The sequence below is a fragment of the Gorilla gorilla genome, chromosome 14 (assembly GCF_029281585.2).
Source record: "Gorilla gorilla gorilla isolate KB3781 chromosome 14, NHGRI_mGorGor1-v2.1_pri, whole genome shotgun sequence".
Taxonomy (NCBI): Eukaryota; Metazoa; Chordata; class Mammalia; order Primates; family Hominidae; genus Gorilla; species Gorilla gorilla.
This window is the reverse complement of record NC_073238.2, coordinates 63,170,165-63,651,804: the sequence shown is the minus strand read 5'-3', so window position 1 is coordinate 63,651,804 and position 481,640 is coordinate 63,170,165. Positions and strand designations below refer to the sequence as shown.

General features: G+C 39.0%; 3 protein-coding genes, 1 non-coding gene and 3 pseudogenes across 6 annotated transcripts; 3 read left to right on the top strand and 4 right to left on the bottom strand.

The window, feature by feature from the left end:
* Nucleotides 1-13,329: 13,329 nt before the first annotated feature.
* MLNR (motilin receptor) lies at nt 13,330-18,177 on the bottom strand. The gene is made up of 2 exons (XM_004054511.4): nt 17,277-18,177; nt 13,330-16,480 (listed from the first exon to the last, which is right to left on the bottom strand). The coding sequence occupies exons 1-2, from the start codon at nt 18,175-18,177 to the stop codon at nt 16,143-16,145; spliced, it is 1,239 nt and encodes a 412-aa protein (XP_004054559.4). The 3' UTR covers nt 13,330-16,142.
* A 7,506-nt stretch (nt 18,178-25,683) lies between these two features.
* On the top strand, nt 25,684-28,042 carry LOC101140986 (prolyl 3-hydroxylase OGFOD1-like; annotated as a pseudogene).
* A 606-nt stretch (nt 28,043-28,648) lies between these two features.
* On the bottom strand, nt 28,649-258,421 carry FNDC3A (fibronectin type III domain containing 3A). 3 transcript variants are annotated; one of them, XM_019039750.4, is made up of 26 exons: nt 257,707-258,421; nt 227,601-227,738; nt 158,105-158,180; nt 118,440-118,516; nt 101,861-102,098; nt 96,666-96,935; nt 94,463-94,521; nt 87,022-87,179; nt 71,735-71,794; nt 69,969-70,107; nt 66,496-66,549; nt 64,036-64,160; nt 63,050-63,224; nt 59,966-60,052; nt 52,165-52,303; nt 51,085-51,153; nt 49,645-49,763; nt 47,155-47,260; nt 46,891-47,066; nt 41,285-41,398; nt 40,404-40,553; nt 40,013-40,296; nt 39,704-39,916; nt 36,318-36,484; nt 34,970-35,097; nt 28,649-31,162 (listed from the first exon to the last, which is right to left on the bottom strand). In XM_019039750.4, exons 2-26 carry the CDS (start codon nt 227,697-227,699, stop codon nt 30,848-30,850), a joined length of 3,597 nt encoding a protein of 1,198 aa, XP_018895295.1. In that variant the 5' UTR covers nt 227,700-227,738; nt 257,707-258,421; the 3' UTR covers nt 28,649-30,847. The 3 variants fall into 3 exon arrangements, with proteins under 3 accessions (XP_018895295.1, XP_055215811.1, XP_004054558.1); XM_055359836.2 differs by lacking the exon at nt 257,707-258,421 and adding an exon at nt 256,953-257,610; XM_004054510.5 differs by lacking the exons at nt 158,105-158,180; nt 227,601-227,738; nt 257,707-258,421 and adding an exon at nt 122,759-128,497.
* LOC109029292 (cytochrome c oxidase subunit 7C, mitochondrial-like) lies at nt 50,240-50,912 on the top strand. Its single transcript, XM_055360644.2, has 2 exons — nt 50,240-50,244; nt 50,588-50,912. The coding sequence occupies exons 1-2, from the start codon at nt 50,240-50,242 to the stop codon at nt 50,793-50,795; spliced, it is 213 nt and encodes a 70-aa protein (XP_055216619.1). The 3' UTR covers nt 50,796-50,912.
* Nucleotides 186,723-188,662, top strand: LOC101138426 (cell cycle checkpoint protein RAD17-like; annotated as a pseudogene).
* LOC115930506 (U6 spliceosomal RNA) lies at nt 245,868-245,970 on the bottom strand. Its single transcript, XR_004067137.1, has one exon. It is a non-coding gene; the product is annotated as a U6 spliceosomal RNA (small nuclear RNA).
* Nucleotides 258,422-464,748: 206,327 nt separating the features above from the next.
* On the bottom strand, nt 464,749-476,859 carry LOC101138044 (proteasome activator complex subunit 2-like; annotated as a pseudogene).
* Nucleotides 476,860-481,640: the final 4,781 nt, after the last annotated feature.

Genomic DNA, 481,640 nt, shown 5'->3' with positions numbered 1-481,640 from the left:
CCTCCATATCTTTTCGGGCTTGATAGCTCATTTATTTTTAGTGCCAAATAATATTCCATTGCTTGGTTGTAGCATAGTTATTTATCTATTCACTTACCGAACAACATCTTGGTTGCTTCCAAGTTTGGACAATGATAAAATTAAACAAACAAACAAACAAAAAGCTTCTGCAAACACCCATGTGCAGGTTTTTCTGTGGACATATTTTCAACTCCTTTGGGTAAATACCAAGGAGTATGTTTGTTAGATCATATGGTAAGAGTATGTTTAGTTTTGTAAGAAACTGCCAAACTATCTTCCAAAGTAACTGTGCCTTTTTTTCCTTTCTAACAGAAATGAATGTATAAACCAAAAATAAAATTCTAAGCCCCCCAACCATCTGATTGGACCCCTCCTCTTGACCAAGGGCATTCCAAAGTTAACCTGAAAAACTAGTTCAGGTCAACTTTCAGGCCATGATGGGAAGGAGGAGCTGGACCTGCCTCATTATGCCCTCCTCCATTTTGGAATTACTGATAGAATAGAGTCTTTAAGTCTGATAAGAAACCTTTACAATCTATTCTCTCTGAAGCCTGCTACCTGGAGGCTTCACCTGCATGATAAAACTTTGGTCTCTACAACTGCTTATCTTAACCTAGACATTCCTTTCTATTGATTCCAGGTCTTTAGATAATAACTCTTTCAAACAATTGCCAGTCAGAAAACCTGTGAATCCACCTATGGCCTGGAAGTCCCCACTTCCGGTTTTCCTGCTTTTTCCAGACCTAACCAGTATACATCTTACATGTATTGATGTCTTATATCTCCCTAAATTGTATAAAACCAACTTGTACCCTGACCACCTTGGACACATGTTCTCAGGATCTCCTGAGGGCTGTGTCACGGGTCATTGGTCACTCATATTTAGCTCAAAGTAAATCTCTTCAAAGATTTTTTAGAATTTGACTCTTTTCATTGACAAATGAGAGCTCTGGTTGCTCCACTTCCTCACCTGCATTTGTTATTGTCAGTGTTCTGGAATTTGGCCATTGTAATAGGTATATAGTAGTATCTTTTTTGGGGTTAATTTACTTATTAAAAAGGCTATAAAATCCTAACACTTTTTCAGTTTCAGCAAGGTAATCTCTCTTTTTAGAGGGCTATGCTTCTATGAATTGTGTGCTATTAATTTAAAAAATATGACAACAAACTTGCATTCCCCCCGAATATCAAATGAGAGTTCCCTTTAACAATGTCCTGCTTTTATTCAAGCAGTCATGTTATTTTCTAATACTAGAAAATGTGACTGGGCACAATGGCTCATGCCTGTAGTCCCAACACTTTGGGAAGCCAAGGCAGGTGGATCACGAAGTCAGGAGTTTGAGACCAGCCTGGCTAACATGGCAAAACCCTATCTCTACTAAATACTAAAATTAGTTGGTGTGGTGGTATCATACACTTGTAATCACAGCTACTTGGGAGACTGAGGCAGGAGAATTGCTTGAACCTAGGAAGTGGAGGTTGCAGTGAGCCGAGATTGTGTCACTGCACTCTAGCCTTTGAGACAGAGCAAGACTCTATCTCAAAAAAAAAAAAAAAAATGCATAGCAAAAAAACTTAAGTAGTCACTATTTAATCATTTTCTAAATGTGGGACAATTTTTCTCATTGGCTTTATAAGAAAAAGCTCTAGGACATTCATTACTATGCTTGCCTTAAAGATTGTTGTTGAGGACATAGTTTTCCAGCTTTTAAGATGTCATCTTGGAATACTTGAAGGATCGATTCTCCTGTCTCCCATGAATCACGTAAACTTCTTAACCATACACCAGGATATGAATTTTATGTCCTCATTTTCCTCCTGGTATAATCTTATTTTGCCTATCCTAATTTTTTGTTAGTTTCTACTTTCCCCATTTACTTCATGTGTGTTTTATTTTAGATGCTTTTATAAATTGCTTTATATGCTTTTTGGAGCACAAATTTATTTTAATAAAAAGAATGTTCAGATTTGAGGACTCTTTAGTTCAAAGTGCCTTGAGGAAGAAGAGGGAGTTAGTATTTGCATACTTATGCAATAATGCACATATGTCTTGTTAACAGCTAAAATGTAATTTATTCACATTTACATAGTCACTCATATGACAAAAGCTGAATGTTGTTAGTTTACATGTGCATCATATACATTTCACCTGAGTGACCTAAATAATCTGGACAGTTGAAACTGCCTTTGCAAAGATTATGACAGTCAGAAAAATCTAGCATGGCTGACCCCGTCTTGCTTCTAGGTTCACAGGCTGGCTGTCCTCACTCATTCCTGGTCATAGGCCAAGCTAACCATGGGAAGAATTTAGTTTATAGTTTAACTTGAAAGAAGTAGTCTCTCCCTAAAATGACCCTCTCCTTGTCCAGGAACTAAAACTGCCTTTGTAAATCTAATGAAAGTCCACGAGGTTAGGATTATGGGACGGCCTGAATTCTGCTAAATATGGGCATAGTTTTCATAATCTCTTACTGCCCAGGAGTCATTGCTCCTATAGATAACATCACTATTGTAGAATCTAAGATTGATCTTTTGATATATTTTTCAGACTTTTGCATTCTGGTAACCAACTGATCCTACCCGGACCCATGATACATAACTCAGCTGGTCCTGTGGCGCACACCCAGAGGCCGACTCAATGCATGAAGACTGTTTTCCACACCCCTATGATTTCATCCCCAACCAAGCAGCAGCATCCATTCCCTAGCCCCCTGCCCACCAAATTATCCATAAAAACTCTGGCTTCTGAGTTCTCAGCAAAACTGATTTTAGTAATAACTCCAGTTCTTCCACTTGGCTGGCCTTAGTTAATTAAACTTATTCTTTACTATAATACCGTGTTCCCAGTGAATTGGTTTTGTCTGTGTAGCAGGCAGGACGAACCCATCAGGCAATCACACAGTTACTCTGCAGTGCTTCTTTTTATTTTGCTTTTCAAACAAATTTCAAATATTATTAGATTGAAATAAACTATACAAATAGCTTTTCCTCACAAAAATGCAATATTTTGTGTATTATTCCTAGGTAAACTACAAAACTTTTATTTTTGTAAGTTTTTTTGCAAAAATAAATCAAGATGCTTATGCATATAAATCAAGATGAGGCAATGAAAAAAAACCAAAGAATAACCAAAGAGAGACAAATCAGTTGTCAGTGTCTGTGAACTCATGTTCTGTCTTGCTTGTAAAACAGAGGGTTCATGTGTGGTCTGCTAAAAAGCTGATGGCCCAGTTGGGGTAGAGATACAACAAAGGGGTACAAGCCCCAGCAACACATGTGGGGCAACAGTGAGGCATCCCTCCATTCAAACTGTAACTGTAACTCCTTCCTTTCTTCCTTCCTCCCTCCCTCCCCCTTCCCCCTCCATTCCTCCCCACTTCCCCCTTCCCTTTCGCCTCCCCTCCCCTCCCCTCCCCTCCTTCCTTTCTCTTTATTTTTTTTTTAAGAGATGGGGTCCCACTATATTGACCAGGCTGGTCTGTAACTCCCGGCCTCAAGGGATCTTCCCAACTCCACCTCTCAAAGTGCTGGATTACAGCCTGAGCCACTGGACCTGGCTACTGTCCATTCTTTGATGAAGACAAAGTTTACCCTGAAATCCTGTTCAGGTGAGCACACAGTTTCTATCACTGTCTGGTAACTTCCTAAACTATTCCTTATGGAATAGTTTTAATAGTGCATTTAAAACACAATGTATTTGAGTTGGAAGCTTCGTTCTTTTGTATAAATTTTTTTCTCCCTCCCTCACTTCCTCAACATTTATTTCTTCCAAAAGCTGATAACTCAAATCCTGGTCATTAGATTGGTAGATTATAAATGTAATTCCCAAAATGACTTTAATCCCTTCATCACGCCACTGGCGGGCATCGCATAGAAATGAAACTTGACACTTTGAATACCATCTTCTTGGAGACAGAGAAGTTTTCAAAACATGCAAGTTCAGGCTGTGATTTTTCAACAGGTAGGACATAGACTGGCTAATGGATTTGGTGGGAGGCCTGTAGCCAAATTTACCTTCAGTGACTAAGTGGCCTACATGCAAATCATAGTTTTACTTCCTAATAGTGAAAAACAAAGCATCTTAAAATATTATGTCAGGTATTGTCAGTAATTTCCGAGTTACTTTTGGAGGCTCTGACTCATTTGTATAGAGTTTGCTTTATGTGTCTATCATTAAATGCAAACCATGTTTTGTATTAAGAGTTATGTTAACGAAGTGACATGACCTGACCTCTGGTCAGTGTTTGTTGGGCATATTTTGTGATGCTTACATCCATCTGTGCTCACTCTCAGTCTCCATCCTGGGAACACAGGACCTGAAATGATATGTAAACATTAAGAAAGAGACATAGATATCAGGCAGATAGCGAGCATCATAAATTGTGAACAGACAGAAGTTCTTTGCCTTTCCGTGTGTATTTCCACTTGATCTTCCAGCAATGGAGCTCCATAGAAGTGCATCTAGATTGGTGAGTCACTCTGTACATGTCAGCAGTGTGTTACTCTGACATGTTGAGCTGGAGATGTCCTGTGTCTTAGTATAAGTGCTTTGAGGTGCTGATCTGAGAAAATCTAAGTTTCTGAATAATGTGCTCTACCATTGGGACACTGTTTCTAATAATGTCAAAGGCTAGTTGAGATTCTAGGTTATCCTGGTAATCCCTGAAGAACTTCCCAGAAGGTTTCATTTGAACATCATGTTTAGTGGCCACATTAGTGGCTTCCTCAAACCAAAAAGTATAATAAAATTCAATATTTTTTACCACTTCATTTGTGAATGTGATAACTGTAGTTAAGCTGCTGCCTGTCAAGAAGATGCCAGAAGTTTGCTACTGGAATTTTCCCCCCAAAGGCTCTTGTTAAGATAGGGCATTTTTTGAGGCGGGCGGATCATGAGGTCAAGAGATTGAGACCATCCTAGCCAACATGGTGAAACCCAATCTCTACTAAAAATACAAAAATTAGCCAGGCTTGGTGGCAGGTGCCTGTAGTCCCAGCTACTCAGCAGGCTGAAGCAGGAGAATTGCTTGAACCTGGGAGGCAGAGGTTGCAGTGAGCCGAGATCGTGCTACTGCACTCTAGCCTGGTGACAGAGCGAGACTCCATCTCAAAAAAATAAATAAATAAAATAAAAATAGGGCATTTTTAAGAACAAGTGAAACCAATGAAATAGAAATCTATTGATGCACAAAAGAGCACAAATGCTCGACAGCTATAAAGCTATTCCATCTAGCGTTTGTGCCATTCCTTATACCGTCCATACAAAAAACAAATGCAAGAGCTCCACTTAAATTTCAAAAGCATCATGCCTATCAGTGGAGGAAGGCCCATTTCCTTTAGTTATTACATCTTTCTTGACTGCTCTAAAGAAAGGGCAGATTTAACACTGTGGAATCCTAAAAGCAGTTGCAATGACCGTTAAGAAGAAGAACAATTTTCTTCAGATGCTTCCAATGCGACAGATGTGCTGACGACAAATCCTGACTTTCCAAGAACAGCAGAGTGCATAGATACCTTGGGACTATTTCTCTAAAAGCCCAGTAGCCTGGACGTTCATTTTGGAAGGAAACCTGGTGGACACAAATATACCTGACCACACCACTACTCCCTGATCAGCCCCCACCATGTGTGTACGGAAGACACCACACATTTTGGGCAGAAAGACTGATTCTTAAAAATGAACAAGTCAATAGCCAAGATATGGAATCAACCTAGGTGCCCATCAATGGATGAATGTATAGGAAAATGTGGTTTATACGTACATACATACATACATACATATATGCATACATTGGAATACTATTCAGCCTTAAAACAGAAGGAAATCCTGCCATTTGCAACAACACAGATGAACTTGAAGGACATTATGTTATGGGAAATAAGCCAGGCACAGAAAGGCAAATACCACATAATCTCACTCATATGTGGAATCTAAAAAAATTGAACTCATAAAAAGCAGAGAGTAAAACAGTTACCAGGAAACGGAAGCAGGGAGAGATTGGGGAGGTGTTGGTCAAAGGATTCAAAATTTCAGTTAGTCAGAGGGAATAAATTCAAGCAATCATGGCTGAGTGTGGTGCCACATGCCTGTAATCCCAGCATTTTGCGAGGTCGAGACAGGAGGATTGCTTGGGGCCAGAATGGGCAACAAAGTGATATGCTATCTCTACAAAAAAAATTTAAAAATTAGTCAGGTATGGTGGCGCACACCTGTAGTCACAGTTACTCAGGAGGCTGAGGCAGCAGGATCACTTGAGCCCCTGAAGTCAAGGCTGCAGTGAGCCATGATCACGCCACAGCACTCCATCCTGGGCAACAGAACAAGACCCTGTGTCAAACAAGAAAAGAAAAGAAAGCAAATCTATTGTACATCATGGTGACTATGGTTAACAAAAATAAATTGTATATCTAAAAATTGCGAAGACAGTAGATTTTAAATATTCTTACCAAAAAAGTATGTGAGGTATCAGATATGCTAATTAGCTTGACTTAGCCATTCCACAATGTATACAACATACATCTATCAAAACATCATGTTGCATACAATAAACATATACAATTTTTATTTGTCAGTTTAAATAATTTCTTTAAAAAGTGCTGAGCATAGTTTGGTGTTGCCGTCGGCGGCTCAGGATCAGTGTGATGGACCTCACCATTGGATGTCCCACTTTTCCTCATTCTTTCCTGTCAGTCTAGTTACCCCATCTCCCAACATCACTGTTACGTTGCTAATAGCCCTTCCTCTCTTGTGCCATCCTATTGAATGCTTTTAACATGCTATTGGTGGGCACAGCAGATGACCCAACTTGTTAGCAACTGTATTTTAAATGAAAATCAACCTCATGGACTTGAAAGCTTTATAAAAAGCTATTTTAGGTGCAACAAGTCTCTTTTGTTTAATTCTAGTACTTTTTTTTTTTTTTTTTTTTTTGAGGCAGGGTCTTGCTCTCTTACCCAGGCTGGAGTGCAGTGGTACAATCATAGCTCACTGCAGCCTTGACCTCCTGGGCTCAAGTGATCCTCCCACCTCAGCCTCCCGAGTAGCTGGGACTACAGACATGCACCACCACACCTGGATGTTTTTGTAGTTTTTGTAGAGATGAGATTTCGTCATGTTGCCTAGGCTGGTCTTGAACTCCTGGGCTTAAGCGATCCTCCTGTTTCGGCTTCCCAAAGTGTTGGGATTACAGGTGAGAGCTACTGTACCTGGCCTAATTCTAGAAAATTTCTAAAATATACCCAAACCTACAAGGCTGAGGGAAGTGAGGGATTCACAGAATAATTTATGTAGAAGACATGACAAATAATTTGGTTCTAACCTTCTTACTTTACATGTGAGCAAACTGAGCTCAGAAAGATTTAATGACTCCTCAGATGGAGAGTTATTGTTAATAAACTATGTTCAGCAGAGTTTGCATGGTTTGAGCCAACAATCACTATAACATCTTTTATTTTATTATTATTATTTCTTGAGACAGGGTCTCACTCTGTCACCCAGGCTAGAGTGCAGTGGTGCAAGCATAACTCACTGCAGCCTTGAACTCCTGGGCTCAAGTGATTCTCCTGCCTCAGCCTCTCTAGCAGCTTGGGACTACAGGTGTGCACTCCCACACCTGGCTAATTTTTTAGTTTTTTTTGTAGAGACACGGTCTTGCTATGTTGCCCAGGCTGGTCTTGAACTCCTGGCTTCAAATGGTCCTCCTGCCTTGGCCTCCCAAATACTATAAAATCTTAACTACATCCATGGAAGGAATTTCTGGTTACTAAAAGTAATACATTTAATGCTTGGTACAGTTTCTCTAAATTCCCCTGCTCTTTATTAAGACTTATTTAATCACATCTATACTTATTTACATACTTTTTTTTCCCCATCCTGACAAGTCACAGAATCTTGAGGTTAAGGGTCCTGGTCCTATTATTATTATTATTATTTTGAGACAGTCTCACTCTGTTGCCCAGGCTGGAGTGCAATGGCACAATCTCGGCTCACTGCAACCTCCACCTCCTGTGTTCAAGTGATTCTCATGCCTCAGCCTCCCGAGTAGCTGAGATTACAGGGACGTGCCACCACGTCCAGCTAGTTGGTGTTTTTTTTTTTTTGTATTTTTAGTAGAGACAGGGTTTTACCATGTTGGCCAGGCTGTTCTCAAACTCCTGACCTCAAGTGATCCACCCACCTCTGCCTCCCAAAGTGCTGGGATTACAGCCCTATTCATTTTTATGTATAGCCCAACAACTTAAACATAAAATATACTTTGTATTTTTTCCTTGTCGAAGGAAATCAAAACGTATATGGAAATTAGTAAAGGAACATTTAAAGAATCCAACTTAGGAACTGCTACTGGGAAATGTGTTTATGAAATGCATTTTTATTTTTATTTATTTTTAGAGGTGGGGTCTTGCTCTGTTGCCTAGGCTGGAGTGCGGTGGCTCGATCATAGCTCACTGCAGGTTTCAACCCCTGGGCTTAAGAGAGTAGTCCCCACCTCAGCCTCTTGAGTAGCTCGGACTACAAGGCTCAATCCACTGCACCTGGCCATTTTCATCTTTATTTAAGAAAGCCAGATGCTTGCATTAGGCACAAGAATCCAGTTTTTAAAAATGCATGCTGGAGGATAACTCAGAATCATATGAATGGGGTTATTATAAATACAAAAAATAACTGAAGACTTTCAGTGAAAGATAGCATCCTTTGGGAGTAAAATGCCAATGATGTCCCTTAAGAAGCTAAGTAATGAAGTGAATATGCCTCTTATGAGTTGTTGGATTTTTAGAAAATAAATGTTCAGTACTTTTGTTTCATGTTTTTAAAAACAAACAAAAAGACCCAACAAGTGATAGTTAATAGGATATGAACTGAGGACAAAAATGCTAGCTCACATTTACTGAGAATTACTGCATTCCAGATGGCATAACAAGTACCTTGTATTATTATATGTTATACGTACATTGCAATAGTTATATAACTAAACACTCCATTATAATGTATTATAGTACTGCAATGAACTTAGTTTTTAAGAAATCGATATTTTTCCCTGTCCAAAATGTTGCTATCCTCCATTTACATTTAAGTAGTATTTATCAAATCTATTACTACCAGGCACAATGCTAGTTGCTTTACACAGATTTAAATATTACTTCATTATCCTTTATGGTCTCAGTCATCACATAGAGTTACACTGTTTTTAGAAGAAGAACCACGCAGCTTGGAGCAGTGGCTCATGCCTAGAATCCCAGCACTTTGGGAGGCTGAGGCAGGCGGATTACTTGAGCCCAGGAGTTGAAGACCAGCTTGGGCAACATGGTGAGACTCAGTCTCTACAAAAAATTCAAAAATTAGCTGGGTGTGGTGGTGTGTGCCTATAGTCCAAGCTACTTGGGAGGCTGAGGTGGGAGGATTGCATGAGCCTGGGAGGTGGAGGCTGCAAGTGAGCTCTGATCACGCCACTGCTCTCCAGCCTGGGAGACAGAGTGAGACCCTGTCTCAAAAAAGAAAAAAAGAACCACCCCTCATTGTAAATTAATTATTCATTTAACAAAATTTTATTTCATTCAACCCCTTTTGCAGAAAGAGAAAATGAAACCTTAAAAAAATGCCTAAGTGTACATAAACACCTAGGAACAGGTTAGATACAAACGAAGCTTCTTCAGTTTGACAGATTGTCATGACACATTATATTCCAGGAAGTTCTGAATCAGACACATTCTTCAGTTTTGTGATTTAAAAAAATCAAAATAATTACTGACTGTGCAGTGCAGATGCCTAACACAGGGGTGGTAGGTGCTTTCCTAACTGGGGTGCTGGGATACAAGCCACAGCAGGAGAGGCTGGCTCTTGGGTGGGGGTACAAGTCAGTACAGTACAGGACTAGCGGCAAAGTTGCTTAATCAGCTGCTGAGCTCCCTGCACAAAGAGGCCCCCAAGGCTGGGACCATCTAACCCACTGTTGCTCAGTGGCCATTTCCTTTCAACTTACCATCTTCCGGCTCCTGCCCCAGCAATCTCTTGAAAGGCACTTTCTAGATTCCTTCCTTTTGCCAAACTCTGTGGTCTTTCCATTGCCAGTATCCTAGGGTTACCAGATTTAAAAATAAAAATAGAGTGCCCATTTAAATGTGGATTTCAGATAAATAATAAATGATTTTAAAATATAAATAATAGGTATGCCATATTTTTAAAGTGCAGTAGCGTGATCAGAGCTCACTGCAGTCTCAAACTCCTGAGCTCAAGCGATCCTCCCACCTCAGCCTTTCAAGTAACTAGGACGAGAGGGGCACGCCACCATGCCCAGCTAATGAAGAAATGCATTTTTTTGTGGAAATGAGATCTTGCTATATTGCCAGGCTGGTGTTGAATTATTGGTCTCAAGTAACACTCCTGCCTCGGCCTCCGAAAGTGCTGGGACTCCCGGTGTTTGCCACCACGCCTGGCCCTTAGTGTGTCATGCTAATAATATTTAAACTTATACATAAAATATATGTTGTTTATCAGAAATTCAAATTTAGTTTCAGGCTCTGAATTTCGTCTGGCAACCCTACTTCATTCTCTTTGTGCTCCCTGTGGTGCATGACCCCTTGGCCTCCGACCCTCTGTGAAACGCTCTTCCTTTGGGTTGTATCACATGCATCACATGCTTTTTCTTTTCTGCTCTTCTGCCTGCTTTAGTGACTTCCAGCCAGCGTGGGGATCATTAGAGTGCATCCCTCCACCTCTGCTTTGATCTTGGTAAGCTTTCTCCTAGTCGGGGCCATCTATTTCTATCACTTAAATCAGTGGTTCTCAAAGTGTGATCCTGGAGTTGCGGCAGCAGCACCACCTGCAAACTACACAGAAATGCAAATTCTCAGACTTACAGAATCAGAACTTCTGGAGTGGGCCCAGAAATCCATGTTTTAAGAAGCCCTCTAGTGTTTCTGATGCAAGCAAAAGTTTTTGAGGCACTGGATAAGATGATCATTTCCATGCTGTTGCCTCCCAAATCTTTATGGCGAGCCCTGACTTCATACCCAAACTTCTCTCTAGAATTTCAAGGTGGAGTATTTTGGGGAATGTTAATATATGAGAGGAAAAAAAAAAGCTGTATGGCCAAAAAGAGTTTATATAGTATTGCAACATTTCTTAAAAGTATTTAAGTGGTGAGGCGTGGTGGCTCACGCCTATAATCCCAACATTTTGGGAGGCCAAGGAGGGCAGATTGCTTGAGCTTAGGAGTTTGAGAATAGTCTGAGCAACATGGCGAAACCTCATCTCTACAAAAAAATTTAAAAATTATCTGGGTGTGGTGGTGTGCACCTGTAGTCCCAGCTACTCAGGAGGCTGAGGTGAGAGGATCACCTGAGTCCGGGAGGCTGAGGCTGCAGTGAGCCGTGATTGTGCCACTGCACTCCAGCATGGGTGACAGAGTGAGACCCTATATCAAAAAAAAAAAAAAAGAGTATTTGACTATCAGGACCTATTTGCAGGAGCCTGTGGAAAATGCAACAACAGAACTTTTCCAGCTGGATGGCTTCTTTGAAACCACAAAGTAGTCCCCCTTATCCATAGTTTCGCTTTCTGAGGTTTCAGTTACCTGTGGTCAACCATGGTCCAAAACTATTAAATGGAAAATTTCAGAATTAAACAGTTGTTAGGTTTTCAGTCGAGCGTGCCCTGAGTAGTGTGATGAAATCTTATGCCATCCCGCTGTGTTTCACCTGGGACATAAACCAGCAACACCTGGGAATTCAATAGAAATACAGATTCTTGGGCCCCACCCCAGACCTACTAACTCCAAAACCCTCTGGGGGAAGCCCAGCAATCTGTGGCTTAACACGTCCTCCAGGTGATTCTGATGCAGGCTGAAGTTTGAGAACCACTGACCCAGAGAATTAGTGTGGGGAATAAAAAGCCTTTTAACCCTTAGTACACAGGTGTGCACTATTTAAAAAGTGTGTAGTGTTTTCCTAAGGCGGCCGGTCGAGTCGGCTTCTCTCCCCTCCTCTGTAGTGTACACCAGAGACATAGTGTACACCAGGGACAGGTTGAGTGACTTCCACAGAGCATTCCATTGGAGCCTGTGCCCTGTGCGCTCAGAAGAGGAAACGCTGAATTCAAAGGCTCCTTGTAGAAGACTAGGGGCTCTGTAATAGTTAGGGTTTGGAATCCTTAGAAATTGGGCTCATAATTAAATATTGTATCCCATCCATGTTTAAGTAATCCCACTTTTAAAACACTAAACCTAAGCTGGGTGTGGTGGCTTATGCCTATAATCCCAGTACCCTGGGAGGCTGAGGTGTGAGGATCGATTGAGGCCAGGAGTTGGAGACCAGCCTGGGCAACATAATAAAAACCTATCTCTTAAAAAAAATTTTTTTTTAATTAGCTAGGTGTGATGATGATGTGTGCCTATAGTCCTAGCTACTTGAGAGGCTGAGGTGGGAGGATTGCTTGAGCCCAGCAAGTTGAGGCTAAAGTGAGCTGTGATCAAGCCACTGCACTCCAGCCTGGGTGACAGAGGAAGACCCTGTCTCTAAAACAAAACACAACACACTAGACCTGTGCAACCACTAAAATTTGCTTCCATATACTGGCAAATGTCATTATGACATGAGTAGAAAGGGTCAGGAGAGGGCGTGTTTGAATTTTCAACACCATTAGCAGGTTGCCTGTGTCTCTTTGAGAACCTGGCACAGGGAACTCTTGGATCCCAGCGGATGTTGTGCAATAGCTCTTTGAACATTTCCTTCAGAAGTGGAAATGTCTCACATACAAAAGAGGAGGAACATCCAGACAGATAGTGCAAACCTGATGTTCTGCACTTCCATCTGATCTAAATGGTGAATCCATGTTAGTCTAGATGACACAATACACATTTCAAACAGAGAATGCCATTAGAAAGTTGATTGATTTTTACATCATCACATGGACTAGTTTTTCTAGTGTATTGTATTATACACATCTGGCACTTAGCAGTTGCTTGGTAAATATTTGCCATGGGAATGAATGAAATACAAACTCTCTTCCAAGGTTGGCAGCTCACCTAACAAAAGTGGTTCTGCCTGCAGAAGGGAGAGGGGGCTCAAAGAGAAGTGGCTGGAATGCCAGCACGGGTCTCTGTTGGGGTGGAGGGAGTGGCTGGCCCATAGCCTCCATGATTACCACCCTGGGTTGGGTGGGTAGGGACCCCTGGACTGGAAACCAGAGCTCAGTGATTCTCCTGCTCCAGTGATCGCTGACTTGGCCTCCCTTTTCATAGCCAGTTGTCGGTGTAAGAACAGAGAAAAACTTTAGATCTTAGAACAACTTTTTAAACATTTTCCACCATGACCCACAGTTAGAATATTTTATTTTGTGAACCAGGAAAGACACCAACCAAAACATAATTGAAACAAAAGTTTCACAGCACAATAGTTACCTTAGTACATGTGATACACAATGGACTCTATTCTTGTCCACACTACTCCATTAAAGAAAAATGTGACACACTTACTGATTTCACAGTCCACTAGTAGGCTGAGACCACACAAGAATCCTGAAGGAAGGGATGGCCTTCAGGCCCTCCATCTCAGGTACCATCTGGGAAGGGAAGGGTGATCCTCCCTATGCCCACACCTGGAAACATGCTTAAGTCCCAGGAAAGTGTCATGTAAATCCTTGTTTTCTAGATTCTGAACGAGAAAGCTCAAAAGAGAGGTCTTTGCTTCTACATTTAGAATATTATACATGAGCCAGGTGTGGTGGCTCATGCCTGTAATCCCAGCACTTTGGGAAGCTGAGGCAGGAGGATTGCTTGAGGCCAGGAGTTTGAGACCAGCCTGGGCAACACAGCAAGACCCCAACTTTACTAAAACTAAAAATTTAGCCAGGCATGGTGGTGTGTGCCTGTAGTCCTGCCTACTGGGGAGGTTGAGGTGGGAGGATGGTTCGAATCCAGGAATTTAAGGTTACAGTGAGCTATGATTGTGCCACTGCACTCCAGCTTCGCAACAGGGTGAGATCCTGTCTCTAAAAAAATAAAATATTATATACATCTTAATAAGGTTCTTTGCTGTGACTTTCCCTAGGGAGGTGGCCACTCCTGACTGCTCCAGAGAGGAGCTCCCATGAGCAGAAGGACTGTGGCAGCTGCTGTACTCAGTGCTACCAAGCAGAGAGTTATGGAGGCTCCAGGCTGGCACCTTCACTGTCAGAACCCCTACATCAGTGCTCCCCAAAGTATTTCTCACTCCATGAGATTTTACTAAGTGTTCTTGGGAGGGAAGATGGGGAGTTGGTTCTGTGATAAAATAAGTCAAGGAAATGTTGGTTGAGACAACTTCTCAGAGCCTCTGACATGCTATATTGTGTTATGTGTGTGAAATGTTTAGGGTGTGGTGGGGGAACACAATGTGGTATTTTCCTGCCATATTTAACCCCAGAACCATTTTTTCCAATAATCCCTGGAAATCTGCAGAACACAGTTTAGGGAATGCTTCTTGAAGTGACTGCAATCTGCTTCTTCCACTAGCTAGGAGAAAAAGCAAACGAGAGACTTCATTCCTGTGCCAATTGTGGACCGGGCTGGGGACTGAGCTAGGGCTTTGGCTAAGAAAATGAGAAAGCAACAGAACTTTGAGTGCATGTCGGGCAGACCCTTGTTATTTATGTATTCATCTTTTGTAGTTTTAACTATTCAAAAGAGACTATGGTGGCCTGTGGCGGAAAGTAATTTAGACATTTACCGAAGCCACCCAAACTGTGGGCTGTGAAGCAGAGACATCAAGTCAGTGAATCAACGGAGCTGCCTCTCCAGCCTCCAAGTCTCAATGTGACTTTATGTCTATCTGTCTTTATAACTCTGAAGTTATAGCATTTGTCACTTTTCTGGTATTTGTAGATGTGAAAATTCATGAAGGTCTCAGGACAAATTCCTCATACAAATCAAGATCCTATTGTAATTTAGGGTTGAATTTATCTATCTGAAAGCCCCAAAAAAGGTCCCATGTACAACTGTGAAAGCTGTACCCTGCCCACATCTTGGGGGTGCCATTCATACAGAAGGTGGCATAAGTGAAGCCCTTTGGAGCTGAGTGACAGCAGTAACCCTCTAAAAATATTTGTGTTTTAAACTGTAAAAAACAAAACAAAGTTACAGAGTTGTTGATCAGAATGTCCAGTGAGTTCTCTTTCACTCTTGACTAAATCCATTGGCTGGCGTTTTTCAGTAAGGACAGCATCTTGGCTTGGGAGTAGGTGAGCAACTTAAACACTGGATTCAGACTCCAGCTCACCAGCTCCTGTTTGGGCAATCCAAGACTCACTTGCAATACAGGAATGTTGACAACAGCACTCACACCACCAAGCTGAGGTGAGATAAAGCATATTAAATAGCTCTTTACAAATGTGATTTGTAGTCACTGGAGAAACCATGTCCTGCTGAGCTCTCTACTCTCAAATTTTGATGCCCAAAGTTTGCCACCCCATGGCCAGTGGCACTGGGAAGGTCCCATGGGCAGTGTCAAGGAGAAGTGGGTTGCAACACAATTGCTTAATACTTCTGAAAGAGGCTATTATTTTGCCTAAACTTTATGATTTGCTGTGATCTGGAGAGAGGTGGGACCCGTGAACACTGGAGTCTACCCAGAATTCCTTTTACTTCTAAAAGTTTTTGCAGCCATACATAGGTATTAAATCATTTCTTGGATCAAAACTGTCATTATCCTGGTTCCTTGTAGATGTACTGTTACATTTACATCCAAAACATAAAATACACTCATGATCTCAGAGGTGGCAGTTTTGGGGCAGCATCTTTGTGTATCATTTAACTGTAAAATGAACAATCATCTTTCCGAAGAGTAGGAGGATGAGGACTTCATGAAACCATCACACAAGAGCACACTTTGAGATGTGGGATTTCATGATGGTAAAATCGACCTCCCTTAGGAGGTGCGTGGGAAGGAAACTAGAAAGGTTGGCACAGTTACATTTCATACCTTGGTTAAATAAATCATGCGGTCTATTTCTTAACCAACTGGCACAACTGCAACCCTCTTTCCATTCTTCTTAACAGGATCTGTTCCTCACTTTCAGTCTTTATTTCTCTACTCATCTGTTTTCCCCAAAGTCTTAGAACTGCAAGAGGAGCCTGGCTTGGCCGTGCTGGTTACCCCGTCGTCTTCACGTTAGCGCTTGTCTCGGTGTAGCCCACCGTGTCTCCTCCAGTGTCCCCTGCAAGTTCCCCCGCAGTGTCCCTGCTTCTGTGGAAGCCTCTCGGCCTGGACTTCCTTGCGAGCAGCAGTTTAAAGGCCGCCGCTCTGTACTTCTTTGAAATGAGGTTGTAGAGGATTGGGTTGATAGATGCGCTCAGATAGAAAAGTTGCAGAGCGACGATGTTAAAGTACTGAGAGAAGTACATCATCCGCGAATCTTCCGTGTTTATGTAAATGATTCTGCCAACGTGGAAGGGCAACCAGCAAATTATAAATGCCAGAACCACCACCACTGCAACATAAGACACAGCACCGGGATTAACAAAAGCATTGGGAAGCAAATAAACCCCCCACCCCCACAAGGAACCATCTGCAATAACAAGTAACAGCAAAATAGAGAAAACTTCTACCTAGGCAGATCCTCACCCCAGAAAAAATGACCAGGCTGCAGGCTGCATGGATACTTGCTTTAAAACTGCATAGTAGGCTCCCATATGTGTTATCAAGGCTGGACATAAACCAGAAGGAGCAATTTCTCTGAACAAGCCTCCTTGGCAGGCTTCCTTCCACAAACCCACTTCGGAGACAAGTTTTCTGTTCTCTGTTGAAAAGAATTCTACAACAGGTCTGCACAATCTTTACTTTTTGATACGAGCAAGGTTTACTTTAGCCTTCAGCATCACTTAACATTAAATAAAAAATTTTAGCTTAATGAAATCTCCCTCGTCTTCTCAAGAGCACTGTGAGGACTCCTCATCTGTGGCATCTAACAGGTGGTTGGATTAAGAATTACCAACTCTCCTTTCTGGTCTCAGAGGCTCTGGAAAAGCACTGCTGGTTACTGAATCGGATCCGGGGATCCCACCCTCAAAGCGCCCTGGGGTGCCCCAGAGCTCCTGGGGGACAGGACATGGTTTTCTCGGGGGACGGGAAGTACCGGCGGGTGGAGGCTGGAATCGAAATAGGAAAGGGAGCTGGAAGCGGCGCCCAGAGCTGGGCGAGCAGGGGAAGGGGACCCAGCGTTTGCGCGGTCCCCGGCGGGGCAGACTGCAGGCAGGCGTCTTTGGAACCACGGCGGCTCCACTTACGCAGGACGCGGACGGTCTGCCGGTGGCCTCTCTCCCGCCCCGAGGCGGCCGGGCCTCGCAGCGGCCGCCGGCTGCTCCACAGCTCCCGCCCGATGAGCCCGTAGAGGATGCTGAGGCACAGAAATGGCAGGAAGAAGTAGGCAGTGGTGACCCACAGCATGACACGCAGCGCGCCCAGCTGCGCGGGGCTCGGCCGGCATTCGCGGCTGAACAGCGCCGCGGCCTCAGCGGTCTCGGGCCCCGACGGCGGGGACGGCGGTGGCGCCCGCGAGACCCAGAGGGGCGGCGACGAGGCGAGAGGCGAGGAGGCGAGCCGCGCGGTGCCATTGAGGCCCGGGACTACGGAGATGCCGGGGTCCTGCTCGACGCCCACCAGGAACAAGAAGGGCCCTGCAGAGAGCAGCGCCACGGCCCAGAGCACAGCGATGAGCGCGCGGACGCGGCGCCGGGTGACCAAGACGCGGGCGCGGAGCGGGCGGCAGATGGCCAGGTAGCGCTCGACGCTGAGCGCGGTCATATGCAGCAGCGTGGCGTAGGTGCAGCCCTCGCCCACGTAGAGGGACAGGCGGCAGAGCAGCGGCCCGAACACCCAGGGCCGCGAGCGCCAGAGGCGGTACAGGTCGAACGGCAGCCCGAGCAGAATGAGTAGGTCGGACACGGCCATGCTGCCCAGGTACAAGTTGGTGGTGGTCCGCATGTCCCGGTAGCGCCCGATCAGCAGCACGGTCACCACGTTGCCGCTCACACCGACGGCGAACAGGCACAGGCACACGGCGGTCACCGGCACCAGCGCCCCCAGGGGAAACGGCGAGCAGCGGCGCTCGTCGCAAGGCGGCAGCGCGGCCCACGGCGGCTCCCGCGCCCCCTCGGGGCCGTCGCTGCCATTCCAGGGGCTGCCCATGGGTGCTCCGCGCGGCCGCCGCGTCCCGGGTCGGGCTGGGAGCCTGGCGCGTGGTCCCTCTCGGTGAGCGCCTCCTTTCCCAGCCCGCACGCTGCGGGCGCGGCAGGTCAGACGGCGGAGCGCTGCGCTGCGCTGCGCTGCGCTGCGGGGCGCGGGAAGCGGCTCTGTGGGGTGGGCTCCGAGGCGCTCCCGAGCTAGCTGCGCGCAGTCTCCGCCCACGGCCGCGGCCCGCCCCGGCCCGGCCCTGCTCCCGCGCCCTCTCCCGGGCCCATGCAGTTCCAGGGCGCTTCCCTCTCCACGAACTGGAATACCCGGCGCCCTTAGCGCACGAGCCCTACCCGGTCCGGTGAGCGATGTCTGCACCCTAGATAGCTTTGGTTACAGGACCGAGCACTGTACGGGCGCTTTTGTCAGTCTGGTACACAGGGCACCTTCGAAGGGATCTGGTCTGGTGGCTGGTAGCTGCCGCTTGATGGTGGAGGAGGGCTCATGGTAATCCTCAGGAAGCCATAATGCTAAATAATAGGAGGGGAGTCTAGACCAGAATCTAGAGCCTCTCCTGTCTAATCCTGGCTCTACAACCGAGTAACTTGCGTAATCTTGGGCTAGTCCTGGTCTCGCCCAGCCCAGTTCTCCTCTTCTGTAAATTCGCGAGTGGTGGAGGGAGCTGACCATATAATTGAGCAAATAATTTCTTTTTTTTCCTTTTTCTTTCTTTCTTTCTTTTTTTCTTCTTGAGACAGGGTCTCACTGTCGTCCAGGCTGGAGTTTAAGTGGCGCGATCACAGCTCACTGCAGCCTCGACCTCCCAGGCTCAAGCAGTCCTCCCACCTCAGCCTCCTGAGTAGCTGGGAGCCCAGGAGCGCCCACGCCCCGGCTAAATTTTGTGTTTTTTGTGTAGTCAGGGTTTCGCCATGTTGGCCAGCCTGGTCTCGAACTCCTGACCCCAGGTGGTCCACCCGCCTCGACCTCCCAAAGTGCTGGGATTACAGGCGTGAGCCACCGCGCCCGGCAGTGACCAGATAATTTCAAGGATCCGTGAGCATGTTTACTTATTATAAAGAACAAGACAAATATTTACGTGGACACTAGAGTACTTTCACATGTGATATGTCGTTCTTATGTACAACATGTTTTATAAACTTAAAAAACTAGAGGATTTGTCAACACCGGAAAGAACGAAAATTGGGGAAAGGGGCTAAAACGGATGTTCAGTCTGTTCGGTGTGGTCTTAATAACAATAGCTAACACTTACTGAGAATTTAGATGGATCTGGCCCTGTACTCTCCATTTAATCCTCATGGCCCGGGGCGCTCCTTTCGCCCATGAACAAAGCGGTCTTGCTTGAGATCAAGCAGGCAGTAAGAGGCGGGACTGGGATATGGGCTCTGGTTGGCCTAATCCCAGAGTTTGCAAGCCTGACGTCCTACTCACTGCCCAGCTCCACCCCCTCAGTGGCTTAAATCCTCAACCTCTTCTCTGGAGTCTCGATTCTGGACCTGACACCTGGCTTTGCCTAGGACAAGCTTCTCCTGCAGTTCTCTCTCACATGCAGACTGTGAGCTTGGAGGAGGGACACCTGTCGCCTCCCTCATCGCTGCTGTTTCCAGCGGTCCTAAAACCGCCCTCCCTAGCGCTTTCCTCCGTGGTCACCCGCAGTCCCTGAGGGCCAGGTGCCTGCGCTCTCTTTCAAGCACTGCATCTGCGGCCGTTCACACCCATGCCGAGTCTTGGAATGCCTTGGCCTCTAGTTTGTTGACCTCTTTTCCACCTATGACCTTGCTCTCCACCCGATCTCAGCCGCGCCTGTCGACGGAACTTACACCTCACGGTTGCCTGCCAGCCTTCCTCCACCTCCACTTCAGTCAGCCCTCTTTCTGACCTCCGCCCGCTCTCTTTTTAGCTCTCTTCCCCTAGCACCTCAGTTCCGGTAATCCTTCAACCCACTGCGACCTCCATCGGTGGCTCCTCCTTCCTTTTCCCGGTCCCTTGCCTGCCCCAGGTCTTCACTTTCTTCCTTTACCCAACGTAAATTCCACGGGCAGTCGCCATCGCTCCCACACAGACGCCTTCGACTCCCTTGCTCTTTTCTCTATTGTCAGCCTCGTCCATCCACCAAGAGCACCACAACCCTGGTGAAGCCGAATTCCCTGCCTACTCTTTGCCTGCTCTCACATGGCGTTGTTTCACTTGAAAGCACAACCTCTAGCGGGGTGCTTCGTTCCCCCGGCCTTCCCAACTCTCACCTGACCTCATTCACTCTCCCACCACCAGGCTGCTGGTTTATACCCCCTCCTCTCTCCTTAGACCCAACACCCACCACCCCCTCCTTTGGGAGGTTTCCTTGCACCCTGTTTCTCTGAAGATAACTACCACACCCCCACCTCTGCTCGTGCTCCCCTGGGACAGTTGGTGGTACTTGCAGCTGAAGTCAGCTCTGTCCCTTAAGTGCTCCTTTCTCCTCCTCCAGACGTCACTGCGTCAATTCTCTTTCTCTCTCTCGTCATCAGTTTTTCTCTTCTGGATCATTTTCATGCAAAACTCCTCAAAATAGTTTCTGTACTCACAGTTTCCACTTTTTCTTCCTCCCTGTCTCCTCCCCCTAGGCAGAGAAAATGTAATTTCTTCATTTATAGTTGATTTGATTTTCCCCTGTGCTCTCAACAAGAGAAATGAATGCTCTAGCCTAGGTAAGGCATGATCCAGGCGGATCAGTTAAGCAGCCCCTCTGGGCAGTGTTCCCTTCTCTCAGACATCATGCCTTTCCTCAAGGTGGCCCAGGTGTACGGGGAGAGGGGTCAGTGGCTTAAAGCTAGAGGGAGAGGTCCTTATGAAGCTTCACGCCAGCTCCTGGGGTGTCAGGGGCTGGCATTTGCTAGACTCCAGTTCCATGTCCCCTTCCTGCCTGGTCATCAGTGGCTCTGCTAGCCTTGGGCGCAGGGGCCTGTGGCTAGTGAAGAGGTAGCTTCTTTCTTGGACTCAGGTGATGCTATCAGGAGCACTTGACATCTTCCCCATGGCTCTCATGGGCTGCGAATCCCTGAGTCTCTTTGGTTTTTCCCATTTGCTCCTTGGCCTGATGGACTACCCCAGCCTCTGCTGAAGCCTCCCTTATTCCCTTCCCCACCCACCATGGTGGCGCTGAGGCAGGCTTACTGAGTCTGCAGTCAGCATCCTGGCTGTTGTGAATTACTCACCTCCATTCAGGCACTCCCTCTCTATTGTATTTTCTCCATATTGCTTATTATCAACTGACATACTATTTAATTTACCTAGCTATTTGTTTATTATCTATCTCTATCTCCCAACATTATGTGCACCAGAAGGCAGGGCTTTAATCTACTGTGTTCACTGCTGTTTCCTTAGTGCCTGGCACAAAGTGAGAATTTAATAAATATTTGTTAACTTGGAGAATGAATGAGCTTCTGCAGAACCAGGTACCATTGTTTTCTTTACAATTCCTAGCCGTTAAAACAGTGCTCTGATTGTAGTGGGTGCTCAGTAAGTAGTCACTGATACTTCAGCTTAAGACAGAATACTGATATGGAGAGGTGGAGACCCAGCGGGCTTTTCTGATAACATTGCTATGCTGAGGTTCAAACATAACTTGGCCCTTAGGACATATCTGAGCTCTTATGATGAGTTGGCATTCAATGTTTTAGGAAGGAATGGGACCAGATCTGTTTTCTACTTTGTGTTTCTGTGGACATTCACCAGCTTCCTGACTTCATAGTTCATCTAGCGAGAGGAAGAGGAAGTTCTCAGTAGACCGGGAGCATGGGCGTCTCTCTTCTTTACTCTTTGAGTACCTCTCCGCCTGTAACTCGTGTGGGGCAAGGGTGGGTCTAGGTTTGGCCCAGCTAGGGCCTGCGTCCCCAGAGGCAAGAGGTTGGTGTCATCAATAGGCTCTTGGCCCCGGGCTGGAGGCCTCACTTGTTGGCTTTTGATGAATATAAAGGGATGGTCTGGATGAATATAAAGCTAATGCTTGCTGTGTGCAAGGCACTGTTCCAAGTACTTTCATATGTGAATGCATTTAATCCTCCACAGCAGTCCAAGGCAGCAGGTTCTTTTAGTATCTCTATGTTAGACATGAGAAGAGCAAAGCACAGAGAAGTGACCCCAGGTCACTGAGACAGCCAGTAAGGGTGGTGCTGTCCACTTCCAGAGTCCATGGGCATAACTACTGTGCTGGGTGGCCTCTTGCTATACAGACCATAGCACCACCAGCTGCAGAGAATGCTAGGTTATGATCTGGATTCTGCTAGGAAAGTGTCTTCCAGTTTGTATCTCAGAAACCAGATTTTATGGGCAAATTGAAGAATCTGGAAAGTTGTGAGGAGCATTAAAATACATCCGTAACTTGTACAATAGTTTATTTATGGAAACTTGTAAACACTCCACAGGCTTTACACTCTTTTCCCCACATAAGAGCAAGGCATGAAGTTTGTAGAGATGGGGGTCTCCCTAGATTGCCCAGGCTGCTCTTGAACTCCTGGGCTCAAGTGATCCACCCTCCTCTGCCTCCCAAAGTGCTGGGAATACAGGTGTGAGCCACCGAGCCTGGCCATTTCATAATGTTTTGAACCAACCTTTTACAATTGGGAAATTTCAGGTAAAGTTCCAGATTGTCAGCATGATATCTTGGGCCTAGGCAGACCAAATTCTTTAATAGCTCCCAAGGACATCCATAAAATATTGTTGTAAACCAGGCACATGCCGCAGGCTGAGAGGAGTGGTAACATCCAGGGAGGTGTGGGAGTTTGAGAAGGAAGCATTGTCTTGCAAAACCGGAAGCTGTGGTAGCTCTGAGCTCATGTTCCCCAAAGACTGCCACCTGCAGCCTGTAGGCTGGTGCCACTCTGCAGGCACCTCACAGCTGTCAGCACACACAGGGCATCTGTGGCTTCACACTCAGCCCCTTCCTCATTCACATGACCCACTGGGTCCTCTAGACCCCAGGCACCAGGAAATGGTATCTTTAGTAAAATGCAGAGATAGCAAAGCTGGCCCCGGAAGGGAGCCCCTGGCAGAGAAGTTCAAGGCCAGCTATTTCCCAATCTCACCGCCAGGACCTGACCACCACATTGACCAGGGGCTCAGTCTTTCCTAGGTTTTCTCTTTACACAGCAGGGACACGGCAGGGCAAATTCAGGCAAGACTTTTGTGGAGTGCAGATTCCTGTTACTCTGTGGCTGTTGCTTTAGCAGTTTTTCTGTTGGTCCCAGTTTCTCCTGAGAGACAGACAGGCTCAGCGTGGCAACAATTACCAAGGGGGATGGTGGAGAGGGAGCAAGCCCTTGGAAGGGTGGGTGGGAAGAGGTTATAGGCCTTATACTACTGCTTACGAACATTCTTACTGTGCAGCTGCTGCCATTGATTAACTGTGAAACTGAAAAGGTAATTTCTTCTTTAAGACCTCTGTGTCATCCTAGAAGGATTAAGAATGAGATAGAGCTGATAACTTGGGTGTGGGCAGGCGAAATTGTTTAATCACACTCAAGGACATCCATAAAATATTCAGTTGTAAGCCAGGCACATGTCACAGGCTGAAAGGAGTGGTAGCATCCTGGGAGGTGTGGGAGTTTGAGAAAAAAGAGACAAGTTGGCCTCTGTCCTTAGCAAAATGAACTTACTGACTACGTCAGTTTTATGGACTTGATGCCCAGGATTCTCTAGTCTTATGTTACCTGTGTATCAGTTTATAGGTTTTATATTCCCTTCTTAAACAATTCAGGTGAAATTCACATAAAATTAACCATTCTGAAGTGACAAACTTACTGGTATTTAGTGCCCTCAGAGTTGTGCAACCACTACCTCTGTCTGGCTCCTAAGCATTTCCATCAACCCAGCACCCACTGGGCAGTTACTCCCCATTTCCTCCTCCCTCCAGCCCTGGCATCCACTAATCTGTCTCTATGGATTTACTCATTCTGGATATTTAATACAAATGGAATTGTATAATATGTGACTTTCTGTGTCTGGCTTCCTTCATTGTAGTGTGTTTTTGAGGTTGGTCCACATGGTAGCTATATTCATTTTTGAACATGTCAGCTTGTCTTAGTTGTGGTAAGTGGCAAAAACGGCATTTTCATCCTTGGATTAATATTTAAGATGGGCTAGCCTTAAGGATTGAGTGTGGGCTCAAAATGGTAGTAAAAGTATCAGGGGATGAAATTCAAGAGGAAAGAAATTAGGGTTTCTCGTTTAGTCTGTTATGCTTATACCAGATTCTTCTCATCTGATTTCTTTCTGTTCAATCCTTAGAGGGCTGTGGCTTGTTTTGCATATGAGGAAGTGCTTAGCACATTGCCTAGCAAACAGGTGGTACTCAATCAATAAATGCTATCATAAACGCACTATTAAAGTCAATTCATATTAGTTTTGATTTCCTAGAGTTTGTAAATTTTGGGCCAGACAGCAGAGGATAGTGGTCAAGTGTGGGAGCACCAGACCTGGATCAAACTCCAGCTTCATCATTTATTAGCCATGAGACCTGTGGCAGAGAGCTCGACTTCTCTGTGCTGCAGATCATGCTTACTAGAGCAATTAAGAGGACTGTGTGAGATGCCCAAGGTAAAGAACTGAACATAATGCTTACAACACATTAAATGGTTGACAGATCCTAGCCATAATGATTTGAATGGGCCATGGGGCTTCAAAATCTGTTCAGTTTTGAAACCCTTTTCTCTTGGCAAATTTCCCATAGTAAGTGGAAATGGCACAATAGCCCCATTTATGAGACAAAAAATAGCCATTACAGCATCTAAACATTTGAAGGCACCACTCTGGACACAGAATTTGATGACCACCTTGTTGAAATCTTGGTTCTTTGGTTGATTTTCTTTTTTCCTCCAAGTTTTTTCTCCCGCCTTAGGAGCATCAGAGAGAAAATGATAAACAAAAGGGATACACATTCTCAAGGGCATATACTTACAAAATGTATATGAAAATAGAACACTTAAAAACTCTCTAAAAACATGAGGCATCATCTCTTTTGATGATGGGAGTTAGGTTACACCACTGCTTCAGTTTGGGGGAACTATTTTCTTTTTTTTCTTTTTTTTTTTTTTTGACATGGAGTCTCGCTCTGTCATCCAGGCTGGAGTGCAGTGGCACGATCTTGGCTCACTGCAAGCTCCGCCTCCCAGGTTCAAACGATTCTGCTTCAGCCTCCTGAGTAGCTGGAATTACGGGTGTGCACCACCACACCCAGCTAATTTTTGTATTTTTAGTAGAGACGGGGTTTCACCATGTTAGCCAGACTGGTCTCAAACTCCTGACCTTGTGATCTGCCCACCCTGGCCTTCCAAAGTGCTGAGATTACAGGCGTGAGCCACCACACCCGGCCTATTTTCTTTTGAAGCCTGTTTGCCTCCTTGAGCCACCATGTCAATGGAATCTTCTTCCTGCAGAAATAATCTTATAATGGTGAGAAGCAAGGGATTTGTGTTGGAAACCAACCCATGGACTGCTCAAACAGGATGCATAAGACTCCTATTTCCAATCTACAGAAAAAAAAGAGGTGATGTGCAATCATACTGTCAAATCAGTATCATACCCTACTCAAACCTGGACTCATGCTTAGCTGCTTCTGTGATGTTTCTATTTCCAGACTCTCCTTCCCCAGCCCAACATTTTAAACTCTATCATGGTACTTGGAGTTGTGGCAATTAAGAGATCTACATGGATTTTAAAAGCACTGAGTCATGTGGCGTAGCTCTGTACCTTGTGAGGAGATGAAACGGCCAGTGGAGCCCGGCCGGACCCGGGTGGGGAAAAAAGGGAAAGAAGGAGGTGATGGCGGAATTTTCAGATGCCGTCATGGAGGAAACCTTGAAAAAGCAGGTGGTTGAGGCCTGGAGCTGTGGGACACCATTCAGCTACGAAGCCATTGTCAGGGACATGGACCCCTTTCTTCACTGCATGATCCCAAACTTCATCCAAAGACGACTTCTTGGAAGGGCTTCAGAAGGAACTTATGAACTTGGATTTCCATGACAAGTATAATGATTTATGTAAGTTCCAGCAGTCTGATGGTTTAAAGAAGAGGGCCTCACATCTCTGCTTTAAGGAAAATTCTGTTTGAAGATTTCTGGTCCTGGCTTTCTGGCATTTATAAAATTTACTGGAACCAACCATCGATGTGTCCTGTGCTAAATATGAATTCACTGATGCCCTGCTGGGCCATGATGATGAGCTAGAAGGGCGCTGGATCGCCTTTATCCTGTACCTGGTTCTTTCCTGGGACAGGATCCTGGGGGGTATCCTGGACCTGTACAACATTGATGAACACTTTCAACCGAAGCAGATTGTCAAGTCTCTTATCCCTTTATGGAACAAACTGGTTTTCTTTGAAGTATCTGCAGTGTCCTTTCACCAGGTGTCCAAAGTCCTGTCTGAAGTCACGTTTGTCTATAAGTGGCTGGTTTCATGGTTCTTCACTGACTAGGCCTCCCAAGTACTTTGAACCCCCTCATACCTTGGAGCCCTCACACCCCACAAGAACATGAAATTTTGTTTGATTGGATCAACCTTACTTATCTGGACATGGATTACCAAATTCAAACTCAAGAAGAGTTTGAAGAAAGTTCTGAAATTCTCCTAAGAAATTTCTTAAGCCTGAGAAATTTGCAAAGGTCTGTGAGGCCTTGGAGAATGGAGATGTGGAAGAGAGCAGCTGAGGTCCCCCTAAGAAAAGGGTTTTTTTTTTATTATTATTTTTAAAATTTTAAATCTCGGCTCACTGCAACCACCGTTTCTTGGGTTCAAGCAATTCTCCCGTCTCAGCCTCCCGAGTAGCTAGGATTACAGGCACCTGGCATCATGCCTAGCTAATTTTTCTATTTTAGTAGAGACAGGGGTTTCACCATATTGACCAGGCTGGTCTTGAACTACTGACTTCAGGTGACCTGTCTATCTCGGCCTTCCAAAGTACTAAGATTATAGGCATGAGCCACCGTGCCTGGCCAACAAAAGATTTTATGAGAAAGCTGAGGAGAATAAGCTTCCTGATACATTGAAGGAGTGCATGAAGTTATTTTGCTCTGAGGCACTATTCTTGCTGCTCTCCAACTTCACAGGCCTGAAGCTTCACTTCTTGGCCCCTTCAGAAGATGAGATGGATGACAAAAAAGAGGAAGCAGCAGCCTCTGCTGCTGATAGAACTGAGGAAGGGACTGGCCATAGCCCTCCTGAGCCAGAGAATAATCAGGCAGCCATCAGCATCAACGGCCAACAGAGCCATGACCAGACAGACCCAGAGTCAGAGGAAAATGAAACAAAGAATGAATCAGGTGTTCCCACATGCCAAAGGGAACTGAGGCGTTGGAAGACTGGTCACCACACTTTTAATTCGTGACCATGGCAAGGCTGATTTTGCCCTAGACTTAATTCTCCACTGTGGCTGTGAAGGCTGGGGGCCAGAATATGGTGGTTTTACTTCTTACATTGCCAAAGATGAAGACGAAGAGCTGCTAACAGTGAATCCAGAAAGCAATTCTTTGGCATTGGTCTACAGAGATAGAGACTCTGAAATTTGTCAAGCATATTAACCACTGAAGCCTGGAACAAAAGAAAACCTTCCCAAACACAACAGGTTTCTGGGACTTTTCATTTATCTATTATGAATGACAGCACTGGGCAAAGCTGAACAAAAACATGATCCTTCATCAGTACTGGGAAGTCTGGAACAGCTAAGCCTGGAGTGAAGGAGAGCTACATGGTAGCTTGCCTGACAGTGTTCTTAAAACTGGTTGTCCTTTAATAGGACTCATAATGATTGTCCTCAACCTAGACCTTGAGCTTGAAGCTATGTACTTATTTCTTGAATAAAAAAAAAAAAAAAAGTTGGCTTTATTTTAAACATTGAGTTCTCCTCTTTCCATATTGGCTTCTTCAGTGAATTTTTCAATGATTTTTTTTGTATGGTGGTAAAATATTTATAACATAAAATTTACTAGCTTACCCATTAAAAAAAGAAAAAAAAAAAAAAGGCACTGAGTGTCCATCCCCAGGAGGAAGTTCTTGGGATGGAAATTTTAATGGGGGATGAGTGAGAGAATGTTGGATTTTCTGGTGGAAGGCAGACCCAGCAGTGCCAATACCAGGAAGGTTCTGGGCCTCCGGTGGTGGGCGAAAGAAGGTACTAGAAAATAGGGATGTGGGAAAGGCAAGGAGAGGTTAGGGATTTTCTTCCCACTGGGAAGTTTACCTTAGACTCACTGTATTCTTTATATGTGGAAAGGAAGTAAGATATTTCATGAGTTGCACAAAATCAAGTCACTAGGATAAAACTTCTAATTTTATTCTTTACTGGGCTTTATATAATAAATATACATCCTCTCATGTTGAAGATTTGTATACTGTTGGGAAAAATGTTTTAAGCTCATTGGAAGAGGGGAGATCATAACATTTCACTTTCTTAAACAGGTAGCAAATAATGAATATATATGAATACAATAAACATATCTCAAAAAGAATGATACAACTTTTATTTTCCATGGATTTTACAGATACTTTTGCTACATAGTTTATGTATTTTTATGAGATTTTTTCATTTGTATGAAGTTCATTCAGCCTTATACAATTTTAAGGTGATATGTTTGGTAGTGTATCTATAATCTTTAAAAAGTTTAGAGTTTTTGGAATGTACAGTATATGAGGTAAAATCAAGATTACATTAAAAATTGTTTTCTCCTCTGCACTAATTTTGCAGTGAGGCTCAAATGGCAAGTATACTATTAAATGACATTTACTATCAAAAATAGGAGGTTCATTTGAATTACTATGAAAAACATAAGCCACTGTAACTTGACACAGTGGCACATTTTACCATTTTAGACATTCAGCTATATATAAATCTCTGGGCTATTACACTCAGACTCATTTGTACTGCCAAATGTGGCACTTTAAAGAAGTTTCTAGAAAACAATCGCAATCACTGTTGTTTTTGGGGAAGGTTATCACCCTATACATAACAGATTAAATTTAAATAAAATGTAAACATACAGTATATTATAGTGACAGGTCATTCTTACCACTTAGAAAGGCCAAGTTTATCCATTTCTTTTTTGAACAAGGGTTAATGTTTTTCTACAGCACAGATCATTTGACATAAAACTGTTACAATACATGCCCATTCTATTATAAAAGAAATTCTTCAGAGATCTTCAAAGCACAACACATATGTTCTTTTTTCAAAGACTGACAGAAGTGCTTAATAATCACTAAAATGCCAACCTCAGCAACTAAAAATTAGTGATTCGCTATCCTAAAATTCAAATAATAAATTAAAAAAGCTAGTTACAGGTGTTTTACGGATAACAGATGTGCTAAAACAAGAATTGTAGATAGTTTCATTATAAACTGTATTATTACTGGCAGTCATTGACATCTAGGCAAGATGTACAATGTGATACTTGACAAAATTCAGTCTGATCATCCAATAACTCACAAATGCAAGCTCACAAAACATTAATGAATTATGCAATTGCAAAGTGCTCTAATGCAACATTAACCACATGCAATCAACAATTTGGAACAGTATCCAAACAGACATTATACATTAAACGTTTAGTTTTCAAGAAAGAAAGCAGCTTGAAGTTTACTGGTGCAAATTAATTTTGTCTTCAGATTTGGTGCCCCAAACAAAAAGGTTAGGTTTGATTATGAATTCTGATGGTGGTGGCAGCAGTTATGGGAGAAGCAGCAGAAACTTATGGGAGTTCTTCAAAATTAGCCTATACCAGACAGAGTGAGTGTATGTATGTAATATATACTTCCACACTTGTTATGTGTATATGTGTACACTTTTTATATGCCATATATGTATGTGTATACCCTTATACACATACATATAGTTCAAAGGTTCACAAAACAGAAGCCAAATAGGTTTGAAATTCAATTTTTTTATGATTACTTTTTAAAAAGTATTTAAAAGCACTCACAGTTCTTTTCCATGTTCTCAAGACCTGAAGAGGTACTTTTTGAGTAAACAGCAAAATATTTTTAGGCCAAGTAAACTGTCTGTTCTTTAAGTACTTATCTGTGAATTCATGAATATATATTTATAATGAAGAACTCCACATTTATCAAAGAAGCTTTTCTTCATGCATACTCTTTCATCCAGTTTTTGTTTCTAAGCCCCTCCAGTTACTCATCATAATCCCACTTACCAAATAATTAAGACAAATGAGGAGGTAGAAATATAGCACTAGATTGCTTTCACAGCATCAGACTTTAACATTTTATATAGCATGTTAGTGTAAATTCTATTCATTCTGAATTTTTCACTTGGTAATAATCTTTAAAACAAACAGATCAGGTTATCACTGTTACACTCATGCCGATTCGTCAAAATATCCATTCTAAATTGTTGCCTCTTAGAAAGTTTTTCTATAAGAAGGCATTTGTTAAAAAAAGAGAGAGGGAAAGAAAAAAAGAAGACCCACCCTAACAAAAAAAAAACAAAATTGATATTTTTGTGGCTTGCTTTCTAATAAAGTGCCAGCCTCTACCTAACAATATAAGCACTGAAAATGGCAAAAATGATGTGCTATAGTCTCAATGCCAGTGCTAAATGCCACTGTTTTTTATAAAAGCAATACAGAAATAATTTTAGTACATGACAAAATAAAATGTAATAGAGTTAAAAAATAAAGTTATATTTTCACTTGATTACAAAGTACTGAATGATAAAGGCAATCAAAATGGAAAAGAAAGCAAACAGCACAAGGATGACGGCAGCACACTGCTCATCACTCAGTGCCCGTCGGGTCCTTGTGCTTTCCACAGTGTCTCTGTTGGTGCTGGCTGGTGGTTCAGTCCTCTGAGAGATGAAGAGCACTGTGGTGCTGTAGGGACCTACGAGGTCCTGGTGTCCCAGAGAGTCTTGGCACTGGCGAATGGCACATACACGGAAGCGATATTCACAGTTCAGCTGAAGGCTGGAATACCGGAAGGAAGAGTCGGGACCCTTGTAAATCTGTTAATAAAATATTAGAAGGAAGAATTACGTGTGAAGGCTGGACAGAAAATGTGTTAAAACTGGCTAGTGTTAGAATTGTTTTTCATGTGAAAGCCAGTGAATGCCATTGATTTTATCTTTTAAATGACATGTTAAAAATACCTATCCATTAAAGTACTTATCTGTTTGTTGCACAGGGGCAAGAGAAATTTCAAAAGCGAGGATCTACCCTTATACAGTTCACAGATGAGTTAAGGAGTGCAGATGTGCCCCAGGGCAGCTAGAGAACAAGCAAAATCGGTCCTCAAGCATTTTCTTGCTTTTCTCAAATGTAAGAAGTCATTTTTCAATGCAATCATTCCATCAAAGAAGGGATAGTGTCTACTTTTGCTTCCCCCATTATGTCTTTGTATAACTGATAAATTTCCATATAATTTCAAACATATCTGTAGAATGAAATGGAAAATGAATAAGGGGAGCTTTCCATAGGTGCCTATGGCAAATCACTGTATAAACCAGAGAGGGGAGATCACTTAGAATCAGAAAATAGGACCTCCTCTGCCATGCCTCACAAGGGAAATAAAAAGAATGAAATTCCACGGATTTTCAGAGGAATGTGCTAGTAATTAACCCATTTATGCCAGAGGTTGCAAATTTTTTTTTTGTGAAAAATCAGACCTTGGCAATAACCTTGATCAGTTGGATATAAATAACTACCACAAGCTTAGTGTTCCAATAATGGAACACTAGGCATAAATGGGTTAAGAAGCTATATACTAGAACTGTTCACCCCTGGCATCCAAGGTCTGCTCTACCACTTCACACTCCAGATGTGATTTTAGACCAACTACCTTAGTATAACAGACATACTAGTAGTTAACATGTATGATAATTATGAGGATGAAATGAACTAATGCTTGTTAAAGCACTTAGCGCAGTGCTCAGCATGCAGTCACTGCTCAATCTGTAGGAGCTATCATTTCCAATAATGAGCAACCTCCCACCACTCATTCTGTAATTGAGAAAACCAAGGCTCATAGGGTTAAATGACTTGTCAGTTGAGTTTCTCCAGTTAGTTGGTGGGCTACAAGTCAGAAGAACCAACACATGGGGGCTTTCAAGTACTTTTAGCTGCCTCAATTGTACCTGTGGTGTAAATCTAAATTTTTACATATTGCTTTGCTCTCAAAGTAAAGTAAGATCCCTGTCTCATTTTTCTATCTCCAGAATCTAGCATATAGTAGGTACTTAATAAAAGGACATTAAATTAGTGAATTATTGGCAATAAATAAAAACGTGGATGCTGATAACAATCTATAAAGGAACTTACTGAAAGAAGCTTTAAGATAAATCTGAAAGAAAATGGTGACTATGCATTAGTTCTAAGGATGCATAATGTTTCAGGGAATAGAATGTAGAAATGATCCATGTTTGGGAGATGGTACAGGTTGGGTATCCCTTATAAGAAATGCTTGGAACCAGAAGCATTTCAATTTTTTTGATTTTGGAATAGTTGCATATTTACTAGTTGAGCATTCCAAACCCAAAAATCCGAAATTGGAAGTGCTCCAATGAGCATTTCCTTTGAGTGTCATATCGATCCTCAAAAAGTTTCAGATTTTGGGTGAAACATTTTGAATTTTGGACTTTATTTGGGATGCTTCAACCTGTAAAAGGATTCACTTAAAACAGAATGCTGTATGATAAAGTAGTGTAAAATTGTATACATAACACTGAAGTAAATTGAGTAAAAATTAAAAATATGTATTTGTCTTATGGATATAATAGATGATTTTTGTCTTTATATTTTCCATGTGTCTTCATATACCACTCCATGAGCCTGGCAGTATTAGGTTAAGAAAGAAAAACCTCAACAAATGGCATGAGGGTGATAAGAGATCTGGTACAAAGAGGAAGAATACATTAATTACACTAGTTGGAAATTTAGGTTAATTCAAAAGGGACCACTGTAGGTGTGTGACATTAAAACAGTGTTTATGGAATCCTAATCGTGAGGCTGTGTGACGGACTGAAGGGAGCTGAGTAGGACAGGGACTCTTGATGTACATGTAAGAAGTGATGAGGCCCTGATGTAGTTTTATGGATTTAGAAACAAATTCTGATTAAGAGTTGATAGGAAAAAAAAAATTCATCTAAGAATTTAAAGCTTGGAGACCAAGATGATATTGGTGTCTATGACACTGATGAAGTAAAGATGTTGGAGAGGAGATATTGAGAGGGAAGATGATGGGATCAAGTTTTCAATTTTGTATTTCAGATGTGGGAAGACCTCTAAGCAGGAAGAGACACAGTTAACTGTAAATACAGGACTGAAGAAAATAGATTAACTTGCTCAAGCTAATTTCAGAAGGTTTACACACCCAAGAAAAGTCATTCAAACAAGCCTTAAGGTTATTCATATACTACTCAAATGTGGAGTCCCTATTTCCTTTAAACGTGTAATACAATTATATTTTCTTTAATATTAATTTTGCTTCCTCCTTAGAAGGAAACCTACTTATCTGTAAATTACATTTCAAATCTAATTATCCTGTCAATTTGCAGATGGCTTAATAAAGAAAAACAATTGCATGCCAGATTTAATCTGACTCTTTGGATCTTTTGTAATTTCAGTTAAGATATTACATAGAGTGGTTACAACAGCACAATACTGGAATAAAACAAATGAAGGATTTTTTTTTAGTGGAAGAGGAAAATGTAAGACACAATGAAAACAACCCAGCTTAAAAGCCCTCAAAATTAAGAAGGTTACAGGAAAAAGGGAAAATCAGATGAAATGTATAGGTATTTAATTAGTCTTTGGAGTGGTATAAAAGCTTATTCTTTTTAAAAGTTGTAACAAACATTGGCAACTCTCCACTCTATCTCACTGCTATTCTTGCTTTATCAGAAAGCTATCTTTGAAACCTCTTGGCTAGGAAGGTGACAATTCCTCTAGGTTTCCATTATAACTTCATGCCTAATGTCATATTTACAGCACTGCAATATGACTATTATTAATACTATTATTGTAAAAGCCTCCTTATTAGTCTTTCTAGTTCTGCCCTTGTCCTACTGTAGTTTCAACACTATAGTCAAAACAACCTTGTGTCTGATCACGTGAATACCCTGGTCAAAATCCTCCACTGTCTTCTCATTTCACGTGGAGTAAAAGCCACAGTATGGCCTATTATGCCTTACATCACTGCATACCACCTATAGGCCCCTTAGGATTAACTACCCGACCTTATCAACTCTTCCCTTTGCTCTCTCCATCCAGTCATATTGGCTCCTTTATGTTCATCAGATTTAATAGGCATGTTCCTGCCTCAGCACATCTTCTTGGAACACTCTTCTCTCCATAGTCATCTCCTCTGGGCCATGCTGAAATGTCAGCTGAGTGCCCCAAATGAAATAACACTCAGTACCCTCCCCCTCCACTACTCCCTATTTCTTTTATCCAATTTTGTTTTTTCTCCATTACACTTATATCTGACAATATATTGGCATGTTTACTTGCTTATAGTGTCTTCTTTTCCACCAGAATGTAAGTAAGCTCCATGGAGGCAAGGGACTTTTTGTTCAGTGCTATATCCTGAGTGCCTGGCACAGAATTCAATGAATACTTATCAGATAAATGAATAATCTGTTCAAGTGTAGTTCATACTGAAAAGATTTGGAATCTTGAGATCTCTGGAACATAATATATACTGAATAAATGTTTATGAATTAAAAGGTAAAGATGGCCAAATCTTACACTGAAAATACATAAAAATTAAAAAAGGGTAAAAATATGCATCCACACATTAATATCTTGGTACATACCTGTTTGAATTCTGAATCTTTTCCTAACATAACTTGAAGACTGTAAATAACTGGATCACCTTTCATTGGCTGTAAACACTCCCATGTAATTTCACAAATGTGATCATTTACTTTCTCTATTTTGGGGGCTGTAGGAAACAAATATAAATAATATCTGTTCCACTTGATTTTTAATTTGGTACATCATGCAGACACTTGTTTTAATAAAAATCAACAAATATTTAAAATCCACTTATAAACTTGAAATAAGTATCAGTGAATTTTTGAAATTTGCATCCAAAGAGGTTAAAATCGGCACTCTTGTATTCTAAGATATGGGATCTCACTCTGTCACCCAGCCTGGAGAACAGTGGTGCGATCATAGCTCAATGCAGCCTCAGCCTCCTGTGCAGCTACACACACAGGCACATGCTACCATGCCCAGCTGATTCAAAATTTCTTTTGTAGAGAGGCGGGTCTCAGTATGTTGCCCACGTTGGTCTCAATACTCCTGGCCTTAAGTGAGCCTCCCACTTCAGTCTCCCAAAGCACTGGGCTTACAGGTGTGAGCCACTGTGCCCTGCTTATAGTCAGCACTCTTCTTAAAGCTAAGAGACGCTAAACTTGATGAGCAAACTGAAAAATGACTCAGTGAAACTCAATATTATTAGAAAGACTATTCAAGAAGAGTTCTGCTGTTTAACAAATGATAGGTTTAAGTACATGATCTAGGATATGGTTCTAGAAGTCTCTGTGATTAGTCTTCAGAGCAATTAACTTTATAGACTTTTCAGCTAAAACAGAGCAATTAACTTTATAGACTTTTCAGCTAAAAACAGAGTGCAGCCCTTGCCAGAGTCACTTTAAAATAACCCCTCTAAAATTAAAAGATAAATGTATATATAAATGTGTGTAAATATGTGTACATGTGTGTGTAAAACTGATTGAAAAACCCACATTAATGAAGAATTTGTTTTGCTTAACAGATGACCAAGCTTTCCTTCTGAAATCCAAATGAATGTAATATCAACAACTCAAAACGTTTAAACAACCAGTTTGTGATTTTTTTCTTTAAGCAAATGACCTCATTAGAAAACCAGCCTACCTATTCAATTTAGTATTTTTATGCTACATTATTAAAAACATCAGTGACAAAAGCCAGTACTTGTCTGAATATGAGCGTGCCAGATAAAACAGCTTTTATTATTGAGTGGAACTCTCAGTAGAGTTGGGCTTGCCTATACGATTTTGTATAACTGGTGGACATATACTGGATGCTAAATTTTAATATCAGTAAACAAAGCATTTATGAAAATACATTAAAAAATAATTTATTATAAAGAAAATAAGTTCAGGATGTATAACTTACCTTTCAAGGCAGCTGGGACAGATTTTGGAGTAGTGAAAATATATTCTTGGGAGAGGGGACCTTCCCCAGCTTCATTACAAGCTTGAATACAGAATTTATAGGATGTTGACTCATTAAGTCTTTGTACTTTGTATGTATGACATGGTCCTCTGTATAGGGATACAAACCTAAAATGGAAATAACTATTAGATAAACCTTATACTACCTTATGAAGGTGTTTTACAAACTAGTATAAAAACACAGTTAGGAACATTATTTAGGAGTGATAAGTTACTCCAAAAGTTTGATGCCAGGAACTCTATGTCACTTAAAATAAATCTGTTTTTCACCAGATGAAGAAAAATAGGATATTTGGTAAATTTCCCAATTTGACATGATTTACTGAAAGTCTGTTACTAAATTTCATGTCCGACCATAACTGTTTCTTCTCAGGCTTCCGGTTTAGCTTTGTTTCTGAATACTGCTTTGTTAATGTACATTTTAAAAGATGCTCAGAACATCACAATTTTCATTACAAATTATTTCTAACTAAAGTCATATTGATAAAATTTGCCAAGTATGGCATAGAGACCTGAGCTATGAGATTAAGTTTCTATTTTAATCTTCCTTGTCTTTATCTGGAAAAAAGAGAATTCTCAATTCCCAGGCAGATTTTTAGTTGACTTGGTGATGTTTTTCTAGAGATTTACAAAAGCAGTATGACAATATAAAATTTCCAATACATTATCCACTTGAACTGTTCAATGAAGTTGAATATAATATATATTTCTCCTAATATGTTATCTATAAGTTGAATGCATCCCATTATTTTTGATTGGATGTTTCTAAAATTTTTGGAAATTAAGAGAATGAATAATGAATGCTTATTCAATGCTAACAGTCTGAAAATTGTAGTCAAGTTAAAAATAAAGAAATATTTAATGACAGGAAGAAACAGTACTTCCAATAAGCAGTAATTGGATAAGCCTTGCCTTTTCAATCTCTAAATTTTTTTTTTAATGACAGGAAAAAAAATAGTGGTAATACCACTGTTTAAAAAAGCTGAACAATGACAAAATCTGGACAACTAAAGTATCATTATGATACCATCCCACAGCAAGTGTATATAGTTGTGAAAATCAAACGGAATGAAAGTAATCAAAGATATTAAATTGATTTAATTTATTAAATGTGTGCATTAAACTTAACAGTATCATAAAAGGTTTTAATTTCTTTATTTTCCACAACCAAACGCCATGAGCCATATTCATACCCCATAACAATTCTCTAGATGCTAGCTGAATATTAAGTTGGAAGTTCTATAATAGAATATAATAGAATTTATATCTACTAGAATCTTTATTCTATTATCTTTCAACCAAACACTAATTAGACCTGTTTCCAGTAAGCCTTCTTGCACTACCCCAAATGTATGCTAGAAAGGGGAGGAAAAAAATTTAAACAATTAATTTGTCCAGTAATAATAACATATATTAAAGATAAATGGCTATACCAAAAACCTGTACAAGGCAAATAATCTCTTTGTAGAGATAAGGCTACAAAGATTACATAAAATTCTGCCAAGAACAAAGGCTAACATTCATCGATACAGATTTTAGGAAATGATCACATTTGTTCTGTGTAATGTTCTTACTGGTGATATACTAGTATACAAAATTATTCCATATGTTATTTTAAATGTATAAGTATTTCTGATAGAGAGTACTTATGTACAAGCACCATGAATATTTCATTGTTGAATACCTGGCTAAGATACAAACAACACAAAAAAGTAAATCTTGGGAAAAACTTACTAGTATTCTGAGTCCATCAGATTTGGAAATTGTTTCTAATATATTCAGTGAAAAGTAGAAAAGCAAAATTCAAAATTCTTAAAATATTAAAGGATTAACAGCTGTGGGAGGTATGTGCCATTGCTTATATGGAATATAATGTGAATAAATAGCCCTAGTTGGCATTAGAATGACTGTTACAAATATTCAGAGTTAACACTGTAATTAAAATACATGATTTAGTGTGGCAGTATATGGCACATTATATAGGAATAGTACAACATGTACATGAAGATGTAAAAGAGGCACAGAAAGAACCTGAATGAAATTAGGTTCTTTCTAATTCAAAGATTAGCAAAGATTAGCAACAGTGATTAGCAAAGGGACTAGATAATTAATCACAGAATCTAACTGAGATCACACAGTGAAAAACTGAACTGTATTCATTTAGCGTGCAGGCCCTATGTCAGGAATCTGGAAAAGACTGAAACATAATCTCTGCCCTCAAGGATCTCAGAGGCCAGGAACGATCATAATCATTTACTATAAAATTGTTTCAGGGCCGGGTACAGTGGCTCACGCCTGTAATCCCAGCACTTTGGGAGGTCGAGGCAGATGGATCACGAGGTCAGGAGATGGAGACCATCCTGGCCAACATGGTGAAACTCCGCCTCTACTAAAATACAAAAAATTAGCCGGGCATGGTGGTGCGCACCTGTAGTCCCAGCTACTTGGAAGGCTGAGGCAGGGGAATTGTTTGAACCTGAGACGCGGAGATTGCAGTGAGCTGAGATTGTGTCACTGCACTCCAGCCTGGTGACAGAGTGAGACTCCGTCTCAAAAAAAGAAAAAAAAAAATTGTTTCGGTCAGGCACAGTGGCTCATGAGTTGTAATCTCAGCACTCAGTGAGGCTGAGGCGGGAGGACCACTTGAGCCCAGGAGCTCGAGACCAGTGTGAGCAACATGGTGAAACCCCATCTCTACTAAAAATACAAAAATTAGCCAGGTGTAGTGGCCCACGCCTGTGGTCACAGATACTTGGGGAGCTGAGGTGGGAGGATGGCTCCAGCCCTGGAGGCAGAGGTTTCAGTGAGCCAAGATAGTGCCACTGCCCTCCAGCCTGGGTGATAGAGCAAGACCTTGTCTTAAAAAAAAAAAAAATTGTGTCCTGCTAGAAATAAACACTGAAGAGTTTATTTTGTATCTAAGATTAGGTGTCTTTTACTATCATGAAAACAGTAAATGGATTAGAGAAAACAACCAAACAGTAGCCCACTTATTTTTTTCTCTTGGTATTCCACTCACAAATTATAAACAGGAAATCTACATTGTGTTTTCTAACGTTTTAAAAACAGCACACATTTGTATGACAATCTTGACTTCGTTTTTGAAAACTTACTTCATTAAAAGAAATTTTTTTTAGAGACAAGGTCTCACTGTCTTGCCCAGGCTGGTCTTGCACTCCTGGGCTCAAGCAATTCGCCTGCCTCAGCCTCCCAAAGTGCTGAGATTACAGGTGTCAGCCACCACACCTGGCCTACTTCTAATAGTTACAGAAATTTATATACTTAAGACCTAAGAAACTATATAAAGAAGCAATTAAAAAAACCTACCGTCCATTCTTATCCTCCATCTGAAGGTGGTACTGAATAGAATCGGTTGACAATGTCTTTGGAGTTCCTTCTCCCCATTTCAGCTTAAGGTTCTGGTGGCTAAAGGCAACACATTCCAGACGAGGTGGATCAGGAGGGAGAGGCTTAGTTTTTAATTTTATCATATGGCTGAAAGGACCAGCTCCAAGGCTATTCAAGGCTTGAATTCGTATTCTAAGTGCCACATAAGAAAAAAAGTTTGGTTATGATTGTTTTATTTAAAGTGTCTCTCTGGTCTAGGCAAAAATCAACATAATTTTTAGAGTATACCTGTATGTTGTATCTGGTTGCAAATTGTTGATAATATAGCTTGTAACCTTTCCCACTGTTAGGGACTGTTTATCTCCAAAGTCTATGCTGTAGGCAAGGATTTCCGAACCATGATCACCAGGCTTTTCCCAGCTTATTGCAAGGCATGTAGAAGGTGAATAATGGGGATTTTCTATCTCATCATCGCTTATTTCTTGAAGACAGGTCACAATGCCAGGAACTGATGGTGGAGTCACACAGGCTACTACTTCACTGAAAGGGCCTGCACCCACAACACTCAGAGCCTACAAATTAACAGAGCCTCCGAGTTAACAAAGTCATGACCATGAAAATGCCAATGAAATATAAAACTCTGGATAGAGTTAAGTGACAAGGTACTGATCATCTTTACCTGGACCCTGCAATAATAGGTAGTTGCTGGTGAAAGTCCTTTTATTTCGTAACTGAGACCAGGCCCACAGTAACATATCTGCATACTTCCTTCAACTCCTCCCCACTCCAATCGATATTCAGTGACATCTGTTCCATTACTCAAAGGAACCTTTAAATTAAGAAAAGGATAAAGGTCTTAGTCTTGATGTTGATCAAATAGCTTTTGGCCAAAAATGCTCTTTACCTGAGCACATGTAAAACTAGATTGCTTTTGAGTTTCTTTAAAACTTTTAAGCACAATCAAAACTGTTCAATTTTACATTTTTTATTCATTAAGATTATCTGAATTTAAGATTGGTCAAATATATAACTGTTTTGAATTACAAGTAGAAATATGACTAAGTCACTTTAGAAAGAGTGTTTTAAGGTAAATATATTTCAAAATAATTCTATTAATATGAAATGTTAAAACCATACACACATTTTGTTAAATTTCAAAGGGAACTGAAAATATAATAATTATCATCACTGATTATTACTATCCACAATAAGTACACTGGAGATGTGTACTGGATAAATATAAGAGAAATAGAATTTACTAATTCCTGTGTATGTCTATTCTGAACATTAAACTTACAGTGGCTGAAATATCTCAGTACTGAGACAAAGCCTTTCATAAAAATACAAAGCACATAATGAACAGGAATCTAAATATTTGTAATGCAAATATACCTTACTCAAATGCTTCAAAGAGGAAAAAGAAGTCACTGTTTTTCATGTGAATTAAACTAGGACTTACTCTGTATAATATAGGCAGTAAAAATGAACAGTATCTTTATTCTTTTATATAAACTATTCTATTCACTTAAAGTAGATACAAGTCAATGGAAATTACAATACCTCCCAATTCACTTGTGCACAAGTTGCAGATCTACATGTCACTTGAGGGGGCTTGCACTGATCTGGTGGCCCAGGGGCTGTAGTAATATCACATTTTTCTGAAAATGGTCCAAACTAGAAAAACAAATGTAACTAGTGTTTTTATTTTTCACCCTTAAATGTCCACTGATTGCACAGAACTGCATATTTAAAGATTCATTAATAATTAAAGTCTTTTCCCTGTGTTTCAAGATTAATTTGGTCATAATTCTATAAGTATTCACATTAACTAAAAAGACTTAAAAATCATGAAAGTAAAGGTGTGAGAAATTTTAAAGTTTCATTTACCTATACTTTCTTCTGCCCCTTATTTCTTCAGGAAATGGTTTTTGTAAGAAGGGCAGGACATTAGGGAATGAGGTCGGTGCAATAATTCAGGAGAAATATAAGGAGTGAAGAAATTGATACTAATTAAAGGTATGGGAGATGGTAGGTGTAAATTATTATTTTTAATTTTTTAATACTTCACGAATCTTTCTTAGGCATATTCCATATCAAATTTTACCAACATACTGTTCTATAAATTTGTTTATTTTGTACCAGAATTTGATTTTTCTGTTCCATGCTAAAAAGCTCACTTTCTCATAATTACTTTTAACATACGTTACCTGGAATATAAAAAATTTTATTCAGTATTGGCAAATTCCTTCCCCGACACATAGGAGAACAATTACAGAAATTTCTAGTCATCAATTTTTTAAAGCTCATTAGCAAAAGAAAAGCCCCAATACACTGGTATTTTCACTTAACAGTGGCGCATCATTATAATGGTCAGAAGTAAACCTACTTGTTACTGCACTGTATCAGGCAGTTTTGCCAAATGCCCATCTTTAAGAGCTAGCTCAACTTCTTTTTTTTTTTTTTTTTTTTTTGAGACAAGGTCTGGCTGGCTCCATCACCCAGACTGCAGGAGTGCAGTGGTGCAAACATGGCTCACTGCACCCTCGACTTCCTGGGCTCAAGCCATCCTCCCACCTCAGCCTCCCGAGTAGCTGGGACTACAGGTGTGCACCACCATGCTGGGCTAATTTTTCTACTTTTTACAGAGACAGGGTTTCACCATGTTGCCCAGGCTGGTCTCAGACTCCCGGGCACAAGTGGTCCTCCTGTCTCAGAGGGAGGACTGCTTGAGCCAAAGTGCTGGGATTACAGGCATGAGCCACTGGGCCCAGCCAGCTATGAAAACTCTAAGAAACTCAACTTCTCAGAAAATTCTATGGAAACATTCAGTTGTTAACAAAGATTTAATATTAAAATTATTCCAAGTTATTTATTTTTAATTTAGGAAAAAACATGTATTAATCACCAATAAAAATGTTAATAAATAACAGTAGACTTACCAAAGGGTAGGGATTTTAAAAATATCAAGTTTCATGAATATTGGTAAAAAACCTTAAGAAGGTGAAACCAACTATTCAATGTAACCATTAGGCCCTAAAAATAACAGTATAATACTTTAAAAATAAAAATTTAAAAAGTTTTTCCAAAAGAAAATAGTTCACTCCTTCACCACACTTATTCAGAGTATCAGTGACTTCAGATAATGTTAAGTCCTTCATTTTTCCTCCAAATCCCATTGCACAGGGAATATACACCATTTTGTATCATCACAATGTCATTAATATCTCAGGCTAATATTGTGAATGTAACTGTTTTATAAAAAAGTAAAAAATCAAGGCTACTATATATGGCAAACAGAAACAAACGTAAATGTTTCCTTTTGTTTACAGCACTGATTTTAGCTAGTCTTTAAATGAAGGTCATCAACTCTCCTGAAATAACCTCAACCTCTGGCCATAAATCTACAGTATAAATATGATGAATAAAGTTAAACTATATACTAATCAATTATAACAACTAATATGGCTCTTGAAGACAATCTTATAAGAAAAGTATTATTTGATATGGTGAGAAAATACAGACAAATCTGCACAATCTAACATCTATAAAGGGCAAAATCAAAACTCCAACTTCCTTATAGAAACTATTTCATCTGTATAATTATAAATGTTAAGGAATCTTGCATTTTATAAACAGAAGATGGGCTCACTTTAATTATATCAACTTTAAAATTTATATTAATAAGTTTAAAAAATCTTTCCATAAAACTTTATATAGTTTAAAGCTATATACCAATCTATAAATCTCAGAAAATGGGGGGAAAAAAAAGAAACCTTTTATACTATCATATGTATAAAACAAGAAGTAGACTGTGATTTTGTTTAAGGCAATGCTGGGCTATTTCACAAATCACCACTTCAAATATTTGCACTGCTCAACACTACCAGTTTCTATCATATTCACAATTAAAAAAAAATCAAATGTTTAAAGTCTTCAGTAAACTCCTTATTCACATTTCCATTATATTTCATGGACTCATAGTAACTATATCCTGTTAGAAGCAATGAAAAAAAAAAAAACCTGTAGCTATAGGAAACTGCTAGAGAATATGCTTTACTCTCACATGAATACCACCCAAAAATCCCAGATGGCAAGTTTACAAGGCAGAGCAAAATGGTGATATAATGCGCCTGCTTTGTGAAAAGTAATCTTGAAACCATCTTGAAAATAAATATTTCATGTAAAAATCAATGAACTATGGCAGATAGTTTTATTAGTAGTTTAAAAGTTCCTAATTTAAAACAATAAATTTGAAAACCCAATTTTAAAATTCCAAATATGTTATTATTTTTCTGAGAAAAAGCCTGTTGCCCAGGATGGAGTTCAGTGGCACAATCTCAGCTCACTGCAACCTCCACCTCCTGGGTTCAAGCGATTCTTGTGCCTCAGCCTCCTGAGTAGCTGGGACTACAGGTGTGGGTACCACCAAGCCCAGCTAATTTTTGTATTTTTAGTAGAGATGGGGTTTCCCGATGTTGGCCAGGCTGGTCCCGAACTCCTGGCCTGAAGTGATCTGCCAGCCTCGGCCTCCCCAAGTATTGGGATTACAGGTGTGAGCTACTGTGCCTAGCCAAAATTCCAAATATAAATCTGTCATTTAATAGTTTTTTGTTTTTAATTGCTTTTTTTTTTGAGACAGAGTCTCACTCTGTCACCCAGGCTGGATGTAGTGGCATGATTTCAGCTCACTGTAACCTCCGCCTCCCAGGTTCAAGTGATTTTCCTGCCTCAGCCTCCAGAGCAGCTGGAATTACAGGCACACGCCACTATGCCCAGCTAAGTTTTGCATTTTTAGCAGAGAAGGGGTTTCACCATGTTGGTCAGGCTGGTCTCGAACTCCTGACCTCAAGTGACCCACCCGCCTTGGCCTCCCAAAGTGCTGGGATTACATGCATTTACCACCGTGCCTGGCCAATATGTCATTTAATAGTATAGACTTACAGACTGCTAGTGGCAGCAAATGATTTACAATAATAAGTATATATAAAAGGTCAGGTGCAGAGGCTCATGCCTGTAATCCCACCTCTTTGGGAGGCTAAGGTGGGGGAATCACTTGAGCCTGAGAGTTTGAGACCAACCTGGGAAACATAAGGGGACCCCCATCTCTACAAAAAAGTAAAAAATCAGCCTGGCATGGTGGTGTGCACCTATAGTCCCTGCTACTCAGGGGGCTGAGGCAGGAGGATCGCTTAAGCTTGGGAGGTTGAGGTTATAGTGAGCCATGATCATACCCCTGCTCTCCAGCCTGGGTGACAGATACCCTGTCTCAAAAAAAAAGTCTGTCTATCTGTCTATACACACACATACATACAAAGGTATCTACAAATAAAGAGTACTGTTATACATGTTATAAGGCAACCTAAGAAAACATATCAGTCACACAGATAATTCAGTTTAGTTCATGGAGAGCATGGAAAGGGCCACTAAATGATAGAAACTTGAGGTTTAGCACAACTATTTATAAGAACTGAAGTAAGGATTCTGTTCCTCAAGTCCTATAGGGATTAAAAAAAGTTTTCCATGACAAATGTCATTTTTTTGCCCCCCTTTTTTGAACAAGGTTAATTCATGTCAACGACAACAAAATAATGACAAAGCTTCACCATTCTAGCATGCTGAATGGATTTTATTTAAAATAAAACTGTAAATAGTGTACTTATAGTACATTATTTATCAGTACTGCTCTCTGGTAGGCATAAATTTTATCTTAACATCTGGAATAGCTTTAGAAAGGTCTAAAATGCATAGTCTCTGGAAATATGGAAAGTAAATATTTACTTAAGGTGATTTTGACAAATTATCACAAACCTGAAAATATAAATTAAGACGTAAGTATTAAAGATGCGATCCTAGTGTACTGCAGCCTTGTGAGGCTGACAAGATGGCTTCTTACAGAAAGGAATGACTTGTGTAAGAGAGGCCTAAGTATATAAATTTGACATATAAGAAATTTAGGCCGGGCATAGTGGCTCTTGCCTGTAATCCCACCACTTTGGGAGGCCGAGGTGGATGGATCTCTTGAGCCCAGGAGTTTGAGACCAACCTGGGCAACATGACAAAACCCCCTCTCTACTAAAAATATGAAAAAATTATCCAGGTGTGGTGATGTACACCTGTGGTCCCAGCTACTTGGGAGGCTGAGGTAGAAGGGTCACCTGAGCCCAGGAGGCGGAGGTTGCAGAGAGCCAAGATCACACCACTGCACTCCACCCTCGGTGACAGGGTGAGACCCTGTTTCAAAAAATCCAACAGAAATAAATTGAAAAATAAGTTTACAGATGTAAATACAGAACCCTGTTGGACAACAGGATTTGAAATATAGTATAGTTCACCAAAATAATGGGTAGGAGAGAACTGTCAGTTTAATTCTATAAAAATTTTAATTATAGAATAGTTGAAAGAAATTGTTATTTAGCTGAGATAGGAAATTACTGCTTTGTCCTTAGGGAACCTGCTTTATTGCAGAGAGATGAGAGGTGTCATAGCTGAGTGGAAAGAGCTTCAGCTCTGGAGTCTGACAAACTAAGGTTTGTAGCTTACCTCTATCACTTATTAGTCTGTATGACTGTGGGCAAAATATTTAGCTTTCCTGAACCCGTTTCCTTAGTTGTGAAATGGAGATATCACCTACTTTGTCCACTTTTTGGAGTTATATATTAAATACATAGATAATATTTCAAAAAATACATACAAAACCAGAATAGTTTCAAGCATAAGTTTTTTTTCATTTGGGCAAAAAAAATGAATCATAATTAGTTGCCAACTGAAAGTAAATGCTACTTTAGCCTCAAAAAACTTCAATCAGCCTCAAAAACCTCAAAAACTTCAATCAGCCTCAAAAAACTTCAGTACTTATGATTTTACTTCTACTCTTAAATTGATTAAGTAAACTCTATTAACACTGCCTAAAAGGTAAACTCTAGCCCAGCTGAAGTCCAAAGTGTCACAAACTGTAAGTGGGATCTAAAAATACTGAGATTTCATAAAAATTAAGTTATGGAATATACTGACTTCTCTTGTATTTATCAATGTAGGCTTGTTAAAAATTGTAAAATGTGGAGTCATATGTTAAAGCCAAATGGCCAAATAATGGATATGATGATATATGTTAAAATGAAACATATATCACCATTGTGATTATAATTCTACCAGCACGGTCTTCTTACCCCCATTTTGTTAGCTGCACGTAGTCTGAAGCTGTATGTCTTTCCAGGAAGAAGGCTGCTCACTGTACATTCTACTTCAGAACCTTGGTAAACTTCTCTAGGTTCATCTTTTTCTATAGGAGACATTTCCACACTGTAACAGGAAATGGGTGATCCACCATCAACCAGAGGGGGTCCTAAAAGATGGAAAGATTAATGCAATTTAACAAGACGAATACTTCCTGTTCTAGCTTAATTATAATTCATTACCAAAATGGAAATTACCCCATCGTAACTGTATTTCTTTTGCTTTGGGTCTACCCTGTAATCTGGGAGGGAGGCATGGGCCAGGAGGCACAGCTGGAGTCTGCACAAGTAAAGATTCAGAGACCTGCCAAAACAAAAGCAAAAAGAAAACAAAAATGCCCCAAAACCAAATAATCAGATTGCTTTTGGTAAGGAAAAATAATATAAACACAAATACTGCACTGATAATTTGAAATTGTACTTGATTGTCAACAAAAAAGGAATAAAGTTCTGAAAAAAATGAAAACCCAATTAAATAAAAACTCAAAATTTTCATAGACAAAGAAAGACATGTACTGTGCAACTACTATATACAAAGCAAGTTACTGAAAAAGAACTTCAATGAACCCTTCCTTTCCTTTTCTTTCCATAACTAAAGGAAAAAACAACTTCCAACAATTTAATGGGCAATATTTTTGATCTTCTCCAAAAGGATCCATAAATCTCTTCTAAGGAGGGATGTTTTAAAATACTGTATATGCTGTTTGTATTGTTGTAAGGAGGTTTAGAATATTTTGGCTACTTTACTACTGTAGACTGTATTTTTAACCTAAACACTGATTTATTTACTTATTTTTAGAGATGGGGTCTTGGTATGTTGCCCAGGATGGAGTGCAGTTGCTATTCACAGGTATGATTACAGCCTCAAATTCTTGGGCTCAAGCAATCCTCCCACGTCCAGAGTAGCTGAGACTATACACATTTGTCACTGCACCAAGCTTAACTTATACATTAAAAGATTATCTTTCCTTCATCCTTTCCACCTAAAAATAATTCTAAAATCAGGTAAGCTTTTCCAGTTATTTGGCATCTTTCTAGGTATTTGATACTGCTTTTAGTTTCTATGCTATATTTATATTTTAAAAAGCCTTTATTTTTAAAGACACTCTGTTAAAAACAATGCCACACTGGGCCGGGCGCGGTGGCTCACACCTGTAATCCCAGCGCTTTGGGAGGCTGAGGCGGGTGGATCACAGGGTCAGAAGATCGAGACCATCCTGGTTAACATGGTGAAACCCAGTCTCTACTAAAAATACAAAAAAGTAGCCGGGCATGGTGGCAGGCACCTGTAGTCCCAGCTACTCGGAAGGCTGAGGCAGGAGAATGGTGTGAACCCAAGAGGCAGAGCTGGCAGTGAGCCGAGATCGTGCCACTGCACTCCAGCCTGGGCAACAGAGTGAGACCCTGTCTCAAAAAAACAATGCCACAAACTCAGTGGCATATTACTTACTTGCAACATATTAAGGTTCATACTTAACATTCTTTTTAAACACAAAATATTTGGTCATCTTTTTATCAGAAAGCTATCCTATATAAAAATGCTGTAAAATGCTATAGTAGAACAGGATTTTGTGCATGTGTATGTGTGGTTGCTTTTCTTAAATCCAGGGAGATTTTCTTACTGGATAAAATGAAGCAACTGGAGCACAAGCCAGTTGGGCAGGACTCACACTCAGTTTCACATTAGTTTCATTTTCAACAAAATGCCTATATTTCATTTTTAAAAAAGAATACTTTCATTGCATTAAATTTCATTTCAAAAAAAAAAAACCCAGCAATTATGAATGATCCAAGAAACCATTCTTGGTTTAATTCATTTAAAAAAAAAAAAAAAATCACTTGGCCGGGTGCGGTGGCTCATGCCTGTAATCCCAGCACTGTGGGAGGCTGAGGCCGGTGGATCACGAGGTCAGGAGTTTGAGGCCAGCCTGGCCAACATGGTAAAACCCTGTCTCTACTAAAAATACAAAAATTAGCCAGTTGTGGTGGGGGGCGCCTGTAGTCCCAGCTACTAGGGAGGCTGAGGCAGGAGAATTCTTGAACCCAGGAGGCAGAGGTTGCAGAACCCAGGAGGCAGAGGTTGCAGTGAGCCCCGATCGTGCCACTGCACTCCAGCCTGGGCGACACAGTGAGACTGTTTCCCAAAAAAACAAAAATCACTCATTAATAAACATACATCCCTAGAACATTATGTCTTTACATCAATGGTACACTTTAAGTTCATTTTGGTTATTGAGTCTCTAATAATAAAATAATGGCCAACTTTTTTGAAGTAAGTAAATATTAGAAAGTAGATTTAAACAGTAGATACTATTTTATGATGTGTCCTCACACACATAATTTATGGAGCAGTAAATCGGTCTATAATTATTTTATTTCTATTTCTGCTTAGTATGGTTATTGAGCATCATTCTCAAATTTATCTTTATAAATTTTTCTCCAATGTTTTCATGTATTTGTTTTTCCAAAGCTGAATACCAACCAGACAACAGACACACACTGAATACTTACTGTGAGCTAAGTACCACATTAGAATATTTTGGTCACTATCAAATTAACCCAACAGGTTATAGAAGTTACTTTTCTCCATTTGTGGATATGTTTCAATATTTGAAGTGGCACCTGGTGATCCTACCCCATTTGGCCAAACTTAATAACAACGCAAAAGAATCTACATATAAGTATTACCGCACTCTGTCCTCCATCACTGATGCAGTAAACTCGTAAACGATAGAAACAGCCTGGATTCAGTCGATCACAAAGATGTTCCCTGGTAGCACCACTGTATATCATTTCCCATTTGTTTCCTGTAAGGTGAGGAATTGTGTTCAATCAGATACTAGGTAATGTTTAACGTTTTGGTATCATGGACACATCAGGTATCCTAGCTTCACAAAGTAAGTATTTGTGTAATTTGTCAGAAACAATTTAGGTTTGTTTCGGTTTCCTGGAAATGATCTAATTTTCTTTATGTGTGCAGCTTCCTAGACAAGTCTGCATGGCTTTGTGGAAGTGAAATATCTCTGTAACTCTGTACAGACTTTGGCCTAGATTGACAATTTACTTTTAATTAAGCATTTTAAATGTGTTTACTGGTCCAGTAATAACGTTATAGCATACAAAGAGTACAAAAAACCAGTATCAGAGGAAGTCTAGTCCTAATTAAAAGACATCTTTTTTTTCTTTTTGGCAGGAAATAGGTCATTTCATAGAAATAAACACTGCTAAATGTGTGATTTAAGAATAAAGTTCACTAGTCATAAAACTTACTACTAAAACTAGTATGATGTGAGTTAAATTTTAGAAGTTAATCCTTCTCTGATATATCTGTATATAAATCTAACTGAATAACCTTCAGAAGATTCATAGTATCTAATGACTTGGTCTAGGTGTATAGAGGCTGAGCAATGTAAATAAATGAGAACAAAAAGAACATGTAAATGCAATGATACAGGTGTTCAGCACTCTTACATTTGATTCACTGTATTTCTGGAAATCACAATTTAAAGTGGATCATAACAGGCAAAATCCTAAATGCTACAAACAAAGAAAAAAAAAATCCAGGAAAAAAAAAAAGGTCTTGGTGAGGTGCTGCCATTTCATCCGTCCTCGGTTTCTGTGCCTTTCGCAGAGCTTCAAGGAGCGCTACGTTGGGCCAGAGCATCCGGAGGTTCACAACCTCTGTGGTCCGCAGGAGCCACTGTGAGGAGGGCCCTGGGAAGAATTTGCCATTTTCAGTGAAAAACAAGTGGTCGTTACTAGCTAAGATGTGTTTGTACTTTGGATCTGCATTTGCTACACCCTTCCTTGTAGTAAGACACCAACTACTTAAAACATAAGGATGTTTCAGTTCATCCATTAACAGATATGAAGAGCATTTTAAGAGGTACAGCCTCTGGAAGTGGATCAAACTTGAACTCATATGGCATACTAGATATGTTTGTGAATAAACTTATGACATGAAAAAAAAAAAAATCCAGGACAACCCAAAGTGAAGTGAACATCTTTTTATGGTGTACCTTATGAAAAGCAAGAAGAAAGAAAAGACATGACATAAAATGTAAAGCCATAAAGAATAGAAAGAGACTGGCTGGAATAAATCTATCACTGTTTAATATCCATTCATACCGTTAGAACCTTCTGCCATCTCCACTACATATTTATTGATGGCTGCTCCGCCATTGTCTTTTGGTGGATCTATCCAAAGAAGCAAAGTAGTATTAGGCAAGGTACAAAACAACATAAAAATGATTTAAAAAACCTAATAAACAGAATACCAAACTAGGTTTAAAAAAAAAAATCACCTGCAATGACTTAATACCAGTACCCAATTACTCCATGCTGTTGTCATCTGCTTTTCACTTAATTTACCATATTTAAAATATGGCTCTCTATAACAATTTTTAATGGCTGCATGATATTCCATTCACTTATTTTTATTTATTTTTTTTAGATGGAGTCTCACTCTGTTGCCCAGGCTGGAGTGCAATGGTACAATCTCAACTCACTGCAACCTCTGCCTCCTGGGTTCAAGCGATTCTCCTGCCTCAGCCTCCTGAGTAGCTGGGACTACAGGCACATGCCACCATGCCCAGCTAATTTTTGTATTTTTAGTAGAGACGGGGTTTCACCATGTTGGCCAGGCTGGTCTCCAACTCCTGACCTCATGTGATCTGCCCACCTGGGCCTCCCAAAGTGTTGGGATTACAGGCGTGAGCCACCATGCCCAGTCTCCATTTACTTTAGATGTTAAGGTTGTTTGAAATTTTTGAATATTATAAATATCATTGAAGCATTTTTACTGGTCTGAATTTTTCAGGCAAGGGTCAAGTTTATGGGATCTTTGTTTTTCCATTAGGTATGTAGCTAGGTGCTCGATAAATGTTTGTTTTAAATGAATGGTTTTCATTTCTTACAAGAGCCAGATGACCCAGGTGACTTTAGCTGCAAGTTCAGTAATCCTTCATTTCACAGTGCTACCCCTGCTCATTATCTTACAGTGGATCGCAAGTTCCTTTTTATCATATCTTAACCTAGCATGTATGAGTATAAGGTTTTCCACAAAAAACATACCCAATGAATGACTCTCACATTTCTTTTTGGACTGGCTTAACAAATTTACTCAAATATCTTAAAAATTATCTTCATATTCAAATTATTTTAATCAAACGCAAAAGTAATAATGTATAAACATGCATAATATCTTACCCCAAGTTATTTTAAAACTGTGTGAATGTATCTTTCCTTTCACTGAAGGCTTTACAGGTATGCCTGGTTTATCAGGGCAAGTAGTAAATTCTACTACTTCACTTGGATTACTTTTACCTTCTGAGTTGTAAGCAATAACCTGTGATGAGAACAGAAAGACATTAAATAATACACTTGATACCTAATGATACTGGCTTAATGAACAAAGTGATAGGAGACAAACAGCTTCAACCAAATGATAAAATACATTTATTTTTTTTTTTTTGAGACGGAGTCTTGCTCTGTCGCCCAGGCTGGAGTGCAGTGGCGCGATCTCAGCTCACTGCAAGCTCCACCTCCCGGGTTCACGCCATTCTCCTGCCTCAGCCTCCCGAGTAGCTGGGACTACAGGCGCCCGCTACCACGCCCGGCTAATTTTTTGTATTTTTAGTAGAGACGGGGTTTCACCGTGTTAGCCAGGATGGTCTCGATCTCCTGACCTCGTGATCCGCCCGCCTCGGCCTCCCAAAGTGCTGGGATTACAGGCGTGAGCCACCGCGCCCGGCCAAAATACATTTTTTTTTTTAGCTTGGAATGGCTTGTTCTTTGAGAATTGCTTGTCTCCAATAGATACTTCGCATATATGAAGAGTATGCAACTGTACTTCCCCTTTTAGAGTCTGTCCTGGGAATACAAGTGTAAAACCTAATATTTTGATACTAAATAAGAATCAAAGGAACAAGCTATAATCTGGTGATTCTTCATGGGCTTTAGGCTTGCTTTGTTTCTTCTTTTAATATTCTTTGTGAGTTTAGAAAGAGGTCCACACATTCTCTGAATCTCCTTTCTTCAAAAGGTGAAGTCTAATCCCCCTTCCCTTGTGTGTGTGTTATACTTAATGACTCACTCTAACAAACAGAATACAGCAGAAATGACGGTATGTGTAACTTCCCTATGGAAAAACTCATGTGGTGAGGAACTGAGGGTTCCTGGAGACAACCATGTGAGTGAACCTGAAAGTGAATGAAGTTCCAGGAGAGCTTTGAGATGACTGCAACCCCAGTTGACATCTTGATTACAACCTCATAGAGACCCTGCATCAGAATTACCCAGTTAAGCTGGTTCTCAATTCCTGACCCACAGAAACTATAAGTTTGTTTTTTCAAGCTGCTAAATTTTGGGATAATTTGTTATAAAGCAATAGAGAAATATAATTCCAATCTAGGTATTATTCTATTATAGATATTTAACTATACCTGTATTGTTACATTTTCTCCTCTACTGAACTTAAAGATCCTCAAGTCCAATATCAAACCATGATTTTTTCTTCTCTAAGCCTGCCCCTTTTTCTCTCCTCACAGTAAAAAGCTCTACCATCTACCTAGTTGCTCAAGTCAAAAGTGTTAGAGACAAACTGCCCCAAAAAAGCTTCTTGGTACTGCTGACACTCCCCTCAAACCTCTCCATGCTGCCCACCCCGCTCCCCCTTATGCTCTGCAACTCTCCTCCGTGCTGCCCACCTTTCCCTCTGAGCCCCTTTACATTTCTAAGCCCTTATCTAGGCGCCACAGTGAAGCCAGCAGACCTTACCTATCAGGCCTTGCTGTGATAAGCAAATCCCAATTACAGGCCACTGGGACCGCACAGGGGGAGGTTGTGGGAAGCACAAACAAGCTTTACCTACACCTACCTGTAAGTTCCTTCATTTAGCTGCTACCACAAACGTCACAAGGTGATATATGATAAAGTTAACCAACAAACGACCCCAGGGTCTCTCTCCCCAATATAAACCCCTCATTTTATAAGCTCAGGGCTTCCTCCTCTGTCTGTAGTGGAGCAGCCGGCAGGTTCAATAAACTTACTCGGCTGACTTTGGGTCTATTCTTCCTCTCGGTTGACCTTACAAAAAGGAGACATCCTTGATTCTTCTCTAAACCGCATCAAATCTCTTACTATATCTGGTTAACTTTACCTCCACTTCACTGTTCTTTACAACTACGACCACTTTAATGAAAGCCTCCTTTCTCCTATCTTTCCTGAGTGACTGTAATTATATTACTAGCTAGTTTCCCAGTGTACATTCTTGCCCTTGACCCCCAACTACTTTCTACACCGAAGCCAGAGGGACTTTTTATCACTGCTTAGCTCAGAACCCTCTAATGGCCTCCCATCTTACTCAAAATAAAATCTAAATTCCACACCATGCCTACAAGGCCCTATGTGATTTCATCCTTAACTACCTCTTGAAACTCCACTGTAGGGTCTTTGTGCTAGCAGTTATTTCCTTGCTTGGAATGTTTTTCTGATTTTGACATGCTACTTCCTTGTTACTCAGATCCGTTTAAATGTCATTTCCAAGAAGACTTCCTTAACTACCCAGTCATTCTCTCTTACCCCATTCTATTTTAATTAACCTGCATTGCACTTACCACCATCTATTTGTTTGCTTATTTATTGTCCACTCCCCTCATCAGAATATCTGTTGTAGTCTTAGTGTTTAGAACAATGCTTAGCAAAGAGTAGATGCTCAACAGATATTGCTTGAATGAATGACTCATAGATGGGGACTATGATGCTATGTAACACCATACACAAGGATATGAGTAAATCTACCACCCCAAATAAATCGCAGAGCCCATCAGAACTCAGTAAAGTTTAGTCCAATTGTTCAATTTTGCTCAGGCTTCCTCAGTCCTCTCACAGTCACATGGATTTTCAGGATGTTTTCTTACTCTACTCCTTTATAAATGAGACTACAAATGGGTTTAAAACACTTCTCAATGTTGTGCACAGAATCTACTTAAACCTTTTAACCAGAAGAGTCCTCCTAAAAACTATAAAGATTCATTTAATTATGTTTTTAAGGCTCTATAGTTCAACATTGTCTCCTTTTACTGTAAAGCACCTTCTAGTCATAAAGGTAATTAAAAGGTATAAAGTGAAAAAGATAATCTCCCCCCACCCAAATTTTACAAATAATCAAAATGTTCATTTAGTGCCTATCACATAAGGAGCACTGTGCTAGGAACCCTGTGTGAGCAGATCTTACCTTCAAGGAGTTTAGAATCTTCATGCAGAAGATAAGCAATATGCATATCAAAAGAATGGGGCAGGAGAAGGTTACTAAGGCCTAAAATGGTTTAGGAAGGCTTTGAAAAGCGAAATGGAAGTGTTATGGAGTCTTCCTGGGCAATAGCAATCAAAGGGGAAGCTTGGGTAAGAGAAAAAACAGAAAGCCCTGTACATAAGAGCACAAGTGAATAGTAAACTGTGAGCTCTGCTCAGGGAGCGATGAGTAGTTAATCTGGTGAGGTAGCTGGTTCAAGTATGGACTGGAAGGCAGTAAATTTTAAAAACTGAACAGAAATATGAAGAATCTTATATCAAACTAAGGAAATTGTTTCTTAGAGGGAAAGGTGTTTTTCAGAAAGATTAATCTAGGTATAGAAAAGAACCTGGATTGGAAGGTGAAAAAAGAGCCTGAAGGCAGTTATATACATAACATGTTTGAAGATTTAGTATTCTTCAAGACAGAAATGACAGATGATAAGGCAAAAAGATGGTATATCCAAGCAAGAGAGGGATACACCAAGAAGACCTAAGGACTTGGCTAGGGCACACTTAGGGCAGAAGTGACAACAGACAAGATGAGAGGAAGAAAACATGACTACATACTATGTACTGTAACAGATGCTGACATAAATGAATTTCAAGGATGGAACATAAAAGTAGTTAACGGAGCCAGATAGAAGCTGTTTTGATTTCTCTTTACCTATAAAAAGACCTCAAAAAACAAGGAATAAGCTGAAAGTTAAAGTATCTAAAGGTTCTTAGCTCAAGATACCTTGACCTTTAGAAGCCTTACTACATCCAAAGTGGGGACTGGAAAGAAAAAAAGAAAAAAAAAATCCCAGAAGGCTTTCTACTTGAAAAACTTTTTCGGAAAATTCAGGAAATTCAGTTTTCTAGTGGCCTAGGATTATAGGACTGGCCACTCGGCTCTGAAGCCTTTGATCGTTTAAAAAAAAAATTTAGACACCAGGTCCTAGCCCGGCCTTCAGTGAACCATTCGATGAAATTAGAATTGCTTATAACTCTTAATTTTAAATAATTTTAAAGAATTCTGACTGCTTTGCTGTGCTTTAAAATTTTATTTTTGGCTGGGCGTCGTGGCTCATGCCTGTAATCCTAGTACTTTGGGAGGCTGAGGTGGGAGGATTGATTGAGTACAGGAATTCAAGACCATCCTGGGCAACATACAAGACTATCTCCACAAAAAAATATAAAAAAATAAAAAATAGCCAGGTGTGGTGGCTCATGCCTGTAGTCCCAGCTTACTCAGGAGGCTGAGGTGGGAGGAACCCTTGAGCTCAGGAGTTTGAGGCTGCAGTGAACTATGATTGTGCCAATGCACTCCAGCCTGGGTGATGGTGTGAGCCCCTGTCTCAAAATAAATAAATAAATAAATAAAATTTTATTTTCATTCTTCTTTATCATTTAAATTTTTTCACTGTTCTTATCTTGTTTTAGTATTTTGGTTATCCCAGAATTGTCCTCAGTGTAGAATCTAGAGCTCTAGTATTTGGTAAACTTGGTCATATTAGTAGTTCACTTTACATTAATCATATTCTTATTGTTTCTTCAGAACAATAATATGCTACTTAGTCATTACTTCCTGGATTATTTTTTTTGTAGTTTTTCTCAAAGTGTTCTAAGATCTCTCTAAAATATTAAGATTTTATGTTGATACGACTGTTTGAAAGAGTCTGCAATATCTAGCTAGAAAAGGAAGACCAAGACACAACAATAGGATTTAATGATTCAAAATGCCCTCAAGCTGGGTTCCCCGCACATGGCAGATTTAAAATAAGTGTCTGAGCTCCTAGAACTTCATACAAGCATCATTTTCTACTTCCTGTTTTTTTTTCCTCCTCTAGATCAGTTGTTTCCAAATTTTGGCAAGGATCAGAATTACTTAGAAGTACACCACAACAGACTGCTAGGCCTCTGCCCCCCAAATTTCTGATTTAGTAGATGGGGGTGGGGAGGGGCAGGGCCAGAGAATTTACATTTCTAACAAGTTCTCAGGCGATACTGATAAAACGGCCTGCTGACTACTTTGAGAACTATTGCTCCACATCTTAATAAGCCAGAATATAGCCCCCCCTTCCTTTTATCCAGTGATGAGTAAAGAGGTGGCTTTCAGACATATTGTTTTCCCATCTCCAACCTCATTATCTGGGAGAATTTTGTGCAACAGCCTACTGTCTCCTTGGAGATTCTGACTGTATACTTCTCCCTCCCCTGAAATTTGACAGTGACCACCATAGTGAAACACACTTTAATTAATTAGTTAATATTATTAAGAGATGGGGTCTTGCTCTGCTGCCTAGGCTGGAGTGCAGTGACACGATCATAGCTCACTACAGCCTTGAAATCCTGGGCTCATATGATCCTCCTGTCTCAGCCTCTGAAAGTGTTGGGATTATTACAAGCGTGAGCTACCATGCCTGGTGGCTTTTAAATAGAAAAAACAAATTTTTTTTTTTGAGACAGAATCTTGCTATATTGCCCAGTCGGGAGTGCAGTGGCATAATCTTGGCTGACTGTAACATTTGCCTCCCAGGTTCAAGCAGTTCTTGTGCCTTAGACTCCCAAGTAGTTGAGATTACAGGTGTGAGCCACCATGCCTGGCCTAAATAGAAATTTGATTAGCTTATAGTAGAATGCTAAGGAATTTAACACATATGTATATTTGTATCCATTTCAGTCCCTATAATACCATGGTGTTACATGGTAGTAGAATTTTAGGATTTTCATAAACTTAACAAATTACAAAGACATTAACAACTTCCTCTTTAGGAGACCTGTTGGAATGCTTCATTAATGAAGCAAAAATACAATCCAATATCATCACAAAACTGGAATGGATGTGCCTATTTCTCAGGTATTTTATAAATCTTGTAAATATGAAAACCATATTTAGAAATTAAATTGATAAGCATTATTATAAGTTTTTTAAATGAAGCTAATAGCATAAAATAAAACATAACAATTATTATGTGCTAAATAATCAAATTTCCCATTGCTAAAGACTTAAGATTCTCAAGAAGTAATAAAATTTATCTTTGCTTTTTAATAGTGAAAACAATTTACAGTGGCTTTTATCATTTATTTGAAATGGTTTGATTAAATAAGCACTGGCAGGAAAATTTAAATGTTGAATTTATCAACTAATGAGCAAAGTTTCTCACTGATGATGAAGGAAGTTAGAAATAAGGACAGGGGAAAACTAAAATTAACCTGTGGCACTGGATTAGAATTGAAGGTATCTGGTGTGAACTCATGATTTTTGAAAATACAGAGATACAGAAACACAGATATGTATCTGTGCTGTAATTGTCTATTTATGTATATACACATGTATAAATATCTGTATATAAACTAAACATATACACACATATTGTTCCTAGCTGTGTCCATTGGGAGGGTGCTCAGGAGCAGTAAAACCTCTATGGCAATTAAGTATACTTAGTATCTAGATCTTGATTCCTAAATATCACTGTCCACTAAAAGGATCCTGGTGCTTTGAGAAATGGCCAATTCCAGAGTTGAAGAAGGTAAAGTTTAAGATGAGACTAGAAATCTTGTGCCAGAAAGGAAGGGCTCAAAGAATGAGAGACATGTCAAAAGGATTCTGAAGCCAGCTTGTAGGGGATCCCAAATCTGGGACAATTTGAGCCTCACAATAATCAAAGTAACAAAATATAAGCCATTTAACAGACTTCCATGAGTACATACTGATATAAATGGGGAGAAGAGAAAGTCTTTCTTTCCTTACAGTATAATACCAACTAATGAATGTAGAAAAAATGATAAAATTTTAAAAATCACCACTTGGCACCATCAATCATGGTAATAATTGATTTAGGCAAGTATCACCAATGGGTGTTAAAACTATGGATGAAAGTTTGATGAGGAACAAGATGCTCACAGGGTACACAGTATTTACAAAATACTTATTAAGGGTACACAGTATTTACAAAATACTTATTAATTACAAACAAAAAAGAATAACTTTACAGTTATTATAAATATGAGAAGAATATGGTAGATACAGGCTTTATCAAGTGACTACCAGTAATAAGACAAATTGAAATTATACATCACTTGATATGATACATTGAGAAAAATGTAGCATTATTTTCTGTGATATCCCTGCCAACAAAGCATATACTTAGTATGTTCTAACATTCATATTTTAAAAGATGTTTGGTCACATTACACAAATAAGAGCCATATAAATTGGTTTTTGTTTTAAATATATAAAGTTTGAGAAGCACCGCTATATAACAAAGTAAAACAAAAAAGCTCACTAGAAAAGGTCAACATTATTTAAGATCTAAAACCAAAGGAGTGAAGTATATACTTGTCTTTAAAACAGTAAGAATAGAGGCTGGGTGCAGTGGCTCCTGTCTGTAATCCCAGAACTCTGGGAGGCCGAGGCAGGAAGATCACTTGAACCGAGAAGTTTGAGACCAGCCTGGGCAAGATGGTGAAACCTCGTCTCTACAAAATAAGTTAGCCAGGTGTGGTGGCATGCACCTGTGGTCTCAGCTGCTTGGGAAGCTGAGGTGGGAGGATGACTTGAGCCCAGGAGGTTGTGGCTGCAGTGAGCCATGATTGTGCCACTGCAGCAGCCTGGGTGACAGAGTAAGAGCCTGTCTCAAAAAACAAACAAACAAACAGAAAACCAAGAACCCCACCACACCAGTAAGAATAGGAACAAGGAACAAATCGTTTAAGGGTTTTCAAAGCTTACCTTAAATTTATACTTAGTACTACGTCTGAGATTTTTCACTGTGTAAGCAAGATCTTCTCCATCATATTTAGGCTTAAAACCATACCCCTGGAAAACGAAAAAACAAAGTCTTCATTCGATGTCTAACAATAGAAATATGGGCAATAATGAATATGTGAAAAGACCCGGGTTTCTCTTCATCTTCTACTATGTGCAATATGACTAATGCTCTGTTGAGTGGAATCCTCACCTCGATGCTTCTGTCTTCAGTGGGTAGACCCGGAAATGTTTATTGAACATTTGGTAGAAGATGAAGCAGACCACTTAGTCTCAGTAAATATAGTAGCCAAGAGAAGACGATCTTTGTGTTGAGGGAAGAGTTTAGAGTTGGAGCCAATGGTAACTTCACCATCAGTAAGCTATCCCAAGAACAGAGATTTCCCAGAGACATCGTGCAAGAGCTGAATAGAACTGTAAGCAGTTAACATACTTAACTTGCCTTTAACACATGGTTGTTTAAGTAAATAATTGAAGGGTTAATTGTGCTGGCAGGTGAGGATGTCACTTAGGTTTGGGATGGCTATTTCCAGCACCAGTGACAATGCTTTACAAATTTTCCGAACGTTATCATTTTTTGAATTAAAAAAATTGAGATATAATTCATATACTGTAAAATTCACCATTTCAAAGTATAAAATCTAATGGCTTATAGTGTATTCACAAAGTTGTACAACCTTCACCTAATTTCTAATTTCAGAAAAAGCCTGTCCTTTTTTGGGTAGCAGTCACTTCCCTCCACCTATCTACTAACATACTTCCTGTCTCTATGGATTTGTCTATATCCATATAAATGGAATCATATAATATGGAGTCTTTTGTAACTGGGTTCTTTAGCATAATGTTTTCAAGGTTGGTTCATGTTGTGGCATATACTGGTACTCTTTTTATGGCTGAAAAATATTCCATTGTATGGATACACCACATTTTGTTTATCCATCTATCTGTTGATGGGCATTTGGGTTGTTTCCACTTTTTGATTATTATGAATAATGCTGCTATGAACATTTGTGTACAATTTTTTTGTATGAACATGTGTTTTCAATTCTTTTGGGTATATACTTAGGGGTGGACCAATACCATTTTTGACCCATATTCCTTCAAAGTAGCTCTGAAAATCTATGAACTATATATAGATTTAATAATAGAATACACCCTAACTCCTGGTCAGCTAGCCTCTAGGTAATAGGATATCAGTGATGCGTAACTAGATTCAGGCTGTACTACAGTTTCACAGGAAACTTTTAAAATCTTCTGTGACACTTTGGGAAGCAGTGTATAAATACAGTTAGAGAAAGGCAGACACAATATTTCCTCATCTTTTAGAGCTGCTTAGTCAAGAAGGCTGTGGTGATCTTCCCCTCCTCATAGTTCCCCTAAAACAGATATAGTTAAAGTGCAGCCTATGTGGTTCCAAAGCACAGACAGACATATATACACACACACAAATAAAACAAAACCCCCTTCACATCAAAAGAAAAGACAGAGTTTTCAGGCTGGGCACAGTGGCTCAAGTCTGTAATCTCAACACTTTGGGAGGCTGAGGTGGGAGGACTGCTTGAGCCTAGGAGTGTGAGACCAGCCTAGGCAACATAGCGAAACTCTGTCACTACAAAAAATAAAATTAGCCAGGCATGGTGGCATGTGCCTGTAGTCCCAGCTACTTGAAAGGCTGAGGTGAAAGGATTGCCTGAGCCCAGGAGTTCAAGGCTGAAGTGAACCGAGATTGTGGCCACTGCACTCCAGCCTGGGCTACAGAGCAAGACCGTTGCAAAAGAAAAAAAAAGACTGAGTTCTCCATCATACCTAACCTCTCCCAAACAGTAACAAGCCAAGGCTTCAAAGGACTGGGAAATGAGCTAACTACTGTGGCAATACTTACTGTATTAGGAGTGGCAATATTTATTGTATTAGGATTAATGCCACACTAAAATGTTTTTTTTTCTGATTTTTAAAAAAATTATACTTTAAGTTCTGAGATACATGTGCAGAACATGCAGGTTTGTTACATAGGTATACATGTGCCATGGTGGTTTGCTGCACCCATCAACCCATCATCTACATTAGGTATTTCTCCTAATGCTATCCCTCCCTTAACCCCCCACCCTCCAACAGGCACCGCTGTGTGATGTTCCCCTCCCTGTGTCCAGGTGTTCCCATTGTTCAATTCCCACTTATGAGTGAGAACGTGCAGTGTTTGGTTCTCTGTTCCTGTGCTAGTTTGCTGAGAATAATGGTTTCCAGCATAGCCTACCAACCAAAAAAAGCCCAGGACCAGATGGATTCACAGCTAAATTCTACCAGAGGTACAAAGAGGAGCTGGTACCATCCCTTCTGAAACTATTACAAACAATAGAAAAAGACGGACTCCTCCCTAACTCATTTTATGAGGCCAGCATCATCCTGATACCAAAACCGGGCAGAGTCACAACAAAAAATGAAAATTTCAGGCCAATATGCCTGATGAACATTGATGCAAAAATCCTCAATAAAATACTGGCAAATCGAATCCAGCAGCATATCGAAAAACCATGATCAAGTTGGCTTCATCCCTAGGAATGCAAGGCTGGTTCAGCATATGCAAATCAATAAACGTAATCCATCACATAAACAGAACCAATGACAAAAACCACATGATTATCTCGATAGATGCAGAAAAGGCCTTCGATAAAATTCAATACCCCTTCATGCCAAAAACTCTCAATAAACTAGGTACTGACGGAACGTATCTCAAAATAATAAGAGCTGTTTATGACAAACCCACAGCCAATATACTGAATGTGCAAAAGCTGGAAGCATTCTCTTTGAAAACTGGCACAAGACAAGGATCCCTCGTCTCCTATTCAACATAGTACTGGAAGTTCTGGCCAGGGCAATCAGGCAAGAGAAAGAAATAAAGCATATTCAAATAGGAAGAGAGGAAGTCAAATTGTCTCTGTTTGCAGATGACATGATTGTATATTTAGAAAACGCCATCGTCTCAGCCCAAAATCTCCTTAAGCTGAGAATGTTTTAAATACACTATTTAAAATCCATATTTGCACTTACTGAAGTTTCTTCCTCCATCTCTAAAATGTAAGAAATTCCTTCATCTGATGGTGTTCCTGAGGGCTTACTCCATTGTAAGGATAACCAAGTAATTCCAGCCTTGGTTAATACAGGACTTGCTGGCATAGAAGGAGCACAGCCTGAGGTGTAATATAAGACTTCTTCACTAAAACCACTGTTGAAACAAATGGTTTTAAAAGGCATGAAAAAGTTATTTTTACAGTGAAAGAACAAGTTTGTGACAGATGTAATTTTTTTGGAAAATGACAAGTTTTGATAATGAATTATAATACAAATAATATATCTTGGGTTTGATCTCTTTAAGATAACCAGGTCAGATACCAAACAGTGAATTAGTGTTCTATTAAAAATGCAGTTTTGTTCAGATTTGTAAGCCTTTATATCATAATTTATCCAGTCAATGAAAAAATATATACATTACCTATGGAAACAATAACACTCGTGTATTGGTGTAAATGTTGTAACTTTTAAACACACTTTCATATAATGCCATTTATATAAAATAGAAAATGTAAGTTCTCAGTTGTGTAATTAAACGCACCTGCCCCTAAGGTGAGCAGAGCTATCTCTAGAACAAAAATAATTTCAATGACTCTTGAAAGATACTTGGCCTTTCTATTTAAATTGGGTATTTTAGATGTTCTTACAGTTCACCTGACTTTAAACAAAATATTGTCATCACATATGCTGAGGAGCAAAAGAAAAATCTCTTTGTCACATATAAAAATCTAATTTATATCTGAAAATCTCGGGAAGTTGTAAGTTTAATGTTTCCTGTGGTTCCTATGTAACTGAGATAACTCTCTTATAGCTTTTGCTAGACTGGTAACACATCTTAACTATATCAACGAAGAGATAAACTAAGCAGAATTTTTAATGAATAATTTGGACAGTAAATAATTATACAATTGACGTTGACTTGATAATCTAAAAATATTTACATTCTTTTATAAAGTACACCTTACCTTGTACCATAGTCATTTCTGGCCGATAGTCTGAATTTACAGCCCATTGCTGGTGACAGTTTAGTAATTTTAAATTGTTTCTGTGAGCCCATGTAACACTGACAAAATTCTCCATTTCCTTTTCCCTACAAGAAATGGCTGATTATTATATACCATGTACATTACTGTAAAAAGATAAATTCGCATCAATTCCTTCTTGACAGTTACGTATTAGCAAGTGTATACTAAAAGTCATGGATCTCAAGAGAAGGCTGAGATACAGCACATCTTTTATATGATATAGATCATCAAATGCAGAATTAAAACACCAGAGAGCAGGTATCTTTGCATAGCTTCTTGAATTAAGTACCATCTTTTAGCCAATGTTAAATCTCTGGCTTTAATAAAGGAAACTCTGCAGGTATGGACCCTACAATCTCCAAAGACGACTACCAGTGGTAGAAATGGGGTGACGATCTTTGATAGGGTCAACTGGCGGCTTTTTTCAACCTATGGAAAGCTCTAAGCAGACAGTTTTAAGAAAAGGTCCTTACCCATGCCCAAACTTCCAACTAGATAGCTCATAAACTTCTTTAAAATAAAACTTTTGGCGCTTCTACTGCTTAGATTAACACTGAAAAAGTTCTAGCAGAGAGCACAGCCCAATTACAGGCAATAAGAGGGAGAGAGAAAAGAGGACAACTAAAGAGTTTTAGAAATTTAGAGTGGTAACTAAAATGGGTAAGTTTCACATTTGCCACCCATTTTTCTTTATTGTGTCGCTAGAGATAAAATGGTAGTTAGGGTGACTTCTGCTTCAAAGAAAACCTGTAGACTACTTGACTGCTTTACTAAATGCTCTTTTTAGTTCTGATGTCGTTTAGTTGATTCGACTGAGTTTCTAAGTAGAAAATCATATCATCTCTAAATAATGACAGTTTTGCCCCCGAGCCAGACACCATGACTGTACTTTTTGCTTTGGTTTCAAGTCATACTGCCTTAAGTGTAACTTCTGAAATAATGTTAAATAAAGGTAGGGATAATTGGCAATCTTGACTTATTTCAGCTTTGCATAAAAATGCCTTTGTTTAGTGATGGTACAAAAATAACTATCAAATAAGAAATTACCTTTCTATTCCTAATCTGCTTTGAGTTTTAACTGAGATGAATGGTAATTTTTATCAAATACTCTTCCTTAATTTAGCAATATAGTTTTCTTCTAAATTAATGTGATATGTTAATAGTTTCCTAATTCTAAATTATCTTAGAATTTCCGGAATAAAATCTACTTGGTTGTGCTTTATTATTCTTTTAATATACTGCCGAATTCCCAACTTATCAATGGAATTTCTTCCACTCCCTCTGGCCCCTCTTCTTAGCTTGGTACAAGCCATAGGGCAAGAGAGAACATGGTAACTGATAGTAAAAACAATGTACTAAACCAAGCTTGTCCAACCTGCAGCCCAAGGGCCACATGCGGCCCAGGACAGCTTTGAATGTGGCCCAACATAAATTTGTTAACTTTCTTAAAACATTATGAGATATTTTTGTGATTTTTTTAAAAGCTCATTAGCTATTGTTAGTGTTAATGTAGGTTGGTGCAAAAGTAACTGCTGTTTTTACCATTACTTTTAATGGCAAAAACAGCAACTACCTTTGCACAAATGTAGTATTTTGTGTGGCCCAAGGAAGCCAAAAGATTGGACACCCCTGTACTAAACAATGAAGTCCAGTATGCTTGCTGTGGTTGGCTGAGTCATGGCCACCATGAATATCCAGGTCCCAATCCCCTGCACCTGTGAATATGACCTTATATGGTAGGTGGGAATGTACAATGTGACTAAGAATCTCGAGATAGGAGCTTATCCTGGATTATCTGAATAGACCCTACATGGAATCATAAGTGTTCCTAAAAAAGGAAGACAGATTTGAAGACAGAGGAGGAAGGTGATGTGATGACAGAAACAAGGGGAGAAAAGGCAATGTGATGTGGCCACGAACCAAGTAATGAGGACAGCCTACAGAAGCTGGTCAAGGCAAGGAAACAGATTCTCCTCTAAAGTCCCTGGAGAGGGCCTGGCCATGCTGACACCTTGATTTTGTCCCAGAGAAACTCATTTTGGATTTCTGGCCTTCAGAAAAGTAAGAGAATAATGTACTGTTTTAATATCAGGTTTGGGGTAATTTGTTATAGCAGCCATAGGAAAGGAATACACTTGCCTTTAAGGCTGATGTGAAAAAAAATTCCTTTATCAAGGTAGTTACCTAAATAATAGTTTTGATGGTGATTTATTGAAAATAGGGAAGTTAAGTCAGGAATGTTTTCTAAAAACACCATCAATCCACTCATGCACCACACAAAATCATTCATACTTTTTTTGACAGAAGAATATACTTGATGATTAAAACAAACAAAAAAGTTAATTTTGCCTGAAGATATGCACATAATGTTAACCATTTAAAAAGATTCAATTTACTTACTTCATCCCATTCTAATACAAAGTTTTGGATTTTAGAACCATTGTCACTAGGTGCCTAAAACCAACACCAAAAAACAAAATGAAAACAAATTAGTACATTCATAAATGATACTGTGATGATCTAATATAAGGATCTAGTTTATGTGGCAGATGTTTTCTGTGACTTGGTCCTGTGAAAATGTTCATAAAAATACAAAAATATATGTATTGTATGCCCTATAATCCTTTCAAATTTAAGGAAAGAAATATAAGGAAAGAAAGCAAGAAGCTACTCAAGTCTTTCTGAACACTGAACAATCTCTTTTAGCAAGAACTATTAATAACTTGAAAAAGTCTTTAAAAAAACCATTTTGCTTTTCTTCCAGAGAGTTTTATCAGCTTTAAGTTTGTAGGATTGATCCTGTCATTTGTATTAAAACTCACCTTACAAAATAAATGGAATATTGTATAAAATACCAAAGAGTGAAGAACCAGGGTGCTGAAAGGAGCTCTGAGAGGGCAGTGTCTTGGTCCTTGTTTCTAGACTCACTGTGCTGGTTACCTGAGACGGCTGACTCAGCAATCTGTTATTATTTTAGGTGTAAAAGAATGCAGTCTCCCTTGGCATTTTATTTCAGTATTTAATCACTCTAAAAATCAAGAATTTCAACCTTACTTCCATCTGAATTTTCTTTCTACAATTTCAGCCCATTTCCTCTTTGCAGAATAAATGATCACCCCTATTCTTATTATAACTCCATATATTTGCAGACAATTGACTTTAAGACTCCCCTGGTCAAAATTAAACCATTTTAATTTTTGAAATGATGTTTTTTGGACTCTATCCAGTTTTTATATAATATTGCTAACTATGTAAATGGCAATCAAGGATCATTAAGTTTTTAATACAGATGAACATGGAGGTCTAAATTATTTGTTAAACGCTAATACAGATCTTACATTAATTTTTTTTAAATTATAATTTTAAACTGGTTAGCATGGCCAGAATTTGCTTGTAAGTTAGAGTAATATCTCACTGACTGGCAAAGCAGTGGCAGTTAAAAATGAATATAATGTGAACGGGGCAGAGAAAGAATCTTTGGGAAACTCCAGCTCTTATGATATAGAGGAAGAGAATCCAAAGAGAGAGATCAAAAGTCTCAGCAGGAAGTGAGGGGTATAAAAAGACATTTTCCAAGTGTTAATGACTCCAGATTGCTCTAGTCTAGTTGCTGAGGTCTCTCACACTTACTTGATTAATTTTTCTCTTTTTCTAGTGAGGCTATTAAAATGTCCACCGTAACCTGAGACTGATCCTCTAGCTTTTCTCCAAGTTAGAGGGGATACTATTAAGTGTAAAGTGTAAAGTGTTTTACCTTATCTCATTTAGTCCTCCGATCAACTCTATGAAGTACTATTACCTGAACTTTACAAAAGAGAAAATGAGGGCTTCAAAGAACCAAATAAATCATCCCAGATCACAAAGTCATTAAAAGTAGAGCAGAACTGAATTTGTTCTATCTGCCCACAAAAATCAGTGTTCCTACCCAGCACTATTCTAGGGGCTGATAAGTAGACAGTCTGCCTTGGGGGACTGGCAATAGGACAGAAAAAGACCACCTTTAGTGAGCTTTTTGTCATCACCATGTTCTGGCAATTCTAAACAATGTCAGTTAATAAGATACCTCTCTCAACTGCTACCTCCCATGTTAACCACCATAGGAATGCTTTTAGATTAGGTGAGGTAGCAGAGTCAAAAGACCAGATATTCAAGTCACTAAACTACTCTTAGTGACTTTTCTTCATTTTTAATATTAAATAACAATAGTTATTATGCTCATTATGTTCCAGACACTATACTATGGGCGATTTAGATGTCACCTGTTTAATCCTCCCGACTCTGAGGTATGTAATACTATCCTCCAATAACAGTGACAATGATATCTTTTTCCAACCATGTTGATTATTGTGTGTGTATATAGGGTCATTTCTAGAAGGGTTCAAGCCTGGGAAACCTGTGTGGGTAATCTGAGGTACCACCACCTACATCTTATATAGGGATGTTAGGATATTGTTAAAGGCAGACATTTCAAAATTGTATTTTAATTATCTTTGAAATAAAGAACAGTCACCTACAGAAATCTTAACCTATATAAAGAACAATGGGCTGCTACCTCAACTGCTCTACCAAAGGAAAGGGTCTGAGCATATCCACAAATAAAATACTACTGTAAGTGACATGAAATAAAATTAGTCATACTTTTTTATCACACATGAATATATGTATATATACACAGCTGCTTGACTTACATGTGTTAACAGTACTTTTTGACTACAAAAGTATCTAATATCCTCAGAAGAACTAGAAACTAACAAGCTACAGAACAAGTAGTAAGCCCCACATTTTTAAAAGCTTTCAAAAGTAAGGCTAGCCCTGAGCTTGCTCTTGAAGCAAGGACAGATAATTAAATCAAGAGGAACAGTTACATCTCACTGCAAACCAATGCTAACAGGAGTGGTACCCCATTCTAGGGGATATTTTGAAATTTTGTGGGGCTATTTCTAACCTGATCACAATAATGCAGGAGGGGAGAGTCTGGTGGTATGGGGTGAAGATCAAGGGCGCTAATAGCCCTGCAGAATGGGGGACAATCAGTATGATGGGGAATTGTTCTCTTCCTCTAGGACTTTTGAATATCTATCAGAATTGAAGAACCAAGCGCACCAGCATGGCACATGTATACATATGTAACTAACCTGCACAATGTGCACATGTACCCTAAAACTTAAAGTATAATTAAAAAAAAAAAAAAGAATTGAAGAACCAAATCCCATTTTATAAAGTATTTTTTGTATGGTTTTAACAGACACCAAGTTTTCCAAAATGCAATAACTGTGCAATCTGGGAAAGACTGCATTTAATTTGTTCAGAAATTTACCAAGTCCACACTATTTCAGAAAATTACATAATCAGTGACAATGTTGTCTGTGGTATTTGAATGACTAATTCTATGTATGGTATCTGTCCACTTCATTGTATCTTCTTGTGTAGCTAGGACCAAACGTTTATGAATTAAAATATATACTTTTCTATTGACAATAACTTTATTCCTCCTTTTAGGCAGCATGTTGATTTATGAGTATAGTTATTATAAATCTAATTTTAGAATACAATTCAGAATATAAAGGCATCATGATGAAATATTACAAAAAGGAGTAATGGGTTAAGAATCACTGTTGTGAATCTCAATGTCATCACATGTGCAATGTAATAAGGACTGTTAATTACAAATCATTTTTGCTATATTTACATATAGTAAGAAAAACCAGTAACAGTGCTATTTTAAGATACATTAAATAGGCATTTGTGTCTTATATGTAAAAAGCAGGAACAAATTAAAGCTCTTTGTCTCCAGAAACAATTGAAACTTAATACTACCAGGGGAAACAAAGAAACACATGTCCAGTTGGAAACACCCTAAAGAATATTCTTACCTTCCATTGCAAAGTGAGTGAATTTTTGGTCCGATTGGCTATCCTTGGTGGATTAGGTATATCAGGTTCACAGCTCAAGGTGGTAAAGATTTCAGCTTCTGAAGGAGTTCCCTTTATAGAATTACATTCTGCCTGGACTCTATGGTGATAAAATAAATAGTTTTACCTTTCATAATCACTGTATCCTGTTTTCAATAGTGTCACCTTTCGGCCGGGCGCGGTGGCTCACGCTTGTAATCCCAGCACTTTGGGAGGCCGAGGCGGGCGGATCACGAGGTCAAGAGATCGAGACCATCCTGGCTAACACGGTGAAACCCCGTCTCTACTAAAAATACAAAAAAATTAGCCGGGCGTGATGGCGGGCGCCTGTAGTCCCAGCTACTCGGGAGGCTGAGGCAGGAGAATGGCGTGAACCCGGGAGGCGGAGCTTGCAGTGAGCCGAGATTGCGCCACTGCACTCCCGCCTGGGCCACAGAGCGAGACTTCGCCTCAAAAAAAAAAAAAAAAAAAAAATAGTGTCACCTTTAAGTACTTGCAGATTAGGAAGGTGTCCACTAAAAGTTTTATCAAGAAAATATGACTATTAGAAGTAAAAGGTGACCGTTAAAAAAAAAAGGACAAGTTTTTTTTTTTTCTTTTTTGCTGCAACCCAAAGAAATAATTTAAAATTGTGATATAACTGTGAGTGTGCATATATATTCCTGAAACAATGTTCTCAACTATGGGGAATACACTGATGCTTTCTGTCCTATTTGATTCTATTTCTCTTTTTTAAAAAATGCTGAATATAATACACAGAATTAAATTCATGATTAAATGTGACTACAATCTACAGTTTGAAAAAGATTAGGTTGGACAATACTTTGAGTATATCCATAGGAAGTACACTTGAACACTTAGTAGTTTAACAGAAATAATCCCAACCACATGTGCTCTTTTTAAAAATGGGGGTAATTAACTAAATGTGTTATATTAGGCTTCAGCTGGGTAAGCCCTAGAGTCTATGAAATTTTAGTAAATTACACTAGAAGACCTGCATAGAGTAAAACATTATCTAAGTTCTTCCTATTAAATGTTGTGAAATTCTAGAGTCTTGGTATCCTGAACCCTAAAACAGGATGTAGTAAAAGGTATGTGTAAACAAAATATTTATAATTATTTTATAAAAATTCCAAAAGCTGGGACAAGTTTCCAGTGCCAAACCAGATGCTACAGACATATTCTACAGATTCATTCCAAACCCAAAATTCTATAAACAGGATGATTAGCCCTTGACTGTAACATGAGTTAAATGGTTTTTTTGGAAAAATTTTGATAATTTTACCAGTAGAAAAACTGAAGTCTGCAAAGTTTTTTTTTTTGTTTGAGACAAGGTCTCACTCTGTAGCCCAGGCTGGAATACAATGGCACAATCATGGCTCACTGCAGTCTTAACCTCCTGGGCTCAAGCAATCCTCCTACCTCAGCCTTCCGAGTAGCTGATACCACAGGCCTGCACCACCATGCTTGGCTACTTTTTGGATTTCTTTGTCGAGATAGGGTCTCACTATGTCACTCAGACTGGTCTTGAACTCCTGGGCTCAAAAAATCCTCGTCTTGGCCACCCAAAGTGCTGGGATTACGGGCGCACTGCGCCCAGCCCAAAAAGTCTGTTTTTAATCCAAAATTAATGTTTAAATTATATACTAGATTTTCAAGAAAATAATTATTTAAAAAAAAAACCCTTATGCTGTATCATATAAAGGCAATCTGTAGGAATTCCTTACTTTGCATGGTAATCCGTGGCTGGCTTGAGATCATTTAAAGTGATATTTGTTTCTTCTCCTCTGGGGAAAAAAGGGTAATATATCAATGTCTGATAAATAAAGCATTTTCAACCAATGTACATTATATACACTATAGAGTATTTTATGAAACTACTTCTTTCTTTACCAACTGTAACTGTATTCAGATTCCACTAATATGGAATTTGGCAGTTAGGATATGTACCAAACTTAACATGTGTACCTGCATACTACTTTAAAACAGAAGGTAGTGCTAAGCAAATCAGCTGTGTAAGCCAGACTCTTTTTTTTGGAGTGGAGTTAAGGAAGACATTTAGCTTACTGAAGAAACAAAACTATTATCAATTATTTAAAAATCCATTTTGCACAGTTAAAATAATAAATAAAACATGTACTGTTGAAAGCAAAATTGCCAATTTTTTACAAGGAGTCTGCCACTATTTTATTAGAAAATAATATGGAACTTCATTTAAAATGTTACACTTTGAACAGATCACCTAAGAGAGAACATTGGAATTAAACTGGAAACATGTAAAACAAGGAAGGAGAGGGAAGTAAGCCTGCTCGGCTGCAATCAGCTGGGAGCCTAGAAAGGTTGTCCAGTGTGGGGAAAGGGTAAGTAAGTGACCCCCAGTGGTACACATTCCCACCGTGGACTCCTGTATTCTAGTCATGGGAAAGACCCTAGACCCTTGTGGGCTGCAATTAACATAGGGAGATGCCTGGAGTTGTGCAAGACATTGCTCAAGAGAGGGAGTTCACGCTGGGTCCTGTACACTTTCCAAACCCTAAGCAGCTAGAACAAGGTATCATATTGAGAGCACAACCCCCAAAAGACTGCATCCTGCCCACAAGCCCTACAGTCCCCACGTCTCCACATGTCTGGAGCCCCACTGACATTTCCTACCCACAGGCCACCACTGTCACTGGCTGCTGCTTTCAGGACTAAAGCCTGAGCCATTGGTAAAGATACCGCTGCCCCCAGCAGTGAAGCTGCTGCACATCTTCACGCACTCCAAGGACAAACTTCCTGTCTGCAGCAACTGCAGCTGGGGGCTGCTGCAGCTGGGGCCAAAGCACAAGTGAAGTGGGTATTCCCTAGCTGCCTGCATACAGCTGTTGCCACTGAAAGCCCTCCCTAGTAGCAGGTCTGCAGCATAGCCACTGCCGCCTCCACCTGAGGATTCTTCCTTGGGCCTGGGGGTCATCCCTACCCTGCCAACACAGTTAGCACCTACAAACACCACTGGAGGGCCTGAGGACAGGTCTTGGCTCTGTGCCCCCAGTGTTTGAGCACACTGTCTGGGAGGCCTGGGGACTACCCAGCCCAGTCCATCACCTGTGCCACACACCTGAGCACTCCTCCTGGTGGCCTGAGATTGAGCCCACCCAACCTGCCTTTAATCACTGCAGCAGGCACCCATCTGCATGTACCACCTGTGGGCCTGGGGGCTGGCTTGCCCAGCCTGTCACAGTCACCATCAACATCAGCATGGACTGCTTGGAATCCAGAGGTTAGTCCTGCCATTGCTAATGACATCACCCAAGCCATATCTGCTTCCAGAGGCCCAAGAACCCACCTGCCCACCTGCCTGGCCCACTGCTGCCACTACTAGCACCTGAGCAAGCTGCCTAGAGGCCCAAGAATCAGCATGCCTGGATTTGCTAACACTGGTACTGATGTACAACACCTGGGGGCCCAAGGACAGGTAGGCTTGGGCCTGCTGCTGCCCCTACTGAGGCCCGAGGACAGGCCCACCTCACATCCCCATCCCCAGCAAAACTTCACTACAGCCTCCACTAACAACTGCACCCTAAGCCACTGTGGAAATCACAGACACCATAACACTGTTTACAGCAGAAGTTATACGAAGACTACACTTCAGCATGTACCCTGAATCAAAGTCAAAGTGCTCTACCCAACCAACACAATAGATGCATCTTCAGGAAAAAGTCCTCCCCTATGAAAGCAACCTCAAAAAATTGAAAGAAGTCACTGCTATACCAGATGCATGGATACTGACATAAGGACACAAGAAATATGAAAAAGCAAGGCAATATGACACCTCCAAAGAAACACAATAATCCTCCAGCAACAGATTCCAATCAAAAACAAAAATTTAAGAAATCCCAGATAATAAATTTCAAATAGTGATATTAAAGATGCTCAGCTGAAATATAAGAAAAAACAGAAAAGCAATACAAATAATTTAGAAAAACAATTTGGAATATAAGAAATTTACCAAAGAAACATAATTATAAGAAAGAACCAAACAGAAATTCTGGAACTGAAGAATTCATTAAATGGAATACAAAACACATTCAAAAGCATCAACAAAGGACTAAAAACAGCTGATGAAAGAATTTCAGAATGTGAAGTCAGGTCTTTGGAAATAACCCAGTGAGACAAAGATAAACTTCGGGAGGCCGAGGCAGGCGGATCACCTCAGGAGTTCAAGACCAGCCTGCCCAACAAGGTGAAACTCCATTTCTACTAAAAATGCAAAAAATTAGCCGGCCCATGGTGGCGGGCACCTGTAATTCCAGCTACTTGGGAAGCTTAGGCAGGAGAACTGCTTCAACCTGGGAGGTGGAGGTTGCAGTGAGCCGAGTTCATGCCACAGCACTCCAGCCTGGGCAACAAGAGCAAAACTCCGTCTCAAGAAAAAAAAAAGAAGAAGAATAAAAACGAATGAACAAAGCCTATGTGACATATGAGACACTATAAAGCAACCAAATATTTGAATTTTTGGTATCCTAAACGGTGAAGAGAAAATAAAAGGGTTAGAAACCCTATTCAACAAAATAATAGCTGAAAACTAGCAAGAGATTTAGACATCCAGACACAGAAAGCTCAGAGAGTCAGATATGAAACAGATACAGATACAAGAGACAGAATGCAAAAAGGTCTTCTGCATGAAATTATAGTCAAACTGTCAAAAGTAAAAAACAAAGAAAATTCTAAAGATAGTAAGAGAAAAGCATCTAGTCACCTGTAAGAGAACTCTTATCAGACTAACAGGATTTCTCAGCAGAAAACTTACAAACCAGCAGGGAATGGGATGATATATTCAAAGTGCTGAAAGAAAAACAGCTGTCAGCCAAGGATATATACCCAACAAAGTTATGTTTCATAACTCTGAAGAGGAAGGAGAAATAAGGTATTTTCCAGACAAGCAAAAGCTGAGGGAATGCATCACGACTACAGCAGTTCTATAAGAAATGCTTGAGGGAGTCTTACACCTGGAACAAAGGGACAATATCTGCTGTCATGAAGACACATGAAAGTATAAAACTTACTGATAAAGCAAGCACACAAATGAGGAAGAAAAATAACTCAAATGTACCATTACAGAAAACCAACAAACCACAATGATAATAAGAAAGAATGAAACAAAGAACATAAAAACAACCAGATATCAATTAACAAAATGACAGGAATACACTCTCACGTGTCAATAGTAACTTTAAGATAAATGGATTAAACTTTCTACTTAAGGAGGCTGATCCAAGATGGCTGAATAGGAACAGCTCCAGTCTATAGCTCCCAGAGTGAGCAATGCAGAAGACGGGTGATTTATGCATTTCCAACTGAGGTACCAGGTTCATCTCACTGGGACTTGTTGGAAAGTGGGTGCAGCCCAAGGAGTGTGAGCCAAAGCAGGGCGGGGCATAGCCTCACCCACAAAGTGCAAGGGGTCTGCGAATTCCTTTTCCTAGCCAAGGGAAGCCATGAAAGATAGTACCTGGAAAATCAGGACACTCCCACCCTAATACTGTGCTTTTCCGATGGTCTTAGCAAATGGCACACCAGGAGATTATATCCAGGGCCTGGCATGGAGGGTCCCACGCGACACAGAGCCTTGCTTACTGCTAGCACAGTAGTCTGAGATCGAACTGCCAGGTGGCAGCGAGGCTGGGGGAGGAGTGTCTGCCATTACTGAGGCTTGAGTAGGTAAACAAAGCAGCCGGAAAGCTCAAACTGGGTGGAGCCCACGGCAGCTCAAGGAGGCCTGCCTGCCTCTGTAGACTCCACCTCTGGAGGCAAGGCATAGCTGAACAAAAGGCAGCAGAAACTTCTGCAGACTTCAACGTCCCTGTCTGACAGCTTTGAGGAGAGTAGTGGTTCTCCCAGCACGGAGTTTGAGATCTGAGAAGGGACAGACTGCCTCCTCAAGTGGGTCCCAGACCCCCGAGTAGCCTAACTGGGAGACACCTCCCAGTAGGGGCTGATTGACACCTCATACAGCTGGGTGCCCCTCTGAGACGAAGCTTCCAGAGGAAGGATCAGGCAGCAATATTTGCTGTTCTGCAACCTCCGCTGGTGATACCTAGGCAAACAGGGTCTGGAGTGGACCTCCAGCAAACTCCAACAGACCTGCAGCTGAGGGACCTGTTAGAAGGAAAACTAACAAACAGGAAGGAATAGCATCAACATCAACAAAAAGGACATCCACACCAAAACTCCATCTGTAGGTCACTATCATCAAAGACCAAAGGTAGATAAAACCACAAAGATGGGGAGAAACCAGAGCAGAAAGGATGAAAATTCTAAAAACCAGAGCACCCCTTCTCCTCCAAGTATCACAGCTCCTTGCCAGCAACAGGAACAAAACAGGATGGAGAATGACTTTGACCAGTTGACAGAAGTAGACTTCAGAAAGTTGGTAGTAACAAACTTCTCCAAGCTAAAGGAAGATGTTTGAACCCATCACAAGGAAGCTAAAAACCTTGAAAAAAGATTAGATGAATGGCTAACTAGAATATACAGCATAGAGAAGACCTTAAATGATCTGATGGAGCTGAAAACCATGGCACGAGAACTACGTGACACATGCACAAGCTTCAGTACCTGATTCCATCAAGTGGAAGAAAGGGTATCAGTGACTGAAGCACAAATTAATGAAATGAAGTGAGAAGATAAGTTTAGAGAAAAAAGAGTAAAAGGAAACAAACGAAGCCTCCAAGAAATATGGGACTATGTGAAAAGACCAAATCTACGTTTGGTTGGTGTACCTGAAAGTGGCGGGGAGAATGGAACCAAGCTGGAAAACACTCTTCAGGATATTATCCAGGAGAACTTCCCCAACCTAGCAAGGCAGGCCAACATTCAAATTTAGGAAATACAGAGACCACAAAGATACTCCTTGAGAAGAGCAACCCCAAGACACATAACTGTCAGATTCACCAAAGTTGAAATGAACGAAAAAATGCTAAGGGCAGCCAGAGAGAAACGTCGGGTTACCCACAAACGGAAGCCCATCAGACTAACAGCAGATCTCTTGGCAGAAACCCTACAAGCCAGAAGAGAGTGGGGGCCAATATTCAACATTCTTAAAGAATTTTCAATCAGAATTTCATATCCAGCCAAACTAAGCTTCATAAGTGAAGGAGAAATAAAATCCTTTACAGACAAATTTACAAGCAAATCCTGAGAGATTTTGTCACCACCAGGCCTGCCCTACAAGAGCTCCTGAAGGAAGCACTAAACATGGAAAGGAACCATCAGTACCAGCCACTGCAAAACATGCCAAATTGTAAACATCATTGATGCTAGGAAGAAATTCCATCAACTAACGGGCAAAACAACCGGCTAACATTATAATGACAGGATCAAATTCACGCATAACAATATTAACTTTAAATGTAAATGGACTAAATGCCCCAATTAAAAAACACAGACTGGCAAACTGGATAAACAGTCAGGACCCATCAGTGTGTTGTATTCAGGGGACCCATCTCCTGAATACATGCAGACACACACACAGGCTCAAAATAAAGGGATGGAGGAAGATCTACCAAGCAAATGGAAAACAAAAAAAAGCAGGGGTTGCAGTCCTAGTCTCCAATAAAACAGACTTTAAACCAACAAAGGTCAAGAGACAAGGCCATTACATAATGGTAAAGGGATCAATTCAACAAGAAGAGCTAACTATCCTAAATATATATACACCCAGATTCATAAAGCAAGTCCTTAGAGACCTACAAAGAGACTGAGACTTCCACACAATAATAATGGGAGACTTTAACACCCCACTGTCAACATTAGACAGATCAACAAGACAGAAAGTTAACAAGGATATCCAGGACTTGAACTCAACTCTGCACCAAGTGGACCTAATAGACATCTACAGAACTCTCCACCCCAAATCAACAGAATATACATTCTTCTCAGCACCACATCAGACTTATTCCAAAACTGACCACATAGTTGGAAGTAAAGCACTCCTCAGCAAATGAAAAAGAACATAAATTATAACAAACTGTCTCTCAGACCACAGTGCAATCAAATTAGAACTCAGAATTAAGAAACTCACTCAAAACCGCATAACTACATGGAAACTGAACAACCTCTTCCTGAATGACTACTGGGTACATAACGAAATGAAGACAGAAATAAAGATGTTTTTTGAAACCAATGAGAACAAAGACACAACGTACCAGATTCTCTGGGACACATTCAAGGCAGTGTGTAGAGGGAAATTTATAGCACTAAATGCCCACAAGAGAAAGTAGGAAAGATCTAAAATCGACACCCTAACATCACAATTAAAAGAACTAGAGAAGCAAGAGCAAACACATTCAAAAGCCAGCAGAAAACAAGAAATAACTAAGATCAGAGCAGAACTGAAGGAGATAGAGACACAAAAAAACCCTTCAAAAAATTAATGAATCCAGGAGCTGGTTTTTTGAAAAGATCAACAAAATTGATAGACTGCTAGCAAGACTAATAAAGAAGAAAAGAGAGAAGAATCAAATAGATGCAATAAAAAATGATAAAGGGGATATCACCACCGATCCCACAGAAATACAAACTACCATCAGAGAATACTATAAACACCTCTATGCAAATAAACTAGAAAATCTAGAAGAAACAGATAAATTCCTGGACACATACACCCTCCCAAGACTAAACCAGGAAGAAGTCGAATCCCTGAATAGGCCAATAACAGGCTCTGAAGTTGAGGCAATTATTAATAGACTACTAACCAAAAAAAGCCCAGGACCAGATGGATTCATAGCTGAACTCTACCAGGGATACAAAGAGGAGCTGGTACCATTCCTTCTGAAACTATTCCAATCAATAGAAAAAGAGGGAATCCTCCCTAACTCATTTTATGAGGCCAGCATCATCCTGATACCAAAGCCAGGCAGAGACACAACAAAAAAAAGAGAATTTTAGACCAATATCCCTGATGAACATCGATGTGAAAATCCTCAATAAAATACTGGCAAACCAAATCCAGTAGCACATCAAAAAGCTTATCCACCACGATCAAGTTGGCTTCATCCCTGGGATGCAAGGCTTGTTCAATATATGCAAATCAATAAACGTAATCCATCATATAAACACAACCAAAGGCAAAAACCACATGATTATCTCAATAGATGCAGAAAAAGGCCTTTGATAAAATTCAACAGCCCTTCATGCTAAAAACTCTGAATAAACTAGGTATTGATGGGACGTCTCTCAAAATAATAAGAGCTATTTGACAAACCCACAGCCAGTATCATACTGAATGGGCAAAAACTGGAAGCATTCCATTTGAAAACGGGCACAAGACAGGGATGCCCTCTCTCTCCACCCCTATTCAACATAGTGTTGGAAGTTCTGGCCAGGGCAATCAGGCAGGAGAAAGAAATAAATGGTATTCAGTTAGGAAAACAGGAAGTCAAATTGTCCCTGTCTGCAGATGACATGATTGTATATTTAGAAAACCCCATGGTCTCAGCCCGAAACCTCCTTAAGCTGATAAGCAACTTCAGCAAAGTCTCAGGATACAACATCAATGTGCAAAAATCACAAGCATTCCTATACACCAATAACAGACAAACAGAGCCAAATCATGAGTGAACTCCCATTCACAATTGCTTCAAAGAGAATAAAATACCTAGGAATCCAACTTACAAGGGATGTGAAGGACCTCTTCAAAGAGAACTACAAACCATTGCTCAACGAAATAAAAGAGGACACAAACAAATGGAAGAACATTCCATGCTCATGGATAGGAAGAATCAATATCGTGAAAATAGCCATACTGCCCAAGGTAATTTATAGATTCAATGTCATCCCCATCAAGCTACCATTGACTTTCTTCACAGAATTGGAAAAAACTACTTTAAAGTTCATATGGAACCAAAAAAGAGCCCACATTGTCAAGACAATCCTAAGCCAAAAGAACAAAGCTGGAGGCATCACACTACCTGACTTCAAACTATACTACAAGGCTACAGTAACTAAAACAGCATGGTACTGGTAAGAAAACAGAGATGTAGACCAATGGAACAGAATAGAGCCCTCAGAAATAATACCACATATCTACAACCATCTGATCTTTGACAAACCTGACAAAAACAAGAAATGGGGAAAGGATTCCCTATTTAATAAATGGTGCTGGGGAAACTGGCTAGCCATATGTAGAAAGCTGAAACTGGATCCCTTCCTTACACCTTATACAAAAATTAATTCAAGATGGATTAAAGGCTTAAATGTTAGACCTAAAACCATAAAAACCCTAGAAGAAAAACCTAGGCAATACCATTCAGGACACAGGCATAGGCAAGGACTTCATGACTAAAACACCGAAAGCAATGGCAACAAAAGCCAAAATAGACAAATGGGATCCAATTAAACTAAAGAGCTTCTGCACAGCAAAATAAACTACCATCAGAATGAACAGGCAACCTACAGAATGGGAGAAAATTTTTGCAATCTACCCATCTGATAAAGGGCTAATATCCAGAATCTACAAAGAACTTAAACAAATTTATAAGAAAAAAATCAACCCCATGAAAAAGTGGGCGAAGGATATGAAGACACTTCTCAAAAGAAGACATTCATGCAGCCAACAGGCACATGAAAAAATGCTCATCATCACTGGTCATCAGAGAAATGCAAATCAAAACCACAATGAGATCCCATCTCACACCAGTTAGAATGGTGATCATTAAAAAGTCAGGAAACAACAGGTGCTGGAGAGGATATGGAGTTACAGGAATGCTTTTACACTGCTGGTGGTAGTGTAAACTAGCTCAACCATTGTGGAAGACAGTGTGGTGATTCTTCAAGGATCTAGAACTAGAAATACCATTTCACCCAGCAAGCCCAATACTGGGTATATACACAAAGGATTATTAATCATGCTACTATAAAGACACATGCACACATGTTTATTGTGGCACTATTCACAATAGCAAAGACTTGTAATCAACCCAAATGTCTACCAATGATAGACTGGATTAAGAAAATGTGGCACATATACACAATGGAATACTATGCAGCCATAAAAAAGGATGAGTTCATGTCCTTTGTAGGGACATGGATGAGGCTGGAAACCATAATTCTGAGCAAACTATCGCAAGGACAGAAAACCAAACACTGCATGTTCTCACTCATAGGTGGAAATTGAACAATGATAACACTTGGACACAGGGCCGGGAACATCACACACTGGGGCCTGTCATGGCAGGTTGGGGGGATGGGGGAGGGATGGCATTAAGTGAAATACCTATTGTAAATGACAAGTTAATGGGTGCAGCACACCAACACGGCACATGTATACCTATGTAACAAACCTGTACGGTGTGCACATGTACCCTAGAACTTAAAAGTATAATAATAATAATAAAAAAAAAAACAAAAAGAAACAAAAAACTTTCTACTTAAAAGACACAAACTCACTGAATGAATTAAAAAATGTGACCCAATTATATGCTGTCTACAAGAAACTCATCTCACCTGTAAAGATACATATAGACTGAAAGTAAAGGGATGGAAAACGATAATCCATGCAAACAGAAACCAAAAGTGAGCAGGAGTAGCTACACTCAGATAAAACAGACTTTATGTCAAAAACAGTAAAAAGAGACAAAATCATTATATAATGATAAAGGGATCAATTCAGCAAGAGGATATAACAATTCTAAACATATATGTACCCAACACTGGAGCACCCAGAAATATAAAGCAATTATTGCTAGATTTAAAGGGAGAGACAGACTCCAATAAAATAATAGTTGGGGACTTCAACCCCCCACTCTCAGCATTAGACAGATCATCTAGACAGAAAATTAACAAAGAAACATTGTATTTAAATGGCACATCAGACCAAATGGACATAACCGACCTTTGTGAATACATTTCATTCAACAGCTACAGAAAACACATTCTTCTTTACAACACATGAAACATTCTTTAGGGTAGACCATATGTCAGTACACAATACAGGTCTCAACAATTTTTTTTTTTTTTTTGAGACGGAGTCTTGCTCTGTTGCCAGGATGGAGTGCAGTGGTGCCATCTTGGCTCACTGCAACCTCTGTCTCCCAGGTTCAAGCGATTCCCCTGCCTCAGCCTCCTGAGTAGCTGGGACTACAGGCGTGTGCCACCACACCCGGCTAATTTTTTGTATTTTAGTAGAGACGGGATTTCACCATGTTGGCCAGGATGGTCTTGATCTCTTGCCATCGTGATCTGCCCACCTCGGCTTCCCAAAGTGCTGGGATTAGAGGTGTAAGCCACCGCGCCTGGCCTCAAGAAATTTTAAAACACTGAAATTATATCATATATTTTCTAATAACTTAATAGAATAAAACTAGAAATCAATAACAAGAGCAACTCTGGAAACTGTGCAACTACCTGGAAACTAAACAACATGCTCCTGAATGACCACTGGTAGAGGGACAAGCTAAGGAAGAAATAAAAAAAAAATTCTTGAAGCAAATTAAAATGGAAACACAAAATATTAAAACCTATGGGATACAGCAAAAGCAGTGCCAAGAGGGAAGTTTATAGCAATAAATGTCTACATAAAAAAGCTTAAAGAGTCTAAATAAACAATCTAGCAATGCACATCTCAAGAACTACAAAAGCAAGAACAAACCAAATCCAAAATTAGTGGAAGAAATAATAAAGATCAGAGCAGACAGCCAGGTGCAGTAGTGCAGATCAGAGCAGACAGCCAGGTGCAGTGGTGCACACCTATAGTCCCAGGTACTTGGGAGGCTGACGTGGGAGGATCACTTGAGCCCAGGAGTTTGAGTCCAGCTTAGGCAACATCGCAAGGTGCCATCTCTAAAACAAATAACAAATCAGAACAGAACTAAACCACCACCTAGACTAATCAAGAGAAGAAGAAAGGGGACCCAAATAAAATCAGAAGTGGAAAAGGAGACACTACAACTGATAACACAGTTACAATCATCAGAGACTATTATGGACAACCTACAGCAACAAACTGAAATATCTGAGGAAGTGGACAAATTCCTAGATACATAATACCTACCAAGATTCAATCAGCGAGAAACAGAAAATATGAACCAACCAATAACGAGTAATGAGATTGAATCAGTAATAAAGAGTCTTCAAACAAAGAAAAGTCCAGGACCAATGGCTTCACTGACAAATTCTACCAAACTTTTAAGGAACACCAATTCTCCTCAAACTATTCCAAAAACATTGAAGAGGAGAGAATTCTCTCTAACTCATTCTACAAGGACAGCATCACTCTGGTACCAAAACCAGATAAGGACACAACAAAAAAAGAAAAGTACAGACTAATCCCTGATACACGGACACGAAATCCTCATCAAAACACTAGCAAACTGAATTCAACAGCACATTATAAAGACAATACACCATGATCAAGTGGGATTTATACCAGGGATGCAAGGATGGCTCAACATACACAAATCAATAATGTGATACACCACATCAACATAATGAAGGACAAAAATTATATGATCATCTCAATAGATGTAGAAAAATTTTGATAAAATTCAGCATCCCTTCATAAAATCTTTCAACAAACTAGGCACTAAAGGGACACACCTCAACATAATAAAGACCACATATGACAGACCCATGGCTAACATCATACAGAAAGGGGAAAGTCTAAAAACCTTTCCTCTAAGAACTTGAACAAGACAAGGATGCCTACTCTCACCACTCCAATATGGTACTGGAAGTCCTAGCCAGAGCAACCAGCCAAGAGAAAGAAATAAAAGGTATTCAGTTAAAAAAAAAAAAAACACAAAGTCAAATTGTTCCTCTTTGTAGATGACACGATCTTACATGTAGAAAAATCTGAAGACTCCACCAGAAAACTCTTGGATCTGATAAATAAATTCAGTAAGTTGCAGGATATAAAATCAAAATACAAAAATCAGCATCATTTCTATACACTAATAATAAACTAGCTGAGAAAGAAGCCCAAAAGGCAATCACGTTTACAATAGCTAAAAAAGAAAAAAAACCCTAAGAATAAATCTAATATAACAGGTGGAAAGATCTCTACAAGATGAAACTATAAAACACTGATGAAAGAAATTGAAGAGAACACAAACAAATGAAAAGACATCCATTGCTCATGTAATCGAAAAATTAATACCATTAAAATGAACATACTGTCCAAAGCAATTTATATTCAATGGAATCCCTATCAAAATACCAATGTCATTTCTCACGGAAATATAAAAAGTGATCCAAAAATGTCTACGGAACCAAAAAATAGCCTGAATAGCCAACGCAATCCTAAGTAAAAAGAACAAAGCTGGAGGCATCACACTACCTGACTTCAAAATATACTGCAAGACTACAGTAATCAAAACAGCATGGCATTGGTATAAAAATAGACACAAGAACTAAGGAATACAATAGAGAAGCCAGAAATAAATTTATAGCCAAATGACTTTTTAACAATGGTGCCAAGAACATACACTGGGGAAAGGATACCCTTCTCAATAAATGCTGCTAGGAAAATTGGATATCCACCTGCAGAAGAATGAAACTGGACTGTATCTCTCATCTTACATAAAAATAAACTCAAGAAGGCTTACAGACTTAAATGTTTAAGACCTGAAACTATGAAATCCTGGAAGAAAATATAGAAGAAACACTTCAGGACACTGGTTTAAGCAAAGATTTTATGCTAAGACCCCCAAAGCACAGGCAACAACAACAAAAAGAAAAATAGAGAAATAAACTAAAACTTTTGCACAGCAGAGGAAACAACCAACACAGTGAAGACACAACCCTCAGAAAGGGAGAGAGTATTTGCAAACTATTCATCTAACAAAAGACTAATATCCAGAATATACAAGGAATTCAACTCAACAGGAAAAACACAAATAATCCCATTAAAAGTGGACAAAGGACATGAACAGACATTTCTCCAAAGACATACAAATGGCCAACAGGTATATGAAAAAATGCTCTACATCATTAGTCAGGGAAATCCAAATCAAAATTACAATGAGATCATTTTACCCTAGTTAGAATGGCTACTATTACAAAGACAAAAAAATAACAGATGCTGGTGAGGATGCAGAGAAAAAAAGCCCTTATACACTGTTGGTGGAATGTTAATTAGTACAACCAATATGGATACAAGTGTGGAGATTTCTCAAAAAATTAAAAATAGAAATATCATACAAATGAGCAATCCCACTACTGGGTATTTTTCCAAATAGGGGAAAAATCAATATATTGAAGAGATGTGCTTTTCCCGCATTTACTGCAGCACTATTGACAAGAGCAAAAATATAGATCAACCTAAGTGTCCATCAATGGATGAATGGATAAAGAAGATGTGGTATATATACACAACAGAATATTATTTGGGTATGTAGCCGCAAACCAGCCTATTCTCTACTTTTTTTTTTTTTTTTAAACTTAAAATCACGATTCCCTATTTCATTTCCTTCCACCAAGTCTCTCTCCTCTCTACTTTATGGACTTCTTTCCATTCCCCACCCCTTACCTCCCAGCTACTCTATTTCTCAAATCAAGGCCAGTAAATATGATGAAAAATAAATATGTTTCAAGGATGAAAGTACATTTTAATGAACTGGGCAGTTGCAGTAGCATCCTTAAGAGACCTTAATTCCTGTAGGATATGGGAGATGACTAATGCCCCCCTCGTGCTCCCTGGTCAGGCTGCGAATGGAAATAAAGCATTCCTCTTAGTAAGCAGCCATATCTAACTAGAAAACAGTCATTAACATAGTAAGAAACCTTTATGTTGATAGTCCTTTATCCCCTACTTACCCCTTAGGTTTACTTGTCTCTCTTAAGAAAAATGAATAGAACACAAGGAAATCTCAATAGAGAGGAAACAGGAAATTTTTATAACCTTATGTGACTAGATGAGAGGCACCGGAGCAGTTTCACTTTCCTTTCTTCTCCTTGCCAGCTATGTTTTGAAAAAAGATAGCAACGAGGCTGATGGAGCCAGTGTTCTGTGCTAATTGTGATCATTCAAATGATTAACCATCACCTTTACAGTCTTCTTGGTGCTTAAATAATAACTAACCATCATTACCCTTTTTTATTAGAATAATCAACTTTTATATGAATATGGACAGAAAAATAATTTATTTCAAAACTGTCAATCATAAATGTCACAACTTTAGCTACTGAATCTTTCTAAGGCTTCGTGGTGCGTAATATACTTTTATTTTTTTTCTTGAGATGGAGTCTCACTCTGTCACTCAGGCTGGAGTGCAATGACGCGATGTTGGCTCACTGCAACTGCCACCTCCCAGGTTCAAGCGATTCTCCTGCCTCAGCGTCCTAAGTAGCTGGGACTACAGGCATGTGCCACCACCCCTGGCTAATTTTTATATTTTTAGTAAAGACGGGGTTTCACCGTGTTGGCCAGGCTGGTCTCGAACTCCTGAACTCAGGTGATCCACCCGCCTCAGCCTCCCAAAGTGCTGGGATTACAGGCGTGAGCCACCGTGCCTGGCTGTGTGTAATATACTTTTAAACCAAGGAAAGAAATAAGTAAGTTTTCAAAATATGACTATAAACATACTAACATGCAAATAAATAACACTGCTACTAAATTCATTTTACAACAGGACATGAGCTTGTATATGTAAGAATTAAATCCAGTCCTTAGAGGAGCAATGTCATACTTTATGAGTTTACAATCATGAATTGTCCATTTTTGGTCATGGGTTCTACATACTACAACTTATATTTAATGCATTAAGAATACGTGAATACTGAACCATCTATTAGGGAACCTACTGGGAAAAAAAAAAGCTGAATGTGGCCAATAAAAGTGACTATTCTGAAGGAAGGTAGACAGAAATGTGTACCAAGCTACATCTGGACCATTTACATTGAAATCACTATCATTAGCCAACTTAAAGATTGAGAATAAAAGCGTGAAGAAGGAAAAGTAGAGCAAAATTAGTAATAAGCTCTTTATAATAAACCATTAATTTACACAATGGGAGAAAGCAAAACAACAAATACCTACACATATACACTTTTGTATTTCCCATCTTTTCCAGTACTTGAGATCAGAACTTCATAACCATAGAGCTCTGGTACACTACTTTCATCTGTTTCACCATTAATGAGGCTGGAAGGTGGTGACCAGGTAAGTACTACTGTCCTTGCCTGGATGTCGGAGGCCTGTAAAAATACAACATTTAAAAGTTCTTTAAAACAACTGTAATGTATACAATGAGCAGTGAAATATCTAATGAGGTTTCAAGATTAAATAAAATGTATCTGTTTATATAGATAAAATGGCTCACAAATATAAACCTGCCCATTGCAAATAATTTGTTGTGGGTTCCACAACAAATGAGATGGGTTCCACAAAAGTTTAAAAACCAGGCCATTCAAAACTATTAGCGTAGACACCATACATAGTCAAAAGAAAAAAAAAGGGATTAAAAAGACCATTGTAACATGTTTGAAAGGGTTCATTTCCTCAGCTTAGAAAATGTTTTTACAACAGGAGGATGACAAAAACTCAAGAGAAAAATGAGCAAAGGACATCGACATCCAAAGATATGTAAATATAAATGGACAACATATAAAATGATGTACGTGTGAAACTGCATTCATAAATACATGTAAATTAAAACAGAATCCCAGTTTTCATCTACTGGATAGGGGAAGATTAAAAAGCTAATACTATCTAGTGTTAAAAACTTGGAGAAATGGCACTCTCTAAGTGTGGTAACAGTATATATAAGTTCAATCCTTGTGTATAGCAACTAGTGAATCATTACAAAATGTAAGATGTGTTTACTTTTTGATTCAGAAATTCTACACCCAGGAATTTTTTTTCAGGGTAATATCCTATAAACTTAACATATGTATACAAATATACACACTTAAGAATGTTCATTGCAGCATTATTAATGGCAAAAAACTACAACTATAGGGCACTGACTACCTAAATGATGGTACATAACACAGCCTATGAACACATTATTCTGCAAGTGTTCAAAAAAGAACATGAGGTGGACATACATGTGCTAACATCTGAAGATTTCCTCAATATACAGGTGCTACGTAATAGGAGAAAAAAGTGAAGCTGGAAAGCAGTACATATACTGTGATTGCAGTTGAGTTAGCTTTTATAAAACTGCACAAAAGTGTCTGAAAATGTACTGTACAAATGTACCAATTGTTATCTTTGGGGATTTTGTGTATGTGTGGTGAGACGCAGAGAAAGTTGTGACAGAAAAAAACATGTGGTTTCAATTATGTTTTATATATTTTTATACTACTGGAATAATTTTATGAGTACAAGTTACTTTTGTCAAAGCGAAAAAAATCTAGAGATTAGATAACGTTTACAGATTGGTAAGAAAGGTACCAGATTATATGTAGGCATTTATATAAAAGCTTGCTTTAAAATTATATACGTTTAACAACTACCTTAGCATTTCTAAAACCAAACTAATAACCACTAGGATGACAATTACTCCTATCCTGAATTAAAGTAAAATAAGTAATCTCCATAAAATTGTAACATTCTGTCCTTTTCAAAGTTCTCGAAGTCTGAATAAAAAAAACTATTACTATATTTATTTTGCTTCTGTTAAATCACAGGAAATGTAATACTGTATTCACTCCAATACTGTCTTAAAGTCTTGGTACTGTGTTTCATTTACAATGAACTTAAAAATGATTCTTTGTATGATCCAGTATACAGCTGGCTATTAACCTGAAACTGAGCAGGTTTTTTTTTTTTTTTTTTTTTTTTTTTTGAGACGGAGTCTCGCTGTGTCGCCCAGGCTGGAGTGCAGTGGCGCGATCTCGGCTCACTGCAAGCTCCGCCTCCTGGGTTCACGCCATTCTCCTGCCTCAGCCTCCCGCGTAGCTGGGACTACAGGCGCCCGCCACCACGCCCGGCTAATTTTTTGTATTTTTTTAGTAGAGACGGGGTTTCACTGTGTTAGCCAGGATGGTCTCGATCTCCTGACCTCGTGATCCGCCCGCCTCGGCCTCCCAAAGTGCTGGGATTACAGGCGTGAGCCACCGTGCCCAGCCTTTTTTTCTTTTTTAAAACAAACTGCTACTATACATGTATGTATACCCATAAGTGTCTCTTGATTTTATGGGATGATAATAGTTGTGTCAAACTTTGAGAATGTGAATAGGACTATGAAGGTGGGTCAGTCAAAAGCATTAACTGGCATCTACTTTATTATTATTATTATTATTATTATTATTAGTAGTAGTAGTAGTAGTAGTAGTAGTAGTAGTAGTAGTAGTAGTAGTAAAGATGGGGTCTTGCTATGTTGCCCAGGATGGTCTTGAGCTCCTGGCCTCAAGCCACCCTCCCGCCTCAGCCTCCCAAAGTGTTGGAATTACAGGTGTGAGTCACTATGCCCAGCCTGGCACCTACTTTATGAAGCTTGCTTTATCAGGATCTGTGGGGAGTACAGACAGTAGAGAAAATATTAAATAGGGAAGCACAAGATGTGTCACTAATTTGCCTGGTGATACTAAAGTCTCACCCTCTTAGGGTTCTAGGCCTCATCAACAAAATGAGTGGCTGAGTGAAATGAACTGTTTACCAGAGTTACACAAATAAAGTATTTTTAAAAGTCTTTTATTTGGAAATAAATTTAGGTTTAAAGAAAAGTTGGGAAGATAGTATGGAATCCCTGTCTATCCTTTACCCAGCTTCCCCTAATGTTAACATCCTATATAACCATGCATTTTTGTCAAAACTATTAATATTGGTAAATACTATTAACTAAGCTTTTAACTATACTTTTAACTAAACAGACTTCCAGAATACTATGTTGAATTTAGCAAACATAGTTTTAAAAATAAATTAAAAAAATTTTAAAATGCTAATTTCAACTTAAAAAATATTATTTTTTTATTGAGACTGGGTCTTACTATTGTTGCTTGGGCTGGTTGCGAACTCCTAGGCTCAAGCAATCCTCCTGCCCCAGCCTCCTAAAGTATTGGGATTAGAGGTGTGAGACACTGCACTGGGCCAATTTCAACTTTTTCAATTTCTGCTTTTCCAGAAAATCTTTTAGTACTAACTCATTCTATTAAAAAGATATCTTATGGCTGGGCGCAGGGGCTCATGCCTGTAATCCCAGCACTGTGGGAGGCCAAGGTGGGCAGATCACCTGAGGTTAAGAGTTCAAGACCAGCCTGGCTAACATGGTGGAACCCTAACTCTACTAAAAATACAAAAATTATCTGGACGTGGTGGTGTATGCCTGTAATCCCAGCTACTCAGGAGACTGAGACCCAAGAATCACTTGAACCCGGGAGGCAGAGGTCGCAGCAAGCTGAAATCATGCCACTGCACTCCAGCCCTCCAGCCTGGGTGAAAGAGCAAGACTCTGTCTCAAAAAAAAAAAAAAGATATCTTATTACTTGCACTTATATGTTAAGTCACAGAAAGAGTGACTACATTGGGATAAGATGTGGAAAACTTCGTAAGTGAATTTTGAATTGAATTTTAAAGAACTTGGATGAGATAAAATTTGGTAGAAAGAGGTGGGTAATTAGTACACGAATGAGTATTTATATTCCAAAGCTTATAACTGAAATCTGGTAGTCCAAGGCATGTTCATATGTATTTTTAAAATCTTCTACAAATGCTGTTTTCTGTTGCTGGTTTCAGGTGAATTATAGAGTTGCATAGAAGAAAAAGAGATGGACTCCCACATAGATACCACAAAATTCCTGTGTGAAGACTGAGGTAGTAATTGTGTGTGTATGTGGAGTGGTAGGGGACAGTGGGGAGAGTGGATCCTATAAACTTACAGTGAAATAATAAAGCTTGGAGTACTAATCTAGCATGGGGAGAATGAAAGGTAAAGAAGAAATGTTAGATGATACTGTAACCCAGGAAAACCTGGATGGGTAAGTGTTTACCGATGGAAACAATGAAAGGAAACAGAAACAAAAGAGATCTAACCCAATTCCTTCTTCATTTTAGAGGAATGAAGAACGTGATAAAATAGTATAGACAAGCAGATTAAGAATTTGGTTTTCTAAAGTTGCTAGTGAAACATTCAAACTTGGGTATTCTTTAGCGTGCCTCAGGAGAAACAGTTCTACATGAACAGATTAGTAATTAGGATTGAAAATATAGATTTGGAAGTAATTTGAACTCTATTTGTATGCTAACGTTAGAAGTAAAATTTGCTTTTATATCCATATCACTTGATTCTTACAACTACCACCTAAAGTAGGCAAAATAGGCTTAACTATCCTCATTTTGTGAAAGGAGCATATTCAGAAAGATTAAGTAACTTGTCTGAGGTCACAGAACCATTGACTAGGACCTGAATAATTCAGTTATTTTCCTACTACTCAATGATCCCACTCTGAATCCACTTCTAGGTGGTAGCTGAAAATAGATATGATTGTGTAAAAATCTGTCTAAGAACTGATAAAGATGGTAACAGGAAAAAATGAAAATAGCTCCTTTAGAAAGTGGCTAGATTATGTACAATATATTTTTTGAGGCAGACTGTGATCCTTGTAAGGTAGTCATCAAAACTACCCTTGAGAAAAACTGTCCATTGGGTTAAATTAAGTATATATCTAGGAAGCTAAACTGTTAAAAGAGTTCAAAGCCATATATATTACATGAATTTTGACAAAGACTGTAGAAGAAAGAAATGAGAGTATCTAATTTCTGGATTTCCAGAAATACTAAAGTAGAATAAACATAAATGTTTGATCCTTGTCTAGATAAGGGCATCAGGAGGTGAAAGAATAATTCTGAAGATAACTCAAAGGCTGAGCCTAAGGAAACTTGGAGTTAGATAGTACTTCTAGTAACCACAAAAAGGTAAAAGGAAGGGGTAATAATTCTGAAAGCAAAAAGGTAATGAGTAAAAGGCATGACACATTTAATTTTAAGCATTACTGAAATAAAAGGAAATGAAATCCACTGAAATAAATGTCAGTAGATTTTCATAGAAATGAGACTGAGAACAATTTCAAAGAAGAACAAATGAAAAGACAACACTTTCAATATAGTTAATTATTTAATGCATGTGAGGGTATACAATACCATTATTCTCCATTTTCTGAAAGAAGAAACATTCACAAAGGTCAAGTGACTTGTCATGGGTCACTCAACTCCTAAGTACACAGTTGAGACTATGAGACTTGTGCATGTACCACATTCTCCCCTACACACTGCACTCTGGTCACATGAGTGAGCTTTTCTCTGCTTTCCTTTTTTTTTTGTTGTTCCTCAAATGTGCCATGTCCAGTGCTTTTCAAATGCTGCTCAGTTTGCAATACTGTTCCCACACTTTCCACCCCTGTCCTCAATGCCCAACCACTACTTTTCCTTCAAATATCAGTACAATAATCCTTCCTTAGGAAAACTTCCCTGATTCCTTGTCAAGGTTTAGTCCTCCTATTACACACTCTGACTGCTCTCTATCTTTTTGTCCTGGCACTTCACGGTTACAATTTAACATTCATTGTGTGATGCTTAGTTTACTGAACTAAGCCTTGTGGCAGAGCCCGTGTCTATCCTTTGCTTTCCATTCTATCTCCAGCTTTAGCACAACATCTGTCACTTTGTAAGCGGTCAAATATTTATGGAATGAAAAAGTGAATGAACACATTTAATTTAGTGCTCTAAATGAACTAGAGCATGCAAAAACAACCACACACACAAAAACAAGCAAGCAAAAACCCTGACCTGTGCTTTGTAGCTCACAATTAATTTAATCAAAGAGGAATCGGCATTCAAACTATAAACTAAAACAAAGCAAATAAAACCATCAGCATTACTTTATGATACAGGGCTCACTATCTTATTAAATTACACGTTCTTCCTAATGTTGAGTAAGAAAGTCTTTGAATTGGCTTTAAGATTTACTTTTTCTGTCTGTAAATTATATATATATTTATTTATTTTATGAGACAGGTTCTTGCTCTGTCACCCACGCTGGAGTGAAAAGGCACAATCTTAGTTCACTGCAGCATTGAACTCCTAGGCTCAAGGGATCCTCCCACCTCAGCATCCCAAGTATCTGGGACTACAGGTGTGTGCCCCCTTGTCTGTAGTATCTGTATTTGTTTTTTGTAGAGACAAGGTCTCAATATATTACTCAGGCTGGTCTCAAACTCCTGGCCTCAAGTGATCTTCTTGTCTTGGTTTTCCAAAGGACTGGGAAAGTGTGAGCCACTGCACTTGGCCTGAAAATTATACTTTTAATATATACTACAACAAGTAAATGCTACTAGCATTAGCTATTAAATCACTCAAACATCAATCTTATTAAGGCTACTAAATTCTTTTTCTAGTAAACCTAGTGATATACACTCGGGGTCTTGGAAGGATACTGCCTGAATTTCAGTCATAGCTCTACTACTACTAATTGAAACTCACTGTTGCTTCAGTTTCCTCATTTGTAAAACAGGGAAAGTAGTACATATATGGTTGTCACAGGTATTAAATAATGCACATGTGCATTCCAAGCACTCTGAACAGAGACTGATGCTAATCAATTTGTGTTAACCATTACTATGAAATAATTGTGTAAATTTACATTTATTTACACATATATGCTCTATTCTCAAGAGAAAACAGATTAGAATAAAGAAAGCTAGAGCAACCAAATCTATTATTTGGGAGTTGTCAGAAAAAGTAGGACCATATTAGTCTATTAGATGAGGAACTGGCTTACTCAAACATCCTAAAACATGGCAAGATAAGCTTAAAAAGCCTTTATGGAGATGGTACTAAGAATAATAACTTTTCTAATCTGTTTTCTTAGAAAAACAAAGTATTTTTGGGGCAACTTAGTATAAAACATTTTACCATGGATGTTTCTGAGAGTTGGGAAAGAGTAGTTTGTTTTATGAACCAAAAAATATTCTTATCAATCTTAAATTGCCTTATTCTGGCTGAAAAAGTCCTATGGTCTACTTCTTCCCCCACATCTTTCTCCCCTTCACTATACTCCAGTGATACTGGTTCTTTCCCTCTGTCCAACTCCCCATGCTTACTTACACCTGTTCTCCCTCTCCCATTCCTTCCACTTTTGCACTTTTTCTCACTTGTCAGAGAAAGCTTCCCTGATTGCTCTATTTAACCTAACAACCTCTCCTATTAATCTCATCATATCATTCCTATTTCTATAATAGCAATCTTTACTATCACAAAGAATTCTGTTTGTGCATTTGTTTTTTATTTATTGGCATACAGTAAGGGATCAATAAATATTTGATGAATGAATGACAAAACTATGTAGCTCTTCAAAGAATCAGGTAATGACATAGAAAGATAGCTAAGGCATACCATAGTGAGTGAAAAAGCTTGTCACAGAATACAGTATGATCCTATTTTCATAAAAAGTTAAAACAAAAAAACTACATTTTGATGGATGAACATCTTATGCTAATATATTAAATATAAACATCAATAAAATACATAAGATACTTACCACTGGTTTGACAATGTTGGAAAGAAGTGCTTCAAATGCTTTAGTTTCTTCATCTTTTTCTTAAAAAAATAAAACATTTGAATATTTAAAAAAAAGAACTTAGATACAATCCCTTCTTCTCCCTAAATATGTATTCTGAAACTAGGCTGGTATTTGAGACTTTTATTTTCTAGTTTTTATTCCTTTGTTCATACTCAGCAGTTTGTGGCCCTTCAGCATTTATCTACTTTAGTTTTTATTTCTATCTTAACTGTGACTACTAGTTATAACACCACTACATACAGATATATCTATATATATATTTAGACATAGCTATATCTATCTGAACCAAGTTTTTCTTATAATCAAGTATATTTTTATTCATGGTTGTAAGAATATTCTCTCTGGAAAGTTCTCATTTGTCAATCTCATACCTCTTAATAAAGTTAACTATTTTTTCATGACATGCCTTAGTTATGGTTTCCCAAATTAGAAATATAATTGGCTTGACTGTAACTTATAGCCACCACTGATAGGCAAAAACTTTAACTTAATTCTTCTGAAACATCAGTGCTGAAAACGATGATCAGGAGGTCTCAAATAAATGGGAGAACATTTATGTAAATGTTGTTAATATATAAGTCATGAACAGTTAAGACATTATTTGAAATTTGTTAGTGAGGAATGGAAATTTTAAGGAAAAGGAAGGTAGGAAGAGTTCACATGGCTTACATTTTGATATTTCCCTCAAAGTTGGAAGCATTTTAGTTCCTAGTCATATATTAATTACCTACACTATTTGATAATACAAATCAATTTAGATAAGCATATTCAAGGACCGATAGAGTAGTGGTTATTGGTGCTTGTGAAATGACATGTTGGTATGGTTCATAGTCATTTCTGATGAAACCTTTAGAACCTGACATGGTCTACCATGCATATCTATGTATTTCTACATACGCATATCTACGTCAAACAGATATAGTCAGTATTAAGGAAACCTAAAAGAACATACATATAGAAACTACATTAATCAAAGTAAGCAGTAGTTAGAAGCTTAACATTACAATCAAAAGTACTGGGTACTAACTCCACAACTGTAGGCATATGAAAGACAGGCTGTTAACCCAGCTATATTTTACCTTATAGAGATTGATTCAAGTATATACAAATAATAGTGCTCAAAGTCCATATAGTAGGCTCATGCCTGTAATCTTAGCACACTGGAAGGTCAAGGTGGGTGGACTGCTTGAGCCTAGGAGTTGGAGACGAGCCTGGCCAAGATGGTGAAACCCTGTCTCTACTAAAAATACAAAAAGTAGTTGGGCGTGGTGGCATGCGCCTTTAGTCCCAGCTACTCAGGAGGCTGAGGCACGAGAATCGCTTCAACACAGGAGGCGGAGGTTGCAGTGAGCTGATATTGCGCCACTGCATTCCAGCCTGGGTGACAGAGCGAGACTTGGTCTCAAAAACAAACAAACAAACAAAAAACCAATAAAACAAAGTTCATAGAGTAGAAGTCAGAGGTTAGAGGAAGGATCCAAGAGTAACAAGGAGAGTTTAGGAGAAAAGAACTTTTGAAGAAAGAAATGAAAAATACTCCATCCTAATTACAGAGTATATAGAGAGATTAGTAAATGATATAACTATTTGCTATCAAGGTTTTACTCAAAAAGAAGGTGGGAGAAATAAAAGGTTTTGATAGGTTGGGGACAGTGGCTCAGGCCTATAATTGCAGCACTTTGAGAGGCCAAGATGGGAGGACTGCTTGAGCCCAGGAGTTCGAGACCAGCATGGGCAAAACAGCAAGACCCTGTCTCTACTAAAAATTAAAAAATTAGCTGGGTGTGGTGGTGTATGCCTGTAGTTTCCAGCTGCAGTGATCTATGATCATGCCACTCCAGCCTGAGTGACAAAGCAAGACCCTGTCTCAAAAAAAAAAAGTTTTGATTAAAAACCAGCAGCATAGCCTTATCAAAGGCCCAGAATCAGAAGAAAGGAATCTGGATTGTTATCTGAGTTTTCCTATCAAATAGAAATTTCAGTCAGGAAAGTTTATGATATAGATGAAATTACTAATTGAGGCTTTCCAAACTGTCGAAAGCAGCAGCCTGTAACAGTCTATTTGGACCATGACAAAATGACTGAAAGATTAGAATATACTTTTAGTAGGTTAAATCACGAGTAGCATCAATGAGAACAGTTCAGTACTTCAAACAGTTACCTTCAATTTCTGTATCAACTTGTGTACCACCTTTCCCCTTCCCAGACTTGATTTTTGCTGATCCTGTGTTTATACCACCAGCAATTTGTCCTTTTATAAGTCCATTATGTTCATTAATGGGAGAAGGGCATTTCTGGGGTGATGATGGTGGACTGCTCATTTTATCTTTCTGTGTTCCTTGGCGATCCTTCAATTTTTTCTGCAAACGTTCATATGTTTTACTAGATCGTTCATCTCTAAAGTTGGACCTTCCATGTGTAGAGTGAGCATCTAGGAGGCAATAAAAACAAAATATTAAGAAGATCACTTTCTCCAAATAAGTTTATGCCATGAAAAAAGAACAGAAAATAAATCTATCATATAAAACTTTTATAAAATATTTAAAAGAATTTTGCATAACAAAGCAACCTTTGTGTCTCCGTAAACTATCAGAACCAAGCTTTGTGATTTATTCTAATTATATATATATCTCTCTCAAGTAAATTTACAGAGAGATTTATTTCCTTCTTCTGTTCTCAACTAATTATTAATCTCCATAGAAACAGCTTGGTGGTAACTTATGATTATTGTAGGTGAGGAATGAGACTTGAACTGAGCAGTCCACAGTTCTTTTTCTTTTACTCTTTAGTAACTATTACTTTTCACATCTTTTTGAACCTTAAACACATAAAATAGGTAAAAAGAAAACCACTGCCTGCCTAAATTCCCTTATAACTCAAAAAAGCAATCATCACTGAAAAAAAAGTTAGCCAAAAGAAATGATTTAGACTGTTTAACAATAACAATCTACATATAATGTATCTTCAGATACTATAAACTCAAGGTTGTGATTTAGAAGAATCTACTCATTCTAATAAAAGTCACATAGGAACATAATTAAGTCATTATGCTCAATAAATATTAATTCAATTGTCCCCAGAGTTTTTTAAATTTAAAATTTGTGATGAGAAAAATATTTTTTAAAAGCCTCAGTAAAAAGTTTTAATTTAGCAGTGCCTTAAGAAAATTAGTACAGTATTTTTGAAATGAGTATTATAAGGATATGTACAATAACATTAGAATGAACGTGGACCTCTACCTCACACCATATACAAAAATTAATTCAAATGAATCAATGACCCAAATGTAAGAGATTAAACTATAGAACTCTTAGAAGAAAACACGTCTCTATGACCTTCGATTTGGCAATAGTTTCTTAGACGAGACACCAAAAACACAAGCAATCAAAGAAAAAATTAGATTTCATCAGAATTAAAAACTTTTCTGCACTAAAGGATACCACAAGCAAAGTGAAAAAACGACAAGGGAGGAAATCATATATCTGATAAGGAACTTGTATCCAGAATATATATACTCTTACCTTTCAACAATAAAAAGACAAATATCCCACCCATTTAAAAAATGGGTGAAGAATTCAAATAGACATTTCTCCAAAGAAAATATATGAATGGGGCTGGGCGCAGTGGCTCACGCCTGTAATCCCAGCACTTTGGGAGGCTGAGGCAGGTGGATCACAAGGTCAGGAGTTCAAGACCGGCCTGGCCAAGATGGTGAAACCCCATCTCTACTAAAAATACAGAAAATTAGCCAGGCGTGGTGGTGCGCACCTGTAATCCCAGCTACTCACGAGGCTGAGGCAGGAGAATCATTTGAACCTGGGAGGCAGAGGTTGCAGTGAGCCGAGATCATGCCATTGCACTCCAGCTTGGGCAATAAGAGTGAAACTCCATCTCAAAAAAAAAAAAAAAAAAAAAAGGAAAAGAAAATATACAAATGGCCAATAAGCACATGAAAAGATGATCAACATTAGTAGCATTAGGGAAAAGCAAATCAAAACCATAATGAGAGAGAAATTTATTCAGGATGCCTACAATCAAAAGACAGACAATAGCAAGTTTTGGCAAAGAAACTGGAACCCTCATACATTGCTGGTAGGAATATAAAATGGTGTAGTCACTGTGGAAAAGTAATATAGAATTAACATATAATCCAGCAATTCCACTCTGAGGCACATACCCGGAAGAAATGAAAATATGTCAACACAAAAACTTGTACACAAATGGTCACAGCAGTATTGTTCATAGACAAAAAGTGAAAAAAACCCAAAGGTCCATCAGCTAATGAGTGATAAAACGTATATCAACAGAATGCAATATTATTGCAGCCATAAAAAGGAATGAAGTACTATTATATGTGAGAACATGAACTTTGAAAACATGACATTAAGTGGAAAAAAAACTAGACACAGAAGCCTACATATTGTATGAACATTTTAATGAAATTTTTATATGAAATACTTATATGTATATTTATATGAAGTCTAGAATAGGCAAACCCATACAGACAGAAAGTAGATCATGGGATGTGAAGGAACAGAGAGTTGGGACTGACTGTTAATATGCACAGTTTCTTTTTTGGGATGATAGAAATGTTCTGGAATTAGACAGTGGTAGTTAATACAGTACATACTGAATATAGAAAACATTGAATTGCATATGTTGCACAATACAGTAAATATATTAAAAACCACTGAAGTGTAAAATGAACTGTTACCTAAATTATATCTCGACAAAAAGTTAAGAAAAATAGCAACTGCAATCAATTAGATCAATTAGTACATACTTTAAAATGCTTTATCTATTATTCAAAATAATAAAGCTACCATGGAAGAGAAAAAAGAATATATTATAGTAGAAAGAGAAGGAACTTAATCATTGAATAGATCTGAGAGGGTTAAAATTCTGAGCAATTAACTAGCAGTGTGGCCTTGCAGAAATTACTTAACATTTCTGAGCCTCGGTTTCCTCATTTGAATTTTGCAGAATTTTACTGAAAATTAAGTGAGATAATACTTGTGTGAGCATAGTGCCTAGCAAGGGTCAGGCTCACTAATGGTACTGCTAACAGTGAAATGCTGGATCAGATTCCACTTTGAGAATCCATACGGACTGTGCATGGAAAGGGCATCATGGAGGTATAGCCATTGGTTAGAAAACCAGTACTGTCAATAATTACCATCTAGTGGTAGAATCTCTGGCTTATAACCTCAAGTACAACATGACTCCTCCCTTTTACCACTGGGTAGCTAATTTGTGGATTTGTGCCCTTCACTTTCCTTCACATCAATGTAGATCACATCCATGTATTCTAATGCATATCCCTACAGAATAACAAGGGGTTTTAACAATGCAAAATAGTAATAATTGTAATACTAGCTTTTTCTTATAGTTTTCTCAGATTATAAGAAAAAATTAATATTTTTAAAACTAAGTCATAATTAGCAGTAAACAAAAATAGGATGAGACTAATCTGTAGTATAAACTTTTGGTACACAAAAGTATGTTCCTTGGAGCACAGCATGAACATCTCCTAGGGGCTTGTTAGAAATGCAGAATCTCAAGCATTCAGTACCCAGAGCTACTGAACCAATTTGCATTACTTGGGCAATAGAAATAAGTTTGACAAATACATATGATATGTACAATATATCCACTATTTACAGGCTGTGTTGTGTAATTTCAATTTTGTATTTGAAGTTATTTCTTCTGCAAATGTACTGAGCATAAGTGACAGGCAATGCTAAGTGCAGGGAAACAATAGTGATGAAAATAGATTCAGTTCTTAGGGAGCTGATAGTCAAATAAGGGAGACAGCCATACAAATACACAATGACAAAAAAGAAATTGTGTTAAGTTCTGTGAAAGATACAAACAAAAACAAAGTTCAGTGCTAGAGACTAACAAGGTAAGATCAGGAAGGTCTCTCTGAAAACTGAAATCTAAAGGTTAAAGGAAATTTACAGAAAAAGCAGAGAGAACACCATGTACACAGGGACCGAGGCAAGAAAGAATTTGGAGGTTTTGAAAAACTGAAGAAATAAGGGGACTAAGGGGAAGCAATGGGACAAGGAAGCCAGGGGCCACAGGGCAGAACATTGCAAGAGCAGTTTGCAACCAGAACTAATTTTGGTTCCTAGGGATCATTTGGAAATGTCTGGAGATATTTTTAGATGTCAGAATATTTAAAATGTTGTGTTGGAGTTGTGTGCTACAACTGTGCTACACAATGGCAGTTAGTGGGTAGAGGCCAGGGATGCCTTTAAACATCCTACAATGCAGAGTTTTGTCCTCTACAATGAAGACTTATCCGTCCTAAAACATCAATAGTGGCATGTTTGAGAAACCCTAGTCTAGGGGAAGGGTTTAGGATTTTATTCTATTTGCAATGGGAAATCACTGAAACAGTTTAAACAGAACAGTCTGATTAATATTTGAAAATAACTACTGTGGCTGAGAATTGATTATTGAGGGCAAGAATGGAAACAAAACCAACTGGAAGGCCATTGTTGCAGTTGTCCTGGCAAGAGCTGATGGTGGATGGATTTGAGTAGCAGTGGGGAAGTAGTAAAAAAAATTTCAGAAAATTCTGAAAATAAAACTGATACTAATTGATGTAAGGGTTGGAAAAGGAGAAATCAAATTTGACCATCTGGCTTTCATTTGAGCAAACTAAGTGACTAGTGGACCACCTACTGAGATGAAGGGACGGAAAAAAAGCAAGTCGTGGGGGTCCACATTTGACATTTCTGTTTAGAAATATTCTGAAATGCAAGAGACATCCATGTGAAGTTATCAAGAAGGCAGTCAGGAATAAGTCTGGCACTGTTTAAGGCAGTGTTTAAAGCTATGGGACATAATAAGGTATTATTTTGTGTCTATGTTTGTTAGCCTACATATTTATTAACTTTATTTATTAACTTTCCCCAAATTTATTAACTCCCTGAGGGCAGAGATTATGGCTTATCCTGTTTTTTCAATCCCTCACAGAGCTTAGCAACTTTGTGTAGTGGCATCACAGCCAATAGGATTTAACAATGACGTGGTTATTCCTGGCTGAAAATTTTCTCAGTGCCTAGATTGCAGGCCAGAGGAAAAGACCTCTTGTTTGAATGTGGCACCACTAAGTAGTGCTGCATGATATAAGTTACTTCCCTTCTTTGATTTTTCTGTTTACTTACCTGCCTTGAAGGGTGATCATGAGGATGAAGCACCTAATATAGTACTTGAGTAAAAGAAAAATGCCTGTTACATCATTACCATTTGCTGTTTTTTTAATGTGATATGATAATGGCATCTATTATATCCAAGCGAAGAATATCCAACTCAATAACAGTGGAATACTTTTAGATGTCTTACCTACATCTCCATAGACTTGTGAAGACTGATACTGTGGCATATACTGTGTTGTCATGTCTCCAGCTCCAGTCACGGGTGAGTACATATGACGTGGTGGAGGCGGCATCATAGTTGGGACAGGAATGAAACCAGGTAGAGGAGGATGCGGTGAACGGTGGAGAACTGTGTGACTACCAGGGTGAAACTCTGGTGCCTGAGGGACCACGACAACTCTTCGAACACCATTGTCTTCAATAACCTACAAAATGAACATTAGATTAAAATTTCTTCCATAGAATATAAACAATTCTTTAAAAATGTTAAGAGTAGGGTAGGCACGGTAGCTCATGCCTCTAATCCCAGCACTTTGGGAGGCCGAGGCAGGTGGATCACCTAGGGTCAGGAGTTCGAGAACAGCCTGGACAACATGGCGAAACCCCGTCTCTACTAAAAATACAAAAATTAGCTGGGCATGGTGGCCCATGCCTGTAATCCCAGCTACTTGGGAGGCTGAGGCAGGAGAATTGCTTGAACCTGGGAGGTGGAGGTTGCAGTGAGCCGAGATAGCGCCATTGCACTCTAGCCTGGGCAACAGAGCAAGACTCTGTCTCAAAAATAAAATAAAATAAAAATGTTAGAGTAAGAATTTTTACACCATTAGAAATTTTAAAAATTTGGAGAATCAACATGAAAACAACTTATTAAATATATTGGTACATGTAAATTAGCACTAAACAAAATGAATTAGTTTTTGTTACACAATTCAATATAAATCTTAAAACACTGATTAGACAAGCTAAAGAGTAACCTAATAAGTTATGATACTAGATATTTATCCTATGTGTTATGTGCATTTCCTGATGGAGTAATTTTGGTTTAGACACAAGAGGTTCAGGAATCAATTTCCTTTTCTATATTATGACTAGGAGTAGGGGAAAACAAGTTGTGGAAAGACCAAATAGAAAACAAAACAACTGGATCCAGACTCAATCAGATAATCAATGACATGTTAGAATTTGGATGTAAAATTCTTATGACCATGACCAGGACAATTTTAACAGCTGATCATTTCAAGGGACACAAATACTGAATATTACTCTATTAACTCCTAGCTAGGAAAAATATCTGTGGCTTTGAGGCTTAGAAATTACAAACTAAAAAAAAAAAAAAAAAAGAAAAACCAAAAAACAGGAATTACACCGTGGGGATAAATTTTTTTAAACGATAAGACTTACTCCTCTTTGAACCTTACTAGAGCTGCAAAGACACACAGGAAACCCTAAAAAATTAAAGGACTTTATCTTAAAATTAGAAATCCCTCACTAAAATAAGGCCCTTATTCTTTTAGACTTATATGGTAATTATTAAGTTACAACAAATGGCTAATACCTTCCTCAGGAAACAGAAAATGATCATAATGTTAAGTGCTAATTTAAAGGCAAATCCTGATTTTCAGGAAGGCAAAGTTTTATTATGTTTAAGGATAGCAAATTATTTTATAAATATATGTGCTTGGTAGGTATAGGTATACTAGAAAACACACTTATCTGGGTATAGATAAGCCTAAATTACAAACATTAATTAGATTATTAAACTATCCTTACCTACTAGAGTGTGACATGACTCTTCTAACAGGGGACTAGAAGACCAAATGAATTAACTGTTTTTAATATGCTGGGTCTAGAACCATAATGCCTTGTTTTCAGCAAAATGGATGCCTCAGACCCCTTTCTCCCTATTTAACTCAGTTCTGAATTTAAGTCTCAAGCAAGCATATATGATTGATGGGAACTAAACAATATCTAGAACCCTACCTGAAGGGAATCTGGGAACTGCTGATAGCTTTTTAGCTTCTACCCTACAGGAACAAACACTGGAAGAAGTTTGAAATGGAGTTTAAGTGAGCCAAATCACAGTATCTGTCACAATACTCATTTCACCTTTATCACTCTCCAATTCACAAATCTTAAAAAACGGAGCCATTTCCAAGAGGCTTGTACTTCATATTCATTCAACCTGGTTCCAAACTACCTTCTAAGTTGTATCGTTCTTTTGCAACAAATCCTGAACCATTAACTGCAGTCAGGCTGGTATAATAAAAAACCTGTCTTCACAGTGACTATACATTTCTATACCCTGTACTTTTATTTATGCAATTTTTCTTCTTCACTTTGCTTCCCTTTAATCTATAATAATCTTGTCTATCCTTCCAATTCTAGCTCTAACTTTACCTTCTCCACTCATTTAAAACACTATTTTTCAGCAAAACAAACTGATAATTCAAAGAGGGAAAAACCTCAGAATGATATATTAAATATTTGTGGGGAACCCACACTAACAGGGGCAGACAAACACAACAAGTAAGTTACTTAGCATGTTGCAAGGTGATAAATACTATAGAAAAGGCATAGCAGGTAAGGGCTATTAGAAGTGTTGTGAGAAAGGAGCAGGTTACAGAATAAACACAGGGATCAGAGTAGGCCTTACTGGCAAAGTAAAGCTTAAGCAGAAACTTGAAGGAAGTGGAGGAATTAACTATGTAGAAATCTGGAAGATTTGTTCTAGGAAGAGGGAACAGTTAGAATAAAGCCCCTAAGGTAGAAGTGGGGCTGATTATACCCAAGGAATGAAAGGAAGCTGGTGTGACTGCATGAGTATAAAGAGCAAAGGCAGAAGCAGATGAAGTCAAAGAAATGAAGGGGTGATAGGGTGGTCAGGTCAGGCACCACGACACAGGCTACTATTAAGGAGTTGGAGTTCATCATTTACTGTCAGTGGAATGGGAAATCATCACAAAGTTTTGGGGAGAAGAGTGATAAAATCTAGTGTTTCTGACTCCTAGAGGATATGTGGTAGGGTCTGGAGACATTTATAGTTGTCACAACTCGGGGCAGTGGGGGAGGTGCACTATTAACATCTAGAAAGTAGAGAGGCCAGGAATACTGCTAAATACCCTACAACACAGAGGGCAACAAAAACATCACCCCACCTCAAATGTTTACATTACTATGGTTGAGAATTCCTGATGTAACCTTATATTTGACAGGATTATTCTGGCTGCTGAGTTGAGAAGAGATCGTAGGGAGGCAAAGACAAAAGCAGGGAAACCATTCAGAAATCTAGGCAAGAGATGATCACAGCTAAGACCAGGGAGGCAGCAGTGGAGATGGTGAGAAGTGACCCACATTCTGCATATATTTAAAAGTAGAGGCCAGGTGCAGTGGCTCACGCCTGTAATCCCAGCACTTTGGGATGCCGAGGTGGGTGGATCATGAGGTCAGGAGTTCGAGACCAGCCTGGCCAATATGGTGAAATTCCATCTCTACTAAAAATACAAAAATTAGCTGGGCATGGTGGCACGCACCTGTAGTCCCAGCTGCTCAGGAGGCTGAGGCAAGAGAATCGTTTGAACCCGGGAGGCAGAGGTTGCAGTGAGCCGAGACTGTGCCGCTGCACTTCAGCCTGGGCGACAGAGCAAGACTCCATCTCAAAAAGAAAAAAAAAAAGTAGAGAAACAAGACAAGATTAGCTGATGATTCCATGTGGGAAGTGAGAAAAAGAAGTTAGGGAACAATAGTCTTCCATCAATGTGATGAGGAAGGCTGTGGAGTAGAACAAGTTTTTTTCAGGGGAAGAGATTTGGAGTTTCAAGTTTTGCACTTGTGAGTTTGAAGAGTTTATAAGACAACTTAGTGGAAATGTTGAATAGACTGTTAAGATATACTAGTCTGCAATTCTGGAAAGATTGGGAAAGGATGACCAAGCGAGGTAGAAGGAAAACTAAGACAGTGTATAGAGTCTGGAAGTTTGGTGAAGCATGTCAAGGAGGAAGGATTAACTGTGTCAAATGCTGCTGATAGGTCAAATAAGAGGAAGACTAAGAATCTGACCACTGGATTTAGCAATGTAGACATTACTGTGACCTTGAAGAGGGCAGTTTTGGTATAGTCATAGGGTCAAAGCCCAACTGCAGTGGGTTTAAGTGAGAAAGTAAGGAGAAGAATTAGAGCTAACTGCACAATTTTAAAATGTTCTGCTGCAAAGGGGAATACAGAAATAGGGTGGTGGCTCATAAAAGTAGTGAAGTCAAGAAACTTTGATGTTTTGTTGTTTTCAGGAGTGAAATTACAAAAGGCTCAAGATACTAATGAAAATAATCTAGCAGAGAACAAGAAATTGATAATGCAGAAGAGAGAAAAGAAAAATGCTAGAGTAATGTGTCCTTACACAGGCAAAATGGGATGGGTTCCAGTATCCCAGTGGGGGAACCGGGTCTGGACAGGAGCAGGAAAGTTTGTGTTACAGATGAGGAAACAGAGTTTGTGGGCTGGATGAGAAAGCAGAGCACATAACTGCAGATGTGCAAACACTGGTGGAAGTGTGGGGCTAGGAGTCTGTGGAAGATACCGTTTGACTGTTCCTCCATGAACTCTTCCCTAGGTACTACAATCTCAGTGATCTCTCTCTCCTATAATTTCTACTGCATTTATTCTGTATCACTTGCTGGATATTTGTAACACTGAAATGTTAATTTTCCAGATGCATATGTCTTACTCTATAATTTAAATGTTAAGTTTCTCAAGGAACATATATGAACTATTTGATCCTTGGAACTATTATTATTTCAATTTTTCAGATGGAGAAACTGAGACATAGAGATGTTAAATAACTTGCCCAGGGTCATATAGGTAGAAAGTGAGGGAGCTAGTATTTGCACTTGGGCAACTTGGCTTCAGAGTCCATGTTCTTATCTACTTTGTGGGCATAGAAGCCATAGGTCTTCTAGTGTCTTTTTTGTTGTTGTTGTTTACGACAAGATATTTATTTGATTAAAAATAAATGGCTAAATTATTTATGAAATTAAAACCACTTTTCTGATGAGAAAGAACATTTAAAATACAAAGATAAGCTTGGGGAGAGGAAAATGGAGAGCTATTATTTAACAGGTTCAGAGCTTCAGTTTTCAGCAAGATGAAGAGTTCTGTGGATGGAGGGTGGAGCTGGTACTGCAATGCTGTAAATGTACCTAATGCCATTAAACTGTATACTTAAAAAAGGTTAAGATGGTAATTTTATGTTATGTGTGTTTTACCACAATTAAAAAAACAAACAAAAAAAAACCCCAAACCTAAGATGTAGACAGAAGAGGGGAAAAAAAAAGCCAGACAAGAACCAAGAGCATGGTGAACTCCACTACCTCAAGCAGCCAGTAACTTCAGAGGAAGGCAACAGACTTCAAAACTATTTGCTAAGTCTCCAGAGGCTTAGGTGCTAAGAAATGGCCATCATGTAGAGGTCAGATTTCACACCAACAGGGTACACTGGTTGTGATGTAAAATAAAATAAGTATGTTGTGAAAAGGAAAGAAAAGATAAAATATAATTCAAATTTGTCAGTGTTCATAAAAATTAAAATACAGATAAGGCAATAAAATATAATTAAATGAGGCATTAGCATAGTCTGACCACTTAACCACAGATGCCACCTAATTTCTAAGTAGGCAAAGACATGTTTTTTTTTCTTCCTTTATTGAACAGAGACACAATTGAGAAGGGCTGCAGAGAAAGGAAACTGTATCTGATATTTTATATTGTGTGTCTTCCTTACCAGAATATAAAGCCCACAATAAATGTTTTGTTTATTGTTTTTTTCCCCCAGGACCTGGAATAGTACCTAGCACATGGGTTGATGCTCTAAAAGTTATTGGTTAAATGAATGATATGATCAGAAATATATGTGTTCTTTTAGCACTAACAGAATGCTACATTTCTTTCTCCCTCTCTTTACACCATGAAGCTATTAGGGTTCTGTGACTTTCTCAATTCCTACAACCTTTGCTTCCTCTCTACTTTTTGCAACCTACTTCTGTGGTCTCACTCTGAACCCAGAACTATTCCAACTTTAAGCTCTTAATAATACAGCTTCACTTTAAGCTCAAAACAACTTTAAGCTCTTAAACAATAACATAGACCATTCATTCAACAAACATTTATGTGTCTACAAACATACACAACAGTATGTGATCACAATCTCCTTTCTCTCCAGTTCTTACTATATCTCTTCATTCTCATATAAATCTCTTAGGTCTCCCCATCTTATAGTTTCTCACACTCCCCTGCCCATCCCTTTTGGCTGTTGTCCCCAGGAGAGCAGCAAGAAGTCTGAGATCAGATTGATTTGCAGAATATCTGAAAAACACACTGACCTTACTCCTGCGTGCCATCATAAAGGCAAAATGAAACAGCAAGCACAGCTCAAAGGAGTAACCTGAAACTTTTCCCAAAGTCGATATAGGTTCTTTCCCCACGCTATGCGATCTACAATTCCTTCCCTGTTAGGCACCCTCTCATTACCATAACAGCCCACATTCTATAAAAAAACAGTTAAGGGAGCCATTACCAAAAAGGCAGAACTTCTGATATTGCCTTTCAGGAGTCCCATTCAGGTAGTTCATAAACTTCTCTTGATAAGTTATTAACTTCATCACTGAAATAGTGGAAGTGTTATCCTGTCCTGCAATACAATGCTCTTAGGGACTCGTAAGTTAGTACTATTTGCCAGTGAATTAAGTTCCTTCTACTCCTGGCATCACTTGCTTTGTATTTAAGTTTTATAGTTCTATGTTTTGTTCATTTCCTCATTTGATAACTTAATTCCACTGGCACATATTTCTGCCTCTGTGCAATACACCAATTTCTTAAAAGTATCCTTATTTATTAAACTGCAACAATAAAGCTCATTAAGGTTCTGCCTAAAATAAGGACCAAGCAGGCCCCAGAAATGGCTATGGAGGTTATTTATGTGTAAAGTACATAATCTTGGTATGTGGACTATGTATCATCTTTTCAAATAGTTTGCTTCTTCTGAAGCTTTTTTTCTCTACTTTTTTTTTTTTTTTAATTAGACTTTAAGTTCTGGGATACATGTGCCAAATATGTAGGTTTGTTACATAGGTATACACGTGCCATGGTGGTTTGCTGCACCCATCAACTCATCATCTATATTAGGTATTTCTCCTAACGCTATCCCTCCCCTAGCTCCCCATCCCTTCACAGGCCCCAGTGTGTGATGTTCCCCTCCCTGTGTCTATGTGTTCTCATTGTTCAACTCGCATTCATAAGTGAGAACATGTGGTGTTTGGTTTTCTGTTCCTGTGTTAATCTGCTGAGAATGATGGTTTCCAGCTTCATCCATGTCCCTGCAAAGGACATGAATTCATCCTTTTTTATGGCTGCACACTATTCCATGGTGTATATGCACCACATTTTCTTTATCCAGTCTATCATTGATGGGCATTTGGGTTGGTTCCAAGTCTTTGCTACTGTGAATAGTGCTGCAGTAAACATACATGTGCATGGTCCTAGTACAATGATTTATAATCCTTTGGCTATATACCCAGTAATGGCATTGCTGGGTCAAATGGTATTTGTGGCTCTAGATCCTTGAGGAATTGCCACACTGTCTTCCACAATGGTTGAACTAATTTACACTACCACCAACAGTGTAAAAGCGTTCCTATTTCTCCACATCTCTCCAGCATCTGTGGTTCCCTGACTTTTTAATGACCACCATTCTAACTGGCGTGAGATGGTAGCTCATTGTGGTTTTGATTTGCATTTCTCTAATGACCAATGATAAGCTTTTTTTCATATGTTTGTTGGCCACATAAATGTCTTCTTTTGAGAAGTGTCTGTTCAGATCCTTCGCCCACTTTTTGATGGGGTTGGTTTTTTTTTTTTGTAAATTTGTTTAAGTTCTTTGTATATTCTGGATATTAGCCCTTTGTCAGATGGATACATTGCAAAAATTTTCTCCCTTTCTACAGGCTGCCTGTTTACTTTGATTATAGTTTCTTTTGCTGTACAGAAGAAGCTCTTTAGTTTAATTAGATCTCGTTTGTCAATTTTGGCTTTTGTTGCCATAGCTTTTGGTGTTTGGTCATGAAGTCTTTGCCCATGCCTATGTCCTGAATGGTATTGCCTAGGTTTTCCTCTAGGGTTTTTACGGTTTTAGGTTTTATATTTAAGTCTTTAATCCATCTTGAGTTAATTTTTGTATAAAGTGTAAGGAAAGGGTCCAGTTTCAGTTTTCTGCATGTGGCTAGCCAGTATTCCCAACACAATTTATTAAATAGGAAATCCTTTCCCCATTGGTTGTTTTTGCCCGGTTTGTCAAAGATGAGATGGTTGTAGATGTGTGGTATTATTTCTGAGGCCTCTGTTCTGTTCCATTGGTCTATATATCTGTTTTGGTACCAGTACCATGCTGTTTTGGTTACTGTAGATTTGTAGTATAGTTTGAAGTCAGGCAGCATGATGCCTCCAGCCCTGTTCTTTTTCTTTAGGATTGTTTTGGCTACATGGGCTCTTTTTTGGTTCCATATGAAATTTAAAGTAGTTTTTCTAATTCTGTGAAGAAAATCAATGGTAGCTTGATGGGGATAGCATTGAATCTATAAATTACTTTGGGCAGTATGGCCATTTTCACAATACTGATTCTTCCTATCCATGAGCATGGAATGTTTTTCCATTTGTTTGTGTCCTCTCTTATTTCCTTGAGCAGCGGTTTGTAGTTCTCCTTGAAGAGGTCTTTCACATCCCTTGTAAGTTGGATTCCTAGGTATTTTATTCGCTTTGTAGCAATTTTGAACGGGAGTTCACTCATGATTTGGCTCTCTGTTTGCCTATTATTGGTGTATAGGAATGCTTGTGATTTTTGCACACTGATTTTGTATCCTGAGACTTTGCTGAAGTTGCTTATCTGCTTAAGGAGATTTTGGGCTGAGACGATGGGGTTTTCTAAATATACAATCATGTCATCTGCAAACAGAGACAATTTGACTTCCTCTCTTCCTATTTGAAAACTCTTTATTTCTTTCTCTTGCCTGACTGCCTGGCCAGAACTCCCAATACTATGTTGAGTAGGAATGGTGAGAGAGGGCATCCTTGTCTTCTGCTGGTTTTCAAAGGTAATGCTTCCAGCTTTTGCCCATTCAGTATGATATTGGCTGTGGGTTTGTTATAAACAGCTCTTATTATTTTGAGATATGTTCCATCAATACCTAGTTTATTGAAAGTTTTTAGCATGAAGGCCTTCAATTTTATTGAAGGCCTTTTCTGCGTCTATTGAGATAATCATGTCATTTGTGTCATTGGTTCTGTTTATGTGATAGATTACATTTATTGATTTACGTATGTTGAACCAGCCTTGCATCCCAGGGATGAAGCAGACTTGATCATGGTGGATAAGCTTTTGGATGTGCTGCTGAATACAGTTTGCCAGTTATTTTATTGAGGATTTTCGCGTCGATCTTCATCAGGGATACTGGCCTGAAATTTTCTTTTTTTGTTGTACTTCTGCAAGGTTTTGGTATCAGGATGATGCTGGCCTCATAAAATGAGTTAGGGAGGAGTCTGTCTTTTTCTGTTGTTTGGAATACTTTCAGAAGGAATGGTAACAGCTCCTCTTTGTACCTCTGGTAGAATTAGGCTGTGAATCCATCTGGTCCTAGGCTTTTTTTGGTTGTCAGGCTATCAATTACCGCCTCAATTTTAGAACTTGTTATTGGTCTATTCAGGGATTCCACTTCTTCCTTGTTTAGTCTTTGGGGGGGTGTATGTGTCCAGGAGTTTACCCATTTCTTCTAGATTTTCTAGTTTATTTGCATAGAGGTGTTTACAGTATTCTCTGATGGTAGTTTGTATTTCTGTGGGATCAGTGGTGATATCCCCTTTATCATTTTTTATTGTGTCTATTTGATTCTCCTCTCTTTTCTTCTTTTAACAGTCCAGCTAGTGGTCTATCTATTTTGTTCATCTTTTCAAAAAACCAGCTCCTGAACTGATTGATTTTTTTGAAGGGTTTATTTTTGTCTCTATCTCCTTCAGCTCTGCTCTGACCTTCAGCTCTGCTCTGATCTTAGTTATTTCTTGTCTTCTACTAGCTTCTGAATTTGTTTGCTCTTGCTTCTCTAGTTCTTTTAATTGTGATGTTAGGGTGTTGATTTTAGATCTTTCCCGCTTTCTCATGTGGGCATTTAGTGCTATAAATTTCCCTCTTTATTTCTGCCTTCATTTCATTATTTACCCAGTACTCATTCAGGAGCAGGTTGTTCAGTTTCCATGTAGTTGTGTGGTTTTGAGTGAGTTTCTTAATCCTGAGTTCTAATTTGATTGCACTGTGGCCTTAGAGATTGTTTGTTACAATTTCTGTTCTTTTACATTTGCTGAGAAGTGTTTTACTTCCAATTATGTGGTGAGTTTTAGAATAAGTGTGATGTGGTGCTGAGAAGAATGTGTATTGTGTGGAGAGTTCTGTAGATGTCTATTAGGTCAGCTTGGTGCAGAGCTAAGTTCAAGTCCTGAACATCCTTGTTAATTTTCTGTCTCATTGATCTAATATTGACAGTGAGGTGTTAATTATTATTACCCATTATTATTGTGTGGGAGTCTAAGTCTGTTTGTAGGTCTCTAAGAACTTGCTTTATAAATCTGGGTGCTCCTGTATTGGGTTCATATATATTTAGGATAGTTAGCTCTTCTAGTTGCACTGATCCCTTTACCATTATGTAATGCCCTTCTTGTCTTTTTTGATCTTTGTTGGTTTAAAGTCTGTTTTGTCAGAGACTAGGATTGCAACTCCTGCTTTTTTTTTTTTTTTTGCTTTCCATTTGCTTGGTAAATCTTCCTCCATCCCTTTATTTTGAGCCTATGTATGTCTCTGCATGTGAGATGGGTCTCCTGAATACAGCACACCAATGGGTCTCGACTCTTTATCCAATTTGCCTGTCTGTGTCTTTTAATTGGGGCATTTAGCCCATTTACATTTAAGATTAATACTGTTATGTGTGAATTCGATCCTGTCATTATGATGCTAGCTGGTTATTTTGCCTATTAGTTGATGCAGTCTCTTCATAGAGTCGATGGTCTTTACAATTTGGCATGTTTTTGCAGTGGCTGGTACTGGTTTTTCCTTTCCATATTTAGGGCTTCCTTCAGGAGCTCTTGTAAGGCAGGCCTGGTGGTGATGAAATCTCTCGGCATTTGCTTGTCTGTAAAGGATTTTATTTCTCCTTCACTTATGAAGCTTAGTTTGGTTGGATATGAAATTCTGGGTTGAAAATTCTTTCCTTTAAGAATGTTGAATATTGGCCCCCACTCTCTTCTGGCTTGTAGAGTTTCTGAAGAGAGATTTGCTATTAGTCTGACAGGCTTCCCTTTGTGGGTAACCCGACCTTTCTCTCTGGCTGCCCTTAACATTTTTTCCTTCATTTCTACCTTGGTGAATCTGATAATTACGTGTCTTGGGTTTGCTCTTCTCAAGGAGTATCTTAGTGGTTTTCTCTGTATTTCCTGAATTTGAATGTTGGCCTGTCTTGCTAGGTTGGGGAAGTTCTCCTGGATAATATCCTGAAGAGTGTTTTCCAACTTGGATCCATATTCCCCTCCCCATCACTTTCAGGTATACCAATCAAACATAGGTTTGGACTTTTCACATAGTCCCATATTTCTTGGAGGCTTTGTTCATTCATTTTCATTCTTGTCTCTCTAATCTTGTCTTCACACTTTATTTCATTAAGTTGATCTTCAATCTCTGACATCCTTTCTTCTGCTTGATTGATTTGGCTGTTGATACTTGTGTATGCTTCACGAAGTTCTTGTGCTGTGTTTTTCAGCTCTATCAGGTCATTTATGTTCTTCTCTAAACTGGTTATTCTAGTTAGCAATTCCTGTAACCTTTTTTCAAGGTTCTTAGCTTCCTTGCATTGGGTTAGAACATGCTCCTTTAGCTCAGAGGAGTTTGTTATTACCCACCTTCTGAAGCCTCCTTCTGTCAATTCGTCAAACTCATTCTCCATCCAGATTTGTTCACTTGCTGGCAAGGAGTTGTGATCCTTTGCAGGAGGTTTTTGGAATTTTCAGCCTTTTTGTGCTGGTTTTTCCTCATCTTCATGGATTTGTCTACCTTTGGCCTTTTATCTTGGTGACCTTCGGATGGGGTTTCTGTGTGGACATCGTGTTTCTTGATGTTGTTGCTATTCCTTTCTTTTACTTTCCTTCTAGTAGTCAGGCCCCACTGCGACAGGTCTGCTGGAGTTTGCTGGAGGTCCACTCCAGACCCTGTTTGCCTGGGTATCGCCAACAGAGGCTGCAGAACAGCAAAGACTGCTGCCTGTTCTTTCCTCTGGAAGCTTTGTCCCAGAAGGGCACCCACCAGATGCCAGCTGGAGCTCTCCTGTATGAGGTGTCTGTCGACCCTGCTGGAAGGTGTCTCCCAGTCAGGAGGCACGGGGGTTAGGGAACCACTTGAGGAGGCAATGTGTCCCTTAGCAGAGCTCGGGAGCTCTGCTGGGAGATCCACTGCTCGTTTTAGAGCCGGCAGGCAGGAACGTTTACGTCTGCTGAAGCTGTGCCCACACTTGACCCTTCCCCCAGGTGCTCTGTCTCAGGAAGACGGGAGTTTTATCTATAAGCCCCTGACTGGGGCTGCAGCCTTTCTTTCAGAGATGCCCTGCCCAGAGAGGAGGAATCTAGAGAGGTAGTCTGGCTACAGTGGCTTTGCTGAGCTGCGGTGGGCCCTGCCAAGTTCCAGCTTCCTGGTGGCTTTGTTTACACTGTTCAGGGAAAACTACCTACTCAAGCCTCAGTAATGGCAGACGCCCCTCCCCCATCAAGCTTGAGTGTCCCAGGTGGACTTCAGACTGCTGTGCTGGCAGCGAGAATTTCAAGCCAGTGGATCTTAGCTTGCTGAGCTCTGTGGAGATGGGATCCGCTGAGCTAGACCACTTGGCTCCCTGACTTCAGCCCCCTTTCCAGGGGAGTGAACGGTTCTGTCTTGCTGGCGTTCCAGGAGCCACTGGAATATGAAAAAAAGCTCTTGCAGCTAGCTCAGTGTCTGCCCAAATGCCTGCCCAGTTTTGTGCTTGAATCCCAGGGCCCTGGTGGTGTAGGCACTCAAGGGAATCTCCTGGTCTGCGGGTTGCGAAGACTCTGGGAAAAGTGTGGTATCTGGGCCGGAATGCACTGTTCCTCATGGCACAGTCCCTCATGGCTTCCCTTGGCTAGGGGAGGGAGGTCCTCGACCCCTTTTGCTTCCTGGGTGAGGCGATGCCCCACCTTGCTTCAGCTCGCCCTCTGTGGGCTCGCCCTCTGTGGAAGAATCAAGTCTTACATACTGGAAACTTAAATTAACTAAAAAACGATAAGACTAGATTTTTGTCTTTGGATTACCCTGTGTAATGAAAACGACACATTTTCTAGAGATCATCTTCATCTTAAATTAAGATTAATAATAGTAGCCCACTAACCTCACATAATCCTTCCAGGAAGATTATTGTTAAAATTCATTAATTTATGTGACAACTATTTATGGGACACCTACTACATTTGAGTTACCACAAGAACACAAAAATAATTAAAAGGCAGTTCCTATCCTAAGGAACCTAAAATCCTGTAGGAGTAAAAATACATATGCAGTTGTCCCTTGGTATGCATGGGGGATTGGTTCCAGGACTTTCTGTGGATACCAAAATTTTCTAATGCTCAAGCCTCTGATATAAAACGGTGTAGTACTTGCTTATAACCTACAACACCCTCTGGTGTACTTTAAATCATCTCTAGATTACTTATCATACCTAATATAATGTAAATGCTGTGTAAATAGTTATACTGTATTAAGAAATGTGACAAGAAAGTCTGTACGTGTTCAGTATAGATGCAATTTTTTTTTCAAATATTTTCAATCTGTGGTTGGTTGAATCCATAGATTTGGAACCTAAGGATATGAAGGGCTAACAGTACATAATTATATTAGGTGATATGTATTATAACCAAGAAGTGGTTCAATAACATGATCTAGGCCCTCAAGGATGGGTAGAATTTTAAAAGGCAGAAATGGAGAAATGAATAACATTCCTTAGATAACAGCATTAAGGAAACACCAAGTAAGCATGTGAGAAATGTTCGGCTACAAAAATGGACATAATTGAAAGTATCAAGAAAATGGTGCAAAGGCAAACCAGGACAGAACCGTGTAAAGCCTTTAATGTCAAGAAATCCAGACTTCATTGAGTGGACAAGCCGGCTACAGGCTCTTTATGACCAAAGAAGTGCTATAGGAAGATTATCTCTGTGGCTTTTGGTCTAAAGATACAGAACCTCAACTCGGATGATTATCTAATTTACAAATATTTACTGAGCCCCTACTATATGACAGGCTATATACTTGGCATTGAGGATATAAAGATAAGTAAGAGTCTTATATGATCTAGACTTCTTACTTCTTTTCTTACCTCATTCCCTACTATTCTCCCTTGATGAATCAGTCCAATCATACTGACCTCCTTGCTGTTCCCAGGCATGCTGTCATCTTAGGCCACTTGCACTGGCCATTTCTGTCCAGAATCCTCTTTTCTCAGATAGATGCATAGCTAACCCCCACCTGTCCTTCAAGACTTGGCTCAAATCTTACCTGCCCAATGAGGCCTCTTCCGACCACTCTATTGTAAAATATAACCAGCTCTAACACATTATAGATTTTTTTTTTTTTTTTTTTTTTTTTTTTTTTGAGACAGAGTCTCACTCTGTCTCCCAGGCTGGAGTGCAATGGTGCAATCTCGGCTCACTGCAACCTCCGCCTCCCAGGTTCAAGCGATTCTCCTGCTTTAGCCTCCCTAGTAGCTGGGACTGCAGGCACCTGCTACCATGACCAGCTAATTTTTGTATTTTTTGTAGAGACAGGGTTTCACCAGGCTGGTCTCAAACTCCTGACCTCAGGTAATCCACCCGCCTTGGCCTCCCAAAGAGCTGGGATTACAGGCGTGAGCCACCATGCCCAGCAAACATTATAGAGTTTAACCACTTTTTATTTGCCTCTTCCCATAAGAATATAACCACAGACTGGCATGAGTCTTTGCCTCTTTCAGTCATGGACATATTCCAAGCACTCAAGATTGCCTGACATATATAAACACTCAATACATATTTGTGGAACACTGTTGAATATAGGAACTGTAAGAATCCATAATCTCAGGAAAGAGAATTACACATTTCATAAGTTTATGAAAAGAGGAATATATATATTAATAATATGCCACGAAAGCCCAAAGGGAGAAGCACCTGGAAAGGCTCAGGGAAAACTGCTTTCAGAGCTCACAATGAAGTGAAACGAAAAGGATAGAAGTTTGCCACAAAAAATAAAACGAAAAGGTACTGTAAGATGAGAGAACAGCAGATAACCTAAGTGCACTGAAAGAACTTGTCTTAATCATCTTTTTATCACTAGCTCCCAATACAGAGCTCAGTACGTGGTGCCACTCAATAAATTATGAACTGAACTATGCTAGAGAACAGTCTTCATGTAAGAGAAGGAAGATCTGAGAAGGTGCAACAAAGAAGTAGAAAAAAAAAAAAATCAGGGCAGCATGATGTCAAGGAAATCTGCAGTAAATCTTATCAGTGGTACCAAATTTTTAGAGGTCAAAGAGGACCAGGCTGGAAAGCAGGACTTTGGATTTGGTACACAGTGGAAAGCAGTTTTAGTAGAGTAATATAGACAGAATGCAGACTATATTAAGGAGTCAGTGTGCTAAACAAAAGTAGAGATAGTTAGTAGAGACTACTCTGAAAAGCTTACAAGGTAATTTCAGTACGTGATCTCATCTCATAAAGAAGGCACTGAGACTGAAGGAAGTTGATTTGCCCAAGACCATGCAGCCAGCAAAGGTTTGAAATAAGATATGGATTCAGCTTTTCTGACTCTAAATCTCATTCCATTCTCTCCTTCCCAGCACGCTCTTCTTTTGCTGTCGTTCATATGATGGTGTGCTTCACAGAGTGTGCAGAAAATCCACCCCAATATCCCACCACCAATATTCTGGCATAATCAGGGAGGAAGTAACAGAGGGCCTGAAGAAAAACTTCTAGTGTAAATTCAATGCTAGGGAGAGAAAATGATTATTTCCCAAAATAGATTGAGGCAAAGAGTGCAGACTATACGAAATCTCAGTAGTGGCAGATATTGAACACCTGCAGATTTTACAGTTTAATTCAGTTTGCCTGTGTTCATAAATTACTATACTTAAGGTCAGAGCTTCCCAGTCATTATGCATAAAAGGTTACAGGTGTATGGAGATACTGATTTCCCCACCCCCCCATCCCTCAGGGTTGCTAAACTCCTTTCTATTGAACACAATATGCCATGCAATTATCAACAGTGTCTGAGATTCATTGTATGAATAAAGTTGGAAGCATTGTCTTGGGTTACAGCTAAGTAAATTTCTAAATTTAAAAATGTCAATGTAGGCACCTTTACAACCTAAAATATTATTTTTATTTAGTCATATATTTAGGGAGATAAAATTCTAGAATGAATTTTCTTTTGTGACTTAATACCCAAAGACAAGGACAAATGATGAGTGCTGCCAATAAAAATTTTTCTTCCTTTCCAAATGTACTAAAATACTTGAAACAGATTTATGATAGATACACAACACTTGGTAAGCCTCAGTAATTAAATGTTTTTTTAATCAAAATCAAAGTCAAAGAGAATAACATTATCACTATTATATAAATATGAAAAGAAAAATAGCATAAAAACATACCTGTGGGGCATATCCAGGAGGCACATAGATAGGAGGCACAGAACCATTTGGGGACATCATTGGAACCTGAGCAGGACCTGAATGGGTCACAGAAATGATGTATTAACCCATGATTGCTTATCGGGCTAAAGTTGAAAACAATTTGAATTACATTTTGAATACTTCATCTAAACACTCAAGCCAACAGTAACTACATTTTTATAAAAAGAAATTCAGATGATTGACTTGTTATAAAAATTTATCTTGTAAAGTGCACAAATTACCCTTTACCTACCTTTGTGTTTTTTAAAGTTGCTGGGGTAGGGGTGGTGGGGGGGAGGTTGGAGGGCTTTTTAAAACATATTAACAGGCTCTCCTAGAGATTCTTAGTCAATGGGGTCTTGAATCATTATATTCACTTTACAAATATCCCACGTGACTCTTATAATAGTGTAAGTTTAGAAACACTGATCTAGAGAAAAATCAAACTAAACTCTGCATATAAAATCAACGAAAAATACAAAAGGCAAAATTATCAAAAGTAACAGGGACAAAATAAAAAAGCAAGAGTGAAAAACAGCAAGAGGAAGAACAGTTAGAAATTTGGAACTTGCTTTGTTAGGGTTAAAATACTTGTGTAATGTGTGACTCATGTCTATGGGGGCTTAAGAACAAAGAGAAATGCCACACGTGTACTTACCCAAAGGAAAAAAAAATTTGTTTCTCACACTAAAAAGTTCTAAAAAAGAAAATTCAGCTTCTCTCACTCTACACTTCCTTTCACTTTTATAGTGTTAGGTTTTCCAATTAACTTTCATAACTATTATCTCTAGTTTACCTTCTCTTTTAACGTTTCTGGGAACAAAAGAAGCATTTGGAGAAGGTGTGTTTTGTTCTTTCTAGGAACTAAAATCTTAGTTGCTTTATATAACTTTTAAAAAAGTCTCTTACCCCCCTTCAGTTCCTTTCTTCCTGTAACTTTACACTGCAGTGTCCCCTCATGCCCACCAGTTTTTTATAACCTGAAATGAAACCTTTTCAAAGAAATTACTTATTTCTAAGGGAATAAGAACAAAGGTCTGATGAGGAATGTAAAGGGGGAAGGATCTCTTTTATATGCAGAATTATAATCTACCATTATATAATGGCTCTCAGCTATAAAAGAAATAAAGGAGGAAAAGCTTAAATGTAGGGTAGAAAACAAGTAACTCTGTTAATATTATACATACTTCAGAAAATCAGAATAAAGGGCATGGAGGTCACAGCAAATCCGGATTACAGCCATTCTGCCCTTTCTAGGGAAGGCAAGGGGTGAGGACAGAACCACACAGTGGTGATGAAATTAGGGCTAGGGAGATGAGAGAGCTAGGGAAGAGAAAAGAGAATACAAAAGAAAGGGGGTGTAAGAGGGAAAATACTAAACAGGGGTGATGGAAAATACTAAACAGGGGTAAGGAAAGTGGGGAAAGCGGAGGAAAAAAGGGGGAAGCAAGCAAGGAGAGGAGAAAGGCAAGAGGGGAGAGAAGGAGAGAGGCGAGAGGTAAGAGAAGAAAAGGGAGGGATAAGAAAGGGGACAAGAGGCAGTAAAGGAGAGTGAAGAGAAGACAAGAAGGGAGGGAGAGGAGAAAACAGAAGGGTAAGGGGGAGGAGGAACGATGTGGAGAAATAGGAGAAAGGGGGAGGAGAGAGAAAGGACAGAAGAGGTGGGGAGGGGAAGAGAAAGTAGGGATAAGACTGAAGTGGTTGAGAGAAAGTAAGAAGTGTTTGTGTAGAACACTAAATTACACTATATAATATCTGGCTGTGAAAAGAACTTTTCAATAAGATACTCTTCCCATCCAAAACAAGACCACCACCAAATACATGAAGTTGTCCAGAATATTATTTTAATTATATATAGCTAATACTAACTTACTATGTGCCAGGCCTTTTACATATTTTTTCTCCTCATAATCATTCTATCAGGTAAATATCATCATCATCATCATCATCATCTCCATTTTCTAGATGTGGAAATTGAGGCACAGAGAGGTTAAGCTCCCCAAGTAGTAGAAGTGGGATTCAAAACCAGGTAGTTTTATTTCTAAGGACATATCCTTACCACATTTTTAGTAAATATTAAAATACTATGCGGTATTGGCAACTGATATAATTTGAGGCTTAAGAACAATGCTCTAAAGCCTCTAAGGAAAATTAAGGCCTTTGTTGTCTTTACATCCTTAAAAACATGAGAGAAAGAATAAAATTTTCTTAAGTTTAAGCAAACATTACCTATTAATTTACTGAATAAAACTTGTGAGCTGCTTTATACCTCTAGGCAGAAAAGCCTCATGCAAAACTCACCTTTTAGCTCCTATATTCTAGACTCAAGAGAAATGAGAACTGTTTTAAACTAATGCTGGTTTACTCCCATTAGCTAATTTATATAAAACTACAGTAAACTAACTTCCTGAATCCTTACAGGTGGCTTAGGTATTACTTACAATATGTGAAATTCAGCTGAGAACTTGACAGAGAATTCACTGAAAATCATATTTTGTAATCTTAATAAAGGCCATTAGCATTGCACTTTTACTGTGGGTCCTTTTATATGCTGTCAAATTTAATCCTTACATCAAGTCATCAGAATAGGTTTTTCTTCTGCCATCAGAATAATAAGTTATTGCTAATTACATTTAAAATAGTAAAATCACACAATTGCTTCAAGTTGCCCTCCTTTTACCAGAAATACGAATATATATGTAGTTACAATTCAAACCATTTTATACTTTGATAGCCGCTAAAATAGTTTATAATTTGGTAATACAAAATTCTACTTTGTTTTTTAATTATATCTAAGTGTGATGCTGAAAACAGAAATGTAAACTAAAATAAACCAGTAGTAAATATATTACTAGATGTAGTCCAGGAAAAAGACTGATTAACTTACTTCTTTACGAAGTAATCCTTTCACTCTAGCAAAAACATTTTTTTTTATCCTGAGGCAGAAATTGTACATGGTTAGATTTTTTTTTTTTTTTTGAGACGGAGTTTTACTCTGTTGCCCAGGCTGGAGTGCAGTGGCGCTATCTCAGCTCAATGCAACCTCTTCCTCCTGGGTTCAAGCGATTCTTCTGCTTCAGCCTCCCGAGTAGCTGGGATTACATGCATGTGCCACCATGCCCGGCTAATTTTTGTATTTTTAGTAGAGACGGGGTTTCACCATGTTGGCCAGGCTGGTCTTGAACTCCTAACCTCAGGTGATCCACCTGCCTCGGGCTCCCAAAGTGCTAGGATTACAGGTGTGAGCCACCATGCCCGGCCAGATTTCTTTTTAAAAAGACAATTTATCGGTACCATATTTAATGCCTAAAATATTGTTGTGAAGTAACATTCAACACTGAATGCAAACCCCTATTGTATAAACATAATAAATACAAGTATCGATGTTTAGAACTACAACGCTTACAGCATCTCATGTCTGTTGTTACTCCTGTGTCTATAGTAGCGAAACCTTAAAGCCTTGCATATTTAATGATGTAAATGTTTGATTAGCTCCTTAGTTCCAGCAATATTTTTTAATTTAGAAAGTAACAGAAAATTAACTACAAACTGACTTAAATTTGTATGCAATGAGGGAGATTTTGTCCCAAGGAAGAAACTCAGATCCTATTGTCAAATGTATGCCTGGCACAAGAGTAGCAATACCTGACAACAACTGTGCATACACTTACCAGCTCCTTTATAATCTATGTGATTTGAGCATGATTTACCCCAATCATGGAGCTATTAAGGATACATTTCCTATTTCAAAAACCTGCAGAAGAGTAAACAATTCTAACCAATTGTCTTAAGAAATTTGAGAAGCTCCCCACCCCTGCTTCTTAAAAAGTGCCATCACTGACTTAAAGAAGATATTTCAACTAGTATAACTTAAATTCTTCTTTATCTTTCCTTGTTAATATACATTCATATTTAAGAGGGTTTTTTTAAATAAAATTACAAATTTGTCCAGGAGTTTTAATTCTTAAAATGCAACGTGCTGCTGCTGTGCTACACATTCTCTATAAGCCAGCGTTCACAATGGCTTCCAAATAATCTGATGCCAATTTTCAGATTTTAGCTCTAGAAGAAAAACCTAGTAAAATAAAGATCCTAGAATGGAATATTCCGTGGAATACAAAATTACAAAATAACTCTACATAGTCTAACCTTTTTGTAATTACATGGCAACAATTTAAAATATTTTATGGCGATGATATTTAGCATCTATTTTTAAAAACACACGGCATGACTTTAGATTAATACAATGCTTTCTGTCTTAAAATAAAAGCAGAATGTTCGAAAACAGCAAATCTTACCACTCATTTCGTTTTTACAGTAGCAGCAGAGAACAAGAAAATCCAACAAGGAAACGGCGTAGTACACGTTAACAGCTTTAATTGGAGAACGGCTTTTTTTTTTTTTTTTTTTGCAAGGCTGTAAGAGGAAAAGATCCTTTGACCGAGTCACGTGATAGTCATCACGTGACCTGCAGTGACCCAGGAAAGGGGAAGAGGGAAAAAAAAGCAAACGTTCCCGCTTGCAGCATTTCTGATATAGGGGAAAAAAAAGATTAAATGATTTCTACTGCTGCTGCCCTGAATTTGACCATCTTTCAGACTTCCTTATGAACCAATTCAAAAGCTCATCAAAGTATACTTTTCAGAAATATATATTTGATGTAAAATGATTCTGTGTTCACTTCAATAACACCACAGGTGCTATCTTCTAATTTTTTACTCATGCAGCCTGCTGCTAATTTTCATTTAGAAAATTTGAGATAATATTAATTTAAAAGATTCAGTCTGAAATGTCATTGTATAACGTAATTCTCCATACTCAATCCTTAAGGAATATCCACAATACACAAATAATTGTGTATAGAATATAGGTTTGATAGACATGTGTCTCAAAGGTGGGATTTATGTTTCAGGCTGTTATTTGCCTCCTAAGAGAATAAAGAGTACCACTTTCATTATTGGTTTTATTTTCTTTCTGATTTTTTTTTAATTTAAGATTTAAATTAAAGTGCAGGTGCTCAGTAGATGGCATTCTTACTCATATCCACGAATCTGAAAAGATAGCCTCAGGTGCAGGTTCAGAGTTCTCTATCCAAGAACAAGTAGAGACCAGAAAGGAGACCAAAGATGTCCAGTTACAACAGGAAAGAATAAGAACTTTTGGAGATCTTTCATTACTTTATGGTGCTATGTAACTTCAGAGGAAATTTATTAACAGCTAACAAAAATATACAGGTAATGATAATGACAGTGGTTTGTAACAAGTTGTACAGTGGAAAGAAAGTGAATTTTGGTATTAAAAGATATATTTTAATAATAGCTTCAGTATTTATTAGCAAGGCAATTTACTGCTCTTCTCTGAAGTCTTAGCTTATTTCAGTGACAAGGTTAATCAACATCATAGCATTGTTGTGAGAATGAAATTAAATAAATTTAAAGTATCAAGTATATTGGTTGATGATACTCAGTAAATAATAGTTATAATATGTAAAAGTATGATCACCATGTTTTCAAAAATAACCACATAGTGCAGAGTACGTACTTGGCATCATTTGGAGTGTTTTACTTGCGTTAACTCACTTAATCCTAACAAGTGAAGTGAGCATCATTTCCAGGTAAGAAAACTGAAGCAGAGTAACATGCCAAGGGCACAAAGCGAGGCAAAGGCAGGATTATCTAATAATAAGGCTATACTTTTCAAAAAGTGTAAACTATGTTCAAAGGCCCCATCTCACACAAAGGTGGAAAACAACTGGCAAAGGTGGAAAACAACTGGCAAAGGATAACCTAGAGAAATAGGTCTCAATAAATATATGTAAGACACCCCAGAGGAGATAAGACAGTAAGGGCCTATTCTTACAAGTGGGGAAAGGTAATTGTTAACTTCAAAATTCCTATGAAAAGGCAGGGTTGCCCTGAAAAACGAGACCAAAGGGCAAGGAATCTCCTGGTCTCAACAGAATGTACTCATATACGTTAGACCCAGCCCCCCTGTAAATCCGACCATGTCTCTGATCTTCAGTCCCTAAACAAAAAGCAAGCCTCTGCAGCCCACCTTCTTATTTTGGCTCACATTTGCACACAGCCTGTATTTCTATTTCTTGACTATTTAACTTATCATCTCCTTTCAATCCTTTCCATTATGCTCACTAGAAAGTTTTTTTTCCATTATAAATAAATTCTCCTATATCCTCAACCTTTTTACGGAACACTTGTTCCTGTGTTGCCTTGAAATGAAGCATGGATGTCCTGTAGAAAACTTTCCCCAGCATGCCCCAGGAGCAGAGACTTCCTATCCTCTCCTGAAGCAGTGTTGGTAGTCTGCAGATACTCCAAGGCTGCTTCCCTTCACCACTGTTGTTCCTGTTTCATGCTAAAGTTTCTTCTTCCTTGAGATCACGGCATATGTGCATACAACCCTCTACCCCTTCTCAATGCTTTAAGGCTGAGTCCTCATTTATTGAGAACTTTGGCACTGTGTTCAATTTTGTTCTCTATCCCAACTGTTGTCCATCAGCATGACTTTAATGTCCAAAATCTAGGCTTAAAATTCCTTGAACTCGTGTCTTGCATTCTATTTTTAGTAACCCATGTTCAAAGATACATCCTGGAACTTAATACATAGAACTCCACTATCTCATCTTTGAAATATCAAACTTTCATGTGGCCATCATATCTTTCTTTCATCTCTCCAGTTCTCTTTCTTCTACATGTGTTCTTCATAGTGATCTCCCTTTTCTCCTGATCCAACACTGCCTTCATAGCCTGATTTCCTTTCCCATCCATGTCTTCCTTCGACTTCCCCATCTCCTGAAAATCTCCAAGTTCAATCAGTCTTCTCTTACACCTGAGCTGTAGAAATCAAGCAGTACTCAGACTGGCATGTTTATAAATTTAGTATCTTCAGCCTTAACTCAGCTGTCAGCACTGCTCAGGAATCCTTTCATGAATCTTTCCCTGGTCAATCACTTACACTGTTTTCTAGGATGATTATCAGAGATTCTCGTTACACTTTAAGAGCCCTCCCCAACCTGACTTCAACCATATCTCGAAATTGAACTCTTCACATTATTTGACATGAAACTGAACTCTTGATGTTATGGAACTGAACTCAATATTACATACAACCTTTTCTAATTCCTTTCCTCTATTTGCAGAAGAAGCATTGTTCCTTCACTAGATCAAAGGTATCTTTCCTCTTTTACTCTTGATCTGATCCTCCACTTGGACTTGGCTTCACTGGTCATTTCTGTCCTGTCAGGTATTTTTACCTTTTCCTTTGTTCAGTCTCTTTGAACCATTGCATCTGTGCCCATACACATGGTAAAGTTTCACACACAAACCACGCATATCATCCATCTCTCACTGACACTTTTTTTCTGCCCCATCATACCATCCAGCTACCACTCTTTTCTCAAACTTCTCAAAATTAACAGTAACTCTATTTTCTAACATAACTCTATATAATTCTACTTTCTAACATAACTCTATATAACATTAACTCTATAACATGACTCTATTTTCTGACCTTACATTCACTTTCACATTTTAAATAAAATTTTGATTATGCAATATTTGATACATACAAAAGAAAATAGTGCAAGTCATTAAAGTGACTGTTTCAAATCCACCATCCAAGCCAAGAAACAGATCATACCAACACTGTTGCATCCATGTGCTCCTTCACCATCTAATCCATCACTTTGTGCCACTCATGTCTCCACTATCCTGAATTTTGAGTTTATTCTTACCTTTCTTTTAAAAATAATTTCCTACAAAAAAATCACATATATCCCTAAAGAATATTATGATTTCTAGGACTTATCTATGTAGTTTCATATAGCTGTAGTTTCCTCATTTTCATTTATGTTTTTATGTAAATAACTATAATTTGTTTATTCTGTCATTAGCTTTTGGGCTCTTTTCAGTTTCTGTTGTTGGTTTTTTTTTTGCTTTCATTCACTTAACAAACATATATAGATTATCTACAATGTGCCAGATAGTGTTCTGGGCACTAGAGGAAGAAAATAATAACATGGTAAATAAGTAAATCATATTCAAGTAAATCGCGAAGTATATTTGAAAGTGATAAATGCTATAAAATAAAAAAGAGAGGCTGGGTGTGCTGCTTCGTGCCTGTAATGCCGGCACTTTGGGAGGCTGAGGTGGATCACTCGAGCCCAGGAGTTCAAGACTAGACTTGGCAACATAGTGAGACCCATCTCCATAAAAAATCTCAAAAACTGAGTTGGGTGTGGTGGTGCATGCCTGTGGTCCCAGTTATTCAGGAGGCTGAGGCGGGAATCTTGCTTGAGCCTAGGAAGCTGAGATAACAGCGAGCTGTGATCCTGCCACTGCACTCCAGCCTGGACAACAGAGTGAGACCCCATCTCAAAAGAAACAAATAAAACAGAGTAAGGTAAAAAGGATTTTAAGTACTAAGATAGGCTGATGGTGAGGGGGAAGATTGAATATTGCAACTTAAAATACAGAGATCAGTTTAGGTTTCAATGAGAAGGTCATATTTGAACCAAGACTTGAAAGAAGTGTGGGAGTGGGCCATATGGATATCTGAGGGAAGAACATTCTACACACAGAGGGAGCAACCAGTGTAAAGGCCCTAAGGGGGAACATGACTGGCATGTTTAAGACTTAACAAGGACACCACTGTCACCAGAGCAGCATGAGTGAAGGGGGAGAAAAGGAGTGAGGTTAGAGTGATTAAGAGGGAAATGAGTTATACTCTGTTAGGCCTCATAGGTTACTGTATGCTTTTACTTTGAGTAAAATAAGAGCCATTGCTGGATTTTAAAACATGATCTAAGTTATATTAAAAAAAATTCATCTGACTTATACATATTGCTGGTAAGTATATGGTACAACCATTTTTGCAAAACTGGCAATATCTACTAAAGTTGAACATATGCATACTCTATGATCTAGTAATTCTACTTTTAAGTATATGGGCAGTGGAAATGCTTACATATAACACCAACTGAAGGATGTAATTTAGAACATTCATAGCAGTACTAATTTTAATAGCACAAAAGTGGATGAAGCATATTTGGGGATGATCAGGTGTTCAGATTTGGACATGTTATGTTAGAAATGTCTATTAGTCATCCAAATGGAGATTTCAACTAGCAGGCAGTTCATTTTACTATTCTGGAGTTCAAGGAAATACTTACCTAGTCTAGAGATACAAATTCCAGAGTCTTTGGTAGATAGGCTTTAAATCCATAAGACTGGATGACATCAACAAAGGAATTAAAGTAGATAGAGAAGACAATCTAATGCTATCTCTTAGAGAGAAGCATGGATCAGAACACTGCTGCTATCTCTATGTCTCTCAGCCCACATGTGCAAATGTTTCTTTAAGGTATGTACCTAAGAGAGGAAATGCTGTGTCTTAGGGTTTTGTGAATGTTAGTTTTTATAGGATAGTGCCACATAGTTTTCCCGAGTATATTAATTTATATTCCTACCAGCCAGGCATGTATAAGAAGTTCCACTGATTCACATTCTCTCCATTACTTGGTATTTAGATTTTTAAATTTTTGCCAATCTCACTTTGATCTTATTTTGCATTACCCAGTCCATGTTTTCCACCTATTCTTCTACTGGGTAGTCTTTTTTAAAAAATAGATTGGGAAGAGTTTTTATGTATTCTAGATACTAATTCCTTACAGTTACATTGGTTGCAAATATACTCTTCCTAGTTTATGACTTATATTTTTCATATATTTTATGATGTACCAAAGTTCTTAATTGTAATGGAGTCAAATTTACTGATCATTTGATAGTTAGCATTTTGTGTGTTTGCATCCTAAAAAAACTTTCTCTACTCTGTAGTCATGAAGATACTCTCTCTTTATTATTGTTTTTAAGTTTATCCTTTCACATAAGTCTTTAAGTCTTCAAGCATTAATTTTGGGGTAAGGTATGAGAAAAGGATCTGATTCCATTTTAATCCAAATGGATAACCAACTGTCCCAGCATTGTTTCTTGCTCCCTATCCCCTAGGACATGTCTCTTACTTTTTGTGGGCACAACAATGCAATTAAAATTCTTACAGAAGATCTTTTTTTAATAAGAGGATGGTACTTAGAGCAGAGCATCCATTCTACCAAATGACTTGAAATGGAAGTCTCCAAAATCACATTTCTTTTCTTTTCTTTTTTTTCTTTTCTTTTTGAGACGTAGTCTTACTCTGTCACCTGGGCTGGAGTGCAGTGGCGCGATCTCAGCTCACTGCAAGCTCCGCCTCCTGGGTTCACGCCATTCTCCTGCCTCAGCATCCTGAGTAGCTGGGACTACAGGCGCCCCCCACCATGCCTGCCTAATTTTTTGTATTTTTAGTAGATAGAGATGGGATTTCAGTGTTAGCCAGGATGGTATGGATCTCCTGACCTCATGATCCACCCGCCTCGGCCTCCCAAAGTACTGGGATTACAGGCATGAGCCACTGCGCCCGGCCCCAAAATCACATTGCAATCCACCATAATCAGGCTTTTGTCCAGCCCACTCTACTGAAACTGCACTGGCAAAAGTCACTGAGATGAAATTCTTACTTACCAAATCCAATTAACATTGCTAACAACTCTCTTAAATATTCTTCCTTAACATCTGAAATATTAGTTTCTCCTAGTTTCCTTTCTACCTCCTGATCATACTTTTTCAATTTCTTTAATGGCTTCTTGTCTTCTGCTCTTCCTTAAGTGTTTGTTTTCCTGGGAGTTTTGCTCTTGGTCCACTTCCCTTATTCTACATGATCTCTCAAGATGATCTTATTTACTACTCTCATGAAAGATTATCATTCTGTATCTCATCCAGACTTTTTCTTGAGCTCTAGATCTATAATACTTAAGTTACATAAAACTCAAAACCAATTATTTTTTCCATCAATAGTCACTCTGCCTCTGTGTTTCCCATGATAAGTAAATCTTAAGCCAGAAATGTGAGAATAATCCTAGACTCTATTTTCCCCCTCATCTCAATTTCCACATCATCTATTTGGAAGTTCTGACAGTTTTATCTCCTAAATATCTCTCAAATCCATGTTCTCTTCTACTCCATTGCTATTGCCTTAGCAGCACTAGGCTCTTTCTAGAACTATTCCAGTATTCTCCTAATGGGTCTCCTTGCCCCCAGTCCCTAGCAATTGATACATCTCTCATACTAATGCTAGCCTGATCTAAAAAACAAATTTCATTGTATCCTCCTCTGCTTATAACCCAGAGACCATTCTGTATTGTGATGAGATGAAGTCCAAATTCTTTACTGTAGCCTACTATGCTTCCACATGAACTGGGTGATGCCACTCAAGCTGGTAAAATACCAGTCTATCCTTGTCAATACTGTGTGAACCACATTTGTTTTCACTGGGATCAAAATGTCTTCAAATGGAATTGTGTTACTATTTTGCTATTTTATCATTCATTTTATTATAATTTGTTATAGCCTAAACATAAGGCAGCATAAGGTAGTGATGAAGAACATGGACTCAGCTAGCCCGTCTAATTCTAACGACAGCTTATAGCTGTGAGACCTTTCAAGTTACTTAACCTCTTTGTATCTTAGTTTTCTCACATGCAAATTGGAAATAATTATTCTATTTCATAGAGATATTATGCAGATTAAATAAGTTCATATTTGTACAGCACTTAGAACAGTGTTTGGTACACAGTAAGTGCTTAAGCAATGTCACCTAAGCACAGTGCTAGTGCTTGTATTGACAAGCCTACCTGAAAATCAACAGTTCAGGAATGGTAGTTAATATGTTAAAATATTATGAAGAAATCCAAACAACTGCTATGACATGCCATGCTATTAAGATAGCTCTCTGCAAAATATCTGAGATAATATTACAAAAATAAGCAGGTACATTTTTAAGTTTGCTAAAATTATCATATAATTAAACAAGAATGGGAAAATGAAAAATATACTGGTCACTGCATAATGCATTCCTATAAACTGTAATCTCCTCAATGCATCCTCTGTGTTTATTCCTATAGAAAAATTGTTTGACGCATATACTCAAATTAACGAGGTCTTTAGGAAACAAAAAATACATGCATCCTGTATTGTCCTCACTATAACCAAAAGGTCCTTGAATGTAGTGACCACGTCACTAACACTGAGGATGAGAACTCTGTGGCAAATGGGAGAATAGTAAGGGTTGAAGTTAAGTCTTGTTAAGTTTTCTTAGAAGGGTTCTGAAGGAAGGAGTCAATATCGCCTAAAGCACACAAAAAGCACTGACATTTGGATGGAAAACCCAACACTATTATGCCCTAAGTATCTGCTAGTTACATATAATAAAGCAAAATGTACCTACATTTATCTCACTGAAACTATTGTGAAGAAAGATCCTAAACTGTTTCTAGTAAGTAAGAGATATTATATGGAAAACAATCAGTGAATTAGTAGCTCAACCCATTCCAAAAGACAATTTAAGGTGATTTAAGATATATGTAGCACCAAAACCAAACCAAAACACAAGCCATGATAAATTGAAGAAAAGGGAAAATTAATATAGAAAAAACAATAAGAATAAAGAGTAAGCTTAAAAAAATCAAGAAAAAAAAAGCTAGGCTTGCTTCATGCCTGTAATCCCAGCATTTGGGGAGGCTGAGGTGGGAGGAATGCTTAAGCCCAGGAGTTAGAGACCAGCCTGGGCAAAATAGTGAGATAAATAAATACATAAAAATTTAAAAACGAGGGAGGCTAGTCTTAAGCTCTTACTAGAGGATGAGCAATAAAAGCTCTCTGCTTTGTGTAAGCTGAAACATGATTAAAATCAGGTACCAAGGACCACGCTGTTAAGTTGGTTAAGTTAGTTCTTCCCTTCTGCAGTGTAAGTATTGCCCACACTGCCATACAACATGATTCCAATGATTTGGCTTAAAAAAAAAAAAAAACTAAACTAAAGCAGGTATAGTCCAAGATGACTTCTACCATATATAAAATTCAGTAAAGCATCCATAAATGTCTAACTTTTAGCAACATGTCCTCCAATATAGTTGCAAAATGAACAGCTACAACAGATGAATCAGTTGATGTGCAGAAAGAGATTGTCAGCTATGAGGCAAATTAAAAGAAGAGTTGATTTTGATTTTTTTTTTTCCTGGCAAACCAGATCAGCTGTTTATTAAGGCTGCTGTTAGATTATAATAATCAGGGTCATTTGCATGTCCAAAAATTTAAAAGGTAGACTCGTTCAGCTAAACAAAGAGTGGTTTCAGGTCACTAAGATATAAAAGGATGGGATGTGAGGTACACTCTTTTACTCTTCTACCTATTTTTATCAGATATTTCAAAAGACTGACTCTGACCCTGACTCTGATTCTTGTGGCAGTATTAAAGTGCAGGTTCTGAATAAGCATCTAAATAATATGTGTTAAACTCATGCAGCTTAGAGCTTAATTGACACATGTCCACAGAGTCAAGGGACCAAGGAAAGATCAATGAAATCTGCAACTAACCAGGTGCTCCATGGGAAGGAGTCTATTGCCAGGGAGTGACCGACAATGAAATAAGCAAATAGTCTTAAAGGAGATAAGGGGAGTGAAGAATTAGAAACTATAATTTTGTCCTTGGGCACAAATCAAACCTTGTTTCTTCTCCTTTTAACTGTTTCTCATTTTCTCACCCAGGTTTTACCTCTTTTCCCGTTCAGAGGCCTTAATCAACCTGCATATCTCACCAGATAGTCGCTGATTTCTTTCTCTATAATTTTCCCCTTTACTTATACTAAGATGTCGATTCAACAAAAGTTTTACTTTACATTATACATGCTAATAGGAAAGCAATGTGAGGATCAGTCTAAGGCCAAATATATTTTGGATTGATTTGAAGGGTGAGGGTGCCTGGATAAGGTTAGGAGGTTAGATATTAACCAGAAAATGGTCAATACAGAAGTTATCTGTGTTCTAAGTTAGTATTTCCCAAACATTTGGATTTATGTGCCAGCAAAATTTCAAAACAAATTCTGGGGACTCATTAACCAGCTTTTCATTAGGCCAAGTAAAGACATTAAAAGTTAAGAAGAAATTAAGAACGGACAGAAGGAAGTCTATCCTATATTGTCACATCAATTCATAAAGAGAGGATACTGTAACTTCAAACATTATAAAATATTTAACTTCAGAATTTTTATAAAGTCTTGAGTAAATAAATTTAACTTAATGAAAAACCAGTACATTATCTTTATTATTCCCATTTCCTAGACTGATGAAATGTCCCTACATCTATGGATAAGGGTTTGGGAATAACGCTTAGCAGTAAGAGGGATAGGGATTTATCTTTCAGGCTGGCTGAGCTCTGGTGACAGGAAGAAGGAGGAAACAGAGCAGAGGTAGGATAATTATATTATCATCATCCAATCAGGAACACTTCTGAAAGTGAAAAAGGGGGCTAAAAATCATTAAAAATACATCATTTGATATGTTTCTTTATTGACTGATATATTTTAATCACACTGAGGGAGATAAAGTTCTAACAAAGTCTATCGAAAAATAAAATGCTTTATTAAAAAACATATGCAAGTACATTAAAGAGCATTTAAAGGTATTCTTCATATTGAGGATCTGAATATTGGAGTAATATAAATGGAACAATTATTCTTAGTATTTTAATTTCTTAGCTATACCTGTCTTTAATTCCTTATCACTGGTATTTAATTGAAAAATTTCTTCTTTCAAATAGTCATCCTAATTTTTAAAATAAAATTGCTTACAATGTTGTATTTTATAGTTTATAAACTTAAAGCTGCTGATACCTTCAATTGACTCTTTTTTGTAATATTTTAAGACTACAACATTTATATTAAGAAAAACTGTTTCTAAGGTGCTATCTGGTAAGCTGGGAGCATGTCTCCTAAGTGGAGGATACTCTCAGTTCTATTTTTTGTTTCTTATTGAGATGTGTAAATACTTCAAATATTTTTACAATATTAAGTACTATAAAAACATTAAATATTTTTACAAATCTCACTGAATTGTCTTTATTTTTCTTTTGCATGTTTCACCAAATTTAGACCTTGTTTTTGAGCTCATTATTGCTGAGAGAGTTTACTGCAAAATAAAAAAGTACTGCCAAGTAACAGTTATAGATTTACACAATAAAATAAGTGATAAAAATCATTCAAGCTATTTTTTATATATTCAGTGGCAGAAATATTTAATTTCCTCATATTTATTTATTTAACCTATATGCTTCCCACTGGTCCTTCCGCTTGGTGCCCTGGTGACACCAAGTGGCCAGCAAAGACAGCAGCATCAAATACTTCTGCCACTACCACCAGGAAACTGAAAGGAGTTAGTTCCCAGTCCTTTAAATCTAAGCACACTTTCACTTACTGTTAATTAAGACTTGCTTCTGGCAAGGGTCAGGAAGAGAGAATGATTTATTTTGGGTTGTCTAAGATTTAACCACAAGTTTAAAGTGAAAAAGAGATGGATGAGCTACTTACTAGAGATCAAGGCGGAAGCTGGAAATTCAAAATGGTGGTCAACCAAATCTGTCACAACTTATTTTAATGAACTACTAATAATATTGTTTTAAAAATGATAAATCCAAGACAAATGTCATACCAGTTAGATATCAAGATGAGGCAAAAACCAGAACTGTCTTAGACAAATTGGGATATAAGGTTCCCCTACTAATAAGGAATGCTTATTTATTAAGGCTATGAAACACCTAGCAACATTTATTCATATAAGGCAGGGAATTAGTGTAAGCCTTGATCTAGGAACTCACCAAATTGGTGAGTCAGAACTTGGGAACAGAATAAGGAAGTTACAGAAAAAAGAGAAAAGATCAAGGTCATTGTTCACGCTTAGATGTTTAGAGACCTTTCTTTTCCTTGGAAATTTATTATTCTTTTTAAAGTTTGGATAAAGCAGAATGCTTAAATTAGGGGCCTAAGTATGATTCAGAATTGTGGATAATTTCATTAACTGTGTACAAAACTGAAAATTTCTATGATTAGATTTGCAGCACAATTAGATGTATCAGTGATAAACACTAAGTAGAGTACATTTGAAGAATGACTTAGGGTTAGAATCTACCTTTAGCACTAAATTGAACTGCATATAAATAGAAAACTTGAAGGAGATGTGTTTATCAAGCACCTGTTTCTAAACAAGAAATTATTTTTAGTGCACTTGTTTAGAAAGCTGCAGAGGCTGTGATATTAATGTCCATGAATGCAGCAGGTTGTGAACATTACTATTTTTAGTATCAGCCTAATATGAACAATGATGAATCATTCTTTTGTTATTTTAGTAGGAAGGAGCACTTAGGATTTACTGCAGCACATTAGGTTAACTATGCCTCAATAACTGAACACCCACACTTTGACATCACACAGGCAGTGATATGGATCAGTGACGCAAATCCTGTCAGGATCAAACATTAAGGCCACAGACTGAAAAAAACCGCTCAAGTGACAAAGCAGGCTAGTCATCTACCATGCAGACTGCATTAAATCAGTACTGCTAGTGTCAAAAAGGGTTGTGCTAGGTTCTCTTTTTACATAATAGCTAAACTTTTTTATTTTAATTATAGATTGCCCATACAAAAGAATCTATATGTTAGTTTCCTCACAGCTTCTGTGCTTTAAGGTCTGGGCCCTTAGAAACATGTCTTAAGGTTCTACTAGCCATCTGAATTATCTGTAAAAAGGCTTCTGTATCTAGGCTTTTTAGACTATCTTCTGCAGATATGTTTCCATTTATTAAGCATTTTATATAATATGCTGTGCTTGACAAAGTATCATTTTGATTCAGATTTGGAGCACTACACTATGGCCTTACAATTTACTGTAATTTCAGGGTCTTCTTCCCAATAGTCACTTCTTCTTTGGGCCTATAATTTTAAAACTTTATTAGTCTTTTCGGGCATCAAAATATCAATTTTTAAATGGTTACAGCTGGATGGCTTATGAGTAATCGTATGTATAAGGTTTCAAAATATATTATCCCTGAATTAAACACACCCACACCTAATTGGAAATCTTCTCTTCTATAAAAGGAACATAACTTACCCCTGGAGGCTTGGCACAGAATGTTCACATCCTGCTGTAGGTTCTCCCAAAAAGAAACTAGGCCTGTACACTTAAAGCATTACCCTTCCTGTTAGTTTATGTTGTAAGACTGGCACTTCCCAGGGGAACTGGAAAACCAAACAGAGATCAAAGCTGGAGGCACATCTAATAACCTTTCATTCTGTCATCATTACTCTGACATAGACTAACATGAAAACATGCCAAGGGCCTTTTCCCATACCCTCAGGCTTTTGCTTTGGTGGCGTTTCCTCAACCAGTGTTGTTTCTTAAGAAAAAGTGTTTAAAAAAAAAATGTAAAAAAGCAAGGGCTTTCCCTCATTCTAAGTTTTTTTTTTTTTAACCGCTAATCATCTAAAAGAAACATTTGGAAAATATAAAAACTGCTGAGACAGTTGTTCTCATAGCTCTTGACTGTGAAATTTGTAAATCATCCTAGTTTCTTCCCACCCTCCACACTGAGCTTCCAGGTCTCATTCTTATTACTATAGTTTTGGTTATCCCCTGCTTAAAATCCTTCAATGGTTCCCTTTCCTTTCAGAATAAAATGTGAAATCTCTAGCATGGCATATAATGGTATTTGCAAAGTAGCATATATTTTTAGTCTCATTTTCAGATACTCTACCATGCAGTCTCTTCTCCAAGCTACCTCTCTAATCACAGTTTTTCCGTTTCCTCTAACCTGTGTGTGCTTGGGCTTTGCACATGCTGTTCCTTCTGTCTCGAAGATATTTTTCTATGTATTTTTTTCTTCTGGCTAACTTCTACTTCTTCAAGCATCATATTTTCCTAAGCACTCAATGACTTCCCTATGCTTGCTCAGGTATTCCTACCCTGGCCTCCCACATAAATTCCATCATAGCACTTAGCATGGCCTTCTTTGTTTTAACTGTGGGTTACTTTTCTGTCTGTCGTACTAGGCTGTGAGGCAAGGCCTAAGTCTTTCAAATAACTGTCAAGAATGAGTTGTCCCTCAGGACATGAAAAGGCACTTAAAACAAATTCTCTCTCCAGGGAAAAGAGCACACATTCAGTGACTGTGTTTTCTGTGTTCTAGCAAGTGGCTGAATACAGAAGACTGGACACAAAAGAAGTGAGAAACTTCAGCACATTAAGACTAAAAATAGTATTAAAATATTGAAATATGATGGTATTTTACTGTAATGATGAAAGGATTTTCCAAAAATATCGAAGGATTACATGATAAAGCAGAAGGGAATGTCAAAGACAGAACTCTGTTAAACCATAAAGAATGGAAACTGGATTTGATTAAAATTCATTCTTTAAAAGTGAATGAACATCTTCAAACAATGGTATCACATGGGTTTTGGGATCAGAGTCCAATGCTAACTCTACTCAACTCTGGTAGAGTCATAATTTTAACCTCTGGAGCCACAGAGAAAATAACATACCTGTAAAGAAATCCTGTCCTGCAACCATTATGTTATTTTGTGATTCTTATGGTTAATGGTGACATGTTTGGATGCACTTTAATCAAAGACCATAACCACAGTCAGGAGCACAAGTCACACTTCTCTAGATACAGGAAGAAACTTTCTGAAAAATGAAATTATGCTTAGTGTTTGTTGCCATAACAGAGGAAAACTTAGAGAATGAATCCTAGATAAGTTGGAGGAGAATGATTTTTCTATCTCTATATATCTAGGTAGTGTCTAAAAATCACATCCAACATGCTGCCATACAAACAAAGGACAGGAAAGATCTTTTCTGTTTCCTAGAACATTTTCTGCAGATGGTACAAAAGCATGTAAATGACAGTAGATAAATTCATGGTAGTTTCTTTATAACGTTATATAAGTATTCTCTGGACATCCTAGCCTCATCTCAGGTATGCTCCTGGAAAAAAATTACAAAGGTTTGCCCCTGGGTTAGAATGCTTAATTAGTACTTCCCTGAATCAAAAAATCTGGTAGAAGTTACTACAAGGCTAAACTAAGGTAAATCTCTGTGTTTGTGATTCAGTTGTCCTTCTCACCAGGATATCCTTCTAATGAAGCTAACTTTGGAGAGTATGGTTTTTATTTTTAATAAGGAAGGTGACCTTTCTAGACATTCTTTCATAGTGTTAAGAAATCATAAATCCTCAAGGTATAAAGATTCTCTGCCTTGAGTTTCTTTTATATTTTATTTTATTTTCTTAGGCTAGTCAAGTGAAGCAGTGGGAGTGGAAAGGAAACAAAGAAATCCATAACGGGATGTGATCAATTAGTTGTAAACACCACTGCATTTGGACCAGCGGGTTTCTTATCTATCCCGAGTGTCAGAATCCTTTAAGCCAGTTCTATATTATGATATGAAATTTAGACATTTCTTTTCTTCCACTCCCTTGATTTTTAGAAAACTGATGGACTATAATGATGTATTGATAACCTTCATATGTCTGATTTTTTAGTTTTTACTAGTTTAAAAATCCACTTATCTGCACCAAAAACACCATGGTATCTCACTTTCCTGAATGAGCTTAGGGTCTTAATTTTTTTAAAAAATATACATTTTTAAATAAAGTTGGACTAAACAATTTAAAAGGGGTTAAAACTTCACTTGTATAATTATTTATGAAATTCATGCTGACATTATCAAATTATATGTAAAGTATAAAGAAGAAAAACCTCCTATAATCCTACCATATACTTGGAGGAAATGTGCCACAATTATTTTCCATGGATCTGTATTTTCCATGCAAAAGTAATGTTTTTTCTTATTACAAAAGAGTTAATTTTGTTGAAATCCTTAATAATATATATCAAATAAATGGTCCTGATTAAAGCAAACACCTAATAAAACTTTTTAATCTTCCATTTTTGAGAGAAAAAGAATAGAGTAGGCTCACCCTGTAAGTGTCCTCTTGGAAGTATTTTCTAGTCCCTGGATTGGTTTGAATGCTCTTGCTATATGCTTCCATAGTGCCTTTTCTTTTTCTTTTTCAATCACAACACTTCTCTCAGTTCATCAAATTCCTTAAATCTTCTGTCTTTCCTAGGAAACTGTAAACTTCATGGGAGTCAGGGATACAGTCTATGTTGCTTATCACTACATCTCCAGTGTTTTGGAATAGTGATTGCAAATATTAGGTTAAGAATTATTTACATAAAGTAATGGGTTTAAAAAGCAACCCCAGGCCATATTCTAATCTAGATTCAACTCTATCTTCTACATAATCTACAACTATATAGTACAATCAGTATTATTAATACTTACAATGATTTAGTGCACTGAAAGACTGAATTATTTTCAGTATATTCTGCTTACCATGGCTGAATTTGTTATTCTATAAATATTTTCAGTAAAATGAGTTGGAAAAGGCTTCTGGTTTTCAGTTAATCAGAAAGGTATTTTACAAGGACACTCTGTGCTTAGGTTAAGGTTTAAAGCACACACTTTTTACGCCTATTGTTATTAACTCTAATAATATCATCTTTAGCAAAAATATCTTAAAACCAACTGATGAAGATTTCTTTCCAAAAAAGTAGAATCAAATGATATTAGTCACCCCACCCCACCTCTGCCATTTAGGGTAATCAAAATTAAGGTATTTCTTAGGTATAAATGAAGAAAGAGCCTTTTTCAAACTCTCATACTCAGTGTTTTGTTTAATATAAAATCTGTATCGTTCACTCTTTAAAAAAATTATTTCAGTGAAATCACTCCTCAAAACAGAGGATTAGTAAAGGAAATAAAACATGTTCTCTCAATGCTCTGAGGAAAAACTACATCTTGCAATTAAAACCAAAAGATACTCTGTTTGCCCCAGCATCATGCAATATAAATCATGTAAAGCTAAATGGCACTTTTTGATAGAGATAGTCTTGAGGTTCAAAGATAAATTTATGAGTAGAGTATTTGGTATAATAATTTGGTTTCAGCATTCAATTTTGTAATATATTAAATATTTCAGGAAGCAAGTACATGGTTTGGAGGAACTAATCATTGTTGGACTATGAGTAGAGTACCATCTTAGGTACTCTATGTTTGAGAAGTCACTGTAAGGTAACTGTTAGAAGTATGCACTCTGCAGCCAGACTGCCTGAGTTCAGGTCGCAGCTGAGTCATTCAGTAACTGGTAACTACAGGTGAATTATTAACCTGTGTCTCAATTTCTTCGTATATAAAATGAAGATAATAGCTAGCTGAAAGGGTTGCTGGGAGGACTAAATAGGTTAATCACATGTAGAGTGTTTACAACACTAACTGATACAGGGATCGTTCGATAACCATTAGCTAATACATATGCTAATTAAATAACAAAGTCACTTTCTCTCCCTTTTTTCATTACTTGAGGATCTATAAGGCAATATCTGTGCAATTAGAAATGACTAAGTGCTGAAATAAAGACAATTCTATTGTTATATGCCTAAAATAAGTAAATAAACATTTACTGAATTTCTATATGTATGGGGCAGTTGTAAGTGCTACGGGGAGGAGAGCGGAGGGGAATGTAGCCTACAAAGACTATACTACCACTGTATCATGGTTTTGTATCATAAATCAGTTGAGAAAGGCTGATGTGGGCCTACACATCTGTATGTTTAAACTCCCCAGTTGATTCTAAGATATCTTGGTGCAGGTAAAAATTATTTTTTAGAAATCAAAAAGACTTTCATTTGGGTTCTAGATCCACCAATAACTAGGTATGAGGCTTTTTATGAATCTCAGGTTCCTCTCAAGATTTAAAGTTGATTAATGCAATCAATGCATACAACACAATCTTGGCAGACAATGAGCACCTAATTACATTATTAAAGATGGACTCTAAGACAGAAAAAAAAGACAAATAACAATATAGACCAATAAATAACATGCCAGATTAGAGATATAAGCCTGACAATATATATATTACAAGAAATTAAGGAGCACTTTTTTTTTTTTTTTAACATTGGAGTGGTCAGAAAGAGTCTCAAAATAGATGTAACTAGTATTGGGTTTTGAAGGGCTGGAAAGATTCAGAAAGCTCTCACCTGTATGTATGCATGCTCCCGTGTGATTTTTATAAGAAGGAACAATGTGAACAAAGGTATGAAGGAAGTGTGATGATTAATACTGAGTGTCAACTTGATTGGACTGAAGGATACAAAGTACTGATCCTGGGTATGTCTGTGAGGGTTGCCAAAGGATTTGAGTTAGTGGGCTGGGAAAGGCAGACCCAACCTTAATCTGGATGGGCACAACCTAATCAGCTGCCAGTACCGCTAGAAGATAAGAAGGCAGAAAAATGGAAAAAGAGAGACTGTTGAGACATTCCTCCTAAGGTGAAGGATAAGTTGCTGCATTTGGCCCCTCCTACAACCAAGAAAGAGGCACAATGCCTAGTGGCCCTAACTGGATTTTGGAGGCAACACATTCCTCATCTGGGTGTGTTACTTCAGCCCATTTATCGAGTGACCTGAAAGGCTGCCAGTTTAAGTGGGTTCCAGAACAGGAGAAAGCTCTGCAACAGGTCCAGGCTGCTGTGCAAGCTGCTCTGTCACTTCGGGCATATGACCCAGCAGATCCAATGGTGCTTGAGGTGTCAGTGGCAGATAGGGATGCTGTTTGGAGCCTTTGGCAGGCCCCCATAGGTGAATCACAGCAAAGACCTCTAGGATTTTGGGGCAAGGCCCTGCCATCTTCTGCAGATAACTACTCTCCTTTGGAGAGACAGCTCTTGGCCCGTTACTGGTCTTTGGTGGAAACTGAATATTTGACTATGGGTCATCAAGTCACCATGTGACCTAACTGCCCATCATGAACTGGGTGCTTTCTGACCCATCTAGCCATAAAGTGGTTCATGCATGGCAGCATTCCATCATCAAATGGAAGTGATCGAGCTCGAGCAGGTCTTGCAGGCACAAGTAAGTTACATGAGGAAGTGTCTCAAATGCCCATAGTCTCCACTCCTGCCACCCTGCCTTCTCTCCCCCAGCCTGCACCTATGGCCTCATGGAGAGTTCCCTATGATCAGTTGACACAGGAAGAGAAGATAGGGCCTGGTTCACAAATGGATCTGCATGATATGCAGGCATCACCGAAAAGTGAACAGCTGCAGCACTACAGTCCCTTTCTAGGACATTCTTGAAGGACAACAGTGAAGGGAAATCTTCCCAGTGGGCAGAACTTCAAGCAGTGCAACTGGCTGTGTACTCTGCATGGAAGTAGAAATGGCCAGATGTGTGATTACATACAGATTCATGGGCTGTACCCCATGGTTTAGCTGGATGGTCAGGGACTTTATTCCTCTGAGCATCTTTAAGAGAGTTGTTTTAAAGTCTCTGTTTTCTTTCACAGCCCCAGGAGTTGTTTCTTTTTTTTTTTAAGTCTGTATTTAGTAGATCTACCACTGAGTCTTTTTTCATGAACAATTTCTGTTTATTTCTTTTTTTTCCTTTGAATGGGCAATACTTTTCTGTTTCTTTGTATGCCTTGTAATCTTTTTTTGTTGAAAACTGGACATTTAAATCTAATCATGTAGAAACTCTGGAAATCAGTTTCTTCTCTTTCCCCAGAGTTGGCTGTTTTTTGTTATTGTTCTGATTTTTTTATTGTTGTAGACTATCTCTTTGCCAAGGATCAGCCTGAGATGTACATTTAAGGTCTTCTGAGAGCCTATGTCTTTCCCTGAGCATGTATGGTCATTTTCAGTTTTCCCTGTAAAAGCAGATTTGAGACAGAGTCTTGCTATGTTGCCCAGGCTGGAGTGCAATAGCACAAGCATAGCTCACTGCAACCTTGAACTCCTAGGCTCAAGCAATCCTGCTGCCTCAGCCTTCCGAGTAGCTGGGACTACAGGCATACACCACCATGCCTAATTTAAAAAAAATTTTCAGTAGTAGAGATGAGGTCTCACTGTGTTGTCTTGAACTCCTGGCCTCAAACGATCCTCCTACCTTGGCCTCCCAAAGTGTTGTGATTACAGGCATGAGCCACTGAGCCTGGCCTATGGTACATGTTGACTGGCCTAATCTTTAATGCATGGCTCCCAGACGGGGGAAAAAAAAGTGGGGGATAAAAGGGTGTTGTTCTTTAAATCCCCTGGAAGTCACAACAGCCAGGGGGTGGGGGGGGGGGGGGCACTTACAATAGAGGGTCGTACAATAACAATGGCTGCCCACTTCTTTGTTTGCATGTCTGTGACAGAAGCAGCAGTCAGAGGTAAAAGCACAGACCCCCGATCTGTGCAATCTCCTGGATGTTTTTGTTTTTTGTTTTGTTTTGTTTTTGAGACGGAGTCTCGCTCTGTCACCCAGGCTGGAGTGCAGTGGTGTGATCTTGGCTCACTGCAACTTCCACCTCAAGTGATTCTCCTCTCTCAGCCTCCTGACTAGCTGGGACTACAGGCACATGCCACCATGCCCAGCTAATTTTTGTATATTTTAGTAGAGACAGGGTTTCACCATGTCGGTCAGGCTGGTCTCGAACCCCTGACTTCGTGATCTGCCCACCTCAGCCTCCCAAAGTGCTGGGATTACAGGTGTGAGCCAGCGCGTCTGGCCTCTGGGATATGTTCTTAAAGAAAGTGGGCAAATTTCTCATCTCTTTTTCTTCTCCTGCCCTTTTCCATTCTCTTTGGCACATGGACATGGTGGTGAGCCAACCTGGATCATGCATACATTGGCAGCAACCTAGGGATGGCAGGCCAAGGCAAAAGTAACCTAGGCCACTTGTATAACCTATGGAGCAGCACCTCCATACAAGCACTAACTGCCTATCTTTGTACCGTAATTTATGAGAAAAGAGAAAAGTTCATATTATTTGTCTTAGTTTTTTATTGCTGTGTAACAAACAGTGGTTTTAAAAAGTACCCATTCATTAGCTCAGTTTTGTACTTCAGAAGTCTGGGTATGGTGTAACTGGCTTCTCTGTTCGGGATCTCATAAGGCAAAAATCGAAGTGTGAGCTAGGGTGTATTCTCATCTGGAGGTTGGAGACCTCTTACCAAAAGCTTATGGTTGTGGCAGAATGAAGTTTTGTGATTGCAGGACTGAGGTCCCCATTTCTGGTGGGTAGCCAGGGACCACAGTCAGTTCCCAGAGCCCACCCACATTTCTTGCCATGTGGCCCTTTCCATCTTCAAAGCCAGCAAGAAAACTCTTTCACTTGCTGACTTCCCTCTCATGCTTCAAATCCCTTCCAGAAAAGCCCTCTTTTCATAAGGACTCGCTTGATTAGTGAGGTTTATTCCAGACAATCTCTCTTTCTTAAAAGTCATCTGTACCATGCAATACAATATAACCCAATTGTGAAAGTAACATTCATTATATTCATTGTCCTGGAAATTATGTAGGTTATGTACAACAGAAGGCAACAACACTGGGGGCCATCCTAGAATTTTGCCTACCACATTATTTAAGCTCTGGCTTCAGGTATTTGCTGCTTTAAAAATGGTTTTTGATAAATATAAAAATTTACTAAATTAATTTTTTAAATTGTGGTAAAATACAGATAAAACTTGCCATTTTAACACATTTTAAGTGTATGGTTCAATATTAGGTACATTTACATTGTTGTGCAACTATCACCACTATCCAACTCCAGAACATTTTTCATCTTCCAAAACTAAAATTCTGTACCCATTAAATACTAACTCTCCACTCTTCCCTCCCTCTAGTCCCTAACAACCACTATTCTATTTTCTGTCTCTATGAATTTGACTATTTTGGATACCTCACGTAAGTGGAATCACACAATATTTATCTTTTTGTGACTGATTTATTTATTTCACTTAACTGCTACATACTTTTGAAATTAAATTTTAATACACATCAGAAAACACTGCTGTGTGCAGTGACTCATGCCTGTAATCCTAGCACTTTAGGAGGCCAAGGCAGAAGAATCACTTGAGGCTAGGAGTTCAAGACCAGCCTGGGCAACATAGCGAGACCCTGTCTTTACTTAAAAAAGAAAAAAAAGAAAAAAAGACTGAGAAGGAAGTACTAGTGCGGTTGGAAAAAAAACAGGAGAATACATAAACTGTAGAAGGGCAATCAAGAGAACAGTGTCCAAGAAGAAGGAAATAATACACTGGGTTAAATATACTGGGTCGAACGCTACTGGTTCAAATAATACACTGAGGTCAAGTATGATGAGAAGTGAGAATTGACCACTCATTCTGGCTACACAGAGGTTACTGGTGACCTTGACAGAGTGTAACAATCATTCAATCTAGAAGTAGTAGTAGTATATGATCACAATATTTACTACTGTTATGGATTATTTTCCCATAGTATGAGAATTTTGGAGTCAAGCTGAGTGAAATAAAACTGTGCCCAAACATGATCTCTTTGGTGTCAGTTTCCAAGTAATTTCATGATGAAGTGGAACTAAAAAAATATTTTGAGGAAAAACACAGGTAGTAGAAAAAGATTCCCTGTATGTTGTATGTAACTATCTACTGGGATCATTTACTCAATTAACAAATACTTATTGAGTGCCTACATAGTGCCAGGAATAAATTTTATTATAATTGAATGTTTCCTTAATTATTCATATATAAAAGGTTAAAAATGGTTAGATATTAGAAAAATTTGCAATGGTCCATAAAGATAGTATGTCTATTGGGCTAATCTTAACCTAAGCAAATAAGTAATGAAGCTAATGCCAATCAAAGCCTTTAGAAAATTTCATTCTAATAAAAATCTGATCATAGCATTCTAAGGAGAAGCAAATATCTGAGAAATCAAAAGCAGATAGCAACACCTTTCTTCTACAGAAAAATAGGTTTCTAAATTTCTGTTACCTAGAATATAACAACTATTTTTACGTAAAAATAACTGACCGCATAAATGTTCACTTAATTTATAAAACCAACCAACTTCCCCTCTTATAAAAAACAAGTTACCATTTTATTTTCCTTACACATATTTATTTTATAATTGGTATTAGATATTCAAAAGGCAGCTTTTAAAATCAAACTAAATGGAAACTGGCTTAGATACATAATTCTTAGGAATTAGCTTAAAATCTGCCTAAAATGAAAATCTTCTCTAGCTCTTTTGACTGTAAATTTTTGACTCTTGTAAAACATCCAAATTCATTTTTCTTGTCTTTAAAATTATCTAATCTTTCCATTTTTTCCCTATTCCAAGTCAATTTGCTTCTCTAGCCTCCTCATTTCCTAGCTCTTATCTACTATTAGTAAGTGGCTTTTTTCCTAAAAGGGGAAAACAGGAAGAGAGAATGGCACACAAAACAAACATTTTATATTCATATTTCTACCTACGTAATAAAATAGCATTTTGTGAGGCCAGCTCAAAAGAAGGCTTAGATCCTTTTATGTCCATTTTAGTCACTAAACGATATCAAAAGTGCCAGAATGCAAGAGGTTTGTGAACATTTATTCAAAAGCTAATATAAGATATTTCACATACTCATCTTTCTGGATCCTAATTTCCTTTTGTCATCAGTCATTAAAAAAATTTTTTAATCAATATTTTTGTTGCTTATTTTAATAGCACTCACTAAACTGGCTTAGATTTTATACTTCCAAGAGACTAACTATAACAGTGATATTTTACTTATTAGGAACATGAAGAATTGATGACAATTGAATTTCCCTATATTTTCCTTTCTAACAAAAATATTGCAATTTTCTCTTAAATAAGTCTTATATAACACACTTTCTCTTGAAAAGTAACATTTAATAGCTCTCTGGGACAGCCTGAGACTATTACACAATGTACTCAGAATGAATCATAGTCATTCACTTAAATTGAAATGGGCTGAATTTATGAATGGATGATCTGTTACAATTCATTTTTACAAACATGACTCATTAATGTTTCAAAGCTACTATTTTGAGCGACTCTAATTAAACTGATGTTTTCATATTAAAAGCGGAAGTATAAAGAGCAAATTTTTAAATACAATCATGATTTCCACCAGTATGAAAAATAGTTACCTATGCTTCAAAAAATTTTCTAATGGAAGTTAAGGTTGTTTAAGTAATGTATAAAGGACAAACTTCTCCATGGTTTAGTTTGCTAATTATGAAAAAAGTAAATAGTCATATGGGAATAAAAATCTACTACATGTGGTTTTGACTTGAGTTACTTATAATTTCAGTAGAACTTGGTCTGATTTGCTGTAATGCAAAGTCAGTGGGCAAAAGATAACCAGTGATCTTATAAAAAATTCTTATAATATCAATCTCCATATTATTAAAATACATTTAAGACATGGTATGTAATTAGTATAGTTATGAATATGTAACTATTTGAGAGCTGGTAGAAACTTGTAGAATCTAAATTGCCCTAGCCCACCCTCATTTCAGTATGTGCACAACACCGGCCAGAATTTAAGTAAATTACCTAGGGCTATAAATTAATAGCATTTTAGGCTTGTGATGAACCTTAAAAGGCATGAACAATCCCCTCAAAAGAAATAAACCATCTTCTATAACACCACCATCAAGTGAAGAGCCAGCAGATGCATTACCACCTACAAAGATAGATGGGAGAGGCCGGGTGCAGTGGCTCATGCCTGTAATCCCAGAACTTTGGGAGGCTGAGGCGGGTGGATCACCTGAGATCAGGAGTTCAAGACCTGCCTGGCCAACATGGTGAAACCTTGTCTCTACAAAAATACAAAAATTAACCGGGCATGATGGCAAGTGCCTGTAATCCCAGCTGCTTGGGAGGTTGAAGCAGGAGAATCACTTGAACTCAGGAGGCAGAGGTTGCAGTGAGCCGAGATCGGGCCATTGCACTCCAGCCTGGGCAAGACAGTAAGACTCCGTCTCAAGGGGAAAAAAAAAAAAAAAAAAAAGGTTGGATGGGAAACTGATCACTCCTAACCCTCCTTTGACATCTCTATTTATTACAAAGTTCTTCTTCATGCTAAGCTAAACTCTGTTTTCTTTTAACTTCCACCCATTGGTTCTAGAACCCAAGTCAATTTACTCCCAGACCTGTGCCTTTAATAACACACCATTAATTCTGTCACATAGTCTGTTACTTCCTTAAAGTTTTATTGTGATTATAGGAAGAAATGGTATACGTGTAATATCTCATGCCTACTGTTATAGTAACTGCAGCAAAAGTTGTAGTGACTATGATCTACAACACAATAGACACAACTTCTGATAAATTTCAGAGGTATTTCTAATATCAAAGCCCTGAAGTATCAAGAGTCATGAGGCTGAGGTGTCTCAGAGATTCCAGGGTATCAGAGCAAGTTACTAGGAGTCTTACTTGCATGAAGACTCTACATTCCTCTCTCCTCCCCAACAAAGACAACCTGAGAGAAGAGGGCTTTGCTTATGTCTTATGGGCATAAGGATTTACACTAGAACATGAGAGAAGGACAAGGCCAGGAGCTCCAACTTTTGCAAGGCAAATAACTTACCGTGAGGTAACAGAGTTGTGATTAATGGCATAGAGGCTCAGTGTTTATAACTATTTAACAAAATACTGGCTTAGTCTAGGGACTTGCTAAAAAATGCTCTGCAAAGGAGATGGCAGGTATTTGCAAAAGCTGACTAATTGCAGGAATGAGGATGGACGTGTGGTTATAATCATCATGATCCCACAGCACAGAAAGGGAGAAAATGGTTACTAACTGGTTGGGACATACCATCCCTTATGTTCAAAAAGACCTGTAATGGCAGGAAGAAGCAGGATCAGGTACTTGAGGAAACGAGGTGAGAGTAGAAAAGCAATGAACAGCAGCAGCAATGAAAAAGAAAAGTCAGATAGAGGAGTTGACAATAACTGCCCCCAGAAGCATCGGGGCTGGTTACTTCTTTAATGAGGGGACAGTAGAAGCAAGAAAGGATAAATAAACCCCTACTGGCAGAAAAAGCCATACCAGCAACAACAATGAGGAGAAAACATGAATAACTCCTGAGAAGCTGTTCTGAGCCACTTGAAACCAAAAGGTTAGCAATAGGACTTCTAGGTGGAGCCTGATCATACTAACTCTAGTAGGTGACGAGGTTCACAATCAACACACTCTAGTATTGTTAATTAGGTTCTTGTCTTCCCCAAGTAGCGTGAGGTATGAGAAAACAAAGGTGATACCTCTCAGAAAACTTGAATTCACCTTGATACTTTTTCTACACAAAGAGTCAAATCATAAGAAAATAAGCATAAACCCAGAATTTTTGGTCAAATGATCATCACCCAGGTGATATCTGTGGCTCACCATTTACATATTTAAATCAATATTTTCATATAACTGTATAATCTTAAATGGTGCTCATATTGAAAACTCTGAGGCACTAAAATATCCCCAAGTATGAAAAGTATATTTTTGGTATATAACAGTTGCCAAGGCAAGCAAGTACTGTACACAAATAAAAATATTTTAGCAGTTCTTTTTAACATATTGACAGAATGCCCACTAAGCAAAAGGCATTATTTTAGCACAGATGATAAAAGATGCAACAGGCAATTTCTGTTGTTAAAGAAACAAAATGGAAGATAATACTCCACTTAAGTAGGGTTTTTGTACCAAAATAAAGACGGCATTATTGTTCCTGCCCCTATGAGATTCAGAATGTAGTGGAAGTTTCTCTCTCCTCAAGTATTTATTTCACCAGTAGTGGGTATTAATAAATTAACTAGTTGATATACTATTTATAGGTCTACCATGAGCAATAACCATTCACTAGCTCAGTTACCTTATAAAATGTGCCTGTGCACAGACAGACTTGTTAAATTTAAGACGCTCATTCAGAGTCCTCATTCCCAGAAGTAACTAAAGAGAACTCAGTTTAATAAACAGATTATTCTGGAATCAAAGCGTCTTTAGTTACAATAACTGCTGGAATTCACCTAATCACAATTATCTTTCTATGCTGGAATTACTTTTATAATATCACCCAACCAGGGTATGAACACATATAAAGATGGGACACTGTTATAACAAACAACTCCATTTTTATACAGCCATAGCTGTTCTTCCCCGTGTCAAAATCTGCTTCCTTAGCCGGGCATGGTGGTGAATGCAACCGTAATCCCAGCACTTTGGGAGGCTGAGGCGGGTGGATCACGAGGTCAAGAGCTCGAGACCAGCCTGGCCAATATGATGAAACCCCATCTCTGCTAAAAATACAAAAATTAGCCGGGTGTGGTGGTACACACCTGTAGTCCCAGCTACTTGGGAGGCTGAGGCAGAAGAATCGCTTGAACCCAGAAGGTGGAGGGTGCAGTGAGCTGAGATTACACCACTGCACTCCAGCCTGGGTGACAATGCGAGACTCTGTCTCAAAAAAAAAAAAAAAAATCTGCTTCTTTATAACTCACCTGTTTATGTCTAAATTCTGCCCTCTAAGGTGCAGAGAATAATGTACTCCAAGTCGCTGCCCTCTTTTCTAGGTTAAACATCCTTCACGCATTTCTATAGTGTTTTATAAAGATGATTTCATGCTTCTATGATCTCCTGGTTATCTTCCTTGGGACAATCCCAGTTTGTCAATACTTCTTTTAAACATGTTAAAAGAATACCGTCTAACCAGCATACACCACCATCTGTTTTGAACTTGCATTTCTATTTTTGAAGTCCAAGATTTCATTTGTTTTCCCTTTTGCAAATGGGATTCAATAGATGACTCATATTCAGTTCTAGTTCTGCTAAAATAAGCAAGTTCTATTCATAAGGTTGTCTTCTCTTGTACTGCAGTGGACACTGTCATTTGTTTTAGTGCATAGAATCTGAAGTCCCTTTGTGTGTTTGAGGAGTCTCCTTGGTGTGAGATAAAGACCATCACTCCTACAGGTGCTGATAATTTGGCAGGCAGTGGTGGGTGGCTACAAAATTCCTGTTGCAGAAGTGGTATCTGTGCTAGAAGCAAGTAATACTGAGTTCTTAGTGGAGGAGGGGAAGGGGTATAATCACAGCATTGATGATGACTTCCTAATTAGACCACCTCTGTGTGGATGCCCTTTTTACCCTAGTTGGGCTCTGACTCTTCACTCTAATACATCCCCAGATTGTGCACTGTCTGACCATGCTGGGACTCCTACAACCCAGGTCAGGCTACCCCTCCACACAGATGGCCTCCTCACTCTTGTTTGAGCTCTGATTCCCCATGCTGGATCATTGCATTGCATCAGTGACTGCCTCATCCTGCTCAAGTTCTTACAGGCCACACTACATGCCTTCTTGATGATATCCTCCTCAGCCTTATACTCTGACTCCCTATACCAGGCTGCCTTCTTGTGTGAATTCCCTCTTCACTCTGCTTGGGCTCTAACTCCCTATACTTGGCTATTCTCTGATGTGATATGGTCCTCACTCAATTAGGGCTCTGACATCCTACTCTGGGGAACTGCAGCTCACCTCTCCCATTCCCACTAGTGCACTGCCTATATTGTTCTGCCTCATCTAAGAGCTTCAGGACTGAGCTATTAGGAAGGAAAAGGAATGAGGACAGGAGGAGTCTCAATATCATCTTAAACTCTTTTGTGTTTTATAGGCAAGATTAAGTTTCAAAAAAGGAACCCCAACTAATACACACTATACAGTACCTAGATTTTTAAAATCAAAACGTAGAACTTTATATTTACTCCTATTAAATTTTATCCTGTTGGGTTTTTTTTGTTTTTGAGATGGAGTCTTACTCTGTCACCCAGGCTGGAGTGCAGTGGCAGGATCTCAGCTCACTGCAACCTCTGCTTCCCGGGTCCAAGTGATTCTCCTGCCTCTGCCTCCTGAATAGCTGGGATTACAGGTGTGCGCCACCACATCCAGCTAATTTTTGTATTTTTAATAGAGACAGGGTTTCATCATGTTGGTCCAACTGGTCTCGAACTCCTGACCACAGGTGATCCGCCCACCTCGGCCTCCCAAAGTGCTGGGATTACAGACGTGAGCCACCGTGCTGGGCCTATCCTATTGTTTTTGACCTATCATTTCAATATGTTCTGATCTTCTTGAGTTTGACATTTATTAACGTTAGCAACTTTCTGACACTTAAACATTTCATAAACATGTTTTTATTTTTGTTAAAAAAAAAAAAAAAGGTACTGATTTAACATGCTCAAAAGAAAGCCCTAGAGAACAAAATCCTGAGTAACACAACGTGAGACAAAGTTGCAGACTGGCAACGGTCTGATGATCAAATTTTATTTCATCTTCCTATAAAGGTATATAAGAAAGTCTGACAAATAAGCTTGAGAAAATAAACAGTGCTTATTCATTTTTGTCCCTCACTGAATACTGAATAAGTGAATGGATGAAGAATATAAGGTCTTTGTTTTTGTAGAAGCCACGTTGCAGAAAAATTATAATGTAGATGTGGTTAATCCATGATCAATGTAATTAGAGACTATTATCTGATGTAGGTCTTGGGTTCTATGGTTCCACAGATATAAGTAATATATCCCAAAAGATACGGCCTAATAATAATCTTCTCTATGACAAAATTATGTTCTAAGTCCTACATGATGTGTATACACACAGACACACACTATTTACATAAACAAGTGTAAGACACGATATATACTGAATATAATCTGACTGATATAATAGTAAGTGGCAAAGTTTGAACTCAAACCCAAGTACCCTTCTGCTTAACTACTGCCCTATTAGATTAAAAGTATTAAATAATCATCAATATTTTTGCTTGTCTTTCTAAAACATATCTGAAGGAGCCAGAGCATATAAAAATTATTCAAGCATAGCTCGTCTGTGTATTTTTTGCTTTTCATAATTTTCTCTCTTACATGTAGTGGCATGGAATCACACCAAAGTAGAAGTGCCATAACAATGCAAAACCCCTAGATAGTTAATAAATTCTTACTCGTTAGCCCCATTGATTCATTCTGAGGTATCACAGATGAGAAGAGAAAAAGCCATACCTGCCTCTCATAAGGAGGGTTTTTAGCTACAACTGTTGGCTATAACAGATCTACTTGTTTGACACATATAAATGCTCAAGAAACATCTGTTGTTTTCTCTTCTTCACTCACCTTAAATGTTTATTGAGAGTCTCTATGTGCTGGGTGCTATACAAAGCATCAGGGCTACAAACATACGTAAAAATATCTGCCTTCAATTATTTCTGTATGTGTATCTACAGCTAAAAGAGGAGAGAAACTAAAGCAAGGGCTTCACAGAACAGATGATATCTAAAGGAGGAACCAATTTGTCATCAGGAGAGCCAGCTCTACACAGGATTCTTAAGTGTTTACTACATATTCTCTATGAAATATGCTTCTATGACCTTCCCAGTAACCCAAATTTAGAAACCTTGCCTAATTCCCTATTTTTCATAACTCTTCACAACATAAAACTAAGAAGGTAGTCTTTAGCACATGCTACAAAGATCTATTAATATAAAACCTAAAATTTCCCCATTCAATAAATTTTTACATTTCTACATACCAGTTACTAGGCAAAATACTTAATTTTCACAGTATCTCTCATTATACAAGACAATCTGTTGACATGCTATCAAACCACTTCACTATGAAAACATAAGAAGAAGTTAGATTGTTTCAAAATACCTCTCAACAGAAAAAACCTGAGACAGACTCAAACTAGCACTCATTTCAAAAGTAATCAAGAATTTAAGTTAAAACCAGTGAATAATGGTTAAAGAAGGGGGGAAAAATGAGGTATGGGTTCATATCAGGAAATATAAACAGATCTAACCAATGACCAAAATGGAAAAGTAGCAAAACAGAAGACTACACTTTTAGATATTTAAGAGTGGTGCCTTATCCAAAAGGACATGAAATAAGGTAAAGAACTAAGGGAAGACAGACATCAAATTCTGAAGAGGACTCAGAAAAAATGGTATGGGACAACAGAAAATGATCACATCAAAAGAACAATGTAGATATTTTTAATTCTTTTCATTAAAAATATGAAAACTGTATTTTTTGAAACAAATATTGGGCCAGGTACAATTGTCCATGCCTGTAATCACAGTGCTTTGGGAGCCTGAGATGGGAGGATTCCTTGAGCCCAGGAGTTTGAGAGCATCCTGGGCAACATAGTGAGACCTCAACTCTATAAAAAATTAGCCGAGCATGGTGGCATGCACCTGCAGTCCTAACTGCTCAGGAGGCTAAGGCAGGAGGATCACCTGAGCCCAGGAGTTTGAGGCGACAATGAGCTATGACTGTGCTACTACACTCCAGCCTGGGTGACAAAGAGACCCTGTCTCTTAAAATAGAAGACAAATAAATGTGGGAAAGTCCTTGTTTCTGGCCCACAGTGATTCTTCCCCAGTCCCCACCTTTTTTTTCCTTTTTATAGGGTGAAGGGAAGAGAGAGAAGCTCAGGAGTGTATTTGAAAGATTACATGTTATTATTTTATTGAACATTTCCAGATGATGTTTGTAGTAGGAAGACTTTTGGTTCAACAGGTACCACATATTTACACAACTTTTTAGCAATTCCAGTCTCTTTGTGGTTATTCAAATAAGTCAAGTCATTCTTTCCTTCTGTTGCTTTCGAACACTTTCCCTCTGTCTAAAGTGCCTTGAGACCCTTTGTCCATCTGACCAACTGCCACTGTTCTTCGAGGAGGCTCATGTGTCATTTTCTCCTGGAATAATTTTTTCTTTACATACCACTGAATATTATAGTAACCCTCCTTCTATGCTCCCATAACACCCTACGTGTATCTCTTTTTATACTGTAATACAACTGTTAATTTTCCCTTTTTTTCCCCTATGACACTGTTCTTGAATGTCAGGAACTTAGTTTTTAGATTTTCTTTGAATGTCCAGCAACTAGCACAGTATACCTCAGTAGATACTTAGAAAATTCATAGAAAAAAAAATTAGCAATTTGTCTTTCCAGAATGTATGCTATACAGTAGAAAAACTACTGTATTGAACTCTGCCCATAACTAGCTGTAACTCACAAAATCTGAGCCTCCAATAAAGTAAGGTAATTATTTAGATCTCTAAAGTTCTCTGTGATTCTCAACCTAGTTTTCATTTCTAAATATTCTGAACAAGTAATAAAACTACTTTTAAAAGAATGGACTTTAATTCAAATGCTTATTAATTTACACAGCTCTTATCTCAATTCATTAGGTTTTAATATAGAGATTTTATTAGTATAGTGGCTGTCAGAGAACAGCTTTCCTAACTTGATGGCCTTAGGGCTATAATGATCTATGTTTCTCTCCACTTCGCTGGCATATAATTTTCTTCCCTTAAGAATTTCTCTTTCTCCTTGTTATCTGTTGCCTCCACTTCTATTAATAATCTCACTTTTTGCCTAGATCCAGAGCTAGTCCACGAAGGGGCTTGCCATATGACAGAAACTAGTGATGGCTAAGTGGAAGAAAATGAACTCCAGAAGTCTTTTCTTGTCTTCTCTTGCTCAGAGTGAAGGCATATTGATTTTACAAAGACTTCAACCCAGTTCCCTTGCTCACTACTATTCCTTCCACCCATATTCCATCTTGTAATTTTGGACAGTCAAAAACATAAAGAGGGGAGAGCCTTCTTATTTTCTGTCTGGTTCCCTTTATCCTTTCCTGTGTTTTTAAAACCTCTACCCAATAATTTTAAAACAGTCTCCAATCTTACAATCTGTCATATAGAGAAAGGAATCCGTTTCCCACTGAAGCAGAGAAATGTGTCCCTGCCTAAAAATATCTTCCCATGGTAGTTAGTTCCTATCACTAAGATACTGTTAGTATTACAGGCACATTATAAATTAGATAGGCTTTTTTGGTCCTGACCAAAGGGGTCACTGCCGCATATAAAATCAATTTAATTGATTTATGGAGGTGGGGTTTACAGACTGCAGTTACAAATTAACTTTTGAAATATAAGCTATTTATAATTCAGGGTCTGGTTATCCAATCATAAATAGCACTTTTTGTGTTCTGAGTCACACTAAAACAGTAATGAGTATCTTCCTCTGCAAATGTGTTAGAAAAGATCAATGCTGTACTAGTTAAAATGTATCCACCATAAACAGTATTTATTGAAAACAATTTGAAAAGAGATGTACAAACCTAGATATGTGCTCTATTAGAAACTTACACTCTATGAAGTACCCAGAATAAAATTATTTTCATAAAAACTTAACTGGCAAGTAAAGACAGGTAATGCTTATCATACTGCTTATAAATTCTACTACCTGGTTTCTTTTAAGTATAATATGTGAACTCTTCCTATTTGTGAAATTGCCATAACTGCTGCACAAATGATTTAAATTAACTTACAGAAATTTTTAAAAAATTTTTACTTTAAGTTATGGGATACATGTGCAGAACGTGCAGGTTTGTTACATCGGTATACATGTGCCATGGTGGTTTGGTGCACCTATAAACCCATCACCTAGGTTTTAAGCCCTGCATGCATTAGGTATTTGTCCTAATGCTCTCCCTCCCCTTGGCCCGGGGCCTGTCGCAGGCCCTGGTGTGTGAGGTTCCCCTCCCTGTGTCCATGTGTTCAACTTAGAGAGAAATTTTTAACTCTCAGATATATAAGGTTTAAATGTCAGGCTAAAAGTTTTAATTTTAATTACTGAGCTAATTACTTCTCTGAAAAGAGTTAGGTCTATTTCTTCTTTGATTAAACAGATTGGACAGCCTAGGTAAAATGGGGGAAGACAGGAAGTTTGCCTGGGCTAGACAGTCTTGCTTTACATCAGTTGTCTTGAAGTAAGTGTTAGAGTCCTTTCACTGTATTCCAGTTTGAAAGATGACAAAGTATACAGACACCTCATCTCTAATGCTCTTTTTAAATTTAATTTTATTTTGAGACAGGGTCTCGCTTTATCGCCCAGGCTGGAGTGCACTGGTATGACCATAGCTCACTGCAGCCTCAAATTTTTGGGCTCAAGCAATCTTCCAACCTTATCTCTTGAGTAGTTAGGACAGCAGGCATGCGCCACTATGCCTAATTTTTAAATTGTTTGTAGAGACAGGGTCTTGTTATGCTGCCCAGGCTGGTCTCGTATTCCTGGCCTCAAGAGGTCCTCCTGCCTCATTCTCTCAAAGCACTGGGATTACAGGTGTGACCCACTGCACTTGTCTTCCCTTTTTAAACTAAAGCAATACCTATTAGTTAAATACCCAACATATGGAAGGCCAAGAATTGAAGGGGATACAAAGAAATGTAAGAAATGGTATGTGTCCCCAAAGTGCTTAGACTTTAGCTGGAGAGACTGAATAAAAATTTTATGTTAAACAATACAAAATTTAAATAACTTTAAAAATACAACTAGAAGAAATATTACAAGATGGTGTAGTTATTTGGTAAATGAGTGGTGCAATAATTGGTATGATGGGGTTTCACAGGTGACGGGGATCACTTTCTATTAACAATAACACTACAGCACTCACCACCACTTATTGAGAGCCTTGTATGTCCCAGGCTGGTTTAGAGTACATTACCCGTGTATCAGGAACCTTCACAATTATCCTATAAGGTGTACTATTATTGACAGGAATAAGAATTTTAATGATGAGAAATGTACTCACCGAGAGCTGGGTACAGAGGCTCACGTCTGTAATCCCAGCACTTTGGGAGGCTGAGGTGGGCGGATCACCTGAGGTCAGGAATTCAAGACCAGCCTGGCCAACATGGTGAAACCCCATCTCTACTAAAAGTACAAAAATTAGCCAGGCGTGGTGGCAGGCACCTGTAATCCCAGCCACTTGGGAGGCTGAGGCAGAAGAATCGCTTGAACCCGGGAGGCGGAGGTTGCAATTAGCCAAGATTGAGCCACTGCACTCCAGCCTGGGTGACAGAGTGAGATTCTGTCTCAAAAAAAAAAGAAGTACTTACAGAGGTTAAGTAACATGTACAAGGTCATGTAGCTAGTAAACAGCAGAGGAGCTGGGATTTAATCCTAGGTTCTCTCTCTCTAATTCCAAAGCCAGTCATCTTTTTTATTGCTCTCACCTTCCCATAGGAAGATGGTTCTCAACTGGAGCCAATTTTGTCCCTCAGGGAATATTTGGGGATATCCAGAGACTTTTCTGTTTGTCATAAATGAATAAGTGAGGGTGAGTGGCTAGTAGGTAGAAACTAGGAATTCCACTAAACATCCTACAGTTCACAGAACAGTCCCGCTGACCAAAGAACTGCCTGACCCAAAAGTCAACAGTACTAAGGAGATGCTCACTAAACAAAGACTTTCCAAAAAACCTGTTAAAGGTAGGACTGGAGTTCAGTCTTGAAGCACAGGTAGGATCTGAAAGGGGGGGTGGGGGTGGGGGTGGGGGGGGCAGTGGTGATAAGGGTGAATTCCAGATAAGGGAAACAGAACACATAGCACAAGATAGCTTCAAAAGACAGTGAATAAGCCTATGAGAAAAACTGAAGAAAAGCAATTTGAAGGGGAAGTGGGAACAAGACTAAAAAGCTGAAATGATCTTTCTGAAAAACTAAGACACCTGGACTAGATTTGATAAAGATTGCTGAACAGGAAAGAGACATGAACAATATAATATATCAAGAATAATCAACATAATCAGGAAACCAGGGCAAAGAGACTAGTTAGAATGACGCTGCAATACTTAAATGCTAAGATATCAGAGTTTATGCTTTTGTGTGGTGGTAGTGAGAAAGAAAGAAGAAACCATAGCCATATACACTATTATGTATCATAAATTTTTGGGGTTTATTTGGTCTCAAATGATTATTCTCAATTACCATTCTTACCTGTAATGCACTGAAACTGTCCATCTTCTCTTCTTATTGTAAATGCTTCTCCTGGGTTAACTTGTACCAGAATAACCTTAAAAATGAGGTGAAGAAGTATTAATCAAAACAAAAAAAAAGCAAATTAGAATATAAAAATAGTAACAGAGCAGATATAAGCTATTTAACCTTATGAAACTGGGAAGGAAAATGGGGATTACACATTTAAGATGCTGGTTTGCTAAAAAAAATGTTACATCACTTTTCTGGAGGTTAGACTTAAGCCAAAAGTAAAGGGAATAAAAAGAAGAAGAAAGTGACACACTTTCATTAGAAAGAAAAGTCAATAAACTTCACTCTGAAACAAAGATGGAGTCAAACCACAGAATATTTAGATCATCTAAGTGAGTTTATCAGTTGGTAAGTATCATGTTTTTCTAAAGTATAAACTGATAGGTAGAGCATGAGTTGAGCATATCTGAATTAGTATGACATCTTAAGTTATATTCGAGAATGTGTTAAATTAATCCCACCATTTTAAGTAGTCTTCTTTTTATCATAAAGGTAATACATACCAATTTTACGACATTTGAAAAACAGAGAAAAAAACAGGAAACTGGGGAAAAAAACTAAAGTCCTGCTATCCTAAGATACACATTGTTAACATTCTGATAAGCTTCTTATTCTACACAGGATTAATTCTCCCTTAAATTCTAGATACAAGATATTCAATTCTCTACCTTTTTTAAAGTTCAATATTATTAAAAAAAAGACTTTCAAGTTATTACTGAAAATATTTCATCAAAAGATTATACCATAAACGACTTAACCATTCCCCTAACTTAAGGAATTTAGGTAGTTTTCAATTTTACCATTATTGTGAACAATGCTGAAGTGAGCGTCTTGGTATGCAGTTTTCACCTCTCTACAGCTAGTATTGTTTCCTCGTGATAGATTCCCAAACACAGAATTTTGGTGCTTGTTGCTAAACTACTTTTTAAAAGGGTTTTACTACTTGATGAAGTAACTCAGGAATGGAAAACCAAACATCACTATTTTCTCACTCATAAATGGGAGCTAGCTAAGCTATGAGGATGCAAAGGCATAAGAATGACACAATCAACTTTCGGGATGGGGGTAGGTGAGGAGAGGGGAGTGTGAGGGATAAAGGACTACAAATTGGGTACAGTGTATATTGCTCAGACGATGGGTGCACCCAAATCTCAGAAATCATCACTAAAGAACTTATTCATGTAACCAAACACCACCTGTTCCCCAAAAACCTATGGAAATAAAAAGTAACAGAAAGGGTTTTATACTACTTCGAATGCCCTCTCATAGTCTATGAGAACACCCTTTTACTACATTGTCTGCAACCCTGAAAATTACAGTTTTAAAATCTTTGCTGCCTTGACAGATGAAAATAGGATATTAAAATATGAGTATCCCTTAGCCAAAATGCTTGGACCAAAAATGTTTCCAATTTTGGATTTTTTTTATTAAGGAATATGTATATATGTATGTGTGTGTGTATATATATACACATATATATTATATATACACATATATATGATATATACACACATATATACACATATATATACACATATATATTATATATACACACATATATATTATATATACACATATATTATATATACATATATATTTTATATGTGTGTGTGTGTGTGTGTATATATATATATATATATATATATATATATATATATATATATATAAAATGAGATATCTTGGGGATAAGACCCAAGTCTAAACACAAAAATCATTTATGTTTCATATATACCTTATACACACAGCATGAAGGTAATTTCATACAATATTATTGACTGTGTTTTGATTGCAACCTGTCATATGATCTGTCAGATGAGGTTGGGTGTGGAATTCTCCAATTGTGGCATCATCTTGGTGCTCAGAAAATTTCCAATTTTGGAGCATTTTGGTTTGTCAGATTAGGGATCCCCAACCTGTACTATTGTTTTAATTTATACTTCTTTGATTGTTATGCCTAAGTTTGTTACCAGCTCTTTTGTAAATTACTTGCTTGTGTCATCTTGCCTGTTAATCTTTTGGGTTTTTAAGTGTTTTTAATGATTTGTATGAACCCTTTGCATATTAAGAATAATAATATTGTACTATAATATGTTGCAAATATTTTTCTTTTTGTTTTCTGCCTTTTCTTTACTATAATTCTTTATTTTCCTGTAGCCAATGTTATTTATTGTTTTCCTTTGTGTTATCTTCTACTGCTTCTATATTTAACTTCATCTACAGCTGTGCTGTCCAATGATAGCCAAGAGCCATATGGCTATCAAGCACTTGAAATGTAGCTAGTTTGTATGGATATGTGCTGTAAGTGTGAAATAAACACTGGATTTCAAAGGCTTAGTACATCCAGCCAGAGAAATTAGGCAAGAGACAGAAATAAAGAGCATCCAAAGAAGAAAAAAAGAAGTCAAATTATCCTTGTTTGCAGACAACATGATCTTATACTTAGAAAAATCTAAAGACTCCACCAAAATACTCTTAGAACTGACAAACAAATTTAGTAAAGGTGTAGGACACAAAATCAACATACAAAAATCAGTAGTATTAGCTGGGCATGGTGGCTCATGCCTGTAATCCCAATACTTTGGGAGGCTGAGGTGGGAGGATTGCTTGAACCCAGGAGTTTGAGACCAGCCTGGGCAATATAGCAAGACCCCATCTGCAATTAAATAATAATAATTATTTTTAAAACTCAGTAGTGTTTCTACACATGAACAATCAATATGAAAAAGAAATCAAGAAGGCAACCTAATTTATAATAGCTACAAAAAAAAAACCACCTAGGAATAAATTTAACCTAAGAAGTGAAAGATCTCTACCAGGAAAACTATAAAACTATAAAACAGCATGGTGCTAGCATAAAAACAGACAAAGAGATCAACAGAATAGAGCAGAGAACCCAGAAATAAATCTATGCACTTAGAGCCAACTCATTCTCTTTTTTTTTTAACTTTTTAACTCTCACTTTTTTCTATCTTTTCACCTAGCCTTGACATGAAACTCAACAATTCATTTTCATCAAAGGAATCAAGAACACATAGTAGGGAAAGAACAGTCTTTTTAGTAAATAGTGCTCAGAAAACCGGTTTTCTATTAGGCAGAAGAATTAAACTACAGCTCCATATTTCAACATATACAAAATCAGCTCAAAATGGCTTAAAGATTTAAATGTAAGACCTAAAACTACAAAACTACTAGAAAAAAACATTGGGAAAATACTAAAGGACCATGGTCTGGGCAAATATTTTTTTGTTTAAGACATCAAAAGCACAGGCAACAAAAGCAAAAATAAAATGGGATTATGTCAAGCTAAAAAGCTTTTGCACAGCAAAGGAAACAATCAACAAGGTAGCTGGACATGGTAGCTCACACCTATAATCCCAGCACTTTGGGAAGCTGAGGCAGGAGAATCACTTGAGCCCAGGAGTTTGAGACCAGCCTGGGCGACATAGTGAGACCCTATCTTAAAAACAAATAGAAACAAAGTGAAGAGACAACCCATAGAATAGGAGAAAATATCTGCAAACTATCTATCTGGCAAGGCATTAATAACTGGAATATGTAAGGCTCTCAAATGACTCAATAGCAAAAAAAAAAACCAACAAATAATCAGATTTAAAAATAGGCAAAAGATCTGAGTAGACATTTCTCAAAAGAAGACATACAAATGGCCAACAAATATATAAAAAAATGCTCAACATTACTAATCATCAGGGAAATGCAAATCAAAACCAAAATGAGATATTATCTTAACCCAGTCAGAATGGCTATTACAAAAATGTCAAAAAAAATAACAGATGTGGGGAGGATGCAGAGAAAGGAGAATGCTCTTACACTGTTGGTAGGAATGTAAATTATTATAGCCATTAGGGAAAACAGTATGGAGGTTCCTCAAAACACAAACAATAGAACTACCATATGACCCAGCAATCCTACTGCTGAGTATATATCCAAAAGAAAGGAAATCAGTATATCAAAGAGATATTTGTATTCCCATGTTTATTGCAGCACTATTCACAGTAGCCAAGATATGGAATCAACCCAAGTGTCCATCAATGGATGAATGGATAAAGAAAATGTGGTATATATACACAATGAAATATTTTTCACCCATGAAAAAGAACAAAATCCTGGCTGGGGAACGGTGGCTCACTCCTGTAATCCCAGCACTTTGGGAGGCTGAGGTGGAAAGACTGCTTGAGCTCAGGAGCGCAAGGCCAGCCTGGGCAACAGAGTGAGACCTCATCTCTACCAAAAAAAAAAAAAAAAAAAAAAAAGCGAGCATGGGGGTACATGCCTGTAGTTCCAGCTACTTGAGGGGCTGAGGCAGGAGGATTGCTTTATCTCAGGAGGTCAAGACTATAGTGAGCTACGATGGCACCACTGCACTCCAACCTGGGCAATGAAGTGAGATCCTGTCTCAAAAAAAAGAAAAAAACAAAAGAAAAAAAAAGAAAAAAAAGAAATCCTGTCATCTGTGGCAAAATGGATGGAAATTGAGGTCGTTATGTTCAGTAAAATAAGCTAGGCATAGAAACATAAATATTGCATGTTCTCACTCACATGTGGGAGCTGAAAAAGTGGAACTAAAGGACGTAGAGAATAGAATCGTGGTTACTGGAGGCTGGGAAGGTGGGTGTGAGATTGAGAAGAAATCAGTTAATAGGTACAAAATTACAGTTAGAAAAAATACGTTCTAGTATTTGATAGTAAAGAACTTACAGTTACTACTTTATTATGTATTTAAAAGTAGCTAGAAGAATTGTTGTGTTTTCAAAACAAAGATAAATGTTTGAGATGACAGATATCCCAATTATCCTGATTTGATCATTGGACATTGTATACATGTATCAAAATATCACATGTATCTTTAAAAATACATTAAAAACCTTAAGGCTTAGTATTTAAAAACTCTGGTACTTCATATTTTTATATCAATTACATGTTGAAACAATATTCTGGACATACTGGGTTAAAATGTTATAATTAATTTTTCCTGTTTTTATTTTTTTAATGAGGCTACTAAAAAATTTTAACACTACTTATTAGCTGGGCGTGGTGGCGGGTGCCTGTAACCCCAGCTACTCAGGAGGCTGCGGCCCGAGAATTGCTTGAACCCAGGAGGCGGAGGTTGCAGTGAGCCGAGATCACGCCATTGTACTCCAGCCCGGGTGACAGTGCAAGACTCTGTCTCAAAAAAATAAATAAATAAAAATAAATTTTAAAAAAACACTACTTACGTGGCTTGCATTATATTTCTATTAGGCAACACTGATCCAGAGGTTTGGATTAGTACTAGTTCCTATTTTTCCTAGTTTTTATATAACTTAATTGCTTATATTTATTTCCTTGATGTATCTAAAATTTATCTGAAGACTCAAAAGTATTTTTTTCCCTTGAGAGTTAACCAATACAATTTGCTAAATTTAGGATACTTTCTTCTGCTTATAATATACTATTCTGGCCTATCTCACTCATACTAGTATCTGCTCTAGCAAAAGTAGCTTTCGAAATATGCTTCATTTTAATAATTTTAAGCAGTGTAACTTTGGATTTCTGATGGTGTACCTCAATTATTACTCCTCTTGTCAAACACTTCTTTGATATTGACTGGTGAGAGAAGTGCTATAATAGGGGCAGTAAAATGCTATCAAAGCACTGAAGATTGAGTATGTAAATTAGTCTGTTACCTGAGCACTTGTGTGTATGTGTATGTACGTTTGTATGTTTAATGCCTTTTTAGAGTATGTAAAATTTAAGCTGTGTCTTGAAGACTCAGTAGGAATTGGCCAGGCAAGAAGAGTGGGAAGGCCTAGAGAAGAATAAGTGCAAAGCACAAGGACTGGAAATGACATTAAGTTTACTGTGTTCAACGAACCAAAAGAAATTCTGGAGTTCTATATGGTTGGAGCATGGGGGTGGGGGAACACGGGAAGGGTGAGAAATATAGTAAGCAGTGGATAGGAACCAGGTTATGAAGGGTCTAGTGAGCCATTTTAAGGACAATGAAGAGTTTTATTTAAGCAGGGCAGTGCCACAGAGGATTAACTCAGGAGGCCACCGTCATCTAGGTAGGTTTCTTTAAAGGTATTAATTTCTACTTTTAACTTTCATCATTTCCTTTGTTCTCCTTAGGCTTACTTTGTTGTTTTTTCTAATCTTTTCAGTTAAATACTCATTTCATTCTCTTCTTAATAATACCTACACTTAAGATTATGAGTTTTACTTAAATCAGCTTAACCATGTAGAGTATTTTCAGTACTTTTTTTTAACTTTTATTTTAGGTTCAACGGTACACGTGTAGGTTTGTTATATAAGTAAACACTGATGTCACGGGGGTTTGTTGTACGTATTATTTTGCGACCCAGGTACTAAATCTAGTACCCAATAGTTATTTTTTCCTACTCCTCTTCGTCCTCCCACCCTCCACCTTCAGGTAAGCCCTAGTGTCTGTTGTTCCCCTCTTTATGTCCATGTGTTCTCATCATTTAGCTCCCACTCGTAAGTGAGAACATGTTGTATTTGTTTTCTGTTCCTGCATTAGTTTGCTAAGGATAATGGCCTCCAGCTCCATCCATGTCCCTGCAAAGGACACAATCTCATTCCTTTTTATGGCTGCATAGTATTCCATGGTGTATATGTACCATATTTTCTTCATCCAGTCTGCCACTGAGAGGCATTTAGGTTGATTCCATGTCTTGGCTATTGTGAATAGTGTGGCAATGAATGGATGCTTGCATGTATCTTCATGACATAACAGAACAATTTATATTCTTATGGGCATATATCCAGTAATGAAATTGCTGGGTCAAAACGTAATTCTGTTTTCAGCCCTTTGAGGAATCGCCACAACGGTTGATTCCACAATGGTTGATTCACCACTATTTTTTAGATTTTCTGATATTTTGTTCTTGATCTCCTTTGTGATCCAATAACTGTTTTTATTTAATTTAATTAATTAATTAATTAATTTTTTATAGACGGGTCTCACTCTGTTTCCTGGGCTGGAGTGCAATGGTGCCATCACAGTTCACTGCAGCCTTGACCTCTCGGGCTCAATCTATCCTCCCATCATTGCCTCTACGGTAGCTGGGACTATAGGTGAACACCACCATGCCTGGCTAAATTACACACACACACACACACACACACACACACACACACTTACACACTTTTTTTTTTTAAAATAAAGACGGGGTTTTGCCATGTTGCCCAGGCGGTCTCAAACTCCTGGCCTCAAGCGATCCGCCCAGCTCGGCCTCCCAAAGTGCTGGGATTACAGGACAGCCACAATGCTTGGCCTGTAAAACATACTTAAAATTTTGAAAGTAGACTGAAGGATGTTCCTTTTGCTTTTATTTCCAACACATTTTTAATGATTCTAACAAATCTATGGTTCTTAAAATTTTTAAACCATTCCATCTTTTCCACCCTTTTTCTAATTAGTGATAAAATTTTATAGTGGTGGTGAATTACTGTCGGATGTTACTTGAGACCAGCATGGAGATAAAGCACAAGAGTTCTTTTTTTTTTTTTTTTTTTTTTGAGACGGAGTCTTGCTCTGTCACCCAGGCTGGAGTGCAGTGGCGCGATCTCGGCTCACTGCAAGCTCCGCCTCCCGGGTTCACGCCATTCTCCTGCCTCAGCCTCCCGAGTAGCTGGGACTACAGGCGCCCACCACCACGCCCAGCTAATTTTTTGTACTTTTGGTAGAGACGGGGTTTCACCGTGTTAGCCAGGATGGTCTCGATCTCCTGACCTCGTGATCCGCCCGTCTCGGCCTCCCAAAGTGCTGGGATTACAGGAGTGAGCCACCGCGCCCAGCCAAGAGTTCTTAACCTGGGGGTCATAGATAGGATTCAAAGGGTTTGTAAACAACCTGGATTGGTATATAAACTTTCTGTAGATATTACAATTTCTGAGCACTGTTTTCATCAGATTTTTAGAGGTCCAAGACCCAAAGTAGATTAAGAACTATTAGGACAGACAAAATCAATAAGAAATGATAAAATTAACCCATTTATGCTGGAGGTTATAAGGTTTTTTTGTGAAAAATCCGACCTTGGCGACGACCTTGAGCAGCAGGATATAAATAACTCTCACAAGCTTAGCGTTCCAATAATGGTACACTAGGCATAAATGGGTTAATAAAATAAATCATGGCTAAACTACCTAAAGATCTTTGCTTTACATCCACCTTACCCTATGGATACAATGATTCCTCAAAATTCTGTGTTTTGACCAAGCTATTAATACTTGTTGGCTGAGGCTATCCAGACAGAATGCCAAACCAACAATCTGCACAGAGAGAAGGATAAAGAGGGAAATTAGAGAGGGAATTAAGAAATGCAAAAGACACTGCTCTAATGTTATTAGTTGATAGACAAATCAGAGATATTTAAAGCATAAATGTAGGCACATCTTACATATCCTTGAAGAATAAAGAAAATGTTATAATTAAAATCTACAAATAACCCAAAAGCTAATTTTTTTTTAAACTAAAAATTTTTAGTTCTTCCCTCATCTGACCTTTTAGTAGAATAGCCAATTAACAGCATGATACAATCCTTTGGCTTTCCAGGTTACAATTTATTACTTCTTTACCCATCTCATCATGTCTATTATAAGCCACTCTAGTCTAGCCAAACATTCCTTCCTGCCTCTACACTTTTGCCCATAAAGTCTTCTCTGAGGTAATTAAAAAATAGACTGTTTTTTGAATAAACATGCAAGCATATACAGATGCAAAACAATGCTAGTCTCATATGAATGGGTTTGGTGGAGGGGCAAAAAGGAATAGTCATTAAGAATATAAGCTTTGAGGGCAGTGAGGGGAAAGTATTAGGAGAAATACCTAATGCAGATGACCAGTTGATGGGTGCAGCAAACCACCATGGCACGTGTATACCTATGTAACAAACCTGCACGTTCTGCACATGTATCCCAGAACTTAAAGTATATATTTAAAAAAAAAGAATGTTGTTAAAAAAAAAAAGAATATAAGCTTTGAAGTATCTCTGATCTTGACTTTCAATATGCTTCACCACTTAATAGCTACTTGTAACTTTGGGTATGTTACTTAAGTCTTTGTTGCCTAGTCTGAAAACTGAGATCTATAATGATTTTGCCACAGGGCTGTTGAAGGATTAACAGATAATATATATGTAAAACATACAGCACAGTGTGACATACACAGTAAGCAGCAGTAAGTGAAGCCTATTACATATATCTTCAATAAGTGTTTCTTGGGCACCATAAATGCCAGATACTCTTTAGGTTATCTAGCAACGAACTATAAGGGTTAGAGATCTACTCTAGAGAACTCAGAAGAACTAAAACTACTTTTTTCTAGATTGCCTTGAGAGTTAGTTCAGAAGTCACAAATGAAAAAGTCTTACTATTTTATTCTTTTGTCTCTGACTCAAAATCTTATCTACTATGCTTGGCTCCAAATGACTATTTTAATAACCAAAACGAATACAGGAATACAGTTTTTTAAGAATTTTCAAAGGTATTTTATAATTTGGCATTTTCCTATTCATCCAACCAGGTCTGCCAATTGAACTAATAGAACTCTGGAAGACAAAGAATCTTGTCACTGAGATACCCAAAACAATGTACTATAGTACTTATTATATACTACTATATAGTACTTATTATATACTCAAAAAATCTTTGTTGAGTAGGAGAATAAGTAAATGAATAACATTCATTTAGCATAAACTTGAATGTTTTTAAGAACTCTATCATACTGACCAGACAACTTTAAATCATTTTTACAAGCTGCTTGGCCTTGTACTCTAATTTTAGTATTTCTTATAAATGTCTAAGAAAATAATTTTTTTACAAATAAAGAATGATTCTCATATTTTACTATGTATTAAGTTATAAAACTGGGACACAGTCATGGAAATACACAATGTAAATGAAATAGAGTAAAAGGTCCCCTCTTGTCCCCTTATTCCTTTTCAAATCCAGAAACCATCATGTTTAATCATAAAACCATTATGTTTATCTTTCCAGAAGTTTATTATGCACACAGAAATACCAGCCTCCCCTAATACACACCATTTTCTTTAAACACAAGATCTTACTAGACATATATATTCAGCAAAAATTTACTGAAACCCAACAATGTAGTATATATCTTGTTCTAGGCTGATATAGGTGAACAAGATAAGCAGAACCCATCCCCTTGTAGATGATACATTCTAATGGAAGAGTGGCAATAAACAGATAAATAGGTATGTAACATAAATTAGGAAGTGTGGTTACACTGGTGGTCCCCAGTGAATCACACCTCTTGGTATTACATATTGTGTAGTCCTCAATACTAACTCTGGGCTGGGCCATGTGACTTGGTTTTCATAAGCACTTAGATACTGGGCCCTGTGACTCTGGGAAAGTTCCCTCCTGGGTTCCTGAGCTACCATGTAAAGAAGGTCCAGATACTCTGCTGAAGATGCCACAGAGATGGGGAGAGAGAGCTGCCTGACCAGCCCATTGCAGGTTTCCAGCTCTAGTTGACTCTATATGTCTTTAAGTAGGTGAGTGACTCTAGGCAAGACCAGTGGAAAGACTGCCCAGTTGAGCTCTGCCCAGAGAGCAGAAATGGAGCAAATAAATGTTTGCTGATTTGACGCACTAAGTTTTGAGTTGGTTTGTTACACAACAATAGATAACTGAATCAGGAATTGAAAAGTATGATGGATTTTTTCACTCATACAACTTTCCACAGCAGTATACAGACCTACTCATTCATTATAACATATTGTAAGCAGACACGGAAAGTCTCCAGGGACTATAGGAATTTAATAACCATGAACTGTGAGCTTGCTTTATACCCTCCTGCCTTGCAACCTGTTTTTTCCCAAACCCTGTATGTTATGTGGTCATCTAGTCAGTTGGAATCAGCTACTGACAGACCTCAGCAACTTACAGACGAACCCAAGTGAACTTTCCGCCTCACCATGCTATAAAGTCTCCACCCCAGGAGGAGCTATAGCATCATTATCATTACATGCAACCTGTGTGCTGGCATAATGACTGACTGTGTCTGCGCCACTGGGGCCCCTCCTCTACATGTGATGACGTATCCTCTCCCTTCTCCACTGATCCATGAAACCTTCCTGTCACTTTCCCTCAGGGAGACACTGCTTTGGAGAATATTCTCAGTGATCTCTTTCCTTGTGATAGGTAATAAAACTTCTATTGGTCATAACCTGTGTTTTTGTGGACACTTGTTTGTTGCTTGCTAGGTGAACAAACCCCTTGTTGTTTTTTTTTTGGGGGGGGGGCGGGGGGCAATATTTCTGTATTTATCAGCAATCTTGACTTCTTTTTCCACAGACTACTTTTTTTTTGAGACGGAGTCTTGCTCTGTTGCCCAGGCTGGAGTGCAATGGCACGATCTTGGCTCACTGCAACCTCCACCTCCCAGGTTCAAGCGATTCTCCTGCCTCAGCCTCCCAAGTAGCTGGGATTACAGGCACCTGCCACCATGCCCGGCTAATTTTTGTTATTTTTAGTAGAGACGGGGTTTCACCATGTTTGTCAGGCTGGTCTCAAACTCCTGACCTCGTGATCTGCCCACCTCGGCCTCCCAAAGTGCTGGGATTACAGGCATGAGCCACCACGCCTGGCCTCCACAGACTATTTATTGATGTCCTTTACCTGTTTTTCAATTGGGTTGTTTGAATTTCTTCCACTGATTTGTAACAGTCCTTTGTATGCCAAGGAAATGAGCCCTTTGCCATAATATGTAACACAGATACTTTCTCTACTTTTTTCAAATAAAAAAATTTGTTTTGCTACACTAGAGTTTTACATTTTTAAGTAGAAGAATTATTATATCAGTATGTTTTCCTTTATAGCCTCTGGGTTTCATTTTATGCTACTGAGAAAAGAAAAACAGCTCAGAGCAGTCTGAGCTATGTGAGGCATGTAAAATTTATCAGGCCCAGAGAGACGTGAGTATGGGACTTCAGTCACACCCTATGCACCCATGCCCAGGGGCAACTGTTTAAAGATATTTTGTTCCTGACTAATTGACTCACCCATTATCTTCATTTTCCTGGAATTTGTGATACAAGGAATAATGTATACCCAATCAATACCTTGTTATATTAATGTAATTTCTTGGAAACAATTTAGGAATTGCTTCCTTTCATTTCAAAACCTACTTGTAACTGCTGCTAATTGGAGTCTACACTCAGGGCAACTTGAGTCCATGCTCCTGGTTTACAATCCTCGACCCTGGCCCAAATAAGCTCTACTTCCATGAGTTTTGCCTCAGCTTCTTCCTTTTAGGTCAGCACTATAAAGGACTTTATATTACATATTTATTTTAAAAAAACTTACCTAAATGTTTTTAGTATAGAGTTTCTTTCCTTTTAAAATCATATTTACATCTCTGCTAAATCCAGAAGTTTTATTTGTATAGAAAATGAGTTATAGATTTGGCTTTAATGTTAGGAAACATTAGCTCATTGTCTAAATTGCCAAAATTTCATCTCTATTATATTCTCCCACAGTGCTTAGCAATGTAGTATAGTTAAGCAAGAAATGTTCATACTTATTGGATCAAATCCTATCATGTACTAGTTGTGCTGCAGAATTCTATAAATTACTAATAATTTCTGTAACAAAATCATTCACTATATAAAGTTGAGAAAAAGAAATAAAACTAAGAAAACCAAACATGATATATACATAAAACTGATATTAAGTAAAAATGAAGATAAACAGATCTATTTTAAGTTAAAATATCCAGGGAAATAGAAGGAGGTGAAATTTATTCATTTATGTAAAAATCTTTTCTTAAACAGCTACCGTGTGGCACACACTCTTGCAGGTACTGTGGACACCAAAAGAAGAAAAATAAATCACAGTCCAAGGCATCAAGGAGTTCCCAGTCTAGGAAGAAAACAGACAAGTACTCAGCCAATTAACTTATAGTGTAACAAGTGGTATAACAGGAATATGAGCAATGCATCATAAGCATCCACTCAACCTAGGATGATCAGGGAAGATTCCTGCAAGAAATGATAAACTACACAGAATTCAGCGGGACAAGCAGAAGTCTGCAAGATAAAGACAGGAAAAGGAAACTTCAAGGAGAGGGCACACATAATGTGTACAAAGTCATGAGGGTGAAAGAGAACATGAGCAATCTGAAAAATAGGAAGTAGTGTGGCATAGCTAACATTTAAACTAGTTTGAGAAATGTGATGGAAAAAGATAAGACTGGAAAGATAAACAGGGGCTGAATCACAAGGATCCTTAACTAGTAGGCTAAAGAGTTCAACTGTTAACCTTCAGGCAACACTATTAAACAGGAAAGGGTCATATCCAAATTTCATCTTTACCCCAACTTATTTTGAAAAATTTTAAACCTATAGAAAAAACGCAAGAATAGTTCAATTAGCACCCATGTAAACTTCACCTAGATTCACCAATTAACATGTTGCCACTTTTGCTCACTCTCACTCTTTTTGCTAAATGGTTTTAGAGTACCTGGGTGGTGTAAGGTTTGATCATTTTGTTAAGGTAGTATCCGTCAGATGTCTCTATTAGAAAGGCACAGTTTCCCTTCAATAGTGATAATCAACATGGTGATACTTTGCGGCTTTGTGAATATTCTTGTCCCTGGCAATCCTTCACACAATGGTTTCCGCAATTACTAAATCAATTATTACTATGGGGACTGTAAAATGGTGATTTTAAAACATCATTCTTTCTACATGTATTAGTCAGCATTCTTCTCCAAGAAGAGCCTTTCACTGGATGTGGTACCTCATGCCTGTAATCTCAGCCCACTGGAAGGCTGAGGCAGGAGGATCACTTGAGGCCAGGAGTTTGAGACCAGCTTGGGCAACACAAGACCCTGTGAGGGAGGGGAGGGGAGGGGAGGGGAGGGGGCGCAGAGGGGAGGGGGCGGGGAGGGGGAGGGGGAGGGGTGGGGGCGCAGAGGGGAGGGGGAGGGGAGGGGAGGGGGCGCGGAGGGGAGGGGAGGGGGAGGGGAGGGGAGGGGAGGGGAGGGGGAGGAGAGGGGGCGCGGAGGGGAGGGACGGGGAGGGGCGGGGAGGGGGAGGGGTAGGGGAGGGGTAGGGGCGGGGAGGGGGAGGGGAGGGAGGGGCGGGGAGGGGGAGGGGAGGGGAGGGGGAGGGGGAGGGGAGGGGAGGGGGAGGGGGAGGGGAGGGGGAGAGGAGGGGAGGGGGAGGGGTGGGGAGGGGAGGGGTAGGGGGGAGGGGAGGGGGAGGGGGAGGGGGGAGGGGAGGGGAGGGGGAGGGGGGAGGGGAGGGGAGGGGAGGGGGAGGGGGGAGGGGAGGGGAGGGGGAGAGGGGAGGGGAGGGGGAGGGGGGAGGGGAGGGGAGGGGGAGGGGGGAGGGGAGGGGAGGGGGAGAGGAGGGGAGGGGGAGGGGGAGAGGAGGGGAGGGGGAGGGGAGGGGGAGAGGAGGGGAGGGGGAGGGGAGGGGGAGAGGAGGGGAGGGGGAGGGGAGGGGGAGGGGAGGGGGAGGGGAGGGGGAGGGGAGGGGGAGGGGAGGGAGAGGGGAGGGGGAGGGGAGGGGGAGGGGAGGGGAGGGGGAGGGGAGGGGGAAGGGGAAGAGAAGAGAAAAGAGAAAAGAAAAGAAAAGGAAAAGAGAAGAGAGAAGAGAAGAGAAAAGAGGGAAAATGGAAAAGGGAAAAGGAAAGAAAAGAAAAAGCCAAGCATGCTGGTGCAAGCCTGTAGTCTCAGCTACTTAGGAGGCTGGGACAGTGGGATTACTTGAGTCCAGGAGTTTGAGGCTGCAGTGAGTTATGATCACGCCACTGCACTCCAGCCTGAGTGACAGTGTGAGATCTCGTCTCTAAAACAAACACAAGCCCCCTCTTTCAATTTTAATTTTTTTTTTAGTCTCAATATGGACTCATGGATTCTTTTACAAATCAATATTATAATCAATTTCTGTAACTATTAACATTTTTATTGAAGTGAAATTCATATAACATAAAATTAACCATATTAAAGTGTAACCTTCAGTGGCATTTGGTACATTCACAATGTTGTGCAATCATCACCTCCATGTATACTTCCAAAACATTTTCATTACTCATAAGAAATTCCTATGCCTATTAAGCAGTCACTCTACATTCTACCCTATTCCGAGCCCCTGGTAATCACCAATCTGCTTTCTATCTCTATGTATTTACCTATTTTGGATGTTTAATATAAACAAAATCATACAATATGTGATCTTTTGTGACCTGGCTTCTTTTCACTCAGTACAGTGTTTTCAAGGTTTAATCAAGTTGTAGCATGCATCAGCACTTTTTTTTTTTTTTTTTTTTTTTGAGAGCTAGTCTCATTCTGTTGCCCAGGCTGGAGTGCAGTGGCACAATCTCGGGTCACTGCAACCTCCGCCTCCTGGGTTCAAGCGATTCTCTTGCTTCAGCCTCCCGAGTAGCTGGGACCACTGGCATATGCCACCACACCTGGCTAATTTTTGTATTTTTAATGGAGACGGGGTTTCACCATGTTAGCAAGGCTGGTCTCGAACTCCTGACTTCAGGCGATCCGCCCACCTTGGCCTTCCAAAGTACTGGGATTACAGGCATGAGCCACCAGCCCTGCCTCAGCATTTCCTTTTTATGGCTAAATAACATTCCATTGTATGAATATATCACAATTTGTTTATCCATTCAAATGATGACAGACATTTAGGCTATTTCCACCTTCTGGCTATTTAGAATAGTGCTGCTATAAACATTCATGTATAAAAGCATTTCAGTACTTGTTTTCAATTCTTTTGGATATACACGTTCTTTTGGATATTCCACATAGTACTTGTGGAATAATTGGGTCATATGGTAATTCTTATGTTTAACTTTTTGAGGAACCACCAAACTTTTCCATTGTGGCTGCACCATTTCACGTGCCTAACAAAAATGTATAAGGATTCCACTTATTCTACATTCTTGCCAGTTTGTTATTCCATTTTTTAATTATATCTATCCTAGTGAGTATAATGTATCTCTTGGTTTTGATTTGCATTTCCCTAATGACTAATGATGTTGAGCATCTTTTCTTGTGTTTGCTGGCCACTCCATCTTCTTTGGAGAAAAGTTTTTTCAAGTCATTTGCCCAGTTTTAATTGGACTGGCTTTTTCTGTGTAATAGTTCTTTATATATTGTGGATGCTAGACCCTTAAGAGATACATGATTCACAAATAGTTTCTATAGGCCAGGTGTGATGGCTCATGCCTGTAATCCCAGCACTTTGGGAGGCCGAGGTGGGAGGATCGCTTGAGGTCAGAGTTTTGAGACCAGCTTGGCTAACATGGTGAAACCCCGTCTCCATTAAAAATACAAAAATTAGCCAGGCATGGTGGCAGGTGCCTGTAATCCCAGCCACTTGGGAGGCTGAGGCAGAAGAATCACTTGAACCCAGGAGGCCGAGGTTGCAGTGCGCCATGATCACACCACTGCACTCCAGCCTGAGCAACAGAGCGAGAGCTCCATCCCAAAACAAACAAACAACAAAAACAAAACAGTTTCTGTCATTCTATAGACTGTCTTTCACATCTCTGACAATGTTCTTTGGTGCACAAAAATTTTTAATTTCAATGAAGTCAAATTTGTCTAATTTTGTTTCTTGCATTTTCAGTGTCATATTTAAGAATCCATTGTGAAATCCAAGGCCATGAAGATTTACCCCGATGTTGTCTTCTAAGAGTTCTATAGTTTTAGCTTTTATATTCAGGTTGCTGATCCATTTAATTTTTTTTTGTATATGATGTGAGGCAGGGGCCCAACTTCATTGTTTTGCATGCAGATATCCAGTTGTCCTAGCATCATCATTTCTTGAAGACTGTTCTTTTCCCATGGAAGCATCTACAGGTACTTGTATCCTAACATGTATCTAACATTTTGTGAGTACTTTTTAACTTTCTGACATGACAAATTGTTCTGAGCTCACTTTGTACCTTACCTCTGGTCCTGTTAAGGGGTGCAGTATTTAGAAACTGGGAACTGAAAGCTAGGTACAAATTTCATTTTTGAAAGATGGCTCTGACAGCAGTATTTAAAGAATGAAGAGTGAACCATTTCAAAAGCAAAGCTACCAATTAGAAGACTGTTAATCTGAATGGTGTGAAATAAATATTAGCTTGAGGAAAAGAGTAAAGCCATAGACAATATACTAAAAGATGAATCCTGAAAAGTCAGCAGACACTTAAACTGGTTTGCTAGGAATGACGTAACAAAACACTACAGGTTGGGTGACTTAAACAATATAAATTCGTTTTCTCATAGTTCTGAAGCTAGAAATCCAAGATCAAGGTGTCAGCAGGTTTGGTTTCTTCTGGGTCCTTTCTGTTTGGCTTATGGAAGACCGCCATCTTGCTTTGTCCTTACCTGAGTATTTTTCCCTTGTGCAGGAATCCCTGGTGTCCCTTTGTGTGTCCAAATTTCCTCTTCTTACAAGGATATTAGTTAGATTGGATTAAGGGAGGAGACCACCCCTCATACTGTCTTATGCCCAATTTCTGCCTCCAAAGAAAGAAGTAAAAACTAAAAGGCAGAAATGAAATCCGCAAGCAGACAGCCCTGCACCACACCCTGGGCCTGGTAGTTAGATGGACCCCTGACCTAATCGGTTATTTGCATTAAAAAAGCACTGTGAAGATCCCTGTCCTGTCTGTTCCTTTCTAATTACTGGTGTATGCAGTCCCCAGTCACATACCTCCTGCTTGCTCAATCGATCACGACCCTCTCATGCAGACCCCCTTAGAGTTGTGAGCCCTTAAAGGGGACAGGAATTGCTCACTTGGGGAGCTCGGTTGTTGGAGACGTGAATCTTGCCAAAGCTCCCAGCCGAATAAAGCCCTTCCTTCTTTAACTCCGTGTCTGAGGGGTTTGTCTGTGGCTTGTCCTGCTACAGGATTAGGGCCCACCCATATGACCTCATTTTACCTTAATTACTTCTTTAGAGATTTAATCTCTAAACATAGGCACAGTCTGAGGTACTAGGGGTTAGGACTTCAACATATAAATTTTGGGGGGGAGATACAATTCAGTCCATAGTACTTGTGTTTAGGAAAAATACTACTCTACTAAAATCCTGTGTTTCTTTTAATTTTGCAGAGAATGGAGAGAACTGCTTAATCAGAAAGTGTGCTAGTTAACTAAAACAAAATGGAATTGACTAATCACCAGATTTTCAATAAGTCATTCTAATTTTTAAAGCCAAGATACCATATACGCTTAGTTTGATATTGGTTAAGAACAAAAATTCTATTTAAAATCTCATTATTAGTATATTAAATAAGGTAGAAAACTAATGCATTAAAAGTATATTAGAACATATTAGTGTGCTTTTTGGAAACTTCTATTAATGGCAACATGAATATTGGATATCCTAAAAATCATCCCCACAAAACAACCAAAAATGCAAGGTATAAGATAACAAACGCATAAATTTGTAAAAAAGAGCTAAGAACAAAGAGGAAATGAAAAATTAGAGCAGCAAGTAGAAGTTGAGAGTTTATCTGGCATAAGAGGGGTGGCTGATGGCTTTGGTAACTAAATGGCTGAGTTTCAAAACCCGTTAAGTCCAAAGTGAGCAGTGAGTTTACATTAATATGTTCTGTGTAAATCCAGCTCCCCTAAAGACTACGCATTTAGTAAAAGAATAATTAGAACCCTTCTACCTTCAACAGAAGGACATAAGAAAGCTCCTACATCATAGCCTGGGCAAAAGTCTCTTCCAGGAATTCAAGACTACTGATTTACCTTCAAATGAATCTGGGGACTAAATCTATATTAGCTACATAATCTAGAAACCCCTAGACAAAAAAATAACCCCCAAGTTAGTTTCTGGTCCATCAAGCCTGAGTACCTGGAAAAAGCCAACACAAATGTCTTTGAAGACATATCCTTAAACCAAGTTATTGAGAATTCCCAGACAAAAAGATCACATGAAATGAATACACAATATCAAAATATAAATCATGAAGAATTAGTCCACTGTAAATCAATAAAAGACAAAACAAACTGTAGGTTTTGACCTCCTAAAATCAGATAACAAGGTTTTAGGAAAGAGACAACATTAAAATGTTTAAAATGTTTAAAAATGTCTAAATATCTGAAGACATAAAAAGGAATTTAAAATATAATAAGATAATAAACTACAAAAACAGACTGCAGATTTAAGAAGAACAATAAGAACTGCTTGAAATTCGAAAATGTGGTCACCAAAGTTAAAAGAAACAAAACAATGAAATAGTTAAACAGCATATTGAATCCCAGTAGAAAACAGGTGAACTGGAAAAACAAAATATGTAAAATATAGAAAGGAAGTTGAGATACAGAAGATAGAATAAGAAAGTCCAAAATATATTTTAATAGGAGTTGCAGGAGAAGAACAGAGAATGAAGAAAAGGCAACATTTAAAGACAAACCAGCCAAGAATTTTTCTGCAGTGACTTAATGACATGAATTCTCAAAATCAGGAAGCACAAGTCTCCAGATGAATAAAGAAATCAGAATCCACTCCTAGACACACTATAGTACAACACCAAAAACAAAGAGATCTTAAAAGCTTCCAGAGAGAAAAAATACATGTTACTTATAAAGAAATAACAATTAGAACAGCAAATTTCTGGCCAGTTATGGTGGCTGATGCCCATAATCCCATCACTTTGGAAGGCTGAGGCAGGAGGATTGCTTGAGTCCAGGAGTTTGAGACCAGCCTAGTGTTGACAAAGAGTTAAACTGCACTTTTTTGTTTTTTTTTGAGGCAGGGTCTTGCTCTGATGCCCAGGCTGGAGTGCAGTGACATGGTCTTGGCTCACCTCATCCTCAACCTCCTGGGCTCAAGCAACCTGCCCACCTCAGCCTCTGAGTAGCTGGGACTACAGGCATGTGCCACTACACCCAGTTAATTTTTTTATTTTTGTAGAGATGGGGTCTTGCCATGCTGCCCGGGCTGGTCTTGAACTTCTGGGCTCAAGTGATCATCCTGCCTCAGCCTCCCAAAGTTCTGGGATTACAGGTGTGAGCCACCACACCCGGCCTCTGTAAAATATTTGAAAAGATATATTCTGAGCCAAATATGAGTAACTAGTGGCCCATGACACAGCCCTCAAGGAGATCCTGAGAACATGTGTCCAAGGTAGTTGGGGCACAGCCTAGTTTTATACATTTCAGGGAGACATAAAACATCAATCAAATACATGTAAGATATATATTGGTTCGATCTGGAAAGGCAGGACAACTTGAAGGGGCAGGGGGGCTTCCAGGTTATACGTAGATTTAAAAATTTTCTGACTGGCAATTGGTTGAAAGAGTTATTATCAACAGAAAGGAATGTCTGGGTTATGATAAGGGGTTGTGGAGACCAAATTTTATCATGCAGATGACGCCACGTAGCAGGCTTCAGAGAGTAAAGATTGTAAATGTTTCTTATCAAATTTAAGGTCTGTGTTGATGTTAAATGCTGGTTGGCTTCCCCTAAATTCCAAAAGGGAGGAGGGTATAAGGCATGTCTTACCCTCCCTTCTCGTCATGCCCTGAACCCATTTTGCAGGTTAACTTTGGAGTGCCCTGGCCAAGAGGTGGGGGTCTATTCAGATGGTTGGGGGGCCTTAGGATTTTATTTTTGGTTTACACTGGGCAACACAGCAAGACCCCATCTCTACAAAGAAATAAGACTAGCTGGGTGTAGTGGTGCATGCTTGTATTCCCAGCTACTCGGGAGGCTGAGGCAAGAGGATTCCTTGAGCCCAGGAGGCCAAGGCTGAAGTGAGCCACTAACGTGACACTGCACCCCAGCCTGGGCAACAGAGTGAGACCCTGTCTCTAAAAAAGAAAAAAAAAAAGAAGAGCAAATTTCCCAATTGCCACTGTGAAATACAATGTACTAGTATATTCAGAATTTTAAGAAAACAACTATCAACCTAGAAATTAATCATATTTCTAAACTGTAATTCAAAAAGAAAATGAAATGAAGATATCTCAGGTAAAAATTGAGTTTAGCATTAAAAGACCCTCACCACAAATGAAGTAGAAAAAGAGAAAAAAGTAGAGTGAATAGAAAAAAAAATAAAGTTAGAAATAAATCCAAATATAAATATAAAATATAAACAGGGTCCCTGGGAAGCAGGACCTCCGAGGGGCTCAGCATTGATCCTGGGTAGGGCCAGGCAACTGCCCTTCCACCTGAAGCAGGGCTTGAGCTCCTCTCTGCCCATGAGGGGACGCCGCTCTGGGAGAATAAGGCCATCTTGACCATGGCTATGTTGTATATATGTCATAGAGATGTGAGTCCATCTCTGCCTTCATGTCTTCCTGGGCTCTTGCTGTTCTTCCTTCCAGCCTGCCCATCCCATCTGGAGATGAGAAAGGTGAGAGTGTGGAAATATGCACTATGAGAACATGTGCCCAAGGTGGTTTGGGCACAGCCTGGAGCAGGGACATGCATGCTCAGTATGGCTCAATACTGATTACAAGATTATGTTGAATGAAGTTTGAGTTTACTATCCTCTGTGCAATGTGTGGGGCAGTAGTGGGTCTGATAGGAATAGTCCTGAATGTATCTTCTATCTCTGATGTCTCCTTTCAGGAATCTGGCATCAACCATTACATTCTTTTTAACGGAAATGAATTATATTTTAATATACTACAGGTTGTATACTACAGATGAACTATTAAAGTTTATAATGTCAAAACTTTCTTAGACCAAAGGCATCTTTCTGTTAACTAAAAATAAAATTCTAAGTGCCCTACCTGACTAAGGACCCTCTTTTAGGCCAAGAGGACCCAACTGAACCTGAAAACTGGGCAACACAGCAAGACCGCATCAGACCATGATGCGAAAGGAGTGGTTAGACATGCCTCATTATACTCTCCTCCCTTTGGAGTTCAAGCACACAACTGACCAGCATTAACATTAAAATAGAGATCCTAAGACTGACAGAACAGACTCTTTGCAGAAACAAGATACCAAACTCCAACCTGACTCTAGTGTAGCATCACATGACAGCAGAGCCCCGCGAAAGAAACCAAAGTATTTTACCTCAAAATATGTTTCTCTGACATATTTTGCAATGGCCCTACAAAGCTGTCTGTTGTGGGGGAAATTTACATTCTAGAGAATCTTCTTCCCCTTCCAGAACTTTTTCTGATTCTGAAAAGATTGGCTGAGTGGTCTAGCACCTATTAAGGGTCTGAATAGGGAATATTTGCCATCTATTGCCTCTGGGGGTGGCCGCATATGAGACGTCATCTACATAATAAGAACGCTGGTCTCCACAACCCCTTAACCTAGACGCTTCTTTCTATTGATTCCAGGTCTTATAATAGCTCCTTCAACCAATAAGAAAATAGTTGAATCCACCTATGACCTATAAGCCACCCCCCAACACCCCTTGAGTTATTCCACCTTTCCAGACCAAACCACTGTATGCCTCACATGTACTGACTGATGTCTCATGTCTCCCTAAAACATAGAAAACCATGCTATAACCAAACCACCTTGGGCACATGTTCACAGGACATCCTGAGGCTGTGTCATGAGTCCTGATCTGTAACCCTAATGAAATAAATTTCTAAACTGTTTGAGACCTGTTTCAGGATTAACATGGCAAATAGGAGGCAGAACTAGCTTGCAGCTCGCACTCAGACAGAACAGTATGTGGAGACTCATGTCATAAACTTTTGCTTCAAGAACTACCACAGAAACATACTAAGAAAGCCGGGAGAATCCACAGACCCTCTAAAGGAACTGTATCACCACTGCAGGCTCCCCAAAATGCCAAAAAACTGTGGAGTCTGCTTGCTTTCTGAATGGGGAGGCTCATGATCTGGGGCAAGTATTCAGCCCTAGTCACTAGCTGCCTAAAAATAGATCCGGTGCTGTTGGGGAGTTACAGTTGGAGTGAGACTGGCCTTCAGGACTGCGGCCGAGTGGGAGCAGGGTGAGGCCTGTGAGTGCCGGCTTTCCCAGACTTCCCTGGTGACCTGTATGACTCAGAAGAGGCTGTAAACCCCCTGGTAATATAACTTCATTGGACTGGGAACCACACCCTCATCTCCCACAGCAGCCACAGCAAGCCCTGCCCAAGGAGAGGCTAAGCTCGGACATGCCTATCCCTGCTCCCACCTGGTGGTCTTTTTCCACTGCCCTGGTAGCTGAAGACAATGGTCGTAATCTCTCAGGAGCTCTATGGCCCTGTCCACCACCTGAGACACCTGAAAACTTAACCAGGTGTCCCTAGGGCAAGTTTGCATCCTCCCTATAGGACCACAGCTGATGCACTCTTGAAAGTGCCACCTCCTGGCTGTAGGCCAGCCAACACAAAACCAGCACACTAAACAAAAACACAACCAAAGACCTTCACAGAGTCCACTTTACTCCCGTTACCTCCAACAGAGCAGGTGCTGGTATCCACAGCTGCAAGACCTGAAGATGGATCATATCACAGGACTCTTTGCAGACACTCCCCAGTACCAGTCTGGAGCCCAGTACCTCCACTGAGTGGCTAGACCCAGAAGGTCAAAAAAAAAAGTTCAGCTCTCAGGAAGCCCCATTCATAAGACAACAGGGAGAATACCACATCAAAGGGAGGACCCCATGGGATAAAAGAATCTGAACAGCAACCCTTGAATCTCAGATCTTCCCTCTGACATAGTCTACCCCAATGGGAAGGAACCAGGAAAAATTCTGGTAACATGACAAAACAAGATTCTTTAACATCCCCAAAAGATCATACCAGCTCACCAGCAATGGATGCAAACCAAGACAAAAGCTCTGAATTGCCAGAAAAAGAATTCAGAAGGTAGATTATTAAGCTAATCAAGGAGGCATCAGAGAAGGGTGAAGTCCAACTTAAAGAAATCAAAAACATGATACAGGATATGAAAGAAAAATTCTTCAGTGAAATAGATAGCATAAATATGAATAAAAAACAATAAAAACTTCTGGAAATCAAGGACACACTCAGAGAAATGCAAAATGCACTGGAAAGTCTCAGCAATAGAATCAAACAAGCAGAAGAAAGAATTTCAGAGCCTGAAGACAAGGCTTTTGAATTAACCCAATCCATCAAAGACAAAGAAAAAAGAATTTAAAAATATGAACAAAGCCTCCAAGAAGTTTGGGACTATGTTAAATGTACAAAGCTAAGAATAATTGGTGTTCCCAAAGAAGAAGAGAAACCTAAAAGTTTGGAAAACATATTTGAGGGGATAGTCAAGGAAAACTTCTCCAGCCTTGCTAGAGAGCTAGACAACCAAATACAAGAAGTACAAAGAGCACCTGGGAAATTCATCACAAAATGATTATCGTCTAAGCACATAGTCATCAACTCATCTAATGCCAAGACAAAGGAAAGAATCTTAAGAGCTGTGAGGCAAAAGCATCAGGTAACCTATAAAAGGAAAACTTATCAGATTAACAGCAGATTTCTCAGCAGAATCCCTACAAGCTACAAGGGGTTGAGGTCCTATTTTAGCCTCCTTAAACAAAACAATTATCAGTCATGAATTTTGTATCCAGTAAAACTAAGTTTCATAAATGAAGGAAAGACACAGCCTTTTCCAGACAGACAAATGCTGAGAGAATTCATTCATTACCAAGCCAGCACTACAAGAACTGCTAAAAGGAGCTCTAAATTTTGAAACAAATCCTCAAAATACACCAAAATAGAACCTCCTTAAAGCATAAGGTTCACAGGACCCTATATAACAATAACACAATGAAAAAACAAAACAAAACAAAACAAAAAAACCCAAGATATTCAGGCAACAAATAGTGCAATGAAGAGAACAGTATCTCACATCTCAATACTATCATTGAATGTAAATGGCCTAAGTGCTCCACTTAAAAGATACAGAATGGCAGAATAGATAAGAATTTACCAACCAAGTTTCTGCTGTCTTCAGGAGACTCACCTAACATGTGAGGACTAACATAAACTTAAGGTAAAGGGGCTGAAAAGGACATTCCATGCAAATGTACACCAAAAGTAGGAGTAGGAGCAGCTATCCTTGTATCAGACAAAACAAACTTCAAAGCAACTGCAGTTAAAAAAGACAAAGAGAGACATTATATAATGATAAAAGGACTACTCCAAAAGGAAAACATCACAATTCTAAATATATATGCACCTAACACTGGAGCCCCCACATTTATAAAACAATTACTACTGGACCTAAGAAATGAGATAGATGGCAACACAGTAATAGTGGAGAACTTTAATACTCCACTGACAGCATTAGACAGATCATCAAGACAGAAAGTCAACAAAGAAACAATGGACTTAAATTATACCCTACAACAAATGGACTTAACAGGTATTTACAGAACATTCTACCCAACAACTGCAGAATATACATTCTATTCATCAGCATATGGAACATTCTTCAAGATGGACCATATGATAGGACACAAAACAAGTTTCAGTAAATTTAAGAAAATCGAAATTATACCAAGTACTCTCTCAGACCACAGTGGAATAAAATCAGAAATCAACTCCAAAAGGAATACTCAAAAGCATGCAAATACATGGAAATTAAATAACCTGCTCCTGAATGATCACTGGGTCAAAAATGAAATCAAGATGGAAATTAAAAACTTCTTTGAACTGAACAATAATAGTGACACAACCTATCAAAACCTCTGGGATACAGCAAAAGCAACACTAAGAGGAAAGTTCATCATATTAAATATCTACATCAAAAAGTCTGAAAGAGTACAAATAGACAATCTAAGTAAGTTCACACCTCACGGAACTGGAAAAACAAGAACAATCCAGATCCAAACTCAGCAGAAGAAAAGAAATAACGAACATCAGAGTGGAACTAAATGAAATGGAAACAAAAAAAATACAAAACATAAATGAAACAAAAAGCTGGTTCTTTGAAAAGATAAATAAAATTGATAGACCATTAGTGAGATTAACCAAGAAAAGAAGAGAGAAGGCTGGTCGCGGTGGCTCACGCCTGTAATCTCAGCACTTTGGGAGGCCAAGAGGGGTGGATCACCTGAGGTCAGGAGTTCACGACCAGCCTGGCCAACATGGTGAAACCCTGTCTCTACTAAAAATACAAAAATTAGCCGGGCATAGTGGCACATGCCTGTAAACTCAGCTACTCAGGAGGCCGAGGCAGGTGAATCGCTTGAACATGGGAGGCAGAGGATGCAGTGAGCTGAGATCACGCCACTGCACTCCAACCTGAGCAAAAGCGCAAGACTCCATCTCAAAAAAAAAAAAAAGAAAAAAGAAAAGAAAAAAGAAAAGAAGAGAGAAGATCCAAATAATCTCAACTAGAAACACAACGGGAGCTATTACTACTGATACCACAGACATACAAAAGATTATTCAAGACTACTATGAACACCTTTACGTGTATAAATTAGAAAACCTAGAGGAGATGGATAAATTCCTGGAAATATACAGCCTCCTAGATTAAACCAGGAAGATGAAGAATCTCTGAACAGACCAATAACAGGAAGAGAGGCTGAATTGGTAATGAAAAAAACTGCAAACAAAAAAAAAGGCCAGGACCAGATGGATTCACAGCTGAATTCTATCAGACATTCAAAGAAGAATTGGTACCAATCCTATTGACACGATTCCAAAAGAAAGAGAAAGGGGGAATCCTCCTGAAATCATTCTATGAAGCCAGTATCACCCTAATACCAAAACCAGGGAAGGACGAAACAAAAAAAGAAAACTACAGACCAATATCCCTGATAAACACAGAGACAAAAATTCTCAACAAAATACTAGCTAAACAAATCCAACATCATATTAAAAAGATAATCCACCATGATGAAGTGGGTGTCATACCAGGGATGCAGGGATGGTTTAACATACATAAGTCAATAAATGTGATACACCACATAAACAAAATTAAAAACAAAAATCACATGATTATCTCAATAGATGCAAAAAAAGCATCTGACAAAATCCAGCACCCCTTTATGATTAAGACAGCAAAATCAGCATAGAAGGGACATACCTTAAGGTAATAAAAACCATCTATGACAAACCCACAGCCAACATTATACTGAACAGGAAAAAGTTGAAAGCATTCCCCCTGAGAACTGGAACGAGACAAGAACACCCACTTTTACCACTTCTATTCAACAAATATTGGAAGTCCTAGCCAGAGCAATCAGACAAGAGAAAGAAATAAAGGGCATCCAAATTGGTGAAGAGGAAGTCAAAATGTTGTTGTTTGCTGATGATATGATCATATACCTAGAAAACCCTAACGACTCATCCAAAAAGCTCCTAGAACTGGTAGATGAATTCAGCAAAATTTCAGGATACAAAATTAATATACACAAATCAGTAGGTCTGCTATAAACCAACAGCAACCAAGCAGAGAATCAAATCAAGAACTCAACTTCTTTCACAATAGCTGCAAAAATATAAAACACTTAGGAGTATACCTAACCAAGGAGGTGAAAGACGTCTACAAGAAAAGCTATAAAACACTGCTGAAAGAAATCACAGATGACACAAATAGAAACACATCCCATGCTCATGAATATTAATTCATTAATATTACTATATAGAATATTGGGTAGAATATTGTGAAAATGACCATACAGCCAATAGCAATCTACAAATTCAATGCAATTCCCATCAAAATACCACCATCATTCTTCACAGAACTTAAAAAAAAAAAATCCTAAAATTCATATGGAACCAAAAGAGAGCCCACATAGCCAAAGCAAGACTATGCAAAAAGAACAAATCTGGAAACTTCACATTACCTGATTTCAAACTATATTATAAAGTCACCAAAACAGCATGGTACTGGTATAAAAACACGCACACAGATCATTGGAGTAGAATAGAAAACCCAGAAATAAAGCCAAATACTTACAGCCAACTAATCTTCAACAAAGCAAACAAAAACGTAAAGTGGGGAAATGACATCCTATTCAACAAATAGTGTTGGGATAATTGGCAAGCCACATGTAGAAGAATGGAACTGGATCCTCATCTCTCACTTTATACAGAAATCAGCTCAAGATAAATCGAAGTCTTAAATCTAAGACTTGAAACCATAAAAATTCTAGCAGATAACACTGAGAAAAAAACCCTTCTAGACATTGGCTTAAGCAAAGACTTCATGACCAAGAACCCAAAAGCAAATGCAATAAAAACAAGGGTTAATAGATGGGACTTAATTAAACTAAAAAGTTTCAGCACAGCAAAAGAAATAATCCACAGAGTTAGCAGACAACCTACAGAGTGGGAGAAAATCTTCACAAGCTATACATCCGACAAAGGACTAATATCCAGAATCTACAAAGAACTCAAACAAATCAGCAAGAAAAAAACAAACAATCCCATCAAAAAGTGGGCTAACGACATGAACAGACAATTCTCGAAGATACACAAATAGCCAAAAAGCCTATGGAAAAATGCTCAACATCACTAATGATCAGAGAAATGCGAATTAAAACCACAATGCAATACCAACTGACTCCGGCAAGAATGGTCGTAACAAAAAAATAAAAAAATAATAGATGCTTTTACACTGTTGGTGGGAATGTAAACTAGTATAACCACTATGGCATGGAAAACAGCGTGGAGAGCCCCTAAAGAACTAAAAGTAAATCTGCTGTTTGATCTAGCAACTCCACTACTAGGTATCTACCCAGTGGAAAGGAAGTCACTGTACAAAAAAGATACCTGCACATGCATGTTTATAGCAGCACAATTTGCAATTGCAAAAACATGTAACCAGCCCAAATGTCCATCAATCAATGAGTGAATAAAGAAAATGTGGCATATATACACCATGGAATACTACTCAGGCATAAAAAAAATAAAATAAAATAATGGCACTTGCAGCAACCTGGATGGAACTGGAGACTATTATTCTAAGTGAAGTAACTCAGGAATGGAAAACCAAACATATGTTTGGTTTAAGGCATAAGAATGATACATTGGATTTTGGGGACTCAGGGGACTGGATTGGGGGAGGTGAGGGATAAAAGACTACACATTGGGTACAGTGTATACTGCTCGGATGATGGGTGCACCACAATCTTAGAAATTACCATTAAAGAACGTATTCATGTAAGCAAACACCAACTGTTTCCCAAAAACCTACTGAAATAAAAAAAAAACTTTTTAACTTTTTAAAAAGAGACTTTCCTTAGATATTTTTTGGTTTACATTCCACAAAGGCGGAAGACTGGGTAGACTCATCATGTGATGATTTTTCAGAGAACAGTGAGAACAATATTACTACACCATTAGGTGTGAATCACTCATGTCATACAAGAAAAAAATGTTAGAAAGTAATAGATTTCCACACAGAAAAAAAGTTATCTTCCTTAGAATAGATTTATGCTCTAAAAAATTTAAAAGAATATCTGTCTGAAAATGAATCATGGGTGTATAAATATAAACCAGAAACTCTGCATGAACTTGATGTGCAGAAGATAACTGAAGTTGAAACATGGATAAAAGTTCAAGTCTTAGAAAGGCAACCCAAACAGGGTATATCTATTTTATTCATAACAAGTCCTTTTAGATGTGGAAAGACAATTACTATAAAAATACTATCAAAGAAGCATGGTATTCAAGTACAAGAGTGGATTGATTAATCCAGTTTTAACAGACTTCCAAAAAGATTGTTTCAAGATGTTTAATCCTGAATCAAGCTGCCTTATATTTCCCTATCAGTCTTAGATCTCAGTTTACAAAGAGTTGTTACTAAGGGCAACAAAGCATCGCAAGCTACAAATGCTTGGAAATGATCTGAGGACTGATAAGAACATAATTTTGGTTGAAGATTTACCTGATTAGTTCTGTTGAGATTCTGATACTTTACATGAAGTTCTAAGAAAGAATGTGCAGACTGCCCGATGTCCTCTTACATTTATAATTTCTGACAGTCTCAATGGAAATAATCAAAGGTTATTGTTTCCCAGAGTAATTCAAGAAGAGTGTTCTATCTCAAATATTAGCTTCAACCCTGTGGCAACAACAATTATGATAAAATTTCTTAATTGAATACTGACTTTAGATGGTAACAAGAATGAAGGAAAAAGTATTGTCCCTGATAAAAACTTCTCTAGACTTGCTCTGTCAAGGATGTATCTAAAGTGTAAGAAACAGCCTCCAGTTTTCTCCTTCAAAAGAAAAGGACAATTTATTTGACAACGAAAAAAAAAAAAAAAAGGACTGTCATTAAAATCAGATGCTATGCTGTCACAATCAAAACAAAGAAAACATCCTGACAGGGTTTTTGAAAATCAAGAGGTCCAAGCTATTGGTGGCAAAGTTGTTTCTCTGTTTCTCTTTAGAGCTTTAGGAAAAACTGTATTGTAGAAGAGCATCCTTAACAGAACTAGACTCACCTTTGTTGCCTTCTCATTTAAGAGAGTACGGTATGGGATATATTACTTGTTCAAACTGAGGAAGTAGTAGAAATGTCACACATGCCAGGAGGGTTATTTATTTAATTTATATCTTCACCAAAACTACAGAGATTTTTTTTTAATGAAAGTAGATATCTTGGCTGGGTGTGGTGGCTCACACCTGCAATCCCAGCACTTTGGGAGGCTGAGGCAGGAGGATCCTTGAGGTCAGGAGTTTGAGACCAACCTGGGCAACATGGTGAAACCCCATCCCTACTAAAAATACAAAAATTAGCTGGCCGTGGTGGCACGCACTTGTAGTCCCAGCTACTCGGGAGGCTGAGGCAGAAGAATTGCTTGAACCTGGGAGACAGAGGTTGCAGTTAGTCGAGATGGTACCACTGCACTCAAGCATGAGTGACAGAGTGAGATTCCATTAAAAAAGAAGGAAAGGAAAGGGAAAGGGAAAGGAAAGGGAAAGGGAAAGGGAAAGAAAAAGGGAAAGGGAAAGGGAAGGGAAAGGCAAAGGGAAAGGGAAAGGGAAGGGAAAGGCAAAGGGAAAGGGAAAGGGAAAGGAAAAGGAAAAGGGAAAGGAGAAAGGAAAGGAAAGGAAAAATCTTATGAGAGCCAGTGAATTTCTGAGTTTTGCAGATATCCTCATTTGTGAAAAGAATACATGCTCTTTACTCAGGGTAGTACATCTACAACTATGAAAGATGTGATACATTTCAACAAATCTTGAGGGTTTGCTCATTGCCAAGGAGAACAATCAAGTTTTTGAACCTTGCACAAACCCCAGTAGTTTCTAACACACAAAAAGTATTGAAAAAATGGCCTGGCAACAAAAGCACTTTTCCTGACTTCTGCCTACCAGCTTTATGTCTCCAAACTTAGCTATTGCTATATCTTGTTCTGTTAACCATTCAAATGAGAAATCAAGCTCAGATTTTTCTTTTTTTTTTTTTTTTTTTGAGACAGAGTCTCACTTTGTCGCCCAGGCTGGAGCGCAGTGACACGATCTCAGCTTACTGCAACCTCTGCCTGCCAGGTTCAAGTGATTCTCCTGCTTCAGCCTCCTGAGTAGCTGGGACTACAGGCACGTGCCACCACACCTGGCTAATTTTTGTATTTTTAGTAGAGACAGGGTTTTACCATGTTGGTCAGGCTGGTCTCAAACCCCTCACCTTGTGATCCACCCGCCTCGGCCTCCCAAAGTGTTAGGATTACAGGTGTGAGCCACCACACCCGGCCTCAGACTTCTTTCATCCAAGACATTGGAAAGCTCCCTCTGGAGCAACACTTTGGAAGACTGAAAATGGAAGCCCTACCTGACGGGGAGCATGGAATAATAGACTCTGACAGCAGAGAGGAGGCACAGCTTAATGGAGGACAGCTTGTAGAGGAAGCTCTGGGTGAACTCACTCAAACCACTGAACCCAAAACCTGGTATCTTTGAGTCAGAATAGTGAGAATGAATTACCTGCCAACCAGCCTCAGCCCTTTTCATCCCAAGGAGACATGGAAGAAGACATGACAACAGAAGACTATGAGAATGATGCGATATGGAAACCAGTCTGCTAATTAGAATGCTACTTAAGGGATTCATTTTACTTTTATTCAGTGGTTTTTTAAAAGAGTTAATATGCTTTTCTGGTAAACTACAAACAATTTGTTAATTCTTCATTCTTACAGTATTTCATTACAAAGAACTGACTCTTCTGTCACACAGATGTAGATGATCAAGTCTTCAGGTCATCTCTTCATTTTTTCTACAGTATTTATTTAATCTTTTGAGTTGCTGAAGGAGAGGGGTCAACGTATATGAAGTATGCTTGATCATTATGCCAAATATTAGAAAATGTGAAGAAATAATCCAGAATACAAAAAATTTATGGGGGGTTGTAAATATAAATTATAAAGCATTGTACAATGCAATCATTAGTATAAATAAACCTTTAGACTTAGAAAAAAATGGCAAAAGTTTTCCTTACTTAAAAAAACAGAAAATCAAATTGAATTAAAAAAATTACAAGGATCATATTCCAATTACACTATCATGACAGGATGTTTTAATACTTATCTCTGTAATTAACAGAACAAGGAGACAAAATATTATCAAGGATACAGAATATCAGAACAACATTATCAATTAGTTTGACCTAAATGGTCTTGGAAAGAACACGGCACCTAACAATTTAAATATATACTTTCATTTTAAGCACATAAAGAAGTGGAGCAAAAAAATTTAAGAATGGGCCACATAGAACAGCATAAATCAAGTTTCACAAATTTCAAAGAAATTAGTATTAAATGTCTTCAATGTACACAAAAGTTAAAAATAAAATAATTTTTTAATAGCTTAAAAATATGTTTGCAGGATGGGTCCAGTGGCTCACGCCTGTAATTCCAACACTTTGGGAGCCAAGATGGGAGGATACCTTGAGCCCAGGAGTTCAAGACCAGCCTAAGCAACACAGTAAGACCCTGTCTCTACAAAACATTAAAAAAAAAAAAAACTGGCTGGGTGTGGTGGCACACATTTATAGTCCCAGCTACTTGGGAGGCTGAGGTGGAAGGATTCTTTGAGCCCAGGAGGTCAAGGCTGAAGTGAGCCTTGATTGTACCACTGCATTCCAGTCTTGGTGACAGAATGAGACCCTGGCTCTCAAAAAACAAAAACAGAAAATGTCTGTAAAAGTTTCAAAAATTCATAAGTCAAAGAAGAAATTATAATGAAAAATAGAAAAGGAACAGAAATGAACTGTAACCAAAACATTCTACAGTAAGACCTTAGGATGCAGACAACACTGTATTTATCAAAAAATACAGACCTCTAAATACTTACAACAACAATTAATTTTTTTTTGAGACAGGGTCTCTGTTGCCTAGGCTGGAGTACAGTGGCACAATCGCGGCTCACTGTAGTCTCAACATCTCTGACTCAAGCAATCCTCCCACCTCAGCCACCCAAGTATTACAGCTGGGACCACAGGCATGCAGCACCATACCTCATTAATTTTTTCTATTTTTTGACAGGGTCTCACTATCTTGCCTAGGCTGGTCTTAAATTTCTGGGCTCTAGCGATCCTCTCACCTTGGCCTCCCAAAGTGCTGGCATTACAGGTATGAGCCACTGTACCCAGCTGAAAATTAGTATGTTAAGTGTCCAACTCAGTAAGAAAAGGCATAGCTAATCCAACGAAAATAAAAGGAAGGAAACAAAAATATGAGCAGAAATAGCGAATCAGAAAACAAAGAAATGCTGGAAGATGATAAAATAATTGTAAGAGTAATCAGAGTCACCAAAGATAACAGAGTAATCAAAGATAACCAGGAGAAAAAATACAAGAAAAAAAGTACTTACCTTTTCCAACCTGGGGTTTTTCATCCCAAGGACATACTCAAATCTTGGAGATTTGATGCAAGTAGATGGCTTTACAATGGATTTTATAAATATCTTTCTATTAATATATAAGTTGTATTTAGGGGAATATTAAAATTATGGCTCTTCTCCCAAGATCTTCATAAGGCTGGCTCCTTTTTACTCCCATATCTCAGACGTCATCTCCTCAGGAAGATGCTCCCTGACGACCAAATTGTAGGGTATATATACCCCTCACATATATTTTATTTTTTACCTTGTACTCATCACTATCTGAAATTATTTTGTGCAATTATTTGGTTTTATATTGAGTGGTTTCCACTCCACTAGAATAAAAGCTCACTATGAAACCAAACACTTCAACTTGTCTTATAAAATTCCATACCTTAGAGCCTGGCTGATAACAGGTTTTCTTTTTCTTTTTTTTCTTTTTTTTTTTTTTTTTTTTTGAGACAGCGTCTCGCTTTGTTGTTGCCCAGGCTGGGGTACAGTGGCATGATCTTGGCTCATTGCAACCTCCACATCCTGGGTTCAAGCAAATCTCCTGCCTTACCCTCCCGAGTAGCTGGGATTACAGGTGCCCACCACCACGCCCAGCCAATTTTAGTAGTTTTAGTAGACATGGGGTTTCGCCATGTTGGCCAGGCTGGTCTCAAACTCCTGACCTCAGGTGATCTGCCCGCCTCAGCCTCCCAAAGTGTTGGGATTACAGGTGTGAGCCACCGTGCCTAGCCAATAATAGGTTTTCAATAAACTTTCGTTCAATGAATAAACAACTGAAGAGTGAGGACTAGGAAGGGTGTGGAACTGATTAATTCATTCAACAATCAGTTACTAAGGTCTTGTAACATGTGAGGTTCTGTGCTAGATAATTGGGATAGAGTAGTAAACAAAATAGACAAAACTAACTGCCTTCATGGTATGGCAGAGAAAGAGTCATAGGATTCAAGTTAGGCCACTGAGTAAATACCAACTGAAATAGTTATTTTAGGGAATTATTAAAAGACTAAATAGAAAATATGAGATTAGAAGAAATTAACATACACACATGTATGTGTAGTATGTACTTTCGCCAACATGCCAGATTAAACCAGGGCTACTTTGGAATAAAGGTCCCTGTCTAAATGCTACGCCCACTCACAGGTTTCTGGCAAATAATCAAACTTTTGGCCAGCTCCAAAATGCAGGACTCATATATCTTCAAATTCTCTGGATTCCTATGCTATTTTACATTCATCTGCCACAAATGCAGTGGAATTTTCCATAATCTCATTATAATAGTACAATATGATGAGCAGAGAGAAGAGTGAAAGAACTACAAATTATAAACTAGTTATATTACCTGAGATAAAATATGTCAAAAAAAACTGTTTCCAGAATAATCATAAATGAAATGACTACAAAAATCCTGTAAACCAAGTAACTCTTAGAAGTGTGACAGGTGAGGAACCCTGGTAAATTATCCATCATTCTGTGATTCTTATCATTGATGTCTCTATTTGCACAGGGGTATATTATAGAGCACATTTTACAAATATACTATCATAAAATGATTATAAAGTACTTTATTAGACTTTTAAAAACTAAATCCTTCAATATCTTTAAATTTCATAGAAACAAATAACCATACTCTTAAGTTTGCACTTATCTCAAATGCACTGCTGATCTTCCAACTCCCAACTATTTTAAAGATCAGAGTTCAGATCTGACAGTTTCATTACACCATTTGTAAAAATTCTGCACTATGTTTCTCTCCTCAGTTTCTTTCACTTCTTTCATTTCTAGCAATAGATTTGGTGGCATTTTGAAGACCGTGCTCTACTGGTGTGATACCTAGGAGTTTTCCTTTGCCATCCGTAAGTGCAAATGGTGGGAACTTCTAATGTCTGGGTTGAGTTATTAGTGCCGATAATCGGTGAGTAGGCAATTGATAAAAATTATTGTCTGAATATATGCCAACAGTCCAACTTTAAGCATCCTAAACAGAGATAAGTAGAATTAGTGTGCATTTTTAGTGTATCCTGAATTTACTTATTCAGTACTACAAATAATTACATTACTTCTTGAATAACAGATAAACATATGCTTAAAACATGTCTTTGGTAAGGCGGCTACTACCAAAGGGCAGATAAGAATTTATCATGACTGCAAATAATGCCATACCATGTAGACCTTTAAGTTATTCTTGTAAGTGTCCTACGATGACATATGAAAATATGTACACAAAACTGTCACATTAAAAAATAACAGGGCCAGCATGGTGGCTCACGCCTGTAATCCCAGTACTTTGGGAGGCTGAGGCAGGCAGATCACCTGAGGTCAGGAGTTCAAGACCAGCCTGGCCAACATGATGAAACCTAGTCTTTACCAAAATTACAAAATTAGCGGGGTATGGTGGCGCATGCCTGTAATCCCAGCTACATGGGAGGCTGAAGCAGGAGGATCACTTGAATCCGGGAGGCGAAGGTTGCAGTGAGCCGAGATTGCACCACTGCATTCCAGCCTGGGCAAAAAGAGTGAAACTCTGTCTCAGAAAAAAACAAAAAACAAAAAACAAAAACAGAAAAAGTATGATAATGAAAAGTCACTGATTAAGGTTATAAATATGCCCAGTATATATGTTAGTTAAGACTACAAAAATACAGAAAAATATGACTAAAATTTAATGCTCACTGCAATTCTTAATAAACGATAAAAAAGATACGATGGCTTGGAGAAGTTACAGAAGAGGATAGATAAGATTTAAGAGGTTCATATATAAAATTATTTACTTGGGGGAGAAAACTAAGTTTCAAAAAAGCAGGACAGCAGCAAAAGATATCTCTGGAATGAGGAAGGACAAGGGAGCACTGATACCAGAGACAAGCAAGGCTGACAGGAACCTCTAAACAAACAGAGCCTACAGCTTGGGAAAAGTTAGAGCTAAGTGATGTCTGAGATACCATTTAGTACAATCCAGATTTTAAAAAATAAATTAACAGAAAATTATTGGTATTATTCAAAAGATTGGTATTATAGAAAAGATTATACCTATGCATAAATTATACCTTACTAACTTTGAAAAATATTATTTTACATTCCAATGGTAATACACAATTCCTTGGTCCCCTACTTCAATTTTACTTAATATCTATCAGTCTAAGTTTCTTACATACAAAAGAGAACAGGAAAAATAACATTACATCTGACCCGCAGCACCACCAAAATCTATCAGATGAGAAGATGTGCACCAGATGGAAGGGGTGATGTCTCAGAATTGTCCTGGGACTTTTTCAAAATACTGTATATGTATTCAGGTCCCTCTATGGAGGGTGAAGAATCTGTATTTTTCCCCTAACTTCTTGTTCACCTATATTTTTGCGAAAAAAAAATCTACAAAACCAAATTACAGAAAAAAATTAAATAAAAATGTTTATGAATGGCATCAATTTTACAGATATAAGTTAACTTTCTCGCCTCATCCCAAAAGGAACATGACTTGCATTCTTCACAAACATTGTTAGGTCTGAGAACAACAAAGTAAACATCTCACATCTCTACTTCTAAAACTTGGTGAAGGATTTAGTAGACACAGTAAGAAAATCAACCCAGAATTCAAAAACATATATTCATGTTCCCAATATTTACAAATAAATTATCTTGGCTACCATATTAATTTGCTAGGTTTGCCATAAAAAACAACCACAGAAATTTATTTTCTCACAATTTTGAAGGCTAGAGGTCTCAAAGCAAGGTGTTGGCAGGATTGTTTTCTTCCACAGTCTTTCTCCATGACGTGTAGATGGCATCTTCTCCCCGTGTCTTCCCTCTGTATGTGTCTATGTCCTAATTTCCTGTTCTTATAAGGAAACCAGCCATATTGGATTAGGGCTCACCCTCTCTTTAGAGGGGGAAAATGATATGGACAGGAGACAGGGAAATATTGGGTAGAAGAGGGCAGTTCCTTGGCAAAGGCCCCACCCTCAAGCCTGGATACCTGTGGCCCTAAGTGAGAACAGGCATTCCTGTTTTCATGCCCAAAAAGTTGTCTTTTGACCCACCACACCCCCTGTCCTGTACCCATATAAATCCAAAACCCAGGCTCCAGAAGGAGATGAGCAGACAAACGGCAGAACGTGTCACAGAGAAGGAGCGCCTGAACACCAAGAGTTCAGTGGGGACAATCAGAGAAGAGATCGGCCACTGGACGGCCAAACTCCAGGGGAAGATAATCTTCCCACTTGGTCCCCTTCCAGCTCCCCATCCATCCTGCTGAGAGCCACTTCTACCACTCAATAAAGCCCCCACATTCACTCTTCAAGTCCTTATTCTTCCTGGACTCTGAATAAGAACCTGGGTGCCAAGAAGGCACTTAAGCCATCTGTGGACGGCAAAACTAAAAGAGTGCACTGTAGAATGCCCACTTGGGCTTTGGGAGTCACAGGCACCCATCTGTAGACACTATCATGGGGCCAGAGCACAAAGTGCTTGCTCTGGCTCCTGCACCTGCCCATCTGCGAGCTCCCGCTCCCATAAGGGGTTTGAGCTCTCAGTGGCTGAACAGAGAGGCATGCCTCTGTTGCATGTACTGTGAGGGGGGTGAGGCCAGGGAACTCTCCCGTTTCACCCTATCTCCAAATACTGTTACATTCTGAGGTACTGAAGCTGCTGAAGGTGAGGACTTCAACATATCAATTTTGGGTTGTGGCAGGGGGTAGGGGGTGGACATGACAATTCCTCCCATAACAACCCCCAAGTTACAGAAAGCACATAAATATTTGGAATGCCTAATCCTTCTATCTCCTCCTTATCCAACTGCTCCTTTATGTTTGCTGGTGGTTGATAGCAATAATAAAGGAGAAAATCCTCTGCCCCTTGTATCCTTGAATGACGGTTAATAACATACATTTAGCAACGGTTAGCTAAGCCAAACCATTCATTCCTCCAACCCATGGTTAAAGGCCTTCAAATTACTTCAGCATTCATGGGGTTCTTGTGATGATTAAATGAGTTAACATATAATAAGTGCATAGAACAGTGACTGGCATATAGTAAGCACTATCTATGCACATATTCGCTGTTATTGTAAGTGCTGTATGAGTAGCTCTTAGTAGTATTATTTTTTATCAATATAGATCTTTCAATTTAAGGACTTGCCTCTAGCCTAGCCAAGTGGACGCACATAAAAGAGAATATACCTAGAACACAACGCTTATGAGATTTCTCCTGAACTGGTCCACGATCTACATACTCTTTACTTTTCATATTTTCCTATACTGATCCTTTAGCTTTCCAGATATCCATCTGTTCTACTCCTTTCAGTGTAGTGTTCTAATGGTCAATAGCTTCACCTTCATTTTCTGGTCTGTGACTTACTTACTATTCTTTGGCATGACAATTAGTTCAGACTTGATTTCTGCTAATATTTTCCTAACGTGGCTTCTCAACCACTATGACTGTGAACATAGAATTTCTTCTTCAGAAAACTCTACTCATCCTTCAAGATTCTGCCATCCTAAAGCAAAGTTAGATTATTCCCATTCTAAGGTTCAAAGCACTCTGTACATCCTTCTATTACGACACTTAGCACTAAATTGTATTTAGTTGTTTACATGATGTCACCTCCACTACAACACAAGCCTTTCATAAGACTTCAATCTATTTTTACAGTTACAGAGACTAGAGTGGTACATTTAGACGTTGATCTGTTTTTATAGTTACAGAGACCACAGTACATTTACAAAAACATAGGTTGAACAAATGTTTGCTCAATTAACTACTGTCCATCTCCAAATGACTCCTAAATCCTTTCCTCCAGTTTCAACACCAGTGCTGTCTGACAGAACTCTCTGTGATGACAGAAATGTCCTATAGCATTTGTGCTGTCTGATATAACAGCCTCTAGTTATATGTGGCTATTGAGCACTTGAAATGTGACTAGTAGGGATGAGAAACTGAATATGTAATTTTATTTAACTCTAGTAGTTTAAATAGTCGCATGTGGTTAATGGCTACTGTATTAGACAATATATCTCGGGATGCCCCAAACTTTAAAATTCCATTTTCAACTACTTTCTGGATTTATTCACCTTGATAAACTGCAGGTACCTCCATTTCACTATGTCTAAATTTGAACTAATTATCTGAGTTTCCTGAGAAGCTAGGAAATTCATTTCATTTGAATATCCTATCAATTGACAAATGTCTAAATTATACATTAAAGTGCTATTAAATTAACTTGATCATATGAACTTTGCATTAAGCTTTATCTATACTTGGCTAGATCTTGTCAATCTGTAGACTGACAGGCTGATATATTTCAGCTGAAGTCAAAATAGAAATTAAGATCTGCAAATAAAAGATAAGAATATTATCAAACTAACGAATTTGAATTTGGATTTTAGTTCCATGATGGATAATAACTCAACCTAAGTAAGAATATATGCTTGATACCAGCATATAGACAAACAACTGAGAAGAGTCAACCAATTGCCCATTTAATTCATTTATTTGGCAAACAATTAATGGGTAACTACTATATGTTAGGCACTCTTTGAAGAGCTGGGGATACAAGGATGAATCAGTAAGGGAGACAGTTACAGCCAATTAAAATACAGAACAGAATACAGGGTATAATATGTGGTAATCAGAAAATTTTTTTTTTCCTGTTTAGGTTCATTTGTCTTCATAATTGTTTCTACAGAAACAAAGTCATTTTGACAGAAAAGATAAATGAATTTTGAGTCAGATTATTCTACATTCAAATTCTACTCTATTAATAGGTATGCAGCTTCTAATTTAACTGTAAACTGTAGTGACTTTTCTACAAAGGGAAATTCTGTATATTCTGTATGTCAGCATACTGCCTGATATACAGGAGATTCTTAAAATATAATGAGGTATTATCCCACATATACACATTTATAGACAATGTCGGCATATGTGTATATACAGTGTATACATATGCAACTAAGGATTTGTGTTCTCATTTATTTCAGAATGGCTTATAAGTAGATCTGTTCTTAATTCTCTTACCAATCCTACTAAAAAGTGTCATTACCTGCACATGGGTGCCATGTAGCTCATTGAACATATACACATGTGTGGGTTGGCAATAATTAAATCTTCCTTTCTAAAGCCAGTTCTATCAAAAAGTCAGACTTAAAATGTTTTCCACTTACAATTATTTTAAAGAAAAAATATAAGGACTTTACAGTAATTACAATATCAGCATCAATTCCAATTTCCAGATGTCATTTGGGTTTGCATGTTTTTTAACCATTGTACCACTCTTTAAAAACTGATATTCAAAATAAGTCCAGGGTATCAAGATTACCCAAAGGGATAATTACAGTATCACAGCTTAAAGTTGTGTTTTACTTTATTGTTAATCAAGCACTTTCATGCTCATTTACTTTGTTCATTTTAGGATTGAGTTTAAAATATGAATTCACTGCTCACATGGCTTATATTTGAGCAATAACACATACCCCCTTAACATGTAATGCTTCCAGTATAAACTGCCTGCATTTGAAAATAAACTAATTTATCTTTTTAATAAAATTTCTGCCTTATCTTTATAAGTTTTATCTTAAATGCTGATAGTCTCTTCACAGAATAAGTTTTCTTACATAAACTGCATCAATATATCAAAAGCAATTCATTATGCTTATTAAAACTCAAAAACACAAGTTTTCATATTGCAATTTAGAATTAAAACAATTAGGACAGTATCTCACAACGTAATAGGATCAAGTCAAAATAAGTTATTGAAGTAACTCTAAGTTTCAGAAGTTTTGTGATGAAAGTTATATGGATAACAAATACTGTTATTTCTAACTCTGCAACAAATTACCCAAATGACAAGTGTGTGTACCTGTATGAAAGAGTCATTTCAATGATATTAACAAATTAACCAAAATATAATTACTTAGAACACTCTTTAAAGGTGAATGATAATTAGTGTCTGTAAAAGAGTTATGTTTCTTTCAGGTGTCTTACAGCAGTCTGTAATAGCTTTCTTCGTAATACAGCTTCTGAAAATTTCCACATTTATAATTTCACAAAGAGTGCAGCTGGACTTATCATTCTTAATAGATTCATAAACTCTGAAATTCTATATTCAAATTATAAAAACTCTAAATATACTAGAAAAACAGCGTTTTAAAGACTCCACATATTTTACCTTCATGGTAATATGCTAAAATATAATTATTTTAGCAATAAATGTAAGTTATAAGCTAAAATAACTTCATTTATAAATAATTTACATATTTAAAGTATTAGTGTCCTAACAGTTCTAACTACAAAGTGGTTTTTACAATTTTTCATTTAAATCACAGTATTTTTTCAAAACTAATCTATAACTATTGATTTAATAAAATTATTCTATGGTAAAAGGTTAATAGTTTTAAGTTTACCCTAAAACTGGTAAATCTGTAGCTCTTAATACTCTATCAGCACCTACATTAAAAAACAGTAACATGATCTTACTCCTTGACCAATAAATACAAAAGATTTAAGTATAAATTATAAAATATGACTGACGTATTAAATCATAAACTTGCTTATCTAGTAAAGCCACTTCTAAAACCCACTCTACTTACTGTTGGTTGCATTCTCTGATTTTTTTTCATTCAACTGCTGCTTCCACAGGTACCAACAGCTGCTGTAAGATTCAACAGCTTCTTCTCCAGCAATCTATTCTAATTTGTTTCAATTCACTGAATACTAAGGTAATTTTCACTGGCAAGTTGGACCTCATATTGTCCTTAGTCTACCAAGTCACCCTTTACAAACTATTCTGGTGGCATCTTATGTCATTTTATACTTATCCAGTGAAAATACACGTAGAGACAGGATGTTAAAGGTACAACTGATTACCAGTACACTCATCAATACCTACCTCAAACCTCGTTTTCTATCAAATTATCCAATGTACAGTAGGCTTACTGTTGTACATGACTATATCACCATAGCAACCAAATCAACAAAGAACTGCAGTAGCATCTGCTTCTAGATAATCCAGTATCAGTTAACAAGTCAGAATTTAAGAGTATGCTGTTTACAAATATATTTTATTTTAAAGCCACATTTTTAGTTATTTTGTTTTTGCTCTCATCTTGGAATATGTCAGTATATTTGCGGTTTATATATATGTATACACAAAAGAAACAAGCATCAGTGTACGAATCCCATACACCTAGAAATAACCTATTAATGCTTTAATTCTAAAACTGACTCCACAAATTTAACCCATTTATCAAAGAAAGATTGATAATACTTAGTCTTATAATAACAACTTATTTCTGGATTGTTAATCACATTTAAATTATATAAACATATTTAAAATGCAAATAGGCTTTAAAAATATTTTTATTGATATAATCTATATGCAATAAAATTTACCCTGTAAAGAGTTATAATTTCATGGTTTTTAGTATACACAGAGAACTGTACAATCACTACCACAGTAAATTTTAGAACATTCTTATCACCTCAAAAAGAAATTTCCATAGACTTTTTTTTTTTTGAGACGGAGTCTCGCTCTGTTGCCCAGGCTGGAATGCAGTGGCGCGGTCTCGGCTCACTGCAAGCTCCGCCTCCCGGGTTCACGCCATTCTCCTGCCTCAGACTCCCGAGTAGCTGGGACCACAGGCGCCCTCCACCACACCCGGCTAATTTTTGTATTTTTAGTAGAGACGGGGTTTCACCGTGTTAGCCAGTCTGTAGACTTTTAAGACTGGCTTCTTTCACTTAGCATAATGTTTTTGAGGTTCATCCACATTGTGGCATATACTGAAGTGCTTCCAGTTTACAGCCAAATAATAATATTCCATTTTACTGATATACCATATTTTGTTTATCCATTTCTCTGTTGATGGACATTTGGAGTGTTTCCACTTTTTGGCTAATATAAATAATGCTGTTCAATTTTTTACATGGACATATGTTTTTGTTTCTCTTGGATATATACCTAGGAGTGAAATTACTGGGTCATAGGGTAACACTATGTTTAACTGTCTTAGGAACTGCCAGGCTATTTTCCAAAGTACATTTACCAGTTTACATTCCCACCAGCAGTGTATGAGGGTTCCAATTTTTCCATATCCTTGCTAACACTTGTTTTTATCTTTTTAATTCTACCCATTATAATGGGTGTGAAGTAGTATCTCATTGTGGTTTTGATTTGCATTTCCCTGATGACTGATGATGTTGTGAATCTTTCATACGCTTATAGTACATGTACGTAACTTCTTTGAAGAAATGACTTTTCAAATCTTTTGCCCACCTTTTTATTAGGTTGTCTTTTTAGAAGAAGTAAGAGTTCTTCACACATTCTGAATACAAGCCCCTTATCAGATACAGTTTGCAGATATTTTCTCCAATTTTATGGATTTTTTCCTCCAATTTTGTGGATTTTTGTTTCCTGATAGTAACACAAAACTTACAACACAGAATTATTCAATTTTGATGAAGTATACTGTATCTCATTTTTCTTCTCTTACTTGTGATTTTTGGTTTTTTATCTAGGAAATAATTCGGTAATTCAAGATCACGGAGATTTATGCCTTTTTGTTCTAACAGTCTTACAATTTAGCTCTTATTTTAGGATTTTAATTGATTTTTGAGTTAGTTTTGTAGATGGTATGAAGTATAGGTCCTATTTCATACTTTTACATGTGGATATCTAGTTGTTTCAGCACCATTTGTTGAAATGACCATTCTTTCCCAGCAGAATCATCTAGGCACCTTTGTCAAAACCAAATGACCATAAATGTAAAGAGTTTATTTCAGGACCCTCAATTCTATTCCATTCTTAGGCCAGTACCACACTGTCTTATTACTGTAGCTTTGCAGTAAGTTTTATTTATTTATTTGAGATGGAGTCTCACTCCGTTGCTCAGGCTGATCATGCAGTGGTGAGATCTCGGCTCACTGCAACCTCTGCTTCCCGGGTTCAAGCGATTCTCCTGCCTCAGCCTCCCGAGTAGCTGGAATTACAGGTGCACACCACCATGCTAATTTTTGTATTTTTAGTAGAGATGGAGTTTCACCATCTTGGCCAGGCTGGTCTCAAACTTCTGACCTCAAGTGATCTGCTCACTTCAGCCTCCCAAAGTGCTAAGATTTCAGGCATGAGCCACCGCACCCAGTCTGCAGTAAGTTTTAAAATGGAGAAACACTGAATTCTCCCACTGTGCTGTTTTTCAAAATTGTTTTGGCTATTCTGTGTTTCTTGCATTTCCATACAAATTTTAGGCTCAACTTGTTAATAGCTACAAAGAAGTAAGCTGGGAATTTGGGAGGCAACGTATTGGATATGTATAATTTGGCAGTATTTCACCTTAACAATATTAAGTCTTCTGATCTATGATCATCATATGTTTTTCCACTTGTTTAAGTCTTCCTTAATTTCTTTCAGTGAGTTTTATGGTTTTCAGTGTATACATCTTGTATTTCTTTCATTAAACTTATTCCTAAGTATTTTATTCTTTTTTATTCTGTTGTAAATGGAAAAGTTTTCTTAATTTCATTTTCAGATTGTTCATTGCCAGTATATAGAAATACAATTTATTGTTCTATATTGAACCTATATCCCACAACCTTGCTGAACTTGTTTATTAGTTCCAATAGTTTTTCAGTGGATTCTTTAAGATTTTCTTTTTACAAGATCATGTTCTCTTTGAATAGAGTTTTATTCCTTTTCCAACCTGGAGGCCTTTAATTCCTTTAGTTACTTATTTGGCCAGGCTAGGACTTCCAGTACAACGTTGAATAGAAGTGGTGACAGCAGGACATCCATATCTTGTTTCTCATCTTAGAGGAAAAGCATACAGTTTTTCACCATTCCATACAATGTTAATTGTGGTTTTTTTGCAGATGCCTTTTATGAGGTTGAGGACGTTCCCTTCTATTGCTTGTATACTGAGTGTTTTTATCATGAAAAGTGTTGAATTTTGTCAAATGCTTCTTTTGAGTCTACTGAGATGACCATGTGGTGTATTACAATGATTGTTCTATGTATGTTGAACCAACTTCAACATTCCTACTACAAACCCCACTTAGCTGATGTACATAATGAAGTAAAATAGAATTGTATATGTTCATGGACTTGATTTGCTAGTACTTTGTTGAGGATTTTATATCTATATTCATAAGGGATATTGGTCTGTGGTTTTCTTGCAATGCCTCTGTCTGGTTTAGTTTTAGATTTGGTGTTAATTCTCCCTTAAACATTTGGTGGAATTCACCAAAAAAGCCATCTGGGTCTGGACTTTACCTTGGGGACAGTTTTTCTTTGTGGTACCAATTTAATCTCTTTACTTGTTATATGTGTATTCAGATTTTATATTTTTTCTTGATTCAGTTTTGGTTGTTTTGTGTCTTTCTAGATATTTGTCTAGTTCACTTAGACTATTTGTTGGCACGCAACTGTTCATAGTACTCATTAATAATCCTTTCATTTCTGTAGGATCTGTAGTAATGTCTACTCTCTCATTCTTGATCATTCTTGATTTTAGTCATTTGAGTCTTTTTTGTTCTTGAAAAGCAGCTATGCTCACCACTGCACCACCAACAATTCATTCTTTCTTGTCTACTTAAAAGGGTTGGCAATTTTGTTGATCTTTTCAAAGAGCCAAATTTTGGTATTTTTGATTTTCTATATTTTTCTGTTCTTTATTTCATTTATCTCTACTCTAAGCTTTACTGTTTTCTTCTGCCAGCTCTGGGTTTAGTTTTATCTTCTTTTTATAGCTTTTTAAAGTAAAAGGTTAGATAATTGATTTGAGAGCTTTCTTTTTAAACACAGGCTTTTAAGGGTATACGTATTCCTTTAACCATTACTTCAGCCGTGTATCATAAATTTTAGTATGTTATATCATGGTTTTCGTTCATACCAAAGTATTTTCTAATTTCCTTTGTGATTTATTCTTAGGCCTACTGGCTTTGTAGAAATATACTCTTTAATTTATACATATTTGTTATTTTTCCAAATTTCTCTGTTATTGATTTCTAATTTCATTTCATTGTGTTTGAAGAAAATACTTTGTATTATTTCTATCTCTTTAAATTTACTGAAGCCTGGGCAACAGAGGGAGACCCTGTCTCTACTAAAAAAAAACTTCAGCCTGGCATGGTGGTGCACATCTGTGGTCCTAGCTATTTGGGAGGTTAAGGTGGGAGGACCACTTGAGCTCAGGAGGCAAAGGCTGCAGTGGGCCATGATTATGTCACTGCACTCCAGCCTGGGTGACAAAGTAAAACCTTGTCTCAAGAAAAAAATTATTACTATTGAAGCTTGCTAATTTTATGACCTAGTATATACCCTATAATGGACAATGATCCATGTATACTTGAAAATATTATACATGCTGCTGTTGTTGGGTGGAATGTTCTACAGATGTCTATCAGGTTTACAGCGTCGTTCATACCTTCCATTTCCCTGTTAATATTCTACCTATTGAAGGCTCCAACTATTATTGTTCAATTTTCTATTCCTCCCATCAATTCTGTCAATCATTATTTCAGATATTTGGCAGCTTGATGGTTAGAGGCAGATTTACCCTTTTATCATTATAAAACATCCTTCTTTGTCTCTAGTAACTTTTCTGACTTAAAGTCAATTATTAGTATAGTCATTTCATTTCTCTTTGAGTTACAAGTTCTCTTATTCTATCTTTTACATTTCAACCTATTTGTGTCTTTGATTTCAAGAGTGTCCTGGGCTGGGCACAGTGTGGCTCATGTCTGTAATCTAGCACTTTGGGAAGATGAGGTTGGAGGATCACTTGAAGTCAGGAGTTTGAGACCAGCCTGGGCAACAAGCAAGATTCGGTTTCTACAAGAAATTAAAAAATTAGCTGGGTGTAACTGGATGCACCTGGAGTCCCAGCTACTTAGGAGGCTGAGGTAGGAGAATCACTTGAGCTCAGGGCTACGATGGCACCACTGCACTTCAGCCTGGTGATAGAGCAAGACCCTGTCTCTTAAAAAATAAAGAGTGTCTCTTATAGAGTGCACATAGTTAAATCATGAATGTTTTTTTTTTAAGACAGAGTCTCACTCTGTTGCCCAGGCTAGAGTACAGTGGCACAATCTCAGCACACTGCAACCTCTGCCTCCGGGGTTCAAGCGATTCTCCTGCCTCAGCCTCCTGAGTAGCTGGGACTACAGGTGGGTGACACCAGACACCTGGCTAATTTTTGTATTTTTAGTAGACACAGGATTTCGCCATGTTAGTCAGGCTGGTCTCAAACTCCTGACCTCAGGTGATCCACCAATCTTGGCCTTCCAAAGTGCTGGGATTACAAGTGTGAGCCACTGCACCTGAATTTTTATCCATTTGGTCAATAACTGTCTTTTCACTGTTATGTTTGATCCATTTAGATGCAATGCACTTAATGATAAGGTAGGATTTGCCTTATCAGTTTGCTATTTTGCTCTATTTTATGTATGATATTTTATCTTTTTTGTTCCTCAATTCCTCCATTTTTGCCTTTTTTATGTTAAATATATTCTGATGTTCTATTTTAATTCTCCTGTTGTTTCTTTTACTATATTCTTTTGAGTTATTTTCTTAGTAGATGCCCTGGGGATTATCATTAACCTCTTAACTCATAATAATGTTGATCCAATTAATTCCAATTGTATGTAAAAAACACTGCTCCTCTAACCTCAGTTCCCTCTCCTATCCTCTGTGCTATAACACTAATTACATTTTTATACCTTATAAGCCAACCAACAGTGTATAATTATTGCTTTCTGCAAATCACTTTTAAATCAGACAGAAAAAATTTTTTAAATACATTTATACTGTATTTTACCTGGTTATGTTTACTGGTCCTCTTTATTTCTTCATATCTACTCAACTGTCTTGTGAACATTCCTACTGAATGTAAGGAGACAGCGTTGGAAAAGCATTCACTAACCATTCCTATCGGTTTGGTGCTGCCATTTCTAACTGTTTTATTAGTATCAACTAGATCATTAGTTACCTAGAACCAAGGGTTGTAGAATTTTGAGTTTAAACTCAATGTCCTTTCTTACTCCAAAGTGACTGAGACTGGGGGATCAGAAGATATTGAGTCTAGTCTCAAATCTGCCACTCAGTGTGTAAACTGGCTAACTATGAGCCTTTAGTTTGTCCATCTGTAAAAATGTGAATTGGACTGTTTTTTTCTGTACACTCTTTCAGTTTTGAATTTCCAAAATTTCATCATACTCACTCTTTCTCTAAAAAAAAAAAACTATCAGGTTTCCCCCTTTACTTTCTATTTCACAGTTGGTACCCTCTGGACTTTATGCTTGGTGGGGTGGACATATAAGCCAATCAATCCTTCCTCTGCTGTCTCCCCACTCCATTGCATTTCACTATACAGTTAACCAAATAATTTTCCTCAAGGATTACTCTCATCTTTTCATTGATCTACTTTAGAAACTTTATTGGCTACTTATATCTTATTACCTCAAATCTAAAACTTAGAATATAACATTCAAACCCTTCTATCAAGGCAGGAAGATCACTTGAGCCCAGGAGTTCAAGACCAGCCTGGGCAACATAGTGAGACTCTGTCTCTATAAAAAAATAACAGAATTAGCTGGGTGTGGTGGCATATGCCTGTAGTTCTAGCTACTCAGGAGGCTGAGGCAGGAGGATCACTTAAGCCCAGGAGACTGAGGCTGCAGTGAGCCATGATCACACCACTGCACTCTGGCCTGGGTAACAGAACAGGACCCTGTCTTAAAAAAACAATAAAACAAAACAAAATGAAACAAAACCTCTTAGCAACTACCCTGTCTGTAATGCCTAATGGCATGTCTTTAATATTTTTATCATATTTTAAACATATAGAAAAGTAGACAGTATTGTATCCTTTACTTTCCAGAATCAACTAGAATTTGTTGATGAATTTTCCTCAGATCCTCTTTTGAAAAAGAAATATAATTTTATTACAGATCATTTTTCCGAACTTGCAGTGTATCATTCTCATTTAGTATTCTTCATACGCATGCTTATATACATCCATTATTAGTATATACTGCTATTTTGTGAAATTTTTATTTTTATTCATTTATATCAGTGACATCACATCTTACAAATCCCTAACCTGCTATTTTACTCAATATTGTATTTTTGAGATTTATCCATAGTATAGATTCACACAATAAAATACTGGTATATAGTATTCTAGTATTCCATTACATAAATCCTCTCAAATCTTCTCCATTTCCCTACTAGTAAACATTTATATTGTTTCCAGTTCTATCATTATTACAAAATGCAGAGAATAGTTTTGCACACGTGCGCCTTATATATAAGATTTTCTGTAAGAGAAATATTTAGAAGTATATATGTGTTGGATTTGGAAGATACATTTTTTCAGCTTTATTAAATACTGCTATTATCACTCTCCAAATTGACTGTGCCAGCAGTATCTGATGGATCCTATTGCTCCACAAGCCTTACTATACTGTCAGGTTCCTTAACATTTACAATCTCATTAAGGTTTTAATTTGCATTTTTTTTTCTTTAGAACATAACTCCAATCTCCTCTCTTCCCCCAAACTTTTAATAAGTCCAATTAATCACCTCAAGGTAGGGTATTTCACATACAGGCCCTTTGTGGCCATCTTTATGACTAATGTTAAATTCTTTCCTTGTACAATTAGCACTCATTAGTGTATCAGTTAAGTTTGCCAGCTGTTTTAGCTGTAAATGCCAGTTTCTGTATTATATAGGTATATAGGCTATTAAGTGGTCAATAACATGTTTGAGGACACATATAAGACACTGAAATTAATGCTTACTACGCTTACTAGTTAAAGAACAGGTATTTTATTCAGACATTCTAAAGAATTACTTTAGAATGTAATAGATTACTCAAAGTCATGCTGAAATCTTGAAAAAAGAAAATATTAGAATATACATTTTTCAAGTATATCAAGTATTACCAAGTCAATAGTGATGAGAAAAGCTATCTAAATCACTTTTGTTCAAACTGTCATATATTGGTTTATAATGTTATAAACCAGTGTGCACAGGCACACTCATATGCTAAATTATAAATCCTCAGGAACTTAAATTATATCTAGTAGTAGTTACCTTAGTAAATACTTATGAAATGGAATTGTATTTCAATTCCAAAAAAGCAGTATTTGAAAACTAACCTATTTTAAATCTAATGATTCATGATTTGTCCTACAGCCATGATTCCTCTATCTATCTATGTGGAGCAAGCACAAGAAAGCTATTTAGGAGATAATTTAAGACACTGAAGAAAATAACAGTAGTAGCATCAAAATATTTTTTTCTAATCACTTTTAGAAGCAGAGAGAAAAATTGGCAAAATATGAACTACTACTACTAAAAAAGGATTACTGAAAGGAAAAACAACAGTATAAGTGGGTTGGCTAATTTGGGACTCATTAAAACCAATTATTTTTCAGTTCCTAGAGAAAAAGCTTTTGGCTTCTCCCCATTCAGCATGATATTAGTCGTGGGTTTGTCATATACGGCCTTTATTGCATTGAGGTACTTTCCTTCTGTACCTAATTTATTGAGGGTTTTTTTTTTAAATCATGAAGGGATGCTGAATTTATCAAATACTTTTTCTTCATCTACTGAGAGGTTTTATGGTTCTTGTCCTTCATTATGTTGATGTCATGTATCACATTTACTGATTTATGTATGTTGAACCATTCTTACATTCCTGTGATAAATCTCACTTGATCATGGTGTATTATCTTTTTGATGAATTGTTGGATTCAGTTTGTTACATAGTATTTTGTTGAGGATTTTTGTGTCTATGTCCATCAGGGATATTGGTCTTTAGCTTTCTTTTTCTGTTGTGTCCTTGTTCAGTTTCGGTATCAGGGTTATGTTTGCCTCATGGAAATGGTTAGGAACAGTTCTTTCTGCTTTAACTTTTTGGAATAATTTGAGGAAACCTGCTATTAATTCTTCTTTAAAGGTTCCATAGAATTCAGCAGTGAGGCCATCTGGTCCTGGACTTTTCTTTCTTGGGAGACATTATTAAAAATTCAATCTCATTACTTGTTATTGGTCTGTTTAGGTTTTCTACTTCTTCTTGTTCCAATTTTGGTTGGTTGAATGTGTCCAGTAATTTATCGATTTCCTCTAGGTTTTCAAATTTATTGACATATAGTTGTTCATAGTAGTCTCTAATAATCCTTTGTATTTCTGTGGTATCCATTGTGATGTCTCCTTTAAAATTTTTGATTGATTTACCTATCTCTTTTTCTTCTTAGCCTAGCTAATGGCTAGTCAATTTTCTTAATCTTTTCAAGAAACTCACTTTTAGTTTTGTTAATCTTTTGTATTTTTATATGAAAAGAGAACGTTATGAGTTGAAAAAGCAGAACTCAATTTCTACTTCAACAACTATCTGTACACTTTTTGACAAAAATCATCTTGCTTTATATTAATCCAATGTAAGGACACTTGCAAAAGTGGGAAACATTATCTTTGTTTTTTAGTTGAATGCATTTCCCTATTTATACAGTGCTACTTTCAAGTCATTCTTTATTTCCTCCTTGCTTTAGTCCAAACTATATTACTTAAAAGTTAACAATTTCTACAGGATTCTGGGGCACAGGAGTTGACTAACTTTTGAGTCACTTTGAATCAGAGTTTGGAATTTAACTGTAGAATATGTAGGAGTTTAATAGAACATCAATTCTTTTTAGACCAAGAATCCATCAAAATTCCAGGACCATTATGTTTCATTTCTGTAAGATGTTTAAGAGTTTGATGATTCTCTTTCCTAACAGTTTTAAAAACATATTAAATATATAAAAATATATATTAAGATAGTATAAAAATACTACAAAATATTTTAGTTTTGTCATATTAGCTTGAATTACATGAAAGTATTTTACTGTCCACTTTTAAAATGAAATAATTTTTCAACTAAATAAAATAATTTGCCCAATTTTTGTTTTATTGGAAATATATATAGTTTAAAAAACAAACAAATGAAATGGTATTGGTCTCAAGTCATTCAATAAGAATACAATTTTGTTATTTTGTGCCAAATATAAAAACTAAATTCCAGTTTGCATTCTTTGTAACTCTGTTCCTGATTGATATTTTATGAACCTTTCTTCCCTTTAGACTATCTTAAAATTTACATCCAATTTGTAAATCTGATTTTATCATCTCTTAAAACAAGAACCAGTGCAATATTTTATACACAGACAGAACCTGAATATGTGTGAAGTTAATTTTTTTCCAGGACAACCTAGCTTAATCTTTATCATAAATTTTTTTAAATGTGTGCTTACAAAAATGTGATAAGCAGATTTTCAGATCTGAACCTTGAGCATAAGGCTTTTTATGTCTAAAGAAAAGTTAACTGTAATAGCACTAGAATTTTTCAGAAGTATTTGATTTTCTAAGGAAATGTCACAGAAAGTGGCATGGTGCAGGCGTGTGGGAGAAAAAAACTAATCGAAAGAGGAGAGTAATGTTTAAATTCTAGCCTTTCCAAAGCTTCTAAGAATGAGAAATTTAGCAAACCACTATTTATTTACCAGGCAAAGCTGCATAGCAGTTAGAAGATGACTAATTTGGGCCATGAAATCTATGATTAATGGTTTGTATTAGAATTCTGAGGCACAAAATTATTGTCACAAAAGTATAAGCTTTATTTCAGTCTCAGTAGTCTCATTCCTAAGGTTTATGTTTATAGCTTAGCATGGAAGCTATCAGATTTTTAAATGCATATATTTACAAATTTGTAACTTTTTGAACTTAAAAATGTGAGCACTTTTTAAAGTTTTTATATTAGATTTTTGGCTATTGGTGAAAGTTTTCCTTCTTATTTCCATTTAAACCAAACACAACTTCCATGGAGATAAAAGTTTAACCCAAAGTAACATTATGTAAAAGCTAATCTCAGAAACAAACATGTAGAGCTTTGTTTTTAGGTTTGTTTTAGGTAATGTAAAAAGGGGGAAGCACCGTTACTCTACTACCTAGCTCTGCTTTTTCTGGTTTGTCTTTAGTTTCCTCCGGACAAAATGCTCTGAATGTTTTTGAGACAATTCTCAATCAAGGGTCTAACCAAAGGCCTGCTATGCATGAAAGCTTAACATGTATCAACAAAAATGATGAGGGCCCTCAAGTAAGGAAACTTACTGACCTGTGAAATGGTTTATTCATTGTAAATTTCTGAAGTAAGGGTCTGAGTCAGATGACAAAAATACCTTTTTACAATTATTCACCCAGCAGGCTTTGAACATAGTTTTATTCTATATATACAGTCATATGATGAAGAAATTTATTCATTGTACATGTTGGTAAATAAAAAACACTGTTTTCCAAAGTTTAGATATCAATATAAAAATATAAAATGACACTAGAAAAAATGTTGTATTACATAGACAACTGGCCCTACTCTGATCATACTGCATTTTTATTCCATAAAAACTCCATTTTGGAAGATATCATTAGGAATGACACAATGTTAACCTCCAAAAATCCATTCCTCCGTAACAGCAGTGAGAACACAGGCGTAAATCGTCAAAACTAATTTTTTTCGGAACTCTAGAAATTAACCAAAGGCTTGCAACAGTATGTTCAGGGAAAACAGCTAGATCCTGATATGGACAGTGAGCTTTGTGTCATTTTAATTTGCTCTATTCCCTACTCCGTCTCCCCAGCTTCACAGAAGCCTTGGAAGTCTCAGAATCACAGCAGCAGTAAAAACCAGCAGAATAGCAGCCACTGGAAGGGACAGAATGGTTTGGAATACCGTAAAAGTCTCATCTCCAAAAGAACTGTCATATTTGACCTGTCTGGCAGTTCCCTGGAAACACCCAGTCCCAGGGCTTGTCTTGATTTGTCCTAACTCAGAGCTCCCTTATTGCAAATAGCTTTCCCCCTGGGGAGCATGTGTAAAACAATCAGTGGCAGTTGGTTTAACATCACAGTTGGCTTGTGGTGAGGGTAACAATAGGGAAAACAAGAAGCTAACCAAAAACTTGGACAGGAAAAGCTGCAGAATAAGATGTTCATATAGGGGCTTTGAAAAGCTCTAGTGTGTTCAAGTTAAGGTGTAGTATTATATAAACCTACTTTCATTTTGGCAGTATATATTAATCATTTTAATACCAGTTACACAGGCCTACTCACTAGGGTGTTATATCAGAAATTACTAACATTTTTTTCCCATATCAAATCGAAATTCTCTCAGTATGAATAAACTCATTAATTCCTATGGCTTCACTACCCTGACTATTCTGATAATTTCTACATCTCTGGTTTGAATCAGATCTTTTTCCTGAAATTTAATCCATTAATTTACTATTTTTATAGTGATTAAGACCATGATAAATGATTAGGAATTTTAAAGACTTAGCTTTGAATCCTGGTTTTTGCCTTTCAGAAGCTATGTTACTTAACCTAGGTAACAAGTTAACACCTTTCTGATTCTTAGTTTCTATAAAATGGAAATATTAAGGCTACTTCTAGGAACTGTTATGAAGATTAAATGAAATAATGCATGACTTGCCTCAGTGTCTGAACACATGGTAAGGGCTCAAACAGTAGCTGCTATTATAACCCCCCAACACTGATGGCAAGTTTGGCCATGTGCCTTGTGTTGGTCCATAAAATGGAATGGAGATCAGCAAGTAGTTCACCAGGATACCAGCAACATTCTATATAGGGGCTGGGTCTCAGGTGAAGACTATCTGGCGCACAGCCACAGCAAACCTGTGAAGGACGTGCAGTATGAGCAATAAACCTTTTGGTAAACTACAGAGATTAAGAAGCTGTTTGTTACCATAAAATAATCTTGCCTATTCTGACTGATAAGACTTAACTACTTAGTAAATGGTCTTGCTATCCACTTACATTTTCAAAGAAAATCCTGGGGAAATTTTTATCCCCTCTTAGTTTTGTTCTATGACTTGTTCACCAATTTTACCTCCTTAATATTTCTCAAATCGTGTATCATTAATATGACCTTAATTCAGGTTTTTTTATCTGATATTACAATATTTTCCTTCCCTAGCTTCACTCTCCTTAAACATTTTAATCTGCATTAATAACATCAATAAATTTTATTTTAAATGCCTCAAATGCCTGATCATAAGTGCTTAAATAGTTCTTATTAAATGTATTTAAAAACTCAACTTTTCTTAACCATTTTAATACCACTTACATAACAAATATACACAGATTACCTCAGTATTATAAAAATGTACTTCCAAACTTAAGATTTAGTATTCATAGTATGCATCTGATTTGCTTCATTTCTATACTTCAGTCAAAGAAATTTAGGTTCAGAAGATTTCACTGAACAAGTTATACCAAATGAGGAAGAAACAATTTTAAACAAATACAAATTTAACCAAAGAGTAAGAAACAAAAGGGTAAACTCCACAGTTTAGTTCAGCACATCTTTGATACCAACTCAGGATATTAGGGAAACGCCCATTATAGGACAGTCTCACTCATGAACACAGACTAAAAATAAAATCCAAGAAAAAATATTAGCATACCCCAATCCAGCAATACATTAAAAGAACAATGTATCACAATGAAATTAGGTTTAGCCAGAAATATACTGTCAGTTAAACATTTAAAAATTAATGTAGGGGAGGAGCCAAGATGGCCGAATAGGAACAGCTCCGGTCTACAGCTCCCAGCAAGAGCGACGCAGAAGACAGGTGATTTCTGCATTTCCATCTGAGGTACGGGGTTCATCTCACTAGGGAGTGCCAGACAGTGGGCGCAGGTCAGTGCCTGCGCGAGCCGAAGCAGGGCAAGGCATTGCCTCACTAGGGAAGCGCAAGGGGTCAGGGAGTTCCCTTTCTGAGTCAAAGAAAGGGGTGACAGACGGCACCTGGAAAATCGGGTCACTCCCACCTGAATACTGCACTTTTCCGACGGGCTTAAAAAACGGTGCACAACGAGATTATATCCCGCACCTGGCTCAGAAGGTCCTGCGCCCACAGAGTCTTGCTGATTGCTAGCACAGGAGTCTGAGATCAAACTGCAAGGCAGTAGCGAGGCTGGGGGAGGGGCGCCTGCCATTGCCCAGGTTTGCTTAGGTAAACAAAGCAGCCGGGAAGCTCGAACTGGGTGGAGCCCACCACAGCTCAAGGACGCCTGCCTGCCTCTGTAGGCTCCACCTCTGCGGGCAGGGCACAGACAAACAAAAAGACAGCAGTAACCTCTGCAGACTTAAATGTCCCTGTCTGACAGCTTTGAAGAGAGCAGTGGTTCTCCCAGCACGCAGCTGGAGATCTGAGAACGGGCAGACTGCCTCCTCAAGTGGGTCCCTGACCCCTGACCCCCAAGCAGCCTAACTGGGAGGCACCCCCAGCAGGGGCAGACTGACACCTCACATGGCCGGGTACTCCAACAGACCTGCAGCTGAGGGTCCTGTCTGTTAGAAGGAAAACTAACAAACAGAAAGGACATCCACACCAAAAACCCATCTGTACATCACCATCATCAAAGACCAAAAGTAGATAAAACCACAAAGATGGGGAAAAAACAGAGCAGAAAAACTGGAAACTCTAAAAGGCAGAGCACTTCTCCTCCTCCAAAGGAACGCAGTTCCTCACCAGCAATGGAACAAAGCTGGACGGAGAATGACTTTGACGAGCTGAGAGAAGAAGGCTTCAGACGATCAAATTACTCCGAGCTACGGAAGGAAATTCAAACCAAAGGCAAAGAAGCTGAAAACGTTGAAAAAAGTTTAGAAGAATGTATAACTAGAATAACCAATACAGAGAAGTGCTTAAAGGAGCTGATGGAGCTGAAAACCAAGGCTCGAGAACTACATGAAGAATGCAGAAGCCTCAGGAACCGATGTGATCAACTGGAAGAAAGGGTATCAGCGATGGAAGATGAAGTGAATGAAATGAAGCGAGAAGGGAAGTTTAGAGAAAAAAGAATAAAAAGAAACGAGCAAAACCTCCAAGAAATATGGGACTATGTGAAAAGACCAAATCTACATCTGATTGGTGTACCTGAAAGTGACGGGGAGAATGGAACCAAGTTGGAGGATATTATCCAGGAGAACTTCCCCAATCTAGCAAGGCAGGCCAACATTCAGATTCAGGAAATACAGAGAACGCCACAAAGATACTCCTCGAGAAGAGCAACTCCAAGACACATAATTGTCAGATTTACCAAAGTTGAAATGAAGGAAAAAATGTTAAGGGCAGCCAGAGAGAAAGGTCGGGTTACCTACAAAGGGAAGCCCATCAGACTAACAGCGGATCTCTCGGCAGAAACTCTACAAGCCAGAAGAGAGTAGGGGCCAATATTCAACATTCTTAAAGAAAAGAATTTTCAACCCAGAATTTCATATCCAGCCAAACTAAGCTTCATAAGTGAAGGAGAAATAAAATACTTTACAGACAAGCAAATGCTGAGACATTTTGTCACCACCAGGCCTGCCCTAAAAGAGCTCCTGAAGGAAGCGCTAAACATGGAAAGGAACAACCGATACCAGCCGCTGCAAAATCATGCCAAAATGTAAACACCATCGAGACTAGGAATAAACTGCATGAACTAATAAGCAAAATAACCAGCTAACATCATAATGACAGGATCAAATTCACACATAACAATATTAACTTTAAATGTAAATGGACTAAATGCTCCAACTAAAAGACATAGACTGGCAAACTGGATAAAAAGTCAGGACCCATCAGTGTGCTGTATTCAGGAAACCCATCTCACGTGCAGAGACACACATAGGCTCAAAATAAAAGGATGGAGGAAGATCTACCAAGCAAATGGAAAACAAAAAAAGGCAGGGGTTGCAATCCTAGTCTCTGATAAAACAGACTTTAAACCAACAAAGATCAAAAGAGACAAAGAAGGCCATTACATAATGGTAAAGGGATCAATTCAACAAGAAGAGCTAACTATCCTAAATATATATGCACCCAATACAGGAGCACCCAGATTCATAAAGCAAGTCCTGAGTGACCTACAAAGAGACTTAGACTCCCACACATTAATAATGGGAGACTTTAACACCCCACTGTCAACATTAGACAGATCAACGAGACAGAAAGTTAACAAGGATACCCAGGAATTGAACTCAGCTCTGCACCAAGGAGACCTAATAGACATCTACAGAACTCTCCACCCCAAATCAACAGAATATACATTTTTTTCAGCACCACACCACACCTATTCCAAAATTGACCACATAGTTGGAAGTAAAGCTCTCCTCAGCAAATGTAAAAGAACAGAAATTATAACAAACTATCTCTCAGACCACAGTGCAATCAAACTAGAACTCAGGATTAAGAATTTCACTCAAAACCACTCAACTACACGGAAACTGAACAACCTGCTCCTGAATGACTACTGGGTACATAACGAAATGAAGGCAGAAATAAAGATGTTCTTCGAAACCAACGAGAACAAAGACACAACATACCAGAATCTCTGGGACGCATTCAAAGCAGTGTGTAGAGGGAAATTTATAGCACTAAATGCCCACAAGAGAAAGCAGGAAAGATCCAAAATTGACACCCTAACATCACAATTAAAAGAACTAGAAAAGCAAGAGCAAACGCATTCAAAAGCTAGCAGAAGGCAAGAAATAACTAAAATCAGAGCAGAACTGAAGGAAATAGAGACACAAAAAACCCTTCAAAAAAATTAATGAATCCAGGAGCTGGTTTTTTGAAAGGATCAACAAAATTGATAGACCACTAGCAAGACTAATAAAGAAAAAGAGAGAGAAGAATCAAATACATGCAATAAAAAATGATAAAGGGGATATCACCACAGATCCCACAGAAATACAAACTACCATCAGAGAATACTACAAACACCTCTACGCAAATAAACTAGAAAATCTAGAAGAAATGGATAAATTCCTCGACACATACACTCTCCCAAGACTAAACCAGGAAGAAGTTGAATCTCTGAATATACCAATAACAGGAGCTGAAATTGTGGCAATAATCAATAGCTTACCAACCAAAAAGAGTCCAGGACCAGATGGATTCACAGATGAATTCTACCAGAGGTAGGAGGAGGAACTGGTACCATTCCTTCTGAAACTATTCCAATCAACAGAAAAAGAGGGAACCCTCCCTAACTCATTTTTTGAGGCCAGCATCATCCTGATACCAAAACCGGGCAGAGACACAACCAAAAAAGAGAATTTTAGACCAATATCCTTGATGAACATTGATGCAAAAATCCTCAATAAAATACTGGCAAACCGAATCCAGCAGCACATCAAAAAACTTATCCACCATGATCAAGTGGGCTTCATCCCTGGGATGAAAGGCTGGTTCAATATATGCAAATCAATAAATGTAATCCAGCATATAAACAGAACCAAAGACAAAAACCACATGATTATCTCAATAGATGCAGAAAAGGCCTTTGACAAAATTCAACAACCCTTCATGCTAAAAACTCTCAATAAATTAGGTATTGATGGGACGTATTTCAAAATAATAAGAGCTATCTATGACAAACCCACAGCCAATATCATACTGAATGGGCAAAAACTGGAAGCATTCCCTTTGAAAGCTGGCACAAGACAGGGATGCCCTCTCTCACCACTCCTATTCAACATAGTGTTGGAAGTTCTGGCCAGGGCAATTAGGCAGGAGAAGGAAATAAAGGGTATTCAATCAGGAAAAGAGGAAGTCAAATTGTCCCTGTTTGCAGATGACATGATTGTATATCGAGAAAACCCCATCGTCTCAGCCCAAAATCTCCTTAAGCTGATAAGCAACTTCAGCAAAGTCTCAGGATACAAAATCAATGTACAAAAATCACAAGCATCCTTATACACCAACAAAGACAAACAGAGAGCCAAATCATGAGTGAAATCCCATTCACAATTGCTTCAAAGAGAATAAAATACCTAGGAATCCAACTTACAAGGGATGTGAAGGACCTCTTCAAGGAGAACTACAAACCATTGCTCAAGGAAATAAAAGAGGATACAAACAAATGGAAGAACATTCCATGCTCATGGGTAGGAAGAATCAGTATCGTGAAAATGGCCATACTGCCCAAGGTAATTTACAGATTCAATGCCATCCCCATCAAGCTACCAATGACTTTCTTCACAGAATTGGAAAAAACTATTTTAAAGTTCATATGGAACCAAAAAAGAGTCCACATTGCCAAGTCAATCCTAAGCCAAAAGAACAAAGCTGGAGGCATCACGCTACCTGACTTCAAACTATACTACAAGGATACAGTAACCAAAACAGCATGGTACTGGTACCAAAACAGAGATATAGATCAATGGAACAGAACAGAGCCCTCAGAAATAACGCTGCATATCTACAACTATCTGATCTTTGACAAATCTGACAAAAACAAGCAATGGGGAAAGGATTCCCTATTTAATAAATGGTGCTGGGAAAACTGGCTAGCCATATGTAGAAAGCTGCAACTGGATCCCTGCCTTACACTTTATACCAAAATCAATTCAAGATGGATCAAAGACTTAAACGTTAGACCTAAAACCATAAAAACCCTAGAAGAAAACCCAGGCATTACCATTCAGGACATAGGCATGGGCAAGGACTTCATGTCTAAAACACCAAAAGCAATGGCAACAAAAGCCAAAATTGACAAATGGGATCTAATTAAACTAAAGAGCTTCTGCACAGCAAAAGAAACTACCATCAGAGTGAACAGGCAACCTACAAAATGGGAGAAAATTTTCACAACCTACTCATCTGACAAAGGGCTAATATCCAGAATCTACAATGAACTCAAACAAATTTACAAGAAAAAAACAAACCACCCCATCAAAAAGTGGGTGAAGGACATGAACAGACACTTCTCAAAAGAAGACATTTATGCAGCCAAAAAACACATGAAAAAATGCTCACCATCACTGGCCATCAAAGAAATGCAAATCAAAACCACAATGAGATACCATCTCACACCAGTTAGAATGGCAATCATTAAAAAGTCAGGAAACAACAGCTGCTGGAGAGGATGTGGAGAAATAGGAACACTTTTACACTGTTGGTGGGACTGTAAACTAGTTCAACCATTGTGGAAGTCAGTGTGGCGATTCCTCAGGGATCTAGAACTAGAAATACCATTTGACCCAGCCATCCCATTACTGGGTATATACCCAAAGGACTATAAATCATGCTGCTATAAAGACACATGCACACGTATGTTTATTGCGGCATTATCCACAATAGCAAAGACTTGGAACCAACCCAAATGTCCAACAATGATAGACTGGATTAAGAAAATGTGGCATATATACACCATGGAATACTATGCAGCTATAAAAAATGATGAGTTCATGTCCTTTGTGGGGACATGGATGAAACTGGAAATCATCATTCTCAGCAAACTATCGCAAGAACAAAAAACCAAACACCGCATATTCTCACTCATAGGTGGGAATTGAACAAAGAGAACACATGGACACAGGAAGGGGAACATCACACTCTGGGGACTGTTGTGGGGTGGGGGGAGGGGGGAGGGATAGTATTGGGAGATATACCTAATGCTAGATGACGAGTTAGTGGGTGCAGCACACCAGCATGGCACATGTATACATATGTAACTAACCTGCACAATGTGCACATGTACCCTAAAACTTAAAGTATAATAATAATAAAAAAAATTAATGTAAATTATGACATCAAAATTTGAAGGAAAAATATATCATTATCTTAGAAATGTTGAAAATATGAGACTGGGTCTCACTCTGTTGCCCAGACTGGAACACAGTGGCATAATCACAGCTTATTGCAGACTCAACCCCCCAGGCTCAAGTGATCCTCCCATCTCAGCCTCCTGAGTAGCTGGTACTACAGGTGTGTGCCACCACACCCGGCTAATTTTATTTTTAGTATATATGAAGTCTTACTATGTTGCACAGGCTGGTCTCCAACTCCTGTGTTCAAGCAATCTGCCTGCCTCAGCCTCCCAAAATGCTGGGATTACTGGCGTCAGCCACTGCACCTGGCTTACCCTTTTAGATCTTAGAAAGAATATCCATAAAAATGTATAATAAACATCATGCTTAATAATATGCTGAAAATACTCTCTTTGAGACTAAGAACAAGTCTCAAAATGAGTAAGAGTATAGCAAGGTTGCTGGATATTGAAGCAATATACAAAAATAAACTGTATTTCAAACTCACCAGGAACAGAAAATGATACACACACACACACACACACACACACACACATTTATAATTGCATATAAAAACCCAAGTGCCCAGGAATAAATTTAACAAAAGATAATCAAGACCTTTATGGGAAAAATTATAAAACTTCACTGTGACATTAAAAACCTACATAAATGCATGAATACAGCAACTTCAACAATTGAAAAATTCAATATTGTAAAGATGCCAATTCTTCCCTCAATCAATCTATAGATTCAAGGCAATCTAAATCAAACTCAGCAGGTGTTGTGTGTGTGTATTGATAAGCTAATTCTAAAATTTATATGTAAATGTAAAGGCCCAAGAATACCAAGACTTTCTCAAAGAATAAGGTGGGATGGTTTGCTTACCAGATACCAAGACTTGGTGTATTCTTGGCACAGGGATAATAAAACAGATCAATGAAAGAGAATTAAAAATCCATAAATACACTTTGGGAGGCTGAGGCAGGCAGATCACGAGGTCAGGAGATCAAGACCATCCTGGCTAACACAGTGAAACCCCATCTCTACTAAAAATACAAAAAATTAGCTGGGCATGGTGGCAGGCGCCTGTAGTCCCAGCTACTTGGGAGGCTGAGGCAGGAGAATGGCATGAACCCATGGCGGAGCTTGCAGCAAGCCGAGATCGCGCCACTGCACTCCAAACTGCGTGACAGAGCAAGACTCCGTCTCAAAAAAAAAAAAATCCATAAATAACCGTACAAATATGTGACAGATATTTGATCATATCTGTAACAATGTATCATAGATACATGACAAAAGTATCATTGTGGAGCAACAGGAAAACAAGTTTTTTCAATAAACAGTGCTGAAATAATTAAGTTATACTTACATGGAAAAACAGTCAAATTGGACCTATGCTTGACACAGTTCACAAAAATCAACTCCAGTAGATTTTGGAATAAAATGTTCAACGCAAAAGTATAGTTTTTAGAATATATTTTTAGAAATATTTTCATTGCCTCAGTATAGGGAATTCCTGTTCATAAATACCTTAAACATTTTTTTTGAGACATGGTCTTGCTCTGTTGCCCTGGCCAGAGTACAGTGGCATAATCATGACTTGCTGTAGCCTTGACCTCCTGGGCTTAAGTGATTCTCCTACCTCAGCCTCCTGAATAGCTGGGACTATAGGCATATACTACCACACTCAGCTAAATTTTAAATTTTTTTGTAGAGAGAGAAGAAACACAACACTAACTCTAGAAGAAAAGAACTGGTACATCTGACCACATTAAAATTAAAGACTGTCCATCAAAAGATACCAAAGATGCCAGCTGCCGGTGGCTCACGCATATAATCCCAGCACTTTGGGGGACCGAGGCGGGTGGATCATTTGAGGTCAGGAGTTCGAGATCAGCTTGGCCAACATGGCAAAACCCCATCTCTACTAAAAATACAAAAATTAGCCTGGTGTGGTGGTGCACGCCTGTGATCTCAGCCACTTGGGAGGCTGAGGCAGGAGAGTCACTTGAACCTGGGAGGCAGAGGTTGCAGTGAGCCGAGATCACGCCACTGCACTCCAGCCTGGGTGACAGAGCGAGACCCTGTCTCGAAAAAAAAAAAAAAAAAAAAAAGACATCAAAGAGAGTGAAAAGACAACCAGAACAGGGGAACAGGAGAGAATATTCACTACACTTATGACTGACTAAGAACTTGTGGCCAGAATATATATTAACAGTTCGATAAATCAAAGAAAAAAAGCATTGTTCATAATAATCCCAAACTAGAAACCCCCAAGATGGTCATCAAGAAGAGAACAGATAAATGAATACATTGAGTTATATTCATACATAATAGAATCTGATACTGAAAACTAAAAAGAACAAATTTCAACAACAGTAAGGAGGAATCTTTAAAACAATATTGAATAAGACCAGCAAGTCACAAAAGAATAGTTAAATCAAGTTTAATTTATGTAAATATCAAGAATTGGCAAAACTACAGTATTGTTGTATAGTGAAGTATATATAGATAAAACTACAGAGAAAAGTCAGTAAGCAATTATCATAAAAGTCAGGATAGTGGTAACCTTGAAGGAGAGAGGGTGTTATGATGTAGAAGAAACATACGAGCAATTTCTAGGGTATTGGCAGTATTATATCTCTTAGCGTGGCTTGTAGTTACAAGATTTATGCCTTATAATCATATGCTATATTTCATGCTTATTTTATGTACTTTTCTATAAATATATGTTATACTTCATGATTTAAAACAGGTTTTAAAAAGCTGAGGGCACATTCTGTGTTTTCTTAGATTCTTTATTTGTCCGTTGGCATCCATTCATCACAGGGCCAATTATATTAACCCTATTTTCTTATTTTCTGTATTCCTGATGTTCTGGCACCTGTGGCCTCACTTGCTGGGGAGAGATGGCCCCTTGTAGGGATAGCCAATTCTTATAGATAACAAAAGGCTTGGCCAGAGGCATACTTCTTATATATGCAAACCATCCAATCCCAAGTCTATAGTGCCAACCACCTTATCTAACTTTTACACACCAAGCCAATATTTACCCTACCCTAAGCCATCCCAGGCCAGGTACCAGGCTACCAGGGATCACCCTTACAGCCCAAAGACGGTCAGAATTATTAAAACTAGCCAATCCAACACTATTTATTTCACCTTGCCTTTCCTGTGAAAACTCCAACAAAAGGTTTGGTCCAGGCTTTCTCCTCATGCCTTCTTCTGCCTCCTGACCAGAACATGCTGCTTCTCCTTTGGCCCTACCTGTATGACATGATACGTCCCCTTCTTTGGGAAATTTAAGTAATAAAAATCTTCTTTCAATGGCATTAGCCTCTCTGTGCCATCTCTTAAGTTACTTCCGTAAATTAAAATCCCATGGGTACAAATGAGACGGGAAGTTATAAAAATTATAATTTTAAAAGATTAATGCAATCAAGAAGGTACTAATAAAGACTGTATAATAGGCAGGCTAAGTTTTTAAAGGTCTTAACTGAAACTTTAAATGCATTCAATCCTTTTGGAAGGTAAGTAAGTAGAAATTAAGAGAAGACAAATTAGTAAACTGCTAAACCACACAAGAAACGAAAACATCTGAAATCTTCTTTAGATGGTGGCACTAGAGAATAGAACTGAGCATTCCACTTGTGCTTGAAGCTTATGTTCTATAAAACTGGTTTGGAGGTTCTAACAGGGCACACACATTCATGCAGGCTTTCCTTCTGCTATCAGGAAAAGATATCTCAAGTCAATCATGTGACAAAGAATGTACAATGGTACAGCCACCTTAGAAGACGGTTTGGTAGTTTCTCACAAAACTAAACACAGTCCTATCGCACAATCCAGCAATCATGTTCCTAGGTATTTATCCACGTGAATTAAAACTTATGTACACTCAAAAATCTGCACATGAATGTTTAAAGCAGCTTTATTTATAACAGCCTAAAGCTGGAAGTGACCAAGATGTCCTTCAACAGATGAATGAATAAACAAACTGGTCCATCTATACAATGAAGTATTATTCAATAATGAAAAAGAAATGAGCTATTAAGCCGTGGAAAGAAATTACCTACACCATACTGCTAAGTGGGAGAAGCCAGTCTGAAAGGGCTACATACTGTATTGCATTCTTAAAAATACAAAATTATAGAGAGATAGTAAAAAGATCAGTGGTTGCCAAGGATTTGGGGGGAGTAAAGGAAGAATGAAAAGGTGAAGCACGGGATTTTTAGGGCGGTGAAATTATTCTGTATGATACTGTAATGATATATGACATTACCCATCTGTTAAGACCTGAAGAACTGCTGTACAACACTAAGAGTGAACCCTATGGACCTTACTTAATAATAACGCATCAATACTGGTTCATTAATTGTAACAAATATATCACACTAATATAAGATGTTAATAAATGAAGAAACTGGAGAAGAGGTGGTATGTGAGAACTTTGTACTGTCTGCTCAATTTTTCTTATAAGCCTAAAACTGCTCTAAAAATAAAGTCTATTTTAATAATGAAAAAGGGAGGCAGATTCCATAACCACAAAAAAAGGTTCATAAGCTGCTTGTCAAAATGAATAATAAATGACTATTACAGCCTCCCTAAAGGCAACACTAGCAGTGACATCAGGAGCAATTCCCTCTATTATGATTCACAAGCCAAAAGACCCACTGCATGTAATATGATACAGTAGGAAATGTTTACTGTATTAAACCAGAAAATATGAATGAGGAGACAGATAATCTTAATAGCCAACTACAAAAAATTAATTTGATCCCAAGAGTAGAAGAGAAATCATTTCATATAGCATAATATTCTGAAGAAAAGTCAAGACAAGGGACAAAATATGTCGTCTTGAATTTTTAACATCATGCTTGTGCATGACACTTCCATCTGTCAGGAACAGTTTTTTAGTCTGTGGTTAAACAGGCATCAACCAAGTTGTGTCATATCTCCATAGGTAAGCTATAACTTGGCATATCAATAAGTTCTTGTGTTAAGACAAAGAAATGTCTGCTGTCAAGTTTATTGTGCTCCCACCTCTAATTATCATCTGCTTTGTATATAGTCCCTCACATTCTATCATAGCTATTGGTTCACTCTTTATACTTCATATGCATCCTTCATAACTATCTCCACGTTTTCTGACCCACTGCTTATTATAACTATCTCTATTTATTGAAATCCTGACTGGGATATCTAAAGTTTCTTCAGTCTTTTAAACATTTATTGAGTGCTTTACTTAGGATTCGGCAAACATTTACTGAGTTCCTTCAGGCTCATTTCACCCACATAGCTATAACTACTTTTAAGATATTATTACCTCCATTTTCTAGAGAAGCAAACATACTCACAGAAGTTAAATAACTTGTCTTCGGCAACCAAAATCAAATCCAAATCTATCAGGCCAGTCCAGTGTTTTCTTCCACTTGTGTTTAGCTCTCTCCCTACCGAACTACACGCAACCTGCTAGTTAGAATTCAAGGCTTTACTCTACACTTCCTGAAATCTGTTTGTTTTTAAACTCTACCAAAAAACCTGTCCCTAGACCTCCTAACTCCACCTGCTCCTTTAAATCTTGCTAGTAGGTTCTTCTATTCCCAGATCCTTTCTCTAAAGCCATCTACACCATTACTGTTACATGATAGCCATGGTGCCTTCAAGATTTCAAGAAAATTCTGCAATTTCCTTCTGGGGGAAGGAGAGAAAAGTCTTGAGATGGCATCATGGAGTTATTTCAGCCTGCTGTCTTCCCCTTAACAGAATATGCAACTATATCAATGTACTGTAATTAACTGCTTAATAGATTCTTTTATACATTAGATTATCAACAAGTTGAAACTAGTGACTGGCCTGAGGCAACAAATGATAACTGAAGACACTTGGACAACCTCAAAAAGTAAATGAATACCTGCCACATCTACTATTTTTGTGAGTAGAAAATCTTAACAGACTTAAATTTGACCATGAAAAGCAAGTTTGTGGAATGAAATTGCTGGGATAAGAGCACGTACAAAAATTAAAACCAGGACACAACACTTTTTTCCATGTTTACACAGAACAGAAAAATTTAGAACCCAAGCCAATTGCTACTAATTTTTTAATAGTAGCCCTTTATCTTGTAAGCAAATCATAATTGCCTACTATAGACACTAAGTTTATAAAGTAAGAAAATCTGACTTTCTTGTTTTTAAGTTTCCCAAGTAGGCAGTATGAGTAACAGTTAGGAGCACAAGCTTTGTGTGATGCTGAGCAAGTTATTTAAGACTTTCTGAAACTCATTTTGCTTCATCTGCAAAATAAGGGCAGGTGTACCTACCTCATAGAATTGTTGAAAGAATTAAATGAGATCATAAAGCTCTTAGCACAATGTTTATTACATAATGGGCACCTAAACTGTTCCTTCCCTTCCTCATTATCATTTATTATGTTTTTAGTGTTTGTTTCCTCACCTACTGTTAAAATACCTACCATATAAGATAGTTATGAGAATGAAGCACATTGCCTGGCCCATAATAAGCACTTGTGAAAGCTTATTATTCCTATCCCTTTTTAGGATTACTGTGGGAATAGTGAAATCAGTGCAACCACAACATTTTAAATAAAGACCTGGGCTGGGGAAAAAAATCTATCAGCTCTTCAGGAATTGTGTATTTACTTTTGGAAGGGAGAAGAGAATGGGAAGGAAAAGACAACGTTTTATTATTATATAATGTAGGCAAAAATCATGATTTCATAATGATTTGAAATGATTTATAATAATCATTAAGGTACAAGGCTAAACTCAGGGACTAGCACACTATTTGTCTAAAGGAAAACAAAAACAACTTGAACGGCAACTAAATATACACATAAGAAATTTGACCATTAATTAGCAAGATATTTTAAAACAGACTTCAAAAACAGTCTCATTATTTTTATCATCTTATAAAACTGAACAACATTTTGAACTGGGAATTTAAAACACAAATTAACAGGAACTCACTATTGTGATCTGTTTTAAATTTTGCATAAATACATGTGTATTAGACATAAAGAAATAAACATTTCAGTTTTCTTACCTGTTGTGTTCCATCTGCACTTACAATAGGGGCAGACAAAAGAGAAATATCACTACTTAAGATCTGAGTTGTATCCAGTAGTGGTGGATGTTCTGCCATTATCAATAAGACATTAATATACTGAATAACGCTCCAATTCTGAAAAACAAACATATATAGTCATTTGTAAGTATATCCTTAAAATACAATAAAACATTGTACATTCAAGATGTTTCATTCTTTAACCTAAAGATATTCTTGTCAAAGGAAATTCTAGAATACTGTTGACTTTTTTTTCCAATCAATAAGCCATTTAAGGAAATACATTTCTTACAATTCAAATTACTTTGTTTGTCAAAGTAGTCAGTAAGTTTATAATGATATATTAAAGCGAATATCAGCAGGCTGTATTTAAATTCTATGTCTGTCTCTCCACCCCTTTCATCTCTATATAATATTTTATTTAATTTAACCACCACTACTTAATCTAAACACTGGGATAGGCACTAAGGTACAGTGATTGAGTGAGGCAACTGTCACTAATTTTTTTCTATGGGCAGACAAGGTAATTATGAAGACTCAATCCCCCTCATCACCCTATCTGTCTCTAGGAACTACACAAGAATAATTATGATTTTTCACTGATTCCTCAGACAAAACACAATGGTAAAAAAATTTGCTCAGGATTAGGGTAAGAACCTTCAAGTTTGAAGTTTCAAGCTCTTATATTACTTACTTATTTTGATTGTATTACTCTTTTCTAAGTGATACCTATTTATAATAAATCAATAATTTCAATGAAAAAACATATATTTACAAATCTTTAACTGTACACACAATATCACATACAAAAAGAAAAGTAAAAGATGATGTAAGCAATATTAGTCTATCATATACAATGTTAACCAATAAAACATCAGCAAATTACATTTCAAGATAAGCAAATTGAGTACAATCATAAATACACTGAACCTATATTGAAAAATAAAATAAACATTTTGGAATGTTTACAGCATTCTGCAATTCAGTAGTGTCAAGAGGGTTAACTTTCATAAGAGATTAAATTCATGTTACTTATTTAAAATCTTGACTGCTGAATCTCACAAGTTGATTTAGATTGAAAATAATTTTTCATGTAGCTATATAACAACTACTATAAGGTTTTAAAAATTATTCAGTATTGGTATCTACTTGAAGATTTCATAATTAATACCACAATAATGTAAAATGAGCCATTTTATAGTATTTAATTATCTTATGAAAATGCATATTCTTTAAACATAATGTTTATATATAAACTAATGCAAATCTAACTTCTGGCATAACCTGTATTGCTATACTAAAGTCCAATAAAACCATTAAGCACTTTAAATCTTGTCAAATAATGTTGCTCTGTGGAATATACAAAGAATTATGAGAAAGAATAAATGTATTATTTATCCCACTTGCATATCACAAGAGTTAGTGTAAGAAACATTTCCAGGAAGCTAATTTGGGATTAACAAGATTTTGTAGGTAACTCAATTTTCTTAATAAATTAAAAAAAATAAAAACCACTGAGCCATTTAAATTTTGTCATTTTATTCTGTTTGCAATATTCTATGTACTAGGTTTAGCTAAAACTGCAGGCCGCCATTATTATTTAAATTTTAGAATGTAACAATGAAGATACAACCACAGTTTGGTTTCAAGAGATGGACTGGTAATTTTACAAATAGAAATACAGATTTTCTTCTGAATCTTCAAGTTCATTCCAATACTAGTGCTATTAGCAACTGGGTATAGAGCCACATGCTATATTTCAATATTACCATTCCACTTAAGGTATTACCTTTTTAAAATTTTCAACCCATTGGTCAATTTGCCTAAGGTATTATCTTTAATTTTAGTATTTTTAAAACTAGAACACACTAAAGTTTCATTTATAAATTGGTTTATTGTATGGCCATATCTATCACACGCAAAGTAATTGGTTTTATTTAAGCTTGCAAATTCAAAACTTTTACCCTGCAACTCAAATGCTGGCATTTAGAAACCAGACATTCCTTTCATTCCTTGTGTAGAGAATACTGTCAGCTTCTTCCTTCAATAAATTACTTCTAGTTTTGTTACTACTCACTTTCTACATTCTAGTCTTATCTTCTGACCTCAAATACCCTCTTAGTTTTAGTTATACACTTATTTTTTTTATAATGTAACATTTGATGTATTTTTAAAAAGAATAGAAATAACTTACAGCATGTATTAACATTCATGGAGTAAATACCTCCCTGCCACAGCCCACTTCAAACTACCAATGATTTAAAATTGACCTGCAAATTCCTGAATTTTAACAACCAACTTTTGTACACAAGTTAAGATAGCTCCAGCATATCACTGTTGATATATCAACATTTATTTATGTAGCAATAATGTGAAATATTAATGTTTGGATCAGTGCTCCATGTAGAAGCTTGTAAAATACATAAATAAACAGTTGCAGACTCTGGGTGAAAAAAACCTGGAAATCTTTGTACTATTCTTGCAACTTTTTTTTGGTAGGTGTAATATTTTAATTAGTGTCAAATTAAACAATGTTGTTTTAAATGTCAGAGAGGTTGCAGATCTGAATATACAAGGTTAAACCAAAGAAAAGGTTCTAAAAGATAACGCAGAAGAATATCTTCATAACCTTGGGACAGAGAAAGATTTCTTAAACAGGATATAAAATATATTTCTTAAAACACAAACAAAAAAGTACTGGATTTCACTAGAATTAAGAATTGTAATTTCTTTTAAAAAGCTTTAAGAAAATGAAAAGGTATTTACAACATATACAACTAACAAAGAGCATATATTTTGAATATATACCAGCCTCCTACAAATTGATTTTTAAAAAAAGATAGAAAAATAACAAGAGACTTGAATATACTCTCCACAAAAGTAGAAATGTGGCCGGGTGCAGTGGTTCATGCCTGTAATCCTAGGACTTTGGGAGGCTGAGGTAGGCAGATCACTTGAGGTCAGGAGATCAAGACCAGCACGGCCAACATGGTGAAACCTTGTCTCTACTAAACATACAAAAATTAACTAAGCGTGGTGGCAGGCGCCTGTAATTCCAGCTACTCGGGAGGCTGAGGCAGAAGAATCACTTGAACCTGGGAGGTGGAGGTTGCAGTGAGCTGAGATCATGCCATTGAACTCCAGCCTGGGTGACAGAGCGAGACTCTGTCTCGAAAATAAAAAAAGTGGAAAATGAAATGAAAAAGACTGACAATATCAAGTGGTAATGAAGTTATGGAGGCAAACTCATATGGAACAGAAATGAAAATTTGTAAATCACTTAGGAAAAGTTTGACATTATCTACCAAGGTTGAATATATGCATCCTCTAGGACCCAGTTATGATCTAGCTATTAGATTCCTGGTAGATACAAGAAGGCTCATAGAAGCCATTACTTGTTAATGGCCCTAAATGTCCTTTGTAAATAAACTGTGGCTGTTTCATTCAATGGACTATATGCAGCAATGAAAATTAATGAACTAGTGATACAGAAAACAACATGGATAAATCTTACAAACACAACATGCATGAAAAACACACAAAAGAATACAGGCTGCACAATTTTATTTGCAGGAGGTTCAAAAACAGATAAAACCAATTTATGGTGTTAAGAGTCAGGACAGTGGTTCCCTTTGACAAGGAAGAAGGGATGGGAACATGGGCAAAGCATGAAGGCAGTTCCTGGGGTTAGGGTACTGTTCTATGTCTTGACCTGCGGAGCTATTATGTGATGATTACCATTAAGTTATTTACTAAGCTGTATACTGATTATATATGCACTTCTTTATGTATATTATCCTTCAAAAATTATTTTTAAAAGTTAAAGGTACCACATGATCATTCTCAATTGCTGTAGAAAAAGCATTTGACAAATTTAACACTCTTTCATAATAAAAATAAACTCAATAAACTAATACTAGAAGAAATATACCTCAACATAATAAAGGCCATATATGAAAAACCTACAGGAAAGATCACACGCAGTGGTGGAAGACTGAAAGCTTTTCCTTTAAGATCAGGAAAGGGCAAGGATGCTCACTTTTGCTATTTCTATTCAACACAGTGCTGGAAGTTCTACCCAGGGCAACTGAGCAAGAAAAAGAAATAGAAGGTATTGGGGGAACCTGCCCCTGATAGTCATGTAGGTTCTTTTCTATTTTCCTTAAGTGTCAGCCGGTCTGAGAAATAAAGGGACAGAGTACAAAAGAGAGAAATTTTAAAGCTGGGTGTCTGGGGGAGACATGTCCACAGGTTCCGTGATGCCCCCAAGCCGCAAAACCAGCACGTTTTTATTAGCGATTTTCAAAAGGGGAGGGAGCGTACAAATAGGGTGTGGGTCACAGAGATCACATGCTTCACAAGGTAATAAGATATCACAAGGCAAATGGAGGCAGGGCAAGATCACAGGACTGGGGCGAAATTAAAATTGCTAATGAAGTTTCGGGCACGCATTGTCATTGATAACATCTTATCAGGAGACAGGGTTTGAAGCAGACAACCGGTCTGACCAAAATTTATTAGGTGAGAATTTCCTCATCCTAATAAGCCTGGGAACTCTACGGGAGACTGGGGCTTATTTCATCCCACAGCTGTGACTGTAAAAGACAGCCGCCCCCAAAGCAGCCATTTCAGAGGCCTACCCTCAGGGATGCATTCTCTATCTCAGGGATGTTCCTTGCTGAGAAAAAGAATTCAGCAATGTTTCTCCCATTTGCTTTTGAAAGAAGAGAAATATGGCTCTGTTCTGCCCAGCTCACTGGTGGTCAGAGTTTAAGGTTATCTCTCTTGTTCCCTGAACATTGCTGTTATCCTGCTTTTTCAAGGTGCCCAGATTTCATATTGTTCAAACAGACATGCTCTACAAACAATTTGTGCAGTTAACGCAATCATCACAGGGTCCTGAGGCGACATACATCCTCCTCAGCTTACAAAGATGATGGGATTAAGAGATTAAAGACAGGCACAGGAAATCACAAGGGTATTGACTGGGGAAGTGATAAGTGTCTATGAAATCTTCACAATTTATGTTCGGAGATCACAGTAAATACAGGCGTAATAAATTATAAAAGTATTAATTTGGGGAACTAATAAATGTCCATGAAATCTTCACAATTTATGTTTTTCTGCCATGGCTTCAGCTGATCCCTCCATTCGGGGTCCCTGACTTCCCTCAACAAAAGGCATCTAAACTGGACAGGAAGAAATAAAATTACCTCTGTTCACAGACAATATAATCTTATAGGCAGAAAACCCTAAAGATTACACACACACACACACACACAAAACCTGTTAGAACTAATAAGTGAATTCAGCAAAGTTGCAGAATACAAAATCAATACATAAAAATTCATTGTTTCTATATATAACAATGAAAATTTGAAAAAGAAATAAAAAAACTCCATTTACAATAGCAACCAAAAGAATAAAATACTTAGGAATAAACCTAATCAAGGAGGTGAAAGCCATACACTGAAAACTACAAAACACTGCTGAAAGAAATTAAAAACACAAATAAATGCAGAAACACCCCATGTTCACGAAGTGAAAGATTTCATATTGTTAAAATGTCCATACTGTCCAAAGCAATCTGCAGATTCAATGCAATCCCTATCAAAATACCAATAGCTTATTTTGCAGGAAAAGAAAAATCCATTCTAAAATTCTAGTATCTCAGGGGATCCCAAATAATCAAAGCAATTTTGAAAGAAAACAAAGTTGAAGGACTCACACTTCCTGATTTCAAAGCATATTACAAAGCCACAGGAATCAAAACAGTGTGGTACTGGCATAAAGACAACAGACTAGTGAAATAGAATAGAGAGCCTAGAAATAAGTCTTTAGCATATATGACCAAATAATCTTCAACGAGAGTGCCAAGATCATTCAATGAGGAAAGGACAGTCTCTTCAACAAATGATGTATGAAAAACTGGATAGCCACATGCAAAACAATGAATTTGGATTATCTTACACTATATACAAAAATTAACTCAAAATGGATTAAAGATCCAAATGTAAGAACCAAACTGTAGAACTTCTAGAAGAAAACATGGGGAAAAGCTTCATGATTTTAGATTCGGCAATTATTTCTTGGATATGACAGCAAAAACACACATAACAAAGGCAAAAACAGACAAATGGGACTTAATCAAACTTAGAAACTTTTGTGCATCAGAAGACACAATCAACAGAGTAAAGAGGTAATCTATGGAATGGAAGAAAACATTTACAAATTGTCTTAGCTTGGTCTGCTATTTTAAAAAAACCCACAAGAGTGTGTAACTGAAACAACAGACATTTATTTGTCACACTTCCGGAGGCTGGGAAGTTTAAGATCCAGATGCTGGTAAATTTGGTTCTTGGTAAGGATCCTCTCTTCCGGGCTTTCAGATGGCTATCTTCTTGCTGTTGCCTCACATGAGGGAGAGAGGATGCTCTGTGTCTCTTACTCTTCTTATATAAGAACACTAATCACATCATGGGAGCTCCACCCTCATGACCTCATCTAAGTCTAACTATTTTCAGTAATTATCTCCCAAAGTCTCCACCTCTTAATACTATCATTTTGGGGGTTAGGGGTTCAATATATGAATTCCGGAGAGACACTAATATTCAGTCTATAATATTCGGCCCCTGACCTTCCAAAATTCATGTCATTTTCATTCTATCCCAACAGCCCCCAAAGTCTTAACTCACAGAAATATCAACTCTAAAGTCCAAGGTCTCATCTAAGTATCATCTAAATCAGATACAGGTGAAGGTAGAGGTACAATTCATCCTGAGGCAAAATTCCTTTCCAGCTTTTGTGAAACCAGATATGTTATGTATTTGCAAAAGACAATGGTGGGACAGGCACAGGACAGACATTCCCACTCCAAAAGGGAGAAATCAGATGAAAGAAAGGGGTGACATGTCCCAAGCAAGTCCAAAACCTACCAAGGCAAATACCGTTAGATCTTAAGGCTTGAGAATCATCATCTTTGATTCAATGCTCTGCTTTCCATATCCACTGGGGTGATGGTCCTGCCTTCCAGATACTGAAATGGCAGCATCACTCCCATGGCTCAGTGAGGTGACCTGTCCCTTCTGCTTGGTGGAGCCCTGACCATGCAGCACTCTCACAGGGACCTTCCCACGAGGCTCTGCTGCGGGGCAGTCCTGCCCTTTAAAGCTGAGGTGGAAGCGGCCTTGCCCTTTGGGCCCATGCACTTTGGATTTGTAGTGGGCGTAGCAGCCCTGATGACCTCTGAATTGCCTTTGGAGTCCTTCTCCCTTTTCTGAAATGATCATGCGTGTTCACAGTCTTCCTTCATTCTATCCCATGTTCTCTATTTCCTTTAATCTCAGCTGGCAGTGTTTCTAATATAATTCAGTCTCTATTCCTGGCTTCGGTTGAGATGGCTATTAGGTCCATGGTTTACACCCATGCTAATCTTCTTAGCAAACGGTCAGCCAGCCACACCTTTGATGTTCTCTTCCAAATGTTCTTTCTCATTTCTGTAATATGGACATGCTGAGAATTTTCCAGATCTTTAAGTTCTGGTGCCTTTTTGCTTCAATTCATTTCTCTTTCTTCAATTCATTTCTCTCTTCTTACATTTTACTACAGGTTGAGTATCCCTTATCCAAAATGCTTGGGACCAAAAGTGTTTAACATTTCACATTTTTTTCAGATTTTGGAATATTTGCTTACTCGTAATGAAATATCTTAGGGATGAAACTCAAGTCTAAACACGAAATTCATTTATGTTTTACATACATCTTACATAGCCAGAAGGTAATTTTACATAGTGTTTTAAATAATTTTGTGCATGAGACAAAGTTTTGACTGTTTTAACTGCAACCCATCACATGATGGAATTTTCCACTTGTGGCATCATGCCAAAGCTCAGAAAGTTTCAGATTTTTGAGCTTTTTATATTTCGGATTTTTAAATTAGGGATGCTCAACCTGAATAAGCAGTGAAGAGAAAACAAACTGCTCCTTCAACACTTGGCTTAGAAATCTCTTTACCTAAACACCCAATTTAACAGTTCACAAGTTCTGCCTTCTAGAAAACACTGGAACATGAGCATAATTCAGTCAAATTCTTTGCCACTTTATTACAAGGACTGCCTTTTCTCCATTGTCCAAATCATGCTCCTCATTTCCATCTGAGACCTCATCAGAATGGCCTATCACCCATGTTTCAAATGACATTCTGTTCATGATTATTTATGTGTCCTCCTTGAAGATGGAGGCTTTCTCTCCAGCTCTCCTCTTTTCTCTGTGAGCCCTCACTGGAATTGCCCCTAGCAGTCTGGTTGCAGCAATCTCAGCACTTTTTTTTTTTTTATGCACACACCTCAAAACTTTTCCAGCCTCTACTCATTACACAGTTCCAAAGCTACTCCCACATTTTTAGGTACTTGTTATAGCAGTCACCCATTTCTTAGTACCAATTACCGTCTTACTGAACTTAGGCTACTACAGCAAAATAACATAGTCTGGGTGCTTTAAACAACAGACATAATTTTTAACAGTTATGGAGGCCAAGATGTCCAAGATCAGGGTGCTAGCATGGTTGGCTTTTTGGTAAGAACCCTCTTTCTGGCTCTCAGATGGCTACCTTCTCCTTTTGTCCTCAAGGCAGAGAGCATGCAAGCTCAGGTCTCTTCTTCTTCTAAGGACACTAATCTGATCATGGGGACCCCCCCATGCTCATGCTCTCCTCTAAGCCAAATTATCTCCAAAAGCTCCAGCTCCACATACTGTCACACTGGTGGTTAGGGCTCAATGTATGAATTTTGAGGGGTATACAAACATTCAGTCCATAACACTATCAGGTGCTTTCTCACTCAGCCGCTGACATAATTCTGAATCTGTTCTTGTTTCCTTATACATGTATTCTGCTAGTTTTCTTCCTTAACCTTATTATTCATATCCGCTAATTCCACCTAGATTTGTTATCTATATGATGACAACAGCTTAGACCTAGAAACTAAGGGAAATAGCTCATGAGAATAAGCTTGGTCTGGGGTTTGAAACTTCAGCTCTTTTTGTCTAAAAAGCATGTGGAAAAATGCAAAGCAGGATTACATCTTGGATTACAGCAATACTACAACTGAAGTACTGATAGGAAAAATATGTACATTTAGATTGAGACATCCAATGTCTTTTTTTTTTTTTTTTCTTGAGACGGAGTCTCGCTCTCGTTACCCAAGCTGGAGTGCAATGGTGTGATCTCCACCCACTGCAACCTCTGCCTCCTGGGTTCAAGCAATTTTCCTGTCTCACCCTCCCGAGTAGCTGGGATTACATGCGCCTGCCACCATGCCCAGTTAATTTTTTGTGTTTTTAGTAGAGATGGGGTTTCACCATGTTGGTCAGGCTGGTCTCGAACTGCTGACCTCAAATGATCCACCCAACAAGGCCTCCCAAAGTGCTGGAATTACAGGTGTGAGCCACCATGCCCTGCCGAAATCCAATGTGTTTTGATGTGGTTTTTTGATGTGTCCAATTCAAACTAAAAACTACATGTCTCCTGAGCCATATCTGAAACCACAAGACTATCATATGCAGTTGTTCCTTGGTTTCTACAGGGGATTGGTTCCAGGATCCCCAAAGATGCCAAAATCCACAAAACCTTAAGCTCCTTATATAAATGTTGTAGTATTTGCATATAACCTATGCACATTCTCCTGTATACTTTAAATCATCTCTGTATGACTTATAATACCTAATACAATATAAATGCTACGTAAATAGTGATACTGTATTGTTTAGGGAATAATGAAAAAGAAAAGCTCTGTACATATTTAGTACAGATGCAACAATCCATTTTTTCCCAAATATTTTTGATCCACGGTTGATTGACTCCATGGATGTGAAACCCCCAAAAATGGAAGGCTGACTGTACTCCAAAGAGCTTTAGTCATTTAACTCTAGAATTTAGGAGTATTTTTAAATATACACATGAACAAAATGTTAGGTAAAAATATTAGAATTACAGTAGCAACTGTATCAAGATGGTGAGATTATGTAACTGTTTCTCTCTATTTCTCAAGTTTTTTTTGTAATATGGATATGGTTTATACCACCATCAAAATTTTGATTTAAAAGTTAATAGTCTTGAAGAGCCATAGGCAACCACACATATTTGGCTTCTCAACCATCTAAGTACCCTTTCAGGAGAATTTAAATAAGTTCTGCCAGAACTTGGACTTTATCCAAAATACTAATTTATCTCATGAACTGATATCCTAAAATGTATTTTTCCAATTTAGACTTCTACTTCATTTTTAACGTTTGGATTTTTCATCTTCTAAACTTGACTATGTTAGACTAAAAATAAGGTATTTGAAATCACCTGTGGTGGAATTTCCTGAGATGAAACTCATGGGAATCACTCTGCAAAACTATCCTATCATTTCTTATCAGAAACCAAAAACAAATATTTCATAGACTGTATTTAACCATAAGAACAGGATATTAGCTTATTTTATATTTTTGCCAAAACTAATTAATTCTTTGAATTACCCTCTTTGATGTCAACTGTACTGCAGAAAAATGGCTCTTAAAAATATAATTACATGCATTATTTCAGTTCACCTTAAATGTCCATATGTTAATGTGAAATTTTATGAAGACATAATAAGCAATCTTGTTATCTTCTATATTTATAATAGAAATGTATATTGGTAGAGAAAGTGAAAAGGGAGGAGGATGGTAAGAAGACAGTGCTATTAATCATTTTCAATGACTGATATTAAATTTTAAAAAAGACAACTTTTTATAATTCAAAAGATGTATGCTTAATCTAGTTCCTTGCTTTTCTTTCTCTCCCCCATGCTCACTTTTTTCATATCTTTGGATACTGGAAGTATAAAACAGTACAAGATTTGGTACAAAAAAAAGGCTACAACTAAGATTGTTATGCTAAAAAAAAAAAAAAAGGCAGTCCTCAATCAAGAAATAGGCTCCCTTACAGTATTTTGTTAGAAGTCAGATATATCTGAAAATTTTAAAAAAGAAATAAATAAAAAGGCCTTTCACTCTTACAGTGGCTCACGACTGTAATCTCAGCAATTTAAGAAGCTGAAGCAGGAGGACCACCTGAGTCCAGGAGTTTGAGACCAGCCTGGGCAACATAGAGACCTTATTAATATTATTATTAGTTGTTTTAAAGTCAGATATAATTGGAAAATATTTTCTCACTGAAACACCATAATAAGTGATGATTTCGTTCTCAGATCATGATGTAAGAGTTAAATTTAACCTACATCTTTCTTAAAACCTTTTATTGTGGAAAACTTCAAACATACACCAACGTAAACATAATAGTATAATGAACCCCATGTACTCATTACCCAGCTTCAACTCATGACCAGTCTAGTTTCATCTATATCCCACTTCCTGTCTTGCAGTATTATGAAACACATCTAGGACATTCCAAAACTTCATTTGCAAATATTTCCTTTTTTTTTTTTTTTTTTTTTTTTGAGACGGAGTCTTGCTCTGTCACCCAGGCTGGAGTGCAGTGGCACGATCTCGGCTCACTGCAACCTCCACTTCCCAGGTTCAAGCAATTCTCCTGCCTCAGCCTCCCGAGTAGCTGGGATTACAGGCATGCGCCACCACGCCCAGCTAATTTTTGCATTTTTAGTAGAGATGGGGTTTCACCATGTTGGCCAGGCTTGGTCTCAAACTCCTGACCTTGTGATCTGCCCGCGTTGGCCTCCCAAAGTGCAGGGATTACAGGCGTGAGCCACTGCGCTCAACCACAGCAAATATTTCAGTATGTATCTCTGAAAGACAGGAACTCCTTTTTAAAACATAATTACAAAACCATTACCATACATACACTTCAATAATTCCTTAAATCATCAAATATGTAGTCAGTGTTCAAATTTTGCATTGTCTTGTTTTTATTAAAACTTGTTTGAATCAGGATTTGTATTAGATGTGCACACTACTATTTGCCATGTCTTTAAAAACCTCTTTTAATCTAAGTACCATCCATTTGACTGTCAAGACTTTAATAATGTTTTAAAAGCAAGTAATTTTTTTATTTCTGAAGACCACATTAGTCTACTTTTTTATTTTTGAAAAAATCAATAATTTATATCAGTCCTCAAAAGTGACTTTAACTAGATCATATATAGCTGACGAATCTTTTCATCTGGATATATGAAGAGACAATCAATGGAGGTAATTTAAAGAACATTAGCAAGATCACACTTCCCATTTTAATTTGATTAGAAAAATCTCAAATAGCCAATTTCTAAGATTAACAAATGTATTATCAACCTAGTGAAACACAGTTTTCTATATCTTTATTCATAATTGCTGTTAAGATACTAAAACTTCATTACTATCTACCATTATTTTGCCTAAGAGCACATTCTGGGCACATTTCACTCTCTTGATCAAAAATTTAAAAAGGAGTCATGGAAGGATTTTATATTATGAGGATTTTTTTAACCCACAGAAAAGCTGAAGTAACTGAACAGTAAACACCCATATACTTGCCACCTAGGTTCTAAAATTGACAGGATTTAATTGCATGTATTCCTCTAGCGATCTTTTTTAAATGCACTTCAAAGCAGCAGACATCAGTATACTTCACCCCTAAACACTTCTGCATGTGTTACTAGCATTCAAAATTTTTAGTTCCTTAAAAAAAAGTTCATGTATGGTAAAATGTACACATCTTCATTAAAAATTTTTTTGTCAAATTCCTTTTACCAGAAATGTACAAATCTTAAGTGTGCTATCATATGAGATTTTTAAAAATGAAACTACTATAAGTATCTAAGAATCTAAAGTCCTATTGTTGCTCTAAGATCACAGCTTTCAAATCCTGGTATGTATCAGAATGACCTGCATGGATTATTAAAACAGATTCCTGGGCCACACACACAGAGTTTCTGACTCAACAGGTGTGTGGTGGGGCCCAGTAAATCACATCTCTAATAAGTTCCCAGGTTAGGCTGATGCTGCGAGTCTCTGGGCCATACAAATCTAAGACTAAACAAGTTTTTACATTAAGTACTAACTGATAATAAGGATGTAAAGTTGATAACAATGTAAGGTGTATACTTCATTCTGGAAAGCCTCATCCCAGATGTGAATACATTATCTTTCAACTAGAAACGGATAAAAATACTGACCTAAGGATAAGAAAGTATTCGTAGAGGAATCAAGTTTAATGAAGAATTTTTAATTGCCTTTGGATATTACGGTCAAATCAATATACTAGGAGAGTATGATATACTATCCTTAGATTGAAGTTGCTATTTCCTGTAGATTAAACAAAGTTGAAACTTTCAAATACTCTTGGGAAATGGCAGAGTAATGAGTTAAATGTATTAAACAAACACGCATCAAGTAGTTGTTATAACTACTTGGTTGGTGCAAAATAATTGCGGTTTTTGCCATTACTTTTAAGGGTACAAATGGTACTTTTAATTGAAAGCAATGGCAAAAACCAGTTACTTTTGCACCAACCTAATACAATGTGTCAACTACTCTTGATTTTTGAAATAGCTTTACTGAGGTATAACTGACATATATCAAATTGCACATGTTTAAAAGTGTACAATTTGATAAATTTTGACACATAAATACACCTGTGAAACTGTTACCATAATCAAGATAATGAACTCACCCGTCATCTCTCAAATTTTCCTACTAACCATTTGTGAACTGGAGCCTTTGCATTTCCATGAACAATGATGTTGTTTTCATGTGCTTATCTGCCATCCAGGTATATTTTTGGTTGACTATTTTTTGGATTATTTTGTCCATTTAGTTACTAGACTGTTTTCTTATTATTGAGTTTTGATAGTGCTTTATACATTCTAGATAGCAGTCCTTTACCAGATAAGTGATTTACAAATATTTTTCTCCCAGTCTGCGGCTTGTTTTTATATTCTCTTACCAATGTCTTTTGAAGTTTTAAATTATGATAAAGTACAATTTATCGATTTGTCATTTTATGAATGGTGCTTTCAATGCTATACTTAAGAAATCTTCACCTAATGCAAGGTCACAGAGATTTTCTCCTATGTTTTAAGAAATTTCATAGTTTTAGGCTTTACATTCTTTCTACTTTCTATTGAGAGGGGTATTGAAATCTCTGCTAAAATTGCACTATTTGTATACAGACAATCCCCAACTTGTGATGGTTCAACTTACAATTTTTGGACTTTATGATGGAGCAAAAGAGATACACATTTAGTAGAAACCATATATCAAGTATCCATACAAGCATTCGGTTTTCCACTTTTCAGTATTCGATAAATTACATGAGACATTCAACACTTTATTATAAAATAGGCTTTGTGTTAGATGATTTTGTTCATCAACCATATAATAATGTAAGTGTTCTGAGCACATTTAAGATAGGCTAGGCTAAGCTACGATGTTCAGTAGGTTAGGTGAATTAAACTCATTTTTGACATATTTTAACCAGGTGGGTTTATCGAGACATAACCTCATCATGAATTAAAGAGCATCTGTATTTCTCTTTGCAGTTCCAGCATATATTCAGAAACACTCTCTTTTTTTTTTCCTTTTTTCTTTTTTTTTGAGACAGGGTTTTGCTGTGTCACTCAGGCTGGAGTGCAGTGGTGTGAGCATAGCTCACTGCAGCCTCAACCTCCCAGGTTCAAGCAATCCTCCCACCTCAGCCTTCCTAGTAGCTGGGTCTACAGGTGTGTGCCACCACACCCAGATAATTTTTGTATTTTTTTGTAGAGACGGAGTTTCAACACATTGCCCAGGCTGGTCTCGAACTCCTGGACTCAACTGATTCAACCCCCTCAGCCTCCCAAAGAGCTGGGATTACAAACATGAGCCACTGCCCCCAGGCCAGTTCCTATACTAGATGCATAAATATTTATAATTCCATGCCCTCTTAATTAATCCCTTTATTAGTATGAAATAATCCTCTTTATCTCTGGTTAGAATTCTTTGTTCTGTAACCTAACTTCTGGTTTAACTTACTGATTTCAGTTTTCTTTTGGATAGTGTAAGCATGGTATATCTTTTTCCATCCTTTTAACTTACTTAAAGTGGATTTCTTGTAGATGTGAAATATTTGGGTCTTAATTTTAAAAAACTGAATCCAACAATCCCTGACTTTTAATTGCGGTGTTTAGGCCATTTATATGTAATGTGATTGTTGATACGACTGGATTTATATCACCATCTTGCTATTTGTTTCAAATGTTCTTTGTCCCCTTTTCCCTCTTCATCTGCTTCATTTTGAATTATTTCCTATTATACCATCCCCTCTCTCTTGTTGATTTATAGGCTACAACTCTTTGTTACTTGAGCGGTTTCTTTAAAATTTACAATACACATGTTTTACTTATTACTGTATACCTTCAAGTAATACACTACTTCAGGAATATGTATCAGAACCTTACAACAATAAATCTGCAATTTCTCTGGGATTTTTGCTATTATTGTATATTTTACTTTTACATGTTTTAAACCTCACGTTGTCATTTTTTAGGGGAGGGCAGGGTCTCTATTGCCCAGGCTAGAATGCAGTGGTGTGATCTCAGCTCACTGCAATCTCCGCCTCCTGGGTTCAAGCGATCCTCCCAACTTAGCCTTCCGAGTGGCTGTGACTACAAGCATGCACCACCATGCCTGGCTAATTTTTGTATTTTTTTTTTTTTTTTTGGAGAGACAGGATTTCACCATGTTGCCCAGGCTGGTCTCAAACTCCTGGGCTGAAGCAATCTGCCTGCCTTGGCCTCCGAAAGTGCTGGGATTACAGGCACGAGCCACCACACCTGGCAACTGCCATCATTTTTATATTAAACAGTCATTTGTCTTTTAAAGATATTCAAATAATAATTTTTTTAAAATCCTATATATTTGCCCAGATAGTTACCACCTCCAGTACTCTAAACTCCTTGTGGCCAAGTTTCCATGTGGTTTAATTTTCCTTCTGCTTGAAGGACTCTATTTAACATGTCTTTTAGTTCATAAATGAAAGTGATAAATTATTTCAGCTTTTGTATATTTGAAATTTTTATTTTGCCTTTATTTTGAAAGATAGTTTGGGTAAGAAGTCCCAGGTTGACAGTTTTTGCAAAAAAGTTTTAAAGCTATTGCTTCACTGTCTTCTAGCTTACATTGTTTCTAATGACAGATCTGATGTCACCCTTATCTTTGTTCTGTTTTTATTTGGCTGCTTTTAAGATTTCCTTTATGGGCCGGGCACGGTGGTTCACGCCTATAATCCCAGCACTTTGGGAGGCCAAGGTGGGCGGATCACGAGGTCAAGAGATGCAGACCATCCTGGCCAACATGGTGAAACTCCATCTCTACTAAAAATACAAAAATTAGCTGGGCATGGTGGCATGCACCTGTAATCCCAGCTACTCGGGAGGCTGAAGCAGGAGAATCGCTTGAACCTGGGAGGCGAAGGTTACAGCGAGCCAAGATTGTGCCACTGCACTCTAGCCTGGCAAAAGAGCGAGACTTTGTCTCAAAAAAAGAAAAAAAAAGTTATCTTTAAGTGATTTATGATGTGTTTTAGCAGAGTTTTATTCATCTTTCTTATGCTTATTGTGCTTATTGGTTTATAGTTTATATCTATTTTGGAAAATAGCCATTATTTCTTCAAATACTTTTTCAGTTATTGTCTCCAAATTCTATTTTCTTCTGTGCTTCATTTTGGATAGTTTCTATTGCTGTATCTTCATGTACACTTATCTTTTCTTTGACAAAGTCTAACATGCCATTAATGTAGTATGTCTTTGACACGTAATTTTAATCTGACAGTATCTCTATTTAACACGTTCAATCTTTTTGTTAGCTTCTCCAACAGTCATAACTGTTTCAATGACTATCATCATCAGTATCATTTGAAGGCCAATTTCAAGTGATTAATTTTTCTCAATATGGTTTGTATTTTCCTGCTTCTTTGCAGACTCAGTAATTTGAACTGCATGTAAGATACTGTTAACTTTATCTTGTTGGCTGTTGGATATTTTTGTATTTCCATAAATAATCTGGAGATTTGTTATAAGATGTGGCTAAGGGACTCGGACAAAGTTTGATTCTTTGGGACTTGCTTTTACGATGGATTAGGCAAGAACAGAGCTGCATTTAATATGTAATTAATTTTTCCCCACTACTAATGCAAAACCCTCCAGAGTACTCTACTGAATGCCTTGTGAACTATGAGGCTTTCTGTTCTAGCTAGTGGAAACAGGCACTTCTTCTGGCCCTGTGTGAGTTTGGATACTGTTCTATATACAATCTTTTTAGTTGGCTCTTTCTCCAGCCCTGTGTAGTTTCCTTAAATGTTTATGTTTATCCGTACTTTGCTGAACACTTAAGGTTTTCATGTCTGATAGCTTTAACTTATAAATTACTACAAGCTTTTTCTTATCTTTTTTTTTTTTTTTTTTTTTGAGACAAGTTCTCACTCTCTCACCCAGGCTGGAGTGCAGTGACACAATCATGGCCCACTGCAGGCTCCTGGGCTTAAGCAATTCTCCCACCTCAGCCTCCAAAGTAGCTGGAACTACAGGCATGTGCCACCATGCCTGGCTTACTTACTTATTTACTTATTATTTAGTAAAAACAAGGTCTTGCTATGTTGCTCAGGCTGGTCTCAAACTCCTCATATCAAGCAATCCTCCCACCTCAGCCTCCCAAAGTCCTGGGACTATTAAGTGTGAGCCAAGCACCTGGCCATACTACAAGCTTTTAAATTATAAATTACTATATTATGGCTTTTATCATTCTCATATGCAATTTAGATTCTGGAGAAGGTTGTTTAACCCTTTAATGTATAATGATACATATCTGCAGTAACAATATTTTTGGCTTTACCTGTTGCTAAAGTAGGTGTATTCATGAACATTCCAATTTGGCTTGGATGTTGACATTTCATCAGTGATGTACTGTTTATGAATTTATGCTTTGGGGTGGAGAGTTCTGTAGATGTCTATTAAGTCCACTTGATCCAGAGCTGAGTTCAAGTCCTTAATATCCTTGTTAATTTTCTGTCTCGTTGATCTAATATTGACAGTGGGGTGTTAAAAGTCTCCCACTATTACTGTGTGGGAGTCTAAGCTTCTTTGTAGGTCTCTAAGAACTTGTTTTATAAATCTGGGTGCTCCTGTATTGGGCACATACATATTTATGAGAGTTAGCTCTTCTTGTTGCATTCAGCCCTTTACCATTATGTAATGCCCTTCTTTGTCTTTTTTTATCTTTGTTGGTTTAGAGTCTGAAAAATACAGAACGCTTCATGAATTTGTGTGTCATCCTTGTGCAGGGGCCATGCTAATCTTCTCTGCATCGTTCCAATTTTAGTATATGTGCTGCCAAAGCACGCACAAATTTATGCTATTTAAATAAGTTATAATGTATTTTTGTTTAAGTGCCATAACATTTTTATATACAGGGCAGTGATTATAGCCATAGTTTCATAATGCAATAGGTCAAACCATATGAAACTGCCACTGAGGTCAAAAACTTTAAAATATCAACAATTTAACCTAATGAAAGTGTTCATACACTTACAAAGAAATCAATAATTTACACAGATTGTTAGCAACAAATTTACTGTAACTTATTTATCTTATTCTTCTCCAATCCCACATCCACTGGAAAGAAGGAAAGAGTAGTGTTGGTCGGATGGATAAGCCTCACTCTTTTATGTCCCTTAAGTGAAGAAAGGTTTAAAAGGGAAGAGGGCATTCAGAGCCACCATCCTTACCCTTCTTAGTCAGATATACTAAATTTAAATTTAATTAGACATTTAGGAGATACAGCCCCCATTCTCCCACTAAGAAATTATACCTTAATACTGACATGAAAATCGTGTTAAAATAGACTTCAAAGGAAATCTTGATCAAAAATATACTTCCAGTCAGGAAACTATGGAAACAAGAGAGAAAGAACTGCTTCCAAGAAACGAACCCCAGTCCATTAAAGGACTGATAGTGTGCACATAGATCAGTTTTTCTTTTAAGTAACATCTTCTTAAGTTCCACATATAGCTCTAGCTGTCTAGTGTCTTTGGAGCACATAGGCTACCCTTTAGAGCCAAAAGGCAACTACACCTGGGACAATCCTATTTTCACTTCCAAATATTTTACTGTCCTTTTTAGAAGTATTATATAAAACTTTAGTTTTTATATTATAGATTGTTAACTTTGCTCTTGTAGAACTTCAAATCCATTGGTGTGATTTTTGGACTGAAGATTAAACCTGTAGTTTCTGAATATTTTCTGGCCACAGTAATACATTGGTAACTAAATTCACAACAGAAAGTTTGAGTCCCTGTGTAAAAGCTACTGTATTACTATAACTTAACCATATTAACATGTTTCCTTCACTAATTCCTCCAAAATAATTTTATCATAATAAAATCAAGAAACATTTATTTCCTATAAGTAGATTTGTCTGCAGAATCCAGTAGTCCTTAAAGTAGTCCTTTCTGAGATGACCAGATTCTTTGTTTATAAATCTACAACTATGCCTTGGTTAGAGATTGCCTCTAATCATACTCATCTTCCTTCAACTTCTTTTTAAAAAAATCTTCCGGGCCAGGCGCAGTGGCTCACGCCTGTAATCCCAGCACTTTGGGAGACTGAGGTGGGCGGATCATGAGGTCATGAGTTTGAGACCAGTCTGACCAACATGGTGAAACCCCGTTTCCACTAAAAAATACAAAAAATTAGCCAGGTGTGGTGGCACGTGCTTCTGGTCCCAGCTACTCAGGAGGCTGAGGCAGGAGAATCTCTTGAACCTGGGAGGCGGAGGTTGCAGTGAGCCGAGATCACGCCATTGCACTCCAGCCTGGGCGACAGAGCAAGACTCCGCCTCAAAAAAAAAAACAAAAAATAACTTCCTTCTCTTTACTCTGTCTTCCTCTTAAGCTTCTGATTCCTCTCTTGACCTCTATCATTAACTGTCTTGAAATATTAGGTTCTAATATTAAAGGGGAGGATCAAAATATCCAGACATATGGGACTTTAAAAAAACTACATTCGAAATTATAACTTTATATTTAAAAAAGCAAAGTGTTTTTATAACAGAAACTCTGAAAATAAAAAGCACTTTATTTTGTCTTGGTTGGCAGTTGTAGTTATAGAGGTTAAGAATCACTGGTAGAATTCTCACTTCTTTAACCCACTTTAACACAGTTTCAGATCCAACACTATACAGAAATTGCTATTTCTAAAAACACCAATGACTTCAGACACCAACTGGGAAGCTTCTGCAAGTGAAAGGAAGTGCTATTAAAAATTACGCAGGGAAAACCGACATAAATCAAAGCTATCCACCCAGGAGGAATGGTCCTAATCAGGACCAATCATAACAAAGCCTTACATGTGTTGTTATGTTTGTTATATCACAAAGGCTGTACTTGCTTATACTTGAAAATATACATACAAACATTGTTTTTAACTCTTTCCTGATCCCTAATCCAACTCCTATTTCTATAGCTAACAACTGTGGTGTACCCTTCTAGTCTTCTTCTCTGCGCTTACCTGTGTGTTAGGTTTTCTGGGATTGGTTGTTACATAAGTGAAATCACATACATTGCTTTTGTGTATTGTATTTTTTGTGTGTGTGTATGAATTGTGTCTTTGTGTATGTATTATATTGTATCTTGCCCTTTCATGTAAAATATCTTAAGAAGTACATCTATGTCTATTTCATGTTTTTTCATAAGTATCTAATATTATAGTGTAAGGGCACACCATAATTTAACTGTTCTAATGATGATCTTATTACTTCCAGTTTCCCATCATACATTTTCTCCTCTGCATGGAATAATCATGCAATATGCTCTATTAATGAATGATAGCATTTCTATATTACAGACATATAGAAATAAAACTTCTGGCTCAGGAGAATGTACATTTGAAATGGATAGATACTGCCAAACTTTTCTCCTAAAAAGATGAAGCTACTTATATTCGGTTCAATAGTATTTCTTCAAAACTTAACAGGCTACCTATATTTCTACCTCTATAAATTTCCTGCTTACATTCTTTCCCATTTTCTATCAGGTTATCTTTTTCATATTGATTTGTAGGTACACCTTATATACCTTGAATATTAATTTTGTCTATTACATGTCGAATATTTTATCCCAGTCTATTGCTTGCCTTCCTTTCTAAATGGCATCTAAGTTTGATGTCTCACTTAAAAGGCCTTCTCTACTCCAACGATTTTTTAAATTAACTTTTAAAAGTTTTGTCATTTTATTTTTTATTTATCAACATTTAGTCCACTCGGGGCTGGGCACGGTGGCTCACGCCTGTAATCGCAGCACTCTGGGAGGCCGAGGCGAGCAGATCACAAGCTCAAGAGATCGAGACCATCTGGCCAACATGGTGAAACCCCGTCTCTACTAAAAATACAAAAACTAGCTGGGCGTGGTGGTGGGCACCTGTAATCCCAGCTACTTGGGAGGCTGAGGCAGGAGAATCGCTTGAACCCGGGAGGTGGAGGTTGCAGTGAGCCGAGATCACGCCACTGCACTCCAGCCTGGTGACAGAGCGAGACTCCATCTCAAAAATAAATAAATAAATAAATAAATATAAAAAACCATTTAGTCCACCTGGAACTTAGTTTTGAGAGTGTCACGAAGTGGGTACCTAACTATCTTTACTTCAATTAGACAGTTGATTGCCCCACATCCTTTATAGACCAGTTCTTCCATTACTCATTCATTTATCATACAATTCTTCTTTATCCACGTTTATCTATGGATCTTCTCCTGAATTTATTATTCTATTCCTTTGATCAATATGCCTATTCCTACTCCAAATTCTTATTTTAATAATTGTAATTTTATAATGTTTCGACCTTTGATGGGTCCCATTTATTATACTTTTTTTTTGAAATTTACTTGGCCATTCTTGTGCATGCTTCCTTCTCAAAACTTGAACCATCAGTTTGTCAAATTCCATTTTAAAACTCCTGTTGAATTTCTGATTAGAACTACATTGACTTTATAGAATAATTTAGTAAAAGCTGCCATTTTTATGGCATTAAGTTGACACATTCATGAATATTCCTCCATCCATTCACATCTTTTTGCAGTTTTCTTCACATAGCTATTACACATTTTATAATCTTAAGTATTTTATAGTTTAGGCTGCTACTTCTTATTACTGTATTTCATAGTTGGTTATTGTTGATATATAAGAAGGCTAATGAATTTTCTAATTTTATCTTATAGCCAATCAGCTTACTGAAATTTTTTAATACAAATCTTTTTCTGTTATCTCATTTTTTTTGTTATTTGTATTTGTATTATATTTATTTGTATTTGTAAGCAGTCATATCAACTCTAAATAATAGTGATACATTTTCCCCCTTTATTTACAGGTTAATTATTTTTCTTGTTCTTAATGTATTGCCTAAGACTTTTGAACCAATGTTGTGTTCCTATCTATTAATGAAAGTGCTTCTATTATTACTCTATGACATTTGGTGATAATAGTATCTACCACAGAGAGATGTTTTAAGGCTTAAGTAAACTGATACATATAAAGTTTTTTGCAATAGCACCCAGAATATAGAAAGTGTTTAATGCCTACTAATCATATTATTTACTAAGTGCCTTTTATTTGTCAAGCACAAATAAAAGTATATGCACGCACCACTGCAGAGGTTGGCAAACTAAAGCCTGTGGGCCAAATCTGGTCTGCTGCCTAGTTTCGTAAATGAAGTTTAATAGGAACACAGTCATGCCCATTGTTTATAATTTATCTACGGCTGTTTTTGTGCTCCTATAGCACAGTTTAAGTAGTTGCAACTGAGCCCATATGATCCACAATGCCTAAAATATTTACTATCTTCTCTTATATTAAAAAAGTTGCTGATTCCAGTAGTACTGGTCAAACTCAAGGAGTTCATAGTTGAATAGCTGATTTAGACAAGTAAAAAATATATATACATTACAGTATGATATATACAACCCAGATATTCTGTGGGTATTATGGAAACATTTGGCATTTAAATATTAAAAGACAGGAAGGACTCACACAAGTGAAAAGACACAAGATATTTTAATTATTTAAAAATATGTATTTATTTACATATCATTATCTCTCATCCCATTCTGTAAATTTCTAAAGGGGAGGGAGTGTGACATTCATTTTTGTGACATTCGACATTCATATTCTAAGTATCTAGGACATTTTAAATGTTCAACAAATGATAGACAAATGAATAAATGAATGATATGCAGGATGCCTGAGTGACAATGATTAGGTATGTCTGTCAAAGTTCTAGATATAAATATCCTATGGCAAGCATTTTACTTGTCATGTTAAATAGGATCTTTTAATTCTTGTACAGTCTATATTAGGAGATAGCTACTATTATTACTACACTGTAAAATGAATGAACCAAGGCTCATACAGGTAAAGTAGCACAGTCATGTTTCTATACAGCCAGTATGAGAAGTCAACAAACAATCCAGTGGCTGCCTAATGAGAAATATGTTCTCTACACTATATCACAAAGTTGTAAAGAGGTAAGAAATGATGACACAATAGGATATCAACAGAGTATGGACTCTCAAAGACAAAGGAAATTATAATTAATGCAGCAGGAATTGTATTGTGATTTCGATTTCTAAAACTGGGGAACGATCTGAATAAATTCATGTTTTTTAAATATCCTGGAAGCAGCCTAAAAGATGGTTAGAGGGGCAGTAGCCCCTACATTTTACCCAAAGGCTACTCTGTCACACACACTAGGCCAGTTTTAGTAAGGTTCAAGTGATTAAAACAAAATTGCGAACATACTATTTCAGGAATACCAATCTGAAGCATCAGGAAAAGCTGATCCTAATAGTTACTAAAGAAACAAAAAGGTACTTCATAAACTATGAAGGTACTATGCTAAAAATTTTTTTAAGTATATATTACAAATGAAAATATTACACGGAAAAAAATCAAGTCATAAGAACAAAGACATAATTGAGAATGTCTGTCTTAAGAAAAAAAAATTTAGAAAATTTAAACAATAAAATCACAAATTATGAATTTTCACTTTTTATTTAAGCAAATCTTAAGAAAAACTGATTTTAAAGTAAATGAAATGACTAATCCTTCAAGTTATGGCTCAACAAAAGTAGTTGCTGTATATGGCATATACTTCTCTAAAGCAAAGCACGTAATTACTTTCTAATAAAAGTCTAAACTGTGATTTAAAGTGTACTTAAATATCTGTTTGGAACCCCTAGAGAAGTAAGATTTTTTTGCCTCCCAAATTATGTGTCTGTCGGTTTAGAATATACATAAACCAATTAAAGTAATCCCTCACTGAAGAAGTAGTGAAGCGAAACACTTAAGTTTTAAAAAGTTCAAATATATATTAAAACATGGATTCTGAGGAAAGAAAACAGATACAACACTTTTTTTTCCCCAGCATTTCTGATAGAGGCTGATTAACATACACAATCTAATTTACCAAACTTAGGTAACTTTTACACCAAGGCTTACTTCAAAGTATACATTGCACTTTGTATTTCTAGCAACTAGCACATAAGAGATCTCAAGAAGTGAAGGAGAAAGAGATATGGAAGTCAATCAGAAGTATAGTTCATCTGTAAAATCAGAATACCACCACATATCTGGTAGGTTTGTATAGGATTTTAAAAATAAGCAAGTATAGGTTCTAAAATTCAATGAGCTCAACTGAATGTTTACTGGAAACATACTATGTTTACAGAACTTTGGAGGATAAAGCTTGAACTCTGGTCTTTAAAAAAAAAAAAGGCTGCATTGCTTCCAATATAGTAGCATTAATGTAAGCACTTTTATGGTATGTATTTTAATGTTTTTATAGTTTCCAACATCTCTGTGGGTTCTCACAATATCTTTGAGGAAAACAGGATAGATATTATTCTCCATTTTAATGCTTAGAAAACCAAGATTGCAAGAAACTAACCCAAAATCATATAGGTAATAAGTGGTGAAGTTAGAACTAAGATCTAGACTTTTGAGTCACCATCCAAGGTACTTTACCTCTTGTTTAGCAAATGGAAACAGCTGGCATGGTGAAGCTGTTTCAAGCATTCACAAAAAAAGAGGGAGGGCATGAATTTCTCCTTAAACTAAAATTTAAAAAGTAAAAATTGTATTAAGTAGCAATTTATGAAGGCTGTTATTTAAATCAAAAGGTTTATATTGCCTTAAAATTACAGTACTGTACGTACTAAGTACGAAAAATGCTAATAATAAATTAAAGTACAAAAGTTAAGTTTCATGATTTTGTTTGGTTGGTTTTAATGTTTTTAACAGGAAGAAAGAAGCATCATTGATTCTGTCCAGGTTGCTTCCCATCTTATACATCTGTACTTTTTCCAGCACCTAATACTAACCCTGATATATGGAATGTATTGATGCCTGCTTAATGAAAAAATGCTCTCATGATGTATTCTTGCTCTCTTGATGCCACAAAAAATACAGTTGCCCCAGCCAATTGATTTGTGGAGCCACAGCCTGAGGCATCACTATTCACCTGGTAATGGCACATGAACCACAGTATACTGAAGGAAACAGAACTGCCTTAGAAATAGATATCTATAAATTTAGAAACTTCAGAGATGTTTCATGTAAATTACTTTTCAAAATAGCTGATACTTATATCCTTTAAATCACCATAACTTATCTTAAAATAATCTTAATTATTTGTAAAGAGATCTCTAGGTCTTTCTTCCGTGCCTTGATGTCCACATGATATAATCTTTTCTTGATGACTCAAGCTCATCAATGTAAATATCAATTATTAGACTATTCCATAACAGAGTGATTCTTTCTGGAGTACTGCAGAATGTCCAACTGCTTGTCCCTTTATTAACTCATCCTAGACTACTTCTAAAAACAAAGTTCCCTACTGCCTGCTCCTCTGTTTTCACTTACAGACCACCAGCATCCTAGACAAGGTTTTTAACCTGTCAGCTGTGTTTTAAAAAATGTAAAACCAGCACAGGCAGGTGATACACCTAACCTTATACAAATTCTAAATCAAGCCACTGTGTAGCTATTTTCACTGTAGTAAGGCCTGACTCAAAGGCTTTTCGTCTTTCACTTCCTGATTCTGAGACCTATTCTAGGCTCTTGTTAGAAGTCTGGCCACAAAATAACAATTACAGAAGCACTTATTTCTACATACTTTTTTTTAGGATAACATAAGGAAAAATATATACATGATAGTCATAAAACGCCCAAACCACCATATAAACAAGATGATGCAAGACATTTCACAGTATGTGCTATATGGACAATTACTTTGCCAATTATTACCTAGGAGTCAGCAAACTAGGTCCCCTGGCCAAATCCAGTCCACAGATGGCTTGTTTTTGTTTGGCTCTTGAGACAACAATGTAAAAATTTTTACGTTTTTAAAAGATTATAAAAAACTAACAAACAAACAAGAACATTCAACCGAGACTGTAAATGGCCTGCAAAACCTAAAATATTGAATTATCTAGCACTCTACAGAAAAAGGTGGCCGACCCCTGATCTAAGCCATATAAACAAACACATATAAGCTATCCATTATACATAAAGCTTAAGCTATTAATATGTCAAAGCTGAGGTATAGTTCTTTCAGTGATAGGTTCCTAATGATACAAACTGTCTTGTCCAGCTCTGCCTATTTTCCTCTTCTGATGCCCTGGTGCTTAAGCTAACATCTCAACCTAACTTTCTTTCTTTCTTCGTCCCAATTTCTGTCCTTGGATGCTCTTGGACTACTTATTCTACTACTACTTCCAACTCTGCCTGTGAATCTCTTTTGGAATGCCTTTCCTTTTGTTATCTAAATCATTTCTAAGTTTCCTCTGACTCCCTCCAAATGCCTTCCAGGATTGTTCTAGCTCTCACTGGCTTCACTTCCCTTTAAATTACAGTTGGTGTCACACAACTTAATAATACCATATTATAATTTTTGCTAATGATACTATTAGTCTAGTACCCCCAACTAATTTGTAAACTACTTGAAGGAAGGAAGACATCACACTATGTTTGTATCCCCACTTTAATAACATTGCATCACCCTGCAAGCACATGACATCTCCCAGGTGTAGTTCTCAATCTTGGAGGAAAAAATAGCCCAAGGACTGTCGGTAATAGGTGATAAGTGATTGGAAACATTGAAAGATGACACCCACAAAGGAACTTGATGGAAGACCACAGGCTACACAGAAAACTTGAAAGTATATATTAAAGACAAGCAAAACCACAACAGTGGGAAGACAGAAAGGTTAAGAATAAAGATATAAAAAGAGACCACTGAATAATTATCTGAAATAAGACCAAAATATTAAGAAAATTATAAAAGCTCACAATACATGTAAAAGTACAAAATTTGCCTTTCAACATTAATGGCCACTAATTTCGTTTTAACAAGTAGTTTTTGACATTAACACATATGGGAGCCATATTTCTTGTTTTGCAATGTGATAAACTGAAGCAGTAAAAGGCTCAATGGAATAAATATGCACCATATTCTAAACCTTTGGAATTACAACATTGTGAGTTTATTTGAAGTCCGCTAGGCAATGCTAAAAACAAAACAAAACAAAAAAAGCAAACCAAAACAAAGAACAGAAACACTAATCACTTAGTTATCTGGCTAATAAAATTGGAAATCATGTGCATATCCCTACACCATTCTCAAAGACACGATCTAGATTCATTTTCATTCAAAAATGCACCAACAATATTTCAAAAAAAAAAAAAGTTTTCGGTTACTTCATCAAATTGTATTTAAAAAATACTGGCAGATTATAAAATACACAAGCCTTGGATGTCATGAACATCTTAAAAAATGCAAATGTTTTAAAACAGCGCAAATATTACTAAAAATTGATAAAGTATAAATTAAATGCTCTTTGCCTAAAACTACAAAAGACAATGAGAATATGAATCATGCATTCCCTCTTTTTTTCAGGGGGTTAAGGATGTCTCAGCCCTTAGCTATGTCTGGCTGGTCAGGGAAGAGGGAGAAATTTTTAAATCAGTAATAAAATATGCTTACTATTATATTGTAGAAATGTGACTAGTAAAGAGTAATCATTAAATGTCTGTTAAAATAAATCAGGTCTCAATTACTCACACAGATAGAGGAAGTGAAGACACAGACGTCACCAAAATAAGATAATCCTAGAATTTTTTTTTAACGCTTATTATTAATTTGGGAGAAATTAATTACCCTTATAACTATGCTTGACAGTGTTAACCAGGATTTTATTTTTCCGGAGCATTCAATGATTTGGAGGATTCAGACAAAAGGGAAAAAGAGGGAGTTAATTCAGAAGCATACAGGTGGCTAACGGTAGCCAGCCTGGGATAAAAAATTTTCCAGTTAACCTACACATAGAAAACTAACAGATGATCTATGAAATGAAACAAGACAATATAGTAACATTTAATGTAGTAGTGCTAAAAAATTTAAATATAAGATTTAATATTAAAATTTTAACAAGATGTTTCTCCTGTCATCATCCCTTCTTCCCACTAACTGGTGTGATTAGAAAGCAAGATTAGTAGGCTACAAAGCTAAAAGCAACATTTCAGGTTATATTTTATAAAAGATGTGGTAAAAATCCTTCATCACTGTTTTCTGTTGGGCCACCATCTGTCTCAGTGAGTACTTTATCTCATTACTTAAGAAAAATTAACTCAACGAAGAAAATATCCAAAAGACAGGGGATTCAACTCACTTGAACATTTGTGGGTGACACAAGACGACAAGAGTTAGTAAATACGCAAAAACTAAATATTTATCCAAACATAAGATCAGAACCACAAAACTCAATTCGTTTCTGCCTAACATATGGCTCAAACTCCTGAGTGGCGTATGTTTAGTACTGGAGCTGGTAACAGCATGGTGATAAAATATTATAGTAAGAGTTCAACTGTTATTTCATTCCTACAATACAGAAGCATACACACTGGTTTCAAGAACTAAAAAACACAGACCACAGTAAGAAGCAAAATAATTACGTTGTTCGGTTTTAAAAACCCATAGTGAACACATAATGATTATACCGCAAAAAGAAAAAAAAAATCTCATCAGGCTGCGACTCTTATTCAATAGATGGTCAGACACAAAGGTGTCCAAAGGAACTTACGTAAAATCTCACAAAAGAAAATCTCGAATTCACAATCTCTAGCACCCCCAGCAAATCATCGCATTCCACCCTCTAAAATATCCCAAGGCTTGTAACGCTAACAGTTGAATAAAAGAACAATTAACGACCACATCCATTAAAACAGTCCCTCTTCTGCTCGCAATCTGACAGCGAAATTATCTGTTCATTTTCCTTTACCTAACACATGACGTCGTTTCCAAAGCCGTGTCTAAAAGTTCGAAGATCCAGGTTGTTAAAACCGGGCGAGGACTGCAGCCTCGAGTCCACCTCCCGACTGAACAGGTGGTTAACTCGCCCGGGGAGAGGAACTGCCAGGTACTGTAAGCAGCCACGCAGGATCAAACAGAGGGCGGGTTTTCGAGGTTTTAACCCCAAGATGAGCGGGGAAAACTCTCTTCAGAAAAGCGTTCAAGTTCGGCGGCTGCCGGGCGGCCAAAGCCGAAGGCGCCGCGGGTGCTGGGCGCTCCTCTCAGGAGGATTCCGCCCCAGCCCCCGCCCCCGCCCCAGAGCCCTCCGGAGCTACGCGGCTCGCCGCGGGGAGGAGGCGGGGGACAGAGAGAAGGGCCGCCCGCGCACCAGCGCCACCTCCCTCGGGCTAGATGCCGCCTCCTTTTGGGCTGGATGGCGCCCCCGGCCGCGCCCCCGCAAGCGTGTCCTGGCTAGGCTCGGCCCCGGCAGGTGCCCGACTAGTAGACCGGTCCTGTCCCCGGCCCCACTGCCCCTCTGCACCTCTGCCCACAGCGCGCCCACAGAAGGGGGTGGTCCGGGCCCCTCGACGGGGCCGAGCCCTGGAGAGTGCCCCGGCCCTCAGTCCCAGCCTAACGGTTTCCGCGGCGCCTCCTCCGGGGCGGGACGGGGTTGGGACGGCGGGACGGGGTTGGGACGGCTCGGTGTCCCCCGCCTTTCGCGGAGGGAGTGCCCGCGCTCTCACCTCCGAGTCACGCCGTTCTGAGGCAGAAGGCGGCTCCTCTGGCGCCTCTTCTTAGGGTTCCTGCTCGTTGTCTCTCTACCTCAGCTGCAGAGTCAGCTCTCAGGGCCGCCGCGGCCGCCGGCGCGCTGACTGTTGGGGTTGTTTCCTGGCAGTGACGCCGCCGCCTCAGCCCCGCTCTTCGCTCCCTCTCCGCGTAGCTCCCGCTTTCTGTTTCACCCGAGGGACCACGAACGCCGCCGCCGCCATGCTTACTACGGAGCCGGGAGGAGGAGCCCGAAGTCGGTGCGCCGAGTGCGGCTGCGCGGGCCCCGCCGACGGCGCCCTCGGCCGGGACGCCGAACCCCCGCCTCGAGCCCGCCGCGCCGGGGCTCTCTCACCGGAACGCGAGTTCCCGCGGGGTCACCGGCGCGTGGCGGCTGAGCGGCCGCGTTCGGCTCCCGGAGCGCCCACACCCTCTCGGGCTTCCGGCTTTCTCCCGAGGCCCGGCTGCGCCTGGCTCGTGGTAGCATCCGCTGTGGCCAGGCTCGGAGCCACACTCAGGAAAAGTGGAGTTCATGGAGGTTCCTAGAGACACTCACACAATTCTCAATCCACATTTCAAAAGGCTCCCCTGAGACGCACCCTGTCGGCCCCTTTCCGAAAGCACGCGAACTTAAGGCTGGCAGGTGCTTTAAAAGACACTCCTCCCAAGGACTAGGAAGCCTCTGAAATGGGCTTGGAAGTTTCTAATCCCAAAGACTTCGAACCCAGGATCTGGATAGCAAGCAAAAATATTTAGATATTTACTCAGCTGAAAACGTGGGGGGTGGCTTCGTGGTCTCTTCGCCAGCCAAATCGCGTGGAAAACCACGACCTCAATTTTTACAACAGCACGAAGACTTACAAGTGAGCGCAGCAGCGACTTCCTGGAACCTCAAGCAATGTGGGACGCTGCAATAATGCCTGAGGGCTTTTGACTTACAGTTGCCACCGGAGACCTGGGGAGGGGGTAGTACTTGGGCCAGTGAGTCCAACCTCAGGAACTGTCCTTTCAAAAATGGTGATGGATGTAACAAGTTGCATGTGTGGGCTTTATTTCAGTGTATTAATTGTGCGATCTTTTAAAATAGCTATATTTTTAAAACGGTTTTACAGAAATCTCTTTAAAATGTGATTATTCTCTATATTCTTAAAGAATACAATGGCTAATTAAATCCTTTGTTGATAACTGACTCTCAAACCGATATCCTGGCCATACGTTTAAGTCCCAGAGGATTGCTGCGGTGTATAGAATCCCTACTTTGGAGCTCTCCTTTTTTCCCTCTTTGGAATGTTCTCATCACCTCTTCTAAAATCTTTCACTGCTTTTCATCTCCTCATCTGCCTCTATCCACTCTGATCCTTCCTCTTATTCTTTCTGCTTTACTGTTTATTTTTCACTCTTCTCTCCTTTCTCGGCTGGTTTTCTCTGCGGCTCCAGGTGAAGATTGATGGGATGTTTATATCCACAGCCAGCTAATGAGAGGTTTCTTTTCTTCTGGTTATAAATAGGGCAGTGGTATCTTGAGATATTTTCATTGCTCTTCACTAACAGAAGTTCTTTCCCTGTGAGAGATGTTTCCTTTTCTTAACTTTTGGATTTGGCCCTCTTCCAGACAGCTGGCAAGTTGATCTTGGAATAATTGAAGTATAACTGTATATTGTTTCAAAGTATGAGGATTTTATCAGAGTGTGGGCGAATGGGGTGGCTTCCCCATCTTACTGCCCAACTATGCTTGGTCTGAGACTAAGATAGTGGTTTCCAAACTTACCGCTAAGCTAATACTTTCCTACTCTGCTTCCTACTCAGGAGCTTTTTGAAAATACAGAATCCTGCAATCTACCCCCTCAAGATTCTGATTCCTTTGTTCAGGGAGAGGCCAAGACATGGCACTTTTAAAAACTATATTTAAAAAAATATGTTTGGGACATGCCTACATGTAAAGGCAGAGTAAAGAAGATCAGCTGTTTTTGAAGGAGATTAACACATAATTTAAGAATGTTATTGAAGACCTAGAGATTGTAGTCAATAATATGCAATGCAGTAAGGTGAAGTAAAGTGAAGACCAAGGAATTTGTGGCCTTTGGAGAGAAGAAAACCCACACATAAATGACCCTAGCATGTGCACCAGTATGAGTTCTCTGGGAACAGAGAGAGGGTCAAGAAATTATGTTGGCTTTGAACAAGTTCTCTTCTCAATGCTTCACTTTTTTTTTAATCAATAAAATGGGAGCCATTTTCAATCCTCATCTTTCTTGGCCTCTCAACAATACTCAACACTTTGACCACTATTCTTTCTTAAACATTTCTTCTTACTTTGGCACTGCATTTTCTTGGTTTTCCTCCTTAGTTTCCTAGGCACTGCTTCTCTGATTCCTTTGCATATTCCTGCTCGTCTCCCTAACTATTAAATATAACAGTACCTTAAAATTCAGTTTTAGATTCTTTTCTGTTTTCATTGTAATCTCTTGGCCTAAGCAGCATCACCCACACCAATGGCTTTAGTTATCATCTATATGCCAGTGATCTCCACATATATGCCTCCAGCCCAGACATTTCCTCTAAATTCCAAATCTGATCCACTAGTCAAAGTTTGACCCTTCCTCTAAATTCCAAGCTTCACTGACATGGCCACTTAATATCTCAAAGTTGCAAAGTTTAGTCCAACTGAGTTCATGAACACTTGTTTTCCTTATCCCTCATCTTTCTAGTTATTCAAATCAAATATCTAGTAGTCAGTCACCGCTGATGTCTCCCTCACCTCCATTCTTCTATTCTCCATATTTGTTGCAGCACTAACTCCTGGCAATTTTATTTCTAAAATCTAATTGGTCTACTTCTTTCCAATCACCACCAATCTAATTCGATCTCACTGTATACAATCTGGGATCCTCCATTCAGTCTCCATTTTGCAGCCAAAATGATCCTCTAAGAAAGCAAATGAGACTATGTCACTACTCCAAAAAACTCCTTAAACAGTTTCTCATTGCTTTAGGATAAGTCTAGAATTCTTAAGGCAGCCTAAAAGACCATACGAGGTCTGGCCTTACCTGCCTTTTCCAGCCTCATCTCACACCATTTTTACCTTGTTTCCTGGGCAGACTTCCTGGTCTTCTTTTAGTTTCTCAAAAATGCTGTGATCCCAACAGCCAAAGGCTCTATGTACATGCCATTCTCTCCTTTAGTTATCCTATCTCTTACTCATCCTTCAGGTCTCAGCTTGAAAGGGACATCCTTGGGAAAAACATTTCTGATCTCCCAGATACATTCAAGATCCCTTGTTATGTCAGCTCTCTTACCACCATATAACCTCCCCTCTTATGACTTACCACAGCTTGTAACTACATTTTGGTATGTGTAGCTACTAGGTTAATGTCTGTTGCTCCCCACATTAGGATAAAGACCATGTCTATTTGGGCCTGCACAGTGCCTGGCACATAGAAGCTACCCAATAAATATTTATTGAATGATTATTGTCCTATGAGTTTATTTCTGGGATTCTAGAAGGTTGTTAGATCGGGAAATTAGATCACTGATCATTTTCAAGAGAGCAATCTTCTGTATGACTAGTGGGAAGAAATGCAGAAATGTGCTGGAAGACAATTCTCTGTGGGACTCTAGTATTTCTGCATGTCTTGTGAGCAGAGGCACTAACAGCTTTTGTTTTAGACTATATTTTCAAGGATTTTTTTTTTTTTTTTGGTCAAACAGCCTTGGAAAATATGCACAGTGTCCCCTGCCCTGCCCCCTCTCCCCGCCAAGAGCAGGGGCACATTTGTTTACCATCCAATATAGTGAAGATAATGTCTTTGGAGGTAAAGGTCAAGCAGGTTTTCTTGCAGCCTATTATAAAAAGACTGGGGATTTCCTAAGCTTAGAGTTTCTCAGCTGTGAGGCAAACCCACTGCAGGTGCATCACTCACCTGAACCACACCATGTAGCTCCAGGTAAGACCTGGGGGCAAGGGAACTGACTGAACATGACACTGGCGCTGCTTGCTGTGCCATGAGTAATACAGCCCTTTGACTGCAAAGCCCCACGTCTTCTGCCAGCTTCCATGAAACTATGGCAGGTTAAGTGATTAGCTTGCAAGGAGGATGAAATCTCAGACCTTTCATAGTTCTTGACAAAGTACAGTGGGTTAAAGGGAAAGACAAAGATGAAGAAGTCAAACAGCAAGTGGAGACTATTTAGAAAGTTTGGAAAAAAAAGTTTGGTGATGAAGAGGAGAGATGGGACAGCAGATTGAGGTGGAAGGGGTGTGCTGACTGAATTCTCTGAACAATATTGGTGGCCTTAACTCTGAACAGATCCCGACAGAACACTATTGCTGTTGTTCCTCTCTTTGGTTAGGGAACAGGTGCAAATCTGAAAGAGGAGAAGGAGATGGAAGTGGTTGACCTGGAGGTACACCAGTTAAAGCAGCCAGAGCTTTTTTTTTTTTAATCTCTGAGAAGGGGTGTAGTATAATGTGGAGCAGGAAAGACAGGCTTTGGAGTCAGGTAGATCTGGGCTTCAGTCGCAGCTCTATTACTAACTGATTGATTGATCGATCTCAGGCTTGTTATCCAACCTTTCTGGCTTCAGTTCAACTATAAACTAAGGATAAAATACCTACTTTGCAGGATTAAATTTCATAATGTATGAAGATGCCTGGTATATGCTTGATGCTCAATAAATAAATGTGAGCTACATGATTAGGATGTCCTGGCTAATTGTGATTTGGTGAGGTTGGGAAAATCCAGAACCTTCCTCCACATTTCCAAGGATTCTTGGAAAGGAACTTGCCAGGGTGCACACTTGCTCTGATCCTGTTCCCGTTTCCATCCCACTCTGTGCTTTCCTATGGATGGAACAGCTCCTTCCCTAAAAGCAAAGGAAACAAGACACAGAATAGGAAGTGACTTCACATTTAATGTTGGCCATTCCCACCATAGGGAATTTCTCAATAGCCATCATTCTTTTCGGACCACACCCTGCCACTATATTGCTGTGGTCCCTCACCCTAACAAGAACCTTCTCTACATTTTTCTGAATTTCTGGGACTCCTAAAGCCACCTCTCTTTAAAACCACCAGGGGTGGGCCAAGCGCAGTGGCTCATACCTGTAATCCCAGCACTTTGGGAGGCCAAGGTGGGCAGATCATGAGGTCAGGAGTTTGAGACCAGCCTGACCAACATGGAGAAACTCTGTCTCTACTAAAAATACAAAAATTAGCCAGGCGTGGTGGCGCATGCCTGTAATGCCAGCTACTCGGGAGGCTAAGGCAGGAGAATCGTTTGAACCTGGGAGGCGGAGGTTGTGGTGTGCCGAGATCATGCCATTGCACTCCAGCCTGGGCAACAAGAGCGAAACTTCATCTTAAAAAAAAAAAAGAAGAAGAAGAAGAAAAAACACACAAGGGCGGCAATTCCCAAATTCTTGTTAATGTATTCTTACTCAAAGCAATTTGGCTGTTTGTTTTCTGTCCTCACTTTTATACAGAATAGCCTTGGAACCTTAGCTTTATTTCAAAACTAAGATGTTTCATTATTTTCCTAAAGAGTAACTGTCCTTGAGAAGTAGTTCTTAAACTTTGGCATGAATAAAAATCACCTGTGGCACTTGTTTAAGCTTTAGTGGTTCTACTACATACTCCCTTCTCACCCTAAGATTTGGATTCAAGAATCTGCATTTTATAAACACTCCAAGAGACTCTGATGAGGGTAGTTCACGGGTCATACTTTAAGCATCTTAGAGCAACCAGCTCAAACAAGAGTCAACTTTCACAAATAAGAATGTTTTTCCTCTCTGTAACATAGAGTTAAACTAGAGTTGGCTCAAGTGTTCAGGAAAACTGCTCATCTATGGTCCATGTCATTTATATTATTTATTCTCTATAGAGAAGGCAATTAGGAAAGACCAAGGAATTCCCTAATCACAAAATGATAATCCTAATAGTCCAAATTTGTCAGTGTTAATGATATAGTTTCAAAGCAATGCCATTGGGGACAGTTAATCCAAAGGGAAAAGACTTATCTGGTTACTGGCCAGGACTTCTTGAATAGCTTCCGGATCTGAAGGGGCTATACAATAATAGACAGATTATAAGGATTTTCTCTAGGTTGAAAAAATAAAGTTTCTATATTTGTCTTTTGGACTGTCAACAGCTCTTTGATGTTTTTTTACCACTTTGGGATGCTTTGATAATAGCCCTGGGGTTGAACACACCACGATCATTATCCAGCATAACCAGATGACATATGAATCAATTTTAAAGACAGAAGAAGGAGATAGGCATCTATAAGAATAATGAGGCACAGGATGACTTGGAATTCTAAAAACACTCCCCAACTTCCTGGCTTTTATTTTCCCTCAAAAAAATCAAATTTCAAAACCAGAGCACTACTTTACCAAGATAACAATAAGACTTTAATCTGGACAAAATAAAAATAAAATTTAAATAAGTTAGGAAATGAAAATTCAGATACTCTAAATCCAGCTACAATTCACCAAACTTGAGAAAGATCGTCCTCAAATTTCAGAGGTAAATATTTAAACCAAATCACATTTTATAACTATCAGACAAATCAACAATCTATTCATGGTAGGTAAAGTAAAGATCAAGTTGCCTTTATTATTTTAAAATATAATGTAAAATTGAAGCAGGCATCTCTGAGATAAAGACAATGACATGTAGTAATGGGAAACACTAGGAAAATCATTTATAAATTGAAGACTTTTAATGAAATAAAATACCAATTTTACTGATTTTAAATTTTTATCTATAAAGTTTTTAAAAATCAAGGCACATCTGAACTTGGCTTTTATTTTTTCTTTACACTGTACATATAAGACATAAACCCAGAATTATTATACCGAAAAAGAACAAAAGTTAAAATTAATTACTAATAATACTTAGCATTACTAAAAGAAGGTAAAATAAAGAGCCAACTCTAGTTTATGTTACAGAGAGGAAAAACATTCTTATTTGTGAAAGTTGACTCTTATTTGAGCTGGTTGCTCTAAGATGCTCAAATTATGACCCATGGACTACCCTCATCAGAGTCTCTTGGAGTGCTTATTTTCATTTAAAAATAATAAACTATGACTTTACCAAATAAATATTCAGCTTCAAATTAAAGAAACTAATAGCTTAAAACAAAAGAAATTTGCCGGGCTTGGTGGCTTATGCCTGTAATCCCAGCACTATGAGAGGCCAAGGTGAGCGGATCACTTTAGGCCAGGAGTTTGAGACCAGTCCAGCCAACGTGGTGAAACCCTGTCTCTACTAAAAATACAAAAATTATCCCAGCCTGGTGGCGCCTGCCTGTAATCTCAGCTACTCAGGGAACTGAGGCACGAGAATCGCTTGAACCCGGGACGCAGAGGTTGCAGTGAGCCGAGATTCCGCCACTGCACTTCAGCCTGGGTGACAGAGCGAGACCCTGTTTCCAAAAAAACAAAAACAAAAAAATAAAGAAGAAAAGAAAAAAAGAAAAAAAACAACGAAAAGAAAAACAAAAACAAACAAAAAAAGATATTCAAATATAGCCCATTTTCCCAAGCTACAGGAGACTAAGAGTAAAAATAGGGTTGTATGCCACTGCACTCCAGCCTGGGCGACAGAGTGAGACTCCATCTCAAAAAAAAAAAAAAGGGGGTTGTAGTAAAAGTCTTAAAGAGTATTCATACTTTTCCCTATCCACATTCAGATTTCTTCCAGAAGATCCTAAGAACTCCCAGGGATTTGCTTTGTATTCTATGCCTTGTTACCTTTGCTTTTAGGGAAGGAACACTTTAAGAAACAGTCCCCAGTCACCGTCTTCCTCCTCTGGCTCATTGAATTGTTTTCTCTTACTGCTTCCAAAGGCAACAAAGCTCCCCAACTGCAATGCTGTTTGTGCTGAGGCTACCAAACCCTGATTTTTTTTTTTTTTTTTTTTTTTTTTTTTTGAGACAGAGCCTTCCTGTTGTTGGCCCAGGCTGGAGTGCAATGGCATGATCTTGGCTCACTGCAACATCTGCCTACCGGGATCCAGCAATTCTCCTGCCTCAGCCTCCTGAGTAGCTGAGATTACAGGCGACCACCACCACGCCCGGCTGATATTTGTATTTTTAGTAGAGACGGGGTTTCACCATGTTGGCCAGGCTGGTCTCGAACTCCTGACCTCAGGTGATCTGCCCACCTTGGCCTCCCAAACTGCTGAGATTACAGGCAAGAGCCACCACGCCTGGCCGCCAACTCCTAATTTTAATGGCATTAATGCCTGTACCAAGACACTGTTTTTCACAGGCATCATCTCCTGTTGATATTGTCTTCAGTTCCAAAAGTCCCGTGTACATCACAGTGAAGCATTTAGTTATATTATTTGTTTGCTGCTCTAGGACTCAGGCATGAGTTCATGGGATAGATAACATGGTTCCATGAAGTCTTTTCCTCTAACCTTGGGCAATTGATCTTGAAGCAAACTTTTCATAGCTTTCTTCACTTAGGATGAATTTTTTTCTTCCTTTGTTCTGCCAGTTCTACAGATGTGCTGAAACATGCTCAAATTCTAGGGCAAAAAAACAGTGCTGGCCGGGCGCAGTGGCTCAGCCTGTAATCCCAGCACTCTGGGAGGCCAAGGCAGGTGGATCACGAGGTTAGGAGTTCAAGACCATCTTGGCCAAGATGGTGAAACTCCGTCTCTACTAAAAATACAAAAAAAGTAGACAGGTGTTGTGGGGGTTGGGGGCACCTATAATCCCAGCTACTGGGGAGGCTAAGGCAGAGAATTTCTTGAACCCAGGAGGCAGAGGTTGTTGTGAGCCGAGATCACACTGCTGCACTCCAGCCTGGGTGACAGAGCGAGAATCCATCTCAAAAAACAAACAAACAAAAACAAAAAACAGTGCCACATTTCTTCAAGGCTACCAGGACCAGTCAGCCATGCCGTCTTGTCAGCATAAGTACCAACCACAGGACATCTCCCTCAAGACCTGAGTGCTAACTATATGAGGGCCCCTCTCCTTCATACTCCTAGATTTTCCCATTTGGTCCCCTGGCCCTGCTGCCCTGCAGGTGATAGCCACCTTTTCCAGCATCCCTCATTTGCTCTTTCAGTCTTCCAACATCTATGTGACTAATTTCTTAAATGAAATTCCTCTGTCTGAAATACGTAGCATGGTTTCTAATTTCTGAAGTCCTAGCCAGGACTTTGACTAATAGATTTTAACCAGAGAGACTTAAAATACCTGGTTATGGAGACAAAATACATTCATGCAAAAATATATTCAGAGATACAACATTTGACATGAAAAGCTCAGCTAACATTTGCTATAGAGCTCAAAGACAAGCAATCAGTTGCTATGAGATGATCGAAGATAGCCATTGTGCTTTTAAATTTTAACTGATTTTATTTAATGTTCAAAACAACATTGTGATCAAAGTACTATTAGTCTCACTCTTTAGACGAGAAACATTGCTGTGAGTGGTTAAACTTACATTCACATATGTACAGCTAAGAAAGTGACAGAGCTGGGATTCATACTTAGGCCTGTATGACTCTGACAAAGCTTCTTTGGGGCCAAGCCTTAGTCAGACTTCTGGGTCTTCTGCTAAGCCCCTCTGTGCACTTCCTTGTAAAATTCTGTTTTAGCAAAGAACCCTGCTAATTGACTTTAGCAAGAACTCCTATTCTCGATAGCTGATCATCCTTGATATCTGATCAAGTTTCTCATCTCTTGGGTGACGTCTAAACACTCTGGCCTGTCTTCAGCAAGAATCCTGTTAGGTCAGTTTAGCCGGAATCACTCTTACCCCTGATGTTATCTATAAAGTTTTTAAAAGTCAAGTCACACCTGCTGACCCCCACACTGCTCTGTGGCTCCAAATTCTTACTTGCCCATGCTCTACTGGGAATTGTGCCCAATCTCTCTCCCTGGCTGCAAGGCCCCATTGCAGTGGTCCCTCTACCTATTATGATCATCCTGAATAAAATCCTCCTTATCATACTTTGACAAATATTATTCAATAACTTTGTCTTTAACAACTCTTAACACATTCATTCTGTTATTTCATGTTAGCTCAGAAGAGGTGAAATTTAAAATGAACCTTGAAGAATAGGCTTCAAATAGAATGATCAGAGTAGAGCACTCTTACAGGAAAGATAGCTAACAAAGGTATGAAAGTGAGAAAATGCCAAGTATGCCTGGGGGTAAGAAATGAGCCAGCACAAACGTTTGTGATGGAAGGCATGGAGATACAGGGCAAAAAAAGAAGTTTGACCTAAATTGAGAACTTTGATTGGCACATGAGAAATTTTGGAACCACTTATTTTTAATCAGGAGTCAGAGGAGTAAAATGGCAAAAGTGGGAAAGATTTGATATTGTTGTTTACAGTGCCTTTTCATTATTACTTGTCAAACCACAGTTGTTATCAAAGGCATTTTAAATAAGCAACACATTAAAACAAAACAAACAGGAAAAAAAATCTTTATAGATTACTGCCATTAGAAAAGGAATTTTAACTTTGTATAAATTAAAAAAAAAACAGACATCAAACAAACAAAAACCTTATAAGAAAATTTTTTTTTTTTTTTTTTTGAGATGGAGTCTCACTCTGTTGTCCAGGCTGGAGTGCAGTGGCAGAATCTCAGCTTACTGCAACCTCTGCCTCCTGGGTTCAAGCGATTCTCCTGCCTCAGCCTCCTGAGTAGCTGGGATTACAGGTGCCCACCACCATGCCTGGCCAATTTTTGTATTTTTAGTAGAGACAGGGTTTCGCCATGTTGGCCAGGGTGGTCTTGAACTCCTGACCTCCTGATCCGCACACCTTGGCCTCCCAAAGTGCTGGGATTACAGTGTGAGCCACCGTGCCTAGTCAGGAAATTGATTTTTATCACAGGAAAAAAAGGATATCTATTTATTCCTTGCTTTAAGATAAAGACCCAAAATAATTTACACAACTATGAGAAATGAAATAAGTACTTTTTAAAGAAAAGTATTATTATTCGACTAATATATCTTTAGGGAATAAAATGAAGAAATATTAAAACGACAAGCCAACAACGCTAAATTGAGAGATACTGATAAAGTGGGCCACCAATCAGCCTGTCAGTAAACTATCATGTTCTGTTACAAACCTCTCCTTGAAGCAATTGGATTCAGACACATTATGGGTTAGATAGACTTTTGTGGGCTAGCCTAGAAATTCAACTGTCATTTAGAACTTTGTTTCCATGGCAAAATGTCTCTACAAGTTCTAAACAGCAGACTTTCAAATTAACTTTTGGAATATAACCCATTTGCAACTTGGGGACTGCCTGTGCTTTGAATGTAGATTGTCTATTATAACCAGGGCTTTAACTCCACTGAATCTCAGAGGATTTCAAACTAGTTAGTTTGAAACTTTTCTTTCCAAATCCAATACCTTATTTGGGAAAGGGGCATTTTTAAAAGTAACCTATCTGGTGTGAAGAAAAGGCAAATACAACAACTTTTTTCCAATAAGGGGCTAATTAAAATTATAAGGAAAAAACATTTTGTTTCTAAGAAGAAACATTTTGTCTGTAAGAATTTTAAAAATTTAAGTATTTATAAAATTATGTAATGGAAGACAGGATTCGTTTTCACTCTTTTTGCATATAGTTTGTCTCTACAATGCAAAAGTAACAAAAAGTAAGCATTTGAATCAATTATCCTTAGAATGACTGTTTAGTACCCTTCTTAATAATGACATTTGAGCAGGGCGCGGTGGCGCACGCCTGTAATCCCAGCACTTTGGGAGGACGAGGTGGGCGGATCACCTGAGGTCAGGAGTTCAAGACCAGCCTGGCCAACATGGTGAAACCCCGCCTCTACTAAAAATACAAAAATTAGCCAAGCATGGTGGCGCATACCTGTAATCCCAGCTGCTCTGAAAGCTGAGGCGGGAGAATCACTTGAACCCGAAAGGTGGAGGTTGCAGTGAGCAGAGATCACGCCATTACACTCCACCCTGGCAACAGAGCAAGACTCCATCTCAAAAAATAATAATAGTAATGACATTTGGATATTTTAGGTAAAATTTTTCTAGAATAGAACTGTAAAAATTGTTTTAGTAATTTTCCATTGGACAATACATGAACAGTTTCAGGCAAAGACCTATAAGTGATGCCTGGTATTAAAAATGGTCTATTTTCAAGATAATGAAATGCTTATTGATCAGGAAAAGGATATAAAATACTTTATTGGATTTCCAGTTAATTTTATGCTTTAAGTAACTTCTTGTTTCCTCTTTAACAAGAGAATAATTGAGGTAGATTCAGCATAATAAGAAATATCTCTCTCTTCCATCAACTCATACTTTATTGAAGAATTTAGTTAAGCTGATTAAATTCAGAGCTGATAGATTTGGGAGGTACTCTATACCTCATGGCCTCTAATGGCCAATAGCATCTCCTCAGTTATTTTGATTATCGAAATTACCCCCTCACATTTCTCAAATGCACCACAGGCGACAGCATTGCCCCACTTGCGGACCTCTCTATTAGATGATCTCCTTGTTGGGGTTCTTAATGTGGGGTCCACAGAGACCCATATGCTTTCAGAAGGCCTATGAACTTGGAAGGAAAAAACAAAACATGCGCCTTCATGTTCAATATGGCATACCTGTTACTTTGTCAAATACTACTATTTAATACTTTTTTTTTTTTGAGACGGAGTCTTGCTCTGTCACAGGCTGGAGTGCAGTGGCACAATCTCGGCTCACTGCAATCTCTGCCTCCCGGGTTCAAGTGATTCTCCTACCTCAGCCTCCCAAGTAGCTGGGACTACAGGCGTGCGCCAACACGCCCGACTAATTTTTGTATTCTTAGTAGAGACGGAGTTTCACCATGTTGGCCAGGATGGGCTTGGTCTCTTGCCTCGTGATTCATCCGCCTTGGCCTCCCAAAGTGCTGAGATTACAGGTGTGAGCCACCATGCCCAGCCTTATTTAATACTCTTATTCAAGTTAAGCAACAATAACCCTCACATTAATATTTCTTTGCCTATAATTTATATGTATTTGCTTGCTATTTAGAGCATTAATAAAGAAGCACATTTCTTTTTAAAAAATGTTAACTGTATGTCAATATAATTGTTTTATTTTGTTTTGTGTATTTCATTTTATGCACATAAAAACATTATTTTTAGAAGTGGGGTCCATAGGCTTTACTAGATAGCTAAAGGGGTCTATCATACTAAAAGAAGTCTAAAATTCTAGGACTAGGGCCTCAACATCTTGGTATTGTTCTGCCCAAGTTAGCTCCTTAGGATAGGGTTAAATTAAAGGGTATGATTATGGATCAGAACCAGGACCTCAGTGAGGGAGTGTCCAAGAGAAGCATATGAAGGAAAAAAATCAACATAACTCAGAAATATAGTTAGACCATATTTGTAGCAATATAGTTAGACAAGCATAAGACAGGAATGAAAGAAGGTATTGACAGAGTGCTGGACAGAGTCTCTTTGACCCATTTTCTCTTTTCACCAGGTTAAACCCTGGGTTCTCAAACTTTGGTGTGCATACCAATTCTGAAGAGTTTGTTGGGTATTATTGCTTCAACTGAATTGGAATCACTGGAGGTGGAGCATCATACTTGTAGTGTATATGACTCATAGACCAAACTCTGAGAAACCTGGGCTACACATGTATCTCTTGTACAACGTTTTAAAGGCACTAGTCAGCACGTGATTGCACTTTACTGCTCCATTGCTCTGAAAAGTCCTTCTCTTATTTCATTTCCTTGGTACATTTTTTCTTATCTGTTAAGCCTAGAGCACAAGTAGACTCCTCCACATTTATGCCTTCCCAAAGCCTGCCCACTCTTTCCACAGTCCTTTATACATTTCTCAATGCAATAGAGATTTTTTTGTATGAAATTATAATTATTTGTTCAAATGTTGACATCACTACACTGAAATCCTCAAGGACGGTGGCTATTTCTATTCATTGTAGTTTTCTTCCCACCTACATCTCAGGTAGTTAACTTGAACTGAAAATGAAGAAATTCTCTTTTCATTGAGAATTCTCACAGACTTATTTTAAAATGAATCTCTTGTAGATTCAGACTTCTTAGTTAAATAAGAGTGTTACTCATTTTACCTTTTCTTCTCTTAGGTCAAATTTCTTGGGAATATAAACATGTATATGCACCTACATATTATAAGAAATGTCCTACGTTAATTAATGTGGCAGAGATAGTTGCCTCCCCTATATGCATTTTCCCCTTCTTACATACGAGCCATAAAAACAAAACAAAACAAAACAAAACAAAAACCTATATTTCCCAGTCTTCTTGCAAATAAGGGCAACCATGTCACCCAGCTCTGAGCTGTGAACAGAAATTATTGGATAGGCCTTCCAGGAAGACCTCTTAGAAGGAGTACTGATTTAGCTGGTTTGCACATTTTTGTCCTTTTCCCTTTCACCTTCCCCTTCCTATCTGGAACATGGACACAATGTTGGGATGTGAAGTGGCCATATTGGGGCCACAAGATGATGTGCACCGTAGGATGGTTGAGTGAAAAGATACAAGGAGTCTGGGTCCTGACCCCATTGTGGAGCTGCTGACCAACCCTGAATTTTTTACTTCCCTATTTCTTGTAATTAGATGCAAATGAAACCCTTCCTTCCTTTCTTTTTTTTAAATTAAAAAAAAAATTTAGCACTCAAACAGATTCTGACAGACCCCCCTTCCTTTCTTCCTTCTTCCCTCCTTTCTTTCCTTTCTTCTCTGCTTTCCCCCTCTTCCTCCTTCTTCTTCTCTTTATCCTCCTCCTCTTCTCCCTCTCATTCCCTCTGTCAGGTTTCACAGTATAATGCAAACGTTGACTGATAGTTATTTTGCCTCATCAATGTCTAGGGTATTAGTTAACCTATGTTAGTATAGCAGAAAACAAACTAAAGAACTGCCTATTATTTGGTTGCCTATTTGACTAAAACAGACTATTCTATCTGGCTTCTCCATCCCTAAACTTACTTAAAACCTCATCACACTTTAGCCATGTAACTTATTTGATAAAATAAAATAAATGGCTGTATTTTGACTGGGTTTTCTCTGAAATACTTGATGCCCATAAATATTTCATTAAAAGAAATTACGTCTTATATCTGCAAATAGGAGATTGATTAGATAAATTATTTTATATTACATAGTAATATATGAATATTAAAAAGGATGCTGTTTGTCTACGTTGATTGGCACCAAAAGAGCACCATGACATATCGTTAAGTGAAAAACAGTTATAAAATAGCATATAAATTAATGTCTCACTTATAAAAGTCATTCATATATGTATGTGTGTATGTGTATATATATATATTTATACACATATACAGCTGCCTAAACAATGTTTACTATAGCCTCCAATAACTAACTGTGGTAGGATTTAAGATGACTTTTACTATGTGTCATGTAATTTTATATATTGCTTGCATTTCCAAATGACTGTGAATGTATGACCTTTACGATATCAAAAATAAAAACAGTACTTTTTTTTTAAAAGTAGAGTAATAGTAAGAATGTTCTTACTAAACATAAAACATTTTTCCTAAGAATTTTATTTAATCAAGTAACAATTTGAGAGGATAAAGCAAAGGACAGGATTTTAAGTCATCAGAAAGCACCTGAGCTCTTGGACTACTCCCTGGGAGCTCTAAGTTGCCATGGTAAAGTCTTACTGGACCATGATGCTGTGAAGGCCACATATAGGTGCATACCAAACCTGCGTCTAGCCTTCCAGTCACCCCACCGATGTACAGGTCAGTAATGGAAGCCATCTTGGACTCTCGAAACCAGCCTCTTGGCCAGCAGACTGCCACCAAATGATCTCTGTCAACTCTACATGGGACAGATGAATGACCCACCTAAATCCTGACATATAACATCATGATACACAATAAAGTGATTGTTGTTAGGGTAAAACGACTTGAATTCTCATCATTCTCCTGTCTTGGTGTAGTGGTTCTACCTACCCAGGTACCCTCTTCTAAGGCTGGAGCTTTAGGGTAGCTCTCTTGTTTGGTATCTAGAGCCTGTCTGAAACTGAGGGATCCCTGGCAGAATTTCTCTCTCTTGTTCCATCTATTTTACAAGTGTCCATTTTTAAACCTTTCTACTGTTAAACACAGAAAGCCACAATATTATCAATATGTTTAAGAAGAAAGGGACAGGCCGGGCGCAGTGTCTCACGCCTGTGGTCCCAGCACTTTGGGAGGCCGAGGCGGACGGATCACGAGGTCAGGAGATCGAGACCATCCTGGATAAAACAGTGAAACCCCGTCTGTACTAAAAATACAAAAAATTAGCCGGGCGTGGTGGCAGGCGCCTGTAGTCCCAGCTACTCGGGAGGCTGAGGCAGGAGAATGGCGTGAACCCAGGAGGCGGAGCTTGCAGTGAGCCGAGATCGCGCCACTGCACTCCAGCCTGGGCGACAGAGCGAAACTCCGTCTGAAAAAAAAAAAAAAAAAGAAGAAGAAGAAAGGGACACTGATTAAAGAATCAATGACAATGTAGTTCTAAAGAAAACACGTACTGAAATATACAGTAATCACTGTGAAGATCAGCAGGGCTACTGCAATGCAACGTCTTTGGGTTTTAGGGAAATGGAACTCCCTGAAGTTACATAGCAACAGTGGATTGGGAGACACTTTGGGAAAATTCAATGAAATGTAAGCGATACAGCCCTCGAAGTATTTATAATCTAGCTTGGGGGGGCAAATATAGTCAGAGAGCAAGATGAAGATAACCAACAAAACTTTTGTCTTTTTTTTTTTTTGAGACAGAGGCTCACTCTGTCCCCCAGGTTGGAGTGCAGTGGCACTGTCTTGGCTTACTGCAACCTCTGCCTCCCGGGTTCAAGCGATTCTTCTGCCTCAGCCTCCCTAGTAGCTGGGATCACAGGCACACACCACCACACCCAGGTAATCTTTGTGTTTTTCGTAGAGACGGGGTTTCACCATGTTGGCCAGGCTGGTCTCGAACTCCTGACCTCAAGTGATCCTCCTGCCTTAGCCTCCCAAAGTGCTGGGATTACAGATGTGAGCCACCGCACCCAGCCTAAAACTTCTTTCTTGTATGCATGTCTCATACACAATACATGTACAAGTGCCATGGGATTTAAAAAATGGAAGAGATTCATTGTAGGCTAGGATGACCTAGAAAGTTCCTGGAAAGGGTGATATCCGTTTGATCCTTGCAGGTAAAGACGGAGTCTTATAGGCACACAAGAGGGAAAAATGCCTTCCCTGTTTCAAAGGAGTTCATTGAACTAGAACACCTTTACCTATTACGCCCTTGAAGAATTTTTTTTTTCCTACCTCATCATTTAAATACTTTCTCTTAGAGGAAAAACTTACATTATACAAAGTATTATATACGAGATATTGTAACTAGCTTCTCAAGAGAGTAGAAAGGCTCAACTAGTGTGAAAAATAAATCCTTAAATTAACTTTATCTGGAATCTGTTGTGAAATGTTACATTTATAAATGAAACAAGAGAAACCTGAGATCCTAAAAGGTTTTTATTTTCTTAGTACTTATTTAAGTCTTTCATATATTGGTATTAGTTTCTTATAATGTTAGAAATTAGATAAATCCAACTCAGGGAATAGGAGCAGGATTCTCAGGCTTTTATTTTATTGTACCTCTTCTGCTCACAGCACAAGGCTGTTCGCACATCATATTCTCAGCTCATAGTTGCTGAATGAAGAAATACATGAATAAAGAACAAGGAAGATTCAGAGGAAGAAAATAGCAAAATCTGGTTAGCACATTCTAGTAAATATTTAGGCTGCTAAAATTGAAACCAAATTACCTTGTTTATGAATAGATTACTTCAACTTTTTAAAAAGCAAGTTGCATAATTTAAATATCTCTTGCTAGTTCTCATTTCTTGATAGATTCCCTGCATTTCTCTAGTTATGCTAAAACTGCTTTTGGCTTTAAACCTCCAATATTTCACTGTGACTCAATTTACTCTTTAAAAACAAAGAACTGATTAAAGTTATGAGGTTGAACTGGTAGAAGTTATGAGGTCACTATCACAACCTTCAAAATTGATTCGTAATTCAGTAAATGTTTTCTTTGTTTTCATTTTTGAGGGGTTTTTTGCAATGAACATATATTTGTTTCATAATAAAGGGAAAGGAACATTAAATTTTATTGAAAAATATAGTAGATCTTAAAGGATATAAAAAGGTTCAGGGTTTTAACCAGTTACTCACTGTCCATGGTTCAGGGTGATTGTAGAGCAATTATTTTCTCCCTATTTTCCACTGTCACTGTACTGTAACATGGACATTCAACAATTTAATTGGATTCAAGTTAAGGGGCTCTCTCTCCTGCCCTGCTTGGAACAGATCTTAATAGGTAGTTACTGTATTTAAAACTCTTTGAAGAAGAAAGGTGTTATTTAAGTATTAAGCATTGTTATGAACATCCTGCCTTATAAAAGCTCAAAGGGAAAGACAAAAGGGCCTGTCTTTATTAGTATTTCAAATTAAACTGGGAAGAATAAATTATTTTCATACCATCTAATCTTTCCTACATGCCCCCACCACCTCCATCATAGATTTGATTTCAGTCCAATCTACAGTAGGAGAGAGATGTAAACCCAACCTCTAATTTTCCTTTTAGTACTAATAAAAACGTTTACTACAGATTTTTCCTGAATGTTTGTTTGTATGCACAACCTTGTAGGAATCAGTTTCTGCTAATGAGGTTTAACAATATTCTCATAAGCAGCTCTACTTGCCCCCCAAAATAAATAAGTAATACAAGGACATGTGGCATTCAGTTTGTGTCTTATAAAGCATTTTGCCAAGTCCTTTAACTGTGATATGATAGTGTAGATTTGTCTGAGTATAATCGTCATTCCTGGAAGAGTCATCAAAGATACCTTTAGAGGTTAGTTACTGGGAAGTTTTTTATTCTTTTTCAGGGAATGAGCAACAGCCTTAATACTATTGCCAGTTAAATTAATTGAATGATCAGACCGTTTGCATGAAGTCAATTTTTATGACTGTTATGTGTGATGCTTATGGGCATCCAGCCAGACCCCATAGCTTTTCAACCTCCTGAGTTACAATTCCAAAGGCATTAAGTTGGCCAAAGAGCTCATGATTTGATATAACTGATATTTTGAGGGGTTCAAGTTAAATTTCAAAATGATGTTAAAGTCCCAAATAACAACTTTGAATAACTATCAAAAGTACAATGATTCAAAAAAGAGCATGTCTAAGCAGATTAGAGACTCAACTGAGATGACCATAAATTTAGACTGGATAATTAGAGGATATAATTTTTGGCTCAGTGGGATGTGCTTTTAATTCAATACCAGTTATTTTTGGTAGAAGATAGAGTCCTAATATTTCAAATGAAGCAGCACCATGTTAAATTACCTGTTCTAAAATGAAGCCTTCTTTCTCTTCATGAGATTCCCATTTAGAAGTATGGTGTGATAAAGTAAAATTTAGACTGTGTACCAAATTGAAAGTATGAAATTCCATCTTTAATTACTTGAGGAATTAAGTGCTTGCAAAGCCATGGTTATTCAGAGGGCTATTTTGCCTCCATCTATGTAAATGTATAGATTTCAGAAAACCAAACTTCTTATTGCCTCATTACAAGAGTAGAATTTCAGTTCAAAATATAATTTCCTTCTGAATGCATGAGAGCTGACAAAGCAGGAATTTAAGTTAAAAGCCTGAACTTATTGTATGCTGGTATCCTTGCAGTTATAACATAGCAGCCTCAAATTAAATGTTTACTATGTCCCTCAAAATGGATGATCCAGAACCTGATGACATCATTTGGGCTATCTAGAGAGTTCATTGCATGATGTTAATATCAGCTAGGAGCCCTGTTAAGAGGTTTGGGACAATCATCTTGAGTCATTGAGCTTAGTTTATTAATCATGGAATATAAATGTAAGCTAAGTATAAAAGAGTGGGAAGCCTAGTCTTAAAAATAACTTTAACTGGGCATGGTGGCTCAATGGGAGCCCTTTGGGAGGCTGAGGAGGGTGGATCATTTGAGGTCAGGAGTTTGAGACCGGCCTGGCCAACATGGTGAAATCCCGTCTCTACTAAAATTACAAAAATTAGCCGGGCATGGTGGTGCACACCTGTAATCCCAACTACTTGGGAGGCTGAGGCTGGAGAATCGCTTGAACCTGGAAGGTGGAGGTTGCAGTGAGCTGAGATTGTACCACTGCACTCCATCCAGCCTGGGTGACAGAGTGAGACTCTGTCTCAAAAAAAAAAGAAAAACAAAAAAAGAAACTTGAGAGTTCAACGTTCAACTTCTTATTAACAGGTGCTCTCCTTACCTTGCACCTGTACTTTGGTCCACTTTCAGATTCTCTCTTCTCTTGGAATAACACCTCCACCATCCCCCAGCTGCTGGGCATATTGGCTGCTTTCAGCTCACAGTGTTTCTCACTGGAAATAACCTGCTGCCACAGAGAGCCGCTTTAATCAAAGAACCACTCCCTGTAAGGCAGCTTATGGTCAATGACTGGCTGATATGGGAATAAGAGGCCTCTTGAGGGGTCATGTCATCCCAGCACTAGAGCTCCTTGTAGGTTTGGATGAGGTCTCAATTGCAACAGCTTTGAGGGTTAGCTCCTCTGCTCCCAACTGCATTCCTCACTTTTTTACAGGTCTATCTTCTGAGAGCATTCTCCATGTGAATGTTTTGCGATCAACACCTGATCTATTCCAATCAACACCTCATCTCTTCCCATTTTCAGGGAAGCCAATTTAAGACAGAGGCTGTCATCATGTACTGGCCTATTGTATTAGCAGAACATGTGGATTCATAGGTTGAACTTCTGGTCAAAAATATTAATACTGCCACCCTGCCTAAGGGGTTTTCAATATTATCTTCACCAAACCATCTCCTTGAATTAGTCCTGAAAGCATATGATATGTAGGAAATTTATATCTTTAATTAAGATATGAGTTTCCTAGCAGAAAACTGGATAGAAGTTGTTCTGCTGTCTAGGTAAGATTGGATGAGCTATAGAAAAAGGAGAGGAGAGAAAAAGGCTTTATGAGGCCTAATTGGGAGGAAAAGTTCATAGTGGGGTTCCCTGGTGCTTTATGTATGTGTGACTCAGGGAGGAATGGGAGAAAGATCACATCAGGACAGTGGGTACCTGGAGTCAGGGATGCTGAAAAAGAGGCTGTGGAAGGGAGCTAATTGACAATTTTTGCTTTAAGATGACTCTAAAATGAAGCTACTTTAGACCATTACTGTCCACACAGACACATTTTTCTTCTGAACTCCTTTTCCCACTCATTTTGGTGCTCAATCTTATTTTGTCAAGTGTCATTTAAATATTTGATAGGATATAGGAGTATACTTTTTCTCATACTTCTTTTGAATGCCTTATAATATTAACATAAAACTATGCAGGGAATAGGGGTTCAATAAGTAGTTGTTAAATGAATGAATGAATAAATGAATGAATGGATAAATGTAAGATGGAAGGAATACCAAGTTAGAAAAGAAAAAAGCATTAGTGGTCCAAAGGTCCTAAAATGTGGATTTAACACAATATTTTTTTTGTAAGAATCAATGCATAGATATATTTTGATGTTGACTGAATCCAAATGATATTTTTGAGATGGCACTTACGATCCTAAATTGCAGGTGATCTAAACATCTTGTTATAAGAGATAATGGGCTTCATGTAATTTCAGTACATATCACGACTCAGTGAGAGTGAAGAGACCTACTGGATAGTTACATGCATTATGTAAACTCTGAGTCATGAATGGCTTCTTTTTGTTCCGGGGAGCCAAGTTACAGAAGCCCCCACTCCTTCTGCTGAACACAGGGTTCTGCCCTGTCACCGAGAACAAAGATGCAGACTGCAGAACACTTTTGTGTCTAGAGGCCTAAATGGCTGTAAAATGACTCCATTTCCAGATGAAATAACCAGGCTCCTATTTCTCTTGGACAAAGTCTCGGTACATTCCTTTCTTCCCCTTAATCCAACTGACCAAAATATTCAGGTAAAACATTTCTAGGAATAGTTTGAAATGAGGATAATAACCATTCCCTTTTACCACACTCCATTTTTCCAGAAAAGATAATTTCTTTTTTAATTGATGCTTATTAAGAACACTCTGCAGTTACTCCTTCCTCCAAATCAAATATCTAACTAAAAATATTAAAAATCAGTCTGCCTGTATTCATAAAGTAAAACCTGTGAGTGTAATCCTTTGCATAAGATTACCCAAAACAGATGTAAATGTGAGTGGGTGTAATATTGAACCAAATAATGATCTCTTTCTAAAAGGTTAAATCATTTATGTTCATAAGACCAAAATAAACAAAGCTCTCTCCTTGCTTTGGTCTTGCCATAACCCTTAAGGTGGTCTGCTATGACATTATTCATTTGAAATGTGACAAGCTATTCTTAAAGTGACACATTTAAAACCACATTCAATAAACGGAATCTATGCTGAAAGTTATTAATAATTTACAATAGAAAGAACTTAATTACTTAGAAACAGTAGTTAACCTGAAATGCATTTGTTGCAGTCTGTAGTTAGGAAAAACAGAAACAGCTGGTGATGACAATGACTTACTAGCAAAAGCAGCTTCTAGAGAAAAAGGTTTTTCCTCAAGAAAGAGTGAGTCCTGGCCGGGCACAGTGGCTCACGCCTGTAATCCCAGCACTTTGGGAGGCAGAGGAGGGCAGATCAAGAGGTTAGGGGTTCAAGACCAGCCTGGTCAAGATAGTGAAACCCTGTCTCTACTAAAAATACAAAAATTAGCTGGGCATGGTGGTGCGTTCCTGTAATCCCAGCTACTCAGGAGGGTGAGGCAGGAGAACTGCTTGAACTGGGACCTGGGAGGTGGAGGTTGCAGTGAGCTGAGATCGTGCCACTGCACTCCAGCCTGGGCTACAGAGCAAGACTCCGTCTGAGAAAAAAAAAAAAAAAAAAGAAAGGGTGAGTCCTCTCTAGCCCATGAACAAATATGGCTGAATTATTGAATTTCCTAAGTTTTCCCCCATCAAACGTTACTGAAATAATTTGGCCAAGAAAAACCTTGATGATGCTTCCATGAAATATATATTTTTTAAGACAAAATGGCTTTCTGATGAACTCACAATATAATTCAAGTAACTAAATGGATTAATGTTTTGTTTGGAATTAGAAAATATAGCCAATTGTCTTTTGGAGGACACTGTAAAGATAATTTTAGTTTTAAAGATTATCTGAAGACTTTTTTTCTCTGAAGATAATTAGATACTATAACATATAAGTAAAATAAATAAGTAAACAAGAATAAAATGAAACAAAACAAAAATATCATTAGTATTGGAGAATAATTTTGTCTTAAAACATGGGAGATAGAAAGTAGATGCCATACATCCAAATAATTGAAATAGAAATTGGATACTTTTGTCTAAACTGTAAGGGGACTTGGAATTTGACTGGTAGTATTAAAATGCATGTTAAATATGGGGATCAATAACTGGAATTGTGTTTATGTTGCATTGTTCCTAACCAGCTTTTGTTCTCAAGCTTATGCAAAGTAAAGTCAACAAAAGGTTTACAATTTGTGCTATTCTTGACAGATTTCACCACAGGGCAAATAATATGACAATAATCAGTGAATGTCTAATTGTACCTTAGTGATTTTGCTCCTTGAACAAGATAATGAACTGAGAAGCCCAGGTCTGCAGTTTGAGAAGCGATGCTGATCTAAGATTTTGACAGAATGACTAACAAACTGATAGATTTAAATTTTTGAGGGAATAGAGAATTTCCCCTTTGAAGAAAGGAGAGACCACATTTGCATCCTTAGATATGAGATTATACCTGTGAAGATAATTGGAGTAAATAGGTAGGTCAGTATTGACGGTGCATTAATTAGAGCAGGCTTTGAATGGTTCTGAGTGACAGAAGTCTTCAGTATGTATGCCACTTAATTTTAAATTTTTAATCAAATAAGCAATTAAGATGGCTCTATCCTAGAACTTAATTCTTATTATTTGCCAAAATTCTCCACTTTTGCTTATGTGATTGTTCAGAGTTTACGTATGTCTTTTTAATGGTAAGTAAAAGAAGTTGCTTTCCTTATTTATGATCTATAAAATGTTTTCCACTACTTATTAGTTGTTACCTGGAAATAGTTTCCTTCTTTGAGTGGCTTTCTACATTTTCTGTCTTTAATCTAATTGCTCTGGCCAGCTGCTGTAATCTACAGCATTGTGGGGATAGATGGAATAATTTCTCCAGTGGGGTCTCGATTGAAAATTAGGGAGAAACAAGGGTGCCACATCAACTTCTGGGACAAATTATTAAACACAACTGTGGCTACCCAGGGACATCTATGGTTATTCCCTTTCATGTTCAATGTTATTCACAAGGTTAGTTTGTCAAGAACCTTTCTTTTTGAAGATATATTCTGAATTATAATATCTCCAAATCTGTGTTATTATTTCTGATGGTCAGAACCAGGACCATCAACAATGACCTGCTACATCTTATTATCACCTTTGCAGATAATAATAAGATTTAAACCTTATTCACTTATTAAACATGAGCAGTGTGTATATGCCTATTCTATACAAGAAGCAGGGAACATAAAGATGGTAAGGTGTGTCATGAGTTGTCTCTTTCAGTTCTCATTTTACATGCCATGTTGCTAACCTGACTTTCAGCAGGGTTTATAAAATGAAGTAATAGGTCTGCAAGGCTGATGTTTGGGGATGAAGAGGGAAGCCTCTCTCTCTTAAGGCAAGCAAAAGGAAACCTCAAAGAAAGCACCACTGAACTCATAAACTTACAAATTACTGATGGAGTTAGAAAGCTCTTCATCTCAAGATGATAATTGTAAGGTATTGTAAGACAATCAGTAAAATATTCAATTACACGTCTGGTACTCTATTTACTCAGAAAATCATATACATGTAAAATATCAAGACATTATCTTCTCTCAAACCTGACCTTTCTCCCATAATTCAAATTTAGATAACAACAGCATGTGTAGTACCCAAGTCACCACCTCCAGTATTGGTCTTCAAGTCTTGTCGAGTCCACCACCCAAACATCTTTTGCAATCTGCTGGCTCCTTTCTACCCTCACTGCCATTGCAGTGGTTTGGGTCTTCACCATCTCTTTTCTGGACTACTGCACAGTCTCAGGATTTTCTAACTGGCTCCATTTGTCTCCAATCCCTCCCCAGTTTCGCCCATTCTCCATGCAGAGTTGTCTTTTCAAAGCATAAATGTGACTGTGTCCTTCCCTGTTTTAGATCCTTCCTTGATTCCTCATTGATGATAGAATGTAGCCCTTCACAAGTGCATCTCATTCTGTCTTTCCATTTTTATTTCCCATCTGCATTCAATGTACCCAGGTCACATAATATCCTCTTTGTACTTCTCTGCCCTTAGATGTATGACTCTATCTGTGTGGAATGCCTTTCACCTTGTTTTGCTTAAAGATGTTGCTCAGATTTTACATCATCTAATTATTTGGCTGTTTTCTTCAGGCAGAGCACATTGCACTCTTCTCTGTACTACCAAGGTACTTTGTATGTGTTTCTAATTTAATTAATTAATTTTATCTTTTAATTATTTGGTTACATTTTGTTTTTCTATTCTACAAACTAAACTAATGGAAGGTAGGGGCTATCTTATTTATCATTATATCTGCAGGCTTAGCACACTGACTGACCCAGAATTGTCACTCAATAGATGTTTGCTGAATGAGGAAATCAGAGTTGATATGTTCCTGAAATGTATTTATTAGGTTTGTATGGGATATGGCATCATCAGAAATGTGCTGATTATGCACAATATTGACAGCAACAACAAAACCAGAATTTTCTTAGTGCTTTGTACTCCGCAGAGGAAAACCATGGGTATACATCTGATTTGCTTGAATTCTGGAGATGAAGTAGTATAATTCCCCAAAATACTGGATGAGAAAATTGTACATGGCTCAGGAGAACAATGTATTCTTTGACATGAGCCATGAAAGCTTTCAAAACAAAAATATAAATTCTCCTTGCCTCTGGGCTGTTCTCCCTAGTCTCTTTCCTACAAAAGATTACATTTTTTCCTTCTGTACACATATTTTTCGAGCACTCTGTTGTTAGGAAGCATGCTGCAACCTCTACTTAACCTATTTAGATCTCAGTGTTCTTATCTGTATAATGAGGCTAATGGTACTAAGCTGTTCTCCCAGGGATGTTTGATGAAATATGTTTCTTGACATTGCACAGGCCCTGCATACATCAGCAAGTATTTTGAAAATAAAATGTTCTATATGCACAGAAAATTGTTTCATTTGGCATTGTTTTAAAAGCAAGCACATTTCCAAGAGGGAACGTTTGCACCATCAGCAAACATTTCAAAATGGATCTAAGGTAAAAATTGTTATGATTGCAGAGAATGTTTTATCTGGGATTGATAAGATAGGCAAGTATTTCAAAACATCTCCACCCATAATTTTTAATGGGAAAAGTAAGGCTTGGTGGAATGTAAGCTAATTTTTTCTGTGCTCAGAATGCTAGGTATTATAGGAGATTTTCTAATATTTTTCATTCCCAGACAGCCCTCTGTTGTACTGTATATTCTTAGAATGCCTTCTTTCTTTGCCACTTCAAGTAGAAATAGAGCCCAAAATTCCTGATGTAATGCTTTGCCCCGGTGTACTTTCCTGTCATTTCTTTTTGTTTTTTTTTTTTTTGGAGATGAAGTCTTGCTCTGTCGCCCAGGCTGGAGTGCAGTGGCACAATCTTGACTCACTGCAACCTCTGCCTCCCAGGTTCAAGCTATTCTACTCTCTCAGCCTCCTTAGTAGCTGGGATTACAGACGCATGCTGCTGTGACAGGGTTTCACTGTATTGCCCAGGCTGGTCTTGAACTCCTGAGCTCAGGCAATCTGCCTGCCTCGGCCTCCCAAAGTGCTGGGATTACAGGTGTGAGCCACTGGGCCCACCAGGCCTCTTTCCTTCAGTTCATACACCGACAAGGACTGCATTGATCTCCCTCACATGCACAACTACACTGGCTTGGGTGGACAGGATCTCTTTTTCCACGACTGGAATTTTTCTCTCCATCTGATCTTTGCACTACTTCCATCACCTTTATGGCAACCATAAGTTTCTTTCTCAGCAATAGGTGGACTCAGACAGGCAAAGGGGAGAAGCCAGTAGACAGAGGGGGAAATAAATGGAAACCAAGAGAAAAATTTAAACAAAATATATCCTGGAATGCTTCTCAGATCCTGAAAATGGTAGAATAAATTTATATATTTTTTACTTTTTTGAGGCGGAGTTTCACTCTTGTTACCCAGGCTGGAGTGCAATGGCATGATCTCAGCTCACCGCGACCTCTGCCTCCTGGGTTCAAGCGATTATCCTGCCTCAGCCACCCGAGTAGCTGGGATTACAGGCATGTGCCACCACACCCGGCTAATTTTGTATTTTTAGTAGAGACGAAGTTTCTCCATGTTGGTCAGACTGGTCTCCAACTCCCAAGCTCTGGTGATCTGCCGGTCTCAGCCTCCCAAAGTGCTGGGATTACAGGTGAAATTTAGACTTTTTTTTTGAGATGGAGTCTCACTCTGTCGCCCAGGCTGGAGTGCAGTGGCGCCATCTCACCTCATTACAACCTCTGCCTCCTGGGTTCAAGCAATTCTCCTGCCTCAGCCTCCCGAGTAGCTAGGATTACAGGTGCGTGCCACCACACCAGGCTAATTTTTTGTATTTCTAGTAGAGATGGGGTTTCACCATGTTAGCCAGGATGGTCTCGATCTCCTGACCTCGTGATCCACCCACCTTGGCCTCCCAAAGTTCTGGGAGTACAGGCGTGAGCCACTGAGCCAGGCCAAAATTTAGACTTTTTAAACTGAAATTATGGGATAATATTTTATCTCACACCTTCCTTCTTATCTTTTCTACACCTGGATTTAGTTGTTGGTAGGTGAATAAATGAATGCTTCCTTCAGTAAAGTCGATGTTAAAAATAACTGCAGTCTAGCCAGGGCAAATAGCACATGCGAAAGTTCTGACTCCAGGAACTAGAGTTTAGGTTCCTTATGGGATTTCATACCACCTCTGTAATACCAATTCTGAACTTTTAACAGAATAACATATTTTGTGTTTTGGCTACCGTTAATTTGACTTTTCTAATTTTACCATGGAACTGAATCCTAACTGATACAGACAATTTCTTTCTTCTCTATATTTATGTCTGAGCTGGGTGTGGTGGCTCACTTTTGTAATCCCAGCACTTCGGTAGGCTGAAGTGGGAGGATTGCTTGAGGCCAGGAGTTTGAGGCTGTGGTGCGCTGTGATTGTGCCACTGCACTCTTGTCTGGGCAGCAGAGCGGGGCCTCTTCTCTAAAATGCTTTATGTCTGAAGGATCCCAGTAAGAGGTGGTGATCTCTCAAGAACATGGCATTCTATTATTTACTTGCTTTTTTTTTCCCTATCAAATGAGTGAGAATGAGTTTGGATTTTGATAATCAACTTCTTAAACAAGATAAACTTCTTCAGCTTTGTACAGTAGGAACAGATATTTATGTGGTTGGCCTCTTTCCATAGGTTTCATCTGGACCAGGTCTAATTTGGTATCTGGAGCACTTTGGAAGGATTCTCCAGAGAACGCCTTGCTCTGAGCCGATGAGTGTCAGCCTCATCATATCATAGTTGTAAGGGAATTTTGTGGGCTGGGGGCAAGTTCCCAGCCAGCACTTTGAGTACTAGGTTCAGCTCCTACAGAGATAAAGGTGGCGTGGGCTGTGTGTATTGTCAGGTCTTAAGCCAAGATAGGCAGAAATGGGCTGTCACTACAGCTCCCATGCCAGAGGGAGAACTAAGACATAAACCGGTTATTGGAACAGGGCTGAGGCAGAGGTTAAGGAAGAGAAGCAGATCAGAGGGCATCAGAATGCCAGGGCTAAATGACTTTGGTCTGCAGCAAGACCAACTCCAAGGCCCTAATGCATGTATACTGTCTACATGGGGTTCCTAATGCACATATACTGTCTACCTTCGTCAGAAACCTGACAGGGATGAAGCTACTGGCAAAAGATCATCACTTTCTGAAGCAAAAATGGGTAAAAGAAAGTCTTTTGTACCTCAATTTTTTCATCTGTAAAACTGGGATTAATAATAACTAGCTTATAGGTGTTCCATCATAGGTTAAAGTTTAAAAATTTATGTGCAAGGAATTTGCAAACTGTAGTGAGTTATGCAAATGTAAACTATTGTGACTATCTGGGGAGAAGGATGGCAGCAATTTAACTGTGCAGTGCAAATCTCCATAACATTTAAGATGAGATGAATATAATTCATTCACTTGAAATTAAAGGGGATAGATTTAAGGAATCAAGATGTAATTAGTAGATTTGTAATCTGGTCAGGAAACTTGTGTCGGAGAGATCCCATGTTCTTATTTGAGAAAAATGCGTCTTTCTAAAGAGATCATGTTGTCATAGCTTTGTTTACTTTTTAATCATTTCATGGGTAATATGGCTTATCTTAGGGAAGCCACAATTCATAGTGCACAGTTTATGATCCACTAGAATCAAGAGTGGCCAAATTGGGAATTATTGAACATTGTGTGTTGTTCAAGACAACCATTAGTGATCAAATACCAGAGTCAGGGTTGCTTGCTTTTTGCCATAAAAGCCGCATTGGGGTATACAGGTTTACAATTGTGTTTGTTGTAATAAACTGCATTTTATAGGCAACAGGTGTAGCTGACATATCCTAGATTGTGTGAGGCTGTGCTCTCAGGCTGGCTGTAAAGGGATTTGGAAAGATTTATGAGATTGAGTGACAGCCAAGGTGATTCTTGAAATTGACTTTTTAAGATGTCATTTTGGTGAATGACAGGTTATAGTTACTAAAAAAATTTCTTATAACAGTGAGGAGCTTGTCTTTAACTGACAGTGAGGCTGTTTAGTGGGGAAAAAATGCGTTATTTAACTAGCGATTGCTAAATTTTGGACATTGAGTGAATCTAATTGGCTCTGAACATGAGGCCTGACTTCCTCAGCCATTCAGAATCACTTCTTCCCCTAGCCAAAGGCCACAGGTTTCTTCAAACAGGGTTGCAATCTACTCACACTGTTTAAAACAGAATTTGTTCTTAATTAATGTCTTTTCTAACTATAACAATTACTTTGAAGAAAAAGAAATCAGCTATGCTTCAAAGGAAAAGAGAGAGGTGGGGGAAAAAAAGAAAGAGAGTTTATTCCATGCTTTTGGCAAGTGAGCTTCTTTTTCTCTGGTCTCCCCTTTACCAGTCATTCTGCCCAGGGGCCCCCATGGCCGCTCCTCTCACCTTGGTAAATCATTTAATCTCTGCCCTCCTCTCATGTTTCAGACCAGTCAGCTACTCTCACAAAGGCTGTCAACATTCAAATTGAGCATTTTCAGGAGGAATAAGGAGTATTTTTTCTTTGATTTTTATTTGCTGTTAAGTACAATATTGTAATAACTTTAAATAAAAAATTTGGAGGAAAATGATCTACAATTCTCCTTAAAGTAATTGTTTCTTTTATTTCATTGTTATTCATTCATTTATTTATTTGACAAATATTAATAAGTATTGAGAGGCTCCTATAGAACAGGCTGTATTCTAAACACTGGGGATATATCAGGGAACAAACAACCCTTATCTCATGGAGTTTTTCTTTGAGTATAGGGAGAGAGAAAATAAAGAAATAAGTAAATAAATAAATAAATAAATATATCAGATGATACCAGGTTCTAAGGAGAAGAATAAAACAGGGTAAGTGTTGAAATGTAGGGGTTGGGTGAGGAAGCTGTAATTTTCTTTCTATCTTCTTCCAAACACACATGTCCTTACTCTGTACTTTATAAGACCATTCATTCTTTCCCCTGAAAAAAATGTAAAAACGAAACCAAAACAAAACAAAAAAACCTCAACGAAACCCAATAAATAAAAACCCCAACTCATAAATGTATATTTGGTGATACGGTCTGAACTTTATGTTTTTTCATTGCATTCATGTGACATTCAATGCAAGTAACACTAGCAAGAGGCTTGTGCTAACTCTTAAATGGAGAAAATTGGAGGAAATAGGCATAGAATGATAATAAAGCATCAAATAAGAGAGGAAACTGGCAAGGAACAGAGGAGAAAAAATTCTAGTTATTAAAATGTTTGCACTTATACATCCAACTCTGAGAATTTTTGGCAAGACCGGATTAGGGTAGAGAAACCCTGAGATAAAATTAGAAATGAATCAAGTAAGATTAAAAGCAGTTTGTTATTTCAAAGTTAACAGTCTTAGCCAACTTGTGCATCATTGATTGTTTCTGTTTTGGATAAAGTTCCTGGGTTCCCTCTTTCATTCTCTTGTCATGGAAAACAGGCAAGGATTTATAAATGGGAAGTCCTGCCTACCTAGAGATGACAATACTATTAGCAACGTGAGAGATAGAGAAACACCTTAACTGAAGTCTAAAATAGAGGATACTAAGCTCTGATTTTAGCTCTGCCAAGAATCCACTCCAGTTTGGAAATGGGTGCTCCAATTCTCCCTTCCGCTTTTGAAAACAAGTACACTTGTATATGGCTACTTTTCCTGAAAATAATGGTCGTAATTGCTGCATGAGAAATTCAAGAGCCTCATTTTCTATGGGAGCCCATGTGGACAAACAGAATGAGCTCAGCATTTTCAGTAGAGAGATTTGGATTTGAATTCCAGTTCTATGAGGTACTCATTGTGTAACCTTAGGCAATTCAATCCCCTTGGGCCTGGCTCCTAGCTGGTGGGACATTTCAGTTGCTTTAAAATATATACATTCAAGGGCTTAACCTTGAATTAGATTAAACTATATGAAATTGCCATTTTGTAGCTCAAAGATCTTCAAATACCAGCAATTTCATGTGGTACAGATTGGTATATGATGGATGCTCAATTAATAGTAGCCATCATTATCACCATCTTCATTCAATATTTTAAAGATTTATTTACTTGAAAGTACAAAAACTTTTTTAACTTAAAAAAATTTTTTTAGGGACAGGGTCTTGTTCTGCCACCCAGTTTGGAGTGGAGTGGTAAGATCATAGCTTACTATAGCCTCAAATTCCTGGGTTCAAGTGATTCTCCTGCCTCAGCCTCCTAAGTAGCAATTAGCGGGGACTATAATTGTGCACCATCATGTCTGGGTAACTTTTTGTTTTTGTAGAGATAGAGTCTCACTTTGTTGCCTAGGCTGGTCTTGAAATCCTGGCCTTAAGCAATCCTCCTACCCTGGCCTCCCAAAGCACTGGGATAACAAGCATGAACAATCTCGGCTCACTGCAACCTCTGCCTCCAAGGTTCAAGCTATTCTCCTGCCTCAGCCTCCCGAGTAGCTGGGATCACAGGTGTGCACCACCATGCCCAGCCAATTTTGTATTTTTAGTAGAGATGGGGTTTCACCATGTTGGTCAGGCTTGTCTAGAATTCCTGACCTCAGGTGAACCACCCACCTCAGTCTCCCAAGTGCTGGGATTACAGACTTGAGCCACCATACCCAGCCAAAACATTTATATATCGATGAAGACCTTCAGACATCCAAATAACAATCATATAACATACTTTATTATTTTTTAAATAACAGCTTTATTGAGATATAATTCACATTTTGTAAAGCATGCTATGCAATGCTATATTTACAGAATTGTGCTACTATCTAATTTTATAATATTTTTATCACTCCAAAAGAAACCCTGTACCTATTAGCAGTCACTCCCTGTTCCCTCCTCCTCCTAGTTCCAGAAAATTACTAATCTATTTTCTGTGTCTATGGATTTGCCTATTCTGGACATTTAATGTAAATGGAATTAGACAATATGTGACCTTTGTGACAGACTTCTTTCGCTTAGCATAATGTTTTCAAGGTTTCTACATGTTGTAGCATGCATTGGTATTTCGTTCCTTTTTATGGAGAAATAATATTCCGTTATATAAGTATACCACATTTTGTTTATTTGTTAGTTGATGGGTATTCGGATTGTTTCCACTTTTGGCTATTGTAATAATTCTTCTGTGAACATTCATATACCAATTTTTGTGTAGATGTATGTTTTCAATTCTTTTGAGAATGGAATTTCTGGGCCATAAGATAACTATATGTTGAACATTTTAAGTAACTGCTAAACTATTTTCTTTATTCTAAATGGCAAAAAAAGTGGGTAATTCCTGGGAGAAAATGTAAGAAGTGCTTGAGGCTTGTTCCGTGTGTGTGTGTGTGTGTGTGTGCGTGTGCTTTCTTGCCAGAAAGCATCCCTCAGTTTTGCACTAATGTGTTTTCATGCAGTTATTACCATTATTTTCATGAAAAGTAGCCATATACAAGTATACTTCTTTTCAAAAGGGGGAGGGAGAATTGGACTACCCATTTCCAACTTGGAGTGGATTTTTGGCAGAGCTAAAATCAGAGCTTAGTATCCTCTATCCTAGACTTCAATTAAGGTGTTTCTCCATCTCTCACATTGCTAATACACACATACACGCACACACATACACATACGCAAGGAACATGTCAAAGGTCAAAGGCACACAGGAGGCAACTGAAAGAATGACTGATGGCCACACCTATAATAATTTGAACAGCAAAGGAAATAGCCTAGTAATGGATTGCAACCCAAAATATAAAACAAATATATATTGGCCCATAGTGATCTAGATAAATGGTGGAATAAACAAACACATGGAGAAGAAGAGACAAATCTTCTTTAAAGAATTCCCTCCTCACGCAGATACTCCCTCCTCCAGGAGGTGGAGCTTGATTTCCTTGAGCGTGGGCTGGACTTAATGACTCACTTCCAAAGAATAGAGTAAGGAAAGGGAAAAAAAGTAACTTTATAGAGAAACTTGGCAATGCTACCTTAACCAAATAGTCAAGATTAACATCACCAGTTACATGTCATGTTAATATTGTGTATCCTTTGATATAACTTGATGAGGAGGGCACTTCACCCATGTGATGTTCTTCCCCAAGACCCATAATCCCAATTTAATAATGAGAAAATATAAATGCAAATTGAAGGATATTCTACAAAATATCCCACCAGTATTCTTCAAAACTGTTAAGGTTATGAAAAATAAGGAAAGACTGAGAAACTGAGAAGACTAAGGACACTCTGACTAAATGCACTGTGGCATCCTGGGTAGGCATCCTGGAATATTAAAAGGATATTAGTGGAAAAACTTATTAAATCTAAATAAAATCTGGAGTGTACTTAATAGTAATGGACCAGTGTTGATTTCTAAATTTTGACAAATGTACTACTGTAATGTAAGGTGTTAACATTAGTGCAAACTGAGGGATATTCAGACACTCTCTGTACTATCTTTGCAATTTTACTGTAAATCTAAAATTATTCCAAAATAAAAACTTTATTTAAAAATAAACCAATTACATATAAATGTAAATAATACATCTTAATTGAACACTATTTGCCAAAATAAAATTATTTAATAAAAAATGTAGTAAGGATAAGAGTGGTTATTCAGGTAATTTAGATAAAAGAATTTGTTATTGACAATGAATGATGATATTTTTCTAAACTGGTGGTCCACATGGATTAAATTTACCAAAGAATTTCCTATCTTTCTATCAAATCATCTAAAGTTACAAGATTGATTGGCTAAAGCAACAGCCGCTACTGCAGCAATGAAGGTTTTTAGCATTTGATCCCCAGCACTGAGCACTTAGGGCACAGTTCTCTTGTCTTCTTCTGTGGATTACCTTATCTCTTTTCTTAAGCAGTATCAGCGTTTACCAAATTAGTGAGTTAGTGTTACATCCAGGAAGATATTAATTTACCCTGGCCCCCTTTACCTGGAGTTGCTAAAATATACTTTACGACTGCTTGCTGGTTGATCTCATTCCTAGTCTAGGACTCAGCCAACACAGGAACAGTGATGATTCCCAGATCTCTATCCTTACCCTCCTCTTGAGTTTCAGCCTCGTACATCTGACTCTTTTCTGGACATAAATTGGCTGTCCTATTGGTACCACAATGAAAACATTCCCAAAGTCAAGCATTATCTTTCTACCCTTCATTCCTGTTAAAATTGTTTCCCCACCTATATTCTTTTCCTCAGTTTTAACAATTATCCATCATTCAGGGCCAAAAAGAAACCTGGGAATAGTCCAAGTGACTTCCAGTGGCATCTTGCTATAGACACTTGTTGCTCAATCTCAGCCGTGATTTTTAGGTGAAGGACTGAACTCACTGCCTGCTATTGATTTTTTACCTCAACCTTACCTTTTGTTTCTGCCCAGTCTTCCATCCAGCTAGGTGCAATTATTGAAGTTGAAATCATCTATGTAGAAGTGATTGTTTAAGCCAAGGGTCAACAAATGTTTTCTCTAATGGGCCAGATAGTAAATAGTCTAGGCTTTGCAGACCATATGGTCTGTCTAACCACTCAACTCTACTGTTGGCGAGTCGTAGAAACAGCTGTAGACAATATTTAAATAAAGGAGTGTAGCTGTGTTTCAATAAAACTTTACAAAAACAGGCAGTGAATAGACCAGATTTGGCCAGTGGGCTATCCTTTACCAATGCCTGATTTAAGCCGTTGCATTGAATGAGATTGCCTGTGACAGAAGCCTGAGAAAGCCAGGGGGCACAGAGGAAAATCAGCATTAAAGGAGTTGTCTAGGGAAGAGAATTCAATGAAGGAGAATGTGTAGACAAAGAGGTTGGGAGAAAATTAGGGTATAGATTTCTCCTAGAAGTCAAAGTAGCAATGTACATTAAAGAGAGATGAAGTAGGATAAGCTGAAATTTGGGTGAGTTTGGACATAAGCCACCCTGAGATCATGGCACCTTGTGATGAGGATGAATAGGAAGCTGGAACTAGGGTAACTTAAACTGAAGCCCAATCCCAGGATCCAGGCCATTCAAAGACAATTAGGGGCAGAAGAGGAAGAGTGAAGGTCTCAGGCTAAGTAAGAACTAGGGCTTGCTCAGGATGCATGAAGTGTCACCATTACTGGATAGCAAATTTTCTGTGTTCTGGGATGATGAGATTGTGAAATTAGTGACCTTATTTTCTAACCCAAAAATGTGAATACGGTGCTAAAAAACATATGGGCTTCGACTTCTCTATAGGTCTTGACAGCTTCAGAGATGAAGTGGCAAGTTAGTGACATCTTCGTAGAAGGAATAGTAGCTATAAACAGTGTGATTACTCAGAAGTAGTCTTCTGAGAAGTGATGGGCTGGGCACAGTGGCAAACACCTTTAATCTCAGCATTTCAGAGGCAAGGTAGGAGGATTGCTTGAGCCCAGGAGTTCAAGATCAGCCTGGGCAACATAGTGAAAACCCATCTCTACAAAAAATATTTTTTAAAAATTAGCTGGACATGGTGGCTTTTGCCTGTAGTCCTTGCTACTTGGGAGGCTGAGGTGGAAGGATCAACTGAGCCCTGGAGACTGAGGCTGCAGTGAGCCAAGATCACACCACTGCACTTTAGCCTGGGTGACAGAGTAAGACCTTGCCTCAAAACAACAACAAAAAAAGTGATTATAAAATAAATCCCAATAAAAATACTGTTCAAATATTGTATTTATTCTTTAATTCTCATTCTGTAAGTTAGAGATCACTGTTTACCTTCCAGTGAGAAAATTGGAAATAGAAAGTTTCTGGAAAGTTTGACATAATAGATAAAACCAACCAACCAACACCTAACTCTGCCCTCCACTTCCTTCCCCAGCCCTGCTTTTGTGGGAATGAAGAGGGTAATCAGACAATTTTTAAGAATTTAATTCCATGCAATATATGGGAAAAAACTTTTTCGGTTGTCATTATTTAAGAACACAATCATATTTGGCATATTAAAATTAGATAGTTTACTGTAACAAATAGTCACTGAATTTACTTTTAAATTGTCTTACTTTTTTGACTATGAGAATACACTGTTCATCATCCAGTACAGAAACTGAAATAATCTCACATGATTAATGGTTTTGTATATAAATCTCTCAGCATCGATTTTAGAAATAATTTTTAAAAGAAAGAGCCGATAGCATTTACTGAAAGTCTTATCTCAAATATTTTATTTACCATTCATATCACTACATTTTTCAATTAAAAAATACTTGGGATGGAAAACTCATTTTTTCCTTCCCATTCTTTTTCCATACCCTTATACTTCTGGGACACAGACTTGAAAGACAAGCCACTTCAGAAACATCCTGGGGCTCAAATCATGTTAAATGACAACAACAACAACAACAACAACAGCAACAACTAAAACTAAAAACAACCTATGACCCTGCTATCTTCTTGTTCTAGGAATTCTGCAAATAGAGTTCTTGGAAAACATGAGAAGCAGATTAGCATTACAGTCCAAGGTTTACTTAAGAGTTAAGAACAGAGACATTGAGAGAGGCCTGTGACTGGTAATTTTGCCTTTTGATCAAGGAGAGTGAGCCTGGTACTAACGATTTCACATCATTAGTGGGACTCTCTGACCACACCTCTCTCTTTAATTCTTTCCTGAGTGAATTTGTAATTTGCCTTTGATTTCTGCTGCTAAAACAACAGATTGTGAGGGATCAAAGAGGATAATCACAAGGAGGAAGTGGCAAGTTAGTGACATCTTTGTAGAAGGAATAGTAAGTATACACAGTGTGATTACTCAGAAGTAGTTTTCTGAGAAGTGACTATAAGATAAATTCCAGTATAACACACTCCAAGAGACTGTCCAACTATTGTACTTAATCTTTAATTCTCATTCAGCCATTAATCTTTTATTGAGTATTTACTATTCATGAGATTTGGTAAAAAGAGAAGTCCAGAATAATGGATGAGATTGAGATCTGGAAGCCAAACAGACCTGTGTTTGAATCCCTGGTCCTACTACTCACTGTCTATAGTGGGTTAAATTGTGGCACCAAAAGATAATGTCCACCCAACACCTCAGAATGTGTGACCTTACTTGGAATAAGTGTTTCTAGACATAATTAAGGTAAGGCTTTTGAGATAAGACCATCTTGGATTAGGGTGGGTCCTAAATCCAAGGGCAAATGTCTTTATAAGCGATGAAAAAGGGCCAGAAAGGAGACGTAGAACATATTCATGTGAACATAGAGGCAGAGACTGCAGTTACATACCCTCAAGCCAAGGAAAGCCAAGGGCTGCAGACAGCTGTCAGAAGCTAGAAGAGAGGTGTGGAGCCGATTGGCCCTCATACCCTCCGGAGAAAACCAATATTTCTGCTAATATTTTGATTTTGTATTTCTAACCCCCAGGACCGTGAGAGAGTAAATTTTTTGTTTGCTTGTTTTAAGCTCTCAAGGTTTTGGTAATTTGTTACGATGGCCCTGAAAGATTAATACACCAGCTGTGTGACTTTGAGTTAACTGGCTCTTTTTTACATTTTAAAATTTTTATTTATTTTGTTTTTCGCTGACTCCTGTGTTGTTCAAATTAACTAGTTCTTTCTCTATCTCAGTTTCCACCCTCTGTAAAATGAAGAGAATGAATATTACTTACAATTATTGTGAAGACTCGATGATATAATACATGTAAAGTGCTAAGAGCTCAATAAATGTTAGCAATTATTATTAAGGTAGTATGTACAGTACTTATGGGTCAGGTTGAATTTCTAACTTATCAATACTATAATTACTTGAATAATTACCTCCCCTGACTTTTTTGTTTGTTTGTTTCAGAGATCTTTTTACATTTAAAAGGGAAGAAGAACGAAAGAGAAGGGACATCAGGCATAATTAAATAATTGCTCCTCCAATATGTCTCATTACAAAAACCACATGGGCCCCAGAATCTCTGCTCCTATGGCAAGAGCATGGTATACATTCCTCGAGGGGCTGCCAAAGACTTGGTTAGAGCAGTAAGGACTTGTAAAATGTTTACAGATGCTAATGCACTTTTACCAAACTGGGTCATTTCTGCGTCTCCAAATTTATGAGAATGTCAACAGTCCTCCAGGGTGAAAATATATACTGGGAAAGGAAAACAAAAACAAAAACAAAAACCTCAACCTATTTAGTCTTAAGATTGTGCTTGAGGAACTACTTCTTCCTTTACTTAGGCCTTTTGTATTATCGTCACTAATAAGTTACAATTTTCTCCTTAAAGTTCTTACAGATTTTTGTTAGATTTATTCCTAAATATTTTATTCTTTGTCATTGTAGGTTGTTTCTATTTTCAAATTATTTTCTAGTTTGCTAAGAAGTATTTTTTTAAATGAATGGTTAATGGATTTTATCAAATGCTTTTACTGCATCTATTAATGTCTTAACAAATAATACATATGTGGATTATTTAATCAATCAATGTGGTGCAATAATTTCTGGATTTACTATTGCTAAACCACCCTTGAAGTCCTGGATATACTTAATTTGGTCATTCATCATTCAAATAATAATACTGGATGCCTATGATGTTTCAGGCAGTGTTTAGGGTGTTGGGATACAGTAATGATAAGCCTAGAAATCACTACCTTCATGGAGCTTACATGTAGCACTTTACGCACTACTGGGTTCAGTTTGCTCAATTTTGTTTATAATTTCTGCATCCAGGCTCTTGAATAAAATTGGCCCATAACTTCATTGTCTTGTATTTCCCCCGTCTGTAGGGTGGAATACTATTGTAAATGCTGGGTGATGAAACCCAACTGGAAGAGCAACTTGCACTCCAGTCTAGATCTGCTTTAGAGCTTTTCCTCCTCTGCTCTCCACTCAAAGCGGACAGACTTAACGTACTTGGTAAATGAGTTGAAGTAGCACACTGAAAAGTGAGAAATAGTTGCTTCTAAAATCTAAAAAAAAGGCCCATCGAGTGTTATGCCACGTTTTTAGTGTTAGGTGGTACAAGATACAACAACTCATTTTTCTCTTCAGAGGGACTGTCTCGACATATTCTAGATCAGAAATTTTGTAGGGCTTATCTTCCATTTCCTAGTTTGCATTCTCGCATATTTGCTCCAGGTTTATGTTAATATAGTTAGCAAGTCTTTACTGGGCACAGTGGGTCACGCCTGTAATCCTAGCACTTTGGGAGGCTGAGATGGGTGGATCACTTGAGCCCAGGAGTTCAAGACCAGCCTGGGCAACATGGTAAAACCCCGTCTCTACAAAAAATACAAAAATTAGCCAGGAGTGGTGGCAGGCGCCTATAGTCCTAGCTACTCAGGAGGCTGAGGTGGGAGAATTACCTGACCCCAGGAGGTCGAGGCTGTGGTGAGCCATGATTGTGCTACTGCACCCTAGCCTGGGTAACAGAATGAGATCCTGTCTCAAAAAAAAAAAAAAAAAGAAAAGAAAAGAAAAGCAAATCTTGCCTTCTTTTTGGTTTATAAGTCATTTTCTCTCAGGTCAGACTATGTCCTTTACCCCTTTGAGCATGATGATATCTGATCTTCATTATGAGCCCAGTGGCAACGAGGGGTATTAAGGTAAGTCTCCAGGACAATGAGTGTCCCCTTATAAGGCACTGCCTCAGATGAGGTTATTACAGGGTATTTAAGCAAGGAACATGTAGTCTACTTAGACTTGCAAAAGGTAAGCTCCTCCCACTGGCAAGAGAATCTCAGAATGATGACGGGGTGGCAGGGAAGGTGTAAAATTCTCAAGGTCTTCTGAACCCAAGCAGATGTTCCTATTCTAAGTTTCAAGACTTGTTCCTATCCTAAGTTTCAAGGCTTGTTCCTATCCTAAGTTTCAAGGCTCACTCCTATCCAATCAATGCCCCAACTCACTTGAGAGACTTAGAGAAGCTGTGAATTCAATTTATATTGTATTTCTGCAGCCTGTACAGTTACATTTCGTGTTTGGCTTTCAACAATATTGGTCCTGTGGCTGCAAGAAATAAGAGATTTTCTTAGGGCTATGATAGAAATTCTTTGAAATCTGTTGCTTAAGCTGAGCATGTAAAGCCCTGAGCTTGTAATTTTCATTCTATGAGTGTCCAGTGCACTCAGAAGAATCTATTCAATGCCATAGTCCTTGTAATTAACATTATTTCATTAACAGTTAAGGGAAGCCTCTGAAAACTGGAACAAGACAAGGATGCCCACTCTCACCAGTCCTCTTCAAAATAGTACTGGAAGTCCTAGCCAGAGCAATCAGACAAGAGAAAGAAATAAAGGGCATCCAAATCAGTAAAGAGGAAGTCAAACTGTCACTATTTGCTGATGATATGATTGCTTACCTTGAAAACCCTAAAGACTCCTCCAGAAAGCTCCTAGAACTGATAAAATAATTCAGCAAAGTTTCTGGACACAAGATTAATATACACAAATCAGTAGTTCTTCTATACGCAAACAGCAGCCAAGCAGAAAATCAAATCAAGAACTCAACCCCTTTTTACAGTAGCTGTGAAAAAGTAAAATACTTAGGAATATACCTAACCAAGGTGGCAAAAGACCTCTACAAGGAAAACTACAAAACCCTGCTGAAAGAAATCATAGACAACACCAACAAATGAAAAGACATCCCATACTCATGGATGGGTAGAATCAATATTGTGAAAATGACCGTACTGCCAAAAGCAATCTACAAATTCAATGTAATCTCCATAAAAATACCACCATAATTCTTCACAGAATTAGAAAAACAATTCTAAAATTCGTGTGGAATCAAAAAAGAGCCCGCATAGCCAAACAAAGACTAAGCAAAAAGAACAAATCTGGAGGTATCACACTACCTGATTTCAAACTATGCTATAAGGCCATAGTCACCAAATCAGCATGGTACTGGTATAAAAATAGACATAGACACATAGACCACTGCAACAGAATAGAGAACCCAGAAATAAATCCAAATACTTACAGCCAACTGATCTTTGACAAAGCAAACAAAAACATGAAGTGGGGAAAGGACACTCTTTTCAACAAATGGTGCTGGGATAATTGGCAAGCCACATGTGGAAGAATGAAACTGGATCCTCATTGCTCACCTTGTATAAAAATCAACTGAAGATGGATTAAGGACTTAAATCTAAGACCTGAAACTATAAAAATTCTAGAAGATAACATTTGAAAAACCCTTCCAGACATTGGCTTAGGCAAGGATTCCATAACCAAGAACCCAAAAGCAAATACAATAACAACAAAGATAATAAATAGCTGGGACTTAATTAAACTAAAGAGCTTTTGCATGGCAAAAGGAACCATCAGCACAGTAAACAGACAACCCACAGGGTGAGAGAAAATCTTCACAACCTATACATCTGACAAAGGACTAATATCCAGAATCTACAATGAACTCAAACAAATCAGTAGGAAAAACCAAACAATTCCATCAAAAAGTGGGCTAAGGACATGAATAGACAATTCTCAAACGAAGATATACAAATGGCTAACAAACATATGAAAAAATGCTTAACATCACTAATGATCAGGGAATTGCAAATCAAAACCACAATGTGATATCATCTTACTCCTGCAAGAATGGCTATAATCAAAAAATCAAAAACGGTAGATGCTGGCACAGATGTAGTGAAGAGGGGACACTTCTACACTGCTGGTGGGAATGCAAACTAGTACAACCACTATGGAAAACAGTGTGGAGATTCCTTAAATAAATAAAGTAGAACTACCATTTGATCCAGCAGTCCCACTACTGGGTATCTACCCAGAGGAAAAGAAGTCATTGTTCGAAAAAGATACTTGCACACGTATGTTTACAGCAGCAAAATCATGGGACTAACCCAAATGCCCATCAATCAATGAGTGGATAAATAAACTGTGGTATATTTATGTGATGGAATACTACTCAGCCATAAAAAGGAATGAATTAATGGCATTTGCAGCAACCTGGATGAGACTGGAGACTTATTCTAAGTGAAGTAACTCAGGAATAGAAAACCAAACATCGTATGTTCTCATTGATATGTGGGAGCTAAGCTATGAGGACACAAAGGCATAAGAATGATACAATGGACTTTGGGGACTTGTGGGGAGGGGGGCGAGGGATAAAAGACTACAAATATGGTGCAGTGTATACTGTTGGGTGATGGGTGCACCAAAATATTACAAATAACCACTAAAGAACTTACTCATGTAACCAAATACCACTTGTGCCCCAATAACTTATGGAAAAATAAAAAATAATAATAATGGGAAATGGTAGATGTTTCTTTAAAGACAGCCAGCTACAATGATTACAGGACAAGCCAAAATAATAAAAGAAAACTAAACACTGAAGAAAAAAGAAACAATTAAAGGAAGCAATCCCTTGTTTCCCCCAAAGTACTTAATTCATTAAGAATGTCATTATAACCAACCACAGGTGTAATTTGATGAATTGTAATGCCAGTGTATGGATCACTAGTACCCATGCTCCATTGTCAGGGAGTTTAGCACCGCATTCAAGCCCAAGGACATAACCAAACCAATCTCCAAATCACATTTTTAAATGTTTTTTGTTCCTAGAACTATTCCTGGGACAAATTCACATATAGTTGGTGTCCACTCACGAGATGGAAGTCACCTACTTATTTTAACAGATACAATTTAACATAAAGAATTATGAACCAAGTCTTAAATTGCTAATTAGGTAACTGAAGAGACAAAAAGGAAACACTGATACATCATGAAGGTACCAACTGCAGGAACAGCTACCATCCCTATGGCTGGGAGATCAAAGGGAAGAAGCTGGAATTATTAAAAGATAAATTTGGAGGAAAAGCCCCCATGCCCTCTTACCCCCAGAGCTGGAATTCAGTTCTTTGGGAAGGGGCCAGAGCTTGACTCATGATGATGTCTCTGAACTTGAAGGAGAAGCTCTGTGTGGTTGAGACCCAGACCTCTGAGGAGGGGACACTGACACTTGTGTCTCTGACAGGATATAACCAGGATGGTTCTGCAAATTTTGGAAGAATTGCAAACTGGGTTCAACTGCTGCTAAAGGAAGGGACCTATGTTGCCAAGGTGCTAGAGTGATGCTCACAGGAACAGGAAGTAGACAAGAAGCAAAGAAGAAGCGAACAGAAAGTGTGAATTCTTTCTTCATCTCTAGCCTTTCAATCTCCTTCGAGTCCAAAATCATATGGCAAAGTCTAACAGAAAGGCAGCTGGAAAAGCAGAAATGTGGTTTGCAGGGTCCCGGCATCAGCATCGCAATGCAGAGAATGGAAGGGTGGGTTTGGAGCCGTGGAACAATCACACAGACCCCTCTTTGACTCTTTCCTTCAATTTTCTTATTATTCTGAGTCTATGAGAAAGGAAAACAATGAGAAAATGAAAAAAACATTTATTTGGAAACCATTAGAAATAAGTATTACCTTGGTAGGGGTAGCCATTTATTCAGGAATTCAATGTTAATAAACAAAAGTCTTTAAAGAATTGTGTTTACTACTTGTGAGAACTGGAATTCATGTTCCAATGATAGAAATAATGAAATATAAAAACATGGGATTAAATGATTTAATTAGAAGGGAAAATAATAGACAAAAATGCAAGCTGGAATTTCATTTAAATGTAGAATTTATTTTTGTCCTTATTCTATACTTTGCAGGCATTTGACATGCTACTGATTCCATATAAAATCTTACTGTGATAAAACTCTTTTAAAAGGCAAAATTCAAATTTAATTGATACCTCATTAATTACAAGAGGCTGTCTTTCTTTTTATTTAGGATACATTTGTTGCAATGCAGTGATTCATAATAGATTCATAGCTGACGAAGTAGACCTTAAAAATAAAGAACAAAATATAGAAACACTTCAGTCAGGGATAAGTTTTCTACAGGGTCTAATTGCTAGGATTCTCTGTAATTAAAATGTTCTGAATGTTGGCTGAACTTTTTAATAAGCTGATGTCTAACTTTTCCATGAATATCCTCATTCAAAACAAATCAGATTTAAGGAAAATATTTTTTCCTCTGAAACTGCAAGGCATTTCAGAGGAAGATATACTTAAAATGAATTCATATAATAAAATGCAATACCAAATGCTGCATTTAGCCCTTAATATGTTTAGTATTTGCAAAGCAGTCTAACAGCCTCTTTCCTTAGCATTGTCATAAATCATAACACAGATGGTGTGTCTTGATATCTTTCAGTCAGATTTCAGTCCTGTGCCACAGAGGCATCCTGCATCAATATGGCTTTTTGGTAAATGGCTTCATTTTGCTGTTGACAAGGCTGATATAAACAAGTTGTGTAATTTACTCTGCTACCAAATAAATCACACGTGAATATTTAAGTTTAACTGTGCTAGCCTGATAGTCTGGCAAGTGTTTTTGTCTACACGGAGAATATTTGACATTTAAACTCCACTCAGAAAAACAAAAACAAAAGCCCAGGTTTATTCTTCTGTGTCTGAGAAGAGGCTTTGTGCAAGCAAAAGGTGATTTGACTGTGCCATTTAGGAGGGTTAAAAGGCATCCTAAGGGTTTTCTAAGCAAGCTGTTTTTAAAGAAATCCTGAGACTTCTGTTAACTAGTAAAGTAAATGAAATTATGGGGTGATTTTGATATAAGCCAGATCCTATGACCAAAACCTAAGAATGTTTGTTCCATACTGGTAAATGCATCAGTTTTGAACTGCTAGGAGTTAAGCACCTTCTTGGTGTACAAGAGACACAGGACTTTGTATGCCCAGAGTTTCCTACATAATTGAGGAGATGCTTTTATCTCCCTCATTTCTTTAGATTCCAAGGTGATGGGTGGTGGTGAGTAATTCAGGGCACATGGAAAGATGCTCAGCATCATTAGTAATTAGGAAAATGCAAATTAAAACCATGATGTGAGAACACTTCACACTAACTAGGTTGGCTATAGTGAAAAAGATGGAAAATAGCAAGTGTTGATAAGGCAGTGGAGAAACTGGAACCCTCATATATTCCTGGTGGTAAAGTGAAATGGTGCAGCTGCTTTGCAATACTTTGGCAGTTCTTCAAAAAGCTAAACCTAGCATTACTATATGACCCAGCAGTTCTACTCCTAGGTATATACACAAGAGAGCTATTTAGGTTGGTGCAAAAGTAACTGCTGTTTTTTGCCACTAAAAGTAATGGCAGAAACTGCAATTACTTTTGCATCAACCTAATAAAAACTAATGTCCATATGAAAACTTGTCCATGAATGTTCATGTAGCAGTATTCATAATAGCCACAAGTAGAGACAACCCAAACGTCTACTTACTGATGAATGGATAAACAAAAGATATATCTATACAGTGGAACGTTATTCAGCATGAACAGGAAGGAAGTATTGATACATGCTTCAACATGGATGAACCTTGAAAACATTTTGCTAAGTGAAAGAAGCCAGACATATTGTCTGAATTCATTTATATGAAATGTCCAGATAGGCAAATCCGTAGAGACAGAAAATAGATTAGTGGTTGTCAGAGATATAGGGAGAGTGTGGGAGGGATAATGGAAATGTTGTGAAGTTATCTAGTGGTGATGGATGTGAATTTATCAAAAATTGAAATTCACATTTTAAAAGGATGAATTATGTGGCATATGAATTACATCTTAATAAAACTATTATTTAAAAGAAAACTGAGGCTGGGCACAGTGGCTTTCAGCTGTAATCCCAGCATTTTGGGAGACTGAGACAAGCAGATCGCTTGAGCCCAGGAGTTTGAAACAAGCTGGGCCAAAATGGCAAAACCCTGTCTCTACAAAAAATACAAAAATTAACCAGGCATGGTGGCACATGCCTCCAGCTACCCGGGAGGCTGAGATGGGAGGATCATTTGAGCCTGAGAAGTTGAGGCTGCAGTGAGCCTTGATGGTGCCACTGTACTCTCTCTTGGGCAACAAAGTGAGATGCTGTCTCTAAAATTAAAATTAAAAAAAGAATAATATAAGGAGGTACTCATTCTCAGGCATCAATCCTGCACTTGCATGAGCCTAAGAGTGAGCACCTCATTACATTTTGACCCCTGGGAACCTTACTTGCCTTACCCTAGTCCAGGCCCTGCTGATACACTGTGGAGCTCTGCCTTTGGTTGAGTCTTTTGATTCATTTACTCACTTGGCTTCATTTTTGTAACCTGCAGTTTTCCACATTAGTATCTACTGATTGGCCCTACTCCAAAACCTATGTTTCCTGCTTGCCAATCCTGATTGAAGCAGGAAGGCGGGGTCTGTGTCTGTCCTGTTCTGAGGTAGCCACAGAGTGGCTAGGATGTTGTATGTACTCCAATATTTGTTGAGTAAATGTTTTCTCAGAAGCTATCAGTCAATGACTTCCCATTGCTTTCAGGTTAAAATTCAAACTCTTTCCTGGATGGCATGTAAAGCCTTCTGTAACGGTGCCCTTACTGACCTGTTCAATCTCCTCCTACCTCGCTATATAGAGCTCCCTGCATGATGCTCCTGCTATACTGAAACCTTTGCATGTCATGAAATGTTTCATAAGCCCTCTCTCCTCTCTGGCTTTGTATTTGCTCCTCTTTGTCCTGGAACATTCTTCCTAAATAATAGTTCGGATCCTACTCAGTCCATCCTTCCCCCTTTTCAAAGTGTCAGCCTGCATCATAGGCTCAAGGTTCTCCTGACTTTCTGGGACTCCCTCCCTTTTACCCTTCTTTGGCATTTTCCCTAACAGGGAGGATTGTATTTCTAGTCCTGTCTTGGCATCTTCTTCTCTGTGGACTTGAACTAACAGTTACACAATCATTTCTATTTCTGTGTTTTTCACTCCAGAAAGCACACCATGAATCCTAATGTATTTAAATCTAAAGTTAACATCCTTGGGGCCGGGCACGGTGGCTCACGCCTATAATCCCAGCACTTTGGGAGGCCGAGTCAGGCGGATCACGAGGTCAGGAGATCGAGACCATCCTGGCTAACACGGTGAAACCCCGTCTCTACCAAAAATACAAAAAATTAGCCATGCGTGGTGGCGGGCGCCTGTAGTCCCAGCTACTCGGCTGAGGCAGGAGAATGGCGTGAACCAGGGAGGTGGAGCTTGCAGTGAGGGGAGATCGCGCCACTGCACTCCAGCCTGGAGGACAGAGCAAGACTCCGCCTCAAAAAAACAAAAATAAATAAATAAAAATAAAGTTAACATCTTTCTTTCTTAACTATATGAAGACTTTAGATTTTTAAACTGCGTTCATTAACTTTCCTAACCAATATGTTACTGGTGACAAATATTTCAATCCTTTTTTGTTTTGTTTAAAACATCATATGATAATATTACTATAGTTTTTTATGATGTTCTTTTCAATTTACCGCATATTTACCATTTTCCTTGGTCTTCATTTCTTCCATTGGCAATCACTTTCCTTTGACATGAAGTACAGCCTTTAGAATTTATTTTAATGAGGCCCCTGGTGGCAAACTCTCCCAGTTTTTGTTTGTGTGAGAATGTCTTCACTTTCACTTCATTCTTGATGGATAATTTTGCTGGGTGTAGAATTCTAAGATGGCAGTTATTTTCAGTGACACAAATGTGGTAGTATTGGAAAGCTAGTGTATTAGGGTTCTCCAGAGGGACAGAACTCGTAGGCTATATTGTGTGTATATATACAAATGCATATATTTATATATGAGTTTATCAGGGAGAATTGGCTCACATGATTACAAGGCAAAGTCCCACTATAGGCCTTCTGAAAACTGGGGAAGAGAGAAGCCGGTAGTGGCTCAGTCTGAGTTCAAAAGCCTCACATCAGGGAAACTGACAGTGCAGCCTTCAGTCTGTGGCCAAAGGCCTGAGGACCCCCAGCAAGTCCCAGAGCCAAAAGGCCGAAGAACCTGGAGTCTAATGTCCAAGAGCAAGAGGAGCAGAAGGGAGCATCCAGAATCAGAGAAAGATGAAAGCCAGAAGACCCAGTAAGCCAGTTTATCCCACCTTCCTCCCTCTGCTTTGTTCTAACCATGCTAGCAGCCGACTGGATGGTGCCCACCCACACTGAGGGTGGCTTTTCCTCTCCCAGTCCACTGATTCAAATGCCAATCTCCCCTGGCAGCACCTTCACAGACACACCCAGAAACAATACTTTACCAGCCATCTTCACATCCTTCAATCCAAGCAAGTTGACACCTTATATTAACCATCACAGCTAGAAATGTGCATGTGTAGGTATTCTTCAACCTCAATTTTCACCTTCTTGAACCCCTAGTTTATCTAATAGACAAACTAATAGTGTTATTCAAATGGATTAAAGAGGCAAATGGTAAATTTGTTAACCTAATAAAAGTACTTGTAGGAGAATACCCTTGTGATTCAAAAACACCTACACCATGAAGTAAAAATCAGATAGATTTGACTAGGTAAAATCAAACATTTCTGTTTAACACAGCACACTTTGATAGATTTAACAGGCTCATGCCAAACCAGGAGAAAGAAGTTGCAGTGTCAAAAATCATGAATGTGTTACTATTTGCTAGTCAAAAGGAAAGACAATTTAAAATGAACAAAGGATATGGATAGAAGTGGGAATGCAAATGGATGACAAATACATGAAGAAGGGCTCAATTTCCTCAGTAATGACAAAAATGCAAGTTAAAACAATAAGATAACACTTTTTATTTTCTCTTTTGGCAAAAATTAAAAACATGGGTGGGTGAACAAATTTCAGTAAGAGACTCCCATCTATTCTTAGGGTGGGAAGATAAGAGCCCCACTGGAACTCCTGTCTAAGGCCAACCTACCACCTGCACAGAGACCTCCCCTCAATCCTAGTCAGGAATATTGTCCAGAAATTTTCCTTCTCCTCTCATGCATCATCAATTTTCTCCTCTCCACTGGATCATTCTCATTAGTGCTCAAGGAAATTACAGTGTCTTCCATCCTGAAATGATCCTCCCAGAACCTCCAGCTCCCCCTCCAACTACTAGTACCTTTCCTGCTTTCATTTTCAGCAAAACTGTTTGACAGAGTTTCTTATTCCATCCCATCATCTCTTCTTCTGACTCTTCCCATTCTCTCTTGAATCCATTCCAATCAGCCTTTCACCCTATCACTCCATTGGAATAATTCTAATCAATGGTTCTCATGACCTTACAATGAACATTTAAAGTTCTTATAATGACCCATAAATTGCCAATCTAAAGCTCACTTTCATTTCTTATTTGACTGACTCTTTCAACAACATTTGAAAACAGCACCTCTTCTTTCTTCAGTTTTTAACGACTTCCGGCAGGCTGCTGTCTTGCTGCTTCTACTCAATATCTCCCCTTGAATGGCTAACTGGGCATTTCACACTTAACATTTACCAAACTTAACTTCTAAATTCTCCATTCCCAAATTTGATCCTTTCTCCACCCTTCCTGCTGCTCATGCCCCAAATATGAAGTCATTCTTGAGTTTTTCTTCATCTCACACCCCACATCCAATCAATTCACCAGCAAATCCAATTGGTGCCACATTCCAAACAAATCCAGAATCTAACCACTTCACATCACCTCACTGCTGTCGCTGTGGTCCAAGCCACCATGATCTCTTTCCTGGGTTATTGCAAGTGTCCCCTAACTAGTTTTCCTGCTATTAGCCTTGTCACCTCCTCCCAGCCCCCCGTCTCTTGGTTGTTCCTTGACCTAGCCAAGCCAGCTTTTGCCTCAGAACCTTTGCATTTGCTGTTCTCTGCCTAGGAAAGTTTATTGCCCCCGATAGCCTTATGGCTTACTACCTCACACATTCAGCTGTCTGCGATAATATCACATTGTCAGAGATATCTTTAGTCCTAACCCTTTCTGAAGTAGCATCTCCTCCTTCATTATCATACATTGCTCCATATTTGTTTGTAGCACTACCATTGCAAGTTATCTGACTCCCCTTTCTGCTATGAGTTTTTCTTATTCATTGTTGTGTCTTCAAAGCCTAAGAAGGCTCTAAAAGTCGTTGCTGAATACATAAATGATTCCCTAATTTATGAGGAAATCAACATTGCAAAGAGTGTTGAGGTTCCTCTGGATTCACTATCCATGGAAACCTCTGTGGTGAGAGCTTTTTCAACTGTGGCCAAGGACTTAGAATCTAGCAAGAAGAAATAAGGGCATGGGGCCAAAAAGTAGTGGGCTGGACAAGTGATGGTTAAATAGGTTAAAACTAAACCAGATGAGCCTCATGCCAGCCTGCCTGTCTGTGTTCTGCGTATTTGGTGTGACTTCTGAGATTCTTCCCTGCACAACCATGTTGCTGGAACTGTGACCCAGGAGTGTTTGATTGCCGGTAACTTTTTGTGGAGAACTTGGGAGTGCAGCACAGTGGGTAGAGTTGAATTGTTCCCAATAATAGACTCTTCCATATTCCTCTGGTGATGAGATAAAGGAAGGACCAGCAGGGAAAGTGAAAAAGGTAGTTCCTTCTTATCGAATAAAGATGTTGAGCCATCTGTCCTCGTTTTTAAACCATTCAGTGCCATATCTGGGTGCCATTTAGAATGATGAAATGTTGTTGTAATTCAATAGCTTAAGCAATTAATATTTATGGAGCAGAATAATTAACCATATATTTGGATATTATGGGAGTAGGGATCCAATCAATCAAAATCAATAAATATTGTCTTGAACAAAGCAATATGGTGTCTTAAAAAACTAAAACAGGGCCGGGCGCAGTGGCTCATGCCTGTAATCCCAGCACTTTGGGAGGCCGAGTCGGGCGGATCACAAGGTCAGGAGATCGAGAACATCCTGTGAATGGTGAAACCCTGTCTCTACTAAAAATACAAAAAATTAGCTGGGCGTGGTGGTGGGCGCCTGTAGTCCCAGCTACTCGGGAGAGACGCTGAGGTGGGAGAATGGCGTGAACCTGGGAGGCGGAGCTTTCAGTGAGCTGAGATAGTGCCACTGCACTCCAGCCTGGGCAACAGAGCAAGACTCCGTCTAAAAAAAAAAAACAAAAACAAAAACTAAAACAGAACCTGGGTCATTGATTCACACAGCACTTAGCCATTGGGAGTCCATTGTGAGGATCTTTGAAAGGCAGGCTATTGCATTTTTGTGTTTCTTATGCTAAGTACAGAGCCTTAAATATAGCAGAAGCTCTATAATTGTGGGATTGTTTTTCTGGTCTCCCCTGCTGGTAAGGAGTCTATTAAACACTGAAGCAGATCTGTGCAGTGGATAATGGCTATCTCTCTGGAATTTTGTAATCTTGAAAAGACAAATCATTACACAAAACTTTCCTTCCATTTCTCTGTGATTCTTTCAGAAATCTAGCAACATGCCATTTTGATCTACTATAACCATTCAATGTATTTCTGAAAAATATTTTTCAGAAACATCAATACAATTTCCAGAGATTCTACCAAATTCTTTATTGAGGCTGTTCATAAGTAGTAAATAATAAAAATAATAAATAATGAAAAAGAAACAACATAAACAAACCACATCTCTAGCCCATTCAGCTCCCAGAGAAATATTTAAAGAACTGTAGAATAGACAAAATCTGGTCTAGTGAAGGGAGACAGAGGCAAAGAAAGGAGGTTGGTTAAGCCACGAATGCAAAAATGGGAGACTTCCAGCAGGGCAGTAGCTAGCACCTGAATTTTAAAAAGTGTGCCCTGTGTGAGCCACTTAGAAAAAAGGCACTATCCTCCAGGCTGATGGAGCCCAGACCAGAGCACATAGCTTGATGAGTAGAGCCAGATCCAGATTTTGTATCACTTCCTACCCTCTCTGGGTTCCCTTGAGATTCTCCTGGCTGGGTGCCATCACATGAAGCTGAAAGTTTGAGTAGACCTAGAGAAATCCCTGGTAGTGAGTAGATACTGAAAGTTTGAGTAGACCTAGAGAAATCCCTGATAGTGAGCAGATACTGAAGTTGAAGCTCCCTTGCAGCATTTCTCTCCTAGGAATACTATACCTGGAGTGGGTAGACTTCAAGTTTCGGCATATCAGTGTGTCTAACTCAAGAGATTTAAAAAAGGATTTCAGCTACTGTCTCCTCTTGATCTTTCTTACCATGTCTTTCCATTAAACTCTTTCATTTAATGCCCTACCACATTGTTTGTGCATTTTTCCAGTTTCCTTATATGACTGAACAGGTAGATCTCAATTGACAAACACGTGGTTTACTGATGATTGCTCACATACTGAATGAGGAGGCTTTTCCCAATCCAATCCACAAAAATAGGTGTCCTTGGGTGTCTTATGCAGAATATTAAGAACTGTTTGACCCAGGAGCCTGAGTTCTTCATGAGACAGACCGGAGTTCAAGTCTTGGGTTTTCTCCTTACTAACTGTATCACCTTAGGAAGTTGCTTAACTACTGGAACATCACTTTCTTTATCCTGAAGTTTAAATAAAAATGCAGACAAATGCTTAGCCCAGGGCTTTGTGCATAGCAGGCATCCAAACGTTAGAAGCTCTTACTGGCATTATCATTATTAGGTTGGTGCAAAAGTAACTGTGGGTTTTGCTGTTACTTTCAGTGACAAAAATTGCAATTACTTTTAAACCAATCTAAAAGTACCTTGCCCATAGCAGGTCTTGTCTATCAGTCATGGTATGCATTGCACCCTTCCCTCAGAATACTTTCCCAAACTGGGTTTCAAGCAGCCACTACTAAGTGGATGGCATTGTCACATGACAGTGCTCCCATTGTCATCCTTGGCTTGGAGAGTTATCTGCAGTTATGCAAATATGAGACATGTTGTAGGGACAATGGGATAGGGGTGGGCAAGCCAGGAGGGGTCGGAGCTGGGAGCCTGCTCAGGGATAAGGAAGTCCATTGGGATGAGCAGGAGGAGATGAAGTCAGTCATATGAATCAGGAGTGTGACACCATGATCAGGACAAAAACCAGAGGAAACAGAGAATCAGAGAAGGAAAGCCAGAAAGGAGTTCAAAGCATTCTGTGACCAAGAGGAGCCTGAATATCTGGAGTTGATCTAGGCCCATGGAAAAAGAAGCAGGATGAAATCCAGATAAAGAAGCCCAGGAATAGTGATCCAAGGATGGTGACACAAAAGTGAATCCTCCTAACAGTGTCTCAAGTTGTGACTTGACTTGAAGATAGATATTGTCAGTCCGCTGACATGGTTTCTGAGCAGCCTCCTAAGGCTCTACAACATAAGTCAGGACTGTATTAGTTTTAACTCGTTTTCTCAGACATAGATGAAGGTAGTGTTTATCTAAGGCAAGTGTTCTTTTATCTGTCCTGATCCTTGGTTCCAAAGGGAAACTCTACACCTGATGAAGAAATCCATGGTGAATTTCCTACGGGCTAGAGATGTGTTTTATTGGTGTTTTGAGTTGGACTGTAATGTCTATAGGACATGCTCTACTTATAGACACATGCTGTACTTAGACATCAGGAACAAGTGTAACATTGGTGCAAGGATCTGAAATTTAAAAATTTTAAGGACTGCATCCTTATGGGCAAATTCAAAAAAATTAAAAAAATTAAGAACTGTATAATTTCAAATATTTAGTCTCATTGTCCTTGAGAGTTCTAATATTTTTAGTATTCCATCTTGTTTTAAATCCTGAAGAGGTATGAAATTCCTTTGAAAGATCCCATGCTTTGGAAAATATAGTTAGCATATAATATGATTCAAAATGGCTTCTGAATGTTTACTTGGCAATGAACAATTACATAATATTGTTTCTTGGAAAGAATAATTACAAAGTCTTGAGCTACTGACTTTTGAAGAAGCATTGTAAAGACAATCTGTTCAGGCTAGGCCTTGTGGCTTGTGCCTGTAATCCCAGCACTTTGGGAGGCCAAGATGGGAGGATCACTTGAGGCCAACAGTTTGAGACCAGCCTGGGCAACATAGTAAGACCTCATCTCAAGAAAAAATTTTTAAAAAGATCAGGGTGTGGTGGTGTGCACTTGTAGTTCTAGCTACTTGGGAGGATGAGGCAGGAGGATTACTTGATTGCAGGAGTTAGAAGTTACAGTGAGCCATGATCACGCTACTATGCTCCAGCCTAGGCAATAGAACGAGATCCTGCCTCAAAAAATATATACAATCTGTTCACATAGAGCAGATGAGCTGTTTATATATGTCCTTTTATGGCTACATAACTTTATCTGAACCCAGCTTATTGAAAATGCAGCTTTGACTCATGAGGAAGAAAGTTCCCACCTGTGTGTCCTTTCTGTCTACTGGACAATCCCTTTGTTCACAAATCATTTCCTTCCCTTACAAGCTAATTAGATGGTATATTCTTTGGGGTCCTCCTGAGAAACAGGATACAATATATGTAAATACATAAGAGGAGATTTATTATGGGAATTGCCTCGGTCAACTATGGTGGCTGAGAAGTTCCATGATCATTCTTCAAGTTGGAGAACCCGGGAAGTTGATGATGCAATTCAGTCTGAGTTTGAAGGCCTGAGATTCAGGGGAGCTGGAGAACCAGGAGCTATGATGTCTGAGGGCAGGAGAAGATGAATGTCTGAGCTCAAGAAGAGAGAGTGAATTTATCCTTCCTCTGTATTTTTGTTCTATTTATGCCATCAGTGGACTGGATGGTGCCCACTCACATTGATGAGGGCAGTTCTTCTCATTTAGTCTCCTGATGCAACTGCTAACCTCTTCTGGAAACAACTTCACAGACACCCAGAAATAATGTTTGAACAGCTATCTGGGCATCCTTTAGCCCAGTCAGGTTGACATATAAAATTAACCATCACAGATGGCTCTTGGGAGTTGGGCAGAACAAGTGGCTTGAGTGTGTCCTAGACTTGTTTGTCCTGCCCTTTCTCAGTCCTTCTCTGTAGTGCAGGGGGCTGACTCCAGAAGTCTGCATTTCCTGAGCCTTCTTGTCAGCTAGTTTCTAGCTAGGTCTGGCCAGTGGGAGGCTTTGGAGGAAGATAGAAGAGCAAGAGAGAGAAGCAATGATATTTCTCCCTTGCCTCTTAGTCTTGACTGTGTTTCTACCAGTGTTCGTAGCTGTCCAGCTTCACAGGACAGGTTTTGAACGGCCCTAGTTGCACTAGGCTCCAAGCTCTGGGAATACTTTCTCTTCCCTTTGTCTTTCCAACCTAGGGGTGGTAGCAACTTACTGTTGTTACTCATCTCTGGTTGTAGTTTCACTGTTCTCTCATTTGATTCTCAGCCACCTTCATTACTTGTTAACAAGTTTGATGCATTAAATTCCCTCTATTTTTAATTCTATGTTTCCTGGTTGGACCCTGACTGACATATTGTTGTATTCTTTTCTATTTTGTCTGTTTTACCAATAAAGATTAAGTGCCCAGGTGGTGCTGCCCAAGTAGGACAGGAGTGACATGCAAAGGAACATTTTAAGATGTGAGAAGAGGTTGTAGCAAATAAGAACAAAGGTAAAACAGTCAAGTCAGCATTTCTTTTTTTCTCTCCATCCCCCTCAGTTTTTCCCCTTTTTCTATATCCTTTTTCATCATCTCCCATCCCAATGACTTTGAATACCTTGGCTATTATCTCTCCATTCACCTCTCTTGCTGCTTCCCCCACTGTCCCCCAACCCCACCTTGGCTTATCTCATTCTCCAGTTACCCCTGGATCCTGAAACGCAGGGGAAGGGGAAAAGGCTGTGCTGCTAGTTGATGGGGAAATCACCAGTAAAACCCAGCCCTTTAACCTCTTTTCTATTTGTTTCCTGATCTGTCTTCTGATGTATCACTGTGTACTTTACTATTTCCTCTGAAGTCTCTCCATGATTTTAAGGTTAGCATTTTAAAAGAGGAGCTTGTCTACAGAGCTCAACTGGGTAAATGTATATACTGAGCACCTAAGCTACAAGGCCATCTTCAAAGTACAGTGAGGTTGTAAAAGAAGGGATATGTCTTACCTGTAGAGAATGTGCTAGAGGTGGGACAGACCACTCCCTCCCTCTCTTTCCCCCAGGTGGCACTTCTATCTAGCCTCCTTTCTGAATTTGCCATTCTGTAAGGGCACTATTTTAAACTGATTGCCCATAAAATCTTACACTGGCAGACCATTTTTAGTTTATAGTTTATTCATATTCTGAATATTTCATCCCCTCCTCAAATCCTCTTTAGAATAAGCTGGGCATAAACACATACTTACCAGGAGCCCCTTCAGCCCTGCAGCCTCCTGAGTCTTGGGATGGAGTGAAGAAGACAGTTTGTGCAGCTCAGAGATCTTCAGGGGAGCACTTTTCCCTCATGATGCTGATGGCATTATGGGAACAAGCACTATAACAAGCCCAGCTCAAATATAATAAGTACATTTGACCAAGTAAAAAATTCCTTCATCTGTTGCAATATTTTCAGTTTCTTCTTGGTTTCTTCTCCTTCCCGCCACTGCTCTTCATTACCACACAACGTCGAGGGAAGATTCTGAGACAAAACCATCTGAGAAGGATATAAACTTACTTTCAAAGAATCTCACAAAGAAGATTCTAGAAGAATGGCTCATCAATTAACAACAACAACAAAAAAAAACAACAGAAGCGTTTAAGGGAAAAAAGCCTCATTATTACTAAGATTTTACACATTATAGTCGGTCTCTGAAGGGTTGTGGATAAGAAAATTTCTCTCATAATTATCATATCCATAAAGGTGGTGACCTATTCCGGCCATCATGGAGGTGTGCTGCTCAGATCTCTTTTTCAGAAAGAACCTGTTATACAAAAGGTAGTGGATGGTGTCCAGCTTTGCCACACCTTTGAATCGGCATTCACACCACGGCCATGTTCCCTTGGGTTGCTCCAGGCCAAAGATCGAGCGTCGCAGGGAAATAGAGCTTGGCCCTCCTTGAAAGAGCACGCTTTTCTCTGGAGCTCCCCACTAGCCTGGCTGCGACTTTCCCAAAGCTGTACTGAAGCCAGAGCCTCTTTCTAGACAACCTTCCACAGATATCAGACCTGTGCCTTGGTCTGAAGGCTCTCCCAGCCTCCTCTTGTTCCCTTGCCAGTTAATCCTTCATAGGCCTTTTCCTCAATAAGTATTTTCACCCCTAATTCTGTCTTCACACCCGCTTCCCAGAATATACAAACTGACCCTGATATCTTCAGATACCAGCATGGAAAATGTCAAGGCTGAACTTTTCGCCGGGAAAAATAAAACGTTAACAACATTGTTTTGTTAAAAAGAAAGGCTTAAGTTTTCATTTTTTGGGCAGGGAAGCAGGGGGCACCTGAAACTGGATAAGGTGACCCGTTCTTTTATTTTTGGTTGATCTCAGGTCCCAGAGGGTTTTGTTGATTTTTTCCTCCAACTGCAGCTTGTGTTGTACCCTTGTATGCATAGAGCCCTTAGGCATGGGTTCAGTTCTGCTTTTGCTCAGATTGCAAAAGGTTAAGTTATGAGGAGGCATTAGAGGAGAAAGCTTGCCAGGTAAGTACTTTTTGCCCTGAATGTCTCTGTGGTAGATAGGAAAAAGAGCCTCTCAAAGATGCCCATGTACTAATTCCAGAAATCTGTGAATATTACTTACCTGGTAAAAGGGATTTTGCAGATGCAACTAGGTTAAGGCTCTTGTGATGTGGAGACGGTCCTGGATGATTCGGGTGGGCCTAACGTAATCCCTAGGGTCCTTGTCAGGGGAGGAAGAAGGATCAGTCGGAAGAGAGATTAGAAGGTGCTATGCTGTTGAATTTGGAGATGGAGGAAGCGGCCACAGCCAAGGAGTGCAGGTGGCCTTCAGAAGTAGAAAAGGCAAGGAAATGAATTTTCCCAGAGAGCCTCGTGAAGGAAAGCAGTTCTGCCAACACCTTGATTTTAGCACAGTCAGAGTGATTTTGAACTTCTGACCTCCAGAACTTTAAGAGAATAAATTTATGTTGTTTTAAACCACTAAGTTTGTGGCACTGTGTTACAGCAGCAATAGGAAACTAATACAGTCTTGTTCAGGATTGTAATTGTTTTTTCTTGGCACATTCTGACACTTAGCATCTGCCGATGGGCTTTGAAAAAAATCGTACCAAAGATATCACTTGGGTCTGTCTCTATGTCATCATTTCATTCATTTACTCAAAAATATCAATGTAGCGTGGTGATGAGGAGTCAGACTTAAGATCTGTATTGGAACCCTGGCTCTGCCATTCACCAGCTCTGTGGTCTTGGGCAAGCTACCTGGGTTTCAGTTTTCCCATCTTCAAAATAAAATAGCAGTCAGCAAACTATGGGCTTTAAGTCAAACATATTCTGCTGCCTGTTTTTGCAAATAAAGTTTAATTGGAACACAGCCATGTCATTTATTTGCATGTTATCTATGGATGCTTTTGCACTATAAGAGCAGAGTTATGTAGTTGTGACACAGACTTTGGTCCTCAAAGTCTAAAATATTCACTATCTTTCCCTTTACACAAGTAGTCTGTAGACCCCTGAAATAGGATAATAACCTACTTCATGGCACTAAATTTGGTCTTTTTTTTTTTTTGAGACGGAGTCTCGCTCTGTCACCCAGGTTGGAGTGCAGTGGCGTGATCTCGGCTCACTGCAACCTTCATCTCCCGGGTTCAAGCAATTCTCCTGCCTCAGCCTCCCAAGTAGCTGGGATTACAGGCATGAGCCACCATGCCTGGCTAATTTTTGTATTTTTAGTAAAGACGGGGTTTCACCATGTTGGTCAGGCTGGTCTTGAACTCCTGACCTCATGATCCACCTGCCTTGGCCTCCCAAAGTGCTGGGATTACAGGCGTGAGCCACTGTGCCCGGCCTAAAATTTTTTTTAAGAGACAGGGTCTTGCTATGTTTTCCAGGCTAAATTTGAGCTCTCAGGATTAAGCGATCCTCCAGCCTCAGCTTCACCAGTAGCTGGGACTACAAGTGTACGCTACCATGCCCAGCTTCATGGCATTTTTATGAATATAAGCAAAGTGCTCAGATGTGAGATTGGCACATAGCAGGGACTTAATAAATGTTAGTTATTATTGTCATCATTAGTATGTAATTTGTTATTATCATTACGATTAGTCAATTAATCACCAACTATATACCAGGCACTGTGGGCCCCATTACCTCTGCTGTCACTTCTAGGAGACCCCTGGCCTCTCATTGAGCCTAAACTGCAGATCTTCCCCTGGAGCCTCTCTGCTTATACCAATGCCCACTTCTGGATTGGGTCCAGGACAGGGAAAACTCTTCCTCCTTATGGGGGAAAGACTGACAAACTCACTGAAGGTATGAGGGTACTCTGAATGTAGTCCTCAAACAGCTGCCCATGCGTTCTGTAGCTGCATTCATTGGGAGAGATAGGAGAAGTGTGCTTACTCCATCTTACCTGGAACTGGAACCTCTCAATGTGTTTAAATATTATAAATTTCAAGGAAGGAAGCTAATTACTGTGAAAAAAATGTGATTTGGTCTTTGCCTTAAATAAGCTTGGTAGAAAGTATGAGAGGTCAGGATGATCCCCGCACATCAGGATTTGATTTTGTTTCCTCTGTATATGTTGGAGCGGGCAAATGGTAGACTAACACTCCAGACATATTGGGATCTCAGTGAAATGGCGCTGGCAGGGAGGAGCTTGAAGCAGGAGCGGAAGAGGATGGGGGCTACAGATCTGACAGAGAAGTTTTTTTTGGGGAAGTCGGGGAGCACATTAAGGAGAGTTTGGGGGATTTAGTCTCAGATCTAAAGATGGTGTCCTGGAATCTTGAGTAACAGGTATGTGTCAGCCCAGGAGAAATTCATGAAATGATGTAACGTTTGGGCATCAGGCAGACTGTATGGTATGGTTCTGAGAGATCTGTTTATCGGATCCAGCATGCCACATAGGGAGCAGGATCTGATGCCCAAGAGAGTTGGGATTCAGAGTTATGCCCCCACGCTAGAATGGAGTGGAGTATGAGACAGAGCAAGAAGGGGCACGAAGAGGAGAGGAGTTTGGTTAAGAAGTCCAGGCTTGGCCAGGCTCAGTGGCTCACGCCTGTAATCCCAGCACTTTGGGAGGCCAAGGTGGGTACATCACTTGAGGTCAGGAGTTCGAGACCAGCCTGGCCAACATGGTGAAAACCCACCTCTACTAAAAATACAAAAAATTAGCTGGGCATGGTGGTAGGCACCTGTAATCCTAGCTACTTGGGAGGCTGAGGCAGGAGAATTGCTTGAACCTGGGAGACGGAGGTGGCAGTGAACTGAGATCACGCCACTGCACTCCAGCCTGGGCGACAGAGCAAGACTCCATCAAAAAAAAAAAAAAAAAGTAAGTCTTTTAAGTAAACTTTCCCTGGTGGTAGAGAATCCTGCAAGTTGGGCAGCTATGTAAATAACATGGAATATCTCAGACCGGTTAACAGAAAGGAGGATAGGCTGAGGAGACCTGAGGTCCCACAGAACTCTGACTGGACCATCTGTTTCAGAAAAAAGGAAATCTGCACTTTTAAATGGTTCTGATGTGGCTGATCCACAGGTTATACAATGAATTTTCCCTCTCTGTCAGGGTTGGCTGATCCGTCTGAACCACAGGGGAGGATGAGCACATGACTGTGAATGATGAGAAAAAAGGTGGCAAAGGAGTGATTATGTGTCTTCTCAAGGATGTTGACATTTGGAACCTGATTTCCCCCTTCCACACATTTCTTCCCCAGGAGCATGCATTTCCCAAGCAATTTCCCAAAATATTGCTTATTAACCGTGGGGTAAGTACTCAACACCCTCCAAAGCAGAGTTCTTCAGTAAAAAGCTGTATTTTCAAATGTGGGAGGGCCCAGCAAGGCGTTTGATTCATTTCTGCTGGAAAATAGAATGGAGAAATCTTTGACTATTTGGAATAGAAAAGAACAGATCTGAGTGAGACCTTGTCCTGCATGCCCCAGAGGCAAGCCATACAGGCTAGTTCATACCAAGGGACAGCAAGGGCAGAAGGAAGCAGGGCATGGCCCTATGTCTTTGATAGGGCACAGTAAGCCTGCCCAGTAGCAAAACACAGCCCAGTCAGTATTTAGTCTCTAATCAGATTAACAATACTCCTTCCCTTTGGGGAGGAGCTTATAATATACTAAAGAGAAGAATAAGAAATGTGATTGGACACTTCTTCAACTATGGGAGAATTTGCCTTCCCCAAAGGGAAGAAAGTGATTTTTGTATATTTGAATGGAGGAACTCCAAAGGATATTAAGCCATGTTAATACATTATGGCTTTATAGCAGTAAACACACAGATGAATGTCTTGTCTTCCAGGCACCTTTGAATGGAACCCAAGAACTTCATGTCTAATACCTGTGCTTGCTACAGGAAATTTTTAAAGTGAGTAAGAGAATGACCAGACACATTGTTTGATCAGCTTTCTTAAAGCCCTTAAGTAGCCTTAGGTGTCCCCTGTAGGTTTCCTCAGAGGCAGCTGTGAAACCCTCAAGCTTTTCTGCCCACCCCCGCCAAATCTGGAAGAATCTGAGCAAAAAAATAAATAATAATAGTAATGAATTTTAGCCTATAAAATAAAATAATTATCCAAGAGTCCACATTGGTGTAAATAAATAACTGAATAAAGAATAAATGGGAGAGAAGGTGCCATTCGGCCTTACAGTAGAATATCAATAAAACATGTAGAAAGAATGATGGAAACAGAAAAGTTACTCTTTGGCAAATACCACTGTAATAATTGTTTTAGGTGGGTATTATCAATGGATGCTAACAGTAGGTGAAGGTATCATGAGAAACAGTTATTAGTATAATTTTTAAATATATACCCTTTCAAGATATTCATAATTACAAAGGGAAAACAGTCATTTTTTAGCGAGAAATCCAGCAGGTATCTTCTTAATCAATCAAGTGACCAAAGTTTACATCACCATAGTAAGACATATTGGAATTATCTGTCTCCTGGTGTGATGCCTGAAGGTTTTACTTCTGTAGTGTTCTCACCAGAAAGCATAACCTCAACCTAATAGTTAGAAAATCCAGACTGAAGGACATTTTATAAGATATTGGCTTATAGTCTTCTTAAAAGACTGAATAACTGTTCCAAATTGGAAAGACTAGGAGATGTGGCAATTCAATGCAATGTAGGATCCTGGATTGAATCCTGGACCAGAAAAGAAACAAGTGATGAAATTCAAATAAGGTCTAAAAATTAGTTAATTTCATAGTATGAAATTAAATTTTCTGGTTTTAATAATTGCACTATGGTGATGTAAGATGTTAACATTAGAGGAAACCAGGTGAGGGCATATGGAACTCCAGATAGTATTTCTGCAACTTTTTTGTAAGTCTCAAATGGCTTCTGAATAAAATGTTAGGAAAGAAAAGAAGAGCCCTTCTGAATTCCATGAAGGTATTCCTTCATCTTCAGATTTCTGTAATGAGCTAAGGCAGAAATTATGCAGAAGATAAAAACGTGGCATATGGCATTAAATATTTGTAGTATATATTAGGTATATAATTCTTAATCAACTAAATATAGTCTTTAGGTACATTTTAATAAAAAGTTGGACATTGAACATTTGATCAGGAATTTAATGCCCTAATAGGACTTTAAATCTGTGGAAAAATAATTTTTAACTTACATAATTTTGATATATGGTAACTTTTCTAGAAAAGCAATTCTCCACAGAAGTGAGAATGGACCACAAACGAATCACACTTACCAGAGAGACTGAATAGATTGATAGAATCTGACATTCAGGTAGGTGTTCTTACTATTTTGCTTTTTTTCCTGATTATAAGCTGCCATTGATTTAAATGGATACATTTAATTGTTGCTAAAATGTAGCCATCATAATGAAGGGCTTTTTGGCGTATATCATTATTCAAGAATACATTGATTAAAAATAATAGAAAAGAAAGACATGGCCTAATTCAATTCTAGATTCTGAGAATAGCTTTCAATCCTAAAGTCTGAGAATCAACGGGGATACTCTTTGGGCAAATTCATTACCTGGAAGGACACTTTTGTTCACTCAGAAGCCTGTATTACAGAACCAGGGAAGATGTATGAGAACATGCATGGCACTCCAAAAGGAAATGAAATTGGGCGCAGATGTAATTCCTGTCCAATTTGAGTGATGAATGTAGTCCCACCTCCCATGTTAAAGAATACTAATCTATTGATGTTGGAAAGCACAGAAGCCTTAGTACCGGGGAATAGGAACAAAAATGGTGTGATATTTAGGGTGATTGTCAATGCATGTGCAGGTGTAATGTCACTTGCAAAGACTCAGGCCAATGTATTGATTTCGTAGAAATACTGGTTAATTTTCTTTGGCAACACACCTTTAAGACGGGTAGAAATTAACACTTAGATAGTGCTTGCTATGTGCTAGGCTCTGTGCTACACACTTTCTACATTAAGTCATGCAATCACCACAGCAACTCTAGAGGTAGATATTAATTATAATCCCCACTTTCCAGATGAGGAAACTGAGGCACAGAGGTAACCTAACGTGCCAAAGTGGTTCATAAGTGGTAGAGTCAGAATCCAAATCTGAGCAATCTGGCTCCAGGGTTATGCTTCTAACCAGCAGCCTGTATTTTGTGTCACTTAAGATTTGCTCCTTGGTGTATTATATGCACTTTTCTCTGCTGGCCACATGCCATTAATTTTTTGTTGGTTCTGAATATATAGTAATTACAGTAAACAATTTACATTCATAAATTACATAAATTAAGTTAATTTCCATAACAACTGTGTAAATTTTAATGTCTCCATTTTGCAAGCTGAGGCTAAGTCATGGTCCTAGGTCAGAGAGCTAATACTTGGCCAAGGCGGGAGTTGATATTAGAGAGCCATTAAGGTGGAGTGCCTGTTCTTCTGCATTGCATTCTGTGCTAACTTGGGAAGATGAGGCAGACTGTTATTTTCTCTCCAAATCGGTTCTCTCTTTTCTCCATATCATGGAATTTTTGGTGAATACAAGGCTACCTTGTTTGGATTTCATTTCCCAGATGCTCCTGAAGCTAGGTTTGGCCAGATGACAAGTCTCTAAGGGAATAAGAAAAGTCTGCAACTTTTACCAAAAATTTTGCTTACCCTGGACTCCTTTCTGTGAACTAAAGCAGAACTGCCAATCTGGCCTAGGCTCTAAATTGTGACACCAATTTTCTTCTGATCAAGAAGTCACAGTCTATAAACAACTGCTCTCTTCTCCCCCATCTGAAGTAGTCTGATGATAGGAATGTTTCCTACATTCTGACAAAGATTTTTCAGAAAATTATAGCAGCTCTTCATCTACCATAATACCAACTGGTTCATGCATCAGAACCAATTATAATTTTCCGAGTGGTCACCTGTGCTATTAGTCCAGGATCTAATCATTCTGAGAACAACTGTTGCCTAGCAATATTTTGGTTCATTAGTTTATGAACAGAAATATTGCTATTCATTCAACTGTGGTTTCCCAATGATCTGTGTAACTTTAATAATGCATCACTAAAAATTATGTGGCAGAATAGTATTTAATGACATGGAAGGAAAAATGTTCATGATATTTTTAAGTGAAAAAAATGCCTTACAAAATGATAATGTGTGGTCCCTGTCTTAGGATTGTACATCTTATTATATTGAGTAATTACAGATTTTTATTTCCTCTTTTTTGTTGTTTCTCTTCATTTATAATATTTTCTCCAATTAATATGTATTTACTTTATTAAAACTTTTCAAAAATAAAAGTGAAATAGGTAGTTATTATAGGCTGCTCAAACAACTAAAACTCCAGAGTGTAGTGGTGTAAAGAACCAGAGATTTAGTTCTTACTCACTTAACAGAAAACAGTGTAGGTTCCAGGTTGGTTGGTACTGGCTCTATTCCATGCAGTCATTCAGGGACCTAGGCTAACAAAGGACTTGCCGTATTGAACAAGTAGCTCCCAAGTCACCATGGTAATCTTCATTCCCACTAGCAGAAATGAAGAAAGATCATAGAATAACATGCATGGCAGGTATTTTAGATTCAGGCCTGGAAGCGGTGCATACAACTCATACTTCACTGGCAAGAACTCAATATTGCCACAGTTAATGGCACATCATCATTATTAACCTATGGAGTAATACCATTGTTCCCAGCTATTCATTCAGGCTAAACAAATGATTGAAATATATATTTTATTTTTAATTCTTAGACTATTTTTTAGTTCACTCTTGGCGCTTCTAAGGGAAGTCTATCAGCTTTCCTGTCAAGCATTTTTTCTCCATAAAGAGCAGGGAATTGAAAATTTCCTTTCCCCAAAGATCCAGGACTTAGCCTGTTTTTGCTGTTGTTGTTTGTTTTTTTTTTTTTAGCTTTGTAACAATCATATTGATTCACTTTGTTATTATGCTCTAACTAAGTTTCATTTCTAAGCAAGTGGCACCTATTATTTTTAGGTCAGGAAAAGAGTTAACATTCAATCTTGTCTCTGGGTGAAGGTAATGAATTGCAAGACTGGTTCACGGTGAATAAATTAGTTTTGAAACCATGGAATTCAGAAGTTGGTATTTTCTTTCTTTAAATCCCAGATTGCTACCTGTGACTCCCTGCTGTTTGCCTTTTGATTTTATAGATCATATGAAATAAGCTCTTTGCATCCTCTTCTTCACCCTTTTTCTTTCTATCTTTTGTTAACTAAAGGAGTAACTTGTTAAATAGTGGGTACAGTCCAAAGAATTATGTGATACTTGTTTCCTCTGGTGATGGTGACAACACATGTCTTCTCATCACAAGTCCTTAAACAACAGCTCCCTACCATTCAATGTGAAATATTCTGATGACGGAAGTGTTTCCTGCATTCTGACTATATTATTCTGATAACATAGGGGGAGCGGGCTAAGAAACTTGAAGTTCTAAATCAAGAGAGTAGGAGTGATGGGTGAATAACTTTGAAGTTTTAAGGTTTAAGGTTAAGAAAAATGAAAGATTATGAGCCAGTTTTGAAAGCTAATTAGCATCTCAGAGGAACGAGGTAAGAAAGGAAACCAGAGTCTGAAATGTATAGCTTAAACAGAAAAGTTGGCAAGGGTGGGTAATCCAACATTCCAGAGCCTATCAAATCTCACTGTCCTTAACATGTCTGTTATTCACATATTCTCTTTCTCTTCCCCTACTTTCCTTCCCCCTTCTCTGATTTTCACTTTCCTATCTGTTCTTCTTTATCATCTGTTTTTTTTTCTTGTACCACCCTTAACTATTTATATACCTTTCCCACTCCATGAGATGGCCACATATTCTAAAATATATACGTTTATTCACAAATATTTTAAGCACCAAATGCCAGTCCCAGTGTTAGGTCCTGGGTATGTAAGGATGAACAAGAGGCTCATAGTCTATTTGGTGAGACACTTCCACTCTTTGGGAGTATGAAAGGTAGAAAAGATAATTTTGCTAGGGAGAGTCAGGGATGATATCCCAAGAAGGGAGCCCTGGGCTTGAGTCTTCAAAGGTAAGTAGGATTTGCATGTAGAGAAGGAGGAAAGAGGCTTTTGGGCAGAGGAAACAGCATGTAAACTTATTTTTTTCTTTAAAAAACAAAGACTTCTTGATACTAAATGAACATGAATTATCAATGAGAATGTTTCTTCTTCCTTACGTATCATGAGATACGCTAAACTGACTAAGATATCAACATACGCTTTTTCTAGCCAGAATCCAGTTAGCTAAAATTCCCATTGTTTGAGAACATAGCCGAGCACCAGGTAATAATCTATCAAAGGTCTCTGAGTAAAAAGTTTTGTTGCAAAGTTCCTTTGCTTATTGAAGACCCATTCAGCCTCTCAGTCAGAGCCTCTTTATGTGTACTATAGACATCATTCTAGCAAAGCAAATTGAAGGCAACCATGGAGCACAGCAGTAGGGAAGACTTTAGAATTTGGAGCTATTTCAGACAGGCTTGCTTGGGGTAGTTAAGAAGTAATGGCTAGAATCCTAAGGGTGTGGAAGGAATCAGAAAAACTACAAGTGGGCTTAGAAGCTCCAGTCATAGCAGCCTGGGAACATTGAGAGAAAAGGCAAAGAGGTTGGTACATTTTGGTCGTCTCCACAGAGTAAACTAATTGCACTGATGTCCACAATGATGAGAATGGGTCATTTGCAAAGGAGATTAAATTCAGTTCCGTGTGTTCTGTCTTAGAGGGCAGTTTATAATTAATTTTAGAAAGATTGCCACCTAAAGTAGTTGCAATTTTCTTTTGGAAGGTACTACTATAACCCAAAATAGTCTGCTATCCAGCTCTGTTAATTCCTTGCAAGGTTTTATGGTTTTACTAAATGTCACTTTAAAAATTACTACTTACATTTTGGTCTTTTTTAAAACTTAAAAAAAAAAAATCCAACACTCTTTTAACTGCCTTTACTTCTTAACACAAGCAGTTAGCTGGCAGGACCAGGAAAAGATACAGACACTCAAACCTTGTTCCTGCCCATCTGAGCCATTGCCAAGCCTGGGGCAGTTGTGAACATAGCGGTGAGCTAGGTATGCTGCCTAGGAGTTGGACATTGTTCAAGGGGACGGATCCCATTAAACCAGACAGTTCTACATTTAACTTCAAATAAAAATTTAAAGCATTTTCAAAGCCCTGTTTACTCTGCCCCCAACTACCATTTGCTTATATAAAAAAATCATTGCTAATGTGAAATATCACACTGGCAAGCAGCATCTTAAATCAGAGTGAGTCACTGAAGCCTTGGCATGGCCAACTGAACAAGTCGTAGTAAAACCTGCTTTTTACAGAGTTACATTTTACAAAATGCTTTCAGTTGGGTAATGCCAAGTGGGTGTATGAAAACCTTGCTGATGGGAGAATAGATTGGTAAAGACTGTTCTGGTGGAGCAGAGGTTCTCAACAGTGGGTGCCTATTAGGATTTTCCGGAGCTTTTAAGATCCTGTTGCTCAAGCCACACTCAGACCAATTACATCAGAATCCCTGGGAGTTGACCCCAGGCAGCAGTATTTTTTTAAAGTTCCCCAAATGATTCCAACATGCAAAGTTGATAACTATTGCTGAAGGGAAGCTGGCAGTACTTACTCCAATTAGGTAGCATGTCCTTTGCCTAGGATGACTCAGCAATGAGTGTTATTAACTATTCATGGATCATCCTGGGTAAGCTGGGGTGTATGAGCCCCCTACCTAAAATGCAGATGCTATGTTTCCAGGTGTATCTCAGAGAAATTTTTACATAAGTTCATCAAGAAACATGAATAGGAATATTCTCTGTGGCAATATTTTTGATAAATTGCAAGGCACCTAGCACTTAATGATGGGTAAGATGAATCAAATACATACAAAAAAATATGGATTGATGTTAAAACAGGGTGCTAAGTGAGAAAAAGTAGGAAATAGAATGCAATATTTAGCACACTACCACTTGAGTAAATTAAAAATACATGAATACAAAACAAATACAGATTTTTTAAGGAGGTACACAAAATACGGGGGCAAAGAGAGGAGGAAGAATAGGAAATGGGGATACATGAGAATTAATGCATAATTAATAAATATGAGAATGGCCTGGCAGCAACCAATGATAATAGCATGCCATGGACTAAGAAATGTGATGAGGTCAACACCTCTGCCCCTACAGTCTAGAACAACACCCCCTTGCCCCGTATAACAAAGGTCTGAAGAATGCTCATTTAACAAACATCCCCCAAGTTGCAGGCAACTCAAAGGGCACATGAACCCCGCCCCCACCCCACCTAGAGTCATAGATGACAAAAGTTCACACTTGGGCTAGTTCACCTAGACTCTATGCTTCATCTTGGCTCTCCAGCACTCAAAGAGGTGCTTCTATGTCTATTTCACAAGGAAGAAACTGAGATCCAAAAAGTTTAAACAATTTGGTCAAAATAACAGAGCTAGGAAGCAGTACAGCTGACTCTAGCCGGTGACTTCCACCCTCAGGCCTATGGGATTTCCCTGCCATTTTCATTGTTGATTACACCTTTGTCACCTCTTTCTTGGTGGTCCTCCATTGCTCAGTGTCTTACCTTGACTAATTTAGGGCCACATAACAAATATTTACTTAGTACTTTTTGGTAGAAACATGCTAGGAAATTGAGGGCAGGGATGTGAAAGGCATTTTCTTGTCCCTCAAAGAATTTGGTGGGGAGAAAGGGGCATTCATGAGAATTCAGTATAGAGTATAATATGAAGAGTGATATAAGCTACAGACAAAATGCTATTGGGATAATTGGTGGAGTGAGATTATTTTCAACCAGGCAGCCAGTGGTTTAGGAGTTGGGTCAGGGAAGATTTTGTAAAGATAGAATATCGAAGGTGGGATTTGAGAATAAGTGTGGTCTCCACAGGGAAAGACGGCAAGGAAGGCTCTTCTGGGTAGAGAGGACAGTGACAGTGAAAGCATAGGGTGGAGAAAGCACAGGGTAGGTTTTAAGGATCTGGTTTTGAAGTACACAAGCATTGAGAGGCATGTCGTTGAGAAGAACATCTGGACAGGCAGATGGGGGCAAGGCCACTGAGGCTCTTTAGCACTGTGTTTAGGGCTTCAAGTGTGGGCAGTGAGGTCTGAGGGATAACCAACTTGTCACTCCTGAATTAGATCCTGTGTTGCAGCCTAAAGCAGAAAAGCATCTGGTAATTCTTTCCACGTGGAAGAAGAGAGGAGAGCCAGGAGTCAGAGGCCCTGCAGCAAATTCCCTCCTGTCTCTGGAGGTGGCAGGCCAGGACCTGCGGCTGTAGGCCCTGGTGGTCTCAGTGACCCAGCATGGCCTGTGCTCGGCTGCCATGATGCCCCTTCTCTATCACAATCTTCCCTCCTGCTCCATGGGACATGTTACCTTCATTCTTGAGCCTTGGTGGCACTGGCCACCTGAACCACTCCTTTGGGGTATTTTGCTTAATGAATGAATGTTTCCAGCCCCCTGACCTAGGCTATAGATATCTAGAAGGCATGAATCAGTTCTTACTCTCCTATTGTTTACTCTCCTGTACAGTGATAGACACACAGTAAGCTTGCAAAGAAAAAGCCTTCCTTGTTAATTATACCAGCCTACTTTCTTCTCCACAAAATGGCTGAAGGAAGAATATTAATACAGCAAGCTACTTAATCCTTTAAAGATTCCTAAGAAGAAAGCGCTAAGTACTCAAATACTTAGATGTTTTCTTGAAATTAGCGTAATTGGTTACATGAGTATTTTTAGCCGCTAACAAGGTACAGAAATCTCCAGAGTGCTAGTGGCTGCTTACACCCACTTCTTGGCCAATATTTTACCAAGCCCTGAGTCATAGCCCTGAAATCAATTCTGTCCTTTACTGCAAAATCATTACAGGGCCAGGGAAAATGATCCTTGTTGTTTAACCAGTGGGGGTGCTGGAAAATCAGGGGACATTGATACTGAGCTTCTGTGATAAGGGTTTGAATGAAGTACGCCGGAGATGTGGAGAACATGATCATGTTCAATTCCAGCCTGGCTCAGAAATAAACTCAAGGGAAAGGATGCTGTCTATAATTCACAGAATTGTATGCACTCTCTATAATTCACAGACTCACAAAATTTTTGCACATTCAATTTCTCACAGAGTCTTTTCAATCTTTCTTCCAAAATGAACATTCTAAAGATAAAACATTTATGATATAAGAAACTGAATTCTGGGTATAAAATGATGTTAATCTATTGCCAAGTTTTTTGTGCCATCCTCCTTTCTTGAAAAAAAAAAGTCTGAGTTCAAGAAAATGATGACAGAGAAAATATTTGTCATGCAATTAGAAAAAGCGCAGAACAGAGGCGACTCCAGTGGGAAGATGTTGCTATTCTCCTTGCCATATCACATATTCCAAAAAATGTTAAGACTGTGGCAACCAGAAAGAAGGGAATTCAACAATTGTAGGGTGGAAATGGGTCTTTTCTTCCCCTCTACACACCTTAAAAGTGGTGCCTTTAGTGGAGGCTCCAACGAAAGGCTCACTTCCCTGCTCATTTGTATATCCTCAGGCTTGGTCATGAATTCCCAGGTCTGGTCTGGTATGTCTGAGCCAACACTGCATGACCCAAAACCTGATGGTTTAAATAAGAAGCTGCTTCTGGCTTTTTTGTTTATGGACAGTCTGGGGGTGCTCGAATACCCAGAACCTCTGTGCCCATGACTCCTTCAGGCTTACAGGATTCCCATGCCACTTTCATTGTGAATTACTGAGTCCAGAGCCTGCTTTATCACCTCTTTCTGGATTGTTCCCCATGGTTCGGTCTCTTGCCTTGACTAATTTAGGGCCATCAAGCAATATTCATCTAGCACTCTATGGGACACACATGCTAGGGAGCTAGGGACTATGGAGGAACAGAGGTCAATCATGGCCCCTGGATATGTTGAGGAGGGAGAGAAGAATGTTCACAAATAATTCAGTACAAGGACCTCTGTAACTCACCTTCCTACCATATGTATCTTCTCTTGCTGGCCAGTACCTTAGTAGGTATCCAGGAGGGAAAATTTGGCCCAAGAGGGATACTTTGTTAAATGAGCTTGTGCATGAAGCACATGGAGAGTGACACAGAGTAAGGTGGCCCAGCAGCTTGTTTATGTCCCCTGCTGGACTGTGAGCTCCTTGTTTTGCTTATCTTTTTTGACCCAGCTCTGCAGACAGTGACTGCGTATAATGGTCACTCAGTAACAAGAGTTGTCCCAGCACTTTGGGAGGCCGAGGTGGGCGGATCACGAGGTCAGGAGATCGAGACCACGGTGAAACCCCATCTCTACTAAAAATACAAAAAATTAGCCGGGCGCAGTGGCGGGCGCCTGTAGTCCCAGCTACTCGGGAGGCTGAGGCAGGAGAATGGCGTGAACCCGGGAGGCGGAGCTTGCAGTGAGCCGAGATTGCACCACTGCACTCCAGCCTGGGCGACAGAGCGAGACTCCGTCTCAAAAAAAAAAAAACAAAAAAACAAGAGTTGCACATTGATGATGATGAGGATGATAATAATAATGATAGCCATTTAATGAAAATTTACTATGTGTTGAGAGCTTTGCATACATTGTTTCAGTAAGTTACTTTCACAACTATCTGAGGTGGATACCCTTACTTTCATTTTTCAGATGAGTCTCTGAGGAGGCAGGCACACAACAGAGTATATGAATAGTATGTTCTCCATAAATACCTGTTAGTTGCTGGTTGTGATTATTGTGTAAATGTTAAGAAACTTGCCCAAGGTCATACAGACTCTAACCAGGAGAATGGGATTTGAACCCACCTGCACTGGAGGCTAAAGTCCATGTTCATGAAAGGTCTCAAGAAAGGACAGACCATGCAGTTGTTCTATCCAAAGTGCTCAAGTGGACAATGCTATCGAAGGGTCAGTTTCCTCCCCTATTGCTACATGCTAACAGAAGAACAATGGCTGAGACAGTCCCCAGACATTTATTGCACATTATGGACAAACCAAGGGCTTGCTTTACAGAATAAAAAAACTTTTTTCTATGTTATTTCATCCATCCATCCATCCATCCATCCATCCATCCATCCATCCATCAATCCATCTGTCCGTCTATCCATCCATTTAGCAAAATTCACTGGGCACCTAATATGTGCTAGGAGGCTCTGAGGTAGGCACTAGAGCGAGAACAAAATGTTAGACATGGTTTTTTGTTCTGAGAAATTGAGAAATTTCCTTTCTTGCAAAGGAGACAGAGGCATGAATCAACAATTTTATTTCAAAGCCCTAACAAGACTATTGATTAGTACTGTCTAATTAAGAAGTTATGAGGACACAGTACTCCTAAAACATGTGGGATGCTAATTATGAGACTGTTTACAAAAGTCTTTAAAAATGGTTTCAGATGTAAGGAGGTGATAAGTTTATATTTTAACAAGAAATGTTTTTGCTATAGCATTTCCTAAGATGATGGTATCACTGTTGCTGTTTAGTTCCTCACAATGTTTTTGGTTTGGAGAAAGAATTTTATGGGAACCCAATATTCTACCTCGACACTTACTATTTAAAATTTCTTGTTGTCATTCCCTTCCAAATACTTTCTCTCAGCACATTTATTCCTTCAGATATCTTACAGTCAGCGTTTTGGAGACAGCTTCCTTTTCAGCTTGGATCTTGGCACCTTGGAAAGAGTGGCTTGATCAAGAAAAGTGCTACATTCCTTTCTCCTATTTTGAAATGTCTTTGACTGCCCTCTTAATAATACTTCACATTTATCTTAGCACTTAAGAGTTTTCAGAGTGCCTTCCTATACATTATTTAATTAATTCTCTTAATTACCTGATAAGATAGGTCAGAAAGTATTCTTATTGTCATTTTTATTAGTTCTACTGAAGTAATACATGTGGACAGACAAAAAATCCCATAATAAGAAGTTTACAAAATTAAAAAGAAAAGTTTACTGTTTCCTCACTCCTCTCTACACCACCCTTCAGAGGTAGTCATTTTCAACTGTTTCTAACTTTACCTCTTTTGGCATTTATCTCCATAACATCAAATAATATCATTATGTGTCCATTTCTTGATTTATCAGCCTCAGGTAGAATCTATTGATTCCTTTCCATGAAAGATGAGAAATGTAGCTTATTTATATTATCTTTCTCTTTCCTTCTAATTTTTGTTTCTATATATTTATTTTATAGTTCTTTCATTAGAAATCTTTATAATATTAAGTAACATAGAACTTAAATCTGTATTTCTTGATGTCTCAACTTTAGAAAATATATATATTAACTCCATTTATGGAAGATGAATAATTTTTATTCTTATACTTTCCTCCATCTCATATCTCCCCTTTTTATTTCCAACTTCTTTCAACTCTACCATTACTTTGATATTGTTAAGGTTTTTAAATTTTGCCTTCTGTCCTATAGCTATGATTAAGTCTTACATGCTCTTTTTACAAGTTGATTTTACAAACTTAAAACATGCTTATGTTAATGTGATTATGAAATTATTATTTACTATAAGTCTAATTAGTGATTCATGGAGGAAATGTATGTTATAACTGAACCTATGAAATTCAAAGGAGAATATTTTAATCATCAAAATCAAATGAGATAAACTTTCTCATGTAATATTGATTGTTCAAAATTATGCTACAATTTGCCTCACATTTGGACCTCTGGATTTCTGATATAGCTTTTTGTTTTACCTGGTATTTTAAATTGCCTGGCTTTTCTTTGTTGTTGTAATGAATGCTGTTGTTTCACCTTGCAGGCACGCCTCACTGCAGTTAAGTGTTGGCATCTGATAGCTTACAGCCGACCAGTTTTCCAAAGAATTACCTTTGGGCTAATGGAAACTGCCTCACTAGGGAAGTTACTCCCTCCCATACAAGCCTGCTGCTGGCTGACTGACTGACATGTGGTGCAATAGAGCAGCTTGCCTCAAGATGGGACCTTTTCTCTGGTGCAATTTGTGATCCCTAGTGCCCTGTGGAGTCAGAGTACAGCTAATATTCAGTTGAGCCACGTTCCTGCTTAGCATTTTCCCTGTTCTTTATTGTTTCCATCATCCCCCTTTTTTCAAAGAGCACTTCCTCAATAAATCACTTGTAAAAGAATCCTCTTCTTGAACTCTGCTAGGGAACCCAACATAAGATACTTGTTGACAAATAGAATATCATGTCTTCATCAAAACACTAATGATTATATTAAATATTTGTGTATTACATTTAATCATATACAGAGATATATTTAATAAAGTGTTATTAGTATTAGTACATATTAGTACATACATATTAGTATGTATGTATATAGATATATATATTAACCTTTCTGTGTTTTTAAAAGGAATGTTCTATCTTCTTGAATGCATTTTTTATTGTTTTTAGAATCCTCTGATTTCCTGATGAATTTTGTATCAATTTCTCCTTAGGTATACTATGCATCTAAAATATTGAGATTTCCTTGATTACCTCACTCTTGGGTTAGATTGACAAACATATTATATATCTTCCTCTTTCTTGGGTTCCTTTTTGTGTTAACAACATGTAAGTGAAATTTCAAGCAATTTTCACAAAAATTGTGAAATTGGGGCAGATTTTTTGAGTCATAATGAGTCTGAAAATCTGTTTACAGTAACTTTATGATATAACTTGGCCAAACATATAATTGTAGCCTCAAAATAATTTACCCTCATTCCTCAAAAGCAATTCCCTATTGTATTTTAGTTTCTAAGATTGCTGACGGCAAATCCAATGTCAGTCTGATGCTTTTGAGAGGTGAAATAATCAGATTCTTTTGAGCAGTGAGGTAAGTAGGGAATCTATTATTTTTCCCTAGAAGCTTTTAGCTTTTTTTACTTTGGGGTGTTTTGAAATTTCATCCATAGGGGCACTCAGTAACCTCTTTCAATCTGACAATTCCATGTTTTCTTCAGCTCTAGGATGTTTTCTTCAATTATATCTTTAATTGTTAAAGCTCCTGTGTTCTCCTTCCAGAATTCCTATTAGATATACAACATCTCTCCTAGATTTATCTTCCATATTCCTTAACTTTTTGTTCTCTTGGTTTTCTTTAAACATTTTTTAAAAATTATACTCTGCTTTCTGGAAGGTTTTTACAATTTTACCTCTATTTTGGTCCCTCTCTTTTGAGCCATTGAAGTATTTTTACACAAATGGAAGGAATCCTTGGCTTTCCATTTATATTTATGAATACAGTGCTAGATCATTATCATGGGGAGCTAGTATGACTTTCCTCTGCCAACTCCATTTTTGCCAGGTTCTTTGGGCATGTGGGGTTCATAAAGAGGGAGAAAATCTGGTATATTTCAAGAGAGGATGTTTAATTAATTGTGCTTACTGTCATCCTCAGCCCACTACTGCTCTCGGAATATGCGATCTCTGGGCTTGGATCAATCCTGGGTCCCAGAGGGAAGAAAAATTCCAACTCCTATCTCTATTGTCATCTTCTGTAAGCATCCTGGGTTATGACTTTCTGCCTCAACAAGAAGTCACTTTAACAACTTCAGTGCTCACTACTCTTATGGATGTGTCCCCTGTCATACACCTTTATTGTTAACCCATGTGATGTTAGTCGGGTTTCCTGAACCAAAGCTCTATCACTGCCATTTTATAATTCCTGAAATTTGGGCACAGAGAAATTAAATGCTTTGTCAAATGACTATTAAGTGGTGGAACTAGAATACTGGTTTTCTGCTTTCTAGTCTAGTGGTCTTACCGTTTGTCCCCACTTCTTCATCACCTCATGTCCTCTCAGTTTTATCAGTGGAATTCAATACAGCTGAACAGAAATGTTTACAAGCAGAATTTTGAGCATGTACCTATGCTCATTAGAGTCAGATGTAAGGAAGGACAATGCATTTGTATTTGCATTGAATATTTTCCCTAACTCAATGTCACTTTTATCTTTGGTTTTCATGGAAATGTCAGAGGTAAAAATATTTTGAAACTTTTTAGTTCAAAACCTAGTATAAATCATTTTCAGGAAGAGCTTTAAAATAAATTGGTTGAGTGGAGAAAGCAGCACTTTAAAAACATTGTCATTGTGACCTATGACCATCACATTTATTAGTTCTTAGTTTGGTTCCAATTTCTGAAACCTAGTGTTGGGTGGGATGAAGGAAAGACATATAAATGACTTTTTTCTGCTGTGGAGTCAAAACATGTACTTTCCTTAACCTCATTTACACCCACCTATATTTTCCCTCTCTTTGCCAGTTTTTGTACCCATTAATACTTTTTTGAAAGAGAAGCTGAAGCCTGGAATTATGGCTGTTGTTATACCCATAGGACTTGTTCAACAAAGTGGGTTAAAACTTCTCACTTTTATTTTCAGAAAACCATAGTCAATATTACCAGAAAGAAATAGGTATAAGGAAGGAGTTCCTTTTTACTTAGGAAATCTGAGGGCAGAGAATAACAATTCACCCACTGAATGAACAGATATCTATTGGGTAGCTTTTACTATGTCCAGACATTGCTGGAAATTTGGAACAAAAGCTTAGACAAAATGATGAGCATATCAGATACAGCCTTTTTCTTCATGGAACATTTAATCTAGTGGGGGAGACAGACATGAATCAAGTAATAGAAATATATAGTAAAATACAGATGGTCCCCAATTTATGATGATTAAACTTATGAATTTTTTTTACTTTAGGATGGTGCTAAAGTGATAGCCATTCAGTAGAAACTGTACTCAGAGTACCCATATAATAATTTTCTTTTTCAGTATCAGTACAGTATTCAACAACTTACATGAAATATTCAACACTTTATTTTAAAATTGGCTTTCTGTTAGAATATTTTGTAACATAATATACATTTTCTGAGTACCTTTAAGGTAGGCTAGGCAAAGCTATGATGTTCAATGAGTTAGATGTATTAAGTGCATTTTCAACTTATGGCATTTTCAATTTAGGATGGGTTTATTGGGACATAACCCCATTGTAAGTCTGTGGCTATCATCTGTAATTAACTGAGAGAATTGCCATGAAGGGAAAGTACACACACAGTATCATTGACAGCTGGGGGAATATAGGCATGGAAGGCTTTTCAAAAGGAGGAATATTTGAGATGTGTTCTGAAGGCTAGGAGAGCAGAGTGGAAGGAGAGAATTTTAGGCAGAGAGAACAGAAGGTATAAGTGTCCCACAGTAGGAATGGGCATGGTGCTGACTGAGAAAAAGCTGAGGCTGGGCATAGTGGCTCACGTCCGTAATCCCAGTGCTTTGGGAGGCCTAGGCAGGAGGATCACCTGAGACCAGGAGTTCGAAACCAGCCTGCACAACATAGTGAGACCCCATCGCTACTGAAAATAATAAAAAATAGCTGGGCATGGCATTGCCTGAAGTCTTAGCTACTCAGGAGGCTGAGGTGAGATGATCACTTGAGCCCAGAAGTTTGAGGCTGCAATAAGCTATGATCCCACCACCATACTTCAGACAGAGAAAGATGCTGTCTTAAAAAAAAAATGCTGAAGAGGCTGAAGATGCAGGCAGAATCCAGTGTACCAAGGGCTTGAGGGTTTGGGCACTATGGGGAGGCACTGAAGGGGTGGCCCGACTTGAGTCATGTTCTAAAAACATGTATTGTGTGGCACAAACTGGAGACAGGCAAAAGAGGACCCAGGAGGTCAGCCAGAAGGCCATGTTAGTAGCCTAGGTGAAAACAGTAGTGACTTGGACAAAAGTATTGTAAAGGAAATAAAGGAAAATGTATAGATTTAAGAAGCATTAAGGAAGTAGAATTTCCGGGGCAGGAGGTAGACTAACTTGGAGAGTGAGAGAGAAGGCATTTGGACATGAAATTACATCTTCTCTCACAGGTGGCTGCACACTGGAGGAAACTTACCATTTCTGGGCATATGTTACTTGAGATGGGTCTGAGAATGGGTCCTATCTTATCAGTTAGAGATGAGAAATGCTCTTTAAGGGGAAGGGAAAGATATTGGAATGAAAGAGAAAAGAGTAATATAATCCAAGGTACAACACAAGTGGAAGAGTAGGGTGAAAGGATTAGGGTAGGAGGGAAGACAGAAATGTGAGTGGTGAGGCAAGAAAGAGAGGTTGGGACTGGATTAAGTGTAAAGGTAGGGGTAGGAAAGATAGATGTAGAGCTGTGAATTCATCTAAGAAGTTGATACTATTCTCCACACAGTGAACTCAGGAGATTAAAATTAAAACGAATGGTGCCATGGCTCTAAGCTTTCAAGTTTGGATGGGTAGAATCATGGATGGTCTATTGTCAACAATAAAAAAGTCTTGTTTTTAAGTTAGAGGTGCTGGTAGGACTTTTCAGTAGAATTATTTATCAGGCATTAGAAAATGTATATGACTTGAAGTTCAGGACTGAAGATGTGGATTTGGAAGTCATCCTCAAATAGTTAAAGCTGGGTTGGGGCAAGGGTGAAATTGATGAGATCACCAAGGAATTAAGTGTAAGAATTTTAGAAAATAGACCCAATGCAACAGCCTTGGGAAATGTCCTATAGAAAGGGCATAAAGAAGGGTTGTTGATGACAGGAGCAGAGAAGAGCCATCAGAAAGGCAGGAAATGAGCAAGAGGAATGTAGTATCAGAGAAAGCGGGGTGGTTGAGAGTTGCAGGAGAAATAAAGGTATTAACAATGATAAATTTCTCACCCTTTGGGTCTTAGGTTAATATTGAAAGGTCTGGGGAGCTGGGTGCTGTGGCTCATGCCTATAATCCCAGCACTTTGGGAGGCGGGGGGATCATGAGGTCAGGAGATCGAGACCATCCTGGCTAACATGGTGAAACCCTATCTTTACTAAAAATACAAAAATTAGCTGGGTGTGATGGTGGGCACCTGTAATCCCAACTACTCGGGAGGCTGAGGCAGGAGACTCACTTGAACCCAGGAGCTGGAGACTGCAGTGAGCCGAGATCATGCCACTGCATTCCAGCCTGAGCGACAGAGCAAGACTCCATCTAAAATAACATAAAATAACATAAAATAAAATAAAGGTCTGGGGAAAAGCTCCTTAGGCTTGAAGCAAAGAAACAGAAAAGAGAGGACCAAAAGACTATAGGGAGGGAAGGCAAGCATCAGAGAAGGTGCTCAGGAAATCCTTCTTGAACAAGGAAGGGTGAACAGTGGACCAACCATTACATGCCTGGGAAGTTCTTGGTGGTACCCCCAAAGTTTTTAATTAATAGCTGTGGAGCTTCCATTGTTTTCCATTGTGTCCTAAAAACCATAAAATAATGCAGCTGAGATGAGTAATTCACTCTTAGGTGTTTTCTGGTCTTTGTTTGATACTCAGTATAGAGTTATCTTAAAAGCTCTCAATCCACTTGCTCAGCAACTTCAGAAATTGCTACAGAAATCACTGGTTGGGCTTCCAGTTTTGGTGCAATGGACATGCTGATGTCTGCTGCTTCCTTCCACACAGTCTTCTTGGGTAGCACAGTCAGGAGTCACCAGGTTCCTATAAAAGAAATCATCAGTTGATAGCTAAAGATAGGCCCAATTACAGTACCTGGCAGGCATCCTGCACTCTTTTGGTTAGATTACAGGACCCAGAAGGGACTATCTGGAAGGCATTATGAGATTTCTCTCAGCTTTACAGAGCTTCTTGTTGGAATCATATCCAAAGGACAAGGGTGAATGGCTGGTTGCCTGTCAGTAGGCAATTCGTTGGCTGCATAAGCTGCAAAATGTGTATAGCCACCCACATTAGACATATTTATATTTAGCTATATATTAGAAATAGAAATATGCAATTGAAATTAAAAGAGCATTGCTCTGCTGTAACACCTTCCTACCACTCCTCATCAGAGCACATAGTCATATCAGCAAGCCCTCTTGGAAGGGGCACAGACATGGGAGTCAGGAAGACTAGGGTCTAAATCCCTGCTCTGTACCTACTAATATGGCTCCAGTCAAGTTACATCACATTTCTGGGTCTCAGATTCATAATGTAAAAACAGGAAGTATTGTAACTGGACCTATCTTCAGCTGTACACTGATGACTCATCAATCCACATCTTTGCTGAGATCTTGCTCCTAAGTTATTTACCCTTATGTCCAATAGCTTCCTGGGCAATCTCTATGTAGATGTTTCACAGGCAACTCAAACTCAATTCTTCTACAGATCAGGGCATTTTACCTGCTGAGAGTGGGAAGTAGGGGTGGGGCATTCCCTGAATTCAGGATGGAGAGGCCCTTGTTCACCTTATATGAAGCCGAGGCTGTACGGGAAGTAAGGGAACACCGCTATCACCTCTTCTTCCCATTGGTGTGTGAGGGTGCCGCTTAGCTATTGACTGTGTACTTTTGAGAAGTTGCCTAATTTCTGTGCGCCTTGGTTTGTGCATGTATAACCTGAGGGGGTCGGACAGGACCATCTCTAAGGGCTCTTCCAACTCTGATGTGATTTGATTTTTTTTTTTTTAATTGAGACGGAGTCTCACGCTGTTGCCCAAGGTGGAGTTCAGTGGCACCATCACAGCTCACTACAACCTCTACTTCCCAGGCTCAAGGGGTCCTCCCACCTCAGCCTCCCCAGTAGCTGTGTCTCCAGATGCATGCCACCATACCTGGCTAATTTTTTGTGTTTTTTGTACAGATGGGCTTTCCCTACGTTGCCCAAGCTTGTTTCTAACTCTTGGGCTCAAGCAATCTGCCCGCCTCAGCCTTCCAGATTTGATTTTACTTTGTAGTTACTCCTTTCCTCCTTAAGTCTTTTATGTTTCATTTATTTCTCTCTCTTGACACCCCTTCCCCTCCTTTCTAAGTGTATAGGTTGGTGGTGAAAAGAAGGTTGAAAAATCTTAGGGAAACTAGACAAGAATGCATGTGTTATCTGTTCTATACTTGGGTCCTCTATGTATTGACTTCTGTTTTCAACTTAAGCCCATGAAAAATAGGCTTAAGTTGATCCTTCAGATATTCTAGGATATTTTCAAAGTGGCCCAGATTGAACTGGTTTTTAGCTTGGAGGCATTGGTCTCAGTCACACCATCTATCGGCAATTCCATTGTTTTTTGTCAGAAATATTGTCTCTAATCAGCAACTTTAGCCAAATGTCTCTATGAAGATGCATCATCAAAGGGAAAGAAGTCTATTCAGAATATCTTTCAAACCAAGTTTCAGTAACTTTAGTAAATAGTAAGATTTCCATTGGAATGAGGTCACCTGATGGCTCAGGCTTCCCAAGGTGCCATGTTAGTACATATCTAGGAATTCCTCTGTCAATTGCTGATATGGCTGATTCGTTGTCATTGTTCAAAATTCAGCTCAAATGTCATCTTCCTGTAGAACACTGCCTTGACCATCCCAGTTAAACCAATCTTCCAACTGCTTGGTCACTTTACCACATCATTGCTTTTCATTATTATAGCATTTATCACTGCCTGAAATTACAGTGTTCATTTATTTGTTTATTCCTTGTCTTTTCCCTCACAAAATGAAAGCTCAATGGAAACTGGAAGTTTATTCATCTTGTTCACTAATATATAGCCAGCAGTTAGACAAGGGCACACACAAAGTAGGTGCTTGAGTACATACCATGGTGAATAAATCAACTTTTGGAATGTGCAAGAGTTTACCTAATACATTCACCCAACAACCTCAAATGTCAGGTCTTCCATCTGACTGCTGTGGAAATGGGTTAATAGCCTTAAGGGTTTTACACTGGACTAGGTGGTCTTTTATACAATCTGATATTCTCTGCTTTCCAGCCATACTATATCACTAATTAGCTAGGTAATGCTATCTATATGGAAATTATAAAGATACATTCACACATTTATCTTTACTAAAATTCTTACTGCTTGAAATAAATAATGATCAATAACACTTTTATTTTTTAAATGTAGTTTTCTTTTTTAAAAAGCTGAATAATCCTTTCTTCAAATGAAAATCTTATGAGGAAGCCTAATACATATGAGACAAAATGAAGTCAACTGAAAGAAATAAGAATGAGGCAGAAGATGGGGAAGATTTACAGTTTTATCTACTCCCCGGAAGTAAAACCCTTTTCCTCATGGCAGCCCCTGGAATAGTTTGATTATTACTGGATTATAATAATAATAATAAGTAATATTTTTGAGTAATTAGTAGGTACCAAGTACTTTACATGTATCATCTTGTCAATTCTCATAACAACCCTATGACATAAGTATATTGTTATTGTCTGTATTTGGCAAATAAGGAGACTAAGGTTTAAAGAGCTAAAAATAGCTCGCTCAATATGTTTGTGGTAGTCATTTTCCAAGATAGCTGCCAGTGATTTTCACATTCTGGTGTCAGTGCCTTGAGTAGTCCCCTTTCACATTAAATCTGGGGTGGACAGTGTGACCAGTAGAACATGGCAGAGTTGATGGGATATAAATTGCAAGGTGAAGCCATAAAGGCATTGGAGCTGCTTTGCTTTCCTGGGTCACTGTGGGGTATGCCAGTTGCCATGTCATAAGAACATTCAAGTAACCAGTGGAGAGGCCCATGTGAAAGGAAATTAATCTCCCTGCCCATAACCTCCACCAACTTGTCATGTGAGTAAGCTGCCTTAAATGTAGATCTTCCAACCCCGGTCTAATTTTCAGATGACTGTAGCCCTAGCCAACATCTGACTGCAACCTCATGAGAGACCTTGTGTCCAAGACCACCCAGCCAAGCTGCTCCCCAAATCTGACCTACAGAAACTGTGGGAGACAAAAAAAATGATTATTGCTGTCATAAGCCAGAAAGTTTTGGGGGTGATTTGCTATACAGAATAAGATAACTGGTTCAGCCTTGCAGACAGTTAAATGGCAAAACCAACATATTTAACCCCAAATGTCATTCTAGAACCTATTCTCTTAACCATGAATGCTCTGTTTGCTTACACACTCATTTTTAACACAAAGTTAAAAGTTATTCAAGCATCTCACAAACTCCATGTCACAGATAAGAAAACTGAGGCATGAAGAGGTTAAAAACATAATTGGTGATGACCAAGTGTGGTGGCTCACTCCTGTAATCCCAGCATTTTGGGAGGCTGAGGCAGATGGATCACCTGAGGTCAGGAGTTTGAGACCAGCCTGGCCAACATGGTGAAACTCCATCTCTACTAAAACTACAAAAATCAGCCAGGTGTAGGGGCAGGTGCCTGTAGTCCCAGCTACTCGGGAAGCTGAGGCAGGAGAATCGCTTGAACCCGGGGAGGCAGAGGTTGCAGTGAGCCGAGATTGCACCACTGCACTCTAGCCTGGGCAACAGAGAGAGACTCCATCTCAAAAAAAAAAAAAGAAAAAAAGAAAAAAAAATTAATTGGTGGTCGGGTGGCCTAATTCCAAGACCTATTCTCTTAGTCACTATGCTATGTTGATGTCATTATCAGAATTATCCTTCAATAATATTAAACTGGAGATGGAATGCCAAGAATAGAATGAAAAGGAAAGAGCCTAGAGGTGCGCACTTTCACTGGGAAGCTTTTGCAATTATTGAGGAAAACAGTTATTTGAAAGAAACAAGGCCTCTGTCGTGGAGAGTAACTACTGAAATATTTCTCAAAATATCCTTGATACCACTATCAGCTACTGAAGATTTGGATGAGCAGGCTCTTGGTGTGACACAATACGATATTTCTTGTATTGCAACAACCTCTTCTCATTGGTCAATCTTCCAGAAGAAACTTAACCATGGTCATTGCCCAACCCATTCTCCCAAATGATGAGAGTTGAACCAATTGAAGATTGCTTTCAGCATTCGCTATTATGTTTAGTCTCTATTTTCCTGTAGCACCCTAATAATTGTCTTTATATTAAAATATACATGACTGTTTTTGAAAGAGGAAAGATAATGGACCAAGATTTTCTGTCTTTGAAGTAAGCTAACGAATCAGTATAATTGGAACGAGAAATCCTGGCACAGGAAGAGAGAACTGATTGTGCTCTGTCCTTGGTAGAATTTTGAGTCATTCATGCAGTATAGTGTCTGGAGAGTTCTAGTGAGTCATGCATTGCTAACTATGGAAGAAAAATGTATTTTCTAAAGTTGTCTGTTATTACTCATGTCTTTCAGTCAGGATCAGCAGATGCTGGTATCCTATTGACTGGTGATCTAATAGAAAGTTTCTCATAGACAGGTCTGACACAATTTCCCTCTAACTCTGATAAATTTGGCACAAGTCCTTTTATTTGCTTGCAAGATGTTTGCATTAACATTGTGACTTATTTTTGGCTTGGTGTTAAAAGGAGTGTTTAGTAACAAAATGGAGCATTTGGATTTTGTGGCAGCCAGGAGGAATGCTCTTATTTTATAATGAAACAACTGAACAAATGTTCCTTACAGTGATTCATTCCTCATGTGGGAAAAATTTCATTTTATATATACTCTTTCTCTCTCTATTGGACACATAAAGCTGTTTTACCTTCAATATTTAGGCAGAATTTTCAGTGAGCAATTTGGGAACAATATCTGTAAATTACAAAGAGAGGCACCTCTGCAAAAGTAACCATAGGATTGAATGTTAGGAACCACTTGGGTTCTATTCCTAACTGGGCCAGAGTTTGCATATAACCTTGAGCTATTCACTTAATCTTTTTTAAACTTAGGTTTTCTGTCTGAAATAGGCAGAAAATTGCCTACCTATTTAGCTAAGGCAGAAACAATTTCCTGATAGGAAGATGACTCAGCGGCCCAGGGCAGCTGTGTAGCCTTTTGTCCTGGGCATCTTCAGGGAGACAGAGACAGCCAGAAGACTGGAGACCAGACCACGCAAATGAATCCTGACATTCAGGAAGCATAAAGAGGCCGAGTCATCATGGGCCTGCTGTTTGTCAGGCACTGTGCTAAGACCTGAGAGATGATGGCCAACCAGACACACCCAGGGTCTCTGTCCTCATGAAGTTTACTGCCTAGTTTGCTTTTTACATGTTTGAGGTTATTCAGCAAGAGCTTCTATCATTTTATTATCTGGATCTGAGTCTTTTTTTAAGCACAAGATTATTCAGAATCACTGCCCAAAAAATACAACCCTAGGAGTCTTGTGGGAGAGGGGTTTGATATTTTATGAAGTGTTGATAAGATGGGCATGAAGAGAAGTGCAATGTCTGATGGTGTTATTCCAAAGTTTGACTCACTAGTCTTAATGGGAGCAATAGGTTCATCTTGACATCAGGTAATGACACCATTACCTGAGATGAGAATGTGGGGAGAGCTTTTTAAATGTCTTGCATGGACTTTCACATCAGAGTTAATACCCCTCATCTCCACTGCCTGCGGTGAAGCTTCTTCTTATCAATCTAATGTAGTCCAACTTGGATGGTGGTTGATTGGTCTGCAGCAGTTGAATGATGGGTTCTAAACGGGAGAACTGATCCTGACCTTCTGTGGTCAGGGGCGCACCCAATGATGGTGACATGGCATCCTTCGTCTTGCACCACGTTTTTGGTCTCAGCACAAAAGTGGTTCTTCCCACAAAAGGAAGTTTAAAATGCCCCTCCTCTTGCCACTGTGAGGGTTGCTCTCCACTGAGGAATGCAGCCACAGGTGCCGAGATTAGGAAGGTGGGAAGAGAGCTGCACCATCACACAGTGGGTCCATCTGCTTCAGCTGATGTCAACTGTCTGGGAGTTGCTAAGCCCTCCAGCATTAGTGGCTCATCTGTTTCATTATAATTTTCAAATTAAAATGGTTCAAAATCCTCTTCTACTTATGATGGGTGTCCCAGAAGCCTTGAAATATCTCTCATGGTTTAGGGAGTTTATATTTCAAGTCATTTCTGAATCAAAACTTCTGCTTCATCTGAATTCTTTTTCACCTCTCTTCTTATTATCCCCTACATATGTTGTCCACCTCTTCCCCTAGCATTATACCCTATTAGGAACTGCCCGATTCCTTCATCCTCTGAAGCCCCACTGATCTGAGTCAGTGGAGGGGGGTTACATCACAGCAAACAACTTAAAACAGATGTTGAGTGCTCCTGATCTTACAAATTCTTTGGCCATTGCTGCTCAAGTAAATTTCTCACTGGCTGTGTCCTTCACAGACCTCTTTTTCACTATCTTATTGAACTCTCTTCTTATTCCTAAAGCTCAACTTCCCTCTCACTGTATTACTGTAGGGAATTTGGTTCTTTTTTGCCTCTGTCTCAAAACTCAGCTCTGGACTTCATACCAGACAGCTGGTTTTCGGAAGGAAATATGACAAAGTATAGCATTTTAAAAAATGTTTTCAGGACAACCATATATTCAACGCTCTCTTTCCAATGACGTATAAAAATTTTACTATTTTTCTGGTGTCATATAGAGTTTAAGTTCTTTGGAAGAATGGACAGAGTTGAAATATGAGGAGGCACAAATGTTGGAGTAATGGTATGTTTCATGGCCCTTTCAATAGGCAGTTCAGTTCACAGCATGGCTGCTTATTTCTTCCTTCTGGGCCAGCAATAGAGCATCTTTCTGCTGCTTCACCTTTTAAAGGGCTCACCAGATTAGGTAGGCCCACCCAGGTTAGTTTCCCTTTTGATTAACTCAAAGTCAACTGAATAGGAACCTGATCGTGGGAGTGATATCTCATCATAGTCACTGGTCCTGCCCACATTCAAGAGGATGGAACTACGGCAGAGCCTATTTATTAGGAGGTGGGAATCTTGGAGGCCATCTTAGAATCCTGCCTACCATAAATGGTGACTGTCTTTCATCTTTCAGAACATATTAGGATATGATAATAAATATTAAAAATCAAATGCCTCACCAGAGATCCAATATCAAACTGGTACTAAGTCTTTTCTCTATGATGTCTTCCTGATTTTCTTTCTACAATTTGAAACATTGAACTGTTTTCTGTATATGATATAGGCTTCCCCAAAATTGAACATAAGGCTGTATTAGAAAAAGTCAATCTGACACCAGCCATCTGCAGAACCAACGCATTTTAAGCAATGATTTATAAATGGGAGCCTGGAGAGTTTGAGGAATATCTAAAACTAAATTAAAGTATTCGAGCTATAAACTCGGAGGAGTATGGCTATATATTAGTCTAAAGATACAGCTGACTTAGTTGGTTTTTGTCCTAATGCAAGATGGTTTACACAAGGAAATGAACTACAGTGAACTTGGAAAATGGTGAGGCAGAGTTGTTGGGTTTCATGATGACAGCCACCAAAATAGTTTTGTTTTTCACCCTGGCTTTGGTTTCCAGATAACTAAGCAACCTTCTCATTCAAATTTGGCTTTGTAAGTATCATGCAGAGAATTTGCTGATGTATGGGCATGGGAATTCTGGTACTCTTGATTATATTTTGTGATTCTTGATTATATTTTATATATAAATATGTTTTATAACGGAAAATGATGAACATTCTAGTTTATGTATTATTCTTGCATTAATTTGATTAATGTTAATCAGCACCCTGGAGCCCAACTCTCCCTACATATACCCACAGAACTGACCTTCTGGCTGTGAAGTTGAGGATTAGACTCTAAATGAGATGACCAAGGACGTTGTCATCCCCTGAGACCCTGACTGGCTCCTGGCCTAGACAACAATCCTGTCTCAACTTTCTCTTACTGCAGCAGGTTCAATTGATAACATGCATTGAGAAGGCAATGTCAGTGACCTTAATGTTCTGAGCCAAAATCAGCTGGTGGCACAGGCTGACAACCTGAATATGTTTTTTAGCTGAAATGAGCGAGTGGTTGCAGCAGTCACCACAGCAACGGTGTGGCTGGAACCCTTGGGAGCTTTCAGCAGAGTAATAAGGGCAGCTGTGAGGATGGCTTCAACTGGAATTAATAGCAACTAACTTTTAGTACTAGCCTTCTGGGAATCCTTTATATTTTTCCTAGTAAACAAAAGTACGCACTATGATTGTTCTTCAACATGAAACCCTTCTCTTGGCTTTTATGCAATACTTCTACTCTTATTGCTCTTCTAGATTTTATAAATGCTAAGTAAATCTTCATAACAGCCTGCAATTTAAAGGGTGGGAGAAATGGAAAAAAAAGGAATTGGAGAATTCGTTTTAGGCTACAGAAAATCATAGCTTTTATCTAATTTTCAATTTTGCATTCCTGAATTTTTCATTTATAATCTTACTCACCAGGCTGCACTTATGTCCAAATTAAAAGAAAAGCAAAGTAAAATGATAATGAGAGAAGAAAAGTGAACTCAGAGAGTTGTTTTGAGTCTATCCTATGAAGTCAGAGTTTTGGCCACTTGCTTAGTGATTGCATTTAAAAGTAAATCACAGCTTCACCTGCTTGGTTGTTAAGATGGGGTGATATTGCAGTTATTACTTTGGTAAATGTGAATAAAACATGCTTGACTGGTAATGTGAATAAAACATCCTTGACTGGTACTCTGGAAACTGTGCAAATTGTTAGGACTTTTATTAATAGGAGGATAGGTCTGAGGATGACAGAAAAGGAAATCTAGAAACAAGGTTTATTGATGGTATTTATCACCATCAGCAGAGACTAAAGCGAGGTACCACATTGGTGAAATAGCCAGTGGCCGAGAGGATAGAGCCAAAGGTGATGACTGATTTAAGATTCTAGTGGTTTAGCACGAATACTAGTGTTTTTTATGGAAAAATCCGCCAAACTTCAAAAAAATTTCATAAAGAAATATGTGTGGATGATACTGAGTTAAAGTCAAACTGATTTCTTTGCATCAGACCTCTCTCTTTCCTATGTGTTGTGGACTAAATGTTTGTGTCCTTCTAAAATTTATATGTTGAAGTTCTTACTGCCTATATGATGGTATTTGGAAGTGGAGCCTTTGCGATGTGATCCAGTTTAGATGCAGTCATGAGGGTGGGGCCCCCATGATGAGTTTAGTGTTCTTATAAGAAGAGAAAGAGAGACCAGAGCTCTCTCTTTGCCATGTGAAGACATAGTGAAAAGGTGGCCATCTACAAGCCAGGAGGAGAGCCCTCATCAGGAACCAAATCAGCCAGCACCTGCCTAGCCCCCAGAATGGTGAGAAATAAACGTCTGTTCTTTAAGCCACCCAATTGATGATATTTTGTTATGGCAGCCCGAGCTAAGACATCATACTAATGTTAACTATAAATTTCCAAGAAGGCTGTGCAATATCCAGTGTTTCTCAAACTTATTTGAATAGGAGTTGTTTTTCTCGGTGATTCTGAGGGAGGGTGGGTGCAGAACTACCCTTAGGTAAGGCAAGAAAGGCACCTGCCTTGGGATCCATGCTTTAGAGGCCCCAGTAGGGCCCTGCTCTGGCTATGTCCCTTCCCACAGGACCATGGAGATATTCTCACTCGGAAACATAGTGCCCCTTTAAACATCATGCTCTGGGTCTGCATGAGTTTCTATTCTAGTTTGTCCTCCAAAGAGTAGACTCCCCTTTCATCCAGGCCTGGGGGGTAACCAAGGGCCAGTTGTTTGCAGGGGTTTGGAGACAGAGCTGGATGTAGACTGCTGTATCCACACATCAACACATGAGGCTCTCTTGGTGGAGTCTGCAGCTGAGGATAGGCAGCGAAATGGAATGGCTGGGAAAAATTTCACCTTCACCATCAAGTTCCAATGCAGAATGCTATGGAGCCTAAGAATCCTACATTTGAACTTGGACTTCCAAGTTGTTATGAAGGTGTATTTACCAAGGTAGGAGGTTACTTTAACAGTTTGCTAGTTTGCTCAATAACTTTAAAATATTTAGATATATGAAACGTGGGCCTCTATTGGTACTATATACAACTTCAAGCTCTTCAAACATTAGGAGGGAGCCTGGACTACTGTACCTGAGGACCCAGGTCTGAAGAGCTTGCTTTAAAGTTCACTCTGCTGATATTTTCATACACCACTCTACACTCTATTTAATTGTGGCAGCCAGAATTTAGAGAGGCTACGCTTGTACTACAGGTCATCGATGTAGGGAAGTGGGTAGAGGGACAGCCAGATGTCAGGACAAAGGTGCTATGCTTCATGGCTGGCACTACAGATGAATGTGGTGGGCTTCTCAGCTTAGCCTAGGAACATGGCTTTCAAGTCTCTTGTGTATTTGATGTTTGATGATTGCTGCTCTGGACACGTAGTAGGTACTCAATTAACATTTGTTGAATCAAGTACTGTTCAAATGAGATTTCCAGAGATCAAGAGGTTTTCACAACTACAAAATGAATAGACATATCTAGCAAAAAGTTAATTTATCTGGCACATCCAGAGAGTGTGATGGGTTTTTCAAATAACTAAAGTCTGGATCTTTTAAAGCATGAGGGGTCTTGGGCAACACTATCAGTGCAAACTCCTAAGATAATCACACTTGAAAGGAATCACCCTGTCAGCATCCTTTATAGGCTCCCTTGGGTTATCTTTATTCAAGAGAGAAATTTGAAAATTGAATTTTAATAATGCTCCAAATTAGAAGTATAAGGTGCAGCATCAATATCACCATGGGGCCTAGGGCACTGCCCTCCCCAAAGCGTAGATCTAACTACAAGTTACCGTTCCAAATACCAACCTCATTTTACTTTAGCCTTTTAGGGCTTCACAAAATAGACAGTTATTTTATGCTCACTTAAGAGTACAGCACAGTTATAGGTCAAGTGGAGGTGGTGGTGGTGGTAGTGCATATGTATGTGTCTGTGTGTGTGTTTGCTGTGGGAGCAGGGGAAGTGCTCTGCTCGACACAATCATTCAGAGATGAAATCAGATGGAGGCTCTGCCGTCTTCAATGAGAGGCTTCCAAGGTTGCCCTGAATGTCAACATTCACGTAGCAGAGGAATAAAGAACACTAAGGATTGTGGCGGGGACCTCATGCTGGTGAACATCCCTTCCTTTGCTAAGATTTAATTGCAAGACTGCATCAAGCTGCAAAGGTGGGGGAGGGGCTGGCAGAAATAGAGTCCCTAGCTGCTCATCCACTTTTTAGCAGCAACTCTATCCTGTATGAAAAAGGAGCACGGACTTTTGATATACAGCCAGGTATGTCTGATAGGGATGGAAACCTTCCTGAAATGCATGAGTACTGCTCCTGAATGATGCAGAGAACATAATCCTTTCTTGAAAACTTAGGGCAGTTGTTTCCCAGTATGTGTTCCTAGTTAACCTAATCCTGTGAGGTGCTCCCAAAACAAAACTAAACAAGACAAAAGTCTTGTGGTCAGAACGCCATAATTACAGTTTCCACAAAGGGAACATTTTTGGATGTTAATTGCATTTTAACATATGTGACTCTTTTAATTCATTTCAGATTACTTAAATGGATGGATTTTTTTTTTAAACTGTCACTCTTCTACATATTTCTCTTCATCTTTCCCAGGTGCCTTTATAGCTGTGAAGTCAGAGAATAAAACATTTTGTGGGTGAGGAGTTGTAGTTCTGTGCTTCCTTTTTATCTGGCCCAAGTTTTCAATCAAAGGATCAAAAAACAAGCTTCAAGGGAAAGAAGAACCTGTGTTTGTTTTAGGTATTTAATAGTTCTTTGTTGGTTTGCATTCTGCAGGATATCTAACACTCTCTCTCTCTATATATATATATATATATAGAGAGAGAGAGAGAGAGAGAGTGTGTGTGTGTGTGTGTGTGTGTGTGACAGAGATTCATTCCTGTTGCCCAAGCTGGAGTACAATAGCGTGATCTCAACTCACTGCAACCTCCACCTCCCAGGTTCAAGTGATTCTCCTGCCTCAGCCTCCTGTGGAACTGGGATTACAGGTGTGCACCACCACTCCTGGCTAATTTTTGTATTTTTAGTAGAGACGGGGTTTTACCATGTTACCCAGGCTAATCTCGCACTCCTGACCTCAGGTGATCTGCCCTCCTCGGTCTCCTAAAGTACTGGGATTACAGGCGTGAGACACTGCACCCGGCCCTAACACTGTTATATTTTTCTAGAGAAAATTTCTTCAGAGTTAGAGAAACTATCTGATACCACGAAGAAAAAAAAAAAAAAAAGACAAACCCTGCTATGGCAGGTGCTTCTGAGCTTGAGTACATATTTTAGCTTCCTACACATTGCACTGTCTATGATTTAAGAGTTTCAGATGACAGGAAGAGAAAGAAAAACTTCTGTTCTTTTCTATCAAGTATTCTTAGAAATGCCAACTCATTTTTCTGGAGTATATATAGCACAAGTTAACAAGAAAATGAATCACTTCCAGTACTATGTGGGAACTGTGACACTGTAGTAACACAGCTTACTTTCAAACAAGTGGCTTGAAAGCAGCATTCTCTATTTTTAAAGTTACAATTGGATTACCAAAGTGGGTGAGCAAGACTCTGAAGAGGGCTCTCACCTCAACTGAGTTTAGGGTTGTCCTCAAAGTTAATTGAACACATTTAATAGTAATATATGTAATTGTCACTGTGCTGTGTATTAGTCCATTTTCACATTGCTGATAAAGACGTACCTGAGACTGGGTAATTTATAAAGAAAAAGAGGTTTAATGGACTCACAGTTCCACATGGCTGAGGAGGCCTCACAATCATGGCAGAAGGTGAAAGGCACATCTTACATGGCAGCAGACAACAGAGAAAATGAGAGCCAAGTGAAAGGAGTTTCCCCTTATAAAACCATCAGATCTCATGAGACTTATTCACTACCACAAGAATAGTGTGGGGGAAACTGCTCCCATGATTCAAGTATCTCCTACCAGGTCCCTCCTGCAACATATTGGAATTATGGGAGCTACAATTCAAGATGAGATTTGGGTAGAGACACAGCCAAACCATATCGTGCTGGATGATAATTGGGTATAAGTGGTATTCAGTCCCACATATGAGTCTGTTTTGTCACAGCCAAACATTTCTAGAATTCTGGTGGGTATCATGTCCTGCCTGCCCTTTGTTAAAGAGAATCAACTCTGGGATCTAATTAAAGATAAATTTTATTTTTAAAAAACCAAATATTGCAATAGAGGAAAAGAGACTCACTATTGAACTGAGCTCAATTCCAAATACAGTGTGGACAAGTAGGGATTTATAGCCAAGGACAAGGGTGGGGACCAGTGGATGGAAAAATTACTAAGAGGAAATATCAGGGGTAAGGGGGATTTTAGCTAAACTGATGGTAGTATTCTTATTGAAGGCAGGCTGGGGAGATCAGATTCTAAGAGTGAGGATAAGGAATTTGATTAGATATCAAAGATGGGGATTCTTGCTAAACTCACCTAACAGAATTCTTTTTTGCTAAGTCTTGGCATTGTAAAGATGGACACAGGAGTCTGAAGGTTGGAGCATGTTGAGAAGTAGCCTCAGAGGAGCCTGACCAAAGCTGGTCAAGGAGTGTCTTAGTCATCCCTGTATTCCACCTTTCACCTGCCACAGTTCTCTTTTCTCCAAGCCTTATAACCTATACCTGCTGGCAGTTCTCAGGCCCTGCATCAATCCCAACTTAGGGCAAAAGGAATTGGAAAGATGACAAGTAGGTTTCAGTGGATGCCTACTCTGTTTGATTGGTAGTGGCTGCTAGGAGCTCAGAGTGAACAGAGTCTGGGTGTGGGCTCGCTCAGTGGGACAGAATGGCATGGGGCAGGAAAGACTGCAGCCAGCAGCACCTGGGATGGAACCAGGATTTATGAAGCCTAAGATTTATACAATTTATACAAATGTATTACCATATGAACAGATCGCCAAGGCCTTGGAAAACACCTGTGGAAAGGAGAGGCCCTAAAGCTTAAGGTTTTTTAGCTTCCCAGTAAATTTGCCTTTGATCAAGTCACAAGCATGTCATTCCTACTCTGGCCCTTTCTGGTCGTATGTTTAATGCACAGAGAAAGAACTGGCTGATCATATAAAAATGCACTAAACCTACATTCCCAAGAATTGTAATTACAGATTATTATTGTCTTCATTTTAATTTTTTTTACAATGATCTTATGTAAGTTTTATAACTATAAGAAAATGGAATCAGCTTTCTACTATACATAAGTAGCCAAGGGGCTGTGTGGGCAAGAGCAAAGACAGCAGCACTTCTTGGAGACTCAGCGATTGTAATTCTGCTCCTACTGGGTAAATCCTTGTCTATGTTTATCTCATCTAGATGCTTTCATGTGGAATTCCGAAAGATGTTAGGGGCACATAGACACACAAAAACCTTTTTGGGAAATTTTTAACTTTTAGGATTTTGGAAATGTTCAGAAAAGTTGACAGCCAGACTCCAGTGTCATTAATAGTTACTATGTCCCTTCTTTATTCATGGACATTCCAGCATCATTTATATCATCTTTGTGAACCAGTTCAAATGAAAAAGTCCCGAGATAGAACTCTCAATCATCCACGCGTGAAACAATATGTAATTAAAACTGACAATTGAAATATACAAATAATTCCATATTTTATATAACTATTGTCATATGTTTCCCTACTTATCATTTACCAGAACTGGAATTTTCCAAGGAGGGGAAAAAATCATAACAGTTAACATTCACTGAGCACTTAAATTCGGTGCCAGCCACAATTCTAAGCACTCAGCTAAACTTCACAAAACCCTAGGTCATCGATAATATTGTCCCCATTTTATAGATGGGGGCAACTGAGGTACACAGGATCAGGAGTTTGGCCATAGTTAAACATCTAGTAAGTAGCAGAGCCTGGATTTGAAATCAGGGAGTCCAGGGCCATCCTCTTTAATACTGAATTATGCCACAGTGGAGTGATATGTAGAAAACCAGAATTCTAGAGCTGGGAAGTCAGATCTTGGATTGGGTATGCTGAAAAAGGAGACATGGCCTAAGACTCATGTGGGGATTTCAGGCTACAGCAGGAATCCCTGAGGGGCTGTGAGTGGGCCAGAGAAGGGCTGATGGGTCTGGTAGAAGCTTCAGAATGTGCTGGACTCTTCTGGTGACAGAGGCAGAGTGACTGGGCTGTTTGGTAACACATCATTTCCTGGTAGGGTAATTTGCACTTGCCTCATAAACCATTATACTTCAGGTATCCAGCTTTGCTGCCTTTTAAGGAACCCCAATGCTCTACCCTCATCTTCCTAACCTGTGGCTGCCCAGCTTGCCGTGGATTCCTTGATTTCTAGCTGGAATGCAAGATATGAATTAAGTAAAAATTCTCTTAAGCCCCTATCACTCAAGTTCTTCCCTTCCTCCTCTCCATTCTCCTTTCTCTTCTCCAGTAATCAAGGTATCTAATTATCATCATCATCATCATCCTCCTCCTCATCATCATGCCAATGTTTATTGAGCCCTTACTGTACACCTGGTGAGGTATTAAGCACTTTGAACACATCTTCTCATTTAGCCCTCACAGCCACCTTAAATGGCAAATACTATTATTACCATTCTCATTGGACAAAGGAGTGTACTGGATCTTAATGTGGCCACTTGCTCAAAGTCACCTTGCTCTAGCTCAAAGAGCTTGTAAGAGGCAGAGACAGGTTTTAAACCCAGAACTGTGTGAGCTGAAGCCCAAGTTCTTAACCCCATATCTTGTATTGTCAAAAGAATTAGTCTGTAAAGAGTTTGAGGCAAGAGTTGAAAAGGAGAAGACATGATAAGTCTAAAGTCTTTTCTTACCACTATACAGGTGGCTGCTTCCTTAGAAAACAGTTTGTCCACACTTGAAGTACAGAGTGCCTTCCTACCATTTGCCTCAGTTATGGCTTCATCATTTAGGATTATAGCCTCAGTTTCTCTCTGTCCCCCTTGATAGGTCTTGAGCTCCTTGAAAAAAAAAAGATCTATGCCTTTTTTTTTCAATCCTCTTTTATCTAGTGAAAGATCTGGCCCACAGTAATACTGAGTAAAATTTTGTTGTAAGCTAGCAATGTGAAAGTTCACAAGTGTTAAAAGAAAAACGTCAGGCAAATTAAATTTAAAGGAGTTAAACTGAGCAATGAACGATTTGTGAATCGGGTAGCCCCCAGAATCACAGCAGATTCAGAGAGATCCAGGGATGACTCGTGGTCAGAACAAATTTATAGACAAAAAAAGGAAAGTGACGTACAGAAATCAGAGGTGAGGTGCAGAAACAGCTGGATTGGTTACAGCTATGCATTTGCCTTATTTGAACACAGTTTGAACACTCAGCAGTGTAGGAGTGGTTGAAGTATGGCTGCTGGGATTGGCCAAGACTCAGCGATTGTTACAGGAGCATACCTCTAAGTTAGGGTCTCAATCTTGTCTACCTGTTAACTTAGGTTGCAGTTCATCCACAAGGACTCAAATATAGAAGTACAGAGTCCTTCTCAGGCCATATTTAGTTTGCTTTAACACAAGTATTGCAATTAGAATACCTGGCTTTGATAGTTCATCTTGCTGCTCACAGGCTTCGCAATACTGGGCAAAGCATTTAACCTCTCTAGGGTCTGTGCCTCTGTCTGTGGGACATGGGTGATTATATCTTTATAGTGTTCGGTGGTTTAAATGATCGTATGGATGTAAAGGCTCTTTGAAATTTGTAGAATACACGACCTAAGTGTGAGGTATATTGTGAGTATAGCCACTGCTTCCCATGTCAGCGGCTGATACAGCACCTTCTCTTATGCAGTCTTCTCACAGCATCCTGGGGCCGGCTGGCAGCTGTCTCAGTTGATTGGTCTCTGCAGCATCCAGCTGTGTTCCTTCAGGGGAGTAGGTGCTACTCATCAGTATTGCCCATGTCGTACGGATAATCTGCTCCATTTAGGGTTGACTGTAACAAAATCGATAGATCTGAGGTTGATGTTCTTTCATGTCATCTGCCCACATTTGCACTAGGTCCTAAGGAGATGTTAAATGATCATAAATCTGGGTAACTATTAGGAAAAGGAAAGAAAGTAAGTGTCTACACAGGTTAGGGAGCAGATAATTGGCTCCCACACCATTGAAGCTTAAGTGTAGTGACTCATCAAAGCACTGTGTTCTTCCTGACAGTCTGTACCACCCACAATTAACCTGGTCTGCTAAACGCAGCAGAGAACATAAAAACCTCAGGAAGCTGACATCTTTAAAGGCTTTTAGAAAGCAATGAATCAAGCATTCAAGAATCTCTTCAAGTTTCACATTCACTTCAAATTCAACATTCTCTTGCTTTCATTTTTTCTTATTATGAAATTCCTCATTTTAGGGAAAAATCTTTCTTTTTCTATTCCTGAAGACCTTGTCTTCAATCATAACAAATTTTCTCAAGGTTTTCTGAAGCCTTCAAACACCTAATACCATGTAAAGGTGGAAATGATTTCCAGCTGTTTTCTTTTTTCTTTTCTTTTCTTTTTTTTTTTAAGATTTGTTCATCAGAGTCAATGTGATAATTTTACCAAGAGGCCTTTAGCTATAAGAAGGTAACAAGGAGATATTTGGCATAAGCTCAACATTTTCTTTGGCCAGTCATATAAAGAACTATACTCATACTTAGAACCATTGTATTGTATACAGGGAAAAAACGCTTTTACAATTTTTTTTTTTTTTTTTTTTTTTGAGACAGAGTCTCACTCTGTTGCCCAGGCTGGAGTGTAATGGCGCAATCTCAGCTCACTGCAACATCTGCCTCCTGGGTTCAAGCAATTCTCCTGCCTCAGCCTCCAGAGTAGCTGGGATTACAGGTGCACGCCACCACGCCCGGCTAATTTTTGTATTTTTGTATTTTTTTTTTTTTTTGAGACGGAGTCCCTCACTCTGTTGCCCAGGCTGGACTGCGGTGGCGCGATCTTGGCTCACTGAAAGCTCCGCCTCCCGGGTTCACGCCATTCTCCTACCTCAGCCTCCGGAGTAGCGGGGCTACAGGGGCCCGCCACCATGCCCGGCTAATTTTTTGTATTTTTAGTAGAGACGAAGTTTCACCGTGTTAGCCAGGATGGTCTCCATCTCCTGACCTCGTGATTTGCCCGCCTCGGCCTCCCAAAGTGCTGGGATTACAGGCGTGAGCAACCGCGCCCGGCCAATTTTTGTATTTTTAGTAGAGACGGGGTCTCACCATGTTGGTCAGGCTGGTCTCGAACTCCTGACCTTATGATCTGCCCACCTCAGCCTCCCAAAGTGCAGAGATTACAGGCGTGAGGCACCACGCCCAGCTGCTTTTACAATTTTTAAAGGTTTGGGTTTTTTTTTTTTTTTTTTTTTTTTTGAGACGGAGTCTCACTCTGTTGCCCAGGCTGGAGTGCAGTGGCACGATCTCGTCTCACTGCAACCTCTGCCTCCCAGGTTCAAGTGATTCTTCTGCCTCAGCCTCCTGAGTAGCTGGGATGACTGGTGCACGCCACCACACCCGGCTAATTTTTGTATTTTTAGTAAAGGTGGGGTTTCACCATGTTGGCCAGGCTGGTCTCAGACTCCTGACCTCAAGTGATCTGCCCTTCTTAGCCTCCCAAAGTGCTGCGATTACAGGCGTGAGCCACCGTGCCCGGCTGCAATTTTTAAAGGTTCTTTTTGATACAGTGATTCCATTTCTAGTAAACAATCTTGAGGAAATAATGAGAGAGATGGCATTTCTTGTAATAGTGAAAACTTGGGGAAAACGCAAAGGTCTAACATTGGAGAGATGGTTAAATAAATTCTTGCTTATTAAATAATTTACTGCTATTAAAAATGATATTTTCAAAAAATTTAATTACATGGAAACATGCTGGCTAACATAACATTTAGTGAAAACCCAGGTATAAATATTTTTATATCATGGACATCCCTACTAAGAAAATAGGTACATATTTATATAGAAAGGAGGCTGGAAGGAAATCCACCAATATGTTAATTGAGGCTACCTATGGGTGATGGGAATAGTAAGACATATTTTTGTTATAATTATTTTGTATTTTAAAAATTTGCTGCAGTAAGGATATGTGAATTTTACAAGAAAAAATTACAACCTTAGAAATGCCTAGCACAACATTTAGAGTTATTATACTGGCAATTGTTTACCTTATGATGGCATATTGAAAGCATTATATTTTTACTAACTTAATTTTTAAAAATATTTGAGGCCGGACACGGTGGCTCATGCCTGTAATCCCAGCACTTTGAGAGGCCAAGGTGGGCTGATCACAAGTTCAGGAATTCAAGGCCAGCCTGACCAACATGTTGAAACCCTGTCTCTACTAAAAATACAAAATTAGCTGGATGTGGTGGCGCATGCCTGTAATCCCAGCGACTTGGGAGGCTGAGACAGGAGAATCGCTTGAACCCGGGAGGCGGAGGTTGCAGTGAGCCGAGATTGCACCATTGCACTCCAGCCTGGGCAATAAGAGCAAAACTCCATCTCAAAATATAAATAAATAAATACTTGAGACAGGGTGTCACTCTGTTGCCCAAGCTGAAGTGCAGTGGTGGTATCTCTGCTCACTGCAGCCCTGTACTTTTGGGCTCAGGTAATCCTCCCACCTCAGCCTCCAGAGTAACTGGGACTACAGGCATGTGCTAAAATACTCAGCTAATTTTTGTATTTTTTTGTAGATACAGTGTCTCACTATGCTATCCAGGCTGGTCTCAAACTCCTGAGCTTAAGCAATCCTCCTGCCTCAGCCTCTCAAAGTGTCAGGATTACAGGCATGAGTCACCGTGCCTGGTCTCTACTAAATTTAAAGAATAAAAATAAAGGAATCGAGCAGTGGTGCTCCACAGTCTGTAACCTGCCCTGGACCTCTTCCTAGGCATTTTTATTTCTTTGATTTTGTAGGTCCATACAATCACTTGATTAGGCAGATGACAGAACTTTCTAGAAGAGTTCCCTAAATCCTTCAGACTAGTAAAATGCCTTTGATGTCCCTCATCATTGGATCCTGCTTAATTCCAAATGGAATAGCCTGGGATTTGGGGCAGGGAGGGCGGGGAGGACTAGTGACCTGTTTAGGGCAAAATTTAATGTAGTTATGGTTATGGGTCAAGCACAGGTGTCAATCACAGCTGCTACCTTTCTGCTCCTTAGTTTCCCTATGTGGATTAACTGACATAACCAAGGTTAGCACCCTGGCTGACCCCATAGTCAGCACTCAATAAAAGTTAGCTCTTACTGAACTTCAAAAGGAGTAGAGCCCTTTCATCAACTCTGCAGGCATAAGTTAGAACAATGTCAGCAGGTGTAGCCAACTAGCTACCTTCTTGTTAGGAAGGAAGCAATTAACAGGCTGAGTCTTGTGTTTTGTTATTGGTGAGGGTAGGGAGGGGGTAGGGGCTCAGAAAGCCCCAGAGGGCTGTGCCAGGGAAACAAAGCTGGAGGCACCAGATCAAGGGTTGTGAGACAGGGAGAGTTCAGTGATGGAGCAGCAGTTTGAGCACAGAGGTGGACAGAGCCAGGTGATAACTGTCTTGGGGCAGTTGATTGGGGGTTGTGGGAGCTGCTATTGACAGACAAGGAGAGGAGGCCACCGCTGTTCCTGTCACCGGGCACCTCCTCTCCAGCCCAGCAGTCAAATGCCCCCTTCTCCTGAACTACCACCCAGGGAAGGGTGAGGAATGGACAGTTCTGGCAATACTGATGAACTTAACCTAAGGAAAAAGCAGGACCCCCGCCACTCCTCCCCCAGGGTGGGGTGCCAGGGGCAAGCGGTGGAAAGAGACTCTTCCCACACTCCCGACTCCTCCACTTCTTGCTGCCAAGGATGACAGATGCTATCACATAGGTTCAAACAGGTGCTCACATGCACTCTGGTGAAATGAAACAGGAAAACCTGTCCAGGGTGACAGAAGAAAAATCAAGAATTCGACATTTTGGGCTTTGAATGGCTTAGAAAGAAATTAGTTCCCTGAGTGTCCTGTAAAAGAGAATCCTTGTCCTGTCAGATGGGGGAGTTTGAATTAAAAAGAAAATCGAGGTGCTTTGGTATTACAAGATCGGAGCGCGATTTTTAAAGAAACACAGGAGAGAATATCCGTTTCAAAGATCCAGGCAGTTCCCTGGTTATCCGCAAGATGTGACTGCCAAAACGAAGCTAAAATCACTTCTAATCCTCTGGTACCTGACTGGCAAATGAACAGGAGAGGAAAAGGTTGGTAGGTCAAGGCCGGCATTTGGCTTGGTCCATATGGGGTGGGGTAGAAACAGATTTTAGCATGGGCTGACTTTAAATAGCCCCTGTTATAGCTGCCGAGCACTAATTCACTCATTCTCATTTTCCAAGCTGAATATAGATGTAGTACTCTTCTGTCTCTGTCCATCAACACCAATTGTTTTTCCAATAAGAATCCAATATCGTGGGCCAGGATAATAATCCAGGAAAAGCTTGTGATGGAAATGGTGGATAAAAGGCAGAGGAGAGTGCCTCTACTTAAAATGTATACCCTCCTTTCAGAGGTTTGCGAATTTGGAGACAGGTAAAGTCTCCTTACTCCCGGCCTCCCAGCTTTCCTGCTAGCCTTTCCTTTCATCTAGAACTCCCCCTCTGGCTTGCAATAAAATACTTTGCATTTGAAAAAAGAAAAATGCATCCTATTAGAGACAAACTTCTTTGAGCCTTAAAGGCTTTTTCCAGCTTTAAGAATCCTCTACTAAAATGCAAATATTCAGGGAAGGAGTAAAATCTGCAGCTTTGACAGCCGGATACCTTATCACTACCCATCACTATCACTTTAGCAAATATTTACTGAGCCCTTACTATCTGCTTAGGAATTTATTTATTTGTTCCTTCATTTTTCTAAAATTTAAAGTCAGGCTTATTGAGGTGCAATTTACATGGAGTCAAATTTATGCTTTTTAGTGTAGTTTCATGCCTTTTGAAAAAAAAATGGCAGTCTAGTAACCACCCCCACAATCAAGTTCTAGAACATTTCTATCACACCCCTGCAAAGTTCTCTTGGGTTGTCTTCCCTCCACCTTCAGTCCCTAGCAACAGTGAATCTCTTTTCTGTCCCCATAGTTTTGCCTTTTCCAGCCCTTACTACTTATACAAATAAAACGCTTCCTCCTCAAAAAATGACCCCAAACTTTATTTAGCTTGGTTTAAAATCTGGTTAACCATTTCCCTTGGGGAGGGGATGGTCTTTTCAGACATGTTTTCAGATTCAGCCACTAGCCAAGCACCTGATAATTTAGAAGCCAGACTGGAGCTGGGAAATTGGGAAGAGAATCAGCTGGATGGGGAAGAAGCTGGCATTGCAGTGGGTGGGGCCGGAGTTTACCTAGCATTCATCCCTATGCAAGCCCCCAAGGTGGGCAAGCCACAAAATACCTTAAACCTGGGCTCCTGTCTGCCCACTCCTTCAACAAACAAACAACAACAAACACTCAGGCCAGAGGGAAACTGTGAACTCCTTGAGGACTGTTTCCCTTTTCTGGTTCTGGATTCCCCTCACCTCACTCAGTGTCATCAGCTCTGGGTGTGGAGGATAAAGGGCACTAGAGATAAGAATTACTGCCACATTTCTGGCCTCAGTTACTGAGTAAGTGACGGTGCCAGTAATAAGAGAGAACAGGGAAGGGAAATAATGTAATTTGAGCTTCTACCATATACCAGGCATATAGTATTTCATTTTGTCCTCTTAATAATCGGATGAGCCTCTGAGCCAGGGACCCAGAAGTCCTGTTCTCCAACTTCCTCTAGTCCTTCATCAGTCACAACTGTCAGAATTACCCTTTAGCACCCTCCTAAAACTTTCCCTTTCTTTCCTTCTCACTGCTCTGTCTTAATTAACTCATTGCTTCTGCTTAGAATGTTCACAGTTGTCTATTAGGATTCTCTCCACCTCCAGTCTGGTCTTAATTTATCCCCCTTGTGGCTACCAAAGTTATGTTTCTCAAATGCAAATCCAATCATATAAGTCCCCTGCTTAAGTTCTCTGTGACTCACTTGTAGCCTCAGGATAAATTCTGGCTCTGGGTAAGCGAGGTCCTGCATTATCCCTGATCAGATGCAAGCTCCTCTCCCAAACTCCTCTGTCGTGCTCTGAAATCTGTTGGTGGTCTCAGGTGACCATGCTAATTCTTGCTAATGCTCCTCTCTCCTCCACTCCTAGCCATGCCCTGGGCTACTTAAGTCATTCTTATTCTAGATAAAGCTCTATTATTACTGTCTGTGAGAAGTCTCTCCACCTCACCGAATACATTCTTGACTCCTCCTTTTTTTGTTCCTCACTATATCCTGACAAGCTTCTGTCACAGCCCCTACCAGAGTTTACTGTCTTTGAGTGCTTACATCTCTGGCTGGTAAGGACTCTTTCCCTTGCCTTCCCAAAATGTAATTATTAGTAAATGACAAAGTCCCATTTAAAATTCTTATTTCCCACAAGATGGCTAACTCAAAGAGTTGAAATTTGAACCTAAAAAACTGGCTGATGCTCAAGCTTATGCCATTTTTACTGCATAAACTCTAGAGGACATTTGAGAAGAAAGATGATTTTATTTAGGGATGTGTTGTGTTTGAGATTCCTGTGGTCATTGAGGTGACTGTGTGCAGTAGGCAATTGTAAAGAAGAGTACAGAGCTCAGGAAGAAGTTTTAGCTTGGATTTTCAGTAAATAACTGTTTGATAGGCTCTAATCACGGTTACTTTTGGAAGCTCTTCCATACATCATATAAAAATATACTGAAATATGTTATGTACAATATATCAGATAATCATACACGAGTTAAGTTGACATTTGATATGAATTGTAGGCAGTTGATTAAACATCTATTAATTTCATTTTGCAGTTTTCCTCTTTCTCTTCTCTCTCCTTTCCTCCTTCCTTGCTTTTGTCTTTCTATTCCTCCTTCCTTTCTTTCTTTTCTTAAATATTTTCTTTTACTTTGAAAAGATACTGTGCCTTTAGTACTTATTGGGTAAAACAACCCCACATGTAGGTGGCAGTTGAAGCTCTGGCAGCAGAGAAACAAGGGGTGATGAGATGGGGGAGGATTAAGTCCCCCTGTAATCTACGTCACCACTTAACAAGCTGCTCCAAACATAGAGAATGTAGGTAGAAGAAGTTAGCCTACTCGGCAAACTCAGCATCAAGACAAATCACCTATCTCTTCCTGTATGAAAATTCTGGAGTCCCTGCTGGCATTGGATAAGTGATATTCCTTTGTCAAATGAAAAAAAGGCTGAGAAAACCCAACAAGCACCAACATTTGAAGTGTCAGGCAGAGGAACAGGAGTCCAGGGAATGGACCAGAAGTCCAGCCCAGGGATAGAGGTACACGATATAGTAAAGGGTGAAGGGTTTCTAGAAAGGAAAGCAGTCAATAGTCAGAGGGGTTTGTCAGGCCTCTGAGCCCAAGCTAAGCCATCATATCCCCTGTGACCTGCACGTGTACATCCAGATGGCCTGAAACAACTAAAGATCCACAAAAGAAGTGAAAATAGCCTTAACTGATGACATTTCACCATTGTGATTTGTTTCTTCCCCACCCTAACTGATCAATGTACTTTGTAATCTCCCCCACTTTTAAGAAGATTCTTTGCAATTCTCCCCACCCTTGAGAATGTACTTTGTGAAATCTACCCCCTGTGCACAAAACATTGCTCCTAACTCCACCGCCTATCCCAAAACCTGTAAGAACTAATGATAATCCCATCACCCTTTGCTGACTCCTTTTTTAGACTCAGCCTGCCTGCACCCAGGTGAAATAAACAGCCTTGTTGCTCACATAAAGCCTGTTTTGCTGTCTCTTCACACGGATGTGTGAGACATTTGGTGCCAAAGACCCGGGTCAGAGGGACTCCTTTGGGAGACCAGTCCCCTGTCCTCACCCTCACTCTGTGAAGAGATCCACCTATGACCTCGGGTCCTCAGACCAAACAGCCCAAGGAACATCTCACCAATTTCAAATCACGTAAGCGGTCTTTTCACTCTCTTCTCCAGCCTCTCTCGCTACCCTTCAATCTCCCTGTCCTTCCAATTCCAGTTCTTTTTCCTCTCTAGTAGAGACAAAGGAAACACATTTTATCCGTGGACCCAAAACTCTGGTGCCAGTCACGGACTCGGGAAGACAGCCTTCCCTTGGTGTTTAATCATTGTGGGGATGCCTGTCTGATTATTCACCCACATTCGATTGGTGTCTGATCTCCACGGGGATGCCTGCCTTGGTCATTCACCCATGTTCCCTTGGTGGCAAGTCAATTACAGGGATGCCTGCTTTGGCTGCTCACCCACATTGCAGTCCAGGGCTGCTCCCCACCCCCCTTCTCCATGTCTCTACCCTTCTCTTTAAACTTGCCTCCTTCACTATGGGCAAACTTCCACCCTCCATTCCTCCTTCTTCTCCCTTAGCCTGTGTTCTCAAGAACTTAAAACCTCTTCAACTCACACCTGCCCTAAAATTTAAATGCCTTGTTTTCTTCTGCAATACCGCTTGGCCCCAATACCAACTTGACAGTAGTTCCAAGTGACAAGAGAATGGCACTTTCGATTTGTCTATCCTACAAGATCTAGATAATTTTTGTTGAAAAATGGACAAATGGTCTGAGGTGCCTGACGTCCAGGCATTCTTTTACACACTGGTCCCTCCCTAGTTTCTGCTCCCAATGTGACTCGTCCCAAATCTTTCTTTCTCTCCTGTCTGTTCCTTCAGTCTTCACCCCAAGCTCTGAGTCCTTGAATCCTTTTCTACAGACTCATCTGACATCTCCCCTTCACCCCAGGCTGCTCCTCGCCAGGCCGAGCCAGGTCTCAATTCTTCCTCAGCCTCTGCTCCCCGACCCTATAATCTTTCTATCACCTCCCCTCCTCACACCCGATCTGGCTTACAGTTTCGTTCCGTGACTAGCCCTCCCCAACCTACCCAACAATTTCCTCTTAAAGAGGTGGCTGGAGCTAAAGGCATAGTCAAAGTTAATGCTCCTTTTTTCTTTATCCAACCTCTCCCCAGTCAGCTAGCATTTAGGCTCTTTTTCATCAAATATAAAAACCCAGCCCAGTTTATGGCCTGTTTGGCAACAGCCCTTAGACGCTTTACTGTCCTGGACCCAGAGAGGCCAGAAGGCCGTCTTATTCTCAATATGCATTTTATTACCCAGTCCACTCCCGATATTAGAAAAAGCTCCAAAAATTAGATTCTGGCCCTCAAACCCCACAACAGGACCTAATTCACCTCACCTTCAAGGTGTACAATAATAGAGTAGAGGCAGCCAAGTAGCAACGTATTTCTGAGTTGCAATTCCTTGCCTCCTCTGTGAGACAAACCCCAGCCACATCTCCAGCACACAAGAACTCCAAACACCTGAACCGCAGCGGCCAGGGATTCCTCCAGGACCGCCTGCCCCAGGATCTTGCTCCAAGTGCCAGAAATCTGGCCACTGGGCCAAGGAATGCCTGCAGCCCAGGATTCCTCTTAAGCCATGTCTCATCTGTGTGGCACCCCACTGGAAATCAGACTGTTCATCTCACCTGGCAGCCACTCCCAGGGTCCCTGGAACTCTGGCCCAAGGCTCTCTGACTGACTCCTTCCCAGATCTTCTCATCTTAGCGGCTGAAGACTGACACAGCCCAATTGCCTTGGAAGCCCCCTAGACCATCACAGACACTGAGCTTCAGGTAACTCTCACAGGGGAGGGTAAGTCCATCCCCTTCTTAATCAATACGGAGGCTACTCCACATTACCTTCTTTTCAAGGACCTGTTTCCCTTGCCTCCATAACTGTTGTGGGTACTGATGGCCAGGCTTCCAGACCCCTTAAAACTCCCCAAATGATGCCAACTTGGACAATATTCTTTTATGCACTCCTTTTTAGTTATCCCCACCTGCCCATCTCCCTTATTAGGTCTAGACATTTTAACTAAATTATCTGCTTCCCTGACTATCCTGGGCTACAGCCACACCTCATTGCTGCCTTTTCCCCCAGTTCAAAGCCTCCTTCACATCCTCTCCTTGTATCTCCCCACCTTAATCCACAAGTATAGGACACCTCTACTCCCTCCTTGGTGATGGATGATGCACCCCTTACCATCCCATTAAAACCTAATCACCCTTACCCCAGTCAGTGCCAATATCCCATCCCACAGCATGCTTTAAAAGGATTAAAGCCTGTTATCACTTGCCTGTTACAGCATGGCCTTTTAAAGCCTGTAAACTCTCCTTACAATTCCCCCATTTTACCTGTCCAAAAACCAGACAAGTCTTACAGGCTAGTTCAGGATCTGTGCTTTATCAACCAAATTGTCTTGCCTATCCACCCTGTGGTGCCAAAGCCATATACTCTTCCATCCTCAATACCTTCCCTCCACAACCCTCCATAACCCATAATTCTGTTCTGGATCTCAAACATGCTTTCTTTACTATTCCTTTGCACCTTTTATCCCAGCCTCTCTTCGCTTTCACTTGGACTGGCCCTGACACCCATCAAGCTCAGCAAATTACCTGGGCCGTACTGCCACAAGACTTTGCGGACAGCCCCCATTACTTCAGTCAAGCCCAAATTTCTTCCTCATCTGTTACCTATCTCGGCATAATTCTTCATGAAAACACACATTCTCTCCCCGCTGATCGTGTCCGGCTAATCTCCCAAACCCCAACCTCTTCTACAAAACAACAACTCCTTTCCTTCCTAAGCATGGTTAGGTACTTCTGCCTTTGGATACCTAGTTTTACCATCCTGACTAGTCCATTGTATAAACTCACAAAAGCAAACCTAATTGACCCCATAGATCCTAAATCCTTTTGCCACTCCTCTTTCCATTCCTTAAAAACAGCCCTAGAAGCTGCCCCCACACTAGTTCTCCCTAACTCATCCTAACCATTTTCATTACGCATAGCTGAAGTGCAGGGCTATGCAGTTGGAATTGCTACACAAAGACCGGGACTGCGCCCTGTAGCCTTTCTGTCCAAACAACTTGACCTTAATGTTTTAGCATAGCTCTTGTGTCTCCGTGCAGCACCTGCTGCTGCCCTAATAGTTTTAGAGGCCCCCCAAATCACAAACTGTGCTCAACTCACTCTCTACAGTTCTCATAACTTCCAAAATCTATTTTCTTACTCACACCTGACACACATAATTTCTGCTCCCCGGCTCCTCCAGCTGTACTCACTCTTTGTTGAGTTTCCCACAGTTACCATTGTTCCTTTCCTGGACTTCAATCTGTACTCCCACATTATTCCTGATACCACACCTGACCCCCATGACTGTATCTCTCTGATACACCTGACATTCACTCCATTTCCCCATATTTCCTCCTTTCCTGTTCCTCACCGTGATCACACTTGGATTATTGATGGCAGTTCAACCAGGCCTAATCGCCACTCACAAGTAAAGGCAGGCTATGCTATAGTACCTTCCACATCTATCATTGAGGCTACTGCTCTGTCCCCCCTCTACTACCTCTCAGCAAGCCAAACTCATTGACTTAACTCGAGCCCTCACTCTTGCAAAGGAATTACATGTCAATATTTATGCTGAGTGTAAATATGCCTTCCATATCCTGCACCACCATGATGTTATATGGGCTAAAAGAGGTTTCCTCACTGTGCAAGGGTCCTCCTCCATCATTAATGCCTCTTTAATAAAAACTCTTCTCAAGGCCACTTTACTTCCAAAGGAAGCTGGAGTCATACACTACAAGGGCCATCAAAAGGCATCAGCTCCCATCGCTTAGGGCAATGCTTATGCTGATAAAGTAGCTAAAAAAGCAGCTAGCATTCCAACTTCTATCCCTCATGGCAGTTTTTCTCCTTCTCATCTGGTCACTCCCACCTACTCCCCAACTGAAACTTCCACATATCGGTCTCTTCCCACACAAGGCAAATGGTTCCTGGACCAAGGAAAATATCTCCTTCCAGTCTCACAGGCCCATTCTAATTCTGTCGTCATTTCATAACCTCTTCCATGTAGGTTACAAGCCGCTAGCCCACCTCTTACAACCTCTCATTTCCTTTCCATCGTGGAAATCTATCCTCAAGGAAATCACTTCTCAGTGTTCCATCTGCTATTCTACTACTCCTCAGGGATTATTCAGGCCTCCTCCCTTCCCTACACATCAAGCTCAGGGATTTGCCCCTGCCCAGGACTGGCAAATTGACTTTACTCACATGCCTAGAGTCAGGAAACTAAAATATCTCTTGGTCTGGGTAGACACTTTCACTGGGTGGGTAAAGGCCTTTCCCACAGGGTCTGAGAAGGCCACTGCAGTCATTTCTTCCCTTCTGTCAGACATAATTCCACGGTTTGGCCTTCCCACCTCTATATAGTCTGATAACGGACCAGCCTTTACCAGTCAAATCACCCAGGAAGTTTCTCAGGCTCTTGGTATTCAGTGAAACCTTCATACCCCTTACTGTCCTCAATCTTCAGGAAAGATAGAACGGACTAATGGTCTTTTAAAAACAAACCTCACCAAGCTCAGCCTCCAACTTAAAAAGGAGGACTCTGTCAAGGATAGAGCTCAAAAACTCACCAACCAAGCAAGTAATTACGCGGAACCCCTTTGGGCACTCTCTACTTGGATGTCCTGGGTCCTCCCAATTCTTAGTCCTTTAATACCCATTTTTCTCCTTCTTTTATTCAGACCTTGTGTATTCCATTTAGTTTCTCAATTCATACAAAACTGTAACCAGGCCATCACCAATCATTCTATAAGACCAATGTTTCTCTAACAACCCCACAATATCACCCCTCACCCCAAAATCTTTCTTCAGTTGAATCTCTCCCACTGCAGGTTCCCACACTGCCCCTAATTCTGCTTGAAGCAGCCCTGAGAAACATCACCCGTTATCTCTCCATACCACCCCCAAAATTTTTTGCTGCTCCAACACTTCACTATTTTGTTTTGCTTTTCTTATTAATATAAGAAGATAAGAATGTCAGGCCTCTGAGCCCAAGCTAAGCCATCATATCCCCTGTGACCTGCACATATACATCCAGATGGCCTGAAGCAACTGAAGATCCACAAAAGAAGTGAAAATAGCCTTAACTGATGATATTCCACTATTGTGATTTGTTTCTGCCCCACCCTAACTGATCAATGTACTTTGTAATCTCCCCCACTTTTAAGAAGGTTCTTTGTAATTCTCCTCACCCTTGAGAATGTACTTTGTGAGATCCACCCCCTGCCCACAAAACATTGCTCCTAACTCCACCACCTATCCCAAAACCTGTAAGAACTAATGATAATCCCACCACCCTTTGCTAAACAGCCTTGTTGCTCACACAAAGCCTGTTTGGTGGTCTCTTCGCACAGACACTTGAGAAAGGGTTCAGTAAAAAAAAAAACAAAACAAAAAAAACCAAAAAACAGTTCCTGGAAATAGGCAATTCCAGAGCCACTGGCGCGCAGAAGCCGGGCTATCTCAAGCCAACAAACGAAAGGGAACCACAGGAGCAGAGCAAATGTGGGCAATGTTTTGAAGACAACAGACTATAAAGAGAAGGAAGCAGAACTATAGAGCATAGTTAGACGCAACTGAAGATTGCTTACTGCCCTAGTCTGTTCACACTGCTCTAATAGGATACCATTGGCTTGTAAAACAACAGACGCTGATCTCTCACAGTTCCGCAGGCTAGGAAGTCCAAGATTAGGGTGGCTGCAGATTTGGTGTCTGGTGAAGGCTCACTTCCTGGTTCATACATGGCCACTTTTTGCTGTGTTCTCACATGGTTGAGGGGGCAAGGGAATCTCTCTGGGCTCTCTTTTGTAAAGGTACTAATTCCATTCATGAAGGCATCACCCTAATTACCTCCCTAAAGCCACACCTCCAAGTACCATCAAATTAGGATTAGATTTCAACATATGAATTTTGAGGGATGCAAACAGCCTATTGCTCTTAGTTTTGCAACAGGGAAGCCAAAAGATGCTAAAAGAGGCTGAGAGGAAGGATGAGTGGAAAAGATAGATCATTGTCCATATTCCTAAACAAAGCCAATCCCTTCCCCAACCTTTTTTTTTTTTTTTTTTTAAGACAGGGTTTCTCTTCCCTCTCATTTGATCCCATCACTTCTTTCTGCTCAAGGCCACTGCTTCAGAATTCTCTTTTCTCTTGACTTAACCGTTTTTTTTCCCTTTTGCATCAGCATGCAAACCCACTAAGATTTCTTTCATTTTAAAAACAAAAAGTCTTGAACTCCCATTTCACTCTCAAGCCATTGTCTGTTTCTCCCCTTCCATTCTCAGCAAAACACCTCAACAGAAGTTTCTTTATTAGTTGTCTCCAAGTTTTCATCTTTCTTCTTCTTCTGAATTAACTTCCATGAGCAGTGGTGGAGTGTAGGAATGTGCCCACCATTCTATTGTAACTTCCCTGTCAAAGTCATCAGAGACTTTCTGATGGCTAAATTCAATGGTCAATGAAAAGTCCTCATTTTCCATGACCCATCTGTGGCATTTGACCCATCAGTCCCTTCTCATGACATATTCTCTTCCCTTGGCCTCTAGGACATCACATTTGCCTAGTTTTTCTACTTCTTTGGCTGCTCCTTCTCCTCTTTTGCAGGTTCCTCTCCACGTCCACAACCTCTAAAAATTGGACTGTGCCAGAGACCAGTTCATCCTCTTGCCTTTTTAACTCTATATTTCCTCCCATGGTGGTTTTTCCCTAGTGTCATGACTTTAAATACCAGGCTGAACCTCTCCCCAAAACTATAGACTATATATCCACTGCCTATTTTAACATCTCACTTGGATGTCTACTTAGCATTTAAAATTGAGCTCCTGATATTCTACCCCTGTGCCTAATCCTTCCAAAATCTTCCCCATCCCAGGAAACAGCAGCTCCATTTTTCCTGTTGCTCAGGCCCAAAGCCTCCGAGTTATCCTTCACTCTTATTTTATTCTCATACCTTACATCTGATTTTTTGGCAAATGCTGTTGGCCCCAACTTCAAAATATGTTCAGAATCTGATCACTTCATACCACCTCCACTGCTAACTCCCTAATGACTAAGGCCTCGTTCAGGCCACTTTCTTCTTACTTACCCGGATTTGTTGCATCAGCCTCCTAAAAGGACTCTCTGCTTCCATCCTTGTGCCCTCCAGTTTGTTCTCAATGCAGCGGCTGAACGATCCTATTAAAATGTAATTCAGATCATATCACTCCTCTGCTCAAAATACGCCAGTAGTTTCCCATCTCACTCAGAGCAAAAGCCAATTGCCATGAGCTTTAAGATCTCAGCGACTTCATTTTACTGGCTTCCTTGGTGACCCTCTCTTGCATGCACATCCTGTCCCAGGGATATCAGACCTCAGGGCCATTGCACTTGTGTCTCCTGCCTGGAATGCATGCTCCTTCACCTCCTTCAAGTTTTTGTTTAAATATCACCTTCTTATAGAAGATTTCCCTGACCACCCTATTTAAAATTTCAGCATTCTCCCCTTGACCCCTAATTATCTCTTGACTGCTTTATCTTTTCTCTTAGGGCAAGGATTTTTGTCTGTTTTGTCCATCCCCAGTGTCTAGGATATGCTTAGCAATGAGGATTCTGAATGAATGAGATTAGTAATATTGGAAGGCAGAGGGATCATTGATGGATCAAGGTTCAGAGGAGGGTGGAATCCAGGGAACATGAGCAAGGACAGATGCAAAAACTACTAAATTCTTGTTTTAAGAGTCTGAGTAGAGGAGGGAGTTGAGAAAGTTTCTGATACCATCATTTGCACATTGACTGAAGCAAATCAATACCAGTGTGTCACCTTTCCTATACATTTACATTTTTAAGCCTTTTTATCTCTAATTGTGTTGGGGAAAATCTTTGTCCCTGTGTTAAAAGAATTGCATGCACTGTCAAGGAGCTCAGTGGAGATTTATTCAGAAAGCCCAGAAAGCCTTCTTGTTGACTTTGAAATCATCTTACACCTGAGGCACACCTGATTTACTCTTGAATACATATCATTTCTGAAGCATCAAACAGATATTATTATTGTTGTTGTTAGTATTATTATAATTACTACTGGCATGCCTGGCTGTGAGGCTGGACTAGAAGCACTGGTCTCATTGAATCCTCTTCCATCCCTTAGATTCAAGACTTCATATCCTAAGGATCCAGAGCCAAAATTGTTGAGTCCTTTTTCCTCCCTGAGTGTACCTTTATCCCCCTTCAACATGAGAATCCTGCTGAGAATCCCAATAAATAATTCCAAACCCCAATCACAGATTCTCCTTGGCCTTGGGTCTTTAACACTTAAACCAAGGGAAGGGAGCAATTACATAACTGCTCAAGGACAAGTACAGGGAAGAAGGGTGGCAAAGATGGAAGAAGAGAGGATCAGGAAGAGGGCTGGATGCCTTGGGGTATAGGCAGGAACACAGGAAGTTTGGCTATGCTTCAGACAAGTGCACTTACTGGTCTCAATGGTGTTACTGATTCCATGGTGAAAAGGTCAGGACTGCATTGCTGCATATCGATCCTGAATTCTGGAAAATACACAAAATAGTAGGAGGAAGAAATCAAACTTTGACTTGGTTATGTGGAAACATTTATGAAGGCACTGCATCTTATTCATGGTACTCTTTAATAGTCAATATATTGTGATTTAACTGTTTATTTGAATGTCTCTCTCTTCATTCATTAGACTGAAAACTCCTCAAGGTCAGGGACTTTTTCTTACTATCCCTGAAGCCTGACACATTATGTTTATGGAATGAAAAAATGAATAATTCGTAGCAATTTCTGTATATTACTCACCAATTATGGCTTATTACCATACTGTACATGAGTAATTATGTAAATTATTAGATATTGGAAGATCTGGTATGCCCTTTCCTTATGGCAAACATGAATTTTGTAAGTGGTCATGTTTCTCTTTCAGCTTTGGTTTCCAGGAGACTCAGGGCCAATTTCTGAACAAATTTTAGTAACTGTGTAGGTCCCTATTGCTTCCACATGTGTACCAATCTTCCTCGATCATATATATATATATATATATATATAAACACACACACACACATACACATATATTTATATAGTTTATAATAATATATGTTTTTGAATATATATTCAAATATTACAAATATTTTCTAGAACAGGATTAGATATAAATATACTAATGTTTCAAATACTATTTGTCAGATTAATTTTGTTTGAAGTTTTATATAAGTGTAGCCATGAACCTTTATAGGAACTAAGTACATGTGAGCCACACATGACAGTTGGTTTCATTATTTTGTGGTCATCTTTCACATACTCGAGTCTGCATGGCTTTCGCAACTTGAAAATAAACAGGAAACATTTGCAGGAAACCAAAAAGAAGTAAGCCTGTGTCTGCCATGGATAAGGTCAATTCAAGAAGCTCCAGGGGCTTTTAGACGCCATTCTGAATTCATCAATAGGTTACTGGATATTTAGCAGGTTTCTGCAGTGTCTGACTTGCTTTGTCACATAAGTGACACAAGGTAAATCTTCTGGACAACTTCATGCTTCAGTTTGTTTGAATACAGGGGTGACAAACAAGAATAATCTAGATGTGTGAAGTAATGGTGGTAGAATAAAACAAGAGATATTAATAGGCACCCAGGATGAGGTTAGAGAGGATTGAGATAATGCAACAACAAAGTTCTGATGTTTTCATTGTATTTTGTTGATGCACCATAGGGATCTAAATTAAAGGACTTTTTAATGGACCTGGTTTGGAGTCCGCTGATACGGTTTGGCTCTGTGTCCCTACCCAAATCTCATCTCAGATTGTAATCCCCACGTGTCAACGGAGGGAGGTGGGGGCAGTTTCCCCCATGATGTTCTTGTGATAGTTTTCACGAGATCTGATGTTTTATAAGGCAGTTTTTCCTGCTTTTGCTCACTTCTCTCTCCTGCCGCCTTGTGAAGAAGGTGCCTGCTTCCCCTTCACCTTCTGCCATGATTATAAGTTTCCTGAGGCCTCCCCAACGACATGGAACTGTGAGTCAATTAAATAGCTTTTCTTTACAAATTACCCAGTCTCAGGGAAGCTCTTTATAGCAGTTCGAAAACTGACTAATACATCTACTCTAGTAGCTTTTGATGCCAAGTAGATTTTGGCCTCGAGGAGTATCCATTTCAGAGAAGAGAATTCTTAGGATAAGAAGAGGTGCCCTTGAAGAGGTCATTCAGATAACTTAGGCTCCACAAAGCTTTCTATGGATGTCACTGGGACACCCTGTGATTGCTATTGCTTATCTAAAATCTGCCCAGTGGACCTAAAAAGATTGTATACCTATAATAAATAAGTGTTCTTTGATGTGGCCATCCTAATAAAATCCCTTGAAAACATCCCAGATAGGATTTTTATGTAACTGACAATTTATTACTCCATGCTGCTTCTTTTATGAAAAATAAATTTATCTAAACATCTCCTATGTATAAGCAATTATAGTTTCTATATTTCAGTTTTGAACACTGGATTTTAACCTGTAAAGATGGAACCCAGAACAATGGTCTAAAATCCGTAATTGCATAAAATAGAGACGTATTAAAGACTAATCTCATTTTCATTACTTCTTGTGACCCGTATTTTATTTCTAATAGCCTCTCTTATTTAGATGTGCTGAAAATATTCTACAGCATGTAGCTGTAAGACCCAAGTATCATTTGTGCTGGTTGTGGGTGGCTGTGCATTGCTTCATACTTATGTGTAAGCTGTATTGTTAATGTAAGGAGGATATGGGGTCAAACATACACATTTAATGTTGGATTTGGATCTTGGGAGTCTTCACAAAAATTGAAATACGAAATTTAATCTTTTAGTATTCTACAAAGAAAAAACAATATTGTTTCTAGTAAAAATACAGCCTGAATAAAATTTGAAACCTCAGCTCCCCACCATAAAGTTTCCTCCCTCCATTAAAACATGGTTTCTGATCAAAAGAAATAAACTTTGAGAAGTCAATTTAGCTCTAAAGATATCCTGTGGTTTCCTCTTATATTGTATACATGTTGAATAAGGGCACTTATTGAAAGGTATTAGACCTAAAATAACAAAAGAAAAATGGAAGATAATTTATTATCTCTGATATTATCTTTAGCTCTTCTTTCCAAAAGAGTTGGAGAAAGAAGCAGTACCTCTGTATTGCACAGAAAACCAAATAGGTGAGTTAGTTGCACCTACTTGCTACATTAAAGTAGCCCTAAAGTCCAGGTTTCCCTGGGGCAATTCCCAAGTGAGTGCGTATTCCAGAGAATATACTAGGATTCCAGAGACTCTTCAGATAAAATAACCTGGGGATGTCCTTCTAATGGCTTTGGCCGCATGAGATTCAGAAACAAGAGAATGAGAAGCCACCTTTTATCCCATTTTCCTAGTGGCTAAGTGAAGCCTTAATTATTTCTTATTTCTAGCTCTGTGCATAGCACTAGCATTGAAGTGGTAGCTTCACTTTGTAGTTTGCCCTCTCACTCCCTGAAGCTAGGGCCCTAGACTTGGTACCTCCCCCTAAATAAATGTTTGAGACTGAGGAGTTAACGTATCAAGGTAATTGACTTTCCAGTGAAAAGGCAGGGATATCTCCTTACAAATGAATTTGCATTTCCTTTCTTCTCCCTGGTGCCTACCCCCCGCCCCATCATTAACTGTTTAGAAATATGTTTAATTTATTTTAAGAAACTAATACTGTTATATGCCACTAACAATGACTTCTCTTTTCAGACTTGAGAAATGCTTGTGTCCCACATTTTAAAGAAAAATCAGTGTCAATTCTCAATTATTCTGGGAATAACGATTTAGTGCAGCAGTTCTCTGCCTTCTCAGGCCCAAAGCCTCCCTTTATGTAACACATATTTTGAGATACCCCTTTACCATTCTAAAATGAAATTTGCAGGTAATATAACCTAACTAGCCACATAATCACACAAAAAATATAAAATATACATTGCAATATAAAATAGAAATTTTAAAAATGTAACTGAAAATAATGTTTCAATAGGTAAATGACAAAACTGAAGATAAATTCTACAACTTTCCAAAATATTTCACAGGGAGTGGAACTAATCTGGATGAGAACCCACTTAGCACCCTGCCTTCTCCAGTGTTAGGTGGTACAGTAAGTGAGTTTAGAACTAAGCTCTTTGTGAATTACGGCAAGTTACTTCTCTTTTCTGGGCCTTAGCTTCCTCATATTTAAAGAGGACATGGTTTCACAGGGATGCGATTTGTATAAATGGAATATTATCACTAAAGAACCTAGTACAATGTCTAGTTCATAGTAGGGTTTCAGCGAATGCTAATTCTCAACATTTTCTCTATGAGAGAAGTCAAAGTTACTGTGAGTCTAAGGCTTATTTGTCCCCTTTGCAAGGTTTACCCAGTTAGGCGTAGTGTCTTTCTACCAGGGGAAATGAGAAGTGGGAGTAATTCAGAGACTGAGCTGTTAAAGAAATGACTGATCTTTATTGCTTTCTTCCTCCTCCCCCTTCCCAAGCAGATAAAATAAATAGGGTCAAATTTCCATTTCTTCTCCTAGGCTGAGTCTTTTCATGTTAGTGCCCTTGTAGTTATTCTGATGACCTGTCACTGGAGAAAAGGGCACTTTGCAAGCTGTTGTTAGGTGTGCTGAGGATGAGATTGTGATTTGGAAAAGCAAGAGCTTGTGCCTGGCAATGTTTATCAGGGACAATGGTTTATGAGGGCTGGGGAGGTGATGGGCAGAAAGGTGACGCATTTGTAGAGGTAGGTGGAGCTTAGGGGGAAGGACAGAGTGGTAAATTGTCCTTCATTCTATGCTGATTGTGAAGTGGAAACCAAGCAGATTTTTCTTTTTTCTTTTCCCCGCCCCCTCCTGTCCTGATTTTTCTTTTTAGTCTCTAAAAAGAATTTACCAGTTTTTCTTTTAAACTGGTAACCTCCAAATAAAATCCTCTAACATTTTTTGGAGGAGATAAATGCAGCTTTCTTAAGAAAGCAACTCAACCTATACACTAAGTTTGTAGTTTGGGAAAATAATTTTTATTTTTATTGCATTGGGAGGAAACTTTAAAGGTACATTTTTTTTTCCTGTTCACTTAGAGACTCTCATGAACAATGATGGGTTAGCCATCGTGTTTTCATGTTTTAGAAAGCACAGCAGAATGAAGTACTTATTCTGCATAGCAAAATATGCTCCTTTAAAAATTATCTACAGCAGCAAAATGTCATCTTTTATTTTATACCCTCATAAACAACCTCAATTGGATGAAAAGCCCATGTGGAGGTCCAGGCCTCCCTGGTTACTGCCTTTCCCAGGTTTCCCTTCCCTGCTTGATTTTCCTTTTTGATAAGAGATCAGGTAACCATGACAACACTGCACGGTGGAAGTCCTTTCATTTTTGTGCTTTACATAATCCTGAAAATAAGTCTGCTATCTGTTTGACACTTGCTTCCCTTCCTTACAAACTTTTTTCTTTAATCTTAGCACAGTATATCCTGAAAGAAACTTGCCACTTCAGAGGATTTGCTGCCACCGATGTCACTTCCTATTAGTAGTGAGTTGACTTTGCATTCTCTGAGGCTCAGATTCCCACCATGAATTCTCCCCATATGCACTTCAAACTAAATTATAGCTCTATTCTCCAGTTATTGAAGACTAGCAAGACTGTGATGGTTCACTGGAGTCTTTTCTGATTTGAGATTTATACACTCCAAGTCTATGTCACCTAAAATGGCAGCCATTGTTATTATGTGGGCCTTTGAGGTTTGGCCTCAAAGAGCTGATTTCACAGTGATCATGCTGGCAGGAAACTTGCTATGGTTTATCGTAGATATAATGCAGTGATTTTGCAATTAGTCAAATTTTGGTGGTGTAATAAGATAGCTTGACTTACTACTTCTTCAAAAAAATCAAGACTCTAATGTAATACATGAATATTGACAATCTGCTTTAGAAATGAGAATATGTATTGTACCCACCTGGAAATGTTGGCATTTTGAACCATACCAAATGATTAGCTTTTTGTTGTTGTTGTTTTCTCAGTGAAAGATTTGATTCCCTGCTGTAAATTCTAGAGACTACCACAGTGACGTGTTCTGTGGGCTTCCCTTAGAACAAAGGAAACCACTCGTTTTCCAACATTAATGGCTATCTGAAGATTCAGACAAGTTGAACACAGCATAGCTCTTGATTGGATAGGAAGAAAGTTATCAACAGGGTTAGAATCAGACCATTGTTTTGAAAGCAGACTTAGTTCTTATCTTACCCACTGGCTTGGACTATGTTTGGGGAAACTGTTATTGATTCAATTTATTTCCATAATGGTTGCGTTCTGCTTCCTCTCAGGAACGCTCATGTATAAGACACATGGAGCTTCCTCCTGTGTGTCTGCCAATTAAGGGCTATTGAGTTTAATGAGTCTATTCAACAGCACCCAACTCTCTAGTCTTTATTCAATCTCCTGGGAGTTGAGGCTCAGAGAGAGGAGTACAGAAACAAGCCTACAAATTTGTTGAATAACCTGTTGTGTGTATATATATATATATATATATATATATATATATATACACACACACATATATTTATAATAATAATAATTATTTTTTTGAGAAGGAGTCTCCAACTGTCACCCAGGCTAGTGTGCAATGGTGCACACTCGGCTCGCTGCAACCTCTGCCTTCCAGGTTCAAGTGATTCTCCTACCTCAGCCTGCTGAGTAGGTGGGATTACAGGCGCCCACCACCAGGCCCAGCTAATGTTTTGTATTCTTAATAAAGACGGGGTTTCACTGTGTTGGCCAGGCTGGTCTTGAACTCCTGACCTCGTGATCTGCCCACCTTAGCCTCTCAAAGTGCTGGGATTACAGGTGTGAGCCACCACACCCAGCCCCTTTTGTGTGTGTGTGTGTGTGTATATATATATATGTATATATATATATATATATATATGTATATATATGTATATATATATATATATATGTATATATATATATATATATATATATATTTTTTTTTTTTTTTTTTTTTTGAGACTTCGTCTCACTCTTGTCCACCAGGCTGGAGTGCAATGGTGCAATCACGTGATCTCAGCTCACTGCAACCTCCACCTCCTGGGTCTGAGTGATTCTCCTGCCTCAGCCTCCTGAGTAGCTGGGATTACAGGTGCCTGCCACCACGCCCGGGTAATTTTTGTATTTTTAGTAGACACAGGGTTTCACATTGTTGGCCAGGCTGGTCTTGAACCCCTGACCTCGTGATTCACTGGCCTTGGCCTCCCAAAGTGCTGGGATTACAGGCGTGAGCCACCGCGTCTGGCCCCCTTTTGTATATTTTTAAGGACATATTTGTCCTCTCTAGAACACATGATAGTCCACATGTAATCATGTGAAGTGTCATCATATCACTGTCATTTAAAATTACTGGACATTCAAATGACCATTATTCAAAATGACTAGGACGAGCTCAGGACTTTGGCGTATACTGCAGAGGTTGTGCCCAGCCAAAGGGTGTCCAGCAAAGAGTGGGAGCAAAACCTTCCTGTTCTGCAACAGCTCAAAGGAGAGTGCCTTTTGTTATAATAATTCCCATAAAGACCCTGGTCAATGGTGGCCTTGGATAAAATGCTTTCCATATATCACCATCCACACTCGACCACCTGAATGAACAATGTCTCTGCATCAGGATGCTGTAAGGATGGGCAATATGGGGAAATAAGAAGATATGGGGCGGAGGTAAAGAGAAAAACAGACATCTCATTATCTGATGTCAGATTGGCTTTGAATTCCAGATTTGGTGTGACCTAGAGGGCAAGTTTTTACCTCTTTGTGATTTTGTATTCTCATGTTGAAATGGGATAATGCTACCTCATAGTGAAGAATCATTAAGATAATGAACATAAAGCACTTGGCAAAGTGCCCAGCAAATAGGAAGGGCTTAAAAAATGTTAGCTATAATTATTATGTTTGTCACTCCCCTGTCTCAACCCTTGGCCCTAATCCTTAGTGTTTACTTACCTGCTACATTGTAGGAGCTGTTGATGAGTTCCATGGCACTGCAGGAGGAGAGGGTTTAGAGGAAGGAAAACTACAGAGTGGGTAATGAATAAGCCACATTGGGATGGGACTCAAAGTATTAAGGGCGATACAAAGATTTAATTTTACCAAAAAGATTCTTTCTAACCCAAACCAGATTGACTTAGGTTTTTATTTTATTTCTTTTGCCTATCACATCTTGTGTTTTCAAAGACAGATTTTTCTGAAGGTGGTTTAGAGCTTGCTTACAATAATTACTACTTGTGAATTCAAAAACTAGAGGGCAGGTTGTATTTACTTCTCTGTCAACAATTACCAAGATTGTTGTTCACATCAAAGGAGGAGCAAGACTTTTGACTTCTGTCCAGTGTGATCATCTGATTCCTGTATCCATTATGGGCACAGAACTTTAAATACTCAGGAAAGAGGCAGGACCTAGGCCTTCTTCTGTTCATACTTAAATAAAGCATATTATTTTTCCCTGTTTTACAAACTTTTAACTGGAAACCAGCTGACTTTACAAATAGACATTTAGCTGCAATGGTTTTGCATGAATACTCTATGCTGTATTTATAATCTATTTAAGCTCTCTAGTGATTGGAGAAAATTCTAGGCTCAGAAAATATGTTTACTTGCTTAAAACAAAATGCCACAATGCCATTTTTCAAAGCCTCTGAGAGCCATTTGCAGCAAATGTGTCTAATTTGGTCATTCTTTGAACTTGCTGAACTGATTTTTTTTTTTTTTTGAAACAGAGTCTCACTCTGTCACCCAGGCTGGAGTACAGTGGTGTGATAGCTCACTGCAACCTCTGCCTCCCAGGTTCAGGTGATTCTCCTGCCTCAGCCTCCCGAGCAGCTGGAATTACAGGCACCCACCACCATGCCCGGCCAATTTTTTTATATTTAGTAGAGACAGGGTTTCACCATCTTGGCCAGGCTGGTCTTGAACTCCTGACTTCATGTGATCTGCCCACCTTGGTCTCCCAAAGTGTTGAGATTACAGGCGTGAGCCACCGTGCCCGGCCTTGAAATATTATTCTTATAGGAATCTCTAGTTTTAAACCAACTTGTTGTTTTGGACTACAAGAATCGTAGAAGGACCAGTGGCCTGGGAGTAGGTCCTGGGCTATAGAGCCGGGTCTGCTTCTAACTGTGATCTTGGGCAAGTCATGCAATCTCTTCCAACCTCAGTTAGGAGGTTGAACACTTACATTTTTTTTTTTTTTTTCTGAGACAGGGGTCTCTCTCTGTTGCCCAGGCTGGAGTGCAGTGGTGTGATCACAGCTCACGTGCAGTGGCACGATCTCGGCTCACTGCAACCTCTGCCTCCTGGGCTCAAGCAGTTCTCCTGTCTCAGCCTCCCAAGTAGATGGGACTACAGGCACCTGCCACCACGCCCAGCTAATTTTTGTATTTTTAGTAGAGACAGGGTTTTACCATATTGGTTAAGCTGGTCTTGAACTCCTGACTTCAGGTGAAAACCTGCCTCGGCCTCCCAAACTGTTGGGATTACAGGCATGAGCCACCGTGCCCAGCTGAACGCTTATCTTTAAAAGGGCTGCTTCAGAATTTGTGAAGCCTGGTGCAAAATGAGAGCGTGGGACCCGCTGTTCAAAATGCAGGAAAGAAGTGCTATTACAGGTACTATAACACCTTTTCCTTTCTTCCTTAGTCTCTTGGCTTGTCATAGCATTTTTAAAAAATGTGCTATTTAATGCCATTCTAAGTGAAGAAAAAATAAAATTTTAAATTAGCATGAGTTTTAGCATTCATCTTTATACTGTGTGATGACAGCCTTAATGCTAATGTAAGAGCATTTAATTCCCGTGGAATTACTGACATAAGATTTGTGTTTTGTAGCTCTCACGTATGTATCTCATTCTTAGAACAGTGGAAATGCTGCACAAAACGGACTCAACTGTTTTCATTCACTTTTTGATATGGGCACATTCTACCAACGCTCTCCACCTTCAGTGTATTGATAAATAAGGAAAGGCTGGAAGGAAAAGGAATTATGGGTTGCCCTATCTTTCCTTTCCTCTGATGTCATCATTTTCAGGGTGAATGGTTCACTCATGCAGGGAATTAACAAGAGTCAGGAAGGAAATGTTATGGTTTCTGGGTCATTCGCCTTTCTTAGAAAGCTTTCTGTCTGCATTTGAAGCATGTTCTGCTTCAAACAGAAAGTGTGGCCTCTTGGGGGCTGTCATTCCCCTCTTTGCTCATACTTAGTCATGGAAGTAATATGCTTGTTTTGACTGGTTTTAAATGTCACAGAATTCCCACACATTGTGGCTCACTAGAATTCTGTGTTCATGGGACACGTTGAGTGCTATATTTCATAAGCTAAAGGGGTGGCAAGGTGTGGACACATGTTGCAGGTATCTCCTCTGCACATCCACGGGCCTCATTGTCCTGTTGGTCTTCACTTATAAAGCACACATTAAAAATGAAATCATTAAGAATATCAAGACGGACAGAAACCACATGTCATAAAGCCTAGGGCAGAGTCTTTCTGAGCTTAGGGCTCTGTGTGACTGTGTAGGTCTCCGAAGCCCATGAAGCCCTGGTCTTTGAGTCTTTAGATCCCATACACTTATCTAATCTTATCACGACATTATTCATTCTTGGACATGTTTTATCTTTATAGAGTGACTTTACAGAATGACTCCAACTTAAGGAGTTGCTGATCTGATCATGGTATTTAAAAAATCAGCTTTATTGAAGTATAGTTTACATACAATTCACTCACTGTAAGTGGATAGTTGGATTTTTATTAAGTTTCACTGCATTCCAGTTTTAGACACTTTCACAGAACCTCAGTAACTTACTTCATGCCCACTTGCAGTTACTTCCCACTCGATCCCAGCCCAGGCAACGCTGTAGACCATGACACATTCTGCAGCAACCCCTATGGACAAAACGCATGAGCTATAATATTTCTTGTTCTATTAGGCAACTGGCCATTCAGACACAGGACAAAATTCCAAGAATATCGGCTCCTTGTAGTTAAAATTCTCAAGGCACGGAAACTAGTTGGGAAAGGAGTTGGGCCACCACTGGCTCATAAAAGTGTCTGTGTGGATTTTAAAAGGTTGCCTCCTCCAGAAAAAGGCAGCCCCATAGCTTGGTAAGGAAACTATGGGCTACATTTCACCCTTCACATTTCCTCACCCTCTCTACCCCCAGCCTGGGGCTCCTTTGCAGATACAACCCACAGAAATGTACCCAGTGATCTTGGGAGAAGTATTAGTAATAAGAGCTGAGGAGGATATCCTAGATCCATCCCACATATGAACCTGGGCAACTTATTAATCTCTCTGTCTCTGTTTCAACATCTATTTTTTTTTTTTTTTGAGACAGAGTTTTGATCTTGTTGCCCAGGCTGGAGTGCAATGGTGCGATCTTAGCTTACAGCAACCTCCGCCTCCTGGGTTCAAGCCATTCTCCTGCCTCAGCCTCCAGAGTAGATGGGACTACAGGCATGCGCCACCACACCCGGCTAATTTTTCATTTTTAGTAGAGACGGGGTTTCTCCGTGTTGGTCAGGCTGGTCTTGAACTCCAGACCTCAGGTGATCCACCCACCTCGGGCTCCCAAAGTGCTGGGATTAGAGGCGTGAGCCACTGCGTCCGGCCCTGTTTCCACATCTATACAATGAGGAGATCTGTAGAATTTACCTTGCAGAGTTGTCACGGGGACTAAGTGTGGAATAAAGAAAACAGCATTTAGTCTCCAGTGCCTAGTGCTCACAAATGTTGGTAATTGTTATTGACTGAAAAGCGCCCCAAGTACTATTGCTTCCAACACTGTAGCTCAACAGCAGCAACATTCCATGGGTGTTTGGCTCCCTCTTTAACTCTTAAATTAGCAAATGTTTTCAACTGAGTCCATCGATAGACTACACCCCTATCTGTATTTCCAATTTTAGAACAAAAATCAACTGGTACATAGAATTTTATTTAAAAATTTCACTGTATGGGCAACTTTCCTGAAAGCAGCTCTTCTGTTAGTCAGTCCTCTCTCCCTCCCTTCTTTCCTTTTTCACTTTTATTTTACTAGAAAGTTTTGAAAGTGCAGGTAAGTTTCTGGCAGTAGCTAGTTTTTTCACTGTGGCCATGTCATCTGACTTATCTGGGTATCGGTTTCCTCATTTGGTAAGTGGATGGGAGAGATCATAGAGATTCTGAGGATTTTTTCTGGTTCCAAAATGCAGTGGTTACCTCGGTGGTTACCTCATGGGGAGAAGGTATCAATGGTTACCTCATGGGGAGGAGGAAACACCTTCATACAAAGAAAAGTCACTATTTAGATAAAATTTATTCTCATTACACCTTTCTTTTCCCTTTTTGAGTATCTGTAATTGTTAGTGGACAGAGTCAAACTCTGTAAAATATTTGAAGAGATATATTCTGAGCCAAATATGAGTGACCATGGCCCATGACACAGCCCTCAGGAGGTCCTGAGAACATGTGTCCAAAGTGATTGGGGTGCGGCTTGATTTTCTACATTTTAGGGAGGCATGAGACATCAATCAAATATATTTGAGAAATACTTTGGCTTGGTCCAGTAAGGCAGGACAATTTTAAGTGGAGTGGGGCTGGGGGGCTTCCCATATTTTGGTTTACAATTGGTTGAGTTTGTCTAAAGACCTGGGATCAATAGCAAGGAAATGTTCAGGTTAAGATAAAAAGTTGTGGAGATTGAGGTTCTTTTGAAGTCTCATTGTGGCTGCCCCTAGAGTCAATAGATGACAAATGTTTCCTATTCAGATCTATAAAAGGTGCTAACTCTCAGTTAATTTCTTCAGGATTGGGAGGGCCTGGAAGAAAAAGATCTAGCTATGTTAATAGAGATTCTTTACAGGTGCAAATTTTCCCCCACAAAGGATGGCTTTGCAGGGACATTTCAATATATGATGGCAAAGAAACATATTTTGGGGTAAAATATTTTGATTTTCTTCTCTGTCATGTAATATTATGCCAGAGTCAGATTGGAAAGTAAGTCACGATATATAGGGTTAAATAAAACACATCTGATGAGATTTTATGGTTTGTAGGGCATGACTCCCCAGACCCCTTAGATAGGAATTTGGGCAAGATAAAAAAATCAGAGTTTAGTCCTCATAATAAATGGGTAGGTATTTGTAACTCTGACTAAATCCCAACTTTGATGATTTTGATTTATTATTATTATTATTATTGAGACAGAGTCTTCTTGCTCTTTTGCCCAGGCTGGAGTGCAGTGGCTTGATCTCGGCTCACTGCAACTTCCACTTCTCGGGTTCAAGTGATTTTCCTGCCTCAGCCTCCCGAGTAGCTGGGATCACAGGCATCTGCCACCATGCCCTGCTAATTTTTGTATTTTCAGTAGAGACGGGGTTTCACCATGTTGGTTGGTCTTGAACTCCTGACCTCAAGTGATCTGCTGGCCTTGGCCTCCCAAAGTGCTGGGACTACAGGCATGAGCCACTGCCCCCAGCCTTGATGATTTTGTAGAAGGGAACATCAGAATTTGGGTCCCCCCTGCCAGTCTTTGAAAATTGATGGGAAACCACCTTCTGGGTGTTTCTGGGTCTAGGTGTTATTATCACCTTCTGGGTCTAGGTGTTATCATTGAATAGGACAGGTTTGCTGTGGAGGAAAGAAAAATGGTGAGAAAGAGAAAGGGCAGTGTCTGCACTGGGCAGGTGATGCTCCCACATGCATACTGGCAGATGGAAGTGCTGGAACCATTTGTTATCCTTGACATCTGAGTTACAAAGGGATTGATTGAATTTACAGCCTTTCCTGGTTAAAAAAATAACTAATGAAAGCTTTGCCCTTTTTATGAATGATGCCTCTGCCTTTCTTTTTATAATGAGAAGTGATTAAAAAAGAAAGATGACTTGTTTCTAGAGGTGTGAAGTGGATATTTAAAATAATTTGGGTTTAATTCTTCCTTTTTAACACTTTTAAATATGGAATACACAAAAGCAGAATAACATAAGAAGGCCCCTTGTACCCCTCACCCATATTTAACAATTATCACTCTGCCCAATCTAGTTTCATTTGTAGTATCCCCACTACTTACCACCACACCACAGATGATTTTGCAGTAAATTACAGACATTGTATCGTTTCATCTGTAATGTCTTAGAATACATCTTTAAAATTGTATTAGTACATTCTGACATTGCTATAAAGAAATACCTGAGACTGGGTAATTTACAAAGAAAAGAGGTTTAATTGGCTCATGGTTCACAGGCTGTATAGGAAGCATGTTGGCTTCTGCTTCTGGGGAGGCCTCAGGAATTTAGAATCGCAGTGGGAGGTGAAGGGGAAGCAGGCACGTCTTATATGGCCAGAGCAGGAGGAAGCCAGCAAGGGGGGATGTGCCACACATTTTCAAACAACCAGATCTCCTGAGAACTCTGTCACAAGAACAGCACTAGGTGGATGATGCTAAACCATGAGAAACCACCCCCACGATCAAATCACCTCCCACCAGGCCCCACCTCCAACACTGGGGATAACAATTTCACATGAGATTTGGGCTGGGACACAGATCCAACCCATATTGGAAATGTAAATGCCTTTCAACAAAAACACAACTAGAATACAATTATCATGAGCAGCTGTATCACCTGGGAACTTATTCCTAAATGCAGATTATCTGGCAGTAGCGCAACCAACTGATTAAAAAAATCTGGGGGTGGGACTCCACATGCAGCTCCCCGGGTGATTCTGATGTGTAATAAAGTTTGGAAAGCACTGCTTTAGGTTCACCTCCTCCTTCCACCTCTCTCTTTCTCTGTCACCCTGGAAATGTATTTCTTGAAGAAATAGATCGTATGTCCTGTACAGTTTACTATAGTCTGGATCTTGCTGATTGCAATCCTATAATAATGTTTTTTTTATTTTTTTTATTTTTGAGATGGAGTCTTTCTCTGTCACCCAGGCTGGAGTACAGTGGCATAACCTCGGCTCACTGAAACCTCCACCTCCTGGGTTCTAGCGATTCTCCTGCCTCAGCCTACTGAGTAGCTGGGATTACAGGCATGCACCATCATGCCTGGCTAATTTTTGTATTTTTAGTAAAGGTGGGGTTTCACCATGTTGGCCAGGCTGGTCTCGAACTCCTGACCTCAAGTGATCTGCCCGCCTCAGCCTCCCAAAGTGCTGGGATTACGGGTGTGAGTTACCATGCCCAACCTTATTCCTATAATAATATGACAATTATTTATAAAAGAAAATAAATAGTACATATGCTCACTCCATGTAGACCAATTAGATATTGAAAAGTCAGTATGATGGACTACCATCAATTGACGGTATTGGTTACTGTTTGTTCTGTTCTTCTGAAAATGTGATTAAGAAACTTATGTATGTTTTGCTACATATTGGGTACAATGTACACTACTTGGGTGATGGGTGCACTAAAATCTCTGACTTCACCACAATACAGTTCATCCATGTAACCAAAAACCACTTGTACCCCTAAAGCTATTGAAATTTAAAAAAAGAGAAGCTAATGTATGTTTTAAAACTTTTGAAATTTTATTTTTGTTACTAAAATTAGAAATATTCCATTTTCCGACTTGACATCATGCCTACTAAATGGAATTATAGACTTTTTAACACTTTGTTGAAAAGCTGACAGGTCTGGTGGTGTGATGGTAAGCCAGAAATTCAAGGGACCTCACCCCTGATTTATAGCATCTTTGTGGTGTAAGGACTGCCCCATGGCCAATTTCCGGGCATAAACATGATGCCATTTGAATGCAGACTTGGGAAGAATCGGGCATAATTTGCAATCAGCAGCTAGAAGGAGCCAGCACCAGCACAACACTGACACAGCCTGTTTAGAATCTGGTCTTAATGGCCACAATAACTTCAGTAGTGTAGGCAAAGCCCACTATTTTTCTCTGGTTCTGTGAATCTAAACTGAGGGGCATGTGATGGTTAATGTTATGTGTCAACTTGGCTGGGCCATGGGGACAGATTTGATCAAACATTATTCTGGATGTGTCTGTGCAGGTGTTTTTTGGATGAGATTAACATTCCTTATTTATTTATTTATTTGCCAGCCATTTCCAAGGCCGGGAGGAATTGTCCAGCCTGTCCCTTCTCTGCAGTGCTGCTCAAATAGGAAATATTACCATTTAAATCACTTGACTGTGAGTAAAGCAGATACCCATCATAGTGGGAGTGGGCCTCAAACAGTCAGTTGAAGGCCTTAGACTGACTCTGATGAGGGAGAAAGGATTCTGCCTGTAGTTTGCCTTTGGCCTGGAACTGCAGGTCTTCCCTGGGTCTCCAGCCTATCCTGAAGATTTTGGACTTGCCAAGTCTCCACAACTGAGAGCCAATTCCTTAAAGGAATCTCAATCTCTCTACCTTTCTTGCCTTGAGACATTAATTGACATTTGTCTCCTTGAGACAAAAACATTAACAGGTTTTTGTGCACCATAGTAGTCAGGGTTTTCTAGAGAAACAGAACCAATAAGATTTGTGTGTGTTTGTGTATACACACACGTATAGACAGACACACATAGATTGTATATATACAATCTCTCTCCCTCTCTCTCTGGAGATATGTGTGTGTGTGTGTGTGTGTATATATATATACACCCACACAAATCCTATTGGTTCGGTTTCTCTAGAAAACCCTGACTAATATGGTGCACAAAAACTTATTAATGAGAAGTCATCAATGAGAAAACATTCTGTTGGGAAAGTGATTATTTGCTATGTGGAATTTTGTTTGTGTGGTACAGTTTCTGAGTGAGGATTGAGTCTGACCATTTACTATATTAGTCCATTCTCACATTGCTACAAAGAAATACCTGACACTGGATAATTTATAAAGAAAAGAGATTTAATTGACTCACAGTTTGCATGGCTGGGGAGTCCTCAAGAAACTTCCAATCATGGCAGAAGATACCTCTTCACAGGGCAGCAGGAAAGAGAATGAGTGCAAGCAGGGGAAATGCCACATGCTTATAAAACCATCAGATCTCTTGAGACTCACTCGCTATCACAAGAACGGCATGGCAGAAACTGCCCCCATGATCCAATTACCTCTACCCAGTCCTGCCCTTGACATGTGGGGACTGTTACAATTCAAGGTGAGATTTGGATGGGGACACAGAGCCAAACCATATCAAGGCCCAAGGCCTGTTTTATGTATAGATAGAATAGGCACACCCTTATGTGATATTATTTAAGGAAGTTTTCATAATCCATAGTAGGAAATATGTTTTTATTGTGACCCAGCAGACACACATACCAAAGTTTTATGAATAAATCCTTACCCTCACTCCATGCAATGCACTCTGTTGTTTATGTTATACTTATTTTCCACAAGACTACACTTCCATAAAACCTTGAAATTTTTCAAGAAAAAAATGTTAGCTATAACCCTAATTCTACAATCCTGTAATAGATTGGGATCTGCAGTTGGACAAACCCTAATTTAGTGGCCCTTCTCCCCTACATACCTTTCTCCTGGCTTTGCTATGGCACTTGAAATTCTCACCTTATTCGTATAAAGTGAGGCGTTGGTGGCTCCTGTTAAAGTACAGAGCAGGACAACACTCAGGCCGTACCAGCAGCTAGCATATTAATGGGATACATGATGCCGATTTTCTTTCCAGTCAGCACCGGGAAATCTGTGCAGATGAGTCCTAGATATGTGAGTGGGTCCCCTGGGCAGCGAGGGGTCCTCGTGAAGCTATATGTAGGTCACAGGTGGTCCTCCATTGACTAATTTATATACTTAAGTACATCCCTGCTGGCACTGGAAAGGATTTAAGATAGCTTACGAAGGAGTATGTAGTACAACAAGGTCAAACAGGTAAAAAAATAAATAAAATAAGGCAAAGGGAAAACGGTAGAAGCACAGGATGGAGCCAGGAGCATGGTGAATACACAAATCACATTTCTTAAAATTTTATGTGCATATTAGAGATGAGCTGAGTTAAAAATTTCAAGGAGATTTATGAAGAGGAAGGGTAAAATTATTCCCATCATAAAGAAGATAAAATACAAATCCACTGCTTAGACAAGTCCAAATGCTTCTGCTACTGAGACCAGAGTGGGATTTCTCCAGTAGGTCTTCTAAGAGAGAAGGCCAGGTAATGCAAAAAATAATATCTTTGTGACAGCTTTGGACTAAATGAAGTGACAAGCTTCAAAGGACATTTCTGTAACACTCTTCATTAATCAAGGTCCCATCGAAGTGTGTGATTTGGTAGAAATCCTTCTGCAGGTACTCACAATGATGCATCCCAGGTGCGAAGTCACTAGTGATTGGGTTTCATCTGGGGATAAGTTATAAATTATCTCCATGTTCTCAAGTGCCAGTCTGGTAGTCAGAGATAAAATTTTCATGGGTTCATGGTAAAAAGAAAAAAAACAATCAGTGAGTAGTGAATTTTCCGTAACATTAAATTTCCATAAAACATCAATTTAAAAGACTCTCTTTTTGTTACATCCTTATTGGTAAAAGAAGTTAGCAGCCTATATCAGTAACCATCATTAAAAAAAATACTTTTTAAAAACTGGCCTGTGAAATATAAAAATTTGGAAAATCACTGACCTAGGAGAATGAAAACACACACAAAATCTTCCATGAATATTATTTTTCTCAGCAGGACTTTTGATATCTTTAGAACCTGCAGCAATATGCTAGAGATTATACTCTTTGAACAAATATCTGAAGTGCAGCTCTTTTGTGTTACAAATTTAATACAAAACCATCTATTTTTAAAAATCAGTGAGTCTTGGGTAGAATTGATATATTGTTATAAAAATTTAGCAACAAGACAAGGACAATATGGACATAGAAGTCACCCCACGGTCCCTCTGAGTTGAGCCAAGGGAAGATAGGACCGTCCTCAGGAACGGTTTTGCATGTCCACTAACTCACAGACAAATGGACGAGAGATTCCACTATTTTGTATGTCCACTAACTCACAGACAAATGGATGAGAGATTCCCAAGTTTTACACTATTAAGCACTGCCACAATAATTCTTACCTGGAAGCATTTTAAACAGCTATAATTAAGTGTTCATTTTGAACATTAAACAACAACAATAGTCAAAAACTCCAAACAGAAACAATACAGTAATAATGCCTACAGAATGCTTAACACTGAGTAATTGAACTGTCTTGGATTTCTTGAAAGATTAACAACTACATCTCGGGAATAGATGACATCATCTGGTGGACAGGATTAGAAGCCATGTATCAATAGTTAACATTTATTGGACACTGTTCTAAGCCTTTTACATGTAAACACATTTGTTCTTCATAACAACCTTACGAGGTAAGAACTATTATTATTATTAACCCATTTTACAAATGAAAAACTGAGGCCAGGAATTGTTAAATAAATGTTACCCAACTGCTAAGAGTTGGAAACAAACCTCATGTCATGGCAGAGCCGCCCGAGAGACCATACTCATGACAAGAAGCTCCACTGATTCCTTACGTGGGTATAAACCTGGACAAAGTTGGAAGGTGGCTGCCAGAAATGGTGCCCTTGGTCATAGAATAGTTAATTTTTGACCACTCTTTCCTAAGCAGATCACAAAGACCATTTTCTTGGAAGGCCACTTTCAGCCTGTAAGAATACAATCATACCATCTTCAGATAAGAAAGTGCTTATTGTTCTGTTGTCCAGGGTCCTTGGCCTCTAACTCATCTAGAAGTGGCATCAAATTGTTTCAATATGAGTAAAAACAAGGGGAATGGGATGTGGAGTGTGACTGGTGCTCAGAACACATTGTCATTCTATATACAAAATTTTACTGGGTTGGTCTGGAGGTCAATCCTGGATCCCTGGCTCATAGAAGGCAGTGTGCAGCGGTATCTATGGTGTCTTGGTCCATATCAGCCTCTATTCCACTGAGTCAGAGACCTAGAAAGAGAAAACAAGCTGCAAACTGTCTTTTATTATGCCTACCAGATTTCTTCTAGGTCAATAGGAACATGAGAATGGTCAACTGTGTTAGCTGTGCCAAAAGCCAGCCTTCTGGGCTGGGGGTAGCAGCAGCAGTTGACTCATCATTAATCTCCTCCCCAGAGCTTAGGCCTCTTGGTTGGGCTTTCAGCTTAGAAGCCCTTCAATCTCTCACTCAACCCCCAACTATAATTTGTGTCACTTTCATGGTTAAATTGTCACCATGGTGACACCCCATGGCCTTTTGGGTCTCTGGTTTGTAGTAATATGGGTTTTCTCCAGCAGCGAATCAATAGAAGTTCAAAGTATTTACAAGTTAGGAAATCACAGGTGTCCAGAGCTGATAAGGGTCCAGCTTCGGAGACTATTCTCACCAATTTCCCTGAGCCCACATATTGCACTTCTATCCCCAACCTTCAGGGTAGAGTTTAATCTCTTGGTTTTAGGCTGCTCAGAAAAAAACTCTGTACTTTTCTACTTTCAGATACTTCTTTCTCAGCTCAAACTCTTCTCTGATTGTCTAGCCTTTCCTTCTTTCTAACCTGCAGTCTGCAGTCTTTGTTCTTTTTGTACTGCAAATCTTTTGAAGTTTCTTAATTTCTCCTGGGGAAAACAACCTTGTTTATATACAATTACCTGTCCCGTCATTGACATTTCTACATGCAATGGATTATCCACAAGAGGCCAGTGCAAATAGTGAAGGCATCTCACCACAGAGGGCAGACAGAGCTATAGGGGCACAGAGGACAAAATTGTCAGTCATCATTTTTCCTACTCCAAAAAATGTTACTCTTTACTTGGCAGAGGAACATTAAATATTCATGCATAGACTCATTCAACAAATGGTTATTGGCAAAGCACTGTGCTAAAGCAAGTTATAGAGTTACTTGGGTCCTGCCTTTAAGTACTTTTTGAACTAGTAGGAAAGCTATGGCATGCATGATACAATAGAAATGATTGTATTATAGGCACAAGAGTGACACAGCTATAAGAGATGTACAAATAAAGTGCTGTGGGAGTTCAGATTGTTTTGCTATTGAGAAATCAGACATGAATCAAAATAAAATAAGCAGAAATAAGAATTTTAGAGTAGGAGTGAATTTAAAGGTCAACTAGTCCATCTGATTCACTTTACAGATGAAACAAACAGACCCAAATACGTTTTAAAAAATAAACAAGAAGTTATGTAGTTTGATTGTGACAAAATTGGGTCTAAAACACAGGTCTCTGGATTTCTAGCCTGAAGCTATTTTCTCTATAAGAGTAATTTTCCCCAATAATCCAAGAACATGGGGACCACTTATTGAAAATATATTAGCAATGGCCAGCAAAGCTGTTTTTAAAAAACTAGATTCGTCATTTTAATTGAAGACATAGAGAAAACAGGAAAGGATTCTTTGGTTATATTTGGCATTGATTCATTTCTTACTGGAAGAACTACATCCAAAGGAGAGCTATGAAAATAAAGGACTAAGAAATGAGACCATAAAAAAGGTTTTGGAAATCAGAGTTATTTTGTCTGGAAAAAAAATGTTAATGGGAGAATTCTTTAGCTTCAGGGATCAAGAGGTCCCCAAGCAGCTGTTCTCCATCTCTCCAGAGAGTAGAAAGCTGGGGAAACAGACTTGAATATTAAGAGGAAAAGATGAAGTCAGATGTAAGGAAAAGGTCTCTGATCTGAAGGTCTGATCACAGAGATGATGGAAGCTGCAGAGTGCTTTAGGTTGCCTTTCTCACTCATGCCTGGTCCTAAGGAACTAGTCACTCTCCCAGAAGTTCCATCTCTCCTCCAGGAAATGAGGATGGAGTCCAAGGCCCTTTGAGGATTTCTCCCAGGAATTCAGAAGATTATTCCAACCCCCATACCCATGTTCCATTGATCTTATAAATTAGGGGAAAACAAAAGGATATAAATGAAATGTGACACAATATTTCCTGATGATTAGAAAGAGAATGAGATCAGACATTTCCATAAGGCAAGGGTAATGAAATATTGTATATTGTTTTACAAATGGCCATTTTTTAGTCAAGGCAAAACAAGACTGAGAAGAAACCATGCTTGTCCTTTTGAGCCTTTCCATAAAGTTTCCAGAACTTTCCCATTCCTGCTCTCTCCTTTTCTCTCTCCCAAATCATCATCCCTCAAAACAACTCTGAGTTGCTGAAGAATCTCTGAACTAACTGAGAATGTCCTAAGTCCCTGGTTCCCAAACCCAGGCATGGAATTATTTAGAAAGCTGAAAATAAAATAGAAAATCCCAGGTCCCATTTCAGATATTCTGACTTAGTACATGGAGAGAATGAGGCCCAAGCATTTGTGTTTTTGAAAAATCTCTCCAGGTGATTCCAAAGGCCCAGGTTTGAGGATAATTAGCTTCTGATATTTTTCTCTCCCAGAGTTATTTTCATCTTAACGGGGACATCTTGAAGACTTTGGAAACTTTGAAATCCCCAGATACTGCATCTGAGATGGTGAAATTTCTGAAGCAGGTGGTCAGATAAATAATTTTGGGGGTTTTACCCCCCAGGATGTTCCATATGGACTTCAGCTACATGGCAGACTTGACAGTGTCATTGACTTTGCAAAGGGAAGTGTTGCCATTGCATGGGAATGACTCTAAGGAAAGGAGCAGAACCCCAAATACCTAGGACCTGTGGCAGCATCCTTAGGAAAGGATGAAGTGAAATGCAGGGCTGGTAACCAACACATCTGCTTTCAGGGCCCTCTGTTCGGTTGTATATATATCATCTGCTTTTGATTGAGTTCCTACCTGAACATTAGAAAGAGAAGATTTTGAGTTGCGTATTTCCTATGTAAAGATTGATTTCCTATTAAGCCTTTTTTTTTTTTAACTGTACCCCATGGACTTGTCCTCATAGCACACACTGATGCAGTTGAAGTTGCATAAAATTAAGATCTGCCAGTTTTCTTCCCCTATTTAACCATTTTTTTAAAAAAAATTAGTGAAGGAACATGAATGACAGTAAGTGAGCTGCAAAGGATACTGACTATTAATTGTTTACTGACCCCTGCACCTCCCCTGATTTGCTGCACTGATCCTCCAGCCCTGACAGATAACCAGAGTTCTTCTGAGAACTTCCATGCTTCATAAAAGTTGGAGTACTTGAGTATCACACTGACAGGAAGTCAATATTTTTCTTGAAAGGATTTGGTCAGTCGGAACTGGCTGTTCATTAGTAAATGTTAGTAATGACCAAGTAATGATTATCAACTGGTGTTTGTCCCAATAACAGTGTGGCAGAGTCTTAGTTGTTCTTCCAAAATCTCTTTTCCACTTTTTCTTGTGCACATAACTGCCTGGCTTAAGAATGGACTTCCCAACCAACTCTGTACCTAGGTTTGGCCATGTGATTAAATTGTCCCCAATGAAATGTGAGCAAATTGAAGTAAGTAACTTCAGCCTTACTTAATTAAAAGAAAAAAATTACTTGCCTGGGACTCCCTTTTACTGTGAAGTGAAAAGCAGGCACACTAGTGAGCTGGCTAAGCTGCGTAGAGGAAGACAATGCTCTGGGGAGCAGACCAAGGAGGTGGAGGGAACCTGGGACCCTGATGGAGCTCACGGAGGGGAGTGGAGCCAACCTGCTGACCTGAAATGCTCCCCTGGGGAGTTTTACATAAGAAATAAACTTCCATTTTATTTAAACCATTGTATTGTGTGTCTCTTTGTTATAACTGCTGAGACTTTACCTAATTAATACACATAGTTACAAGATGCCACTTGTATGAAATAGGGCAAAAACAACTAAATAAACTGGCTCTCTTCTTCTACTACAGTCTCAGCACAGCAGATGTGTGGGGTTGTTTCCCCAGATACCAAGTAATTCTCCAGTGGACACTGACAGAGTGTCCTACAATTTAACTCAATTCTGATATTAACCTATGGAGCAGACTCCATAGGTTAAGGGCTCAGTCCCATGAAACTGCCCCCCTCCCACCCTGGTCACCTGTCCCACTTCAGACGCCAATCGAAAGCCACTGGTTGCCACCTGTGCTTCTGACCAAGCAGCTATAAATTGGAGATTCCCACTACCCTGTCTTTGGGTTCAATCATTTGCTAGAATGACTCACAGAACTCAGGGAAACACTTACATTTACTGGCATTATTATAAAGGATACAGATTAATAGCCAGATGGAAAAGGTGCATAGGGCAAGGTATGGGGGAAGGGGTTGTGGAGCTTCCATGCCCTCCCCAGGTGTGCCACCCTCCTAGCACCTCTGCATGTTTAGCAACCTGGAAGGTCTCTCAACTCCCATCCCTTTGGGTTTGTGTGGAAGCTTTGTTTTATAGGAGTGATTAATTAAATCAATGGCCATTGGTGATTGATTCAACCCTTAGCTCCTCTCCTTTTCCAGGAGGTCTGGGGATGGGACTTAAATTTCCAACATTCTAATGACATGGTTGGTTTCCCTGGGAACCAGCCCCCACTTCCTGAGGCTATCCAGGAGCCCCTAGCCACCAGTCATCTCTTGTTAGCCTACAAGAAGACACATTAGTTTGGAGATTCTAAGGGTTCTAGGAGCTGTGTGTCAGGCAACAGGACAAAGACTAAATATACATTTCTTATTATAAATAGCAGTTTCACACCACTTTTTGTTTATTTGCTTTTCTAAAAGGGATTATGGTTTTCATAGAAACAAAGAATCTTAGCATGTGAAAAAAGTTAAAGTTCATCTTGTCCAACTTCTTTCCCATGTAGCAATCTCCTCTACAGTATCTCTTCAGGAAGTCAATCACGCTCTGTGCCAAATCTTTTGTGATGGGATCTATACTGCATCACTAGGAGGGTTGGTCCATGGGGCTGCTTTGATTACATTTTTATACCTTTCCCCTTATGACCAATGATGTAGCATTTTTCTATAAAACGAATTGGCCTATAAAGCATCTAATTCATTCTTTCCCAAAACATGGCCTAAATAACACCCATTCCAGAAGATAATCCTTAGTGTTCTGAAGCCAAATAAGTTTGGAAAATACTTATACCTCCTCTTGAAGATTCACACTACGTACTAAATATTTTAAGGTTAGAAAAGTTTAAAACTAGACATTTGTTTCACTCGGTATAATCCACAGTTTATTAAACATATTTTACTATGAACCAACCCCAGATACCTACTTTTTTTCCTGAATAATAGCTATTAATATGTAGAACTAGTATGTTCTGGAAAACACATTTAGGAAATGAAGACCTAACCAATGACGTAGACTTAACTGTACTATTTTGTAAACCACTGAGCAAGTCAACCAGAGATATACGGGCTCTAACCCTACATGAGATAGAAAAATGTTGGAATTTGTTTACATTGCTTGGTTATTGGATGTTAGCCCAGTCAGTAGTAAACAGGAAATGTTTTTATTTGAGAATATACCAGGAATTCCAGAGACAAAGGAAACACACACCCAAAATAAAATCCTTACCCAACAAATCATAAACGTGTAACTAAACTCTTGCTTCTTTCTTCAGCACCTCTTTTGCAGGGCTTCCTAATAGAGCATCTAGTCTTCACTGATAAGAATACCGGGTTTCTCTTCTGTTTAATCTCAGCCTGGTTTACTAGAAAGAACACAGGTTCTAGAGTCAAACAGAGGTAAATTTGAATCCCACTTACTATCTGTACGATGTTTGGGAAGTCATTATTTTTTACTGAGCCTCAATTTCCTCTTGTAAAATTGGAGATAAAAATACCTTATTGTGTTTGCAGGGATTAAGTAAGGTAATGCCCGCAAAGCCCCAAGCACAGCACTTAGCACATAGAAGTTTAACAAATGACAGTGTTATCTCAACTTCTCTGCTCTCACCTCACCTCTCTCCTAGTTTTTACTGTTTATACCAATTTCAGGTTGACCTTACCATATATTTCATTACTATAGGATGCATGTCCTATTTCTTAGCCAAATGCAAGAAATGTATTTAGCAACCACTTAAAATTAATGGGTGTAATTTGACCATCCTTCTGCCACATAATCTTTCTCTTACTGAGAATTGTCAGATATGAATAGTTGAATCCTCCTTCTTTTCATCCAGTGAAATTTTTGAGTCCCATCATTGAGAATGCTACAGTGTTCCTTACTGTAATTATACAGCAATTACTTAATATATTACTAACTAATTAATATAGTAATTAATTAATACTTGAAAAAGATCACAGACTTCGCCACATTAACATTTTCCAACTAAATTCCTTTTTTTCTTCACTTTAAAGGGATAAAATATTATGATTGTAATTAAATTGTATTTATTTTCCTACAACTGTTTTAACAGATTAGGGCACTAAATGGCACTGAAAGTCAAAACTATACTTTTGGCAACCCAAGAATTTTTCAGGAACTGAACCAGGTCAGAAGATTAACTAAAAGTTATATATTTGTTTGAAGTTTCATTTGCTTATCAGGTTTGCAAAAGGCAAAAGTTTTGTTTCTGGCTATGCATGACTAGTTGTATCACACAAACACTACCCTGAGAATAATTATAAAACTCGATAGCATTAAAAAAAATCTAGCTATCAGAAGACATCAGAGAGCAACCAAAGCGGTCAGGATTTTAAGGGCCAAGCTTCCAGAGATATCCCTTGATATAAAAATCTGATAAAATTAGGATAAGAAAGAAATATTACAGTTTATTCACATTCATTGTCACAGATGCAAAAACAATATGCAAAGTATTTACAAACAGAATTAGGCATTATATATAAAATACATCATGATCAAGTTGAATTTATTCTAGGAATGCAAGGTTGCTTAATATTAGAAAAATTATCAGTGCAATTTTCTACCTTAACAGAATAAAATGGAAAAATTATATAGTCCTCTCAAAAGATGCAGAATAATTACTTGGTAACATTCAGCACTTTAAGGAATTGTAAGAATCCAGAAATAGAAGAGGATTTCTTTAATCTGAAATTTAAAAAATTTTCTGCAAAAACCTAGAGCAGACATTATACTTAATTTAAAAATATTAAAAGTTTTTCTCCTGAGATGAGCAATGAGACAGCAACGTCTGCTATCACCAGGACTAATCAACATTGTCCTAGACATGCCAGCCAATAAAATAAGACAGAAAATAAAAGAAATATGATAAAGATTGTAAAAAAAACCAAAGTCATTATAATTTGCACATGATGTGGTTGAGAACACGGAAAAGCCTTAAAGAGAAATTATTGTAATTGAAATAGTAATTCTACAAGGTCTCTGGTCACAAGGTGAACGTACAAAAATCAACTGTACATCTATATAATAGAAACAAACAACTAGAAATAGAATTTGATAACACCATTTATATGAACATAAAACATTATTTATCTTACACATAAAATATGTGTAAGGCTTCTACACTGAAAAACCACAAAACATTATAGAAAGAAATTAAAAAAAACTAAATAACAGAGAAATATATCACATTCATGGATTGGGAGACTCAATATTGAAAAGTTGTCGCCAGGCACGGTGGCTTATGCCTGTAATCTCAGCACTTTGGGAGGCCGGGGTGGGTGGATCACCTGAGGTCAGGAGTTCGAGACCAGCCTGGCCAACGTGGTGAAACCCCGTCTCTACTAAAAAATACAAAAATTATCTGGGCGTTGTGGTGGGAGCCTGTAATCTCAGCTACTTGGGAGGCTGAGGCCGGAGAATTGCTGGAACCCGGGAGGCAGAGGTTGTAGTGAGCCGAGATCGCACCGTTGCATTCCAGCCCAGGCTGATAACAGCGAGACTCTGTCTCAAAAAAACAAAAAAAAAGAAAAGTTGTCAACTCTCCTAAATTGATTCATCAATTTAATGCGATTCCAATCAAAACCACACAGTGTGTGTGTGTAAAATGACAGGTTGCTTCTAAATTTTATGTGGAACAACTAAGGGTCAAGAGTACTCAAGAAAATCTTGAAGAACAAAATTGGAAACTTACAATGACAGATACCAAGATTTATACAATGCTGCAGTAATTAACAGTAAAGGTGCAAAGAGGGACAAATAGATCAATGGCAGAAAAAAAAAGATCACAGAGTTCAGAAATAGACCACATATTATGTCATTTTATTTATTTATTTTGAGATGGAGTCTCGTTCTGTCACCCAGGCTGTAGTGCAGTGGTGTGATTCTGGCTTACTGCCACCTCTGCCTCCCGGTTCTAGCGATTCTTTTGCCTCAGGCTCCCAAGTAGCTGGGACTACAGATGTGTGCCCCGTGCCAGGCTAATTTTTGTATTTTTAGTAGAGACAGGGTTCGCCATGTTGGCCAGGCTAGTCTCGAACTCTTGACCTCAGGTGATCCGCCCGCCTCGGCCTCCCAAAGTGCTGAGATTACAAGCATGAGTCACTGTGCCTAGCCTGTCATTTGATTTATGACAAAGATTGTTACTGCAAAGCAGTGTGGAAAGTTTAGTCTTTTCGATAAACGATGCTGAGTCAATTGGCTAGCCACATGGAAAAGATAAATGTTGATTTCTACATTGCACCATTCATTAAGACCAATTCCAAATTGACTGTGGATGTAAATGTGAAGATAGCATCAGAATGTAAAGTTGGAATATGCAAATATATCTACTATGGGACATCAAAAACATTAGGCATAAAGGAAAATTATATAGGACTTTATTAAAATTGAGAACTTTTCTTCACCAAAAATGATGACAGTAAAAAAAGCAAGCCTCAGAGAGGGATATTTCTAATACATGTATTTGAGACATCCAGGAGATATGCGTTCTTATGTATACATATATACACACACATATACATACGTGTATATACACACATACATATATGTATATATATAATAATTCCTATAAATCAGTAAGAAAAGATGGGTATTACTTGCCGTATTACTTGTCTTTTTCCCCAGAAAATGGACAAAAATTTTGAGCAGGTATTTCACAAGAGAGGATATACAAATGGCCAAAAGATACATGAAAATGTGCTCAATAAAATTAGTCTCAGATAAACACAAATTAGAACCATGATAAGATCACACTATGGCTGGGCACAGTGGCTCACACCTCTAATCCCAGCACTTTGGGAGGCCGAGGCAGGCAGATCAGGAGGTCAAGAGATCGAGATCATCTTGGGCAACATGGTGAAACTCCATCTCTACTAAAAATATAAAAATTAGGCTGGGCATGGTGGCTCATGCCTGTAATCCCAGCACTTTGGGAGGCCAAGGCGGGTGGATCACCTGAGGTCAGGAGTTCAAGACCAGCCTGGCCAACATGGTGAAATCCTGTCTCTACTAAAAATACAAAAACTAGCCAGGCGTGGTGGCAGGCGCCTGTAATTCCAGCTACTTGGGAGGCTGAGGCAGGAGAATCACTTGAACCTGGGAGGCAGAGGTTGCAGTGAGCCAAGCTTGTGCCATCACACTCCAGCCTGGAGACTTCATCTCAAAAAAAAAAAAAACAAAAAAACAAAAACACCCAACTGGGCGTGGTGGCATGCTACTCAAGAGGCTGAGTCAGGAGAATCACTTGAATCCGGGAAGCAGAGGTTTCCGTGAGCCAAGATCGTGCCACCGCACTCCACCCTGGCAACAGAGCGAGACTCTGTCTCAAAAAAATAAAAGATCACATGACATGCTTACCAGAATGCCTAAGATTTTAAAAATTGACAATACCAAGTGTTGATAAGGATGTGGAGAAACTGGAATCACAAACACTGCTGGTAAAAATATAAATTTGTATAGTCCTTTAGAAAATTGTTAAGCAGTATCTACTAAAATTGAACATATGTATATACTCCAATTTCATTACTGGAATTAGCAGTTTTACTACTGGGTATATGCAGGAATGCATACATACGTCCTTTAAAATGTTGGATATTGGTACATAAATGTTCATTTTAGGAATATTTATAATAATCCCACACTGGGAACAGCCCAACATCCTCAGTAGTACAACAGACAAAGAACTTTTATTCACAAAGTGGATACTATGCAGCAATAAAAATAACAACTTACTGCTACAGGCAATATAGATAAATCTTACAAACATAATGTTAAGCAAAGAAGCCAGAAATAAAAGGGGGTAGTGGATGGGGGAGTTATTGGATTACTTATTCAATTTCTTATTGAGGATTCACTCACTTTCTATTTCTTCTTATGTGAATTTTATTAATTTCAAGTTTATTAGCATAAAGTTAACTACAATCATCTCTTAAGGGTTTTACGGTTGTATTGTAGTTGCAGTTTTCACCTGATTTCTCACCTCCAAGAATTCTTTTATACTCTGGGCCACTGTTGGTAGCCTCCTTCTGTCCTCCAGTGACATTATAATTTATTCCTTTTTTGTCCTCTTAAAAGTTTTTTTTTTTTTTGTTATTTCAAGGGATTTTGGGAAAGAGGAAAATATGTATTTGCCTTTTTCTTCAATTCTCTCAACCAGCATCATTTTTGGGTATGTGGTATTTACATATATTAAAACAATGTAAAAGACTCTAACCAATAGATAGTATTTTAGTGCTATTAATATATCCTCAATGAAAACTCTTATTGGAAAATTGTTATCATTGGCTATTTGTTACTTTTTATTAAAGTTCTTGTGAAGGAAGTCAGTGGGAATTAGGGAAAAATATTCTGTCATATTTCTGTGAGAGTCCAAATACTATTTATCAAGCAAATATTATTTATCAAGCAAATGCCTCAGGGCATGCTTGTTATTTCATTCAAATTCATATCACCGTGAAAGTAGTAAGTCTATGTGGTAGTCATAATTTTATTGTAGATGAATCTGAAGAAAAATAGAAACCAAGAGCCCTATGACAAATAAGCAGTCAATGGCAGTTATAGGAAAAGTTGCAAATGAGTCAAGGTGACACATGCAAAATATTCTCGTGATCTCTAAAAGACCCTGTGAACCTCTGCATCAAGTCAGAGAGTATTTCTTTACAAATAATTAAAGAGTAGTAGCCATCTCAACAGCACCACCGGATCATATTAACAGGCACAAGTGCTTTCACAATTCTGTGGGCAAAAAACAATTTTATATCTAGAATTCCATACCCAGAAAAACTATCAACCTTCTGTGAGGATAGAATAAAAACATTTCAGACATGCAAGACCTTGAAAAATTTCTCCCCCATGTACGTTTTCTTAGGAACTCACTGGAGGAAGTGTTTTGCCAAAATTAAGGATTAAACCAAGAAAGAAGAAGGTGTAGGATCCAACAAACTGAACACTCAACATAAGAGGGAGGTGAAAGGTACTCCCAGGAGAATAATCAACAGAGAGCTCACGTTGACCACTGTAGAACAGACTTTGAGAACACTGGTCCAGCCTGTAACAGATCAGAAGGTTCTGGGAAATACACCTTCAAGAAGATAAAGCTTGTACCACACCTATATGTGTTTAAACATACAGGCATACCTCGAAGATATTGTGGGTTTGGTTCCAGACCACTGCAATAAAGCAAATATTGCAATAATATGAGTCACATAAGTTTTTGGTTTCCCAGTTCATACCCTTATACCATATTGTAGTCTTTAAAGTGTGCAATAGCATTATGTCTAATTAAAAATATTTTATTGCTAAAAAAGTGCTAACAACAATCTGAGCCTTCAGTGAGTCACAATTTTGCTGATGGAGGGCCTTGCCTTGGTGTTGATGGATACTGACTGACCAAGGTGGTGGTTACTGAAGGTTGGGGTGACTATGGCAATTTCTTAAAGTACAACAATAATTATGTTTGCTGTATCAATTGACTCTTCCTTTCATAAAATTATCTCTCTAGCATGCAATGCTGTTTGAAAGCATTTTACCCACAGTGGAACTTTTTTCAAAATTGGAGTCAAATCTTCTCAAACCTTGCCACTGCTTCATCAGCTAAGTTTATGTAATATTCTAAATTCTTTGTTATCATTTCAACAATGTTCACAGTATCTCTACCAGAAGTAGATGCCATCTCAAGAAACCACTTTCTTTTCTTTTCTTTTTTTTTTTTTGAGATGGAATCTCTCTCTGTTGCCCAGGCTGGAGTGCAGTGGTAGGGTCTCAGCTCACTGCAAGGTCTACCTCCTGGGTTCACGCCATTCTCCTGCCTCGGCCTCCTGAGTAGCTGGGACTACAGGCACCCGCCACCATGCCCGGCTAATTTTTTGTATTTTTAGTACAGACGGGGTTTCACCGTGTTAGCCAGGATGGTCTCAATCTCCTGACCTCGTGATCCACCCACCTCGGCCTCCCAAAGTTCTGGGATTACAGGCATGAGACACCACACCCAGCAAAGAAACAACTTTCTTTGCTCATCCGTAAGAAGCAATTCCTCATCTGTTCAAGTTTTATCCTGAGATTGCAGCAATACAGTCAAATCTTCAGGCTCCACTTCTAATTCTAATTCTCTTGTTATTTCTATCACATCTGCAGTTACTTCCTTCACTGAAGTCTTGAACTACTCAGAGTCATCCATAAGAGTTGGAATCAACTTTTTCTGGACTTCTGTTCATGTTGATATTTTGACGTCCTCTTATGAATTAAAAGTGTTCATAATGGTATCTAGAATGGTGAATCCTTTCCAGAAGGTTTTCAGTTTGCTTTGCTCAGATCCATTAGAGGAATCACTGTTTATGGCAGCCGCAGCCTTATGAAATGTATTCCTTCGATAATAAGACTTGAATGACAAAATTACTCCTTGATCCATGGGCTGTAGAATAAATATTGTGTTAACAGGCATGAAAAAAACATTACTCTTTTTGTACATCTCCATCAGAGCTCTTTGGTAATCAGGTGCGTTGTCAAAGGAATCTTTTTTTCTGAAGAGTAGATCTCAATAGTGGGCTTGAAACAGTGAGCTTCCTCGCCTCTCTCAGCCTGTAAGCAGATGTGCTGTCATTCAGGCTTTCTTGTTCTATTTATAGAGCATGGGCAGAGTCAATTTAGCATAATTCTTAAGGCCCTAGGATTTTCAGAATAGTATATGAGCCTTGACTTCAACTTAAAATCACCAGCTGCATTGGCCCCCAATGAGAGAGTTAGCCTGTCCTTTCAAGCTTTGAAGCTAGGCATTGACTTCTCCTCTCTAGCTATGAAAATCCTAGATTGCATCTCCTTCCAGTAGAAGACTATTTCAGCTACATTGAAAATCCGTTGTTTAGTGTAGCCACCTTGATTAATTATCTTAGCTAGATCTTCTGGAAAACTTGCCACAGCTTCTCAATCAGCACCTGTTGCTTCTCCTCTCACGTTCATGTTATAGGGACAGCTTCTTTCCTTAAACCTCATGAATCAACCTCTTCTAGCTTCAAACTTTTCTTCAGCAGCTTTCTCACCTGTCTCAGCCTTCACAGAATTGAAAAGAGTTAGACTTTATGCTGGATTAGACTTTGGCTTAAGGGAATGTTGTGGCTGGTTTGCTCTTCTATCCAGACCACTCAAACTTTCTCCATATCAGCAATAAGGCTGATTTTCTTTCTTATTATTTGTGTGGTCACTGGAATGGCACTTTTAATTTCCTTCAAAAATTTTTCCTTTGCATTTGTAGCTTGGCTGACTGGCACAAGAGGCCTAGCTTTCGGCCTTGTGTCAGCTTTCAACATGCCTTCCTCACTAAGCTTAGTCATTTCTAGCTCTTGACTTAAAGTGAAAGGCATGCAACTCTTCCTTTCACTTGAACACTTAGAGGTCATTGTAGGATTATTAACTGGCCTAATTTCAGTATTGTCGTGTCTCTTAAGATAGGGAGGCCCGGCGAGCTCGGTGGCTCATGCCTGTAATCCTAGCACTTTGGGAGGCCGAGGTGGGCATATCACTTGAGGTAGGAGTTCGAAACCAGCCTGACCAATATGGTGAAACCCCATCTCTACTAAAAATACAAAAAAAAATTAGCCTGCTGTGGTGGTGGGCACCTGTAATCCCAGCTACTCAGGAGGCTGAGGCAGGAGAATTGCTTGAACTCGGGAGATGGAGGTTGCAATATGCCAAGATCACACCACTGCACTCTAGCCTGGATGACAGAGCGAGACTCCATCTAAAATAAATAAATAAATAAAAGGGTAAGGAGGCCCACGGAGGAGAGGGAGAGAGACAGGGGAGTGGCCAGTGAGTGGAGCAGTCAGTACACATGCAACATCTATTGATTAAACTCACTGTCATTTGCGGGCATGGTTTGTGGGTCCCCAAAACAATTACAATAGTAACACCTAAGATCACTGATCACCAATCACCACAACAGACACAATAATAATGAAAAACTTTGAAATATTGTGAGAATTACCAAAATGTGCCACAGAGACACAAAATGAGCACATGCTGTTAGAAAAATGGCACCAATAGACTTGTTCAATGCAGGTTGCCACAAAATTTCAATTTGCAGAAAGCACAATATCTGTGAAGCACAACAAAAATGAAAAGCAATAAAATGAGTTAAGCCTTTATAAGACACAACTATAGGGAGTTTGGGTTGAATTTGTGATTATTCATAGAAAATTAAGCAGAATGAAAACGTGATAATTATTAACTCCAGGGAAAAGAAAACAGAAAGGGAAATTAATCATAATATTCTGCATAGCTCAACTGTGAATAATATTTATGTCATCAAATAAATACCAGTAACTGAACTAAATAAAATTATGATACAGCTACACAGGGAGAAGGGGGGAATAAAAACTTTATGTTTTGTGGTTGAGGTCATTCCTAAAGTTGAAACAATATAATGTTTAGAGATATTGAGGTAAATAACCAAAAGAATCAGCTAAAACCTGCTTTAAAGTAGCTGCCTTTGGGACATAAGAGCAGATTGGGAACCACTATTTTTCATAACAAGTCTGGTAGAACTATTTGACTGCAACAATAGCACGTTGCATTATAATAAAAACAGAAACCAAATAAATAAGCATGTGAAAATACTTGAATTTTATGTGATCTTAGGCAAGTAACTTCATCTCTCTGGACGTCGTTTGTAAAATAAAGAGAAGAATAGTAACTTTTCATTTTGGATGATCTCTGACCCAATAAGTTTAAGTGTTAAGCTACCTTAAGCTACTCAGAAAACAGAGTTCCAATTTCATAATTGGAAGGGATAATATTGTCATGTAGTTGGATCCCTCAGTTTCCGGGAGGAAACACAGAGAATCTAAGTGATTTATTCACAGATACTGGCTCATTTATGGCTGAGAACGTACTGAGACATGGGTCTCCAGCTCTTGATCCAAATATCTTTTAAAAATTTTACCACAATGACAATAAGAGAGGGCATTTTATCTCTCTTGTGAAAAAGAGAACTAAAACCACATAGAACCACATAAAACCAACTTTTGAAATATTACTACTTCCTGTGCTAAAGCCAGATAAGTGGTTTAATTGAACCTCTCTTCTTCTACCCTTTTCTCCTCTCTCTTGATAGAGTTGTGTGCCTGCTTCCTATTGCAGCAAAGGTTTAAGCCAAGAAAGACACATTTTTAATATACAGATGAATACAGAATATCACCAGTATTCATTTCTATTGTATGTCACCAAACCTTCCCTGAGGCCATTAGTAATTTTCCAGACTTATCTCTGCACTCTGAGTTTGCGACTGAATCAATGCTGGGGTTATAACAGAGACACAAAGTGAGTACATAAAGCACAAGATGGTTGGAAAACAGTGTTACAGGTGACATTCTGCCCAGAGCACATTCTGTATGCTGTGAACCTCTTCCCTTCCCCCAGTCAATTTGCTATGCTCGCCTGCATGCAAATACAAGAGGGAAATCTAAGAGACCAGTTGCTAAGGAGACAAAACAGGTGCTTATGTGAGTCATCCTCTCTATGGAGGGAATCGGGCAAATTTTCTATGATGGAAGCTTTGGTGATGATTAATTCACTTTGGACATCCACATTTCAATGCAAAAGGGCTTAAGAATTAATTTCAAATTAAACCTTTTCTCCCCCCACAACACTCAGAACTAGGATGGAAGAGATTTAGGCAGCAGACTGTCAGGTAACAGCAGAAAATGATTCACTGCCTTATTATGTGGGCTGGTGTTACAGGAGAATCCCTGCATTCTTCTTAGGGAAGGAATGAGAGAAGCAGAAGCTTCTTCCAAATGAATAGGCAACTCTGCCTCTGGACCAAGAAAAGCGTGGGTGACAAATCAGTCATTTGCTCCAGTAGAAAGAGCTAGAAAAGGGACTGAATGCTGAAGTGATCCTCTCTTGTTGTGCTAAATTCTGCAGAACAGCCAGTCCCATCCAGGCAGTCAGCCCTGATAAGATAAAGGACTTGGGGAGCATGAAGGGGAATGATAAAACAAGAGGGAATGTTTAATTTTTTCTTGACCTTCTTTCTGGGAGGCAACAACATGGTAGAAACATGGATTTAGCAATCAGACTGATGGTGATTATACCAGCAATGCCACTTAATAGCTCTGAAGTCTTAGACAATGACTGTGGACCCTTCAGAGCATCAGCAATATGTGAATAGTGCCTCCTCACAAGATTATTGTGAGGACTTGTATACAGTAGGCACCTAAGAAATTTTGGGATTTCCTTTTCTTACCCTATGACCCATAAACACAAGTTTAGATAGAATCACAGAATCTCTGTGCTGAAAGACAGCATTAGTGATCTAACTTGGCCATTCAGAATGCTTGAAGAAATACTAAAACCCCTAAAGGAAGTACAAAGGTCTTCCAGTTTCTGCTAGAAATCCTCTAGCAAGGGGAATTTCCACTCCAGAAGGAGGTCCTTTTATATTATGATATTAATATTTTAGAAAGCCCTTTTCCTATTTTTCTTAATTCAATCCCCTAGAGCCACACAGAACTAGTCTAATCACTTCCATGGCAAACACAATACTTATTTTCTTCTGATGTCATTTCTTCCTTACATGATATAGAACTTTCTTACATCATTCTGATTGCTGTTTCTCCAAGAGGTTATGCCAAAGACTGTGCTCTAGCCACCCAAATCATTCATTCTTCTTTTTTTTTTTTTTTGTTCTTATAGTTGGGTAGACTCATCTTTAGTAAAGATAGCTGAAATACCTTTCCCAGCCTCCCATGCAGTTAGATATGAGTATATTGTGGGTTACAGTGGAATGTGAGCGGAAATTATGATTGTCAATTCCTGGCCAGCATCTAAAGCAGTAGACACGTATTCTACATGCCCTTCCTTCATTCTGTCTGTAGTAACCTGGTCACAGTGGTGCCCCTGTTTCACCCCCATGGTAGATGACAACGCTCTGTTGAATGATGAGGCAATGGTAATGGAAAGAACCTGGTTCCCTGAAGGACTTCATCAAACAGAGCTGCCTGTCAGCCTAGGACATCACCTGGGACTATTATATAAAAGAGAAAGCAACTTCTTTGTTCCTTAAGCCATTGTATCAATGTCTCTCATTATATCAGCAGCCTAGACTTACCCTAACTAATATGGTTTGGCTCTGTGTCCCCTCCCAAATCTCATGTTGAATTCTAATACCCAGTGTTGCGGTAGGGACCTGGTGGGCAGTGATTGAATCATGGGGCAGATTTCCCGCTTGCTATTCTTGTGATAGTGAATGAGTTCTCATGAAATCTGGTTGTTTAAAAGTGTGTAGCACTTCCCCCTTTGCCCTCTCTCTCCTGCTCCACCATGGTAAGATGTACTTGCTTCCCTTTCTCCTTCCACCATGACTGTAAGTTTTCTGAGGCCTCCCAGCCGTGCTTCCTGTATAGCCTGTGGAACTGTGAGTCAGTTAAACCTCTTTTCTTCATAAATTATCCAGTCTCAGGTAGTTCTTTATAGCAGTGTGAGAACGGACTCATTTAGAAAATTGGTACCAGAAGTGTGGTATTGCTATAAAGATACCTGAAAATGTGGAAACGACTTTGGAACTGGATAATAGGCAGAGATTGGAACAGTTTGGAGAGCTCAGAAGAAGACAGGAAGATACAGCAAAGTCTGGAACTTCCTAGACACCTGTTGAATGGTTGTGACCAAAATGCTGATTGTGATATGGATAGTGAAGTCCAGGCTGAGGTTGTCTCAGATGGAGATGAGGAACTTGTTGGGAACTGGAGTAAAGGTCACTCTTGCTATACTTTAGAAAAGAGATTAGCAGCTCTGCTCTAGGGATCTATGGAACTTTGAACTTGAGAGAGATGATTTAGGGTATCTGGCAGAATAAATTTCTAAGCAACAAAGCATTCAAGCAGTGGCCTGGCTGCTTCTAAAAGCCTATTCTCATTTGCATAAACAAAAAATGACCTGAAATTAGAACTTATATTTAAAAGGGAAGCAGAGCATAAAAGTTTAGAAAATTTGCAGCCCAACCATGTGGTGGAGAGGAACAACCCGTTTTCTTGGGAGGAATTCAAGGCTACAGAAACTTGCATAAGAAGAGCCAAATGTTAATAGCCAACACAATGGGGAAAATGCCTCCAAGGCATTTCAGAGACTCTAGTGGCAGCCCCTACCATCACAGGCCTGGAGGCCTAGTAGAGAAAAATGGTTTTATGGACCAGGCACAGGGCCCCTGCTACTCTGTGCCGCCTTGGAACATGGCATCCTGCATCCCAGCCACCTCAGCTCCAGCTGTGGTTAAAAGGGACCAAGGTAGATCTCAGGCCATTACTTCAGATAGTGCAAGCCCCAAGCTTCCAACCCTTGGTGGCTTCCATGTGGTGTTTGGCCTGCAGGTGTGCAGAAGGCAAGAGCTGTGGTTTGCAAGCCTCAACCTAGATTTCAGATGATGTATGGAAATGCTTGGATGTCCAGGCAGATCTGCTGCAGGGGCAGAGCCACTGTGGAGAATCTTTACTAGGGCAGTGTGGTGGGAAAATATGGGGTTAGAGCCCCCACACAGAATCCTTACTGGGGCACCACCTAGTGGAGCTGTGAGAAGAGGGCCACTGTTCTCCAGACCCCAGAATGGTAGATTCCCCAACAGCTTGCACTATGTGTCTGGAAAGGCTGCAGGCACTCAAAACTGGCCCAAGAAAGCATCTGTGGGGGTTGTACCCTGCAGAGCCACAGGGGCAGGTGGAACTGCCCAAGTCCTTGGCACCTACCCCATGGTATCAGCATGCCCTGGATGCGAGACATGGAGCCTAAGGAGATTATTTTGGAGCTTAAAGATTTAATGACTGCCCTGCTGGGTTTTGGACTTACAACGTACCTGTAAGCCCCTTTGTTTTGGCTAGTTTCTCCAGTTTGGAATGGGAGCATTTACCCTCATTATATCTTGGATGTAGCTAACTTGTTTTTGATTTTACAGACTGGTAAAATCCAAAGACTTTGGATTTGTACTTTTAATGCTGGAATGAGTTCAGACTTTGGGGGACTGCTTGGAAGGCATTATTGTGTTTTGAAATGTGAGGACATGAGATTTAGGAGGGCCAAGGGGCAGAATGATATAGTTTGTCTCTGTGTCTTCACCCAAATCTCATGTTGAATTGTAATTCCCAGTGTTGGGGGAGGGACCTGGTGGGAGGTGATTGGATAATGGGTCGAATTTCTCCCTAGCTGTTCTCATGATAGTGAGTGAGTTCTCACAAGATCTGGTTATTTAAAAGTGTGTAGCACTTCCCCCTTCACTCTCTGTCTCCTGCTCCACCATGCTAAGACACGCTTGCTTCCCCTTCATCTCCACCAGGATTGTAAGTTTTCTGAGGCCTCTCAGCCATGCTTCCTGTACAGCCTGTGGAACTGTGAGCCAATTGAACCTCTTTTCTTCATAAATTACCCCGTTTCAGGTAGTTCTCTATAGCAGTGAGAAAATGAACTGATACGCTAACTAAAACAGGTCCTCCTAAGGTGTTCCTCAGAAATGGGTACAATGATAAAATTGTGTTGTGGTTTCACTGGAGCTGAACACTTACCTTTTGCTAGACACTATCATATTTTATAAATGGAATTCAAGACTAATTATTCTTATGTAGCTGTATCATATTGAATTTCAAATAATCTAAAATCCTGAAACTTTTTTTCTGTGTTGTTGCTAAACCATATATCTTCCAACCTCTGCTTGTGGAATTTGTTTCTCCATGTAAAGGAAATTTCTTATATTTATCTTTATTAAACATCAACTTGATAGATTTAATCAATCATTCTAGTTTGCCAAGATCGTTTTGTTTGTTAAATCTGTCATCCACTCTCTTGGCACTCCTCCTGACCTCCAGTGATCCATAGTTTTCAGTATCATGCCAGATATCACTTAAATTTAGCTTAATGTCACCCTTTAATGCTTGCATTAAGAAATAAAATACTATATATATATTTTTTTTCTAAAATGATCCTAGAGTTCTCAGTGTTAAAGGAAAAACTTTAGAAAAATTAAATGTAGTAGTGTTTAATTGAGCAAAGAATGATTTGCCAGTCAGGCAGCCCTCAAAATCAGAAGAGGTTCAGAGCTCTGCTGCACAATGTGGGCAGGCAGCATTTATGGACAGAAAACAGAAGTGAGGTATAGAAGCAGCTTGATTGGTTACAGCTTAGTGTTTGCCTCATTTGTACATGATCTGATCAATTGGCTATCTGCAATTGATGACAGCTTAGCTGCTGTGATTGGCTGAGACTCAGCTACCTGTTACAAAATATACTACTAAGTTAAACATTCAGTTTAACTTAGTATAAAAGTATACGAAAGTATACTACTTTTACAAAAGTATACCGTTACAAAAATATACTACTAAGTAAATATACTACTAAGTATACTACTAAGTAAGTATACTTTTTACAAAAGCATACTACTAAGTAAGTGTACTTTTTACAAAAGCATACTACTAAGTAAGTGTACTTTTTACAAAAGCATACTACTAAGTAAGTGTACTTTTTACAAAAGCATACTACTAAGTAAGTGTACTTTTTACAAAAGCATACTACTAAGTATACTTTTTACAAAAGCATACTACTAAGTATACTTTTTACAAAAGCATACTACTAAGTATACTTTTTACAAAAGCATACTACTAAGTATACTTTTTACAAAAGCATACTACTAAGTATACTTTTTACAAAAGCATACTACTAAGTATACTTTTTACAAAAGCATACTACTAAGTATACTTTTTACAAAAGCATACTACTAAGTATACTTTTTACAAAAGCATACTACTAAGTAAGTGTACTTTTTACAAAAGCATACTACTAAGTAAGTGTACTTTTTACAAAAGCATACTACTAAGTATACTTTTTACAAAAGCATACTACTAAGTATACTTTTTACAAAAGCATACTACTAAGTATACTTTTTACAAAAGCATACTACTAAGTATACTTTTTACAAAAGCATACTACTAAGTATACTTTTTACAAAAGCATACTACTAAGTATACTTTTTACAAAAGCATACTACTAAGTATACTTTTTACAAAAGCATACTACTAAGTCAGTATACTTTTTACAAAAGCATACTACTAAGTCAGTATACTTTTTTCAAAAGCATACTACTAAGTCAGTATACTTTTTACAAAAGCATACGGTTACAAAAGTATACTACTAAGTTAGACATTCAGTTAAACCAAAGTATACTACTAAGTTAAACATTCAGTAACTACTAAGTTAAACATTCAGTTAGTTATGCACTTAGTTAGGCTGCAGTTCATTACATAAGGACTCAAGTATGGAGGCATCCTCATGCCAAATGTAGTTTAATTTAACATCAGTCTACAGCTGAACAACATCATGGCCCCTGTAGTGCAGGCAGGAGTTATAGGGTTGCCCCTCACATTGATGCAGTAGGAGGAACAGTGTGAAAAGGGCAGAGTTAGCACTAACATACCAGGAACCATATTTAGTCCAATGCCTGTCTTCTCTAGCCTGCAGCCCATGTCAAAACCTTGTCCACTTACAAGATTGTACTGCTTGTCACTAAAGAAAAAAAGAACAGTCCTTCTGCTTCTCAGCGAATGAGTTGATTTTATTCCTTCTCATTTGCAGATATATATATGCAAACACAAACATATAAACAAATGTGTTACTCTTTCAATGATCTGTCATCTGTAAACAGGCACACTAATGTTGCAAACCAATTAAAAATTAACAATGCGGCTGGGTGCGGTGGCTCATGCATATAATCCTAGCGCTTTGGGAGGCTGAGGTGGGCGGATCATGAGGTCAAGAGATTGAGACCGTCCTGGCCAACATGGAGAAATCCCGTCTGTACTAAAAATGCAAAAAAATTAGCTGGGCATGGTGGCGTGTGCCTGTAGTCCTAGCTACTTAGGAGGCTGAGGCAGGAGGATTGCTTGAACCCAGGAAGTGGAGGTTGCAGTGAGCAGAGATCGCACAACTGCACTCCAGCCTGGTGACAGAGTGAGGCTCCATTAAAAAAAAAAAAATTAACAATGCAGCATCACTTTGAAGGCAAAAGCCAAGTTTTACCTTCTAGTAACTATTTGAAATCAGAGTATAATCACTCAATAAAAATAACTCAACTCTGATTAATTTTAGTAAAAGTGAAGGGGCTAATAATATAATACTTGCTAGAAATAGTTGGAATTGATGCCCCCCAAATTACCTTAAATTTCTGAATGTTTCTGCTGCCGGACATACAGTGCTGACTGAACAACTGGAGTGGGAGGGCAGAGCCTTAGGCTGGGACCTGTGGTGCAGCTCCAGCTGTGTGCTGTATTGCTGCAGCATCCCTTCCTTCTCTTCCCTTTTGTTACACCATCACCTCTCGAATTCCTCAGTTTTACTAGGAAATTTCCAGCTGGATATGCCCAGGACTCCAATTTTACACCAACTTAAGCAAGTGGCCTTAAGAAGGAAGATGTGATACACACTTGCTAGACCAAAAATGTACTGAGCCATCAGAGATGTTCCGACGCCCGGTGTTTTGAGTCCTGTTTGGAGTAAATTCAGTGTCATCAAATTTCAGGAGTGGAACAGACCTCAGAGACGCTGGAGGGGGTTTGGTGCATACCCACAAAATAAGAATTAACCATCCCTGGAGCAATGCTGGTGTTCTGTGGAGCCTGACCTCTGAACACCAGTTGTTGTCATCTGTTAGGGTCCCCTAGTTTCTCTGCCTTACTTGGCTTCAGAGCAAAAATGTTAAAAATTGATCAATGGCCGGGTATAGTGGCTCACCATAATCTCAGTACTTTGGGAGGCTGAGGCGGGAGGATTGCTTGAGCTCAGGAATTTGAGACCAGCCTGAGCAATACAGTGGGACCCTGCCTTTGTTTTTTATTAAAATAAATTGAAATAAATAGATAAATAAATAAATTGATCAATGATGAATACATGAGAATTCCATTTAGCACCTCTTCCATGTTTATCTGTATAGCTTCTTTCTTTTTTTTGAGACAGAGTCTCACTCTGTTACCCAGGCTGGAGTGCAGTGGTGCAATCACAGCTCACTGCAGCTTTGACTTCCCCAGGCTCAGCTGATCCTCCCACCTCAGCCTCCTGAGTAGCTGGGACTACAGGCATGCCCCACCATACCTGGCTAATTTTTATATTTTTGTAGAGATGGGGTTTGCTCAGGCTGGTCTTGAGCTCCTGGGCTCCAGTGATGCACCTGCTTCAGCCTCCAAAAGTGCTGGGATTACAGGTGTAAGGCACCATGACCAGCCTACATAGCTTCTTTATGTGCATTACTCTGTAGTTGTTATAAAATTGTGTTTTAATCCAATTTATTCAATATCATTAAATTATTAAGTAAACAGTTATTTAAAATAACTACCTGTGGCTTCTATTGCAGCTTTGTCTTTCCTCACCGGCTCAGCCTCTTCCCACTCAGTTTCCCCATTCAGTTTCTACATACTTCTCTCTACTGTTGACACAACTGCCATGATTATTTATCAGCATGAAAAATATTTCACCTTTAAAAGATTTTTCTTTTGATGATGCATGTACCCAGGACCAAATCTTGTCCTCTTCCCATGTCCCCTATTCTTGAGAATAACACTGTTATAAGTTTTTAATGAGTTTGGGGACTTCATCTAGTTGTGTGAATCATAAGCCTAGAATCTCATTTCTATATCAGCTACCAAGCTCCGTTTACATTTATACTCCTAAATGTCCCTTGACTCTGTGCACTTTGTCTCTTTCACTTCCACACTGGTTTAAGCCACAATCACCTCCTAATTGGTTTCATCATCCCCATTGTGAGCCCCCTCTAATCTGTCCTACACACTGGAGCCAGAGTGGTGCTTTCAATACAAAAATCTTTTTATATTACTAACCCTTTTTCTAAATCCTTGTGCTTCTGCAATCAGCCAGCCTGCCTGCCAGCAACAGCCAGGCCTGCTGATGGAAAGCCCCTAAAAGGACGTAACAGAGAAATCCTAGGTTCTGCAACAGAGACTCAGAGAATCCTCAACATAATCCAGCAACAATTTCACCATTCAGATATTGGACGTCAGGCCTGGGCCATGAGGGCTGCTGATTGGCAGAACTGCTGACCTCATGTGGGGTGGGAGAAGAAATCCTGGAAACCCCATGGTACAGTGACTTTCACATTTAAAGACTTGGTCACTCTGACAAGTGCTGGCCATGGCTGACACCCCAAGACACAGGAGAAACAGAAGGGACACCTGGAAGGCCTTGCACCCCCAATGGTGTCTTTCATCCATGCTATTCCCATGTCTACTCTAAGGCTCCAAAAAGCTTGTGAGGGAAAATGACTGGTGCCCACAGTTTTCACGCTTCCCATTCTCAAACCCAGTCCTGGCCTTCTTGTTTCAATCTAAGAGATCTTTCAATCCGTAGTTCTTAGGAGAAGACAATCCTTGGCAAGATATGTAGCTAGGTTTTCAGGCTCCTGTCCAGCCCACTTCCCCTCACTCTCTCTGTGCAGGCACAAAGACCTTCCAGTTCTTTGTGCTTGCCATCAAAGCTTCCTCCTACCCCAAGGCTATTTTCTTAGCCTTGGGTGCTCTTCTCTGTTCAGCTTAATATCCTCCCTTCACTTTTCTGATCTCAGTTCAAGTACCATTTCTTCAGGGAGACTCTCCTGACCTGCCAAACTAATCAGCTCCCATTCGTAGTCTTGTGTGGCCTTTTGCATCTCCTCCTAACATTGGTCATCACTGCAGTTTGTCTTATCTGTGTAGTTCTTGTTAATATTTGTTGTTCCAGGAGAGCAGGGGAATGATTTGTGTATTATTATTTCCCCTGTGTCTAGCCCAGTGCTTGGCATGGTGGCACTCAATAAATTTAGTGAGTGAATTAATGAATGCCCTTGTATTTGTTATAAAGAGGAATCATTGCATAATTGGCATTTCTTCTGTTTTTGGATAGAGTTTGGCAGTCTGTCAACAAGTATTTATTGAGCTTGTATGAGGCAGAATAGACTTTGTTTTTATATTTTTTAACAGTCCCATGGTATGTGATATGTGAATGCTGTGTTGTGTTTCTAAGGATGACAAATAAGGCATAACAAATAGAATCTGATCTCTTTTATCTCCTAATGAGATATACTACAGTAAGATAAGTAGCCAGAGACCAACAAGCCAGGAATAAAACTACTTCCAAAAAATAACACAGGACAAGTTATGTGATGTGGCTCCGAATGATGGAAAGAAAGTTATCAACAGCTTCCTCTTCCATCAGCAACTTTGTGCATTTTTGTTAAGGATTTATTTGGTATAGACAAGTGCAAAATGACATGGTGACTCACCACAGGTAATACAGAGTAAGCATTACATAATACATCCCAGATCGTCGCAGGAGCTGGTGTAAGTTTTTGTCTCCAGGAGACAGAAAGGCTGTGCCTATTCTGAAGCAGGGCTCTGGAGAGGGAGGGTCAGCGTTTGTAGGCCTGTGGCACAAAAGAAGTGAGAGTCCTATTCCTATTCTGCAGGTTGATGCTGGCTCAGAGAAATGCCACTGTTTTTACCACTCTTCTGTGTGGACTCCATTACCATGACCAAATGATTGTGTAAAAGGAAAAGTGATTCGAGGGGAATTGAAGGCAGCAGACTTGTTTACCAAATGTCAACTTTGGTCTTAATACCAAGTCACTGATAGGTGCCATGTGCCACGATGTGGCTTCGTTTGCCACAGCAGGCACTGTGAAGAGTAACCTCAGTGAAGACTCCTGGCAAGGAGGTTTGCCTGGCACGGAAGAGCCAGGAATGAAGGCTGGACTTTGAAGCCTTTCCTGAACAGCAATGGGGCAACAGTGAAGTGAATGAATTGTCACCTTATAAATATCTGATGACTATTAAATGGCATGTTTGTCTCACTAGAGAAATACCATGCATCTTAAGAGCATTTTTGTGGAGAACATGCTGTTTTGTTGACCTATAAATTAGAAGCTTAAGAAAAAAACAAAACCTTTATTTGTCCCAGATGTGTACTAGAAACCCAATGTCCTAACCTGAGGAACCAACTCGGTGCCTGGGAAGGTAATGTCTCATTTGGACTTCTTCTGCAGGGGATGGTGATAGACTGTCTTCACACTTCACAACCGTGAAATATTTTGCAGGTTATGAAATTGATTTGAAAAATAGTTTTAAAAATCCCAAACCATTGGTGATTCAGCCCCAAATTAATATCCTTTCAAAAGATGTGGATTAAAGGTGAATAAAGGTAAGCTGGGGGGTTATGAGATACAATAAAAATGTGGGGTTACGAGAATGGTGATATCAAAAGGATTAGTCATGGATTTTGAAACACAAGATAATGGGTAGGAAATGGTGGTCATCTATTGTGTTTGGCAGCCCTACATCAATCTCCTTTCCATAGCATCCTGATTTCATTTAAGGGGATTAGCTTTCTCCCACATGTGTCTTCTTAATGGCAGAGAGAGTACATCCCTGCCTCTAAGGAAATGGAAAAGAATCCATGCTCTTTTGCCCTGGGGGATGGGCACATGATCTGGGCTCAACCAATTGGATTCACCATCTCAGGAACTTGAGTCTTGAGCAAGTGCTGAAAGGATGGAAGAAACAGGCCATTTGTATCAGGGATGGGGCAGTGTTTGTCCAGTCCACTCTGCTGTGTGGCTGTAGCTGTGTTCTTACTGCCTGGTCCTCCAGTGCCATTAGCTCCAGCTGGTTTTAGTTGCTTAATGCCTGTTACTCCAGCCTCCTGTTGATTTTCTGAGCCCTTATGTTTCTCCAACAAATTCCTTTGGCTTAAGACAGCTAGAGTTGGTGACTAATATACAGATGATAAATTCCCATAAAGGAGGCTGTTAAAGTGGTAAGAAAATAAAAACTTTGTCCTTCAATGACTCAGAAATAATCCCTTTGGATTTGTTCATGCCTCAGCCCTGCATTCTGACCTCAGATCTCTGCCCAATAAGCAATCTCTGGCTGCCTGAGGTAATGATCCTATTGTGGTCACCATTAAGGTGGTAACTTCAACTCACCTAAGATATGAAATATAAGATAGGAAGAACTGAAGATAGAGATGATAAAATATAACCAACACATAGTATTGATACTTGTGTGTCAAGTGTAATGATATTTAATAAATGCTTGCTAGTAAAAGCTCATGTCATGTCACAGAGAATTTGTTACATTGGAGAAACTGACATATAAGTCTTATGCATTTGATTTAAAATGTGTGTTTGAATTTAGGCTTCTCATATAAGCAAAAACAGCATAAGAAAAATGGACTTGGCCTATAACCAGGATTAGACTGTTTAAAAGAGCTTAACATTTTAATTCATTCATTTTACAAAACCTTCTAAGTATTTGAAGAAGCTATTGCTTCTTCTGGTTGTAAGCTACCCATTTAGGCATTTGAAGGGCTTAAAAAATGAAATGCATTATTTTTATTAATGAGGCTTAAAGTGTTAAAAGGTATTTGATTAACTAATTTTGAAAGGGGAGTTCCTTGTTACAGATGCTTAGAATGTTCGATGTGAATGGATCAGATATAATAGCCCAATAACATTTTTAAGTTAAACCTCAAGTCCTTAAAGTAAACAAGGTTTTAAATTTGTTATTTAATCAACTAATTTGATTTCTATCTGATAACGATAGTGTTTTCTGTGTACAAGTCCCCTCTGATATCAGAATACTCATGTTGACAGCTCACAAACCTACATGTGAAAGCTCTGGACTGGATTAGGCTAGAGTTCTCCCCAAGAGACATCAGTTTAGGATCACATAGATGGAGGCTCGGAGAAGGCTGCCCAAAACACAACTTTTCATGTAGGAGACATCTGGCATGCTGAAAGTTGTGCATCTACTCCTAAGCTGGCCTTTATCCTGACGATTGTCACCTCTGCATCAAGTTCCATACCTCCCTCTTCCAAATCAATTTGTTTGGTTGGTTTTCTGGCTACTCCCAAAATTAGGCTCTGAAATTCTCCACTTTCCCAATGACATAGCCTGTCATTCCTTTCACCACACATGCGCTCCACTTTGCAGGTTTGGAATCATTGTTTGCTGCTCAGGTTTGCTATGAAATGGAGATGGTTTCACTTTCACATCTGTATCTTCAATTTTGCAGCTTGCTCCTGGCTCTCTTCTTAGCATCTGTTACAGTGTTGTCTCTTTTTCTCATCTCCTCTCCAAACCTTGACATTTTGCTAAATTTTGGAATCAATTTCTTCAGAAGTACTTTGTGAGATTGCGTGTTGATGGCATTAGGTAAAAGAGCACTGCATTTTGTGTTGCATAGGAAAAAAAGGATGGCATTTGTGTATTTTGGAGTATTGTGAGATGAATGAGCTTCCATATAATTGCAGAACTGAAGTGACAGGGACTCTTCTAATTTTTAAGGCAGGAGGGAAAACAAATTTGGACTAAAATTGGCAGACTGGAGCTGAAAGGCATCCTATTACCTGTGCATTAAGGCAGCCAACTAATCAATCTCAGACAGTCCCGCCAGCTCACATCTTCCAGTTCATCTCTGTCTTATCACTCCATTGTGTAACTCAGGACAATTTATAGCCTGCCTGTGGTTGCTTTGTGTTTATGTTTTTCGGAGTGAGTGCTGAAAAGCTCTAAGTCAGCTCTTTTTGTTGAGTTCCTCATGTGTGCATTTGTTTTTTGTTTTTTTGCTTTGATTATTTTGCTATAGGGAATTTACTCTGATCTTGTAACATAGGCAGATTATAGTTGCAATTTCATTTGAAATTGATACAAATATGCAAATGTAGAGTGAATGAGGAAGCATTAGATGTATTTGCTTCATCCTGCTTCTCCACCTAGGGAAAATCAATCCATGTTATTTCCACACGCTCAAGATACTCTTACATATATTACAGTACCTCTCAAAATGAACTGCCTTTTCACTGAGAGCTTTTGTTTACATAGGGGACATGAATAGTTCAAAAGCCATACTAATAAAGTTATACTCCAAGGACTTAGGATAATGTATTCTTCGGGAAAATCACATAATTTTGGTATAAAATTTAAGAATTATAACCAGTAAATTATTTACAATCTTGACAGTGGTAATCTGTATTAAAAAAAAATTGGCCAGGCACAGTGGCTCACACCTGTAATCCCAGCACTTTGGGAGGCCGAGGCAGGTGAATCACCTGAGGTCGGGAATTCAAGACCAGCCTGGCCAACATGGTGAAACCTCATCTCTACTTATATTATTTTTCCCCTTTATTTATGATACCCCACCATTATGTTTAGTATGTACATGCTATATATAAATATGTATATATGTTTTTAGTTTTATAATTGACATTATGCTATAGATCTCACTGTCCATAGTGCGATCAGAATTTTACTTTTTTGTTGTTGTTGTTGAGATGGAGTTTTGCTCTTGTTGCCCAGGCTGGAGTTCAACGGCATGATCTCGGCTCACTGCAACCTCCACCTCCCGTGTTCATGCAATTCTCCTGCCTCAGCGTCCAAGTAGCTGGGGTTACAGGCATGTGCCACCACACCTGGCTAATTTTGTATTTTTAGTAGAGGTAGGATTTCTCCATGTTGGCCAAGCTGGTCTTGAACCTCTGACCTCATGTGATCCGCCTGCCTCGGCCTCCCAAAGTGCTGGGATTACAGGTGTGAGCCACTGAGCCTGGCCCAGGATTTTACTTTTTTTACTTAACACTAGTTTCAGGAGCTCTATTCATGTTGCTTTATGTACCTCCAGTTTATTGTTTCTGGCTGCTGTATAGTATTCCATATGAGCTTCAGCTGTATTTTATTTATCCATCCCCTTGGTTGCTGATGAGCAGCTATTTTGCCTCCCAGTATCCCTTCCCTACCATGAAATAAAATGCTGTGATGAACTTCTTTGTACCTGTCATCTTTGGATCTATGGATACTTTCCTCTGGGTTTAGACTCAAGAGTGAAACTAGATGTACTAAATTTCACTAAGTTTTGCCAATTTTCTTCTCCAAAATGGTTGCACTGGTCTTATGCTTTCACAAGCAGTGCATGAGAAAAGCCATTTTCCTACACGCTTGCTAATATTGACTATTATCTAATTTTAAAAATATTTGCCAACTTATGCATAGTATAAAGGAGTATTTCATTCTTTTTTCAATTTGCATTCCTACAATTGCTAATGCAGCTAAACATATATTTGTTAGCCATTCTGATTTCCCCTTTTATACATTGCTTATTGACATCATTTACCTGCATTTCTTTTAGAGTCCCAATCTTTTTCTTATTAATTGACAAAATTTCCTTGAAATATCAATCTTTTATGGTTTTTAATGTTGCAAATATTTTCTCCCAATCTTTTATGCAATGGTTAAGTTTTTCTGTCATGCTATTTGTTGAACAGAAATCCTTAATATTGATGTAGTCAAATTCATAATTTTTGCCTCATGCTTAATTTTTTTGGAATCTTGCTTGGGAATATAGTCATACTCCAAGGCCACAGAGATAGTCTCTGGTACTTTTTCTATTTATGTCTTTAAGCCATTTGGAGTGTTTCTTTATATAGTAGGGATAAATTTTATTATTCTCTCTATATAAAAAAGGTCAGAATTTTCCAAAGTATTTTCCATGGAAAACTAATTATGTGAGATATGAAATGGTTAAGAGAAAAAGAGTTTTCTGGTCCAGTAAGTTTGGGATAAATCTGGTTAAACAGATTTTTATCTTACAGATCTTTTCAGAGTCTTTACTGTGCTAATATATATTTCGAATATTAAGGAGTGGGCAAACTACCAGTCCATGGGCCAAACATGGCCCACAGCCTGTTTTTGTACAACTTCCAAGCTAAGAATATTTATTATATTTTTAAAGGGTTGTGAAGAAGTGGAAGGAGGAGGAGGGAGAGAAGGGGAAGGGAGAAGAGGAAGAGGAGAAGAAGACCCTATATAACCCACAAAGCCTAAAATATTTACTATCTGGTCCTTCACGGGACAAATTTGCTGATCCCTAATCTATAGTATGCCAAATGGCCAAAAATATATTTATCCCAGAATCCTTTGGTAGAAGAAGTTCTCATGTTCTTCAGCTTTCTTTTTTTCCTTCCTTCTTTCTTTCTTTCTTTTTTTCTTTCTTTCTTTCTTTTTTCTTTCCTTTCCTTTTTTTTTTTTTTTTTGATGGAGTCACACTCTGTCACCCAGGCTGGAGTGCAGTGGCACAATCTCAGCTCACTGCAACCTCCATCTCCTAAGCAATCCTCCTGCCTCAGCCTCCCAAGTAGCTGGGATTACAGGCACGCACCACCACACCTGGCTAATTTTTGTATTTTTAGTAGAGATTGGGTTTTGCCATGTTGGCCAGGCTGGTCTCAAGCTCCTCACCTCAGGTGATCCACCCTCCTCGGCCTCCCAAAGTGCTGGGATTACAGGGTGAGCCTCCGTGCCTGGCCAATCTTTGTGTTCTGCAAGGTAAACACCAGGAAAAATTAGTCTGGGCAAGATGGACACAGTATTAACAAAAGCATTAATCTGGTAAATTTCCAGTTAATTTGAAAGCTGTAGAATCACGAAATTATTAAAGTTAGGTTAGTTGATCTTAGTGGCCAGTCTGTTCCAACCTTCTACTCAATGCCAATCCAGTCATGACAATGTCTGATGTTTCTTTTCACTTACACAACCGTAGAAGGGAAACTCCTTTGAAAACAGAGCTCCGCATTTTGCATTTCTCTCCCTGTGACTGTTTTGCCACCTACACTTCAGTATGTTTGTGCCCCTGCTTCAACCCACTCATTCGGAACTTTAAATTCCATTTTAATTTTTCCATTGCGTCAGTGTTGCTAAAAATACTTCATTAATGCGTCTTATGTTTCACAGCCTGGGTCTCTTATTATTATTATTTTTTTCTGATGTTTCTTAAAAGATCTAAGATCATTTTCTTTTCCTATGTTTTAAAATATACTTTGAGAAAAAGAGATCAGAAAATATTTACGATGTGAATTTCTAATAGCTGAAAAGAATTATGGAGTGGAGTAGCCTAAGAAGAAAAAGAACAATTGACCAGGGTATAATATGCAGAAGTTTAAAAACTGTGTATTCTGAAAAAGCTTCTGCACAGCAAACAATGAACAAAGTGAAGAGGCATCCTACAGAATGGGAGAAATTATTTGTGAACTTTCTGTCCTATAAGGGATTAGTAACAGAATATATAAGAAACTCAAACAATTCAATAGCAAAAAACCAAATAATTCAATTTAAAAAATGGGCAAAAGACCTGACTAGACATTTCTCAAGCAAAAGACATACAAATGGCCAATAAGTATATGAAAAAATGCTCAGTATCACTAACCATCAGAGAAATGCATATCAAAATCACAATGAGATATTATCTCACCCCAGTCAGAATGGCTATTAGAAAAAAGTCAAAAAGTAACAAATATTGGTGAGGAGATGGAGAAAGGGAAACGCTCCTTCACTGTTGGTGGGAATGTAAATTAGTGCAGCCACTATGGAAAATAGTATGAAGATTCCTGAAAACACTAAAAACAGAACTACCGTATGATCCAGCAATCCCACTGCTGGGCATATATCCAAAAGAAAAGAAATCAATATATTGAAGAGATAGCTACACTCCCATGTTTATTGCAGCACTATTTGCAATAGCCAATACGTAGAGTCAACCTAAGTGTCCATCAGTGGTGAATGGATAAAGAAAATGTGGTATATACACACAATGGAATATTATTCAGCCATTAAAAGAATGGAATCCTGTCATTTCCAGCAAAATGGATGGAACTGGAGGTTGTATGTTAAATGAAATAAGCTAGGCACAGAAAGATAAATATTGCTCTCACTCATATGTGGGAGCTAAAAAAGTGGATCTTGTGGCAGTGGAGAGTACAGTGGTGATTACCAGAGGCTGGGAAAGGAAAGAGGTGAGGGGAAGAAGAAAACTTGGTTAAAGGGCATGAAAATACGTTTAGATAGAAGGAATAAGTTCTAGTGTTCAGTGGTATAGTAGGAAAATTACAGTTGACAATAATTTATTGTCTATTTCAAAATAGCTAGGAGAATTGTAATCATTCCAACACAAAGAAAAAAATGTTTGAGGTGATGGATATCCCAGTTACCCTGATTTGATCATTACACATTGTATACATGTATCACAATATCACATGTACCCCAAAGTATGTACAATATAGCAATTAAATATTATAATATAGCAATTAAATATAGCAATTAAACATTTAAAAATAATAATATATTTATTCCGTTGATCAAATCCATGTATTATGGACTGAATGTGTGTGTCCCCACCAAAATTCATATGTTGAAGTCCTAATCCACAGTGTGATGGTATTAGGAGGTGGGGCCTTTGGGAGGTGAGTGGGTCATCAGGGTGGAGCCCTCATGAAAGGAATTAGTGCCCTTATAAAAGAGACCCTAGGAGCTCTCTTGCTCTCTTTCCATCATGTGAGAATACTATGAGAAGACAATAGTCTGCAACCCGGAAGAGGGGCCTCAGTAGAACCCAACCCTGCTGACACCCTGATCTCAGACTTCTAGCCTCCAGAACTCTAAGAAATACATTTCTGTTGTTTATAAACCATCTGTTTGTAGCACTTTGTTATAGCAACCTGAACTGACTAAGACACCATATGAAAGTATTATATTCCTTTTACAGACAAACTTTGGGAAGAGATATGGGGAATTCAGGAAGGTCCCCCCAAAATTGCAGCCAAACTAATTAGATGGTTAAAAAGAAGTATGTGTGTTGTGGGGGTAGGGAGTGTATGTGAGTGTGGGGTAGGCACAGTGACTTGCTTTCAGAGAACAGAGTATGGAAAGGGAAAAATAGAAACTTTACAATGGAGAAACAGGGTGAATATGACCTTAACCAGGTGACCAAGCTTAAGGCAAGGTTAAGGTAATAGGTGATACCATGTGGCTGCTGTGTGCTCCGGATATGATGTGATGGGAAGGGTACTTCACCTTTGTGATATTCTTTCCTAAGACCTGTAACCTCAGTCTCATAAGAAAAGGAACAGGTCAACCCAGGTTAGGGGACATAGTACAAAATACTTGACTAATACTCCTCACAATTGTCAAGGCCAAGGTGATGAAAAAACAAAGAAAAGCTGAGAAACTCTCACCAGAAGTTTCTTAGTTTCTAAGTGTCTTAATAAGAAGATACTAAGGGAACATGCTGCATGCAGTCCGTAACATACGGATTTGATCAGCAGAAAAAAAAACACTTCTAAAACTTCTGCACATTATACCCTAGTCAATTGTTCTTTTTCTTGTTACTGCAGCTGTTATTGCATTGTTCTTTTTCTTATTTGGTTATGGCAAGGAAGGCTTAAATTAGACATGATGCAGTGCCTTTTTACTGAGAAGCCATTAAGGCTTAGAATATTCCATGAAGGCAGTTGCAGAATTTCTTCCAATAAACAGACTATAAAACCAGGCAGGAGGGTTGGCATGCATTCTCTGTAGGATAACACTCTACTCCAGGTTTCTAACAGATCTACGGCTCTATGATTTGAAAAACATTTTTTAAGCCTGAGGTCATGGCTGCTTCTAAAAAAATCAATGACCGTATAGGACTCTCTCATTTAGCTTTTTATTTGTACATTCTTAGGTCAAGCTAGTGAGTATAACATTCAGAAAAACGATAGACTGCCCTTCTCAGAGCCATAGGGAGGTAAAAGAGAAATATGGTGCATGTTCTCTTTCTTGGCTGACCCCTTGGGCTTGGGCTTGACCTGCAATACTCTTGCTAACCTGTAACAGCCTCACCATCTGCCAATGCCATCGGAGTCCAATGATTCTAAATCTGAATGTGTTCTTTGTCGTAGTCACTCTCAGCAGTGTGCAGCCTGTTACAAAGAGCAAGAGCAGGCTCTTAGGCAGAAGGGTAGAGAAGTTTCCACTTGAAACTCAGGTCATTTGCTGAATCTCATGAACTTCCTTTCCATGATGAAGGGCATCATTTCTAAATCACAGCCTCTGTGATGATTTGTATTAATCATAAATCAAGAACTGTCCTGGGAGCTTATTCCCCTGGTAGATTTTCAAGAAAGGTGGATAAAATTCTCTCATTATCGTGACTTAATTTTCTGTTAAAAACACGTTTCTGCTGAGAATGTGCAATAGCCTTGGTTCCTATGGATGGAAAAAGCCCTCGACAGGACTGGAGAACTCTGGGTAAGAGCGGATGTGTGTTTACATAACGGGGGTGTTGGACTGTCAGGGGCTTGTGGCTATACATGACACAGCCTGACTTTTATATGCTGCACTGAGATCTCCTCTCCTGCCAAAACAGCATCCCCTGACTATGATGGAAGGCTGATTACAATGCTACTTTGCCTCTAATCAGAGTGCTTTCCCATGGGCTCCTTGGGAAGCAAGATCTATCTTTACATTTTGTCGTGGTGGCTGAGGGGGATGTCTAGGAGGTAGAATTGGGATCAGCATCCTCTGCTGCTTCCACATGCTCCAACTTGGAAGAGAGACTGGGGCTTACCATTTCCTGTGGCTCTTAATAGACAATAACAAAATGGAAACTAAAATCAGCACCTACACTCTCATCACCGCATCTGATTCATTGCATTATTTTACTTAGAATGGACTGAGAACAGCACAGACACATCAATTACTTAAATGGAGGGTGGCATTTCAGGGTTTGGTTTCACCTCTGATTTTTCTGCCACCATCCACTCCAGCCCCATGTCCCAATGACATTCTTCCCCCCTCTCCCCACCTTTTTTTAATCACAGATGTTCTCACAAAGTCTGTGGACATTTGTGGCCCCCAGAGGCTGAATTGACCACACGACAATGATCATGAACAAGGCAATTTAGTGCCTCTGCTTCTTTTTATAGCTGCATATTCCAAATTCATTCTCAGCTTATACATTTATAGCATTCATTGAATACCTACTATATGACAGACACTTTCTAAATGTTACCTCTAATCCTCACAATAGCCCTGCAAGGTAGGTGCTCTTTTTCCCTTGCTGAAGATGAAAAATGTCTCCAAGAGGTGAAGCAAGGCCCATCACCTGTAAGCCATGACTCCCACCCACGTGCCCACTCTCTTTCCACAAAACCATCTTGCATGTAGTTTGAGGATGACAAAAGTATTGTGAAACATGCAGATGTGAGTGGACCCTCCAAGGTGAACCAGCTAAGACAGGGATATCAGCAGCATAACCATGTCTTCCCGGTGAGGAGTAGGCCAGGGCACAGTCTGCTGGTCAGCAAGGCTGCCAGGCTAGTTTCCTGTTGGTTGGAAGTTTCTGATAAATCAACACAGGTTATTTATCAAGCCTCTGCAAGACCTCAAGACTCCAGAGCAAAACTAGTCTTACATATAATATTCACTTCATTAAATATAGATTCATTAAATCCAGTCTTCATTTCATCTAAACCAGGGATAGCAATTAGGTATCATCTTGCTTGCAAGTGATGATCATTGGTAATGGCTCTCCAGGACACTGTGCTGAGAAAGATCCTGAGGCCTTATCTGGACTTTACTGACAAAGTGCGATAAAGAAGAGCAGTGTATCTCATAGCCACAGGATTGGGTGAGCAGGACACAGGAATGTGCCCTTCTGCTCTGCACAGTGTCTGAGTCATTGCTCAATATATTGAATAAAATGGACTCTCCATGAGAAAAGAGATCTTTTTAAGATACAGCCATAGAACTCAAAATCTTGAAGTAAATGGAACAAAATATCAGTACATGAAACCAGAATGCTATTATATTAGGATTCATTCAAATATCTGTGTATTTTATCTTTAAGAGTTTTTTTTTTGTGACTCTCCCCAGAGACTCACAGTCTAGAAACAAAATATTGGACATTTTTACTCCCTTCATGTTTTATTTCCACCTCATTATCTACCAGCATTATTGAATATTTAAAATAGGACATACAAGTTCTGCAAGCAGAGATGAATGAGTTAAATAACAAAATAGTGTCAAAGTATATCAGGTTTGAGAGGCAGCAACAGGAAGTAAACTCATGTAACCAGAACCTGGAGGACTCAACTCTCTTAATGTGGGTCTGTCTTCCACATTTTTTTATATGTTCAATAAATGTATATCAGCTTGTTCTATGTCCTCTTCTAGGCACCAGGGATACAGCTGTGAACAAAGCCAGCAACGTCCCTTCTTTTGGAGCTTAAATTCTAGTGGAAGGGGACAGGTGATAGACAAATAGCTGATATAAGAAGTAGAAGGGTGACTATTAAATATTTATTAATTTTTTTGAGACAGAGTCTCACTTTTTGCCCAGGCTGGAGTGCAATGGCACAATCTTGGCTCACTGCAACCTCCGCCTCCCGGGTTCAAGCAATTCTCCTGCCTCAGCCTCCCAAGTAGCTGGGATTATAGGCGTGTGCTACCACGCCCAGCTAATTTTTGTATTTTTAGTAGAGACGGGGTTTCACCATGTTGGCCAGCCTGGTCTGGAACTCCTGACCTCAGGTGATCCACCCCCTTGGCCTCCCAAAGTCCTGGGATTACAGGCATGAGCCACCTCACCTGACCTAATATTTATTAATTTTATATTATATAAGATATTTAATATTTTGTAATAGTAAGTAGATAAATATTTTATAATGTTAAAATAGAGCAACAGACAAGAAATACCTGGGTGACAACTTTTGATAGGGTGTTCATGAAGACACCTCTAAAGAGGTGACATTTAATTTGAGATCTGAGTGAAAAGGAGCCAGCCATGCAAAAAGAAGAGGGATGGACATTACACACAGAGGAAGCTGCTTGTGCAGAGGCAGAGACAAATCTGTACATTTGAGAACAGAACAAAGGCTGGTGTGGCTGGAGAGAAGCGGGAGAGAGAGATGAGGTCAATGAGGATGGAGCACTTGGGGCAGACTCAGGATGGGTTTTGGGGATAGAGTCAATAAGACTTGCTGATGGGCTGGGGATGGGGAGAAAGCACAAGAGGAGAAGCAAGGAAAATCCTAGTTTCTGGCTTGAGTATCAAGACAGGGAACTTACGGCAGGTGCAGGCTTCAGTGGGGGGTGGAACAGGAGGTCTGTTTTGGCCATGTTAAATCTGATATGCTTGTAAATGAAGTAAGTAGAGGCTGAGTGCATTGGGTCATGCCAGTAATCCCAATATTTTGGGAGGCCGAGGCAGAAGTGTCACTTCAGCCCAAGAGTTCTAGACCAGCCTGGTAACGTAGTGAGACGCTCTGTCTCAATAAAAATAAAAATAAAATAAAAAATTAGCTGGGCTTGGTGGCATGTGACTGTAGTCCCAGCTACTCAAGAGGCTGAGGTGGGAGGATCACTTGAAGCTGGAGGTCAAGACTGCCATGAACCGCGATCGAGTCACTGCACTCCAGCCTGAGTGACAAAGTAAGACCCTGTCTCAAAAAAAAAAAAAAAAAAAAGAAGAAGAAGTAAGAAAGAAAAAAGAAAAATAAGTAGAAATGTCAATAGTAGTTGGATACATAGTTCTGGAGTACAGAAGAAAGTCAGTGTTGGTGATATGTAATCACTAGATATAGTTATGAATCCATAGATCGAGAGAGAGAGACAGAACCAAATATAGTGTAACCAGATAATTACAGCCATGATACAGGATGAAGTCACTCAAGAAGAGTGTTTAGGTAGAGAAGGAAGCCCAAGACAGATGCCAGGGCTATGCCTGCATTAAAGGTTTACAAGAGGATGAGAAACCAGCAAATAAGACTGCAGTGACCAGTAGGACAGACAGAAAAGTAAGAGATCATGGTGTTAGGGAAGTTAACAAAAATAAACCAACCTCCTTTCTAGAAGGAGAAAGTAGTTAATTATTTCAAATGATGATGCGATAAGACCAGAGATGTCACCAATTGATTTGAGAAAGCGAAGGACACTGGGGGCCTGGCCAAGAGCTGCCTCAAGAAGATGGTGGGGAGAGATTCCCAACCAATTCTGTTTGAGGAGGGGCAAGTGTGATAAGGAAATGGAGGCAGCGACCACAGGCAAGTGTTGTAAGAAGTTTAGCTGCAAAAGGGAATAGGCTCAAGAGAGGGTTTACGGTGGGAGCTATTAAAGCATGTCTGTGTGCTAATGTTGATTCTGTGTGCTGATCCAAAAGAAAGACTGATGGATTCATTTATCTCTTCCCCTTGCTCCTAAAAGCAGAGTCCTCTGAAAATGATTCTATTTTATTTTAGGGCCACTTCCTTTTCTGCTAGTTTATAACTACTTCAGGGTGGAAAATACATCTAGTTTGTTCTTTGATTGCAAAAAATGGTCTGATGTAAGATCCATAGGGCAGGAATTGAGGACTGCCTTTATCTGTATAGTATCCATGGTGGCTAGCACAGGGGTTAGAGCACAGTAAGTGCTCAAGAAACAGTTGTGAAATTGAACGACTGCTGCTTGAATGAGTGCAGAAACATGTGAATGAATGAATCCAAGTTTCTGTAGGAAACTTGGAATCATAAGCTCTTTCCTCTTTTGTCCTTCCTCATTCTAAAAACTTGTTCTTAAAACACAGAAGCATACTCAAGAAATGCTAATTTTAATGTTCGCCTAAAAGAACAGATTTGTTGCAAAGGAACCCACCTACTCCCTTCTAGTTCCTGGTAGGAGTGATATTGGGGTTTTTCTCTGTCTTAGAATATCTTTCAGTTTACTGTTTTCTTTAGAGTTTTGGAGGGCTTTTACACTTATCATCTCATCCTTGTATCAGTCCTGAAGGGACAGTAGGACAGAAATTATTATTCCCATTTTAGAGGTGAGAAAACGAGGCCCCGATTTCATGATCTGCTCAAGTTCATGCAGGTCATTGGTGAAGAGCAGGATCTTGACCTCAAATTTCCTGGTTTTCAGGTCAGTGAATTAGTACTTAGGTTCTTAATTTGATTTAAGATCTTCACCCACATCCTGTGACTCATATGATCCACTCCTGTTTTTATTCCACTTGTTTCGTTTCTGTGCAAAGCAATAACAGATCTGTATTTCTCAGGGCAGGACATGGTTCATTAAGCTTCTGCAAAATTTTAACCTTTTCCAAGACTAGAGGCAGATGGAATGAACCATAATGAGGTTGACTTTGCTTGGTGGGAATTGCAGAGTTGGACAGGATAAAGAGCATCCAGCCTGGAGGCCGAATCCTCAAGTGGCATTTAGGGTTTTGTGATATGCAGCCTCCTGCAGCAGGCAGGCAGGGTATGAAGCATTACTGTTTACCAAATCATAGCAGATGTTCTACTCTTTCAAAGGTGAGCAGGAGGCCCCTCCCGCCTTAGAAGGATTGTTGAAATTGAGTTCTGTTTCAAAGTGGGTAGAACTGGGAAGTGTTGGCACCAGTCAAATATGCCATGTGACCATGTTATGAGGCAGTCTTGACAAGCAGAGGCCATGCTTCCAAACCAAAAGTGGACACAAGAGGTTATTGTATTTCCTTGTAAATGAAATAAACATAGGGATAAACTGATGACTTAAATAATGCATATCACAGATGCTAAGATTGGATTCATTTGTACACATGCCCAGAAGGTACTCTGTCATGTGCTGGGTGCTTGGCAGGGCCACCATATGAGCATAGCAAATTCAATTGCACAAGCTATACGTGTTTACAGACCAGCAGATTAATTAGGAGACTCAAAATGTGAGCAACTGGGTTCTATTGCTGCATTGTATCAACTCTGGAAGGGATATGTGGTTCTGTTTTTAATCTTTAAACAGACCATTATAATATGCAGTAAACCCAAACGTTTGAATTTATTTTGATTTGATTGTTTAAATGGACTATTTCAGTGAAATAATGATATTGTCTTACAGTGAATTGGAAAAATGTGTATACACTTCGATCTATATTTTTTTACTTAATCATAAAGGAGTTAAATAGAAAAGCTGATTATTACTGAGTTTTGATGGACTGACTGACTCCTTTCTTCCTTCCTTCCTTCCCTCCCTCCCTCCCTCACTGAGCACATGCTGTACTCTGTGTCAGAACCTGCTCTAGGTATTGAGTATACAGTAGTGAACAAGGCAGGCATGGTCCTTGGCCTCATGGAGATTACAGTTGAGATGAGGGGATTGTGGTGGATGGGATAATTTGAGAGACAGGTAGTATAAACAACTAATTATGGAAACAGTTAATTATAATGTTTATAAGTGATGTGTAGAAAAATAAGGTGCTTGGGCATGAAAGACAGAGAGAAGTAGATATATTCAAAATACATTTACAATAGGAGCTATTAAAGCAAATTGAATCAAGTGATTTATTAGATATGGGATGGTAGTGGGGATGAGTGAGGAGTCAAGGACAAGGGACAGGTGGATGGATAGTAATCTATCTGGTTGGGGAAGATGGAGGAGGAATAAGTTTGTAAGTTAAATCCAAGTGAAATGTCTGAGTAAAATTACTATAAATTGACCTCTCTTTTTCTCTTTCTCCCACCCCGCCAAAGAAAAGGAAATATCTGAAAGTCCTCTGGGCTCCCCAAAAGATAATTATCATCCTACTGAGCTGTGCAGCCAGGCTTCTCCATACCTGACTGTGATGAGCATTCTAATCTTACCCCCTTTAGGAGCTGTGGAGGTGATCCACTTTGACACTGAAGTGCATGCTATCTGCATGCTTGTCTTTTCCTTATTATATCTTATACTGTGAGCTTCCTGAGAGTGAGAGTAGTTTTGTATTCATTTCTTGTCTCTCTAAGTCTACTACAGTTTATGGCATATAATAGATAACAGCCATTATTTGTTGAATCAAATTGTAAGACAATTGTATGAATGCTGGCTATCATGAACTTGTGCTTTTTCGCACTTGCCTAGTCTTCACATGCTCTTCCGTAGCAGTGTTTATTTCCATCTGTGACTCCTTTTAGGGAAGGGGCTATGTTTGTCTCACCAATGTCAGTGTCGATGTCAAAGCACTTCAGTGTCAAAGTGGATCATCTCCACAGCTCCTAAAGGGGGTGAGATTAGAATGTTCATCACAATCAGCTGTGGAGAAGGCTGGCTGTGCAGCTCTGTAAGATGATAATTATCTTTTGGGGAACCCAAAGGACTTTCAGATATTTTCTTTTCTTTGTTGGGGGGTGTGTGGAAGAAAGAGAAGAGAGAGAGAGAGAGAGAGAGAGAGAGAGGTCAATTTATGATAATTTCACTCAGACATTTCACTTGGATTTAACTTACAAACCTGCTTCTCCTCTGTCTTCCTCACTGCATCTCCAGTCTTGATACATGGTGAAGTTTCAAAATATTTGTCTGATTTTTGAGAAGAGGAGGGTAAAATTACTCAAAGTTTCTGAAAGCATTCTGCATATTATACAGATGAGGAAACAACAATAACAAAATAACACTGGTGATAAACCTGCAGAGCTGTGGAAGCCTTGCTGAGGCGTATATTGATAGAGTATTCTTACTTACCCACAAGCAGATCACTTTTAGATCAGTCAGATTTGATTCAGTTATTAGACTGTAAGTTAATGTTCACAGTTAACAAAAATTTGACTAGTTTGACACATTGATGCCTGAACTTGAAAGAATGGTGACTCTTCTTTATTGGTTTTCAACAGTGTTACAAGGAGCCTTAGAAGTTTTGTGGAAGCCCCAGCAAGCCAATCAGATGGGGCTCTAATTTATTACATCTGCTTTCATTTATAATTATTTTATTTAAATATCTGTAAGATTTCCTTTGACAGACTGAGATTGGTGATGGCATGATAGTTGTCTTTGGGAAACAACAGTTTCATCTCATAGAAAGTACTAAAACCTTTATCAGTTCAAATATCAAGAAGCTACAGATACGTTTGCAAAAAGCAACACATTTCTAATCATTGGATGTATTATTCTTTTTAAAAAAATCTGCCATTTTTATTGTATTTGTCAACCAAACTGTGACCTCTCTGAAAGCAGTAACATTAATTGTGTCTTTATTGTGTTTAGCACAGTGCCTAGAATGATACTGAATGAATAAATGGATGGATGGATGACTTTAACTATTAGAAGAGTGACTGTCACACACCACTAAGACCTGGCACTTAGTAATTGTGTTCTAGTCTTGTTTCAGTAATTCTGTTTTGTAAGACCCTGAATAAATTAATTTTGTATCTCATTATATTAAATATAAAATTAAAAAATAAAGTGTGTTTTGCAGATTAAAAATAATGAGTCACTGTTTCTTGGGAATAGAGGATGCAAGAGTGAAATTAATTACAAAGTCTTATGTGATTATAATTATAGTGTTAATTATAAGTCATTGCTGCTGTAGATGAAACTAGTCCAGAAAAGGAATTTAATATGAGTTGCTGGTTCAAATCTTGGGCCAATATTCTGGGTAGACAAAATTATTATTCATTACTCAGAGGACTTTGGACCAAAGTTTGATGCAATATTGGCTGTGTTAGATTTCTTCAAATCCAGTAACAGCAATGACTTAGTAGCCAAAGGAGACATTGAAAACCAAGGCAAGTTTGAAGAGGAAAAGCAAACACAATTGTAAGAAATAAAGGTTTATACCCTCATCCATTGCCATGCTGGATGAATGTGAGTGTAAATACATTCAATAGAACTTATCGAGTTGGTTTTAAAGGTCTGGTGCTGAAGGAAATTAGAAATGAGTTACCAAACCAATGGAGATGGGACATATACAAAGAACAAAAAAAGTATTAAGGACCACAAGAAAACTAGTGTTCAAGTGATACGAGAATTCATGAGGAAGAGAATAATCTTTCCCAAAATATTGCTCATTACTTGAATTACTTCTGCCTTGGCTTTTCAAATAATACAGCCTTTAGTATACATACATATGTAGAGAGCATTTCTGGCAAAAGTACGCATTCCCTGAAGAAGGAAACCATTCCCATAAACATGAGCTTCCCCTCATTTGTTTGTGGCAGTCAGCTCCACTTTGTTTTCATCCTGGAGCATGAGGACACTGGAAGATGCTTAACTGTCTCTGATTCGGGGCCAAAGTTGAATCATCAGAGTGACTGACCTCACCAAACCATGTGTTTTGTATTAAATGAGTGTGTGTGTGTGTTTAGTAATGAGGACTCCTCGGGTCCTCCATTCTTTATTGTCCCTACACCTACATTTCACAGCATTTTGCAATATTGAGAATACAATGTGTCTCTGATATATTAAAAGTACCACATTTTTAAAATGTAGGATATTAATATAATCTAGAAAAGGCTAAGAATAAAATTGGTATGTATATCCCACCTTAAAAATAACATTTAGCTTTCATGTAAATCTTTTAAAAATGTAGACATGCTAGTTCAATTTTCTTTAAACATCTGTACATATGATATGTCTATTTTATACGTGTAATTTACATATAAGATGTTTATGTATACATATACTTACATACATAATCTCATCTAACTTAGTATACAACTTTATATTTTTGTATATTTCCTTCATGAGTTTTTATATTGATGCCCTTACCTTCTACTCTTTCCTAACCCACCCTAGTCTGCATTCTACTCTTGCCACTGAAATTGCTCATGTTAAGGCCACCAATGACCTCAGGTGTTTTGTCTGTTTGCTCCGCTACCACAGGCATGGACACAGCTGAGGCCTGTGGCGTCCCCCTCTTCATTCTTCATGTTCCAGGCACACTGGGTTTGACTTATTTTTTGTGCACACTGTGTTATTTCCCTCCTCGGGCCTTTCATATGTTCTGTACCTCCTCCTTGGCATGCCCTTCCTCCCAGTTCCCTCCCTGCTCCTTCCCCCAGTTAACTCCTTCTCTTCTTTTAAGTCTTAATACAAATGTCACAGGCAAAGTTGCATTAGATTACTGCAGCTCTGCTCTAAAATACTCATCAGGCATGTAACAACTAGCTCTTTCTCTCTATTCCTCCCTCCCTCCTTTTCTGTAAGTCCCTTGAGTGCAGAGGCCATAATTGTCTTCACCATTGAAACTCAGTACTTAGAACAGTGCCTGGCACATAGGAGATGCTGCAAGTTTTTGTTGTTGGATGAATTTATTAATAGTTGCAGTCACGGCATATATACAATTTCATATCCTGCTTCTTCATAACAAATGCCTATCTCCATGTTGTTGCACTGTAATTTTTAATTTCATCACAATTATACATGCATACATGTATAAGAATGTTCAAATTAGAAATAAACTAAAGGTCTATCATTGGGAGAATGAATAAATTGCAGTGTTTTCATTAAATGGAGCACTGCAGAGTAATACTGTAAATCTTGCTACATACAACAGCATGAATGAATCTCACAAACGTGTGAGTAAATGAAGCCAGTAACAAAAGTGTTTGCATGCATGCATGTGTGTATATGTATAAATGATATAATATATATTAGTATATTATTAGGTCAGTGAAAAAGTAATTGTGTTTTTTGCCATTACTTTTAATGCCATTACTTTTAAAAATTAATTTTTCACTGACTTAATATATTTTGTATTGTATTTATTATATTACTGTTGTAATTACTATTGTATATAATTATGAATATTATTTACATATAATTCCATTTATGCATATTCCAAAATTTATGTCACAAGTTAGATACTGGTAATCCTTAGTGGGACGTTGGTGACTGGGAGAGGCCACAAAGGAGTCTTTCTGGGTATGGGTAAAGTTTTATTTCTTGGCTGGGTGCTGTGGCTCACGCCTGTAATCCCAACACTTTGGGAGGCTGAGACAGGTGGATCTCTTGAGGCCAGGTGTTCGAGGCCAGCCTAGCCAACATGGCGAAACCCCATCTCTACTAAAAATACAAAAATTAGCCAGGCTTCGTGGCACGTGCCTGTAATCCCAGCTACTCAGGAGGTTGAGGCAGGAGGATTGCTTGAACCTGGGAGGCAGATATTGCAGTGAGCCGAGATCGCGCCACTGAACTCCAGCCTGGGTGACAGAGTGAGACCCCATCTCAAAAAAAAAAAAAAGTTTTATTTCTTGATTTGGGTGCTGTTATATGAAGTGTTCACCTTGTACTTATGATTTGTACACTTTTGTCTATTTACATAATACATCAATCAAAAGTTTACTTAAAAATAAAAAAATCAGTATTTGCAGATGTTTTAAAGAGTCAAATAGTTCTACAAGGTTTAAAACAGCATTTCTCTGCTTTCCATTCCTTCACCCTCTCACCCCATAATATCTATCTCTCCAGAGATAATCTCTTTCAACTTCTAAAAAGTCAGTTCTTTTGCTTTTGACCCTTATATCTCTGAATAACATGCTTATTTTCATGTCTTAATTTTTCAGTTTTAAGAATTCTTTATTGACTTCCAATATGGAAGTTGGAAACGTAGCTCTTTCTCCTTTGCCCACTCACTGTGCACAGAAACGTCCTCCCTACCTCCATATCCTCCCTATGTAAATTATTCGTGATTTTGGTTTTATTTGTGTTCAATGTGTATAAGATATTTTCTATATCAGAGCTATTTACAGCTGAGCCAGGAAATACTTCATGATCAATACTGTTTTTCTGGACAACTTTTTATTTTCCCTTTTATCTTTTGTTTCTTTGCTTTTCAGAGAATTTCAATCCCAAACGATCTGCTGGTTGCTTAAATCTTCTTTCAAGACAATCAGACTTACTTGTTAAACTATCAATTTCATCTTGAAGAAATATACTCCAGAATCTTGTGATCCACTGTAGTCTGGGACAGTTGCTGTCTAGATCTGATTCATAGCTCTTATCCTGAGACCTCCTTTCAAAATTACACTGAGGATTCACGTCACCTTCTGTGTTTGCTTTCCGTTTTCTGTATTTCATGTTATCTTTCTTTTCTTAGTTTATTTCCCTGGTTTTAGTAGAGAACATCCTTCAGTAACTTTTTGAGAAAAGTATACAGGAGAAGTGAAAATGTTGGAGCCTTTCATACATAAAAATCTTTTAATTCTACACTTGATTAATGCTTTGGCTGGTAAATAATTCTGTCTCTAATATAATTTTCCTTCAGAATTTTGAAAGCATTTCTCTGTTGTTATAGAACTTTCTGAATAAATATCTGGAAATCTTTAGCCATTCTTATTTCTTTTTTTGTGTGTATGTGACTTGATTTTTCTTTCTTTCTTGTAGGAGCTTTTCTATGTACCTAATGATCTGAAATTTCATATTGCTGTGTTTTGTTATGTGTATATCTAATTTCACCTATTATACTCGTCACTGAGTGGGTTCTTTCAGTCTCAAAATGCAACTCTTTCAGCTCTAAAAAATGTTCTTGAATTATTTCACTAATGAATCATCTCTTCTGTGTTCTCTGTTCTCTCTTACTAGAACTCCTACCACAAAATCTCCTAGATTAATTCCCTAACTGTTTTACCTTTAATCTCCAATTTCCTGTTCCTTTTCATGTTTATAATATTCTCTTATCTCTCTGAGAATATCAGTGATTTTTCTCCCTCTCCATACATAGTCTTTGTTTTCTGCAAGTTGCTTTTTACTGGGTATTTCTTTCAGTCTCAGCCTTTCAGGCTAATAACTTTGCTCAGATGTCTGGTAATCTTGGTCATACCAGACTAAGTTTCATCATTGCTGAGTGATTGGGAACTCTGAGCATGTGGGTGGGGCTTATTGATTATGGAAGGGTGACCAACAACCCTGGTTTGCCTGAGACTATCCCAGTTTTAGCACTGAAAGTCCCATGCACCAGGAAACCCTGTAGTCCTGGATTGAGGTCACCCTAGTTGTGATCATCTTTATAGGGCAAACTGCCTGGAAGTTTTCATTGGGAGCCCTATATGAGTGACTTTAATTCTTTTCCCTTGAGCTGACAGATTCCCTAGAGAATGCAATTCCATTTTCCTGCATGGAAGTCAAAGCCTTGCTTGTGAACATTCCTGGGCTAGGATTAGGAATGGCAGAATTCTCATCCTGTAATCCTGCTTTAATCATGACTGGTTTTCCTCATTCACTCATTATTTACTGAGTGCCTGTCATGTGTCAAGCACTGTTTTAAATACTTTCGAGGCAGGAGTGAATGAAACATAAACAATTCTGCCTTGGTGAAGCACGTAGGAAGGCCTACAAAAAATATTTTAGGCCAGGCGTGGTGGCTCACACCTGTAATCCCAGCACTTTGGGAGGCTGAGGTGGCGGGATCACGTGAGGTCAGGAGTTTGAGACCAGTCTGGCCAACATGGTGAAATCCCATCTCTACTAAATATACAAAGATTAGCCAGGTGTGGTGCCAGGCATCTATAATCCCAGCTACTTGGGAGGCTGAGGCTAGAGAACTCAGGAGGCGGAGGTTGCAGTGAGCCAAGATCGCACCATTGCACTCCAGCCTGTGTGACAAGAGCAAAACTCCATCTCAAAAAAACAAACGAACGAACAAACATGCAAAATATTTTACATAGAGTGGTCCAAGAAGACCTTACTGACAAGGTGGAATTGGACAAAGACCTGATGGACATAGGAGAGCTAGTGAGAGGGGAAATCCTCCAAAGCAAAGGGAATAGGCAAAGTCCCTGAGGCAAGAATGTGCCTGATAGTTTTGAAGACGATCAAGAAGGGTATGGATGTAGCTTAGTGATCTAGGAAGGACAGGAGAGAAGAGCCATTCAAATTGCTTTGTGGAGAAAAGACTGAAGGGGAAGGAAGAAAGCTGAGTGAACATTTAGGAGGTGATTGAAACAATCCATTCAAGTCATGGTGATGTCTTGGACCAGGGTGGAGCCAAATTGGTACTGATATATGGTTACATTCTGGATATATTTTTTGGATTTGCTAACACATTGATTATGGGATGACAGAGACAGAGAGGAATCAAGGATGACTCCAAGGCTTTGGAAGAATAGAATTGCCATTTTACAAGATGGAGAAGATTGTGGCGGAAGCAGGTTTGGTTTTGCACACATTCAGTGTGAGACACCCATGGAATGTATGTGTAAAGTGGTGGGTGGATATATGAGAGTGGTATTTAGGGAAGAGGCTGGAGATGTAAATGCAGGAGATACTATTTATAGTCATAAGGTTGAGAGAGATTGCCTAGGGAATAATGTAGATGGAGAAGTGACTCAAGGATGGAATCCTGTGGTACTCCAACATCTAGAGGTTGAGGAGATGAGGAAGAAACAGCAAACGGGACTGCAAAGGAGGCCTCGGTGAGGAAGGCACAGAATCAAGAGGGAGAACTATGTGGAAACCAACCAGAAAAATATTTCAAGGAAGACAGAGTGATCAAGTACATCAAGTGTTGCTGAAAGAGTACTCTAATTGAGACCCTTCCATTCATGCAGCACAAAGAGTGTGAATTCGTGAGTCTGGAGAGTATCTGTCTTAACCTCTCCGGGAGTAAACTCTCTGTCTTTTGTTAAGATTGGGCAAAAGATAGTCTCCTGATTGTACAGAATAGGAGAGGAGACAATGGAGTATCCAATTGCTTCTTAGACTTTCAGCCTCTTCCCCTTATTTTTGTCCCCCTCCCTTCATTCTGCTTTGACACCACCAATTTCTGAGCCTTTAAAGAATCGTAAGATATAAATTAGATTGATTCATGCCTTTTCCCACTGCCAGGTTAGGAGTCAGCCTTGTCATATCTGTTAAGTCACATATTATTTGAGAATCTATACATTTTTCAAGCTTTGAAATTAAAACTGCTGTTGTCTCTTCTTATTCCAGTCTTTGTGGCTTTAAGCCTTAAAAGAAAACAATCATCTCACTGTCATTTAGAGAGGGAGTAATCATAGATGCAAGTATTCAATCCACTTCCTTTACCCGGAAGCCATGACCATCATTTTTAATGGCACAAAATGTTCAACTGCTTGAATGTAGAGCATTTTTCTAACTGCTCCTCAATGTTTGGACGTTTGGGTTGGTTCCAATGACATATAATATTATGATATAAATTTTCTTGCATATAACATTGTCCATGATTAGGATTTTGTTGTTGTTGTTGCTGTTGTGGAAGTCCAGAAATGCAGTAACTATGTTGAAAAGTATTAGCATTTGGTACAATAAAAGGCAGTGTAGCATATGGTTCAGAGTGTAGTCTTTGGCATCGGAGGCAGAGAGCTTTTGTTTGGATCCCTGCTCTGCCATTTCCTAGTTGTTTAAGAAAACTTAAAGAAGTTTTCTTAAGCTCTCTGTGTTCCAGTTTCCTCACCTGTCAAATAGAGTTACTAATAGTAGTGTTACAGAACGGAGGAGTGTGGATTAATACATGCACAGTGACTGAAGCACAATAAATTAGCAGTCAATAAATATTTTCATTATCATAATCACTATCATGATTGCCAAGTTGCTTTTTAAAAGGGGCTCAAGTTCAACGCCATCAGCAACTCATGAGGGTGCCCATGTAAACACCGCTTTGCCAATCAAACCCAGCCACTTGTTTTAAAAGGCTCTTAAACAATACTCCATTGAATGTTGCTGTAGTTTTTGCAATAAAAATATGGACTACAGGACTCCATTGTTAATGTTCCAGCCTATGCAAAGAAAATCTTAGAAGATTATTGGCAAATTATGATATAAGAGCTCCAAATGTGAGAGTCACATCATACATGTATTCAACTTGAGCAAAATCAATCATACCCTTTGGAAGGTGGGAAGGGGGAAAATGAGAGAGAAAAAAAATAGCTATATCTTAATCTACAGTGTTTTTTTTCCTCACCATCCCACTCAATGAATGTATGCTTGTTGGAGATGGAAAGTTGAACTGCTTTTCCTTAGCTGGTCTGACTTTTAGTGTGACTTTTCTGGTGTGAATGTCTCATGCTGATTGTGGTGCTAGGTTTTAGCATGATTTTCTTTCTTTTTTTTTTCTTTTGAGACAGAGTCTTGCTCTGTTGCCCAGGCTGGAGTGCAGAGGCATAATCTCGGCTCACTGCAACCTCTGCCTCCCAGGTTCAAGCGATTCTCCAGCCTTAGCTTCTTGAGTAGCTGGGATTACAGGCTTGTGCCACCACACCCAGCTAATTTTTGTATTTTTAGTAGAGATGGGATTTCACCATGTTGGCCAGGCTGGTCTTGAACTCCCAACCTCAGGTGATCCGTCCTCCTCGGCCTCCCAAAGTGCTGGGATTACAGGTGTGTGCCACAGCAACTGGCTTGTTTTAGCATGATTTTCATACCTCATGTCTCTTAGACCCAAGACAACACTGATACTGTGGGCCATTATGAGAGCTGTTATATCTGCATTTATAAGTGATGTTCGAGGATGATTTCGGTCATGTGTGAGATTGCCTTCCTATCCAAAAGTTTGTGGAGAAAAATGACCACATCAAGTTTGGTCTGAGATAGCATCAAATGATATTGCCCAAATTTTTTTCTGTTGAGGCTTGTGGTGTTGCTATTAATTAAATGGTTTTCACTGATACTGCACATGGTGCTCTCTCTGATCAGGACACCTTTCCTTCTGTTTGCCTGGCAAATGTAGGCCCCTCCTTCAATGCTGAGCTCAAACCTGAAGACTTCCCAGATTCTCGCTGGCACATTAGGCCATTGTGTCCAAACCACAGTTGTACAGGTCTCTACTGCAGCAGTTATTGAGATTTGTATGTCTGTCTCCCTACTAGACTATGAGCTCCTGTAAGTAGATGCTGCAATTATTAATTTTTGTAAGCCCAGTGCCTAGTAAAATGCTTGGCATATAGCCAACACTTCATAAATACTGTTGAGTGGATGAATGAGGGATGGAAAGTGAGGTAGAAAGATTAGTATGGCGTAGATGTGTCACAATATGCCAAAAAAATAGTTTAAGAATGAAAACTGGCCAGGAAGAGTGGCTCACGCCTGTAATCCCGGCACTTTGGGAGGTCAAGGTGGGCGAGTGATTTGAGCTCAGGAGTTCAAAACCAGCCTGGCCAACATGGTGAAACCTCCTCTCTACTTGGCTGACTGGTGCAAGAGGCCTAGCTCTTGGCCTATGTCAGCTTTCAACATGCCTTCCTCACTAAGCTTAATCATTTCTAGCTCTTGATTTGAAGTGAAAGGCTTGCAACTCTTCTTTTCACTTGAACACTTAGAGGCCATTGTAGAGTTATTAACTGGCCTAACTTTAATATTTTTGTGTCTCTTAAGATAGGGAGGTCTGGCAGGAGTGGTGGCTCATGCCTGTAATTCTAGCACTTTGGGAGGCCGAGGCGGGCAGATCACCTGAGGTCAGGTGTTTGAAACCAGCCTGGCCAACATGGTGAAACCCCGCCTCTACTAAAAATACAAAACAATTAGCCGAGTGTGGTTGCAGGTGCCTGTAATCCCAGCTAGTTGGGAAGCTGAGGCAGGAAAATCACTTGAACCCAGAAGGCAAGGTTGCAGTGAGCTGAGATCATGCCACTTCACTCCAGCCTGGGCAATACAGCAAGACTCCATCTCAAAAAAAAAAAAAAAGAAAAGAAAGAAAACTGGTAAATAAGAATAACTATTAGTTATTGAAGACCCACTATATTCCAATAGCTTTGTATACGTTATAATCCTCAGAAATGCATAAGAGATCTTATGCATCATTTTACATAGTTTACTGAAGAGGAAAAGTTAGGCTCAGCGAAGTTTAATAACTTGCCCAGGGTCCCATGGCAAGTAAGATGTGAACAAAGGTTTCAACTCAATTTGTATATTTCTACTACTCTCTCCTGCTTCCCTGATTCAACCCTGCCAGAGGTGGAAGAGAGATCGAGTGGGATAATTAAGAAGTATCCCCTGAATTTGTCTCTTAGGAGGTTATTGTGAACCATGCAGATTTCGAGGGGGTGCATCCCTGTGTGTCCAGTTTATCTCTAATACTGGTGGAAAAATTCCTGATCACAAAGTGTTTTGTCAGTACATAACTCTTCATTAAGAGAAGTGCCAGTGAGTAACCTTTAAAAAGACCACCAGGACCCCTAAAGAAAGTCCATGTTCACTATGGAGAAGTGGGTCGCAGTGTTGTTAAGGGCATTCAGGCCCGGGACTCATTATTGGGAGAGCTTGGGGATATGTCCTCATGTCAGACTGAATATGAACCTTTAGAGCCAGGCCCCTGAATAGAACTTTTGGTGTGTGGGGGAGGTGTGGAAGAAGAATGTGTATGTCATCTTTTGCGATGAGCTCCCAAGGATTGATGAGAGCAGGAAAAACTGATCTCTGAGCTAGCGAGGATGCATCTATTTACGTAGCATTGGAACAATGACTAAAGTCCACTTCCTTGCTATATTAAAATATTATGCTGATGCGGTGCTAAATGGAGGCTTGCTAAGTGTGAGTCATGATGACAAACCACTGTAACAAGATATATTGAAATACCTTCCCATCCTCAAAGTCATTGTTGACCACATTGGTTCCAAAATTTAAACCTCTCCAGTTCCTTTATTTATAACTTCACTAAATCAAATGTGGCAGGTGGTCTTGGCCAAACCTGCATGGTAATTGAACCTGTGGCAACAGAGAGTGCCTCCCTGGATGCCCACCCAGCCATAGGATGATAGGATGAAGAATTCCTTCCTGGCTGAGGAGGAAAAGGAAAGGCTGGAGATTGGCAAGTTCTCCATTTCTTTCTATGGGGAAAGAAATGGACAGAAGGGACCACAAAAGGTAGTTGGTGCTCGAGTCCCAGACCAGCCCACACCAGGGACCATGTTTCATCCTCCTAAAGAGGGTCTCCAGGCAGAAACCAAGGAAGCTTGATCAAAGGCACTTTGTGTAACTTGGAGCACTTACCGTTCTCCTTCAGGGTCCAGATGATAAAGAACAATGCACAGCTGGGGAGAGGGGCACCAATGCCACAAACTCAGTTATCCTGAGGCTCTGTGCAGCCTCCATGGAGAGGTGCAGTGCCCAGGGAGGCAGAGGGAGATGCCAGGGCACTGAGTCCTATTCTCCTGAAGACCCAGCAGCTGTGATGGGGGAAGGAGGCCCCATTGCAGGCAGCAGATTCTGATGAGGAGGCTGGATGGAACAGCATAAAGGCTGTCATTGAGCACATGTAAGATACACTGGAAGAATCCCAAATAGATGGCAAGACTGTGTGGGACGCAGTGTGGGGAAAGAGAGCCTACAGTTATGCAATGGATGTTAATGTAATTCCATTTGAAGGCATAAGCTAGTGAGATCTGGAAACACTGGGTGGCATCAATATGGAGAGGAGGGCTTCAGAATATTTATGAGCCCTTCAGTGAACACTGGAGCTATTCTGGTAAATAAAAATAATAGTAAGACCCTATATTTCTGTAGCACTATATATTTTAGAATGAACTTGCACATTCTTACTCTTATTAGAGCCTCTTACAAGAGGTAGACGAGATTTCCATTTTGCAGATGAAGAAACTGAGGCATAAAGTAATGAAAGGATGTGTCTAAATCCACCCAGGTTGCATGCACCAGTGCTTGGGCTCAAACCTCAGTCTGTATCCCTCCACATCCAGTGCTCTTTCCACTAGGTGAAGCCGTTGCACTGCACAACTGAAATGGCGCCCCTGGAGTTGTGCAGTGCCCAGCTGCTGTGCCTAAACAAGAAAGCCCTGCCATCAGGCCGCATGATGCAACAAGAATGGAATAACTAGAGTGTGCTTTGAGAAAGGCCTCCCACTGATATGGACTTTGTGAATGTAGGTTGAAGCCCTTTATCTTTTCATGTTAGAATTCACATTTATTGAAGTAGGAAAATCAGTGATTCCTTCTGGCTTGTATCAGTTTCCTGGCTACGACATAACACCTCATCTGATACATTTTCGATATTTGTCCCTGCCAAATCTTATGTTGAAATGTAACACTCAGTGTTGGAGGTGGGGCCTGGTGGGAGGTGTTTGGGTCGTGGGGGCAGATTCTTCACAGCTTGGTGTCCTCACACCATGTGAGACACTGGCTTCTCCCTTCACCTTCTGCCATGACTGAGAGCTCCCTGACGTTTCAGCAGAAGCCGAGCAGATGCCAGCACCATGCTTCCTGTAAAGCCTGCAGAACCATAAGCCAACTAAACCTCTCTTCTTTATAAATTACCCAGCCTCTGGTACTTCTTTACAGCAAGCCTTTCCAACCTACAGCTCACATGCTGCATGCGGCCCAGGACAGATTTGAATGCAGCCTGACACAAATCCTTAAACTTTCTTACAACATTATGAGACTTTTTGTTTTTTGCCGTTTTTTTCTTTAGTACATCAGCTATTGTTAGTGTTAGTGTATTTTATGTATGGCCCAAGACATACTTCTTCTTCCAACGTGGGCTAGGGAAGCTGAAAGGTTGGACACCCCTGCTTTATAGCGACGCAAGAACGGCATAACACTTCATCTTATTTTCAGAGCAGGAGAATATGTGTTTCAGAAGACAAGCTTGGTCACTGGTTCTTTAACCCGAGCGCTTAGCATGCAGGCAGGAATTTAGGCAACACCTTCCCTTCCTAGCAGAATTCTGCCTTTCAGCCTATCCTAGATGGAAATGTATTCCTTCCTCCTTCTTCCTGCCCTCCCTGGTGCTCCATGGTGATTTGTGCCTTTGGGATGATGCTTTCTGTTGTATCTGAGAGACATCTGCATGCTCGCCATCTCTCTCCTGGATCCCAACTTTTTGGGGATGCATCTCATTCATCTCTGAATCCCCCACAGTCTGTGCAATCCCCATAGCAGGTGCTCATTCAATCAGTGTGAGTTGACCTGAACAGGGATGTGGAACCCATAGCACAGATATCACTTCAGCCTGACCCTCATCACTGAGAGGCAGGTGACAGCAACTGAGGTTCCTGCCCTGCCAGGGAAAGAGCTGGGCTTCTACTGAACCCTACCTCTCCCATGCTTCCATCCAGCCCACTGCTCTCCATACTGGGGAAAATGACTGGGTTCATGAGGATTGACTTCTGCTCTCCTGCCCCCTTTAGGACTCTTTCAGTTTTTGTATTGCTGCCTTCTCCTCCCCTTCAATCCCCTCAGCTTATAGGGCTCTGGGACCTTCTGAGGATACTCTCTGCAGGCCCAGGTCTGCTTTTTCCATCTGGTACATGTACTGCACTTTGGGCGCCTGGTTCTCTGTTTACCATTCCCCCTTAACATGCAGAATCTCTCCCAAGTTGCACCTCAGCAAGACTAGACTAGCGCTTCTCAACCTTGACACCACTGACATTTTGGGCTAGATAATTCTTTATTGTGGGGTTGCCCTGTGCATTATAGTATGCTCAACAGCATCCATGGCCTCTACTCAGTAGGGTCTGCACCATACCCCAGCCCCCTGCCAATTTAAGACAACTAAAATTGTCTTCAGACATTGACAATTTTCCCCTTGGCAGCAATATTGTACCCAGTTGAGAACTGCTGGATCAGATAATCCTCCTGGACTTTTAAGATGACAACTTCCTACTCTGTTGAACTAATCTGTGCTGACATCCTATTCAAGGAAACTAGAGGACATCCCCAAGGCCGAATGTAGTAGACATCATTGCAGGGAAGACACAGGGTTGAGCTTGAGGCAACCTGGCAGGCCAAAGAAATAAAATCAATACTTCATAGGTAAGACTGCTTGTCTGTAGAAGTCATCTACAAGAATCGATTGCATTCCAAAGCCCAAAACAGGAAGAGAAGGGCTTCTTTCTAGCCCAGAATTTCTCAACTTTAGCATCACTGACATTTGGGGCTGGATAATTCTGTATTGTAAGGTGCTCTCCTATTCATTGCAGGATATGAAGCAGTATCCCTGGCCTCTATTCACTAGATGCCAGTAGCACTTACCCCTGCCACTTATGACAACCAAAAACATTGCCAAATATCCCCAGGGCAGCATAGTTGCTCTCAGGTAAGAAGCAATCCAGTCTAATTGATGCTTCATTAAAGACAGATGAATAGCATAAAGCCTGGAAATGGAAAGTCCAAAGAACAGCATTGGGTAGTTTTCATCCAGCATCGGGCAGAATGAACTTGCAAAGTTCATCCATCTCTACTCTCAGATTACTACAGTGAGGATCAGGGCAGGAGATCCCCTGAGGCATAAAGTAATGAAAGGATGTGTCTAAATCCACCCAGGTTGCATGCACCAGTGCTTGGGCTCAAACCTCAGTCTGTATCCCTCCACATCCAGTGCTCTTTCCACTAGATGAAGCCGTTGCACTGCACAACTGAAATGGCGCCCCTGGAGTTGTGCAGTGCCCAGCTGCTGTGCCTAAACAAGAAAGCCCTGCCACCAGGCTGCATGATGCAACAAGAATGGAGTAACTAGAGTGTGCTTTGAGAAAGGCCTCCCAGGGCATCAGGAGATGCCCTGATCCTCACTATAGTAATCTGAGAGTAGAGATGGATGCTTCAGACATCACAGACCACTGTCATTGGCTATTGTTATCCTCTTGCTTTTTTTCTTTTTTTATTTGAGACAGAGTCTCGCTCTCTCGCCCAGGCTGGAGTGCAGTGGCGCGATCTCTGCTCACTGCAAGCTCCGCCTCCTGGGCTCACGCCATTCTCCTGCCTCAGCCTCCTGAGTAGCTGGGACTGCAGGCGCCCGCCACCACGCCCGGCTAATTTTTTTGTATTTTTTTTTTTTTTTTTAGCAGAGTCGGGGTTTCACCGTGTTAGCCAGGATGGTCTCCATCTCCTGACCTCGTGATCCGCCCGCCTCGGCCTTCCAAAGTGCTGGGATTACAGGCGTGAGCCACCGCGCCCGGCCTCCTCTTGCTCTTTTGTTATTGGCTATTGTTATCCTTGCTGCTTACTGTAGTGGACATTTACATTCATTTTGGCTGTCTAGGATCTGAAACCCCTTTCTAGGGGTGAGTTGGAGAAATTCATCTATTTGATGAAGGTATCTTTCCCTGAAGAGCTGAAAATACCAGACACCCACTTTTCCAGCCTCCCTTACAGCTAGGGACCAGGTATATGACCTAGGCTCAGCAGACCAGACGCATCTAAGACTCATGAGCATCACAGGAGACTCTCTTTGGGGACAGAGCAGCAGTAGCATTTTCAGAAAAATCAAGTTTTTCAGGCAGCAGTGGCATGGCAAGAATGACAGCATGTCATAGAGAGGGACAGCAGTGTGGAGGGTACAAGTGCCAGCATCTAGTGCTCAGCAGTGTTGCCCATGTGAACTCACAGGGCCCCCTCTGAAGTGTGATTTGGGGTATTGTTCTTGCCTGAGTAGTCCTGAACCTTGTTTTCCAGCCCTCATGATAAGTTGGAGAGTTGCCAAATAACTTTTTTTCTTTTTTCTTTTTTTTTTAGTAGTAGAGGCGGGGTTTCACCGTGTTAGTCAGGATGGTCTCAATCTCCTGACCTCGTGATCCACCTTCCTCGGCCTCCCAAGGTGTTGGGATTACAGGCGTGAGCCACCGTGCCCGGCCGCCAAATAACTTTTTAATAAATTATTTCTTTGCTCCAATTAGCTAGAGTTGGATTATGCTGCTTTCAATCAAGAACTCTGAATGGTATGAAAATCAGCGCTAGGAATGGGAGGCTTGTTTCCCATGGTCTGGACACTTACAAAGAGAAACTAACAAGTTCCGATTCCTGATCTTCAGTCCATGCTTTAAGTCAGTAATTTAGAACCAAAAAAAGAATAAAAACAAAAAGAATAAACCAACAAACCAAATCAATGAACAAACAAAAGCCCTCAAAATTTGACACCAAAGGGTTTTTGAATTATAACATGAGTTGAAGTCACAGTTTTGCCAGGTTTCTTGTATGAGAATTCAGGCATTGTTTGGGAAAGATTGGAACCCTGAAATCTGGAATGAAGGAATGTTGGAGCACACTGTAAAAAAGTGAATATGTTCCCCCATATTTAGAGTACACTCCACAGCAAAACCCCACTGACACTCTCTTGTCCGTGGAAGCAGGCTGTCTTTACACTCTTATGAGGCTATGACTATTTTGCTTGAAACTTTAAAATGACCTTATCTAAGCTAATTACCTGGAAAGGGTTGACCAATTCTCCTCAAACCCCATCTTCCCTCGTTCTCATTATTTTTACACTTCAAACCAGGGTCAGAACCCAGCGTGACCGGGAATCCAATTACAAAGTCAAACCCAGAAGGAAAAGACTTCATAACTAAACAATTGCAAAAGGTTACCAGTTTATATCAGCAAATATTTTGAATACTTGTGGAAATAGATGTGGAGGTACTAAACCAAAGAGTAAAGAATATAACTTTAGATCAAGCTGAATTGATCCATACATTTCATTTGGCAGAAACACTGGATTCAATCTACCAGTTAAAAAACAAACACACAGCCACAAAAAGCCAGACAGAGGAAAGAGGAGAGAGAAAGACAGAGAGAGAGAGAGAGGGAGAGACAGAGAGAGAGAGAGAGAGAGAGAGAGAGAATCTTCCTTTTCTTATAAGGCCACAGTTCTACAACATTAGGACTCTATTTTTAGGAACTCACTTAACCTTAATAATCTGCTAAAGACTCTATCTCCAAATGAAATCACATTGGGGGTTAGGGTTTTAACATATGAATTTTGGGGGAACACAATTCAATCCATAGTATTTGGTAAAATTAACGACATAAATTCCATCATTATGGACCTGAAAAGATATACAGTCAGCCCTCTATATCTGTGGATTCTGTATCCATGGATTCAACTGGCCACAAATCAAAAATATTTGAGAAAAAAATTGCATCTGTACCAAACATGTACAGATGTTTTTTCTTGTCATTATTCTCTAAACAATGCAGTATAACAACTATTTACATGGCACTTATATTGTATTAGGTATCATAAGTAATCTAGAGATGATTTAAAGTATATGGGAGGATGTGTATATGTTATATGCAAATACTATGCCATTTGCCTATATCAGGGACTTGAACGTTCATGGATTTTGGTATCTGCAGGAGGTTCTGGAACCAATCCCTCACAGATACCAAGGGATGACTGTACTTTCACATGCCTTTTTGACATTTTGGCCAGTATTAAAAATGAACAGGCTTTGGATAATGACAGAAAGTTATTGTAACCTCAATCAGGGAGTGATTCCAATTGCAACTACTCTTGTAGATATGGTCTCTTTACTGAGACACGTATAGACATCTCATGGCATGTGGTGGTATGTAGCTATTGATCTCTACCCCCAAAAGCAGAAAACACCAGAGGTAATCTGCTTTTACTTAGTGGGAAGACAGCATACCTTCAGGGTATTGCCTCTGGGTTACATCAATTTTCTGACCTTGTGCCACAAGTTAGTTTGCAGGGAACTTGATTATCTCATCATCTCATGGAAAAGCATGGTGTCCCATGACATGGATGAGATAGACGTCGGGGGAGCAAAAAGTTGCTGTAACCCAATATGTGTTGCTATGACGGAGGATGCCAGCTGTTGGGAGATAAAACCTATAAAACATTAGGCTTGATACCTCAGAGAAGTTTTTTGAGGCTAAGTAGTCTGAGGCACATTGGGATAACCTTCAAAGTCAAAGACTAGTTGTTACATCTTGTAACTACTACCAATGGTACAAAAGAAACTACTTGGTGAAAATGTTTGAATTTTATAGTAAACATATACCATGTTTGGGTATTCTGCTTCTACCTATTACTAGTTGAAAGATAAGCACTTTGAGTGGAACCTGGAACAAGAGAATTGTCACTGGTCAAGGATGTAATGGCAGAGTAACAGTGCCCAAAGTGTGACAGATTATGATGGCCATTGAGGCCTGTAGAAAGTTGCAGTGGTGTTTTTACAGGGGATTCCCCTAAGGTTTTGAAGCAAGTAAAGGAGCAATTCACCTTTGAAAAATATCTCTTGGCTTGCTAGTAGGCCCTCTTAGAGACTGACGGTGGGACCCCCAAGTAAGCATCTGGACTGAGTTTTTGGGGTAATTATGCATTATCTGCTCATTCTAGCTGTGAAACAAAGAACAGGAAGCTGACCTAACTTGTGAGTGTCATCAGCCCCTTTTTCAGCCATCCTAAATTTTGTTCAGTGGGCTCATAAACATAGTGGTTGGGGGTGGGGGTGCACTCCCATATTCCAGTAAGGATAAAGGGAAGCCATTCCTGATCCTACCTCATAGGTGACCTCATGGAAGTCTGCCAGCTAACTTGAGCTACAGTCTCAGGTTGAGAGATGCTCCCAAATAATATTTGTGAAATAATCTTGGGTGAGTACTAACCCTGTTGGCCAGAACCAAGGGGCGAGTGGGAAGTGTGCTATCATCATGGGTGTAAAAGCTGGATGCCCCACTTCATGGGTGGACCAGGAGGGCATGGCTTGACAGCTGCAGTTTCTGTCTTTATGGGGAAGGCTTATGGCCTGGGGTAATTTTGAGTTCTGAGTGCAGGCTGCCTGGAACCCAGCTAGCTGCTGTAAGCAGAACACTGTGTGTGAAACCTGCCTTGCCAAGGGCATGGGAGCTGAGTGGGGCTTACTGTACCCTGCTACCCCTTGCTCCTTTTGTGGATATTTTTTGTGGAACAGAGGCAGCTGCGCTCCTCCCTGGAACATTACCCTAGTGGCTAGAGAACTGCTACCTGACCCCCTTTGGGGCTGCAGCTTGTGCCTGCACATGGAGAGCCAGAGTGTTGACTTATCTAACCCAGCCTCAAGCCACCTTTGCCCCTCCACCCCTCCCCGCAGCCCCCCAATAATGTAACCCCATGGACAGGCACATTTGGGAGCTCCATGGACCCACACCTTGCCTGAGACACCAGAGTACCTTCACTGGCTAACATAAAACAAACACAAATTCCACCACTACCACTGCAGATGGTGCTCTTTCGCAAACACTACTTCCTGGCTGGAGGCCAACTGGTACAGCCCATTACAACATCTGCAGGCACAATAACATAGCACTCAGGAAGGAGAAAACTTTTGCGTAACTTCAGCTATCGTCATTGCCTGCATCACCCTGGCTAACCAGGAGGTCTTGAGTTGGTTCACGTGTCCAGCACATTACTACTGCAGCTGGCATTTGAGAAAGCTAACACACCAAAGCTATTTATAACCAAGGAAATATCAGAGTCTGCGTCACTCACCTATCACTCTCATCAGCTGCTGCTGGTACCCACCGCTGGAAGACTAGAGGACAGGTCACATCACTAGATCCCTTGCAAACATTCTCCAGCACCAGCCTGGAGTCTGGCAGCTCCACTGGGTAACTAGATCCAGAAAAGCAGCAGGATTCACAGTAGTCTGGCCCTGAGGGACTGCCATTCCTAGGGGAAGGGGGAGGGTACCACATTAAGGGAGCACCATGTGGGAAAAAAGAAACCAAAGTACAGGCCTTGAGTCCCTGAACTTTCCACTCATGGGAAGTTTCTTTCAGCAGAGACACAGGTACAGTGTTGGGATCAGTGAGGAAAGTGTGTAGCTTTAACCCAACAGTCAGGCAGCCCTGGTGCTTGTAAAGGGTATTGGAGAAGGGGACTTCTCCCCCTCACCCACCACTGCAGACAAAGCTGACTTCTCCCATGGGAATTCTGCCTGGGTGCATCTGTAGACAGCCTTTCTGGAACACTGCATCCCCACAGGATGGGTGCCCTCCAGGTTCAGGCTTGCATAAGAGGTAGAGTCACAACCCCTCTCTACGCAGAACATCACAATTCTTGGAGAGGAAAAGAGGTGACTGTCCAATCAAAATAGCCAGGACACTGTGTCAGGAGTGTGACTGGGAAGCAGATTGTTTTCCTGCTAGCCTGGAGGGAGAACTGTGGTGGCTTCCTCCCTTCCCTCAGAAAAGACCTTAGTGCATTTCACTGAGAGCTCCCCCAACCACCTCTGTCAAGGCTGGGACCTCTGCCAACCACTGGAGTATTGCATTTACCTATTTACTTTAGCCACAGCTAGTTTTTACCCATGGGCACTTTCTACTGTCCTGAAGCCTGAGTTGTTCAACCCAGTTAATAAAACACAGAGGGAAAAAATTTTTTAAAGTGCACACCACTGGGGTATGAAATAAGCTTCTTGAGATTTCTGCCTTTCCAGCCTCACAGGAGATGTGAAACTGCTCACACACCCAGCACATCACTGCTGCAACCAGCATGTGAGAAAGCTGTCACATAAAGATTTTTTTTTTTTTTTTAAACAGAGTCTCACTCTGTCACCCAGGCTAGAGTGCAGTGGCATAATCTCAGCTCACTGCAACCTCTGCCTTCTGGATTCAAGTGATTCTCCTGCCTCAGCCTTCCAAGTAGCTAGGATTACAGGTATGTGCTACCACGCTCAGCTAATTTTTGTATTTTTAGTAGACACAGTGTTTCACCATGTTAGCCAGGTTCGTCTTGAACTTCTGACCTCAGGTAACCCACCTGCCTTGGTCTCCCAAAGTGTTGGGATTACAGGTATGAGCCAAGATTCTTTATAACCAAGGAACTCATCCAGAGTCTTCATCACTGAAAGCACTCAGAGCTGAAGCTAGGTGACAATAAACTATAAACATTAAAGTCACATCTTCAAGGGGGAAAAAAAGAAATTAAAGTCTAATAAAAAATAAATTAAAAACATTAGAAGAAAGAGTCCACCAAATGAGAAAGAGCCAGAAAAATAATTCTGGAACTATGAAAAAACGAGATTCTATAAAACCTCCAAAAGATCACACTAACTCTCCAGCGGTGGATCCAAAACAAGATGAAATGCTTGAAATACTAGATAAAACATTCAAAAGATTATTAAGTTACTCAAGGAGATACAAGAGAAAGGTGAAAACTAATATAAAGAAATTAAAAAAAGATTCAGGATATGAATGAAAATTTTTCTAAAAAGATAGATATTTTAAAGAAAAACCAATCAGAACATCTGGAAATGAAATATACATTTAGGGAACTACAAAATGCAGTGGAAAGTTTTTAACAATAGACTAGACCAAATAGAAGAAAGAATTTCAGAGCTTAAAGACAAGGCTTTTGATTTAACTCAATCAGACAAAAATAAAGAAAAAGAATGAAAAAAAATCCAAGAAATATGGGATTGCATAAAACAGCCAAATCTAATAATTATAAGTGTTCTTTGTTCTTTGGTACAAAGTAAATAGCTACTGTTTAAACAAATTTGGATTTATTTAAACAGTTTGGAAAAGCAAACAGTTTGGGAAACCTATTTGAGGGAATAACAGAGGAAAATTTCCTGGCCCTGCTAGAGATTTAGACAATCAAATATAAGAAGCTCAAAGAACTCCTGGGATTCCTTGCAAAAAGGACATTATCAAGGCATATGGTCATCAGGCTACCTAAAATCAACATAAAGGAAATAATTCTAAGAGAAGTTACACAAAAACATCAGGTAACCTATAAAGGAAAACCTATCAGACTAACAGCAGGCTTCTCAGCAGAAATCTTATAAGCCCGAAGGGATTGGGGTCCTATCTTTAGTCTCCTTAAACAGAATTACTTTCAGCCAAGAATTCTGTATCCAGAAAAACTAAGTTTCAGAAATGAAGGAGAAATAAAGTCTTTCTCAGACAAGCAAATGCTGAGGGAATTTATCAATAGTGGACCAGCTGTATAAGAAATGCTAAAAGGACCTCTAAATCTTGAAACAAAAAGTTAATACAAACCAGAATAGAAACTCCTGAAAGCACAAAATTCACATGTATTATAAAAAATAACACAATGAAGATAACAAATTCACTAGGTAACAATCAACATAATGACTGGAACAGTACCTCACATCTCAATACTAATGTTGACTGTAAATGGTTTAAATGTTCCACTTAAAAGATGCAGATTGGCAGAATGGATTAAAAAAATCAAAAACTAAATAGCTACTGTTTAAATAAATTTGGATTTTTTTTCCATATCTGCCATTGTTTCTCCGTCACCCCATCCATGGTCTTACTGAATGTCTTTTTGTCCATCATGATATCCCATACAACCTTGATTTGGAGCAAGGAACTCATTTTACAACAAAAGAAAGAAGATTAAGTGGTTGAATTCCATGTGGTTTTGTTTTACTTATTTTTACCATGTATCTAATTGCTTAGAAGTAGCCAGATTTAGAGAAAGGCAGAAAGATCTATCAAAGACTCAGTTATTTTGGCAGCAGGGAAGCAACATTTTGCAAGGATGTAGTACTTTCTTACAGGATGCAATATATGTTCTGGCCATTTATCCCAGGCAGAAATAAATATGGAACAATATGTGTGTTCATAAATCTCACTACTATGCCCACTGACCAACTAACAGATTTTTTGCTTCTTGTCCCAACAAGTCTGGGCTTTTCTGGTTTAGAAGTATTGACCTCCAAGGCAGGAATGCTTACACAGAATAACACAATAGCTCCTTTGAACTGAAAACTGAGATTGCCACATGGTCATTGCAGCTGTCTCATATCACTGGAAGAGTAAGTAAAAAAGGAGGATTAATATGTTAGCTGGGGTGATTGATCCTGACTATAAAGAGGAAATCTGTTGCTACTACACAATGGGGCAAGGATCAATATTACTAGGATGCATCAACCCAATGAACATCTCTTAGAACTGCCATGTTCAATGGTAAAAGGTAAAGAAAGAGTTTATCAATGCCATATATACAGGACCACCAAGGAATCAGATCTTTCAGGAAAGCAGGTTTGCATAACACCATGGCAAAGAGAAGGTGGAGTGGATAGTAGAGAAAAGCCATAAATACCTATTATACTTTGGGACAAATTGTACGAAAAAAAGGGCAACAACCTCTAATTATGTTTTCTTATAGTGTCATGTTTATATTTTAATAATTTTTCCTCTTTTCTTTTTCTCCCATTGTCATACACAGAATGAGTTAATGGTAGTTTCAAGTTTAAACATAGAATGTTATAGAAATTGTAGAACGTGAAAACAAGAAGACATACAAATGGATAACAAATATAGGAAAAAATGCTAAACATCACTAATCATTAGGAAAATGCAAATTAAAAGCACAGTGAGATATAATTTCACATTTGTTGGAATGGCTATTATAAAAAAGATGAAAGATGTTATCTTTTTATGAAACACTTACTTTTATTGACTTGCTAAGTGTTGGTGAGGATGTGGAGAAAAGGGAACACTTGTATGCTGTTGGTAGGAATGTACATTATAACAGCCCCTATGGAAATCTGTATGGAGGGTCCTCAAAAAACTAAAAGTAGAATTTTATATGATTTGGCCATCCCACTTCTGGGTATTCGCCCCAAAGATTTGAAATCAGTTTCTTGAAGAGAGGTCTGCACTCCAATGTTTATTGCAGCACTGTTCACAATAGCCAAGACACGGAATCAATCTATGAGTCCATGAACAGATGAATGAGTAAAGAAAATGTGGTATGTGTACACAATGGAATACTATTCAGTCTTTTAAAAAAGAAATATATTTTGTTATTTGTAACAACATGTGGCAACATAGATTGGAGAACATTATGCTAAGTGAAATAAGCCAGGCACAGAAAGACAAACACCACATGTTATCACTTCTATGTGGAATCTAAAATAGTCAAACTCAAATAAGCCAAAGAGTAGAGTGATGATTACAGAGGGAAGGGCGGGGGTGGTGGTGGTGGGAGAATGAGATGAGAGCCAAAGGATACAAAGCCTCATTTAGACAGGAGGAATAAGGTTTTTCTTTGAGCTCTATTGCATAGCATGGTGACCATCGTAAATAATAAATATATCGTGCATTTCAAAATCACTCAGAGTAAATGCCCAATGGTCTCACCACAAAAATGATAAGTATTTGAGGTAATGAATGTGTCAATTAGCTTGGTTTAACTATTACACATTGTATTCATAAATCATATCACTTTGCATCTCATAAATATATGCAACTATAATTTGTCAGTATATAATTTTATGTTTTTGTTTTTTAGTTCATAATTTTAAAAATTAAAAAAAAGAATATTAATACTCTTATAGGAAGAGAAAAGGGGCTCATTGAGAGATCTAGGACATGAAGCTGGGTGCAGTATCTGATGAGATTTGGGGTTGTTGTCTTTTTGAGAAGGGGGTGAGAAATTGTCTAATTTTAGGAGAGTTGATTGCATTTTGTTAGGCAGGAGCATTTAAAGTGTGAAGAAAAGTGTTAATGCTGGACATAAAAGGGGGTGGACTGTGGTGGGCATTCACCATCTGTACTGACCAGACAGTATTGCAGATTCCTCACACATTTTGGAGCACTTGCGGTACCTAATGTCCAGTGGCTGAAGCACAGCGTCTTCACCACACCAGTCCTGAGGCATGATGTGGGGACTTGCTCTTGGCTAAGTTCTCGAACTTGATTCTGTAGCCATTCATGATTCCAAATATTGTAAATATAATTTTAATGAAGTCATTTTCTACTTAAATCCACCATAGTTGTTTTCTGCTCTACATAACAAAGAATCCTAGCCAATCATCTCATTAAAACTATTACCTTCTGGCCATCCTCATAAAGGAAGAGGATTCCTTGGGTAGTAGATAGAAGAATTCCTATCACTGTAAAGAGATATCTTCCACTATATATTAATAAATTGACATTCTGATTCAAGCATCGATCTCTTGTAAGTTTTGTTAGCATGAACCCATCCCTGCCAAGACTAGTGCCCCCTGGTTACACTAATACAATTCAGTAACTTTTTAACAGCTACCTACGAGGTTCTGGCTTAGTGGTTATCATTGATCCTCCATCTCTTCCCTCCTCATCTCAAAAATCCTGCCATTGTCCACCTCAAGGACTTCATATGTCTACAGTATATTCACATGCATTTCCTCATTTATTTTCCTACAAAAAATGAGGTAGGCAGGCATTTTTGTCTTCAACCCAAAAATAAAAGAACTAAAGAGAGAAGATACAGTCAACCAGCTAGTAAGAAGTGAATGAGAAACCAAAACCCAGGTCTGTGGACTCCTAGACTAGCTAGCTTCAGAGTTCTCTGCCTCATTACCTAATCCAGAGGAACCACTTACACCGGGGATGCCTGTGTGTGAAGCCTGGTGCAATTGCGCCCATCAGCAAACACCTGTGGAAATCCTGGGAGAGACCCAAGTAGGCGAAATTCGTTTTTAGAATTGAGGGTTGAGGGTTTCTACGCTTTGTGTCTTCTGCTTGTTCGTGTTTGTGAACATTGTGTTTACTCTGGTGTCTGGTATCTTTAATTCTCGTTCTCATGTAACTTCAGGGCTGTCCTCCTCTTAGCCAGATTCAGACATATGTGAATGCAGTGTTCACACTGAGCCTATGTGTAATATGGGCGATTTAACTCTTTCCAGAACATGGGGTAGTGAGGCATACAGCCAGCTGGTTCAATGGGGTCTGTGTCAGCTGGTGAGAAAATTTTATTTGTTCACATATATAATGTATATTGCCAAGTAGATATTAGCAAGTTTTGCAGATCACTACAGGGACAAAATTCTCATGAAAATAAACATTTTATTGAAAGGCTCATTTTCTGAGAGGTACACAGAAAAGGGGCCTCAACCTTTTAGGCTGTTCATTTGTATGCTGTGCACATATGTGGTTTCATCTCTTTGAAGTCTGCTTTTTAATTCCTACTCTATGACTTTGTTCTGGGACCCAATTTGGTCTTCTAACCTGAAATTATCACTTACTTGACCTTTCCACCTCATCTGGAATTTACTGACAGACCCTACTGCTGATGGTGCCCTTTCAGAAACTTAGAAATCCAAAATATTTCTTTTCTTATTTTGCTCTTTTCACAGCAAGTAAAAATCATTTCCAGGGTTTTGTATATTGTTGATACTTCAAAACCAAAATAAATAGGCTTCTACAATGCCTGAACTGTTAGTCATCCACTAAAGAGGACAAATCAAGGAATTGTAGTAACTTTTAACCCTTGTCACTACCCTCACAATGGCAATGCTATGTATTCACTCATTCATTCATTCATTCATTGAATAAGCATATATTAATCTACCGTCAAGTACTCAATCTGATATAAATGGCATTAATTATGTTTAAAAAGTAGACAACATGACCCCTTCTAATCAGGAGCTTGGGTTGTGAGAGACAGCTAGAGTTTATACACAATATAATGTAATTATAGAAACATGTCCGTATGTGTCCAGAGAAATACAAATTGTCTGTGGATGCTGTTTTATTATTTATTAGGTACACACTTTTTTTAGAAAAATGTAGAATTTCCTTACTTAGCAGAATTCTTGAAAGTCTAGAATAGGCTCAATTCTCTGAGCTGCATGCTGATCACTGACAACACTTGTAGTTATTATGGCCGTGAATTCTCTGTCTACATGCCTGGGGATCCAAGACTTCCTTACTCAGCCGGTGATCTCTTCACATTCCTGCTAACTACTCTGTCTCTTTTCTCTTCAACTCGAATTAGTTGGGCAAACTTCCCAATGATGTGGCTGCAGATGACAGGAGAGAAAACCACAGAACCTCATCCCCATGAAATGCAGCAGAACCACATGGCTGTCTTGTTTCCAATCAGAGGGGAGTAATTTTATTTTTCCAAAAAGGAAAGGAATCATCTTTGTGAAGGAATGTACTAAAGATCTTTTTGATATCTTCTGGATGAACTGTTTTTCTCATTTACATTAAATATTAGCATTTCTCTTAGCAGCAAAAGTTACAACCTGCGTTTTAGATGAACTTGATTGAGGAACACACTCTATTAATTTGAAATCTCTGAAATCGACATGGGTGGAAGTGGAAAAACTGTGTATTCACATCTGAGGATTTTATACCACACACTTTAGGCAGAAAATTTACTAGCTTAAACAGAGCCTTAAAGAACCCTAGTATATTCTTCTCTAATATTATGGGTAATATATTACTTTTATTTATGACCTCATCAACCCATCTTTCCTCTCCTTAAAGTAAAAGTCAAACCATGGGGTATGTAAATGGCCTGCGGTTTACCACCTGAGTCTGTTTCTTTCCAAGGGTTGACTCATGTAGGAAGATTAAATTGTTTTAGACTTGGAATCTATGTTTTTCAAGTAAGAAAGTCTTCTGTTCATTTTTATAGTCTCCCTAAAAATGATGATCGAAGCCAGAAATCCTGGGCCTCTGCTACCAGATTTTCCATGCAGCTGTTAGAGGCTGTTATATACTACCTGGGAGAACCTCACAGCACATGCCTCAGTTCCAGCAAAGGTGAAGTCTGTCTGTCTGTCTGTCTGTCTATCTATCCATCCATCCATCCATCTCCATCTTTTCATTCTCCGCTCACTTACTTGCCAAGCATAGTGCTAGGCACAAAGATACATAGACGAAAACAGACATAATAGTGTCATGTGGGAGACAGTGGTTTAAGTAGACTAATTACAATATGGCATAGGTGTATGTTTTTGGTTATATCTTCACCATTATATTTCTAGTCCTGAGAGTGGTGCCTAGCACAGAACAGGCACTCAAATACTTATTGACCAAACTGAACGAATAAACCACAGAGACCAGCGTGGCTGAAGCAGAGTGAGTGAGAGAGAGAGCAGTGGATGAGGTCAACGAGATTTCAGAGTTGGGGCTGGGCAGGTGGGGTATGGACTGTGTGAGGCCCAGTGAGGACTGTGGCTTTTACTCTGAGAAAGATGGGAAGCCATAGGAAAGTTTGGGCAGGGAAGCGTCATGATCTGACTGAAATTTGAAAAGGATCCCCTGGCTGTGGTGAGGAGAGAGCCAGCAGGGGGTACAGGCAGAAGCAGCCAGAAGTTAGGAGGCTACTGCAATCACCCAGAGGGAGATGATGAGGCTTGGACCAGAGGTGGAGGAGGAGGCAGTGAGCAGTGGTCAAATCGGGACCATTATAAAGGTCTAGCCAATGGGATTTGCTGATGGGTTGTGCGTGGGTTGTGAAAGGCAGAGAAAGCATCAAGGATGACCCTAAGCTGTTTGGGATGGGAAGCCAGAGAAATGAGTCCCATCTTCTATCTACCAGCTAACTCCTCACTCTCTCGAGGTTTCTGTTCAAATGTCTCTTTATCAGAAAGGACTTCCTTGATTATGTGTATAGCAATCATTAGGGCTATTCATACACGTTTGGTTCTCTTGCCTCTCGGGCAAATAGTAGAATTGCTCTTCCATGTCCTGTTGAATGCAGGTGTGGCCATGTGACTCATTTTGGCTAAAGAAATGTGAGCAGATGTGATGTGCCATTTTCAGGTAAAACCTTTAACAGCTGGTGCATGCTTTGCTTCATTTTCTTTAGTCTCTGCTGGGGCAACTAGAAATGTTTGCTCAGGCTTATTTCTGGAGTGGGGCTAAGCCTCAGCTGACCTTCAGTGGTCATGAAGCATGAGCTAGAGGCAAATCTTTGTTGTTATAAACTACTTAGATTTTAGAGAATTGTTTGCTATTGCAACATAACCTAGTCTGTTCTGCTAATACAACATAGTTTACATAAATAAGATGGCTCCCTCATCCTCTTCCCCAGATTTCCATCCTCTTCATTTATGCCATTCCCTAACATCGTATATATTGTCTTTCTTTCATTTTTAGTCCCCTCCATTAGAATAAATACTCCATGAGGGAAGAGACTTAGCCTGATTTGTTCACTGCTATGTCTAGGACCTAGAACAGGGTCTAATTCATAGTGGGTGCAAAGGAAATACTTGTTCTATGATAAATGCCTGGGGACATCAGGGAACACTTTCACAGCAGGAAGCATTGATGCTATAGCCTGAAAGATGCATAGAACTTTTCCAGGGAGAGGAAACAGCTAGTGAAAAGACCTAGCATATCTCAGGGACTCTAAGAAGTTCAGCACCATTAGAAGATAGGATGAGTTAAGACAACTGTGGAAGAACTGGGGTTTGGGGAGATGGTGTAATGGGAGATGAGACCAGAGAGAAAGGTTGGATCCAGCTTATGAAGGACTTTCTATGCCCTACTAATGTGCTTGGGTTTTATTTTTGAGTGATAAAGAGCCTCAGAGTTTTAAAATCAGGAAGTGTCAAGATGAGTTTTGATTCTGCCTGAACAAATTACTTCCAGAGAACAATCTCTGCTCAACTAATATTCTTGTTTCTCTCTAGCTGCTGTAGCTCTGTCACCCTTCATCAAATCATTCATTCATTTTTTCCCCCGACAAATGTTTACTGCTTGCTATAAACAGTATACCATGTAGTGTGTGTGTGGGGAAAAAAAAAGCAAAAGACAGTCCTTGCCTTAGATGGATTTCTCTGATCTGCAGTTCAAAACTAACACACATAAAGGATAACTAATTACACAAGCCACGTGAACAAAATCCTGCTTTGGGGCCTCTCTTCTGTGCACTCTTTTTTTTCCTGTCAGCACAGATACCCCTGTTCCACAGCTGAACATCTGTAAAGTTCACTCACCATTTCAAACCATTTTTTCTAAAAGAAACCCTTCATTATCATTGTTATCTTTGTCATCACCATCATCAAAAAAACAGCAAAGGCTAACATTTATTATAGCACTCCACAGTTTACAAATCACTTCAATATATATTATCTCATTTAATCTTTTCAAGAACCAGATAAGTATAATCTTCACCTTTCAGATGAAAACAAAACTAAATAAAATGAAAACCAAAAAAAAAAAAAAAGTTCTGAGAAGTTGTAAATTATCCAAAGTCACATACTCAGAAAGGCCTGGAATCTGGATCACACAGAATAGAGGTAAGTAAGACATGGTCCATGCTCACTTGCAGATTTTCTACCCTGTAGTTTTCCACTCCATTTGTTTCTCCCGCAGGACAACTAATATTTTCTGAGTATCTGTAATGTTTCAGATACTGTCTTGGGACTGCAGACACAGTGGTTATACACACACACACACACACACACACACACACACACACACACACAGTCTCTGCTTTCTGGGAACTTAATAGTAGGCAGTAGAGCTTTTAGTCTAGTCTGTACCACAAGTGAGCCTTTCCTCTCCATTGTTTCATGGACAGAAGGGGTACCTGCCACAGTGACTCTACCTCTGCAGCCGCCCCTTCTTGAGCTGATGTGTTTTCTTCTGGTTGAGCACAAACATGTCGGGCTCAGTTATTCTTGCCCAGGTCCTGCAGTTAGCGTGCCTCACTAGCTGCTGGATAGTAGCCCTTCCTTGCTGGCAGGGGACATTAAGCTGACAACCTTCAGATGTCCTGACTGTTCCAGGCAACAGACAGAAGCTCCTCAGAAAGTCTGTGTTAATTCTCCCCGTCTTCAACACAGCTTCCTCTCTGTGGTCTTGGCAACCTCCAGGGCTAATATGCATCTAATTAAGGTGCTAAGCTCAGACAGGGACTAGAAGCACCACAGGCAGCCGATAGGCTTACTATTCACACTGGGCGCCCACCTGAATGCATGTGGCAGTTTTTACCTTACAAGTGCCTCCCTGTCAGGGCTCAATGCCTCATGTGTTCTCATTTGTAAACTCAATATGTCTTGTTCCTTAGTGTGCTTGTCCTCCTGCTCTTTCCATCTGGGCCTAGGCTTCCAGAGGGTGCTACATTCTGTAGCTGCCCAATCAACAATTCCTTGTCACTAACAGGGGTATTCTTTTTTTTTTTTTTTCCTACACAACATATAGATCATTTATTTTCCTTCTAGTCCTGAGTTCAGTACATAGATGGCTTCTCTTCACCCTTTGGGTTGACAATTTTCTCCAGGTTGCTGTTGATGATATGATAAAGCTCAGCATAGAAGGCCATCAGGTCCAGCACCATGGCCCTGAGCTCCCCATAGGCTGCCTCATCTCGCTCACGCACCAAGGCCCGGTAATCCATTATATGAGTCTCCTCGGAGGCCTTGGCCGCAGCATCCCCACATTCTGAGAATTACTTGGAAATGGTTGTCTGGAAAGCTTCCACTTTGGTCTTGACAGCATTCACCCTCTCCAGCACCTTCTCCTGGATTGCTACCCCAAAATCATTTCCATCTTCAATCTTGGGGATTAGGTGCTGGATCCATGTAATCACCAGAATGAATTTCTCTTTGAAAGTCCAGACTTCTGGCTTAACCAGGGCAAGCAGGGACAAGACTTTCTCATTCCCAGGGAGAAATCCACACACTTAGGGACTTCTTTCTTCTCCTACTTATCTGTTTCCATCTCATTATCCTTGGGTGGAGGGTCTGGGTTGAGGATATCCAGTGGGGCCCGGAGGGAAGTCAGGTTAGCCACATTGAGGGAGCCCTCTCGCAAGAGCTGATTCAGGTATGTGATTTTCTGTGGCAAGAATCTGTAGAGGAATTCCTCAGCCTCCTGGAAAAGGAAGGAAGACCTCCACCTGTTTGCGGGCTTCCCCGCTCAGGCGCACCCTACATGGCTTGGCCGTGCTGCTTCAGTTGCTAGATCTCTGGTCTCTAACAGGGGTATTCTTGATACCCCTGGAAATGTCTGCCAGTGACAACACATCCTTCTGACTCTAATTTGCAAGGAGCTCACTGCTCTGGTACTAGGATACTATAATATTTGTATTCATCAGGGTTCTCCAGAAAAACAGAACCAATAAGATATATATCTATAGATATACAGATAGATAAATAGACATAAATATAAGAGGAGATTTATCATAGGAATAGGCTCACAAAGTTATGGAGGCAGAGAATTCCTACAATCTATTGTCTGCAAGCTAGAGAACAAGGAAAGCCAGTGTGTAATTCAGTCTGGGTTCAAAGGCCTGAGAACCAGTGGGAAGTGGGGTGATGACGTAAGTCCTAACCTGAATCCAAAAACTCGAGAACCAGGAGCACTGACAGGAGAAGATGGATGTCTCAGCTCAAGCAGAGGGTGATTTTTTCCTCCTTCCACCTTTCTGATGATTCAGGCCCTCAGTGGTTTGGATCTGCTTTACTTGGTTCATCAGTTCAAATATGAAACTCTTCTGGAAATACCCTCACACATATACCCAGAAATAATGTTTACCAGCTCTCTGGGCATCCTTTGGCTCAGTCAAGTTAATACCTAAAATTAATCGTCAAACTATGTAAACTCAAAATAGGAACACAAAATGTCTAACTATGAACTGGGATTTTGATTCAGAAAGGTCAAATTCACAATGACCAAGTAGGCGTGAATTCCCAGATTGCAGTGGATCTGTCCTAGTGACCTTAAATGATAGTAGCAGAGTAGACCTGTGGGTAATGGGGGGATCCATGAGTATCCTTGAGGGGAGGCAGTCTCATAGTGATCCCAGCTCATACCATCTCACTAGTTGATCTACTTAATGATTCTTGGGTGGCGTTTGAAGCTAGTAATTGGGAACTCAGCTGGATAGCACTGGATATCTCCTGACAGGGAAGGTGACATAGGTATCTGTGGGGTTCAGACCATGCTTCTGCATAGAGCTCTGCTCCAAATATGCCCTCCCACCACCCATCCATGGCCTTTGGCAGTGGGGTTAACGTTGAGCACCTGAAAACCTTCCATCTCGAAGTTCTAACAGCCTGATCGTTCCCTGGTGCAGGGGTGAGGAGTGGGAGGGAAGAATCAAGCTACCCTCAACAGAAGCAAAATGACTTCAGATGTGAAGAACAAGATGGAAACAGGTAGTTGGTAACATAAATTTTTGTCTTAAAAAAGAAATCGAACTCAAACCATTGGCGTCAAAAGTAGTGGAAGATGAAGATCATAAGAAAGAAAAAGTGTGCGTGTTTCTTTTTTTTTTTTTTTTCTGTGCTTCTGATTATAAAAATCAGAGGAGAAACATCACGAAAAGGGCAGGACAGAAAGCCTTAGTCTCTTCTTCTCCCATGGGACACAAAATTAGCAACAACAATCAGACCAAATGCCTCTGTAAGAAAACCAAAAGTCAGTTAAAAGGTTCTTATACTGATCATGAAGCCAACCACATTGAAGCCCAGTAGAAAAACCTGTGACATTCTCCATTCTTTCTCACCAGAACATCCCTCCCACTCCAACATGTGATTGGGAGGAAACCCTCAACTCTTGTCTTCTCCTTGAGGTGAGAAAGGAGTGGAAGGGGTATCAGACCTCCTGATTTTTAGAGATGCTGCCCAAGGGACTCTTGTGTGCCTGAGACTGCACTGACTGGAATAGGGCACCTAATGATCGCCAAGAACAATGATCAACTATGCACCAGAGTCAGTAGTACCAAAGATAGACACTGGGTGGAGCTCCAGTACCACTATTTACTATAGCACCAGAGAGGCTGCAGTATCACAGACAAACACCAGGGAGAGTTCCTGAATAGATGTTGGGAAACCTCTTCAAACAGATTACACCCACAAGCCGAGGAAAGACTTATACCCAGAAAATGCTTGAGAAGTTTCCAGAATTTCTAGCCTGGCTGACTGGAGAAATTCCTGTATGTATAAAACCAGATCATAGGAGAGTTGGCTGATTCTTAAAATGCTGAAACCGCAGCAACAAAACAACAAAACATGCAAAGACAGAGAACCATGACACTTTTAAAGGAACAAGTTAAATCTCCAGAAACTGACTTTAAAGAAACAGAGATATGTAAATTGCCAGACAATTCAAAATTACTATCTTCAGGATGCTCAATGAATAAAAAGAGAGCACGGACTGACAACTAAACAAACTTAGAAAAGAAATGCATGAACAATGTGAAAATATCAATAAAGAGAATTTATGAAGAAGAATAAAACAGAAATCCTGGAATACAATAATTGAATTGAAAAATTTACTAGATGGTCTCAACAGCAGGCTTGACTAGGCAGAAGAAACAATCAACAAACTTGAAGATAGAAAACTTTTAAAAGGCAGAACAACAACAACAACAACAAAAGAACAATGAAGAGAGTCTAAGAGATTTCTGAGACACCATCAGGTAGAATAACATGTGCATTACGGGAGTTCCAAAAGGATAAGAAAAAGAAAAAGGGGTAGAGAATCTATTTGAAAAAATGGTGGCCCCCTGTTTTCCAAATCTATTAGAGAAATGAATGTGCAAATTCAAGAAGCTCAAAGAACTCCAAACAGAATAAATCTACACTGACATTCATCACAATCAAATTTTCAAAAGTCACAGATAAAGACAGAATTTTGAAAGCATCAGGAGAAAAGTACTCATGATGTACGAGGGAGCACCAATATTATCAGCAGATTTCCAAGCGGAAACCTTGCAAACTAGAAGAGAGTGGGGTAATATATTCAACGTACCAAAAGAAAAAAACCCTGCCAACTAAAAATACTGTGTCTGACAAAGCTGTCCTTCAAAACTGAAGGAGAAATAAAGACCTTCTCAGATAAACAAAAGCTGAGGGAATCCGTAACCACTTGCCTTACCCTATAAAAAATGCAAAAGGAAGTCCTACAAATTGATACAAAAGAGTGATAAACAGCTGCAAAAAGCCCTATGAAAATGTTAAATTCCCTGGTAATGGTAAATATATAGAGATATATAGAATCCCATAGTATTATTATACAGTTGAGTAAATCACTTATAAATCTGGTGTGAAAGCAAACTAAATATAGCCTGAGAAGGACTCTGTACTTTTACATTTGAGTCCTTGTGGATGAACTATAACCTAGCTTAATAGACAGACACAATTGTAAACCTAAGTTAGTGGTATGCAGTTGTAATGATAGTTAAGTCTTGGCCAATCCCAGTGGCCATACTTCAGCCATTCATATACTACTGAGTGTTCAAACTGTGTTCAAATAAGGCATACGCTGAGCTGTAACAAATCCAGCCACTCTGTACCTCACTGCCGATTTCTGTACATCATTTCCTTTTTTTTTTTTGTCTATAAATCTTCTTCCACCACATGGCTGCACTGGAGTCTCTGTGAATCTGCTATGATTCTGAAAGCTGCCCAATTCATGAATTGTTCATTGCTCAATTAAACTCCTTCAAATTTAATTTGGCTGAAGTTTTTATCACTGGTATAGAATAATTTTTAGCAAGCAAAAATATAATTATAAATATGTTAATGGATATATAATATAAAAAGGTATTTTGTGTCATCCACAACATAAAAGGGGACAGAAATGTAATGCAGTAATTTTTTTTACATGATCATATATGCAAATGAGTTTATCAATGTAAAATAGATTGTTATAACTTTAAGATGGTTTATGTAATTGCATTTGTAACCACAAAGAAAATATTTATAGAGTATACACAAAAGGTAATGAGAAGGGACTCAAACATGACACTACAGTGTGAAAGGAAAATAAATCTTAAGACCCCAAAAATCACCAAGCCAAGGGAAAAGTCAAGCTGGGAATTATGTCAGGCAAACCTGCCTCCTATTTTATTTCTAAATAAGATAGCTACAAAGGTAAGAAGCTACATACCTCTCTCACAATTTGCCCATAAGGAAATTCCTTATGGACAAAGGACAGAACTCAAAGTCATCCCTCCAAGGCTGCATCCCTGAGGCAAATGCATATCCGATTGCTTCTTCTGCCCTATTGTTTATGTAAAAATGCAGATTCACTGAGCCAGACTAAATTGGATATTCAGTGGAAGGCTGATCAAGGACTCAAAAGAATGCAACCTTTTGTCTCTTATCTACATGTGACCTAGAAGCTCCCACTTCTAGTTGTTCTGCCCTAGTGGAATGAACCAATGTACATCTTATACATATTGATTGATGTCTCATGTCTCCCTGAAATGTATAAAAGCAAGCTGTACACTGAACGCCTTGGGCACATGTCGTTAGGACCTCCTGAGGCTGTGTCACAGGCACATCCTTAACCTTGGCAAAATAAACTTTCTAAATTGACTGAGACCTGTCTCAGATATTTTGGGTTAACAATAACAACAAATCAACAAAATGCAAAGGAAATAAGCAAGAGATGAAAAGAAGTACAAAAAAGCTATAAGACAGACAGAAAATGATTTAACAAAATGGTAATAGTATATCCTTCCCTATCAGTAATTACTTTAAATGTAAGCAGATTAAATGCACCAATTAAAAGACATTGATAGGCTTAATGGATAAAAAACAAGATCCCACCATATGCTGTCTTCAAGAGACTCACTTTAGATCTAAGAACACACATAGGCTAAAAGAGTGGGAAAATATATTCCATATAATGAGAACCTAGAGAGAGCAGAGGTGGCCATACTTACACTAGACAAAATAGACTTTAAGAAAAAACTCACAAGAGATGAAGAAGGACATTATATAAAGATTAAAGGGCCGACTCACCAGTAAGATATAACAATTATTAATGTATAGCCACCTAGCAGCAGAGAACCCATATGAAGCAAACATCCGCAGAAATAAAGACATAAAATTATACAAAGTATTTTTCTCTTACCACAATGAAATAAAATTAATCAATAGCAGAAGGAAAACAGAAAAATCTATAAATGTGGAAATTTGGCAATACACTGTCAAACAACCAATAGATCAAAGAAGAAATCAGAAGAGAATTTAGAAAATATCTGGAGCCAAATAAAAATGAAAATACAACATGCCAAAACTTATAGGATGCAGGAAAAGCTCTACTAAGAAGGGAGTTTATAGTGATAAATGTTTACATTAAAAAAAGGGTTCAAGTTAATAACCTAAACTTCCACCTCATGAAACTAGAAAAAGAACAAACTAAACCTAAGTTAGAAGAAAGGAGATAATTAGATTAAAGTAGAGATAAATGAGATAGAAAATAGCAAAACAGTAGAAAAACCAATGAAACTGAGTTTTTTTAAGATCAACAAAATTGACAAATGATTAGTTGACTAAGAAAAAAGAAAAGACTCAAATAGATACAACTAGAAACGAAAGAGAAAGCATTACAACTGATATCACAAAAGTTAAAAGGATTACAAGACTACTATGAACAATTACACCCAATAAGTTGTATAACCTAGCAGAAATGGATAAATTGCTAGACACAACCTACCAAGACTGAATCCTGAAGAAATAAAATATCTGGACAGGCTTATAACTAGTAAGGAGATTGAAGCACTAGTCAAAAACCTCCAAACCTCCAAACAAACAAACAAACCCAGGACTAATGGCTTCACTGAAGAATTCTACCATACATTCTTTAAAACTTATCAATCCTTCTCAAACTCTTCTAAAGAACTGAAGAGGAGGTAACACTTCCAAACTCATTATATTAGACTAGTATTACTGTGACACTGTGGACAAAGATATTAAAAACAAGAAAAGAAAATTACAGACTAACATTCTTGATGAATATCAGTGCAAAAATCCTCAACAAAATACCAGTAAACTGAATTCAACAGCACATTAAAAGGGTCATGCACCATGACTAAGTGGCACTTATACCTGGAATGCAAGGATGGTTCACCATATAAAAATCAATCAATGAAATATACCACATTAACAAATTGAAGGACAAAATCACATTATCATCTCAATCAATTCAGAAAAAGCATTTGACAAAATTCAATGCCCTTTTATGATAATAACACTGAATAAACTAGGAAGAGAAGAAAACTACCTTCAATATATATAATAAACAATATAATAAAATCCATATATGAAAAGCCCACAGCTAACATCATACTCCCATCCAAGTACTAACCAGGCCTGACCCTTCTTAGCTTCTGAGATCAGATGAGATTGGGCGTGTTCAGGGTGGTATGGCTGTAGACCATCATACTCAATAGGAAAAGACTGAAGGCTTTTCATCTAAGATAAAGAATAAGACAAGGATACCCACTCTCACCATTACTATTCAACATAATACTGGGAGTTCTAGTCAGAGCAATTAGACAAAAATTAAATTAAACTGAAGGCATACAAATTGGAAAGGAAGAAGTCACGTGATCTCTATTCACAGATGATATAATTTTATCTGTAGAAATCCCAAAAGATTCCACCAAAAAACTGCTAGGGCTAATAAACAATTTCAAGAAAGTGGCAGGATACAAAGCTGATGCACAAAAATCAGTTGCATTTCTAGATACATTTTTAAATAACTTAAATGAAGTATGAAAACAATTCACTTATAATAGCACCAAATAGATGCTTCTTTCATGGGGCTGTCTTTCAACAGGTTAGATAGAGGAGTAGCACCCTGGGGAGGATAACAGAAATGTCAGAGTTCATAAAAGTTCAAGATCTTTTGCATGGCTTCTTTCTCCTGTGTGCTTATACCATTGCAGTTTCAGATTATAGTTGACTTCATAGAGAAAGAAGTTATATAAAAATCCATGTGATTCACAATTCTATCATTTTCCTTTAACCTGATTTTATTTGGAAATTTGGCCAAAGTATTTATTGCCTGAATTATTATTGTGTGTATTGAGAGCTCAGCATGCAGCCCAACCCATTTCTATGATAGCAAGGGGAGGGTAGAAAGCTAAAACTGACATTTCCAGACTTCCTTGTAGTTAGGCTTCTGGATATGGGTTAGAGTCTGCCAATCAGATATGCTCATGGTAGAATGAGGTTTGAAACTGAACCAGGAGGAAGAGAGGGAGAAAAGGAGGAGGTAAGCATTCATTTTGCATTACAAATAAGGCTCAACTTCCCTTTGCCCACTCCCTGCAATCCTGGTCCATTTCCCACCCCAACGATGAAGGTAACCACTGCTATTAGATTGGTCTGTATCCTTCCATTCTCTTTCCATCAATTTTGCAAATATACATATATGCATATATGCTAATGTTTTAAGGTGTGGATTTTGTGTAGCATTTTATTGTATCATACTACCATCTGCTACCTCTACAGCAACATTATGTCTTTGAGAACTTGACAGGTATGCACTATTCCATAGCATGGATACAGTATCACTTTTTAAAGTGATTTTCCTTTGGAAGGACATAAACCTAAAAATTGTTTCCAGTTTTCTGCTATCACAAACAATTTTGTACACATGTGCAAGAATTTTTCTTGAGCTAACACTAAGAAGTAGAATTTTTGAGTTGTAGGGTATGCACATTTAAATTTTCATAGATGCTGACAATGTCTTTTAAAAGGGCTGTCACAGTTAACACCCCCACTATTTTTACTGTCTTTTGGTGTTAGTAGAGAAGCTTAAATTTTGGTGTCAGTCTAAGACTGCAAGAGTCATTTACAAGCAGTGGGACTAAGAGAAGTCATTTAACCTCCCTAAACCCCTGCTTCTTTATACTCAAAATGAGGATAAGTGTCTATGTCATGGAGTTCTTGCAGGGAATCAAGCTGAGGCCAGTAATACTTAGCACAGTCCCTGGCACATAGTAAGTGCTGATGAAAGGTGACTCCTACTCCTCCTCACCTTCCTTCTCTAAAATCTAAGTTTATCTATAAATGGGGCTATTCTATTATAATCTTTGCTAGGTTGAGATCACTTTGTTATTATTACTGTAGGATGTTTCTCCTTTTGAGAGGTGCTGACACATTCTGGGCTGCATTTCTAAACTGGTCCTCTGAAAGAAACTTACCATGACATGGATTCCTATCTAATGAAACCACTTAATACTTTTAATTTAATGATGACACTGAATATGTGCATGGGCCATACTCAAATTTTTCCTGAAAGAACCACTTCCCTGTGCACTTAAGGATACTTACACTCTTCAAAAGTTTTGCATATGAGAGACTAAAATTAAGTTAATATCTTCAGAATGGCAATTTCCAAATGAAGTGATTTGTGCTCGTTAGCATGTTCTATTTAAGGCAAATGAATATATTGTTCTCTTTTACAGGAAGCTTTTAAGGTAACTCAGCTTATCGTGGAGTGGAGAGAGAATGTGATTGGGAGTCAAAGAGATCCAGGTTTGACTTTCAGCCCTGTCTCTTATTACCTAAGGGTCTTATTAAGATCCTTACTACTTCTGAGTCCCAATACTCATATTTATATTTATCTTGGAAGGTCGTTGAGAAGATTTAATGAGATAATATGCGCAAGTGCTGGACACATGGGGCATCCTTAAGAAATGCTGATTCCTGTCTATCCCCCCAGTGTTATTTACATAGGCTTCTGAATTCACCATCTATTGATTGAGTACAAGCTATGTGCCATCAGGAACTTCTATAGGCTGTGAGAGAGGGGCAAATAAGAGAGACAGTCTCACCTTAAGGGGTTTTTAGTCTAGTGAGAAAGCTAGGCCATGGCTAAGTGACCTCAAGAGAACAATAAACACAATAACATTATGTCCAGGGCTCACATCTCCCGATATGAGAAGTCAGAGGAACCTTCACAGAAGTATCTCTTGAGCTGGACCTTGAAGGATGAGGATGAGTTCACCAGGCAGGGAAGAAGAGCAGGTGGAAAAGCAAAGATAGAAAGAGCTGGGAGTGTTCTAACACTGGTGAGCATTTCTCTTTCATCTCTAAAATGTTTGGCCCGACCTTCTTACAGTCTCTCCTGTGGCTGACATCTCCTGTGGTTCAAATGGACATTGGACTCACTAAAGAAGGGCACTGGACTCACTAAAGAAATCAAGAATTATTAATGTTCATTGCAGACTGGAACTTGGAACGCTGTAAATAAGCCCAGCTCTACAAATCTGACTGGAAAATGCTTAGTTCATGTTTGCTCTTTGTTACTTTTTCAAGGGAGGACTGAGGAAATCACAATGGTGGTTTCTGGCTGGAAACAGGTCCTATCTGTCACTATTGATCCTAAACAATTTGTCTCTCTGGAATCAGATTAAAATAGGTCCTATCTGTCACTATTGACCCTAAACGATTTGTCTCTCCGGAATCAGATTATTTAACCTCATCTCTAAAAGTTGCACTCAGGTGCTGGGTTAGGTGGATACTGCTAATAACAGCAGATGATCAATGATTCTTCCAGCAAACAGAGGAGTAAGTCACCTAGTGGGCAGAAAAGCCTGTTCCTCTGTGCCCATTTAATAAAAAAAATTATCCAGAGCACAAATCAATTTGTCATTAAAAGTAGCCATTCTCAGATATAGTTCTTACATCTTTTGTACTATTTTATAAACTACAGGCATCTGCCAGCAGCTGCTGGAACAGGAAAGTTTATATCCAGGCAGAGGGGAAAAAACATGGTAGAAAATGAGCAGGCTGAAACCAATATGAAGAAATGCCAGAAGAAAAAATGCACAATCAACTTTTGTTGTGTATTTTAAAAGAAACTCTCCGGTCCAGTTGTAGCCGAGAATGACTTATCCCATCCACAGAAGCACCAAAGGGAATGGGGCAGGAAGGATGAACAGAAACAAGATTCTGTTTTACATAATTCTTATTTTCATGCAAAAAGGTATTCAAATAGCACATGAAATTGGCCAGCAATGTACCTCACTATTTACCTCACTATTTACAATGTCAGACAAAATGCAGGAGAGTTTGCTAGATAAGAATTATGACAGCTGGTCAATTAAAAGACTGTCATAGATGATATCCTACCATCCAGAACACCACAGTGTAAGGTTCTTGTATCGGTTTGAACCCCAAGAGCGCGCCAAAAGATAACACGAGGCGGTGTGGAGTAACATGCTGTTTTAATGAGCGCCTGGGTGCAGGGGGGCTGACTAGGCCTCAGCCCCAAGTGAGGACAGGGCAAAGGCTTTAGAGTCTCCTGTAAACAGGAAGTGTCCTAGTCTGAAGTAACTGCTACATTGTACCCGGATGGCCTCTTTTTCGATCTTCAGGTGTACGTGTCTTTCCGCCTGGGTAAGTGTCTTCCAGTGGCTCTTTTCCTGCTTCTGCTATCTTGCTGGGGCACGCTACTGGCAAAAGTAGCCTTGCGGCTTGGGACTGGGCCTGAGAAAGGAGGAGTTATTTATCTCTTTAAGCTTTCAGGCTCGGGGGAAAATCTTACACACAGAAGTGTCAAAGTCCCTTTGGGAAGGGTGATGCATAAGGATCTACCGGTTGCAACAGAGACCTGCTCAAATGACTTCCAAAAACGGGGAAAGGACTATCAGTGATTTTCAAACTTGGTGACACATTGACCTCACCTGAGGAGTTTCTTAAAAAACTACTGAGATCCAGTTGTCACCCCAGAGATTCTGAATTAATCAGTCTGGAATGTGACTTGGAAATCAAGACTTTTGAAAACATTCTAATGCCCAGCAAAGTTTAGCCACTGATAGAGATATATAGCAATTAGAACTGGAACAGAAAGATGCCAGGAAGCAAGACGATCAGGGCTGCTGCATTGCACTGCTTCACGACGCGCCGGTCACAGGTGTCCTATGTGAATGGCGCCCCCCTGCAGCACAACTCCAGATATGCAATCCTGTGGCGCTGTCGATGACTGCTATTTTCTCCAACTCCTTCCATTGGGGGAACTCACAGATTGTTACTTAAATTTTAAATGCTGCCTTGTACCCTTTCATTATAGCTACGTTCCTAACCATCCAAGTGTCTTGAGTTCCCAAGTTCAAATTCTTGAGAGAAGAATTTAATAGATCTAGCTCATCTTTTTGAGAGATATGAAAAAAATCATCTGTAGTTGATTATGAATGGGTATACCTGAGGTTGGTGGCCACTGGTGGGGGCACTGATGGTCTTGACCATGGAGGGATAAGAGCTCTCAGCATGGTATATCCCCTCAGGAAGTGTGAGTAGGAAGGTGATATGGTTTGGATTTGTGTCCCTGCCCAAATCTCATGTTGAATTGTAATCCCCAGTGTTGGGGGAAGGGCCTGGTAGAAGGTGATTGGATCATAGGGGCAGACATCCCCCTTGCTGTTTTCATGATAGTGAGTGAGTTCTCATGAGATGTGGTTGTATAAAAGTGTATGACCCCTACCCCAACTCACTCTCTTTTCCTCCTGCTCTAGCCTTGTAAGAAGTGCCTGCCTCCTCTTTGCCTTCTGCCATGATTGTAAGCTTCCTGAGTCCTCCCCAGTCATGCCTCCTGTACACCCTGCAAAACTGTCAGCCAATTAAACCTCTTTTCTTTAAAAATTATCCAGTCTCAGGTATTTCTTTATAGCAGTACAAGAACAAACTGATACAGAAGGTGATGACTGACATCTTAAACACAGTGAGTTTGGCAAGAGGCTGACCAAATTCATTAACAGAAGTGATCATAGAATTAATTGTCCAAATCAGGACATTTATGATAGTGAGAAGTGGGCTATTAATAAGAGCATTAGGACAGTAGGTGCAAACTGGAAGAGTCCCAGGCCAAGCGGCACATATGGCCACCCTGGACCAGCAAATTTTGATAGAAAAAGAGAGAAAAGGGCCTAGGTGAATTTCAAAACCTGATGACATGAAAATTAATCACATGTTATAGATATGGAGAGAAGAACCATAGTGAAGGTGGCTTTGAAGAAATGCACTCAGGCAACTTCTCCTACAGAGGATAGAAGTCCGTGGAGACGAGAGTCCCCTTGTCCTGGCAGTTCTACATATGCAAATTGCCAGCCTAAGACAAGTGTATTTGTTTCCTAGGGTTTCTATAAAAAATTACCACAAACTTAGTGGCTTAAAACAACAGAAATTTATTCTATCACAGTTCTGGAAGCTAGAAGTCCAAAAATCAAAGTGTCCTTCAGGCCACACTCTCTCCAGAGGCCCTGGTGGAGAAACTTTCCTTCCATCTCTTGCATCTTTTGGAGGCTGCAGGCGTTCCTTGGGACATGGCTGCATAACTATAACATCTGTCTCCATTTTCATACAGAATTCATCTCTTCTCATCCATGTCTTAACCTCTTCTGTCTCTTATAGGACATTCATCATTGGATTTAGGGTTCATCTGGTTAATTCCATATGATCTCATCTTAATTACTTAATTACCTCTGCAAAGACCCTTTTTTCCAAAGGTCATATTCACAGGTTTTGGGTGGACATATCTTTTGGTGAACAATATTCAACCCACTATAATAGGTAACAATCTTAGAGCCAGCTTCACTTAGAACAATATGACCTGAAGAAGAGGGGGTGCTGAAGAATCCACTTTCAGATCCTATGTGTTAGACTGTATGTTACAAATAACAGAAAACCTAAACTCTAAATAATAGAGGAAATGGATAGGTTCATAAGAAGTTAAGATACTGATCTAGCTTTAGGTAAGGCTTGAGCCATCAGCTCAAGCATGTCACCAAGGATCAGATCCACTCCAGCCTCCACTGTGACCTCCATAGAATTGTTTCACTTATGGTCCTACACTGGCAATCTGTGGGCTGCAAATATTCTTGATCATGACCTTCAGGGAAAGAGTCTACTTGCCAATGATGCAAACTGAACCAATGAAATCAAAACTATTGTCTCTCATTGGTCTGACTTGGCTATGGGGATGGGATACTATGGTGGGTTTAAGTCAATTGGGACTCATTCTCAGAGCTGGCGTGGAGTCAATCCAACCCAAACCACATGCCTAGGATTTAAGATACTATTAAGAAACAAAGTGATAAGTATGCTACAGACACAACCAACATGAGAGAACCACTACAGCTATCATCAAATAATGAAAATGAGAAACCAATACTAGAAGTAATATTAACAGAGACTGTCCATCATGCACCTTGTGCTATGCATGAATTATCTTACATGTTTGCAGCAGCTATAAGTGATACTGCGATTATCCCATTTTACAGATCAGGAAACAGAGGCACAAGATGTTAAATAGTTTACCAAAGACACACAGCTAGTAAGTGGGATACCTGGGATTTAATTTAAACAATGTTTTTGTACTCCTAAGACTATACTGACGTGTGTGTGTGTCTGATGGAGGGGGCAGCAGTGTTTGGGGAGAAGGAGTGAGGAAAGTAGAAACATGGTTCATGGAAATAGTGGATAGTTCAGTGTGATTAGAACAAAGAGGATGCTGAGAAACCAAGCTCAAGGCTGGAGAGGTGAGCTGTGGTGGGGGAAGGGGGACAAGAAAGACAAATATATTAACAAATCACTGTATTTTTCTAAGGGCAATGAGGACTGTCACAATCACATTTATTTTAGAAATTTTATTCTGGCAATACCATGGAGAAAGAATCAGAAGAGAACAGGAGTACTGCCGGGAGGCCAGTAATCCAGATGGGCACTGAAGAGGACCCGAGCCCAGGCATGGGCAGCAGGGACGGGGAGAAATAACAGGAGTAAGAAATATCAAGGAAGCAGAATCAGTGGGCTTGGTGACTGCATATGGAAGGATAATATAGAAATCAATGATGAGCCCCAGGTATCCCACTTGAATGACTCAGCTAATTAACTGCCATTAACTAAAATTGCAATAATAGCTTGCATTTGTAGAGTACTTGCTTTCTACCAAGCACTTCACAGGGACATGGTCATTTAATCTGCACGATATCTTTATAATGCTACATAGGAAACAACTACAAAAATCTCAGTAGTACTCATCAATAAGGATTTATTTAGCTAGTGTACATGTGCAACTGGGAGGCAGAAGTCAGCTGAGGAGGGCTGGCTCTGTCCCACACATCTCTCATACTCCTCTTGAAACCAGCAGGAAAAAGAGACCTGCCTTGCCAGATAACAACACTTCTTGCAAAGATGCATCTAATCTAAGAAAATGTGATATTGGCTGAGGGATAGATAAATAAATCAGTGGAATTTTTCCCCCAAAAGTGTTGGTGAGTGTATTAGTTCATTTTCATGCTGCTGAGAAGGACATACTCAAGACTGGATAATTTACAACGAAAAAGAGGTTTAATGGACTCACAGTTCCACATGGCTGGGAAGTCATCACAATCATGGTGGAAGGTGAAAGGCACATCTCACATGGTGGCAAACAAGAGAAGAGAACGTGTGCAGGGAAACTCCCCTTTATAAAACCATCAGATCTCATGAGATTTATTCACTATCATGAGAACAGCATGGGAAAGATCTGCCCCTATGATTCGATTACCTCCCACTGGGTACCTCCCACAACACGTGGGAATTATGGGAGTTATAATTCAAGTTGAGATTTGGGTGGGGACACAGCCAAACTATATCATTCTGCTCCTGGCCTCTCCCAAATCTCATGTCCTTACATTTCAAAACAAATCATGCCTTCTCAACAGTCCCCCAAAGTCTTAACTCATTTCATCATTAACTCAAAAATCCACAGTCCAAAGTCTCATCTTAGACAAGGCAAGTCCTTTCTGCCTATAAGCCTGTAAAATCAAAAGCAAGTTAGCTACTTCCTAGATACAATGGGGGTGCAGACATTGGGTAAATATAGCCATTCCAAATGGGAAAAATTGGCCAAAACAATGGGGTTACTGGTCCCATGCAAGTCCAAAATACAGAAGGGCAGTCAAATCTTAAAGCTCCAAAATGATCTCCTTTGACTCCATATCTCACTTCCAGGTCACACTGATGCAAGAGGTGGGTTCCTATGGTCTTGGGCAGCTCCATTCCTGTGGGTTTGCAGGGTACAGCCTCCCTCCTGGCTGCTATCATGGGCTGGCATTGAGTGTCTGTGGCTTTTCGAGGTGCATGGTGCAAGCGGTTGGTGGAGCTACCATTCTGGGGTCTGGAGGACAGTGGCCCTCTTCTCACAGCTCCACTAAGGCAGTGCCCCAGTGGGGAATCTGTGTGGGAGCTTCAATCCCACATTGCCATTCCACACTGCCTTAACAGGGGCTCTCCATGAGCACCCCACCCCTGAAGCACACTTCTGCCTGAACATCAAAGCATTTCCATAAATCCTCTGAAATCTACGTGGAGGTTCCCAAACCTCAATTCTGGACTTCCATGCACCTGCAAGCTCAACACAATGTGGAAGCTTCCAAGGCTTGGGGCTTGCACCCTCTGAAGCCACAGCCTGAGTTGTACCTTGGCCCCTTTCAGTCGCAGCTGGAGCAACTGGGACACAAGGTACCAAGTCCCTAGACTGCACACAGCAGAGGGACCCTGGGTCTGGCCCACAAAACCATTTTTTCCTCCTAGGCCCCAGGATCTGTGATGGGAGGGGCTGCTGTGAAGACCTGGGGACATTTTCCACATTGTCTTGGGGATTAACATTTGGCTCTTCATTACTTATGCAAACTTCTGTAGCCGGCTTGAATTTCTCCTCAGAAAATGGGATTTTCCTTTCTATCCATTGTCAGGCTGCAAATTTTCTGAACTTTTATGCTCTGCTTCCCTTATAAAACTGAATGCCTTTAACAGCACCCAAGTCACCTCTTGAATGCTTTGCTGCTGAGAAATTTCTTCTGCCAGATATCCTAAATCATCTCTTTCAAGTTCAAAGTTTCACAAATCTCTAGAGCAGGGGCAAAATGCCACCAGTCTCTTTGCTAAAACATAACAAGAGTCACCTTTGCTCCAGTTCCCAACAAGTTCCTCATTTCCATCTGAGACCACCTCAGCCTGGATTTTATTGTCCATACCATTATCAGCATTTTGGTCAAAGCCATTCAACAAGTCTCTAGGGAGTTCCAAACTTTCCCACATTTTCCTGTCTCCTTCTGAGCCCTCCGAACTGTTCCAACCTGTGCCTGTTACCCAGTTCTAAAGTCACTTCTGCATTTTCAGATATCTTTTCAGCAGCGCCCCACTCTACTGGTACCAATTTACTGTATTAGTCCATTTTCATGCTGCTGATAAAGACATACTCAAGACTGGATAATTTATAAGGAAAAAGAGGTTTAATGGACTCACAGTTCCACATGGCTAGGGAGGCCTCACAAACATGGTGGAAGGTGAAA

What these genes read in the sequence shown, in the direction of transcription:
- FNDC3A (XM_019039750.4), bottom strand. Translation starts at nt 227,699, where the DNA reads ATGGCAGAACATCCACCACTACTGGATACAACTCAGATCTTAAGTAGT. An exon ending in GTGCAGCTAACAAAATGGGG is followed by an intron (nt 41,399 to 46,890) that starts GTAAGAAGACCG and finishes TTGTTTTTCTAG; the next exon opens with TTTGGACCATTTTCAGAAAA. An exon ending in ATGGAGGATAAGAATGGACG is followed by an intron (nt 36,485 to 39,703) that starts GTAGGTTTTTTT and finishes TTTCCATTTTAG; the next exon opens with GTTTGTATCCCTATACAGAG.
- MLNR (XM_004054511.4), bottom strand. Translation starts at nt 18,177, where the DNA reads ATGGGCAGCCCCTGGAATGGCAGCGACGGCCCCGAGGGGGCGCGGGAG. An exon ending in GCAGACCGTCCGCGTCCTGC is followed by an intron (nt 16,481 to 17,276) that starts GTAAGTGGAGCC and finishes CTTATGTTGCAG; the next exon opens with TGGTGGTGGTTCTGGCATTT.